The following is a 465,913-nucleotide window of genomic DNA, read 5'->3' on the forward strand; positions in this document are numbered from 1 at the left end:
TTCTGGCCAGGGCAATCAGGCAAGAGAAAGAAATAAAGGGTATTCAATTAGGAAAAGAGGAAGTCAACTTGTCTCTGTTTGCAGGTGACATGATTGTATATTTAGAAAACCCCATTGTATCAGCCCCAAATCTCCTTAAGCTGATAAGCAACTTAAGCAAAGTCTCAGGATAAAAAATCAAGGTGCAAAAATCACAAGCATTCTTATACACCAATAACAGACAGAGAGCCAAATCATGAGTGAACTCCCATTCACAATTGCTACAAAGAGAATAAAATGCCTAGGAATCCAACTGATCCAACTAACAAGGGATGTGAAGGACCTCTTCAAGGAGAACTACAAACCAGTGCTCAAGGAAATAAAAGAGATCACAAACAAATGGAATAACATTCCATGCTCATGGATAGGAAGAATCAATATCGTGAAAATGGCCATACTGTCCAAGGTAATTTATGGACTCAATGCTATCCCTATCAAGCTACCACTGACTTTCTTCACAAAATTGGAAAAAACTACTTTAAAGTTCATGTGGAACCAAAAAAGAGCCCACATAGCCAAGACAATCCTAAGCAAAAAGAACAAAGCTGGAGGCATCAGGCTACCTGATCACAGTCCAATTCTTTAGAAAGAATTCTCCTGGCACTCTTACTTGTCTGTTTTTTCACATAAACTTCCAAAAATTTTCTCTGGGTATTTTAATGAGATCACATTAAATGTATAGTTGAATTTAAGGAGAATTGACAATGTCACAATAATAAACTTACACGCACAGCATTTCATAAATGCAGGTGATGGGTAGAAAAATGCACAGAGCGCTATTGCTGGGTCAGAAGGTAAATACATTTATAGATTGGGTAAATATTGCCAAACTACCCTCCAGAGGGGTTATACCACTTTTTATTCCTACTGACCATCTGTGAGAATTCCTAGTTCACTGTAGCTTGCCGTCACAACAACGATGTTCTCCAACTTTTGGATTTTTGACAATCTGATAGGTGGAAAAAGGAATCTCAGTGTAATCTGAATTTGCGCTTCCCTTATTATGAGTTAAATCAAGCATCTTTTCATGCTTAAGGGCCATATTTCTTATTCTATGAACTGCCTATTCATCTCTTTTGCCCTTTTTTTTTCTTACTATAGTACTGGTTTGGGGTTTTTTTCCCTTTAAAAAATGTATATACCTTAATTTAAAACTACTTTATTGCTAAAAAATGCTAACAAACATCTGAGCCTTCAGCGAGCCATAGTCTTTTTGCTAGTGGAGGATCTTGCCTCGACGTTAATGGCTGCTGCTTGGGATACTGCAGCAATTTCTTAGAATAAGACAATAATGAAGTTTGCCGCATTGATTGACTCTTTTTTTAACAAATGATTTCTCTGAAACAGACTTTTTTTTCTAAGAGACAAGCTCTCGCTCTGTCACCCAGGCTGGAGGGCAGCAGCATGATCATAGCTTACTGCAGCCTCAAACTCTTAGGCCTCAGCCTCCCATGCAGCTGGAACTACAGGCATGCACCACCACACCAAGCTCATTATTTTTTCATTTCTTTTTTGAGAGACAGGATCTCCCTATGTTGCCTGGGCTGGTCTTGAACTCCTGGCCTCAAGCAGTCCTCCTGCCTCAGCCTCCTGAGTAGCTAAGCATAAGCCACAGTGTCTAGTAGTAGAGCTTCTTTCAAAATTGGAGTCAATCTTCTCAAACCCTATGGCTGCTTTATCAACTAAGTTTATGGAACATTCTAAATCCTTTGTTGTTGTTTCAACAATGTTCACAGCATCTTCACCAGGAATAGTTTCCATCTTAAGAAACTAATTTCTTTGCTCATCTATAAGAGCAACTCTTTGTCCATTCAAGTTTTATCATGACATTGCAGCAATTCAGTCACATCTTCAGGCTTCACTTCTACTTCTACTTCTGTTGCCATTTCCACCATGTCTGCAATTACTTCGTCCACTGAAGTCCTAGGCCCCTGAAAGTCATCCATGAGGTTTAGAATGAATTCCTTCCAAACTCCTGGTAATGCTGATATTTTTACCTCTGCCCATGAATCATGAATATTCTTAATGGCTGTATTAATCTGTTCCCACACTGCTATAAAGAAATGCCTAAGACTGGGTAATTTATGAAAAGAAATTGAATTGATTCCACAGTTCTACAGGCTGTACATGAAGCATGGCTGGGAGGCCTCAGGAAACTTACAATCATGGCAGAAGGCAAAGGAGAAGCAAGTACATCTTACCATGGTGGAGCAGGAGGAAGAGAGAGTGACGGGAGAGGTGCTACACACTTGCAAACAACCAGATCTTGTGAGAACTCTATTATGAGACAACACTAGGGGATGATACTAAACCATTAGAAACCACCCCAGTGATCCAGTTACTTCACACCACTCAGCACTCAGAATCATAATTCAACATGAGATTTGGGTGGGAACACAAAGCCAAACCATATCAATGGCATCTAAAATGGTGAATCTTTTCCAGAATGTTTTCTATTTACTTTGCCCAGATCCATCAAAAGAATCACTATCTATGGCAGCTATGCCCTTATAAAGTACATTTTTTAATAAGACTTAAAGGTTGAAATTACTCCTTGATCTATGGAGTGCAGAATATATGTTGTGTTAGCAGGCATGAAAACAACATTCAGCTCCTCCTAAATCTCCATCAGAGCTCTTAAGTGATGAGGTGTATTGTCAATGTACAGTAATATTTTGAAAAGGATTTTTTTTCTGAGCAGGTCTCAAAAGTGGGCTTAAAATAACAGCAAACCATGCTATAAACAGATGTGCTATCATCCATTGTTGTACCATTTATAGAATGCAGGCAGAGTAGATTTAGCATGATTTTTAAGGGCCCTAGGATCCAGGGAATGGTAAATGAGCACTGGCTTCAGCTTAACATCACCAGCTGCATTGGCCCCTAAAGAGTCAGCCTGTTCTTTGAAGCTTTAGCCAGGCATTGATGTATCCTCTCTAGCTATAAATTGCATCTTCTAATAGAAGGCTGTTTGTTTACACTAAAAATCTGTGGTTTAGTGTAGCCTCCTTTATCAATTATCTTAGCTAGGTCATCTGGAGAACTAGCTGCAACTTCTGCATCAGCACTTGCTGTTTCAATTTGCACTTTTCTATTACAGAGACGGCTTCTTTCCTTAAGCCGCATGAACCAAAACTGCTCACTTACTTTTCTTCTGCAGCTTCCTCACCTCTCAGCCTTCATGGAATTGAAAATTAGGATCTTGCTCTGGATTGGGCTTTGACTTAAGGGAATGTTGTGGCTGGTTTGATCTTCTAACCAGACTACTCAAACTTTCTCTATATCAGCAATACGGCTATTTCACTGTCTTAATCATTCATGTGTTCAATGGAGTAGCACTTTTAATTTTCTTCAAGAAAGAAAATTAAAATTTACATTTATTCTCAATTTGGCTGTTTGGCACCAGTAGCCTAGCTTTCAGCCTGCCTTGGCTTTTGACCTGCCTTACTCACTAAGCTGAATCACTTTGAACTTTTCATTTAAAATAAGAGATGTGTGAGTCTCTTCCTTTCATTTGAACACTCAGAGGCCATTGCAGGGTTATTAATTGGCCTAATTTCAATATTGTTTTGTCTCAGGGAATAGAAAGGATCAGAGAGAGAGAGAGAAAGAGAGAGAGAGATGAGGGAACAGCCAGTCGGTGGAGCAGTCAGAACTCACATATTTATCAATTAAGCCCACTGTCTTAAATGGGCATGGTTCATAGCACCTTAATTATGACAGTAACATTGAAGATCACTGATCACAGATCACCATAAGATACATAATAATGAAAACTTAAAATATTGCAAGGATTACCAAAATGTGACAAACAGATAAAGAGTGAGCACATGCTATTGGAAAAATGGTGCTGATACACTGACTCAATGCAGGGTTGCCACAAACTTATGATTTGTTTAAAAAAATTTTTTTTTAATTGTTTGCAAAGTACAATAAAACAAGGTGTGTCAGCATGTACAAAGGAGATTAGATCTTTGTTGTATGAACTGTAAATGTTTTCCCGTTTGTCATTTAAATTGTCTTGGTGGTGATTTTCCCTCCCTCCCTCCCTCCCTCCCGTCTTCCCTTCCTCCCTTCCTCCCTCCCTTCCTTCCTTTCCTCCCTCCCTCCCGTCTTCCCTTCCTCCCTTCCTCCCTCCCTCCCTTCCTTCCTTCCTTTCCTCCTTCCCTCCTTCAGGCTCTCTGCAGCCTTGTGCTCCTGTGCTCAAACAATTCTCTCACCTCAGTCTCCCAAATAGCTGAGACCAGAGACGTGTGCCACCACATCCAGCTAATTTTTTGTTTGGTTTTTTAAAAAATAAAAATGGGGTTTTGCCATGTTGTCCATGCTGGTCTCAAACTCCTGTGCTCAAGCAATCCACCCACCTTGGCCTCCCAAAGTGCTGGAATTACAGGCATGAGCCACTGTGCCTGGCCTGCCTTCCATGTAGTTTTTGATTTTTAGGAAATCAAAAATAATCATCTTTTCTCCTATGGCTTCTGGATTTTGGGTGATAGAAAGGCCTCACACTTCAAGATCATTATGGCAGACATGGAACTGCACCACTTAGATCCCCTTTCAAGAAAATACTCAGTTCCAAGCTGTGAAAATGTGGGTTGCTGACAGCCTTCCAACTCTTAATCTCCTTCAGGTTTTGCCTCAGCTTTCCAGCCAAGCCAAGCTCTTCTCCAGAAGACACTTAGCCAATAATTGAGTAAGGAAGGTGGTGGCACAGGGCCCAGGCACTTCTGTCTCACAAAGGGCTCTTTGCAGGAACTCTTTGCCTCAGAGTTCCACATGATACTGGCAAAGATTTGGTCAGGTCTGCAGTGCAATCTGATGACACCCCTTGCCCAATCCTGCCTTCTACCTGTTCCATTCAATAAACCTGTTGCATCCCTAACTCCATCTCAGCATCTGCTTCCCAGAGAATCTAGAAGGTGCAGGTATGATGAAATCCCTCCATGCTTCTTTCTCATATGTTTATGATTTTATTTTTAAGTTTAAATGTTTCATTTTGAGAGTTACCTGATACATGAGGTATAGAAAAAGCCTTATATTTTCCTAGATGGCTCCCCAACTGTCTTCACACCATTTGTTAGAAAAAAATGCTATCTTTACCCAGCAAATTAAGACCTACCTTTAACATATACTAAATTTCCAAATGATTTGTTTCCATATCTGAACTTGCTGTTTTGTCTGTCTATTCATGCCACAGTATTATACTGTTTCAGCTATTCAGGATATGTAGTCTAATCTGTGTAAAGAATAGAAGAATAGTGCTCCCTCACTACTCTCAAGTTTTACTAACAATCCTTCCTTTTTTGCATGATGTTTACAATCAGCTTATCTAGTTCCACAAAAATTTGTCTCCCAATAAACTCACAGAGAGCTGGGAAGAAGGTCACTAAGTAAATAAATATAGCAAATGTTTTTTGTGGATTTTTATTTTTTTAATTCTTTTATTAATAAATTTTCAGATCCAGACCTACAGAAAATATAGCAAATGTTAAAGCTCACAGGTGGATTTCTCTTAAAGTGTTACTAATAAATAATCCAGGGCTTATATTTAAAGCCAGTGGCCTATTTTCAATAACAGAACAGAGCTCTTTGAAACATATCATCTTCTATGTGAAAAGTATAACCAACTGATTCTCAACTTGCCTCTGCATTAAAATTGCCTATGAGGCCTCTCAAAAAAACAAAAATCCAATATCATGTGTACACATACAGTTTTTAAGATTCCCCTGGTTATTCTGATGAGCATCAACGGTGGTGAAAAGAATATTATCACTATTTTAAAGTTTTCAAAGGAAGATTAGTTCATTTTATTTAAAAAAGCTTATTAATGGCAATTACTTGGCTTTAAAAAAAAAAATGCAACCAGAAGGGCATAAGTACAAAAAGAAAAATGACACCAACTGAAATGGCAGTTTGAAAACAGAAAACTGAAAGGCAAATATTAGAAGAGATCGATAAACTGCTTCTTTCTAGAAAAAATTATTGTCTTTTTTATTTATCTCAAAGAAAGTGACAGACAGTAAATGGGAGGCAAGTTCACAATAGGAAAGAGGAAAGAGAAAGGTAGTACTCTGAATTTTTGCATTAAGTTTTATAATTAGCTTTTCTACTAAGCAAGTAGCACCACAAGCATTGCTTTAATAGATGCCTAAATAAACATGGTGCAAATAAACCAGAGACCCCTTCGATCTTTCCTATATTTAGGAAAAATCATGTACTATGAAGGAAATTCAGTCTATGGTTTGCATTTCTTACTGCCCAAAAGACCAACTGTAAATTCAGTTCTCAACTAACACCACTGTCAATTATTAGCTTAAAAAGAGAGAACATTGTTAAATAAATTTAATAATAAATCTAAACACACATGTACACATAATTCAGGGGGACAGAAATGTTTATTTTTCATTAATCTTTTGAATACAATCATCATAATTTTACAGGTTTAGTTTAGTTGCGAACTTCACTAATAACATTTCCAAGAGTTCACAATTTCAAGGCTAAGCTTCTGATTAAAGTATCATGGTTACAAATGTAATATAAATGGAGTTTTTAAAAAAGGCTAAAAGCACTCTAGCCTCTTAAAAAATATATATAAATGGAAAATGGCCAGGCATTAAACTTAGTAACATTAAGTACACTTTAGTACTACAGCAGTCAAAGAGATCTCCACTAGAGATCAGAAAGAAGCACCACTATTTTCTTCTATGACGTGTATGTGTTGGTCATGAGCATGCTAGTATGAATAAGGCAATGTGTTAAGCACTGGCATACAAATGCAGCTAAAGGTGCTGAAGGAAGGCAGTGGGGTGGTGCAGGCACACAGCAGGGAGCTCTTCCCCGTGACACGTTAGTCATCTTCTCCACAGAGCAGCAGAAGAGCTTTCTTATAGTCCCCAGATGTATCTCCCTGAAACCAAATGTATTCCATTAACCTCCATGACTCACAGAAGCCATAGAAAATTTTAAAACTAAATAACTGGCAACAAATTTTATTCATAAGACTCTTCTCCCAAGTGGGTAATCTCTGTGACTTTCACATCAGGAATGTTATGCAGGGAGTTTCCTACCAATGTAACCTCAGACACTCAGTATTCCCTCTGGTAACACAAAGAATCAGGCAACTTTAACAACTATAGTCAAATCAAGCCTTCTAGACAGAATAGTTTCTATCACTTGGTATATATCAGCTAACACGGGCAGTGCTGGGGCTGCAGGGCTGTCATGGCTCTCCCTCCGAGACAGAAGGGCAGAACATGCTTTGCATCTGCTTGTCTCACATGCAGACATGCATGATAAATTAATGTTTCAAGCTAAAAGTGCATGGGTAAACTCTCTAGTGTCCTTTGGGCCAGCCAAACCACAAACATGCTAAACTAAAAGCTTCTGCTCAATTGAAATCTTGCTTTGCACATGGTCCACATTAACCTTTACTGGAAAAAAAAAAAAAAAGTCAAAAGACTTTAAGCTAAATGTAATTATAGGCCACAGAGCACCTTGTTTTAAAAAGAACAAAAATGATACTAATACCTAGGGGCTCTTTACTCCCAATATGACCTGGTTGGCTCTTTCCTGAATTAGAAACCAGCATCAGAGATAAGGTGATAACAGACGATAAAGAAAGGAAAAGCTGATATGAAATAAAAGAAGGACTAATAAAGACAGCTGGAATTGATAAAAGACAGAAAGAACACATTATTATCATAGGCAAGGGGTTTGGTTTGTTGAGTCATCTGTTACCACTACTAAATAATGCTTCTGAGTTCACCAAGAGCCTCAGCCACATCAATACCCATGCTTTCACTTGGGAGCCATCATCTCTACTTCAGGAAACATTATGCTAAGCTTTTTAACTCATTGCTCTAATCGTGTCACTAAAATTTTAAACTTAACACAAGAATCAGGTTCTCTTATCCTTGTCTTTCATGCAACATACCAGTCTGCTTTGGATTCCCAAACGTAATTTAAAGAAAGGTTCTACTACCTTAATCATGGAATAAAGAGAGGTGGCAAAATTCTTCCTAAACTCCTTCCTGATGTTAAACAGATCAATCTCACTCCTGGAAACCATGACTCTGATGAGGGTATGATCATCTGTCCCAGCTCCCTTTAAAAAAAAAAAAAAAGAGAGAAGCAAAATGCTTAAAAACTTCAAACATAGGATCAAATGCTCCCGGGTGCGGGTGAATCAATAAGGTATAACAATTTAGTAGAACTGGGTTGAATGTTATAAGGGAAAAATTCCCAAGGTCTATCATCTAAAACATAAACAAAAGTGAAGAATAATAATTAGAAAGAGAAATGTATTAGATAGAAGGTTCATGGTCTCCACTTACCTTCATAGCATAATAGAGGGTCTCTGCAAGGTAGGCAGGTATACTTCGAATAGATTTCACTAAGAAAATAAACAATACAATGGTCAAATGCTATTTTGATATGTAAAGGATTAAGTAATTAAAAATCAAGTGCTGCTTCCTGCTTATAGCTCTACTTCTATAAAAACACAAAAGTACCAGAGGCTAAAGAGCTGTAAGCTAATCTGATTTCCTCACTCACCAAGTATTTTCTTAGACACTGGCTTAGGTTTTCCTTGGAGTTCTGAGGTCTGCATAGAAAGGCATGGAGAATAAGGGCACAGGTTTTTCTATGCGCCTTGGTTCTGTGAAGACTTTTTGGATACTGCAGTTTGGGCAGCCTGGATTGTTATCATAATACCACAACATTCTTCATCACCAATAAATTACACAAATCCCTTGGAAGTTTTCATTCCAAGACATTAAAGCAAATAATACAAGATTACTACCTAATTTTTTTAAACTCTTGGGTGATCTTCCTATACTCTCTACATATTCTTTAATATCAATGATTCACACAGAGCAGCATGAGATTTATCCATTTCAGTACAAAAACAGATAAATCAATATCAGAAAGGATCTCTTCTCTGAACATGTACATGTTGAATGTAGGTTGGGGCTGCTCAGACCTCAGTCTGCTTAGCTTCAGAAAATCTATCATGAAAATTCCTTAATATACAAAAATAATCCTTGCATGTGGAGATTTCTTAATTCTCCCTTTTCTAAGTCTTAAGAAAAACAGCCACCAGTAACTGAAAATGTCTTAATTTGTATGCGTATTCTAATTATGAAGGACCTGTCTAAAAGTTTTCTGGTAAAAGTACATTAACTGTGTACTCAAGTGAAAGGCTACTTTTAGAGTTGGTTCATGCAGATCTTTAGCTTAGTCTCCTGAAGACAGAGAGCACAAAAGTGTGAGCTCAAGGCCAAATACTTGGAACAAACAGCAGACAGAGGCTCACTGCAGACCCATATGAACAAAAGGACCACAGGAGACTCACAAACTAGATTCTCCCTAGCTTTGGAGTACATAATACTGCAATCAACTGCACAGATTCAGTTCTCCAATTTTTCCAGATTATTCTGAATATTTAATTAAAATAAAACTAAATTATTTAATTTGAAAACAACCATCATCACATCTTCTATTACATCAAAGATATTCTTCTTTTCTAAACCAGATGACAATTTCTTAGTCTGCCTCAAAGCTGAGAGAACAGTATTCAAAAAAATTCTAAAATTCCACAGGTATCAGAAATAATGTTTACAAGCCTCTGAGATAATGTCCACGACATTTCAGGTTTATCAATAAATAATATTTTTAATGCAGCTTCAAAATGATTTTTAAACAATTATCTTAGTATTTCCATAGGATTTAGATGAACTAACCAGACAATCCTGTATTTCCAACATCAAAATAAATTTCTGAATTGGAAATTTGGGAGTTTGCTTCCCCTAAATATCATATCAAGCTCTTCCTTCACACCTAGGTGGTTATTTTCAGATGCAGCCTCAATTGAATAAAATGCTTTAGCTCTTACCACCAAAAATATCAATACATTGTAAATCACCTACCAACAGCAAGGAGTAGTTGCTCTAAATTGCCAGAAGTCTCGCGGTCAATGGTTTCCTCAATTTGAAATCCTGATATAGTCATGTACTTGTCAAACACTAGAAAAAATAAAAATGATTCCCTAATCATGTAGGGATCACTCTTTCCAGAAAGATGGTATTTACTTTGATTAGGTAGTGTCTTACTGAACACAAATCTCCCCTTCTTCCTTGCTGACAGAACCTTGTGCTCAAAGCCTCAATGTGCCAAGCCCTAAGCAATGGATTGTAAATATACTTTGTTCACTGATTGCCAGCCCCCTTACGAGTTATAGCCAATGAGACCTAAAGGTAAATCTACTGGAGGGGATGCTGAGAAATCTCCTCACTTACAAAAAGTGATACACAGATAGGACTAGTTTACCCTTTTCTTTCCTTCCTGCTGTGAAATGGTTAAGTTTGGAGCTAGAGCAGACATCTTATGATAATGAAGAAAGAAAACCAAAACACTAGGGATAATGGAGCAAAAAGAAAAACCAGAAAGATCTCAGGTCCTGCCAAATCAACCATGGAATCCCACCTCTGGAAAAAAAGCCCAATTTTTAAAGCCACTATTAGGGTTCTCTGTCACTTGCACTAAATTCATTCCCAACTGATACCACAAGTGCTGATGACTATCCAGAGATAAGGTCCTGGGTACCAACCTCTAGGAGGAAATACGTGTAGTGAGCCACTATTCAGTGATGTGTGACTATGAGAGGAACAATCTAGAGAACTGACCTCCCTTGCCATCCTCCAATAGTGAAGGGTGGACTCAGGATCTCTAGTTTGTAAAAGCTACAACAGCAGCAAAAACAATGTTGAGATTTCTCCAGGTCACCAAAAGGAAGAAATACAAAAACTGATTCATTCTCTAAGTCCCTGCTATGTAGCAGGTATTCTGTCACACTGGCTCATGCACTTTCCAAATTTACCAATGTATCTGCCCCATACAGATTTTTTTCACTCACCCTTTCTCAAATGAGACACACTTCGTGTTCCAAAGATGGTGATAAACTTTTCTTCATCTGTCCCCCATTTAAGTTCTCCAGCCTGAAATAAAGCCTGCAAAAATTTCAAACTCAATTAATAAATTGTTCCTCCATCTCATTTCCAGGTTCTTAAACACACTTGTTTTTTACTCCCTGAATTTTAACTCACTTGATTCATCATCTTGTATTAATAGTTTTCATTTCTAATGTGTCCTACTCTGAAACTCAGCTCACTGAGTTTGGAGCACCTTTGGAGCTTGCCACTGAACTGTGCCACAGAAGATTCATGGGTCCAAGCAACAAAGCACGGCAATGGTGCAAGGTTACATGTTCCCAAAATGTCTGCCATAACCTCCAATCTTTCAGAAGCAACAGTATGGGTCAGGAGAAAGTTATGACTACCTCACTGTTGATACATCCATGTATAGACTGGGAAAGGATTTAACTGGAAGCTAAGTTGTCTGCCTTTTCTGTTTTGCTTGTTCTATAGCTGTTCAATAGCACATGAGTAAAAGTACACTTCATATTTTCTCTTTACAACTGAGATTTAACCAAGGCTAGCTATAAAATGTTTTCATATTTCCAAAGATCACAATAAATTTTTAAAAGATTGTGGGTATAGCACAGTGCCTGGCATATAGAAGCACTCAATAAGTAGTGGTTGAATAGTTTGAGTGCCCATACTTCCTTTTTGACATGGGGAAAAAATATGCTTTCTTGTGCACGTATAGCTGCCTAAAAAAATAAGCTTATATACAAACATCAACGTTAACTCTGAATCCACTTATTGACGTGAGAATAATTTATTAAAACCCAAAGAATCAACCTTTACAATGACTGTACTATCCTTTTATTCATTTCAAACTAAGTCTACATATTAAAGCAAGATGAATGCAATTTGCTGAGGCTGCTACTTGCAGTTGGCCTTATACCCACAAGCAGCAATCCAAATAAAGACAGGAAGTGATAATAACAGGCTTGAATATAGAAGTTTTGATCACAGTATATTTAAAAATGTAGATTATGGTGGTAAAGATCTATTTTTTATTATATTTCTGGAGAATAAGAAAAAAATGAGACTCATGTATCTTTATGCTCAATTTTAAAATTAATTATTTTAAAGATAAAAATGAATAATATCAATTCTGGCCATGTGAACATGCTCTTAAAACCTGAAAAGACAGTAACTCTGAAAGTCATGCATGCATCTAAACTTTAGAACTATATCATGATGACACAGACCTTTCTTAAAATAACTTTTAAAATTTAATTACAAAAACAACGCAAGTTCATTGAGAAATTTTATAAAACTAAGAAAGAACAAAAATAAGAAAATAGAAGTTGCAGGCTAGGCATAGTGGCTCATGCCTGTAATCCCAGCATTTTGGGACGCTGAGGCAGGTGGATCGCTTGAGCCCAGGAGTTCAAGACCAGCCTGGGCAACCTGTCAAAACCTGTCTCTACTAAAAATACAAAACTTATCCAGGCACGGTGGCAGATGCCTGTAATCCCAGCTACCCGGGAGGCTGTGGCAAGAGAATTGTTTGAACCCAGGAGGCAGAGGTTGCAGTGAGCCTAGATCATGGCACTGCACTCCAGCCTGGGCACGAAGGAAAGGAAAGGGGAAGAGGGAGGGGAGGGGAGGGGAGGGAGAGGGGCGGAAAGGAGAAGGGAGGGGAGGGAGAGGGGAGGGGAGGGAGAGGGGATAGGAAGGAGAAGGGAGGGGAAGGAAAGGGGAGGGTAAGGAAATGGGAGGGGAAGGAAAGGTGAAGGAAAGAAAAGGAAAAAGGAGAAAGGGGAAAGAGAAAGGAAAGAAAAGAAAAGTTGCTATTTAATATCAATTTCCTGAGGGTGCTAGTTACTACTTCTGGTATGTTTCTACATGTAGATAAAATATACAAATACATTAACACCTAAATGGGTAAAGGACTCATCTTGTACAATATCACAGACATTGATGCACACACTTCTTATCAACTGTTTTAAATGTCTAGAAATGTTCTCTAGTAGGTACAGGAGTTAAGCCTGTTATATGGGAATAATTGGTGAGATGTCAGTTATTTTTACCACAATGTTTTAATTTTCTTGGGAGAATTATGTTTGGGATCAATATCTACTGTAAAACTATTATTAAGTAATCATATGCAATAATAATGATGGCTTCTTCATGTAAAACAATGATATTTAACAGTTTTGTTTTAATCTAAGTATCCTTTCTCCTAAATGAGGATGCCCAATATTCATGGATCCATCTGGATGAGGGACCCTTACACCCCTTCCCTAAGCTTTACGGTTCAGCCTGAGTACAGTTTCATAAGCCCTGGTTCAGTGCAAAGGATGAGTCTTTGGAGTCAAAACAGATGTGGTCTATCTGCAAGATCTCAGATGAACTACTTAATCTCCTCTTCAGCCTCAGTGTATATAGTCATTAACGGAGATTATATAACTAAGATAATGCACTGAACAGTGTCAGGTAATCAGTAGCAAATGCCCAGTAAAAGTAAAAAGTGCCTGATTACTTCTCCTTCTCCCTCTTTCCTCTAAGAGTTCAACTCTCCCTCCAGAGAAAGAATAAAACAAGGATTTACTGGGGAAGAAGGTAAATCTGTTTTAATGCATTAAAAGTATTAAATCAATTTAACACATTAAAAATGTTAAAAAGTGGATTATCTACAAAACGTTCAGTTCCCAAGTGAATGACTCACTATGGCTTATCAAACCTCTCAAATAATAGAAATCTTCTTAGTGCCAGGTATCAGTAGAGACAAAAATGCAAAAGCTTATAAAAGAGCCCTTTAGCTGTCTCAGCTTACTCTCAATTAAGAAATCTCAAATTCTCACTAGTGATAACAGTCCAGCTGCCCTTGCTACGAGGTACAAGTTGGTGTGTTCCTTTTTATAATGCCAAAAGATTATTTGTTTTCAACAGGTTTATTAATTAATAATAATACATTTGAAAGAATCAAAAATAATAGCCAGTGTAACATGTTCTGTATTGCTCCTAGTCACTGGAAGGCTAAGAAAAGCTTGGATTCCATTCAAGGGATACTTTAAAGTAACTCCATAAAGCAGTTTTCACATGTACAGTCTCACATGTACTCTCAGGGTTCTGAATGGTTATATCCACTGCATGACACGTAAGTGTCACCTATACAGCCTCAGTAATCAAAGGACCAAGAATGCAGGCATTACCTGAGAGCATGTTCAAAATCCAGACTCCCAGCCCCTGCCCAGACCCATAGAATCAGAATCTGCAATTAAAGGTCCCAGGTGCGCCACATGCCCATGAAAGTTTGAGCAGCAGTGCTATCCAGTAAGTGCTCCAAGGACAGAAATCAATGAAAACAAGGTTAAAATGTACTGTTTTCCCCTCAGGAGCCTCGTGCTGCAGCAATGCTCTCATTACATCACCAACTATGCTGGGAAATCTGCCCTCTGCCTGTGAATGCAGGCCTCACTGCAGACATCTGAGAGGACTAGAGTTGGTTTCTTACACTGTGACCCTGAAAAGCTCCCAGAACTCCTATCCTACTCTTGACAGTAGGAATGAGAGAATCAGCACTATCTCCTAGCAAAGCCACAACCAATGCTTGGAAAGCAGTAAGATCACCTCAGTACTGAACAAAGCCCCTAACAGGAGTACAACTCTGTAGGGTTGCTCTAGCCCTCTTCCCGAAAGAAGGTGGAATTAAGCTAGATCTATGCTTGAGTTGATATTTAATAAGCCCTTTAATGATAGAGAAAATCAGGGAAGGCACTAATACTCAAGAACACTGAATATCTTACAGTGAAATATTCTTATAGTGAAATATTAATATTCAATAACACTGACTATCTTCTAGTGAAAGAGAAAGAGCTTTGGAGTCAGACAGGCCTCGTTAGGAATTCCAACTCCACTGCTATTCAGTGGAAGCCATGGGTTTGTTTCTTTATCCATAAAAGGGAAATTGCCCCTTTCTGGTAGAGTTATGTGCTCATTCATTCATCAGTTATTTACTGAGCACCTACTCTATGCCAGAAGCTGAGGATACAATTGAACTGACAGCTCAGGGGGCCCAGGAAGGCAGTGAAGTAAATAGATGGCTTCCAGAGAACGTGGCAAGAACTGTGACAGGAAGCCTGGGGGCGGGGGGGGGTATGGTTTTCCCTGTGAGGGGCACCTAACTCTAAAGTATCTAAGCTGAAGACTGACTCTTGAAGAGGACTCAGGTGAAGCGGGGTGGGAGGGGCAAGAGGGCAGAGAGAGCATGTGAGAGAGGCTGGAGGCATAAGTAAACAACACACAGATAACAAAGGGGCTTGTAACCCATTCAGGAACCCGGACTTTATCCTGAGGGCAATGGAACCACCAGAGTCTGAAGGGGCTGGACACAATTGGCTTGCATTTTCTAAGACAGAGTGAAGCAAGAGTCAAATACTGCACAGAGAGCCCTCGGTAAACATTCAGTTCTTTTTTTCTCTCCAGCTAGACAGAGATGACAGCATTCTGAAACCATTATAAAATCAACCTACCCAAAAGAATAACCGCTCTCCTCTTTCCTGTTAGCAAAGTGAGATCGCATATCCATGGGTTGTTCCACTGGAGGAATGAATATGGCTCTTCCTTTTTCAATGATACATGACAAACAACCAAGAATTGTATATTCTCTTAATTGAAACATGTGACCAGAAAGAGGTCTATGATTGGTGGTTCTAGGAACCCAAGTAATTCCTTTATTACCAATTTCCAGTTTTCAGCTCTCATGTTTCAAATTTCCTTTCCTATATTTTAATAACTGTTTTATTAACCAGACTGAGACTTTATAGGGGTTTATAAGTCACTTAAGAGGAAATTTTCATTTGGAGTCACTAAAAAGCTGCTGACAGAAGACCAATCCTACTTAAAATTCTGTCGAAGGAAATGCAGAGAAATTTCCTAATACCAAAATAACTTGTCATCTCTTATGTAATTAAACACCACTTACTGTTAAATACTTTATTCTTTCTTCTTTATCTTCTCCTGCTAAGAGACCCACTGCATAATTGGCAGTGGAAGTAATAACACTGTTTTTTGGTAAAATTCTCTATTTTGTGAATGTTCAATAATCACAAAAAAAAACATGTCTAGTTGGAACTCACTATATAATTTATTTTATTTCGTTTCAGCTTTAAGGTAAAATATTTTGCTGACCAGGTCAGAATAAGAAAAAGCTACTTATGTAGGTCTTATGCTATGTAAATAACCCATTAACAAGATTATCACTAGAAGCTATTACAACATACATTGTGATTTTTCATTACCATGAATTATTTCTTCATTTCTACAGCATAATAAAGTCATCATATCCTGGTGTCACTCACCTGAGCATCTTGTTCAACTTGAGCTTCATCAATTCCAGCATCAGGGTCTCTGTTAGCCTATGAGAGGTAATATGTCACATTACTGAACTATAGAGCATTCTCATTCAAAAGGAAAAATGGTTCCACCTGATGGTTATTCAATAACACTCTTTCTCTAGGAATAATATGCTTTTATTAAGATCAATCCTGCACTATTTCACGTTATCATCACCCAGCACTGTCCAAAACCAATAATGACCCTACTGATTTTAAATTCTATGAAAGAACAAGATACCGCTATCATTCTATGAAAGGAACAAGATACTACTATCTAAAACATGTATGAGTTAGCTGTTAAGAATTTAGACCAGATATTCTGAAACACAAACAAGCACAGGCAACATACAGTCAGAATCATCGCAGTAAGAATCAGCAAGTACCACAAATTATTAAAAGAATTTTAAGTGACCTTACTTAACTAGATTCAGCCCAGTCCAACTTCAGGCTTTTTAATCAAACTGTAATTAATCTCCACGCAATACCTGAAGGAGAACCACCAACATCCGCTGGTAGTACCCTGAAGTGTCCCCCACCACGTCATCTTCCAGGCTTGAGCCATATTCTGCAACAAAATAATTTCATACTTATTTACATCTTCTTTCAACTAGAAAAGTAATCTTGCCCCATTAATCAAATGAAAGCGATGTAAAAGAAGAAATAATTATATTTGGTTAACATAAATTCCCTCTATTCCATCTCTGAATGCTCTAAGCAAATGCTTTCAGTGAGTGGTTGGACAAAAATGAATTAAAGTCTCCCAAAGGCACTCAATTCAAACTTAAATCAAGACTCAGCCATTTAGAAATTCTCTCGACCAATGTAGTCATTAATCTATAGATACATGATGGTACTGGAAAGTCTCCAAAACACAATCAATCATAAGCTTAAACTCTGTTTTGCTTTCTTTCAAATCTTTTATATGGTTAGCTTCCAAATGTCTTCTATCTCTAATATTCTGAGATTTATTTCTTTGGGCATGGCCATCACTCCTAATAAGGTATTTTTCCTCTGCAGAAATAAAGTTAACTCTTGAGAGACAGCAATGATATTTTAAAGTAGGCCCCCCTCCCACCTCTATTTCCAGCTGCTCAATGTAAGCCCATATAAAAGGGGAGAACTGGGATCTACAAGAGTCTACAAGTCTTTCTCACTACTCTCAAACAGATGCTATTAAAGGAAAGGAGGCCTTACTCTAAGGTATTTAAATATTTAATTATTATGCAAAAGCAAACGAACTTTAAAAGCCTGAAACTTCTATTTTAAAAGGCCCAGAAGAGTTACATGTTTATTTCAACAAGTTACCCAAATACAAAACCTTGTAGGAATCTTTAATTCTTTCTTCTACACCAACACCTGTAAATATTAACCATTAAATCCTATCACGTTTCTCCTGTCCCTGATTTATCCTCCTCACACCTCTCACTCACCTAGGTTGGGCCACAATTCCTAAATACCTAGCTTACCTCCCACACACATAACTATCCAATTAGCCTCTCAATTCAAATCTCCTTCCTCCCTCAATTGTTCCTTCAGCACTCCACTGCTCATTCAGGAATTTACAGTGCCTGTGAATTAAGTCCAAATTCCTAATCCAGTCATGCAAAACCATCTATATCTGAGCCTAACCTCGCTTGTTCCATTTACCTCCCACAATGGACATGCACACATCCTCCACAGCAGCCAGGCCCTCTCCGTCCCTCAATACACTCTCCACAGTCCAGTCTCCATGCCATTAAAGACAGGCAGTACCTCACCCAAAAATATCTTTTCTACCTACTCAAAATGCACCTAGTCTTTTTTTCCCAGCTTTATTGAGTTATGATGGACAAATAAAAATTGTATATATTTAAGGTATACACCATGATGTTTTCATATATGTGTACGTTGTGAAATGATTACCACAATCAAGTTAATCAGCATATCCATCACTTCATATAGTCTATATTTTTGTGTGTGGTGAGGACATTTAAAATATACTGTATTCACAAATTTCAAGCATATAATAGTTATACTTTCACTATAGTCACCACGCTGTTCATGAGATCCCCAGAACTTATTCATCCTGCCTAACTAAAATCGTGTATGCTTTGACCAATATTTCACCAGTCCCTTCTCCCATTCACCCCACCCCTACACCCTAGCAAACACTGTTTTACTATCTGTTTCTATGAGTTCAATTTTTTTAGATTCAACATAAGAAGTGAGATCATGCATAGCTTATGCCTTGTGCCTAGCTTATTTCACTTTGCATTATGTCCTCCACGTTTATCCATGATGTTGAAATGACAGGATTTCCCCTCTTTAAGACTGAACAGTACTCCTGTGTGTGTGTGTCTGTGTTTGTGTGTGTGTGTGTACGTATTCTTTATCTATTCATCTGTCAATGGACACTTTGTAAACCCACCTAGTCTTGAAACTCTGCTGCATGTGTGATTTGTACCATGAAGCCTCCCTAACATCCAAAGCTATGATGACCTCTCTCTTCTGAATGCATTATTGCATTTAACATCATTGGTATTTTACTTTAGTTTGAATTTCATTATCCTTTAAATATTGCAGTCATTCTGTCATGTCACCCACTGAGGAGACTGCACACAAACTGCTTGAGGACAGGAGCTGTGTTATGCACACCTTTTGTCACTCATGACAGCCTGTTAACACACTGCCAGACACATAGCCAGTGCTCAATTACACGGCTGAGTAGGACAGACCACACAGTTATTACCCCCTTTGAGCACACCATTTGTAATCCAGTAGCACAAAGGCTCTCATCAACGTCAACATCCCCAGAAAGAGATCTTTGAATAGTACATCAAATAAAGTTCAAAGTTGAGATACATGTATCACTTCTGCCTTAGCGGTTGGGAACTTACTGCCTATAAAAAGAGAAGCAGGAAAGAGAGATTCAGCCCTTTAGAAAGGTAATTATACAGTTGCTCTAAACAATTTTTTGCTGTTTTGACTTGCTGGGTTAACAAAGCCATTTCTAAGATTAACAAACTAATGGCAAGATACAGCCCCTAGCAAAAGACACTAGGCTTGGAGTCTGTTGACTGAGCTGAGAAACTGGATAGTCTGACCCTCCTCAGTCAGGCAGGAGAAAGAGTTGGCTACAAGAAATCTGGTAAGAAAAGGACTCTCTACCTCTACTTTTTACTTCATTTTCTTGATTCTATTCATGAGACATATTTTAGGCCGAAATGCAGATTTCTGTTCATATAAAAGACACACTAAAAAGAAAAATCAAAATGCAGAATATTTTATTCAAGCACTGCCATTAGCTAAGACAACATACATTTACTCAAATGTACTTTATCAACTCTGATGTGGGAAAGGGTTTAGGTTTCTCTTCCAAAGTTCCAAAAGTACTTTTTATATAACTCCTAAATTTTGCTAGCATAAAGCTAAATATTTTTAAAGGAGGAAAAACCATTTTTACCTTAATGTTAACATAAAGACAACCTGTATATCCCTACACTAATTGCAAATCCTATGCAAAAGTAAACTCCATCTTCAGCAGTAGCTTCTTATAAAATATGAAAATAGTAGAGGATAACAAGGCAGTCTTTTCCTTACTGAAGGAGAAAAATAGCTTGAATTGCAGGTCATTCATTCATTCATTCATTCATCCATCATTTACTGCGTGCCTCCCATACCTACAAAGGACTGCATTCAAATCACAGAAATGAAGGAAGTGATAGTGGAGGTGAAGTCAAAATATAACTCACAAACATTTACCTTCTTCATAAACTTGTTTGATGGCTCTCAGTTCTTCAGGTGTCCTTGAAGCAATAATTTCTGTCAGTACTTTTTCATTTGTTCCAGCTCCCTGTTTGGAGATTTTAATAGAGAAAACATGTCAATAAGATTAAAAAGAAAGTTATTAAAAGAAAGTTATAGATGTTACCCAAATTGCATAGTTATATAAATATTATCCAGTATAACATGGATTTCTTTGTATATGAGTTCTATTAGTTATAGAAATAACAAGTTTTAAATGATTTTCTCTCCAAAGACCATTTTATTCTTTTTGCCTAATGGAAAACAATGTTTATCATGTGTATGTGTGTATATATGTGTACGTATACATAACCAGTTACATAAATTTGTAACTTTTAATTTGATCAGTTAATTCTAGCTTAAAAGTAAAACATTTTCATGAAACATGAAGTAATTTTTTAAAAACCGAAAGAGTAAAAATGAAAACTTCACGTAAATGTACATGGAAGAGCACTGATACTTAATAAGCACCTCAAAAGATAAACCCCTGACCCCCAAGTTAAGTGCTGTGCAGTCACAGGAAAATTCTACATCAAAGGTAACAATAAATATAGCAATACTTAATTATTAGGAATTAGAACAGTATAAAGGAATTGGGACTTGCTTTCTGGATTTTTGAAAAATCATTTTAGTTGGCTTTCCTTTTTCTGCTTTTAAAAATCACATCTATATGATTAAACTAAGAGATGCAACGATATAGCTGGACTTAATTTTTTTTAAAAGATAGTATATTGAAGCCTTATTTTCTTTATATTTCTATTTTTTGCCAAAAATCAAGCACTGAAAAACCTAGAGTTCATTCTCTGGCAGAATTTCAACTACTGCTGACATTTCAGAAGTACTTAGCAAAAAAAGTGCTTTTCTCAATAACCTCAGATTTTTGTTTATTCCAAAAGAATCACCATAGGAAAATGAAGAGACTGAGCACAAACCAGCTCCTATCAGGATGACCCTTCTCCTCTCTCCACTCCATCAGTAAGAATCCCTGAGAAACATTATTTCCTTGTTAAATCTCAATGTGCCCATTCAAAATCTAACAGCTAACAACTGAACTACTTCCTGTCCCATGAGCCTAAACAAATGTGTCAATGCCTTCATATTTATACAACATTCCAAACACCAGTCAAGGGAATACATATTTAATTTTTGCTGCAACTGAAATTATAGCAAGTTTACCAGCTACTTCATTTTAGTGTTTAGAGGGGCAGGAAAGAAGGAAAGAGTATGAGAAAATATTTATCTTGAAAATTCTCTCTGAAGCTTTACCTTTTAACCTAAAATGATGAGCAATATTATGGTTCCCTAATCAGGCAATTTTCTACTGAAAAAGATAAAATAGCTCATCTGTAATATTTTTTAAACATCCTCAAAATCAGAAGACAGGCATGAAAATAAAATACAAAAAGCTATAAAAATATGAAAATTTTAAACAGCCCAGTATTATTGAGTTTAAATCTACAAAAAGATGAAATGACACACGTGTAATTTTCTCCCTCCTTTACTGCTTATTGCCTCCCAGTTTTGTCTGCCAAGCAACTCTCACTGAAATAATCAGATAAAATTTTTTAAATATAACAAATAAGAGGAAGTAATTACCAAAACAAAATAATACTATCTATGCAAGAATGTTCCTTTCACTCATCCTTTTTACCTTCAAGGCATGTTTCAGTTCATAAGCATCATAAAGCCGAGAGGGTTTCATCAGAGCCACAATTAATTTTTCAAATTTTCCAGTTAGTTCTGATTTCAGGTCATCCAGAAGATCCTAACCCACAGAAAATACAAATTTGTTAACCAGCAGAAATTGTAATAAGATTCTTCTTAAATATGAATGACAGTCCTTTGCTCTAATGAATTCTTTATGTTGCTGTCTCCAAGTAGAAGGCCCATGAGCTAAACAAAACCCTATAACCTTGAATAACATACTTTTAACCTGTGACCAAAATCTTAAACTAAAGCAAACCCACTTATACGTCAAGATATTTGTTTCTAAAAGATGTTTTTCTTAACTTGAAAAAAAAGAATACCTTTAAAAGTAGTCTAAAACTATTTTATAAAAATACTATTCTGAGAAACATATCTTCTTTGTAATTTCAAAAAATAATCATATAATGAAATTTACAAAGGACAACATTTAGTCTCTCATACCCAAACGTAATAATTTTTTCTTTTCTCTCAATATGTAATAACATTCAAACACATAATAGATTATAGTCATTGTTATGACTCCTGACCACTGGGAGATATCTGTTCCTATGGGGAAATTGTGTATGTAATTATGAAAAAATTATGTAATTGTGAAAAAAAAAACACAGTATTTCCTACCTATAAGTTTCAGCATACCACACAACTAAAAATGGTGTTTAGAATACTTTCTTTTTTGCTTTGCACTTGTTTCCTTAGTTAAGTGACATACGTTTTCAGAATAACAAGACTACATTTAAGTTTTCCATGCATGCACTAATTCATTTAAATTTAAATAATTCAAATAATTCATTTAAATAATTCAAATAAATTTTTTTGAATTATTAATCAAATAAAAGCATTTAAATCAACTAATTAAAAACCCATTAGTTAAAATCATGACAAAAGGAACCAAGACTGTGACTGTGTTAAAACAAAACATATTTTAATACAGGCTTACACCTAGAAAATGGATAGTAAGACATCCATGTGAATGCTGAGTGGGAAACACAGAGGAAAAGAAGAGAGACAGTTCTCACTACAGGATCTTTTGGCACCTCTACAGCATTAGGCAAGGAAAAACAATTATGTGAGGATAAGCTGGGTGAGCACTGTATCCTAAGAGCTGATAATTTAGAGGAGAGTGGAAAAGAAACAGAAGTAGGGAAGTCGGAATCACAAAATAAATGATGCTTACAAAAGAATATCAGTATATTCCAAACTAGTCTTATAACTGATAGCTGTTCTCCCATTCTCTCTTGGGATGAAGTGTGGTCTTACCCTGCCAAACAGAGTCTTAAAAGCTGCAGAGATTTCCTGGCGCTGAGCATTACTTCGGGATGTCAACAGAGTCAGGATGCTCTCCTCATCTGTGCCTGCAATTTATGGTTAACAATTACATTTTGGCTCCTACATGCATACTCTCCCAACGATCTTGGCAACTCGCTTCCCAGTCACCTTATTTCCTTGCCTCTCCCTATGCGAATATAAAATATATTTTATGGCCGGCGCAGTGGCTCACATCTGTAATCCTAGCTCTTTGGGAGGCCAAGATGGGAGGATTGCTTGAGGCCAGGAGTTCAAGACCTGCCTGGTCAACATAGTGAGACCCCCATCTCTTAGAAAAAAAAAAAATATGTATATATATATATATATACACACACACATATATATATACACACACACACACACAGACGCAAATACACACATATATATAAATGTTTTATTAAACAGTTTATTAAAAATTTACAATATATAAAATGTTACGTTTCCAATATATTCTACCCCCCATTCCCAACCTATTGTGAAGTAGATGGAAAAATACTTCTGCCTTTTAAAAAACTTAGGGCACCTAGTTTTTTAAAAACACACAAATAAGTATGAGCTAAGGCAAAATGTGACAAGTGCCTCAGGAGAGATCTAGGTGTTAAATGGGGCTCAAAGAAGGGTCTCCTAGCTGATAGGAGGTGGAAGGGAATCTTGGAGAATGATTCATGGAGAAGGTGACACCCACAAGTATTGAAGGATGGAAGGATTGTGAAAGGCAGTGACGAAAGGAAGGACAGCGTTTAGAATGAGAGAAAAGCTCAGCAGTGGGGAAATACAGGGCTTTCATAAACAGCAGATAAGCCAGGATGGTTGGGTCTGAGAACACATTAAACAGTAATGGGAGATGAGTCTGAAAAGGTGGGCTGGATACAATGGAAGGACTTACAGGGCCAGAAAGCACATGAACAGTAGTACAAAAGGAGCCTGAGCACAGGAGATCAGTGACACATGGAAATCCTTGAGATGAGAGGTTTTTAAATGACTAGAAAAGAGGCTGGGGAAAGAGAAGAGTCTAGCAGAATGAGAATGGGATATCTGATTGGGAACAGAGCTGCACAGCTGCCCACCTGCAGGGATGGCTGCCTTATCGACTCGGGCCTCTACCACACAGGTGAGGGTGACAAGCTCAAAAGCACAGAGGCTGAATTTAACTGCCTGTTCAGTTCTAGAGACTGAATATTAGGGATGGTTTATAGCAAGCTTGTCCAACCCATGGCCTGCAAGCCACATGTGGCCCAGGACAGCTCTGAATGCAGCCTAACACAAACTCATAAACTTTCTGAAAACATTATGAAATTTTTTTGCTTTTTTTTTTTTTTTAGCTCATCAGCTATCATTATTGTTAGTGTATTTTATGTGTGGCCCAAGATAATTCTTCCAATGTGGCCCAGAGAAGCCAAAAGACTGGACACTCTGGTTTATAGTATTATTTTGTTATCTTAACATATCTCTTCTCCTACAGATTTCAGATCAAAATATTCTAAAATTATTCTTACTGTAATTAATGACTTGTTTGGAAAAACAAATATCACATTTGCTTTAGAAAGAGGAAGCTAAATTTACCCAAGCCTTTCATAGCCTTCCGAAGAGTTTCTGCATCAGCCCGCTCATCAAATCCAGGGAAGTCAGTCACAGTGCCTCTGAGAACCTAATTCACGAAACACAGTGGTATTATTCATATCATGACTAATATGACAAAGTAAATAACACAAACAGGAAGCCGCTTGCTATATATCATATTCAGTCATTAAATAAATTTACCATTTGATAAGATTTGTGACCCCTTTTGAACTGGGAAGGGAACCATTTACAATGGGAATTGGCATGGCCGATTCAGCACAGAAGCTATCCTGATCACCTGTAATACCATCAGTGGGAAGGCTGGCTCCCTCTTCTCTGTGACGAAACCCCACCAACACCTCCTGGTTCACAGAGGGCACATCTTTGCAGGTTCCCTTCCCATTAAGTCTCACACCATTTTGATCTACAAGCATACTGAGCCCGCACTAAATCTTAATACCCTATCCTGAGTACTCAATTTTAAGCAGTGCTCTTGTTACGTGCCTTTTGATCTAAGTCCTGTTTCTGTATACATACTTAGGGACTTTACGATAACCCAGCAAAGCCTGAAATGATCGTTCACGTGCCAGAGGAATACAAATCTTTGAATTTAGAACTTTATAAAGGTGTATTGGAAGACATTCTTCATAAAGCTTCCTGTTACACATTACTTTATCATATATATACACTGCTTTTAATAACCAAAATATCTTCGTATTTCAAAAAAAATTAGTGATATCGGCTGGGCGCAGTGGCTCACGCCTGTAATCCCAACACTTTGGGAGGCTGAGGCAGGCGGATCACAAGGTCAGGAGATCCGAGACCATCCTGGCTAACACGTTGAAACCCCATCTCTACTAAAAAAATTAACCGGGTGTGGTGGCAGGCGCCTGTAGTCCCAGCTGCTTGGGAGGCTGAGGCAGGAGAATGGTGTGAACCTGGGAGGCGGAGCTTGCAGTGAGCCAAGATCGCGCCACTGCACTCCAGCCAAGGTGACAGAGCGAGACTCTGTCTCACAAAAAAAAAAAAAAAAAAGTTAGTGATATCATTAGATCCTGAGAGTCATAAGGCTTTATTAATACTGAGCCATAAATGTTTATCTTACGCTAAATGGAGGCTCCCAGAATTTACTTTACCAATAAATGTTTTTACATTCCCTCAAAACTCCTGCTTAGGTACCATCTAAACTGAGAAACAAACAGCTAAAAGGACTGTAAAGCTAGCCTCGTTTACAATCTTACATGTCTTATTATAAATGCACAAAAGCACAGTCACCAAAAAGGAGGAAAGTTTCTTTTCCATCTTAGCCTCCAATTGTTGCTATGCCAACAATAACATAATACTAATCAAATTTTAAAAGATGACAACAGAGAGAGATAGCCATGGTGAAGAACTTCCCCAGGGCATAGTGTCAAAGGTCAGTTCAGTGGCCTTCTCTCTTTAGTGGCACTAAATTAGGCTTCCTGAAAAAGTGGCACTCATGGATCCAGGAGATAGTGACAAAGACTCTCCCTTTGACCACACTTTGAAGAGGCTCCCCTGAGCCCTCTTCTCAACTAGTCCTTGTCATTGGGCCTCCTTTGCCTGCCTAGCAAGAAGCTTGCTAAGTCAGTTTAAGGAGGATACCCCTACTTTTGGTATCTGATCACCCTCTGTTATGAACCGAATATCTGTGTCCCCTCAAAATTCATATGTTGAAACCCTACCCCACCACATGACGGTAAATAGGAGGTAGAGCCTTTGCGAGATAATTAGAATTAGATGAAGTCATGAAAGCAGGGCCCCCAAAATGAGATCAGCATCCTTGTAAGAATCCAGAGACAGCTTGCCTCTCTCTGCTCTGTCACGTTAGGCTACAATAATGTCTAGAAGAGAGCCCTCACCACACCCAACCATGCTGGCACCCTGAGACTTCCAGTCACCAAAACTTTGAGAAATGAATTTCCTTCTTTATAAGCCACCCAGTCTATAGTATTCTGTTACAGCAGCCCAATGAACTAAGGCACCCTCTATATCTGATCAATTTCCTCATCCCCTCCCCCAACATCTGATCATCCTGGCCTGCCTTCAGCAAGAATCCTATTAAGTCAGTTTAGCACGAGTCCCCCTAACTTGATGTTTCCTGTTAGTAACTTTCCATGCACTGACCTCACTCTGCTTGTTAGCTATAAATCCCCAATTGTCTTCACTGTATTCAGAGTTGAACCTAATCTCTCTCCCCTGTGATAACAGTCATGACTTACATTGTAGTATTCTTGACTGAGGTCTTCCTTACCACCAGAATAACTTTTTCTTCAACTGTAGTCCTTACCCTTGTTCAAGAAGAGAAGACACACTGTTCTTTCCTCGGAACAGGGTCAGCTATGAGAGAACTTATCAGAAAACCTGACCTCATGAAGCCCCACACGACCTTAACTCCTAAGTCAAGTGGTATGATCATGAGGCCAAAAGAATATAATTCAAGAGAAAAAGAGGTGTTTCCAGGTTGATGTCCCAGCCCCAGGTTGTTGAAAGCACCACTGGCAGCAGCTTTCACTCCCTCTGTGCCTCAGCTAAACAAGGGACTGTGGCCAACTAGGAAAAGGGGAAGGGGAGCCTCTCTCCCACTTGTCTCGTGGAGAGGTTATGAAACTAAGCCAGAGCTGTTCATTCCACCAAGAGGGAAATCCACCCACAGCCAGGCTAGTCTCCATTTCCACCCCATCTAAGGAGCACAGATACATAAAGACCAATAGATTCCCTGCCATTCATTCGATACCTTAATCCATATGAAACTGAATGGTTGAATACTGACAACTTCATAAAAGGAGTTATAGTTTAGAAGAGAAATTGATAAGATTTGAGAAGATGATGCTCAAAATTAGCCTGTGTTAGGAAAGTTCTTTCTCTCAGATCAAGTTACAGCTTCTCTTTAATGAGACCACTTCAAATTGATCAGTATCATTGTAAAAATGAATAAACTCTACAAGTTTTCTTAATGTGAGAACTTAGGACTGAATGCCCCTTGCAGTCCATCTGTCTTTTTACTCATTGACTCACCATCTTTTGAATGTCTCCCCCGTCCAAAGTATTATACTAACTACTAGTTAAAAGTCAGGATCCCTCAAGTTAAGTGTGAAATGACAGGCATATAACTAATCAAGTGCAGTAGAATATGTACACACAGAGGCTGGATTAGGGCAATGTGAGCACATTTGAGAGGACTATATTGGGAAGTGTGAAAAGAGAAAAAATTCGGAAAAAAATTCCAAACAGTCTTGAAAGTTGCCTGTGAATTTGCCAGGCCAATCTTGGTACTTTGGCTAAAGAGTTAAGTATTTCAGCAGACTGGAACAAGCAGTAAGGTTGAAACAAAAACAAGGGAAAGGTCACAGTGAAGGGAGGGGAAGGGCACAAAAGCCATGCTAAAATGTGCAGACCTCATCCTGTAGGCAACAGGAAGCCACTGGAGGACACTCAGGCAGGGAAGAACAATGTCAACTCTGCACAGCAAGATGGAACCGACTGTGCAAGAGTGACAAGAAGACTGCTTAGAAACTAACAACACAAAGAAGGAAAGGAAGACCTAAACAAAGGCAGGGACAGAAACAGGCCCCAGGTAGACAGGAACTACTTAGGGTGATTCTGTTTTTTGGATGAGAAAGAGGATGGCTGACTTTGCATTTCTCCATAGTAGGCTTGGTGAGTTGTCAGCATACGCCGGTAGTAGCTGGAGGGGGCCACCACGCAAGACAATATTAATGGGGTGGAAAGAGCCAGAGGAGAAGGAAAGGGAAGGTGACCTACAATCAGAGTGGCAGCTAGTATCTGCTGAGTGCAGCAATGCACCAGGCACCGTGCACAGAGCTTCACATAGATCATCTCAGGGAAATCCCATCTTACAGACAAAGAAACATACTGGCTCAGAAAGGTTTTAGCAAGTGAGTCACCCAAATGACCATCAAACAAGCAAGTAGCAGAGATGGGACTTGAAGCCACAGGACCTTGGCTCCTGGGCTCTTACCCATGAAGCTACACTGTACTCCTAAAGGCAAGAAGAAAATCCAAGGAGGGTGATGGCATGGAAGCTGAAGGAGGCAAATGTTCCAAGAGGAAAGAAAGAGGAGGCAGTGTCCAATACCACAGGAAGTCAAGGAAGAGCTAAGAGTGAAAGGGTCCACTGGATTTGGTAACTAGGAGATCTTTGGTGGTGTTTAACAGTCTGGCTATAGGACACTCAGGAATGAATTGAGGGAAAGACGGTCTCAATGAAACAACAGTTTGCAAAGCAGGCTTTTAAAAACACAGTTAAGAGAAAAAAAAAGGCTTGATAAGGTTTGTAGGCTATGAAGAAACTTCTGGAGAGACAGAGAGGTGAAAAACAGGGAGAGGTTAGAAACAGAAGAGACATGAGGGATTTGCCTAAAGAAAAAAGATATCTGACACCAGAGACTGAAGGAAATTAGGTGAAAGATGAATGGAAGAAAAGCATCTTAAAAATCTCACCTACTAAGCATGAAGAAACAACTGCTAGTCCTCTTTTTGAGAGCTTTCTAGAAATTGTGAAACACTTTTGCTACATTCCATACAGTCAGAGTCATCCACTAAGGATAGCAAAGCCACGTAGCGGTATTAAGAGACCAGATGTGAATCAGAGAAATGAGTAAGAAGGGCAGAACCCTTGTTTGGACATCCTGTGCAAACCCCATCACTGCCCACCCAAAACTGTCTGCAAATGTGACTTTAAATGACTCATTCAAGAGGGCTTCCCCTGTTTCCTGGAGTCCCCACACTTTACCCAGATTAATGCCAACTCTTAAGTAGGTACTGTTCCCTCACCCATTCACCCATCCTCAGTTCATCCTCAATTCCCTTTATCTGCTACCACCAATGCCTTACGAAGATAATTATAATATATTCTTAGATAATACTTGGCCAAAATATACAATTCACTCTTTTAATTCTCACCTTCAAAAATATCCATTCTTTAGGTCTATAATTTTGTTGGCTTTTTTTTTCTCTAAATGAAAAAGTTCTTTACCCGCAAGGACTAGGTATGCCAAAAAAAAAATGAATAAGACCAACCAAACAACAAGGGAAGGGTAGCTTTTCTAGACACAGAACTTAGACATAAATAACAATTTCAAGTTTAAAGATGAGAAAGTATTCACCTGTCTGGAACATTTTAAATAAAGCCTTCCTGAAGACACAGAAAAGGACTAAACTCTCTTTGTTCTCCAGTTCCATATAATCAATATTTACTCAAATACCGCACCCTCCCCCCACCTCCAGCATTCCACGTAATATTAACTAGGAGCTGGAAATCATGAAGCAAACCACAAGCTGAGCAACTGCTAAGCCGCTATGCAGTGATTTTTAAGGGTGGTTCTTCTGAGGCAGGTTTCCAAAGACCTTGGAGCCACTCCAAAAAACAGTAAGCTGGGAAGACAATTGCCTCCCCACTCCATGTACATACACTAGGGCCCTACCTTATGTACGTATTAGAGGCCCGTTAATATTTCCTGCAATAATGGTTCCCGCTAATGAGAAAATAAATTATTTATCACTGTACTAAGAAAAAAATAAGAAGGGCATAAAAGAGGGAAATGTCAGTGTGACCTGATTATGCTTTGAGCTGTAAAGCAAAATAATTATCAGGGAAAAAATTAGGACCTCCAAGAAGACTGAGGAGTACAAACACATCAGAGGTCAGAGACATGCTCTCAACCCCCAATCCTAACCCTTGCTCTAATCCCAACTCAGAAAAAGTGAATGATATAGTTCAAAGCGTTAAACTCGAACTGGCCTATTGCTTACTTTTGTGTAATTTCCTTTCCTTTTCATGCTCCATCTTACTTGTTTTTGCTTCTTTCCATTTGTCTATCCATCCTACCACCTTTGACCTGTTTCTTAAAATCAAATGCAAGGGAAAAAAAACATCACTGGAGAACAGACTAAGTTGTTTGCATCGTGGTAGAAAAGAAGGTTTTGATAACAAAGTGAAGATTTGTAAAATGATTTAAATTTTTGTTGTGTATTTCTTTAATGCTCTGTGTTTAATGTTGTGTCTCTTTACCAGTGTAAGAATGACTTCCCTTGACAAACACCAATAAAATGGAAAGTTAAATTGTGTGCTCAAGTTGCCCAAGAATAACTCCAGTGATGTCTTGAGTGAGTTAAAGTGAGCAGGTGGCATTGGCCTCCCATGAGTTCACATTGAAGGTCAGAGGAGAGTATGCTCTTTTACCAAATTGTTCCATTGGGCATTCCATGAATAACACTTGAAAAGTTCTATCCCTTCCAAGACAAGGCTTGATTTCCCCACCTCACTGCAGTTTCACTCCATCATGCCAAACTCTTTTACACCCCTAAGTATTTATTTGCTGTTGTTACCTCTCTGTATGATGGCTTCCCTCCTTTGTCCCATACAAAGAATGCCAGCTAAGTAACCTCAATTTCCCCTTCTGTGAAACAAAAATAGTAATACCTATTTCCAAAACTGTGTTATGAGGACTAAATAATGCACACAAAAGACTTGGCAATGCATCTATTATATCAATAAATCTTAGATCCATTTCCCATTGCGCTCATGTTTAACAATACTTGGCACATAGTGAAAATGCAAAAGCCTCATGCATTCATGAATGCATGCATGGATGAAAAAGAGAACAGTTAAGAACTAGTGTCCCACCAGGCGCAGTGGCTCATGCCTGTAATCCCAGCACTTTGGGAGGCCGAGGCACACGGATCACTTGAGGTTAGGAGTTCGAGACTAGCCTGGCCAACATGGCGAAACTCCGTCTCTACTAAAAATACAAAAATTAGCCAGGCGTGGTGGCACATGCCTCTAATCCCAGCTACTCCGGAGGCTGAGGGAAGAGAATCAGTTGAACCCAGGAAGCAGAGGTTGCAGTGAGCTGAGATCACGCCACGGCACTCCAGCCTGGACAACAAAGCGAGACTCCATCTCGGGGGAGAAAAAAAAAAACCCAAAAAACTAGTGTCCAAAGAAATGAAGCCAGGAGTATAATTCCTTGCAATTAATCAATTGATGATATGTTTACATATTATGTAAACTAACTAAACTGAAAGACTGCGTCTAAGAAGCACTTAAAGCAAAGGTCTTAGGAGCCCTAATTTTTAAAAAACAGATGCATTTGTGAAATTTTAGAATAGTATGAAGGTTATATGAATAAAATGTATTTCAGGAATGAATCTATGCTGTAAAAGCACTGTTATATTTTTACCATTTTGAACTTCTAAGTCATTAAAAGAAGAAAGCCGGACTGCCTGCCTGTAACTAGCCTGATCACCTATGTAGGCCTTCCAAGGAGAACTGGATATTAGATAAGGAAATCAGGGTTTGCTGAATGCCAATGAATTGCTCAGTGGCTTGCAAAGCAGCCAAGTAGTTTTTGATCTAGTTCTTTCTCAGCAGCCAAAATGAACTTAAGAGTTAAACAGATAAGGAACCAAGAGAAATCACCAGGAGCAGCACAGGCCACGGGTAAACAGGTAACCCTGATCTAAGATCCCAAAAGTGAACATTAGCTCCAGAGAGACTTGACTTTAAAAAATGAATGGCATGAAAAGATGCAATCAATATCCAGTCAGCTCCTCTGGAAGGAGTTTCATCTCAAATTTATTTATTTACATTTATCCTGCTTGCTCGGCACAGGGCTTTTTTAAATTATTATAATAATTTTAAACCAACCGAAAATATTTCTGATCAAACCTTGTAACTTAAACATATACCATAGAGATAATTCTGATGTTCATGAGAACACTTGGACACAGAAAGGGGAACATCACACACCCACACCGGGGCCTATTGTGGGCGGGGGGGAGGGGGGAGGGATAGCATTAGGAGATACAGCTAATGTAAATATTGAGTTAATGGGTGCAGCACACCAACATGGCACCATGTATACATATGTAACAAACCTGCATGTTGTGCACACATACCCTAGAACTTAAAGTATAATAAAAATATATATATAATAAAAAATAAATAAAAAATAAACAAAAAAATTCTGATGTTCATGAAGCTTCTAATGAACAATTACGTAGCCTAGTTTTGCCTTCATGACATTCTTACTGCTCAGACGCCGCACCCAACTTTAATACTAAACTTTTTTTTTGAGACGTAGTCTCACTGTTGCCCAGGCTGGAGTGCAGCAGCGCGATCTCAGCTCACTGCAACCTCCGCCTCCCGGGTTCAAGTGATTCTCCTGCCTCAGCCTCCCGAGTAGCTGGGATTACAGTTGTGCACCACCATGCCCAGCTAATTTTTGTATTTTTAGAAGAGACGAGGTCTCACCATGTTGGTTAGGCTGGTCTCGAACTCCTGACCTCGTGATCCACGTGCCTCAGCCTCCCAAAGTGCTAGGATTACAGGCATGAGCCACCATGCCTGGCCAATACTAAATATTTTAACAAAATGTTTTACTTTCATGATTTCCAAAAATAGTAACAAAACTAGAACAAAATTTAACACTCTGTATCTTTTTTAAAACATTACTTGTAACTTTTATGATTAGTAAAAACTGTAGTTTTGATAGAAAACAGTCTTGGTGTTATATTGTCATAGGGCTCAGGTACATAATTTTATATGCAAACCACCATTCTCCTAGGTTTTCTATACACATGGCCTTTATGATACTAATCATTCTTTGAAATTATTAAAATTAATGTCCACAACTGGAAAATATGTTCGCTTATACTATTTGGGTAAACAGTCTACATAATGAAAAGGAATTGATGGACCCTCAGACATCACTGGGGAACTTACAAGAGATTCAAGAAACTGCTAAATGAGCAAAGATAGAGGGAATTATTATTCGATGCTTGTTAAATCTTCATGTACATCACCACACCAGCATATCAAGATAGGAAAAATATTACTCAGGAAAGTTAATTCCACATAAAAGTATCCTTTCTATGGAGAAGAACTTAAACCAAACTTTCCACTTGAAGTAATATGAGAATTGGTTTACTGTAACATTTAAGTGCAAAAGAGGAGGTAAGAATGGGATCACTGTGTAAGTTTCATAAAGTAATCAACTAATCTTAATCCTCCCATTTTCACTTGGAAAGGACCAAGAAACCTTTTTCAATTTTGATAAGTCAATCTGATAAAAAGTGAACTATAAATAAGAGACAGCATTGTTTTAGCAGTTAAAACACTTGTTTAAAAAAAACTATCTGGACTCTGACAAGCCGGTTAGATTGACAAGATCTGTGAAATCAGTTTTAGAGTTTTTAAGCCCTGGTATCTTATTCACAAAAGACTGTATAACATGGTCAATATTTAAAGACCTTAAACTATCTTCTCTTTCCTACATTTTTGATAAACATTAATAACAGTAAAGAAACCAGGCGCAGTGGGATTACAGTCCTGAGGCCGAGGCGGGAGGATCACTTGAGGCAAGGAGTTTGAGACCAGCCTGGCCAACATGGTGAAACCCCGCCTCTACTAAAAATACAAAATTAGCTGGGCATGGTGGGGCGCCTGTAATCCCAGCTACTTGGAAAGCTGAGACACGAGAATTGCTTGAACCCGGGAGGCAGAGGTTGTAGTGAGCGAGATCACTACGTCACTGGACTCCAGCCTGGGCGACAGAGTGAGACTCCGTCTCAAAAAAAAAGGAAAAAAAAAAAACAGTAAAGAAAGCCTGTAGTAGATTATCAATTTCTGAAACAGTCCCAAGGCAAATTCAATTGAGAACTCGTTCCACGAGTTCATTGCTTAAGAAAAACAGCGCTTGTGTTTAATCTTTTGGATTAAAAAAAAAATCAGAGCCTACGTCCTACAGTTTTAGTAAAACTGGGCTGAGCAACTGGAAAAAGCCAATGCTCAATCACAGTATTAAAATACAGAAAACTTTGCGGAAAAAAAATAAAGGAAGTCGGGGGGCGGGGTGGGGGGGGAATGCGTTCGCCTCACATGACCACGATGAGCTGTTCTTGCTCCGGTTCTAATTTGAGCTACTCTCTGGATTTTGGGGAAGGCCCACTTTTACACATTCACTCATGAAAAGGGAGCGCACACAAATCCGGCCACGTCACCAGCTGTTGCGCGCGAAGGCAGCTTGGCGGCGTCGGTGCTGGTTCCGGAGGGCGCTCAGCGGGAAGAACCGGGACACAGAAACGGGGGCAGGGAAGCAAAGGGGGAACAAGAAAAGTGGAAGCGATGTCCCCAAAGCAGGTTCCCTTTCCTCCTAAACTTTTTGGCTCTCAGACAAATCCTAAAAGTCCCTCGTCGCAGCATACAAAGTTGTGGGTAAATCCAGCGCAGTGGGGGGCGCACGGCCTTACCTGTGCCATGGCGACTACTCAGGTCAGGGGAAGGTGAAGCAGGACTGCAAAAGAGAAGAAACCTCGGGCTTAGCGCGCCATTTGCAACTCGTGCCCTCCCCAAGCGCAGGTCCGCGGGGACCCGGCGGCGCTCAGACAGCCCGGAGGGCCCCGCCACGGGGCCGACCCGCCCTCTCGCAGCTACCGGGACAGCTCTCGGCCGAGCGTCCGCGCGAATCCAGTGCCCCGCGACCACGCTCTCCTCTCCAGAAGGAGCCCCCTCCCCGGGCTGCGACCACTCACCCAGACTGTGGGACCCAAGTGCCCCGAAACCCCGGGAGAGCGGCGGAGAGCCGGGCGACGGTACGCGGGGCGACGCCGAGATGCAGACGCTGAAGGATCCGGCAGCTGCACCTAGACTGATCCAAGCAACGGAAACGCCAGCGGCCCCACCCCGGCCCTGCCCGGCTTGGCCCGTCCCACCCCCGCCAGGGCCCCAACCGCAGGCCGGCCGCGCCAGCCGGGCCCGCCCCTGCCCCGGCCTCAGCGCGCCTGCGTGGGTCGCGGCTCGTCCCAGTTGGTCTCCCGCGGCGCGGACTGTCCCGCTGGTCTCGCGGGCCTGGGTGGGGAGCGGCCGCAGAGCTGCTGGAACCAGGAGGAGGCGCCGCTCCCCCGAGGGCCCCGGAGACCTCTTGTCCTCGCGCCGCGGGAAGGGCCTGGGGAGCTGTCCAGGGCTCGGGGTTTTGGAGGTGCTTGAGCCTCCCTGCCCTCTGTGACCGCAGGAACCGTAGCCTCACTTGGGTGCTCAACATAGTGCGTGGGCGTCTTTTTGGAGGCGAGACAAAATCATCGCAGCTAAGGACAGCGCGCCTTTGTCGATGGGATAGAAAAAACGTGAAAGGAGGGCCGTTTCCCAAGTTGTTTTTGTTTCTGTTTTGTTTTGTTGTTTTGTTGTTGTTTTAATGCCTATTATTGCTTCCTAGATGGCCCTCTCTTAAATGTACAGCCTTCTAGTAGCGTATGTGGGCTATTTGAAAACCTCTGCTTCCAATCAGTTTCTGTTTTCAAAACTAGCCTAGAACTTTAATATGACTTAAATTTGAGCAATGCCTCATATTGGTTCAACATAAAATATATGAGTATATGAGAGAGAGGGGGAGGGAGGGAGAATCTACAGCGTATTGTACTAGCATGGTGCTGTGTTCTGTGAAAGGGCTTTATATGCAAAGCAGCCCCCAAACGCGAAGGAGTCAAGAAACCAAAGAACGAGACAGACAAATCCAGTCTGTAGGTAATAGGGGTGCTATTGGAGGATGTGGTAGACAGAAGCGTGGCCTTGGGCGGCGGCAAGCAGATAAATTTCTGCACTGTTACTCCCCAGACCCTGGCCTTATATACCGTAAGGAAAGAGTATACTGCTCTGTGCAAGACAATTAAAGGCAGCCCTCCGGAACAGGTGAGAATGCCGTATGCTTCATAGCCTACAATGTGGGCAATAGCATCAAGGTTGACATGTTCTTATGCTAAGGACAGTTTAAAAAAAAAATCCTAGGAATCAGGAGGTATTCATGGGACTGGGGTTATTAAAGGTCAACATGGCGGATTAGCATCCGGGATATAATCACTTTTGTCTCCATATGCTGGAAAAGGAAAAGTAGAAGACACAGGGACCTTCTCAGACTTACTGGTGTGGGGAGGGAAGGTGCCAGGGCAGAGGGGGCAAGAGGACAAGTTTGCGACACTAGATGCAGTGTTCTAGACATATGCTAGAATGGGAAGGGCAAAGTGCTTCTCAACGTGGAGGTTAAGGGTAAGAGATGAGGATCTAGTCTTCTTTGAGAATGAGGAAGAATAAATTAAATGGACAGCAAATGTGGTTCTTTGTATAGAACTTCTCATTCGCTTTCACGTGTGAACCACATGCCTATTCCAGCCCTGACAAAGTCACAACAGAGTGGTTGTTCTCTGGGAAAGGAGGCAAAATTGCAAAATTTGTGGAGCTTGCCAACCCCATCACCCCCACCCCACTGGCGGGTTGCCTTTCCTCTGGGAGCCTCCTCTCCACCAGCCCAGCTGTCTACTCAGCCTCAGGCTCTCCCCAAGTCAGCACCTCCCCCGGGTTTTCTTTACAGGTATTAATATATCTGAAGGCAGCCCTTTTCTGAGCATCTGTCTCCGTTGCTCCAGCTTTTCTACTTTCTCTCTGCCCTGCACCAAAAGCAGGACCTGTAGTCTTGCCTAGAGCATTCTTTTTTCTCACCCATATCCACTTGAACTCAGTTTGCTTCTCTCACTTTCTACTCTCACATTAATGGAGTTAAACAGGACCTCAGAGATCCTGTATTTAACAATCATTGATTTTACAGGGACATGAGACTCATCATGGGTTAGTGACTTGCTCTATGTCCTGCAGCTAAATACTGACAAAATCGATGAGTTATTGGACTCAGAGTCTTGAAATACTCCAGGTAGCATTTCTTTCACTTCCAGTAATATCAGTTTATTCAACTCCTACTCTGGACCAGGCACAGATCTAGGTGCTGGGGTAAACACGGCAAGTGAAACAAAGGCCTTGCCCTCATAGGTCATACATTCTGGTGGAGGAAACAAACAATAAACAAGTATCTAATATGTCCTGTGTGATGCGTGGTATAAAGAAAATAAAGGCTAGGGAATGGAAATGAAGGGAACACTTATTTTGCAAAGGTGATATGAAGCCATTTCTGAGAAGCCTTGAACAGAAACCTAAATTGATACAATTTAATTGTATTTGACAACTATACACTGAGCACCTGTGGAAAGGCCATACCTAAGAGTTTGCACCTTAATATTATAGATAAAGCATGTATATGAACACTACAATGAGAGACTATAAATCAGGAAAGAAATGCCTAGAATGCAATCAAAATGCAATTAGTTTCAGAGGAAGGAGCTAATATTTTGTCAGATGGTTGACATAGCATTTGGATTAGGCTTTTGAGAGAGGATATTTTATCAAACTATGAAGGGGAGAAAGGGTGGTCTGGTTAAGTGAACTGCAAAACCAAGAGAAGGAAAGTATCTCTTTGTGTCTGTGTGATTTGAACTGTCTAAAATGGCTGGAGTGGAAGGTACAATATTAGAGTTGAGAGATGTAGAAACTAAAACACAAAGAAGCTCAGCGACTTATTTAGAATAAAGAGAGATTGCCACATAAAGATTCTGCTTTGAATTGTGTATTTAATTGATGGATTTTGAACAACTGATGTTCTTAACTACTGAGTGATATAAATGATAGGCACTCAGGAAATCTCTTTCACTACCTCTTGTCAGCCTAATAACAAACAGAGAGGGAGACTTTCTAAAAGAAAATGATGTTTATTTGGGAATGGGCATTGCAATGGGAATATGTGTGCCATATTAAACTATTTTGCGTATTCAGGGAGGTAAAGGAAGGCAAAGGTTTTTCAAGGAAGAAGGAAGATTACATCATTGTTTTTGAGATAATTATCCTTGGCTACAGTAATCAATAACTAGAGTGGCACCAGTCTAATGTTGTACAGGCAGTTGCTGGGCAGATGTCTCCGCAGAAGTTCTCATTTTCTCTCTCTCTCTCTCTCTCTCTCTCTCTCTCTCTGTGTGTGTGTGTGTGTGTGTGTGTGTGTGTGTGTGTGGTTGCAATGGCCTTTGTCCAAAGTTGTGGTTTTTGCAGTATTTTTCAATAGTTCTTGTTATCAGGCATTTATGTATTAGAACCCTCCCTTCATGGCCTTCCCCAGCCATTTGTCAGGGATTTGTCTCGTTTTTTAACACAATTGACTCCATTTTGATAAGGACAGCTTTCACACTCTTAAAAACAAGTGTCTGTCATTCATCCCCCAATGGCCTTTATCAGTGTCCAAATGTCATCTTTAGAATCTCTGCCGGATTCGCCAGTTAAGTCTTTCATCTTTCTAATTAAATTTTCTCTTCTTACACATTTAAAAATTAAAGTCCTTCTTTCTCAGTGTATTGTCTTTGTGTTGTGTTCATTATAAGTACTACATAATAATTGTGGGGAGTTTTTTATACTATTCTTAGATATAAATAATGAGTTTCAGCTGTTTTCTATGAGACACTCAGGTCACATCAATTTTCTTTTTATTAGAGAAATATACCAAATGCCAGAGAACTAATTTACAAACACACTTTTGAAACTGTATTTATTTGTTAACTCAGGATTTTCCCTATTTCTCTCAATTATTTGGATCATTCAGGAACTAGCCAATTTATTCTAAATAAGTCGCTGAGCTTCTTTGTGTTTCAGTTTCTACATCTCTCAACTCTAATATTTTGATCATATATTCATGGCCCTACTGTTTCCCTTGATTATAATGACACATAAAGAAAAGAAAATGAGTTACAGGCTTTTTATAAATAAGTACAAAACAACTCTTCTTTAGTTTTAGAGGAATTGGAATCTTGTTTTTTAGAAAATTATAACATTTTCAACCAGTCTACTTTAAAAATTGATTTTGTTTAATAAATATATCTATTGCAAATTATGGCAAGTTAAAGAAGAAGAAAAGATGGCAGGAGAATGAATTGCATGAAGCAGAAGAAACGAGAGAGTGGCTGAGGAGTAAAGTAGGGGCTAGATACAAAGGGAAAGGAGGAACATCATGTCTTCCAGGCAAGATCTGGAAAAAGCACACTCTCTGAAGACAGAGACAGTTGAGTTCAAATCCCTACTCTGCCTGCATACCAGGGATGTGACTTGGACAAATTATGTGATTTCTCTGATCCTTGGCTTCCTTATCTAGAGTGGAGGCTAGTTTCAAATAAGTTAATTTGTGAAACTGCCTAACAAATTGTGAAAAAGGGTTGATTCCATTCCCCCATGGCTCTTTTTTCTTTCAGAAACACTAACCATCATTCTCAGTTCCTGTTCTGATGATTAAGGACCCACCTTCATATTAAAAGCAAAAATAACCTCCTCTGGACCCACTGCTCCACTGCAGCAGGACCTATTGCCAGCCAGTCTCTCAGAGACGGCAGGTCCAACTCTTGGGGGCCAACCTGATGCTTCCTGGTGCCATTCCCCCTTCTTCCCGCCTATTCTGCCTCATCCAGAGTCTACCATCGATGGCCCCTATCAACATACAACTAGCCTAGACCCCCACCCTCTACCCTTCTCTCCACACGTGGGCCCTCTGATCCCCATCTGCTGGTGCCAACAACTGTAAAACCGTCACCTGGAATTTAATTCAAGTCACCTATCTGCCCTCAACTCATTCATGTCTTAAAGTCCCAGGGTGAGATTAGAGGTGGGGCTGCCTTCCTCAGTGGGCTCTGTCAAGTCTTTTTCCACCATCATCTCTACATCCCAGCAGTGATACTGGAATGTAGCTTTATTCTAGTGGCTCCCCATTCTTGCTCTTTAGGTTTAAAGTGGTTGTAGTGTCTCTGGAGAAAATAGGTCTCTCAGTGTGTTCAGGCTGCCATAACAAAATTGCATGAAGTGAGTAGCTTATAAACAACAGAAATGTGTTTATCACAGTCTGAAGCCTGGAAAGTGCAAGAACAAGGTTCCACAGATTTGGGGTCAGGTGAGGGCTTGCTTCCTCATAGACAGCCATCTTTACTGTAACCTCACATGGCAGAAGAGACTAGCTAGCTCTCTGGGGTCTCTTTTTTAAAGGCACTCTTAGTCCCTTTTCTGTTGCAATAAAAATACCACACACTGGGTAATTTATAAAGAACAGAAGTTTATTTGGCTCACAGTTCTGGAGACTGGGAAGTCCAAGAGCATGGCACCAGCGTCTGGTGAGGGCCTTCATGCTATATCATCCTGCGGAGGAAGGCAGAAGGTAGAAGGGAAACCAAGCACTTGAGACCAAGAGAAAGGTGACCAAATTCATCCTTTTTATCAGGAACTGACTCCCGAGATAACTAACTCACTCCCGTTCATGACCTACTCACCTCTTAAAGGCCCACCTCTCAACACTGTTGCATTGAGGATTAAGTTTCTAACACATGGACTTTGGAGGGCATGTTCAAACCATAGCAGGCACTAATCTTAATCATGAAGTGGAGTTCCCATGACCTAATCATCTCCCAAAGGCCCTACCCCTAATGCCATCACCTTAGAGGTGAAGATTTCAACATATCCATTTGAGAGGGACACATTCAGACATAGCAACAGGTCCAGGTATCTTTCAGAAACTCATCCTGAGCTAACAGTGCTAACTATCCCCTTATTGAGATCCATGTGCTCACCAAGAAATTAAAAGCAGAGACTCCTCAGGAGATTTTCAGTTTTAGATGTCTTTCCATTATTTTTATGCAAAACATTTGTATTTATCCAGTAAAATGTAAATCAACTTTCCTAGTAGGACACTGGAATGTAGATCTTGGGTAAATAATTAGAATATCTCATAGGAATCTTTCATGCAGAATTTTTAGGTGTGATTGAGATTCTCAACACTATTAGTAAAAGAAGCAGTAAAGGCTGGGCACGGTGGCTCACATCTGTAATCCCAGCACTTTAGGAGGCCGAGGCAGGTGGATCACTTGAGCCCAGCAATTCGAGACCATCCTGGGCAACATGGCAAAACCCCATCCCTACAAAAAAATACAAAAATGAGGGGGGTGTAGTGGCACACACCTGAAGTCCCAGCTAGCTACTTGGGAGGCTGAGGTAGGAGGATCATTTGAACCCAGGAGGTCAAGGCTACAGTGAGCTGAGTTCACGCCACTGCATTCAAGCATGGGAGATAGAGTGAGACCCTGTCTCAAAAAAAAAAAAATAAAAGAGAAAGAGAGAAGCAGCAGCAATAAAAATACTAAGCATGCATATAAAAGGACAAGCATCCTGCATCTCTTGTTTATTGCTGAATCCCCAACACCTAGCACAGTGCACATATTAATACATTAACTCATCCATTCAAAACATTTCATGAGCACCAGGCCGGGCAGGGTGGCTCACACCTGTAATCCCAGCACTTTGGGAGGCTGAGGCAGGCAGATCATCTGAGGTCAGGAGTTCGAGACCAGCCTGGCCAACATGATAAAACCCCGTCTCTACTAAAAATACAAAGATTAGCCAGGTGTGGTGGTGCACGCCTGTAATCCCAGCTACTCGGGGGCTGAGGCAGGAGAATCACTTGAATCTAGGAGGCGGAGGTTGTAGTGAGCCGAGATTGTGCCACCACTGCACTCCAGCCTGGGAGATAGAGCAAGACTCCATCTCAAAAACAAAACAAAACAAGACAAAAAAACTCATGAGCACTAAGTAACTGCTCATGAAATGTTTTGAATGGATGAGTGAATGTATGTATGAATGCATTGAATGCATTATAGTATAGGGGTATTGGTTTTCTTAAACAAAGGTTGCTATTAACTGCAAACTACTTATATTAAGAAGGCTATGAAATGAGATATGAAAAAGAGTTAAAAGGCAATTTTATAAGGGAGAACTTTGCCAGGGGAATAAATGTATTCTAGACAGCATTCTGAATTCCAAAAAGAACTCATCCATGGTTAGGTTAAGTTTTATTTTATGATTTTAACTAGTGTATGACCTTGGACAATGATTTGATTTTTCCTTATTTGGAATGTTGGTAAAGATTAAATGTGTTGACTTGTTTAATGCGTAAAAATAACAAGAAGATGAGTTTAAATTTCTCACCCCTTTTTTTTCTTCCAGAAGCTCTCACCACTGAATCCCACCTTCATTTTCCATGCTGATGATTCAGTCCCCATCCATCCCACTCAAAATCTAAAATTAGCCAGGATCAGTGGCTTGTGCCTGTAATCCCAGAAACTCGGGAGGCTGAGGCTAGGAGGGTCACTTGAGCCCAAGAAGTCGAGGCCAGCCTGGGCAACATAGGGAGACCCTGTTCATAAAAAATAAAATAAAAATTTTAAAAATCAGGCAGGCGTGGTGGTAGATGCCTGTAGCCCTAGCTATCTCGGAGGCTGAGGCAGGAAGATCTCCTGAGCCCAAGCGTTCAAGGCTGCAGTGAGCTGTGATTGCCACTGCACTTCAGCCTAGGTGACAGAGCAAGATCCCACCTCAAAAAAAAAAAAAAAAAAAAAAAACTATGGGCTGGGCGCAGTGGCTCATGCCCACCCTCAGCACTCCTGTTTCTCAGGCCTTCAGACTTGAACAGGAATCCACACATCATCAGCTCTCAGGCTCTCAGGGCTCAGGACTCAGAATTTTACCATCAGCTCCCTGGGTCTTCAGCTCACAGATGGTAGATAGTGGGAATTCTTAGTCTCTATAATCATGAGAGCAATTCCTTATAATATACCTAATTATGTATGTATCTCCATATCCTATTGCTTCTGTTATTCTGGAGAACCCCGACTTTAGTATTCTAGAGAAAAACTTTTTTCTACTCATGCAACACTTATGACACCAAATGTATGGAGTTTATCCTCACATTTAGCAATTCTCCAACTCTCCAGACACAAACTGGATGACCTACAAGTAAACTATGACACTAACTATCCGGAGTTAATGCATACCCCACAAGACTGCTGCCCCACCTTCAGATGCCTGTCAAAAGTACCAAGTTGTCACCTGTAGTATAAATTGGGACTTCCCACAAGCTACTCTTCAGGTTTGATAATTCGCTATAATGGCTCACAAGACTCTGGAAAACATTTACTTACTTTTACTGGTTTATTATAAAGGATGTTGCCAATGATGCAGATGAAAATGTACATAGGGCAAGGCATGGGGGTGTGGCACAGGGCTTCCAGGCCCTCTCCAGGCATGGCATCCTTGCAGCAACTCCATTTGTTCAGCAACCCAGGAGCTCTTCACAGCCTGTTGTTTATGATTGTTATGGAGGCTTCATTATATAGGCATGATTGATTGAATCATGGGCAATTGGTTATTGAACTCAATCTCTAGCCCCTCTCTCCTCCTCATAGGAGGAGTGAGGGGCTCAAAGTTCCAAACCTTTAATCACATAGTTGGTTCCTATGGCAACCATCCCCCATCCTCTAAGAGCTACCGCCTTAGCATAAACTCAGGTATGGTTGGAAGGGGCTTATGAATAACAAAAGATGCTCCTCTCACCCCTACCTACCACCCAGAAAATCCCAAAGGTTTTAGGAGGTCTGTGCCAGGAGCCAGGAACAAAAACCAAATATACATTTCTTATTCTATCACAATATCACAAATATGCTGATGTATATATTAGAAGCCACAAACACAAGTATAAAAGAAAGGCCTGAACAGATGGGTACGTATGTGTGGGGTTGTGTGAGTGTCCATCCTAGAAGTCGGCCTCACAGGCATCAACGCATGTGATGGGAAGAACTTAGCCTTGAGAGTCAGGAAGTCTGCATTCTAGTCTCGGAACTGCCAAGAATTTGCACCGTGAGCTTGGATACAACACACTAACCTCTCCTGACCTGTTTTCATATTCGTAGCTGAACAGGTTCAACTATGACCCCAAGATTTTTTCAATTCTAAAGTGTCAGAGATTCTGGGATAGCCTAGCATCACCATTCATATATATATATATATTTTTTTTTTTTTTTTTTTTTTTTTTTTTTGAGACAGAGTCTCACTCTGTCACCCAGGCTGGAATGCAGTGGTGCTATCTCAGCTCACGGCAACCTCTGCCTCCTGGGTTCATGCCATCCTTGTGCCTCAGCCTCCCAAGTAGCTGGAACTACAGGCACCCGCCACCACGCCTGGCTAATTTTTTTGTATTTTTAGTAGAGACGGGGTTTCACCATGTTAGCCAGGATGGTCTTGATCTCCTGACCTCGTGACCTGCCCACCTCGGCCTCCCAAAGTGCTGGGATTGCAGGCGTGAGCCACCGCGCCCAGCCACCATTCATATATATTTTCTCTGCATTAACATTAACCACAGTGCAAGTTTTTCCCCTTCATGCAAACTTATTTGAGTGAGGTGAAATGCGGGCTCAGGGAAGAGGGAAACAGAGAGAAGGCATCTTGTCTGAGAAAGGAGATGAAGACTCCGCTTCTAAAGGATGGTGAAGGGAATTGGGTAATAGTCACTCTCTCGCACCCTGGACACTGCCATTCCCACTTTGATTCCTCCTGTCCTCCATGTTTTCTCACTATCCAACCACATCAGCAATAATTACTCCTTGACGTCATCCAAACCAGCAGCCCCTCTTTTTCCACCCAGCCTACCACTCTTTCTCCTGCTTTCAGTTTCTTCTCTATCCAACGTATGGCTTCAACACTGAATGCTTTAATTTACCATCTTGTCATTGTCCTCACCCTCCTCACTCCAGTCAGCTCTCTTCACACCCCTGCTGACTCATACCCCACCATCACCCACCCATAAGTGCCGGCTACTGAGTGCAACCACATCATACCACAGACTGGCTTTATGACAGATTTGAGGTCATGATCAAGAAAACCAGAGCCAGGCAGAAGTTAAAGTGATGAAAACAAATTTTATTCAGGACTGTTGCAATAGGGAAAGCGGGACCTCAGTGTAGAACTGGGCTCCATTCTGAATGCATCAGTGATAAGTGCGGATGTATAGTCAGGGAGCAGGGCATTGGTGGATAGAAAATTGCTATGAGGAGACATCAAGGCTGGGGGAATTCTGGCTGAACCAATCTAACAGGATTCCTGCTGAAGGCAGGCCGAGGTGATTAGAGACCAACAATGGTGAGGGAAGAGTTTTGATTAGATATCAAGGATGATTAAGTATTGAGGGTGGGGGATTCTTACTAAACTGCTTTGGCAGTGTTACTTACTAAAACTGGACTTTACAAAGAAGTGCACACGTGGGCCTAGGAGAACGTTCGAAAGCCTAACTAAAGTTTGGCCAAGCAAAGAATCTTTGTCAGTCATCAGCATTTCTTATCCAGTCTTGATTCAATATGTCCCTGCTCAGCTCTTTCCCCATGCCTCATGACATTAGTTTTAACCTTTCACTGTTATCCTTCAGATCCCAGCCCTCACCTTTTCCCCCAGCAGGTGGCCTTAACTCTGACTCAACATACTTGCCCTGGTTTTTCATCTTACACCTACAAACTCATCTTTGCCCACACTCATTCTTACCTCCTTCTTTCTTGCTCAAAGGGTGAGAGGCCCCTCTTCCTGCCTAAGGTTTAAGGTTTATCCTCCAAGGTTATGATTTTTGTTTTTCTTTTGAGACAGGCTGGAGTGCAGTGGCACCATTTTGGCTCACTGCAACCTCTACCTCCCAGGTTCAAGTGGGCCTCCCTTCTCAGTCTCCCGAGTAGCTGAGACTACAAGCGTGTACCACTACACCTGGCTGATTTTTTTGTATTTTTTGTAGAAACAGAGTTTTGCCACATTGCCCAGCCTGGTCTTGAGCTCCTGAACTAAAGCAATCCACCCACCTCGGCCTCCCAAAGTGCTCAGATTACAGGTGTGAGCCACCATGCCTAGCCCAGGATTATGATCTTGATCTCACACGTATTTAAAACTTTTCTGTCCACTAGCTTCTTCCTTTCCGCCCAAATTAGCAAACCTGTTTAAGCCAGGACCCTTTTAGCCACAAGTGAAAGAAACCCAAATCAAGCTAGCTTGGGTAAAAAGTGTGTCTAGCAAGATCCTTAACGATAAGCAGCAGAACCCATTCTAACTATTTCAGCAAAAAAATTATTAAAGGACTATAGGTAGCTCATACAATTTCTGAAAGGATCAGAAAATCTGGCTTGGTGGCCATGTAGGCTGGACAATGCCCAAATCACACTGCCAACCTCTCCAGTGAAGAGGCCACCATGACTGGCACCACTGATGGGGCATCCCCACATTAAGTTCACAGAAATTTTGAAAACCAACAACAGAAATAAAGAAAAATTGTGAAGGGAATTGTGATGACCTGCTCAGAGCTCTCTGTCTCATGTTCCTTTCTCATAGGCCAGTGACCAGCTTTCTGCTTGTGGCAAGAATACAGCCATAGTTAGCTCAGTCTTTCATTCCACTAGCTCCACAAAAGCCACCTTTCCAAAGCTCAACTTCAAAAAATCAGATTGAAGCAGCAAGGTCACAGACCCCAGTGGCAGCCCCCACCCACATGATCTAGTGGAACATCTCCTGGAAAAATTTTTCATCAGCAATCTGGATCTGCTAAAAATCTGTTAACTTGAAGTATGAAGTAAAATGAAGCATTTCCTGCCTCTGTAAATCAGGGTTTCTCAACCATGGCACTATTGACATATTGACCTGGATAATTCTTTGTTGGGGAATGGGGGTAGGGTAAGGGTAGCTTTCCTGTCCATTGCAGGATGTTTAGCAGCATCTTCAGCCTCTACTCACTATTCACCATTAGTACCCTCCCTCTCCAGTTGTGACAAACAACAGTGTCTCCCAACATTGCCCAATGTACTCTGCTAAGCAAAATCACCTGCATCTGAGAACCATGTCACCCAGCCTGCAGTGGCCTGACCATAACAAACCACACTTCCAAACCCGCATCTCCAGCTCAGACCTCTCTCCTGAGCTCTAGGCTGATATATCTACCTGCTTGCTACTCATGTCTCAACCAAGATATCCCATAGCTAACTCAAACATGCCCAAATCTAACTCATCATTTTTCCTCCAAGACTAGCTTTTTCCCCGCAGTTCCTGTCCTGGTTAAAGATATCACTGTTGATCAGTCATCCGTACCAGAATCTTGGCAGTATTCTGGATCCTTCATCTTTCTTCACCTCTCCCTCTCCCATCACCACATCTAAAGAAGTAGATTCTAACAACACCTTTCTTAGCTTGTATTAGCCTCCTCCTACCCAATTGTAAGTTTCCTGCAAGTTTTCTGCTGGGCTCTTAATTTCTCCTCTCTCTCTAATTTACTTTCCAAATTGCTTTAAGATTTACTTTTTTCTAAATGCAAATATGAACATGTCATTCCATACTTCAAATTAACAGATTTTTAGCAGATCCAGATTGCTTGTGAAAAATAGTCGAGACTCTTTAGCAAGGTATACAATGACCTTCCTGAACTTTTCCATGTCCCTCTCTCCAAACTTACTTTACCTCTGCTTTCTTGCTGAGAAACTACATAAAAATCCCTGGTTTTGGCCGGTCACAGTGGCTCATGCCTGTAATCCCAGCACTTTGGGAGGCTGAGGTGAGTGGATTACGAGGTCAGGAGTTCGAGACCAGCCTGGCCAACATGGTGAAACCCCATCTCTATTAAAGATACAAAAAATTAGCTGGCCGTGGGGGCGCGTGCCTATAATCCCACCTACTTGACAGACTGGGTCAGGAGAATCACTTGAACCCAGGAGGCAGAGGTTGCAGTGAGCCGAGATCACGCCATTACACTCCAGCCTGGGCAACAGGGCAAGACTCTGTCTTAAAAAAAAAAAAAAATTCCTGGTGTTGCATTTGCTATCTCCCCTGCCTGCTCCAACACCCTCTCCCCAACTCCTACATTCTCTTAGTTCACCTGGTGAACTCCTACTCCTGCTTCAAAACCTACTGCAACCATCTTCTCTTAATTTTTTTCTTTCTCATAAGGCTCCTCCTTGACCAAGTGTCCCAATATCTTAACGGCAAGCTGAAAAACCAGGACCACAGCCACCTGCTAGTTTGCTCTTGAATTCCTGTCCTACAGAAATTGTGAGATTAAAAAAAAAAAAAAAAAAGTTTACTGTTTTAAACCACCAAATTTGAGATGATTTGTTACAGAACAATAGATGACTAATCCAAAGTTTGCTTACAGGGGTCAACATGACTGATATTCTAGACCCAAGTTTCAAGTTTAGGGTGCTCAGTGTTCCTAACTCAAGCTTCACTTGGGTTTTGAATAAAACCCATGACCTATTTTTATTTCTGTTTCATTTTGAAACACAGTAAAAATAATTACAGTAAGGAATGTTTTGAGTGAATTATCTAATCAATATTCGCAAAGTAATATGCAAAGGAAGAGTTCTGAAGAAAATATTTTTACTTATTATTTAAAGTCTCAGGATAGGGATTGAAAGAGCATTAAAACATAGTCTCCTTTGACCTTCAGATTTTTATCTTGAGTCTATAGGATGTAAACAGAGAATCTAACTCCAATTTTTTAGATAATCTGCTAGGAATGTATTTTTGATTTCAGGAAGAAAACTCTCCACTATGTAAAAATCTTCTAAACTTTTCTATACAGTTTACTCATTTTAAAAATTTGTTTGTAGAAACAACTGAAACGTTCATCGAAGAAGAATAAATACATTGTGGTTTATTTATATAATGGAATGATGTCCAGCAGCAAAAAAAGAACACAACAGCATGGAATAATCTCAAAAACGTGTTCAGCAAAAGAAGCAGGACAGAAGAAAAACCATTCTGTCTGATTCCATCTACACGAATTTCAAGAACAGGAAAACTAAGCTATGATAATAGAAATCAGAATTAGCTGTTTTGGGGGGATGGAAGGCTTTGGGGAGTTTTGAGGGTGAGGTTGACTAAAAGGGGGAGCAACAAAACTTCCTGAGATAATGGAAAGGTTCTATATCTTGATATGGATGATGGTTACATGAGTGTATGTATTTGTCAAATTTCATCAATTACAGTTTGTTATAATTTATGTTTATTAATTAAATTAAACATTAATTCATGCTTATTAATTAAATTAAACTTATTGATTAAATTATGTTTATTATTTATTGTTTATAAACAATAAATTTATGTACGTATAATATAAATAAATTTATGTATGTATAATATAAATAAATTTATGTATGTATAATATAAATAAATTTATGTATGTATAAGTAAAATATATTATTTCAATAAATATTTATTATAAATACTTATGTTTATTTTACCTCATGGAAATTTTACCTTAATCTAAAAAAGACAACATGAAAAAATAGTATGTAATACTAAAATCAAATCATGTTTCCCTATTGAAAGGCAAACACTCTTTGAGAAGACATAAACAGGGCATTCAGAACATCAAATAGAAAGAGCTTCCACCATCACACAAGTGAAACAAAATCAGTATTTCCAAATATTTTTCAGAAACTACCTTTGGGAAGAGTAAACCTCAGCTATTGGAGCCATGATAAATACCCACTGATTCTGAGCACAAGCCCTGTCCTCTCTCCAGCTGGATTTGGTAGGAAAATCACGATCCAGCTTGCCTCACTCCTGAGCCTTTGCTCTGAACGGAGCGCACTCACAGTGCGGGGTCTGGGCCTCCCGGCTGCGAGGCGGCCGGCAAGGCAGAGCCCAGGAGATGAGTAAGCGGCAGTGGGCGGGAGTCACAGCGGTCCGCGGGTGACTCAGCGTCCAGGAATCCCAGGGGGCCAGAAAGAAGATTTTGGCAAAGAAAGGAGGCCAGAGGAAAAAAAACCACATTGACAAGGCCTCACAGCTGCCGGAGGGACAGATGTAAGCTGCTGCTGGGACAGAAGGGGAGCGACTGGCAGCCTTAGACAAGACTGGGGAAGGCCAGGGGCCTCTGCATGACAATACAGGGCAGCAACTGGGAACGAAGGAATCGCTATCTGGCCCGATGTGGGGAGAACAGAAAAAGTGAAAACGGTGGGGCCACTGAGGCAGAAGGCATCATGTGGGGAGGAAATCATTTTGTAAAGAATTTGAGCATCTACCAATGAAATACAGACACCAGATTCCTCACCTGGTCTCTAGGATCGCTCTTGCCCTGCAGCTGAACAATCTTTATGATTCACCTTCTTCTCAGGATGAAGTCCATCATCAGGATCATGGTTTATGACTCCTTTATCATTTCTCCTACATCACAGAGAGAGTCCCTTCAGAGATACTGAGTTTGTTTGGAAATGTGCAGGGGATTTGCAAATCTGGGATATGCGAGCTGTGGGGCCCAAAAGTACATCCAAAGACAATGAGGGAAAGCTTATAAAACCAAAAGAGAAAAGTAGACGTAATTTGTTTTGAGGCAAAGAGAACACTGCTTACAGGGGCTTATGGCAGGAGTTGATTCCAGTTCATTAGTGGAGACAGTGTCCAGCAAGTGTTCTTGTGCATCTGGCTAGCTAGTTTGAGAAGTCCTTGGAAAATAAAACAGAATGAGATCATGTCCTTTTCAGGAACACGGATGGAAATGGAGGCCATTATCCTTAGCAAACTAATGCAGGAACAGAAAACCAAATACTGCATGTTCTCGCTTATAAGTTTGGGAGCTAAATGATGAGAACTCAGACACAAAGAAGGGAACAGACACTGGAGCCTACTTGAGGATAAAGGACGGGAAGAGGAAGAGGATCAGAAAAAATAACTATTGGGTATTAGGCTTACTACCTGGGTGACGAGATAATCTGTATAACAAACCGCCATGAATGAGTTTACCTATATAACAGATCTTCACATGCACTCCTGAACTTAAAAAAAAAAGTTAAAAAAAAGTCCTTTTTATAGGAATACGTGCATAAGACCCCCTTCAGAAAGTCTTTGTAATCGTTCTTATCATAAGCATGTGTGCCTGAGAACCTTCCCTTCTCAGCCTCTTGGCCATATTTGTTAGAGTTTGGCACAAGTGACTCCATTTTGATTCTGACGACTTTAACACATCAATTCCCCTTACCTTCTTAGAGAATTTCATCTCCACCACATCCTGGCCCACCCCCAGTCCCAGTATGTTTCTCTCAGGTTGTAGCTTATAGGTCTTTGCCTTGTTCAGAAGCCTTTCCTTACCAGCCCCCCTAATTTGGATTAGGTACTTTTCTATGGATTATCTAGCACCACATACCTTCTATGGTACCTTCCTCTAAGCTTTGCCATAGGATATTATGGTTGCCTATTAATTTTTTAACTATGAAATATTTAAAACTATAGAAATGTAAAGGTATTTTGCTACCAATTAAACCTTGTTACAATTAAATACCTTGTTAATGAAACCAATTTTAAAAATAGAGGAATAAAATATTAAAGACACAGAATGTTAGCATTGGTATTCCTGTACATATATTTGTTACTTATATATCTAATCATATACAAATATAGTATTGCTTGATTTCAAATTTAATACAATTAGACATGGCATGCACTATACATGCTCTTTAGCTATTTTTGTCACTCTACATTGTGTTTTGACACATTAATGAAGAAATTTAGACTACAAGAACAAATTGTAAAAGTAAAAGAAAAACTAATAAATTTGACTACACTAAAATGTAAAACTCTGAACATCAATATGTTACATAAATGAAGTTAAGAGTTGCAGAATGTAATTACTTCTTTTTAAAATATATTACTCTATTAAAGATATTCATTTCATAATTTTAAAAGTCAAAATTTTTTTTACCATGTTAGCAATAAAAAAAAAAGTCTCTTGTCTTACCCCCACTAACTTCCATTCTCCAGAAGCAAAAATTTTTTAATTCTTTTAACCATTTTTTCTGGACTTGACCTCTATATTTTTAAATAACATGATTATGTTGACTTTTTTAGAATATTATCTATCGACTCCATACCATTAAAGATAATGATTTAGCTTTCCTCTGTCTGTCTCTTTCTCTCTCTCCATCATTTCAATAGTTATAGTTTCTGGTTGGAGCAATATTCAGTGCTTACATCACCATGATTACATAAATATAATTCACAGAAGATCCATGTTAATGTCCTCTGATTTCACTCTCTTTCATCTATAACTTTTTTCCTTATTTCCACTACTCTCATTGGTTTCATGTGCTGGAGACCTACAACTTACTTACCTCTAAATACAACCTTAAAAGAAGAATTTCTTTAATGCCTTCAAATTCAACAGGCAATACACACACATACGTGCGCACACACATATGTGTGTATGCATTTTCCTCTAGAGACATCCCTTCTAAAGCATTCTCTGGCCTGGTGCAGTGTCTCACACCTGTTATCCCAGCACTTTGGGAAGCAGAGTGGGGAGAATTGCTTGAGCCCAGGAGTTTAAGACCAGCCTTGGCAACATAGCAAGACCCCGTCTCTACAAAAAAAATTAAAAAATGATCTGGGTGTGGTGGCATGCACTGACAGTCCCAGCTACTCAAGAGGCTGATGTGGGAAGATCACTTGAGCCTGGTAGGTTGAGGTTTCAGTGAGCCGTGATCATGGCACTTCTGCCTGGGCAACAAAACAAGACCCTATCTAAAGAAAAATAAAAAATAAAAAATAAATTTAAAAAAAGCACTCTCTTAACCTCTCTGGTCGAGTTGTTCTATTATCGGCCACCAGCTTTCCAGTTGGGACTTCCCATCATTGTTATTGTGGACATAGGATGACAAAGCTATTCCCATTTGCCAGGAACTGTGCCAATTTCATAACCCAGATCTGGCAGTCCCTAAGGTTAAGGCAAACTGCAACAATCGGTCAATGTATCTGGACAGTTCCCTGTTTCCTAGATCCTATGTTGTATTCTTCCTGGTTTATTGCCTCAGTTTGTGGAATCCATGCTCTAATATTTTCCTGAAAAATAATAAAAAGGACATAATTTTTTTAAAAAACATGCATGTCAGAAATATTTTTAATATGCCTTCATATGTGTTAGAAAATTTGGCAAGGAATAGGAATCAAGATTTGAAGTCATTTTCCATCTGAATTTCAAAGATATGGCTGCACTGGCTTCTAGCTTTCCCGTGTGGCAGGTGAGAAGTCTGGTATCTTTCCACTTCTGGGTCTTTTGAATATCTGGGTACTTGTAGGCTCTTTTCTTTATCTCCAAGGTTCTGAAATTTCTCATGGCATGCCTTTGTGTGTTTTTGTTTTTTATGCATTATGCAGGGCACAAAGTGAGCTCTCTCCATCTATAAACTCATGACTTCTGTTCAGGAAAAATGTTTTTGCTTATTTCTGTGAAAATATCCTACCCTATCTTTTTATAATCTCTCTTTCTGGAACTCCTGCTTATTTAGGTGTTGAGCTTCTTGAACTCTACTATTTTCCTTTTCTCTTCTATTTTTCATTTCTCTATTTTTGATTGACTTTCTGGATTTTTCCCAATTTCCCTTCCAGACTTTCTTCTGAAATTTTGGTTCATTTGTTCATTTGTTTGTTTTTATGTTTTCTTCTGGTCCACACGTAGCTGCTATTTTCTTGAAGATTCAGTTCTGTTATGACATAGGCCTTCCTTAATTGTCTGGTGATCCTTGGCTGTCTGCTTATATTTAAAACAAGGCAATAAAAAAGTGACAGGAACAGACTGACACTTATTCTTGTAAGGTGATTTGGCAAGGTTGTTTTATTGTTTGTTGTTTGTTTATTTGTTTTAGTTTTTGTTTTCAGCTAGCTTCCCACAGAGAACTCAACTACGACTCCCACCTGAGAAGTAAGTTTGGCTGCCAATTCATTTCTTTTACTGACTTGCAACTAATCTTCCCATTTTCAGGACTACCTGTACCCCTTATGTTAATATTTCTAAGTAGTTCTGAGATTCCATAGTTCAAAGCAGCCTTCACCTCAGCTTTCTCTGGTGTGTTGAGTCAGTTTTACCACTACTCCATTTGCTTTCTAGTTTCCAAAATTCTACTGCTTCTATCTTGTCTACATAGAGGTATTTTGTGTAAGTATTTCAGTTTTGTCTTTATAGCTTTGTGTACTTCATTGTTCCTTTTCTGTAATTCTGGGAAGGAGGGTCAGTGGACATATGTTCACTCAGCCATGTTTAGCCAGAAGTCGTGAAATCACCTCTTTTTTTGTCAGTATGTATTTCTTGTTAGATTTGAAGCTAACTGAGGTGAGGTGAAGACCATAACTAGATCATTATTGCAGTCTAGCATCCAGCATAATGCCTGGCATATGTTAGGACCTCAATAAGTAAGGTTTTATTGAATGAATACACATATAGCACAATGATATTTTTTTAATATTAACCAGTGTCTGGCTTTGTTTTTCTCTCCAGCATTTTATTTTCCCCTTTTCAGCTAATCTATTATCGTTGTTTCAGAGAACACATAGAACAATAAAAAGCAAATTATTCTTCTATCCTGAGTTTCAAAAGCTTAAGTCTTTAGGAAAATTGAAAGGATTCATGGCATAGAGGAAATACTGAGGCAAAGCATTATGATAACATTGTGAAGCATACCTGTACCATGCCCCTAGAACTAGAAGACTGACCTGAAATAGAATCAGAGCTTAGCACCAGGGGAGCAGCAAAGTCCTGCTGAAAAAATGGTTAGTGTGCCTAGGCGATTGAGACCAGTTTCTCCCTCTAGAATGGCACAGGTGCAGCAGAAAGTTTCCTTCGAATTTAAGAATAAAAACAAGGTAAACAGAGAATTCCAGAGGATCTAAAGGAGCCTCCTAGATAGGAATTAATGTCAAGAAATGCCCGAATGGACTGCTCAGTGAGGAAACATTGCATTGCCCATGTCAATGGATGCAACACTATCCTAGTCCATTTAGTGCTACTTCAACAGGATACCTGAGACTGGGTAATTCATGAACAGAAACTTATTTATTGGCTCACAACTGAAGGCTGGGAAGTCCAAGATTAAGGAGCCACATCTGGTGAGAGCCTTCTTGCTGCAGAAGACATCATGGTGGTGAGAGAGAGATCAAGAGAAGGCCAAGCTCACTTTTACAACTAACCCACTACTGCAATAATGACACTAATCCACACATGAGGGCAGAGCCCTCATGACCTACTCACTTTTTAATGGTTCCGCCTCTCATCACTGTTGCATTGGGGATTACATTTCCAGCATATAAACTTTGGGGGACACATTCAAATTATAGCAAACATGACAGGTGACACTGAGCATAAGATCCTTCCCCAGTCTGATGCCTTGGCACTATGTAAGCCCCTTGGTTCTTAAATGAAATCCTTGGGAAATCCCAAAATTGACTGAGATTTATTTTCCGTCACCCAAGTAAAATGAAAGCTCAATATTGAAACAAAATATAGTTATTAAAATATTAATATAAAATTATATTTCCCCAACATTTCTATTGGTTAGTTGAAATTTGTATACACTATACAATATGGTAATTCTGACTCCCAGAGACTTATTTTAAAATTCATTTAAAAAAACTTATACAACAAGTATTTACACAACAAATGACCAAATATTTTTTATATAGGAACATGCCATATTAAAGTAGAGATTTATACTTGTGAATGACATACCAAAAAACACCAAAGACATGGTTAGTAGAACAAGTAGATTTGGGGGATTTTTAAAATAATATTTGTAATCTTAACAAAGTAATAAGGAAATACAGAAACATCTGTCAGGAATGTATATTGGGACCTCCCCTTTCAGCTGAGATGAAGGTCATTGCTCTCACTGAGACAACTAGAAAAGCTGGATAATATACACAAAATAGCATCTATTTGAAGTCATTGAAGAAGCGATGAGGAAACTCAGACTTGGGCAACAAGTCCTGGAGAATGAGAAAACTTAGAGAGGAATGTCGACATTTTATAACTGATTTTTCCTTTGGGGCATTTGCTAGTTCAGAGTACTTGGCAAGAGGGAAAGAATCCAGGCAACAGACTTGGGCAGAAGGCCTCTAAGAGGCAGTAAAGACAGCCGAATTTTTGGTTCCAGTTTTGGGGACTGGAAAAATCCAAATCTCATGAGGCTGGAAACCCAATGAGAAAGGTTAATGGACACTTGACACTGTTTTCCTATCAAAATATTTGCCAAATTCTGAGGCTGCATGGAGCAGGACATTAAGCAACTAAGCAAAAAGTGTCTGAATACAGCAGAGGTTTTGCAATCTTAAAAGGCTCGCCAAGAGGAAAGGGCCTCAGTGAACACCCCAGGTTCTCAGGGGGAACTCTAGGAGAGCTACTCTCTAGGAACAGGGATGAATCTGAGATGGAAAAGAGACTCTCAAAAACAGTAATGTACAGTATGACATTCTGGAAAAGGCAAAACTATGGAGACAGTAAATAGATCAGTAGCTGCCAGGGGCTTGAGGTAGGGAGGGATGAGTAGGAGGAGCACAGAAAATTTTTAGGGCAGTGAAAATACTCTTTATGATACTATGATGGTGGACACATATCTCTTTTCATTTGTCAAAACCCATAAAATGCACAGTACCAAGAGTGAACCCTACTGTAAACTATGAACTTTGGATGATAATGGTGTGTTGATGTAGATTGATCAATTGTAAAAAATACACTTCCCTGGGGTGGGATATTGATAGTAAGGGAGGTTGCGGGGGGTTGACAGGGAATATATGGGAACTCTATAAGTTCTACCCAATTTTGCTGTGAACCTAAAACTGCTCTAAAAAAAAAAGTCTAGTTTTAAAAAATCTATATCACAGTCTGGAATTGGTTCTGTCTCACTGGGTTCAGGTGATCAGCTCCCTAGCAGAGGATGAGGTAGGGCATCTCTGGAGGAATCTATTACCCCAAAGCTTTTATAATTTAAATAATACAATGTCTGGCATTGAATCAAAATTAGCAGGCATTCCAGGAGTTAGAAACAATTTCTAAAAACCAAGAGGAAATATCTAAAAACCAAGGGGATGATCTGATTCAGATATTTCAGTTATCAAAAAAACTTTAAGTATGATTAATATATTCAGAAAAAAATAGATAAAATGAGTGTCTATCATTACTTAAAACTAAATATAGGCATGAATTGTGGAGCATAACATATATCAAAAAGGTAATAATAACAATATTTCACATTTGTTGAAGGCTCATTTTATGCCAGACATTGCTCTAAGTGACTCTGATTTCCCACAACAGTCCTGTAAAATAAACACTATTGTGGTGCCCACTTTACAAATGAGGAAACCGAGGTACAAGATGGTTAAATAAATGCTTATAGTTAAATGACTAATAGATGGTAGAGCTAGAATTTGAACTCGGACAGTCCAATCCCAGAGTTCTCACTGTTAATCATGATATTATATGGTGCATGTATCTTACACAACTACAAGAGCCATAGGTCGATAATGTTTTGATTAAAGAGATGTAAAAAGTTTGACAATTAAAATTGTTATTATTATTATTTTTGAGACAGGATTTCACTCTGCCACCCAGGCTGGAGTGCAATGGCATGATCACGGCTCACAGCAGCCTCAACCTCCCCGGCTCAAGCAATCCTCCCGCCTGAGACCTCCCAAGTAGCTGGGAATACAGGTACACACCACCATGCCTGGCTCATTTTTCTATTTTTTTGTAGAGACAGGATCTCACTATATTGCCTCAGCTAGTAGAACTCCTAGGCTCAAGCGATCCTCCCACCTTGGCCTCCAAAATGCGGGATTATAGGCATGAACTGTGCCCAGCCTTAAAATTATTTTGGTCACTAAATTTTGTTCTGTTTTTCTCATGGCCCCAAACTATGTGAATGTGAAATAGTTCCAATTTAGCCTAAATTGTGTAGAAATATATTTTTATGTAATTTAGGCTATTAATTGCCCAATAATGTTTGCTTGTACATATGAAAGATTGAGAAGAAATGTATCTAATTTTAAGTAGACTAAAAATAGAAAATAAAAACATGCTTGTAAAATTTGACCAAAAACAGTGTTCAATATTAACCACCACCTAAGCGGCTTTTATAAACTTCTGCCTGGACAGTCTCTAATTATTATAATTGCCACCTGTGGATTTTTAGCTGCAGACCTACACAGTTAATTCATTTATCTAACCTGTGGGTAGGGAACTTTGACAGAGAATTCCACCCCACTGTAGATCTCTACTCTTCTCAGCAGGACTCCCTGAATAAAGAAAGTCTTCCTTCTCTGACACACATGGTTCTTGTTGACAGACACACATACCTGGTTCACCACTTTACCAGATAAACATTTAAGGAATGTATTTGAAATGACAGTGGACTCAAAGGCAGGAATCGCCTTCCTGCCCCAACTCCCTTCCCCAACATCTTTTTGCTGCCAGAAAAATCTACCATTAAATTTGATTTCCCCAAGTCTCTTCTATACAGATAAATCAAGCATTTGTCATCATACTTGCCTTAGTATGAATCAATGAATTGACTCAATCTCATAGGCAACTAGCTGTGGTCAGGGACATGATGAAGTTTGAGTTTGGGATGCAGTAAGCACAGCCATGAGTTTTTGAACATAAACTACTTAGTTGCGATGTTATGAAGATAAGAATGTAACCTCCCTCTTAGGATTGCTGTGAGGATTGCATGAGAATAATGAGCATAAAAATGCTTAAGATAGTTTTAGACACCCAGTAGGTGCTCAATAAAGTATAACTTTTTTTTGAGATAGGGTTTGTCTCTGTCATCCAGACTGGAGTACAGTGGCGCAATCATGGCTCACTGCAGCCTCGACCTCCTGGGCTCAAGCAATCCTCCCATCTCAACCTCTCAAGTGGCTGGGACTGCAGGTGCACTTCACCACACCCAGCTAGTTTTTGTATGTTTTAGTAGAGATGGGGTTTTGCCACATTTTTCAGGCTGGTCTCAAACTCCTGGCCACAAGTGATCCACCCATCTTGGCCTCCCAAAGTGCTGGGATTACAGGGGTGAGCCACCTCGCCTGGCCAATGATAACTTTCATAATTAATTATAATGACTTTGAAAATGATTTAAAAAATTTTAAGGAACCAAATATACTTTAAAAGAACTGGCAAGGTGATTGTGGTAGTAGTTCTGAATAAAATGTAATGAAAGAAAAAATTAGTCCAACTCACAGAGTTAGTTTTTGTTTTCGAACATCACTTTTTGCTGCTTTGAATGATGTGCAAAAGACTTAGAAACATCTTGTGATCAAATTGTTTAGCACACATATCTTGTGGAATCAGAATATCAGGTTTATAGTTAAGATTGTCTCTCTCTCCATTTATTAAATGATTTGTAATCTCTTCATATCTCTGTTTATTAAATAATCTTATTGCTATGGTTTGAATGTTTGTGTTCACTCTAGAATTCATGTTGAAATTTAATCCTCAATGCAACAGTATTAAGAGGTGGGGCCTTTAGGAAGTGATTAAATCATGAGGGCAGACCCTCATAAATGGGATTAGCAACCTTATAAAAGGGCTGTAGGGAGACAGCAAGGCCTTTTTTGCTCTTCTACCATGCGAGGACACAGCATTTGTCCCCTCTGGAAGACAGAGCAATGAGGCCCCATCTTGGAAGCAGAGAGAAGGCCTCTACTAGACACTGAACCTGCCAGCACCCTGATCTTGGTCTTTTCAGCCTCCAGAACTGTGAGAAATAAATGTCTGTTGTCTATAAATTATCCAGTCTAAGGTATTTTGTTAGAGCAGCAGGAATTATCACCTAACATAATGCCCACTCACACAGGGTTAGGTACACTATTGCTTTTCTGATATGAAAATTATCTTGTTGACTCAGTATCAGCAGGATGTGTCCATTGAGCTATTTTCCCAATAACAACGTGGAGTGTACATATAACTAGCATTTTCTCACTGAGTTCCCTTTGTGACCAGGAGTAAACCTTTGCCAGCTTGTTAAAAAGTTTTATAGCTGCAGTTTGGCTACCAATAAAAAATAAGCTAATTGTCTCATGGGATGCAAGAACTTGGGAGTTTGCCTCATTAGCACTGTGTTTCAGCCAACCTAGCTTCTCAAAATGATTCCCCTGGGCTAGTTTTCCAGTTAGCCTTGTGTATGATATCAACTTTTACTGTTACCTGAGAAGTATGTTATCTATGGATTAGTGTGCTTGGAGAGAGAACTGAAAAGGCAGAAGCCTATTTGAACCAGGATGCCACGTGGGGTGGAGGACTGGCTAGAGTCGTCCATGAGCTTCTGATTGCTGGTTAGTGGCCCTGTCACTTACCAGCTGTGTAACCTTGAGCAAGTCATTCACTAGCATCTCAGCTTTTCTCACAGGATAAACAATATTGTTAAAGTGAGGGGTCTTTAAATTCCCCTTCTCACCCTAATACTGTTTTACTCTTACCTCTGAAAGATGAAAATGAATTTGAAGATCTTTTGTTTGTTATTAAGAGGCACCATTTTCAAAGGCTAAGATGATAACTACATATTTAGAGGAAAAAATTTTAATAAATTTAGATTACACAGACTAGTGGAAACAAAATTAAAATCAACTAATTTCTCAAGAGTCACACTGAAGTGTACCTTTAAGCTGAAATGAACAGGCCGGGCGTGGTGCCTCATGCCTGTAATCACAGCACTTTGGGAGGCTGAGGTGGGTGGATTACTTGAGGTCAGAAGTTCAAGACCAGCCTGGCCAACATGGTGAAACCCTGTCTCTACTAAAAATACAAAAATTAGCCGAGTGTGGTGGCACACACCTGTAATCCCAGCTACTCGGGAGGCTGAGGCAGGAGAATCACTTGAACCCAGCAGTCAGCCAAGATCACGCCATTGCGCTCCAGCCTGGGTACAGAGCGAGACTCTGTCTCAAAAAAAACAAAACAAAACAAAACAAAAAGAAGTGAAATGGAATGACCCTACAAATAAATATAGCCAACTGATTTTTGACAAAAGCAAAAGTACAAGAGCAATTCAATGGAGAAAGGATATTCTTTTCAACAAATAGTGCTACAATGATTGTAATGTGCAGAAAGAAATGAAACTAGACATAAACTGTATTCATTTCACAAAAATTAATTGAAAATTGATCATAGGAAGTGAAACAGAACTTGCCACTCCTTAAGTGTGGGCTACACATAGTGACACATAGTACAGTATGGAAAGGCAGGAAAAATTGGTCACCTCATGGTAGAAAAACCTGACAAGTACTACCTCAGCCAGGTAATCAAGATCATCACAACAGTGATGTTGTGTTGATATGATACACACCTGATACAATTTGATGCAGATTGTGCTTTACCTCTGTGGTCTTCCTCTATAGAACCCCAGAATCCAGTCTAATCAGGAGAAAAAAAAATCAAACCAGTCACAACTGAGACATTCTACAAAATACCTGACCAATGTTTCTCAAAATTTTCAAGGTTATCAAAAACAAAGGAAGTCTAAGAAACTGTCGTAGCCAAAAGGAACCTAAGGAAACACAATGACAACATAAAATGTTACATCCTGAATAAAGTCCTGGAAAGAAAAAGGACATTTGATAAAAACTAAGGAAATGTGAACAAAAAAGGACTTTGGTTAATAGTGTGTCAATATTAGTTCATTAATTGTGTCATATATACCATAATAATGTAAAATGTTAAGGATGGGGGAACTGGGTGTGAGGTACACAGAACTCTCTGTACTATCACTGCAATGTTTCTGTAAAGCTGAAATTCTTCTAAAAATAAAGTTTATTTTTTAAATATCAGAATTTTTATGTATGTCCAGGTAAAATGTTCACACCAATACCTTTGTTTTGAATTTTTTTCTTTCCTTTTTCATAGTTAATGATATAGCTGTTGCTAGGTGATATAATCCCACCCTTTATTTGGTTCTCCAAGGATCCTTTGATTTTGAAAATAAGTCACCTCCATAAAATTACATATTTAAAGGTAAAATACCACCAACCGACACTAACGAATAAAGCAGCTCACTTTTTGTGTGCGAGCATTTCATCCAAAAAAACAGTAAAAGGCCATGCGCGGTGGCTCACGCCTGTAATCTCAACACTTTGGGAGGCCGAGGCGGGCAGATCACTTGAGGTCAGGAGTTTGAGACCAGCCTGGCCAACATGGTGAAACCCTGTCTCTACTGAAAATACAAAAAAATTAGCCAGGTGTAGTGGCAGACACCTGTAATCCCAGCTACTGTGGAGGCTGAGGCAGGAGAATCGCTTGAACCCGGGAGGTAGAGGTTGCAGTGAGCTGAGATTGTGCCACTGCACTCCAGTCTGGGTGACAGAGTGAGACTCCATCTCAAAAAACAAAAACAAACAAACAAACGGAAACAACAACAAAAAAAACCCCAACAAACCACCGTCTTAATAATAAGAAACAGACACACTTAGAAGCCTCCCTGGTTTGGAGATTATCTTACTCTATAAAATTAAATTATATACAGTGTGTTGAAATAGACAAAAGGCCCTAGCAGGCTGGAGCCTTTATTGAATTGTTCGTTTCTGCTAGGTTACACCTGAACTTACCGCCTATTGAAATTCTCTCCGGGAATGTGACCTGGTACATATTCTGCTACATGTGGTGTTTAGAAACTTGCATTCTGGTCCTAATTGACCCACCAACAAATATCAACAAATATGTAACAATGAGTCTCCACTTTTTTTGTGAACAAATATGGAATTGGATTGAGCTGACTTCTAAGGCTTCTTCCTGTTTTGTGATTGCAGACATGAGGGTAACATTACCACCAGCTGATATAATATGAATTTGTTTTTCAGATTAGCTGGTCTCACCTGGCACAAAGTAGAGTCCTGAGGTGAGAGGGTGTAGGATGGGTAGGAAGAGAAGGGCTGAAGTTTAATCAAGGAAAGAGAAGTCTTAGAAGAGGCCTGACTCCAAGTATTTGGAGGATGGTCATATGGGAAGAGTTAACAGACATGTTCTGGGACATTCCAGAGAACAAGCTTAGGGCCAACCCATAGGTAGGAATGACCCACATATGAACCAGCATAACTCATCTTTCAGGGACAGGGACATAACTCAGTCAAAGACACCCTACAGGAGAGTGGTTCACTGGATTGTGGTGACTTTTCATAGCAGGGGAAGCAGACTCCCACTCACCTGTTTTTTCTGTTTTTAAAATGCGTAAGTTCTTCCTTCTTTCATCTCTTTCCTTCAGCTCTTCCCTTCTTCCAGTAACCCCCATTCACTCCGAGTTTCTGATACCCAGCCCTGCAGGTGTTTTTAGTACAAATATTTTGTCTCTCAGGTGTTTGGGGCAGAGGAAAAAAGATAAGAAGCACTAATCTAGTTCACTTAAAAGCCCTGTGCAATGCTAAGAGTGACTACAACAGAAAGCGTCAGCTCTGTGTAACCCCATCCTTCACAGTCCTCATGTCCCCTGACAGCCTCTCTCTTTGCGGTCTCATCTTCATATCCCTGTGTAATATCTCCTTTCAGAGCACAAGCTATGGAGCTGGGTGTGGTGGATCATGCCTGTAATCCCAGCTACTCAGGAAGCTTATGCAGGAGGATTGCTTGGGCCCAGGAGTTTGAGGTGGGTCTGGGCAACATAGCAAGACCACATCTCAAAAACAACAACAACAGCAACAGCAAAAACCAACAAAACATTGCTTCATAACAAAGGTAGTTTCACCAGGCTTGGAATAAGCCCTTCTTGGTTTCTGGGACAACTCTTTTAAATGCTTAAGACTCTTCCTACACATTTTAACCCAGGTACATAGGAGATCTATGTAAGAAGTCTCCCTTAAATCTACAACATTTTTCGGTGGGGGAAGGCATGCTTTGCCACAGTGCAATATTGGAATCTAGAGGAGCTCATTTCTTCCTTCAGTGGGAAAGCCACAGGCACTAAGCAGATACACCAATGTTCCATCCCTTAAGTGATGTCTTCGTTGAAACCCACAATGCATTACTGACAGACATTCCTGGAACAATGGCTTTTTCTCTGAGACCATAGTTCTCTTCCAGATCATCAGAGGAAATGAAAAGAGCATAGACACATGCCTGGTGAGCAGGCTGCCTGAGAAGCCCTGCCATTTCCCATTTTTCCTAATAACTCAGAAAATAAGCAGTCAGCCAGGCCCGGTGGCTCACACCTGTAATCCTAGCACTTTTGGAAGCCGAGGCGGGAGGATCACTTGAAGTCCAGAGTTTGTGACCAGCCTGGCCAACATGGTGAAACCCCTTCTCTACTAAAAATACAGAAAAATTAGCTGAGCATAGTGGTGGCACCTATAATCCCAGCTACTCTGGAGGCTGAGGCAGGAGAATCGCTTGAACCCAGGAGGGAGAGGTTGCAATGAGCCGAGATCACGCCACTGCACTCCAGCCTGGGCAACAGAATGAGACTCCATCTCATAAAAAAAAAAAAAAAAAAAAAAAGCAGTCAACATAGAAAGTGGCTTCAAGAAGGAAGGACATATCTAAAACTTTTTTTTTCTTACTTCCCCCTGCTCAGAACAAACTTTGAGATCACCATCTCGCAATCTAACACTGACGAAAACACAGTCTTGTAGAACGTGAACGTCAAAACCACAGCACTTTTTTGTTTTTATAGGACAAGTTGAGTATCTGTTTCGTAGTTTATCAGTTTTATTGATCATGAGAACACATATAGCAACTGCCTGGCTTCTAAGTCACATAGTATTTTATTATCTTTCTTTTCTCAGACAAAGAAGATAACTCAAGTAGTAAAATATTGGGCTGAATGACTACCTAAATGATCTCTAAGTAGGTTTCACACTAGACTGATCAGCAGTTACCTGCATCTGACCAGCCACAGCAGCTGCTGGGTACTCATTTCTGTAGCAGGGCCATTTACCTGTTCACTGTTTAGTTCATTCAAGGGGCCCCTTTATCTGTCAGGAGGAAATTAGCCATAGAATCAAGTCCTGCCACATTAGTGCTTCCACTGTACCTAATACTGACCTCTGCTGTTGTTTTAACCACATTACATGGAAGCCATTTATTTACCTATCTGTCTTGACTACTAAGTTGTGAACTCTCTGAGAATTGAAAGTGTGTCTTATTCATCCACTCGGTTTCAATGATTGGTATAAATAACTGCTCAATATGCATTTACTGGATGAATGAACAAACCAACACGCAGCCATCAGACAGTGAGGCCTAGTGGTTAAGAAGATGTGCTCTGGTGGCAAACATCTGTTTTAAAATCCTGGTTCCCCAGTTTCCAACTGTGTGAGTGACACTGAACAATTTCTTAATCCATTTGCACCTCAGCCTGTTAAGGGGGGTTAATATTAGAACTTTTTTCACAGTACTGTTGAGTTAGTATATACGAAGCATGTAGAAAAATGCAAGCACACTAATGTTTAGTATATGTTCACTGTGGTTGCTATTGTTATGAATATGATCATTATTACTAGGCAAAAATAATACCCCTATTAAGAACACTAGAAGAATTTAATACGTGAGTTCACGGCTCTTTGCACCAGAGCCTCTGATAGTGAAAAGGCAAGCCAGATACTACCACACAGTGGAGAAAGATGTTTAAAATGTGCTTTGTCCTGGCTATGTAGTGGCTTATGCCCGTAATCCTAACACTTTGGGAGGCTGAGGCAGGCGGATCACTTGAGGCCGGGCATTCAAGACCAGCCTGGCCAACATGGCGAAACCCCATCTCTACTAAAAATACAAAAAGGTAGCCGGGTGTGGTCGTGGGCGCTTGTAATCCCAGCTACTCTGGAGGCTGAACCACAAGAATCACTTGAACCAACTGAGATCGCACCACTGCACTCCAGCATGGGCGACAAAGTGAGACTCTGTCTCAAAAAGACAAACAAACAAACGAAAGTGCTTTGTCCTCCATGAATAAAATTCAGCTAATACTGGGCAAGTATTCACTATGGGCCCCACGTCTGTTAGATCTTTTATTCATATGACCTTATTTCCGTTTCAAAGCAAGTATGGGAGAAAGAACTTTTGTTATTTTTCCCTTTTTGAGTTTTACTCTGCTGCCCAGGCTAGAGTACAATGGTGCGATCTTGGCTCACTGAAGCCTCTACCCACCGGGTACAAGTGATTCTCCTGCTTCAGCCTCCTGAGTAGCTGGAACTACAAGTGTGGGAATGTCCCAGCTAATTTTTGTATTTTTAGTAGAGAAGGGGTTTCGCCATGTTGGCCAGGCTGGTCTTGAACTCCTGACCTCAGATGATTCAACTGCCTCTGCCTCCCAAAGTGCTGAGATTACAGGCATGAGCCACCGCGCCTGACCATTTTTCTCATTTTTTAAAAGATGAGGAAAATGAGGCTCAGAAATGTTAAACAATTTCCTGAACATGATACACAGGTAGGTGAATCATCTGGCCCCAGAGCCCATCATCTTTCTGTTCCAAGTTGCCTCCAATGCAACAAACAGAGAGCAGAAGCATCACGGGAATGTTGTTAAATGTTCCCTGTGGCATTGCCCAATGAATGAGGATGAAGCCAGGCGTCCTCAGCCTTTGGTCCCAAGTACAGTAATCCCCAAAGAATGCTGGTTCTGAGGTCTCCCTCCAGCCCTGAATAAAGTCCCCTGGATGCATTTCTGGGAATTGAAGGATATAATTTCTTTAAAAAATATTTTAAGGCAAGTAGTTATTAAATATTATAGTCATAATTAAATAATTCATAATACCTCAAATTTCCCCTCGGGAGACCTCTGTCAAAACCATGCTATGCCCAGCTACAAAATTCTAATGATAAATTTCATATATTCTAACCCAGCTCATTTCCCAAAGAGGCACTAATATCTCTGGGGGGTTTTAAATCATGGCACTGCTGTCAAGTTGTAAGTATTATCATCTTCATTTTGTGGGTGAGGAAACTGAATTTTTAAGGATTTAAAAGACTTGGCTAAGGTCATACAGCTAATGAGGAGCAGAGAAGGGTTGGAATCCAGATTTTCAGCTTCTACACTGCCACTCTGGCAGTCAAACCCTGAGCCATTTACTGTGGAAAAGCTTTGTGACAAGCACTGCACTAAGGGCCAGAAATGGAAAAGTGAGTAAGACATAGTTCCCAATCTTGTGGGGAGATACACTCATAACTAACACAATAAAATGTAAACATGGTGATAGACCATATCTATAAAATGCCACTGGGGCACATGAAATTCTTTAAAAAGCATGTAACAATTGAACTGGGTGTTGGAGAGTGAGTAAGAGTTTGCCCAGGAGGGGAAGTGCAGTCTAAGCAGAAGGCGATTCTTGTGCATGGAGTATGCAGGAAACATGCGGGAGTGGCCCCTTGATTCTTGCTGCATTTTGAAAGGCGAGACCTTTTAAATAGTCTGATTTATGATACAACAGTAATAAACCAGACAAGAGTACCTTTTTTTTTTTTTAAACTTTGAGTTCCAGGATACATGTACAGAACGTACAGGTTTGTTACATAGGTATACATGTGCTGTGGTGGTTACTTGTACCTATCAACTCATCATCTAGGTTTTAAGTCACACATGCATTAGGCATTTGCCCTAATGCTCTCCCTCCCCTTGGCCCCCACTCCCTGACAGGCCCTGGCATGGGTTGTTCCTCTCCCTATGTCCATGTATTCTCTTTTTTTTTTTTTTTTTTTTTTGAGACAGAGTCTCGCTCTGTCGCCCAGGCTGGAGTGCAGTGGTGCGATCTCGGCTCACTGCAAGCTCCACCTCCCGGATTCACACCATTCTCCTGCTTCAGCCTCCCGAGTAGCTGGAACTACAGGTGCCCACCACCACACCCGGCTAATTTTTTGCATTTTTTTTTTTTTTTATTTTTAGTAGAGACAGGGTTTCGCTCTGTTAGCCAGGATGGTCTCGATCTGACCTTGTGATCTGCCCGACTTGGCCTCCCAAAGTGCTGAGATTACAGGTGTGAGCCACCACGCCCAACCTGTGTCCATGTATTCTCATTGTTCAGCTCCCACTTACCAGTGAGAACATGCAGTGTTTGGTTTTCAGTTCCTGTGTTAGTTTGCTGAGGATGATGGCTTCCAGCTCCATCCATGTTCCTGCAAAGGACATGATCTCATTCCTTTTTAATGGCTGCATAGTATTCCATGGTGCATATGTGCCACATTTTCATTATCCAGTCTATCATTGATGGGCATTTGGGTTGGTTCCATGTCTTTGCTATTGTAAATAGTGCTGCAATAAACATACATGTGCATGTATCTTTATAGTAGAATGATTTATATTCCTTTGGGTATATACCGAGTAATGGGATTGCTGAGTCAAATGGTATTTCTGGTTCTAGATCCTTGAGGAATCACCACACTGTCTTCCACAATGGTTGAACTAATTTACATTCCCACCAACAGTGTAAAAATGTTCCTATTTCTCCACAGCCTCACCAGCATCTATTGTTTCTTGACTTTTTAATAATCCCCATTTTGACTGGCATGAGATGGTATCTTAGTGTGGTTTTGATTTGCATTTCTCTAATTATCAGTAATGTAGACCTTTTTTTCATATGTTTGTTGGCCGCATAAATGTCTTCTTTTGAGAAGTGTCTGTTCATATACTTTGCCCACTTTTTGATGGGTTTGTTTGTTTTTTTCTTGTGAATTTGTTTAAGTTCCTTGCAGATTCTGGATATTAGACCTTTGTCAGACAGGTAGATTGCAAAAATTTTCTCCCATTCTGTAGGTTGCCTGTTCACTCTGATAATGGTTTCTTTTGCAGTGCAGAAGCTCTTTAGTTTAATTATACCCCATTTGTCAATTTTAGCTTTTGTTGCAATTGCTTTTGGTGTTTTTGTCATGAAGTTGTTGCCCATGCCTATGTCCTGAATGATATTGCCTAGGTTTTCTTCTAGGGTTTTTATCGTTTTGGGTTTTACACATAAATCTTTAATTCATCTTGAGTTAATTTTTTTATAAGGTGTAAGGAAGGGGTCCAGTTCCAGTTTTCTGCATATGGCTAGCCAGTTTTCTCAGAACCATTTATTAGATAGGGAATCCTTTCCCCATTCCTTGTTTTTGTCAGGTTTGTTGAAGATCAGATGGTTGTAGATGTGTGGTGTTATTTCTGAGGTCTCTGTTCTGTTCCATTGGTCTATATGGCAAGAGGACCCTTTAAACTTTATAAGTTTACATATACAATGTGTGTGTATGTCAACATACATTTGCATGAAGTGTGTAGGAAACATGGGGGGAGTGGCCCCTTTATTCTTGTTATATGTGGATATATGTATACCCACAGTATATATCTGTATATATTAGTATATACACAGTATATATATATGAATATATGTATATATACACACGTAGTATATATATGGCATTTCATTGAGATGTCTTAAGACTGACAAATTTTAGGACTATTATCTTGGCTTTTCTCTTTAATCTATCTCAGTGTTTCTTGATTAGGGCCAATTTTTAAATGTCTCTGAACATTTTTGGTTGTCACAACTGGGGACGGGATGGGGAAAGGTGTTACCGGCATCCTACAATGCACAGGACAGCTCCGGCAAGAAAAAAATTATCCAGTCCAAATAGTCAATTATGCTGAGGCTGAGAAACCCTGCTTATCTGCTTAGGAAGCCAGGCTCCTCCATCAAACTATCACCAAAGCCCAGAGAAAGGGTGCCGGAACCAAACCAAAGGCACAGGCATTTCAATTTCAGAGGAATTAGCACTGAGGCTGACGACCTTGTTCTTGCTTCACAACCTGACAGAAGCCTGCTCTGTGTTATCTAGGTAAAGAGACACCACAGAGATTACATAAAAAGCAGGCGGCTCAGGGGCCTAAGAACGGATGGTATCCATTAAAAATCAATTCACTAATAGTTTACCTAATAAACAGAACCACCAGGCTAAGTTTTAAAGGCCCTTCCTGCTTCTGCAGAGTGAAACAAGGGCAAACAGTTAATATATTTTTCTGTGTGCTTCTGTCTTTATTCTGTTTACTTAATAGCAATAACAACAACCATTGCCATTGCTGAGCACTCACTAGATATCAAGCACCATGCTAACTGCTTTCCGTGAATTATATCATGGAACCTTCCCCATTATGATATTATTTCCAGGGCGTATATTTTCCCCTGCTGGAGACTCATCCTTATTATGAGAGAAAACACTGAAGCGGTTCCACAAAAGAAGCAGTTACACCACTTACGAAACAACGCATGGTTATCAAAACCAGAGAAAATGTAGCCATCAAACAAGCAGATTTCACTAAGCACTAAGGTCCTCCATCTGTCAGGTTTGGTGCTATTTTCTAAGAAGGTCTTACCCTCAAGAAGGATAATAATAATATTATTTTGTAATAAAAAATAAAAAATAAAACTTAGCTTCTATTTTTTACTAACATAGATACCCATATATGGATAGCTTTAGATCCCCTGTCTCCCTTACTGATTGTATATTATATTCCAGACAAGAAAAGTATTATCCTTTAAACAAAGCTACTATGTTTCAGAACTTGGCTTAACCTGGTCTCAGTGCCAGGGTTCAGGCCAATTAACTAGAGGGCCAGGTGGGAGTCTACTTGTGGGAGCTGCCTTGTTTAAGAACTTAGATTTGGATGGAAAGAGACCAGAGTGGGAAGAACTACTGAGGACTGCATGATGCCTGTTCTCAAGCTCCGCTTTGCAAGTGATTTTCCAGTGCTTTTGTCCTTGACTCCAATAAGACTTGTTTTTCTTGCCCCCAGGAAAAGTTTCACAAAACACTATTTACACTTTCTCTGTGTGACCCACTCGTATTTTCTGTTCTGATTCTATTTTATTCCATTAAATTTTCTCTAATGCTAGTGTTGAATTAGTGGGTGACCGTATGTGCTGGTTTGCCCAGCACAGTCCTAGTTGATGCTGTTATCCCCTACAATTATTAATGACTCTCCCTTTCAGCTGTTAAATTGATTTCATAATGCATTGCTCAGGTTTGGAAAAATCCTGCTGTGGAAAAAGAAGCTTCAAGCAGCAGGTGAAAAAACTGTTTTCACAAGGAGGGAAGAGGCCCAGGACCCTGTAGAGCTGCCTCAGGGCCAAAGAAACAGCGCTGTGAGGGATTCACATTTTCTGAATCACAGTCTGTGCCTTTGTCAGGGTACTCAGGCAGCTGTGAGATGTCACCCCCAAGTGGTTTCTCAGGGGGTCATGGAGCAGGGTCCCTTTTCTCCCATAGACCACAGACGTGAAAGAGAAGGATCTATGTTTCAATCCATTGACTCACCGAGACGCGTGGAGCTTGCTAAGGAATTTGGGATTCCTATACTGCAGTATGCAGGTTACAGCAGTAACCTAGGAACATCGAATTATTTCTGACAATGTTTAAACTCACGGTTTAAAGAAATTAATTACAATTAATTTTCATAAATATCTGTGTGACCAGGCCAGCCGAGATAGCTCACACCTGTAATCCCAGCACTTTGGTGAGCTGAAGTGGGCTGATCACTTGTGGTCACAAGTTCAAGACCAGCCTGGCCAAAATGGTGAAACTCCGTCTCTACTAAAAATACAAAAATTAGCCAGGCATGGTGGCACATGCCTATGTTTGCAGCTACTCAAGAGGCTGAGGCAGGAGGATCACTTGAACCCGGGAGCTGGAGGTTGCAGTGAGCCAAGATTGTGCCGCTGCACTCCAGTCTGGGCCACACAGCGAGACTCTGTCTCAAGAAAATAAAATAAATCTGTGTAACCAAAATATGCTAGAAATAAATGATAGTTACTTAACAATGTTGCTTATTCATAGTGAGATTTTCAAAAGTAAAAAAACAAAAATTTTTGTTTTCTTTAAAAAGAAATTTGCTCAGAGGTACAAAATTTTTAGTAGCTTTTCCGTGAATAACATTTAAATTTGAAATGAACAGATTAAACATTTTAAAAACATTTTTCTTATAGAAAAGGAAAATTTTAATTACTTTAAACTGCTTTGGATATTCATTTACTTAAATCCTTTTCCATATTTCTCCGATCTTAAAATATGTTTGAGATGAGCAAAATCACATAGAATTTGTTAAAGATACTGCAATTCAGGAGGAAGTATTTGAAAAGAGGACTGACCCATATTCTCTTCAAATATTTTATTCTTACTTTTTTTTAAAACCAAGAAGGGTAGTTTTTTGCTACATTTTAAAAAAATGATTGCTATGATTTGAGTGTCCCCTCCAAAACTCATGTTGAAACTTAATCCCCAAAGTGGCAGTATTGAAAGTTGGGGCCATTAAGAGGTGATTGAATCATAAGGGCTCTGCCCTCATGAATGAATTATTAATCCATTGATAGGTTAATGGATTATCAGGGATGGGGAACTAGTGGCTTTATAAGAAGAGGAAAGACCTGAGTTAGCATGTTAGCATGCTCAGCCCCCTCACCATGTGATGCCCCGTGCTGCCTCAAGACTCTGCAGAGAGTCCCCACCAGCAAGAAGGCCCTCACCAGATGCAGCCCCTCAACCTTGGACTTCTCAGCCTCCAGAACTTCAAGAAATAAATTTCCTTCTTTATAAATTACCCAACTTCAAGAAATAAATTTCCTTCTTTATAAATTACCCAGCTTCAAGTATTCTAAGCAACAGGAAACAGACTAGTGCAATGATTTTCACATTTCTACTTGAAGTGACTAATAGCAACATATTTCAATGTTTTTGTCTTTCAAAAATAATTATGTTTTATAATTCCTAGTGACACTTCCCTCTCTTCAAGTCTCATTTAAGAAAACTGAAAAGTATTCAGGTTCTCAAAGTCAATTGGTAATAAATGGAATTTGCAGGGTTTTTTTCTTTGCTGCTGCCTCTGAGCATGGCTTCAGCAGTGCCACATCATGAATCCAGCAATGTATAGCAATGTATATTCACACATTCTTCTCATGTACTGTGCTAGGCTGTGGAGCTTAAGGCAACAGACAGCTTCTCGCTTTTTTTAGCTTTCCAGGCAAGAGCCCAAAACAACTTGTTAAAATAGGTGTTTTAAGAAAGTTAGAAATGAAAGAACTATAACCATGATAGAATGCTTTGAAATGTATTCTATCCCAGTAGTCCCTCCTCTAGAATACCAGACTGTCCTTGCAAATGATAAGCTGGAACTTTATTGTCCAAATTCAGGGGGCTGCAAGGGTGAGTGTTCTCTAATACTCCACTGGCATCAGCTTAAATGTTGATGAATGTGGATCTGATTCAAACAGCCCAGGGAAGCAACTCTTGTAAAAATTTCTAAGACCTTATGCCGGGCTACCTCATTCCTTCTGTGTCTCTTCTTTAAGCACTTCTTTCACTTGGCTTCCAGGATAGCTCTCTGGCCTGCTTTATTCCCACCTCTCTGACCTCCTGCCTCACCTCTTTTGCTGGGTCCTCTCCATTTGCTCACACTCTGAACGTTGCAGTGCATTAGGGTTAGTCCTTGGCATCTTTTTTCCCCTTCCCATACTCACTTTTTAGGTTATCTCATTTATTCTCACCACCCTCACTTGCTAAGCAGTCTCATTCATTCTCATGGCTTCAAATGCCATCTATATGTTAATGACTCCCAAATGTAGAATTCTGAACTCAAGCTTAATGCTTCCACAACTGAGTTTCTATTATTGCTTCCACCCCCAGTCTGCTCCTTTTATTGTCTTCTCCATCTCAATTGATGGCAACCTCAACTTCCCAGTGGCTCAGGCCAGAAACCTTGGAGTCATCTTTGACACCTCTCTTCCTTTCACATTCTGCATCAGCAAATGTGATTGTCTCTGCCTCAAAATGTAGCTGAGGGTAGGGTATGGTGGCTCACGCCTGTAATCCCAGCACTTTGGGAGGCCGAGGCGGGCAGATCACTTGAGGTTAGGAGTTTGAGACAAGCCTGGCCAACATGGTGAAACTCTATCTCTACTACAAATACAAAAATTAGCCGGGCATGGAGGTGGGCACTTGTGGTTTCAGCTACTTGCAAGGCTGAGGCAGGAGAGTCACTTGAACCCAGAAGGCAGAGGTTGTAGTCAGCTGAGATCATGCACTGCACTCCAGCCTGGGTAACAGAGCAAGACTCCATATTAAAAGAAAAAAAATCTAACCAGAATTTGACTTACCCAGTACTGCCACATTATACAATTCCAAGAGGCCCCTCTGACATTAAACATATAGTAAGTGATACCTCTGGAAGCTCTGGATTTGTGAGTCTCACCACCTCCACTATCACCATCTTAGTTCAACCATCATCATCTCTTGCCTCATTGTGCAACAGCCTCACAACTTGTATATTAACTTCCTCCTTCCCTATTCAGTGTATCCTCAACATAATGCCATCAAGATTCTGTTAAAGCACAAGTCCTATCATATCACTTCTCTCCTCAAAACTTCCCAATGGATTCTCAATTCAGAGTAAAAGCAAACATTTTACAGTGACCTCTAAGACCCTACTTGATATGGTTGTCTGTCACCAACCTGATCTCATCTTCTACGAGTACTCTGCCCTTCCCTCACTCCATCCTTGGCGTACTGAACACTTCGCTATTCATCAAACATGCCAGGAACCGCAGGGTCTTTGCAGTTTCTGTTCACGTTGCCTGGAATGATCTTACCCCAGATTTCTCTCTCTTTGTTAGGTCTTTATTCTAATGTCACCTTCTGAATGAGGCCAGCCCTGGCCACCCTATCTAAAATTTTAGTCATTCTCCCCTGTACTTCCTATGCTCTTCCCTGCTTTATATGTTCTCATTAGCACATTTCACTACCTAAAGCAGTGGGAAGATACAGCATCATCCTCCAGAATGCAGTAAACACTCTCCACCTAATGAATTTGATATGGTGCTGTGTCCCCAGTAGGCAGAATACACAGGTCCTGGAATCAAGGGGTGGAAGGAGAAATGACCCTGTTTATGCTCATTCCCAGTGATCCACTTGCAGAATTTGTGGATATGCCCATGATACTGTGATGTCATTAAATAGCTAAGACGTGCTTTTACAAAAGAAGTTTAGATTTGATTTTGCGAAGCATTTTCACCCGTTAAAATCACAAGTGACCTGTATGGAGGTGGATTTGTTCATAATCACATTGGATATTGTCTCTGGACAGTTCTTTCCAATCCCAATACTCCCACCTGGTGGCCATAAAAGCTTAGATGCTGAATAAAGAGTTCAGATCAGGCTGATAGTGTGTTCCCCAAATTCAGGCTGCAGAGTCCTCTGGTCACAAGCCCTTAACCTTGGATTCAAGGGCCCAAGGCTGGGGGCTAATAGGCAACACCATGGGCTGTGGGTGCAAAGTGTGAAAAGAAAGGGAGTTGTAGGGAAAATGATGCCGGCATAATAGCACCTTCCTCAGAGCTGTGGTCAGGCTTCAGTGAGCTAAATTCACATCAACATAGGGCCTGCCATGTGGTAGACATCTAATATAATTACACACTTTTATTATCATTAATCCAAGATGAATGGGCGTGCCAGTGGACACAATCAAAAGACTACCCAAGAACCTGTTTTTAAGGAGAATTGTGATGTTTGAGCACAGATCTGAGAGGTGAGATGAATATCCAAAGGCAGATTCCCTCTTCTAGTACAGATGTTTCACGTAAGAAAATAAACAGGCTGGGTGTGGTGGTGCACGCCTATAATCCCAGCACTTTGGGAGGCTGAGGCAGGTGGATCATGAGGTCAGGAGATCAAGACCATGCTGGCTTACATGGTGAAACCCCATCTCTACTAAAAATACAAAAAATTAGCTAGATGTGGTGGCACACATCTGTAGTAGTCCCAGCTACTTGGGAGGCTGAGGCAGGAGAATCGCTTGAACCCGGGAGGTGGAGGCTGCAGTGAGCCGAGATCGCGCCACTGCACTCCAACCTGGGCAACAGAGCGAGACTCGTCTCAAAAAAAAAAAAAAAAAAAAGGAAAAAAAAAATCAGTGAGGCTATGAAGTTAATGCAATTTAACAAATATGGAGAGCAGCTCAGATCTTGTTATACGTCATAAAATTCCTACAAGAGAAAGAATCCAGTTTGGATTATAGCTTTGAAAAAAATGTATCATAATTCAGAGACTCTCTACACAGAAGAAAACGTGTAAGTATAATGAATGTGAAAAACATTTCAATTCCGTCTCACCCTTTACTGTCCATCACAGAACACACGCTGGAGAAGGCAGATGTGCGGTGACCCCAGAAACATCCTCGCCAGGGCTCTGCTTTGCCTCATGTCAGCAGCCTTGCTGGGCAGAAACCTCACACACATAATGAATGTGGAACCCTCCAGGCCCCATGAACATCAGAGGGCTCGCGCTGGAAATATTTAGATCCTGGCATTGCTTCTCTCTCCTCTCAACTACTCAGATGCTCGTTATCTCTGTGTTCATAGATTTTTGGCTCTTGATTATGTTTTAGTTAGGTCAAAAAGTCTGCTGACATTGATCAAATCCTACTACTACTACTAACTTTTAATGGTTCATCTGAGCCTACTGAATATAGTCAGAACTCTCCAAAATGTCTCTGTGTGCATTCTGAAATTCTGAGCAGGAGGCTGAAGGACCTCAGGGCATGGGGTGTGTTTTCATCTTTCATTCCAAGAGAAGTCTGTGACTTTGCAAGATTAAAGAGGATGTGAGAAGTAACCAGCCGGCTTTCTTTATGGATAGGGGTGAATTTGGATTTCTGGAACAGTGGACTCTTGTGGAGGCTGGACTATTTTTGCATAAGCTGGAAAGAATACATTCGGCAGAAAAGTGCCAACCTGACATTTGCAGGGAAGGAAAAAATGCCCAGATACAACTGTACACATATGAAGAATACCAGGAATCACATGGGAAGAACAATAGCATAGGAGCAGACTAATAAGTCTTGGCAGAAACAAGGAAGTGGATTAGGAACAATACCATGACTTCAGATATCTATATAGATTATCAAAGTAAAGGTTAATTCATAATACATCTAATGAATTTAAAATTTTAGCAAAAGGAGAGGAATACTGTGTCAAACAAAAGAAGATATTGTGAAATGGGACAAAAAAGTAAGAATGCAGTGATGAAGACTACTTTACCTAGCAGAAACACTAGGTAACATGATCAGTAACTATACATCACATATGGTCACATATGTTCAAGGTGTTTCTCAAGTATTATTATCTGCCTTTTCAGATGGGGAAACTGAGGCACAGAGAGGCAGTCACGTGATCAATCTAGGATTTAAATGCAACAGCCTGGCTCCAGTATCTAAGCACTGCCTCTCTAATAGAGTAGAGCTAGCCAACAGAGAGTGAGAGAAATTCATATACTAGAGAATGGAATCAATCATTGTGAGATCATTTCAGTTGCAAATAAAATGAGAGAAAAAAAGTGAAATTCATGTAAGACAGGCATCCTGGGCAGGCATTAGATAAAATAATGCAGTTTAATTCAGAGAAATAGCTGGCACAGAGACAAAATGTAGTACTGATTGATTATTTCAGCTGTTAGAAAATCTGTTGTCCAAATGTCCTCCCTTCCTCTGTGTGGGTTCTGAGAAGCCACAGCTGGTGAAGGCAGTTTTGCGTCAAAGCTGCAAGGAATGTGGAGGAATCATGGAGAACAGGGTGAGAACCACAAGTTTAGGGGCTGGCTGGCAAATGGTCCTCTTTTCAAAAAGCAGACAGAGTGGGCTGGGGTGAGGAGAGGAGTCTGGAAATTATGAAAGAACAAGTTTAATGTCAATCCATATCAAAATTCTATGTTTAAAAATAGAGTCTGTGAGCATTTAGAAGTGCAGCCATCTGAAAACCACTAAGTCGTACTTTGTATTTTGTAGGAGTGGAGATCAAATTCCAAATGTAGGCCAATCATTTCCAGTTTCTTCACAGTAGATAAGACTGGCTAAAATCTACTGTGCCCACCAGGTTAGAAAGTACACCAGCTATCTCAGCATGGCTGTTTGTGTTGGCAATAAGGAATCTGGAATCAGTGACTTGCTGTCACTGACCAGACACCCAGTGAGCCCAGAGTAAAATTCTGATTTACAGCCTATTTCTATTCATCACCATGTTGGCCTAGACCGTATGACAAGGCTTCTAACTCACTTTTTTTGCCTAGCTCTCTAATTCCAGTTTGTCCTAGAGGCTTATCCTTTGCTCTAGTCCACTAGGTTCAGCTTCCTTTAGTCCTGGCCTCTGACCCAATGTAAATGGACTGATTATCCAGATGTACAATGCTACCCACTGCCTGGATACCTACTCTCAGGCTTCACCACATAAGTCTGCCTAAAATGTACACTAATTCAACACCTGTCTTTGAACACTGCATATGGTGGAGGCAGTCCGACTCAGACTTCCAGGGCCCCATCTTCATAAGGGTTCACAGCTTTCTCTGTCTCCCTGCAAGGCATCATCCATTGCCTTCCTGCAATATAAACTGATTCTCTTGGGCCGTAATAAGAAATGCCATAAGCATAGTAAAAAGTAGTTTTCCCCTGGTATCTGACAAAACTTCGTGATTTTCTATTGACAAGATGGGGAGATGTGGTGTGGATGATAGAACAGTTAGGTGGATTGATATCTAGCTGAAAACTAAACTCGAAGTGTCTTGAGAAATGAATCCACGTCAAACAGCCTAGAAGGAAGTATGGGCATGTTCTAAGCCTATATCTGACCCAAACTTAAACAATGATTTTGCCAGAAACCAGATAAAGACATAAAAGGCAAAAAAGTTAGCCAAGTTTCCTACGACAACAGCCTAAGAGAGTTAATATGTGGGATAACTGTATGAAGAAATTTTTATCATTTCCTTATTTGTCAACTATATGTCAATAAAGCAAAAAAATAATAAGTAAGGTTAGAAATCTAAGATTTTAACATCTCTTTACAAGTTGGAAAGTTGAGGTTTAATTAAAATCAACCAACCAACAACAAAAATAAAAACACCCTGACTATAAAAAAAAAAAAAAAGAAAAGAAAAAAGGAAAATACAAGCTGGGCCCAGAGCATCTTGTAAGAAAGTAAAGAGTGCTCACAAAAAGAAAGGGTGGAATACATAAAAGAAATGCAGGAGCCAACCCCAAAGAGCTCACCGCCCGCATACAAACAACCATCATCTTTCCCCTGGATTGTGGCTGGGGCCTCCAAACAACCATCATCTTTCTCCTGGATTGTGGGTGGGGCCTCCTAAACCGGTTTCCCTGGCTCTATTCTTGCCCTTTCAAGTCACTTCTCAACATAGCAGAGTGACCTAACCCATTATTCCTTCACTTGAAAGCACTAACCCATCATTCCTCCTCTTGAAACTGTCCAATGGCTCCCCATCACACTCAGAATAAAGCCCAACGTTTGTACCATGGTCCACAAGGCCCTCCACTTGCTGCTGCTTTCTCCCTCAGCACCCCTTCAGGCGCCAGCCCCTGCTGGCTCCCTCCACAGTGGCCGGCCTGCTGCACCTCCATTATGTCAGGCAAGCTCCTGCCTTAGAGCCTTCGCATTCCCTATTCCCTCTGCCTAGAAGGGCTTCCCCCAGATGCCCACAGTGCCGGCTCCTGTGCCTCCTTCAATCCCTCACTCAACTCTCATCTCACGGCGGCCTACCCTGACCACCTATTTGACTACAGCTTTTCAAGGGCCCCTTACGCTGCTCGACTTTCTCCTTTTTCATAGCAGTGTCTCCTTCTAATGGCACAAGATAATTTGCTAATTATGTTTTATGTTTCTTTTCTGTCTCCCTGCTCTAGACTGTAAGTTCCTAAAGGCAGGAATCATCTATTTTTTTCAGCCATGTACCCGATAACCCAGAACAGTACCTGACACTTTGTAGGTACTCAATGTACCTACAATATTTGCTGAATAAATTAATGGTTTAGCTGTTAATTAATTAGTCATTAATTAGCTAAAGAGACGTCCCTTTAGGTTGCTTCTATTCCTTTGCTTTTAACATCGATATCCTTATACATGTCTCTAGTGTGTATGTATGTTTCTCTATAAAGATAGGAAAAGGTGGAATTACTGATTACGTGCAGTTTAAATGTCAATAGATACTGCCAAATTGCCCTTCAATGTATCCATTCAGATTCACATTCCTACCATAGTGTGTGAGGACTTGTTTACCCGAGCCAACAGCATCACTTTTTAAGTGGAATATAATCTAACTGGAGGGCTGCCAGAGGGAGCAAACAGAACGGTAGAGTCTGGCACTCTCTAAAAGAAACTTCGTCTGTTTAACCTAGAGAAGAGAAAATTCTGAAGAGCTCTCGTGAAAGAAGAATTCTAATTATTCTTTGACATCCTAGTGCTGTAAAATCCTGCCTTCCCAGACCTACCCACAGGGCAACTTGACTCGTACTTGTTTCTGAATTCCATGACCTTCCCTGTTCCTAACGATGCTAATGAATTCAATTATTTGTGTATTGACCAAGGGGCAAAATACCAGATAAATTCTCTGTCTTTTTTGATATCATGTTTGCTAAGGAGCTGACTTCATATCATAAAGTAGTTGTTGTAACAATGTAACAATTTCGTCTCACTTTTTGTTGTTTGAATCCCAATATTAAGATGACATATACTAGATAAAAATGTTCTAATTGCCAATTAGCTTGTTCAATCTCATCAATAACTTTAAACTACAAGAATAAAATTTTTTAATCTATCAGATTGGAAAATATAAAAAAGGTCATGTACTGTTACGTAGAGTATAAATGATTACAACTCTGGAAATCAATCTAACAATGACAGAAATATAAAATGTGCACATGCTTTAAGTCAAAAATTCTATTTTTAGGAGTTATCCTAAGGAAAGAATTATGGACGTGGACAAGGACTTAGCTAATAAGGGCTTCCAAATTCATTCATTTATACTAATGAAAAAATTTAAATAAAATATCCATCTATACAAGGTTTGTTATGCAAATTATGTTACTAAGTTTAATGGAATACATGCAGCCATTAAAATTTTGAAGTAGGTCTGTGTGCTGGGTATTTCCCCACTGACCCTCCAGATCTATCTTTCACCCTTTTCCACCCTACCTTGTGTCCTAGGAGGGGTATCAATGGGCTCCCTCATCCTCTGGTTTTGTCTGGGTTTGACCACTGGGAAGCAATGGTAGAAAATGAATCGTTGGAAGGAATGAGGGGTCTGAGTATTCCTTCCCTTTCTTCCCTCCCTGTTGAGTCACCAAGCGCTGGCTGTGTTTTCCAAAGACCCTGGTTCCTGTCAAGCGGATATTTCCCACCACTACTCTCCTGGGTCCTGGCAACTGCCCCTCCTTTCACCTCTCTAGACCCAGGGCTGGTAATAGCTCCAGCTCCCCACTGTGGCTGTCCCTGAGGTGCTTGCCCAGTCTCTGCTGGTTCCCTAAACCCTGTCCACAGTCCTATAATGCAGCTTTAATTTCTGCCATCCAGTATTGAAAGTTCAACAAATGGAGAGGAGAAACATACCACATTTTTGGTTCTGCATTTTCATCCTATTTTGATGTACAAAATTGTACATCAAAACATAGATTGTGTAAGGGACACAAAAAAATTAGTTATACACAACATTTAAAATGCACAGAAAGTTGAAGTTTTCTGTATTAGCTATTGTATCTTGCTTTGAGAATGTTATTTAAAAAGAAAGCAGATCAAGCTAAGAAGCAAAGAATAAAGAGTAATCCATTACAAAACACTATTATAACCAAATAGGAAAGTGTCCTGAAGTGTTAGAGTGATAGTAAAGACCCACAGACAACCATGGACTTAAATTAAGCAGTAAAAATCCCATTGAGAGAAGAAATACCAGCTACCTAATCAATCACATGATTACTTTCTCTAATAGACTTAAAAAATAAAATATATATGGTAATCAGCCCTAATTTTAAAACTTCAGGAAGACTTTTAAATAATAAGAATAGCACTTTTTTCAATATTAACACATTTATTATACATTATGTTTCAATACAAATTTTCTAAATATGATAATGTATCATATTATCAAGGTTAACTTTTAAACATTAATTATTTAGATTATAGATGGGATAAGAACAATCTGCAAGCAGCATTGGGATTTATTTTCACAGGTAATAGGAGTTTCCTCCAGCTACAAGGCAGAAGTTATCTTCCAAATCTGTTTTATAAAATGCAGATCAAAGCCAATGAGTGGGTCCTGAAATCAATTTAGTGGATAGAGTGAGAGGGGGCAAGTAGTATTTTTTAATGACATAAAATGACTAGAATAGAATTAGAATAAAACAGAAAGTATCAGAGTGCCTTTCACTTAAGTGTACCGTATAATGAAACTTGTATTTCATTTATTTTCATGTGCACTGGGTCACAAGGCAAAATGCATTTCTTACTGGGTCTTGGTCAAAACCTTTTGAAAGCCTCTGTTCTAGTCTGTGCTAACCTCTAACAATTTCACTGCTTTCAGCCAAGGTTACAGTACAACTAATAAAAGCAGCAGACAGAAGTAAAGGTGAAGATCAAAACAGAACAAATTTATAGCAAATGTGTTAGGGTAGAGAACATTTTAATGTTATTATCCTAAAAGGAATCTTTAGACTGATAAAAGCTATGGTATTTAACTGTCATGGCTATAATGGCCTTAGCTATAACTTCTGAATCTCAGTGGGAATGGTAGGGGAATAACTGTATTGCACAACTGGTAACTTACCTTTTCTGATATTTCTCCAAGAGAGGCTGTTCATTAAATTACTTTAAATAAATATCTGGTGTGATTGCAGACAACATGATTCAAATTAAAAAGTAAGGCAGATAAAAACTGTCACACATTATTGAGAAAAGCAATTACAAAAAACAGCACTAGAATAGGTTCCAAATTATGACTCGAAAAATAATAAAAATATGTTATATATATGAAAAAGATAGGAAAATCAATTAAGGGCATAGGATTATGGAATATCTTTAATAAGTGTCTGAATACTTATACTGAGTACACATTACTTTTATATTCAGAAAAAGAAATAAGGATATATTTGCAATATTCTTCAAAAAAGAAAGCAAAAAGTCACGTGGAAAGCTCTCCATCTCAAGAATTCTTGGGACCCAGGTTTTCCAGAGTCAAGCAAATCCTGCCTTTGAGCATTACAACTGGACCAGGGTGGTGAGGCCTCTTCCCCTGAAGGCATGTCAGATATCCAAATATTAGGTTCAAAAACAATTTCACAGGCCAGGCCCTGTGGCTCATGCCTGTAATTCCAGCGCTTTGCAGGGCCAAGGCGGGAGGATCACTTGAGGTCAGGAGTTTGAGACCAGCCTGGCCAACATGGTGAAACCCTGTCTCTACAAAAAATACAGAAATTAGCCGGGTGTGGTGGCACGCGCATGTAGTCCCAGCTTCTTGGGAGGCTGAGGCAGGAGAATCGCTGGAACCCAGGAGGTGGAGGTTGCAGTGAGCCGAGATCCCACCGCTGCACTCCGGCCTGGGTGACAGAGTGAGACTCTGGCATTAAAAAAAAAAAGAAAAAAAATTCACAAGTGGTTTTCCTAAATTTTATTTTATTTATTTATTTTTTTAAATGTCCCACAAATATTTTATTATCATTATCATTATTATTATTATTATACTTTAAGTTCTAGGGTACATGTGCACAACGTGCAGATTTGTTACATAGGTATACATGTACTATGTTGGTTTGCTGCACCCATCAACTCGTCATTTACATTAGGTATTTTTCCTAATGCTATCCTTCCCCAAGGCCCCAGTGTGTGATGTTCCCCACCCTGTGTCCATGTGTTCTCATTGTTCAACTCCCACTTATGAGTGAGAACATGTGATGTTTGGTTTTCTGTCCTTGTGATAGTTTGCTGAAAATGATGGTTTCCAGCTTCATCCGTGTCCCTGCAAAGGACATGTACTCATCCTTTTTTATGGCTGCATAGTATTCAATGGTATATATGTGCCACATTTTCTTTTTTTTTTTTAATTATACTTTAAGTTCTAGGATACATGTGCACAACGTGCAGATTTGTTACATATGTATACATGTGCCATGTTGGTGTGCTGCACCCAGTAACTCATCATTTACATTGGGTATATCTCCTAATGCTTTCCCTCCCCCCTTCCCCTGACCCACAACAGGCCCGAGTGTGTGATGTTCCCCTTCCTGTGTTCAAGTGTTCTCATTGTTCAATTCTCACCTGTGAGTGAGAACATGCAGTGTTTGGTTTTTCGTTCTTGGAATAGTTTGCTGAGAATGATGGTTTCCAGCTTCATCCATGTCCCACAAAGGACATGAACTCATCCTTTTTTATGGCTGCATAGTATTCCATGGTATATATGTGCCACATTTTCTTAATCCAGTCTATCATTGATGGACATTTGGGTTGGTTCCAAGTCTTTGCTATTGTAAATAGTGCCGCAATAAACATACGTGTGCATGTGCCTTTATAGCAGCATGATTTATAATCCTTTGGGTATATACCCAGTAATGGGATGGCTGGGTCAAATGGTATTTCTAGTTCTAGATCCTTAAGGAATCACCACACTGTCTTCCACAATGGTTGAACTAGTTTACCAGCAGTGTAAAAGTGTTCCTATTTCTCCACATTCTCTCCAGCACCTGTTGTTTCCTGACTTTTTAATGATCGCCATTCTCACTGGTGTGAGATTAATTCAAGATGGATTAAAGATTTAAATGTTAGACCTAAAACCATAAAAACCCTAGAAGAAAACCTAGGCAATACCATTCAGGACATAGGCATGGGCAAGGACTTCATGTCTAAAACACCAAAAGCAATGGCAACAAAAGCCAAAATTGACAAATGGGATCTAATTAAACTAAAGAGCTTCTGTACAGCAAAAGAAACTACCATCAGAGTGAACAGGCAATCTACAGAATGGGAGAAAATTTTTGCAATCTACCCATCTGACAAAGGGCTAATATCCAGAATCTACAAAGAACTCAAACAAATTTACAAGAAAAAAACAAACAACCCCATCAAAAAGTGGGCAAAGGATATGAGCAGACACTTCTCAAAAGAAGACATCTATGCAGCCAACAGACACATGAAAAAATGCTCATCATCACTGGCCATCAGAGAAATGCAAATCAAAACCACAATGAGATACCTAAATTTTAATAAATTTACTTTTCCATTATCAAAGCAGTAAAGCAACATTTTAAAAGTCTGGAAAATAGATGCAGGAATTCCAAATCCCACTATTTAACACAAGTATTGTCATTTTATATATTCCCTTACAGCATTTTTGTATGTGTATTTTGCATGGTTACCACCATGGTAAATATAAAATTTTATGATCAGGCTTTTTTTTTTTACATAATATTACTACATTGTTCTTTTTGCTACATAGACTTCATATATTTTATTTTTAAATGGCTGTATATTATTGCATTAAGTAAATATCCTGATTTAGTTCATCATTCCTCAGTTACTGGAATGAATTTCTTAAATATTTATTGACTATTTCTACAAGGCCTACAACCTATAGATTATATCTCTATCTACACTTACATAGATAAGTACAGAGAGTACACAAAGACTTTATAATGACCATCTCCTTTAATTTTTTTAAATGCAAGTGTCTTTAAAACATATTTCCAGCACTGGACTAGATATTTTCGCATATTTTCTTTCATCTTATCCTTAAACTAACCCTGCAGCATCAGGCTAACAATCTCTATTATGAGAATAAAATAAAATACAGTAAGGAAGGCAAAGGAAGTATATAGGCAATATTTAAGTAGTTAAATATCAACCCAAATCTGACATCAAAATCTTAGGACGAGCTGTCTTTCTAAAATGTACTTTTCAAATCACTTTTTATTAGAAATAAAGGATAATGTAACCCTGTAGTACTGAGACATTTTAGAATCTAAGCATAAAGACTTTGATGTTCTGTTTGGCCAGTATGGTATTTTATAAATTTGTGAACAAGAGCATCTAACAGTAAAGCACATACCATGCAGCTTGCCACAGTCCTTACCCCTCACCTCATGCACATGTGTGCATGTACACATGCACACACATATGAACACACACAAATACACAGAAACACAACCACACAACACACACACAAGCACACATGCACATCATACAAACACACACTTATAGACACTCAACCACATACGCACACAGACACAAACATACACACAAATACACACAGTGTTATAGTACCTTTAGGCTATCTACCTGGCCTTTGAAGGCATCTGAGTTTGCGTCCCCTTTGTTAGCATTTTAACCAAAGAGAGGGGACACCTGTTAGGACACTGGGAAGCAGCTGAAGTAAATCTATAATCTGCACAAAATTAATAAATTTGGGAGATAATGCTGTTCGTAGCAGTAGATAGGTGATTACTGGGAGTATTAAATTAACCAAATATATTTACAATGAGATATGCAAAATTTATATTTGTATTTGTTCTGCTTTGAAGATTATGCCTGTTATGATATTGCCCCAGACAAAAAACTGGCAGGATAACAACATGGTCATGAAATCAATAATTCATATTTGTGAAGACAATTCTAACCTTTTAAGTACTTTTACATCTGTAGTACAAGACTCAGGAACAAAAATAAGAGCAATTAAAATGATCTATAAGAACAACCAAAACTGAAATGGCCACATAACCAAACCGTATAGTTTTTAAGAGCTCATACTGAAACATCAAAGGAAAAACATTTTTAAAAGAAGATTTCATTATATTGCATTCGCAGAAACCTCTTCCAGTTATTGTCTAATCCTAAATAATTTCACTCATTGTTTAATTCTTTGTTTACCTAGATGATGTCAAAAGGGTTTCCTCCCTTGAGGGACTGATACATTTCCCAAACACTTAGGGACGTGGAGACCCCCACAAGTTGCCTCATGTTCTAATTAAGTTTACCTTGCAATATTTGGAACACAGTAAATATTCTAAGAAAACCATTTTAGGATATTATAATCTGATTTTAGACAATTCTCATCCATTTTTATGGCTTTTGTAATTATTACAGATAATTATGAGTGAACCATTTTTTAAAACCTTATATTTCCTTTATGCCCTATGTAAAAACTAGCACTGTGATCATTTAATATTAGCACAGATTCATATCTAATTGGCATCCATGTTGATTGGATTATAAATTCATCTTTTTCAAATCTTGAATTAAAGCACTCAGAAACATCAATTCATAATAGCATGCAGGAGAAATAACTACATTGAGTAATTTGGGCATTTGTCATCTGAGAAATTAGAAGTGAACAAACTGCATCCACATTAAATGATACATACAAAGGTGGACATGAGAAGTACTCGTCTTATATTAATCTTATATGTGCTCTGTATGCACATGCCTTCAGATGCTGGATAACAGAAATCCTGCTTTCTGACTATTCTAAAGCAATCTTCTGCATGCCAGAATAGCTAACCAAATTGAGTCTAGGAAGTGATTGGATTCTGTATGAGTTTGTTTGGGCTGACATAACAAAGTACTAAAGACTGGGTGGCTTAAAGAACAGAAATTTATTTCCTCACAGTTCTGGAAGCCAGAAGTCTGAGATCAAAGTGTCAGCAGGGTTAATTTCTTCTGAGGTCTCTCTCCTTGGCTTGCAGATGGCCATTGTGATGGTTATTACTGTGTGTCAACTTGACTGGGTCACAGGATGCCCAGATAATCGTTATTTCTGGGTGTGCCTGAGAGTGCTTTCAGAAAAGATTAGCAGTTGAATTGGTGGACTGAGCGATGCAGATGGCCCTCCTGATGAGGGTGGGTCCTGTCTCGTTCACTGAGGGCCTGAATAGAACAAAAGGTAGAGGAGGGAGGAATTCGACCCATTTGTTTCTGAACTGGGATATTTTATCTCATCTCCTGCTCTCAGACTAGGATTTGTACCATCTGTGCCCTGGTTTTCAAGCCTTGGGGCTTGAACTAAATTATACCCCTGGCTTCCATGTGTCTCCAGCTTGTAGACAGCAGATCATGGGACTCAGCCTCCATAATCATGTAAATCAATTCCTCATAATAAACCTCCTTCATATATATTTATATATATAAAAAGGATATGTGGATGTGTGAATATATGTTATGTATTGTAATGCACATATGTATATATTTATATGTATATATACATACACATATACAGTACACACATACATCTATATATATTTATATATACACATGCATAGTTTTCTTTGGAGAATGCTAAAACAGCCATCATCTTCCTCTATCTTTACACGGCATGTCTGTGTTTTAATCGCCTCTTTTTTTGGATAAAAGTCATATTGAATTAGGATCCAGCCTAATGACTTCATTTAACCTTAGTTACCTCTTTAAAGGACCTATCTCCAAATACATTTTGAGATACTGGAAGTTAGGACTTCAGGACTTCAGGCTGGGCACAATGGTTCACACCTGTAAACCCAGCAATTTGCGAGGCTGAGGCAGGAGGATCACTTGAGCTCAGGAGTTCGAGACCAGCCTGGGCAAATAAGGACCTTATCTGTCTTGTTTTCACTGCCGTCTCAGCATCTAAAACTGTCTGGAGCAAAGTATATGCTTAATAAATATGATTAAATGTTAAATATCTGAAACTCCACCTCTACAAAAAATACAAAAATTAGCGAGGCATGGTGGAACATGCCTGTAGTCCCAGCTACTCGGGAGGCTGAGGTGGGAGGGTGGCTTGAGCCTGGGAGGCAGAGCTTGCTGGGAGCGGAGATAACGCCACTGCACTCCAGCCTGGGCAATAGAGCCAGACCTTGTCTCAAACGATGAGAAAAAGAATAAGTTAGGACTTCAACATATGAATTTTGGAGAAATACAGTTTAGCCCATATGATATTCTTATTTCTATATTTCATAACAGCGAAGCAAGTAACTATTACCTTTGCAGAGTTGGGTTGCCTCATTTAAAAAAAGAACAAAAAAGAAAAATGAAATTAGAAGACATCTAGCTTTTTAAACCATATTCTCCACCAACTCAGCCAGACAAAGGCAGTTTGGTCCATAAAAAGATGCTTTCCATCCTAAGCAGCAGTGAAAGGGCCCCTTTGCCAGCAAGTCTGGTACCCTCTTGCAAAGCTGTATGCACCTCCCGGTGCATAATAAGAACAAAGAAAAACAGAAACAAAAGCAGGGTGACTGAATGACTCTCCTCTTCCATTCATGATCATGTCTGTTGTCACCACTAATCCTCAAAAGCCAAAATTAGACATTAGGATGGTGGTCTTCAAACAACTAGGACAAGTTCACATCAAACTATCTAGGAAGCATTTTTTATGTTTTCAGCCTCAAACATATCAGAATATGTGAATGAAGAAGTGAAGCAGGTAGGATTAAATTCAACTGTATACAACATACAAGTGAAAATAAGGGGGACTTTACACAGAAGAAGTTCGGAGAAAAGTAGTCTAGAGTAGGTATGGTTGCTCCATGGTCATCAGAGATCCTGCTCTTTCCTTCTCTCTGGCTGCCTTTCTCAGCACAAGCTTCCGTCGTCACTATGGACTAATGTCCAAGGGGGCTTCTGGAGCTGGGGCCATTGAGACCATGCAGGCAGCAGGAAAGAGGAAGGCAGAAATGGCAATAGGGGATGCTCTAGCACATCTGCCTCTTCAGGAGTCTTCTTGGAGATCCTGTCTGGTAGCTTCAGCTTTTAATTCATCAGCAAGGGAGTCTAGGAAAAGTAATGTCTCAGACACACTATTCTGAATAAAATTAGTTTGGTTCCATAAAGACCTAGGGAATATGTGTGTTGTAAGAGCTTACTGAGGGATCCTAATATTAATACTTCCTAACCCCTTGAGAACCACTGCAAAAGAAACAGTTTCCTGGAGAATTTTCTTGAGTAGGCCATCCCAAAGAAATTAACTGAAGGACATATTTGTCTTTTCTCCCGGCATCCATTCTGCCTGTTCTCAACAACATCCCAGATTTTGATGTGAGCATCGAGCCCTGCCCTACTCTCAGTCTATATGGTCCAGGTGCAGGCCCATCTTTAACCCTAGGGATAAGTCAAATGATCCCAGCCTAAACCTCATTAGCATGTATCCTGTTGGCCAAGTAATTAGTTCAAGGGTAAGCATATGACCTAAGCCTATTCAATCAGAATGCGTCTCAAGACTTTTACTGGAATGTAAACTCAACAAAAATAAGGACCTTACCTTTCTCATTTCCACTGCTTCCTCACATCTAAAACTGTCTGGAATAAAGTACATGCTTAATAAATATGATTGGATGTTAAATATCTGAAAATGGAGCTAGAGATTAGAGAAAAACTAGATTTTGATAACATTGTTTGAATTTCTGTCTCTATGTACCTCAATTAAGTCTACCCTTGGTTCTTTCAGTTACTAAGTCCATAAATTTTCTTTATTTGCTTACAGCATCTTGAGTTTGAATTTCCCTTACCTGCACCCAAAAGGTAATAGGGAAGTAGGCAGGACCAGTAGACTAAGCCAGTAAAGGCTTAACATTTTATTAGGCTCAGAATATTAAATATTCAGAATATTAAATTTTTTGCTCAATAGAAATATTAATCATTTCTATTGAGCAAAAGAACTCACAACATACAGGATGATTTAATAAGTAGGATTTTGAAATGTGAAGAGATGAGGAGTCCCCTCTGATGACACATCTTATTTTGTATCTAACAATCAATGAGTCACCCCACAGAAATACAAACTACCATCAGAGAATACTATAAACACCTCTACACAAATAAACTAAAAAATCTAGAAGAAATGGATAAATTCCTGGACACATATACCCTCCCAAGACTAAACCAGGAAGAAGTCGAATCCCTGAATACACCAATAACAAGTTCTGAAATTGAGGCAGTAATTAATAGCCTACCGACCTAGAAGATCTCAGGACCAGATGGATTCACAGCCGAATTCTACCAGAGGTATAAACAGGAGATGATACAATTCCTTCTGAAACTATTCCAACCAATTGAAAAGGAGGGACTCCTCCTTAATTCATTTTATGAGGCAGCATCATTCTGATACCAAAACCTGGCAGAGGCACAGCAAAAAAAGAAAACTTCAGGCCAATATCCCTGATGAACATTGATGCGAAAATCCTCAATAAAATGCTGGCAGACCAAATCCAGCAGCACATCAAACAGCTTATCCACCATGATGAAGGCAGCTTCATCCCTGGGATGCAAGGCTGGTTCCACATATGCAAATCAATAAACACAATCCATTACATAAGCAGAACCAATGACAAAAACCACATGATTATCTCAATAGATTTAGAAAAGGCCTTTGATAAAATTCAATATCACTTCACATTTAAAAACTCTCAATAAACTAGGTATTGATGGAACATATCTCAAAATAATAAAAGCTATTTATGACAAACCCACAGCCAATATCATACTGAATGGGCAAAAGCTGGAAGCATTCCCTTTGAAAACCAGCACAAGGCAAGGATACCCTCTCTCACCACTCCTATTCAACATAGTATTGGAAGTTCTGGCCAGGTCAATCAGGCAAGAGAAAGAAACAAAGCGTATTCAAATAGGAAGAATGGAAGTCAAATTGTCTCTGTTTGCAGACAACATGATGCTATATTTAGAAAACCCCACTGTCTCAGCCCAAAAGCTCCTTAAGCTGGTAATCAAGTCCAGCAAAGTCTCAGGATACAAAATCCATGTGCAAAAATCACAAGCATTCTATACACAAACAGTAGACAAGCAGAGAACCAAATCATGAATGAACTCCCATTCACAATTGCTACAAAGATAATAAAATACCTAGAAATACAGCTAACAAGGGATGTGAAGGACCTCTTCAAGGAGAACTACAAATTACTGCTCAAGGAATAAGAGAGGGCACAAACAAATGGAAAAACAGTCCATCCTCTTGGATAGGAAGAATCAATATTGTGAAAATGGCCATACTGCTCAAAGTAATTTATAGATTCAATACTATTCCCATTAAACTACCATTGACATTCTTCACAGAATTAGAAAAAACTACTTTAAGTTTCATATGGAACCGAAAAAGAGCCCACATAGCCAAGACCATCCTAAGCAAAAGAACAAAACTGGAGGCATCACGCTACCTGACTTCAAACTATACTACAAGGCTACGTGACCAAAACAGCATGGTACTAGTACCAAAACAGATGTATAGACCAATGGAAGGGAACAGGCCTCAGAAATAATACCACACATCTACAACCATCTGATCTTTAACAAACCTGACAAAAACAAGCCATGGGGAAAGGATTCCCTATCTAATAAATGGTGCTGGGAAAACTAGCTAGCCATATGCAGAAAACTGAAACTGAACCCCTTCCTTACACCTTATACAAAAATTAACTCAAGATGATTAAAGACTTAAGTGTAAAACCCAAAACCACAAAAACCCTAGAAGAAAACCTAGGCAATACCATTCAGGACATAGGCATGGGCAAAGACTTCATGACAAACACACCGAAGACAATTGCAACAAAAAACAAAATTGACAACTGGGATCTAATTAAACTAAAGGGCTTCTGCACAGCAAAAGAAACTAACATCAGAGTGAACATGCAACCTACAGAATAGGAGAAAATTTTTGCAATCTACCCATCTGACAAAGGTCTAATATCCAGGATCTGCAAGGAACTTAAACAAATTCACTAGAAAAAAACAAACAACTCCATCAAAAAGTGGGCAAAGGATATGAACAGACACTTCTCAAAAGAAGACATTTATGTGGCCAATAAACATATGAAAAAAAGCTCAACATCACTGATCATTAGAGAAATGCAAATCAAAACCACAATGATGTACCATCTGACACCAATCAGAATGGCAATTATTAAAAAGTCAAGAAACAATTGATCCTGGTGAGGCTGTGAACAAATAGGAGCGTTTTTACACTGTCAGTGGGAACATAAATTAGTTCAACCATTGTGGAACACAGTGTGGCAATTCCTCAAGGATCTAGAACAAGAAGTACCATTTGACCCGGTAACCCCATTACTGGGTATATACACAAACGAACATAAATCATTCTACTGTAAAGACACATACATACATATGTTTATTGCAGCACTATATACAATAGCAAAGACATGGAACCAACCCAAATGCCCATCAGTGATAGACTGGATAAACAAAATATGGTACATATACACCATGGAATACCATGCAGCCATAAAAAGGAATGAGATCATGTCCTTTGCAGGAATATGGATGAAGCTGGAAGCCATCATCCTCAGCAAACTAACACAGCAACAAAAAACCAAACATCACATGTTCTCACTCATAAGTGGGAGTTGAACAATGAGAACACATGGACACAGGGAGGGGAACAACACACACTGGGTCCAGTTGGAGGTGGGGGATGAGGGGAGGGAGAGCATAAGAACAAATAGCTAATGCATGGGGGGCTTCAAACCTAGGTGATGGGTTGATAGGTGCAGCAAACCACCATAGCACATGTATACCTATGTAACATGTGCTTTTGGGCTGAGACAATGGGTTTTTCTAAATATAGAAATCTACATGTTCTGAACTTGTATCCCAGAACTTAAAGTAAAATTTTAAAAAAGAAAAAAAAAATCAGTGAGTCTTTTCAACAAATGGTACTGGAACAACTGCACATCTACATGCAAAAATACACAAAAATTAATTTAAAATGGGCCACAGCAATGCAAATGTACAATGCAAAACTATACAGTTATACAACCCCTGGAAGATAACTTAGGGAAAAAATCTAGGTGACCTTGGGTTTGGTGATGTTTTTAGATACAACATCAAAATCATGATTCATGAGAGAATAAATTGTTAAGTTGAACTTCCTTAAAATTAAAAACTTTTTCTCTGCAAAAGCCCCTGTTAAGAGAATAAAAAGACAAATCACAGACAGAGATAATATTTGCAAAATACCTATCTCATAAAGAACTGATATCCAATGTATACAAAGAACTCTTAAAACTCACGATAAGAAAAAAACAACAACCCAACTATACAATGGGCAAAAGGTCTAAAGAGACATCTCAACAAAAAAGATATACAGATGACAAATAAGTATATGAAAAGATGTTCAACATCATACATCATTAGAGAAATGCAAATTAAAACAACAAGAAACCACTAGACACTTATTAGAATGACTAAAATCCAAAACACTGATAACATCAGATGCTGATGAGGATGTAGAGCAACCAGAGCTCATTCATTGCTAGTGGAAATGCAAAATGGTAAGCCACTTTAGAAGACAGTTTGGCAGTTTCTTACAAACTAAGCATAGTCTTACCATACAATCCAGCAATCATATTCCTTGGTATTTACTCAAATGAGTTGAAAACTTAACATCCGCACAAAAAACTGCATGAGAGAGTTTATAGCAACTTTATTTGTAATTGCCAAAACTTGAAAGCAACCAAGATATCCTTTAATAGATGAATGGATAAACAAATTTTGGTACATCTGTACAACGGACTATTACTTAGAGATAAAAAGAAATGAGCTATCAAGCCACAAAAACACATGGAGGAAACTTAAATGCATATTGCTAATTGAGAGAAGCCAATCTGAATGGCTGCCTTACTGTATGATTCCAATTATATGACATTCTGAAAATGGCAAAACTGTGGACACAGTAAAAAAAAATCAGTGGTTGCCTGGAGTTTGGAGGCAGGGAGAGACAAATAGGTGGAGTACAGGTGATTTTTAGGGCAGTGAAATGATTTTGTGTGATACAGCAATGGCGGCGGCATGTCATGGTACGTTTGCTAAAACCCATAGAACATACATCAAGAGTGAATGTTAATGTAAACTGTAAACTTTACAGTTACAGAGTAAACTCTGTAAACTTTAGTTAATAATGTATTAATATTGGTAATCGATTGTAACAAATGTAACATGCTAATAAAAGATTTTAATAAGAATAGAAATGGAGTGTGGGGTTGGGGAGTGTGGGGTTGGTATGTGAGAACTCTCTACTTTAAACTCAATTATTCTATAACCTGAAAACTGCCCCTCAGTTATGAAATCTATTAAAGAACAAATCAATAAAATAAAAATTTAAAATAATCAATGAGAATAAATTTTGAAGCAATATTCCCTCTATTTCTATATATGTTTCAAGTTTCTATAACAAATTTTTACAAAATGTACATACCTAGATAGTCCACAGCTAGGAGTTTATCCTATAGCTGTATGCATATATTGATCAAAGATTTACATCAAAGGATTATGTACTATTGTCAGTAATAGCAAAAGCCAGGAAACAACTAAATATCCATTAACAAATAATTGGTTAAATAAATTATGCTTTTTTTACACATGAAATACTACAGAGCAGTTAAAAAGGGACAACTGGCTGGGCGCAGTGGCTCATGCCTGTAATCCCAGAACTTTGGGAGGCCAAGGTGGGCAGATCACCTGAGGTTGGGAGTTCAAGACCAGCCTGACCAACATGGTGAAACCCCATCTCTACTAAAAACACAAAATTAGCTGGGAGTGGTGGCACATGCATGTAATCCCAGCTACTCAGGAGGCTGAGGCAGGAGAATCACTTGAACTCAGGAGGCGGAGGTTGTGGTGAGCCGAGAGCGTACCGTTGCGCTCCAGCCTGGGCAACAAGAGCGAAACTCCATCTCAAAAACAAAACAAAAAAAAAACGGGACAACTATATGTGTAGAATGTAAGTAAGCTCCATGATAGGGAAGGTATCTTTGCTTTATTATTGTTCACTAATACAGCCTAAATAACCAGAATTGTGTCTGGCACCTGCTAGATCCTCAATAAGTATCTGTTGAATAAATGAATAGAGAATAATGGTTAAATTTCTTAAAGGAAAGTAAAAACAATGTGCATATGGTTTGCTTATCATGAAACATGAGGGCATTCCTCTTGACCAAGAGCTACCCCAGATGTAGACTCTGATTTTCCATGGAGCTGGGAGCAGGAATAAAGGAAGCATGGTGTTGGGTGGGGTTTTTTTAAATGAATCTGAACCATTTTCAACAAAATTACTCAAGCCTCTTAGTGTGTAGACTCAGAGTGGGCGATTATAAAAGTTCAAATGCATAATATTTTATGGTGAATACCAAGACTTACAATAAAACTTACAGTAATCAAGACACTGTGGGAATGACATAAGGATGGCCCTATGGAACAGAACAGAGAAACCAGAAAGACATCCACACTTACATGGTTATTTGATTTTTGACAAAGATGCCAAAGTAATCCAATGGGTAAAGTCTCTTCAACAAATAAAAAAACAAAAACAGAAACATTGTTTATATATAGGAGGAAAAAGAACCTCAATCTTCACCTCATACCATACACAAAAATTATTATTATTTTTTTTGAGATGGAGTCTCACTTTGTTGCCCAGACTGAAGTGCAGTGGCATGATCTTGGCTCACTGTAGCCTCAACTTCTTGGGTTCAAGTGATTCTCGCACCTCAGCCTCCCAAGTAGCTGGGATTACAGGCACCCACCACCATACCTGGCTAATTTTTGTCTTTTTAGTAGAGACAGGGTTTCACCATGTTGGCCAGGCTGGTCTTGAACTCCTGACCTCAGGTGATCCACCCGCTTCAGCCTCCCAAAATGCTGGGATTACAGGCGTGAGCCACAGTGCCTGGCCAAAAATTAATTTAGTATGGAAAATAGACCTAGTAAAAGTTAAAACTATAAAGTTTCTAGCTTAGAAGAAAACACAGGAGAATATTTTTGGTGACAGGGTATAGGCAAAAGTCTCTTAGGACAGAGAAAGCAATCAACATAAAAGAAAAACTAGATAAATTAAACTTTAAAATTTAAAATACATCTTTTGAAGACACTGTTAAGAAAATGAATAGGCTAGCCACAAAGTGGGAGAACATATTTGCAAAGCATATATATTTGATAAAGGACTAGTGTCCAGAAGATATCAAGAATTCCTATAACTCAATAACAAAAGACAAACAACCCAAAACAGGGCACTTGTAGAGAAATAAGGTCCAAGTGATGCTTAGTGTGATGAAACAACCAGATACATGAGAAAAGAATTAATCCAGTAATACTATACAACCCTCATACTTTATCCAAACTCTGAATATAATGGAAGAATCATTTAATATTTCAAGAAGATAACATTAATTGGCATATAAATTTGCCCATTAAAAAGTAAATTTAACATAAAACTAAATATTTCTATCTATGAATCTCATTCTAAATGACCGTTAACAAAGTTTGGTAATAATAACTCACCAATAAAAAGCCACATTAAAAACTGTGTTACGTATAGTTTATTTTTATTTCATAGCCTTTTAAAAAATATAAGCCACCTAATATTTTGAAAAACATACACAGAATAATCATTTAGCTGCCACAATATTACAAAAATAAAATGACACAGAATAAATTGCACAAGAGAACAAAATAATCTCTGCTGAGTCACTCTGACTAGGAACACATAATAGTCACTAGGAAGGTGAAGTGGAGCAGTACTGCCATTTCTTCATGATCAATTATCACTAAAATCAGTCACAGGAACTATTCCCAGGAGGTCATCCATTCACTATACAGGAATATGTGCAATATATAGATGTCAAGTTAACATCTTGAATTTAATTCCAAATACCATTCTTTCTTTTCCTCTGGGAGACAAATTCAATGGCAAGCTAGAATAGTGAAGACCAGGGGATACCAAGCCCATGACTGACCCACACCTCTCCCAGCTGGTTCTACAACACAAGAAAGAGAATAAAGTATACCGTGCTATCTAACACAATAGCTAGTAGCCCCATTTGGCTATCTGAATTTAAATTAATTACAATTAAACAAAATTTAAATTTTCCTTCCTCAGTCACACTAGCCACATTTCAAGTGTTCACTAGCCACATGTGCCTATATGGTTACCATATTGGACACTGCAGATATAGAACATTTCTGTCATCACAGAAAGTTCTTTTAGACAGCCCTAGATGTGGGAAGTGTTTCTTCTTTGCTTAGCTAGGATGTAGGCTGCTTATAGAAGCAGCTTTGAGAGGCAATTCTTCTCCCAGGATATTCCTAGACTGGTGGTGGAGTCACAGAAAGGAGTAAGGTAGCCTTTCTTTGCGTAGATTCCCCTCCTCCATGCATGAAAGCGATGGTCTTTCTATAGGAATCAAATACACAAACCCAGACTCCACCAAAATATAACTGACAGGAAAATTAGAGAGGAGAGAAATGATACAGATGAGGGAGCAGCGTAATAGAACATTCTTTATCCTACACCAACCCTCCACAAAGAGGTTACGGCCACCAAGGAAGTGCACAGGTACCCAGGGCCCTCTAGAAAATCCTGATGTGGGACAAGGATATTGACTGAGAGAGGTCAGCCCTGTCAAGAGTTTTGTGAGAACACCTGACATGCCTTCACTCTGCTCACTCTGTCAGAGGGGAGCAGTGCTGCTTGGAGCTTTGACAGTTGTGAAGGAACTAGAGTTTTGATCTTTTTGAACTTTATGCTCCTCTGCAACTGTATTCTGTAGCCAGGGCATAAAATGTTAGTTGTCCTCCCAAGATCCACCATCATCTTCTTCTTCATCAAGAGAAACTGGATTTTTGTCAAAGGCAGTTATATATCCAGCTACAAAAACTACATTTCTCAGACAATCTTGCAGATAGCAGTAGCCAATGACACAGTTCTGGCCAATGAGATGAAGGCAAAAGTTATTGGGCTGCTGAGGAAGCTCTTTAAAAGGAAGTGGATTTGAACTGGCATGCCCCGTTTTCTCTGTGGGCTTCCTCCTTCTTCTTGTGGGGTGCTGCGGGGACCATCTTGGAACCTGGAGGAAAAAGCCAAGGGAACCTCAGCAGCCACCTTAATTAAGCCTGACACCCGTGAGCTGCTGAACCAGCACCAGCAGCTGCCTGCCTCTAACCTCCTTGTTCTGTGAGAAAAGAACAAACCCTCTAATTTATTTAAGCCGCTCTTCAGTCCAGAACTTCCTATTCCATTACCAAGATAAAAATTCATCTTGATTCCCAATAGGAAAGTGTGATTTTTCATCTGAAAGGAAAAGACATCTTGCTTGAAGAATCTGTACCTATTCAATAAATTCAAGTAACTTCAGAGTCATACTAATAAAACAAAAGTCGCAGATAATGGTTTTAGCTCAAACCCACCCATGTCCTTCAGGATCTGTCTATACAGACCAAGAATGGCAGAAATGTTTGGGCTTATTATATAAAAAGCTACTATTAAGGAAAAAAACAAGGTTTTTTTAACCTTAATCCATCAGAAAGCTTTTTCTGCATGCTTATTAAGTTCTGATTACTGGGTCTGAACGCCCTTCTGATAATCCACCTTCCGGTATGGGAAGATGCTCATGACTCAGATACTTAATCAGATCATTATTAACCCATAACATTATTTATTTTGTGTAGACAAAATAAAAAGTGGAGGACTGAGAAATTTATTTCACTGATTCAAACAAAAAAAAAAAACTACATCAAAGATTTACAACTCAATTCTTAACCTTCTCTTGTATGTGACACAGACATCTGACAGTGACATTCTAATGATCCTAGAGTTTTAATTGTGGATTTAGCTTAAATATGCACGAATATCTCAGAGTAGCTGTAAAAATTAAAAACAAAGTACAGCACTGTGTAGATACCTTATGCATTACATTAGTATCTTTAGTGTTCTAACAGTCTCTAGATTAGTAAGTGTGACTTAGAAAACAACAAACATTTCCCACTATTCTAAATGGTTTAACCATTTACAAACTTTAAAATTTTGGTCATTTAAAATTTAACTCTATTGCACTGATTTTGAAACTATAGACAAAATTGGAAATATAGAATGTCAAACTAAAAATAGAGTATTTCATATTTTTTACTCACCTAGTTCCAAGTTTCCACCCCTGCAAGCGAACCAAAAACAAATCCTGGCACCTTGCCATTCCCAGAAAAGCCAGTGCATGGCACACTCTGGGTAAATTTTCTCTCTTATTCTGTAGAATCGCACCAGATGGCATCAGTTCTGCATCTACAGCTGTGCCCTAAAATTGAAGTTCAGACATAGGAATCTACTTTATTAGACATTTTAGATTTTGCAGGTGTGAGTGTGATGTCATTCTCATTCAACTTAAAATGGTTATCTTGCCAAGTAGAACTGCAGATCCATTGCACTTACAAGTTTGGAAATTAGTGCAACAGCCAAGATTGTCCTGATAAGATCTGAAGCCATTTTGAACACCTGAAATTTAGAAACAATGATGAAATAATAACATTTGAAATAAAATACAAATATTACATAATAGAATTATGGCTCATTTCCTTATAATGTAAGAAATTCAAGTCACCTTCTAACATTGCTGAAGAATCACTAAAAACCTTTTTATTGAAAATAAAACACAGGAATCTTCTATAATCAAGTTACATTTATATAATAAGCAGTTATGTTAAATGTTCTTGACTTTTCAAGTGCTTTAATGTCTAGCTCATATATATACAGTCTTTAAAAATAGATTTGGCACATAGTGATTGTCAGAACAGGGGATCGTCAGGGGATGGAGTAGCCAACATGTAGAAGCCTGCAACCTAGACCATTGTGGGTGTCAGAGTATTTGATCTAAGCCAAAAATGCATAAAGGTGGCCAAAATTGTGAGTTTGAAAGTAGTTCTAATTTGAGAGATCAGTCTATGTCAGGTCTTGGAAAAATGATGATTGAATAAATAAATAAACAGCAAAAGACAGCTCATCTACAGCTGTCAAAGTTTCAAAAGCAGAGTCTCTAACAAAGCAAGTGCAGGGCAGGAGATCAACAGCAGCAAGATCTAAGAGCAAATGTGAGTTACCTTAATTCCCAGAGCTTAGAGTCAAGTTCCAAGCAGAGGTTGAGTAATAGGAATAAATATTCATTGTGGCCTGGATAAATGGGAACTTGGTCATTAATGAATTTGATTACAAGGAGTTAATAAAATGGCCCTGGATACAAGATAGAAAGGCACCCCTGCTTTCTTAGGAACCTGAGTCAGTAGAACCAGCTGAGAGATTGGATTAATACTGAGATGGTAATAAACTACTCACCCTGACTTTTCAATAGTCTCTTGTTTAGGAAGAATGATGGGCAGGTTAAATTCATGGATACCAGTGGTGCTGCTAGGAAGATTAAAGGATTGTAAACTCAAGAAGGCAAGCATGTGGTTAAAATAATTTCCATTCTGGTTATTCTAAAGTGTGAAATGATTGTTTTCAATCCTTACAAACAACTATAATTGCTAATTAATTACTCCCACACTCATCTTCAATGTCCATATTAACCATACAACCTTTTAACTAAATGCCACTGCAGAGATATCAACCAATTAGAGAACTATTGTTCAAAGCACAATACAGAATCACTGCAGTTGATTCAGGGAGTTCAAACTGGGAATTCAAATCAAGTCTTACCATAACTCTGATAAAGAGGTGAGGATTTGCTCATACCATAATAATTAAAGTAAACCTCTTACTTCATTAAGAACAGGCCTATTTGGGGAGAGTGAAATAGAAAGTGGGAAATTATCTAATGTCTTGGGCCAAAATTATTCACCTGAGACTATTTTTCCTTTGAAGCATTAAAATAATTGTCTTACACTTCACTTTTATATTATCAACTTAGGCAAACTTTAGTATTTCATTGTTTTTAGCCTCTCTATATGGTCTTTGTGTCTAAAATTAGTATTTTCAATACTATAGTTATGACTTAGCTTATCCCACACTGACATGACTAAACCCAAATCTTCCCTTACTGAAGATTGAGTATATCTGCATCACATATTTCACCCCATGAACCCCCGCACTGTTTTTCAAAAGGGCCGAATGATTATTAAAAGTGCAAACACTCCTGACATCTCATTCAAATTTCCACAATCCTCTACTAAGACACTGATTCTTGCAATGAGTTAGGAGTCAGTTTGGCTTTGTGGATCTGGTAGAAGCTCACCAGATTTGAGTGGGAGAGTGCCCTTTCCTTCCTTGTACCCATTTCCCCCATCCTGAACCAACATGTTTTTAGGCCCTGGATCTTTAGAAGTTTAGTCATAACTAAGGCCAACGTGAAACCATGCGTCATCCCAACTTACCATTTGCAGAAAGCTTCCATCTCCCGTTGTTCCAGCCTTCTTTTTGCAGGCCCAAACTGTCATTGCAGCTGTGGTCCCCTGAGCACCAGTCAAGGGCAGCAGCTCGGCTCTAGAAAGAGAGATGACATAAATCTAGGGAAAAGCTACTGAAGGATGAAGATATTTCCCAAACTAACATTAGCGAGAGGGTACTTAGGGCATACTGGTACTCGAGTTTGCTCCTGCCCGCCCATCTTCTGCAAAAGCTCTAGTAATTTAACCTGAAACCACAGACCCGCCTCTCCGTCCTTTTTCCTGTTTCCCTACACTATGCAAACAGTACCTCTTTTAGCTGGCCCTCCATGCCATCACCCAAAAGGTCACGTACCGGCCAACCCTAAGGCATCTTCCAAATGACTCTCACTGTAACGTTCACCATCCGCTGTCCCAGATTCGAAACCTACCCTGCACGGCAATCCGCAAGCACTAACCGTGGTTGGTGGCTAGAATATGAGTAAGGATCACCGGGAGGAAGGGATTCCTCCCTCCAAATGGACGACTGAATCTTCTCTCCCCCACGCCCCACCCCAGCACCACCAGACGAACCCCATTTACCATCTCTCAAAGCGCAAAAATATTTAAAGCAATATTTAAAATACTTTAAGTGCGCCCCGTTTCCTCCTGCCACCCGTCCCAAAGCCCACACAGTCTTTCTCAAAAATGTGGATATTCAGGTTAACCTGCGATTTTGTTCGAAAGTGGCTAAACTGCATTATCCGAATAATTTACTTTTCCACTCCTTGGGTATAACTAAAATGCAGTTGGACAGAAAAGAGCTTGCAGTTGTCCAAAGTCATTCCGGCTCCAAAGGGCGAATTCTCTTTTCGCCATCTCTCCCAGCCCTGGAACAGCTTAGGGTCCCTCTCGAAGAGCACAGCGCCAGCCCAGACCCCATACACCCACCGTCCCTGGCACCCGAACGCGCTGCGAGCCCCGGGCCTCCCACAGGAGCGGAGACGCGGGTCCCTGCGCCTCACGCCGGAACGGACCCGTCAGAGCCGCCGAGCCCCGCACCTGGAAGCTGGGAGGCCGCGAGGACGGAGAATCGAGGCGGAGACCCAGCCCAGCGCCCGCGCAGCTCGGTGCCCTCCCGCCAGTGCCCGCACTCGGGTCACACCGCTTGCTCTCGGGAGAAGCCCCAAGGCTCGCGGTGCACCGAGAGGCGCCCGGGCTGGAGCGCCCCGGCCGTGTTGGCCACGGAGTTCTTCAGCTGCTTGATGACCACGAAGAGCAGGAGGAAAAGTAAGAAGAGCAGGAAGAAGAAGAGCGCCAGGTAGAGCAGCAAGTTGAGTTCCCACTCCATGCTGGAGGCGCCGGCGCTCGCTGGCCCTGCGCGCTCGGCGCGGGCTGCAGCTGGAGGGCGAGCGCGCCGCCCGCACACCCACCTCCCGCACTCCCGCCCCTCGCGAGGGCGTCCCGCTATGGGCGCCGACTCCGGGGTCCGTGCTTTGCCTCCCCCGGCTCCGAGGAAACGCGCCAAGGAGCTGAGGAAATCCGGCGCAGACTCTCCCAGCTGGCACCAAAGCCTTCCGCTTCGCCGAGATCCTCTCAGGTGCTCTTGAGGACGCGAGCGACTTCCCTAGGAGCGAACTTCCGCGGGCACGGACGCCAGAAGAGGTAACAGCTCAGTCTTCCAGGGGAGGTCGGGACTGGTGTTTTGTAAATGATTTAAAAGTTCCACCCCCAACATCCAGTAGGGTCCCTAGCTCCGCTGCGTTCCCAATTAATTTATTTCGTTATATCCCTCCGTTCCTGCTTTCCGAAAGGACAGGGGATGTCATGGCCCAGAGACCCAAAAGAATGAAAGGTGGCAGTGAAGATGGGGTCTGAAAGGCTATGAGATGATTTCGTGCTATGAGGTGTCTGAGTGAATTCCAGTTCGAGCTGTCTTGCTCTTCAGAGTAGCAGATACATTCAGTGTTGAGTGTACTTTTCTATGGACAACAGGTCACTTGGAAACGCATTAAGAATACAATGTATTTCAGAAGTTATATAGCACAAAGATTTCAAATATTGGCCTCAAATTCAGTTTATTTGGTGAAAAGAGGAAAACAAGTTTACTCAAAGTGTTTCTTGAGTCCCTAAAGCCTTTCTGTATCTGGTTGACGTGACCCAAAGCCCATATCGCGCAGCTTTAAAAGCTGTTCAGTGTATCTATTACTGCAGAACAAATTACCCCCAAATTTAGTGGCTTCAAACAGCATAAACATTGATCATCTCTCACAGTTTCTGTGGGTCCGAAATGTGGGAGCACTGGCTGGGTGATTCTGGTGTCGGGTTACTCATGAGGCTCCGTTCAGATGTCAGCCAGGTCTGCCTTCAGCTGAATGCTTGTGTAGAGGTGGAGGATCCACTTCCAGGGTGGCTCACTCACTGCTTGCCAGGTAGGGCTGGTTGTTGGTGGGAGGCCTCAGTTCCCTTCCATGGGTGCTTCCAATACAGCTGCGGGATTCCCCCAGAACAAGTGATGAAAGAAAACAAAGCAGAGGCTGCAGTGCTCTTTACCGCCAGCTTCAGAAGTCACGTGCCATCAGATCTGTAATATCCTACTGGTCACACAGGTCAGCCCTATTCAGGGTAGGAGTCCAAGGACACGAACGCCAAGGAGTAAGGATCACTGGGGCTCATCTTAGAGTCGGCTATGACAGCTGTTAATACAGCCAGCTATCATTGCCCATTTGTAGGCCTAACTTTATTTTATTCTTTATTTGTGAAGATGCAGAATTGCCTCCTGGACTGAATTCTGGGGATGAGGGCTGACAACATCCCAGATTGTAATAAGTGGCTGCTCCAGGGATGACAGGGGTTCAAAGAGACAGGGTGGTATGAAAACAGTCTGTGAACTGCAAGTCTCATGGACCCGATTCTAGTGTCAGCTCTGTCAGTGGTCACTTTTGCTCAGTGACTCTCAGTCCCCTCATCTGTAACATGCCTTGCTTATCTTTCCCTTGGATTTGTTGTGAGGCTCAAAAATGAGAAAATGTTAAATAAAAATGTGTTTTGCTATATAAATGTCAGATACTGTTATTATTCTATTACGAAGGGCCCCCAATGCTACAAGCTATTGTACAAAATTTCCAGGCCCTAGGCCTCTCCATCAAGCATCTTAGTGCATAAGTGAGAAGAATCTTTCTTTCATTTTCTCTTTGTCTCTCTCTCAATAACATTATATTGATCCACTTCATAGGCAGTGGTATGCTGGAGCTGGCTCGTAATGACTCACAGGAGCTGATTGTTAAATTTTGTAAACCAATTTTTAAATTCCAGCTATTATTAAAAGTTAAATTATATAAACCTACAATTATGTTAACAACAAAGGTAATTAATACTCCAAACTCATCACTTTCTAATTATTTTATTAGGTTGGTAAAAAGGCAATCACGGTTTTTGTCATTAAAAGCAAAAACCGTGATTGCTTTTGCACCAACCTCAGTACTACATTTCACTGCTGTCTATGCACTTGAGGTTATTTACATCTGTTGTAGCTGTGTGGTGAAGATGCTGCATAGTGGTATGTTACTGCGCATCTCTTCCCAGCTGTGTTCAGTGCTGTCATGTTGGTAGCTTGAAATTAGCCATGATGAGTGGGTTTGCCTTGAGAAAATGGACAAATGCTACAAATCAGGACCAGGGAGGCAGTTGTTAAATTAACCAGCACAACACTGCTCGTGGGACTATTGAGAGAAATTTGAAGTCTTATACAAGTTTAGCAAAGATTTGTGATTTTTTTTTTTTGACTGCCCAGAATCCACACACCTCCACTCTAAGCACCACATGTTCCTACGGGTGGAATTCTCCATTTTATGTAATCTTGGCAAGAAGACAGATCCCAGTGCCTACTTTCCCTTGCCACCTCCTGTTATGGAAACCAAGGGGATCAGATATATCTTTTACCCACTCCTGATACAGTGTGGGGAGGAGGGCAGGAAGAGCTATGCCAGAAATTTAGCTAAATATCCTTGTCTCCAGTACTCTGAATCTTGGGAGTTGACAGAACAGGAGGAATGTTCGGAAGTCAGATGCATCCCCGTTGCACAGGCAATCTGAGTGCCAGAACAGTCCCAAGAGTGACCTAGCCATGGCTACTGCTACCTGCTTCGACAGCATCCTCAACTCCTGGCCCAGACTGGGCCCTCCTGCTTTCTTTCCATTCCGTAACCTTCCACTGGCTTTCCAGGAAATCTTGCTGCGAGGCAGAGTGGTTAGCGCCAGTTTTCAAAGGAGAATGCTAACCAATTAAGAAAGCATTGCTTAAGTACTTTGCACATGTTAAGCACTCTTAATTAACGAGGTGTTTGGTCGGAAAGGCATGTGATTTGGCACATTGCCATCCAGATATCCAAGGTATCTAAGGATGAAAACTGAAGCATGGAGAGGTTAAGTGACTTGCTGAAGACCACACCGCTGGCAAGTGGCAGGAGAGGGATGTGAACCCAGGAAGTCTGGCTCCAGAGCCTGCACTCCCAACCCTCATGATTGTACTGCCTCTCAGGGAAAAGTATACTTTTGTGTGCATGACCATCAAATTAATCACCATATTTTTTTCTTTTGAGCGTCAGACTAAAAAGAAACACATTTCAAGAGACATATGCCTTCTGCATCTCAGCTCCTACTTTTGAAATCTTGAAGGTCAGAACTTCAAATGAGCCAGTGTTTGCCTGCAGAATGCTGTGGGAAAAGGCCAACGGATGAAGGTTTTATGTTGCCAAGCTCAACCCATGTCAGCCTTTCTAACCATAACTATTTAGATTATCCATTTATCTGAGCAGCTTAAATGGATTTATAGGTTATAGGTGTTAACTAATAAATTCTTATATTCACTCTCCGTAGAATTTGTATTTAAAATAATATTGCTGCCACGAAAAATAACATATTACATTTAGTGGATGCTCCCAATGTTTTTCAGCCTCTGGTCATATTTATGTATCTCATAAAAGGCTCTGAACTTCAGTTTATATTGTATAAATGACTCCATATGAATAAAGCAGAATCTTTCTCTTCCTAAAGATGCTCATTAATGGAAATTCATAGAAAGAAAACCCAAGCATTTTAAAAAGCAGAAAGGATACTCACTATAGATAAGAGCATTGCTGCTTCCAGCAACTAAAAGATGCACAAATGGGTAGGTGGAGGGAGCTGTGTCACTACAATCTCATCCGGCTGCCCACAGTGTGGACCACACATACACTCCCACTAACAGCGTGCCTCGTCCCCCACTCAGAGTTAGACTTCATGCATCTTTCATCTTCTCAGTCTCCTCCCTGTGGGTCTCAAAACAACTAGATATTGCCCCGGAGCTGCCCAAGGTCTTAGCCTATGGACCTCTGTGGCATGGGCAAGATGAGGGTTCCCCTTCCCTTTCCCACCTTATTCCTCCCCACTCTCACCTCTTATAGGAAGCAGGTATTTGATCATAACAAGCATCATAGATATTTATGAGAAATGATTAATGCCAGGAACAGAAAGGTTTATGTGTCTTGTAAATGTGCTTCTATAAAGTGTCTAAACACCTAAGAAGACACCTAGAAAGGGCTGTAAAAATCTACTGTCACAATCCTACCTGGACTTACCTGTTGTGGGAAACTGGAGGATGGAAGCAGCTTCCCCAGGAGAAGGGCAGGATAAGATTGGGAGACAAGAGAAAAAGAGATTTCCGGGCACCTGTCTGAGGCTGACTCAACTTGGCCTGACATGAACCCCTCCAAAAAACAAATGTTTTGCAACATGCTCTGGACTTGAGATGTGTTGTTAACCTGGCTGGTAAGACAGGTTCTTAAGTAACAGCACACCTTCCCAGGTACTGCAGGCCATAAGAACTGCTTAGATGGGATCACCTTAAAGCACCCATGCATGTGCTGGAGATGAGGTCCATACCCCTTGGAAGCTTCCAGGCCCTAGGACACTGTCCTCGCTAGTTAGGACCTGAATCAGCCCCAATGATCTTGGTGACTCCAATGGCCCAGAAATATCCCAGCCATACTATTCACGCCTCTGTGGCACCTCATCTCCCTTGCTTCTGCCCCGTACACAAAAACACCACCATGTTCATTTCTGTGGAGGAGATACAAACTGGACCTCTTTGAAATTGCTCCTTGTTTATACTCTTTATCACCCCTACAACCCTCTAGATCAGAATTAGAAAGGCTAAGAGAATGTTTGCTGCTATAGGAGAACAGAAAAGTGAATTGTTCTGCCTGAGGGAGTTGTATAAAGTTCATCAGCTGTTACTGTAACACCCCATGACAGGATTTGCTCTTTACACCTTCACCTCTTCCCAGATCCCATCCTCAAATGAATGACTTCAGCAGTTATACAGGGCATATAAAATGAGACGCTCTTCAGGAAATAAGTAAAATTTATGTGATAAGCTATTTAAATTTCATGTAACCATTTAGGAATTCCAGTGAGAAGGAAGTAAGGACGGGTGGGAGGAAGGGAGAGAGGGAGAAAGGGAGAAAGGGAGGGAGGGAAGACAAAGAAAAGAAATCTAATAAAGAAATTTACTGGAGGGGTATGTGGGAGATAGTCCTATGTGGGTAGCCCTTGAAATCCGGAATTCACCACTAAGAATAGTTTTGTGAAAAATACTCTGGATTCTGTCCTTGATTTAGAATGTCTTTAAACACAGCAGAAGATACACTAAGTCTGTTCAATATTGGAAAAGAAAAATATTAAGTGACAGATTGTAATTGCAGCCAAATGCTATATCTTCAGTTTGGATTCTGCAGTAAATTAACAGGAACATTGAAAAAAGTCAGTGTGACTGTGGCCAACCCTGGACTTGATCAATACTATGTCATGTAGCAAAATAAAGAATCTGAGCATTATCGAGCAATGTATCTTTTGTTCAGCATAACTTTAATGGCAGTGGAGAAACTGTTGCTGCTGATGACAGGTCTGCAAGCTCCTGCACGAGTTGACGATGAAGAGCGTTGAGCTTGCACACACACACAAGACAAAAATTGGGCAGTCCAGAGGGGGGAAAGGAATAATAAAAGTAGATTTTGTCTGTAACTCCTACATCCTTACTGAAACACCAGCTTGTGAGATCTAACCACCTCAACATCTAGGGCTTGCACTCCCAGACCTCATGACCCAATCTGCCTTCCAGACATGTGCAGGTAGACACTGTGGCACAGACTGGCAGCAAACACACTTGGGTTCCAGTCCCAGCCCTAGATACTCGGCCTTTTACTACACCATATACTGTAGTGCTGCAAGTGGCAACAAGACTTTATTTCGATATCTACCTCTTCTCCATGCATCCCATGTGACTTAGAGGAAACCGTTCCAGGGAAGTGGGTCCAGAATGGTCTAAAATGCATTCAGGGAATATGAAGTTTTGTTGTTTTTTTTTTGGTCCAGGAGGGCACATCTGATGTAAATTGATCTAATCTAACTGAAGTCTTACAGTGTCTAAAAAAGAAAATAAAACCACTATAAGTATCTAAAGTAGGGGAATTTAATACTGTTTAAGCTAGTAAAATTAGTTACAAGGCTGTTGAATGGTAGAAGGAGTAAAAAGGAGACAGTAAGTTTACCACAAGATTGTAGCTCTCCTGGACTAGAGAAGCAAAGGGGAAAATGGGATTACACAGAGCCCATGATCACTGTGTCAGGAAAGCCCCCACAGTGTCTATGGCTGCTGCTGCCAGTGGAGAAGTCTAATCTCCCAACTGGATCCGAGGACTGGGCTCACCAGCCACCTCCCAAGACACCACCAGAAGCCAGAAAACAAAGAAGTCTTCTCCCTTTCGCTCATCTTCCAACATCCTGGCAGTGCCTCCCATTATGACATTACCTGATGGGAAGCTGGGTGGCGGGGGAGTCTAGGCTCTCAGCAAGATGGTCGAGAGGAGAGAAGGGCAGGAATGAAGCTGAAATACAACAGGCATTACCCAGCACAGGAAGTACACATGATCCACGCACTGGGGAGAAGGTTCTCTCCCATGCATGTCAAATATAAGTAAATAAGAATGGCAGCCCAGTTTCTGGTGGCAGCCACCTTATGTCCATGGGGAGAACCAGCCACAGCTGAATTGATAAATGGCACATCAGAGAGAACCTGATTCCCTGATGGCACTATTGGGCCAGTAAATCCATCAATCTTGAAGGCTTGCCTACTGCTGGGCATTCTATTTTGTACAAAAATGCATTTCATTATTGTTTAAGCTGGTTTGAGTTTGATTATTTTGAACTGCTGGAGGCACCCTAAGATATATTCAAAAGCCTCAGTTTTCTTATCTGTCAAATGGGGTAATAGCATGTTAATGACATCTACTTGAATAAGGCTGTTGTAACTGTTAAATGGAATAATACGTGTAAAGCACCTGGCATTTAGTAAGCACCTAACAAATGACAGTTTGTGTTATTATTATTACTATCATTTTTAATGGAGGTAACAATATTTCTAACTGTTTTGCCATGCAAATATTGTTTAATAATAAATGTGGTCAGCCACTCCAGGCCAGCCCTCCATCCCTGCCATATACAGCTTTCCATGCTGAGGGCTTCATACCACCATCCACCACACAGTTTCCACCTCCCTTTTTTCCTCCTCGTAAGAACACTGGAGCCACCACCAGGACCTGGAGACTGGATCAATCTGGAGCTCTTCATCTCCCACGGGTCTACTTTCCATACCTCACTATGGAAGCAGTAGGATGATGTGGAGAGGAACCATGCTGAGAAACTGGTAAAAGAGCAGAACCAATAAGGTGACCTAATCCTCAGATCATCAGGAAACCAGACCATGAAACTAGGAGTGTAAGCCCAGTACAAAGGAGTACGTTTACATTTTTTAAAGTATTGTGTCTTTACTGAAATTATCTAAATAGCCCACTGAAATTACCCAAATTATGAAACAACCCTGGGTTGTGTGACTTTCTTGAGACTCATTATGTGAATGAGCAGGTGTAAGCAGCTTGCATGAAGTGGCCATAGAATCTGGCATGTGGAGCATCTCTTTGACAAGCCTAGGCTTGAGGCTGGGAACTCATGGCCGTGGGGTTGACTTTCCATGGTCACCAATATACTACACACATCTTTGGATTATCTTCACTCTTCCCATAGACCGTACCAATCTATCTACCTGTTTTTCCCTTCAATATTTGTATCATTCATTTCAATGAAGTAAGTTGCTACTGGAAAAAAAAAGGAAGGAATGAAACCCTAGCCCCAGACTCCTTGAGGGGATGGATTTGAGGTTTCCTCCTGTCTCTCCTCCTTGGACCAGGCCAATGATTAAACCTCTTTCAACCAAGAGTGTTAGCTCATGCCTGTAATCCCAGCATGTTGGGAGGCTGAGGCAGGTGGATCACTTGAGGTCAGGAGTTTGAGCCCAGCCTGGCCAACATGGTGAAACTCCATCTCTATTAAAAATACAAAACAGTAACCGGGCGTGGTGGCGTGTGCCTGTAATCCCAGCTACTCAGGAGGCTGAGGCACGAGAATCGCTTGAGCCTGGGAGGCAGAGGCTGCAGTGAGCTGAAATCCCGCCACTGCAGTCCAGCTTGGGTGACAGAGTGAGGCTCTGTGTTAAAAAAAAAAAAAAAAAAAAACCACGAAGGAAGGAAGGTAGTTAGTTCCCAAATGACTCTGATGATTAACTAGATGTGGGAATCACTATTCTAGTTCAACTTCTTTATACTGCAGATAAAGACCTTGAAACCTAATGAGAATAAGTGACTTACCCAAAGTCAGACACAGAGGAAGTACAAAAGTGAAAACTGCAATTCAGGTTGAGTGTCTGGTAGTTATGTCCTTTCCACCAATTGAGAATTCCTTTCTTTTCTTTTTAAACTATGTAGCCATTTTCCTATAGTTAGAATTGTTTTCAAAATGGTAATTTTGCCTCTGAATTAGAATTAATTAAAACGCACATTGAACTTTTAAAAAATTATTAATTCACAATATAATAGACTGCAGTGTTTTATCTAAGAGAACTCAAAGAAATGAATTCTTCAAAAAATAAGACAATTATAATTTTTCAATCAAAAATAATATTAATAATTTTTTAAAGTTTAATGAAAATAATGTTTCTTAATTACCACAGTACCTGGAAGTTCTGCAAGTGAATCACTCACTTGAAAGATTTTGAATAAAGCTAACCTTCTCCTGTCTGTGTTAGATCTTCTCCATATGCCTTTCAGGTCTACCCTCCACCCTGCTGTGTGTCCCATTAGCTCACATTGATTAGCCACCTCTTGCCCTACACTTTCTGCTAGGCTTTTTCCAAGGGAGGCACCACTGAAGGATGGAAGCAGAGAGGGGTTGTGGTATTTATTCCCTGGCCCCTCCCTGCTAGGCTGGAAGTTAATCATAGCCAACTCCCTCCTCTAGAGTCCTCAGTGTCTAGTAGCTGCTGATCTCATCAGGTTCCAGTACCCACCTTCTCCCTTTGCCTCTTTGAGATTATGGATGGTAACAGTTTCCCGCTGTTGCTGTCACCCCTTCATTACCATCTGCTATGAACTAATTGTTTGCTATAGTCTGAATATGCCCCCCCTCAAAAATTCAGGTGTTGTCAATGTGAGAGTAATAAGAGGTGAGGGTTTAAGAAGTTATTAGGTCATGAGGGCTCCTCCCCCATGAGTGGAATTAAAACTCTTACAAAAGAGGCTTCTTGCAGCATTCATTTGGCAAGCTTGCCCTTCCACCTTCTGCCTTGCTGGGGCACAGCATTCCTCCTCTCAGGAGGATGCAGCCCTCACCAGACAACCAAACTGCAGCAACTTGATCTTGGACTTTTCAGCCTCCAGAATGGTGAGAAATACATTTATCTTCTTTATAAATTACCCAGTCTCAGATATGCTGTTCCAGCAGCACAAAACAAACTAAGATAATATTTGTGTCCCCCTGCCCCAATTCATATGTTAAATCCTAATCCTGGAAGCTTAGGAGGTGGACCTTAGATAGACTATTAGGTCATGAGGGCAGCACTCTCACGAATGGGATGAGTGCCCTTAAAAGAGACCACAGAGCGCTCCCTCACCCCTTCTAATATGTGAGGACACAGTGAGATGACAGCCATCTATGAACCAGGAAGTGGGCCCTCACCAGACACATAATCTGAGGGCACCTTGACCTTGTACTTCCCAGCCTCCAAGACTGTGAGAAGTAAGTTGTTTAAGCCACCTAGTCTATGGTATTGTTGGTACAGCAACCCAAACAGAGTAAGACACCAACTCTTTGATCACCCCTTTAGAGGATGCCTGGCTCTTGGCAGGCCCCTGAGTGATACTCCACTCAGGCATTTCTCTTCTGCCTCTGCATCGCTTCGGGGATGGCATTCTAGATGGCTCCACTGTGAATTAGCTGTGTGTCTTCAGGAAAATTGTTTAACCTTTCTGACACTAAAGTTCATCAACAGTAAAAATAAAACATTGCAGGATTGTTTTAAGAATCAAATGACATATTTATGTTAAAGCATTTTATAATGATAATCTACTACATTAGAGGTAAAACCAATGATCGATGTTTGTTTTCAATTTTATTAATTTTTATATATAGAAATACATTGTTGAAACTTTGTCTATTTCAAAAAAATTCAGTATATTAGGGGACTGAAAGAGAAGCTATTTTATGTACAAATGATGATATGCCTATGCGGTAAACTGAGGAACTAATATTGACTCAATCCCTACTGTCTGGTAAAACAATTTCACAGCTTTTTCTGTGGAAATTATGAATCTGCTTGTGTGATGACCTTGATAGAGGGGGTGTTTACATCATCCAGGTGGTCTCCTAAAATACTTGGAAACATTATAATCCATTTGATTTGCATCTAGGTAAATGTTTCTTATAGACAGCATTTTTTCTTTTCTTTTTCTTTCTGAACATGGTAAAATACACTTAACATAAAATTTACCATCCTACTTACTTTTAAGTGTATAGTCCAGTGATATTACATATACTCCCTTTCTCGTGCAACATTACCACCATCCATGTCCAGAATTTTTCCATCTTGCAAAACTGAAACTCTATGCCCATTAAACAACTGCCCATTTCCTCCTTCCTCCAGCCCGTGGCAACAGCCATTCTAATTTCTGTCTTTATGAATTTTACTACTCTAGGTACCTCATATAAGTGGATTCAGTAACTTTCTTTTCTGTGACTGGCTTATTTCACTTAGCATAATGTCCTCAAGTTTCATTCATGTTGTAGCATATGTCTGAATCTCCTTCCTTTTTAAGGCTGAATAATATTCTGTGATGGTTAATTTTATGTGTCAGTTGGACTGGGCCCTGGGGTGCCCAGACATTTAGTCAAACATTATTCCAGGTGTGCCTGTGAGGGTGTTTCTGGAGGACATTAACATTCTCCTCGTGGTTCTGTTTCTCTGGAGAACCCTGACTAATACATATTCCATTATTTGCATATGCCACTCCTGTAGATATATTTTATTTTGATTAAAACTACGGTTTCACCATATGATCTGAAACATTAAAGTAATCTATTTTAGTCGTAAGTTCTAGGAAAGCATACACATATCCCTCCTGGACTATTTCCTTAGAGTTTAAGTATGTTAACATAGAAAGCCACAATGCTGTTTTGCAGTTATGAATAATATTTCTACTTAGTTTTCTATATTTGGAGAGGCCAGTTCCACAGTCGCTAAGGTATAGGCTTGGTATGATTGCCTCCGTAATACGTCATATTAGAAGGCCCATTGTCATGAATACCAATTGTGGTTTACAACAGAAACCCTTGGTGAGAGATTCTAAGGCCTCTAGTTGGAAATATATCTGGAAATTAATTTTGCTATCCCCTTCATAAACCAGCTATCAAATGACTGCCTACCCAAGCCTCCCTCTGGCTTTCGTATCAGCCATCTGGAAGCCACTGTGAATCTATCCAAGGAATCTTCTAACTCTCCCCTCTGAAATCATTATTCCCGATTAGAAGCTGCTGGCTTGGAGAGAGAAGCAAGGACTCTTTTTATCACTTTATACTTAAGTGCTTTGTTGTAGCTTAGTGGCTCTGAACACCTAAACACCAAGATGATCAGCATTATAGAGATGGCCAACCTGAAAGCATTTTTTTCAAGAATTCAAAAGCTATGGTTATAAATTCACCAACAGGAAATTGTCTTACAGTTGTTGTTGTTTTTTTTTTTAATAACCTGTGAATCATTGTAAAAAGAAAATGTTCTGGGTGTTTGCGAAACTTGTGTTATTTGAACACTAATACCGTCTTGAGGTTTTCTTTTGCTCCATCACAGATACTGTTGGTTGAACTAAGTGATGCTATTATAGTCATTACTCAATAATGAAAAAGAGGACTTGTGACATCTGAAGAAAATGCGTATTCCTTGTCACTTGTACACATCTGGCTCTTGTGTGTGGCCCCTCATAATCATGGCCTCTTCAAATGCTGTATGGCTGAGCTGGGGGGCTATGATTTTCACTATGCATCACCAAGAATTATGTTTCTCCACCCACCCCAGCTGTGGTTGAACCGTTTCTCACCTTTAAGAAGAAATGAACACACAACTCATTATATAAAGCTCAGCACCTGCTACTTACATATTTTTCACATTTAATGTTTTCATCTATCCTGTGTATCTTGTCAGATGAAAAAGTATTTTGCAAGAGGAAAACAGCTATATATCAGTTTCATCGTTTTGCTGATGCCTTGGTTATATTTACCTGTAAGACTTTTCCTCCTTCTCCAAATTTCTTCAGATTTTCTGGTGTTGTGGAAAGAGTATTGGTTGAAAACTTCAGAACCTGGATTCTCACCATCCCCTGCCAGCATAAGCCATACAACATCGCACATGTCTTAAACTTCATTGTGGTTCTGTTCCTCAAACTGGGGGATTAAGCATAATTATCTCCAAATCCCTTCTAGTTCCAAAATTCAAATAGCTTATCATTTTTTACTGCCAAAACAAGGGATGGTGGAAGAGAGAGATTATCAGAATGAGTTGCTGCCAGCTGCCAGGATGACAGAGTAGGTGGGGAACCCAGACTGCTTTCTTTCAGGGGAGTCATTGGCTCCTGGAAGGGCCTCTGACACATTTGCTGAAGAGGTTCCTTCACGGCTCACTGCTCATTCCAGCCACGACTTTATTCCTTTTATTAATACATTAAGTAAGTGGGGTTATTCATGTGTCACCTACATATCAGCCACATTTTCACTGTGTGCAAACCACAAACAGGACTCAGCACAACATGTTGTTTCCCTCATGGAGAAAAATCACTCCACAAAGCACGACTGAACAATGTAGACAGCACGTGGAGTTGTCTCCTTTTTATAACCTTTCTTCCCCAGCAAAGTTGTCACTTCTCCCTCCTTTCCTTTCTTTGTTATGCAGGAAACCTAGGTGCCAACCTGAGCTAATTTCTACCTGTAGGTTTATCAAATTGCCTTTTAAATAAAATTGCCTCTGCCCCCAAGGAATTCTCCTACTAGCTGAGAAGAAGATATTTTTCCCGAGTATTACACATACCTCTTCAACTTCTCTGATCCAGCCCAAACCATTTCCAAGTAGAAAAGGATGTGAAAGAAAGAAAGCTATGTTGATAAGACCTCCCACCTATGCTTCTGAGGACAGGGCTTCATGCACTGTGTGATGGCATGCAGTTTTTAGTCTCTTTCAGGTTATTTATTCAAATAAATAAAAATTCATTTGTACAGGCTTAAGAATGAAACTTTCCCCATCTCTACCTCCCTGAGAAAAAGGCTTCTCTTCATCTTTAATTTTGAACAAAAAGTGGTCTTATCTTACAAATTCCTTTTTAAATACTAAAGAGCATTAATAGAGCATTTTTTGTTATCAAGCATCTGACAATCCATTATTTTATATCTTCTTTAACATCACAATAATTATTTCACAACAGTCTTATAAAGCTATTACATTTGGTATGCTATTTGGTATTTACGCATTTCTAATGAGATTTACAGATTTAGTCTGCCAAAGAAATAATGTGATATTTGCTCCCAGCTTCAACACAAGCAGAATACTAATGTGAAGAATGACTATTTTGTCTACCATCCTGTGATAAACTATTGATAATCATAATTGTAAAATAATTGATACATAATGGCAATGTGTTTCTACTCTATGAGCTGTATTTTTTTAATACTATGAAATTAAATTATGAAATAAGCCTTGTAGAGATGTCAAAATTATACTATCCTAGTGAAATATATAAGGGATAAAATAGTACTATGTCCTTTCGCTGAACTGTTAAATAAAGACAGTCTTTTTCTAAAGGAAATATACAAATTGTTTAAACTTATCACTGCAGATTCAACTTTGTCAAAATTTAACAGTTATTAATCTGGTATGTCTAGTATTTTTTAAAGGCATATTGTGGAAAACATTGTTTCATCGTAAAGTGTGGTGACTTAGTCCCTGAGGTCTGGAGCCAGCTGCCTAAATTAATAAATCTTGGCTTTACTCCTAACTACCATGTAACTTCAACTCCTGGTGAGTCAGTTGCCTCATCTATAAAATGGAGGTAATAATATTACTCTCATCATTGGGTTGTTGTGAAGATTAAGTGGTTTAATACATGTAAAATGCTTAGAACATTGTCAAGAACATAATAAGCGCTCAATAATGGTTAACTATCATTCTTATTGTTAACATGTCACAAGTCAGGGTATTAACATACCGATGTCAGCGCCAATCTGTAAGCACTCTTGTGATGACAGAAACCAGCTGTATGCTTCATTGCTCACCACACTAATCACACGTACCATTCTCCAGCTATTGTTTCTGCTGGTATTCGGTATGTTTATGGGTTTTTTTTAACTTTTTTTTTTTTTTGAGACGAAGTTTCACTCTTGTCGCCCAGGCTGGAGTGCAATGGCATGATCTTGGCTTACTGCAACCTCTGCCTCCTGGGTTAAGGCGATTCACCTGCCTCAACCTCCCGAGTAGCTGGTGCCTGCCACCACGCCTGGCTAATTTTTATATTTTTAGTAGAGGCTAGTCTCAAACTCTTGACCTCAGATGATCTGCCCACCTTGGCCTCCCAAAGTGCTAAGATTATAGGCATGAGCCACCACGCCCAGCCTAAACTTTTATATATACATCTATATATAGGGAAATACGGACATATATTTTTAGAGACAGGGTCTCTTTACATTGCCCAGGCTGGCCTCTAACTCCTGAGTTCAAGCGATTTTCCTGTCTTGGCCTCCTGAATAGCCAGGACTATAGGCATGCACCAGGGTCCCTGGTTGTTTTTTATGTTTACATTTTTGATACATCCAGAATTTAATTTTTGATATGGCGTAGAGATCCGTCCTTTTTTTTCCATTTGACTACCCAGTTCTCCAAGAATCATTCATTCAGTGAATAATCCATCTTTTCTATTACATTTTCCTTGTTCATTCACTCTCCACAACCTTCGACCAAAAGTCTTCAAACTAGGTTTCAGATACACCTAAGGGTATATGAAGACTTTCTAAAGGGCACATGAAGGTCAGACACAATGGCTCATGCCTGTAATCCCAGCACTTTGGGAGGCTGAGGTGGGAGGACCTCTTGAGCCCAGGAATTCAAGAGCAGAGCAGCCTGAGCAAAACAGTGAGACCCCCTTCTCTACAAACAAATAAAAATAAATGAATAAATAAAGGCAGATGAACATGGTTAATTTTATGACTATGTCCAAATACTCAACATCTACATACTTTTTCCTAAAATTGTTTGTCTAAGAAGATGTCTGTCATCAAGGGTACCCTTGCCTCTCTTTTTTCCTCACTCTCACCTTTATTTCTTAGAGCAGTTTTAGGTTCACAACAAAACTGAGCAGAAAGTACAGAGTTTTCTCATATACGTCCCCTTCTCTGCACACACAGCCATCCTATCAACAGATCACTGTCACTGTCCCCCACCAGAGCTGTACATTTGTCACCATCAATGAACCTGCATGGGTATGTCATTACCCAGAGTTCATAGTTCACATCAGGGTTCTCTCTTGGTGTTATATGCTCTATGGGTTTGGACAAGTGTGTAATAACAGGTATCCACCATTACAGGATCACACAGAATAGTTTCACTGCTCTAAAAATCCTCTGTGTTCCACCTATTCATTCCTGCCTCTCTCCTAACATCTGACAACCAGTGATCTTTTCACTGTTTCAATAGTTTTGGCTTTTCCAGGGTGTCATATAATTGGAATCATACAGTATGCAGTCTTTTTAGATTGGTTTCTTTCACTTAGCAATAGGTCAAGGGTCTGTTTTCTTTCTTTCCTTTTTTTTTTTTTTTTTGAGACTCACTCTGTCACCAGGCTGGGGTGCAGTGGCGTGATCTCGGCTCATTGCAACCTTCGTCTCCCCGGTTCAAGCGATTCTCCTGCCTCAGCCTCCCAAGTAGCTGGGACTACAGGTGTGTGCCACCACACCCAGTTAATTTTTGTATTTTTAGTAGAGATGGGGTTTCACCATGTTGACCAGGATGGTCTCGATATCTTGACCTCATGATCAGTCCGCCTCGGCCTCCCAAACTGCTAGGATTAAAGGCATGAGCCACCGTGCCCGACTGGGTCTATTTTCATAGTCTGCTTTCCAGATTTTTTTCCCCACCTTAACAATATCTTACTGACTCCTAACTTATCCTAACTCCTATCACACATTGCCAAATCAAGAAGAAATCCAGCAATCCTTTGATCAAGGCACCATAATACATCCTCTCCTATCCCCTCATTAAGAGATAGGTTTCCAATAAATTGTACTTCTTAGGTGACAAGAAACAAGCTTTTTCCTGCTGCACAGCTTCAGTGGCTCTCTCCCTACTCCACCAGCTTCTAGCCAATGACAGCCTCACTGAGCTCCAAATATTTCCTTTTTCTAAGACGGTCATCCCACCTCTAGGAAGCCCCACTGTCACATAGTCAAATAAGTGCTCCCTGTCTCCTCTTAGTGCCCCAGGTTTCCACAAGTAAGGTCCTGAACCTACACACCCCTCTCTGCGGGATGATGATTTGAGAGATTCTGTGTGCTTTGCTGGTGTCTCTTTGATATAAGACTTCCAATAAACCTTCTTACTGCCCCTCTGTGTATCATCCATGGGGATTGTGCCAACTAATAGTCATATAAGAATGGTTTATCAAAATTTATAATGTATGCTGTTTTAATCAAATGTATATCACCAGTATTTAGAATAACAAGTAAATCCAAAAGAAATTGTTTTATACATGGGGTCAAAGGACATATATTTTATATGAAGAATGACTACCAATTGAATTACCAATTGAAGACATTCAATATAAATATATTACATTAGGATAAACATCTATTGGAGACGTAGAATAGAAATGGAAGTTGAAAGAGAAAAAGGATGATGTGAAATTTCTAACTATTGGAGAGGAGCTTGTTTATTAATGTTTTAAATGGACGCTGGTGATGGATTCCAAATTACTGTGGTATCTGTATTTCCACTGGAGAGTGATAGAAAAGCTTCACTTTAAAATATAAATATTTACAATGTGCCATAAACAATATCCTTTGCTGCTGTTTAAATTTATGATGAAATATTTAAGATGTCAATTTTAAAATATTTGAGAGGGTACATCACTTTTCAGGAAGCTTTTAGAGGGACTGATTTTTAAATAATCCTAAAATATATCCTAGGCTGCATTATTTCTTATATTCCCAGCTAATGCCTGTAATCCCAGCACTTTGGGAGGCCAAGGGAAGAGGATTGCTTGAGGTCAGGAGTTAGAGACCAACCTAGGCAACATAATGAGATCTCATGTCTACTGAGAAAAAAAAAAAAAAAAAAAAAAACTTAGCCAAGTGTGTAGAGTGCCTATTGTCTCAGCTACTCAGGAGGCTAAAGTGAGAGGATCACTTAAGCCCAGGGGTTTGAGGCTGCATTGAGCTATGCTCACACCACTGCACTCCAAGCTGGGCAACAAAATGCGATCCTGTTTCTAAAAATAAATAAATAATAATGATAACATATATTTGTAGACCAATTAACAGGGCACTTTTACATACATTATCTAATTTGATCCCAACTGCAATCTTCAATTAAGAATGAAGTGCTTTCTGCAAAGTGCACAAATTCAATTCCAACTATGTGAAGAGACATGGGTAGAATTTCCTAAATTGTTCCCAAAGATGAGCATAGTCTAAACCTAAAGAGTTATTTGGCATTATTTTCCAATTTAATAATGTCAGTATTCTTCATTCAAATATATTTTGTTCTTATGTTACAGAAAGTTTTTTAAAATATAAGAGTGATGGGGGGGTTGGTTTTATTGTTATATCATTAAAAATTTAGATCTGGAAAGCATGTTAATAAAACTATGTCAAGAAAAATCAAATCACTTGTCAAAGGTAGTGGCAGAACACAAGTTGGAAACTGGAAACTCTGATTCTCTGCTCAAAAATCAATCATTTAAGAAAGATTTTATCTTAGCTCGGACACATGGATGGACACTTTCTCTTTTTAAAAACATGTTTATTGAAATATAATTTACATACACTCCTTTAATTACATAATTATATATCATTATATATTAATATATAATTTAAGTACACTACTTTACAGTATACAGTTCAGTGGTTTTTGATATATTACAGACTTGTGAAACCATAATCATAACCCAATTTTAGAACATTACATCATCCCCCAAAGAAACCTTGGACCCACTGTCAGTCACTCTCCATTCCCCTTTCTCCTTACCACCTCCTTCCTTCCTCACTCCCACAATACCAGTAATCTACTTTCTGTCTCTAAATTCTTCTTTTTTCGAATATTTTATATCAATGAGAACATACACTATGTGGTCTTTCTTGACTGGCTTCTTTCACTTAGCATAATGTTTCTGAGGTTCATCCCTATTGTGGCATGTAACATGTATCAATAAAAAATTCCTCTTTATTGCTAAATAACATTCCATTTAACTAATGGCTATAGTACATTTTGTCTATTTATTCTCTAACTGATGGACATTTACATCATTTCTACTTTTTGGCTATTGTGAATAATGTTTCTTTGAACATTTGTGTACAAGTGTTTATGTGAGCATGTTTTCATTTCTCTTGGGTGGATATGTAGGAGTGGAGTTGCTGGGTCATATATTTAACTCTGTTAACTTATGTAACTCTATGTTTAACATTATGAGGAACTGCCAAACTGTTTTCCAAAGTGGTTGTACAATTTTACCTTCCCACCAGCAATATGCAGGGGTCCCAATTTCTCCACATCCTCACCAACACTTGTTATGTCTGTCTTTTATATTATAGCCAACCTAGTGGGTGTGAAGAGTAGATTGACTTAATCAAGATTCACCAAATAGTTGTGGAACTCCCCACTTCATTTCACCAAATAGATTCAAAATCAAAAACACAAACTTTATCATGAACATACAGAGTTATCTAACAAATCGACAAAAGGTTTCTAATGTCTGATTGCAACTGTACTGTGTTAGGTACTAAAGAAATAAAAAAACCCACTTAACATTAACTGTATTTTCCACAGTTCACCCTTTATGCATTAGATAGAATACTAATTAATGAAATATGAATCCTGTTATAAACTGAATATATGTTCCCCCAAAACTCGTATGTTAAAACCCTAAACTCTAATGTGATGGTATTTGCAGGTGGGACCTTTGGGAAAGTAATTAGGTTTAGATAAGGTCATGAGGGTGGGGCCCCCATCATGAGATTAGTGTCCTTATAAGAAGAGGAAGAGTACAGAGCTCTTTCCCTCTCTGCCATGTGAGGACACATTGAGAAGGCAGCCATCTGCAAGCCAGGAGGCAAGTCCTCACCAGAACTCAACCATGCTGGCACCCTGATCTCAGACTCCCAGCCTCCAGAACTGTGAGAAATAAACATCTGTCATTGAAGCCACCCAGTCTATGGTATTTTATTATTGCCGCCCCAGCTAACTAATGCATAATGCACATCCTCATCTTTAAGGAATCCTCAAGGAATTTTTATTTTCTTATTAGGAGGAGATTAAATTTAATAAAACAGATAACAATTACAGAACAGAATATGGAAAAGAGCTACAGAATTTGATATCATATGTATCAAAGTGATACAAATAAGCAGAAGGAGGTGGGATTCATAGGAAGGACTGAGATTAACATTTATTGGGTATTTTTCTAGCTAGGAAACTGTTTTTTGGGGGGCCCATTGCTTCTTTTTAGGCTGCTAGAAAAGGACAATGGGTGGGTGGATGGGTAGAACAAAAAGGCAAAAGGAACAAACAATGCCCACATATATGGAGGCAATAGACTAAATATTAATATTTTCTGTCTCCAGGAGGTCACTCATTCATATTTAGATTCTTATTTTCATGGGATCATGTCTGGTAAATTGGACTATTCATCTGCTTTGGCAAGCCTGGTGCATTCCTGGGATGCCACAAACATGCCTTCCTGATATTCATGGAGCCGTTTTCTGGTCCAGACGTCACAGGAGAGCCTTGTGGTTCTAGCAAGTTATTTCCTTGTTCTAAGACTGTGCTGTTGCAGAGATGCTAGCAGCCCTACATCCCTCTCTGACCCTTTGTGGAATCAGAGCAGGCCCACAAAGCCCATCTTGGTGTTTTAAGAACTGTGTCTCATACACAGCTCCTCAAGCAAGCTGTCAACTTACCTTATCTCTAGGTAGCTCACTGAATACAGATGGTGTCACCCCAGAACAGCCACTGACATGTCACATATCTGAAGGCATCTTCTTTGTTGCTTATTTCTCGCCCCTCCTTGGAAATGGGCTTGCGTTGTTCCCTTTGCCTTTTTGTTCTACCACCCACCCACAAGCATTCTCTCTTGGCAGCTTGAAAAGCCCTGGCACTCTGAATGTAACTACCAATGGGTGCTCTTCGCCAAGTGGGTTCTGACATCATGTTCTGTTGCCAACAGCCCTGCCTCACTCCAGCTGTTCTGCCTACTTCTTTCCGAGCAGTGTGACACCCACAGAGAAGGGTGGGGTAGAGCTCAGCCTGACAGAGCATCTCTATTTCTGCCCCTGGGCTCTGCTGGAGGCTCTTCAATATTGGACATGCACAACAAAATATGTACACATGACTGTGCACTGAGCACAGGGCTTTTGCAGAGTGTGGGCTAATCAAATGATCAGTTTGCTTTGTGGCTTGGGACAGAATGAAATCTTGTTAACTGGTGTCACAACAAGACAAAATAGACATCAAAGCCTGAGGGGTATGGCCACAGGGTGAAGCTACCTACTCCAGTCCACAGGGTTGCTTTTGCAGAGTTCACCTGGACATGAGCCAGATGCTTGAGCCTCCCCCCTTGTACATGGTGCTAGGCAAACCTTGTATTTCTTCCCAACTTTTAGCTATGAAACATAAAGCATCTCCATAAAATTAAGGGAGAAAAGTCCTACCACTCTAATATCTTCACTGGTTTAAATTTCATGTAATTACTTTGAGTTCTAACTGCTATGAATTTATTTTTACACAATGTTAATCAACCAGCATGTATTTCCTTCAGGGTAAAGCTCAAAGTGTTGCCATCTAAAGCCACTCCATCAACAAATATGCACTGATCACCTTCTCTATGAAAAGCAGAGTTTTAAATTGGCTTCCCAAAGCCTGATTACCAAAACATTGACTAATCTCCTAAAGAAAAATTGAGTGCACTGAGAAGCTTGTGAAATATATTTTGGATGGCTAGATATGTTGTGAGGTTTTTTTGGATTCTGTAAAATTTTCCAATTCTGAACAAATGTCTTTATGCATCTTAAATCACTAGCCTGGCTCAATCGTAGTTGGTTCTTTGCCTCACCTCAGCTGACTTTGGTGTCCTTCACATTATTGCAGATGACTGAAACACCATCTATCCTTCTCGAGGCTTTGAAACTATTTTAAAGAAAAGAAGGTAGTTTCATTGAAATGTTCCACATTTCATTTATATAATGTCAACTAAAGGTTCTGTAGAGTAATTAATCCTGTTTAACAGTTTTCTCTAGCCAGGTGCCATGGCTCACACCTGAGTAATCCCAGCACTTTGGGAGGCCCAGGCAGGAAGATTGCTTGAGCTCAGGAGACCAGCCTGGACAACATAGGAACACCTTGTCTGTACAGAAAATTTTAAAAATTAGTGGGGCATGGTGGTGCACCCCTGTAGTCCAAGCTACTCAAGAGGCTGAAGTGGGAGGATCGCTGGAGCCCAGGAGGTCAAGGCTGCATGCAGTGAGTCGTGATTGCACCACTGCACTCCAGCCTGGGTAGAGTGAGACCCTATCTGGAAAAAAAAAAATTGAAAACAATTTTCCCATAACAAAGATGTATATTTATTTTAAATACAATATTTTCTAATTTAATGATTTAATGTATTTATTTGTTAGTTTCAGAGAACCTGAAGGCTTACACTGGAAGTCTGTTATAATCACGTTGGTCTTACCTATATGCGACATATGACTAGTAGTCTATCTTGTTAGATGTCCTAAACATGCATAGCTTCCCCACTAAAGAAGAGAAAGCATCAAACTAATAAATGCCTGACTTTGGCAAGTTACCTTATTTATCTAAGCATCAGAATCCTCATCTAGTTCTGGTTGTTGGGAAAATTAAATGTATGGGAGTTGCTTTGAACAGTGCCTGGAACATGGAAAGAATGCAAAGGTGGCTATGAAGATTACTCTTGCTAGGCAGTACCATTTAGGCTTGTGGCTCCAGGTAAACATGTTTCCATCTTCATCCTTTTCCCACTCTTCTCTCATTCATTCATTCATTCATTCACTCATTCAATATTTACTAAGCTCCTTCCATATTTGAGGCCCAGGCAGTGTGGATTAAAAAGTGACTACAACAGAACTTAATGGGAGACACAGCCAGGCAAACAGACCACTTTAATCCATGCCATAAATGCAAAGATGGAGGAAGTATCAAATCTTCAGGAGCACAGAGCGGGGGTTTAACCGGGTCTGTGGTTTCAGGAAAGGCTTTTTGCTTTCTCTGAGATGCAACCTGAAGAATGCTTAGGAGTTTGCCAGCATAAAATGTCAGGGAAAGTCTTTCAGGCAGGTAACCCCAACGCAAATGGCTGAAGTTAAGAGAGAACTTGGTACTTCTGAGTAATTTAAAATAATTCAGTAAAGTTTAAGATTAGATGAACAGGAAAGTTTTTAAAGATGGGTCTGAGGAAACAGACAGGAACTAGATGAGAAAAGGCATTGTAAACCATGGCACAGGGTTTGGAATGTATCTTAAAAGCAATGGGAAGCCATGGGAGGGCTATATGTAAAGCAGCATTGTTAGATTTGTGTTTTGTTTTCTTTTTGGGGTATGAAGTCTCACTCTGTTGCCGAGGCTGGAGTGCAGTGGTGCAATCACAGCTCACTGCAGCCTCAGACTCCAGGCTCAAGTGATTCTCCCACCTGTCTCCCCAGTGGATGGGACTGCAGACACAAGCTACCATACCTTGTGTTTTAGAAGCATCATACAAGATGTGGAAAATGAACTGTTCGAGGGCAACACTGGAGGCTAGGCAGTTAAGTCGGAGGCTGATACAATAATTTAGGAAAAAGATGATAGTGACCTGAGTTATGGTAGTGACAATGAAATTGGATAAAACATATGGGTTAAGTGTTTAGTAGGTGGACTCAGCTGGACTTGGTGATTTATGAGAAGGAGTGGGTGTGGTGACGGAGGAATCAAGAATGATACTCTGGTTTACTGGCTACTGGGGTATTGCCATTCACTCAAGGGAACACAAGGAAGAACAAGTTTAGAAGAAAGATAGAGTTCGGCTGTGGACACAGTGAATTTGAAATGTCCCTGGAACATCTGGAGACACTGAGAGCCCAGAGAAGAGGTCTGGGCTGGTACAATAGATTTAGATGTCATCAGCATATTGCTGGTAATTGAAACCATGGAAGTGGAAAACTAAAGAGAGTGTATAAAAGGAGACATTTTCTAGGACAGAATCCCATGAAACACTGGCACTTAAGAGATGAACTGAAAAAGAGGAATCCCCAAAAGGAACTGAAAAGGAATATCCAAAGAGGTAGAAAAAACAGAAGTATAACAAGTCACTGAAGTCAAGAGGAAAAGGTACTTTGAGAAGAACACTAAAGTCAAGAAAAAACAGTATTTCAAGAAGACAGATGATATTAAATGATACAGAAAATTAAGAGACTCAATATTTATTAGTTTTAACAAGGAGATGTAGGTCTATCTAGATTCCACAAACACACACAGAGACACTTACACATACATACACATACTCACACACTTTAAACCCTCAGATAAGAGGCTAATGTTCCCCTAAGAGACAACAAGGTCTGGTCTCGCTTGTTTTTTTCTCCTACCACCTCCATCTTTTGCAGTTTCTTTGTGACTCATCTGTAGCCCTCAGCATACCAAAAGCAAAAAGAGAAAAGAAACAAGGGGTAGGGTACAACTCGAAAGTTCTGTGACCAAAACTGAATCCATCTCAGTAGTACCCTGATTCTAGCTGGGGCTTTTTGTTTTGGGTTTGGGGGGGGGGGGTTGTTTGTTTGTTTGTTTGTTTTGGTTTTTCTTATTATTGTTGTTGGTTTTGATGCAATCATGGCTTCCTGCAGCCTCAAACTCCTGGGCTCAAGGGATCCCCCCCACCTCAGCCTCCAAAATAGGTAGGACCACAGGTGCATGCCACCACACCAGGCCTGTCTTCCTTCCTTCTTTTCTTCCTTCCTTCCTTCCTTCCTTCCCTCCTTTCAGTTTTTTTTTGGTAAAGACAAGGTCTTGCTATGTTGTCCAGGGTGGTCTCCAATTCCTGGGCTCAGGCCATCCTCCCCCGTCAGCCTCCCACAGTGCTGAGATTACATGTGTGAGCCACTGCATCTGGCAAATTCTAGCTGTTGAACTGAAACTTCCCAATAGAAGCAAGTTATCATTATTTTAAAAGTAAACTGCAGAGATAAAATGCTAACTTGACCACTGAAGTCATGAAGTTTAATTCTCATCTCCTAAGAATTCAATTGACTCCTAGAAATTTTAAGAAGGGAGATCATGGACTATACATTTCAACATTTCAGAACTTTTACTACCAACTTTTGACTCAGGCAATACCATCTAGATAAAACAATAACAACAACAAAAGTACACATAGCTCAATTTCTTTGCTATGTTTAAATGATCACAAATTATTTATTAAAGAAAAAATGCAGTAGGAAAAGCTTGCCACAAAGAAAATGACTGACTTATTCTCAAAGTCCAAGTATAACTCTGAGAAATTCAAATGTATGAAAGACATAATTTCAAGGGGTTAGATATATGAACATTTTTACATTTTCATTTTTTAAACTCCTTTAAAACATATGGTTTAGTTAAATAGGATTTATTTGCAGGGCAGAAGAATGTCACATTATATGACTCACATCCTACCTAAATTTTCCTGTTGGAGCTTTTCCTCTGACAGATGAGTAATCTCATTTTATGTTGGATCAGACCCACAATTTGATACGGAGTTATGGCCTGAAATAGGAGCCAGTTGCTAGCTGTAGAATTCAAATGCTCTCCAAGTACAATATAGTTATCTCATTGCTTTAATAAAAAATTAACATTATGTGGGAAATTTCTGATGGTCTTCATCACTAACGAAGTATACCCAATTTTGATCCTGAAGAGAACCAGAAGTTCCCCTAAATTCCAAAAAATGCAAAGAAGGCAAATACTGTACACTAAATAGAATGAAGAGAGATCCTGCATTCAGCAAAACAGCTGATGCCAATCAGATTAAAGACCTGCACAGAGTAACAGAATCAACATGAGACTAAGCTTCTTCATCTCCCTGCCCCATGTCTCCACCATGAACTCTTCAACCAATCAATGATCTCTTCACTTCCGCCCACTCTCAAACCTTTAAAAACCCAAGCCCAAACTCACTAAGGGGATGGATGTGAGGTTTCCTCCTATCTCCTAGTTGGGCCAGCCCAATGATTAAACCTCTTTCTTTGCAAACAAAAACAAAAAATAGTCAAGTGAGGCTGTTAAAGAAAGAAAGAAAGACAGAAAGAAAAAGAATGAAGAGCTTTATACTGATTGCAGACAAAATTCTAAAACAGGTGATCAGATAGTCTGTAATCATTTAGAAATGTAAGAGGTGACGATTAGGCATCAGCATGGGCTCAGCACAATCGAATTTTACTAGAGAATATAATGGTCCTATCAAAATAGGGTTATTTTTGGAAAATAGATTTGCCAAGCTGCTATCATACACACCAGAGAGCCTAAAAAGATGAAAACTTGAGTTATTTAGCCATAACAGAGTATACAAATATTCTATTGGCTATGTTATAATTTACTATGACTTTGCAAAGTCACTCATTCAACATATATTTATTGAGGGCTTGCCTCATGTCTCACACTGTGCTGAGTGCTTATCTATGAGGTAGAAATTGTTATCATCAAGAGGCAGCAGCATGTGACTTAAGCACACAGACTTGGAACCAGATAGCCTGCATTCAGATCCTGACCTTGTCACTTAAATGGCCATGTGACCTTGAGAAAGTAATTTAATCTCTGCCTCATTTTGCTCATCTGTAAAGTGGAGTGTAAGGGAATTGTGAAGATTAAATTAATAAATGCAAACATCTTAGTACAGTGTCTGGCATGTAATAATTGTTCTATGAGCATCAGCTGTAACAATTCCATTTTCAGGAGGTGCTATTGACAATGTTTGTGTTTCTCTCAAAATAATCCCCTAATAATCCCAATGTTTGTGTTTCTCTCAAAATAATCCCCTAATAATCCCCAATATGATGGTATTTGGAGGTGGTGCATTTAGGAAGTAATTAGGTCTTAGGGGTACCCTTCTAAAAAGAGACACAAGAGCGAGGCTGTCTCTTCACCGTCTGAGAATATAGCAAGAAAGTTGCCCTCCGCAAACCAGTGCCTTGATCTTGGACTTTCCAGCTACCACAACTATGAGAAATAAATTTTTGTTGCATAAGCCACCCACTTTGTGGTATTTTATTATATAGCAGCACGAGCTGCTTAAGACAAGAGGTAAGTAAGATCATGTGTCGAAGACATCACAGTTTCCCCAGCAAAGATCTAAGCCCAAGGCTGTCTGATGCCAAAGCCCATGCCCTGAACCACATCAGAAATGGCATTTAAAAAGTGTGACATTTTTGGCTTTCAAAAAAACATTTGACATCCACTTCTTTCTACTTTTACTTTAATAATGTATCCAGATATGCAAAAGACCTAATGTGTCTGGGAAGCTATTTCTGGGTCTATATGCCGAAACTTTCCTAGAGGCCAGGAAAGTTACTTAGAACATTGGGCTTGCAACTTTGAAGGCTATACCTCTCCTATTTTAAAAGGTACATCATGGCCAGGTGCAGTGGCTCTCACCTGTAATCCCAGCACTTTGGGAGGCCAAGGCAGGCAGATCACCTGAGGTCGGGAGTTAGAGACCAGCCTGACCAATATGGAGAAACCCCATCTCTAGTAAAAATACAAAATTAGCTGGGCATGGTGGTGCATGCCTGTAATCCCAGCTATTCGGGAGGCTGAGCAGGAGAATAGCTTGAACCTCCCAGAGTTCTGTAATTATAGGCATGAGCCACTGTGCCCGGGCCATTTACTTAATTATTGACTCCTCACATTTTCAGGTTTCCTCAAATGCCCCCTCATCAAAGAGGCCTCTCTCCTGATTACATTACTTCACAGTAACTTCTTGGCCACTCTCTCTCACCGGGCTTTACTTTTCTTTGTATCACCTCTCATTACCAGGCACTACTGATAGTTTGTTTATTACTTTTTTGTCTACCTGTCTCTATAATATAGGCTCCAAGTGACCTGTTCTATTTTGTTTACATTATCCCAGTGCTTAAAATAGAGCCTGGCACATAGTAGGTTCGCAAAGAATACTTATATAAATGACTGAATTCTTATAAATTTTTACTTCTTACAAACCTAATTTTTATTAGTAATACTAGAAACAAAAATTAAGGGAAACTCCCATTATCAAACTTTTTTTTTTTTGAGAAAGGGTCTCACTCCGTCACCCAGGCTGGAATGCAGCGGCATGGTCACGGCTCACTGCAGCTTCAACCTCCCAGGCTCAGGTGATCCTCCCACCTCAATCTCCCAAGTAACTGGGACTATAGGTGTGTGCCACCACACCCGGCCAATTTTTGTATTTTTTGTGGGGACAGGGTTTTGCCATGTTGCCCAAGCTGGTCTTGAACTCCTGGGCTCAAGCAATCCTCTTGCCTCAGCCTCATGAGTAGCTGGGATTATAAGTGCACACCACCATACTTGGTGTTAGCAACATCTTGATAACCTCAAATGTTGAAAAAAAAAAAAGGCAAATGGGGATTTTATTTATACTATCATCAAGGTGAGAGTAGTCTAGTGAATTACGAGATTCATAAGTAATGCTCACCTGAGAAGAGTTTGTGCTCAAAGTTGCATTAGTCATCTTTTGCTTCTTAGCAGCCTAAAGCAGCATACACTTATTATCTCATGGTTTCTGTGAGTCAGGAACCCAGGCATACATTAACAGGGTTTGCTTAAGGGTCCCTCTTAAAGCTACAATCAAGATGTCAGCGAGGGCTAAAGTCTCATCTAAAAGCTCAGCATAGGAAGCTCAACAAGCTCACTTCTGTGACTGTTGTCAGGCTTCAATTCCCTTTGAGATATAGATTTAGGTCCCAAATATTTACCTGGCAACTGGCTGCAGAACACCCTCAGTTCCTTGTCATGTGGGCCCCCTGACATGGAAACTTGCTTTATCAAATCCAGCAAGAGAGGGAGTCCGCTAGCATGATCGAAGTTATATTTTCTTATAATCCAATAACAGAAGTGTCATCCCCTTAATGTTGAGGTATTCTGTTGATTACAAGTAAGTCATTCAAGGGGAGGGGATCACATAAGGCCCTAAATATCAGGAGGTATGAATCACTGGGGGCCATCTTAGGGGCCTGTTACCACTGAAATACTATCTCAAAATAATATTATATTGCTTGCTAGAGAAATGTACGCTTCAGCCAGGCACAGTAGCTCACACCTGTAATCCCAGTAACTCAGGAGGCCGAGCTGAGATGATCACTTGAGGCCAGGAGTTAAACTAACCTGGGCAACATAGTGAGACCCATGTCTAAAAAAAAAAAGATAAAGAAAAGAAACGTGCCTACATGATACCACAGTCCAGCCTAGGCTGTCCATGGTCACCTCATGGGAGAGTCAGCATCGTCTGGTGTTCTCCCATTTCTGCTGAAGCTGCTGCCTCTGAAACAGCCTAAGCCTTCCTTGTTAGACAACTTTAGGAAGAAGCAAGCAGGGTAAGAGCGAAGAGATACAAAATAGAAACTTTTCCTCTTAAGTCATTTATTTGAATAAGGAGTTGATCAATGGTATGGGTACAGCATCCCTGGGAGTTGGGCTAATGGAGAGCGGCCAACATAGTACAAATAACGTATTCTGTAAGAGCCTATCCATCAAGAACCAGGGCCACTTTTGCATGTAGAACTCCTCCTATTGCTTGTGATAAAAGCTCAATATCAACCTCACTCTTGCCTGTATGCTAGCTTTGGAATTGTAGTCAGACTTCATATGTCTCTTTGCATTAATGAGCCCTACTTCATCATTATACTTCTAATTGTGTGTCAAGTTAAAGCATGAGAAATTGAGTTTGGATAATCTAATAATAGCAGCTTTATTCTCTATATGGATATCAGATGGCAAAGTAATTAAATGAGGAAAGTTAAGATCCTCACAGAGAGAAAGGCAATAACCTGGTTTGGTGTTAAGAGTGAAGAGAATACACTTGCCATAGAAATGAATTCCCATTTACAAGAAGCAGCACAGAGTACAGTCTCTGGAGTCAGGCTGTCTGGGTATGAATCCTAGTTCTGTGGCTTACTAGCTGTGCAAACTTGGACAGATTACTCAATCTGTCTGTACCTTGTAACATAGGCATCTGTAAAAGACAGATAACGAATACTGGTTCACTGTAACAGATGGACCACACTGATGAGGGCTGTTGATGGGTGGACGAGGTTGTGTATGTGGGGGAAAAGTGTATGGAGACTTCGTGTACTTTCCGCTCAATTTTTCTCTTAACCTGAAATTGTTCTTAAAATTGTCTATGAGTTTATAAAATCATGATGTTAAAATATGCCTCAAGATTAGATTGTCACTGAAAGCACTCCTTCCACAAAGTGAGTGAACAGCAAGTTAGCAAACATTGTAGGGAAGTACCTCCTATTGAACTTTGCTGGCACCAATCACACTGCCTAGCACATAGCAGGAATTCCACCTAACTCTGGAAATCTGTAAGCAGGCAGTTAGCACTGCCTTATGGGAACAGGGGAGTGGAGGACACCTCCCCTCACATTTTGCACAAAACAGACAGGGAATCCTAGAGCTAGATAAGATTGGATATATATCTCTCTCCTAGAAATTTAGATCAGGGCTTCTCCAACTTTAACGTTTATAAGAATCACCTGGAGGGGGCTGGGCACAGTGGCTCATGCCTGTAATCCCAACACTTTGGGAGGCCGAGGTGGGCGGATCATTTGAAGTCAGAAGTTGGAGACCAGCCTGGCCAACATGGCAAAACCCCATCTCTACCAAAAATACAATAAATTAGCTGGGCTTGGTGACACATGCCTGTAGTCCCAGCTACCTGGGAGGCTGAGGCAGGAGAATTGCTTGAGCCAGGAGGTGGAGGTTGCAGTGAGCCGAGATCACACCACTGCACTCCAGCCTGGGTGACAGAGTGAGACTCCCATCTTAAAACAAAAAACAAAAAACAAAAAACAAAACATTACTATTTGAGACTGTCACTACAACAGTTACTACTGTTACTACTTGAGACTGTCATTACAAGACTTACTACTGTCACTACTTGAGACTGTCATTACGAGACTGAACGAAAACGGACGCATGCAGAAATGAAAACTTAAAACAAAAGAAACTGTTTTAAAGGAAGGGACCAGGGGAAAAAGAAGAGGGCTCCTTGCTTCTAGTGAGCAAAGGCAGCAGCCCCTGAGCTTCTGCAGCCCTTCGTATTTATCGGGTAGAAAGAGCAGGGAGAAGGAGGTAACAATTGGTCAGCTGCTTGATTGATCACAGGTTCACGTTATTGCTAACAGGCTTCACATGTGCCTAACCACAAGAAACACCTGTGCCTGGGTTGTGACTCCCCTCAGCATTCCTTCTGGGCGGCAGATGCAGTTTGTCAGTTTGCCAACATCCTGCTTTCATGAGAAACAGTTTGCTGTTTACTCATATAGCCTTCAGTTGTATGCTGAGTTGATCATGACCCTCATTCTTTTGGCCTTCAACATATGCCCTGCCAAAAGGATTCAAATATTGTTAAAACTCTTTGAGAGAAAAACAAAACACAGCTTGCTAGCCTGTTTAGTTCCTCTCTCATAACCTCTATCACCCTCAATCCATCCAAATAAACTCTCATTCTAAGTAAACGCAGTGTGATTACCAAGCAAATGCAGCCTTCTGAGTTCTTCAGTCCCTTTCGGCCAGATTACTGATCCTAAACTCTTCCTATTTATAAATTCCAAAAGGTCTACTGAACAGAAATCATCTTTATCCAAACTCTTGCCACTTTTAAATGTGATCCACTGCCCAGCAGCATCAGCATCACCAGAGAGCCAGTTAAAAATGCAAATTTCCAGGTCTCTCTCTCCTGCCTCCTTCTTGGGCTCACCCAGCTAATCCAGGATAACCTCCCCATTTGAAAACCCATAACTTAATCACTGCTGCAAAATAACTTTTGCCATATAAGGCAACATATTCACAGTTTCCAGAGATTGGAATGTGGAAATCTTTAAAAGAGGCCATTGTTTTGCTTACTATACAACACTATAAGTTATTTACATGACAATTAGTTTAATTCACAATAGCAAATTCCACTTATTTTATTTGTAGAAAACTAAGTGACAACTTTTCTAGATCATATTTATTGCTTAGACATTAAACAATATAATTTCCTACAGATTTCTATCGATGAGCATGAATCTTCTTTTAATAGATGAGAACAAATCCAAGGGCATCAGTGATGTGTCCAAGATAGAGCCATATGCATAATCTAAGTGAAATGAAAATGTCCCTTCCCTGAATTATCTTCTAATTTGTTGTATTTTTGATAAGCTGAAAATGGATAATTTTTTATTCCTCTAAATACATTGTAAAGCCTTAATAATAATAATATAGCTTCCTGGACATAACAAATGATATAATCAGAGTCAAAGGAAAAGCTCTTTTCAATATCCAAGGAAGCTAGAGATGGACTGGATAATCTAATGGACTTAAAAATCTATAATTCCCATAAAACATATGCGAGGGAAATTTGCACTACATTTTTTTTTTTTGAGACGAAGTCTCACTCTGTAGCCGAGGCTGGAGTGCAGTGGCGCGATCTCGGCTCACTGCAAGCTCCGCCTCCCGGGTTCACGCCATTCTCCTGCCTCAGCATCCTGAGTAGCTGGGACTACAGGCACCTGCCACTACGCCCGGCTAATTTTTTTCGTATTTTTAGTAGAGATGGGATTTCACCATGTTAGCCAGGATGGTCTCAATCTCCTGACCTTGTGATCCACTCGCCTCAGCCTCCCAAAGTGCTAGGATTACAGGCGTGAGCCACCGCGCCAGGCCTGCACTATATTTGACATATTCAGTTGTCAATACATAAAATCTTTTCAACATATTAACTGATAAGTGGTTTCCCGTTTGAATCTTGAAAAAAAACAAAACAAATGTCTTTGTTAAAATGTAGTTGAAAGTCAAAATTCCCTTAAATAAAAAAATTAGCTAAGTATGGCCAAACAATAAAAAGAAAACATAACACCTTTTTACTTTTTACTTTTTCTGATAATAAAAGCTATTCACATGCCTTACAGAAGATTTGGAAAGTTCATAAAGAAAAAATAGCAAAATGAAATAAAAACCTTTTCCCAAAATCCTATCACTCAGAGATAACCATTTTTAATATTTCATATTATACCCTTCCAGGATAACTTTTGGTACACCAAATTCTATACAGACAAATTGTACAGCAGATATATGGTAAATAAAATGGTAAGCTTTCATTTGTTCACTCATCCACCCATTTTTTTCTTTTTTTTGAGATGGAGTCTCACTCTGTCATCCAGGCTGGAGTGCAGTGGCACAATCTCAGCTCACTGCAACCTCTGCCTCCCAGGTTCAAGTGATTCTCCAGCCTCAGCCTCCCGAGTAGCTGGGATTACAGGTGTGGGCCACCATGCCTGGCTAATTTTTGTATTTTTAGTAGAGACAGGGTTTCACCATGTTGGTCAGGCTGGTCTCGAACTCCTGAACTCAAGTGATCTGCCCACCTTGACCTCCCAAAGTACTGAGATTACAGGCATGAGCCACTGTGCCCAGCCTTTTTTTATTTTTGAGATGGATTCTTGCTCTATTGTTCAGGCTGGAGTGCAGTGGTACAATCTCAGTTCACTGCAACCTCCATCTTTTGGGTTCAAGCGATTCTCCAGCCTCAGCCTCCTGAGTAGCTGCGATTACAGGTGTGTGCCACCATGCCCAGCTAATTTTTGTATTTTTAGTGGAGACGGGGGTTTCACCATGTTGGCCAGGCTGGTCTCAAACTCCTGACCTCAAGTGATCTGGCTGCTTTGGCCTCCTAAAGTGCTGGGATTACAGGCGTGAGCCACCGCACCTGGCCTCCACCCATTAATTCTTTCACCAGATGTGCTAAGTAGGCCATTCATCCTTTGATTCACAAGGTACACTACCAGTCTCAGTGGGTGCTACAAAGGTGAAGAAGACATAGACTTTATACTCTAGTAGAAATGTACTAGAATTCCTTCGGACACACTTTTACAAAGACCAACTCAAATGTATTGGCTCACTAGAATCGCATGGGGTCAGGAAAGGGCATTTCTCCAAGAAATAGAAGGCTGCTGGTCAGACAAAGCAACTGATGTTCAATAAAGAGAATGCACACTCAAATAGTTTGTTGAGAACTAGGTTATTTTTAGACAGATCATCCAGATTAATATGCTGATTCCAACTGATTCTTCTTTTAAGAACAGAAGGTGAGGCCAGGTGCGGTGGCTCACTCCTGTAATCCCAGCACTTTGGGAGGCCAAGGTGGGCGAATCACCTGAAATCAGGAGTTTGAAACCAGCCGGACCAACATGGTGAAACCCCATCTCTACTAAAAATACAAAAATTAGCCAGGCGTTGTGGTGCATGCCTGTAGTCCCAGCTACTTGGGAGGCTGAGGCAGGAGAATTACTTTAACCTGGGAGGTGGAGGTTGCAGTGAGCCAAGATCATGCCACTGCACTCCAGCCTGGGTGACAGAGTGAGACTCTCTCAAAAAAGAAAAAAAAAATAATAGAATGTATCACATTACCTGACACATTATCTGAACCTCTTCTTAACCTTCCAAACTTATTTTTCCCTGAAATCATGAAACAAATTTTCCTTTGGCATTCAAAAATTTCTTATAAACACAAGGTTGTAAAGTACATATATTTTAGGATGGTATGTAGATGTAAGTGGAGATGGGTCATACACCTTTGGATTAACTCGAAAATAAAAAGACAAAAGCAAGAGTGTTTAAATTAGAATATAAAAGTGAAAGTAGAAAAGAACAGTGGAAATTCAACAAAAGTGGAAGGAAAGCAAAGTAATCAAGCAGCAGTTTCAGAAAAGCAATCTGTCATGCTGAGTTTGGGCAGTTTCATGGGAAGCCTTTGCCAACCCAACAAGAAAGGAGGAAACTAACATTTGAATAGCTATCATGTCCAAAATGTTTCATCAGATGCTTTCATTCAGACCACTTAACACAGAATAATTGTTATTTCCAATCTGAAGATACAGAACCCCCAAATCAGAAAGAATATTTAGCTCACTCCAAGTTCATTTGAGCTGAACTTTATCTGAAGCCAAAGTCCATTCTCTTTCCATTACCAAGCTGCCTTGCAGTAAATAACAGGCTATTTCAACAAAGGTCTATTTCATCGCTGAAGGGAAAAATTACCAAATGGCCACTGAAAGAACTCAAGGATTTAAATGAAGAACTTATCAACCAGGAGTTCTGGTATGAAACTGTACTATAAAAATGAATTCATGTTGCTAAAGAACTTAAGTGGTTAGTACCCTGTAATCCCCTTGCCGATTTTGAAAATTAATCATTTCTGTCCACTTTCCTCCTTCTTCACAATTTCTCTCTCCAGACCATGTGGAGCTCATCTCATCTCAGTTTTTGCATATGTTACTCTTTCTGCTTGAAACACTTTTCCTCTCCAGATGGCATCAAGGGTGCTCCTGCTCAACACCAAAGATTTACTTTACTTTAATGTCACCGCTACAAAGTCACCTGTTCCTGCAACTACCCCTATTAAGATAGCATTCCTATTCTCAGAGAGCACTTAACACTGTATGAAATTGTTCTATTTGTTTAGGGTTTTTTGCCTTTTCCAAAAAGAATATAAATTCCTTGAAAGGATCTTGTCTACCCTGTTTCTCCAGCACTTAAATTATTCTTGGACAGAGTAGGCCCTCTTCAAGTATTTATTGAGTACATGGATTGCAAGTGGTACAAAGTGAGACTAAAATGTATCACTGGTAGAAAAAACTTGTGAGAAGCTACCAAAGAAGCCAGAGAAAGACTGCGTAGGAGTTACAGTGCCTACCACCTCTAAAGCAAAAGGAAACAAAATAATAATATGCAAACACTTAAATAGTGCTTATTCCATGCCAGGCACTGTTCTAAACATTTTATGTATATATTAACTCATTTTTATTCCTCAGAATAAATAGGTTTCTCACTTCCCCTGCTTTGTTTTTGTTTTTGTTTTTTTTTTGCCGGTGAGTAATGTGAAGCACACAGGTTAACTTGCCCAGGGTTATAGTAGTTAATGATAGCCTTAAAATTTGAACCCTGGCAGTGAACACTTTTTAAAACTACTATTTGATACTGCCTCTCCAAAAAAGCTGAGTGGTTGGCAGCATGGCCCCGCTAAGGCTTCTCTGTGACCGTAAAAAAAAGTCTATCGACTTAAAATAACTGGAGAGGGGATAAGAAATAAACGGTGCATTTACTTTCAGTCCACAGTAGTAGTAACATCGTTAGTTACTACGTGCGAACATTCTCCATTCTCATCAACTTCTCAGATCCCACAAGATTTCACCTTTGGCCACAAAAACATCCCATTTCACCAATTTATCTTTCTCCCCCAACCCTTATGCCGCCTCATTCCAGTGTTTGTTCATTTAATCTGCTCCAAATCCTGCATCTGCGGCTTTCCAGGGACCAATGTCAACTCATCTGTGAAATTGCAGAAGTACATGTCTAGTCTCCACCCCGTGAGAGGACTGAGCAAAGGGTGAAGTGTGCGAGCGGTCTACTGATAATAATTTCTATCACTCTCATGGTTATTTTAAGTATCCTTTTCTCCTCTGCACTTTATGAGAAAAGAAACGGAACTTCACGTTCAGAAACGGCCTCCCAAAGCCGCAATGGCTTCTCGCAGCTCGCTGGCCTTCCCCAATCACGCTTTGAGTCTGCGCAGTAGCTGCAGCCCAAGCCATTTCCCATTTTTCCGCCGCCGCGCCTTGATGACGTAATTTTCCTGCGCCTCGGGGCGAGCAGCGGCGCGCAAGGAAAGATCGGGTTCCGTTTTTCCCGCGGATTCTGGTGCCTGTGGGGCCGGTGACCCAACACCATGAAGGAAACGCCACTCTCAAACTGCGAACGCCGCTTCCTACTCCGTGCCATCGAAGAGAAGAAGGTATGGTTTGGTGCCCGCAGAATTGCGCGCTGCGTGGGCGCTCGGGTCTCAAGGTGTGGACTGATACCTGGCCCGCCTGGGCCCGGGGAGCTACTAGGGGAACGACCGGCACGTTCACCCCATCCCTCAGGCTTTATTTATTTTTTTTCGACAGGTTCTTTTCAAGGCTCCAGTCACCGCAGCAGTTGTCCATGCTGTAGTTTCCACTTTCCTGTATGGGCGGGCTGGTTAGGATTCCACTTTCCCCCAAGTGCTTAGCCCAGGGCCAGACAAAAAGTAGTTGCTTAAGAAATACTTGTTGAAGGAATAAATTAATGAATGAATTTGTGCTTACAGCGGCTGGATGGCAGACAAACCTATGATTATAGGAACATCAGGATCTCATTTGGAACAGATTACGGATGCTGCATTGTGGAACTTGGAAAAACAAGGTAACAGGATTTAAATGAGATACACATTCGGAAGGGAGAAGTTTGAAAAAAGACCTTATTGACTTGGTTGTTTATAAAGCAGCTAAGAAGTCTGGACAGTATTCTTTGTTTAGCTGACAAAAATAAGTATTTTTTTATGCGAGATTTTTTGCTTTTGTGGTCACACTTGAACTTTTTAATCATAAACGTATTTTCTGTCACGTATCACATAGTTCTTTTCTGACTTCTATAAATCGTATAGACAACTAGTAGTGATCATATGGAATTTGTTTCTCACACTAATATAGAGATCTTGAGCATCTTGTCATTAAGTGTACATCCTGCTTTCTTTTTCCTGAGTGACATGAAAATTAGGTTTTCAGATATTCATTTGAAAGTTGTGAGGCTATTTGGTCACATAATGGTGGTGAACTATGCCATGTGAAAACCTTTAAGAAATCTCAGGTTTTCATGCCATCTTGTATCAATAAATACTTGCTTTAGAGGTAAAGGTCACTGATTTTTAAAACAATCTGTGGAATAGTAAACATTGTAATAAGAAGAGAGGTGTTTTTTCTGTCGTGTTTTTAGTTGTACCAATTTATGTTTTATTTCTGTGTATATTATACTTTACATATAATTTTTATCTCCTATGATTTATTTGGCTGAGTATGATATTACTCACATTAAGATTGAAACTTGTTATCTGTTTCAGTTTTTTGTTTTGGAAGGAGAGTCTATTTGGTTAATACTTTGTAACTTTATCTTTGCAGAGTTCTTGGACAGGTTTCCTGTGAACTTGTGTCTCCAAAACTCAATCGGGCAACAGAAGGTATTCTTTTTTTTAACCTTGAACTCTCTCAGATGGCCGCTCCAGCTTTCGAACCTGGCAGGTATTTAAATCTTTTTCTTAAGTTGCTTTAGTCATAGGAGAACCTAACAGCAGTGAGCTTTTGTTTTAATACCTGGTGTTATATTTCATGACATTAGCCCATTCCTATTTTCTCCTTATAGGCAGTCAGATCTCTTGGTGAAGTTGAATCGACTCATGGAAAGATGTCTAAGAAATTCGAAGTGTATAGACACTGAGTCTCTCTGTGTTGTTGCTGGTGAAAAGGTGGGGAATATGCCCATAATTCTTAATCTTAGGATGAATACTGTTGATCATGGATCCCGGTATCTATCCTTTTATTCTCAGAACTTTAGTTAACTCAGTATTGTACTGGTTTGCTTCACTTCAGATGTTCTTGAGTGATACCCTTAGAACTTTGTGCTACCTCTCTCTCTCTGAAGGGACAAAAAGGGTGTCCCTTCAGAGGACACCCTTTTTCTTAAAGGTTTCTAAAAGGTTTTCACCCTTTATCTTAAAAGGGTGAAAATAGCAACTTAGATTTTTGTGTAAAAATATTTTATTCAAAGAACTTGTGGCTTTTTCATATAATCTCTCATTTTCTACATGAGTTCATAGAAGCAGGTAGTTTTCCTTTTTCATGCAGAACTCAAGAACAGATGAAATCCTTCATTTGGATAGGTTTATCGATTTACACAGGGCCACACCATGTCAGTGGCAGGGATAACTTTGAAAATCTTAGTCCCAATAAATTGTGCTGCATTAGGATATTAGAATTTTATTTTATTTTATTTTGTTTTATTTTTTTGAGATAGAGTCTCACTCTGTTGCCCAGGCTGGAGTGCAGTGGTGCAATCTCAGCTCACTGCAACCTCTGCCTCCCCTGTTCAAGCGATTCTCCCACTCAGCTTTCCGAGCAGCTGGAACTACCGGCGCCTGCCACCACGCCCGGCTAATTTTTGTATTTTTAGTAGAGATGGGGTTTCACCAGCAGGCTAGTCTTGAACTCCAGACCTCAAGTGATTCACCTGCCTTGGCCTCCCAAAGTGCTGGGATTACAGGCGTGAGCTACTGTGCCTGGCCAGAATTTGATTCTTGATTAGGGTATTTTGACAAGCATTTTCATCCCAGAGAAGTCATTTAGCTTCCCATATTCCATACCTAAGCATAATACTTCCTATTTGCATTACTTGTAAGGTTATTAAAAATATCACAAAACCTAAAAGTTTAATTTTTTTTAATTTTTGAAAACTTTCATTATTTTCTCTGAGGGACAGGGTGACACTCTCGTCCAGGCCGGAGTACAGTGGTGTCATTATAGCTCACTGTAATCTTAAACTCCTGGGCTCAAGAGATCCTCTCTCCTTAGCCTCCCGAATAGCTAGGACTATAGGCGCGTGCCACTCCACCCAGCTAACTAAAAAACTTTTTTTTTTTTTTTTTTGTAGAGATAGGGTCTTGCTGTGTTGCTCAGGCTGGTCTCGAACTCCTAGGCTAAAGCAGTTCTGCCACCTTGACCTCCCAAAGTGCTGGGATTACAGGTGTAAGCCACTGTGCCTGGCCTAGAGTTTGTGGTTTTTAACAGACATGATAAAAATGTAATTAGATTTGAGGTTAGGAAAATCGTAGTATTAAATGTTAGAGTGGTTCTGTTTATTTAAAGTATGTGTTCTGTTGTTAAACGACCCACATAGTATTTCAGATGTTTGGCTTAAATTTTCTAAAATATATTTTTTGTTGACAAAGTACAAGGAGTAACTGCGTGTTTTAACAGCAAGAAAAAATAATTTGTACACAATGTTACTTTTCCTGATAAATAGCCACTGGTTGTAATCAGTTAGGATTTATTTTTATTTTAAATTCACTATCAGGTTTGGCAAATACGTGTAGACCTACATTTATTAAATCATGATGGAAATATTATTGATGCTGCCAGCATTGCTGCAATCGTGGCCTTATGTCATTTCCGAAGACCTGATGTCTCTGTCCAAGGAGATGAAGTAACACTGGTAAGCTCCTATGTGAACCAGGATCCTTGATATGAATGAATGAGGAGGGTCTTAAATGTGCAGGCAACTTGTTTTTAGTGAAGTTATGTTGTAGATGGCAATTGGGTCGTTTCTAAAAATTTGTTTGTAAGACTGAAACTGCATATGGTCAAAATTGCCCTGGAAATCTCTTAACCGTTCCTCTGTTGAAACATTTGTCAGTAAGAACATACCCTAGCCTGGTTTTCCAGAATAGAATTAGATGACTATTTTGGATTGAACATTAGATGAAGTGGTTGACTTATGTTTAGGGGCCATATGTGTGAAAAATACATGAATCTCAGCACAGTGAGATGCTTACCCTGCAAGAGGCATGCAATAGCTGAAAAGCACTGAGGAATCAGCAGGTTCATATTTGTCTCCAGGACTTTTGTTCATTAGGCAAAGAGATGACGAAAGTCCATCAGAAATACCTGGAGGGCTTGTTAAAACGTATAGCCAGACTACTCCCAAAGTAAAACAGGGCTAGGACTTAAGATTTTGTACTTCTAACTTTGAGTTCTTAGGTAATACTGATGTTGCTGGTCCAGGGAGCACATTTTGAAAACCATTGACCTACGTTGTCTTTATCTTTTGTTCTGAGTATGTCAGTTTTGATTTATATAAATTACATGCTAGAATAGTGAAAGTGCACTGTAGTTGTAGTTTGAATCCTGAAGTTGCAAAAGGACACATCAGATGCCCAGATTTTCTAAGCAATGATTCATAATTTTGATTTTGGGCAGTAGACTGAAGCAGAACCATTAAAAAGTGAGAAATAGGGACAAAGGTTTATTAACAGTAGAGGTAATATTCTTTTAGAGGAGGGAGTTTATATAAGGAAGTGAAAAAAAGTAGAAAGCGATTACTACACTTGAAAAATCAATTAAAGAATACTGTGGTGTTATTGCTAGTGGGAATGTAAAATGGTACAGCCATGTTGGAAAAGTTTGGTAGCTTAAGTTTTAAGTGTAGACAGCATTCTATATTCAGAAAAATAACAGTAGAAGAAAATATTCTTTTTTTTTTTTCTTTTTTTTTTTTTTGAGACAGGATCTCACTCCGTTGTCCAGGCTGGGGTGCAGTGGCGTGATCTCGGCTCACTGTAACCTCTGCCTCCTGGACTTAAGCAATCCTCCCACCTCAGTCTCCTGAGTAGTGGGGACTACAGGTATGTGCCACCCACTTGACTAATTTTTGTATTTTTTGTAGAGATATGGTTTCACCAAATTGCCCAGGCTGGTCTCGAACTCCTGGGCTCAAGTGATCCTCCCACCTTGGCCTCCCAAACTGTTGGGATTACAGGCATGAGCCACCATGCCCAGCTGAAAACACTCTCTTATATGTACATCTTTCAGCAGGTTTGACCTTGTAATTTTTTTTTTTTCTTTTGAGACAAAGTTTCACTGTTGTTGCCTAGGCTAGAGTACAATGGCGTGATCTCGGCTCACTGCAGCCTCCGCCTCCCGGATTCAAGCGATTCTCCTGCCTCAGCCTCCCAAGTAGCTGGGATTGCAGGCATGTGCAACCACGCCTGGCTAATTTTGTATTTTTAGTAGAGACAGGGTTTCTCCATGTTGGTCAGGCTGGTCTTGAACTCCCAACCTCGTCCACATCGGCCTTCCAAAGTGCTGGGATTACAGACGTGAGCCACTGCCCCCAGCCGACCTTATAATGTTAAAACAAACTGCAATGGCTTAAAATTAGAAAAAAAAAAAAAAATTCTAGCAATTCCATGCCTAAGAATCTACGGGAGGAATAAGAGCTTACTACGTTCAGAGACTTCAATGCAAGTGTTCATAGCATCATTTGTTAGCCAGAAACTGGAAACAATCCAAATGTCCAGCTGGTGAATAGATAAAATGTCATATATACAAATAATGGAATGCTGTTCAGTAATGAAAAGAACTGAACTACTGATAAATGCTGCAAGGTGCATGAAACATGCTAAGTTGAAAGAAGCCAGGCACAAAACATTACAACTTTTTTTTTTTCCATTTATATAGAATGCTCAGAAAGTCAGATTTATAGAGACAGAAATAAGATAGATCAGTGATTCCTTGGGGCTAGGGTGGGAGTACACCAGACTCCTACGGACTACAGACAGATTCAAAGGAATTTTGGGGAGTAATGGAAATGTTAAAAAACTAGATTGTGGTGATGGGTCCGTAAATGTATCCATAACTATACATTTACTAAAAATTGAATCATATACTTAAAATGAGTGGATTTTGGCTGGGCGTGGTGGCTCACACCTGTAATTCCAGCACTTTGGGAGGCCAAGGCAGGTGGATCACCTCAGGTTGGGAGTTCGAGACCAGCCTGACCAACATGGAGAAACCCCGTCTACTAAAAATACAAAATTAGCCGGGCGTGGTGGCACATGCCTGTAATCCCACCTACTTGGGAGGCTGACATAGGAGAATCGCATGAGCCCAGGAGGCGGAGGTTGCCGGGAGCTGACATCTTGCCATTGCACTCCAGCCTGGGCAACAAGAGTGAAACTTCATCTCCAAAAAAAAAAGTGGATTTTATGGGATGTAAATTATGTGTCAGTAAATTTTTGAAAAAGCTTTTTGAAAAAGTTGTACAGTTTGAGGAACGTGAGTGGCAAAATCAAACTGGTAATTAATTAAAAGAAGTTATTTAGGTACTCAAAAGAATAAAGGAACTTCATTTTTTAGTATTTGATGTGCAAGATGATTTTTTTGGATGTTCATAACTTAGTGACTATAATTATTAAACATTTTCTTTTGAAACAGTATACACCTGAAGAGCGTGATCCTGTACCATTAAGTATCCACCACATGCCCATTTGTGTCAGTTTTGCCTTTTTCCAGCAAGGGTAAGCCTCGCCTTATTATGGGCCAAAATTACAAATGCAGCTAGGAATTTTATTGCTCTACTCAAGTATGTCATGTTAATATTAAACAAACACTTCCCTTAATAGTAAAGCACCTTGTATTTCCTTTCTTTCTTTGTAAGGGCATTAGTTGGCAAAGAACTTTCTCAGTAGAAGTAACAAAACTCTTATACTTTGATGAAGATACTTCCCAACATTTTTCTTTTCATGGGATACTTATAAACTTAGGAATTTACTATGGCATGGTAGTGTTTTATGTTTCCTAAGGCTGTACAGTGGTTAAGAGAATTATATGCTAGGCTCTAATTTGGGACAGTGGGGTGAGAATTACTGTGGGTTATTGGAAGATAGGGGACTTTGGAACATATTAGATGGAGTAGTTCTAGGAGTCGGTTACAAGGGGGGATGGTTCACAGACTGGAGGAAAAAAATCTAATGTTCTTAAGTTTTCCAGCGTTTTCATTACTTAACTGCTAAATCCTCCTGTGGCAGAAAACTTGGAGTTTTTCAGGTCCATTTAATGGTGCTTTCAAATGAAAACTTGAGCCTTAAATTCCTTTAGAAACAAGGGAAGATAAAAATATTTCACACAGTGTTGTGCACAAGGACTAGAGAAACACTTACAAGTTTTAGTGATTGTAAGTGTAGAGTTTTATCAGAGGAAAATGGGCCAGCATTGTCCAGTAGAAATAAAATGTGAACCATATATATAATTTTCTTATTTTCTTCTTTTTTTTGAGATGAGGTCTGGCTTTGTTGCCCAATTTGGATTTCAGCAGCGTGATTTTTGCTCATTACAACCTCTGCTTTCTGGGCTCAATGAATTCTTCAGCCTCAGCCTTCCGAGTAGTTGAGACTACAGGCATGCACCACCATGCCTAGCTAATTTTTGTATTTTTTTTGTAAAAAAGAGGTTTTGCCATATTGCCCAGGCTGGTCTGGAACTCCTGAGTTCAAAAGTGATCTAGCTACCTCAGCCTCCCAAAATGCTGGATTACGGGGATGAGCCACCATGCCTGGCTGTTTCTTTTTCTTTTCTTTTCTTTTTTTTTTTTAAGACAAGGTCTCCCTCTGTCACCCAGGCTTGAGTGCAGTGGCGTGATCATGTTTTATTGCAGCCTCAACCTCTCAGGCTCAAGTGATTCTCCTGCCTCAGCCTCCTGAGTAGCTGGGACCACAGGTGCACACCATGCCCAGCTAATTTCTTTATTTTTTGTAGAGATGGGATTTCACTACGTTGCCCAGGATGGTCTGAAGCTCCTGGGCTCAAGTGATCCGCCTATCTCCACCTCCCAAAGTGCTAGGATTATAGGCTTGAGCCACCATGCGCAGCATTTGTTACTTTTTAAATTTTTTTTTTATTTTTTTGTGACAGGGTCTCACTCTCACCCAGGCTGGAGTGCAGTGGTGTGATCATAGCTCACTGCAGCCTACTTCTGAGCTCAAGTGATCCTCCCACCTCAGCCTTCCAAGTAGCTGGGACTATAGGTGTGTGGCATACCCAGCTAATTTAAAAAAATTTTTTTTGTAGAGACAGGGTCTCACTTTGTTGCCCAGGCTGGTCCCAAACTCATGAGCTCAAGTGATCTTGCAGTCCTGACCTCCCAAAGTGCTGGGATTACAAGCATGAGCCACCATGCCTGGCCTCATATGTGTAATTTAATATTTTCCAGTAGTCACATTAAAAAGGTAAAATTAATTTTTATATATTTTTAATTAATATATTTTCACGTTAATGAAATAAAATGATTAATGAAATAATCAGTATTTTAATAATTACTCATGAGATAGTCTACATTCTTTTGTTTCCACTAAGTCTCTGAAATCCAATATTTTACATACTCTGATTACATTTCAAGGGCTCAGTAACCACAGGTGACTATTGGCAAATGTACCGGACAGTGCAGAAATAGACAGTATTTTTTTCATGAGCCATTAGCAGAACGCAGTAGAACTTTGGAGTACAGGACATTAGGGCAACTTTAGGGTTAACCAATTTAACATTATCTAAGTTTTTATTAATGAGCCAGAAGTCATTTAATCAAAGAGATAGCATTAGGTTTAGATTATATATCATTTAAGTAAATCCAATCTGAACTTAATGTGATTTCATTGTAATAACTAGAGATACCCACTTAGCATTCATTTGTGTTCATAAACACAATAATTTTCTTGTCTCTTTCCCCATTTCAGTGACCCAAATCCGTAGGCTCAGACCTTTATTCTCTGTTGACTTTATTGATGCCATCTTTTAAAAATTCATTACCCAAGAAATGGTAAGCATTCGGTCTCAGATTTGTTCAGGTCCATTTAACATTCATTTCAGAACATATTTATTGGTGGATCCCAATGAACGAGAAGAACGTGTGATGGATGGCTTGCTGGTGATTGCCATGAACAAACATCGAGAGATTTGTACTATCCAGTCCAGTGGTGGGATAATGCTACTAAAAGATCAAGTTAGTGCTTTGATTAATGTCCCATTAATAATAGGTTGCTTCTCTTTAGATGCTTTTTCTTGTCTTTTAACAAAAATCCAATGGGGATACTTCCAGTGATTTATTCTAGGATGTGTTAGAATCTGGTTTCAGTACTGTCACTATTAAATACATTCTGTTGACTGGTGGCTATGAGGTATCCTCCTCCTTCCTACCTTGGTGCTCCCGTGTCTGGCCTGCTGGAGTCTGACCCTTCCACCTAGAAGCAGGGTCTAGTGAAGAAAAAGATTTATATCCCTATTAAAAAAAAAAAAAAAGTGGCCGGGCATGTTGGCTTACGCCTGTAATCCCAGCACTTTGGGAGGCCGTGGCTGGTGGATCACTTGAGGTCAGGAGTTCAAGACCAGCCTGGCCAACATGGTGAAACCCATCTCTACTAAAAATACAAAATTAGCTGGGTGTGGTGGCTGGCGCACGCCTGTAATCCCAGCTACTTGGGAGGCTGAGGCAGGAGAATTGCTTGAATCCGGGAGGCAGAGGTTGCAGTGAGCTGAGATCGTGCCATTGTTCTCCAGTCTGGGCAACAACAGCAAAATTCCATCTGAAAAAATAAAAAATAAAATAAATAAATAAATATTAGCCGAGCTTGGTGGTGCATGCGTGTGGTCCTGGCCACTTGGGAGGCTGAGGTGGGAGGATTGCTTGAGCCTAGGAGGTGGAGGTTGAGTGAGCTGAGATCGTGTCACTGCATTCCAGCCTGGGCTACGGAATGAGACCCTGTCTCAAAAGCAAATAAAAATTTTTAAACATCCAATAGTAGACATTATGTAAAAAGATAGTTTTACTTGCACTTTTAGAACTACAATTGGCAGTAGTTCTGAAACCCAGCTATATATCATATTCACATGGGAGCTTTTAGAAAATAGATCTCCATATAGCATACAGTGTAGATGATTAAAAGCTTCTTTAGTTTGAATTCTAGTTCTGCCCCCATACTAGCTGATCTTGGGCAAATGATTTTATATCTTTGGGTCTCACTTTCTTTATCTGTAAAATAGGGAATGATGTTATTGCCAACACCTTGTTGTTATAAGGATATAAATATATTGCACAGTGTCTAGCACACATTTATTAAGTGTGCAATAAATGTTAGTTTCTGGTATCATCATCATCATCTTTACCAGCATCACAAGTACTACCCAGATTACCCACAGAAAAAGGAAGTTAGTGCATCCTGGAGCATATATGTGTCTGTGGCCTCTTCTGTGGTATCTTTTATACTGTTGTATAAGAAAGTTTTTATGTCTGTTCCCTTGATGTGACAGTCCTTCACATATCTTAAAACAACTTTCACATCTTGCCTTAATCTGTGTTTACATTGTATTCATGTTTGGAAAAGTCAGGCTTAAATTATAAAGGTAGAAAAATTTCATGGTTTTAGTTTCATTAGAGAAAACTATTTGGTTTATTGTCTTTAAACAACAGAATTCACTTTTATAAATAGGTTCTGAGATGCAGTAAAATCGCTGGTGTGAAAGTAGCAGAAATTACAGAGCTAATATTGAAAGCTTTGGAGAATGACCAAAAAGTAAGGTAAGTAACTTTTCCAGAACTAAGTGGTCTTTTATTTTCATTTTTTAAATTTTTATTATTTTTTTTAGTATAAGCAAGCTTTATTATGCATGAACTTGATTTCACATACAAAGTTAGAATGGCAATTTCAATTAAAATTGACTCATTAAAAAGTGTAAATACCATGGTATAGTTATGTTACCCAAAACTCCGAAAGGTAGTGAAACTGGTAACAGATATTGCTACTCATCTTTGGACGGATACAATAAAAGTATTAATGAAACTGGTTCCCAGACAAGTATGTGTCACTTGCTCCTGTGCCTTAGGGAGGAGAGGATGTTATAACACAAGCATTATTGATGCAGTGACTTGTGGATAGTTGCTCCTTATTAACACTGCTAAAATTAGGTTCACGTTTTTTACTTTGTGTGGGAGCTGGTGATTCTTGTCCTTTTGTTTTATGAGGGATATCTTTCAAAGTGCTGGCATCAAACCCACTTATTGCAAAATGCATCACAGATGGGAATTTAAGTCTGGGTCAAGTCCAGAATTCTAAAACAATAAAGAGGAAAGACCCTCCTAAGAGCAAGAGGTCTTCATTAATCCAGACTCCAAGATACAACACAGGGAACAGGAAATGGCCCTAAATGGTCTTTTAATATATTTTTTTTCTTAAGGATCTTCCTTGAACGAGGGCAACCATATAAATTTCACACTTGATCTTTCCTTATTTGTTAATCTGAATTGAGTATACTATTTAATGTGTTTTTAGAAAATTGGACTTGTTATATTTTCTGCAATTTAAATGTAACCTATATTGAAAAATCATATAAGATTTTTGTTTGTTTTTTGAGATGAAGTCTCACTTCTCACTCTGTCACCTAGGCTATAGTGCATTTGTGCAATCTCAGCTCACTGCAGCCTCCGCCTCATGGCTTCAAGTGATTCTCCTGCCTCAGCCTCCCAAATAGCTGAGATTACAGATGCATACCACCATGCCCGGCTAATTTTTATATTTTTAGTAGGGATGGGGTTTCGCCGTTTTGGCCAGGCCGGTCTCAAACTCCTGACCTCAGGTGATCCACCCGCCTGGGCCTCCCAAAATATTAGGATTACAGGTGTGAGCCACCGTGCCTGGAGACATAAGATTTTTCTTTAGCAGTTAACATTTTCTTAGGATAAAAATAATCTAGTAACTCAAATTAATGGAAGGAAACAGGTTGATTTCCATCTCTACCTCTTACTGTGCTATCTTAAGCAAGATACATAACCCAGCATTTCAGTGTCCTCTTCTATAATATGGGATATTAACACTACCTGGTAGGGCTGATTTGAGGGTTAGAGAATAGTATATTTTAAGCACCTAGCACATGGTCTGGCACGTGGTTTAATAAATGATTATGCTAACTATTTACTCTTGTTAGGCATAATAAATTGGTGAGGTTAAGTTAGATAAACTAACTCTCTTCCAATATTTTTCATCCACCAAAGGATAAAATAATAGTTTTTTTCCCTTCCTGTCTTCTATCCAATCTGTTACCTTCCTCCCCCTTCCTTCCCACCAAAAAAACCCCCACATACAGGAAAGAAGGTGGAAAGTTTGGTTTTGCAGAGTCTATAGCAAATCAAAGGATCACAGCATTTAAAATGGAAAAGGCCCCTATTGATACCTCGGATGTAGAAGAAAAAGCAGAAGAAATCATTGCTGAAGCAGAACCTCCTTCAGAAGTGTATCTTTATTTGGTGGTTTTTGCAGTAACAAGATTCATAACACTTGGCATTATAATATTAGGCTATATGAAGGATGTGTATACTGAAATTAGTTTTTGTAAACACTGTACTTTGTTAGAGAAAACACTTAAAATACAAGATAGAGATGTGAGTCATATTCTGTTGATGGTATAACATTCAGCTTCTATTCAGTTATCCTGGAAAAAACAGATTTTAAGGACCAATTTAATTTAGTACTATAACTAAAATGTTGAGAGAATCTGTCTCTTCACATTTCTTATTAATTGCATCCATAAAATCTTGCCTGAGTTTTTTTTCTTCTTCATTGTTCAGCCATCCATAGTGTAGCTATATTAAGTTTTTTTTCCCCTAGGAACTTGGGGCACACTTGAATCAATCTTACAAGAAGAAAACTTTCATTCTCATCTTCAACAGTTCATCAAATAGCAATATTTTTGTTACTCAGTTTTCTTAACTTGTTAAGTGTTTCTACACCTGTGCTATGGACTCCTGGAACTGCCCAAATTGGAGAGGGAGTAGAAAACTCCTGGGGTGATCTTGAAGACTCTGAGAAGGAAGATGATGAAGGCGGTGGTGATCAAGCTATCATTCTTGATGGTATAAAAATGGACACTGGAGTAGAAGTCTCTGATATTGGAAGCCAAGGTAGGTGACACTTTATGGCACACTTACTATATATTACATACATATAGTATTACCGTATAGTTATATATATAATGCATAAAATGTGTGTATATTTATATTATCACTGTATATAGTAATATATAGCATATTAGCTATATAGAGATGTATAGTGGATAAATAACATACAGGATACTATATAGAGAGAATATAGATATGTAGTTATATATAGGGATGTAAGTATTGCATTTTTAGAGGGGCTAAATATTGTGATTTAAATTTCAACTAAATTATTGTGGCTAGCTGCAATACTAATGCTACTTTCTAAAAGAATATGCATATCTTTGTAGAGTAGTGGAACACTGGCATAAATGATAGTGATATTTTTAATTAAAAAAATTTTGTGTGTGTGTATGTATGTGGGTGGGTTTTAAGGGAATGAGTTTCTTGAAGATCTTATTCCTCCCTGCTGTCTTTTTTTTTGTAGTTTCTAGACTGAAACAAAAAGCCCATCCCATATCATAACATATAATACTGCCTAAATAAAACTTTCTATGATGATAGAAACATTAAGTATCTACACTGGTATAGCAGCCACTAGCCCCACATGGCTAGTGAACACTTGAAATGTGGCTTGTGTTACTGAGAACTGAATTTTAAATTTTACTTAATACAAAATTAAGCAGCCACATGTGGCTAGTGGCTACCATGCTAGACATCGCAGTATTAGAACATAAAAAAATTCTATAAGTAACTAGAATACTGGTAGTCCTAGACGTTTCTTGCATTCTGAAAGCCATAGAACTGAAGTTGTTATGTATGGTTATTTCTACTTTTTAAAAAAAGCAAATTCTTGCTGGTCTATATAATAGAATGACTTATTTTCTTACGTGGTAAGAACAGAAATCCTACAAGGAACTGGGAGCTAGGCTGGCAGGGAAAATTGAAGGTGATGTGTTTAATAGGAATGTAATGCAAATACTTCTGTTTTCAAAGAGAGAAATTATTGCTTATGAACATTACTGGAGCCTGGGCTTTTTGTTTTTTTACTTAAGTAAATAGGTAAGGAAAAAATTTCCCATTGATTGGGACCCTTACTCAAATTTCCCAGTGGTTACTTCTATTTGGTATTATTCTTCCAGAACTTGTTCCAGGTATTTATTTACTCTCTGTGCAGTGATGTAAGCTAATGCTGCATATACTTGTATAGCATTGAATATAACTAGTTGGTTTAACAATTCTCTTATTGTTGAAGATGTAAGTTGTTTCCATTTTCTCACTGTTAATATCCTTGCACTTGCATATACCTCTTATATGTTTGTTTAGTGTATTCTTCTAACAGTGAATAATATTTTCAACTGAATATAATGAAGGTGGACCTAAGCATTGGAAAAATGGAGCAGGTACAGCCTTCCTAAAGCATGTGAACAAAGGGAGAAACTAATTGAAAACTAAAAATACAAATAATTGATATGGGTTAATTCACATTTTATGTATATCATTAACTAATAAGCAGGAGAAAAATGGGCAAAATACATGGAGCAGTTCTCAAAGTATACAATGGCCAGTAATATTTTTCATGGTCAGCCCTGACAGTAATACAAATAAAATCCAAAGAAAAATGACATGGCATTTTTTGTTACTGTATTTTGGGCAGTATTAAAAACACCAGCAATGCCAAAGGTATATGGGAAATGGGTTCTTTTATTTCTTGGAATGTAAACTGGAACTATTTCTGGAGGAATAGAGTAGCACAAACAATTCAGTTGTCTCTACAAAAGATGCTATATACATTTCCCCCTAGCTTTTCTATTATGACATGTACCAAATTGTCACACCATTCAAGCACCTGTAGGAAATAAGAGTTTAAAGAAACAAATGTTACAGATGAGTTCTAGAGTGCTCTAAGAAGCTGATTTAAAGAAAAGATTAAGCCTCCACCTAGAGTTTTATTTTTATTTTTTGGGATGGAGTCTTGCTCTGTCACCCAGACTGGAGTGCAGTGGCACTGCAACCTCCACCTCCATGGGTTCAAGCGATTCTCATGCCTCAGCCTCGAGTAGCTGGGCCTACAAGCACATGCCACCACGCCTGGCTAATTTTTCTATTATTTTTAATAGAGCTGGGGTTTCACCATGTTGGCCAGACTGGACTCGAGTTCCTGACCTCAGGTAATCCACCTGCCTCAGCCTACCAAAATGTGGGTATTAAAAGTGTGAGCCACCACGCCCAGCCCCAGAAATAAGAGTTTAGAACGTCTGATAGAAATAAATTCATGTAGAAATAAATTTTGCAAGAGATTGCTTAACTTTTTTTTTTTTTTTTAAATTAATAAAAAAACAAAGATGCTCCCATAATACTCTCAGATAGTGAAGAAGAAGAAATGATCATTTTGGAACCAGACAAGAATCCAAAGAAAATAAGGTAACAAATTTCTGGTTTATTTCAAATGTATACATATACTCAACACTTATAGAGGTTTGCTCTCTGGTTTTACTCTCATCTTGCCACATGACTATAAACAAAAAGACATCCCTTTTTCATTAGAGATCCATCTGTTCTGTGATTTTTTTACCTTGTGATTTATAAAAATTAGGACCTAAATCTATAATATAAACTTCTTGGATGCCAGTCTTACTCATAGCTGACACATTTTAGATCCTACTGGAAAACTAAGAAATGCCTCTTATTTCAATAATCCAAAACTTAACATACTCTTAGTAAATTCTTACTTTGCTTTATTCACAGAACACAGACCACCAGTGCAAAACAAGAAAAAGCACCAAGTAAAAAGCCAGTGAAAAGAAGAAAAAAGAAGAGAGCTGCCAATTAAAGCTAACAGTTGTATATCTGTATATATAACTATTAAAAGGGATATTTATTCCATTCTGAGAACCCTGGGTATTTTTTATTCACAAATCCATTATAAAATCTAGCAGGATTTTAAAAATAGTTTTTTGTTTTTAATGTGCTTTAAAATAATAAACCTTCTGGAGCATTTCTCGTCTGTTAATTTGCATATAAGCTTCCCACCCTCTTCCACTCCCAACCTCTGTTGAGTTTACCTCGCAAAACCTAAACAAACAGGTTTTACAAAGAGCGAAAAAGTCTGGGGAATCTCTACTGTATCTATCTCTGAATACTGTATTCAGATATGCTTAGATTAGATTATGCCCAAGTCAGCAAATTGATCCAGTTGCTTAGGAAAATGAATGTCAGAATTTGAGGGTCTGTTTTCCTAAACCTACTTTAATTTTAGAGGAAGGCTTTTCACTTCCCATTATATAGTAAACCAAGTAAACTTCTTTACTAAGCAAAATCCTGAAGAAGTTAAATTTGACTTGCAAAGTTTTCCAAATCAATTTATTATCCTGACAGCTGGCATCATTAATACTTTAACAAAACCACTTAAAATTAGCCAAATATCTAAGACAGATACATATACAAAAGATATACAAATTAAAACCATTTAAAAAGTAATAGATACCATAATTTGTACTTGGCCACAACTTCTGTATTCAGAAATGATTGTAAAATTAAAACCTAAGTTAAAAACTGTACACCATATACTTTGAGTGATTTACATCTTAGAAAACAAAGGCAGTCTTTCATTGTTACAGATTTAGTGTCTCTGGTGGGTTGAGGAGAGAAACACCATGATACCTGTAAGTAGGGAAAAAAAAAGCATTTTTAGTAAACACTCACTGGGTAAAGGAGATCATGGAATAATGTTTGTACTCATGTATTGGGAACTAAAAAATGCTATTTCTGTCTGACCGACTTGATGGTTTTAGAAACACTGTCTGGTCCCTGAAACACACATGCATGCCCCCTTCCTTCTCTCTTCTCCCCCAGACCCAGGGCAGAAAGCATGAACTACAACCTTCTTCAAACACATAACCAATTTAGAGAACAGCTTCTCAAGGAGGCTATGGCAGATTCATGAATAAGGTTAAAATGTCAAAGATCTCTGAACCATAATCTAGAAAAGTAAGCTTCAATATCCAAGTTAATTCTTACTTTGAATTTTTGTACTTTTCTCTTATTGACTGTTGTGCATGCTGTGGTGCTTTGAGGTAGGTCTGGTGAAGGTCCATGAGACAAGGCTTAAGACTTTCCAGGGTATATCCAGTCTTTCGTATTAATGATTCAGGCTACAGAGAAGGGAATAGAGAACCCCTGAGTTTTGCTTTTAGTAACACACCAAACACAGTAAATAGTTGGCATTAAGCTTATGTTAAATTCCAGTACTAATCTTTAACTTTTCCAACTACTAGTTTTCTCAGGCCATTATTCCATCCCTCGATCCATTTTCTACTACTTTCCCTGCCAGCAACAGGTCAGATGCTTTTAAAAAAGCTCACCTTTCAATCCAAGTTACAACTAAGCTTACTACCTAACAAACACTGTTCAACAGGTAACATGCCTTAAACAGTATATAATCATCCCTCAGTGTACATGAGGGATTGGTTCCAGGACCCTTCCCAAATATACCCAAATCTGTACATATTCAAGTCCTGCAGTCACCCTTCCATATATATGGGTTGTGAATCCCCTGAATACTGTAGTTTCAGTCCACATTTGATTGGAAAAAAATCCATGTGTAAGTGGACTCACACAGTTCAAACCTGTGTTTTTCAAAGGTCAACTATATATATTTGAAGTTTTTCCAAGTAAGAACATCTAGGCAACCCTCAGTTTTGTAGGACAATTATTATTTAATCTGGCACAGGCATTTCAGTCACAAGATAGGTGTGTGAAGACCGTAATACATACCCAGCTTTGTCCCGTGACTGTGTAGAGTGCTAAATGAAAGGCAGCTCCAGCAATAACTGATGGCAAATACTTGAGGTATGGGTCAGCATCTATCAAACTTAATTCTCCCAAAAACTGGAATAAAAAATACTTTATGATCACAAGAGCGTTTAGAATTCAAATGTCAAACCTCTGCCTTCTAACCTAATTTTTTCCTGCCTTTGATAACGGCTCTGTAGCAACTCTAGAAAAAATATCTCACAGCCTCATCTTTAAACATATCAATCATTTTAGTGTTTTGTTCCATCCTCATCCTGTATTTTCCCTCCTTTATTAACTTTTAAAAAACAACTCTTCTGACTACCCATCCCCAAGATGTCATCCTTAGACCTCTGCTTCTAGTGCTTTCCTGATATAGATTATCTTTTGCCAGCAGTAGGCTTTCTTCCATACTGCAGCATTAATCTCCCTCTGAATACTAAATCTCTTCACCACTGCTGTACAAAGGAACTAGGTTCCTTTACAAAGGAATTAGGGCTTACCCCTAATTATTACCAAAGAATCACCATTCAACAAAATGAAAGTTAACTCACCATTGCTAAACTTTCAACTTTGCAGTTTGCAGGCTGCTGATGCAGAAAGTATTGGGTAAGAAACTGATTTACTGTTGGAGCAGCTAAGTCAAAAGTAAGGACTTTCAAAACTAGATGCTCCATTCTCAGAACTTGTTTCTTGGTGTAGGTATCATCTGTAATGTACACAAACTCTGCTACTTCTGGGGGGTATATTTCTTCAAACTTTCTACAATGAAAAAAGTTTTAAGTAATCAGTCCTAAAAGAGAAGCAAGCTTCCTTATCCCAGTTCTGAAATCCCATTAGCAGAATATGGAATGAATCCAAAATCCACACCAACTGCATTTCCAGACACTTGATCATCATTTCTAGTAGAGACTGGATAGCTAATTGCTAATTAAAAGGCCCAAATCAATAAAGGACTTTTGAGATATTTTCCCCAGTTCAGTCAAAGGAAGTAAATGAAAGGCATGAGACTTCTCGAGATGGGAACAATGCCAGAGTTCACCAAGTAGCTGAAAATTTAGGAAATACAAGTCTTAGGAAAACATGTTTCATGTTTTCATTTTTAAATTTAGTTTTTCTTTCTTTTTTTTTTTTTTTTTTGAGACAAGAGTCTTGCTCTGTCGCCCAGGCCAGAGTGCAGTGGTGCAATCTTAGCTCGCTGCAACTTCCACCTCCTGGGTTCAAGCGATTCTCTTGCCTCAGCCTCCCTAGTAGCTGAGATTACAGGCATGCATCACCATGCCCAGCTAATTTTTGTATTTTTAGTAGAGACAGGGTTTCGCCATGATGGCCAGGCTGGTCTCAAACTCCTGACCTCAAGTGATCCGCCCACCTCGGCCTCCCAAAGTGCTGGGATTACAGGCGCGAGCCACCGCACCCAGCCTTTACTTCTTAATAAAAGAGACACTGCTTATATGCCAGAAAGTAATATTGGAAGGAAAATGTTTTAAAATTTGTAACCTAGTGTACTATATCATGTTCAAGGAATCCAGTTGGGGGAAAATTAGTGTTCTAGATTAGAACAGTTTCATCCTCCTCCACTGCCCTAAGCCCCAGCACATTGCCATCCCTAAAGTAGTCACTGACTCTGCCTGGTGTATGTTAAAAGGTCACCATTAAAAAAATCAATTTCTTCCCTAGACAAAAGGTCGTGATCACTTTTAAACAAACCAAGGTAGACTTACGAGGCTAACAGCATAGCAGCAGTGCCCACAAGCTGAAGTTTTCCTCTCAGCACTGACATGGAAGACAGGAACCTATCAATGTAGTTCACAGCCAAATGCAGGGTCTCATTCTGTAGTTTATATTCTTCTCCTACTTCAACTAACCAGTCCACGAGGATAGCTCTCATACTGTTAGTGATGTCTGGCTGTTTCTTCATGTAACCCACTTTAGGTTTACATTTAACCTATTGAGAAAATTATTTATAGTGTTAAAATTATTCTAGTGTAAAAACTGCAATTAGATTATTTTACCATTAATTACGAGAGGCTACATGCTATAAACTTAACTGTAGCATTAGAATAATTCATTAGTTTAAAAATTTAAACATTATCCTCTCAATTTCATTTAGCCACATTTAACAAATACATTATACAAACTGGATTCAGAGAACCTTTACCTCCATTTCCCTAAGGTATGTGTGAATATCCTCATGGTAGTCTGGTACTTCATTAACACTCACTGGCTTTTCATCTTCTAATATAATTGACATGTCCATAGTATGTGGTGACTCTGGGACAATTCAAAAGATATGATTAAATTAATTGTTTGCCTATTTAGTTTAATAGCTAAAAATGACTGCCATGGAAGGAATCTCATATTAACAAAGCACTTATTTCTTCAAACTAAAAAGAGCTTCTCATGACAAAATATGTAGAATATTTTACCCTAGTCTCAGTATCTCTGTACATAGAACTTTGGAATGATTTTAGTTAATGAGGGAAAAAAAAAAAAACATATTGGTAGGCCCCTAACAGGAAAATGAGAATCAGGTATTATCTTAAAGTATCCATCTTCCACAACAGAAAGGAGCAAATGGCATGGTGGTTCTGTTAGGACAGAACACTTTTAAAATCCAAGTTTTGAGATAATATCTAAGATTTGTCCCAAGAGAAACTGCAGATCCCAGAGTCTGACATATATAAAGCACAAGTAGGCAATAGCTAGCATCAGTTAAATGGCCTCTATTAACAAGTGTTATTAAGAAATTAGGTTTGTTATGGGCAAATGGATTAACACTATAAATAATTTATTTTTTGTAGTATAAATTATTTTGAAGCAAAGAGTATCATCCATTATTCCTTTCACTTCAAAGATCACCTTGAGATTAAACATTTTCTGCAAAATTTTGATAAAAACACACAAATTATTATTTCCAAAGGACTTTTCCTGCTCACCCCTCCTTCCTCACAATCAATACAACTAAAACTAAAATGAGATTGGATTTAGTGAGCTGTCCAGTGACTCAATATCCCTAGGGCAAAGAAATAGTACAAACTGCAAAGAGCTGTTTACAGAAGCTACTTTAATACATGGGTAAGAGTAAACAGCCATGGTACAACTATTTACTTGTAGGAGGAAAAGTGTCACTTTCTGGTATCAGATGCTAATCCAGACTGGTTTTATAGAAACAAAATTATAAAACTGGAAGAGACGTTATGTAATCACAATATTTAAGACTGCATCTTCAAATAGCACTAAGTGATATATAAGTGAGTTAAATAAAACTGAAATCTATTCTCCCAACCAAGAACACATTTATGGGATCAGATTAAAATAAGCATTTAAGATCTAATTATAATTAGATTGATGTGACTGGCAGTGAACCTGAAAGAGCACTGGATAAGGATCTTTTTGTATGTCACCAAGTCAAGTGTTAGCTGTGAGATCTGAGATAAGTCACATCCTTTCTAAGCCTTGTTACATTAAACCTAACTCACTATAGTCAAAATGACTACATAAGACATCTTAAAATGCAAATCATTAATATCATCTAATAATTATAATTACCGTAATTCCACACAGATTTTCCTTAAAACTTACCAAAACTACCATCCATTGGATAATCAAGAGGGACCAATGGTTTTCTGGGTCCAGGTAAACTAATGGCTGAATTAAAAGCCAGGGCATCTTCACGCTCTATTTTTTGAGATTCAGCTGGCTTCTTCTGAGCTTCTTTTTCTGCTTCATCCACATGAATGGTGAACGCAGGCTGTTTACTGTTTGCTTTCCAAGGAGGAACGGTGACATGCTCATCATTTACAGGAAGATCCTTAAGGGGTGCAACCTAAAAAAAAATTAATAACTGGCTTTGAGCCTACTAGTCTTGCATTCTTTCTCTTATGGGTGTTGGCCTTTGCTTTTTCTCCCAAATACTCTATCAGGAATTAAACTTTCTGGGACAAAGAAGAGTTTCAGTATTCAAAAGAGAAGGGATGTTCCCATTTGTCACAGGCATTCCCACAAAGGCTATCAATAGATAACACTAGGTGGAATTATGCAAAACTTATCAGGGCCACAAGAAGGGTCGGGTGACAGGCCAATACGTGACAAGTTTAGGAAAGACAGCAAAAAAATTGTTGGTTCACCACTGTCGCCCGAGGGTGGAGCAACAGAGCAAATCCGGCTAAAATGGCGGAATTTGCCAAAAGCAAAGTATTTTGTACACGCTTTTCTAAAGTAGAGGTCATCTCTTAAGCGTGAGGAGGATAGGGGTCAGAGTCCTACAGCAGTGCCTGGGGTTTAAAAGTGGAGAGAAAGGCGCGGAGCTGAGCGAAGACTACACGTTTTAGAGCTTGGTTTGACCCCATTATGTACAGGCAGATGCCCCCTATAGAGAGCAGACCGGCAGCATACACACAGTGTTGGCGGGGTCCTGATGCTAATATGGGAGAACTCCTACTGTGGCAAACCACACACCAGCACCAACTGCACTCCAGACCCTGGCCCCCTTCCAAAAGCCCAGGACATGCCTTCTCGCCACTCTTCTCTGCCTGCTAAGCCAATGCCAAACCCTGCTCGACCCACCCTCCTGCAGATATCCCGCATCCCTTTACCCGTCTCGTCTTCGGCCTCTGCTGCTGCGCTAGACCCCGCGGGTTCCCGGACTTCAGTACCGCCAGCGCGGCCCGGGTCCGCGGTTGTTGGACGGGCGCTGCCTTTTCCGGGTTGATATTCTCCTGGTCCTCTTGGAGCGCCGTCTGCTGCAATGCTAGCAGCGCCGAGCCCGCCTCGCGGGTCGCAGGCCCCGGCGCAGAGTTGCCCAACATCACTGCTCCCGGGAGTGGACGGCGGGATCAGCCTGCGGCGCCAAGCAGCGTGCACTCTGCCCAGCCGACCACTCGCACCGACCCGGCCAAAGAATAGTCGTAGCCGCCGGTCGCAGCCCAGGCCAGCCTACCAGCCCGCCCGCTCGCTCACCCAGCTCGAGACCACGCAGGGCCGAGGAGGTTGCGAAAGGCGCAGGCAGGCACTGCCCAGCGTGGCGAGCCAAAGACGCCCAGAGATGCAGCGAGCAGCCCGCCGGAGCGGCGGCTGTTCTTGCAGTTCAAGTATCCCGCGACTATTGAAATGGACCAATGAAAGCGCTCGCGGCCTTGACGTCATTCAAGGCGACAGGGTCGCAGGCGAGTGAAGGGTAAACCAAAGGAAACTGAGCAGGGGCGGGGCAGGAGGGAGAAACAAACTGGCTGGGGCGGGAGAAAACGCCTGCGCGGGGCGGGGAGAGGTAGGATTTAGGGCCCGACGCTTCCGATTATTTTAAGCTGAGCCACCTAGTGAGCGAGGCTGTCCGAAGGCTGACTCTAAGCCTTTTAGGGAATTAAACGGAATTAAACTTTGGCGACTATCATTTGGGTTGCCCAGCCTTTAGCTCTGGGACGTCTAGTTAGCTTAAGTGACTTTTTCCAAAGGTCTAAAATCTGGGGCACGTTTTTCAGTATCTCCGATTCTCCGTTTTCTTATGTGTTAATAGGGACTAATAACTACAGTCATATGGTTGTTAGGATTAAATAATGTGCATAAATTATTTAACACGGAGCTCACATAGTAATACAGTACTCAAGTGTCAAGACTGTAATGTCATCTTAACATTTAGGCGTTTATTCATAGTAACCAGAAATTGTGTTTTATGCTTTTTATTTTTCCTAATGAAGATGCAATTAATTTAAGATGGCACCTTGAACTACTGTTGATATATATAATAAATAGCAGTGCATTACAAAATATTCAAATACAGTCATTAATTTTTTTCTATTTTTCCCCAAGCTGTGGCAACCAACAAAAAACACAATGACGTTCTAGTGACCTAGATATAATTATGTTCCTTTCAGAAGTAAAGTTTTTTAAACATAGTAAAAACAATATGACCTTATTAAAATAAAACTCTCTTAACTATACGTGCCTTTAACAAATTTTTATATTTATATATAAATATAAGAATATACAAAGCTTGCACATAACTAATAAGTATAATAGCATATCATTAAGAAGCACTGTTTTCTAAAAAATTCGTGAGTCTGCCCTTCTTGAAACATAAAGCTTATTTTCCATTATCTGTATGCCATTTTAAAACCTTTCAATATTCCCTTGAAATTAATAAATATGAATTAAGATTAATGCACAAAACTTCTGTAGCCTTAATGTCATATATGATAAAAAGAGATCTAGAAGATACTAGTGTAGGAAAATCTAAGATGGCATCACTATTTCTGCACTCTTCACTTGAAGCACGCTGAATAGCTCCACTGGTTACAGCATGTCTAATTAAGATCCCCCGACTCTGTGTAAGCTCTTCTTATTTCCTGGCTACAATTTATAGCACTGAGCCAAGTCCAGCATTTCCACAAACTGCAGCAGAGTCATAAAACACTACCAAGCAAAAGGAATATCAGTTGCAAATCAATCCTATCTCCTAGAAAAAACAATTGGTAGGTTATTTCCACTAGCTGGCAACATACATAGTAACCAGGACACAAAGCAAGTACCAGTACTTGGGTTCTGGTCCCAGCTTTACAAAATATTAGCATGTCCTCTTAATCACAAAATTTCACTGAGAATCAGTTTTCTTATATGATTTGACAAATTTTACAACAGTTGTGAAGATCAAATAAGGTAATATATAAAAATACATTTTGAAGCCTATAAAGCGGTCTACATGTTTATGTGTTTATGTACCTTGTAATACATTTGAATATATTTTAATTTTCCACATATTACTTCTCAATTTAAAAATTAAAACAGCCACTTGCCAAAAATTCATTAAAATCCTATTTAAATCATTCTACTTGTGTTTTAAAAATAAAAAGACTCTTTTAGTTTTAGAAAGTTCAATTTGTCAAAAGAAATAGAAGCATTACTTTAAAAAGCCATTATATCTCAAATATTTTTAGATATAAAAAAGCATTTGAAATTAAAGTACATACACAGTTAACTTCTAATTCTCTTTTAACATTTTTCATTTAAACAGACCACTTCTTTGGGACTTTACCTTATTTGTATGTCATGCTGCATCGAAGAATGAAATCAATGCATTTTGGTCATAACTGTCCAGAATTTCCAATAGAAGGGGTACTTTAGTTTTTACATTGGTGCCTTTAAACTTAAATTTATCTATGAAAAGATCAGTGATCATGCCTTTAAAGAAAAAACATAAATTTCCTGTCAGTGATTAGTTATATTTAATGACACAGTATTTCACTAAAGTAATTGCTTGATAATCTATTTTTAAGCACCTGTAATTCCATGATTTAACATACACAAACCTAAAAGCCATGTTTTTAAAAATAGTCATTTTGGGGGGATTTTAAAACAAGTTTCAAGATATAAATCATCTGCCTAATAACCCTCTTAACAATTGATTACAAGCTATTAATTCAGACAATCAACTACTGGCCATTTTTGAACTGCTATCAGTATATATAACATCACAACAAGTGGTATATTTTTTCCACCAAGCTGACCATTTTGACATAGTCTAGGCAGATTCTATTTTTAACAGCTTATCTGAATTAAAATATTCCACCTATATGTTGACCATTCTTGGGATTTGACTTGAAGGCAAATAGTCCTAGGTTCAAAGATCTGGGCAAATCATTTCACCTTGAGTTTTCTCATATGTAAAACAGGAATAATTCAAGCTGTCAATCCTTTATCCAAAAAGCTTGATGCAAGATGTATTTCAGAATTTTTCCTATTTTAGGAAGATAATGAAAGGAATATACTATGGTATTAACCCCAAGGGGACTGAGTAGCAGCATCCAATAGCAAAACATAGTACTATTTCTGGCACAAAATATACGGATGAATATTTGCACTAAGTGGAATAAAAAAGATATAACCTTGGGCTGGGCACGGTGGCTCATGCCTGTAATCCCAGCACTTTGGGAGGCTGAGGTGGGCAGATCACGAAGTCAGGGGTTGGAGACCAGCCTGGCCAATATGGTGAAACCCTGTCTCTACTAAAAGTACAAAAAAATTAGCTGGGCATGGTGGCGCACACCTGTAATCGCAGCTACTCAGGAGGCTGAGGCAGGAGAATTGCTTGAACCCAGGGGGCAGAGGCTGCAGTAAGCCGAGATCGCGCCACTGACTCCAGCCTGGGAGACCAAGCGAGACTCTGTCTCAAAAAACAAACAAACAAACAAACAAAAAATATATATAAAACCTCATGTCAGTTTAAGTCAGATTTTGTTATTAAATTAATTCAGATTAAGTCAAGATTTTGCTGTCAAATTATTTATGAAAAAAACTTTGGTTTACAAAGCTGTCTGGATTTTGCAATCAGTGATATTATGTACAGCCAATCTCATAAGTTATTATAAGGATAAAAGAGATCATGTGCTTGTCATGTAATAAAGGTTAAGACATTAAATATAGCTACAGTTTGTGAGAAAGTCTCTGGATATGTAATAAAAAATTCAGTAGGCAGGCTTAAGGATCCATGTGTACTAGTGATACCAATTGGCTCTACAGTGACTATGGAAGGCTTGGCATAGTGTAAAAGGCATGCATTTTGGGGTGAGAAGATTCTAATGCAGGCATGATCACTAACTTGCTAGGTGACAACAAATTCCTTAGACTCAGATTTCAGTTAAAGCATATGAAAAATGAAGATAATACCACCTACCTTGCAGAGCTATTGTAAGGATTAAATATCTCACCTGATTATGAAGACAGTGTAAATAGTGTGCTATATACAACAGGTCTTATGTAAAGATTGCTAACAAAATTGTTTTTCTTAAGCTGTTTCTTCCTTCCTCACTCCTTCTTTCCCTCTCCTCACCTCCCTTACTCTGTTTCAATACAATTTGTGAAACATTCAGCTTCTCACCACCAAAGTTTTGAACTATAAATTGACACAACACAAATACTGTATATCCTTTATTAAATTTTGCCTTAAAAATTTTAAATGCTGCATTTTTATAATTCACAATAGCAACAAAACATGACAATTATTTGTGTGAAATACAGTCTAAGCTCTAAAGGTTCATAGATTACATTCATTTTATACCAGGTTTGTTCATATATATAGATTAATTCATCACAGTATACTTATTTCTTAATATACTTGCATTTTATCAAGTAAAAGAATTAAATATTAAAAGTAGCTTGACAAAATACAGAAATATTCTGTGCAATAAATTTGTTGTCAACTGATTCATGACTGGTTCATGAATCATGACTGATGTAATCTTTTTATCTTTCTGCCCAGCTTCTCTTACATGATCCTTGGGAAATAGCCAGTTGAAAAGAAATATGGCAAGGTATTCTAGAATGGTCCACTAACCATAGAGTCTTTCAAGATGTGCAGGTTGCTTTTTGTATTCTTCCTGTAGGTGATCTGCCTCTTCTAGAATACAGTGATATTCTGGTATCAGAAAGTTCGTATTTCCCTCATGAATCTGTAATTCCTATTTAAAATGAAAAACAGAAGCACCTTAATATTCAAAATTCAATCCAATGTAATGTTAAAGTATTGATAATTTTAGAAATCCTATGACTTCAAATAATAATCACCAGTCCACGACGACACATGTACTTACTTTTAAAGCATCAATTAACTGCACTTTCTTAGCCAAAAGCAACTGGTACTCCAGCTTTGGGTGGATTAGCTTTAAAGTGTGTTTGACTGATACTTCATTTATCTCTAGAAGGAGTTGACCAGATGCAGTTAGATAAATCACTTTGATCAGAAACATTAATAATGTAACAACAACACAAAATAAACATCAGAAAGAATTATTAATTTTGTTTGTTTACCGTATGATATGTTGAGGTTAATTTTCCTTTTTGTAGCTTCTTTAGAAAGCACATCTTTTAGGATGGAGATAGTAGAAATGTTGTCAGATTTAAAAACTCCCTCTCCTTTTCTATAAAATTAATATATTTTTTAAAAGAATAGCTGTAGAAGGAAATTGTCCAGTACATATATATTTTATGATTAGTACTTAGAGTATAGATTTCATTTGACTGTAGATTTCTTCTGTATACATATATCATTAATATAAAGCAAATTTAAACATGTAATCCTTTACTGTTATATTAATTCAGCTTCTGAATATACTCGTAAAACTAAACAAGATATATGCCTCCTAAAGATGTGACAATTTATATAAAAACTTCATTTAAACAACTTTTATCTTCATTTTTCACTAATATTTCCAACAGCTAGTCTCATATATAGACATATATAAAATGCACTTAGAATTGCTTACTTACATAAGTATGTTTTTCTTTCATGTAATCACACAAATTACAGTGTGACTATATGCTTTATCCTTAAAAGAAATCTGATATCAAATATGAAAGAGTGACATCTGCTGTTTTTCATGCTCAGCATCCAATGCCACTGCTTATGGTCAGAGGACCATTATTTTTCTTTTTTTTTTTTTTTTGAGACGGAGTCTCATTCTGTTGCCAGGCTGGAGTGCAGTGGCGTGATCTCCACTCACTACAACCTCCACTTTCTGGGTTCAAGCGATTCTCCTGCCTCAGCCTCCCAAGTAGCTGGGATTACAGGCACATGCCACTACACCCAGCTAATGTTTTCGTATTTTGAGTAGAGATGGGGGTCTCACCATGTTGGCCAGGATGGTCTCGATCTCCTGACCTTGTGATCCGCCCACCTTGGCCTCCCAAAGTGCTGGGATTACAGGCATGAGCTACTGAGATTACAGGCGTGAGCCACCACGCCCGGCCAGGATCGTTATTTTTCTTTAGGGTACCACTCCTCTTTCTCTTGCCCTCTTCAGTTTCAGTGGCAATGGTCTCAGTCTATTTCTGGGACTTCAGGAGGAAGCATTGAGCAGTACATTCCATACCCCTGACCACAGTGGTTCATGGCTTAACAATGATACTCAATCCTGGGACTTTTATTGGAGCCAGTGGGCAAGAGAAGCTCTATAGCAGCTGAAAATATGTAAGACTGGATTCTAGGAACTGCTGGTGGCCATAACACTGCATGGTAAAGCCAAGAAAAGATAAAAGCAGAACTGAACAAGGGATAAAATCTTGATGACATCAATTAAGCCACTGATCCAGTTGTGCGTGAGGCAGATTACTGCTAGACTTTTAAGTTATGTGAGCCGATAAATTTATTTTATTTGGTTAAGCTGCTTGCATTTGGTTCCTTTTTACGATGACCAAGTTTCCTAATTAATATATATCATCTTTCATATAGTTAATGTTACCTTTTCATTTGGTTTTCACACACACACAAATGATGTATACCAACTAGCTATATGCAAATGATAATTGCTTTGGTCCGTTGTGGTGGCTCACGCCTGTAATCCCAGCACTTTGGGAGGCCAAGGCGGGCAGATCACTTGAGGTCAGGAGTTCGAGACTAACCTGGCCAACATGGTGAGACCCGTCTCTACTGAAAATACAAAAATTAGCCAGGCGTGGTAGCACACTCCTAAAATTCCAGCTACTCAGGAGGCTAAGGCATTAGAATCACTTGGGCCTGGGAGGAGGAGGTTGCAGTGAGCTGAGATTGAGACACTGCACTCCAGCCTGGGCTGATGAGTGAGACCCTGTCTCAAAACAAATAAAAAAAAAGATAATTTTTTTTTCTAGAAAGATAAATAATACACCCTTACTACTTTGATCTCAATTATGTTTTAGAAATCATGACATTTCTATTAGTCTTTAATCTTAACAGATGATATTTAGTAAACACATAGTGCCAGGTACTATAGAATGACTCAAATGGTTATCTTCTTTTAATCATCATAACAATTCAATAAAGTAAGTGCTATTATTTTCATTCCTCAGAAAAGAAAACTGAAGTTCAGAGAGTTAAGCAACCAGCTAGGGTCACACAGCTGGTAAGTCACAGAGCCAGGATTGAAACATTAGTACATCTGCCTCCAAAGCACATACTTCTACACTACCTCCATACACATATATTTTATTCAGGCATCCGAAAAACATCTGTTGAGTACCTATTATGTGCAAAACTATGTTTTAGGTCCTTGCAGGCTACATACAAAGATATTTAAAATTAGACTGTCCATGAAAATAAAGTTTAACTTAGAGAAATAAGTTTGTATAAAAATTATTAGAGGCCGGGCTTGGTGGCTCATGCCTGTAATACCAGTACTTTGGGAGGCTGAGGCAGGCAGATCACGAGGTCAAGAGATCAAGACCATCCTGGCCAACACGGTGAAACTAGTCTCTACTAAAAATACAAAAATTAGCTGGGCGTGGTGGCACATGCCTGTAGTCCCAACTACTCGGGAGGTTGAGGCAGGAGAATCACTTGAACCCAGGAGGTGGCGGTTGCAGTGAGCCAAGATCGTGCCACTGCACTCCAGAATGGCAACAAAGCAAGACTCTGTCTCAAAAAAAGAATAAAATAAAAAATAAAAAATTATTATATACTTTAAGCAGATAACAATAAATATCACAGACAAGTAAGAAAAAATGCTATGGAAACAGAGAAGAGAATCAAGGGAGAATCAAAGAAGGCTTCAAAAATGTAGCTACTGCAGGATGCAGTAGCTTGCACCTATAATCCCAGCTACTGGGGAGGCTGAGGCAGGAGGATTGCTTGAAGCCAGGAGTTTGAGACCAGCTTGGGCAACACAGTGAGACTCTCTTAAAAAAAAAAAAGTAGCTATTAAGTTGGACCTTAAAGGATAAACAGTTTTGAATCTTAAGAAAAAATACTCAAAGACACAGAATGATAAAAGAGCAAAGGTCTGCTATTATAAAAGTATATAATATGCTAGGGGCATGTTGAATTGTCTGCTATGATTAATGTGTGAGGTTCATTGTGGTACTTCAAAATGGGAGTAATTATTACAGGTTTAGACACAGATAAGCTTCCTTGGACGGTACAGTGAAAAACCTCCACAGAATGGATGTTAAAAACCAATTAGATTTCTGAAGAGTTCTTGGTTCTAAAAGGCTGAATTCTGAGGTAAAATTATGTTTTTAGAATAATACTGTTATTATCCTAAAATAACAAGAGAAGCAAGAGGTATTCTACTTCTTGCTCTCTAGTTGAGACTTTACCATGCTAAGTTTTTAGAACTTAGGAGAAAACCACAATAATCTGCTTAGGGAAAGAACCTTAAGAGGCAGAGGCAGAGAAAGAATAATGAGCTCTCTCCCAGACAAATAACACAAAGCAAAAAAAACAAAAACACACACACACACACACACACACACACACACACAAAACAAACAACCTACAGGCCAGGTGTGGTGGCTCACGCCTATAATCCCAGCACTTTAGGAGGCCAACGCAGGAGGATTGCTTGAGCTCAGGAGTTTGAGACCAGCTTGACCAACATGGTGAAACCCTGTCTACAGAAAATAAAAAAATTAGCTGGGCATGGTGGTGCATGCCTGTGGTCCCAGCTACTCAGGAGGCTGAGGTGGGAGGTCAAGGCTGCAGTAAGCCGAGATCATGCCACTGCACTCTAACCTGGGTGACAGAGTGAGATCCTGTCTCAAAACAAACAAACAAAACAAACAGCAACAACAACAAAAAAACAAAAACAAAAAACAACCTACAGATGTGAGAATGAGAATGCAAAGACTTTGAAGAAGCAGGAGGATCCAAGCTTAATGGGTAGAGGTAGAGATATTGGCCTTGCCCAAGAAGTAGGCCATTTCACATTCAGAGACAGGTTAAAAAAAGGAAGGAAAAGTTTAGTTTCTACTATATTGAGAAGTTGAGAGGAATTATTGGAGCTTATAGAAGATGAGTTAGAAGTGATGGTGGAGGAGCGAGGGGTGCAACTAGAAGCTTGAGAAGCGTATAGAACAATATAATGACCTCCGCACCATATCAGGATAGCTACAAAAAGCCTGCATTTTCTAAGCCCTGAAGTTCTAAGCCATGTTATATTTGTGCATAAAGAAATTCAACTGGAGTTTTTATTGGAATTAGGATAAATATTCAAATCAATTTGGGTAGGACTGTCATCTTTTACAATGTCTTCATATTGATGACTATAGAATATATTACTCCATTTAATCAAGTCGTTTATGTCAATAAAATCTTACAGTTTTCTTCATGTAACTTCTACATATTTCTAATTAAGAATATTCCTACAGATTTTATCTGGCTATTTTGTTATTGTTATTGCTACTCTGAAGGGCTCTTTTTAAATAATTTATTTTCTCACTAGTTATTGTTATTGTTATTGTTGGGAACTTAGGAAATATATTGATCTTTGCATATACATCTTTACTCAATCACTTTTCTAAACTTACTAATTTGATTTTTCAATAGATTATCTTGAACAGTATAGATTTTCAATCAGATTACTCACAAATAACTCCTAACTTAAAGGAAAACTTAGAAGCTACATTTATATAAAACAACACTTGTGAACCAGTAATAAGTTAGATTTACCTGTAGGTACTTTCAAGTTGTGTATCTAGAAAGGTGTTCTGAAAGTAAAATGTCACACATTCTCCTGCTGGAGGTTTTTCTGGAACTTCAGGCAGACAAAAAACCACCCAGGAGTGAACTTCAGCAAAACTGAACTGGCCTGTTAGGGTCAGTGTATTCATGGGTCTGTAATATAATAGTAGAGGCGCACATTTATGTGTGGGAATACATGAAAGTATTATATGTACACGTTAATAAGCAGAATTTTGTAATAGTTGTTAAATATAAATGAAAACATTCAATTTTCTCAGATTAATCTTATACGTCAAATAAATGAACATTTCAATTTCATGAAAAAAAATCGAACACTTACCTATACCTGCACCTGTGCTAAGTATCAGTTAAGTGATATATGTAAACAGGTTTTATTCATTATAACATGCTTTTCAAATAAAATTTCATTTATTTGGGTATATTTCATTTTTAAAAAGTTTATTTTTTTATTTTTTTATTTTTATAGAGACAAGGTCTTACTATGTTGCCCAGGCTGGTCTCAAACTCCAGGGCTCAAGCAATTTTTCTTTCAGCTTCCCAAAGTGCTGGGATTACAGGTGTGAGCCACCACGTCCAGCCCTCATTTTAAAAAAGCTTATCTAGTATTTCTACTACATAAACTACAAAACATACTTATACAAGGATCTCATTAGGGAAATAATCAGTATAGTGTGAAGGCAAAGAATTGGGCTTTTGAGTAAGACAGGCATGGGTTGTTCCATTATTTACTAGCTCTGTGCCATTGGACAACTTATAGAATAATACCTTCTATCTTCCTGAAATATGGGATCATACTTTCTATCTTGCAAAAGCACACCCTAAAGTAACATTAAAAAAACTGTAAAATAAATCTAATTTAAAATAAATCAGATGGATAATTATAAAGAGTTAAGAAAATGCAGTTTATGAAATGAAAAGTTCGGACCAATCCTGTCATTTGCAGATGAAAAAACTAAAACCTAGAGGCTAAATTAAATTATCCCCCCAAAGTCAGACAGGAACAGATTGTAATCCAAGTCTCTTGATTCCCAATTTGCTGTTCTTTCTAGCATACCATGCTGCCTCCATTAGTACAACCTTGACTTTTAAGCAAGACAGAAAGAGTCTGTTCTCTTAAATGTTTCCAAAAAATCTTCTTTAGGAATAGTCTGTCTTACATCTTATTGAAATTATATATTTTAAATTATAGGCAGCAATATAAAGAATATGGGTTTTGGCTTCAATTCATAGCTTTAGTCCTTTTATCAGCAAGTTACTTAACTTTTCTAAGCCTCCATTTCTCATTTGTAAAATGGAGACATTATTACCTGTCTTGCTGTAAGAATTAAATACTACATAAGCTCCTAGCATAATACATGGCACAAAGAAAGTAATCAGTAATTGTTCATCTCTTTCCCTTCTCTTTAAGCTCATGTTCTGAAAAACTACAAAGAAGTGGATGCCTAAGTTGGCATGGAAATAAAAGGCACTATCACAACCAATTGCTTTATCTGATTTTTCTTTATCCTGAGAAGAAATATAAAGGAAATATAATATTTGAGGCTGATACAATGAGGTCCTATTCACAGAGAACTATTATACTATCTAAAGGTTAAACAGTATTTGCTCTCACATTAAGTATCTGAGAAAGAGAACTGCTATTCTAATAATCCCAGAATAGTAATATATGAGAAAGATGGGAAAGTCCAACTCAAACCAGCCTCTAAAATAAGACAAAGAATCTTATATTTATTGGAAATATTAAATCTATAATATTTAAACTGTTTATTTAATTTTTAAAAGTAGAAATTGCTAACAGAATTTACACTATAAAAATAAAAAACAGGTCTATTTGAATTGTGTAATATCCTAAAAAGAATTTGCTCTTTCCTTTGTCCTACCTGTCATGATCAATAAAGTGAGTTCTTTGATGGAGTGAAAGAGGTTTGATGTGGTACTGGCGGACCTGACAGGTTTTGGGTTGAATTCTTGGAGTCACATATGCTTGTAGTGTGCCATACTGGCCTTCAATTGAGCGAATCTGATTCAACACAAAAGAGGAAATAAAATAAGAATATTTAGCAACAAAACATATCTTTAGAATGTTCAACATAAGTTATCAAGTACTTAAAATTCACTAATATGTGAAGACCTAATTTAAGAGGAGTTGGAAAGCTGTCCAGCTTCTTTCTCCTGTCCCACTCTGTTCCAATTCATGGGACAGACTGTAGTACATCTTGTACTACACAAAGGTAACTTCTCTAATCTAATTAATACTTTAACTCATACTTTTCATGGCATGAGGGGGAAAATATCAACATTTGACCTAAGTGGGAAATATTTTAAAAGTTTAAGCAAGATTTTTTGCAAATGTTGCACTGTGAATATTGCTGACAAGGAAGAGGATAAGAAAAGATAATAAGTACAGAAAGAAAACAAAAAATAGATCTGATAAACTTATATTTTGGTGTTGATTTTTAAACAGTAATAAGCTCATATTGGCAGAGATTTTTTTCCATAAGAAAAAAAGCTTTAATATAGGACATAACAATTTTATATGAAAAATTATTTTGTAATAATCAGTATAACAATTAATATTCCTTATTCACAAATTCAAACAATAAAGAAAAATCTGGAGAAACATGTAAGTCACCTGCAATCCTCCCACCCCAGATGATCACTATTACTACTTTGGTAGTTATGCTTCCATACGTCTCTCTACGTACATGTACAAAAAAAGAGAGTATTTAGCATATAGCTGTTATTATAAAAATCTATTGACAGAAAAATTGTTTCAAATAACTTAATTGTTGACATTCTGTGAAAATAGAGATGCATACCTATAATCTATGGCATATTTGGACTGGAAATTCTTTTGGGCTATTTTGAATATGACTGGCCGGATATCCTGAGAATTCAACATACTTAACAGGAAATAGTAATTCACTAAGCTAGGAAGATCTAATTTAAGAGAAGGACCTAGTTTAATATATCATTTCACATGACTAAGTTCTACTGGATATCAGACATCTTTGCTTTCATTTCCAATATTCACATTTTCCCCCTTATCTCTGCCTCTCCTATTACCATCACCTCCCTGCTCCTCCCATCCCACTTATGCCTCCTCATATTGTATAACTGGCTATATCAGACAGGTGTGTTTCTTTTCATACATTTCTTCATATTTATATCATTATAGATAAAAATATATTCAAATTATACATAGAGGTTTTATCAGCATTTTGTGTGTTTTATGGAATTCCCTCCATGTTAACATGTATAAATCAACTCATTCTTTATAGTAGCTGTATAATATTCCAAGATATGGATAAATAGCTATTTATTCAACCCTTCAATCATTAATGAGTATTCACCTTAGTTCTACTTTTCTGCTTCTACAAGCAATGCTGCAATTAATTATATTCATGTCTGTTATGTATATTACTGCTATTTTATTGCCATTAATAGATTCCCCCAAAGGAGCTAATATCTATTTTCCTAAGTGGCTGTAACAACTTATATTTCCACCAGCTATGACTGACAGTGTCATTTTCTTCATCCTTGCCCCCTAGTGATGTTGTTCTTTAACATTTTTTGCCAATCTGTTGGATAAGAAGAAACTGCTTTTTGTTATTTGAATTTGAATTTCTCTGGCTAAAGATGAGGTAGAACTTTTTTGTTTGTTAGCTATTTTGATTCCCTCTTCTGTGTTTTGGGTTTTTTTTGTTTTTTTTTGAGATAGAGTCTCACTCCATTGCCCAAGCTGAAGTACAGTGGCACAATCTCAGCTCACTGCAACCTCCGTCTCCTGGGTTCAAGCGATTATCATGCCTCGGCCTCCCAAGTAGCTGGGATTACAGATGTGTGCCACCCTGCCCAGCTAATTTTTTTTATTGTTTCTTTTAGTAGAGATAGGGTTTCACCATGTTGGCCAGGCTGTTCTTGAACTCCTGACCTCAAGTGATCCGCCTGCCTTGGCCTCCCAAAGTGCTAAGATTGCAGGCGTGAGCCACTGTGCCCAATCTTCTCTTCTGTGACTTGCCTATCCATATCCTTTGCCTATTTTCCTTACTCGGTGGTTTTTATTGTAACAGTAGGCTGTTTATATGTTATTGACAATTACCTATTATCGGTTAGACAATGAAGTCTTCTTTCTTTAAATAAGTAGGTACTTAATTCATCTGAATTTATTTTTTATATATGGCTTAAGATAATAATTCATTTAATTTTCTTCTAGATGGATGCCAGTTGTGCCAACAGCAATTTTTAAATAGAAATAGTGATTTAATAGAAGTGTTCTCTTCTATTAAAATAGAAATGTCATGCACTAAATTCCCATAAATGTGAAATATATTCTGGGTTCTATTTCCAGATTATTCTGTTGCATGGCCTATTTATTTAGGCTTGGAAATATCCTCCATTATTTTTATTATGGTAGTTTTATGGTATGTTTTATCATATGGCAAAGCAAGTTCCACCTTACTTTTCTTCTTTTTCATAATTTTCTTGGCTCTTTTCAGGCATTTTGTCTTTCTTCTATACATTAAAATTAGTATATCCAATTAAAAAAAGAGGAAGACGGTTGGGCGTGGTGGCTCACACCTATAATCCCAGCACTTTGGGAGGCCAAGGCAGGTGGATCAACTGAGGTCAGGAGTTCGAGACCAACCTGTCCAACATGGTGAAACCCTGTCTCTACTAAAATACAAAAATTAGCCAGGCATGGTGGTACATGCCTGTAATCCCAGCTACTAGGGAGGCTGAGGCACGAAAATCACTTGTACCAGGGAGGTGGAGGTTGCAGTGAGTCAAGATTGTGCCACTGCATTCCAGTCTGGGCGACAGAGCAAGACTCCATCTAAAAAAAAAAAAAGAGAAACATTGCTTTTAATCAATTTTTACTTGACTTTTGAATTTATTAGCAGAAACTTGCTCAATGTAAAATGTTTAAATGTGTTTTTTCTTTTAGAAATAAATTTATCCTAGTTTTCCATTTTTCTTTCAAAGTACATAAAAGGGAATGTATGCAGACCAAAATGAATTGTTTAGGGGAAAAATCATATTTAACTGGAACTTCCTTAACCAGATGTGAAACAAATATTGTGTAACAGCATCTCTCTTGAAAAAAAAAAAAAAAACCTTTGAGTTTCAAAACATCAGCAACACCAGGAAAAAAGTTATAGTGCTTAATTTTTAGATAATAGGTCTATCAAAACTAATCCCACTATAAATAACTAAAACAGATTTGTGTGCTATGGTAAGTATTTAATTATGAAAATGACTATGTCATTAAATTGCTAGAGAAAACTTTAAAAGGTTTTCTCTAGAATGTATGGTAATAAATGATATCACTGGAATGCAATCAGCAAAATTCAGATGGTAGGAAAATATATGGTGAATGCCCAGATACTTTAATAACTAAGTTAATTTAGAAGATGACTGTCAGGACCAGCCTGGCCAACGTGGCAAAACCCCGTCCCTAAAAAAAAAAAAAGTACAAAAATTAGCCAGGTGTGGTGGTGGGCACCTGTAATCCCAGCTACTCAGGAGGCTGAGGCAGGAGAATCACTTGAACCTGGGAAGTGGAGGATGCGGTGAACCCAGATCATGCCACTGCACTCCAGCCTGGGTGACAAGAGCACAAGAGCGAGACTCCATCTCAAAAAAAAAAAAAAAGATGACTGGATTAAACAAGCTGTAAAACAAAAATCAGTAAAATCTGAACATTAAATATTTTATAATATTAAAAAATTATTGTTGATTTTTCTTAGGTGTGATAATAGTGTTGTAGTTATGTTTTAAAAAAAGAGAGTACCTATCTTAGACACATTAAATGAAATTATGAATATCTTGTATTTGCTTCAAAATATTTTAGGGTAGTAAATGAATAGCATAAATAAAGTGGCCATGAGTTGATCATTGCTGAAGCTGTGTGATTAATACATGGGGATTAATTACTTTTATAAATGTTTGAAACTTTCTATAATAGAAAATTTGAAAAAAATTTTTCAGTTAGAGGAAACTTTAAGACCAATAATTTTAGGCCGGGCATGGTGGCTCACCCCTGTAATCCCAGCACTTTGGGAGGCTGAGGCATGTGGATTGCTTCAGCTCAGGAGTTTGAGACCAACCTGGGCAACATGGCAAAATCCAGTTTCTATTTAAAAAATAAAATCAATAATTTTAGAGAAGGTGATTAAGAAGTAATAGCAGAGATTGTGGTGTGGGCTAAATTACATCCTAACTGGTCATTCAAAATTCATTACTCCAAACAATTCATTTCAGGGAGAAATTAAATGCAAACAAATAATATCATATGTTGTAAGACATACCAGCAGGAAAAAGGAAATTCAAACATTCAAGTAAAGGTAATTTCTAATATTTTTACCTTGAGTTCCAGCCTTGTAGTATCTGCCTGGCACCGATAAGTGGCAAGAAGGAAGTTGTCGTTTGACTGGGAAGAATACAAAGTGGAGGAAAAGAATGAATCCATGTTTTTAGCAACAAAAAAAAGACATCAATAATAATAATGGTTACCATTTGCTTAAGCACCTGTCATTGGTGCTCAGCGCTTTTCAAACATGTTCTAACTTACACTTACAAAAACTCTATGCACTAAGTTTTACTAATTAAATTTTAACAGATGAAGAAACTGAGGTTATGAGGAGTTAAATAAAAGCCATTAAGTGATGAAACTGGAATTCAAATTCCTATCGAAAGCTCATGCTCTTTCCATCTTGAGTTTTTACAATAACATTTTTAAACATTAAGAATTCTTCTAAAAATCTGACAATGCAAACACCAAATGTGATATGGTTTGGCTCTGTCCCCATTCAAATCTCATCTTGAATTGTACTGCCATAATTCCCATGTGTTGTGGGAGGGACTCAGTGGGAGATAATTGAATCATGGGGCCATTTTCTCCCATACTGCTCTCATGGTAGTGAATAAGATCTGATGGTTTTATAAGGGGAAACCCCTTTCTCTTGGCTCTCATTTTCTCTTGTCTGCCGCCATGTGAGATGTGCCTTTCACCTTCCGCCATGATTGTGAGGCCTCCCCAGCCAGGTGGAACTGTGAGTCCAATAAACCTCTTTCTTTTGTAAATTGTCCCATCTTGGATATGTCTTTATCAGCAGTGTGAAAATGGACTAATACAAAATGTTTATACTGTAAAGGCACATACACCAGAGTTTAATATTGAATCTCTTAGATTTTTCACAAATACTTATACAGGAAAGAGAAATATCTCTTCTCTGTATTCCCAGCAAATGGCACAGTGCCTGGCATACTGTAAGTGCTTAATACATGTTTGTTGAACTAACCTAGAGGAGTTTTTTCAAATATTATAACTTCTTGAAATTGAATATTAAACTACTAGAAATAGAGAAATGTAGCTAGGTTCATGGATTACAAAAAGAGACACAGCAACATAAGATAATTTATATGTAATTTTTGAGACTGCTATTTCTCTATTTTTATTAAATAATCAAAGAAATAAAAAGGATGGTAATATAAAATATAAAACTCAAACATTTCAATTTCAAATCATTTAAACTCAACAGAGAGGACTGATCAATTTAAAAGTAAATATATTCTTTTTTTTTTTTTTTGAGACAGAGTCTTGCTGTGTTGCCCAGGCTAGAGTGCAGTGGTGTGATCTCAGCTCAATGTAACCTCTGCCTCCTGGGCTCAACTGACTCTCATACCTCAGCCTCCCAAATAGCTGGGACTACAGGTGCATGCCACCACACCCAGCTACTTGTTATGTATTTTTAGTAAAGAGGGTGTTTTACCATGTTGGCCAGGCTGGTCTTGAATTCCTGGCCTCAAGTGATCCACCTGCCTTGGGCTCCCAAAGTGCTGGGATTACACGTATGAGCCACGGTGCCAAGCCGTAAATGTGTTCTTGTATGATTAAAAGCAAACGTTATATACTACAGTGTTTATCAATAAATGATACAGATAACATGTTTGGGATGAGGTTTGGGAGTGGGAAGGAGAGGGTGAAGAGCATGAAAAAATGACTGGGCTGGGCATGGTGGCTCACACCTGTAATCCCAGCACTTTGGGAGGCTGGAAGGTGGAAGGACAGCTTGAAGCTAGGAGTTCAAGACCAGCCTGGGCAACAAAGTGAGGCCCCATTTCTACAAAAAATAAAAAATAAAAAAAATTAGCTGGGCATCATGGCATATGCCTATGGTCCTACGTACTCAGGAGACTGAGACAAGAAGATAAGCTTAAGCCCAGAAGTTTCAGGCTGCAATAAGCTATGATCACGCCACTGCACTCCAGCCTGGGTGACACAGTAAGACCCCCATCTTTTAAAAAAAAAAAAGACTAACCATATGTTGAAAATTAGTGATGGGTACATGCAAGTTATTATACTAGTCTTTCTACTTTTGTGTATACTTGAAACCTCCATACGTTTTTTTAAAGCCATTGTCCTAGAAAATATATTTTAAATTAGTATCAAATAGTCATTTCAAAGAATCCTTCAGTGATGTAATTAAAACAGATTAATCTTTCATAGTAACTTAAGAATCAAAGATTTTAAGTTTGTTTTAAGTTTACTGATTTTCTAAATAATCATAAAAATGTAGGCCATATCTTTTGTGTTTTGTTCTCAAACAGGAACGACAAACCACATATTGATAATATAATACAACTGTTATAAAATCGCTTATTAAAAATAAAATTTTTACTATGAAGTTATATTGAAAAACAGGCTGGGCACAGTGGCTCACACCTGTAATCCCAGCACTTTGGGAGGCCAAGGCCAGTGGATCACCTGAGGTCAGGAGTTCAAGACTAGCCTGACCAACATGGCAAAAACCCATCTCTACTAAAAATACAAAAATTAGCCGGGTGTGGTGGCGTGTGCGTGTAGTCCCAGCTACTTGGGAGTCTTGAGACAGGAGAATTGCTTGAACCTGGGAGGCGGAGGTTGCAGTGAGCTGAGATTGTGCCACTGCACTCCAGCCTGGGTGAGGAGTGAGACTCCATCTCAAAAAAAAAAAAAAAAAAAGAAAAAGAAAATTATTCTTTTATCTATCAATATTTTACTTTATCTACTCTTTTATTCCTCCTTTTTAAAAATATATATATAAGGCCAGACGTGGTGGCTCATGCTTATAATCCCAGCACTTTGGGAGGCTGAGGTGGGAGGATCACTTAGGCCCAGGAGTTTGAGACCAGCCTGGGCAACATAGGAAGACCCTGTCTCTACAAAAAATTTAAAAATCAGCCAGGCATGGTGGCTTGTGCCTGTAGTCCCAGCTACTTGGAAGGCTGAGGTGGGAGGATCTGCTTGAGCCAAGGAGGTCGAGGCTGCAGCGAGCCATGATCACGCCACTGCACTCCAGCCTGGGCAACAGAGCGAGACCATGTCTTAAAAAAGTAAATAAATAACAAAAACCAAATAAATAAAATATATTCTGCAACAGTGCCAATGCATATAAATAAAATAAAATATATATTAATATAACTAACCACCAACTCCAGTTACCATCTCCTCCTGCTCTGGCTTGCCTTCTACAATGCAATTAATCCAAACCTTATCTATACCTTGACTTCTCTTCAGGAGTCACACCTAGCTCTGAGACTGCTTATCGGCTAGTACTAAGCAGAAAGAAGTGATACAGTAAGCATGTCCAAAAGCACTGACGTGATCATCTCAGGTACTGTGCACGTTAAGTGCTCAATAAAAGTCTGTTGAATGAAGTTTAGTATGCATTCAACAAGCCTAGAAAAAGTGGGGCAGGGCAGGAAGAGCGGGGGAAGCAACAGATCATGTTCCAATGCAGGGATGTGTGAAACTATATAGCATTTTCAGGAATTTTAAGAACTTCAGTTTGGCAGAAATAATGTGCATGGGAGGGGTGGTAGCAGCCGGTGAGAGAGAAGTTAGAGATGTAATCAAGAGCTGAATCATGGAAAGTTTTCTATGCCACAATAAGGAATCTATATTTATATCTAGCAGGAAATCAGGAATATTGAAAAGGTTTTGAGAAAAGAAAGATACAGTGATGTTCGTGTTTTAGGAAGGAAGACGTCTCTGGTGGTAGTGTACATACAGCATATCCTAGAAGTCAGAGGCAAGACTAGAGGCAGAGAAACTTATAAAGTAGTTCAAGCAAGACATGATAAGGGCCTGGACTAAGTTAACAGGGGTAGGAATGAAGCCAAGTGGAAGTATGAAAGCCATGGAGGTAGAACTGACAGAAACTAGTGACTAATTGGATATATAGGCTGAACATTCCCAAACTGAGTATCTAAAATGTTCCAAAACTCTAAACTTTTTGAGTGCCAAGATAATACTTTAAGGAAACGCTCATTGGAGCATTTCAGATTTCAGATTTTCAAATTTGGGGTGCTGAACCAGTAAATACAAAACAAATATTCCAAAACCTGAAAAAAATCCAAAATCCAAAATACTTCTTGGTCCCAAGCATTTCACATAAGGGATATCAACCTGTAACAGATCACAGAAAAGAAGGAATCTAGGACATCAGGTTTCTCGACTGAGGACAGGGAAAGAGAACCGACACAGATTTTGAAGGAAAGGTTACATAAGAAATAATTGAAAAAGAAACATCAAAACCTAGCAGCATCTATAGACTTTAATCAAAATGGCATAATAGAAATGAAAGCATGTGAAGAATTCTTTTATATTTTTACTCACCTCAGAATCACAGCTGCTAAAGCTAACAACAGCAGAATTTTTATCCACATCAAGTAAATCTATTGGAACATCACTCTATAGTCAATATTAAAAAAAAAGAAGGTTGAGATGGAAAACCTAAAAATGTTCATAAATTATGTTTTCTCTAAGAGTTCTCCTTAGTTCTAGTTTATATTCATCTTTAAATTTGAGAGTATGAATTCTCTTAACTTATACTTGATAGTATATACTTCCAGAAAATAAATATAATAAAGAATAAATGTTATTTTACAATCACCTGCTTTTTTCTAACTTGGATTATAAAAATCACAGAATAACATCTCTCACCACCCCCTTAAAAGTCCAATCATCCCACTTATTTTTATAAAGTGCTAAAAATGTTACCATGAGCTATAAATAATCACATGGCCATTCTGATTGTATCAGTTCATTTTTATCAGTTTTAATTTTACCTGTAACACAGAAAGAAGATAATTTTTGGTCTCCTCTGGAGAGGCAGTTTGTAGGACAAAGCTGTTGCACTGTCCTATGTGAATGGCATTCCTAGAGTTGTTCAATGCAACAGCCCGTGAGCTAGCATTACTTAAGAGAGTTTTCTGCCTTTAGGTTTTTTTTTTAATAATCTGATCTCTCCATTACATCTTTTTAAACCTTTTCTTCCTCCAATTTGTTATGTTCTCATTTTGTGATTGGTTTACTACCTTTTGTTTGTTTTCTATTCATCCTATTATTCTTTTCTACTTCCTGAATACCTTCTAATTTAAATAAGTCAGTAAATATATACATTGATGAATGGAGTCATATATTATTATCCCTAAATTTCACCCTTTAGTATTCTCTACTTTGCCTGTTGACCTACCAGAAACTGTTGGGTTAATGAGCAAGCTGTACTTTAATGTTTGGGGCTTTAAAAAAAAATGTTCTAGCAAGGGCATTAAATATGGTAGTTTTCTAAGTCACATCTCTGTTAAGATTCTCCCAGAGGGTAGCCAAAGAAGAAAAACCTTACTGTCTTTTCTAACTCTTCTTAAAACTGAAGCCCATCTTTTGTTTGTTAAGTACATAAATAAAAAGTAAAAATATAATTCAAATAATCTGTGAGCAAACCAATTATCTAAAGGAAGAATAAAAGGCCATAAACATTTAAAATTACTGTCTATGACTGGGTGGGGTGGTTCACGCTTGCAATCCCAGCACTTTGTGAGGCCGAGGCGGGTGGATCACCAGAGGTCAGGAGTTCAAGACCAGCCTGGCCAACATGGTGAAACCCCGTCTCTACTAAAAATACAAAATTAGCCAGGTGTGGTGGCACATACCTGTAGTCCCAGCTACTCGGGAGGCTGAGGCAGGAGAATCACTTGAACCTGGGAGTCGGAGGTTACAGTGAGCTGAGATCGCACCACTGCACTCCAGTCTAGGTGACAGAGTAAAACTCTGTCTCAAAAAAATAAAAATAAAAATAAAAATAAAATAAAATTACTGTCTAAAACTAAAAATGTTCAATAATAATTAGTACATATGACTGGTTTGCAAAATAGATCCAGTCATAAAACTAAGAAATTAGACATTTTGCTTACCTGTATTAAGACATTATCTATTGCAGTCTGTACCTCTAAGATAAGGCTGTAACTGGCATCATCTTTATTTAGTGTAAATTTATCATTTATACCAAAGGAAGGTACTGCTGATTTTGCTTTGCTTGATTGAGAAGACTGTTGATAATTCTCTCTTTCCTGCAATACCTTATACTGCAAATGTTCCAACTCATTCCTGGAGAAAAACACATACAAATTTGTCAAATATAAGTATAAACATTTGAGGTCGTTAGGATGTTTACAAAAATTTGAGACATTTGCTTTTACAAAATGGGTTTTTATTGGTTGAGTTAATAAAATAAAAACAAAGGGAGCAAAATTTTTGCTTCTATGACTGACTAAATGATTCCACATTATTTATCCTTAACCCCAAAATTAAAATATCTACTCATTCCCATACTAGCAATATTAATAGAGAGTTTTAAATATCATGGTAGGCTACAAAATAATCTTAACACAGGAATCTTGTTACAGTTACATAAAGTACTAATCAGAAGAGAAACTTCTTATACTAATGAGAAGAGAAACTAATATTGCAGAACATATTAGTCTTAATGAAAAGAGACAAAATGTGTGAAGCCAGTAAACACGTAACTTTCAGTAAGACATTAGGGGAGACATAAAAAATAAAAAGGAAGCTGCAGAGCATTAGCATTTTGGGGACCACAAGGATGATCATGAGCCAGTGGTATGGCTTAACTACCAAGAGTTAGAGAGGATTCTGCTGAGACTGAACTACAGCATTGCTTAGAGCTCCAGTTAAGGGGAAGGGCCACATGCAAATGGAGTAAACAGTCATTGGGATAGAACAACATGAGGCTTAACTAGCCACAGTTTAGGAGGAAAAGTCTAGGGAGGAGCTTAGAAGGGATCTGTGTAATGAACAAAGGAAAAGATTCATTCATCAAAGAAATATTTACTGCTAAATATTACATATTTACTCCTATGTACCTAGCAGTGTTTGGGTATCAAATGAACAAATCAGATATAAGTTTCTCATAAAGCTTACATTCCAGTGGAATCAAGAAATGGTAGACTTGGTTATAAAAAAAAGGTAATGTATTGAGGATGTGAGAGAGTAGTCATTAACTATACTTGTATCCTTGTTGCATGAAGTAGGATATCCTGAATGAATCTGGTATACTTGTTTGCATGAACATTACAGTTTGCTCTCTGGTGGCTTTGGTGAAACGGCTTGTGCTACTAGTACTTGTGGCATTTGCTGCCTTAAAAGTTTCTGTAGCCTTCAACTACCACCAGAAAAAAATCATCCTTCACTCCACAAAAGGTCAGCATGGGTTGAAATGGGGAGAGCAGTCATTAAAAGTTTCAGCAACTCCCACGTCTTCGTTGTATGAAGCACCTTTATTGGAGTTTGAGGTCCCCCTTTTCACAGCACACGTCAAATTGAGCAGACCATAAAAGCAATTCCTGTGTCTAGGGGAGTCAAAATTACTCAGTTCCGGTTAAGAAAATTTACAAGCCAACATTACAGATTCAGAAGGGTCCACAGGAACAGCAAACGTTAGAGTTAATGAGAAATAATACAGCCATCTGTGTTGATTTCTAATGTCTGTGAAAAATAAAAAATAAAACACAAGTGTCTATGACACACACACACAAAAAAGAAAAACACAACCCTTGACCTAAGAAAATGTCAATATAGAATAAGGCACACAAAAAAGTATATTTCTATCTCCAAAATATTAATCAGCACTTACGCTAATTTTCTCGAAACTGTAAACTTCCATTTTAAAAGGTGATAAACTAATTAATTACATAATTCCTTCCAATAAAATATACTGCATCTATAAGTAATAAAAAGCAACAACCACACACTTCATGAGATTTTTAAAAAAGCAAATAAAAAACTCAAAGTTACCGTAAGGAAGAAATTTTATTCTGCATCTCCTGATTAATTTTTAGTTCTTCTCCTGGTCCACTTTCCTTATGAATGGGCTCTGTTGTCAGACCTGTAACCCAGCCTGTAGAGATGAATTACAATCACGCACCACTTAGTACTGCTAGTGTTAAAAAGATAAATTATGCATTGTATAGCAGAAACTCCAATGTACATGCCCCTTTGTCCACCAATATCAGCCTAACTTAACCCTAGGACTTCATTCAAAAACAAAACATAAAATCAAGCTGGAAAATATTCAGACTACAGAGAAATTACTTAAGCATTTCACGATATCATTTTTTTTTTGCCTGAAATACTGTAATACTATAATGAAGGGAATCTTTTACTTAACAGATTTAAAGTATGGAATAAGTCAACATAGTCTAGCAATTTCAAAAATAGCTGAAAAATAAGAATTGCCTTTTAAAAATTACTTTCATGGAAATTTAAACTCTCACATGACTACTATGAGAATGCAAAAATTACCAACTCAAAAGCAAGTTTTGGCAAGTTTTTGAGACCCTGTCTCAAAAAAAAAGTTTTTATAAGACATGTACATAGTCCAAAACATAAAATAAATCTCAATAAGTACTTCTCTTTAAATCAAAGAATATAATTTAATACTTAAAGGTAAGAGTGACATGCTAAACACTCTTAAAAAGTATTATTCAAATATCAACTATTTTATAAATCAAGAAGCCTACATTTTCTCCTTATTTTTTAACCATAAAGTTTTTAATGCTGTAAGTAAGAGTGATTGACTAATACAGCAGCCTCCCCTTATCCACGATTCCACTTTCTACATTTTAGTAACCCATAGTCAATGGTAGGCTGAACATATTAAATGGAAAATTCCAGAAATAAGTCCTAAGTTTTAAATTGTACAACATTCTGAATAGGGTGATAAAATCTCATGCCATCCTGCTCCATTCTGCCCATGATGTGAATCATCCCTTTGTCCAACATATCACCTGCTGTATATGATACCTGCTACCAGCCTATCTACTGTTCACTTAGAAGCCAAATCAGTTATCAGATCAACTGTTGTAGTATCACAGTGCTTATGTTCAAGTAACCTCACTTTATTTAATAAGGACCCGAAAGCACAAGAGTAGTGATGTAAGCATATTGTTATAATTGCTCTATTTTATTATTCGTTATTGTTAATCTTTTACTATGCCTAATTTATAAGTTAAATTTTATCATAGGCATGTAGGTATAGGAAAAAATATAATATATATAGAGTTCAGCACTATTTGAGGTTTGAGGCTTCCACTGGGGGTCTTGGAATGGATTCCCCATGAATAAGGGGGGACTACTATAACTGTTTTTTAAAAAGAGTCATCAAAAGCAGTTTATTAAATTTAATTTTTTTTGTTGTTGACTCTTTCTTCAATTACCTATTATCATTTACTTTACCTGAATATGTGGACACCACGATTTCATCATAGCTGTCTTTTCCTACACAACCACCCTGGATAGATGTGACGCTTTCAGACAACATCTAAAAAAGTTTAAGACCAAGCACTTCATTAGTAACTAAAAAATCCACAGATATATTAAAATAAGCCACACAACGTTTTCCCTGGCTCCAGACATTCAACATATATTTACTGAATGTTTATGTGCAGACACTCAGATTAGAAAGACAAAATATCTTGAACAAATGGCAGGAAACTTCAGTGTTTTTAAATTTGGGAAAGAAGATTCAAAACGACCCTAGTATATTTGTGGGTACCACTCAGCTAACGATATACTCACCTAATGAGCAAAAATAGTTTATTTATTTATTTAGAGACAAAGTCTCCCTCCGTCACCCAGGCTGGAGAGCAGTGGTGCAATCACAGCTCACTGCAGCCTTGACCTCCTGGGCTCAAACGATCCTCCCTCCTTAGGCCCCAGAGTAGCTGGGACCAGAGGTGCGCGCCACAACGCTGGGCTAATTTTTGTATTTTTTTGTAGACATGGGGTGTTGCCATGTTTTCCAGGCTGGTCTTCAAATCGTGGGCTCAAGCAATCTGCCACCTTGGCCTCCCAAACTGCTAGGATTATAGGCGTGAACCACAGCGCCCCGCCAGTTTATTTTTATAAAGAAAGGTTTTTTAAAAACTTACATAAGCAAGGCTGGGCGCGGTGGCTCACACCTGTAATCCCAGCACTTTGGGAAGCCGAGGTGGGCGGATCACGAGGTGAAGAGATTGAGACCGTCCTGTCCAACATGGTGAAACCCCATCTCTACTAAAAATACAAAAAAAATTAGCCGGGCGTGGTGGCGCGTGCCTGTACTCCCAGCTACTCGGGAGACTGAGGCAAGAGAATCACTTCGACCCGGAAGGCGGAGGTTGCAGTGAGCTGAGATCGTCCCACTGTACTCCAGTCTGGCGACAGAGCGAGACTGTCTAAAAAATAAAAATAAAAAAAAATTACATAAAGCAAAAAGCAAAATACCCCGTTAAGTTTAGTCTATTATCTGAATTCCATACACCATCTCTTATGTGTATTCTCAAAATAGTTTTTTAGATAAAGAAAGAATATGGTAACCTATATGGAATCTTTAGGAAATCTGCTATTGTGGAGAGAAACCAAGTTTTTTCAGATGACTCAGGGTTTATAATAACCATCTTTTAAGCAGTACTTTCCAAACTTGTCTGACAACCACTTAGGTAACTCAACTAGGAATCTGTATTTTTTTTTATTTATTTATTTCTTTTAAAATAATTGTAGGGAGCTGGTTTTTTGTTTTTGTTTGGTTTTTTTTTTAGACAGGACATTGATCTGTTGCCCAGGCTGGAATGCAGTGCATGATCATGGCTCACTGCAGCCTGGACCTCACAGGTTCAAGTGACCCTCCCACCTTGGCCTTCCAAGTAGCTGGGACTACAGGTGTACACCACCATGCCTAGCTAATTTTTTAAATTTTTTGCAGAGATGGGGTCTCCCTCTGTTGCCCAGGCTGGTGTTGAACTCCTGGGCTCAAGCAAACCTCCTGCCTTGGCCTCCCAAAGTGCTGGGATTACAGGTGTGAGCCACTGTGCCAGGCCAGAAACTGTGTTTTTAACTAACACTCTAGGTAAGCGGCTTTCAAGCTATTTGGAAAGCAAGCAATATAAATTTTATATTACAATCTGGTATACATTCACACATAAACATATACAGCAATGTATCTAACTTAAAAGATTTGTGTCATACTCTGATATGTTCTAATCTATTCTATTTTGTTTTTTAAAAACGGCACTGGCAACACACTAATTGGTTTTGACTAGCAGTTTGAAAAACTCTGGTAGGTAGTTCTTAGCAGGCAAGGCTGAGAACTTTTGTTTTAAAGGAGGGAGTGGAAGGAAGGGACACTAGCATTAAACCGGACAATCAACAAAATTCTAGTACTCTTCACCTACCCTATGGGGGCAAACCTCTGAGCTATCCTGCAAATTAGGCTATGATAGTTGTTCCTGAGGCTAATTACCTGAAAATTCAAGTAACAAAGGTTTGATTATAATAAATCACATAAAGTTAGATTTACAGGTGGGGTCAAATATCCGCATTTTTAACAAGTGTCCAGTTGTTGTGTATAATAAAGTCTTCAAAAAATTGTTTATTATTGATCTGAGAGATTGATTAGATCTTCCTTTAATTTACTGAACACAAAACACTGGAAATCACCTGACTTGCAGAAGAATGTTTTACTTATCCAATAGAAACACGCACATTCTCACTTTCTGAGTGGTTTATCAGGGAACTATTAATTACAACTTTAAAGAGTATATTTAATGCAATATACTTGGAAAACATTACAAAAATTTTTTACAAACTGTTCATTTCCTAACTGTTCATTTCTATACCCTTTTTTGCTAATAGAACATTTTAATGAAATTCATTTATCTTATGTACTTATATAAAAAAATCGGGGCTACTCTGCACACTGCCTATGGGGTAGCCCTGTTCTGCAAGGAGCAGGAAAAAAAAAAAAAAGAAAGGAAAAAAGGAAGGAAGGAGGGAAGGAGGGAAGGAGGGAAGGGAGGGAGGGAGGGGAAAAGAAAGGGAAGAAAGGGAGAAAGGAAGAAAGAAAGAAAGAAATGATCCTATAACCATGAAATTAGAGATCCTGGGCAATATAGTATGGATAAGTTTTATGTAAGAAAACATGGAACTAAACTTACAAAAAAAAGAACTTGGTCCTTCCTCAAAATATTGGCAAATGAATATACAAGTTTAAGTTAAAATGCAATGTTTAAAGTATACATATTTTCTCTTTTTATGATTCACCCCTTAACTACCTTTTTTGATTAATCAACCATCTACCAGTCCAGACTGTGTCAGACAGTACGTCTTCTCCTGATTAGAAAAGCAACATAGAAAGTGACGATGTGAATCCAAGATGAGGCAGAGTATTCCCAACCTAAGCATAACCTGAAAGCAGGACCTCTGTCATTAGACAGAAGAAATAGGAAGAGGATAGGATTTCTTAGTGCCAGACCTGGCAGAACAGGTAAATGCTATGACATTTCTGGGGTTTGGAATAAAAGTCAAAGAGGAGACTTGGGGTCTGAATAGGAAAGTTTCTCAAAGGGCTGATGAGAAAAAGCAGGAGATCATCAACAATGGATTATTATTTCTAAGCCTAAACTATTACCTGCATCATTAGCAGGATGACTTTTTACACCAAAACAAGATGAACAAATTTGAAACCAATCTATAAAATAAACTCAACTGTGTAACATTTTTATCCCTATATTTTCTAAATGATATACTTTACCTGTGCTTCAAACCACTTGTATTTTCTGAACTGCAGTTAAAGTTAGGATTGAGAGGTACCACTAGTAGATAAATTAGACCAAAAATTAGACTCAGTTGACACTGAGTTGTGAACTCTTTTTTTTCTTTAAGTTTAATAGCCTCAGTGTGTCCTATATTAGGCAGGATAGGGAAGCCCTGGATTGGTGAACACTAGTTCATGAAAATTAAAGATTCAATTTATGCCAGAATGCTTCTCTATGTAACTTTATAGCTTGGCATAAATGAGTTTAATTACATTTAAAATTTGTGAATTAAAATTACTTTTATCTAGTATTTCTTCTAATACAGGCAGCCCTTGAGTGGGTAGGAGTGAAACTGCTACTTTTTTCATTTTGCTTAAGGTTATTTCTGATACTGTCCTAACAATATGAAGTTTATTCCTAAAATCTTATTATTTTAAAACAACAGACTTACTTATATTAACCAAACATATAAATATTACTCCCATAAAGTGTCATTATATGTTATAAACTAAGGCAAAATATTTAATACTTTAGAGACTTATAATAATATTTTAAAGTATAATGAAAAAGTAATTTGTTATCCTGCTTAAAGGCAAGAGTCTATTATTCAAACACAAGAGAAGTCTAGAGAAGATTCTGATAACATCAAAATAGCAATATTTTAAACCAAACACAAGATTTTAATATATTTTCACTTAATAAAATTCAAACCATCTGTCATCTCTATAATAATTTGACAAATAATAAGCATATAGTCTTTTTTAATGAACTTACCTGATCAAATCGTAGAACAGGTTCATTTGCATTATCAAAACTATACACTTCCACCATTCCGTCATCTCTCCCAACAAGTAAATCTTTAACCCCATCACCCACAATGTCAAAGCTGTCAATACACAAAATACCTTTAAAAAGAGATATGTGATAAGTTATTAAGAAGACTAATAGTTATGGTCAAGTATATGCCAAGTAAGAATGAAAAAAACACACATACCGACTCAGAATGGTGAGCAAAAAAACTTTGACCAAAATCAAGTGCTCTTCTCTTGTCCATCCACATTCATCTATTTCCAGGTCTTTAAATATAATCTGTGTGAGAACGGCCCCTACATTTATATCTCCCTCCAGCTCTGGCCAAAGCTCCAGACTTATATATTCAATTTGGTATCTTCTCACAGACATCTGCATCTAAAACTTTCCATACCCCAAACAAAACTCTTTATTCCCCTCTTTACCATACCCCCTCAATACTGCTCCTCCCTCTGTCTTCCCCCATCTCCATAAATTATTCTACCTAGCTGCTCAGACAAAAATTCTGGGCCACATCTGATTTCTTTCTTTTTCTCACCACCCCTCATATCAAAACTGCTAGCAAATTCCATCTTCTCTACCTCCACAATATATACTGAAATTGTCTATGTTTCCAGCTACTGATAGCCTAGACTAAGCTAGCCTAGACTAGAATAAATTATAATAACTCTTCTAACTGGTCTCCATGCTTCCAGTTTTGACCTGTTGCCCCCCGCCCCCTCCAATCCATTCTCCAGTGTCCTTTGTTTTGTTTAGGCTTAGTAAATTAAGTGTCACACTCCCACTGACAATTTTCTAATGACTTCCTACAGCACCTAGATTAAAATTCAAACTGTTTTCCAAGGCTTACACAATTTGGCTCTACTCTACCTCTCTGACTCCATCTCCTGCCATGTTAACGCATTTAGCCAAACTGACTGACCTTCCTACTGTTCCTCAAATGAATCAAATCTACCTCCACCTCAAATCTTTCACACTTACTTTTTCCTCTTCCTGAAACATTTTTTTCCCCAAATCTTCATATTGCTAACTCTTTTTCTTATCAATCAGATCTCAGTTCAAATTTCACCTCTTCTAAGAGGCTATCTTTGACTACGTGGTCTAAAAGTGACCCTCCTCCTTCTACCATCACTCTCTAATACACAGCCCTGTTTTATTTTCTTCAGGTGACTAGGTAAAGCTGTCTTATGTATTTATTTGTTTTTACTCTGTCTCTCCTAATAAGTATTTGTTGAAGGAATAAATGAATATATGAACATCCTGAACATATACATAGGCATCTCACTATCTACCTAATCAGTTATAAATTCTCCTTAGAAAGGTATAAATTCCTTAGAAAACAGGAATATTCTCTGACCCACTGCACTTCTTCTTTGCCTCATAACAAAGACTCCCAGATTCCAATTAATTCTGTACCTCAAACAACTAAATTACCTCAGACAATTAAAATCCAATTAAAATTGGATTTTAGCATAAAATGATATTAGCCTATAAAAACGTATCAATACCAAATTACTATCAGCATTTCTTACTTTTAAAAAATTATGCCAATAGTATAATAGACCTGACAAATAAACAAATAGTAGATAAATCAAGGTGTGAATTGCTAAGTCTGCTATGTAGTATAAATAGATAAAATAGAATAAATTATATAATTTAAGATACTTAATAATCATTGACACCTCAGAATCTGAACTACATGAAAAGCATACCTCCTCTCTTTTTCTCATTTTGAATTTCCCACTTGCGTACTGGTTTGGATGTAGTAATCTGTATAAGCGCAAGTTTTCCGTCTGATGTCCCAAACAAAAGGTCTTCTCCAGAGTCACCTACTTATAATTAAAGTCAACATATTATATTTATCCTACAATTAGTAATCTCTTTAAAATTAAAATGTTGTTATGTAAAAATATCATTTTAAAAAGTACTATAAAAAGATATAAAACTTAATTGTTGAGAATGGTTATATATTCACACAATTTTATAGCTATAAGAGATAAGACATTTCCCCATTATATAATTTTAAGATGAAGAAACTAGGTTGGGTGCCGTGGCTCATGCCTGTAATCCCAGCACTTTGGGAGACTGAGGTGAGAGGATCCCTTGAGCCCAGGAGTTCCAGACTAACCTGGGCAACATGGCGAAACCCTGTCTCTATAAAAAATACCAAAAACCTAGCCGGGCATGGTGGTGTGCGCCTGTAGTACTAGGGAGGCTGAGGTGGGAGGATCCCTTGAGCCTGGGAGGTCGAGGCCGTGGTGAGCTGAGATTGTACCACTGCACGCCAGCCTGGGAGACAGAGTGAGACCCTGCCCCCCAGCCCCCCAAAAAAGAAAAAAACGGAGAATTAAAAGTTCAATAACTCGTGCTGTTAGTTACTGGCAAGTTACCAGAAAGACAACTGTCTCAATTCTAGTTTATGTCCTTTCTACAATTTCCCATTTTCACTTACTATTAAAACACATAGTTGATTTGTGAAAAATAAAATCCTGATTACCGCCATTTCCATTGTGTAGTGCTAAGACAGTAGGGGGTCCAGGAACTTCAACTGCATACATCACATCAGATCCCTGAAGGAGAAGTATTTAAAAACTGAAACAGAATACAAACTGAAAATAATAGAGGCATTCATGAATAACATCAATATTCAAATACAGTACTCTTAGTAACACCTAGAATAAAATTGCTTTAAAAATTAGGTTACGAATACAACTTGCATTTGTTAGCAATTTTGCATATATCAACTGATTTGAAAACAACATATATACACATATATACGTATAAATGTATACATATATACGTATATATACAGATATGTACACACATGTATACATATATACACATATGTATACATATATGCACATGTATGTGTATATATGTATATGTACATATATGTACATACATGTATGTGTATATATGTATATATGTGTACATGTACATGTGTATATGTATATGTACATATATATGTGTGTATATATATATATATAAAATGTAAAGACCAAGAAGAAAACATTTAAAATATTCTCTACCTTTAATACATTTTAAATACATTGTTTGCCTGAAAACTTGACACTGGCAGATTTTCCTATCAAGTCTCTAGGAACAAATTATTCCCTCTGCCCTCTCTAGGTTAACTGGAAGTCTTTAACTTGGAATACATCCAAATATTTTAACAGACACAAAGTTACTTCCTAAGGAAAATTTTGGCCTTGCCTTTGGGTATTCCCAAAATCTGCTCCAGTCAGAGGCTGAATGACCTGCTACTTAGATAAAAAAACAAGTTAGGTCCTTATATATTTATCAGTTTTTCAATTTTGCTACTTGTAATGCTTGTCATTTTGGGCACAGTATTTGTGATGCTGTTAAAGAATGAGTTAGAAGTACTTATACTCACATGGAAAAAATATCCATGATCTATAATTCAATGAATACAAAATTTGCAAAATGGGGTGTGGTGGCTTATGCCTGTAATCCCAGCACTTCCGGAGGCCAAGACGGGTGGATCATCAGGTCAGGAGTTCAAGACCAGCCTGACCAACATGGTGAAACCGTCTCTACTAAAAATACAAAATTAGCCAGGTGTGGTGGTGCATGCCTGTAATCCCAGCTACTCAGGAGGCTAAAGGAGGAGAATTGCTTGAACCCGGGAAGCAGAGGTCGCAGTGAGCCAAGATTGCACCACTACTCCAGCCTGGGCGACAGAGCAAGACTCCATCTCAAAAAAAAAAGAAAACACAATTTGCAAAATTATAGTTAATATGGTATGACATTTTTGTTTTAATGTTTTTTTTTTTTTGAGATGGAATCTTGCTTTGTTGCCCAGGCTGAAATGCAATGCTGTGACCTCAGCTCGCTGCAACCTCCACCTTCCGGGTTTAAGTGATTCTCCTGTCTCAGCTGCCCGAGTAGCTGGATTACAGGTGCAGGCCACCATGCCTGGCTAAGTTTTGTATTTTTAGTAGAGACAAAGTTTCACCATGTTGGCCAGACTGGTCTTGAACTCCTGACCTCAGGTGATCCATCTGCCTCAGCCTCCCACAGTGCTGGGATTACAGGCGTGAGCCACCACATCAGGACTAAAAAAAGTTTAATGTTTATTTAGAAAACGTAAGAAAGCCATATGCTTTATCTTTTTTTTTTTTTTTGAGCCAGGATCTGACTCTGTCATCCAGGCTGGAGTGCAGTGCAGTGGTGTGATCATAGCTTACCGCAGCCTCGACCTTCTGGGCTCAAATGATGTTCCCACCTCAGCTTCCTGAGTAGCTGGGACTACTGGCATGCACCACCATGCCCAGCTAAATTTTTTTTAAGAGATGGGGGTCTCGCTATGTTGCCCAGGCTGGTCTTGAATTCCTGGAGTCAAGTGATCCTCCAACCTCGGCCTCCCAAAGTGCTGGGGTAATAGGCCTGAGCCGCTGTGCCCAGCCTGTTTTATCTTTTATTTAAAATATCATATTAAAATTTACAGATATCTACACGTAACTATATAAACACAAAAGAATATACACAAAACTGTTAAAAAGAGGCAACCTCTGGAGTAATGGATTATTCACAGAGATAGACGGGGAGTGAGAAAAAAGCATGCGGTGCAGAGGGAAAGACTTCAACTTTATTTTCTACAGATCTTTAGTAATTATTTTAAAAATAATAAGCATATGGATCTCTTGTCAAAGCAGAATCCTAGAATTCAGTCAATTTCTAATTGAATGCTAAACAGCTCCTGTTAAAAGCCTTGTTCAAAACAATTCATATTTAAAAGCATAGGCTATGGGGGAAATTAATCATTCATAACTCTAAAATGAACCTTTTTTCTTTTCTTTTTTTTTTTTTTTTGAGATGGAGTCTCCCTCTGTTGCCCAGGCTGGAGTGCAGTGATGCAATTTCAGCTCACCGCAACCTCCGCCTCCTGGGTTCGAGTGATTCTTGTGCTTCAGCCTCCTGAGTAACTGGGATTACAGGTGTGTGCTACTGCACCCAGCTAATTTTGTATTTTTAGTAGAGACAGGGTTTCACCATGTTGGCCAGGCTGGTCTCAAACTCCTGGCCTCAAATGATCTTCCCGTCTCAGCCTCCAAAAGTGCTGGAATTACAGGTGTGAGCCACCATGCCTGGCCTAAAATGAACCTTTAACATTACTTTGTCCCTGGGGGGTAAAAACCTCATAGACTCACTGGATTTTTCCTTTTACAAAAGGGCTGATGCCAAGAAATGGCCATCTGACTATGGAATTCCAAAGAGTGAGATAGCCTGTGGTGGCATGGACTTCACAGCTCAACTTTTTCATCAACTGCACCAACTATATCAGCCTGTTTCTGATACAGTTCATCTAACTGTTACATGCTATTTACCTTTAAACATTATTTTAAGCATCCTATAGAGTGTGTGTGTGTGTGTGTGTGCATATATTTTATTGAAAGTCACTCTCAAGAAGATATAGTGGTAACTATTATTACTCATAACAATGACCTGAAGCAGTTGTTTTAGCCAATCGTGGTTTTTACCAGAAATATAAGGACATCAAAATGAATTTTCCCTCTATCACTCATTTACTTATCCAACATATATTTACTGAGTGCTTATTCCATATACTTCCATAAACACTGGATAAACTCAAGTTATATAACATCCTCCCTCCAACCCAATTTCTTCCTTTAATTTGATTTTTGGGGAAGATAAAGGTGATGGAAGAAGAAAACAAAACAAAAAGGCAGGTAAAGGTTCTCTGTAGTCAAAGTACTCCATTCTGATAATAGCTCAGAAATTGTGTATGGTGAGGCAAAAAAAATCCTTTTTCTTCCAAATATGCTTCTCTTAAAAACTTACAAAACAACACATTTGACTCAAGTTAAAAAAATTAATATGTCAAATTATTTAAAAATTGTTTCCACATGTTTATAAAAGCCCTTAAAACAGTAACCACTAATTTATCTCAAGTACATAATGTTCATTGATATTCTTTCACATAATATAAAAAATTAGAAAAATACAAATAACAGCAACCTGTAAAACTCTGAGCACTCTGTCCTGGCAGGCCAATACAGGTGTGATACGAGATAATCTTTCCACTGGAAGGCAGATCACATCATTGATTTTATCCCCAGAAAGGTAATAATGTTGGTCTTTGCAGTCACAATAATGGTTATAGATGTAACTTGCACTGAGAAAGAGGTCTGAGCCAGATATGTGCCTGAGAACATTAAAATAGTAATTTTTAAAAATAAGCACAGGTACTGAATTTTTTTCAGAGATAAAAACAGAAAAATGTATACAGTTTACTAACATTTTATTATAGACTTAGAGAACACAGTTTTTAAAACTTTCTCCTAGTTAATTCCTAGTATTTTTGGTATAACACTGTTTTTGATTTTGAAAGCTGAAAATGAGGATGTTAAGGCCTCGGGCTTCTCAATAAAAACTGAGCTCAGAAAAATGGAAAACAAAGACAAGATAATGATAATTTAACTGTCTATATCCAAAGACAATTAATACATCAAAAAATGACTTCTTTGTGTACTATGTGCCAAGCACTATCTTAAGTGATTTTTATGTATTAGATCAATTAATCATCATAACTCTATAAAATAAGGACCATTATTATTCCTTTTACAGGTGAATAATAAAATGTAAAATAACTTGCCTAATGGCACCTAAGTATTAAGTAGTAGATTAGACTGCAACTCAGTTTTTTGCTCGAGTTAGCTTTCTTACTACCACACTAAATTGCCTGAAAAAGTCTATTTTAAGTGATTCTACCTCAAACTAAATGATAAACAGCAGAAAAAAAAAGATTTCATTAGAACTTTATCTTGAAAAAAGAAATGAAAACAAGTTTATTTCATATTACATTTAACAAAATTTAGTCAATAGTCATAACTATATTCTAATTCTTAGACTGAACTGAGTTTTCACTTGGGTGAGCTAAAATGTCTTGACAAAAATTATATTTAAGTGTGATATATTTTTCACTTCTAGGTTGTTATTACCATATTTATCATAAAGAGGGTAATTTTATTTGAATGTTTCATGTATTCCTCTACCTCCAAGTTCTATTAAAAAATTTTATATTAAAATTATTCTCTGAAGAGCTTATCCTATAATAATCCTCCCTGATTTTCTATTCTTCAGTTATTAAGTGGCCTCACTTTGTGGCTCTGCATATGATTGAATAGTCCTCTTACTATTTTTATCAATTTCATGAAATTCTCTATGTTTTTCAAAATTTTAAATTCCATTTTGAAACCAATCTGTATTATATTTGCATTATATTGGCCAAAGTACTATTTAGCAATCTCTATTGTTGACATGAGTGGGGATACATGGCAACATTAAGCAGGAAAGGATATGTGGTGACTAATGTTAAGTGGTCAGTTTCCTTACTGAATATCTTCAAGTTATAACTTTTGTTTTCCTATAAAACCTTACAAATGTGGGGATTCAGACAATCAATTTTCAAAAATTGAGTAAAGAACTTTTCTATCCCATCTTTGCCACTCTAGTAAAAACATTTAAGAAACCACTTGAAGAGACTGTTACTGAGAAACTCTCTATCTTTCTCACACTACTATCCATATAACTGTCCGAATGTAGAGTTATGCTATTAACACATTACTTTCAGTATTCCATAATTATCATTGGCCATGTCTATATACAAGTGTATTTCAAAAGTGTTACTATTCTTGTTAAACCATTTGAAATTACATATTTCCACTTATCATGGTTTAATTTTAATCTAATTTCACCAAGCCAATGTTTTACATCCCAAACATCAGGAGATGTGCTGTGCATTATACAAAACTTTGGGCTGAATCAGTTGTTTCTAGCCTAAGAGTCTGGCTGATTATATAACTTGGCTGCACTAGATTCAAAGGAAGAACTTAAAAAATAAAAATAAAACCTACTCCTGGTTATTTTGATTCGGCAGGTATGAGGTAGGACAAGGAATTGTTTAAGTGGCCCAAGGGATTCTTCTAAGTAGCAAATATAAGAAATAATGAATTAGATGAATTTTAAAGCCCTTTTCAGCTCCCTGTGATTCAAAAACTCAAATCTGAATTGCAAAATCTCACATATCAGGCAGCCATTTAGGGAGCTATATTTCACTTAGAGTCTTACCTGATATACCTGAAATTATACCCTATTGGTAATCACTAACTTTGACAGCCAGCCTTTTAACATAATGATGCTACCTGAAAACCAGAACTATCAAAAATAGCCAAGGAACATAAAGCTAAATATCTAGATTTATTTTCAATTTTTTTGATACCTTGATCATGAATCAAACTGAACCAAGTTGTCAAAAATGATTGTATAAATACTATAAAGTTCTTTAAAAAAATTTCAACAACCAATTTAATATTGATTGTAGGTCAAATTTAGTTTCTGACTAATAAAATACCTTTAGTTAATTTTATTTTCCAGAAAGCCTATTAAGATATGATACTTAGTTGCCTCACATCTATCCAAAATATTATAAATAAGTATGTAAAAATACAAAAGAGAACAAAAGACATACATAGCTTTAATGCTTTCAGTGAGGTTTGTTTCAAAGGAGAGGAACTGTTTTCCTCTTTTTGTGAAGCCTCTAATCTCAGATGCTGCAGCAATAAAAATTTTCTCCTGAGGTGTGTTGATAACCCCTCCCAGTTCCAGCCTTGCAATCTTCGGCCCGGGTAAAGTCTTGAACACTGCCTGAAAAAAATCATTCAGGAAAAAAGTACACAAATTACTTTATTGTGAGCATTTTTTCCTTTACAATAGAAAATGTTATGATGTTAAATTTGCAAAATATTATAGTTCCACTATATAGAAATAATTTTAGATAATAATCTATATACTTCAGCAGGTCTTCAGGTTTTTTGCTATACTTAACTTTTAAATATATATTCCCACACATATTTGAATGATGTCATTGAAATCTAAATCCTTGTAATTCAAAGTACAGTTCACTAAGCAGCAATGTTAGCATCACTAAATTTATTTAAAATGCAGCAGATCAACTGAATGAGAATCTGTATTTTAACAAGATTCCCCAGCTGGTTCCTATGCCTACTGAAGTTTTAGAGGCATTGGATTAACAATACTCCTACGAACAGGGAAGTCCATTTGGCAAATTCTTTAATGAGGTCCAATGAACATGTTTTTACACTTCAATCATCTTTTAAAACTAATCTTTCCTGGCTTCTTTACAATTTTTATAAATTTTAATAGTTAAAGGACTATAGAATTTACTGAAAATGTGAATGTATGACTTAATACCTATAATCATATATCTATTTAACTGAAAACAATATTCATTTCATTAATTTTTTTGTGGTTATTTTCCATTTTATTATTTGCACCAGCTTCTTCTCCTCCACTTCCTCCCCATGACTTTATATACAGAGAATAAGATATCTGGGAGAATATGAATAATGGAAACACTGAGTTTCTGGTAGTTTTTATTCTCTTCATCTTTCTGGAAATTCCATATAATATATAATGAATACTAGAATTCACATCTCAGACTCATCATTCTAAGTTTCTAATTATGATCTGTAAATATGATAATGTAATAGTAATAACTTCCTTGATTAGGTTAAATTAAGTGGAAAAGGTTGTGGGTTAGTTGCTTCCATGATTACATTATGCTACATAAGATTCTTTCTTAGCAGACTACAGAAATTTCCTGCTGGCTTTGATGAATTAGATTACCATGTTGTGAGAAGGACTGTAAGAGAACCACAGAGCAAGAAATTGCAGAGACCTCAAGGAATTGAGAGCAGCCCCTGGTTTACAGATGTTAATAAAGTGGGGACCTCAGTCCTATAATAGCAAGGAACTGAATTCTGCAAACAACCACATGAGCTTGGAATAAGACCCCACACTCTAGAAAGGAACACAGCTCAGCTGACATCTAAATTGCAGCTGTGTGAAACCTTGAGCACAAACTCCTGTGCTACAGAAACTGTTAGATAATAAATGTGTGTTGTGTTAAGGCCCTAAATTTGGGGTAATATATTACACAGCATAGAAAAGTAACCCACGACCACAGGATGCCAAAGGTGCCTTACAACTAGCTAGCAAATTACTTTTGTGCTACCCGCAGACTCATATCTCACATAACTACTTACCTCAGAACCCATTTTCCATTACCTGTATTTTAGGAAATTTTTAACCTAGTATTATTCAATAAATAGTGCATTCTCTTTTAGAAAACCATTTTTCCCCTTCACAAAGCTATACTTACTGCTGCTTCTCCTTTCTTCATGCCAAAGCACATAACTACCCCATCATGATCTCCAATAACCACCTGTAATAGATGGAAGATAATCTAAAATTACTATTATTAATATTATGACCTAATAATTATATACAGGGAAAGCAAGATTCTTAATTTATAAATACTGACTTAATAGAGATCAGAAAATCTAGGAAAGACACCCCCACAAAAAATAATCCTCAAAAGAACAAGAGCCAAAAGAGAAGGATATGGAGAGTCATTAGAAAAGTAATTGGCCATAGATTTTGTTCCTATAATGTTAATAGGACAACACAATATATTTTGTTTTGCTTTTTTTCAACTTTTATTGTAGGTTCTGGGAGTCCACATGCAGGTTGTTACGAAGGTATACTGCCAGACAACAGTTATGGACAGAAATGCCTACAAAGTAATTTTTTTTTCATAACTGGAGCATAAGAACATTTTAAGATTAACTTTTAAAACAGATTATCAAATAAAGTTGTGACTGACATATTTAATAATTTTAAACACCTTTTTTAAAAGAAAAATTTTAATGTATGAAAATGTACACAAAATATTATAATGAATTATCATGTGCCTATCACCTAGTTTCAACAATTACCAACATGTAGACAATGAATTGTTTTGAAATAAATATAGAGGGACATTTTAACACTTCTTCCTCAAAAGTAGATATCAAACAACCTTAGACCAGTTCCAGTACGTGGCCTGCTGGGTACCAGGCCACACAGCAGGAGGTGAGCAGCGGGAAAGTGATCATTTACAGACTGAGCTCCGCCTCCCGTCAGATCAGCAGCGTCATTAGATTCTCATAGAAGCACAAACCCTATTGTGAACTGCGCATGGTTGTATGCTCCTTATGAGAATCTAACTAATGCCTGATGATCTGAGGTAGAACACAGTTTCATCCCAAAACAATCCCAGCCCCATTGGTGGAAAAACTGTCTTCCACGAAACTGGTTCCTGGTGCTAAAAAACTCTGGGAGCTCTGATTTAAGAAACTACTACTTATCAAGTTTAGGCATAGTATCAAACAGAGAGTCACAATCATCTGAAAAAGCTATTTAAATACCCCTCCTTATTTCCAGCTATGTATCTGTGTAAGCTGGATTTTCTTCAAATATTTCAGCCAAAACAACATAGCACAGCAGATTGAATGCAGTAAACAAATATGAAAATCTATGTGTGTATGCTTATGCCAGGACATTAAACAAGTTGCAAAAAGTATAACATAATGACACTATACTCACTAAATTCTTTGTTTTGAAAAATAGTTATTTTTCATAAAGACATGTTATGTAAACATGTAATAATTTTTTTAAAATAAAATAGTTTAAGCATTTCTTAGTTTTCATTTTAATATAGTAAGTATTGATACATACAACTTACATAAACAAATGTTCTTTGGGATCCTCAATCATTTAATTGTGTAAAGGGGTGCTGAGACCAAAAATTTTGAGAAGTGCTAATCTAGTAGACTTAATACAGTAAATGACAATCAGAAATCTGTTGGTTTATCTTTTTTATTTTATTCATTTATTTTTTAATTGACAACAATTGTACATATTCGTGGGGTACATAGCAATGTTTCAATACATATAACATATACTGATCACACTGGGATAATTAGCATATCCATCATCTAAAATACTGATCATTTCTCTGGGTTAGGATCAGTCAATACCTTCTTTTTAGCTATTTGAAACTATATATTGTTAACTATAGTCATCCTATAGTGGTATAGACTACTTGAGTTTTTTCTTCCTATCTAGCTATAATTTTATATCCTTTAATAAATATCTCCCTATCCCTCCCTTCCCTCTACCCTTTGCAGCCTCTAGTATTCTCTGTCCTACTTTTTACTTTAACGTGACCAACTTTTTTTAGCTTCCACATATTAATGAGAACATGTGGTGTTCAACTTTCTGTTCCTGGCTTATTTCACTAAACATAATGTCCTCCAGTTCCATCCATGTTACTGCAAATGATAGGATTTCATTCTTCTCTCTCTTTTTTTTTTTTTTGAGACAGAGTTTTGCCCTTGTCGGCCAGGCTGGAGTGCAAAGGTGCCATCTCAGCTCACTGCAACCTCTGCCTCCTGGGTTCAAGCGATTCTCCCATGTCAGCCCCCCAAGTAGCTGGAATTACAGATGCCTGCCATCGTGCCTGGCTAATTTTTGTATTTTTAGTACAGATGGGGTTTCACCATGTTGGCCAGGCTGGTCTCCAACTGCTGACCTCAGGTGATCCGCCCGCCTCAGCCTCCCAAAGTGCTGGGATTACAGGCGTGAGTCACCATGCCTGGCCAGGATTTCATTATTTTTTATTGCTGAATAGTATTCCATTGTGTATATATACCACTTTTTTTTATACATTCATCTGTTGTTAAACACCCAGGCTGATTCCATATCTTGGCTATTGTGAACAGTGCTGCAATAAAACATGAGGCTGCAGTTGTCTCTTTGATATGATGATTTCCTTTCCTTTGGGTAAATTCCCAGCAGTGGGGTTGCTAAATCATATGGTCGCCCTATTTGTAGTTTTTGAAAAATCCTACATACTGTTCACTATAGTGGATGTACTATCCCACCAATGGCACAGAAGAGTTTCCTTTCTCCACATTCTTGCCAGTATTTGTTGTTTTTTGGTTTTTTGTTTTCTTGTCTTTTTGATAACAGCCATTCTAACTGGGGTAAGATGATACTTCATTGTGGTTTGATTTGCCATTTTCCTGATGATTAATGATGTTAAGTATTTTTTCATGTTTTTTTGGTCATTTGTATGTATTCTTCTGAGAAATGTTTAGATCATTTGCCCACTTTTTAATCAGATTGCTTGTTTGTTTGCTATTGGTATGTTTGAGTTCCTTGTATATTCTGGATATTAATTCCTTGTTGGATGAGTAGTTTGCAAATATTTTAAATCCCATTCTATAGATTGTCTTTTCACTCTTGTTGATTGTTTCCTTTCCTGTGTAGAAGCTTTTTGGTTTGATATGATCCCACTTGTTTATTTTTGCTTTTGTTGTTTGTGTTTTTGAGGTCTTATTCATTAACTATTTTCCCAGACCAATGTCCTAAAGCATTAACATTTAGGTCTTTTTTTGTTTTTTGTTTTGTTTTGTTTTGTTTTTTTGAGATGGAGTCTTCCTCTCCTGAGTAGCTGGGATTACAGGTGCCTGCCACAATGACAAGCTAATTTTTTTGTATTTCTAGTAGAGATAGGGTTTCACCATGTTGGCCAGGCTGGTCTTGAACTCCTGACCTCAAGTGATCCACTCGCCTTGGCCTCCCAAACTGCAGGGATTACAAGTGTGAGCCACCACACCTGGCCACATTTAGGTCTCTGATCCATTTTGTGTTCATTTTTATATGGGGTGAGAGGTGGGGGTCTTGGTTTCATCCTTCTGCATATGAATATTCAGTTTTCCCAGCACCATTTATTGAAGAGGCTGTCCTTTCCCCAGGGGCTGTTCTTGGCTCTTTTGTCAAAAATCAGTTGGTTGTAGATATGTGGATTAATTTCTGAGTTCTCTATTCCATTTTATGTTCTCTGTGTCTCTGTGTTTTTATGCCAGTATTATGCTGTTTTGGTTACTACAGCTTTGTAGTATATTTTGAGATCTGGTAGTGTAATGCCCCAGCTTTGTTCCTTTTACTCAGGATTGTTTTGGCTATTTGGGGTCTTTGTGGTTCCATACAAATTTTAAGATTTTTTTTCTCTTCCTGTGAAAAATGACATTGGTATTTCGATAGAGATTGCATTGAATCTGTAGATTGCTTTGGGTTGTATTGTTATTTTAACAAAATTAATTCTTCCAATCCATGAACATGGGATGTTTTTCCATTTGTTGGTATCCTCTTTAATTTCTTTCATCAGTGTTTTATAGTTTTTTTTATAGAGGTCTTTCATTTCCTTGGTTAATTTATTCCTAAGTATTTTATCTTTTATCTATTATAATTGGGATTGTGTTCTTGATTTCTTTTTCAGCTAGTTTGTTGTGTATAGAAACACTACTAATTTCAGTATATTAATTTTGTATCCTGCAACTTTACTGAATTCATTTGTCAGTTCTAAGAGTTTTTTGGTAGAGTCTTTAGGTTTTTCTATATATAGGATCATGTCATCGGCAAACAGAGATAATTTGACTCTCCTTTCCAATCTGGATGCACTTTATTTCTTTTTCTTGTATAATTGCTCTGGCTAGGACTTCTAGTACTATGTGTAATTGTTGATTCATCTTGCTAAAATGTTTATATATCAGGATAAAGTATTTTTTTGCAGCTATTAAAATATTTGGCTAGTCTACTAAGAAACTATAATTGTTTTGTGGAAATCATAGGATCAACATTTCTTTAAACATAATCAATATTGTTAGTTAAGTACAGTTTAACATCAAAATATTTAATGACTTTAAAATATGAGAAAGTTTAAAGAGAACATTTTCTTGATACCTTATTCTGCTTTATATTTCTTTTTTCATATACACATCTGACACACAGAAAAAATGGAGTATGGTTTTTAAGTTTGCCTACACTGTTTACTAATGGTATATAATAATTTTAATGTCCAAGAAAATTATTGTCTATAAATGTCCCTTGGTATTCCAGTTTCTGTTCAAATTAAAAAATTCATTTCCATTTTAACATTAGCATTTTTAAGAGAATAACTTAATAATAAAGAAGGAAATAGGAGCCTCTCCTCTGTCACTGCTAGGGAATAGTGGAGAAATCAGAATCTATACAGTACCTTTTGTGTAGCTCTGTGTCTTGAGGCAGGAATTAGCTTCATAGTCTTCTGAGATGTTACTCCCACCTAAAGAAAAACACCAGATGCCTAGTGAATTTAATTTGAAGTTATTACAGAGATTAAAATAAGTTATAGTGAACCTTTTTGTTAAACTGAAATTAGTGATATAACTATTATCAGTAATTAATTTATTTTCTAATGAGATATGTCATATTAGTCAGAATACATATAGGAAACAACCAAAATAGTAAAATTTATCCTATAAAGTTGTCAAGCCAAAAATAGTTGTGTAAGATGACTGGCAAGATGCTTTACTAAAAAATATCTCTAGAAGCCTTCTTTTCCAACTGCATACAGTTGTTCAGCAAAGTGATTCAAGAACTTTGAAAATAGATTATAGTTATTAAAAATGCAACGGAAGACCACATGCAGTGGCTCATGCCTGTAATCTCAGCACTTTGGGAGGCTGAAGTGGGAGGATCACTTGAGCCCAGGTGTTCAACACCATCTAGGCAACACAGGGAGACTCTGTCTCTACAAAAAATAAAAAATTAGCTAGGCATGGTGGTGCATGCCTGCAGGCCCAACTACTTGGAAGGCTGAGGCAGGAGGATAACTTGAGTCCAGGAATTTGAGGCTGTGGTGAGTCATGATCATGCCACTGTACTCCAGACTGGCTGCGTGACAGAACAAGACCCTGTTTCAAAAAAAAAAAAAAAAAAAAAAAAAAAAAAAAGAAGATTTATGCTAAAATACCAAATATGATAATGGCCATAACATCCAATCTAACAGGTGAAGATTATTTTACAAAAAAATACAGAGGATGAAAGCAGCAGGGAACTGTCACTGCTGGTGTATAGTTAGGAGAAGAGGATGGGACCAATGGGAGAGGAATTGGTGAAAACAACACATCATGATAAAACGTTCATATAGTATAAATGACTTTATTCTGCATTCCAGAAAATTGTATTAAAGTCATCTGCTTAGATTTGTATTTCTGAAACATCAATCTAGCAAGTGATGTGAAGGATGGCTTGGAGGGAGATGAAGCTGGAGTTCAGGAGCCCAATTTGGAGGTTATTTCAATTATTCAAGCAAGAGAAGATGAGAACCCAAATGAGGGTAATAGAGATGGAAGATATGGGACAGATTCAAGAGATATTTGGGAGTTAAAAGCAGTAAGATGTGGTGACCAGTTGGATATGGAAGTACATAGCATAAACCCCTAGAAAATTGACTGGGCAAACATTTGTACCATTAACTAAAATGAGGTGGCCTAAAAATATGATGAGGAATTGGGGTAGAGAGAATTTTAGGTCTGAAAGAAATTCTGAAAGGCAGTGTAGTGTAACAAAAATACACCAGTTCTGGAGTCCGAGACTTTGATTCAAATAGCCACTCCCTAATTTTTAGCTATTAAGCAAATTACTTGCCTTCTCTAACCCCTTAGATCCTCATTTATAATATTGTCTACTTTGCAAATTCTTATGAGGATTAAATATGTTGGTAGGTATGCTAAATTCTTAGAATAAGCTAGATGCACATTAAACTGTTGTCATTGCTTTTTTTCCCCCTTTCGAGACAGTCTCGCTCTGTCGCCCCAGCTGGAGTGCAGTGGCATGATGTCAGCTCACTGCAGCCTCCGCCTCCCGAGTTCAAGCGATTCTCCTGCCTTAACCTCCCGAGTACCTGGGATTACAGGCGCCCGCCACCACACCGGGCTAATTTTTGTACTTTTTGTAGAGAAGAGGTTTAACCATGTAGGCTAGGCTGGTCTCGAACTGCTGACCTTAGGTGATCCGCCCGCCTCGGCCTCCCAAAGTGCTGGGATAACAGGCGTGAGCCACTGCCCCCGGCCCGGTTTTCATTGCTTTTACCATGATCTGCCTGGTGCGGTACAGCTCACAGTAAGAAACAAGTGCCTGGTGCTCCGCAAAAGGGTCCGGGTAGAGATGGAGATTGAGGATTAGAGGCCCTCAGGCAGCCACGGCTAGGGAGGAGGAGAAGGGCCCTGGGGGGAATCCGGGATGAGACAGTGTCACATTTTCAGAGCATCCTCAGGACCCGGCAGAAGCCAGTACCGTGGGGGCTTGTGCCGCTTTTCCCCGGTCCCCTCGGACCGTCACAGACGAAAGGGAGCTGCCCAAAGGCGGGGTGCTGAGAGGTCGGCACCCAGCCCGGCTCCTTCGCCTCCGCACCAGCTCCTGGCGACCGAGACTTTCGTCAGTGGAAGGAAGGAATCCTCTCCGGGTGCTGGGCTTGCCCAGCGCGGCGCCCGCCCTATCCCTTGGGTTTACCTGCAGATAATCCATTCGGTTTAAAATCAGATCCATGATGACTACGCGGAGGGGCTAAGCAGCGCCGGACAAGAACAGGAGGGACAGAGGCTTCGGGCCCGCAGGCCTCCGACCCAGTCAGAAGGCTGCCCGCGCCCCTCAAAAGCCAGCCCCAGCTACCGCGCCTAGGTCCTGGGCTGCACAGGCGGGGCGACAGGGCAGTGGCGTCCTGCGTGACGTCAGTACGCTGCTGCGAGGGGCTCCTGGAAGAAGATGAAGGCCCGCCCCTTTCCCGAAGCACCGCCCACTGACAGCGTGTTCCAATCAGAGGCGGAGAGGAACAAAAGAGGCGAGGTCCGGGAGACCCATACAGGGCGGTTTCCACAGAGACCCCAGACGCAGTCTTGGCTCCACCCTCACCGCGGCCCAGGGCTAATACTGGACTTCTTTCCTTATCGCTGTAGAAAAAACTAGATAAGCCTGCTAGATTCTGACCGATTTCACTCTGACATTGGAAAGGGTCCTACAAAGAATTAGGTTCCACCGTTATAGGTGCTAGCTTACAGCAGCGGTTCTTAGACTTTTGGCCTTAGGACTTATTTACAAGACTCTTAAAAACCGTTGAGGAGCACAAAGACCATTTGCTTTTTGTGGGTTTTCTCTCATTTTTAATGTTTTTTTTATTTCAATAGTTTTGGGTGTACAGGCGGGTTTTGGTTACATGGATGAGCTCTTGAGTGGCGAATTCCGAGATTTTAGTGTACCCGTCACCCACCAGTGTACACTGTACCCAATATGTAGTATTTTATCCCTCACCCCGCTCCCAATCTCCTCCCTACCTGGAGTTCCCAGAATCCATTATATCGCTCTGTATGTCTTTGCATCCTCATAACTGAACATGCAGTATTTGGTTTTCTATTCCTAAGTTACTTCACTTAGAATAATGGCCTCCAGTTCCATCCAAGTTGCTGCCAAAAGATATTATTTCGTTCCTTTTTATGGCTGAGTAGTATTCAATGGTGTATATATACTACATTTTCTTTATCCACTCGTTAGTCAATGGGCACTTAGGTTGGCCCCATATCTTTGCAATTGCGACTTATGCTGCTATAAACATGCGTGTATATGTGTCTTTTTCCTTTGGGTAGATACCCAGTAGTGGGATTGCTGGATTGAATGGTAGCTCCACCTTTATTTATTTATTTAAGGAAACTTTATACTGTTTTCCATAGTGGTGGTATTAATTTACATCCCCCAAGCAGTGCAAAAGTGTTCCCTTTTCACCATATCGACACCAACGTATATTTTCTAAATTTTATTTTTTATGTTTATTTTTTTTTTTTTGAGACAGAGTCTTGCTCTTGTCCCCCAGTCTGGAGTGCAATGGCACTATCTCGGCTCACTGCAACCTCCGGCTCCCGGGTTCAAGTGATTCTCCTGCCTCAGCCTCCCGAGTAGCTGGGATTACAGGTGCCCGCCACCACGCCTGGCTGATTTTTGTATTTTTAGTAGAAACAGGGTTTTGCCATGTTGGCCAGGCTGGTCTCGAACTCCTGACCTCGTGATCCGCCTGCCTCATGGCCATTATTGCAGGAGTAAGGTGGTATCTCACTGTGGTTTTAATTTGCATTTCCCTGGTGATTTAGTGATGTTGAGCATCTTTTCATGTTTGTTGGCTATTTGTATATCTTCTTTTGAAAAATGTCCTTTGCCCACTTTTTGATGGGATTGTTTTTTTCTAGCTGATTTGTTTGAGTTCCTTGTAGATTCTAGGTACAAGTCCTTTATCAGATGCACAGTTTGAAAATATTTTCTTTTACTCTATGGGCTGTTTACTGATTATTTCTTTTGCTGTGCAGAAGCTTTTTAGTTTATTTAGGTCCCATTTATTTATTTTTGTTTTTGTTGCATTTGGCTAATGTCCAAAAGAGTTTTTCCAATGTTATCTTCTAAAATTTTTGTGGTTTCAGGTCTTAGATTTAAGTCTTTGATTCATCTTGAGTTGATTTTTGTATAAGGTGAGAGATGGGAATCCAGTTTCATTCTTCTACCTGTGGCTAAACTAGTTTTCCCAGCACCATTTATTGAATAGGGCGCCCTTTTCCCAATTTATGTTTTTGTATGCTTTGTTGAAGATCAGTTGACTGTAAGTACTTGGCTTTATTTCTGGGTTCTCTATTCTGTTCCATTGGTCTATGTGTCTTTATTTATTTATTTATTTATTTTACCTGTACCATGCTGTTTTGGTAACTTGCCTTGCAGTATAATTTGAAGTGTGGTAACGTGATGCCTCCAGATTTGTTCTTTTTGCTTATTATTGCTTTGGCTATTCAGGCTGTCTTTTGGTTCCATATGAATTTTAGAATTTTTTTTTTAGTTCTGTGAAAAGTAGTAATGATATTTTGATGGGAATTGCACTGAATCTGTAGATTGCTTTGGAAAGTATAAAGACCATTTGTTTATATGAGTTACCTATTGATTTTTACCATATTAGACATTAGAACTGAAAACAATTAGTGTTTTTTAAAAACCTATGACAAATATCTTAATGAAAAAAATATTTTCCAAAATAAAAAAATAAAATAACTGGTACTGTGCGCAAATCTATTTTCTGTCCATTTTAATAGTAGACAGGAGGAGCTTCAAATCTGCTACTGCATTCAATCTATTGTTATATGTTGTTTTTGTTCATGTATATGAAGAAAATTTGGTCCAAACTCAACAAGTAGTAGTTTTTTGAAAGGTTAGTTGCAATGTGAAATGTGACTTTGTTACACAACATCAAAAAATTCCATCTGTTAGTATCACCATGGATCTCATCAGTAAAGTCCCGAGTATGGGAGATCTGTCAAACTTAGATGGTGAATACATATTTTCCAAAATTCAAATTTGTGCTTGAAAGTTTGAAATTTACACATTGGCAAGAAATGTCGATTGTTTTCCTTGAACTGATAGGTTCCCTTCTTGAATTCACAAGAAAGTAAATGCCAGATATCTAAGTCTGAATAATCATAATTTGTGAGTAATTCCTTCAAATAAAAAGTGTCCCATGAAAAAAGCAGGAAGTTCAGCTAGCAGCTCAATCCCACAAGTGCTTTTCCTTGAGACAACTAATGTATTTCAGTATTCAGTAGAAGGATTTTATACATACTTCTTATGTCCTCACATAGAACATTTAAAAAGACATATTCAAGAGTTAAGATGTAATAAATGAGGGCTGAATCAGAAGAAAGAAAAAAGAAAAAAAGATAATATTAACAATGTTGCTGCTTCGTTAAGAACATTTTTATATGAAATGGTTTTTGTTTCCTATCAGTGCATGTTATATAGAATATGGTGTCTACTAGTACAGTTTGGAGCCACTATTTTGATTTATGCTTAAGCACTAGCAGTATTAACCACCATTGTTTCGGTACCATCAGTGCAAATGTCAGCAGAGTGAAATGGCAAATCACAACTTAGTGTTATGAAAATAGTTTCAAAATTGCAGACAGCTGTGAAAAGGCCTCAGGAACCACCCCTGCCCCTCGGGGCCCCACAGACTACTACTGACCCATAGTGACCCAGGATTTAAGAGCTGACATTCTTTGACTCACTTTCATCGGTCCTTCCTTAATGTGCATAGAGCTCTGCCTGGGGAAATACAGATAAGTTCAGATACAGCTACTTTCCTGATTCTTGTGGTTTTTCTTTTTCTTTCTTTCTTTTTTTTTTTTTTTGTAGAGATGGAGTTTTGCCATGTTGCCCAGGCTGGTATTGAACTCCTGGGCTCGAGTGGTCCGCCCACCTCAGCCTCCCAAAGTTCTGGGATTACAGACATGAGCCACTGTGGTTTTCCAGGAAAGAGTTCACAAATAATTGTGAAACAAAAAGAATTAAATCCCTGAGAAGAGGTGCTTCTTAAGAAGAGAAGTTATTTACTGCAGCAATATCTGAAAAAGTTTTCCCTGTGTTCCAGACAATTATATCTCTGAGGCTAAAATAATCCCACATTAAAATAGACAATACATGTAGATGGGTTAGCTGTTCAGCAATTTGGGGGAAATATATATCAATTTAGATTCAAGAAAAAAATACAAATAAATTTTAGAAGTCAACTGAAAAATAAAGCCATAGAAAAGACAGAAGAAAATAGAATTGTATAGCATTTTACAGAATTTTGGAGGTTGGAGGATATAGTATTAGTTTGCTAGGGCTGCCATAGCAAAGTAGTACACACTGGGAGGCTTTTCAACAACAGAAATTTATTTTCTCACAGTCTTGGAGTCTAGAAGTCATAGATCAAGGTGTCAGCAGGGAATAAAACCGATCTTCAGAGGCCTCTCTTCTTGGCTTATAGATCGTCATCTTCTCCGTGTCTTCACGTGGTCCTCCCTCTATGTCTGTCTGTGTCTCATCTTGTCTTTTTATAAGCACACCAGTCATATTATCTCATTTTAAATTAATTACCTCTTTAAAGACCCTATCTCCAACTATAGTTATAGTCTGAGATACTGAAGGCGAGGACTTTAACATGAGTTTTGAGGGGACACAATTCAGCCCATAACAGAAGGAAACTGATCTCAAAAGGAATAGAAGAAACCACAAAGGAAAAAAGCAGATATGGTGTTACATGCCTGTAGTCTCAGCTATTTGAAGGCTGAGGCTCAAGATTGCTTGAGCCCAACAATCCAGCCTGGGCAAAATAGCAAGGCCCCATCTCTAAAAAACAAACAAAAAACTAACTTAAAAAAAATGAAAAGTAAAGATAAACATTTCAATATGTCACAACAATGTTTAAATGAAAACAAAAATATAGGAGAAAAGAGTTAATATCTTAAAAAATAGTTCATACAAATTAATAATGAAGAAATACTATGGTTCTAATAAATAGGTAAAAAAAAAAACACCAAAGACAGACAATGCTGGCAGTGCTTACTTTCCATTTAGCAAGTGATGTCCACTGTTCAATTAATTGTGTAGAAGGAAAGTAAAAGTTTATTTTGAAGCTCAAATTTATTTTAAAACAGTGAAATGAGGCTATGATATAGCATCAAAACAATACAAAAAGTTTGCATAATATGATATTTGGAATTCTTTGATTTTGCATCTAAAAATGCAATTTATTATTTTTAAAGTACATACTATGTTTTGTTTCTAAATGATTAGTAAAGATTTCAACCTACTAATTTTAAGTATTCCTCAAATAATTAATTAGCAGGGTAAGGAATTTTTATTCACAATAAAGAAAATGTCAAGTTAAATTACCACTGTGTGTCCTCTTTTTAAAGATGTTTTAGGGTATCAGAGACATCTTGGTGGTCTTTATAAAACTCAACAGAAGATGGCTGCCTCTCAGATGTGACAAAGACCACTTTAGAGACAAATTTGCAGAATTACCATGCACCTCAGTAATTTATAACCTTATGTTATGGTGCTAAAGCAACCATTATGAGTATAAGTTAAACAACTTATGGCTAAAAATAAAAGCAATTTAAACTGCATTAAAGTTAAAACCATCAACACGCTAGTGGTGGTCAGCTGAGTGACTGAGTCATGAGTAAAAACATTAGTTTCCCCTAACACATGGTATAAATTTAGAAATTCTCAAACTCTTTTTTAAACTGAACAAAGTTATAAATACCCATTTTAGATTTTTTTTTTTTTTTTTTTTTTTTTTTGTGGGGGGTGGTTCACTTTGTCACCCAGGCTGGAGTGCAGTGGCGTGAACCAGCTCACTGCAGCCTCAACTTCCTGGGCTCAAGTTATCCTCTCACCCCAGCCTCCTGAGTAACTGGAACCACAGACACATGCCACCATGCCCGGCTAATTTTTTTTGTATTTTTTGTAGAGACAGTTTCACCATGTTGCCCTGCTGGTCTCGAACTCCTGAACTGAAGCCATCGACCTGCTTCAACGTCCCAAAGTGCTGCGATTACAGGTGTGCACCACTGTGCCCAGCCTGATTTTGGGAGGCTGAGGCAGGAGGATCGCTTGAGGCCAAAAGTTAAAGACTAGCCTGGACAACATAGTGAGACCCGCCTCTAAAAATGTATTTTAAAAACTTTATTTAAAAAATTTAAAAAGACATGGAAAGAAAGATTACCACCTTGGATGATGACATTAACCTCCTAAAACACCTCTATGAGCTCCAGGGACTAGGAACCCCTGATGTAGCATAACCCTGTTTGCCTGAACCATTTATGAAGACCAGAGAAGTTAAATGGTTTGTCCCATACCACAGTCATTAGTGTGGCTTCAGTTCTCTTTAGACATTGTCCATCAGACAATTTATCTTCCCATTTACAAAAGCTGCTTTCACTTGGCTTGCACATTTGAAATATAAATATATTGACATATTGGGTAAGATAGTTATCCTAAATTGTACCAAATTTGCTTTTAATAATCACAACATATCATTTTTGTTTTTATTGTGCATAAACTCTGTAAAGATACTCTGTACCATTTTTCAAAGTTTTCTCATTATTTCAAGTCTAAGAACCCAAACTTTTCAACAGATTGTGACTTCCATAAAGTCATGGGTGCTCTGTAAATTCAATACAGCAGGCACTTACAAAGTACCCAACTTTTCGAACAATAAGTCTAAGAAGCACTTTGAGTGTTGCTTTCTTTTCTTTATCTGTAAATGAGAAAAAAATAAGAATAGCAAAGAGGTAAAAAATGAGAGATGTCCTAAGGAAAAAAGAGTCCTGGGGCTTTGACAATCCTTTAATTAATGTTTTTTTCTATAAAGTTGTTTTTGGTCCTGTTTAAATGCTCCCTTCTCTGAGTTGCCCCAACAACTTCTTTGAGGTTTGTTTTCCCAAAGGTACCTGTTAAAAGTGACTAGGGAAAAGACTTGCTGACCCAGAGCTATCTTTATCCTCAAGTGAAGGACTAATTCTGACAGCAATCCCCTCGACTAATCCTCATCTCAACCGTATGCTACCACATTAATACCTTATGGCTTAGTGTGAGTTCCCTAAAAGCAAAACCTAATAAGATTTGGATGTGGTGACTCATTAAGGGGATGCTCTCTGGAGAAAGGGAAGGAAGGAAACTGGAAAAGGCAGAGGAAGAATCTAAACCAGGATTTCATCTCAGCTTGAGTCTGGCATCACCCTAATCCTTTCAGGAGCTCTGGAGCATGAACTGCACTGAATAGTTGGCCCCATCTTGAGACAAGGGGCCAGCCCTTTGTGCCCCCACCCATCAGTCACTGGCCATGGGGAGGCGGAGGCATCACATCCCGAGCAAGGCTTCTTCTTTTTAGCTGAGGGCAATTCTCCAGGGGAAGTGATTGGCTAGGAACTGCACAGGAGAATCTGGGAGACAGGTGCACTGGTCCAGTAGAGGGCATCTGGGCAGGGCATCAAAAACATCAACCACACTCACTACACCTTGTCATCACACCTTCTTCTGAAACAACACCTTGAAATGATGAATAAGGAAAAAGATGAAATATTAAAACTATACCAGTTTGTACATAGTAAATAAAGAAAAAATGCCTGTTAAGAGCTCTACAGTTGTGAGGGGCATGGACAAAAAAAAAAAAAAAAAAAAGTCAGCTTTTTATCCACATGGTGTGGATACCATGAGGCTTATCTTCATACTTCTCTGATCTTCAGATTCCAAGAATCTTAGGCTGAATGTCCCCAGCTGAATCTGCCACTTTTTCATTCAACATTTTTTCCAACCGCAAAGAAGAAAATTACAAAATATTCAGTTCCATAGCTATAAGCAAAAACTTTTCACACTTGGAATCCTGGACCATACTATAAAACTATCAGAAACATCTATTATAGAAACTTTGTATCTTTACTATCTTAACATATGGTAACATATAACAATGGAAAAATTCAATATTTTATTCAGTTCTGAGACACAACATAAAGTACATAAAGTTTGAAAAATGTTTAAGACGAATACTCTTAGCATGGCACAAAAGTTAATGAAGTGTTCTACAATGGTAGCAAAACATTTATAAAGTTCCTTTCTTAATTTAACTCCCAAAAAGTAGAAATTAAGAAATAATCTTTAAAGAGCTTTATGTAGTTCCATTTAACACTTATTTCTGTCTTCATGTCTAAAGAGCTTTTCTGCATGATAGCAATGATTTTAAAGTAGCATGTATTTAGTTGGTTTTAAGGACCTCTGAAAATCTTTGATCTATGATCACAATTCGTATTCCTATACGACTTGACAGCAACTGACTGCAGACTCAGGATGTTAAACATAACTCTATGAGAGATTTAAACCTAGCTGGTTAAAAAATGCTTTGAGTGTTTTATAGTCTCTGAAGTGACTGGGGAACTTACTGGTCTGCATGCCTTTTCCCATTAAAGTCAAGAGGCATTGCGGATATTACCAGCATTCAGCACAATTATGTAATAAGGCATATGTAGATATATCACAATATATTTTATATAGAAAGTGGAACTGGAATCCTTTGATAAGAAACAAAGATGTCAATCATTGTAAGCAACGATGGCAATAAATGCCCCAAAAGGAACTGAAACACACCTGGGGATGCTTGGCCATGTCTTTCCAAGTACGCCCATAGTCACTGCTCTTTCCTATTTCTTCCCATGAGCAGACCCTCCAAAACTCAGCAGGGAGCTCACAGGTGAGATATGAAGTCAGCTGTTGATATCTCATTTAGCATTAAAGCAGCAGAGGCAGAAATTAGATGGTTATAACAAAATGACAACCCTGCATAACCCCCAACTTAAAAGAAAATCACATTACTGAAAAACAACAAACGTAAGTCTAAGACAGAAAGCAAGCAGTCTATATTTTAGAAAAATCTTTAATGTGTTGTTTTAAATAATTCTATGAAACTTAAATATACAATGTAATTATATTTTTCATTAACCCATTTTGTTGTTAAATTCTTCACTTGGGGCTCAGTGGTTCTAGGATTATCAGTGACACCTAAAATTCTAAGAATGTCTTACCAAGTCATAGCTGGTTGTAAAATGTCTTCAGTTTCTATTAAAAAAAAAAAAAAAAAACCTCTTCAGAACTTGGACAAGGGAAGGTATGCTACATAGTGAAGACTTTTTATTTTTATTTTGTTGGCAGTTCAGTTGGTTTCAACATTTATTGAGCACCTACTATATACCAGGCACTGTACTAGATGCTGGAGACACAAAGATGAATAAGACATGGTCCCTGTCCCCAAGGAACTGATAGTCTCTTGGAGGCAAACAGGTAGTGCAAAGATGTGGAGTTTACTCTAAAATGAATAAAAGTTTCAATAATATAGTAATATTGGGCTTTTCAACACAATGGTATGCCACTGTAATGTCAAAGCAGACAAATAAAATGCATTTTCATGTGATAAAACAATAAAACCATTAAGAGCTAACTTTTAAAGGTTCACATGATAAAGGTAGTTAATACTAAAAATTTACATCATAGTTTTTCAAGTATTTCATACTTAGAAATATTATTGCCCACATTTGTGCTATAGTCAAAGCCAAATCCAGGTTGCTGCATCATTCACATCTCAGCATGCTGGGATTCAGTTTCTCACTAAGTTTATGAATTAGAATGGCTAATTCCTCAGTTGCTTGGCTCTTGTCTTCCAAAAGTTCATAACGAAGGCTGGAGATATCTTGCTTGATTTCTTTTAATTCACCTATAGTATTGATATTAAAAAATTATTGGTAAGTTGCTCTTTGGATTTAGAAATGAACAAAGAGTGAAATTCTTACAATATCAATGTATTTGCTTCATAAGGTCTCCAAGGTAGCTACTTCAAAGTTTTTTCTTTAAAATATTTAAGAAACATCTGTCTTTAAAGGTACACTGACCTTTGAAAAAAGCTATAAAAATAGTCCAGCTATATTTTTTAAAGTAACACTCAGCTTAAAGTATTGTCCTTTTGTTGACCTACATTTTAACATAAGGTGATTCTCTGTTAACTGATCTATAGCCAAGATATCTCCTTTCTGACTACAAGGGAGTCCCTTTGTTTCTTTCAAGTGTAAAGGTTGACACCTGCATCAAATATCTCCCATTGCTAGGATCAAAGGGAATCCTAGAAAAACTAAATTTTACTAAAAATGAATCAATCTATCTGACAGGCAAATAATTTCAAGGCAAATATGAAGTAAGGGAAAGAAAGAAAAAAGAGTAAGGAGTGTTTATTAGGGAAGGCAATGGCAATGGACATGAAGACATTAGTTTGTCCAGCACAAAGGACTAATGCGTAAGGAAGTAACAAGCAACAGTGCAATTGAGGAGTTTAGATATGATACCACTGACAATATATTCCTGAAGAGAATAGGAGAGTTTGGGCTATAAAAATAAATTGCTCCCATAATTCAGTTTGGCAGTATTTTGAGCATACGTATATTGCAATTAAAAACTGGATTCTCTTCAAGGAGAGGCAGTATTTGGTTAAAAAAGAAAAGAAAAGAAACACTGGATTCTCTTGCAAGTGACCGTAATGTAGATAAACCACTGACCTTCAAAAGTGAATGTTGGAGCAAGAATTTACCTTGAATCTAAGAAATGATTCTTCAAACCATTGACTTAGGTTTTTATAATAAAATGGCATTTAAAACACACCTTTGATGATATTTCCTGGTATCTTTAATATGCTTTAAAGTATAATTTCAATATTCTTCTATTATATAAAAGTCAGAGCATTTTTATTTGAAAAGAATTCTAACTCAGGAATACACACAAAACATTTGAGGAGCCCTTTTGTGGCAAAAAAAAAAAAAAGTGCTTCCTTTGGCATATGGCAATATAAAAGGAATAAACTGATCTTATTTGAAATCATGAGGCAGACTTCAGTGGAAGGAGTGGATTCTCACACCATTCAGTACCGCAGGAGACCCCCTGCCCTACTTCACCTTCTACTATCCTTTCTTCCTTGTCCCCGACTCATGGGGAGACTACAACCTATGTGTTGTATTAAATATTTAATCTGCCAATTCAGGAAACACAAGTTACTCAAACTCTTCAGATTTTAGTTTCCTCATTAATTAAATGAGGAGATTATATGACACATTTTCTTAGTAAGAACTTTGTTCAAAACTCCAAATTCTCATTGATTTTCCCCTTTTGTGCAAGGGCTTGGGAAATGCTTCTTGTTTTTTATGCCGTTTTAGCCATACAGTTCTTCCCACTTTGTTCCTCCCTCTCCACCCCCCATGGAGATTACGGTACAACTCATCAGACTTCTGCTTTCTAAACTACAACCTCATTCCAATCCTTTCTCCTGAGACAGATTGATTAGGTCACCATGATTAGATTTTTGCTAGTTATCGATTATAAATTCACAGGTTTCTCTTCTACATACATACACTATTGGATTGATTTACATTTAAAATGCATTCCTTGTATTAATCAAGTAATGGCTTCAAAGCCTATGAACAATTTTATTAAGTTTAGTCCTTTCCTCTTTTATCAGTGTAGATAGATTTAGTGGCATCTCATTGGTGTTGGAAGGTACAGTTTCCATTTTTAGGGCAACTTATTTCTCCCTGGTTGATTTCTTTCCAACTCTGGGCCTGTGTTTAGCTCTACATCCTAGACTTTGGTAAAAAATTTTTATAGTCCAGAGAGATGCCCTGCCTCAAATATGCCTTAAAAAAATAAGCTTGCTTAAAGTAAGGAGGCAGGGGGGAAAGTGAAATTCAAAAGAGACGCACCAGACAAGAAAAACAGGTTAAAAATGTGTTTCTGAACAATAAAACAGAGGTTTTCCTGAAGACATGAATTCTGTTTGAGTCACTGTTCTTTTATCTGCTTAACTGGAAAAATGTTAACACTAATGTGAACTCATTGAAAATGTAACCAATACTTACTGACTACCTTATGTCAGAAGGATTAAAAAACTCCTAGAAAGATGTCAGTCTTTACATTCTAAGAATCAGTTAGGGCACTATGAGTAGAGATAAATTGCCTCTGATCAATATTGTAAATAACTGTTTATTTTAAAAGATGAAGTTTTAGAAACGTAACATAAGATCCTCCTCCCATCTTAGAGGCATCCAAACTATAACCTGGGATTGGATTTTTAAAATATGCCTCAACATTAAGTTTTCCAGGTTCATTAAGTTAGCTATAAAAGGATATTTTTTAAGTTGGAGATGCTTACCTTCATTAACTTCATCATTTTCTTTGTCTACTTGTGCTTTCAAAACATACCGCTTTATAAGTCTTTTCATTATCTGCTGTTGGGCAAAAGTAAATGATTAGATCTCCAATGATATACATAAGTGCCCCAATCCTATTTTCCAAAGAGGCTTACATACCTGTAAAGCAAACAACTCAGGGGAGAAAAAAATTTTATAACTATGTATAGAAAAATTACGCAGGTTTCAGAACTTAACTCTCTTAATGCCTTCTACTGAGACTTACTGCATAATCCACCAATACTTTTTTTTTGCCTCAGAAACGGAAGAAGCTTTTAAAAAGAAGTTAAGCTTGAAGATTTGAATTCATGGCTCCTCTTTCAACTAATAGTTTCTTTTTAAATTACATTGACACCACATTATCACCCATAGACACTACCTTATTTCCCAGTATTTAGAAAAATACATCAATGTATACTCTATATAGAGAATTTGGAAAATATACAGAAGAACAAAATAAACAAATGAAATCATTGGCAACCTCACCAGCCAAAGATAATCACTGTTTTCATTTTGGTGTATGCCCTTCCAATATCTTTTCTTTAAAATTTGTATATATACTAATTACTGTAAGTATTATATTTTATGTTTTCTAAATGCCATATATTTTGTTATATTGCATACGTTTCTCTAATAGCAATATATGTGACTATTTTCAGTCTAAATAAATGCTCTTCTAGGATAACTGTTTACCCATATGGAAAAAATTAAATTGGAGCCCTATTTCATACCATGAACACAAAAATTAATTCCATTTGCATCTTAAATGTGAAAGACAAAGCTTCTGAACCCTTAAAAGAACGTATTATATAAGAGAGTATATTTATAAATTTGGGGTAGACCTGTATTTTTAAAAAAACAAGATTAAAACTTCTGATTACAATAGAAAAGACTGATAAATTCAACTTCATTACAATTTAAAATTTCTGTTTAAAGAGATACTATAAAGAAAGTGAAAAGGCAAGCCATAAACTGGGAGAAAATATTGGTAATGCTTGTAATTAAAAATAATTTATATCCAAATATATAAAGAACTTTAATTCAATAAGAAAAACTCAAATAACCCGATTTTAAAATGGGCAAAAGACAAACAAATGTTTCACAGAAATGGAAACGTGAAGGGTCAACAAGCTTAAGAAACAATTTCAAACTCTGTTGCAGGGAAATACAAATTATGACTAAAAGGAGACACAATTTTACATCTAATAAAGAGAACGATTAATAAATCTGGTTATGCCAAGTGTTAGAAAGGATATGGATCAATGGGGACTTTTATATTTTACTGGCAAGACTGCAGACAACTTTGAAGACAATTTAGTACTATCTTTTTAGTTTTTAAATTGATTTCTATTAACAAAATTTTAGAGGTGGAGTCTCACTATATTGCACAGGCTTGCCTCAAACTCCTGGGCTCAACGCTGTCCTCCTGCCTCAGCCTCTCAAGCAGCTGGAGCTATAGACATGACCCACTGCATCCAGGTGGTATTATCTTTTAAAGTTGAACATTTACATACCCTTTCAGCTAGAAGTCCACTTCTCAGTAAAAGGCCTAGAGAAACTTTGTAGGTATGAACCAAGAGACATACAACAATGTTTGTAGCAACCCTGTCTGAAATTGCAAAACACTGGAAACAATCTAAACAAATATTAACAAGAATAGACAAATTGCAGTATTTTCAATGTAATGTTATTGTGTTCATTAATGAAATTAATGCACCATAGCCACACACAACAGTGTGGATGAATCTTAGAAGCATAATGTTGAATGAAAAATTCCAGTTGCAGAAGACCACAGAGTATGAAGCTATTCTTATGAAGCTCAATAACAAGTAAATCTGTAGAATATATTTTTAGGAATACTGACACATATAAGAAATTATATTTGAAAAGAAAATCAAAGCAAGAAGAGGAGAAACCCAACTTCAAGATAGGGATTAACTCTTAGGTGGAGGCAGAGGAGTAGGTAGCAAGGTGCATATAAGTAGAGGCAATGGACGGATAATGTTATCATTGTCAGGTCGGTGGTGGTTTCATAGGTGTGAATGTAATTATGCTTCATAATTTATTTTGCATTACACATATTCTTAAGCATGTAACAAATGTTGTATATAAAAGATAACAAAGGAAAGGGAAAAAGACCTGAACTAAAATGCAGACATAGCGAGAGTAGAAAATATATACTTCAATTTTAAGAAAGTAGAAATTATGCCAAGGTCAAGTAAAAGAGAAGAATCCAGGAAGATTCAAAATGTTATGCAGAGAATAACAACAGACTGAGAGGGCCCACGCTACTGAAAAGGAAAAGCTCATTTTTCCAGTCACTGTAAGACATAAAACCTGTTGAATTTTGTAGAATCTAGATCCCAGGACAGACTCACAGCTGGATGGATCTTAAACTGGACTGATTCATTCATTCAGCAAATATTTATTGAGAGCCAATTCTGTGGCAGGTACTGTACCAGGTGCTAGGAATACAACAGTGAACACAGTCCCCAGTCCAGTGAAACTTCATATTGATATGGAACCATTCACAATAATGGGTGAACATATCAGGGATCTGGTTAAATTTAGGGGACAGTGAAGACAGATTCCTATAAAATGAAAATACAAAATTATGTGTATCAGTTGAAAGCAGCTTGAAAGGCAGTAATACAAATTGGTGGAAAAGAAATGACTATTTAAAAAGTAGTGCTGAGACAAGTTGAGCCTCTGCACAAGGCAAGAAGGTACCTGAGATTAGACAGAAATCAGTTTCGCCACACATGACACTACCTGGTAATAGTCCATCCCTTTGTTCATGTTGGAAAGATAGTTCATGAGAATTCTAAAATGATCTGCAGCTCAGAGAAGGAGACAAAGATTGGCCATCCCCATTCTATTAGGAAGCTTGTCTAGTAAACCCAAGACAGTATTGTGTAATAGGCAACAAAGACTCTTGAGGTCTCTCTCCCCCTATCGCAATAGTTCCTGAATAAAATCTGTTTTTACCACTTTAGCTGCTGTCTGGCTCTGGTTTTCTTTAACACAGTTGAGACTGTGAGTTGCAAGAACAAATCATGTAGTTTTGAGTTGTGACTCCATCATTCACAAGCTCTGGAACCTTGGTATCTTAATCTGTGTAATGGAAATGCTAGACAGTGTCTTGTAAAAGAGACAATACATGTAAATTACATAGTAGGTGCTCAAATAATATAACTATTATTCTTTCATTATTATCTATGCTTCTGTAAAGCAAATCTTGATAAATCCATCTTAATGATGGTACCACAAGCAAGGACCATGAAACTCATATGTAACAAGTAAAAGTACCATTTTAAATACTACCTTTAACTAAATTTCCAACTGATTCTTTAATTAAAGCTAGTACAAAAAATTAAACTGACCAATAACAGATTCATCTTTTTTCCCTCTTGCTCAAATTGCTAACTAACTAACACAAAAGAAGTCTATAGATTAACTTCCACATTCCACAAACCTCCAGAAATTATATAGCTTTCTTGGTACAAGCCTGTGAGTCACTCTTTAAGGAAGACATTCTAACTCTATAAAGACTATTGATTTTCTCTGTCCAGGGTATGGAAATCCTAGAGAGAGGTTCCAAAACTGAAATTGAGTGGTAACCAGGTAAAGATTCCAGGCGGTACTTACTTCAAACAGTCCTTCCTGCAAACAAACCCAAGTTCATTTTTCAACCCTCCGTTAAGACTGGGAGAAGAAATAAGATGTGGGTGGTTGGGTAGCTGCGGGGTGGTTAGATATCTTCCTTCCTGAAAGGAGTGAAAGTTTTTCTTCTCACTTGGTATTTTTACTGATTCAAATTCAACTAATAATTGTTAAGCACTCTATCAGGTACTTTTACATTCATTCTCTCACTTAATTCTACAGAGAAGCCAAATTTGACTCTTATTAGTAGATTTTGTACTATGAATTTTAACAATCTAAAAAGTGTGAATGAAGGGTAATAAGACTGATGTAGACAAATAGAAAAAAAACTCAGAAGTACAGAGTAAAATTTTAGAAAGGAAAAGGACCTTGGGAATCATTGTTTTTCATGTTTTTATACCACTCACGAAACTTTGTGAAAGATTACCATTACACAGCTTCTGTATAAACTTCTGTGATTGAGGGCCTGCTATTTTTCCAGACAGCTGGTTTAATCTATTTTTGGACAACTATAGCTGTTAGAAAACAACTCCTTTGTTTTGAAGCCAAAATAACTATCGGTCCAAATTCTGTTCTTTGGGGTAACAGAGAATAAATTTGTTTTTTATTCTACTTGATTGACTTTTACCTGTTACTTTTTTCTGCATTTTTTTGTTTTTTGTTTTTTTTGAAGAGGGACCTGCAAACCTATTGATTGACTTTAAAATATCTTCTCTTGTAGGTTTCCCAGTTCTGTTGACCTAAAGAAAAAATCTGAGGCAAACTAAATATATAAGTAGAGAGTTTATCTGGGCCAAGTTTAAGGACTGCAACCTGGGGAGCACAGATTCAAGTTGCCCTGAATATGTGCTCCAATTCGCAGCAATTACTAGTGGGTTTTTAAAGGAAAAGAAGAGGCAGTTCCTAAGTTGTTTATCAAGGACTTACATTGAAATAACATAAGCTTTTGACTGGTTATACATTGTTCTTTGTATCACAAATTCTAGGTACATGAAGATAACAGGTGAGGCTGCAAGTCAGGAACAAATGAATTTAAACAACTGCCCTCAGGCGTGGGTAGAGGTAGGGGACTGTGACTGAAAGTCCCATACTCATGTTCTCTGGGCCTGCATACCTCACATAGTTCAGACTGCTCTGAGCTATTTTTGTTTTCTCTATTCCCAAACCATTTTATTTATATTTCATTGCATTTATATTTATTTCTATTTCATATATAGGCATAACTATACTACATAGCATGTAGCGTTATGTGAATATTTGTCTACTTATACTTTCCTTTCCTTCCTCCTAACCTCAACACTGCCATTCTACTTCAATGGAGAGATTCTTGAAGGCATGACTTATATCTTTGTATCTGTATAACCTAACATCATGTATATAACAGGGGTTGTCCCTGAATGTGCCTGAAGCTCACTGTGAGTGGAGTTCAGGAACATCTCATTTTGCCCCATTTAGAGAAAAACTCTCATGTGCTTCCAGTAAAACCAAGCCATCAATGATATCCTTCATGGATTGGACCAGAGTCCACCACCTGGGCCAAAGACTGTCCAATACTGTATTTGTTTGGACCAAGGGTGTTACCAAAGCGAAGTCATCTGTGAAAGCAGATCTGCCAGCAAGAGACAACAGAGAGAATAAAACTCAAGAACTCATAGTCCAGCTTCAGTGGAGTCTCACAATAAATTCCTATTTCTTAACATATCATAGCATATCTGCGTGCTTTTAACTTGAAATAACCAAACACAAATATCGTTATAATAAATAATAAATAAAATATTGTTAAAATTAGCAGAATTTAATCATGGCCATCCTCCTGAGTATGTTCTTGAGAAAAAAATCACGCCCAGTTAAAAAAAATTCTTTACACACATAAAAGAATTACTTCAACATGCTATTAATAATTAATTTTAATATAAATACCACTATTGATCAAAACATTTTTGGTATTTTTTTTTTTGAGAGAAAGCGTCTTGCTGTGTCACCAGGGCTGGAGTTCAGTGACATGATCATAGCTCATTGCAGCCTCAAACTCCTGGACTCAAACTGCCCTCCCACATCAGCCTCCCAAAGCACTGGAATTGTAGAAGTGAGCCACCATGTCTGGCCCTGATCAAAACATTTTTGAAACTCTTCCGCTGTGGCCCCTTGGGGCATATTTGAATCTCTGTCTTTGAAGAAATTGTTTTGGAGAAAAAAACCCTCATTTGGATATAAAACACATAAGGTGATGACCCTATTGGTGATGGCTACATGTTTGTTGAAGTTGGATGTGATCATTTTTTAAAAAAATGCAAAGTCATGGCACTAAGTCTTATTAATAGGAATAATTAGCTAAGTTCAGTAACTAGAAAAAAATGAAACATTTTTTGAGTCTTATGGACTAATTATAAAAGTAATTCTTTAAAGATGTTCTAAAAATATTCTGAGTTGTGATAGCCTCATTAGAATTAGTATATTCTAAGAGTTATCACTTTGAAAGAAAAATCCCTATTTAGCAGACCAAGTTCTGTTTTTTTTTTTTTTAGTAGAGACAGGGTTTCACCATGTTAACCAGGCTGGTCTCAAACTCTTGACCTCAGGTGATCCACCCACCTTGGCCTCCCAAAGTGCTGGGATTACAGGCGTGAGCCACCACGCCCACCTCCAAGTTCTGTAATAGTTTTAAAGGTAAGTCTTACCTATTATAATCAGGCTGCATGAAAAAAAATCTCTAACAACTAAACAATTGTTATTATTACTCATTGTTATGAACTGAATGTTTTGTCCACCCCAGGCTCATGTGTTCAAATCCTACCCCTCCAATGTGATAGTATTAGGAGGTGATTAGGTTCCACCCTTACAAATGGGATTAGTGCTCTTATAAAAGAGACCCCACAGAACTTCCTTGTCCCTTTTCTGCCATATGAGACAGAGTGAGAAGACAGTTGTCTATGAACCAGGAAGCACTTACAGCTACCTGATTTTCAACAAATGCACCAAGAACATACATTGGGGAAAGGACAGTCTCTTCAATGAATGGTGCTGGGAAAACTGGACATCCACATGCAGAAGGATAAAACTAGACCTCTACCTCTCACCATATACAAAAATCATTTCAAAATAAAGTCTCAGGTGTAAGACTCAAAATGATAAAACTACTAGAAGAAAACAGGGGAAATACTTCAGGACACTGGTCTGGGCAAGGAGTTTTTGGATAAGACCTCAAAAACACAGGCAACAAAAGCAAAAATAGGCAAATGGGATTACATCAAGCATATTTTCAAACTACACATCTGACAAGGGGTTAATATCCAGAATATATAAGAAACTTAAACAACTCAACAGCAAAAAACAAGTAATCCAATTTAAAAATGGGCAAAAGACCTGAAGAGACATTTGTCAAAAGAAGACATACAAATGGACAACAGGCATATGAAAAAATGTTCAACATCACTAATCAACAGAGAAATGCAAATCAAAACCACAATAAGATTTCACCTCACCCTAGTTAGGATGGCTATTATCAAACAGACAAAAAATAACAAATGCTGGTATGGATGTGGAGAAAGAGAACTCATATACTATTGATAGGAATGTAAAATTAGTACAGCCATTACAGAAAACAGTATGGAAGTTCCTTAAAAAATTAAAAATAGAACCACCATATGATTCAAAAATCCTACTACTGGGTATATATCCAAAGGAAATGAAATCAGTATATTGAATAGATACTTAAAAAATTAAAAATAGAACTACCATATGATCCAGCAATCCCACTACTGGTATATACCCAAAGGAAATGAAATCAGTATGTTGAAGAGACATCTGTACTCCCATGTTTACTGCAGCACTATTCACAACAGCCAAAATATGGAATCAACCTAACTGTCCATCAGCAGATGAACAGATAAAGAAAGTATGGTTGTATATATACACACAGTGGAATTCTATTCAGCCACAATGACTTTTTGTCTTTGTGGCAACTCAGATGGACCTGGAGGACATAATGTTAAATGAAATAAGCCAGGTACAGAAAGGCAAATATCATATGATCTCACTCATATGTGACATCTTAAAAAGTTTATCTCATAGAAGTAGAGAGTAGAATAGTGGCTACCAGAAGTTGGAGAGGGCAGGGGGAATGGGAAGTAGGGAGAAGTTGGTCACCAGGTACAAAGTTATAGTTAGATAGAAGAAGTAATTTAAGGTGTTACAGGGCACAGTAGGGGGACTATAGTTAACAACATTGTATTGTATGTTTTAAAATAGCTAGAAGAGAGGATTTTGAATGGTCTTACAACAAAGAAATGATAAATGAACAAGGTGATGAACATGCCAAATACACTGCTTTGATCCTTACACAACGTATACATGTATTGAAATATCACACTGTATGCCATAAGTATGCATAATTATAATGTGTCAATTAAAAATAAAATTAAAAAATAAAGTTTGAGGAAAAAGGAGCCAAAAATAGAAATGGATGAAAAATTCAAAATGAATAGGGAAAAAATGGTAGATATGGAAGACAGTCAAGAAGAATTCAGCAGGCTTTAAATTGGTGTCTTTGAAGAAGAAATTCAAAATAATGGAGCAGAAAAATGTCTTGAGATATTTCAATAAAATTATTCAAAAATTAAAAGAAGACTAAACGTACATATTGAAAGGCCATAGTGTGGCCAGGTGCAGTGGCTCATGCCTGTAATGCCAGCACTTTGGGAGGCCGAGATGGGTGGATCATGAGGTCAGGAGATCGAGACTATCCTGGCTAACACAATGAAACCCCATCTCTACTAAAAAAATACAAAAATTGACCAGGTGTGGTGGCGGCACCTGTAGTCCCAGCTACTTGGGAGGCTGAGGCAGGACAATCACTTGAACCTGGGAGGTGGAGATTGCAGTGAGCCGAGATCACGCCACTGCACTCCAGCCTGGGTGACACAGCAAGACTCCATCTTAAAAAACAAAAAAATAGAAAGGCCATAGTGTATGCCAGGAAAAATTGATACAGATCCATCTATAGAACAATCAATACCAAGTTGTAGGATTTAAAAGATAAAGATATTTGGGGCATTCAAACTAAAACCTCCGGTCAACTATATGAGGAAAACAATCAGGCTGGCCTCAAACTCTTCCACATCAACATTCCATTTCAGGAGGCTCTGGAGCAACATCTACACATACATTAAAAATAAATTATAACCTAAGTATATTACAGGTAGTCAATATAAATATATAGAAATAGAAACTAATTTAGAACATAAAATAACTCAGAGAACATAGTTCTCATAAACTCTTCTTGAAGGAACTACCAAAAGACAAAGTTAAGCTAAGAAAGAGATAAACAGAAAATTATGGCAAAAAAGACTGGTGGTGAATACTGACTATGTTTAACTGTGGGACTAAAACTAAACCAAATGTAGGCTATAGTCCTGACAAGGTAGTGAAGTGGATCAGAATATGTCACCCCAAAATATGCCATTTTGGCATAAGGATTATTTTGAGCTAAAGGCAATTAAAAAGTAGCAAACACAGAAAGAGTTCTCTGCCCTAACCCATCTGCCTAAAAACAGGACATACATTTCCCTTTGTGAAGATCTTCTTCCTCTCCCCCTCCCAGATTAGCAGGAGGAAAAACAATCATTACCACTGGGGACAGAAAGTCAGCACCAAGGTGGTTCTGCACAAGCAAACCTTACTAAAATAACCTGTATCTTCTATCAGTTTCTCCCACATATTTACCTTCCAACAATTTACTACCTTTAGCAACCCAAACACTTTTTCCTTTGTCATATCCCTTCTCCACAAACTTCTTGTCCCTTGTTAAGTTGGTATATAAGCCCCAAATGCCAACTACTCCTTTGAGCCACTCATCACTGAGTTTTTCTACAGGTATGTGCACTGCATGCATAAATAATCCTTTTTTCCCCTCCTGTTTATCAGTCAGTTGTCAGTTTAATTCATAGCCCCCAGGTACTGAACCTAAAGGGATTAAGAAAATTATTCTTCTTCCCCCAACAAACACAGTTCTAATAATTTAACAAGCAGGAGCTGGGAGAGGAAGGGGGAAAATGGTGTAAATAAAACACGGATATTGATTTTCTTCATAGTTTAGAGCTGAAGGATCAAAAGATAAAACTTGAAACATATCAATCAATTAACAGAGATCTAAGTATGTTTAAAAATATTAAGATAAACACCAAGACATATAGTATAATCCACTTCAGCAGACACTGCCACTTCTCTTCCACAGCTTTTTAGTTTGGCACATGGCCACTTGAAATTAGGACTTTATTTTCCAGGCTCCATTGCAGATAGGTGGTTTGTGCAACTTTACAGAAATTTCTTATAGGAAGGAACTTTCTTCTCTATCACTTTCTAACTGTATTTTGGAATGTAGAAATAATAGGCAGAGCTCCAGGAGCTTTCTTGGAACATGAGATAATGTTAGACTGAAAGCCATTCATGATGCAGTAATACGATGGAAAAAGCCTGGGTCCCTGACATTGTTAGGTACCACATTAGGAACATGAGAGAGAAATAAATTTCTATTTTCTTTTAGCCATTTAAAGGTTTGTATGTGGTGGTTTTGTGAGAACTGCACCAAATTAATCATAATTAATATAAATAATAAGGGGACTACTTTAAAATGTCACTGAATACACAAAAGACCTAATAAATCGAAAAGTATATCCTTAGAAAAGAAAACACAACATTATAAAGCATCAATTTGCCTTAACGTGATCAAAATAAAGATACCAGCAGACAAGCCCACCTTAAAATTCAAATAGAGAAATAAGGAAGAGGTTGGGTGCTGGTGGCTCATACCTTTAATCCCAGCATTTTGGGAGGCTGAGGCAAGTGGATCACTTGAGGTCAGGAGTTCAAGACCAGCCTGGTCAACATGGTAAAACCCAATCTCTACTAAAAATACAAAAGTTAGCTGGGTGTGGTGGCAGGCACCAGTAGTCCCAGCTACTCGGGAGGCTGAGGCAGGAGAATTGCTTGAATCCAGGAGGTGGAGGTTGCAGTGAGCCGAGATTGCACCACTGCACTCCAGCCTGGGCAAGAGAGGCAGACTCTGTCACAAAAAAAAAAAAAAAAAGAATGAAAGGAAAAATAATAGGAAATTCTGTAAAATAAAAACCCTGAAGTAAGGATGTGTATGTGTGTGTGCGTGTGTGCGTGTGTATGTACACACGTGCAAGAATGCACATGTATGTGTGTTTTGTTTGTTTGATTTTTGTCTTAAACTATAATAATTATGATAATGTGGTTCTACAGCATGAATAGATCAGTGGAACAGAATGAAAAGCCTAGAAATAAATTTATACAGGAATTTAGTAAATTATTAAAGTGGTATTTCAAATCAATAGAAAAGATAGATTATTCAACACACCCAACTGTATAATAATCTGGAAAGACAACATATTTGGATTCCCATCCTACAGGTTAAATGAAAATATATTCTATATGAATCAAATATTTTCAGAGTCCAAAGAAGTGAAAGAACTAAAGAAATATGAGTTAAAAATATTAAATAATCTCCTATGGGGGAAAAATCTTTCCAAGTAGGACACAAAACCTGACGCCATAAACAATTTGTAACGTTGACTATACAAAAATAAAAAAAGTTGTGAATGGGAAAAAATACTTTAAATATTAAAAAGACACACAATAACCTGGTAAAAAACATTCTTAAGTCATAACACAAAGGCTAATATTGTTAAAATATGAAGAATTCCTCTTCATTGATAACAAAAAGCCCTTCAAGTAAAGCAAATATATATGGAGACATAAGGATATATAACATTAAACATAAAAAGGAAGGTAAAACTCATTCATGATAAAGAAATGCAAAGCAGCACATTTTAACCTATCTGGTGAAGATAAAAACCTTTGGTAACACACTGTTTGTAAATTAGGGAGGAAATAGGTGCTCTCATATATTTATTGTAAGAATGTAAGTTAGTACAAGCTCCATCAGTTTGATAATAGCTAAAAAATTAAAATTCAAATATACTTTAACCAGACAATTCCATGTATTTGTTCATGATTGAGATGTTATATATACAAAATGACTTACTACAGTGTTGCTTATAATAGCTAAATATTAGCAATATCCTCTATTTTCATCAATAAAAGAATGATTAAATAAGTATAACCATATGATGGAATACAATGTAACTACCAAAAGTAAAACTTTAACTTTAAAAAGAGACAAAGAAAGGCATTATATAATAATAAGGGGATCAGCTCAGCAAGAGAATATACCAGTTATAAATATACATGCACCCAATACTAGAGCACTCAGATATATAAAGCAAATATTATTAAGTCTAAAGGGAGAAATATATCCTAATATAATAATAGTTGGGAACTTCAACCTCACTCTCAGCATTAGACAGATCATTCAGACAGAAAATCAACAAAAAACCATCAGATTTAAACTACACCAAGACCAATGGACCAAAAATATATTTACAGAACATTTTACCCAACAGCTGGAAAGTACACATTCTGTTTTTTTTTTTTTTTTTTTTTTTTTTGAGACAGTGTCTCACTCTGTACCCTAGGCTGGAGTGCAGTTGTACAATCATGGCTCACTGCAGTCTCAACTTCTTGGGCTCAGGTGATCCTCCTACCCCATCTTCCCAAGTATGTAGGATTACAGGCATGTGCCACTATGCCTGGCTAATTTTTTTCACTTTTGCAGAGACAAGGTCTCACCATGTTGCCCAGGCTGGTCTCAAACTCCTGAGCTTAAGCAATCCTTCTGCCTTGGCCTTCCAAGGCAGGTGTGAGCTACCAGACCCAACCCCAAAACATATATTCTTTTAATCAGCACGTGGTACATTCTCTATGATTGACCATATGTTAGGACATAAAACAAGTCTCAGGAACTTAATAAAATCAAAATTATATCAAGTATTTTATCTGACCACAATGGAATAAAATTAGACATCATAACAAAAGGCACATTTGAAACTATGCAAATACATGAAAATTAAACAACATATTCCTGAATGACCAATGAGTCAAGGAAAAAATTAAGAATGAAATTTTAATATTCCTTGAAATGAGTGAAAATAGAAATACAACATACCAACACCCATGCAACACAGCAAAAGCAGGATTAAGGGGCAAGTTTATAGCAATAAATGCCTACATCCATCAAAAAACTAGAAAGATTTCAAACAATCTAATGATGCACATAAAGGGAAAAAAGCATAAAAAATGCTTGAAAAAAGCATGCAAGAAAAGCATGAACAAATCAAACCCCAAATTGGTAGAAGAAATAATAAAGATTAGAGCAGAAATAAACAAAATTGAGACTAAAATAAATACAAAAAATCAACAAAACAAAGTTTTTTTTAAAAAGATAAACAAAATTGACAAATCATTAGCTAGAGTAACTTAAAAACAGAGAGATATGACTCAAATAAATAAAATCAGAAAATGAAAAAGGAGACATCACAATGGATAATAGAGAAATATGAAAGATCACTAGAGACTACTATGAATAACCATATGCCAATAAATTAGAAAACCTGGGAAAATAGATAAAATCACAGACACATTCAATCTACCAAGATTGAACCAAGAAGAAATAGAAAATCTAAACAGACCAAAAACAGGTAACAAGATTAAATGAGTGCATAAAACATCTCCCAAAAAAATAAAATAAAGTCCAGGACCAAATGGTTTCACTGCTGAATTCTACTGAACCTTTAAAGAAGAATTAATACTAATTATTCTCAAACTAATCGAAAAAATTAAAGCAGAAGGAATTCTTCTTAACTCACTTTATGAGACCAGTATAACCCCAATACCAAAATAAGGACACAATAAAACTACAGGCCAATATCCCTGATGAACATAGATGTAAAAATCCTCAATAAAATATTAATAAACCAAATCCAAAATCACATCAAAATCCCACTTGATAGTGGGACTTATCCCAGGAATGCAAGGATGTTTCAACATACAAAAATCAATAAACATCATACATCACATCAACAGAATGAAGGATAAAAACTGTATGATTATCTCAACAGATGATAAAAGCTTTTCATAAAATTCAATATTCCTTTATGATAAAAAATCTTAATAAATTAGGTATAGAAAGAAAGAATCTCAATGTAATAAAGGCATACAACAAACCCACAGCTAACATCTTACTGAACTGGGAAAAGCTGAAAGGTTTTTTAGAAGTGTAACAAGACAAGGATGCTCACTATCACCACTCTTATTCAACATAGTATTGGATGCTCTGGCCAGAACAATTAGGCAAGAGAAAGAAAGAAGGGTATCCAAATTGGAAAGGAGGAAGTCAAATTGTCCCTGTTTGCAGACAACATGATCGTATACATTGAAAAACCTACAGACTCTACCAAAAAACTTTTAGAACTGATAAACAAATTCAGTAAAGTAGCAGAATACAAAATTAACATACAAAAATCAGTTGCATTTCTATACACGAACAACAAACTACTTGAAAAAGAAAATAAAAAAGGCAATGCCATTTACAATACTCAGGTATAAATTAACCAAGGAGATGAAAGACCTCTTCAAGGAAAACTACAAAACACTGATGAAAGAAACTGAAGAGGATACAAACAAAGGGAAATGTACCACATGCTCATGGATCAGAAGAATTACTACTGTTAAAATGACAACGGTACTCAAAGCAATCTACAGATTCAATGCAACTCCTATCAAAATACCAATGACATTATTCACAGAAATAGAAATAATATCCTAAAATTTGTAGGGAATCATAAAAGACCCCAAATAGCCAAAGCAATCCTGAGCAAAAAGAACAAATCTGGAAGTATCACACAATCGGACCTTAAAATATATTACCAGGCTGTAGAAACCAAAACTACACGGTACTGGCATAAAAAGACACATAAACCTATGGAACAGAATTAAGAACTCAGAAATTAATCCATGTGTCTATAACCAACTGAGTTTTTACAAAGATGCCAAAAACACTCATTGGGAAAAGGACAGTCTCTTCAATAACTGGTGCTGGGAAAACTGGATATCCATATGCAGAAGAATAAGACTAGACTCCCACTTCTCACCTTGTATAAAAATCAGGGCAAAATGGACCAAAGACCTAAATGTAAGACCTGAAATGATAAAACTAGTAGAAAAAAACATAGGAGAAATGCTTCAGGACACTGGTCTGGGAAAATATTTTATGAACAAGACCTCAAAAGCAGAAGTAACAAAAGCAAAAATAAACATATGGGATCATACCAAACCAAAGGCTTCTTGGTTTGGTTCATACCAACAAAGGAAAAAACAACAGTGAAAAGACAGCCTACAAAATTGGAGAAAATATTTGCAAATTGCTCATCCAATAGGGGATTAATATCCAGAATATACAGGGAACTCAATCATCTCAACAGCAAAAAAAAAAAAAAAAAAAAAAAAAAAAAAAAAAAAAAATTCCAATTAAAAATGGGCAAATAATCTGAACAGACATTTCTCAAAAGAATACATACAAATGGTCAATGATATATGAAAAAATGCTCGACATCACTAACCAAACCACAATGAGGTTATCATCTCACTCCAGTTAGAATGTCTACTATCAAAAAGACAAAAAAAAAATGCTGGTAAGAATGCAGAGAAAGGGAACTCTAATATGTTGTTGATGGGAATGTAAACTAGTACAACCATTATGTAGAACAGTATGGAGGATTTTCCAAGAACTACAAATAGAGCTACCATATGATCCAGCAACCCCACTACGGGAATTTATCTAAAGGAAAAGAAATCATTATATCAAAGAGACAACTGCACCCACATGTTTTATTGCAGCACTATTCACAATATTCAAAATATGAAATCAACCTAGGTGTCTAACAGCAGATGAATGTATAAAAAATGTAGTATATATACACAACGGAATGCAATTCAGCTATAAAAAAGATTGAAATCCCATCATTTGCAGCAACATGGATGGAACTGGAGGACATTATGTCAAGTGAAATAAGCCAGGAACATAAAGTTAAGCACCGCATGTTCTAACTCATAAACTCATATGTGGAAGCTAAAAAAAGTTGATCTCACAGAGGTAAAATGTAGGACGAAGGATACTAGAGACTGGGAAGGGTAAGGGGTAGGGAGGGATATGGAGAGATTTGTTAAAGGATACAAAATTACCGCTAGATAGGAGGAATAACTTCTAGTGTTCTACACCAGGAGTCCCCAACCCGCAGATGAAGGACTGGCATCTGTCCGTGGCCTGTCAGGAACCAGGCTGCACAGCAGGAAGTGACAGGCTGGCAAGCGAGCATTACCGCTTGAGCTCCACCTCCTGTCAGATTAGCAGCGGCATTAGATTCTCCTATTATTGTGAACCCTATTGTGAACTGCACATGTGACAGATCTAGGGTGTGCACTCCTTATGAGAATCTAATGCCTGAAGAGCCTGAAGATCTGAGGTGGAACACTTTCACCCTGAAACCATCATTCCACCCCATCTGTGAAAAAATTGTCTTCCACAAAACCGGTCCCTGGTGCCAAAAAGGTTGGGGACCACTGTTCTATACCACTATAGCATGACCATAGTTAACAATGATATATTAATATTATATAGTTTCATATAGCTAGAAGGAGGATACTGAATGTTACCAACACAAAGAAATGATAGATGTCTGAGATGATGGATATGCTAATTACCCTGATCTGATTCCTACATATGTATCAAAACATCACTATGTAGACAATGAGTAAGTATAATTATTTATCAATTAAAAATAAAGTTAGACAAAACCAATAAAACAAAAATAAACAAATATGTAAAATTTACAAAAATTTTCTTAAAAAAAAGACTTTGACAATCAGTGGGCTGAGCCATTTTGTGGTTTCCTGCTTCTAAAAAAATTGGATAAAAAATAGAACAATACGCAGTAACGGACATCACCAATATATTATAAATTCCTTGATCGTCACTTTTGTGAACTTATACACATTAGAAAGTCAAAGACTTGATGATCGAAATGATCAACGAGATGAAAAACAAAGGGCTATAACTTCCCCTGAGTTGGAGAATAGTGTTCAAATGTCACATCCAGTATCAAAATGCAAAAGATATTTTAAAGTAGCACTCATGAAACAGTATAGCCAAACAATCCATTTAAAAAATGGATCACCTGAAAGAAAAACCTAGAGAAAAAACAAGTTTTCCTGCCATGGGAGCATTATTCATTCTAACATACTCTGTCTTCTACTGCTTTCTCCAGTTTAAGTTATACATTATTTGGCAATTGTAGCAACACTTTGCTTTCAATATTGTGAGAGGAACTCTTAGTTAAAAAAATGAAGGACTTGGACTCTGATTTCTAAAGTCTCCTCCAACTAACATACTATTTTCTTTTATTTTTAATTTTTTTTTAAAAAATTTCACAGGTGTTGAATCATTTTCTTTGTTCTGAACTATCCTCATGGTATAATGGTATATCTCAAGAATATAACTCAACTCATGACACACACACAAACACACACGCAGACATATATGGAATCACATAGAGATCAAGAGATACGTCTAATGAATGCTTACCTGATAACGTGTTGGCTGATTGAGAATGCTGTTAAAACTGTGTGATTCAAAAACTCTTGAGTTAGACTGAGTGAAGAGGTTTAACTAGGAAAAAATACAATTAACCTAGTAAATTAGAATACATTCATTTGGAATAAAAAATATAATCCATTTATTCTCCTTGATAACATTTCTGGAGTCAACATTCCCAAGAAACATTTTGTGGAAGTTGAGCTTTGTAAGTGATGTAATATATTCCCAAAGGTTAAAATTACTGTGAGCAATATGCTCACATTTATCAAAATGTTGGCAGGATGTACTACTGTAATAGAACTATTTAATGGAAAATATATGTTAAAAATTGGCTCATAATAAACATAATTTTCCCTGGGGACCTTGTATACTTTATCAAAATGTACTCAAGGCATCTAGAAGGCCAAATTCCATAGAAGTTTGATCTGTTCCTGAGCCTAAGTTCCTCTTCTAGATTTGAATAGAAACATATTGCAGGTTCAGATGGCACCATTTGGTATTTTGCAGCCCTAAAATATTAGCCAAAATAACACATCTTCCAAAGCATCTTGGCCTTATGCTAAGCCAGGTTCACAATTTTGGAGAGAATTGGGCTAAAGAATTTTGGTTTCCTTTTCTTTTCTCTCTTTTTCTTTTTAAGGTTTAGCTTTTGAGTGGGTAGGAACAGGAAGCAAGAGGAACACACAGGTAATACCTAGTCTTCATGTATACGAGCAGGGCCTCTTATCTGTGGCCAAGCTCTGCCACTGTAAGGTGTGATTCAAACACATGGCCCTCTAGCCAAAGAGATGATTTACCTCACCACCTAACTTCCCACCATTATAACTCAGGAAGGTGTGGGATGCTAAGAGATAAGGAAGTGCCACTGATAGGCAAGGACCTTCATTTGTTCTCTTACAATTGTGCCTGGAGAAAACCTTAGCTAACAAAGTTAATTCTCCAATCGGCCACTGGAGGCCAGTATCTGATTGCTGACTGAGGTTAGCTGTCTAGGTTAGCTGGAAAGATTTCTTGAGGTTCCTTCCTCTCTTCTAAAAAAGAGAAATAGAAAAGTATAATTTCTCCAAATTTCTGCTGCATTCAATACATGAAGAGTATCTATGAATATGAGTAATATTAAAGAGATGTAAACAGCTATATGCAAAATTTTTAAAAATGAAATCAAAATTTTATTATTTATTGTGGCAGTTTTTAACCAGATATGGGAAGAGTGGGAAGTCGAGGAACAAGCCTCCTGAGAGATCAGTGTCCAACTTTCTATTTCCAGCATCTTCTCTGAGAAAAGCTATTCTTTCCTGTCAATGGTACGATACAGGCAGGAGAGGACAGCCTAAATGTAATGCTTCCTTCTTGTTCCTGTGAACAGGCTGTATTTTCTTTACAGTGGTCTAGGTAGCCACAAGCCTACTGCGTGTGCTCTTCTCAACCTGACGTTTAGTATTTTCCCTTCTACATTATGATAATATCAGGAATGAAGTCAGTGAGACCTGTTGCCTACAGAAAGAAAACTCAAGGTGTGTTCTGTGAAGTGCAAGAGTTGTGAGCTCCCACACTTGAGAGACTTTCTTTTTTGCAATAAAGCTTCAGTTAATAAATCCCCAGAAAAACAAAAGTCCCTCAAAGCAAAGTCAATTTCAGTAGCAGCAGGAGCTGCCCAGGATGACAACTAGAGCCTGGCTCCTTTAAGAGACCAGCTACCGCACAGCTGAAGGTACACCTCGCTGAGAGGAAGTGGGCCAGTAACCAAGGGTGGACTCAGGTGCTGAACATGAGGCATCCAGGTGCCGCAGAGAGAGCTAGGCATCTGATGCTAAAATACTTGAATTCTGCACCTACCCCACACTGGTCAGTTAATGTGACCTTGCATAAGCAAATTATCTGAATAGCTTCAATTGTCTTATCTATAAAATGGGAATAATGATAATACCTACCTCACAGCGTTGCATGAGGTTCAAATGTACAGGAAAGCACTTTGTAAACTGTGAATGAGGAAGGGCACTGATATTTGTTGAGGCTGGAATTTTGTAGATCTCATGTAATCCTCACAACAACTCTACAAAGTTAGACAATTGTCTACAATTCGTGGACAATTAAGGCTCAGAGTAGTGAAGTGATTTATCCATGTTCCTTGTTAATAAGCCCTAAGTGCCACAATTCAAATCCAGGTCTAATGTCGAAGCTCTCTTCTTTGTCTTATACTGCTTCTCACTACATACATGAGGTATTATTTTAAATCATGGGCTGTCACAACCAATCGCTGACTTGTAATTCAATAGCCTTAAGAGCCCATATCCAGGTCAAACAAAAAAAGATTTAAAAGGTCACTTTCTTAAAGAATACAATTCTTGAAGATTCACAACAATTTTAAAAAGCAATAAATTAAATTGCACTAATCTTAACTTTTTCGCCTAGTTTCAACGAGAAAAAATATCTACCTTCACTCAGGAAGGCCTATGCTTTATGGGGATAACATTGATATCTCGTGGGCTTTTAGGATGTTATAGCTACAGACCATTTTCATAATTTTAGAAAAAGTTATATTTTAACTCTACACATTTGTTCCTGTCTGCCTCATTCCCTATTATTTAGGTTCACTCACATCCTTCTATCTATACCATTCTATCTCTGAAAGTTAGTTCATGATAACAAAGTATGATCATGAAAATTATCTTCTTTGTTAAACTATGACTCAACTGAGATAACTCAAGGGTTTCTTGCTTATTTATAAAATGAGTATTTATGGTTATTTGAGGATGCTCTTGGGCCTGTATCTATTTTATGACACTAATGGAAAAAAGATTATTTAGTCAAATAAAAAGTTTCTACAAAAAAGGAGAATATGGTGGTGGTGAACTATACATAAACCAAGAAGGCTAGAAGTTTAAACTATTTAACTTCAGAATAACAGTTGAGAAGCATGGAACATACAAAAACAAAGTGTTTTCTAACAGTGACTTTTCTGGTTACTTTTAACAAGTTAAAGGCTTTTTTGTTTGTTTTTAATCTGGCAGTTTATATGATGTTCTGATCAAAAGCAGGGCCTCGACTCAGTGACTTCTTGAAACATCATGAAAATATTTAGTATTAGTCTGTGAAAGACTGTGGACTAGACAGTTACTTTTAACATCTTCTAAGTTCACACATAAAAATTATTGAACAAACATCAGAAGACAAGAAAAAAAAGACAGAACATTTATTTTAAGGTCTTGGTAAGTTTTCGATACCTACCCTGGACTTTGAGTTACCCATTCCCATTTCTATATCCTTCTGAAGCCTTCTCCTTCTGCATTTGGGAAAGTTAACAATTCGCATGATGAAATAAACAAATGATTTTGGACTAGGAACTAGACTGAAAGGTGGAGGTAATGTTTTTCCATCATCAAAATAGGATAACCAAAGTTTTGAACGAGCAAACTTCCATTCTACATCACTGTCATCCTGTGTCACAAAAATAGAAAAAAAAACTAATTTTAAATGCTAAATATTCTAGTGACTGTTGCTAATAGGTTTTTTACAATGAATCTAAGTTACGTTTTTGAAATAGGTAACTTATACACATTTATCTACATATATTCTATAGACCTACACAATATTCTCATTTTTCAAATATAAGATACTCATTCTTTTTCATATGCCTCTACCTGTACCCACTGAAATTTAACCAGAACTTCCTGTCTAACATCCAAAAACAAGGCAAAAAAGACAAGAAAAATAGAGTGCCAAGGAAGGATAAAATGATTAATTCCTCCCTCTGTCCCCCACCCAGTCAATTCTGCATGTTTGACAATAGTTGCCTATTTCCCATCCTCCTTCCTCACCTATACCTATCCAAGCCAGGCTGTAGACACAGCATATTATATTTCAAGGGCAAGGGGAAAAATGATTCTCAGATGAATTGCTTTTCGGCATTTCTGTGTTTACCATATGTCCCCAAATGTCACATAAGCCCCTGAGTGCCTGAACTTGTTTTACATCTCCTTCCATTCTCTGTGCTGCCCACGGTGATGGAGATAACCACCCTAACTGATAGGAGAAATGAAGGGAAGGGGTCCTTATGAGGAGGAAGCTGGCTCTCTCAGTTCACACAGCCTAGAAGGCCATTAGGACCAAAACTTCTACTTTGAGAACACTATATTATGAGTTTCTAAAACATACATAGAGATTTGGTGGAGTTAACAAACTGCAAAGCACTAAAAAGATACTGAAAACTGAACTGAAGGACATAAGAAAACATATATACAACAGTGAAGAGAGGTACCAAACCCAGCCCAATCCAAAACCAAGAATCAAGTGATTTCTAGAATACTCAAAATTTTGACTGGATAAAGAATACCATTAGTGTTTGCCAAACATCTGGTCATTCTACCAGGTAGAATTGTGGGCTGGCTAATTGAAGAGAGAGTAATTTCCTTAGGGCCAATACTTCTTCTAGCCACTAATTTCAAAACTTCTGAAATATACCCTGAGAGAAGGCGGAGCAGCAGTAAATTCATGGGGACCCCTGCTGTGCACCTAGAAGACAGCAGAATGTGTAGAGCTATCTATCCAGGTAGAAAACACAGGGAAAGGCTCAGGCTCTGTGTGGATATAAGCCTCTTTGTTACATGAGCTGGAGCTCAGCCACAGGGTACAGAAGCAGATGTGTACTATCAGAATAGGATGACAAGGATAGATACTATGGATAGAAAACCGATTTACCTCAATTTCTTGATATGAGCTATTAATCATAGCAATTAGCATGTTGAGTAAAACGACCACCATAGTTACATTGTATATTCCATAAAGAACGTATCCAATATTTTCTATGAATTTGTGATCATATTTGAGCACAACGGAAGTCACTTCAGACAACCCAAATATTGACCAAAATAAAGTCTTGAAACTTTCTTCTACACTGTTGAAAAAATAAGATACAAAGTAAGTAAGTTAACAGTTTTCAATATCTAAGAGTGAAAAGTAAAAAACAAGTTAGGGTTTAACTACTGTACAGATGTAAAATGCCACCATAATATACTCCAAGAGCAGGATTACTTTGTTATGACATTTCATAGAAAAATTATTCTTTCAGGTTTTCAGGAACTGATGATTAAATGGTGCCAATGCCTAGCTTTTCTGAAGTTATCATCAAGTGAAAATTCTCTGAACTCCACAGGAGAAAGCTGAAGTCAAGTCACAATAACCATTCCTTTCTCCTACAAAAATGGGAATTTGCTGTTTGATTTTGTATGTGATTTAGAAATTTAAATCAGGTTTTCTGTAGTAGAACAGGGTTGGGATTAAAATTATATACCCAATTTTTAAGAAGTATGTAAAAACATATTCCTTGCAGCATCATTTGCAGTAGGGAAGAATGAAAGTAATCTAAATATCCATCAGTAGGGGACAGGCTAAATAATTCTGGTATATCCAGATGATGGAATGCTATGCAGTCACTGTAGGAAAATGAGACAGATCGAGCTTTGTGTGTTTATATAAAATTATATCAAAGATACAGTAAATGAAAAAATAAGATATAGCAAGTGTGAAATATTCTATCATTTAAATAAAAAAGAAGGGCATACAAATACTTATATTCTTTTTTATATAAAAAAATCTCTGAAAATATCCAAAAGACACCATTGTCTCTGGGAACTAAGGATAAGTAAGAGACTGGGCCAAGGGTAGGGAGAAGGACAGGCATTTCCCTGTAGACGCCTCTCTATTTAAATTTTTTATCATAGGAACACATTACCTACCTAGAAATACTTAACTGGAAATGAAGAGGAGGCAGCAGAATGAAAGATTCCTGTTCTTTTCCCTTAATTTATATAATGTACTTCCCGATTCTTCCACCACAACAATTAGCACTTAGGTCCTCACCAGACTAATTACCTAAGTTCGTCCCTTAAATCATCTTTGGGTGGTTTTGTCACAGAACCAAATTGTAATCACTAGTGAACTAAATTAGTAATCATTAAATTAAAGATTTACACACATAAAATTCCATTACACCTTCAAAAGTAAGTCTTTTCTTTTCTCAGAGAAAGATTTGTGAAAAAGTACGTTTTAAGTTTCTTATAACACATCCTAAATAACAATGAATTTTATAGATTTGTAGGTTTTAGGACTAGTTTATTCATTCACTCATAAAACAAATATTGACAGAGCACCTATTATGTTCCAGAAATTTTGCTACACCCTGAGGATGGAGGGTTGAATAGAACTCTATTCCTATAGAGTTACTCTCTATTACAAAACATTTGGCTGTGTGATATCATGGCGTAGATGCTGACAGAAGAGTAAGAAAAACTATAATCTTTTTGTTCCTACCATTTATTTAACCGTATCACAAAATTCTCCCGCTCCTTCCTCTTGCTCCTTTGCAAACCTTGCTGCCCCTAGCTTCTCCTCGAATCTATATGGAGTGCATGTGTGGGAAGAGGGGGATAGTAAAAAAGGAAAGGACACTGGCAGTTCTGAGCTCCTACTGTGGGCAAGAGGCTTTATATAACTCACCTTACATAATTGTCACAACGACCTTATTTAAACTTTATTGTGCTTATTTTAAAAATAAGGAAACTGACACTGAGAAATGTTCAGGAACTTAACCAAAAGCCACAGCTAGAAACAGCAGAGATTGCATTCAAATCCACGTCTGCATGATTTTCAGCCTATGTCCTTTCTACTACATTGAATGGTCACATCCCTAGACAAAACAGTGAAGAAAATAGAATGTATAAAATGAGTTACCATAGAGTTAAAAGGAAAATGGGGGCAGGGATCACATTGTGTACAAGATCTCTTTGTAATTTCCCTGCTGGGTTCAAACAGGTTTTTTTCTTCATTACAATAAAGCAAGTTTCAAGTCTCTTTCACCTCTAAGACCTGTTCTATATTAACTATTAAAAAATTCATTTTAGAACAATTGAGATGTCTACAAGGGCTTGATATGCTACTTTAGTCTATAGAGTACTTACTGAGTGTATAGTTTGTTTCCAGCAGTGGCATTATTGGGAACAAAGGGAGAGCAGGGAGGGTTTATGACCTTCCCACCTGGAAGAACTGCAGTAGAAGGGGGGCCCTATATTCATGACAACCAAACACCACTGGGTGAGAACAGATCTCACAATCTGGGTGTCTCCATGCTGCAGGAACTTGAAGGGAAAATGACTAAGGAAACTTGATCAAGGAAGACTTCATGGAAGAGGTGAGTCTCCAGTGTAGAAACCAGTATGGCCAAAGGAAGAAACTGGTATTACCATGATAGTGGGCTATAAAATGTTTAGCTATAACTTCCTCTTACTCGACTTCCTGTACCGATCAATGAATATATTAAAATAAAAGCTGATGCTTCCTTTTTGAAAGAAGAGTACTGGCTACAAAATGATGAAACTAATTTTAATGTTATACATAATGTAAGAGACATCCAGTATTAGAAATCTGTTATCCTGTTTTCTTAAAATAGCCAGTTTTGTCTAGGGTTTTTCCAAATTCTGACCCATTCTGTGGTCAAACTCTCACTAAGCTCAGAGATGAGCCTTCAGAGCAATATAATCAACACAAGCACTAACTGTTTTTGATGGATTATTTTCTGTGCTTAAAAACATCTTTATTACAATCAGAGAAATTTTTCCTTTGCTTCCTCTAGATTGGTTAGAATTTCTCTTTATCATACCTGTATAATAAGATATTTTACTTACGTGGTAAAAGCAGCATTAACTTTAGCCCCAAGGTAGTAAGAATAAAGTATGAACATGCCAATCATAAAGGCAAAAAACACCATAATAAAGAGGACCATGAACTTGAATATGTCCTTTACAGTCCTTCCAAGAGAGATCTGCAGGGGGCCAAAGCTCTCATTTGCAGGGAGGATGTACGCAATCCGAGAGAAGCTGAGCACAACAGCTATGGCATAAAGGCCTTCAGATATAATCTGAGGGTCAGAAGGGAGCCATTTATCTCTAGCTAGAAAAAAGAGAGAAAGAGATTAAAAATGGAGCTTTCTATTCATTGCCAACTACGCAAAGCAAATACCTTAAATAGGATCTATCTTGTAGGTAGGTGGTTACCATCTCAGTTGAAACTAATCTAGATTTAATTAACTGTCCAGGGACTATTTTCATCTTAAACCAGAAACGTAAATTCTATATTACTTTAGATGGAGGGTACACTATTATAAAGATACTAAGCTGACTCCACATTCAGCAGAAACAGAATAAAATACAAAACATGGAGAGGTTAAAACACTTCGTTAGACACAGACTGTATCCAGGATGACAAAACAACTGACTTGACTGATTTGTCCCTTCAGTCATTAGATTTACTGACCAGTTATTTTGTCATCCTATAGGCACAGCCGGAGTGTAACTTCTTTTCCATATCTTGTGGGAAAATTAGTTCATCCAACAATTCATGCAAATAAAATATTTCGAGGAGTGAGAATGTCACTGAATCACAATGGTGCTGACGATGTGTTATCTCAGCAATATAACTTGTCCCCGAAAAATGTAAAATGCCACTGAAGTAAAAGAATTTTGGATATAGATTCAGAATGAGGACCCCTAACAACCCTTTCAAGGTCACTTATTAAGTCTGCAGCAGACCTGTCAGGTCAATGAAATATTATGTGGTTAATTGTGCAAACTTGCAGACATCTGCAATAACAACAAAACTTAACATTTGTTGATCAGTTCAGCCACTGTGGAAAGCACTTTGAAGATTTCTCAAAGAACTTAAAACAGAACTACCATTCAACCCAGCAATTCCATTAGTGGGTATATATCCAAATGAAAACATATTGTTTTACCAAAAGACACATGCACTTGCATCTTCATTGCAGCACTATTCACAATAGCTAAGATACGGAATCAACCTAGGTGCTCATCAACAGTGGACTGGATACAGAAAATGTGGTACATATACTCCATGGAATACTATGCAGCCACAAAAAAGAACAAAAATCATGTCCTTTGCAGCAACATGAATGCAGCTGGAGGCCATTATCCTAAGTGAATTAATGCAGGAATAGAAAACCAAATACAGCAGGTTTTCACTTATAAGTGGAAGCTAAATAGTGGGTATTCATGGACATAAACATAGCAACAATGAAACTGGAAAACTACTAGAGGGAGGAGGAAAGGGTTGAAAAACATCTATTGGGTATATGCTCAGTACCCAGGTAATGAGGTCATTCCTAGCCCTAAACCTCAGAATCATGCAATATGCTCAGGTAACAAACCTGCACATGTGCCCTCTGAATCTAAAAAAAAGTTTAAAAAATTAACATTTCTTGACTATTTAATATGTGTCAGACACTGCTTTCAATGATCCTATGGATTTGATATTATTATCCTCTCTTTAGAGATGCAGAAACCAGACTTAGAAAGATTAAAAATTGATCAAAACAATACATATAGGAGATAGGGAAGCCTGAATCCATCCCTTCCAGACAACAGTCATCAAATATACATAAATAAATTTCAATAAATAGGTTATGAAATGGTCAAGATACCTAAAATACAATCTAAAATTAATTCTTTAATTACAAATGGTGATCATTTGCTCATTTGAACAAGTCTCCTTGGTATATAAAAGTCTTTGCTTGCTGAGAATAACAGAGGTGCTTAATTACATCTTATATTTTGGAGCGGAAGTCCAGCCTTCAATAACATTAACATGCTCCTTGTACTCATCACAATGTGCCCTAATTACACCTATAAAAAAGTATTCTTCACAACCAGATCACAGTTAAACTCTGTGCCTGAGTTCCCTTACCTGTAAGATGAAGATTAGACAACACTTTCTAAAGTATTTTCCAGATTTCAGATTTTACAACTATATCCAAATTTGCTAACTGTGGCTCCTCAATTTGGCCTCAAGGGAAGGGAGGCTAACATTACTTACCATTGGTTTGTACGGGGCAAGGAAGGCATCAATGTTCTTTCACACCGGATGTCAGCTGAGGTCTCACTGCTCTTCATAATATAGAGATATTTGACATGAACCCCATTCCATGCCATGTGAACAGGACAACATCCTCCCAAAATATTTCTGCTGGTTCTCCAGAGCTTACATTCTCACGGTCACTTTAGAACCTACTTCCTGCCTCTGTTGAATTACCGTTCACTTTGCCTGCAGAGCAGTTTGGCAACTTTTATTATCTTATCTCCTTGAACCCATGCTCTCAGGGACTTACCTTCCACATCAAGCAGTTTATCAAACTATTTTTTCCCTAATTAAGACAGTCTCCCAATAGTAATTATCTTATAGGCTTAAAGGTAATTTTCTTCCACCTTGCAATATTGTCTTTTTATAGCTATGAAAACTGAGGCACAGTGAAGCAAATTGACTTGAACAAGTTTACACAGCAAAGGGGGTCAGAGCCTTGAAATGAATCCAGTTTTGTAGGTTCCAAAGTTCATGCTTTCTCCACTGTCCATAAATATTCAATACACCTCTCATACTAAACATACTCCAATTGGCATTTCCTTCCAAAATGTGGTTCCAATACCTTTCCCAAAACACAAGGGGACCCTGAAGCTAACAACTTACCATAAGTGAAATACTGTATCTCTGGTGGGAGTGTCACTTCACTGAGGTCACTCTCTTGGACGTAACTGTCCACATACTGTTGTGCCTTCGTTGCCTGAAGGAAAGCTAGGAATCTGGCTGTGAAAGCAGCAATGAAGATGGACAGCATCCCAAAGTCAAGCACATTCCACAACTGCAAAATGTATTCCCTAGGTCCTTCCAGCCAGAGCTCTTTACATTCAGACCACATCATTCCTGTCACAACAAATACAGAGGGTGCAGGTCAGATTTTACAGGCCAGACTGAGAAGCCATTATTGTGTCCACCATCAGGTCACATCTCTACCCTACACGTCAAGCACAGTACTAGGCATCACAAAGCATTGACTGACTGACTGTATGGTCACTGAGGCCCTGTGCAGAGTTAAATGGAAGAAGCTCCTGCTAAGAAAATAATTCACCCCACCACACTAGAATTTGGAGAAGCGGTCCACATGTGGCACCAGAGATGTCTCTATTCATGAGAGGAGGTGGTGGAGGGGGGTGAGGAGAAGAAAGAAGGAAAGGAAATAAGGAGAGAAGGCTCTTCAAGTTATCCCATAAGACTTTTGGAGAAGAAAATATGTTCTATACAATCACAATGGTTAGTTATCAAACCATAGTGATTATTGGAGAAATAAGTCCACAAGATTTTTAACAAGAAGAACAGTTTCCCAATGATACTCATATCACACTCTTATCCTCTCTTCTCATTTCCATGTCATGCTAAAAAGTGAGCAATATCGTTTGAAAAAGATGAAACCCTTAAGTGAGAGGTCCTAGGACATTCTGAAGAAACTGAAAGCAGAAAATGCCATTCTGGGACAAGAGGACAAAATAGTACAACTTAACAACTTAACAAATTGTCCAACTTAACAAATTGTCCTGACTACATAAAGGGAAAATACTGTAGAATTTTTAAAAAATGTAATGGCTTAAAAGAAAATGTATAAAATAATTACTTGACCTAGGCTGAGGCCACAGGAGTGAATGGGAGGAAGAACTAACCTACTAACTCCGAAAATGAGAAGACACCAAGACTCACATTGGATAAAACAAATACAAAAATGACTTCGGATTAATCAGAAATAAACAACCTGGTTCCAATCTCCATTTCTTAGCAGAGAACACAATAAATTCTTTTCCTCACATTACTTCAAATTCTTATTTTAACACAGCTATTCAAAATGGGTTATTGTAAGACGAAATAGGTTGGTGCAAAAGTAATTGCAGTTTTTGCCATTTTAAAAATAGTAAAAACCACAGTTATTTTTGTACCCAACCTAATAACAAACATTCTGAAAATGAAAACTCTCCTAAAATCTCTGGAACTAAAACAACAAAGAAAGTATTTGTCATCAGTTGATAGCCATTGGGTTATTTCATAAGTATTTCAATTAAATAATCACAGTGAGTTACATTTTAAAACTTACATCTTGTTCAATAATTGAAGTTAGATTTCTGAAACATAGTATATTTGTAATTAGGGTCACGTTACTCATAAAAAATTTTATGTAGTGTTAAGGGACACCTTTTGGCATTATCTAGCTAGAAAATTATTTGGTTATTTTGCTATTTAGCTTATCTTGCAACAGTGATGTTGTCACCATATAAGATATAATAACATTTTTTTTCAATAGAAAATGACAATTATTTCTATAATTACCTTTTGGTAGAAATTAGGATATTTAAAATAAAAGACTTACCAAGAACCCAGACCATAATTAGCATTTCAGTCCATGTAAACTGGGTGGTTTTCACCCTGAAGATCTGTTTGGGATAGTCAGTAACTGTGATATTGGGCAGCGTGGTGATGCCTTCGAACCTGTCTGAGGCATTGAACACAAGCAGACCCAGGAAGATGATGAAAGAAGCTGCATGTGCTACAAACTTCATAAAAGGGCTTCGCAGAATTTTCCCCAGCTGTAACAAACCAAAGAGGAAAAGTTTGCTTCAGAAAATCTGGCTTTCACTTGTGGAGATTACAACATAGGATTAAAAAAAATAGATGAAAGGAGAACACTCAAAATTCTGCTTCTGTTTCCAAAAAGCTTTATATTATGAAAAATATTCTTTTTTAGGGGAATGCTTCCTCCAAAAATAATTTAATAAGTATTCAAAATTCATTGTTTCTAAATGTCCAATTTGTCTTAGGGTAGACTGCATTCACAGATGCACTTCTGGAAATCACAGGGCCTATACTGGTTCTTGCTCTTATTTTTACACAAAAGAATATGCAAAGTCTGGATTTTAGGGTCTGGAAAAAGAAATTTCAACTTTGTATTGTGTAATTCTTCATTGCTTTGTAATTGTAATTGAGATGTTATGAGGATCTTATAGACTCATATAAGACCTTAAAAACCCTTTGAAGATTAAAAAAATTACTACTACAGAAGTAAATTTTAGTTCTCATTTCTAAATATTCCAAAATCAAGTTATACCTGGTATGCTATAAAAAAGGCAGAAAATATTAGAACCAAGATGAATATTGTATCTGTTACTGCCCCTAATAAGGAGATACACAATAATTAAAACCTCTAAGTAGGTTAACTTATTTGAAAGTGATCTCCCAGTTGGATAATCATGTAAATGGTACAAAGGGACTTCCAAAGTTCAGTATATAATTATTTTAAGGTGACTCCTTTAAAATCCCCTATGATATAATGTCCTTAAAAGTCCCACGTTCCCGTGAAAATGAAAAACCATTCCTCCTGTCCCAAGGGCCCCCACAGTCCAAGAATTAGGTACATTTGGTAGATTTATCAAGTATGTTCTCTTTTCTACACTCTCAGACCCTGCTTTTTAACTCTGTCTGTGACCTTATAAAGTACTGAGGTTCACATTTAAGGGACTGTTAACTCCAAACAAATGTTTTTGTAGGTCTAGAACCTTAATGGGATGTCAATAAATGATGAAAGAGATGTCAGGGATTTTTGGGATTGAACATGAATGCACACAGACGAATGTCACATTTTCCATGTTAGACACAGAAGAATAAACAACACATTTACACATCACCTTGTTGTTACACAGCTGCAAAAAGGGCACGTTTGGGGGTAGCTTATCCGTAGCACATAGAAATTTCTTGGGAATTACCAAGTCTGTTTCTCCTAAAGGTCAATCTTTTAAAACTTTAAATAACATGAAAAGAAAGCAGAATGCCAATCTCAAAAATGGGACATACATGGAAAATTCTTGCTATGTTGCCTTTTTCCATAAGATAGGTGGTATACGGCAGCTCTAAACATGGGCTCTGGGAATGGCTCAACTTCCATGTTTCCCTTCTCTGCAGAGCATGCCACACTGTTAGTTGTACTTGTAAAAGTGCAGGGAAAAAAGAAGTGGACTCCAAGATGGCTACTTCAAACCTGATGGAATGTTTTAACTGATTAAGTTCCCCTAAGAGACAAACATTTCTAAACCTGAACTTTCCAACTCATTTCCTTCAGAAAAGAAAATTATTTGGGTAGGATATGATTTTTTTTATTGCATGCTCTCTCATATTATTTATAGTTTTTCATCTTTAGTGTTTACGTATTTGAAGAATCTTAAAGTAATTTTCCATGATACATAACAAAAGAACTTGGCTGAGTCATCAAACATGATCAAAATGACAAACTTTCTGCCTTAATTTGCATGGGCAACTCAATGATGAAATGAGATGGATGAATATTCTCACACATATATGGTGTTTGCAGAGCAGAACTCTGCCGGTGGAGACTGCTGAGCCAGAGAGATGATAGATTTCCAGGATCACTTGTAAGTGCCCTTGACTCATTTTGCCTTGAAACTACCTCTGACTTAAACAAAACCAAATTTCAGAATATAAAAACAGGATTAAAGGATCTCAGCACAGCTCCTTCTCTCTGGCAGTGCCTGTAATAACTGGCATGAATAGTATTCCTTTCCACATCTTGCTAGGGGATCTCTTGGGCACAACTAAATTGATTTTACATTGGAAAGTTGAGAGGAGAATAAAGGTACTAACCAAAATGATCCAAGCAAAACCAAATAAACAATCTAAAAAAATCTAAAACCCCTGAACCTAAATCCTACATTTTTAAGAACTGTCTGAATTAACAAAGGGCTAGGGGAACCTGACATGCATTTTCTTGAAGACTTTGGATACCACTGCTGTTCTCAACTGTGCTTCGCACACTTAACCTTGGATTTCTTCTGACAGGTCCAAATGGGTTGCCCTTCTAGTTCCCAGCGTAACTGTTTCTTGGTACTACTGCAGCAGTGCTCTCCATTCCCCGGTCTGTTCACAGGCCAGCCCAGTCGACACTCTACTTATTAAGCCGTCAATAAAATCAGTACAAGGGCTACTTCACTCAAGCAGCTTTTCCTTCTCTGTCTACCATGAGGATTTTATCTTAAAAGCCTAAGTACTTTATGCCTGCAAATGTGGTATATCCCACTGGTACCAAATCCTTTTTCATCCCTTATTTGAATTGATCCAGTAATTAAAAAGGAGAATCTGTGTTCTTGAATCAATTAACATTCAGGGTAAAACTGATAAGATTCTTAAGCATGAAGCTTTTTATTTTTTTATCCCAAAGAGACACAGTACACCACCACAGAGGAAATAGATGTAGAAAGCAAGTACCCTGCTGCAAGGTGCGATCCAGTAGCCAATGGCCAGGAATGGAAGGCCCAGGGCCACGACCAGCACAACGAGACACTTGATAGCTATGGTCTGCTCCCTTAGGCCTGAGAGGTTCTCATACCAGATCGTCAAGAGCTGCTGCTGGCAGTTGGGATGAGCCACAAACTATTGGGAGAGAGAGAGTTTGAGAAGGGGAGAGAAAGGTAAGTTACCATACCATTGTCAATAGCTCAACTATTAAATACACATGCATCCTAAAGATATTAAAGCATATTTTTTCTAGCATATTGGTACTGGAAGGTTCTGGTAATATTCTTCTTAGCTTTCCCTCCATTTTTCAAAATTGTTTCAGAACTAATAGAAGAATTAGAATGGAAATGAGAAGGTAAAATTGGTGGTGTCCTTAATCACAGTTCTTTTTGATAGAAACCCTCCATGATTCACAGATTTCTCTGTGGAATCTGGGTGACATCTGGCTTCTTTTGTAAAAATGTGTCCCATCTTGCTGTTGGCCAGCTTACTTGCATTCAGTTCAAAATGGAAAAGAAGAAAAGTTACTTGGTTTATTGTAGGCTATAGCTAAAAGAGAAATGTGTGAAGTTTCGCGAGCAACCCCTAAAATGCTACATACAAAAAAATGCATAATGCACCCTTTGTGTAATTATGTACTATTACTGCAAATCTGTAAAAGGCCTGAAAAATAATCAATTGAACTTGCAAGTATTATGCTGGGTCTACACATGCACTTCTTCCAGGAACTGGCACCAAATGCCACTTCCCTCCCGTCCTCTTTTTTATTGCTTCCTGTATCAAAAGGTCAAAAGAACATGACTATTTATCTTCAGCAGTTCTTTAATAAATACAATTCTAATCAGGAAAAATGAGCAAATTATACTTATTTCAGCCCAGCCATTTGATTTTTTTTTTCCCGTTTGATTTTGTTAAGTTATCTGCCTGCATCATTTAGAAGGACTGGGATTTCTTTAAAGCCCTGTTCTTATTCAAGAAGCAGAATGCATTTGTACTCAGGCCCTTGTAAAGGTCCCTATGCCAAAATCTGCCCATTTGTAGCTAGACACACCTTTTTTTGAATGGTCATATGCTCTTTGTCCAAGCTCAGGAATTCAAAAATCAACTATGAGTGACAACATATTTTTTAAAGGAGTTCTTAGCAACACAAAAATCAAGGTGTCACTGTCTTCTAAAAAACAGAATAAGCAATAACAATGAACCTGTTAAGAAACACCCATGAAATGTTTTTGGGAACTGAGAAACAGAGTAGCTGCAGTTCCTACTTGTCAAAAGGTTCCTCTTTGATCAAGTTCTAGTTAATAATCCTGATGATTCTTAGTAACTCCAGGCAATTCCTAGAGTTATTAATATTTGGCTCTTTATCAAAGCCCACCTACAAGGAAATGCACAGGTTTCCACTGACTGGTGCATAGTTTCCCATCAACAATTTTAATTAAAAAAGAAAGTCTCATCTCCCAGGACAGGCGATGTAGGTTCAATTTCCCCCAAATCCCTGCCTTTGCCCCCAGAGTGCACCCAGTGTAAAGTCCACTGATGGCTGCACTGGCAGCTGCCTCCGCATCACCATACATGCGTACTTAACGACCCACAGACAGAGGTGGTGAGAATAAATTTATGAATATTAGATTTGAAATAATTAACTGAGTTATTATGTTGAGATTCTAAGCCTCAATGTGATGGGTATTAGAAAGCTAGGCTTTTGGGAGGTAATTAGATCATGAGGGAGGAGCCTTCATGAATGAGACTGGAGCCCTGATAGGAAGAGGCAGGAGAGCTCGCTCTTTCCACCATGTGAGGATACAATGAGAAGTCAGCAGTCTGCAACCCAGAGGAGAGCCCTCATCAGATCTTCACTATGCTGGCATCCTCATTTTGGATTTCCAGCCTCCAGAACTGTAAGAAATAATTTTTTTTTTTTGAGATGGAGTTTCTCTTTTGTTGCCCAGGCTGGAGTGCAATGGCACAATCTCGTCTCACCACAACCTCCACCTCCCGGGTTCAAGTGATTCTCCTACCTCAGCCTCCCAAGTAGCTAAGATTACAGGCATGTGCCACCATGCCTGGCTAATTTTTTGTATTTTTAGTAGAGACGGGGTTTCTCCATGGCGGTCAGGCTGGTCTCAAACTCTCAACCTCAGGTGATCCGCCCGCCTCAGCCTCTGAAAGTGCTGGGATTACAGGCATGAGCCACCACGCCTGGCCGAGAAATAAATTTCTGTTGTTTATAAACCACCCAGCCTATGGTACTTAGTTACAGCAGCCTGAACTAAGAAGCATATTTTATCATGCGAGTTCCTTTCCATTCAGTTTTCAAAATCCCAGGTCCTGATTTTCAGTAGCTGCTAGTTGCTAAGGATGTATTAGATCTTCTCTCCAAACCCAGGATTTTGTCACTTTTCCAAGGTTCTAAGTTTTGAAAACAGCATTTCATAGACCAATGCAATCATTATTTGAACTCACGAATATCAAAGTTGAAGGCTTCCTGGGTATATGTGACAACTTTCTAGGATTCTTGTTGAGAACTTCTCCAAACTTCCACTTCTGCTCCTGTACTATATTTAGATCATTTCCTTCCTGCTTCACCTCTCCCTCTATGGTCCCTAAATGTCCTTCATTCATTCATTCATTTATTCACTCATCAAAATGTCTTAAGCCCCTCCTATGATCCAGGCAGTATATTGGGCAAGTGTATTGGTACAAGAAGATAAAAATGGAAGCATCAGAGTTGAATTAAGTGATAAGAGGTCATTGTTCTAGGGTACACAGTAAGCTTTGAATAGACACAAAATAAGCTATTATAACTGAGACTTCAACTCATAGGCTTGTCAAGATGCCTAATCAGAATTTAAAAGAGTCTTAATTTGAATGTTGGTACAAGTATCTTGATATTTGGAGGATCTGCATTTGTGGGAAGTTAGACAGATATAAATAAAAGGCATCCCTGGTGGCTGCAGCCAGGCTAAGCTTAGGACAGATAATGGTGCATTCAGGGTAAACTACAGGTGGAGCATATAATGTCATTAAATCAGATTACCACTTAGGAAATCAACAATGTAGTTTTTAGACCAACAGTTTCTGTAGGAAACAAAATTCCCATGAAGTTAAGAGACAGGTGGGCATGTGTCTATATGGAATTGATGGACAAATTTCCCTTTTGTGAGTGTCTGGTAGCTATCGTTTGAATGTGTCTCCTCCAACATTCAGGTGCTGTCAATGTGGTAGAGTTAACAGGTGGGGCCTTCAAGAGGTGATTAGGCCATGAGGGCTGCTCCCTTGTTAATGGTATTAAGACGCCTATAAAAAAGACTTCATGCAGCATTCAGCTAGCTTGCTCTTCTACTCTTCTGCCATGTGAGGACGTAGTGTTCCTCCCCTCTAGAGGATGCAGCCCTCACCAGACTACCAAACCTGCTGGTGCCTTGATCTTGGACTTCCCAGCCTCCAGAACTATGAGACAAGAAAGTTTTGTTCTTATAAGTCTCTCCATCTCAGGCATTCTATTGTAACAACACAAACGGACTAAGGCACTAGTCGTTCTTAGGTTTTAAACTCTTGAGGACAGAAATATTAATGTTATAGCATATCTCCCTTTCCTACTCCTCCTCCTTGGACTAATTTTTAAATTTGAAGATGTGCTTTATGTCATTAATTACATATTTATAAAGATTGCACAGCTTCAAAGACTTGATGGACTCAATCCTTCCCATATGGCATATATGTGATGGTCAATCTTTGACTTGATGTAACCTGTACTACAGTGCAAACACTTACTCTACATTAAGTAGTAACCAAAATTGTGGGTGTTTGCATTTTGCCTGTTACACTTTAAAATTCAGCTTAACAGGTCTATTTCCTATGCTTCTAATTCTACTCTTTTTTTTGAGATAATTATACACGACTTCATGGATTCTGTCGATTCCATTTAATCCACACAAACAGATTTTCCTCCAATGATGTAAAATCCTAATGCAAGTACACAAGGAGCATTTCAAAAAAGAAAGTAAAGCCAGTACAATAATAGCAAGTGAAGGCAAAAAAGCTAATCCCTTTAGGAGATGAGTTTTGGTCTTTTCAATGACTTCGAAATAGGGCAGTGACCTTTATACCTGAAAAGTGTTTTACCTCCTGAAAAATCTCCTTATGTCACTACACCAGTTATGCCCAACTGGATAACATTTGTATGCTGTTTCCTAACTTCAGTGGACCAGCAAATTGAAGTCATAACAAAAATAATACCCTTATTTTGAGTTTTCTGATTCAAAGAGAGAATGCTTGACACAAGAAAATCTCAATCTTTCAATTGGACAATCAGCATTGAGAACAACTGAAATGTTTTTTCTTGCCAAATAACTAATAGATTATAAACTGAACCACTGATCAGGGCAGGCTAGGGAAAACAATCAAATTTTAAACTTAAAAATTAATTCATGTTACACTGTTTTTCATCAAATCAGCCTTCACAAGAACTGTCTTCATGGGAATACTGTTGTGTAAAATCATGGTAGGAACTCTGGATTTGTTTTTAATGATACTGTTAGAGCCACAATTCATACAATTTAAAGGAACATATTCTTGTAAATAAAAACTAGGCAATTCAACTTCTTTTAAAAACTCAATGACTTGTGAAATATAAACCTAAAACTTATATTGCACAGGTTTTCTGGATTTTCAAACTTGCTGAGTGCAAAATGCTCTGTTATCTCTTGGTGCCTGGGGAAGACCAGGACAAGAGGCCACACAGTGCAGGACACAGGACTGTGCCGGCCAGCACACCCGTTCCAACGTCTCAGTGGTGTATTTACCACTCTCTCATTGCATTTCTTTAATTCTGGGCTTCCCCTGCACACTTTTTGCACAGAAAGTGGATACACAATGGATGCTTTTATCCTGTTTATACTGCTGCATGTTTCTTTTTAGGATGGCTTTTCTACATTTAAATCTAATCCTACTATGGAGGAAATATTAATAGGAGAGCAGAAACGAAGAACTCAGGAAATGTTCTCCTTCTCTTTCTGAGAGCCCAGTTTTCCAGATTCAGTGGTCTACCAAGCTCTAGTATCTTTTGTCAAAAACTTTCTCAAAATAGACATAGCTCACGGTGAAGTAGGTAGAACTTTGGTTATTTCTATGGTGGGGAGTGGATTAATGTTCAGCTGCACATCACAGAGCAGGATAGAGGTAGAGTCAGAATTAGAACTCAAGACTTTTGGTGGGGGGCAAATAGTCCATTATTCTAATTAAACAAAATTAGTGTTTTTGCCTAAAATTTAATTTTCTTGTACCCATTTTCAGAAAATCAAATTTCATCTTCCAGTGTATTCCATTCTCTTTTCAAAGAATAATATAGGTATTTCTATAAATAGTAATAGTGTTCACTATCCTTCCAGTTTTAAAATTTACCTTACAGACCCCTTAAAAATGATTTTAGGCTGGACGCAGTGGCTCACACCTATAATCCTAGCACTCTGAGAGGCTGAGGTGGGCGGATCACTTGAGGTCAGGAGTTCAAGACCAGCCTGGCCAACATGGTAAAACCCCGTCTCTACTAAAAAAACAAAAAATTAGCCAGGCATGGATGATGGGTGCCTGTAATCCCAGCTACTCGGGAGGCTGAGGCAGGAAAATTGCTTGAACCTGGGAGGTGGAGGTTGCAGTGAGCCAAGATCTCGCCACTGCACTCAAGCCTGGGAGACAGAGTGAGACTCCATTTCAAAAAAAAGAAAAAAAAACAGATTTTAGGATGAATAATCTTCAAAATCCATTCCCTGTTAGTAAAGATGCAGGCAGATGGTTGCTCTTTTACTATCAGCATTGAGAATTGTAAATTTTTATTCTTTGTTAGTTTAAGAGAAGGAAAATGGTATTTGTACATTAGTATACGTTTATCACTAAAAGGTCTGAAAATTTTAAATATGCATGTTAGCCATTTGAATTTTCTCTTCTGTGACATGCCTATTCAAATCTTTTGCTGATTTTTCTACAGGGCCCTGGATGTTTTCCTTACAAATTTGTTTGAGTTCTTGGGATATTAAGAAGATCAATCTTTTGTGAGATACAATCGAAAAAACATTTTTCCTAGTATGCCCTTCACTTTTTTGTTTATAATCTTTCTGATGTCATACAGAGGTTTTAAATTATATGTGGCCAGATTATTTGCATTTTTGCTTGGAGATTTCTTCGCTTTTATATGAGAAAGTCCTTTCCAACATAAACATTAAATTCACGGTCATGTATCTCCTATTCTGGTGTTTTATATATTCATTTTCTGGATTAACTGTCCTTGAGTTCTGTAAGGCCTGTGTTGAACTCATGCCTTGATTTCTAGGAAAGACCAGATCTCTGGGAATCCTGAGCCCAGTTAGAAGACAATAGACTCAGAACCAGAGCTGGGAGTAGGTCTTGGGCAGAGGGTAGAAAAAAGACTTCCTGGCCGGGCGCGGTGGCTCACGCCTGTAATCCCAGCACTTTGGGAGGCCGAGGCGGGCGGATCACGAGGTCAGGAGATCGAGACCATCCCGGCTAAAACGGTGAAACCCCGTCTCTACTAAAAATACAAAAAATTAGCCGGGCGTAGTGGCGGGCGCCTGTAGTCCCAGCTACTTGGGAGGCTGAGGCAGGAGAATGGCGTGAACCCGGGAGGCGGAGCTTGCAGTGAGCCGAGATCGCGCCACTGCACTCCAGCCTGGGCGACAGAGCGAGACTCCGTCTCAAAAAAAAAAAAAAAAAAAAAAAGACTTCCTGAGTCTCATATGCGGCCAATATTGGCTTACAATTAGATAAGAATGGTTTCCTTGGTGGAATTATGGGTTGATTTGAATAAATATGAGTTTATTATGTTATCAGGGGGTGGGGGAGTCCATAACATATAAAGTTACTTTGAAATCCCAATGGCTTGCATATGGCTGTGGACTACCTCTGTGCCAGAGTGGGCAGGGTTTGTGCATCATTATAACCCAAGACGTGGTTTTGCTTGGAGACTAGAAATGAGATGGTGGGAAAAGGAAGCAGCAGGAGTGGGTGGGGTGATATTTTTCCTCCTGTGAGAATGAAGATGGGTGAGTGTTGACTGAAAACGAAGGAAGCCTTTGTTTTTTGGGTTTTTTTTTGTTTTTTTTTTTTTTTTCGAGTCGGAGTCTCGCTCTGTCGCCCAGGCTGCAGTGCAGTGGCGTGATCTTGGCTCACTACAAGCTCCGCCTTCCGGGTTCATGACATTCTCCTGCCTCAGCCTCCCTAGTAGCTGCAACTACAGGTGCCTGCCACCACGCCCGTCTAATTTTTTTGTATGTTTTTTAGTAGAGACAGGGTTTCACCATGTTAGCCAGGATGGTCTCGATCTCCTGACCTCGTGATCCACCTGCCTCGGCCCCCCAAAGTGCTGGGATTACAGGTGTGAGCCACCGTGCCCGGCCATGAAGGAAGCCTTTGAAAGGAAGAAAGAAAGGAGAAATTGGGGCTTTGCAAGTATTCTAGAATAGAATTCTTACACACATTTATTATTCTAGAACAGAATTCTTACATACATTTATTATTCTAGAATAGAATTCTTACATACAGTTATTGAGTGAAGATTCCAAATCAAAGACTCTAATTAATACTCCTTTTATAGCATAAAACAAACAAAACCAGAAGTTTGCAAAAGTCCTAAATCTCCTTACAGTTCTAACTTTTTTGTTGTTGCCTGATGGTTGACTGATACCAATTTATTACTAACGACACCTCATACTTTGTAACCTACATGCCAATTTATTTAAAATTGACATGCAGGAAGACATAAACTCTGCAAGGCAGTTTAGTTGACTGAAGCACAAGTGTAGATGAGGTGTCTCTGCTCATATAACACTTCCAAAGCAATGATAAAAAACCAGTGACAATTGAAATCAATTCTCTCAGGTGCCAAAGAAAAGAGATACATATTGCAGGATGTGTGAATATATGTCTAGACAATTTTCTAAAAAACAGTTTACTATCAATCTTGCTCAAAACTATCCTTTTCCCTCAATATATTAATAACAAAACCTCAACTAGCAAGAATGCTCTGAGAGGGCAATCTAGCCAATTTAATTATCTTGTAACATACTTTCCTTGAAAAGTTGTTTTATTTCAATCTTTACTGAGAATCTTCACATTTGACTATCTTATGAAGTAGAGAAGAGATCTGCCATTAATGGTTGACCAAAATCTTGCAAATACTATGTGTAGAAGTTTTCTACATTGTGGTAGTAGAATTATGTGTGTCAGAAGAGAGAGAGACAGAGAGGAGGGGAGAGAGAAAGAGGAGAAAGAGACACAGAGAGAGAGAGAGAGATTTCCCCATCCTCACTTGCTGCTAGGGTGCAAACATTGGCTTAGGTTCCACTGATCAGTGGAAGGGGCCATATGAAAACAGGCAGGATGCAGAGCATCCTTTCTATGCTGATATGGGAGCAGCAGAGGCAGAATTGTTCTGTTTGGGCCACAGAAACTCCCTTAACAGGTCAGCACTGTGCCTGGTTCTGGGTGAGGTTTTTGGAAGCACAGCTTAGATAAGCTTGTTCCTCTACCTCCTCTTAGGATTCTGTGAGCTTCCTCAATATCACTTACTAAATTCCTTCCTGCCTAAATCAACTCCTCTTACTAAGGACTTGATTCAGTACAAGGGGCATGAAATCTGTCTTTGACGAGTGAGGATTAACTAGCTTAAGAGTCATCACTCTGGGTATGAATTTTCATAATGTAGAAATGTTATTATTAATAGCTAATACTTATTGAGAAATACTTATTGAGAAATCACCATGTACTACTGTGTGCTAATCACATGCATTATCTCATGCAATCCTTAAACAAATGAATAAGTAGGTACAACTATTGTCTTCACTTTACTAGTGAGCAGATGGAGGCTTGGATGGTTAGGTGACTTGCTCATGGTCACACAGGAGCACATGGTGATGTCAGGACATGAATCCTTACAGGTTGGCTCTAGTGCCTGTCCTCTTAAGCACCATGTCACACTGCAGAAAAGACAGAACACTTGGCTCTTTGTAAATTGACCAACTTCATAAAACCAGAGCTGATAACAGTTTATTTCTTTGTGATTTATCAGTTTCTCTTAAAGTACAAGAAAGTCTGTTATATAACATGTATAAAGTATTGGATTCTGGATAACTGAGATATTTATTATTGTGAAACATAACTACAATTTTTGTGAATTATTTAAAAGCCCCATACAAGTTAGCAAATAGATACACATAACAGTTTTTCTGCAATAATCAGAGTAAAAAAATCATAATTTTTATTTCTGGCACCTGCATGACCAACTCCTTAGTTATGTGACCTTAGACATGTCATTGAAGCTTGGCAATCCTCAGTTTCCTTGTAGAATAGAAACCCCATCATCTATCTGATGTATTTTATAGATAAAATGAATAATAACATAGACTTGCTGCAAGGATTCACATAACAATGTAAAAATGCCTTACAAAAATGTATACAAGTAACAGCATTATTAATTGTATTGTAATTAACAGTTTACAGAGTGCTTTTGCATATCTTAACTCATTTAAATTCCACCAAAACCCTGAGATAGATAAGAGATATTATCCTCCTTGTACATGAGGGAACTGAAATTTAAAAATTTATGACTTATTCAAGGTCCCACCATGGGTAAAAAGTAGAAAGGATCAGAAGCTACACATTTAACTTGCAACTTTACCCCCCACAAAAAACTCTTTTATCAATAGCATCTATTTTTTTATTTTATTTTTTGAGACAAGGTCTTGCTTGCTCTGTTGCCCAGGCTGGAATGCAGTGGTGCTATCATTGCTCACTGCAGCTTCAAATCTCCTGGGCTCAAGTGATCTTCCTGCCTCAGCCTCCTGAGTAGCTGGAACTACAGGCACGTGCCACCATGCCTGGCTAATTTTTAAATTTTTAGTAGAGACAGGGTCTCGCTATGTTGCCCAGCTGGTCTTGAACGCCTGGCCTCAAGTGATCCTCCTGCTTCAGCCTCCCAAAGCGCTGGGATTACAGGCCCCAAAGTGCTGGGATTACAGGCACATGCCATCATGCCCAGCTAATTTTGTTTCTTTTTTGTACAGACACAGTCTCATTATGTTGCCCAGCCTACTAGCGTCTAGTCTTATTATTTTAATAATTTTCCTAGGATTATGGCATAGTTTGTATCACATGTTTATTCTAATATGGCACTAGATGAAAGTAGGCCCACTCACCTTTTTGACTTCATACTTAATGGCAAGTTTGACACGACTTAATGAAGCTTTGTGCCTGTGTACCTCCAGAGGCTCTGCTGATTCCAGATCTCCATTCAGAATGGCTTCTACCTCTTCTGAGTCTCGGCAGAGATCCAGCACACCCACTACAAAGTCTTTGCATTGCATGGAGAGCTTCCGATAGTCATTCTAAGAACAAGAGGTTTAGTGTTTTAACACAAATAATTTGCTTTTATTCAGTGGAAAGTATTTGGGTGAATTAGAAAAAGGTATCCCTTCTTTTGGGGGTAGAAAGCTGCAGCCCACCTGGATGCAAGGCTTGTTGAGCTGAATACAGGCTGGATTTGCACCCACCCAACCCTTTAGCCAGGTTTCCTTCTGCTGCAACCAGCCCAACCATCCGAGATATTTCTGAAAATGGCATGATTATAATCTCACTTATATGTGGAATCTAAAAAAGTCATACTCAGAGAATAGAAAAGTGGCTACCAGAGGCAGGGGGCGGGAGTAGGAGGTAGGGTGAAGTAGAGATGGAATGAGGAGATATTGGTCAAAGTGAACAAAGTTTCATTTAGACAGAAGAAATAAGTTTTTGAGATCTATCTGCACGGCACAGTGACTATAGCTTTAATACTGTACTATATACTTCAAAATTGATGAGTAAATTTCAAATGTCTCACTACCACAAAAAGTAACGTGAGGTGACAGATATGTTAATTAGCTTGATTTAATCATTTCACATTGTATACATACATCGAAGCATCCCATGGTACCCATGGTACCCCATAAATATATACAATAATTATTTGTCAATTAAAAACTTTAAAAAGCATTTACTCAAAAAAGTATATGCCAAAAGACCAAAGGATCAAAGAGTTTTCTCTCTTTTGTACAAACAATAGTTCTTGTAAAGCCAAAACAAGACCATTTCTACATTGGAAATTTTTCTATAATGGCAATTTTTCTAAAATGGCAATTTGATGTAGAAGATCAACTATATGTGATATGAAAGTTGTCAAAACTAAGTCAACTGTGTTAAAAACACCACAAAACAAAAAAACCCTGACTAATAGAGTCAGAGAAGGCCACGAAGGGAGGGTTCTCACACATAAAACTATCACAAAAGACTGCAAAAACCATAACCTTGCATAAAGGCCATGGCAACCTTACACAAAAAATACCTCCGTGAGGACATCTGCCCAGCAACTGCCTGTACAACTTTGGACTGGCTCCGCCTTTGTTATTGTTCCGGGAGTGTAACCCTCCTCACTTTTCCTTTAAAAACCTTGTCTTTCTTTACCTCCCTGAATACACACATAGTTTACCATGTCACTTGTATTTCCACTGCAATGTTATATTCCCAAATAAATATGATTTTCTATTTTTTTGTTTTCTTTTTTTTTTTTTTAGATGGAGTCTTGCTCTGTCATCCAGGCTGGAGTACAGTGGCACGATCTTGGCTCACTGCAACCTCCGCCTCCTGGGTTCAAGCAATTCTCCTACCTCAGCCTCCCGAGTAGCTGGGATTATAGGCATGTGCCACCACACCCGGCTATCTTTTGTATTTTCAGTAGAGATGGGGTTTCACCATATTGGCCAGACTGGTCTTGAACTCCTGACCTCAAATGATCCACCCACCTGGGCCTCCCAAAGTGCTGGGATTACAGGCATGAGTCACCGCACCCGGCCTCATTTTCTTTTAGAGAACCTCTCTCTCTGTTATTTAGGTTGACAGTGAAAAATAACTTGTCCAGTTCATTATCCCTTGCCTTACTGGAGACATTGCTTCTCAAAGTGTAGTCCTCAGACCAGCAGCATCAGCAGCACCTGGGCATGTGTTAGAAATGCAAATTCTCAGACCCCAGCCCACATGTCCTGATTTAGAAACTGAGGAAGGGCCCAGCAATCTCTGTGTGTTTTCACACACCCTTCAGATGATTCTGATACATGTTAAGTTTGAGAATAACTGGTTTATAGCGAATGTAGAGAGGTAGATGGATACCCACCTGTATACAGAGGGTTTTTTGTTTGTTTGTTTGTCTGAAGGGCATATTACTGTGCCCTGCAGAACTAGAAGAAGAGAAATATATCACTGTATGTAACTGAATTCTCAAGGGTTACAGAATTCAGTACCTGAGAGAAAAATTTCCAGGCCACTGGAACTAACACATTGCTAAAAATAATCCGTGAATCTTTAATTTCATTTGCATATTTATACACTGCCATGGACTGCCATAAGGAAGTCAGCTGGTAGCATTCCTTGTTGCCTTCTGAATGGAGCTTTATTTCTAGTCCATTTGTTCTAATGAAGGTGTCAATGACCATCTCCTGAGAAAGTATCTCATTTTTGGAGACTCCAGTTCTACTTTTATGACTTTCACTAAAATTCTAGCCTATTAGGAAAGGTAACCAGATAATAATCTAATGTGAAATGCTTGAGGAAAACAGAATTTCCCATTGTAACATGTCCTGAGACATTGTATGTGTCCATATTACTAAGTAATATTTGGCTCAGCAGAATTACTGGGCTTCCAAAAATCATACTTTAAAAAAGACATGTGAAAAATTTCAATTTTTTTCCTTTAAATAATTAACGTGATTTGATGAGCAAAACCACGTCATCAGCTAAAATAAACAAGAAGAAGAGAGACTGTTTAAAGGCTACACAGATTAGAATAGTTTCCATTTCAGATATGAGAAATTCAGATAAAGAACAGTTACAGTTAATCCTTTTCCCTTCGTAAGGGAACAGATAAAATGAATAAAACTTCAATCTTTAGTTTCCATTCAAGTTGGTACCATGCAACTGATAAAATTAATAAAATGTTCAGTCTCTGGTTTCTGTGCAGAGTGTCAGTTAAATATCCATCTGCTTTCCATTCCTGAAAGACTAATGAAACATTTTATTATAGCATCCAGAAGAAGTATTAAATCCATGCCTGTTTCCATATAAAGCTTCCCTTTTAATATAATTTTTTTAGATGAAATTTCCTCATGTTATTCTTCAGTTCAGACTGTTCTGTAAGATTTGGTACAACATAGGGTGGTTATTTCTCCACTGATCAGAAATAAAAAGAGGCTACCTTCCGTGCTTTGAAGAACACTTAGTACCCACATCTGTAGTAATACCTAAATAATGACTCATTACCTATAAAATTATAGTCTATAAACTGTTTAGTTTTAAGGAAAGCTTTTTTCACATCCACTGAAAGATCAATAAAGATAAAAAAACTGATAATCAAACATGTTGCAAGGACAGCACTACTTGTTTTTATAACAATTTAAACATTTCCCACTTGAAGAAGTCTGTTGCCAGAGTGCAGAAAATAATCAGAGCTGGAGATAATGGTGATTTCTTTTGTTATAGTCATTGGATACCATTTTTTAAACCTATGCAGAGTTCCGTGGGAAAGATGGAGAACTCCAGCTAAGAACAGCCTCTCTTCAGCTGCAAAAGCAACCATCTATGTAAAGTTCACATTGACTGTTAGTTCCACCTTGAGGCCGCATTGACTGTTAATTCCACCACGTTACTTCACAGATCAGACCATTTGTCTGGTCTACATTTTCTAATAAGTTTATCTTAAGTTAGTTTTGCATAATGGTCTTTAATATACTGCTCATCTATTACCACAGCCCTCCACAGTTAGCTGGTGGACCTACTGCACACCTTATAGAGCAGAACTTAAAACCCTAAGGATCTGCTCAAGCCAGAGGAAGAACAATGAAGTTCAGTCTTCATCACAATCTATCTACAGGTTCTGCACACTCCTTTTAATGTATATGTTTAATTACCATTCTAATCCTTTTTTATCCTGAAGTGGAAAACTGAAATTCAACTCTTAACAGGCTTGGTTCTGTCAGGCTCTTTCCCTAATAACAAAAGAGGCAAGTTATCATACTGATTAAAAGCATAGAGTCTGAAGCCAGACTTCCTGGGTTCAAATACTGCTTTACCACCTACTAGCTGTGTGATATTGTGGAATTCACTTTACCTCTCTGACATGAATAATCCTACCCAATATTGGTACTATGAGGATTAAATGCTTAGAATGTGTTTGGTACAAATTAGGTGCTAAGAAGTGCTTCAATATTACCAGGTACATTATATTAGATATAATACCTACGACTGGGACTCAAGACACTCAAATCTAGGCTTAACATATGAAATGTTGCCTACAGCCTTTGTTTTCTCTTTTACAAAGTGAAAGATGATTCCTAGAGTATTTTCCTGCTATAAAATGTCACCTTGCTTTTGGATTATATTCATTTTTTTTCTTCCTTACAGCTGTAGTGTGATATAAGGTGAAATTGTTTTTTTACTTTAAGGAGAGGAAAACTGAGGCACAGGGAAGCAAACGCCTCTCCCTACTTCTTTATTTTTACAAAAAAGGTGCGTCATTGACTCAGTCAGAACTAGAAAATTTCAGTTTGCGTCCTCACAGCTTAATAAATGACTGGCTTCCTTGCCACTGACATTTTGGAGGATTAGACCAAGAGTCTATCTTTCCAATATTCTGTTTCTCAGAATAGCTTCAAACAGCATTTGCACATCCAAAATATTTCTTTAATAACCTGTCACCGAGCTATCCTCCATTAATTTATCTAAATCTGTATCCTAGAATATTTGACCTCTTAGGGTATTGACCTTCACATGTTTTAAACACCATACCTACTGTATTCCTCAAAGAAATGTGAAAACTGCAGAGTGGCTGAGAATCTTCTCTGAAGCATCTAAATAATGGCAATTTCGGGGGTGAGATACTAGATATTATAGGCCATTGATAAGATAAAATAAATATAGGTGTCTTAAAAGGAAAAAAAATCACCTCTTTTTCACTAGGAAAAAATTTTTTTTTTTAATTTCAAGGCTAATACTTTGAGCTCAAAGTCCCCATGGGAAGAATATAGCGAACACCATGGAATAGGGCAAATTAGGTTACCTGCTTGTCTCAGAAATGAGCTTCACTTTTGCTGCCCTTTCAGAGCTCAGAGTCTCAGGGTCAGTGCTATGAAAGCACTATTTTCTCTGTCTGTCTAAAGCCCTGACAGACGGACATGAACATGGGATAAGAGGGGAGAAAGGTGAAAGAAAGGCAGATAAGAAAGGAATAACAAGGACAGGTAAAAATGAGAAAGAAAAGGCACATTGAGTTAGGGGAGAGAGACATGAAGTCCTTGGAGACTATAATTTCTAAAGAACTGTCCTAATTTTGGCTCAGAGAGGGCTATCTTGCTACACAAGCACTTTCCATATAATCTAGAAAAAAGAACTGGGAGATTTAGATGATTTTTGCTTAACCTTATAGATATTTGGCAGCTTTATGGATGTTCTCTAGAATTCAACTGTGTTTTCTCTCTTTTTGCCTCTTTATTTGTGATATTTCCCCACCCCTGAAAGGTTATCAGAGGTGACCCTTTAAGTCAGAATAAGGGAGATTCTAAGCATTACCAATATGGACTTAGTCAGCTTCAGGGTAAAACTATGAATAACAAATTCTCTTACCATGGTTGCACTGAGCTGACGACTCTGGGTGGAATTGCAAACATCACCATCTTTAGTAAATTATTAAAACACGACCTTAGAAAATATTCCCTTTTATAGAATCTCTTGCAGACTTTCAGTATATATCAAGAAAAATGTGTAAAAACAAGATTTGTGTGGCATTTGAAATAGTGGCAAATAAATATGTTTAGAATTATGTTTTAATTACTGTTTCAAAACAACAAAGTGATATTTACAAGTGCTTTACCTAAATGCTTTTCTACTGTCTCTAAACGGAATTTGGAGTTTTCAACTTGCTCTGAGATCTAAAAAAAAAAAAAAAAAAAAAAACATTTTGGGTCCAAGTAAATAAATCTTTTCAAATACCACATAATGAATCTCTTCAAAGGGGTTAGATATAAGGTAAGACTTACTTTCTTCTTTGTATTTTCCCTTTTTTGGAAAATGCTTACAATAAATGTGTGTAGCTTTTACATCAGAAAAATATTTTAATGGGTTAACAAAATTACAGTAAGTCCAGATCTCCACTGGGACAAAATGAGCATTGATGGATATCCAGGGAATTTTGTGTGTATGGAAAAGGGATGGGACCACTTTCCCACCATTTTCTTGCAACACCGGGGCAAAGTATATTTTCTGTATCCTGAATTATATTGCTAGTTGCATTTGTGTAAATCTCACTAACTATAAAAACCATATTCAGATGTGAAAGAATAATCACTTTTTCTGTGATCTGACACCATAACACTAAACTAAAAAGATTAACTTAGCATCTAGAAAATAATTCAAGGAATTGATGTCTACAATCGTCTTTTTAGATGGGAAATGGGAGACAAGAAGCTGCCAAAAACAGTCTAAATAATATTGATCGGAACTATGAAATACCCAGATTTAGTAGCTAGAACCAATCAAAACGCATAGGAGGAGGTAGCAACTGATTAAAAAATAAAATGATCTGTCATTAATATATAATTTTTATACAAATAAATAATACTGCTTGATTGAAAATAATATCCAGAAAAAAAGTTCACTTATTAAAAAAAATCTCTTAAAGCAAATCACTTTGCTGTCCTCATATTTCTAGATTGAACTGACATCTACGGCTCACCACTCTGAATATACATTTGTGGAATTCAGGGAGAGGCATTTTGTCATATCAGTGAAGTGACTTTAATAGTATTTTTTATTGGTCTTTTGACTTTTGATTCTAAAGGGATACACAAATGCTTGGGCCAATGAACAGTGCATCCAAAACTAACACTATCGTGGAGATGGAATAGGAGCTTGCTCTGTCCAGTCCACCACACACCTAGTATTGCAGGACATCCAGACACGGTATACTCCCTCAGGGGAAATAAAGCAAACATATTACTTATGTGCTACCATGCAACTAACTACAAAACAGGAGGAAGGATTTGGAAGACAAAAAGTCACACCCAAACCCTCCTTTTAGCAAAAAGGGGAGAAATCTTGAGTTTTATTTAATGCTTACCCAACACAGAGCGGCACCATAATTATAGCTCTCTGATCCAGAATACTGGATCCCCAAAGCGAATTTGTCACAGCACCATCATTGAGAGGGAGAAAGAAAACATTAGATGAGGTCTGAATGACGTTCTCAGTCCCTCGTGATTTCACATTCACTGGGCAAAACCGAATGTGGAGCGAACGGTGGCAGAGCAGGCCAGGCAGCAGCGGGGAAGTTGGGTGAGCACACAGAGCAGCCGGGGTAGAGCGCAAAGCTTACCTTGAACTCCTTCTCTATGTTGGCCAGCTTGGCCAGCTCGTTGCTGAGCTCTAGGGCCGTAAGCACCGGGTCCTCGCTGGACAATGAGAGGTAAGCCGGGCTGGCCAGCCCCTTGTAGGCATTGATCCTCGAGCGTGAGTGGCTGAAGGAGTCGTGCCTCTGCTTCTCCATGCAGTCCCCGCACTTGCAGAAATAGTCGTGCGGCCGCTCGATCCTGGCACCCTTCATCAGCAGCATGTGCACCACTTCGTATTTCTGGCAGTGCGCCGCCAGGATGATGGGGGTGATGTCCGGCGAGAAGCGCGTGCCGTCCTCGTCGTAAGCGTAGAAGTCGTCGTCCTGCAGCTCCTGCTCACAGGGGCTCAGAGTGAGACGCTTGCTGGCCGCGAAGCCAGGGTGGTTGAGGATGGCCTCTACGATGCGCACGTAGCCCTTGCTGATGGCGAGCAGCAGGGCGTCGCCAATGCGCGCCAGGTTCTCCTTCTTGAGCAGCAGCTCGGTCACCTCCAGGTGCTCGTTGCCCACAGCCAGCTGCAGCGCGTTCTGGCCCATGTAGTCCACGCAGTTGACGTTCAGCGTCTTGGACTCCTCCAGCATCTTGCGCACCACTGGGATGTTGCCGTACTCGGCGGCGTCGAGGAAGCGCTCCTCCTCGGCGGTGAGGCTGGTGCCGCGGTCATTGAACATGAAGGCCGGGCCCCTGACAGCCTGGCGCCGGCCCTTCTCCCGCATCACTGTCATGCGTCTCAGGGATGGGCTTCCCTCCATGGACCTAATCAGTAGCAACGATAAAACAACTGTAGAATATTAGGGCACATTCCTTCCTTTCACATGTCAGGGCCCTTTCTGGAATACACACTACCCACTGCAAACCTCTGGCTGCAGGGGTCGGCTCAGTTGCTAGCGATACCGTTGCTAACTACTCGCCTGAAAGTGACACCTGTGATCTAACCCTGGCTGCTAGATCCCAGAAGGAAGCCGGCAGCCCTTCAGAACAAAAGCTCCTATTCTCTAGAAAATGATATTCAGATGGAATAATAATAAAAATTTCCATATACCCATGCCTTCCTTGTGACCCTAGTAAAGATGGAACTCATCGTACCTTCCGCTCTTAAAAGTCTTGGACATTGAGGCTTGCAGGTACTTGACATTCAAGTACTAGGCTTGAAGACTAAGAGAAGTTAATTTTTTAAAGAATGAGGCCAAAACACTCCTGCCAAGTCATTGCATCCTTTTAACTAAATAAAATCATTGACCCTCAGCCCCCTACAAAAGCACAGGATTTAGGCCAAGTATCATGTTGCAGGATCTTAGTTTCATCTTTTTCTCTTTATTTTAAAATTTTTGTTTATTTAAATACTTTTTTAGAGACAGGGTCTCTGTGGCCCAAGCTAGAGTGCAGTGGCAAGATCACAGGTGCAGCCCTGAACCCTTAGGCTCAAGCAATCCTCCACCTCAGCCTCCCAAGTAGCTAGGACTACAGGCACATGCCACTTGCCCCCACACCCTCCACCTTATGCGTTTCTCTTAAGGGGATTCACCCATCCCCAAGTTATAGGATTTATCTTTTCAAAGATGCAGACAAGATTTAGCAATTATAAAATTTGAGCATCAACCTAGATTGATTTTATTGAAAACAACCGTGCCTTTGTAATAAGAATTATTTAATTACTAGTATTATATATTTGCCTCTTGGAACTGAAACGACAAGGTTTGATTATGGTTTAAAAATCACTAGAATTACTTTGTGAGTAAAGCAACTGGGCACTAATTGTACATCCAGATCAATGCGCACTGAAATCCTAACACAACCACATTAGTTGAGATTTATTTAGCTGCATTATCAAAGTTATGTCAATTGATGTGTACAGTGATTTGAGTTCACATCTTAATTTCTGTGATGTTAGGTAAATAATTTCATTTCCTTGTGCATCCTTACGCCAGGTAGAAAATCGAATTTTATGAAGTTCTCAGATTTTCCTCATGAATAAAAAGCTTTTTCGGAAATTCAGAGTCTCTGAAAAACAATGCTAAATAAACACTTTTAACATCGTGACTATCTATAATCTTTCAATAATCTGTACAATATTTTGGTGGCTATTAAAATGTTGCACAAATATTGTATAAATCTGTATCTTACCTTACCCACTTCCAATGTTCAAGATAACTTCCTTTTAAAAATCTGTGATTTTTGGTGGGATGAATTGTACCAAAAAGTACCAGATAAAGCTTCCACATTACTGACTTTTGAAGCAAATAAGTCAAAGTTAAAAGTGAACGGCTAGAAAAGAAAATGCTTTATTTCTAGAATATATATTCCAGAAATACCTCCTACCATTGAAAAAACTGTATTCGTGGAGTCAGGAGTTGAAAATTAACTAGAGAGGACACTGGCCTCCCTGGGTGCCTGGGGTGGATGACTAAATTGGGAAGCTTCCCTGGCAAGAGGAATCAGAGGCACCTACCAGTGTCCATTCTGTTTTCAGCTCTGAGGGCCCCAAACAGAGAGAGGAGCACAGAAGCCACTGGCTTCTCCCAGATAGGGACTAAGGCAAATGTGGCCGGGCAAGCCTGACTCTATAGAGGTATGGCAACTAAAGGGGTCCCCAGAGAGGCTTGTTGACTTATGCAAGGACACAGTGCTGTGACTGGCACCCAATTCTAATGGCTCAACTAGTGTCAAGTGATCAACTTTTAAAAATTAAATAAACATATTTGTTTTATATACACATATGTGTTTGTAGCAATTTCTAGAAATCAACACATGAAGATTTTGAAGTTATATCTGGACTGGGACTAAGAAGTCATACAGGAAGGGGGACTTTCACTTTTTACTTTTCACTTATACCCTTTTGCATATTTTGAATAGTTTTAACCACAGTGTGAATCTCTTTATTGAACATAAAATTAATGTTTTAAATTTTTATTTATTAAAAATTTTATTTTTAATTCCTTGGTTGACAAAAATGTTAAAATGTATTTATTAGAAACCATTACATTATAATCTTTCTGAAGTGAAATAAATGTGCTGTGTTTGGCTGTTATGAGTAGGGTATGATGTGTAGGGGAGAGTGTGGAGTAGAGTGTATGTGTGGTATGTGTGGGAGACAAGGGAAGGGTGCAAGTCTGAGTTGGGGGACATGTGTGGGGTGTGTGTGTGTGTGTGTGTGTGTGTGTGTTGGTATAATAATGACTTTTAGGTGGACAAGAACTGCATAGAAGAGAACTTTGTTTCAAGACCAAACTCTATGACAAGGATTTTAAACAAATCTTGTAAATATTATAGTAATAAGTATGTTTTATGACTATTAGTGGTACTGACTTCATTGGGTTAATATTTTTATTATTAATCTATGAACTGATATTCTTCAAATGGCTAGAAATTCCATGTTGTATAAAATATTATATATTGATGAGAGGAAATATATGTGGAGTATATATGTCAGAATTTCAATACTCAGAGGGGTTACCTTTGGGAAAATAAACTCTTATTAAAGTGTCACATCTTGGTGGAAAGGCTTTTAATTTAATGATTGCTATCTACAGGGAAAAATCACTTATAAAAATCTTACTATTTCTCCCAAAAGACACCAGGTTGAGAACATTAGGACATCATTCTTTCATCAATATTTCCTTTGTATTTCTTAGTATTTTACGGTTTTCCTTAATACTTCTTATTCCTTCAAAAGCTATACCTCCATACTATATATTTGAACTGAAATGTCTGATTTTAGAACAAGTCACATGTCATTTTTATTTTGTCTTTAAAAACTTCTGACACTGAGAAGTGAGATATCTCAATTAGAACAAATTATACTGTTGTTTCAAAATAAAAGAGCTGACTTAATATCACTCATCTTATGATAAATTCACAAATGGAAGTGTCTTTTTGTTAACTTTCCTTATAGTACTAAGATAAATTTCATTAATCTGAACTGATGGAACGAGTCAATATTCACATCATCCACAATGCATAAACATAATCTCAGCTGGCCTTGACAATGTATCTCTTCTAGCATGAAAAATAAGGAAGGAATGTGGGTGAATGGGGGAGAATGTTTAGCTCTAGTAATGTTAACACTAAAATTATTTTGCCAGGAATTTCCTACCCTCAGATCTTCATCCAATGGGTCATTCAACACCGCGAGAGTGCATTCTGCAGGGACTTCTTTCTGGTAAAAGCATTGGAGTACCACTGACCCGCAGATCTATGAGGGCCATGTTTAAGCTCCTCATGACTAATACAGATAGCTGGTAATATCCAACTGCTATGGACCAAATTGTGTCCCCACAAAATTCATATGTTGAAGCCCTAACCCTTAATGTGATAGTATTTGGAGACAGAGCCTTTGGGAGATTATTTTGAAATCATAGGATCATAAAGATGGGGCTCTGATGATGGGATTAGTGCCTTTATAGGACAAGAGGGCTTGCTCCCCTCACCCTGCTACCTCCTATGTAAGGAAACATTGAGAAGGTGGCCACCTACAAGGTACCTCTCCAGAAACCGAACATGCTGGCACCGATTTCAGACTTCCAGTCTCCAGAACTGGAAGAAAATAAATTTCTGTGTGTGTCTTTTTTTTAAGCCACCCATTCTATGATATTTTGTCATGGCAGCCTGAATGAAGACACTGACAATACATTTTAAGGCAAAACATTTTTTTCATGCTTTGTGGGACCCTAGAATTTGTCCAAACACTTAAGCAGATGAAAGGCTCTTCTGAGAAATATTGTGGTGGAGCCATAGGGAACCCTCTGCTCTGCTCTATTCAGAAGCTAAAATACAAGTAACACTCCTCACTTTTCCTAACTTTGCTATCAACTCATCTGACCTCCAACAGGGTTTCTCTAAGTGTGACCTGAGTACCACCTGCCTCAAGGTCACTTGGACTGCTTGTTGAAATCAGATTTCTGGGCCCCATTCAGATGAACTAAATCAGAATCTCTCACGGTTGGACCCTGAAATATGCCCTTTAAATGAAAGTTCTTTACAATTACTGGGAACCTCCAATATAAAAATAATGGAGCATCCTGGATCAAGGACCCCTGGCTATGAGGCCTTCAAGCAGTTGTCACTCTGGTCCTGCCAAAAATGAAGTTGAAATAATATGTTTGAGCAGCACAGGCTAAGGGACAAGTAGCCTCACATTCATTTAGTTTCTCTAAACTTTATTAACTATTTAAAATTTGGTCTCCAGGAAGCTATTTACCTAAACCACAGCACAGCAAGTAGGCAGCCTACAGAAATGCCTTCAGCAGTGACTGTTTAATGTCAAGACCTTGCTTTTATGAAGGAGTGATATTTTTAAAAGGTTATTGTATCTTTTCAAAAACAATTAAAGAGTTAAAGAGATTGTTCACCATAGTATTCTTTGTACCTTTTATGAGGATTAAAGTGCCAAAGTCAACCTAGAATTGCAAATCAAGAAGCCTCTCTCTTCAGATAAGTTTTTGTCCTTTAATCTAAAAATAAAAACTGTATAACCCTCACTCCCCTGCCCCTCTCTTAGGGGGACTGCTCAATTGTTATTACTATCTTATTTCACATTTCTGGCACAGTCTTTCTCCTTTTTTAAATTATTTCTCACACAGATTTAAAACCAAATATCCTATATTCCATGTGTTTTAAACCTGTTTTAAGTTATTTGAGACAGAGTCTTACTCTGTCACCCAGGCTGGAGTGTAGTGGGAGGATCTCGGCTCGCTGCAACTTCTGCCTCCCGGGCTCAAGTGTCTGAATTTATTTAAAAAAAAAAAAACAACCCAGAGTATTAAGAAATACCCTCTCATATATGCCTCTACTGTACACGTTCATAGATAGTACAGTCATGTTTTATTTATCATTATCCACAGAGTTCTACCCAGTGCCCCATAGAAAATAAATATCAATAAATATCTGTTTAGTTGAGTTTCTAAATCTCTTCCTAGATCCCATCCTCTCACCTGACCTCAGGTCCCACATATACTGTGGTCTATCACCTGGTTACTCTAAAATGCCCCAACTCACCTTCTTCCTTAAAGCAGCTCCCACTCCTAACATTTGTATCTCAGGCTGATTATTCAGGTTTAGAAATTTCAAGGTCATCTATGACTCACTGTTTTGATCATGTCAGTCACAAAGTTCTAAAGCTTCTGCTTTGGAATGTTTCTTGTACTGAATGCTTCCTTCCAATTCTCATTGCCAGCACCAGCCTCCAGATCTTTATCAAGTCATAGCTGGGTTGTTGTAACAGCTTCCCAGCAGAGATGGCATGAAGGAAGGCAACTAAACTTTTCTGAGCACCTCATATGTATGTAATGTTTTCAATGCACTATCATATTTAACTCTCATAACAATACCACGAAGCAGGTATAATTTTCTCTGTTTCATAGATAACAAAACTGAGCTCAAATGAAATTGCCAAAGATAACACAAATGGTAAAATAACGAAGAACTGGGATTCAACCTGGAATCTGTCTGACTCTTATTTTCCATTGCCTCAGGCTGTACCTGATTCTCCTCTTTACACATGACAACTATGCCCAGCATCTTGCTGTTCATAAACTCTGTTTTCACCATATCACACTTCTCTTTAAAAAAAAAAACCAAAACAGGAAACCATCAGTAACACCCCTACTGCTCTTTTCATCAGTCGAGACTCGTCTGTATGACTTTCAGGGATGGTGACAGCCCACCCCACCCTGCCTAGCCAACCTTCCTTCCCTTGTTCCCCAGATTCATTCTTCACTATCCTGTAAACATATTATTCTGCCATTTCTGTACTGTCAAGGGGTACTCCCGTACTATTAAGGACATTTGTTGAAAATATATTAAGGTGCTCTTCTTTTTTGCCTTTTCAAATACAGGATCTTTGCCCTGGTTGACTCAGGACATCTCTGCCTGGAGGGTGGGTGGTGCAGTATAGAGTTGGGTGGGTGTGTTCAAGGGGAGTTCGAGAAGATACATTTTACAGGAGTGAAAAGAAAAGGATCATGGAGAAGTTCAGATTCTTACAAGCAAAAAATTATGGGATTTTTGTATTTTTATGAATGATTTTGAGGATTTTGCAAGCAGAATTTGAGAAAAGGGAAACTGTCTAATGAAAAGATTTTCTCAATTCCTTTATTCCTCTAATTCATCCTGAAGGACCCTGATCATAAAGTGCTCTCATTATGCAGACAAGATAGCTCTCCCACTTCTGACAGCAAAGCCGTGATGCTTACTGTCCTGGGAGGACAAATAAATAACAGAAGGGAAGTAAAAGTCAAGATGTGGATTCAATAAGGTGAGGAAGTACCTTAAGTACTGGTTAAGTAATGGAATGATATGGGAAAAGCAAAGAGCTTTCTCAAGCCACCCTCAGCTCCTCTGTGGTGTGGACACTGCTATGAGAGCCAGGTAGCCTGCACTAAGGCTTGGGACAGATTGCTGGTGCTGTAAGCTGGATGGAAGATGTTGCAGGTGCTGGGATTTGTAGCAGTGGGAGCTGAGCTGAAACCAAGTACTTGAGGGAGCATATCTGGGTTTCTAACAAAAGAAAGTCAGCCAAGATCCAGTTACTTCTGCTGACAAGCAGCACTCAAGTAGACATAGAACAGTGCCCAGAGACCAGAAGAGTTAGAGGACACTAACTCTTTCCCCCTCCAGGGACACATAAGCTCCCCTCCCCCAAGGGCCAGATGTGACAGAGAAGAGCAGGGGAAAGGGTAGTTCCCGAGAGCCTGAGCAAGTTTATCCAAATAAACATTTACTTTATAGTATCGAACTAAGATAAAAGAGGTCAGCCTCCCGGCCTCTTTCTGCAGTGTGCTGAATGCTGGTAGACAGACAGGCCACTGAGACTCTGAGCCCTTTAGAAGATTGGGGGACAAGAATCAGAAAGCAAAAGCCCCTTCCACACCGGCTCAAGACGTGGGGAGACACTGTCCTAACTGACCAAATCCCTGCCAAATGTAGAGCAAGCCTTCCCTCCTTGTCAATTCACGTAACTGCTTAATTGCTTAATTGACTTAATTGCCTAATTTATTGATTGCACTATTCACTTGTTGAGTGTCTGTGTAGTAAGCAAAAACAAAACAAAATTTAAAACACTAATGTGAACCACAGATTGGGCATTTAATGTTTTCTCTCCTACTCAGTAAGTGGGAGGCTCAGGAGACAGACTTTTGTTGCAGGCAGATTACAGGAGCTACACGTTGCTGCCCATCCAAGTTGTGAGTGATTTCTTGACCCTTTTACACCTACCTCCAGGATGTTCCTCTTATGTTTCCCTCTCTGAACACACTGTTATTTCTGCTCTTTGCCAATTCAAATCCTTCTTACCATCAGTGGTCCAGTTTACATTACACTTCTGTATACAGAGGGTCACGTTTCACAGGGCAATGCCGATATGACCCACAAGATTCTGTTCAGTATGAAATGTTGGGTCTTTTGATCCTTTCTGAAGCCATTCCTGACCACTTCAGCCCAAGCTTTTGTAATATAGGTAGTCTACTCATAAATATAGACACTTAATTTTACCTCATCTCCTTGATTTTTGTCTCCTTGATTATTGTCTCCTGTGACAATCATGTCCTCAGTTCAATTGAGGATAAATGTTTTATGTGCCTTATCTTATGTTTTATTCTTGACATATTATCTCTACTGTACCTAATACAATGTAGTATATGTTCAAAAATACTTGGCAATTGATACTAATTCTGCAGATTTAAAGACTTCATCAGAATGCTACCTCCCTTACGGTCACTGAGGAGTACAGAACTAGAAGATTAGAGCTCAGAGGTCTTCCTGGCTACTTTATCATGATGCTGCTAGGGAATAAGAAAATGAACAATGGGTTATAAATCCAAGTATCACTATTAAAATGCATGCTGAGCTTATGTGTCAGAACATTTTGGTTCTACAAAGAACAGCTTCTAACATGGGTGTTTGGGTTGAATCACAAGCTCCTTAGCACACTGCAATACATGAGCATTATTACGGAAGTCACCTCAAATCCTTTATTGAATGAGGTAAAGATTAACCAACTATTCAACCCATGTAGCAAGCAAGCAAAGTAAGAACACCATCAATGTGAGTTGAGTTAATGAGAATGACATCCAAAATGTTTGGATGGAGCAGTTCACCACATTGAAGAAAGTGACTGTGCTAACCAGCCAGGATCCTGTGCGTCAGTTTTGAAGGGCAAGAAGGGCAGATGGAGCCACAGAAGATAAGTAGTGAGAAAAGCACAGAAGTGGGGGAAAGTGTTAGACAACAGCCACCATGTTAGTTACACTATGGAGATGGTGATAATTGGAAATGGTAATGAGGGTGGGAAGCAGCAGGTACTGACAAAAGACAAGAAAGTCAGAGAAGAAAAGACAAGAAAGTCAGAGAAGAAAAGTCAAAAAATAGAAAAATCCCATAATCTCCCTGGCAAGCAGGCACCTGTCAGTCAATGTGGCTACCTCTGGAGACATCTGACATTTACACAATAGGCTTATGTGTATGTGGTTGGAAGGAGGAGACAGAATCTGACAGTCTTAATAATATCATCAAAAACACACATTTTGAACATCTCTTAATATATATTTTTTGGAGGGGAAGAAGTGGAGTGGGGACACTCTGAACCCCAGTAGCCATTAAGTACACCAGCATGCAAGGCTAGGGAAAGCTAGCCCATCACTTCAACTGTCTAGTTAGAGAGTACATGGCCACAGGTAGTCCACAAGTATCTCATACCTACTTCTCAGCCTGCATCTACCTACACATCATAGAGCTCAATAATACATTGTCACAGTAACAACCAAACCAGCAAGATAAGGTGCTTCACTGAAGAAAGAGGAAAGCGCAGATTTCATTTCTAAAGATTCTCATCATTCCCACCGCCGCCCTGACACACACACATAAAAATTTAAAATATAAGCATTCCAGCACTTATAAGCCCAGAGAGATATTTAGGTCTCCACAGTAATGAATTCCCTGATAGTTTCTGTTGGTCTGCATTATATTCAGAATTCTTCATGCATAATTTTAATAAAGCTTGGCCAGGCATGGTGGCTCATGCCTATAATCCCAGTACTTTGGGAGGCAGAGGCAGATGACTCACTTGAAGCCAGAAGTTCTAGACCAACTGGGGCAACAAAGTGAAACCCCATCTCTACTAAAAATACAAAAATTAGCTGGGCATGGTGGTGCATGCCTATAATCCCAGCTACTCGGGAGGCTGAGGCACAAGAATCAAGAATGGCTTGAATCTGGGAGTTGGAAGTTGCAGTGAGCCAAGATTGCGCTGCTGCACTCCAGCCTGGGTGACAGAACGAGACCCTGTCTCAAAAAACAAACAAACAAACAAAAAACTTAAAAACAATCTATTAGATATATGCTAATTTTGGCATTTGCCCTAATGACTGTCAGAAGCAAGAAGCTGTTGTGTATTTAAGGAGAGGAACCCTGGTCTATCTCCACTGCTTTATCTCTCATTCTTTTCATAAAAGCATGAGTAGCTCTTTGCCAGATTCCTCAGCAGCTAAAACCAGAAAAGCAAACAGCTACCTAACAGTGCATTGTTCCCTCTAAAAGTACACTGGAGCAGAAGTGAGGACCCTTAGCCATTGCCTGCATGACTTCTTGGTAATACTTCTTAAACGAACGTATGTGCCCAAGAAAGTATTCAAGCAAATGCCTTCTAGAACTTAGATGTTTATGCTTCTAGGAACTGTGTTCTGTGTATAACTCCATTAAACCAACTACTGTATTGCTTTGCAATTGTCTGTCTTCATGCCTATCTCCCCAATGATATTAAAATGTCCTTAAAGGCAAAGGCTGCCTCTTTTCATCTCCATATGCTTGGCTTTTAGTATATGGTGATGAATATCTATTGGAGGGATGGGTGCCCAGATGCACGCATAGTTAAACCACATCACTGAAGACCTAAGGAACAGATAATTTTCCCCCCCTAGATTACAGAATACCCCTAGTCACATATGGTTATGTGTGGAAGAAGCAGTGGTGGAGGGGAATTGAAGTGATTCGTCTATAAAAAAGAATGTCACATATAATATAAATTAATAAAAAGAAATAAAAGTAATGTCAACAATCATTCTTTCAAAGCAAATTTCTGCTTAATAACATTTAATTCTTAGTTACACCACAAAAGTATTTGGTGCATTCTCTATCTCTTGATTTTGATTTTACATAGTTATATTTTATCAGGATAATCTAGAGGCAAACAGGAGATAAATCTTAAAATTAATAACCTTTAATAATTAATTAGTAATTAAACAAATCTCAAACTCATCTTCACAATGCTTTTTAAAACTAATTTTTATTATTTCAGGAAGACTAGTGACAATGAAATTAAAAGTTATATAAATTCAGTCTATACTTGAACAAGAATTCAGACAAAATGACCATAGATAATAAAATTAAGGAACTTCTACTGACCCAAGAGAAGTTCATATTTAAATACATTAGTCACTATCAATTATATATATATAGTTATTAGAATAAAGGAATCTGGTTTTCTATCATTATCATCCATATCTAAAGTCAAAACAAGTCACACATTTTCCTTAACAAGTCACACATTTGTGGACATTTAAGTCTCATTTTTTAAAAAGACCTAGGACCAAATCCACATTATCACCTATTATTTGAACAGTGCAAAGAAAATAGTATTTTTAATAGGTTTTTTTTTAACTAGATAATTGAAGACAAATATACCTGACCTAAATGCTAAATTAAACACAAAATGCTATTAACAATCCTAATTATTCTCATAAAGTCACTGCTGAGCCCCTCGTGCATAAGCGTGAAGTCAGCCATCCCACAGTCTACATCTGCAGACCCTCTGTATGGGGCCAGACTCCTATGTGTTCACCCAGCACAGCCCACTAACACAGCGCCCCTTCTGGACGGATGTTATGCAACACTGAGGGCAGTAGAGGGGAGAGGGTTGAGAAGCAAGACTTCTGGACAAGCAAAGAGCCTCCCCTCCTTAGAAGAATGCCCAGCAGCCATTCATCATTCCTTAGCATCCTCCCTGAAACAGGAAATCTCAATCCTGAGCTAGGAAATTTAAAGGATTCCTTCCTACCAAGGGCACAGCAACTCCGTAAAGTTTTCTTCCTCCCATTACATTTCCCATGGCGTTTGACTGCCTATTATAAACTGGGGGGTGGGGGGAGGGTGGGGGAGTAAAGGTTTATGGGATATTGTAGGCAGAGGAAAAGCTCAATGTTTAATAACAACTTTAAGAGAAAGAGAGAGGGACAGAAAAGCACAGACACATTTTCTATCCCAGCACAATAATGAAAAATCCTTAAAATTCTAACTCAGTCCTCAGAAGATGGTCTAGTGCTGGACTGGGATCCTCTCACCTCTTTAATATTAATAAAAGGGATAATCATAAATAATATTTGGCAGGGGGTCAACTGTGCTTTGCGATAACCTTTTTTCCTCTTTCCCCTTACTCTTAGACCTCCTATTTAGCTTACCAACTTTCTCAAGTTGATTTGCCATCAGCAGCCAAATTTAAATGAATTAATTGGATTTCATAAATAAATTAATACTAATTAATAGTTTCCTGTATTGCTCCTCCCAAGAGTAAATGCATTTTAAAATTTCTTTGAGGAAGAGAGAAATGCTTAACCACAGGAGGCCACAGTGCGAACAGCACAGTCCCAGAAAGCTGGGGATTTCAGATGGCCTGGGGCTGCTGTGAATTAGATGTCAATCTGCAGCTTCAGTTTCTTAATTTGTAAAATAAGAGACTGGACTAGATGAAATCCTTTCAAATTCAAACATTCTATTATTCTTCAAAATATTCTATATTGTTAAATTTCAGAAGTGTGGTACTAAGATGATTTTAGGTGGGGAATTCAGATGACCTTCTTATCACACAGTGTAAGTTACTATCTACTCCATGTGCTTAATAAGATCAGTTACGAGTAAGAATGTTCTTCCTTCTGCCATTCTTGGTTACGTTAAATAATATTGCCAATGTTAGGGCTTAAATAAACACAACACACAATCATAGGAGTGTATCATAGGGATGTTCAGTCTCAAGATGGTGGAATAAAGGCCTTTCTCATCCCTTCTCCTTTTCAAAATTACCTCCCTAAACAAGGAGAACAAGGAATTGCAACACAAATTTCATCTTCCATGAAACCAAGAGACATTTGTAACTCCAAGCTACAATATATAACGGTGGAAAGGAGATGAGTTGTTAAAATAGTAAATCATTTAGTGGAGAGAAAGAAGTTCCAACTACAGTGGCTGTTACAGAAAACAAGCTGATCCACCCAGCTCAATGCTAGAGAACGCCCAGAAATTGAAAGCAAAAAAAATTCCAGAAAGTAGAGATAAGGCTGGAACCTAAAATGAGGGAATTGGCTATATAAAAAGTGCATAGAAACCCTCCCCCTACATCCCCACCTGCTAATTGATATGGTTAAGTGACAACCCTCCTGCACCCCTATGGGAGATAGGATATGGAATCTCTGGAGATACAGAAACAGAAATGCTCTAGACGTGGGGATACCAGGGGGGCAGGAACTAGGAACAGGGGGACTCTTGCCCAGTTCGTCAATACTAACAGCCAGGTTTATTATTTCCTAATCTCTTCTCCCCTGAGAAATATTAGGAAAAAAACCCCTGGATCTCTGAAATAAAGAATGCTATAAAAAAGAATACTCATAAGACAAGAAAGAGCTCTTAGAAATTAAAAATATAATCACTAAAATGGAAATAAATTCAGTGAAAGAGTTGGGAGATAGAGACAAGGAAATAGAAAAAACACAAAAAGCAAGCACTGGAAAACAGAAGAGAAGAGATATAAAAACTAGGGGATCAGTCAGGAGGTCCAACATCCAGACCATAGAAATTCCAGAAAAAGCAAAGAATAAAAATAGTGGTTAGGAAAACTTCCCAGAACTAAAGGACATAATGTCCAGATGGAAAGTGTTACCCAAGTGTCCAGCTCAGGTGATGATGAAAGCATCCATACCAAGGCACATCTTCAGAAGAGAGCTAATGAACAGACAATTCTAAGAGCTTCCTGAAGCGGGGGGAAAAAAAGACCTCATACAAAGAAAGTTAGAGGGCTCTAGAAAGGATAACTTCAGGAAAACACACACAGTTAGACACCGTAGAAGATTTAGCTAAGAAACAAGGACACGATGTGACAAATATTTACTCCAAGAAAAACAATCAATTATCAAAGAAAATAAATGTAGTCATACTATACTACTTGACTTAGCGGTGAACAATGATTACATGGTCATATTAATGAAGAACTTAAATAAGATATTAACCAGAAATTGTGATAAACCATCTTGTGGAAGATAGGGGGAGAATAATAGATACATGTGAACATAAATTCTCACCTGAGACTACTGATAACATCTAAAATATGAATAAAAAGATAGCAGTATATGAAAGAGTTGAAAGTGGAGTAGACAGAAAAGGAGAAGGGACCAGGGAATTGCTGGGGGCTTGCTGTTGTTCGTAGACGTCTTTTAGCACTATCTAACTTTTAAAACTATTTGATATTACATAAAAATAACTTAAACCAACAAAAATGATGACTCATTGTACACAGTGAAATTGCTATATACAACTGATAATATAAAGAAAAGTTTCAGAGTATTAAAGGCCTCAAGGCTGGGTGGTGCAGTGGTTCATGCCTATAATCACAGCAACTTGGGAGGTAGAGGTAGGAGGATTGCTTGAGCTCAGGAGTTAGAGACCAGCCTGGGCAACATAGTGAGACCTCATCGATACAAAAAATTTTACAAGTAGTCAGTTATGGTAGTGTGTGCCTGTAGTCCCAGTTACTTGGGAGGCTAAGATTTGAGGATCACTTGAGCCTAGGAGTTTGAGTCTGCAATGAGCTATGATTGCACCAACTGCACTCCAGCCTAGGTGATAGAGTGAGACTCTGTCTCAAAAAAAAAAAAAAAAAAAGAATTAAAAAAATAAAGTCCTTAAGTCTAATGCCATGCTGTGCTGTTCTTAAAAATTAAACTATAACTGTAAAGAAAGCCGCCTCTTTCTTAATAACACTAGTCAGTCTGGACTCAAAGTCCAGACTCATGTCCCTAAGATTCAACAATCACTTGGAGAATCTGATTCCCTCCAGGGTTGGGAGGGAGGGAAGTCCTGCTTCCAGTCTAATGCCTGAGCCAACACACACGCTAAGCCAAGACTGGAACATTTATACAAGACCAGTGCCACAGAAACTAACATACAAAGTGTTTTAGGTAATCTGAGTTACAAGGCATTGTGGACTCATTTTTGGTTCCTTGATCATATAAAGGTGAGTATCAGAAGATCTATTATTGATTTGCCAGGGAAGCGTTAGAACATTACTTTACATCTCTGTGTACTAATTTCCTCATTTGGTAAGTGATGACAATGATTTAAAAAACTGCTTTAAAGAGGAGCGATTTAAGTGAATGAGTATAAACGACAGCATGAAGTAGTATATAAACACAAATTAACTACTTTTATTAAGACAATTTTTTGGCAGCACTTCCTCTAAAGAAAAACTAAACAGGATTTTTTTTCTAGAAATCTTTCTCTGTTAAAGATAACATTGCTGAAAAATCTAATGATTTTGTGCATGTATGCTAATACGTGCAAGGACTGATTCTTCTAACAGTAGAGTCATAAGTTTTTCTCTTGATCTTTCAGTTTTTGAAGAGTGTGCATCGATGTTATTTCTTGCTGCTTTTTCTCCCTGCCCTCTAAACAAAAGCTTTTTCCCTCAAAATCTAGCTTGGACTCCCTTTGTTTCTCTCTTCACACTCCTTTGAGTAATCTCATGTAGTCACACAACTGTGTAACAATTCCCATCAGACAGCTTTAAACTTGTATTTCCTTTTCCCTGCTTAACATCTCTATCAGAAATATTTGATCATTCACTATTCCTTTAAAAAGAAAAAAAAAAAAAACAAAAAGAGAACTATCTGAAAAATCAGATCCTCACCTTTGCTTTTTTCTTGTCAACAATGGCATCAACCATGTTGGTTATCTGGGTCAAAAATCACTAAATTGTCTCTGATCCTGCTTTCTCTTTAAAGCCATCATGGATAGTGAGTTGCAAAATTCCATAGATTCTAGCTGGTTTTTTTTTTTTTCCCTCAATTTCTCCCCTTTCCATTCCACCAACACTACACTATTACAGAGTCTAATCTCAGCCTGGACAGTTACAGTCATCTCCTAATTTGTCTCTTCACTTTCTATTAATTGCCACTTCAATCCAGAGTGGGTTTGCTCAAATTACTGCTACTTTAAAATAATCAGTGGCTCCCTAGTGCCTCATCCTGGCATATAGGATCCTCCGCACTAATGCCTCAAACCAACATGTCCAGCTAAATCTCACTGCTCCCCTATACATATCTATGTTCCAACCAAACTCAACTAATATTCCTTAAACATGCCTGGCATTTTGGGGAAAGAGAGGGCTTGAATTAAGTATTTACCTTGTCTCTGCTTCTTGTCCTATCTATCCTTCAAGGCCCATAAAGGTTTCCTTGATTTCCCCACAACTTAATGTTGTCCTTCTCTTCTTCGCACTTGACCCTTTATAACTCTTTGCGGTTTTTTTTTTGTTTTTTTGTTTTTGTTGTTGTTGTTTTTTTTTAAAACGGAACTGATTTTACTCTAATTTACAGCATAACTGCTCATGCCCAGTCTCATTCCCACCTCTCCCTCATGAGATTGTAAACTTCTTGAGTACAGGAAAGTTGTCATGCTTATCTTTGTGGCTTGCAGTACCTAGCCTACACTTTGCAAATATGCACGCTTGAGAAACGCTTGAATTGAGACTCATGAAAACTGCCTTCCAATATCTTTTTTGGAATTCATCACATATACTGAATAACTGAAACATTTTTAAAAAATGAGGCCGTCACTACAATGACATATTACTTGGTCCTAGGTTTGCAACCAATTGGGATGAAGGAAGTCTTGGTTTGAATCAGTGGTTCAATCAAGAGTTCTATCAACAGGTAAAAATAATCTTGTTAGTGATACAGCAGGTGACACTTTTCCTCCCAAGTCAGTCTATTTAAAATTTCCACATGGAATAGGGCAGCATGGAGCAGTGAAACCAGCAACAGAAGTACCCCGAGGAATTATCCTGGTAAAGGTGGGATTGTACCCTCAGCATCCTGCTCAATTTTAAATTCAGCTATGCTGTTCCGTCTCCTGAAATGACCCTGGGTATCCTTCTCGGAGTCCATCCTAGGGCTGTCGTGTTCACTTTTAAACAACAATAAATAAACACTGTTTATGAAACAGTGGCCGGATTCTCCTCAAAGGTGGAATAAACAGCTAATCTCTGTTACAGAGATCAAGCTAGTCTCCGATGTTACCAAGTGACAGGCCTGAAATAAACATGAAGAGCTTGCTGCCCTGCCTCTAGAAGAAACGTTTTTAATGTATATCTCCTTAAAAATGACTGGGTCTTCTTCTCGACCTCTACAAAATAAGTATACCACAACATTTACTTGCTGAATTACGTAAAGTTAGCAAACATATACAAAAGATGTTCTATTAGCAGTGAGACAGCAAGCCTACAATAGAATTTGCCCTAGGGTTTTGTGTAATTGACCTCAAATTTCGGAAGGCAAAGTGAATAATCTCTGCTCCGCCCTACTTTCTCAGATAAGAGTTCCGGTGTTTCATGTAGTCAGGATTTAAGGTTTTTAAAAAAGAAGAATTTTAAAAGGAATAAAAAAACAGCTACGTTATAAAAACCAATTTGGCAAAAGGAAAAATGGACAATGTTTTAAAACCTTAGGGAGACGGGGAAGTGAGCTGGTGGCGCTTTCATCCCAAAGGATATACCTTCCCTCCATTTCCTGGGCCGTTTCCATTCCACGCTTATCTTCAGCAATAACTGAACCACATCGGGATGCGTCGCTCATTTAAAATCAGAACTCTTCCCTATGGGATCTACTCCCAGCCACTGATTGTGTTCCTGTGTTCTACCGGCAGGTCCAGCCTGACCAGGCGCAGACTCTGCGCGCGCGGAGCAGCGCGCGATCCTGGGGATGCAGGGGTCATCCCGGAGGTCTCGGCCTCGGGCGGTGGGCCTCTCGCCGGCAGCAGGGGGCGCTGCAGAACCTCGGTCCCCATCCTGGAGAACCACCTCCCCGGCTCAGCCGGTCTGCGCCGCCCGCCACCATCCGACCCCAAGTTCTCTACCTAGTTCTGAGCGTTCTTCCTAAAAAAGACAGTAAACCCTGCGGCACTCCCAGTGTTACGTGACAGAAAAAATACAGAGCATCTCACCCTGTGAAACCGATCACCCTCTTTTTATCTTCTCTGCGTCTCGCACTGATTAAAAGCTGTCTCCAAGATTGGAAATTAAGAAAAGTTGCTCTTTCTCATGCATTAGCGCGCCGACCGCTCCTTCGTTTAGAAAGAGAGAGAGGGAAAGAAAGAAAGAGAAAAAGAGAGCCCGCGCGCCGGGGCGCGAGCCGCTGACCCTGCACCGCCTGGGAACCGCAGTCAAAGTTATCACTAAAGCGGTTCCCCGGCTGCCCGATGCCCACTCTCTCCCTCAGGGGACCCTATAGGGCTTCGGTTCCAGTTTTACCCCAAATGTGACTGAACCACAGAGAGACGAGGCGCCTGGGCAAACCTTCAACCCACACCCTGTATCGCACTGTCCCCTCCCTACTCCCCACTTCTCTGCCCCCGCCCCCGACGTCCCAGAGCGTCGGAGGGGACCCAAGTCCACGCTGGGACGCCCGGGAGGAGTTCAGGGTTCAAGTGCGCGCCTGGGTCTGTGCACATCTTCCCCTTCCTCGGCCTCCCTGGGTAAGCTCGGGACCCCGGGGTCCGTCTTCCAAGGGGTGCCCAGCCCTGGCAGCAGTCGTGCGAGCTCCTCGGCTCTAATACAGGGAGTGGCTGCTCGCCAGGATGCTTGTCTGAAGTCAGTGTGCCCGCCTGCGGGCTGTTCCGTGTGCTTGAGCCTGGACAGAGCCCCTGCCACGCACTCGGCAGCCCCTGTGTCCCTCCACCGCGCGGGACCGAGGGGGCGAGCCTCCGGCCGAGGTCTGTCCCCTCCAAATCACTCCAAATCGAACTGCCTGGCCGTACCATGTGGGTCTCGGAGGTCCCGGGCTCGACGTGGAGCCGCCCGGCGCGCGCCTTCCCGCCCCCCGCCCGGCACCGCCCTCCGAGGCGCGGGCCGCGGCCGGGCCCGGTACTCACAGGTCCGGCCCGTGGGAGAAGGGCGGCGGGCAGTAGCCGTGCGGCTCCCGCTGCGAGGGCGCCGAGCGCGGCTCCAGCCCCCCGTTGACGCCCCTCCAGCCCCGGCGGCGGCGCTGCGGCTCCGCGCCCTCGTCCTCGCCCTCGTCTTCCTCCTCCTCCGGCGCCGGGAAGGTCACCCTTGCTTGTTCTTTGCACTTCCTGACCTTGGTGGACATCGCGCCGGCTGCGGTCCGAGTGTGGGGGTGCCGGCTGCCGGCCTCCTCCGCCTTCGCGGCAGTGCAGTCTTCCCGCGGCGCCCCTTCACCACCTCCCGCGGCTTCCGGGGCCCCGGGCGGCCCAGGGCGGGAAGGCAGGAGCGGAGAGCGTCGCGGCCCGCGATCCAGCAGTTAGAGGCTAGCGCCGAAGCCGAGCTGCCGCCGCCCACCATCAAACCGTGGGAGCAGCTGCCGCGGCCGTGGCTGCGACGAGGAAGCCCGGGGCCGAGCGGGGCTCTGGTGCTGGGAGAGGCTCTCCAGCCCCGCGGCGGCGGCGATGCCTCCTCGGCGCCCGTCTCCTGTCTCCGACAGCATCACTTGCTAGGACAGCATCGTTACTCAGGGAGAAGGAGAGGGAGGGCGGGAGGGGGAAGAGGAGGGGGAGAATCAATTCCTTATCAGACAGAGCTGGAGAGGAAATCAGACAGACCGCAGGTGGGGAGTAAAGAAAGAGAAACTTCCCCTCCCCACTCTCTTTCTCTTCCAGAGGATCTAGGGCCCTTTTTGCATCTACAGAAACAAGTTTCCTAAGGAAGGGAAAAGGAAATCCACTGGCTTGTTAATTTTCCTGCAGCCAACTCTCCAAATTTGTCTCAAAAAGCATCACTTGTTCGTTGGGTTACTCCCGGTAAGACTTGGTTGAACCTACGGAGGTTTAAGTACCTTCCCCTGAGTGCCTTCGTACTCCATCCAGCCTGGTAATGTTTTAAACGTGCATGATGCTTCAGTTCTTTTAATGACTCTCAAAGGCGTCTAATAAGATTTATATACTTTCCAAGGAAGATTTTTCAGCGAAATGCAGTCTTCTTTTTAAAACACACTCACAAAAATTGCATTTTAGAATTCAAGACCAGTCATTCTTTTGGGAGGAAAGAGGTACAGAATCTTAGCAGGAATCTTAGGGATCAAGGAGTCTCTTGGTCCTTTTAAATAAGAAACCCTTGGCCTAGAGAGACTGAAAAAGGTACTCATGATAGGTGGGTAGTGAGAAAACTTAGATTAGATCCAGAAGAGTGTGTTCTTCCAGACTTTCCCTTGCTTCAAATAGACGGCTTTCTAGCAAGTCCAACTAGGAAAAATCACAAAAATACTGGACACGCTCTGATGAGATAAAATTTATTTAACTGTATCCAATTATACTGTACTTTTTAGAGGAACAATTCTTCCCAAATTTAAGCAAAACACAAGAAAATGTAGCTCCTTTGAATTTAATTCTTAAAAAGTAAATAAAATATTGTGTATTAAATTGGCAAGTCTATATGTTGAAAGAAGCAATAGCATTTATACATCTAATATAGGAAAAACAAAAACAAGTAAATATTGTATAGTGCTTTATGTTTGGAAGTGCTTTTCAGTTGTTAGTACATATGCAAGTGTTAACGGTTTCACAATGTAGGTTAGCAGACCTATTCAGTTTCACCTCTGGAATATCTCTAAAGCAGGACTGCCCTTCTCCACCCGGTACCACCGCCTCAATTCAGGCTCCCCTGCTTCTCCCTGCTATCCAGCCTTTCTGCAGCCCACCTCTCCCCATACTGTTTCATTCTTTGTACTACTGGAAAGACCATGCTTAAAGCAAAGTCTGATCACGACTTTTCTCTATAAAAATCTCTGGTGGCTTCCCACTACTTTCAGGTTAAAATCCAAGTTTTCAATCTCTCCTCCCATCCTTTTTCATACACATTCTAACTGCAGTTACCCTGAACGCTCAGTCATCAACTGACATGCTAGATACTTTCCCATTTCTCTGCCTTTGTCTATGGCATTCCTGTCACTGAAATGTCTCTCTTCATTCATCTGCTACACTGACTTTTCCTTAAAGAACTAGGTTAGCTGTGGCCTCCAGTCTGACAGCCCTCTTGGGTCCCAGTGGATTTTCCACAGGCTCTGGTCCTTACCCACACTGTGTATACCACAGTCTTACCAGTGATCACATCATACTGAAATTCACTCTGTATGTGCCTGTTTCCTCTAAACTATGAATCCCTTGAGGGTGATGTGGGATCTTATTTATTTTGAGCTATTAGGGGCTCATCTTTTTGTCCTTGCTATTTAGATCAGTACCTGATGTGCAGGACAAGCTAAATAAATGTTTGTTGGATGAATTTATGAAGTTTATAGTTTCTTTATAATTACTTTAGTATGTTTATAAACTGCCCTTATAGGACCATGGATAGAAGCTCTATAGCAATGCTGGAGTCACCAGGATTTACTCTTACACAATGTCTTAGTCTCCTGAGGCTGCCACAACAAAGTACCAAAGACTGGGTGGCTTGGGTGGCTTAAACAACAGATACTTAATTGCTCACAATTCTGGAGACTAGAAGTCTGAGTTCAAAGTGTTCACAGGGTTGGTTTCTTTTGAGGCCTCTCTTTGTGGTTTATAGATGGCTATCTTCTCCCTGTCTTCACATGGTCTTCCTTCTGTGCCTGTGTCTTGATCTCCTCTTCTTATAAGGACACCACTCATATAGAATTAGGGCCCACCCTGATCACCTCATTTTACTTAATTACCTCTTTAAAGACTCCATCTCCAAATACTGGCACATTCTGAGGTACTGGGGGTTAGGACTTCAACATGTGAATTCTGGCAGTACACAATTCAGCCCATAACAGAGGAGAAGTTTCTGATCTCAAAAGGAATAGAAGAAACCACAAAGAAAAAAATAGACATGAAAAGCAAAGATTAAACACTTCAATGTATCACAAAAATTTTAAAATATAAATAAGGTTATCTGTAAGAATTACTGCTCAACAGTGTCTTCTTATTAGACACAGCATAGAAGTTAGACTTAGCAATTTTCTGAAGGTAGCAAGAGCACAGAAACAGGTAAAGTGTTCCTAACAGTGTACATTTCTTTCCCCTCCTTAAGAGCAGAAGTTCTTGGCCGGGCGCAGTGGCTCACACCAGTAGTCCCAGCACTTTGGGAGGCCAAGGTGGGCAGATCACGTGAGGTCAGGAGTTCGAAACCAGCCTGGCCAACATGGCGAGACTCTGTCTCTACTAAAAAAACAGTACAAAAATTAGCTGGGCGTGGTGGCAGGCGCCTGTAATCCCAGTGTAGAGGCTGAGGCAGGAGAATTGCTTGAACCCGGGAGGCGGAGGTTGCGATGAGCCAAGATCACGCCACTGCACTCCAGCTTGGGCGACAAGAGCGCAAGAGCGAGACTCTGTCTCAAAAAGAAAATAAAAAAGAGTAGAAGTTCTCCTATAAATGCATTTGCTTGCTTTTTAAAGTAAACTTAACTGATTGATTTTGTTACCAGTATAAATTAAGAAGATAAAAGCTGCATATCAGAACAATCAACCCCCCCAAATTAGGATTCCCAAACTTATGATGTGGTCATTAACATTCTAGTGCCTTTTACACAGAACTTATAATGTCCCATAAACTGTCTTTCACTAATGCTTGCTGTTCTCTTACAGTCCAAGGAGTTCCCAGGCAGTTTCCTCACTCAATGTGTTTTGAAAATTTCCTCTAGTCAGAAGTTTGGAACTTGTATTGGTCTGTTCTCATGCTGCAAATAAAGACATACCCAAGACTGGGTGATTTATACAGGAAAGAGGTTTCATGGACTCACAGTTCCCTATGGCTAGGGAGGCCTCACAATCAAGGCAGAAGGCAAAGTAGAAGCAAAGGCACGGCTTACATGGCAGCAGGCAAGAGAGCTTGTGCAGTTCCATTTATAAATGGAACTTCCATTTATAAAACCATCAGATCTCATGAGACTTATTCACCACCATGAGAACAGTATGGGGGATCTGCCCTCATGATTCAATTATCTCCACCTGGCCCCATCCTTGACACCTGGGGATCATTACAATTCAAGGTGAGATTTGGTTGGGGACACAGCCAAACCATATCAGGACTCAAAACTTACTTTAACATAGAAATAAGTTATAAATTATGGTTATATTTCCTGGAAAGTTAGCTTGAACTTGTTTCAATAACAGTGTAGGGAGGTATTTAAGAACATAAGGCCAGAGGCCTGGAATCAAATCCCACCTCTGCTGCTCACAGGTTGTGTGACTTTGAGAAAGCTACTTAACCTCTCCGAGCCTCAGTTTTTCCCTCAGTAAAATGAAGATATAGTCGTTGTACCTACTTCATAGGGGTGTTATAAGGATTCTGTGTTAATGGCACTTAAAACTGTACCTGGCATATAGTAGGCACTAGTAAGTATTAGCTACTATTAGTTCAGTATGTGAATTATAGAACTAACAATAGAAATCAGAAGTCTGTTTCCTAAAGCAAGGATCTACCCTATCTGATTTAGATGCCATTCTATAATAGTATTTGCTAAGTTGTAACACTGGGCTGTCAGTTCTTCTAGGGGCAGGGACAGAGTCTTATTTGACATTGTCACACCAGTGTAATCATAAAGCTGGCAACATAGTGAGTGTTCAATAAATGGTAAGTAGTAATAACAGTAGTGGCAATTGAAACAGCCGTGGTAGTTGGAACAGCAGCCATTCAATAACTATTTGTGAAATGAAGAGATCCCATAGTGAGGAGGGGGAGGGAGCGACTTTTCTTCTTCTGCTTTGGGTACAGTGCCAACCTCAAGTAAAATTTGAGAATGGGCAAAACCTTTCTTTGGCATCTCTCTACTCTTTCTCTACATCTTTGTCTACCTTATAATGCCTTGTTTCCTAGCACCTATGAGCTCAGTGACATCGTATTGTTTTCATCCTTCCAGGATCTTATCTCTGGCCTGCCATTACCCCAAAAGGGCTCCATGCTTCTCAATGACCTTTCTATTCCCTGCCAGTCAAAAACTGCTATTCCTTCAGGGCAGTCAGTCTCAGTTAGCTGTTAAAGGGAAAGTATTTTATACAAGTTTGTACTAATGTGTGTGAGCCCCTAAAAGTCCTTAATGCTCCAAGGGATTTACATTTTTCAAAAACAACAGTAACTGTCCATTTAATGGAACTACCAGCTGTGTATTAAAGTCAAGTGAAAGGAAGATGCTTTTAGGGGAAGGGAAGATACTAGGAGCTGCCTACAACTCCCCTGTAGGGTTTCTGACTTTTTTCTTTTATTCTTTTTTTTGAGATGGAGTCTCGCTCTGTCACCCAGGCTGGACTGCAGTGGCGCAATCTCGGCTCACTGCAACCTCCGCCTCCTGGGTTCAAGCAATTCTCCCGCCTTAGCTTCCCCAGTAGCTGGGACTACAGGCGCCCGCCACCACACCCAGCTAATTTTTTGTATTTTTAGTAGAGATGGGGTTTCACCATGTTAGCCAGGATGGTCTCAATCTCCTCACCTCATGATCCACTCGGCCTCCCAAAGTGCTGGAATTACAGGCATGAGCCACCGCAGCCAGCCAACTTTCATCCTACCCATTACTAAAAGTTATAATTTTCTACCATTTTGAATTTGCCCCACCCCCCACCCCATTAACATCTACCAATAGCATTGTCAAGATGGGCTCCCAATTTGAGGAGGGAGTGGAAAATGGGTTAAGGGGCAAAGCTAGGGGATTTATGTATAGCTTCAATATTGAGCAAATAGAGACAGAAATTTATTATTTTGGGGAGACAATTCTCCATGAGTGCCTCATGTTTCTGTACACCTTGAAAGCAGAGGCAATGGTTACCTTTGTTCTGGAATATCTTTTCAAGGATGTTTATATGGCAAACAGCAAAGAACTAGTATGTGTACTGTTCTGTGTAATAAAGATAACTCTCTCCTTGGGGCAAAGGTCAGGCATGCCTACTGACTGTTATAAAAGATTCAGGTTACCTAAGCTCCAGGTTCTTCTCTTGTAATGCAACCTGCTGCATGTGCAGGTGTCATCTGCCCCTCTCCATGTCACTCTGTGGGAACTGAGACTCAGGGAACTGGCACAAATACTGGCACTCTGGATACCGCTATTGCTATGAGTAATAAACCGTCCTTTGCGTCTGGCAGGGGAGTTTTGTGCCTTCTGCCAGCATTCATGAAACTGTGGCTAACTACCTTGTTAGCTTGCCAGTAGGGTAAAATTTCAGATCCTTCATAGTTCTTAACAATTATTACATTTTATAGGCCAGGCACAGTGGCTCACGTCTGTAATCCCAGACATGGGATTACACCCACTTTGGGAGGCCAAGGTGGGTGGATCTCTTACGTTCAAGAGTTCAAGACCAGACTGAGCAACATAGTGAGACCCTGTCTCTACAAAAAATTAAAAAAAAAAAATAGCCAGGCACAGTGATATGGCATGGCTCGTGCCTGTAATCTCAGCCCCTCAGGAAGCTGAGGTGGGAGGATCACCTGAGCCTGGGCTGTCAAGGCTTTGGTGAGCCGAGATTGTGCCATTGCACTCCTGCCTGGGTAACAGAGTCAGACCCTGTCTCAAAAAAAAAAAAAAAAAAAAAAAAGATTAGGTTTTATAGATGGAAAATTCACAGCTCTCTCCAGATCAGAAATCTCCAAGAGTAAATTAGTGTCTTAAAGGGGTTGTAATAACTTTCCTATGTGACTAAGTGCATTATTAATCAATTTTTCTATGATCAAGTACTCCTTTACATACCTGCTAATACAATTTTTGATATGAAATCAGTCCTAGAGGGAATCAATGTAAGATACAGACTTGATGAGTGCTTGCAGTTTTTTATTGACAATCTGAAGAATGACTTGACTCTAAATTGCAGCTCAAGGCTTAGAATGCTATTGTGTTTGGAGATTTGAGGAAAGTGGGCGTGAAGACTTAGTGTTCATTTCCTCAACCTCTCTCTGTGTGAACATACAGGAATCAAATCTGTCTAGCCTCTCTTTTTGGCAAGGTTAAGAACAATTCCACTTCATCCTAATCCCAATGATTCCTGCCGACCCTCTTCCAAAAACTATTTAAAGACATGTTCTTCAAAGTTATATTTGTCTTTCCTTCAGGGAGAAAAAGAATACCAATCACTTATAATATGGAAACTAGCAGAAATGGGTCACATAAGTCATCTGTCAGAAATTGGGAAAATAGAGTAGGTCAGTCTTTCCAGTCATGGTACTTTTACCTTCAATCAAATGAGATACGATAATTTCTTATTTATATTAATTCTACCCAGGCTGAATTCTTAAGACATATTTAAAATGTTAATTAAAAATGTAAATGCAATTCTCTTTACTTTCCCTTTTCTTTTATGTCAAATTTATTCTGTGCTACATGCACACCTCTTACAGGTTCCAAATGCAACCCCATGCTAAGTTCTGAATTACTAATAATGGACTTAGGATAAGGTTGTTAGTCTCCATATTACCAGGTTAGTGGTTAACCACTTTAACGTTGTTTTGTTTAAAAGCAGAAATATCTACCACCACCATTGATTGGAGAAAGACCTGACTTACTGATGTCTGACCAGATATGAATTTCGAGAAGTGAGGGTGAAACTCACTTAAACACTCTGTATATATAAAGGACACTGTTTCCCCATTGACATAAACTATGCCCTTCCTACCTCCCATTAGCCAGCTCTAATCTTCAAATGTAACTCTTTTATCCTATAACTCTTAACTTTAGGCAAAAGTGTTAAGATAAAGCAAAAGGAAAGAGAAATAGAAAAGACAAAAAAATTAAAATGTTATCTTTTCTCCCAATATTCACCTGGAGCGTCGCTGATGTACTGGTATCATGCAAGATTCCCCTATATTCACCTGGAGTAAATTATCTTGAAAATGTATGAAATACCCATACAAGATGCTCAATGGCCTCATTTTAATGCAAATTTTGGTTAAATAATTAAAATTACAAGATATTCACATGGCAACATAGAAATATGTAATTCAACTGTTAATCCTTTTGATATGACATTATGATTATTATAATGTCTTTAAGGATTTTAGGGATAAAGGAAAGGGAGGAGATTGTACTGTCCAGGTAATCATGAACTATGTGGGGTTGAAACATTTTAAAGGACATCTAGTCTGATCAACTTATAATGTTTGAATCCCTTTGCACAATCCTGACTAAATGTTCATAATATACATTAATATTTTCATCACTAAACAGTTTTTAAGAACATGATTCATTTACCTCTATAGATTATTTTTTAATGTAATAAATTCTTTTTTTTTGTTTTTATTTACTTTTTTTTCTTTTCTGTAAGTAAATTCTTAAAAGAGATTTGGATGCCAGGAAAAAAATTTCATAGTGTGGCTTACATCTTAATCAATGAGTCAAGTCTGTGAGTAAATGCCCTTAGAAAGAAGATTGTTGTATATCTTAGTGATGAGATAAGCACTCAGAGGGGGACTTTAAGTGATGTCTTTGAGGGTTCCTAGAAGGCATTGATGTCCAACACCATGTATATCTGCGAGAAGTGGAAAAGTCCAACTGGACATGTGTATTAGGCTATTCTTGCATTGTTATAAAGAAATACCTGAGACTAGGTAGTGTATATATAAAAAAAGAGAGGTTTAATTGGCTCACAGTTCTGCAGGTTTTACAGGAAGCATGGTGCTGGTTTCTGCTCAACTTTTAGGGAGGCCTCAGGAAGCTCACAATCATGGTGGAAAGTGAAGGGGGAACTGGCAAGTCACACGGCGAAAGCAGGAGCAACAAAGAGGGAGAGAAGGTGAAGGGAAGGTTGGTGGGAGGTGCCACACACCTTTAAACAGCCAGATCTTGTGTGAACTCAGAGCAGGAGCTCACTTAACACCAAGAGGATGGTCCAAGCCATTCATGAGGGACCCATGATCCAAACACCTCCCACTGGGCCTACTTCTGAGATTGGATTACATTTCAACATGAGATTAGAGCAGGGACATGCATTCAAACTATCTCAATGTGTAAAATATAAAAATTCAGTAAACAATAGAGTTCCTATTGAAAATGTGTGCCTTTTAAGTTCAAGTCTTGGATATAACCAGTCAGAACCTCTGTTATAATTATGAGTTGGGGATGGGGATAGAAGGCATAATAAAGATCTATATTGTTGTGAGCCAAGAAGGAGACAGGTTATACCTCTTTGCGTTCAATAGATTTAGGCTTGACTACCAAACAGGAGAATGCTCTAAAATACAATGGAAAGTGAAAGCTTTGAATCTTGGCTTAAAGGTGATTTATTCTGCAAAAGGAGCTCTGCCCAATGGACTTTTCTGGCACCCTCTGAAGGCTGACACTTTCTGTAGAGCCCAGGAAAAATAATAAAAGACTTAGTATCTACATCAAACAATTCCTGCACACTAAAGTATTTCTTCTAAAAATTATACATTAATCTTGGCTACTGAACAACAAAAAGAAGTCATTGCTTTAGGATGTTTTGTTTGCTTTATGAGGACTTTCCTCTCACTCAGCTGTTTACCTAGCAGCTTAAAATTCTGAAATCCCAAAGGAAAGAGAGGCTTCTCACACATCAGAAAGAAGATGGCAGGCTACCAAACCGTAAATGGCTCCAATTTTCATGTAAAGTCAGCTGAGTGAATCACAGGTGGATTTTTACCAAAAATGCACTGAAGGGCCTCTGCCACCAATAATACCTTATTTAAAAATGATCAGCTCATCCTTGGCTAGAAATATTATGCATACTGTAGCCAAATATATTAAAATATAAATAAAACAAGGACACCTCTGGAGATAGTTCAGCAAAAACCCAATATCCAGAAATAAATTGATTTAGGAGGAATAGTAAAAGCTCATAACAGGCAGCAAGGGTGCAGTAAGGATTTATGGGTTGGAACTGTTATGGGGGAAAAATAGAATTGCTTAGCTAGAATGACTTTTTGGGAACACATATAAGAAGATTTTATTCATGACTTTAGATCTTTCAGAATATACTTTTATATAAATGCAAAATATACAATTCAGTCAAAAGCAGGAAAAGAATTACCGGTACCTAAGGATATAAAAAAATCTCAAGATAGGGCTGGGCATGGTGGCTCACACCTGTAATCTCAGCACTCTGGGAGGCAGAAGAGAGGATTGCTTGAGGCCAGGAGTTCGAGACCAGCCTGGGCAACAGAGCAAAACCTTTTCTCAAAAAAAAAAAAAAAAAAAAAAACCTCAAGATAGTAATGTGGCCAAGAATGAAATGATCTTAAATACAGAAAATGTAAGATAGTAGATGATTTGCGACAGTCACAATTACAGTCCACATACTTTATCTCCCAGAATCTCAAATCATCATCATCTTCATTAGCAGCAGCAGTGGTTATTCTCTTCTACTATCCCTTACCACTTAATGTGCAGTAAGCATCTGTAAGATAATGCCCTGGAAACCTAAAATAAACCCAAATATATATGATCTTTTGATGTCTCCTCATTGCTTCCAGATAATGTCCTTTACTTAACACATAAGGCTTTTGGTGATCTGGCCCTTGCCTATCTCTCCAGCTTTGACTCCTGCTACCTTTCCTTTGAGACTTTGTATATGTGTTCCTTCTGTCTAGAATCCATTCATTCAAAAAACTTGTTGTATACCACCTGTAAGTCGGGCGCCATGGCTCAAGCCTGTAATCCCAGCACTTTGGGAGGCTGAGACCAGTAGATCACCTTAGGTCGGGAGTTCAAGACCAGCCTGGCCAACATGGTGAAACCCCGCATCTACTGAAAATACAAAAATTAGCTGGGTGTGGTGGCACACACCTGTAGTCCCAGCTTCTGGGGAGGCTGAGGCAGGAGAATCTCTTGAACCTGGAATCAGAGGTTGTAGTCAGCCAAGATCGTACCACTGCACTCCAGCCTGGGCAACAGAGCAAGACTCTGTCAAAATAATAATAATAATAATAACAACAACAACAATAAAGAACACCAACCATGTGCCCTTCCATGAATGTCTACCTGGAAAACTCTTCATCCTTCAAGACTCAAAATCTCCTCCTTGAAGTTTCCTTCCTCAAGGAAAGTTGATCCCTACCCTTTTTACTTTTTAAATAATGCCGCCATTGTGCCTTGAACACAAACCTGGTACAGACTGGAACCACAGTGAATGTTTTTTTAAGGGAGTAAAACCAAAACTATACAAGTGAATATATTCTAATTATCAAAAGTTTAAACGAGCATGAAGTAGTGAAAGTAAAAACTAACAATATTCTTTACCTTTTACCTCCTTCAGTCCTACTCCCCCCTCAGAAATAATTGTAGTTAAGAGTTTGGGGCATATTTTTTTCAGGCTTTTTTCAATACTTGTCTATAATAGCCAGTTTTACATGTTTAAAAGCAGAGCTCCTGGAGCCAGGCTGCCTAGAACAGAATTTGAGTCTGCCTTTTTAATATTTTTGGGGTTTGAGGTGAATTATTTATCCTTGCTGGGTCTGTTTCCTTATCTATACAACGGCAATAATAATAGTACCTAGCTGATTAAGTGAATTAATACATAAAGCAAGTACAGTGCCTAACATGTAGTATGTTTTTAAGAAGTGTTTGTTAGATATGCTATGCAAGTATAGGATTTTATGTTGCTTTTAAAAATACATAAGTGAAATTATACTGTACTTACTGTTCTGCAACTTGTTTTTATTTTCGCTTAACAATATATCTACCTCATTTTATAATATGGATATACTATGCTGTATTTAACCATTCATTATTTAATTTGTTTGTAAATTGATTGCCACGAGAATATTTTCCAGAAAATCCCTAAAATTTTTGAGTCATAGTATATACACACTTTGTTTATTTGTGCACTAACAAATTGCTGTATGAGGAGGATGTTTTTAAATTCCCATCAACAGCCCTAACCAGCAGGAATCAAGAGTGAATCAAGTACACACTGGGCAAGACACATCTCCCTGGTCACATAACCTCATGAACAAGTGTCAAGAAACCTTGGAGGTCCAGGCTCGGTGGCTCATGCCTGTAATCCTGGCACTTTGGGAGGCCGAGGCAGTGGATTGCCTGTGCTCAGGAGTTAGAGATCAGCCTGGGCAACACGATGAAACCTCGTCTCTACTAAAAATACAACAAATTAGCCAGGCATGGCAGTGTGCGCCTGTAATCCCAGCTACTCGGGAGGCTGAGGCAGGAGAATTGCTAGAACCTGAGAGGCGGAGGTTGTAGTGAGCTGAGATCGCGCCACTGCACTCCAGCCTGGGTGACACAGTGAGACTCCATCTCTTAAAAAAAAAAAAGGCAACCTTGCAGTTACCTTTTCTCACAGCCTCCTTCTTGTTTCTAGCTGCCGGGGTCATGAAGGAACATGAATATCCTTAATATCTCCTTTCCCTACACTCAGCAGTTCCAGCCTTCCCATGACCCCATTGTCTGCCTTGAGTCTACCAGGACTGTCTTTGTTAGGCCCTGTATTGGTTCATTTTCACACTGCTGATAAAGACATACCCAAGACTGGGCAATTTATAAAGAAAAAGAGGCTTAATGGACTCACAGTTCCACGTGGCTGGGGAGGCCTCACAATCATGGAAGAAGGCAAAAGGCACATCTTACATGGTGGCAGACGAGAGAGAATGAGAGCCAAGTGAAAGGGGTTTCCCCTTATAAAGCCATCAGATCTCATGAGACTTATTCACTACCATGAGAACAGTATGGGGGAAACTACCCTCATGATTCAATTATCTCCCACCTGCTCCTTCACACAACACGTGGGAATTATGGGAGCTACAATTCAAGATGAGATTGTGTGGGGGCACAGCCAAACCATATGAGGCCCTTTACCTACATGTTTATAAGACTCACCGTAAAATCTCCAGACTCCAAGCCACCTCTCCTCTCCCATCATATCTGCCCATTTCTACTTCTAGCTCCATCTCCCACATATTCTTTTTTTTTTTTTTTTTTTTAGATGGAGTCTCACTTTGTCAACAAGGCTGGAGTGCAGTGTCGCAATCTTGGCTCAATGCAACCTCCGCCTCCCGGGTTCAAGGGATTCTTCTGCCTCAGCCTCCTGAGTAGCTGGGACTACAGGTGCATGCCACCATGCCTGGCTAATTTTTGTATTTTTGGTAGAGATGGGGTTTCACCATATTGGCCAGGCTGGTCTCAAATTCCTGACCTCATGATCTGCCCGCCTCGGCCTCCCAAAGTGCTTGGATTACAGGTATGAGCCACCACACCTGGCCCACATATTCTTTACCAAACTCTTGAACCCCTTTCCTTTGTTTCTTCCGGAACTCAAGATCCTTCCTCAGCAAAATCTGCTACATATTCATCCCCTTTTGTGAAGGAGTTTCCTTTACCTTCTTGCTCTGCAGAAAACCTGGTTGTCTGAGGATGCTTCTTCCCTTACAGTCTTCTCAAGTCAGGGCTGATTTTTCTACTACATCCTTCTATATTTATGGGCCTGGAATGACTTTAGGTCTCTTTGATCTTTTTTCTTTTTTTCTGCTTCAGACCATTCTCCCTCCTTTCTCCCCAGCTTTGAATGTAATGTCATCAAATGATATTACCAGCTAATCTTGTTGTTGCAATTTCTCTCTGTCCCTGAGCCCCTCCCAATTTCTCTATGACTTTAGCTCCTGACTCATTATCACTCTCTTCCACACATTTTCTGTATTAATTTTTGAAAAGTCAGCATATACGTAGATGATCTTTCTAACACCCTGGCCTCTCAGTTTCTTGAATTCCTTTCTATCTTGTCCTACACCCTACCCCAGCCATTATGCATGATCACACTCTAGAAGTTATTGCAACAACTAACTAAAACCCTTCCATAATCTTAATTTCATGCACCTTACTCTCTGACCTTACCACCTCCTGTAGTTGCAGGTCACTCCCTGTATTAGCACAACTCTAGCAATCCTTCAATCTTTTCAGAACCTCTAATCCATTGATCTACCCTTTTTTGTTTATTCCAGTGGCCCCTTACCCAGCTTGAAACCCACAACCATCATCATAACGATTCCCTGCATAATGTGCTCAACCCCCTTGCTCCCTCTCCCTTCTTTATATTCACTTGGCAAAACCAACTGTACTCAGCCATGCTTCTACTTGTGCAGCTGGATGAGCCTGGAGGAAAACACACAGTGGCACTGTCTTGCCCCACATTAAATCAGGACCAAGAATGTCAAGTGGGTTCTTACACTGCCTGGCCATCATAACACAGAAGGCAGTAGGGGATGGGGGTGAGTAGAAATATGTGAAGAGTTATACCTTGTTTCAAGAAAGGATAACAATATGGATTAACTCTATGAGGTGACAGAAAAATATACACTGAAATATATGTTATTTATCAACAACTACTATTGTTTTTATAAATTATTTTCCCTTCAGGATGTTACTCTTGGGGATAGGGACTACCACTCAATAGATTCTTAGAGAATTTAATTTTGACTAGAATTTTTTTGTTATAGGTAATGATGTAAACTGATAAAGATGGTAGTAGGGGTGGGAGTGATGCTGATGGCATGGACCTAGGTATTTCCTAAATGTATTTTATCTATATGCCATTCTCCTTAACCTTGATAGTCTTTATGTTCTTGGTAAGCAATAACTGAATGTGCTTACAGGGCTAGACTGAAGTTTTTAGATCCGAGAACATTATGGCTTCTTCAGAGCAGAAGTCATATATTCTTTGTGAATCTCCATCCCATGGCCCAAATCCATTTTGTTTCTTTTCCCATTGCTATTTTTTTTATTACTGATATTTTTGGCCCATATTTAAGGTATAAACCTACTTTGGGAGCAAGGGATTAAATTGGATAAGAGGTAGATAATCTTAGTAATAATCCTTTCCTTAAAACCTTTTTTAAATGAATAATCTGGCCTGTAATCCTAGTACTTTGGGAGGCCGAGGGGGGCAGATCATGTGAGGTCAGGAGTTTGAGACCAGCCTGGTCAACATGGTGAAGCCCCGTCTCTACTAAAAATATGAAAAAAAATTAGTTGGGTGTGGTGGTGGGTGCCTGTAATCCCAGCTACTCAGGAGGCTGAGACAAGAGAATCACTTGAACCCAGGTGGTGGAGGTTGCAGTGAGCCAAGATGGTGCCATTGCACTCCAGCCTGGGTGATGAGAGTGAAACTCTGTCTCAAAAAAAAAAAATTAATAATCTGATGTATTACCTCCTATAAAAGTTTTGGATTTAAAAAAAAGGTTACTAGGATGCCTAACCAATGAAAAAGAGTGCAAATAAGTAGTCCATGAACTGATTCCTTTAAATGGCATATTCTGAGATTTTTGTTTTTAGTTTTTGTCATAATTTGTCTTGGTAATAGAATTATTAAAAAAAATGATTCGGGTAAGGGACAGATTTTGGCAGCCTCATGTTTTATAATTAAGTAAATACGTTATTATAATGTAGAATTTTAGAGCTTTTTAAAAAGCCACATAGGTTTTTGCATGTGACACAAGTCAAGATTGAGACTGATTGATGATAATTATCAGTGTATTAAGCATGTATTTATGTCATTTATCTAGCATGTACTGCCTTCAAACTTTCCTGAATTAGCAAAAATTCTTCCCTATATTTCTTTTTAGTAACTCACTGATATATGATAAATGATGAAGAAAATAAATGTTAAGCCTTTCATTTTTGCCATTGTTAAATGGTTTAAGGCTTTGATTTTCTATAACTATTTTATACTCTAAGAAAAAAGACAAGAATTTTTTCCTATAAAATCTCAGTATCTTATTTCTTAGTCACACTTTAAAACTGAAGAGATTAGTAATTTTTTCTATGTCAATATGTGAAATATGCAATACAAAATTGTACAAACCCATTTAATTCCATTCTCTGTCTTTTGTCAATCAAACATCCTCCCTGATAAGAGCTCAATTATTTGATTAATTATAAATCGCTATTTTTTGATATGATATTCACAGTAGAATAATTTATAATAGACAAAATTACAAACAATAAGATCTTGGTGTTCAGTGGGATTTATGGTGTTTTCATGCAATGGAATACCGAACTGACACAAAAGTCATGTTAGAGAAGAATATTTATAGATGTGGGGAAAAGTTCATGATATCCATTACACAAAAATTGTGAGCTATGGAAGTTTTATGTATAGCTGCACGCTGTATTTTTTCATCAAACCAACATAGCAAAAATGCTACAAAAACTTACACTTATTCCTGGGGGCAGGAAGCGGGAGAAGGCATTGAGGATGTTTTATGATTCTTAAATTTTTCTTTAGTTTTTTCTATGTTTTTCAAAGTTTCTGCACTGACCATCTGTTAGCTCAGTAAGTAGAAAAAAACCTTTTTAACCTAATTGCTCAAATTTAAATGGTTTTATTTAATTTCATTATCCAAATCAGCCAATATTTATTGAATGCCAGCCTAGTGTAAGACACTGTAGGAAGACATTTTTAAAACAATTTTCCCTGCATTCAAAGAGCTTCCAGATTCCAGTTTTAGAAGAATTAGGTGTAAAAATTATAAAATGTTAAAAAAATCAATAAAGTTTAAAGAAGTAAATCCAGGCATGGAAAGGTGATAAGTGACATATGATTGATTATAGGGGCACTTATTGCTAGAGGATCACTTACTCTCTGTTTAACATTCTTGTGTTAAATCTGATAAAATACGAATCTAAACAATCCATGCTTTTTTCTTTCCTATTTGTGCAAAAACCTGGTTGTATTTCACTGGTGACCTCATCATTAGTGAATAATCCTTTTCTTGAGTTTAATTTCAGTGGCATTTAGTAAAGGAAGCACAGGTTTGGAACCTCCTAGTTCCTTGAGTGCAGGAGTATACACTTATCATTTCAGACAAATCCTTTGTCTGAGATTTTTATTTAGATACAGGCTATAAAGTTTTCTTCCTTCCCTAATTCCTGATGTGGATTGAAAGATAGAGGAGGGGAAAAAGACACATCTTTTTGCTGTGGAGCTCTTAATATCTTTTCTAAGTGATAGAAGGGAGAGTATAGTAAGCTAATCAGTCATTTAGTCAATGGCTATTTTTTGAGAGATACATAGAAATATACTAGCACCAAAGCACAGTGCTGCATGCCAGTCAGTGAAGTGGCAAAATAAAGAGGATGGAACTGAAGGTATTTAAATAATTTCAAATAAGGATCCTAACTTTATTTTTCACCCTCAGTATTTAACCATCTTTGTTCATTCCTCCCATGGGAAACACTGGGAATGAATTATTGTCATTCAATGAGGCTAATTCTACTGTAAAGCAATATGCTACTTAGCACCATTAAGAAAAATAGTATTTTTTAAACCTATAATAACAGAAACTGATGGTTTAAGTTTCCCTGAATGTTATCTATGGGTAGGTAACACAAATAATTGTTGAATCATATTCTTCTGTCACACCATATAGATTTTCCCAGATCTCCTTCCAGAGTAATTTTCAAAACCATGTGTGAGAATATGTATTTTCCCCCAGAGGGGACGTAAGCACAGGATAAATTTTAAAAGTGGTACAATAAAAGTGATAACAGGGTCTTAATGACATTTCTTCATGCCTGATAAGTGAGAATGATGCAGGGATAATTATTTCTCCATAGCACTTGTGAATTATATTTATCTAATGAAAATTTTTTTTTCTCCCTATTATTGATCCTTCCCTCCTTTCCTCTCTCTCTTCCTTCCCTCCTTCCTTTTCTTCCACTGTAAAAAATTGTCTTTTTTCTCTCCCCTATCTTTTTCCCTCCCTCTTTCCCTCCCTCCTTCTTTCCCTCCCTCCCTCCCTCCCTCCCTTCCTTTAATAATTTGCATAGATATGTTTGAAATTAGATTTCTACAGCTACTGCTGGAGAGTGAGGGGGGTCTTTTCTTATCAATTTAACAAATAAAAAGGTTTATAAGCTGTGTTCTCTGGGACAAAACAAATATGGTTGCTCGAAAAAAACAACAGTAGCCTCCTTATTGAAACAGACCTCTTCAACAGCTCCTTTAAAAACTAAAAAATAATTTATTTAAAATAAAATAAGTATATTCTAACAAATGAATACTTTATTCAAGTAATACATTTGGTGTAAAAAATTTACATCACTATTTTTCCATAATATTAGAAAATTATTTCTCTGAAATAAAAACCTTCATTAAAGGATAACTTCTTGGCGGGGCGCAGTGGCTCATGTAATCCCAGCACTTTGGGAGGCTGAGGTGGGTGGATCACAAGGTCAGGAGTTCAAGACCAGCCTGACCAACATAGTGAAACCCCATCCCTCTAAAAATACAAAAATTAGCTGGGCATGGTGGCACGTGCCTGTAAGCCCAGCTACTCAGGAGGCTGAGGCAGGAGAATCGCTTGAACCCGGGAGGTGGAGGTTGCAGTGAGCTGAGATAGCGCCATTGCACTCCAGCCTGGGTGACAGAGCTAGACTCAAAAACAAAACAAAACAAAACAAAACAGATAAGTTCATAACATCATACTCACTTTTACATAGTTATAAGCCTGTTAAAACATACAAATTTCTCATTTAAGTGAATTTACCATTTACATTAAATAATATTTATCGAGCACCTGTACCTTTCTCTACCTGAAGCTAGAAATTCTGCTAATCAAATTACTGACAGAATAGGTAATACCCCCGACCTTTCCAGGAGTCACTGGTCACTGTTTATATTATTAATTAGTCAGTAAATTCTGAAGTAAATTTAGGATTTTTTAAAAAAGATATGGCAATTGTTTTTTTCTTTACTACATTTGGCCAACTGAATATTCTCTTTTTTTCTTTTTTTTTTCACATGCCCATTGTGTCAAATGAATATTCTTGATGTTATATTTTTACCTGAAAATTTAAAAATTCTGAATAATTTCTCACACTCTAAATTCCCAGAGGATAACAAGAAGAGATAAAGGAAACTTTATGATCTTTCCAATGCTCCTCCCTTCCTCCTAGTGATATGAGGAATAAACATAATAGCGTTTATTGAATGGCTTGGGGGGAAAAGCATTCTGCTGTCTAGAGTCAGAATATTAGAGTTGGAATCCTAAGAGAATACCTTGCCCAACACCCTCATATTACATGTGAGAAGAATAATGAGCCATGAAGAAGCTAACTGACTTCCCCCATGTCACATGGTTGGCTAATTCCCTCACAAATCTGCCCATCTCTCTGCTTCAGTATTCTCCCAGTTGCTGAATGAGAAACTGCTCCCTTCCTCTTCAATCTCTCCCCAGCTCCCATCAGTTGCACCTCTGAACCACCTCTTCTTTGTATTCCCACTGCCTCCTTCCCAGTTCAGATACTCATGATCCCCAGCCCATGTTCTTGCAGCAGTTTGCCACTGTTCTCCTGATGTCCAGTGTCCAGGTTTCTTCTTCTCCCCAGCTTTCACTTCATTGCATTTTCTGCTACTAGAGTCATCTTTTACATCCAGACCAGATGCTGTCCTTCTTCTATAATCCCTGAATGACTTCCTGACCCCTGAATATAAAAAAGTTATTTTTCTTTTCTCTTTTATTTTTAACATTTCAATTCAAAGAAGGATGTGATTCAGTATGTATCATAGATACATAATAATATAAACAGTCTCTTTTCTCAAGAGCTTAGAGCTTTATTAGGAAAAAATCCATATATTAAAAAAGAATAATAATCTTTATGATACTTGAAATGATTTCACGTGTATCATCTAACGAGCTTTATATATGATTCTGTATATCCAATATTTGCAAAATTTAAGGGACTTTTTTCTTTTATGTAATATTTGACATAAAAAGTAGATATATATATAATGCATATGTAAATTATGGAGCATCAAAGAAAAATAAACCCTTATGTACCCACTTGTATTAGGGTTCTCCAGAGAAACAGAACCAGTAAAAGATACATGACTTCATAACATTATACTCACTCTTACCTAATTATAAGCCTGTTTAAACATACAAATTTATCCTTTAAGTGAATTTACTGTTTACATTAAATAATATTTATTGAGTGCCCACACCTTTCTCTACCTAAGCGAGAAATTCTTCTTTATGTAAATATATATACACATACACACACACACACACATGTGCATGCATACACGCACACACACACACATATATACCCACATGTATAAAGGAGATCTATTACGAAGAGATAGATTTATTTATTTATTTTTGAGATAGAGTCTTGTTCTGTCACCCAGGCTGCAGTGCAGTAGCACAATCTCAGCTCACTGCAACCTCTGTCTCCCAGGTTCAAGCAATTCTCCTGCCTCAGCCTCCTGAGTAGCTGGGATTACAGGCACCTGCCGCCATGCCCGGCTAATTTTTTTGTATATTTAATAGACACAGGGTTTTACCATATTGGCCAGGCTGGTCTTGAACTCCTGACCTCAGATGATCCACCTGCCTTGGCCTTGCCAAGTGCTGGGATTACAGGCATGAGCCACAGTGCCCAGCCATGAAGAGATTTATTATGAGAAATTGGCTAATATGATTACGGGGGCTGAGAATCCCACTATTTGCTTTTTACAAACTGGAGACCTGGAAAACCCAGTGATGTAATTCAATCTGGCCTTTAATCAAGACAGGGTAAATCATCAGTGGGCTTCATGTCTTTTCCCATCTTATACTATTTCTTGTAAGATCAAAGCATTTGGCCCAATTTGAATGTCCTAAACTCATCAAAGTAAGGTGACAGGGAATGAAGACAAGTTCCTTTTAATAACCCTGGCTTCTTTGTTCTCTGACAATCTTCAAAGAGTACTTTGCTCCTGAGGACAATCTTGTGAGAGCAAAGCAAGTAAATATCCTTATTTTTGTGTCTTCATGTCTTTCATCAGTGATGCAAAATTATTAGCCATTTCTCTTGGAGAAGATTCTGTCCATTCTTTCATTTCTCTTTATCTGGAATTTCAATTAGGTGTTTGTTTAACTTTCTCATTTTATTCTCTGTGCCCCTTAATACCTCCTTAATATTTTTCTTCTCCTAATACTTCCTTGCTACATTCTGGACAGTTCCATTCATTTATTCAGCAAATATTTATTTAGCAGTTACTAGTGGTAAACACTATTTTGGGCAGTTGAGTACCTCAGGGAACAAAATAAATGCATCCCTACCCAGGAGGCGCTTACATTTGAAGAGATGAAATTAAGAAACAGACAATAAATGATAAATATAGTAAGCAAATTATGTAGAATGTAGAAGGTGATAAATGCCACGAAAAAAGGCAAGTAAATGCCATGAAAAAGGAGAACAAGATAATTCCCTCTCTGTTTTTATTGGTCATTTAACATTCAATTAAGTTTTTATTTTAAACAATTATTTTTTTATTTCTAAATGTTCTACTTGATTATTTTTCAAACCTGTCTGGTCACTTTTGAAAGTCTATGGTTTCTGCTCATTTAAAAAGTTTCACATTTTACTGCTAAGATTATCCAAGGAATAGTAATTTTATATAATTACTAATTACAATAATAAAAGTTTTGAAGATCTCTGTATTTATTGCTTATTTCTATTTACTCACAAAGGTAGATTTTCCTTTGTGTGTTTGATAGTTTATTTTAAAATTATTTTTATTATGAGTTTGTTTCAGATTGAATGTAGTCTGTGAAAATTCTAAGGGCCTAAAGTGAAATTACTTCAGAGAAGATTTGGATTTTCTTTTGCTGGGAGCCAGGAGGCTGTGCTGATCTGGAATGACATTAGCCCTTCTGAGAATCCAGTTGTAAATGTTGAAATCTCAGGTTAAATTCTTACCTAGGGATTGGGATTGGCGTGAGATTTAGGTGTAGTATTCTGGTCCCAGTGCTGGTACAGGTGTTGCTCCTCAGATTAGTGAAGGCTTCTTACCATTTCCATTTCAACTCAATGTTTTTGTTTTGGTTTGGAGGCAAGAGCTAGCCCTAAGCTATTTCTCTTCTTTTTGAGCTCAGCAATTCTTTAAAAAGCATCATTTTAAAAATAGTTATTAACGAATTGGGGGTATTATAGTGGAGAACCATTCAGGGTATCTAGTCTGCCATGCTGCTAGAACTGAACTCAACACTAAGTTACCTTTCCTATTCCTATCCTGCAGCTTCTCACTAATTCAGCATCCTTTCCTCACTGCACTCCCAGTTCAATCTGGTACCTCATATTACCACACCTAGTATTTACATGCCTTTGTTTGTGCAATAGCCTTCATATCTATCTTCCCCTACTCCCAATAAATGAACTTCCACACTTTTCTTTGCTGCCCAGAGAAATTCTATCTGCCTTTTAAGCCTACTAGAAGGTCAGCTGTTCTGAAAACTTCCCCTAACCACCATGCCTCACCTCTCCAAGGCAGAATTACTTCCTCCTTTATAAACTAATATCATTACCCTTGATACTAGGGTAGAGAATTGAGATTACTTGGGTAGAGATCAGCCTGCCAATTTGGTATTAAAGAACCATATCTTAGTCATCTGTGTTTCCCTAATGCATAATGTGGCCATTCAATAAATCTGACAATTTAACCTAATTGTGGGATTCGCGATTGCAGTTTTGGTTGCACAACTCCCAGTTTACTCCCCTTAGGCATTCACTGCTCTTGGACGTTGCTATTATTACTCAGGAAGATTTTCTTGGCTTCAGATGTGGGAGTTTTGTGTATATCATTTGTCCTTCACACTCCGAGAATATTCTGATAGGTTTTTTTTAATCATACTCCCTTCTGTCAACAGAGTTTAAATTCTTTCTTAAAAATAGGATTGCCAGCATAAAACATTATTATTACTGCTAAAAATGGTGGTAAAACATATAGCTATGTTTACTTAATTACAATATTTCATTAGATACGGTCATTATTGGCCTGCACAAATTTTCAGAATGATTTACTTCTTAAGAATTTTGAAAGCTGGGAAAGTGGTATTCTTTACTTTTAAAAATTATATTTATAGTATATGAAGACATTTTAATTGTTAAAAAATTATTCTAATAATATCAAAGTATTTTGATTAAAAGTGTAAGTCCCTTTTCCCACAGTACCACTTCTACCTCATGGGTACTACTACTAACAATTTAGTGTATATCTTTCAAACATTGATATAGATATTGATATAGAATATAGCCATTAAGTTACAGTGCTATTTCCTTTACTAGAGAGCAAAAGGTCAAATTACATTGATTTTTCTGTCATTGAGTATTCATTTGATGTCAGCAATAGAAAAATAAACAAATATATATCAAGCTCAATACCAATCACATTGGATGCTAGGACACTAGCAATGACATTTTTATCTTGCATTGGACAGCTTATGATGGAATGAGTTTGTGAGGTTCATAAGAATCAGGAAAAAAAGGGGTAATTAAAAGCAACTCTAATGACAAAATCACAATACATCATGCTTAAGTAGTTATATAAAGCCATTATTCTGTCCAGTGGGGGTAATTTTTTTCCATTTTTTCCCAACTTATGGAAATTAGTTATATATTGCTTTTTAGCATATAGAGACCTGGCTTTAAAAAGCTTCTAGATCCCTAATTACTCTTAAAGTAACATTTTGTTTCCTGTATAATTTAGAAAAAAGCCTCTGAAAGCCTATGATCCTTTTATTTATAAAAAATAAAAAAGGGGAACATAATTTATGACCAAGAATTTTCAAATGAAGTGTGTTAAGAACACACTTATTTAATCTCTGGATGAAGGGTTTGCATCCCAATTCCAAGCATAGAATCTTGGAAGGAACTGAAAAGACCTTGTAAGTAACCAAGGGCAAATTCTTTTCTTTGCCGAAAAACGAGGGAATTTTGATCCTCCCCAGAATACTGCAGGAAGAGCACCAGGATCCCAGAAGTCCTGGGTTTGGATCTCAGCTCTGTCATTCTAAGCCTGAGTTCTCTTCTTAAACTGTGGTGAGAATAGCTATGGCATGGGGATGTAGTCAATGAGATTAGTAAATTACATGAAGTAGATGTGCCTGCCCTGTCCTTATACCAAATTAGAGAAAAGAGTCCACAGTGTTTTTTCCCTTCCCCATTCCACCTTGTCTAAGGGTACAGATCTAAGTTGTAGGAAAAGGGGGGCAAGAGTCTAAATCATCTGACTTACAGGCCAGTTAGCTTCCCATGAATTTCTTTTAACCAAGCCCTGATGCCTTTCACCCTCTTCATGGAGATTATTTCCGGTCCTTAGACACACAGATGCCCCTTCACTATGAATGCCAACTGTGTTCTTGGCTGATGATGGATCATGGCAGTCCCCTTCTTCCCCTTCTATGACTTTCCTTTGCCTTCAGGATAAAGTCCACCTCCTTAACATAACCTAAAAGGCCCCTGTTGACCTCTCTACCCTCTGTGTTTCCTCTTCTCCTTAGACACTCAGACCCAGCCACACTGAACTATTCTCAAGTACTCTGTTACCTCCATGCATTTGCACAATCCCCTCACTCCTCACTAAGCAAATTCATACCGACACATTTTGTTTGTTCCAACTTAACATGTGATCCTTTCTGGGAAGTCTTACTCGACCTTGGATCTCATGCTCCTCATCATAGAACATATCCTAACACTGTGTAGTAATGGATGATTGACTTATGTGACTGCTCTGCTCAGCTACAACATCCTTGAATCTTGAAGAGACTGTGTGTTATTAATCTTAATATCTGTCACAGCTTGCACAATACTTTGCACTATAATTCTATTATTTATTTTTAGCTTTTTAGTTGAAGTAGACCATACATTCCAAAAGTTCATAAATCATGTATGTACAGCTTAATGAATTTTAACAAATAAAACTTCTGCCATAACTAGCATCAATCAAGGAACAGAACATTAGTCCAGAATCCCTCTCCATGCCCTTTTTCAGTCATTACTCCTCTTATTTCTAATACAATACAGTGTTTTTGAACTTTATATAAATGAAATCATACAGTACATATCTTCTTTTGTGTCTGCCTTCTTTTGCTCAATATTATGACTGTAGGATTCTAAAAGCTTTTTAAAAAAATGGGTAATATTGCTGTATCTAAGATTTTAATCAATGTATATGAGAGGTTTTCTATATCACCACTTCAGAAAGAAGGCAGCTATTTTGAGGCACAGATGAAATCCCTCTCTAGTGGTTGTGGTGATAGCCTGCTCAGCATTCTTTTTTGTGATTTCTATCAACCCAATTTTGTTCAGGTGTACACCCCTCTATGGAAAGCCCAAGTGACTCCCAGTGGACGGGTCTGGTTGGTAAGCTTTCTCCCCCTTGTCAGGGATTGGCTCAGGAATGGGAGTCTCCATTTCAGCCACTGAGGAAATGTTGCTGGGGTTCGAGGTATCTTTTTGCCTCCTACTCCAGGAATGCATGCAGAAGCAACCCTGTCACTCTTCTCCTGGATGTGTCATGTGTGGGCAGTAGGTTCAGACACTAAGGCTACTCTGGTCGCCTTTGTCCTTGAGGATGAAGTTGATACAAAGAGGAAGACAGAGCCAAGAATCACAAAGAAATAGGGCTTGCTACTGCATTAAGCCATCCTCGAGCCTGTGCTACCTCTAAGTTTCTAGTTACATCATGTCATCCAGCAAATTTCATTATTGCTTAATGTAGTTTGAGTTTTTTTTTTAAATACAACTAAAGGCACTTTAACTGGTATGTGTCCCAAGGACTCAGATGATTACTTGGAAGGCACATTTAATGGAATTGATGGTGATGTGAAGCTTTGATCTTGGGAAGGGGATGCGAGTCAGACAGTGAGGGATGGAGTGACATGGCATGGAGGGCTCCACCTACAACACAGGCTGAGAAGAAATCCCTCAGGAGTGAGCTATTTGCACACTGCTCACAATGCCTTGGGTTGTCAAGGCTCCATGGGTATGCTACAGACTTGAGGAACCTTTTAAGTGAAGAACGGCAACATTGTGAGTGGTGGGGATGAGGGCAGCTGCCTGTGCCAGCAGGTAGAGAAGCTTCTCCTTTCCCCCTCCCATGGAGGAAAGGACGGCCAGTGCAACAGCAGTGGTAACCCTACATGGCCCAAGGGTGTTTCTTCAGAGCACAAGGAGTGCCCTGGATGGCAAGTTGCCAGATTTTGGTAGTAGACGTGCAGGAAGACAAGGTTCTCAAGTGCTGGACACGAGGCGAAGCACAGGCATGTCAGATCCCCAGTGTTTTCCCAACACTATAGTGTGAAAATGAGAGTGATAAAAGTGGTAGGAAAGGGCCCCTCGGTGGATGGAGCTAGCTTCTCTCTCTCTCTCTCCTTCTCTCTCTCTCTCCCTCTCTCAATCTCTCTCTCTCTCTCTCTCTCTCTCCTCCTGGAGATAAGAGTAATTATATTGTCCACTAGGACTGAGAAAGCATGCCTGAGGGCGCTGGAGTTACCATGGAGAGAGGACTCTCCAGTGAGAAGGCCGTTCTGCATTTATGTGATGTAGAGCTCAGAGTGATTCAAGCTGAATTTACAGAGAAAATAGTTCTTTCTGCCACCCAAGCTGGGGAAGTGGGATAGACCAGTTCTGTTGGCACACAGGATATGAGAGAGACTGTGGATGAAGGTGGCATCTGATTTGAATTGTGAGAGAAAGATAGAATTTATACTTGCAGTGGGGAGGATGTTTTCATTAAAGGGAACTGAAAGTGCAAAGGCAGAGGGGCAGGAAGTGCAGAGTGGCTATTCAGGGTATGTGAGAATGAGAGGGGTGAGGACATTTGGAAAGAGACATGTCTAGGTGGAAAAGAGTTGTGAATGCCTCTGAAGAGGTTCGAATCTTACACTATAGGTAAAGGTGAACAATTAAAGGATTTTACCATGTCAATGATATGATTTAAATTGGCCTCAAGATGATTAAAATCAGGATGGACTAGAATAGAGAAAGATAGCGAGTGGGGAGACCAAGTTAGAGCCCACAGCAATAGAACACAGGAAAGGAAGTGGGGGCCTGAATTAGGGTTGTGGTGATAGACTATAGAGAATTTCTGGAGGTGAACTTGACAAGAGTTGATAACTGATCGGATGTGAATATGGCATGATTAACAGAAACTGCATCATTGTCACAAAATCTAGTCCCAGAGGTTGATAATTTTTTCACATCATGTTACATTTTCCACTTAACCATCTTTCTGGTGAAATGATTCCCAACTTGCAGACTATTTTGGGAGTACATTGTAGCAAAATGAAACACACACACAAAAAAGTGATAAGTGTTACATGTAAAAAGAATTTGCCTGGAACAGACTCCTTTCTCTCATGGGGTTAACAGTAGTACTGCTTTTGATGAAGTGCATTGTGCATCCCAGTGATGGTAATAGAAAGAGAAGAATTTTGGGGGCCCCTTGCACCTTCATGGCCCTCTCAACTCACTATCAGAACCTACCAGAAGTGAGTCAGAGCCAAGAACTGAAGAAATATTTTTTACAGTTTTTCAGAATTTGTTTTTTTGACTGGAGTGCATTCATTTTCTAAGCAAGAAAACTGTGCCTGGAACTTGACTCCAAAACATAATTCCCTTTATTAGTAAAGAGATGGAATTGTGAATGTGTTCCTTAAGGAATGGATGCCAAAAGCTTTCTTGATGATAAAAAGGTAACAATACCCCTTAAAGTAGTGTTTTTAAATGAATAACTTCATTATCTTCTCTTCCAGAGGGAAGACCGTAGAAGCTTTATCATAGGGCCTAGTGTCATGATCATATATTTACTCCATAAATACCTGTGAGGTAAGTATCAGGAACAGATTCTAAGTAAAAGACCTTAGATGGGAAAACTCCCAAGCAGTGATATAATATTAAAGCTGTTGTTGTAGGAGAACTGTCTTATTCTTGGTTAGTTGGAAAATAAACAGATCTTCAGAGAAAAAAGTAGAGGGAAGGGTGTCTACTCCTGAGGGCTGTTTGGTTCACTCATTTAATATTTGACTCAAGAGTTGGGCATAAAATTAGAGGGAAATCTCAGTTCCAGAGATTCTAAGCAGATTTTAAATTACTCATCCCCTTCCATGTTGTTGGCTTTGAGAATATCACTGACGACTATGGAGGGATCCTCAAGGTCCACAACTTCTTTCTCAGGGAAAGGCTAGCAATGACTTCTTAATTTTGACCTTGGCTGTTTAACAGATCTTTTGTTGTTGTTTGTTTGTTTGAGACAGGGTTTCTCTCTGTCACCCAGGCTGGAGTGCAGTGGTGCAATCTCAGTTCACTGTAACCCCCACCTCCCAGGTTCAAGCAATTCTCCCACCTCAGTCTCCTGAGTAGCTGGGACTACAGGCAGGTGCCACCATGCTTGGCTATTTTTTTGTACTTTTGGTGGAAACAGGGTTTTGCCATGTTGCTCAGGCTGGTCTCAAACTCCTGGGCTCAAGCAATCCTCCCATCCCATCCTCCCAAAGTGCTGGGATCACAGACGTGAACCACAGTGATCATTTATTTTCCCAGATTTACATTGCTTTGTGTAATCCAACCTAGAGGTCCAGTTTTTGTGGCACATAGTAATTAGAATGACTAGTTAATCCTCGAAGGATAATCTGGAATATTTGCATTATATTTTACTGCATAGCAAATCCTGCACAGCCCCACTAAAGGAAAGGGGGCATTTAATACAGAGCAAGTAGTAATATATAATAAAAATGAAAAGCATTTAGTAGCAATGAGATATTGTGCCCCCAAATCATCCTTCCAATACCATGATTTGATAGTACAGGGAATGCTGGAAATTTTCCAAAAGAAAATGGAAATACAAGGATTCTATTTTTATTGCATAACAAGGAAAGGAAATGCTCAACTACCGCAAGAATATGTTGGAAGCATATGGATTTTGAACCAAAAGATGAAAGTGATATTATGCCTCTGGAAATTCAGTGTCTTCATTGTGATTTAAAGTGTCATAGCCCACAGTAAGCATCTTGGCAAAAGCAAAAGAAAAGAATGAATAAGAAGCCTAAGTAATTATGAATCTACATTTCAAGATACGAGTAAGGAAAAAAGGCATAAACTAGCTAAAATTCTTATTCAGGCCAATTGTCTTTAAAATACATCAAGGCATTCTTAAAACTAACTTAATTGCCAGAAAAACAGCAAAGTATCACTATCCTAAGTATGACCTAAAAATTAATAATAAAAGCTCTTATCTATATAGAATAATCATTTCATTACTTGCTTCCTTTTGTTACCATTCAGAAATTTAATAGTGAATTGGAAGTAACCTGAACCAGGAATTATTATTTCTCAATCCAAGAAAATTGACGGAAGATATTCATGGACTTGCTGCCTGTATCAATGAACTATTGTTGCATAACAAACAACCTCAAAACTTGATGGTTTAAAACAACGATTTATTTAGCTCATGATATTGCAAGTCAGATTGGCAATTTAGGCTGGGCTAAGCTGTGCTCATGTGTCTGCGTGCAGCTATGTGATGTCTAGTTCACTGTGATTCCAGAGCTCATCTGGTTGTCAGCTGGGACCCGTTGGCTCTCCTCCATGTGATTTCTCATCCTTCAGCAGCTAGCCAGAGCTGGTGCTTATGGTGGAACAGGGGTCCAAGAGAGAAAGTGGAAGCATGCAAGAGTTCTTGAGGCCCAGGCTTATAACTGGCACAAGTACACTTCTGCTGCATTCTATTAGCCAAAGCACCTAACAAGGCCAGCTCAGATTCAAGACATGGGAAATAGACTCTATATCTTGATGGGAGGAGTTGCATGGTCACATTTTAAAATCATGGATACAGGGAGGTTGTTAATTGGAACGATCAAATGATCAATCTACTATACTAAAAACTCTTCTAACATTTTAAAACATTTATTAAAGAAGTATTTTTTTTCACTTGATTTTTTAAGTTGTTGTTGCTGTTTGTTTTTTTGAGACAGGATCATACTGTCACCCAGGCTGGAGTGCAGTGACATGAGCATTGCTCACTGCAGCCTCAAACTTCTGGGCTCTAGGGATCTTCCTGCCTTAGCCTTCAAAGAAGCTAGGATGCTTACCTAGGTGTCATACCCATTTCTTATTCCATATAATAAATCTGAAATTAGCCAGGTGAGATGACTCACGGCTGTTATCTCAGCACTTTGGGAGGCCAAGGTGGGAAGATTGCTTAAGCTCAGAAGTTAGATACCAGCCTGGGCAACACAGGGAGATCCCGTCTCTACAAATAATGAAATAAAATTAGCTGAGTATAGTGGTGGGCACCTGTAGTCCCAGCTACTTGGGAGGCTGAGGTGGGAGGATCGCTTGAGCCTGGGAGGTCAAGACTGCAGTGAGCGGTGATCACAGTGCACTCCAGCCTGTGCACTCCAGTGCACTCCAGGTGACAGAGCATCACCCTATCTCAAGATAAATAAATAAATCTGAAATTATTTGAAGACAGTTGTTTATCCTCAATGTTCTACTCTTGTTTTCAGTGTAATGAAACCATGAATACTGTGAGAAAAGGAACCAGTCCTATGTATTTTGAATCTCCTGTGCTTATGACAGTCTGGCATAAAGGAGATGTTCAGTAAATGTTAATGAAATAACATTTAGTTACCAATGTTAAATATCCCCAGTTCTTCCAAAAATACCTGACGTAGCATGCTTTTGTGCCCTTCATCATCATTCTTGTCCCGTTTGGGGACAACGTTTGGTCTAAGTAGCACAAAGAAATGTGGTAGTATTATGTAGAATGATTAATGAGCCCAAGATTGAAATTACTGTTCATTCATCTTGTCAAAGAAAACCTTTCTTGTTTTCTTCTATGAGCTGTACTAAGTTCTGTCACTCCTATATCACATTTACTCTGTTTAATTTCAGCTTGTTTCATTTATTCCACTACACCAAGAAGTTGAAGCCTTCTTGGGTACTGACTTTGTCACCTAAAGTAGACTCCCTTGTTCAAAACTGCACATGATCTACAGATTTGATAGGCTTATTTTCATAATTTTATCTACACCGAGAATAACAGTGTTCAGATATGGCCAAGATGAATCCATTTTTCTGGTTGATATCTATTTATATATTAATATTCTTTAAGTGTTTCTCTTGTGCAGACTATGGCAATGGCCCTTACGTTGTCTCTATCATTTCCTCCCTTAAATTCCTCCTTTACAAAATAGCCATAGTGACTTTTGTAAAACTTAAATCAGATTATGTCTTGCTCAAAACTTTTAATGGCTTTGGCTTTATTAGAATGCAAATTTCTTGCCATGGTCTATAGGCCCCCACACCATCAGACCTCTGCACACCTCTCAGCACACTGAAGACAGTCATTTCACTGATGGCTGTGAAGTCGGCTAACGGGTTACTGTTCTTTCAAAGGCAATCTGTCTTTTCTTCTTGGGAAGCTTTCTAAGATTTCTCTTTGTTTTTGGTTTTCTGATGTTTCACTCTGATTTGTCTAAGGGTAGATCTCTTGGTAGAGAAGTCCCCTGTATGGATAGTGGATAGTACAGAACCCTATATATACTATGGTTTTTCCTATACTTACATACATACCTACAATAAACTTTAATTTATAAATGAGGCGCATTAAAAGATTAACAACAATAACTGAGCTGATCTTAGTAACTTCAGCATGTGATTTATTTTCTTTCCTTATTAAGTAGAGAATGTTTATCTTTTCACTTAAAGGAAGCACTTTATGGTTTCTCTTTGGCAAATACAAATCACCAGCATCACCATTCTTGCACTTTGGGGCCATTATTAAGTAAAACTAGTGTTACTTGAACACAAGCACTGCAATACCATGACAGTCTATTTGATAACTGAGACAGCTGCTAAGTGACTAACAGGTGGGTAGTATATAGTATGGATACACAGATGAAGGGATAATTCACGTCCCAGGTGGGTGAGATGGAATGGAAATGACATAAGATTTCATTACACTACTCAGAATAGCATGCGATTTAAAACTTTTGAATTGCTTATTTCTGAAATTTTCCATTAATATTTTTGGACCGCAGTTGACTGTGGTTAATTGAAACCATGCAAAGTGAAACTGTGGATAAGTGGGGAGTTCTGTATTAATATTGCTTGAGATTCACTGGGTTTCCTGACTCTATAGGTTGGGGTCTCTCATTAGTTCTAGAAAATTCTTAGCCTTTATGTCTTCAAATATTGCCTCTGTGCCTCCTTTTAGAATAGCAGTTAAACCAGGGGTGTCCAATCTTTTGGCTTCCCTGGGCCACATTGGAAGAAGAAGAATGGTCTTGGGACACACAAAAAATACTAACACTAACAACAGTTGATGAACTAAAAAAAAAAAAAATCACAAAAAAATCTCATAATGTTTTAAGAAAGTTTACAAATTTGTGTTGGGCTGCATTCAAAGCCATCCTGGGCTGCATGTGGCCCGGGGCCACACATTGGACAAGCTTAAGTTAAATTTATGTTAGCCTAGACCTTTTCCTAATATCCTCTAATTCTCTTTCATTTTCCTCTGTATTTTCCAGCCCTATGTCTCCCCATACAGTTCTCTGGATAATTTTCCCAACCTGTATTCCAGAACATTAATTCTCTCTTCAGCTTTTTAGGTTAATCTGGCATCAAACTCATTCATTGACATTTTTACAGTTTTAGTTATCATATATTGTATTTCTAGAAGATCAGTTTTTTAAAAATTCCACTTTGCAACATTTTATAGTTTTCTGTTTCTTACAGATGTCTTCAAGCTTATCTTCATTTACATTACATGGTAAGCATAGTTCTTTTACTGTTTGCCTTTGAAGTCTTTATTGGGGTTGGGGGTCTGTGTTTTTATTGTTTTTGCTGATTCTTACTCAAGTCTAGTTTCTTTATGTTGCGGTTTCCTTTGTGTGTAGGACATTGTATTTGAAAAATTATTTGTGTAAACAATTTGAGTCCCACAGGTGAAGGCCCACTAATCTCCAGAAAGAATTTTTGTTTGCTTCTTCTAGGCTTCTCAGGGGGCACTTTCACCTTAAACTAAGTTGAAGTCTTGAGCTAGCAATTGAATCAGGGGTTTAAATTTTCTTCCTGGGCTGGCTCACTTCTGGTTCATGCCTGTCTTGAGTGTGCAGCTCTGTGGAGGGGAGCTTCCAGTTTATTTAGGAGACGATCTTCTACGAATTCTCCACATTGTGCCATCTCCCTTGCCCAGCAAGCCCTTCAAAACAAAGCTTCTAATTTATCCAGATTGACAAATGACTTCAGGGCAAAAGCAGTTTCTGTACCCATTTCTCTTCAACCCATTTACCTTCCAGAGTTCTCATTTTCCCTTGACCTTAGGCCTTTTAAAGAACTATCTTGTTATCTCTTTGATAATTTTAAAATGTTTCTTTTAAGTATTTCAGTTGTTTTCATCAAGATGATTGATTCAATACACAGGAAACAACTTCACTTCAAATTCTCACTCTGTTATTTTGTAGCTGCATGGCTTTGGACAAGTTATTTAACCTCCATGTAACTCAGTTTTTTCATGCGTAAAATGGGGCTAATACTACTACCTACATTACAAGATTACATGTAAAGAATAGTGCCAGGGTATAAAAAGTATTTGATAAATGTTAACTATTATTACTATTGTCATACCACCTTATTTATTTCCTTTAGGCCACTTACCACTTTCAAAAATTGTCATATTATTTTTATTGTTGTTGTTTTCTCTTCTAGTAGAATATAAGCTTCATATTTTCATATTTACCACTATAAAATTGAATACTATTATTTTAAATGAATTAATAAGCATATTCAAGTTTTCACTATAAAAACATCGGCTTTGGGCCAGGCACGGTGGCTTATGCCTGTAATTCCAACACTTTGGGAGGCCGAGGCGGGCAGATCACAAGGTCAGGAGTTTGAAACCAGCCTGGCCAATATGGTGAAACCCTGTCTCTACTAAAAATACAAAAATTAGTCAGGCGTGATGGCATGTAGTACCAGCTACTCGGGAGGCTGAGGCAGGAGAATCGCTTGAACCCAGGAGGCGGAGCTTGCAGTGAGCGGAGATCGTGCCACTGCACTCCAGCCTGGGTGACAAAGCAAGACTCTGTCTCAAAAAAAAAAATAAAAATAAAAATAAAAAATAAAAAAAAATTAAATAAATAAATAAATAAATCAGCTTTGGCTCAATCCCAATAGCACAAATTGAAAATAGGCCAGTTTATGTGAAAAAGCAAACAATCTAAAGTCTATTCTATAGCATGTTCTTTTTTAAAAGAGTGAACTAAAAACCCACCTTAATCCAAGAAAAGTGAAATAATAATTAGACCATATTTTACAATTTAATTTCCAAAATCACTTGGATATACGGCACATTATTTCTGTGTTCGAACAAATATGCCCCTTTTCAAATTTTAAATAACAAGATACCTTAGTTCAAGTATTTTTAAAATTTGCATATGCACTCCTTTGCCAAATATCTCAATCTTTCATCATTTATCATAATTCTAGAGACTCTTTCTTCCATGGAGTCATTCCTCCATTTACAGGGGTTCAGGGATGTTCTGCACGTAATTTCTCACATTATGACCTTTTGATGAAACTGCTGCATTATGCATTCTATTCAGTGCCAGTGAAAGGAATGAACTGTAAACATGTTGATTGTTAATGCCTCATCGTGGATAGAGATACCATTTGGTTTATCATTTGGTAGCTAAAACTTCCCTATTACCTCTGTCTTCTCCCAACTCAGAATCTCAGAAGATTATAGATCATATTAGACAGGCTGTTGAGTTCGTCTTAAGAAATGCTCTCGGCCGGGCGCAGTGGCTCACGTCTGTAATCCCAGCACTCTGGGAGGCCGAGGCGGGCAGATCATGAGGTCAGGAGATCGAGACCATCCTGGCTAACACGGTGAAACCCTGTCTCTACTAAACATACAAAAAATTAGCCAGGCGTGGTGGCAGGCGCCTGTAGTCCCAGCTACTCGGGAGGCTGAGGCAGGAGAATGGCATGAACCCGGGAGACAGAGCTTACAGTGAGCAGAGATCGTGCCACTGCGCCACTGCACTCCAGCCTGGGCGACAGAGTAAGACTCCGTCTCAAAAAAAACAAAAGAAATGCTCTCACTCGCTGACTCAGACTTGACATCTCTCTTTGGTTCTGCATAAGGAGATTAGTGATTTCCTCTGCAAGGAGAGCCCAGGAAACTCCTTCTCCAGTTAGGTTACCTGAAGCTCTCTTCAGGTGCTTTCACTTTATTGCCTTCAAAGGTTTTTTCAGGTAGTATAGTGAGTCAATCTTAGTACAATTTTTATATTCTTTCTGGTCACAGAACATATAAGCCTTTGCAAAGATAAATCTAAATATTAATACATATTTGATAGTATGTCCAGCTTTATGTGATATATTTCACCCCAAAAGTTTTACGGCTATTAGATCTTTATAAATTAAATTCTAATCAAGTATACTAAGGGGTCTTTGTATTTAAAAATAAGCCTGAGATTAATTATTTTTAGAAATCAGAGTGAAGAGGAGGAGCAGGAGGAGATAAAGTTCCACAGGTAGAGAGGGCCAAATTGTGAAGATAGTTGTATGAAATAATAAGTTACATACTGACTATTGTCTGGCCAGCACTGTTTTAATGCAGGGTCCTGCTGGGGGTACTTTGTGAGTTATCTTTTCATCCCTCATGCCATCAATGTATGATAATGTATGCATTCGTCCATAAAAAGTAAATGAAATTGTAACATTGAGAAATGAAACACAAATCTCAATTTCTTTTAGGGCAATGTAGTCTTGAAGTCTTGAGTGAAAGAATGGAACTAGAAAAAAATATTCTCTAAGACTAGCTGTGTCTAAGTAAGAAGGTTATGAAGAAGATATGGCGCCAGGCATGGTGGTTCACACCAGTAATCCCAGCAGTTTGGGAGGCCAATGAGGGAGGATTGCTTGAGGCCAGGAGTTTGAGACCAGCCTGGGCAACATAGCAAGATGCCTTATCTCTACATATAAAATATATATATATATTTATATAACATTTATATATATATATATATTATACATTGCCGGGCATAGTGGCACACACCTTTAGTCCTAGCTACTTGAGAGGCTAAGGTGTGAGGATTGCTTGAGTCCAAGAGTTTGAGCATGCAGTGAGGTATGATTGCACCACTTCACTCAACCTCTAGACAACAGAGTGAGACTCTGTCTCAAATAAAAAAGCGTTAAAAAAAGAAGATAAAGGAGAGCAAAGTACGGATAATGCTGGACTTTCCTATTGTCATGGTTTAAATGTCCACTCCAAAACTCATGTTGAAACTTAATCCCCAGTGTGGCAGTATTGAGAGGTGGGGCCTTGAAGAGGTGATTGGATCATGGGAGTCTGCCCTCATGAATGGTTGAATGGATTAATGGGTTATCATAAGAGGGGAGCTGGTAGTTTCATAAAAGGAAAAAAGAAAGACCCAAGCTAGCACATGACCATGCTTGGTCTCCTCATAATGTGATGCCCTGTGTCACCTGGGGACTCTTTTTTAGCAAGAAGTCCCTCACCAGATGTGGCTCCTTGACCTTGGGGCCAAACTGTAACAAATAAATTCCTTTTCTTTATAAGTTACTCAGTTTCAGGCATTCATTATAAGCAACAGAATATGAACTAAGAGACATATTAAAGCATGTTTTTCTCATTGGTTATAGAGTGTCATCAACTGGCTTGCAGTAAAGGAGTAATGTGATAAGATTTTGTTTTATTACAATAACTCCAAGAGCCACTTGGGGGGTAAATTAGAAAGAAAAGTGACTAGAGACACAAAATCTCATGATGGAGTCATTGCAGTAGTTAAGGCAAGGAAAACAACAAGAGCCTAATATATTGGAGAAGATGCAGAGTTATTTGGGAGGTTGAGTTGGCAGGACTTGCATTTTAGTGGCACTCACAGGTTTCTGAATTGCACTCTTGAGGGACTGTTATGCAAGTTACTAAAATAGGGAATGTAGGATGAAGGGTAATTTGGTGGCAGATGAAGAGGAATGGATTTAACGAGTAAGATACTGAGTTCATCTAGAGAATCTTGGAGGAGGAATCTGTGAGTATCCATGTGGAGTTGTTCAGTGTACATATTGGATACACAGGTCTGGGACTCAGAAGAAAGAACAGGACAGAATTAAAGGTCTGACCTACACCTACATTGGGCATGTAGGTATAGGTCAAAGACATGGATGAGATGGCTGAAATGACTTGGGAAGATCAGTGAAGTGAAAAGAGAAGAAGAGTAAATGTAGAACCAGGAGAGCCTGAAAAGGAAGGAAAGGTTGGAGGGAAGGAAAGATAAGCAGGAGAAAGTGTGTTTTTAGAGGCATAAGGAGGAAAAATGCCAAAGGAGAAGAGTACTTCAGGAAAGAGAAAAGCCAATAAGATCAGAGAGTCCAGGGAAGTCTAGCATAATTGGTTTCTGAAAGGTTTTCACAGGATTGGACAAATACAAGATCATTGTTGATTCTGCAAGAGTACTAGAGAAGTGAATTGAAAGTGGGATTCAAATTTTCTCCCCCTTGCCAGCCCTTATCCTCACCTGCCTGGGCCTCCAGACACTCTCTGACTCACCCCACCCTGCCTTTTGTGTTGTCTGGGGTGGGTTCCTTAGCACTAAAGTTCAGGGCAGAATTTCCTCCTCAAAGTAGAAAAAGAGCTGTGTGTGTAGGAAAGAGAGAAGGGAATCAGATTATAGTCACTTAAGTAAAGCAAGATTTCAAGCCCTGGGGAAGTCAAGTCTCAAGGGGTCTAAGGTGGAGCTGCAGATTAAGGGTACCAGGTGGGAACAGAGGGTTTCAAGGAAAGCAAGTTACAACACAGGAAGAGAAGTTGGGGAATTTCAGAGAGCTCCACTGGGGTTTTCCCAATTTGCCTTCAAGGTCTGATAGGTGAGTCTGGCTGTCCAGAAGCAGGGCAGTAAAGTGAAGAAGAGGTGACTGTAAATGTAAAACAACTTTTGAGAAGTTTATCTGTGAAAGAAAGGAAAAAGTGAGGGTTTTTATACATTGGACTTTTGTAAAATAAGGCATGTACAACGATAATTTGCTTCCTAAATTTAGGGCTCATTACACATTTGAAATGCTGGAATCTGGGATAGTGGTGATATTAAGATAATGGATATAATTTAGAAATATATTTATTCTTCAACAAGTATCTGTAGTTAATGGGGCTGATTGTCAGAAAATAGACTTTAGTCTAAATGATGATTAGCAACAATAATTTTTTGTCTGTCTTATTTTCATTTTTATTTCTACAGGGAAGAAAGCTAATGGAACTTGAGAGCAGGTGAAATGGAAGGCTATGTGCAAGTTCTAAGGGAATAAAGTTTGTTTTCTAATGTTGCCTCTTTATGTAGATTGTTTTTTCATAACTTGATTAAAAGTCTCCGTCCTTTTCACCTTCTCCCCTGCCTGAAGTCATTTCTGCCATGTATATGAGCTAACGATTTTTGGTGTAGTCACCTTTTCAATTGATCTGTGTTGTTTACCAAGTCTCACATCAATTTCAACTGTGCTGCCTCCCGGAGTTCTGCTAACTTGTGAGGACAAACAATCCTCTCCGCCTGGCAGGCAGCGGATGACCAGACCGCGCTCAGTTCTGATTGGTTGAATCCCCTGGGTCTGATTAGTCCAGATGAGTCAGAAGGCACGTTCCCAAGCGTGAGCTATGTTTATTGTTCGTTATTGTTCTAAGTCTTAAACAACTGGAAAGATAACAAATAAAGTTTCCTTGAAAACACATCTTTTTCTAAAAAGTGGCTGAAAATACTTGCACAGGTATGTTGTCTAGTGGTGGCAACGACATGTATCAGTAAGAGCTCTTTAAATTAAAAGTGACCTGATTAAATAGATTTAAATAAAAAAGGGAATTAGTTGGTTCTCATAACTGAAAGTCTGGGTGAGAGTTCAGGCTCACGTGAACTTGAGTGCTCAAATGCTGTCATTACAAATCTGTCTCTCCACTGGGGACTACTAGATAGGGGAGCGAAGAAGCAGGGGCAAGAGTTGAAAAACTATCTATTGAGTACTCTGCTCACTACCTGGGTGACAGAATCATTTGTATGCCAAACCTCAGCATCATAAAATATACTCATGTAACAAACCTACACATGTACCCCCTGAATCTAAAACAAAAGCTGATTTTTTTTTTTAATCTTTCTCTCTCCGCCTCTCAGCTCTGCTGTCTTCTGTGCTGCCTTCATTCTTAGGCTCTAACCAAGTCATGAGAAAAGTGTCAGCCAGCAGCTCCAGGCTTATAGCCTATCAGTTTTTGAACTCCAGAATATAGGGAGCACCTCTTTACCAGTGGTTCTGGAAGATATATCGGAGCTAAATTTCACCTACGAGATGGTTGAGGAGGGTGTCCACGCCTCAGATAACCACTAAGTCCAAGGACTGGACTGGACTGATAGACCAGGCTTATCTTGCATACCCACTTCTGGAATTGGGGGTGACTCTGGGGTCAACCACGGAAACAGCAACGAGAAGTGTGCTGCATTCCTGTAGTAGGTCAGAGGATTTCATTAGGGTTCAGCTCAAGTTCCATGTTCTCACCAGGCCTTTCACATTCAGGGAAGGTAGGTCCCGTTTTACCTAACAGTAGAATCTATTCTTAAAAAGAGGAGAGAGGCTATAACTGATGTGAGGAAAGCAGCCCTCTAACAGAAAAACTGAAGAGAGTAGAAAAAAAAAAAGCCAAAGAATACCATGAGAAGGGAAACAAAGAGTTAAAAAGAGGCACAGAGAGAAAGACAAAAAGATTAAAAATAAACAGAAACTGTAAGCAAACATAAGGATCATTAAACAGCTATAAAGCTAATCACAGCATTTGCCTAGACCAATTCCAAGAGAAAGCAATTTTCTTTGATGTAAGCACCCTGGGAAGGAAATATTGGCCTGTTCTGGCTCATCCCCAAGGTGTGTGTCTCTCTTGTCTTTTCCTGCTCTCTGTCTTCCATCCCTTCTGTTCTCTTTTTAACTGCTCACATCTGTACTGACTGCTTTTTCTTCACATAAGTAGCTACTACCTTCCACCTTCTCTTGGCTTCTTTTGCTTGACTTCTGCACAGCAAAATTTTACTTCCCAATTCTCCAAGGTAAGATGGAAATGAAAAAGATGAAGATGACACTCTACCAAGCTCCTGGCATAGTTATTTGATGTGCCAGAACTAAGACAGACCACATAATTTTTAGGGCCTGTTATTCAAAACTTATTAAGAATACTATGATAGGCCGGGTGCAGTGGCTCACACCTGTAATCCCAGCACCTTGGGAGGCTGAGGTGGGCAGATCACTTGAACTCAGGAGTTGGAGACCAGCCTGGCCAACGTGGTGAAACCCCATCTCTACTAAAAATGCAAAAAATTAGCCAGGTGTGGTGGTGCATGCCTGTAGTCCCAGCTACTCGGGAGCCTGAGATAGGAGAATCGCTTGAACCTGAGAGGTGGAGGCTGCAATGAGCTGAGATTGTGCCCCCTCACTCCAGCCTGGGTGACACAGCGAGACTCCATATCAAAAAAAAAAAAAGAAAGAAAAAAGAATATCATGATATCAGAGCATTAAACTAAGAACAGGGATTTTCTGGGACTGGGGTCTGTGCAACTGCACAAGATGCACACCCATGAAGCTGATCCTGGACAGAGTTCTTGGTTACCTTCCCACCTGCTCTCCTTAGATATTCCCTCTCCTCCATATGGCCTCTTTTTAGAGGAGGCTGGTCCCATCCCTAGTGCCAATAATATGTTCCCATTCCCTTTGTCTGCAACTGGCTTATTCATGAACACATGATACAGCTCTGGTCAATGGGACTTCATTTCTTCTTTGATGAAAACAGACACATGGGAAGAAGCAGTTCTTTTTTCCCTAGACATTGTGCAATAATGCCTAGCACTGCTTCAGGCATCTTGCTAAATAAGAAACACTTTCCCAAAGACAGCAAAGTAGAAAGAGAAGACATCCATCAATTAGTTGTTGAATTAACTAGCCATGAAGTCCTTCCCACTTAGATGTCTTGGTATGTGAAATAGATTTTTTCTTATTGCTTAAGTCAATGGAGTTGGGGTTTTCTGCTTATAGCCAAGGGCAGTTTAATTAACGTATCTTAGTAATCAAAGAAATTATTACATAAAAGTAAATTCTTACATAAAAACAGGAACAGGAAGGAGAAGGGCAGTAATGTAAACTGTGGTGCAATACAGGAGGACCAGGCTTAGTGAAAGTATTTTTTCCTACTGAAGAGGTTCATCTCAAACAGTCCACCTTCCTTCTCCCTCTTGTGAGATGTTAAAGCAGATGCATGGAAAGTTTAGAAAAAGAATACAAAGTAACAAAACATAAAATGAAATGCAAACCCAGATTTCAGAAACACTTCTGTTAATAGAAACTTTGGCTTACAAATAAGATTTCTTGACGGTAATGTGTGAGTAAGCGTTACCAACCCAGAAGTAGAAACAACTAGCCCTTGAATGTGCTTTTTTGGGTCATCTTTGAAATTTCTGTAGTAAGTGACTTATACCTACTTTCAAGAACTTAGCAAAATAGAGATAAACTAAAGGGAAATCTTTCTTGACGTACTGCCAAACAAATATATTCTAAAGCTATTTGTTATGGTGAGAATGCTGTCTATTGTAAGTAATAGGAAAACTAACTGAAACTGACGTAAGCTTACATAATCAGGGACTCCAAGGTAGACTGGATTCTGGGCCAGCTGGATCCAGGCTCAAAGTAATTAAGGTTCTTTCTTTTTCTCATCTCTTGACTCTGCCCATCCTTGAGAGATACAATACACTGATCCAATACTCCTCACATGCCCTGTCCTGGCATCAGGAGGAGGGGCTCACCTACCCTAGCCACCTAGACTAAGATGGAAGAGAATGTGAGTTTTGTCTCAAGAAGGGGAAAAGGATCCTGGGCAGGTACAATCAACAATAATTGTACATTACCTTACGAAAAAGGTACATTATCTTACAATTATTGCACAACGAACTAGTGTTGAAATTGTAGCTTATTAATGGCAAATGTTTCAGGGAAAGGCTAATGCTAGTCAAAAGTCAAAGAATACTAAATCCAACATGAATTTATTTCAAATTCACACATGTCTAAACCTCAAATGTAAATTGAAAAGGGAATGAAATTGAAGCTAGAGACATCATGTATATTACCAAATCAAAGTGACAGATTAGAGATAACAAAGCAAGATCTCTGAGTGAAACTATCTATTACACTCCATCAAAGTGGCAATTAAAAAGCCCAGATGTAAAGTCACATAACTTTGATTGGGTTCATACCAACATGTCTGACTGCTCTTCGGAAAAGAAAATTTAATTAGGGAGTTGACGTCATATATTAGAAAGCAACAGCAATGTTTCATTCTTTCTCTTAAACAGTTTGTATTAAAATCTTCTAGTCACCAGATACTGAACATTCTAAGTTACTGGCAAAATTCCAAAAAGGAGTTGTGGTGAAATGGAAGGCATGCTTCCAATTTCTAACTGCACCTTTTTTTTTTGAGATGGAGTCTCGCTTTGTCGCCCAGGCTGGAGTGCAGTGGTGCAATCTCGGCTCACTTTAACCTCCGCCTCCTGGGTTCAAGCGATTCTCCTGCTTCAGCCTCCTGAGTAGCTGTGATTACAGGCACACGCAGCCAGGCCCAGCTAATTTTTTAATGTATTTTTAGTAGAGATGGAGTTTCACCATGTTGGCCAGGCTGGTCTCGAACTCCTGACTTCAGGTGATCCACCCACCTCGGCCTCCTAAAATGTTGAGATTACAGGTGTGAGCCACCGCACCTGGCCTGCTTTTTATTTAATATAGTTTTAGGGAGTCACCTTTTTAAGAACCAGCTCTTCAATCTGCCTGAATTTGAGATTGCCTCATTTTCATTGGCACGAGGACAAAGACATTTGTTTCTTTTCCCAAAATAACAAGACATCCTTTATTTCAAATAGAGGTAACTAGAAAACATTGCAGTAATTTATAGATACCATGTAATTGTAAGACAACATGTTATACCAAAGGCTGAAGAAAAATTAGCTATTTAAGAAGTAGTTTATCTGAATCAAAATTATGGCATTGCTTTGCAAGGAGTTTTCTTGCATCTTATACAAACCAAACTCCTTTTTAAGTTATCACCTGATGAATTGTGTGCTGTTAGTCAGTGCTGATGGGAAGCCATGGGATGGGAGTGAAGGTCTTGACCAAATGAAGAGATATCTAAAAAAAAAAAAAAAAGAAAAAAACCCCAGCTCACTCAATATCATCTTTTTATATCTTATTAAGCAAGCAGCACCCATCATCACAATATACAATAATAATATGTTACTAAGAGAAAAAAGGTATCTGAAACTAAAATTGACTGTGGACAGTTTTTCCTTAGAAGGAAGAGGTGTCATAATTCTTTTCAGTGGGGAAATAAATCTTTATACTGCTCCTTTCTTCTCACAGAGACTATAAAGGAGAGGAGAGAGGAGTGAGACCTGGAGCAGGGGCCTGTCATTCACAGTCTTCCATCATTCAAGAGGCAGCTTGATACTTAGTTGGGAGATAGAAGTTAGAGCGGCAGTGTTCTCTCCAACCCCGTCAACAGTAGGAAGAATCGTAGTTATTGTTGTTTTAGATGTTGTGGCAATAAAGGAGGCAGGCAAAGCAAGAGCTAAGCAACTTGGTGGGAAGTGACAGCTGGTGAAATAGCCAAGGGACTCCAGAAGAAGAAAGTTAAGCATTGTATTTCAAGTTGTCTGCCCTAGAAGTCTGTGATGCAACCTTTTTGCCATTCCTCTGAATTATTAGTAAAAATTTGCTATACATTGTAATGCATTGTGTAATTTTTTTTGAGGGGCAGGGTATGGTTGAAATTCAAGGCAAGCAGCTTGAGTTCCACATAGAAGGTAGTATTAATCAGAGAAATGGAGATAAGACATTGGTGAGCAAGAGTTCTGTAGAGCAGGAATACAGTCACAAACATAGCCAAAGTCGACACAGAAATTCTGGGAAGGAAATAGGATGGGGACTTCAGTTGATATCTGGATTACTCATATATATTGAAAGGTCTACTGTGTACTAGGCTCTGGACTAGGTATTTACATGTACTCTCTTGTTCATTCCTCTCAACAATTCCATGTGGTTTTGTTACTTTTCCCCCTTGACATAAAGAAATTGAGGCATAGAGACATTAAGTAACTTGCCAAAGGTCATAAATGCTGGTGCTATTATAAATGGAGCACAGAGATCTGCATGACACAAAAGCCCACGTCTGTGTTAGTTTATACATACTCCCTGTCCAGGACCCTCATGGACTTTGCAGTACTGGTTGACATTCTTTGATCCACACTCTTTTCCCTTGGTATAAATAATTAAGTGCTGACTTTAAATGCTGCCCCAAATTTCCAGTTATGTTCAGTTTTAAAAGAAATCTGTACTATTAATAATAGTTATTGATTATCTAGTTAGTATGTATGAAAGAAAAAAGAGGCATAATACCCAATTCCTAACCTTTTGAGATGTATAATTAAGTTGGGCAGATATGGTAAGTATTAACATAGAAATAAAAAGCCTTGTAGACATTCCAAGCCAAAAACCAAAGGCTCAGCTAATGTGGGGTAATGTAAAGTATGGAGTGAGAAATATACTATGGGATTCCTAGGTCAATTTCTCAGAAGCTGTGTGGGTTTGAGCAAGTGACTTGACCTCTCAGTCATAGCTGCCTCACTGGCAATATGAGATGGGGAGATCCCCTGCCTTACCCATCATAGCATTGCTGTGAGTCTTAAGCGAGGTGACAAATGGAAAAATTGCTTTGTAAACTGTAAAGACTTATATGAACTTCAGTTATTTATTCTAGAATTCTCCTGTAAACATGACTGTCTTCCAGATATTTGTTAATGGCCCATCCTACCTCAATGGGAAAATACCATAAGGTAAGACTATAATGAGTATGTCTGAACAAAGCATCTGTTGTACCGAAGCACTACTTTCACCTATTGCTTATCTGCTCATGTTAAGAGAATGATTAGCAGGAGAGCAGGCAACAATTGCAGTGAGGAGTATTGGTGCTGACAAGGCAAAAAAGAACAACCATAGTCAACCAAAATCCTATCCTCTCCCATGCACTATCCCCTCCTCTGTTGGTTATGGAAACAGTCAGTTTTATACCCTGGCTTTTTCTCAAGTACACCTTTTTCTTCTCTGTATCAGCACTGCCTGACTTCAGGTCCTGGTTTCCTCTTGACTGGGCGTTGCAACAGCCTATCAATCCATTTCCCATGCCACCACCAAGGGTTTCTTTCTAAAATGCAAATGTAATCACATTGCTCTCCAAATTAAAAATCCTCAGACTATCTTTCCAATGCCTGAATAAAGTTTAAACTCACCAAAACCTTTCATAATCACTTTAGATAGGTAAAACTTGATTGTGAAAGGTTTTGGTGAGTTTGAATAAGGTATGATCAACTACACTGCCACAATTTTGGACTTGCCCTTCCCTGCCTTGTTCTACTGATGATTTGTCTTCCATCCTTCAAGACTCAGTCCTGGATCAACCTCCTCTTCACAGCCTTCTTCCCCATCTGCTCCCATCCCACACCTAGAAGTAGAGTTAGGGGTTCTCTTTGATCCATTAACACATAAGGAATGCTCCTCTTACAGTATCTTCCACAGTTGGTATCATTACTTATTTTTCTGTCCACTAGACTATAAAGTCTTGAGGATGGTGACTTACTCGAATTTGAATCTCTGGCACCTAGTATATAATAGCTCCTTAATAAATGTTGAAAGAATAGATGTATTAACACTGACTTAAAACTTCCCCATACTAGTTTTTAAAATGACTACATTAGCAATGTATTATAGTAGCACAGCTTGCTTGTAATTTTCTGTCTTATGTACTCAGCATGGAAATTTTTTCAATCAGAATAACTGAAGTTGTAATCATTTAAAAGAGGTATCACTAGCTAAATGGATTCTCGTGCTTAGAAAAATGTAAGAGTGCAGTGAAGAACAGAAAAATTCCATGAAGATATTTCTTTATCCTCATTTTCAGGTCAAATTCCCTTCTCTTGGAACTGGCAGTCAAGTTGTGACTTTATTAATTATGGCATTACTGGCTGTGGCTATCAGCATATTGACACTGTCAAAAATATATAACTGTGAAAACCAGTAGGAATAAATGGAGCATGAAAAATGGAATGTTTCAGTATGAGAAACTCTCTAAAGGAAGAATTCCAGCGCCCAGAGACCACTATCTGGTCAAAATAGTTCCCTGACTGTGGGTATAAGTAAAAAACATTTCATTTATAGTGGGCAGTGTAGAGACGTCAGTGTGGGACATAGCTATTTTAGCTGCTTTTTTTCTGTGTAATGGCAAATATCACCATGTTCTATAGAAAAAGTAATTGAAGTGCATTAATCAGAGACTCACTCTCTGGGAAACCACAATTTACACTAGACTAAGTGATAACATGGAGGGGCCATTACATCAAAATTAGTCTGACTTTCTGTATCAGTGGGACTTTTTAAAAAAGGAAATTGGTAACCTTTCCCTTTTTCTCCTATTTTTTTTTTAGAGGCTTCCTTAAGTAGCATATCTCCTTAAAATCCAAGAGTAAAATTTTGCTTTCTTGTAAAGGCTGGGATTATTGCTCTTTCTAAAGGACAGAGGAGACCTGCAGATGAAAGGTCAGGGCAGCATGATATCTTTTCCTTTTCATTGACTCTTTGAGTTCCCTAGCTTGTGCCCTCACCATCCTATGACTGGATCGTTGCAACTGCCTCAGGCACCTCCCATCAGCTCAGCCTGCTGCTCCAGTCTTTGCTGGGTCACCCAGCTCTGCACAGGTTAACCTTGCAGCACCTGGCACATGGTGCTCCAACTGTGAGCCTCGCACTTACAGCCTCAGAGTGTGTATGCAAGGGGGCGGGGTAAAAAAATGCTCCCCTTTTCCATCCCAGAGGTGGATCTGAGGCTCTTTCTACATGACCTGCAGATGGTGCCATTGGCATGAAGCCCCAGTTACCAACTGGATAGCACACCATTGTATTTTCTGTCCTCCCCTCTTGTTTCACGCTCTACCAAGTTCTCCAGTCTTGTTCATTGAGACCACTTCTCCAAATGAACCACCTGTATGCAAACCTTGTCCCAGACCTCTGCCTTTGGGGACACCAAAGCTAAGCTAGCCTTCAAGCTGGTCTGTAACAGACACACATTCTTCATTACTAAATGCAATGGGTAGAAGTATTTTTTTTATTTGTAATAATAAAGCTCAAATTTTCACTCCTATTTTGTAATGCGGGGTGGAAGGAAGTAATTATTTAGTTCATTCAAGTGACTCAGATTCTTTTGGTTAAAGGAGTCTCTTTAGATTATGATAGTGTCCATTCCTTCAGCATTTAAGCTTCACTATTCTGGATTCTCTCTCTCCCCTTCTCCTACACTTCTCTCTAGAGACCATGTAAATTCTCAGATACTTAATATCATTCTGGCATCTTTCTCTCCCTTCAGTGTTATTTGCTTTCTTGTTCACTAGGGCAATAATCCAGACTCTCTTTGTCTACTAATAATAAGAGGTTGTAGGGAAAAAATTACACAAAAAGACAAATATGGCTAAAAATAATACAAAGATATTATTATTATTCCTCTTCAAGTCTCTCCCCTTTTCCCAATCAGTCTTCTACTATTATTGACTAGTGCCAGCGTTACCATGTCAGTTATCTACTAAGGAACCGACAATGGCTTCTAATAACCTATGATAGCTAGCCTGCACAGAACTTCTCTGCTTCCAGTTGTACTTAAAGGCAGTGTCAATATCCTTTGAAGCGAAGGAGGTACATGGGGTACGAAAATTACAGTAATGTTAGGAGGGAAAAATGGGAACAGGGGAGGTGACCAGCAATTGCCATTAAAGTTTGCCTCTTCTTACTGTCCCTCATATGACCCCCTGCAACAAAAACAATGCTTGGTTCAGCAAGTAAGTTTGCTGTCAGGCACACAGATAAAATATATTTCTCAGGTTCCTTGCCGTTAGGTTGGGGCTGGCTGACTGCATTCTGGACAGTGGACAGCAGAAGCAATTTACACCATTGTTGGGGCTGGCCCATAAGAACCTCCCATTCACAATTCTCCGTTCAGTCATTTTCTTCTGTGGTAAACTTGGAAGCCATATGCAGAAGATGACCATGTCAAAACATGAAATGAGCCTAGGGCCCTGAATAACTGGGTAGAGCTGGGTGGAGATGAACCCCTTATTTTCTCCTGATGCTCACCCCTACCATATCGAATTGGGATGTGAATAGCTCTATTAATTATGACATTATTGTCTGTTGCTATTAGTGTATCTACAATGTCAAAAGTGTGTAACTGTGAAAACCAGCAGGAGTAAAAAGAGCATGGGAAATGGAATATTTCAGTATGTGAAACTCTCTAAAGAAAGAATTCCAGTGCCTTTAAATTATTAGTTAAAGTTTTAAAGATTTATTGTGTTAAGCTATTGAGATTTGGAGATTGTTTCAGCAGCTAGTTTTATTTACCCTAATATACCTCTCAGTATTGTGCATGGAAATCCTCTTGCCCCAAATGGATATTCTCGTCCCTTATTTTTTTTCTAATCAAAATCGCACCAACTTTCAAAGGCCCAGCTAAAGTCATATCTGACCCACAAACTTTTCAATGATCTCTACAGCTCATGGTGACCCCTCTCTTTTCCCAACTCTTATAGTACTTGCTGTATGTCCTAATCAGACCTTAAATGTGTGCGGCTTTGGTTTGCTACTTCACATTTTAAAATGTGTATGTGTTTACTTGTCCACTAGATTATAAATTCCCAACTGGAAAAGACTATTACTAATATTATTATTAAACTCCCAAAGCAATTATCACCCATCTGTGTAGATGGCACACCAGGAATGAAAAGTTAGAAGTCACAGAAGGCCTCTAAATGTCCTATAAATATCATAGCATGATTTTAGCATCAGCTAAATATAAGAATTCAAACCCAGTAATGCTGGCTCACAGGTACAACAGTAAATTCTCTGAGGATAAAATTAATGCCTATATATAAATGAGCAGTTCAGAAACACATTCAGTTTGCTTTTTTCCTCAAGGGCTAATTAATGTTAGCATTTACTCTTCCTCTCTTCTAAATGAATATTAAACAATATCCCAAATTGTGAAAGGCAGGCTTAGAATGTGAGATCTTTTTGAAACTCCCCATACCACTGATTTTCTCTCACCTGTATTTAACTCCTCATTTGGAATGAAAGTCAGCAGGTTTAGCACAATCTTTGCTGGACTTTATGAGTCTACTTTTTTGATAATAATAACAATTAAAATAATAATAATAAATAATTCTTTACATTCCTGAATCTCCTCTTTCTGACCCTAAGTGTTACAAACTAATATCCACCTATTTATTTTCTTTCTCTAACTGTGACGAAAGAACAAGTTGCCAATGTTTATATTTAGAGAATCTCTAGGTAACTATGATTTATTTGGCAATTAAGCAAAAGGGAATGGGAAGAACTGTTTTAAATTAAAGATGAAAAAAGGTCTTGAAAAAAGTTCATATTCTAATATTTTTATATAAGTTGCTGTTTGAAGATGCTGGAAATCACTTTAAACTGAAAAAAAAATTTGACTGTAACTTTTGTTGCAGTTGCTGTGTGCTAGCTTGAATAGTGCAGATACCGTTGAACTCTTCTATTCATTCAGGAAGGCTTAGTGCTAGCAATTTGCTTTTCTGTCCAGTCAATGCACTTTCGTTTTAAGCTGGAGAAAATACCTCTGTAATTGTAGAGCTCATGCCCTCTAGTCTTTAGTTTCAACTCCGTTGAAGCTACTTGTATAGAGATCAGTCTCTGCTGGTTTTAACAGTGGTTCTAACAATCATAGAGCATTCAGTCTCATCCTTTACAAGTTCCAAGAACAACATATTGACGATAAAGAGTAAATTTTCTAGTCTTTCAGGACTAACTTGAAATGATAAAGCAACATGGGACAAATATCTGAAAAGCAAAGAAACATTTTATGGACAGTCTATTATTCTTGCATTTTTATTTTTTCACAGCCATAATTTAACCTCTGGTTGACAGCAAGGAAGACCAAGAACTACGATTTAAATACACTGGTTCATATATTTTCCCCTACAAACTCTAATGTGAGAATTGCCTTTCAATATGTGCTTGAAGTTTATAAAAAATAGTCACCATTAAGGACTTTCAGCTGAGGTTTTCAAACTGTGTTTCTCAAAGTCTGAGGTTCTGTGTGGTGGGACCTCAGGGCTGCCAAAAGTAGGCTGAGTGTGGGGTCTTTTCTCCCCTTCCAACCCAGCGTTTTGCTTTTTATCTGTTTACATTTGGATTTCTATATAAAATTTACAATTACAAAATGGATTCTGTTAAAAAAATAAAAAATCCCTGCATGATGTAATCCATCTATGGAGATGTTTATCTTCCTCCAATTGGTGCAACTCATTTTTCTGTATTAAAATAACAAAAATGTCATGTTGTGGGAACTGTACAGAGGACATTTGCTGTTTTGTTGGCTGCCTGGGGTCTATACCCTTTCCTAGCAGCACCCTAATTTCCTTTTGGGGAACTACCTCTCTCCCACTGTGTGTGATGCTGGTGGATGGTAGATCTGGGGACCTCCCTTCAAAGGAGCTGAAGTGACTTGCTCTTTCCTCTCAAAGCCCCAGGACAACAAAGGTGTGAATCACTAACCTGTGCTCCATCAGTCAGATGCCCTCTCTTGGGTCTCTGAATCTGGAGTGAGTGACACAACAAAAGGAACACCTGGATTTTCGAGATTTTATCAGTGGTACCCTGCCCTGTCAGGAGACCATGCTAAGGTTCCTCCTTTCCCATCTTCCAGAGCTGCATTGGTGCCTGCCCATTTTCAAGTCTGAATCTCAAGCCTTTCAGCAATTAAGTGAGTCGCTACTAATCCTTCCACCTGCACATGCTTTTTTGCACTGTGTGTCTTCATTTTTCTTGCCTTGCTCTTCCTTTCTCCTTCGTGGACCAGACTGTAGACTGCAGACTGCCTTATGGCAGCCTCCCACAAGAGTTTAGCTACTCACTGTCCACTGTCCCTTGGGATGCATGCTTTTCTTCTTCTAAGGGCGTTGGTGGCTCACTTACTCTCCATCCCTTTCTACTTCAGTACCTGCACTCACTTCTCCCTGTTTTGGTTCTGCTGTCCTGTGTCAGTGCTGATATCCAATGCATTCCTGCCTTCCTGCACAGTAAGTTACCCCAGCGACGGTGTGAAACATGTAGGCTTCACTTGTCTTGAGAGTCAGGAACTCCCGCCAGAAAAATGCAGGCAGAGAAGGTTAGGAACAATAAGAATATCGGGAATGTAGTAGTAGTGTGTCAAGACCCAGACTGAGAGACAAGCAAGTATTAGAGAACGGGCAGGAAGGGGCACAAAATTAGATATACAGAAATTTAGGACAGGGTGCCACTATAATGAGAAAATTATTCTGAGGTAAGCTCTGGTTTGTACAGGGGCTTCTTTCACAGCAGCAACTGCTCTGGTGAGGGTGCTGATGGCCCCCACCCCCATCCAAATAAAACAATATGGACTTTTACCCAAATTCTATTTGGTCTTCACAAGACAAGCCACTGTCTTATTAACACAACAGTGACAATAAGACCTACTTGATATATTTTTGAATAATAATAGTAGCTGTCATTTATGGAGTGCTTACTGCATGTCAGGCTCTTTGGCAAAGTGCTTTGAATATAAGGAGAACTGAGTCTGAGGGAGGTTAAACAACTCATTCAAGATCACTCACCAACTAAATGGTAAAGTTGAGATTTGAACTTAGGTCTGCCAAGTCAGAGCACAAGTTCTTAATCACTCAGCATTTTGCCCCTAAATGCCATTCAATTGGACTCTGCTCTGGAATGTACAGACACCATGTCTTCCAATCCCAACCTTCTTACCTAGTTCAATAAACTGGTGCTGAATAAACAAGTACAAAGGAGGCTGTTAACTCTCACCTGGTGTAAGAATGGGCATAGTGGTCATTGTCCACAACCGTACGGCCTTCTTTCGGGAAATGCTCCTTCCCCCGTATACCCACAAGCAAATAGAAGCTGCTGTTCATTTACAGATCCCACTCACAGGCCTGCTCTGATTGGCCCGGGTGGTGATAGTAAACCATGTCCCACTTAGAGCTGATTGGAACAGGTTCGGGCCCAGCTGGGATGAACACAAGCGAGGCCAATCAGAGGAAGCCTCCCCTCTGATGTTTAAACTGTGATCAGAGGCTAGTCTCACTCTCCCTCTGGTGGTGAAACTTGGAGGTACTTGGCATAATAGCGGCTGGTGGTCATATTTCCATGAGGAAGTGCGTCTGAAAATATACAACTGACCTAAAGACAGAAACTGAGAGGTTGAAAGATGGAAACCAGAAGGAGAGATTAGGAGAAAGTGAGAGCGACAGGTTTTGAGACCTGGTATGAATTTCTTCTCAAGTCCCAGCTCCACACTTGCCCTCGCATCACCTTAACCAATCCTAGTTGGGTTTAGTCACTTCCAACCAAAATAGTTCTGACTGAGACCATGAATTTTTAAAAACTCGCATTAACACGTTAGGTCTATGTTTACCCTGAGAGAATGGAGAAAATACTTGGTCTTCTATCCGCACACGGCATGCACTTCACCTCTAAACTTAGACTGTGCAGCCCTAGAAGGGAGGGTAGTGGTGAGAATTGACAGAGCAGGGAAACCAATTTTAAGAATAATTTCTCAATGGCAGTCCTGTTTTCTTGTCTCCTTTGCCAACTTTCAATACTTATGTTGGAGGAGTCTTCCCGGACCATTAGGTAGCAAGAAATAAATTTGTTATGGTACCACATATTCCTTCAGAATAGTTGATAATAAAGTTTTTATCCTGAAGAACTCAGGAGCACGTAGACAGAGATTCTTTGCTACCCTGGACATGAACTAAACTGAGTTTAACTTAATTCATGAAACTATTCTAGAATAATTCAATAATTACTATGATGTTAACTATTAATTTATGGGACAGATCAACTAGGAGATAATTCTTCACCTTACAGCACACCACTCCCACAAAAAAAAAAAAAAAAAAGTCATGGAATTGCTGCAAGTATTTGGTTTCAGAGTATAAGATACTGCCCTGACAATTTATAAAACCTCCCCTTATGGAGAAGCCAAAGGTCATAGTGAGTCCACATATATTTAATTAACTCACAATGTATTCAGACACATGTTATTATATGAAGCCAGGCTACTAAGGACAGGTGGGCAGTCTGCTCACTGTTCAATGATACCTTGATTGGGGCACAAGTGGGAGCTGAAATCCAGTCCTCACTTCACACCCTAAGCCACACGCCCAGGAGCCTGCCTCCACCCACACATGGACACCATCTAGGTCAGTGGTGGCCCTACCACAGGTAAAGCAGACCTGCCTGCTACCTAAAACTCTTTAGAAGGAAAAAGGCTTTCTTCTGAAACACAAAATAGAAAAACAACAGAAGTAACATTTTCCCTAGAAAAATTAAACACATAAGTGCCTAATAAGTACTTACTGAACTAAATGAATACACTGTAGAATAAGAAAGGTAATGATTTTCTTGATAATCTGCCCGAAGGAAAGTGTTAGCAAATGCTCCTATTTCCATGCATGGCTTATTTCTTTCCGATCATTGCTTTTTGTCCACTCCACCCAACAGCATTAGAATCGATGACATCTTTATTGCATCTTTTCTCTTTTTAAATAAGGACAAAAGAAGAGCAAGAAACTTCTTTTAATTTTTAAAAAGTTTCTTATTTACTACCAGTTTCCCTCCTCCATCTCGATCCTCATAGTGCCCTGAACTGCCTCATAGCACCCAAGACTGGTGGGGAAATAGCTCCAGTGAGTCAAACAGAATTACATCCCCATCACTGGGGTTTCAGTTTACCAACATTGACAATGAATTCCTTTCCATGGTTCACCATAGTTTGCTTTTTTATACCACAGAAATGTTCTGGACACGCATATGGTGCTTTCTATAAATATCAGCTACACATTCCAGCTTTCGAAGGAGCACATTCTGCTAAACATAGACTATGGAGACAAGTAATCCCTGTTTTTCTTGCTGTATATCATGGGTGCTAATTCAGGCTAAGTTTTCCTTATTCCATCTCAGTTTGGCCTTGGTTATTTTGGGCCTTTGCACAAAGGTCACTGGATTGCTTCTAGTGTCTCGTAGTTAATACCCCGACTAGCAGCATTTGCAGTCACAGGCTTCTGGAGCCACAGCTGCAATTCCCATTAACTGGAAGAACCACAGTGTTGCTAAATAGTCTCACAGAAATTCTAGTCCCCAAACCAGAGCTTTGGGAGTCTCTTGGTAATTGCAAGAGCCATAAGCCATTCGAAAGTTGAGATCTAGATATTACCGACCTACAACTTCCCCAGATGACGCAGGAAGACTGACAATTTGGCATGAATAGCTAGAGCTATGGCAAGAGCTCTGCAGAATATGTGATTAGTACAAAAACTTAAAGTGTGATTGTTCAGTCTTCCCAGGCAATGCCAACCTATGGGATAACCTGGGTATTACAGGTTCATAATACCTACGGTCCAGATGTGACTTGATCACATCTTCTCTTGCTTTCTGCTTGTTCGTTTTTGTTTTAACTTTTTTTTTTCAAACTTCAATACAAATTTGGTCTTGTATGCAATTTTAATGTCGGAGTATGCCATTCAGCACAAGAAATAGAAGTCTGTTAGAGCTACTTGTTATTGGCTCTTTCATTTTGAATAAATTATTTCTTTAAGACCTTTGTCTCTTCCTGTTTATAACCTGCCATTTAGCTCTAAAATGCCCGTCAGTCACACCAGATCTCCACTGGAGTATTTGTCATCTGTGCAGGGCTTTTCAGTTTACAAAATATAACATCACATCCCTTCCCTCATAGATTCCCAGAAAAACCTTGTGAGGTAGAACTTGTTATTTTCATTTTAGAACTGAGGAAAGTGAAACCAAACTGATTCTGTGACAGGTCCACAGAGGAGATCCAGAACTCAAATTACAGGCTAGTGTTCTTTCCATTTTAACCAGAATATCTTTTGCCTTTAGAACTGTTGTAACTAGGTGTGTGGAGGGGGCACTGGATCTGAGCTCCAAGATTTCCTGTAAGTCATTCCTTCCAACCAGGGGAAGTATCAATGGTTGCTTATTGGCTCTGAGCCTCAGTTTACTTTTCTGTAAAATAAAATCCTTTTTAGCTCTCATGCTGTATGATCCGATGATAAGCAAACAGGGCCATCAGGAATTTTTTTTCCTCCAAGTGTGATGTACACATTTAGCAGCAGAGGAAAACAGAAAAGTTGAATTTTTTTTCTTTTTTTCTCTTCTCCTTTCTCTATCTTCATTTCTTTCTTTTACCATTCCCTTAGTCTGCTACCTTTCAATACTTATTTACACCATTCAAGTCCTTATTTTTATCAGTTGCTAAATGAAGAAAATAGTGCTGTTCTCACACAATTTTATTGTGATTTACAACTTCTGTCTCCATCAAGTAAGTCTCAAAACAGCAGGTCCAGGTAGCACACCAAAATCTATGGAAAGTTAGATTGAATTGGTTTTTGGATGTGTTTTTGTTTTTAGCTTTGATTTTATGTTCTTCTTATAGCATTTTGTTGACGTCTATGTTTGTGTTGAGAATGGAGATGCCGAGATTTTTTTTTTTAATTTTTAAACCTGTAACCTTGTCATGCATGTAAAACTGGTACTTGCTGAAAACACAAATGGAGAAAAAGACTTTCCTGGGGGATTCTCACAACAGATGGGCAACAGATCTACCTAAGAAGTTAGATCAGAAGTACCCAAAATGTTTTCCCTGGAGCAATAGCATCAGCATCAACTGAAAATATGTTAGAGATGCAAATTCTCTGGCCCCTCTTAAGACCTGGTGAGTCAGAAACTCTCAAACTGGGAACCCTAAATCTGTGTTTGAACAAGCTCTCCAGATGCTTTTGCTGTGCTCTAACGTTTAATAACTACTTAGTTAGATTATTGTCTTATTATGGTATTTTTTCAGTCTTAAGCTACTCAGCATGGCTCTGGAAGGGACACCACTGAGAATATCTGTTATTGGAATGGAAGAAACTTTACATGGGGCCAGTAAGGCACAGCCGTAACTACAGAATAACAATTAGCTCTGTTGTAACACTCCATTACCTTTTCAATTTTCTTATTGCTACCTTGGACATATATTATTAATGTCCTTCATATATTTTAAAGATATATTAAACCTTAATCTATAAATTAGCATCAATACATAATATGAAATGAATAAACATAAATCACAAGATACTTGTGATAAAAAACTTTTTGTTTTTGTTTTTTGAGACAGAGTCTCGCTCTTGCTCAGGCTGGAGTGCAGTGGAATGGCATGATCTCGGCTCACTACAACCTCTGCCTTTCAGGTTCAAGCGATCCTCTCACCTCAGCCTTCCAAGTAGCTAGTATTACAGACATGTGCCACCACGCCTGGCTCATTTTTGTGTTTTTAGTAGAGACGGAGTTTCACCATGTTGGCCAGGCTGGTCTTGAATTTCTGAGCTCAAGTGATCTGCCCGCCTCGGCCTCCCTAAGTAATGGGATTACAGGTGTGAGCCACCACACTGGCCTACAGACTATGTTTGAACCCTGGTTCAGTTCCACTGGGACTCATCACTTTTCTGTAATGACCCCACTGGGCTGTTCCTACACAGTAAATTCAATTTTGTCTCTTAGTCTTTGAGTAATCCTGGCCTTACAGGGTCTATCCTGCTAAATATTTCTTTCACACTGCCAATTCCTTATTCCATAAAATTTTGTAAGAGGCTATGCTTGTTTACCCTGAGGAAACAGTACCCTCCCTGAGGCATTGGATCTTGTTTGTGAAATCAGTTAGTAGCAGTACATTTCTGGAAAAAACACTTTCTGTTTTGATTAGCACTTTAATTTTCAAGGTTAATACTCATAAGCTTCCCAAACGTAGAGGACCAGCTTTTACTCATTACAAACATATATTCATCTTTGGATGGCAAGACTTTGGGTTATGCTACCTAATAGCTGTGTGATTTTGAGCAAATTACGTAACCTCCAAGAGCCTTGGTTTCCTCATCTGCCACATAGGGGCATTGCTTCTGCCATGGACTCAGGGCCAGAATTCAGAACCTGGGGAGAAATTCCATTTGTTTTAAATGCAACTCAGTTTTTCCTTACACCTAGGTTTTTCAGCCTGTGAGAGGAGATGCAAAAGTTTTCCCCTCCCATTTGCAAGGGGAAGACAATGGCACTTTGATGTCTATATTATAGACTTTGGTGTGAATCCTAAACTTTAACATTTACTAGCCATATGACTTTGGGTAATTTACTTGGCCTCTTTAAGGTTTAGCTTTTTTATCTATGAAATGGTGTAATAATATTACCTGTGTTGTAGGGTTGAAGAGATAAATGTGCAAAATGCTTAGTCCGTCACATATAATATTATTGTAATTATTGTTACTGCCTCTCTTTCTTACCCTATCTCAAGCTTGATGCTTCTCTCACTGGACCAGAATAATCATTTATTTATTTTTTTTATCATAATGAGACAAATTATAAGTCACAATTTCCTTCACTCTTTTTTCTTTATTAAATTCAGTGCAAAGCTATATCTAGCTATTGCTTGTATTGTTTGAAGCACCCTTTTTGGCCATGAAGATAGGTCTTCTCAATTGATTATTGGTTCTGAGCTCTGAATGTGGATGTTTCATTTATGGGCAAATGGCCAAAGGCTTTTTCTTATGGCCTATAGCTTGTAGCCAAGCCTATGGAGGCAATTTGGTAACTTTTCCCAGAACAGAAATTATGGGCCATGGTCCAGCCAACCACAAAATTCTTTCACCTTACATTGCTGTACATTGAAACATAAATTCCCCTCCCCTCTATTTTTTGTGGAAATAAAAGCAAACGAGAATGGTTTCTAAACAAAGGAGTTTTAAAGAGGGGCTCTGCTGAATGTAGAAATTCTCTCTTGTTGCAGTCTGTCTCTGGAAACAGCACACACATCTTGCTTAAGGACAACAGGCAATACCTGTGATGTTTGAATCCCATCAATTACCACTAAAAGAAAAAAAACTTTACGTGTCAGTATCAGAGGGTCTTAGTTCCTTTGTAGGAGATTTTCCCGAGGGCCTCTCATTACAATTCTCACATGCTTGTTCTGAAAATAATAATGTGCATATACATATGAATGTAAAATTTAGGAAGTGCTAATTTCTCTCTTTATATAATTAAGAGTCCTCAGATAAGACAATTGAAGAGGGCTTGTGAAACGACTATTTACAAAAGCATAAGCTGGATAAAGGGGGAGGTACAGGGAATGAAGAATTACCCTGGAGCTGGCAATAGCAGGACCCATTACCACCCCTAGGACTAAGAGGCAGGAGGAGGGGGCAGTTAAAGGGCCTGGAGAGAGAGCTGGCCTTCGGTAGAAAAATGCAGCAGCTGCCTGCATAGTCAGGCTCTTTTATCCTCTCTGATCTATGGTACCTCCTACAGCTACCTCCTGGCCCACTGATTCCATCTATAAAGGTCAGTGGATTCATTTCTTAGGCTGCTGTACCACAAATTGGGTGACTCAAAACAACAATAACGTATTGTCTCACAATTCTGGAGGATGGAAGTTCAAAATCAAGGTGTCATTAAGGCCACTGTCCCTCTTAAAACTGTAGCATAATCCTTCCCTACCTCTTCCTAGATTCTAATGGTTTGCTGGAAATCTTTGGCATTCTTTGCCTTGTAGAAGTATCACTCCAATCCTTCATCTTCCCAAGCTGTTTACTCTCCCTGTCTCTGTCTTCACATGGCTGTCTTCTTATGAGGACACCAGTCATGCTGGATTCAGGGCCCACCCTACTCCAGTACAACCTCATCTTAACTAGTTACATCTGCAATGACCCTATTTCCAAATAAGGTCACATTCTGAGGTCCTGGACATTAGGGACTTGAACATATATCTCTTTTGAAGAAACACAATTGAGCCCATAACAGTCATCCTTCCAGAGCACAGGCAGATGGAGAGGGTGAAAAATAGTGAATGGAGAGGAACAAGCAGAGAATTAGTGTACTCTCCTTTCATCATGTCCTCCTTGGTTCACACTCCACAGTGTCCCAAACTTTGACCTCTCTTCTTAAGCTTTATTTCATTTTTTATTGAAGTATAAGGTATATACAGAAGTACACAAACAATAAGTGCATAGCTTGAGGAATTTCTCAAAACTCAACATACCCATGTAAACAGCATCTGGATCAAGACACAGTATTAACACTACAGAAGCCCCCTCCTACTCCCCTCCAGTTTCTATCCCTCCATCCCCAACAGACAACCATCACTGCAGCTTCTAACACCACAGATTCATGTTGCCTGCCTTTCAACTTCACATTAGAGGAATTTTACATATGCACACATTTGTGTCTGTCTCTTCCCACAACGTTATGTTTCTATGAGTCATCTATGCTATTGTGTATAGCTGTAGGACACTCATTCTCATTCCATTATGTGTGTATACCACAATTTATTTACCTTTCTACTGTTACAGGTTCTTGGATAGATTCCAGTTGGGGGATCTGATGAATTACGTTGCTGTGAACATGCTTGTACATACCGTTTGGTGAAAAGTGTTTATGACTTTTTGACAAACATTCTCTAGGAAGTTTTGCTCATTCCCTAGTCAGAATTATGTGTGTCCTACTTGTTGTTCTCAAAGTGAGCACTTACTGGAGCGTCAAGCTTGAGTTATCGACGTCTGTCTCCTCCCTACCTGCTAACACCTCTGTGAGTGTGAGCTTTCTGGGGCAAAGATTCTGCTTTATGTCTCTTCACATCCTAGCATGTGCCTGCTACATAGTAGGACCCTAATCAGTTTGTTTAGTGAATGAATGGGTGAATGAATAAATGGGTAGCATAGAGACACCATGAATCAGGATTGGAGGATGGAATAGGGTCTGATGATAGTCAGTTCACCTTCAAGAGTCTGGCACACTGGCATCATCTGATGTTGTTATCTCCTGGCTTCCACCTGCCTTCCTTCAGAGTCCTCTCATTTTAGGAATAGGTGTCTCTGCAGATCACATTTTCTTTTTAGTGCATTATCACTAACATTGATTCTCCTGACCAGGGCCTTTGTGCATATTGGGAATTCTTCCCTATTCTCTAATATTTTACATATTTTTCCCCTTATTTCTCCCTTTGATATTTAGACATGACTCAAGTTTTCTTTACTATGAAATATTGTTTTATTTTCTGAATCTATGATTTACATCTTTTGCTCCCATTCTGTCTGCTCTCCAAATCTGCAGCTCTTTCAAAATGCTCTATGAATGCCAAGGCCTCCACATTCTCCTGGGACTCTAGGCTTCCAACCTTGGAGTTCATCTTAGTTACTGCTTCTGTGACCTGTTCTTATCGTTCCTTCTTACTTAATCTGCTGCCTCACCTCATTCAGTACTTCCCCTTTAATGTTTTTCTTACTAATTCCATAGTTACTACATCAATCAATGTCCTACTCACCTCACACTTATGTTCATAACAGCCTCTTAGCTGGTCTTCCTATCTCCTCTATTTCAATTTGTCCTTCACATACAGAATAGTTTTCATCACTCGCTCACGAAATGAGAGACTTCCAATTGCCAACCAGATCCACCTCAATTCTCTCCAATCTTATTTCTCCTTACTTAGTGTCATAACTATACCTGCCTTTGTAGAACCAGCTCCCCACATTTTTCCAACTGTCATTATCGTGTCTTTGGCCATTGCACATTTAACAAGAGCTCTGAACTTCTGGTATGAAACAGAAATGAATTCTAAACTGGCTTTCCAATGACAAGGTGGAGAAAATACCAAAACACAAGGCAGAAAGGGTGTTTTGATAACATTTTCCCTTTTGAGAGCATTTGTTATTTTCATAGCACTATTAACCTTAATTTACAAAAATTCTAAAATTTGGGATTCAGATGGTCAAGCTGATATTTTGCAGCCTTAAAAAGTATGTCCTAACACTGCAGCCTCTGCTTCACACAAGCATATTCCCATAGTTAGATAACAAGCTAAGTTTTAATAACATCAATCATTTATAAATTATATGGGCTAAAGTGTGACTAATAGCTCCATTACTAAGTGAAGAAGTATAATGAAAATTAAGTCATTTAATAGTTCCCAAAGTAAGTAATCATTTGGTAGTAAACTCATGGCTAGTTTAACTGCTATGTATAATAAGACATTTATATTTTTGTAAAATGACTTCAACATTAAGAATCAAAGGTTAGAACTCAGTGGTCTTCTCTTTTGTCATGAACACATTTTAATTTTTACAGCAGAAACAAGAGACTATTTTTATTATACTATTTATGGTAGCTAATTATCTCTTTGTAAAAAGAGATTTCATATAACCTATTTTAGGGAAAAGAGTTAAGAATCTCTTTTGGTTTTCAGTGTCCAGAGATTTTGCTACTTCGTTTTATATCATAGTTATATATTATAATCAGAGTGGGGTTTTTGTGCATGGTTTGATTTGGAGGAAGTTACTGTAATTCAGAGAGGATATTAATCTCTGCCAGTCACCAATGTGAATATAGCTCACGATTGCTCAATTCTTACACTGTTTCCAGGAATAGATGAGAATAGAGCCTAGTGGGGGCAGGGCTGGCTGAGCCATCCTGGGGGGAGTAGCTTTACTTCATGAATACTAGAAGAAAAATTTGGTATATGCACATTTGCTATTACTTGGCTTTGTAGCCAAACATTACTCTCTTTTTATGGTTTCTTGTCTTGTCAATGAAGCCAAAGATGTTCCAGTGTTTATTGGTGGTGTCAGTTTGATCCCTGACTTTATCAAAATGTCATTCCAATAATCTTCATTCTGGTTTTAGTCTCAGCTAGGTAAATTCTTCCTGAATTTGCTGCTGTCTGTCTTAGGCGAGGCCACATTTGAGTTGGAGCATAGTGATGATAGAGGCATAGGTACCTGCTGAACCAGCTTTGGGGAAAGGAAACTTGGCTTTCTGAGTATTATATTTATTTTTCACGGATTTTTGACTCAACTGAAGTTTCTGCATGTGAATGTGTAATAAGTTGAAATTTTAGGTGAAGAATTGAAGTATTCTTCTATACTACTGTATAAAATTATATCTCCTTATAAAAAAATCCACTGTAGTGTAACTAGTTCATTGCTTTATTAAGAGAGATAATGGTTCACAATGTTTTTATAAGCAATATATTACCATATAAAGAATGATAATTATTATAACCCTTAACAAGTGGGAACCCTATGGCTGAAACAGTAAGATGAAAGATCTTTTTTTTTTTTTTTTTGAGACAGGGTTTCACTCTGTCACCCAGGCTGGAGTGTAGTGATGTGATCTTGGCTTACCACAGCCTTGACCTCCTGGGTTCAAGTGATTCTTCCACCTCAGCCCCCCAAGCAGCTGGGACTACTGGCATGTGCCACCATGCCTGGCTAATTTTTGTATTTTTTGTAGAGACAGGGTTTTGCCATGTTGCCCAGGCTGGTGTTGAACTCTTGAACTCAAGCAATCTGCCTACCTTGGCCTCCCAAAATGCTGGGATTACAGGTGTGAGTCGCTGCCCCTGGCCCACCAAAGTTCTTATAGGGCATCATAGGTAAGTAAGCACATGAAAGGCCCGGCAGCATACAACAATGTTCCTAGATGAAAGACACAACATAATATCTAGAAACAGAATCCTGGGCCTTTTTGGTTATTTATAAACACTGTATGGAATTCTTGTTGAAGATAGTTCTCCGCTGCTTGAGTCTAAATTCCTCAAGGGCTTGTCCCTTTATTAGTCATTGACATCATAGATGATGTGTTCTAATGTGTATTCATTCTATTGAGGGCACTATTATAGCCAAAATGTTTCAAAAATATCAATGTATATTTATATTTTATAGAAGTTATTCAGTGTAAGCATGGACATATTTACAGCCTGCAGCCATCATAGATCAATGCACCAAAGATCATTTTGTCTTTTGAAAGTTAAAATTCAATTTATTGAATTGCCAACTTACCGAAGTTTAGTGATTTAGTAAAAATGGTTTTAATATTTGAACAGGAATTTTAGTTACCGATGATAAAACATACAAAATTAATGCTGATATGCCATTTGAAGAATTTGCCAAAAAAAAAACTGAAAATGCTTCAAGTTTGAATAAATAAAAAACATCACCCAAGAAGTGGTCAAAACAATCCTAGCACATATGGAATGCTAAAGGTTTGGTTTCAAACAAGGGGCAATGGTAATGTGTAGATTTGGTGGTAATTTGTTAAAAGACTTGCTATGAAAATGTTACTAAAGCATCAGGAGAGCCAAAAGGGAACTCAGAGAAGGCTCTATAAATGGGCCATGTGATTAGTGTGAAGAGAGAAATAAATCAGCTAGAACATGATTGGAGAAACCACACCAACTCCATCATTGGCTACCAGTGGTTAAAAATGAGTTGAAGGTTGATATGCTACCTGAGAAACTGGAAACACATCTTTAAAATGCTGTATAATTGGGAAAATGTAAATAGCATTAAATGAGATTTCTAGTTACCTTATTAATTTTCCCAATTTGAAGAGTTTTGCTCTGTGTTGTAAACTATACAGTTGTTTGTGTTTTGTTTTCCTGAATATTCCTACAGTATTAGTGTAACTCAATCACAAAGACATTTCATCCTTTGGCATCTATGTTGTGAGCTGCCATACTCAGTGAATAATGGAACTGATACTTGCATTCCAGTGTGGGTACTCCTCTGCAGTGGTGGCTGTCCCACAACCTCATTGTCCAATTCTGGCTTCTTGGTGCTGTCAATAAATTACCAAAGGCCTGGATGATTTGATGATATCAGCTACCAGAATTGCCAATGCCACTTTTCTTAGTTTTTATTAGTAACATTTATTATCGTTATATAATATTGTTGGTAGAAGTTTCTCATGTGTTAGGCCGACAATGGTGGAAACTCCTTGGCAGCAATCTGGAAGCCCAATCCACTTACCCTAGAAATAGTTCAGGGCAAATTGTGCTTCCCTTAGTATGATATGATTGTCCTAGAAAGCAGTGAAAGTTGACTCTATCTAAGCAACTGGGACAAACTCCAAGACTAGAAGCGTGGATGGCAGCCTGAGGACATAGGGCTACAGACATTTTCAGATGGAGGGCAGTGAGAAGTGGTGAGTGGTTTTAAGTTTCTGTTTTCACATTGGTGTCCCAGAATCTAAGTTTCTTTGATACCCTGAATTATGACTATGGAGATATTTTCATTTTTTATACCCAGAATCTTGTAAAGAAAAATTCCTCTCTTCTGCCAGTTTGTTTGTTTCGTCAAGGATTATGACATTACAGCAATGAATGAGGTTCACTATATGCGAGATCTTTATGTTGAATTCCTTATGTGGTTGCATATTTGTCATGCCAGAAAATTTTCAGTATCAGATAGATGTGCTCCCAATGCCACATAGTGGAATGTCAAGCTATCTAGGAAAGGTTATCTAGATTCTTAATAAGTTCCATTACATTTCTTCACTTAATATGAGTAGTATGGCTTGAGTGGTTTTTGCTTACGACTGCTCTTACAACTTTGCCTTCTGGAACCACATGTGTCTGTTGATGTCAAGTGGAGTGTATCTAAACTCTCCTGTACCTCTTTTCCATCCCATACTTGTTTCTAAGGTAAAATGCTCCGTGAGCAGAAGTTGATGTAGACAAATTCCAGTGACATTACAATTACAATATCACCAGCAGCCCAGTAACTATCACATCATTTCAGGATTTACCTGAGAATCAAAGTAGGATGGTCAAATTTTGAGTCAGGTAAAAGCTGAAGACTTGTGTGTTTCCCCTTACCTTCACACCCTCCAGTGTTTTCATTACATGTTCTGGGTGGTCAGTATGGTCAGAGCCTCTTTGGGGAATAGAAAGATAAGATCAAAGTGCCAGCATGATTATACACACCACATGAATGTGGAATTACATAGAACATTATGATTTGGTTAATGCATTCTGGAATTCAGTCACATCTATGCAAATATCTCACCAGAAGAAAAGGGGAGTAAAGGCAATCAACTTGCTTTTCCATTTTGCTTGTCAAATGCTTTCAAAATCCTCACTTTGAAAAGAAAAGGCTTTGCAGAGGTGACTTCTTTCTCACTGTTTCAATGACAGGTAAGGAAAATGTGCCCCTCCAACCACCTCACCTGGTGTGGCCCCCAGGTGCTTCAGCAGCCTGTAGGCCACCTATCACTTTCTGACCCAGCCTTTGTGAAGCAGCGAACAGCTCACTTCAGGCTTTCCTAATATTATATTTCTATACTGGTATCCTGACTCTTCATAAATCACAATCCTTAGCACTGTCAGGAACCATGTCAAATGGATTGCCAAAAATTTTTTAAAACAATAGCATCTTATATGAAAATTATTACGTTACACTGATAATTTCTCTTTTGAAAATTTTTAAATGTTTTTAGGATTCTTATTACAATATCCCAGGTAGTATTAGTTAATATTTAAAGAGTAACCCAAATTGAACATCAATAATTGCCAAAATTAACCATTTCTCTAAAGGTGCTAAGGCTATTAAAACCATAACTGTAAAATTGTCCTGTTTCTGAATGTGTCAGTATTCTTATTTTTTGTATGCACAGATGACAAAACATGTAGAATTAAGGTTGATACTTAGTGCAGGGTCTGGCATATAGTAGGGCATCCAGTGAACATTTATTGAAATAAATGTTGCTTGAATGCTGTTGATGGGTCGGGCTTATTTCACAAATCTTTCTCTCTCACTGGGAGTTTTCTCTCAGGAGCCCTCATCATTCTCAGAGCTATTATTTTGGTTTCCCTTGCCTTTCATCTGTCATATAAGTCTGAACGCAAACCATAGAGAGCATTTGGTGTTTTTTTCCTGTTCAGTGTTTTTTCTTCAGTCCCTGTGTGAATCAATGGTTCAAAAAGATGGATGTTGCCTGCTTCTTCTGTGTCAGCCAAAGCAAGAAAACTTGCTGCAGATGGACCAGTTGGGTGGTGACAACATTCAGTTACTATTAATAATAACTGATAAGGCACGTTTAAGGCCTGCTAAGGATTTGATTCATGAAGAGTCAGGAGACCAGCAAAGAAACATGATCCTAGTAAAGTCTGATGTGAGCTATTGGCTGTCTTCACAAAGGCTGGGACAGAAAATGATGCATGGCTTACAGGCCGGTGAAGCACCCCAGGGACCACTTAGGCAAGGTGATTGGAGGGGCACATTTTCCTTATCTGTCACTAACACAATGAGAAAGAATTCACTTCTGCAAAGCCTTTTCTTTTCAAAGTGAGGATTTTGAAACCACTTGAAAAGGGAAAAATGAGTTTATTGCCTTTACTTCCTCCCCTAGGATTTAGAGTTTATTAAAATCCACTGGAAAGAAGCAGAGAGCAGGAGATTGTACTTGATAGAATGTCTTCAGAGTTCTGAAAGTGGCCCAAATGGTCTGAATGTTGGGAATTCTGGCAAGATAGAGGAAGGAAGTTGAAGCTGTTTCACTTACTAATGTAGCATAAACCAAAGTAAATAGTTATATCACAAAGCAGAAAGCACCCTCTACTCCCTACCTCCTCCAATATGGTTAATGGAAATGAAAGCCCATGAATAATTTTCTTTAAAAAAACCGCTGGATACAAGATATGATCATGATCTATTCTCTATTTTTATTTTGCTAGCATAAATGAGATAAAAAAACTTTCTTTAAATTTAAAAATGGACAAACTGATTGAACACTAGAATGGTTTACTGAAGAAAGAAGCCAAACAGGAGAAAAATTCACTTATGTTTGGTCTCCTAAAGGAATCCTAAGACACAACAGCCTCTCTGCAGATATATTCCAGATCTGTGAGAATCTCTGTCCTTGCATAAAAATTGTAAGGAGTATACTGATCAAGGTCTGCAAATACAAGATTTGCAGAGCATCAGTCTCTCCAATGAGCTTTGCTGTCCAATTAGAGGAATGAGAAAGTGATGACATAAAAAGGCCAGGACTCTGGAGAAACTTGTACAGGATAGTTATTGATAGCATCAGGCTCCATTCCACTCTGATAGACCTTGTAGTCCCTGCTATATGGAACCTTTGCTGATCGAGAAGTTCATGCCTCCCTCCTTTCTCAAGTAACTAAATAGCATCAAGCTCGGCCTCCAAAGGGGACCTACTGGGTGATGGGGAGTGTGCAGAGATAGTGCAACTGAGAAATACACTGAGCAGGTGGCTTGTGTCATAGAGCTTGGCATTGCCAGGGTATGCATAAGACCAGAGAGACTATCATTTACCAGGATGTATCTTTCTAGGCTGCAAGTACTTCATATTTTGATGTTTATGAAATTACCTCACAGGGAGAGGGAAAGCAATTATCTATCAAAGTAATTTCAAAAAACAGCATTTTAAAATTCAGGATAACAAAAACACAGGGGTAAAGTGGATTCCATTAAAGAATCACTATGGCAAGAAGAGAAATCAACACTCTCTTTTAAAGTGCTTAGAAAGTATTTATGAAATACCTACTATATGCCCAACACTTTGGAAACTGAGAAAATCACATAAAACCTGGTTCCATTGCTAATGGAGATTATAGGATTTATACTTAAGACTTATCTATAAAAGCATTTTAAGTATACATAATAGCTGTTTATGAATGAGTACGTTTATATGCAGCGGTGTGCTGGTACATCAGCTCTCCTACAAAAACAAAAAAACCAACCTTGATTTGTAGTGTTTGCCAATTTCTGCAGTGTAAATACTTTCACCATGATTGAATGCAGAGTTGAGAAAAGATGTGCAGGGTTGATGTCACAAGCCAGTACAAGGCAGCTTCAGCTCAGAGGTTATAGCTGTCCTAGACGTCTGGGGAAGGGAGGCCAGCCAGTCAGACTACTATTAGGAAGGCTTAAATGAGGGAAGGCAGGATTTAAGAAGGGGAAGATCATTGTGTGGTGAACTCTGAAAAAATAAGGCTGCTTGCTTTGTTCTCCACTCCCACCCCTCTACATCCCAATACAGTCTGTGAATACAGTAGATACTCAGTAAAGAAGTTTGTTGGAAACTAGGCATTGAAGAAACATACCTCAAAATAATAAGAGCCATATATGACAAACCCACAGCCAATATCATACTGAATGGGGAAACATTGAAAGCATTTTCCCTAAGAACTGGAACAAGACAAGGATATCTACTCTCACCACTCCTATTCAACATGCTACTGGAAGTACTAGCCAGAGCAATTGGGCAAGAGAAAGAAATAAATGATATCCAAATTGGAAAAGAGGAAGTCATATTATCTCTGTATGCTGATGACATGATTGTTTACCTAGAAAACCCTAAAGACTCCTCCAGAAGACTACTAGACTTGACAGGTGACTTCAGTAAAATTTCAGGATACAAAATCAATGTACAAAAATCAGTAGCATTTGTATATACCAATAACATTCAAGCTAAGAACAAAATCAAGAACTCCATTTCGTTTACAATTGCCACAAAAAATAAAATACCTAGGAATATATTTAATCAAGGAGGTAAAAGATCTCTACAAAGAGAACTACAAAACGTGGCTGAAAGAAACTGTAGACAATACAAACAAATGGAAAAACATCCCATACTCATGGATTGGAAGAATCAATGTCATTAAAATGACCATACTGCCCAAAACAATCTACAGATTCAATGCAATTTCTAATTCCTAATTCAAATTATTAGTGTCATTCTTCATAGAATTAGAAAAAACATTCCAAAAGCTCATATGGAACCAAAAAATGGACTGAATATCCAAAACACTCCTAAGTAAGAGCAAATACTGAGGTGTCACAGTCACACTGTCTGACTTGAAATTATACTACAACACTATAGTAACTAAAACAACATAGTACTAATACATAAATATACACATAGACCAATGGAACAGAATAAAGAATCAAGAAATAAAGCCACATACCTAAAACCAACTGATTTTTTTATAAGGTCAACAGAAATAAACAATGAGGAAAGGACACTCTGTTCAATAAATGATGCTGGGAAAACTGGCTAGACACATACAACAGAATAAAACTAGAACCTATCTCTCACTATATACAAAAATTAATTCAAGATATAAGACCTGAAACTATAAAAATCCTAGAAGAAAACCTAGGAAAACCTCTTCTGGACATCAGTCTATGCAAAGAGTTTATAATAAAGACCCCAAAAGCAATTGCAACAAAAACAAAAATAGAAAAATGAACCTTAATTAAGCTAAAAAGCTTCCATACAGCCAAATAAATAATTAACAGAATAAACAACCTATAGAATGGGATAAAATATTTGTAAATTATGCCTCTGACAAAGGACTAATATCCAGAATCTATAAGAAATTCAAATAACTCAATAAGAAAAAAACAAACAACCTTATTAAAAACTGGGCAACGGATACGAACAGAAATTTCACAAAAGAAGATATACAAGTGGCTAAAAAACACATGAAAAAAATCCTCAACACCACTAATCATTACAGAAATGCAAATTAAAACGACACTGATATATCATTTTACACCAGCCAGAATGGCTATTACTAAAAAATCAAAAAACAACAGATGTCGGCATGCATGTGGAGAAAAGGAAATGCTTGTAAATTGTTGATAGGAGTGTAAATTAGTTCAACCTCCATGGAAAACAGTATGGAGATATATCAAACAACTAAAAATAGAAATATCATTCAGTTCAGCAATCCCACTCCTGGGTATTTACCTAAAGGGAAAGAAATCATTGCATAAAAAAGATACCGGCACTCGGGGGCCCGGCGTGGTGGCTCACGCCTGTAATCCCAGCACTTTGGGAGGCCAAGGGGGGCGGATCACAAGGTCAGGAGATTGAGACTCATCCTGGCTAACATGGTGAAACCCCATCTCTACTAAAAATGCAAAAAAATTAGCTGGGCGTGGTGGAGGGCACCTGTAGTCCCAGCCACTCGGGAGGCTGAGGCAGGAGAATGGCATGAACCCGGGAGGCGGAGCTTGCAGTGAGCCAAGATCGCACCACTGCACTCCAGCCTGGGGGACAGAGCGAGACTCCGTCTCAAAAAACAAACAAACAAACAAACAACAAAAAAAAGAAGATATCAGCACTCATGTTTATCGCAGCACTATTCACAATAGCAAAGTAATGGAACCAACCTAAGTGTCCACCAATGATTGATTGGATAAAGAAAATGTCATATATATACACCATAAAATATTACGCAGCCATAAAAAAGAATGAAATCATGTCCTTTGCACAACATCGTTGGAGCTTGAGGCCATTATCCTGAATGAATTAATTTAGAAGCAGAAAATCAAATATTTCATGTTCTTCTTATAAGTGGGAGCTAAACAATGGGTACACATTCCATAAAAATGGAAACAAAAGACACTAGGGACTCTAAAAGGGGGAAGGATGAAAGGAAGGTGAGGGTTGAAAAATTACCTATTGGGTACAGTGTTCAACATTTGGGTGATGGGTACCCTAGAAGTCCAATCCCCACCATTATGCAATATACCCAGGTAACAAACAAGCACATGCATCATCTGAATCTAAAAATTTTTAAAAAGCCAACCAAACAAAAATATTCAAAAATCCAGCTTATAAAAAGAGATAAATCAAAGCATAGTTGTGACCACTGTGTCTGTTAAAAGAAACAGCTGACCAGAACATTAGGATGAATTCAATTAACAAGTTCTCCTCATGCTTTTTATATCACTTGACTTATTAAAAGTGGATCTATTCACACACGCAGAAGAAATTTTTTTTTGAGTTACAAAAATAATGGTTAGGCTGAAAGGAATGGGAAGGTTTTTCTCAGCAACACTTTTTTCTTTGAGTTAAGTACCTTCTGTGCCTAGTTTGGTGAGTGTTTTTTTTTTTTTTTTTTATCATAAAGGGATGCTAGATTTTATAGAAGGCTTTTTCTGCATCTATGGAAATGATCATATGGTTTTTGTTTTTAATTCTGTTTATGTGATATATCACATTTATTGACTTGCGTATGTTAAATCATCCCTGCATTTTTTGGATAAAACTTCAAAATAGGCTGGGTACGGTCGCTCACGCCTGTAATCCCAGCAGTTCCGGAGGCCGAGGCGGGCGGATCACAAGGTCAGGAGATGGAGACCATCCTGGCTAACACGGTGAAACCCCGTCTCTACTAAAAATACAAAAAAATTAGCCAGGCGTGGTGGTGGGCGCCTGTAGTCCCAGCTATTCTGGAGGCTGAGGCAGGAGAATGGCATGACTCGGGAGGCGGAGCTTGCAGTGAGACGAGATCGCGTCACTGCACTCCAGCCTGGGCGACAGAGCGAGACTCTCTCTCAAAAAACAAACAACAACAACAACAAAACAACTTCAAAATAATAAAAGGCATACATGACAAACCCAGTCAACATCATACTGAATGGGGAAACGTTGAAAGCATTTCCCCTGAAAACTGGAACAAGACAAGGATGTAAACTTTCACCACTTCTACTTAACATAGTACTGGAAGTCCTAACCAGAGCAGTCAGGCAAGAGAAAGAAATAAAGGGCATCCAAATTGGAAAAAAAGAAGTTAAACTATCGCTGTTCACTGATGATATGATTGTATACCTAGAAAACCCTAAAGCCTCCTGCAGAAGACTCCTAGATTTGATAAGCAAATTCAGTAAAATCTCAGGTTACAAAATCAATGTACACAAATCAGTAGCACTGCTATACACCAACACGAACCAAGCTGAGAATCAAATTAAAAAGTCAATCCCTTTCACAACAGCTACAAAAATAATAAAAAACTTAGGAATATACTTAACCAATGAGGTGAAAGATCTCTACAAAGAGAACTACAAAACACTGCTGAAAGAAATCATAGATGACACAAACATATGGAAACACATCCCATGCTCATGGATTGAAAGAATCAATATCATGAAAACGACCATATTGCCTGAAGCAATCTACAGATTCAATGCAATTTCTATCAAAATACCAGCATAATTTTTCACAGAATTAGAAAAATAAATCCTAAAATTAATTTGGAACTAAAAATGTGCCCGAATAGCCAAAGCAATCCTAAACAAAAAGAAGAAATCTGGAGGCATTCCTTTACCAGACTTCAAATTATACCACAAGGCTATAGTTACTAAAACAGCACGGTACTGGTGTAAAAGTAGATACATAGGCCAATGGAACAGAATAGAGCACCCAGAAATAAAGCCAAATACAACAAACTGATCTTTCACAAAGCATACTAAAACATAAATTGGGAAAAGGACATCCTAGTTAATAAATGGTGCTGGGAAAACTGGCTAGCCACATGTAGAAAAATGAAACTAGATCCCTATCTCTCACCTTATACAAAAGTCCACTTGAGATACATCAAAGACTTAAATCTAAGACCTGAAACCATAAAGATTCTAGGAAAACCTAGAATTAGATAGAATTTCCTAGATTAGATAATCTAGGAAAAACTTTTCTAGACATTGGTCTAGGCAAAGAATTTATGACTAACACCCCAAAAGCAAATGCAACTAAAACATAGATAAATGGGACTTAATTAAACTAAAAGGCTTCTGCATAACAAAAGAAATAATCAAAGTAAAAGGCAACCCCCAGAGTACAAGAAAATATTTGTAAACTATGCATCCAACAAAGGATTTATGTCCAGCATCTACAAGGAACTCAAACAAATCAGCGAGAAAAGAACAAATAATCCCATCAAAAAATAGGCAAAAGACATGAATAGATATTTCTCAAAAGAAGATAGATTTAGGCCAGGTGCAGTAGCTCACACCTATAACCACAGCATTTTGGGAGGCTGAGGTGGGTGGATCGCTTGAGCCCAGGAGTTTGAGGCTAGCCTGAGCAACATGGCAAAACCCCGTTTCTACAAAAACTGCAAAAATTAGTCAGGTGTGGTGGTGCGCACCAGTAGTCCCAGGCACTCAGGAGGCTGAGGTGGGAGGATTGCTTGAGTGCGGGAGATGGAGGTTGCAGTAAGCCATGATGGTGCCACTGCACTCCAGCCTGGGTGACAGAGTGAGACCCTCTCTCAAAAAATAAATAAATAAACAAATAAATAATATGCGTACATACAAATAATCCCATCAAAAATGGGCAAACAACATGAACAAACATTTCTCAAAAGAAGATCGATGCATACATATGGTTATGTAATTTTCTACTTTCTTCTGTACATTGGAAATATATAATAATAAAAATTATTTAAATTTTTTAAAAGCTGTGAGGAAAAGGGAATTATGCAAACAAAGGTGTAGAAGTAGAAATAAATGCAATCGGATGGCTTTGATCTGACTTGATCTCATCAAACTGAGTGTGTCAGGGAACAGCAAATGGCCAAGAAACATATGAAAAAATGTGCATCACTAATCATCAGGGAAATGCAAATTGAAACCATAATTAGATGCCACCTTAGTACTGCAAGAATGGTCATAATTAAAAAGTCAGAGAACAATAGATGTTGGCATGGATGTGGTGAAAACAGAACGCTTATACATTACTGGAAGGAATGTAAATTAGCACAACCTCTATGAAAACAGTATGGAGATTCCTTAAAAAACTAAAAGCAGATCTACAATTCAACCCAGCAATCTTACTACTGGGTATCTACCCAAAGGAAAAGAAGTCATTATTGTAGCAAAATTCACAATTGCAAAGATATGGAACCAACCTAAATGCCCATTGATCAATTAGTGAGTAAAGAAAATGTGATATATACACATGATGGAAAACTACTTAGCCATAAAAAAGAAAGAAATAATGTCTTTTGCAGCAACTTGGATGGAGCTGGAGGTCATTATTATAAGTGAAGTAATTCAGGAATGGAAAACCAAATATTGCATGTTCTCACTTATAAGTGGGAGTTCAGCTATGGGAATGCAAATGCAGAGTGATATAATAGACTATGGAGACTCAGAAGGGGGAGGTTAGGCAGGGAGGTGAGGGTTAAAAAACTACATGTTGTGTACAATGTACACTACTTGGGTGACGGGTGCACTAAAATCTCAGACTTCACCACTATGCAAATCATCCATGTAACCAGAAGCTATTGAAATAAAAAATATATGTTTTAAGAAAAAATATGCAAAATAAATATGATTCTTATAAAAAAGAAATTAATATTCTTCTGTTAAAAAAACAACAAAACTTTAAAAAAAAAAAAACAAAAACAGGCCAGGCTCAGTGGGTCACGCCTATAATCCCAGCACTTTGGGAGGCCAAGGCAGGTGGATCACCTAAGGTCAGGAGTTTGAGACCAGCCTGGTAAACATGGCAAAACCCTGTCTCTACTAAAAGTACAAAAAATTAGCTGGGCATGGTGGCTCATGCCTGTAGTTCCAGCTACTTGGGAGGCTGAGACACAAGAATTTCTTGAACCTGGGAAGTGGAGGTTGCAGTGAGCTGACATTGTACCATTGCACTCCAGCCTGGGTGACAGAGTGAGACTCAGTCTCAGAAAAAAACCAAAAACCAAAAACCGAAACAAAAACAAAGGTGGAGAGATCAAAGTATAGTCATTGGTCACTTAACAGGGACACGTTCTGATAAATACATTGTTAGGCAATTGCATCATTGTGCAAACGTCTTAGAGTGGACTAATACAAACCTAGATGATACAGCCTACTACACACCCAGGCTATATGGGATAGCCTATTGCTCCTAGGGTACAAACCTATACAGCATCTGCAAGGAATTGCCTACTAAATACTGTAAGCAATTATAACACAATGGTGTGTGTGTATCTAAACATAGAAAAGGTGACAGGAAAGATATATGATGTTATAGTCTTACCGGACCACCATCATATATGTGGTCTGTCATTGACCAAATTTTCATTATGTGACACATGACTGTGTGACCAAATGTTAAAGTCTATTAAAGTTGGTGATAGATGCATACATACAGTTATTATGTATTTTATTTTCTGCTTTCTTCTGTACATTGGAAATATGTCATAATAAAAATTATTTAAGTTTTTTAAGAACTGAGAGGAAAAGGGAATTATGCAAACAAAGATGCAGAAGTAGAAATGAATGCAATCTGGTAGCTTTGATCTGATTTGATCTCACCAAAGGGAGTGTGACAGTGAACAGCAAAAAATGAGGTTGGGTGCAAGGATGTAGATTTTTTTTTTTTTTGAGACGGAGTCTTGCTCTGTCGCCCAGGCTGGAGTGCAGTGGCGTGATCTCGGCTCACTGCAAGCTTTGCCTCCCGGTTTCATGCCATTCTCCTGCCTCAGCCTCCCAAGTAGCTGGGACTACAGGACCCCGCCACCACGCCCAGCTAATATTTTTGTATTTTTAGTAGAGACAGGGTTTCACCATGTTAGCCAGGATGGTCTCGATCTCCTGACCTCGTGATCTGCCCACCTCGGCCTCCCAAAGTGCTGGGATTACAGGAGTGAGCCACCGCGCCCAGCCTAGTGCAAGGATGTGGATGAATGGGAATCACATGTCAGTTAACTGCTGCCTTTCAAACTTCTTAAGTGGTGCCAAAGAACTTATTCTATTCTTCCTCCTTAGAATTTTGAATTTCTGTATTTGTGGAGAAAAATTGTTCACATCCATTAAGTTAGAATTAGGTGGGGGAGAGAAACATTTAATCTTATTTCATAGGGAAATGGACAGCCTAAATAAAAACATTTGCTATTGTGAAAAAAATCAATGGTATTAAGAAGTGTTTATTAATGTAGCTGCCTCTATATTCAATACACTCCAGTTATCCAGCCCCCATTCCCTCCCCTAAAGTTATACATATTGTGAAGCAGCCTAAAATAGCGTCCAGTTGGACAAGTGTATGGAATGGCAGAGGGTCCCTTGGATTTTATAGTTGTGTTCCATTCATTGAATTAAACAAAGAATAAATGAAATGTAAATTTACACAGTGTTGAAAGTCTATTGTTGATAAAAGGAAACAGGACAAAATGTTATAATCACAGCAAGCCGGCATTCAAGGCACTGGAAAGAATATAGAGAAAGGCACTCTCCACTCTGCTTTGTACATTTCTCATTACTGTATTAGCATCTTATAATCATAAATAACACCTTAGAAAATAACCCAGAGCACAAAAGCTCTCAAAAACATTCACTGTATCATCAATGCACTCTACGTAATGCATTCAGCACCCCACAGGCATGCCATTAAATCACAGTAATAGGAAAACAACAACAAATGCTTGCCTGAAACACAAGATTTTTGCAACTGAGGATGGGGATTACTTTATTCTTTCAAGCCTTTATTGTATAAAGCTTGGATAGATTAGCTGTATTAGAACCTATGTTAAAATAGAAGCTACAGTGATGGCTGTCTATTGAGCAAATGGGGTCACAAACCTATCCTCAAAAAGTTTTCAAAAGGGGGGATTTATTTAAAAAGTGTACCCAATGTCACACAATTGGTATGCATCTGGTACACATTTTACTGTGTTAATAGTGATTTGGGAAACACTGTACCATTCCCCTGAATTTTCCTCATAGACACCTAAGTCAGAGCTGAACCTCGTAAACACTCTCTCTCACCGTATCTTCATATACAGTCATTTCCCCAACCATTAGGCTTTCTGAGTTTACCTTTATGAAGTTTTTAGAATATCTCAAGGAATAAAACTTCCGCCAGTTATCACGGAATTTCTCCATTCAGATAATCTTCCTCCTATCCAAAATTAAATAATCAAAATTTTAAAAGGAGAATCTTTTCTTATTCTATTCTACTTTGCTTACCAAGTTCTGATGTTTTCCAGGCACCATTTATTTTCCTTCTTCCTTGTATTTATAACCTTCAGAGTGACATGTGAATAGTCCCTAATAAGTTTCTCCTAGCTAATGTGTTTAGTTCCTTTCCTTTCATTATACTATTTAAACCTGACATTCATTAAACTATTCCTGTGTTTTTTGCTAAACTTTTCCCTTTCTCTTCAACTTTCTGGCACTTGTTTTTAGTACTATGATAGAAAAATAATAGAACATGTTTTTAGCAACAACTTTGGACTACATGTTTAAATGTAGCTTTCAGATATATAGATTTAGATGCAGTATTCCAGATGTAGTCTACTAGGTCATATTACATTACATGAGTGTTTTCCTGATTGCTAAAATGGATGTTGTCCACTCAGGGGAGCAGGTTACCCAGATTTTCCTTATTATCTCTCCTTCAATCTCAGGCTCTCTTCAATCCGTTCTATGACTGTGTATCCTTATTTTAAATAAGTCTTTGAACATATAATCTACATATTCAATGTTTGGCTTTTGCTTATGCTTTTTTAGTATTTATGCCTATTTTCTTAATATTTATTTATTAGGTTTCTAAACCCTCCCCCAACCTTTGCTTTTCTTTTTTTTCATGAATTTTTTTTATTATACTTTAAGTTCTGGGATACATGTGCAAAACACGCAGGTTTGTTACATAGGTATAAAAGAGCCATGGTGGTTTGCTGCACCCATTAACCTGTCATCTACATTAGGCATTTCTTCTAATGCTATCCCTCCCCTAGCCCCCGACCCCTGACAGGCCCTGGTGTGTGATGTTCCCCTCCCTGTATCCATGTGTTCTCATTGTTCAATTTCCACCTATGAGTGAGAACATGCGGTGTTTGGTTTTCTGTTCCTTTGCTGAGAATGATGGTTTCCAGCTTCATCCATGTCCCTGCAAAGGACATGAACTAATCCTTCTTTATGGTTGCAGAGTATTCCATGGTGTAGATGCGCCACATTTTCTTTATCCAGTCTATCATTGACAGGCATTTGGGTTGGTTCCAAGTCTTTGCTATTGTGAATAGTGCCGCAATAAACATACATGTGCATGTGTCTTTATAGTAGAATGATTTACAATCCTTTGGGTATATACCCAGTAATGGGATTGCTGGGTCAAATGGTATTTCTAGTTGTAGATCCTTGAGGAATTGCCACACTGTCTTCCACAATGGTTGAACTAATTTATACTCCCATCAACAGTGTAAAAGCATTCCTATTTCTCCACGTTCTCTCTAGCATTTGATGTTTCCTGACTTTTTAACGATCACCATTCTAACTGGCATGAGATGGTATCTCATTGTGGATTTGATTTGCTTTACTCTAATGACCAGTGATGATGAGCTTTTTTTTCATATATTTGTTGGCTGCATAAATGTCTTCTTTTGAGAAGTGTCTGTTCATATACTTTGCCCACTTTTTGATGGGGTTGTTTTATTCTTGTAAATTTGTTTAAATTCTTATAGATTCTGGATATTAGTCCTTTGTCAGATGGATAGATTGCAAAAATTTTCTCCCATTCTGTAGGTTGCCTGTTCACTTTGAGGATAGTTTCTTTTGCTGTACAGAAGCTCTTTAGTTTAATTAGATCCTGTTTGTCAATTTTGGCGTTTGTTGCCATTGTTTTCGGTGTTTTAGTCATGAAATCTTTGCCCATGCCTATGTCCTGAATGGTATTGCCTAGGTTTTCTTCTAGGATTTTTATGGTTTTAGGTCTTACATTTAAGTCTTTAATCCGTCTCGAGTTAATTTTTGTATAAGGTCTAAGGAAAAGGTCCAGTTTCAGTTTTCTGCATATGGCTAGCCAATTTTCCCAACACCATTTATTAAATAGGGAATCCTTTCCCCATTGCTTGTTTTTGTCAGGTTTGTCAAAGATCAGATGGTTGTAGATGTGTGGTGTTATTTCTGAGTCATCTGTTCTGTTCCATTGGTCTGTATATCTGTTTTGGTACCAGTACCATACTGTTTTGGTTACTGCAGCCTTGTAGTATACTTTGAAATCAGGTAGCGTGATGCCTCCAGTTTCATTCTTTTTGCTTAGGATTGTCTTGGCTATGCAGGCTCTTTTTTGATTCCATATGAAATTTAAAGTAGTTTTTTCTAATTCTGTGAAGAAGGTCAATGGTAGCTTGATCAGGATAGCACTGAATCTGTAAATTACTTTGGGCAGTATGGCCATTTTCATTATATTAATTCTTCCTATCCATGAGGATGGAACGTTTTTCCATTTGTTTCTGTCCTCTCTTATTTCCTTGAGAAGTGGTTTGTAGTTCTCCTTGAAGAGGTCCTTCACATTCCTTTTAAGTTGTATTCCTAGGTATTTTATTCTCTTGGTAGCATTGTGAATGGGAGTTCACTCCTGATTTGGCTCTCTATTTGTCTATTATTGGTGTAAAGGAATGCTTGTGATTTTTGCAGATGGATTTTGTATCCTGAGACTTTGCTGAAGTTGCTTATCAGCTTAAGGAGATTTTGGGCTGAGACGATGGGGTTTTCTAAATACACAATCATGTCATCTGCAAACAGAGATAATTTGACTTCCTCTCTTCCTATTTGAATACCCTTTATTTCTTTCTCTTGCCTGATTGCCTTGGCCAAAATTTCCAATACTATGTTGAATAGGAGTGGTGAGAGAGGGCATCTTTGTCTTGTGCTGGTTTTCAAAGGGAATGCTTCCAGATTTTGCCCATTCAGTATGATATTGGCTGTGGGTTTGTCATAAGTAGCTCTTATTATTTTGAGATACATTCCATCAATACTTAGCATGAAGGGCTGTTGAATTTTATCTAAGGCCTTTTCTTCATCTATTGAGATAATCGTGGTTTTTGTCATTGGTTCTATTTATGTGATGGATTACATTTATTGATTTGTGTATGTTGAACCAGCCTTGCATTCCAGGAATGAAGCCAACTTGATCATGGTGGATAAGCTTTTTGATGTGTTGCTGGATTCAGTTTGCCCATATTTTACTTAGAGTTTTTGCATTGGTGTTCATCAGGGATATTGGCCTGAAATTTTCTTTTTTTGTTGTGTCTCTGCCAGGTTTTGGTAACAGGATGATGCTGGCCTCATAAAATGAGTTAGGGAGGAGTCCCTCTTTTTCTATTGATTGGAATATTTTCAGAAGGAATGGTACCAGCTCCTTTTCGTACCTCTGGTAGAATTCAGCTGTGAATCCGTCTGGTCTTGGGTTTTGTTTTTGTTTGTTTGTTTGTTTTTTGGTTGGTAGGCTATTAATTACTGCCTCAATTTCAGAACTTGTTATTGGTCTATTCAGGGATTTGACTTCTTCCTGGTTTAGTCTTGGGAGGGTGTACGTGTCCAGGAACTTATCCATTTCTTCTAGATTTTCTAGTTTATTTGCATAGAGGTGTTTATAGTATTCTCTCATGGTAGTTTGTATTTCTGTGGAATTGGCGATGATCTCCCCTTTATCATTTTTTACCGTGTTTATTTGATTCTTCTCTTTTTTCTTTTTTATTAGCCCGGTTAACAGTCTACCTATTTGGTTAATCTTTTCAAAAAACCAGCTCTTGGATTCATTGATTTTTTAAAGAGTGTTTTGTGTCTCTATCTCCTTCAGTTCTGCTCTCATCTTAGTTATTTCTTGTCTTCTGCTAGCTTTTGAATTTGTTTGCTCTTGCTTCTCTAATTCTTTTAATTGTGATGTTAGGGTGTCAATTTTAGATCTTTCCAGTTTTCTCCTGTGGGGATTTAGTGCTATAAATTTACCTCTAAACACTGCTTCAGCTGTGTCCCAGAGATTCTGATATGTTGTGTCTTTGTTCTCATTGGTTTCAAAGAACTTATTTATTTCTGACTTCATTTCATTATTTACCCAGTAGTTCTTCAGGAGCAGGTTGTTCAGTTTCCATGTAGTTGTGCAGTTTTGAGTGAGTTTCTTAATCCTGAGTTCTAATTTGTTTGCACTATGCTCTGAGAGACTGTTTGTTATGATTTCCATTCTTTTCCATTGTTAAGGAGTGTTTACTTCCAATTATGTGGTTGATTTTAGAATAAGTATGATGTGGTGCTGAGAAGAATGTATATTCTGTTGATTTGGGGTGGAGAGTTCCATAGATGTCTATTAGGTCCGCTTGGTCCAGAGCTGAGTTCAAGTCCTGAATATCCTTATTGATTTTCTGTCTCATTAATCTGTCTAATATTGACAGTGGGGTGTTAAAATCTCCCACTATTATTGCGTGGGAGTCTAAGTCTCTTTGTAGGTCTCTAAGAACTTGCTTTATGAATCTGGGTACTCCTGTATTGGGTGCACATATATTTAGGATAGTCAGCTTTTCTTGTTGCGTTGATTCCTTTACCATTATTTAATGCCCTTCTTTGTCTTTTTTGATCTTTGTTAGTTTAAAGTCTGTTTTATCACAGAGTAGGATTGCAACCCCTGCTTCTTTTTTGCTTTCCATTTGCTTAGTAAGTTTTCATCCATCCCTTTATTCTAAGCCTATGTGTGTCTTTGCACATGAGATGGGTCTCCTGAGTACAGCACAGTGATGGGTCTTGATTCTATATCCAATTTTCCAGTCTGTGTCCTTTAATTGGGGCATTTATCTCATTTACATTTAAGGTTAATATTGTTATGTGTGGCTTTGATCCTGTCATTATGGTGCTATTGCCTGTTAGTTGATGCAGTTTCTTCATAGTGTCATTGGTCTTTATATTTTGGTGTGTTTTTCCAGTGGCTGATTCCAGTTTTTCCTTTCCATATTTAGTGCTTCTTTCAGGAGCTCTTGTAAGGCAGGCCTAGTGCTGACAAAATCTCTCAGCATTTGCTTGTCTGTAAAGGATTTTATTTCTCCTTCACTTATGAAGCTTAGTTTGGCTGGATGTGAAATTCTGGGTTGAAAATTCTTTTCTTTAAGAATGTTGAATATTGGTCCCCACTCTCTTCTGGCTTGTAGGGTTTCTGCAGAGAGATCCACTGTTAGTCTGATGGGCTTCCCTTTGTGGGTAACTCGACCTTTCTCTCTGACTGCCCTTAACATTTTTTCCTTCATTTCAGCCTTGGTGAATCTGATGATTATGTGTCTTGGGGTTGCTCTTCTTGAGGAGTATCTTTGTGGTGTTCTCTGTATTTCCTGAATTTGAATGTTGGCCTGTCTTGCTAGGTTGGGGAAGTTCTCCTGGATAACATCTTGAAGAGTGTTTTCCAAGTTGGTTCCATTCTCCCCATCACTTTCAGGTACACCAATCAAACGTAGGTTTGGTCTTCTCACACAGTCCCATATTTCTTGGAGGCTTTGTTCATTCCTTTTCATTCTTTTCCTCTAGTCTTGTCTTCACGCTTTATTTCATTAGGTTGATCTTCAATCTCTGATATCCTTTCTTCTGCTTGATCGATTTGACTATTGATACTTGCGTATGCTTCATGAAGTTCTTGTGCTGTGTTTTTCAGCTCTGTCAGGTCATTTATGTTCTTCTCTAAACTGGTTATTCTAGTTAGCAATTTGTCTAACCTTTTTTCAAGTTCTTAGCTTCCTTGCATTTGGTTAGAACATGCTCCTTTAGCGCAGAGGAGTTTGTTATTACCCACCATCTGAAGCTTACTTCTGTCAGTTCATGAAACTCATTCTCTGTCCAGTTTTTTTCCCTTGCTGGCGAGGAGTTGTGATCCTTTGGAGGAGAAGAGGCATTCTGGTTTCGGAATTTTCAGCCATTTTGTGCTGGCTTTTCCTCATCTTCCTGGATTTATTAACCTTTGGTCTTTGATGCTGGTGACCTTCAGATGGAGCTTTTCTGTGGACGTCCTTTTTGTTGATGTTGATGCTATTCATTTCTGTTTGTTAGTTTTCCTTCTAACAGCTCCAACCTTTTCTTTACAGATCTATAGTTGTTAAGATTTAGTCAGATGTTTAACTAATCTTGACATTGCTAAGATCCAGATTTTGGTGCATTCTCTGAGATTTGGATAGGAGACAATCTAGAAATTACATGCATTTAAGTGAAAATAGCATACCTAAATTAAGATGTAGATGTTGGGATTTCATCCTAGGACAATGTTTTCCATGTCTTTGTGTCTTTGTTTCTTGATATATACATCTTTCAAACAAGGGTGTGCTACCTGAGTTTTGAGATATCTAGATGCTTTCAATTTCAGGCTCCTTAGACATCTGACATGTTTAACACTCAGTTTTTAAAGATATGTTTTCTCTAAATGGTGCTGACATAAATATATTTTTACATAAGGTAGGTGGTAATCATTCATTAATCCATCTAATTATTGAATTAATGTGCCACATTGGAAATTCTAGAAGAAGTTTGAGATGGTACATTTTTGGAATCAAAAATCATTTTAGGATATTAAGGAATCAAAAGTAAGTTTAAAATTGCCATATAAACTGTATTTTAATGATAAAATTTGATTTTTGTTCTTATATTAAAGTAGTATGACATACATTATGAAAATTACAGAGAAAAATCACTTGGAAAAGCCAATTAAGAAAATTCCATTACAGTTAGTGCCATTACAAGAATCTTATCCAGATCCATGTTCTTAATAACCTTCATAAGTATTTGCCTGTGTTCCCTGATGTGTATTTCTAACCCAGAACTGTTCTTTAGGCCCCAGGCTATATGTATATTTGACAGCATCATTTACATGTCTCAAAGAAGCCTCACATTCTACACATTCAAAGCTGATCTCAAGGGAATCCTCCCAGAACTGGTCCTCCTCCAGTGTTCTCCATCTTAGTGGACAGCACCACCATATACTCAGTTGTGCAGGCCAGAGTCAGGAGTTGTTCCTGGCATCGTCTCACTTCTCCCCATAGCTATGTCACACATTACTCAATTCTGTTGATTTGTATTTCCTAAATAACTTCTGAATCTGTCCACTTCTTTCCATCTCACTGTCATCCACTAAGGCCAAAACCACCATTATGTCTTCTCATTCATAGGGTGACTAAATCTCCAGGTTTCCCCACAACTACAGGATTCCCAGAACGTGGGACTTTTCAGTTTTAAACTGGGACAGTCCCTGCCAAACCAAGATGAGTTAGTCGCCTTAAGTTTTGATCCCCCTGCTTCCACTTTTGCGTCCCTCCAATTCTTTTCCACACTGAAGCCAAAGTGATTTATTCAAAATGAAAATCTGAAACATGAGATATCACTTCAAACCTGTTAGAATGCCTAAAATTAAAAAGACTGGCCAGACCAAGACTGAGTGAGGATTGGAGGAACTGGGACTGTCACACACTGATTATGGAAACATAGAATGCACTTTGGAATAAAAAAACCACTTTGGAGACCTGTTTGGCAGTTTCTTTCAAAGTTAAACGTACACTTACCATTCAATTTATGTTTATGAAAGAAAACATATATCCATAAAAACAAATGTTCATAGTAGGTTTATTCAAACATAAAGCTTTATTCATGATACCCAAAAAGTGGAAACAATACCAATGTCCATCAATAGGTTATTGGATAAGTAAATTGAGATATATCAAAAAAAATGGGATACTACCCAGCAAAATAAGCATGACTGATGCATGCAACAACATGTATGAATCTTGAATACATGCTGAATGAAAGGAGCCAAATATAAGAGTACATACTGCAATACTCCATTTACATGAAATTGTAGAATAAAGAAAAATAATATATGCAATGAGAGGAAGCAGCTCAGTGGCTTCGTGAGGCTGGGGAGGTTTCACTGGGACTGGAAAAAGGCATGAGAACACTTTCTGGGATAATAGAGATATTTATATCTTGATTTTCATGGTGGTTATGAGCACAAATTTCATTAAACTATATACTTAAATACATTTTATTGTATGTAAATATTTTTAGGGTTTTAAAATGTAAAATAAATAATATTTTAAAATCCAAAGAACAAAAACCCACAAATTTGACCATATCACTCACCTGTTTAAAATACTTAAAAGGCTTCCTAATACTTTTAGAATAAACTCATGTTTATTCCATGTTAACATCTGGCCCTGCCTCTTTCTCTGAACCTATTTCATGCCACTTTCCCCACACTTTCTGTGATCCAAATCCAAACCCACACATTTTTTTTTTTTTTCTCCTTCATGGCCTCTCCTGCCTTAGGGCCTATACACTCTTCTCCTTCTGCCTAGAATGTTCCTCTCACCTGGTTCTTCAGAGTAAGTTAATACCTCCTGATCCTTCAGATAGAATCAAAACTGCCACTTCCTCAGGAAAGCTTTCACTGATCTTCCCGTTAGCATCGGGTCTGCCTATGACATCTCCTATGCAGTAGAAGTGCCTTTATACCACTTTACGCAATTTCTAATTATATATATTTGTGGGATATTTTGACTCTCTACCTTCCCATTAGATGTTAAGCACCATGAGGTTAAAACTATGTCTGTTTTACTCACTGTTGTGACCTCAGCACTTTACACAATGCTGGGCTTAGGATAAGACTCAAATATTTGCCACTTGAATGAATGCTCAGTAATAAGTAATAACCTTGCTCCTACATTACTATAGTATGGTATCCCAATCAATATATCTGTATCATTTTCTTACTTGAATTCAAATTGATTAGTGAGGAATTTCAGTTTTCAAACACCTTACACCTATGCAAATCTCTCATTAACATTTTTTTTCCACCAAAACCAAGCAAGTCATTTAGCTATACAATTTTTCTATAGGTCTCAAGAACATTAAAAATTTATAAAAATCAGCTATAGAATTCATAAAATCGCATTATTGTTATATTATTAATCATTTATAGAACTTGATTTGTTAAATAAAACATCTATTTCTACTATAATACAGTGAGGTTTGTCTTTGCCAATATAATCTCATATGGGGCTTATTTGATAAAAATTGAAATATGTTCTTAAAAATACATAGCACACTCTTTTAGTAAAAAGAAATATCAGAGATGTTATATGACTACCCCGATAGAATCATTATGCCCTGTTAGGAAATCATCTGATAAAATATTTTAATAACACCAAAACTAGGTAACCTTTTGAATGCATTACAATTAATAGTTTTAAAACATTTCCTAGTGGTTTTCTTTATGTTTTATGGTTAGCTATTCTCAGAAAAGTGAAACACTTTTCTTTAAAGATTTTTAAACTACCAGAATAATGAAAAGTAAGATATTGTGAACTAATAATAAAAAGATGTCATTTCAAATCTTTAGGATCTGTAAATGACCTAGCTACTTAGTCTATAAAACAGAATAAAAATCACTACCTCTATTATGTATAATGATGGCTGACCATAATATCTTGCCGAAATGCTTGATATTGCACAAACAAATTCATCTTATGTTGGTGAAGGTGAAACCAGTCTTTGTTGAATTAATGTTGGCCATTAGGTTACTGATGATTAGGTGCATTTCCTTTCAGGAAAAATGTTGCTACTGCAGATGAACAAAAGTGTCTCATTTTTCTCAGGAAAAGCAACAACAGTAAAAATAACAAGAAATAACCTGTTTTCATTTTTCATCTTAGCTGCCAGAAAACTGGAGCAAAATTCAAGTCCCCAGTTTTCAGCTCTTTTCAGGTACCAAGGTGCATTTGTTCTTATGGGTCACTTTTATTTTCTTATACCCAATGTTAAAAATCTATTTTCAATTCTTAGAGACAATGAATTTCTGTAAAAGATTTAATTCTCTATTGACTTAGCAAAAAAAATAATAAACAGCAAAGTTAGTATACTTTTGAATATTTGCAAGTCATCAGTGAACTGATCTCTTAAGATCATCTGGAGGGTGGGACTGCCTTCCTTGCTCTTACATTTGTACACACAGGGTCAACCAAATACATTCCTTGACTTCTGGAGGGGTTCAATCATTATTGACCAAAATGAGTGAACTTACACAAAGAAATTGTGAGGTGATTTTATAATCTCTCTCTCTTCCAGTTGGAGCCAAAAATAAGCCACCATCTGTACTATATTCATGCTTTCTGATTTAGCTAGCAGGTTCAGGTGGGAGACAAATTTTAAAAATGAGAAGGAAAATGACTTCAACAGGAGAAAAACAAAAATAATTTTTAGAACTTCAAATTGAATTTAAGATTAGCCACTATAACATAATTGAGTTTGAAATCAGGGCCCTAAAAAGACCTGTTGTAGTGAATGGAAATACGTTATGCCTTTTGAAACCTAGACTACATTATCCCTTACTTGCTGAACTTCAAAATCAAGCAGCCACATTACAGCGACAGTATTTCTCTGATTTTTATTCAGTGAACTATTTGAAGTGCTTTTAATAAAAATTGTAGAAATCACACAAGTATCAGAATACAGCATGTTCATATGCTTGATCTTGAAATTTGGCAACTTAGGCCCATATTAATGTAGATTCTATCTCCACTGGTAGGACTTACAACTGTTTTTCCTTGCAATTGTCAATAATTTCCTACTTTTACTAATTTCTTGTCTTATAATTAATTGCTTAGTTTTAGTGTGACTTTAAGGAATCATTGAAAAATATTCTTAACTCATCAACTAGCCATAGATTCCCACTAACTCCCAACCCCATTTTTCATTCTGACCTGAGAACCAAGCCTTTTGTCCAAATATACACAAAGTATAAAATCATTTCCATCAGATCTGGAAAATCTTTTAACCTCGATACTTACAATTCACTCCTAGGAATTAGCCGTCACAGTCAGGCATGAGTTAACAGAGAGCGAGAACCTGTTCTCCTATTTTTCAAACATTTCTGGGGAGAGATGAATTTTCATATTCCAAATTTATATGACAGTGAATCAGGATGATCTCTCTCTCTCTCCCACCCCACCTTTCTCTGGGTGTTAATCACTCATTGAAAAGCTTTTTAAAGACACAGTTCAATATTTTTTTACTGACTCACTGTTAATAAAATTGCAGGTAGTAATTGCAGTCCTTGATTCCTTATGTTAGCACTACTGTATTTCTAAATCATTTAAAAGTGATATAAACAATTTTCTGAAAGTGTGAAAATGCACTATTCCTTGTACATTAAGGTACTGTCACTGCCAACCATCAATAGGACTTGCTTAGTCATTAGTCCTGTACTCCTGCCGAATTAATGTTGAGCCATCTACTTTCTCACCTCAACATCTGCCTAAGTTTAAGCAGGGGTAGTACACAGAATTATAAAGAAAGCAGGAATATTTGGCCCAGAATCCAAAGCTAAAATGTGTCCTTTACTGTCCTGGCTTTCCCACGTGTTGAATTGTACATCTGAGAGAAACTGTGTAGAAACAGCCAAGTTTGATAACAGGGGAGTCCTCACATATAGCAAGTCTAAAATTTCATTAAGTGTTGTTTGGGATGCTATTAATGTTATTACTGTAATACAAACATCAAAGGAAATCAGATCACACACTCAGGGAAATCATTCCCTGCTGGAAATCCTGTTAGCTGACTTCAATTATGCTGTGCTTTTCCTCATTCAGAAGGCTGTGTCAGCCTCATTATCTGATCTCTAAATCACCTGCTTAATGAAAGCGCACACATTTGAAACTCATCAAATTAAATAAAACAAAATTTGAATCTTGTGCTTGTTTGGGTTCAGATCACAGCAATATCAAAATTATTCTGATTGCTATAAGGGTGTCTATGGACAGTAGTTAAGGACATAAGTAGGATTGAATCAAAATTAGAAAGAGAGCCTTTCAGAAGGGAAGGAAGGCTTATAGGAAACCAAAGTAGATGTTTCTTTCAAGATTAGCATCAATTTTGTAAAGTATAATTCAAGATCTGTTAACTTCCCTCTATTATATTCCCCGAAAGGAAAACACAAGCATACAATATATGTATCCTTCTTTTGTTTTCACTTTTATTATGAAAAATGTTAAACATATAGAAAAGAAGAGGGACTAGCATAATAAATACATACATATCACCTTTAAAAAATAATTGTTGGTCAAGTGTAGTGACTCATACCTATAATCCCAGCACTTTGGGAGGCCAAGGTGGGAGGATTGCTTGAGCCCAGGAATTTAAGACCAACCTGAGCACCATGGCAAGACTGTGTCTCTACGAAAAATTTAAAAATTATCCAGGTGTGGTGGCACATACCTGAGCTACTTGTGAGGCTGAAGTGGGAGGATCACTTGAGCCTGGGAGGTTGAGGCTGCAGCGAACCATGTTTGCCCCACTGTACTGCAATCTGGGCAACAGAGTGAGACCCTGTCTCATAAAAAATTATTATTGTGGCATATTTGTTTCATAAATCTAAAGTATTTTAAAACATTATGGAAACCATGATATTTCACCCCCAAATATTTCAAAATGCATCCCTGAAAAACCAGGGTATTTTACTATAACCCACAATTTTATTATCATACCTTATGAAAGTAACAATTATTCCTTATTAGCATTTAATTTTTAGATAATATTTAACGTTCCTCTACTGTCCTAAAGAAGCCCTTTAGAGTTGGTTTATTTGAACCAGGAAATGCACTTACTCTTAAATATCACAAGTCTGACTTTAAGTTAAATGTATTCATGGGTGTATTAATCCGTTTTCACACTGCTATAAAGAGCTACCTAAGACTGGGTAATTTACAAAGAAAAGAGGTTTAATTGACTTACAGTTCTGCAGGCTGTACAGGAAGCATGGCTGGGAGGCCTCAGGAAACTTACAATCATGACAGAAGGTGAAGGGGAAGCAAGCATGTCTTACCATGGCAGAGCAGGAGAGAAGGAGAGAGCGAAGGGGGAAGTGTCACACACTTTTAAACCATCAGATCTGATGAGAACTCACTCACTATCACGAGTATTGCAAGGGGAAAATCTGCCCCCATGATCCAATCACCTCCCACCAGGTCCCTCCCCTAACATTAGGGATTACAATTCAACATGAGATTTAGGTGGAGACACAGAGCCAAACCATATCGATGGATATCTTTATAAATTTTAACAATGCATATACGACTTTCAATTGTACATAAAATGTGGCCAAAGAAATAAATTCACCTCCTTATTTTTCAGGCATTGAGTTGCCTGTATCCAACATTTCCTAGCATTTAATTCAAAATGTTTTTGCTCTCTTTGTTTTAATTTCCACAAAACTATTGTAAGAAGCCAAAGAGGGGTGGAAATGTTTTCCACTGCTAAACAAGTAGAAAAGCCTTCTCACTATCTCAAAAGTTATGACACATGTGTAGAAACAAATGTCAAGGGTAAAATGCCTTGAATATTCCGTATCACTCTGATACATTTTAGTCCAAAACATTGATTATGAAAATAACTTGATTCACTCAATATGTCTTGTGTAGATCCTAGTAATTTCATTGGCAGCTATAGAAAGGAGCTATTGAGAACATTCAGACAGCCTCTCTGAGAACTTGTCGAAGACGCCCAGTTGCTAGCTGGTGCCTCGGATCTGTGGGACACACTGTGTCTGCACCTTGCCAGCCAGGATTGGTCGGGGAGAAACTGAATGTGTCACCCAACAGGCTCTTCTTAGTGGCCTCACAACATGAGAATGTGGATAGCTTATTTTGGAGAGGAATCCAGAACACATTTTGCTCTCCACTTCACTGCAGCATGCCAGTCACTGGTATGTAACACTGGATCAAGGCAAGCCTGGGAACACGCTATGCAAGGAAAGTTTTTCAACCCCAGTAACTAATTCTTCATCACTGACCCACCAATTGTGTCAATAGTTTTGGATCCTCCAACGACGTATGTAACCAAAGTTTGCAAATCACACTAACATGACTATCCAAATTGTGGATTTAGCTAGTGAGATCTGTTATCTACTTATGATAATGTACTAACAGTACTGGTTATAATTCAGAAAATGAAGAATTTCCTGTTAATTTGTGCAAAATAAGTATTTCCTCAAGAAAACTCATTTAAGTTTTAAAGTGCTCTTAAATAAGGAAAGCTTGCTGTGTTATTGTCCTGTGAGATGGCAGAGCAATCATTTCCAAGCATGAGTTCCTGATATCTTCTTAAGTTCCCCCACTCCACCTCCACCAAAATGAGAAAAATAAGAGCAATATTGTGAGTTGTTTTTCTGTGTTGTTTTGTTTTGTTTTGTTTTGTTTTGAGACAGCTCACTCTGTCGCCCAGGCTGGAGTGCAGTGGTGCGATCCTGGCTCACTACAACCTCTATCTCCAGGGTTTAAGCAATTCTCATGCCTCAGCCTCTCTAGTAGCTGGGACTATAGGTGCATGCCACTTTGCCCAGCTTTTGTATTTTAATAGAGATGAGGTTTCATCATGTTGCCCAGGCTGGTCTTGAACTCCTGAGCTCAGGTAATCTGCCCACCTCGGCCTCCCAAAGTGCTAGGATTACAGGCACGAGCTACCGTGCCCAGCTTATGAGTTTAAGTTAAATTTATTAAATTTAAATAACTAATCTCTGGTCTGAGACTATCTTTTTATTTTTTTGTGTGTCTTTTTTAATGTTAACATTTTTCTTCTTTTATGAGATGATGATGCTAGTTGCTAATAGCATGTTAGTGGTCTTGATGAAATTTAAAGTTCATAACCCTATATAATTTTCATATTTAAAAAGTATATGTTTGTGTTTTGGTTATTTATTGCTATATGACAAACAACCCCAGATAGTAGAGTCCTTGAACAATAATCATTTATTTGTTCATGATTTTGCAATTTGGGATAGGACCTGATGGTGTCTCTGCTCCATATGGCAGCCGAGTGGCTCACCTGGGGCTGAAACACCCACTCCTAAGACTCCAATGATTAGTGCTGGCTGTCAACTGGGATCACAGTGGGCTGTGAGACTGCCACTCTTACAGACAGATTGGTTAATGTGAACGTGTGATAGATTTCAAGCCAAGGAGATATAAGGGAAAACAGTGAAGTGAGGAAAAATCTTTTAGGAAGTGTACTCACTCTAAAAGTGATACACAGGAAAATCATCTTTTTGTTGATATTATTCTGCTGGATGTTGCCACATCTGCAGAGGATGCCTGCAACTAGGACAGCCATCATAAAACCATGATGGAAATAGACCAAAACTAAAGCTGAGGTTGGCAGCACGTAAAGACAGAAGGAACCTGAGTCTCTTACGTTATGAGCTGCTTGAATTAACCGTGCTTGAAGCCACCCTACTTATGAAACAACTATGTGAAATAAATGTTCTTCACTCTTTCAATCTGAAGAGTCGTGGTTATGTTTTCTTTCCTTTGTTATGTTTTCTTTCCTTTTACTTACAGCCAAAAACATCACCTTAACTAATTCATGTGTTGTTGCTTAACTAAACATTTGCATAAAGAACAATTAAGAAACTAAAAGAAACAAACAAGTGTCTAGAATGAGGATAACTTTACAATACTGAGTAACAGGAGCAAACTAACGCATGAGAGATTCATTCCAAAGAAGGTATTATTTTTTTGAAAAAGATAGTCCCTGTCAACCACACCAAATAGTGTTGGATCATACTCCTTTTCAATTTCTTTCAATCTTTCTGTATGGTCTAGAAAAAATTCTCGGTCTAATGCTAGATTGTCTTTAACCTCTAATATTTTCTAGCCTAAATTTTTAGCAAAAAGAGAACAGGCCTCAAGCTCAAATCTCCAGGTAGAAATGGTATTTAGCTAGAAATTAGTAATATCATTTTGCTTTAGTTGAACTTACTTACTTTTATGGTTAATCTATTAATGGCAAATTATATTGTTTTTCTGTTTATCGTAATAATATAAAGCATCTATCTTTAAAGTAAGAAGTATTTAATTTAAAGATAAGTGTTGGCTGGGTGCATTGGCTCATACCTATAATCCCAGAACTTTGGGAGGCTGAGGTGGGTATATCACCTGAGGTCAGGAGTTCAAGAACACCCTGACTAGGAGAGTGAAACCCCGTCTCTACTGAAAATACAAAATTAATTAGCCAGGCATGGTGGTCCATACCTGTAATCCCAGCTACTTGGGAAGCTGAGGCAGGAGAATCGCTTGAACCCAGGAGTTGGAGGTTGCATTGAGCCAAGATCGTGCTATTGCACTCCAACCTGGGCAAAAAGAGTGAAACACCATCTCAAAAAACTAAAAATAAAAAAAATGTTAAGTAAATATTAGTGTAGCTGGGGCAAAGATATGACAAAAATTATGAAGTGGCCCAGGGATGCCTGAAGTTTGGAGACTACTAGCCTAGGGTATTTGATAAACTACTGGAGTAGAGAGGGTGCAAAAGTACTACATACAGCATGGCCATCTGGCTGGAACATTACTTTATAATGAGACTATTTATGAGGATCTCTTTTATATTTCATCTCAGATGGATTTTCCCAGATGAATTAGCTCTGAATATGGCACTCCCATCATGTACACTGCACTTTCATTGCTGCATCCTTATCTTGGCCTTAATGGATCAATATCTCTGGTTTTGATGCCTCCATGAAAGAATTAAGGTGTCTTGTTCTTACTTGAATCTTCTTTTTGTTATTATTGCCACCTTCCCTTGCCTGTACTTCCATTCTCCACTCAGTTCAAGTGTTTATTAATTTCAGATCTTTATTAATTCCAATTCCTTTGAAGGAAATGTGTCTCTCTACTCCAACTCTGCTCATCAAAATCCTGTCCATCTTTCAAGGACCAGCTCAAAAGCCACTCTTTGTGTGGAGCCTTCTCAGATCTCACTGCAGTAGGAATGAGTCTCTTCTCCTATAGCTCCCTTTCAAAGCTCTGATGAAAACATATTTCACAACCTGCCTGTGAATTGAGGAGATAAGGAGCTCCTGGAGAATGAGGAATTTATTTCAATTATCTTTATCTTATTACCAGAAGCCTAAAAGTTGTTAAATTGCATTGATCTAGAATTAAATCACAGTTTTAAGTTAGTTCGGAATGATTTGGTGATGATTTTTATTTTAAAATGCCCTTCTGTCATCTTTGCAATAGTTTATATCCATTTTTCTTTATGCTTTGTTTTCTCAAAAAAATGACTCTCCAGCAATGAAAGGGATTTTGAGCCAGTATATCACAATAAAAGGATATTATTTTAACTATCCAAGAGCAATTTTATTTCATTTTGGAAGACATTAGAAAATGCTGAGTTATCTTCTTTAGACACCCATTTCAAATTTTTACATCTTGTATTTATAGGAAGTTTTTCCTCATATTGAAACTAGACCTTTCAAAGCTTCAGTTTAACTTGTTTCTTATTATTCTAGTCTCATAGTCACCATAAGAAACAGCTGGTCACCATCCACTTAATCTGTTCCCATCACAATAAAAAGCCAGCATATCTAAATGTCCTATGAAAAGCACACAAAATTTTACTTTTTAGCTAAGAGTCAGTAGATATTTTGTATTAACAGGGTAAGTTATTGATTACATTTTTGTTTTTAGTATGAGCATGTATCTCTTCTTCAAACAGAGAGATCCTAAGATTATCACTGAGAAGGCAGTTTTTATCAGAGAAGTTCAGAGAGACAATCTAGTATAATGCATTTGAGGATGGAAATGGATTAAAGTTAGTTTGTAAAAAAGAATGTCAAATTAATGAATTCAAAAGAATGTTCACAGGTCACCAATATGATGTGAAAAAACAGATGATTATAGAGAAACTGCACAAAGTTTACACAAAGTTTACATTCTTGCAATTCTTGAAGTACCCAAGTGCCCATCTGGAATTTGGCCAAAAGAGAAGAGGTTTCCACTAAAGCTTAACAGGGCATGCATCATTTCTGGGCACCCTGCCAGTAGGACTGACTCCCCACAGTGATGACATTATAATGAGAAAAAGTGCATGCAAATAAAGTAAATACTATTTAGAGGTGGAGCCATACATAATCTGCTTTGGAGAAAGATTTGGGAAGATTGGGAAGGAGATGAGACAGTTAAATTATGGATGCACTCTCCAGAGAACTTGGGGAAAGTGTTTATCTGTTATTGCTCCCAATAACTGGTTGAAACCAGTGTGGATAGATAATAAAGGATACAATTGCCTATTTGTATTCTCCTTTGTAGCCATTGACATGGCTGAGTAGAATAAACTTCTAACAGAAAAGTGGGGAAGCTCAGCCTCCTGGTGACCACTGTAATTTTATTTGGGTTTAATGCAATTGAAACAGCTTAAAGCTTAGATGACTTTACCTGTCCAAGAAAGTTGTAGCCTTCCAGAGAAAGGGCAGAAGGAGTAGAAATGAGAATCAAAATATATCAGAAATTTAAAAGTGTACTGATAAAAAGAAATAAGAAAGTGATGTATCATTTATTGCTTATTAAAGTCATAGAGTTGAACAGCCTTCGAAAAATCCAGTGAATTGATTTGTCTAACTTGCTTCAGATTTACCTAAACATTTTAGGTAACAATTATGTGCTTAGATTTGATATCCTAAAATATTTATTAAGAGACTCTTATTAAAACAGTTACCAGATATAAAGCTCTTAGAACAATGTCTGGCACATAAAAGGACCCAGATAAGATTAGACATTAGTCTTACTAGCTCTCACTAAATGTAAAGTGTTGGGCTAAATACTGTGGGATATAGACAGAGGACAAAGACATAGGCCTAAGCTCTCAGAGATTTAAATCTAAGGGCTCTACGGAAGGCAATTCTGTAACTTTTCTGATCATACAGTCTACTATAGGAGTCCCCAAAGCATTGAGCTTGACATCTATCCATTTTCTCCCTGTCATCCCCCACTCTGAAAGTTCAGAGTCTTCCCCAAGAGAGAGGAGATCATGGGGTGCACAACTATTCCCATCCTCCTCTTCAACAACGTGTTCAACCCATCTTTCTTGCAACACACACACACACACACACACACACACACACACACTCCTCCACAAAATTGTTAATCATGAGACTTTGGAAAGATAAAAATATTTTTGTCTTGTATAGTGTTTAGTTTTTTGTACAATATTGAATGATGTAAATATAACTGTTAGGGAGGAATATTTAAATTTGTTAGGCAGCACCTCAAAGACAGCCTGATTTTCACATATACTTTTAATTCTCAACGGATAGCATGGAATCACATTCCTCATTAGATCATAGTTTTTCCAGAATGACTGAGTTAATAATCTGAGAAGCAATTTCCAGTCACCTGTCTTGATATAAAATGTTAAAAATCTTAAGTTCTCTTGGCTAAAGGATTTAGGAATACAGTTAGTTTATGGTTTGGAAGCCTATTTAATACAAATACATCTATTTTAATGTATAGCACACCCAGACAGAAATACATTTTGTTAGCCACAATCTTGACTAATACAGGAGGCAGCCATCCAGAGGCTATGTCACTGATTCATGACAATATCAGAAGGGGTTCTTTAACTCAGACCAATGTCTGATAACAAAATGGCCAATGAGAATGAATGAGTTCAGACTCTGGGATGTGAACCAGATGCATTTTACCATATAGTTAATTTGGATTCAAATGTTTACGACTATGAATGCCATACACTGGGGTTCTATAGGTTGGGTTCCTCTGAAAGCAGAGCCTGAGACAAGAACTCAGGTCAGATTGTTTATTTAGGAGATGATCAAGAGTAAGGAGCAAGAGAATGAGACAGGAAAAGGAAAAAAGCCCTATCTATGGCATGTTATAGGGATCACTGCTATGAGCAGTAAGATACTTGATTCCACTGGGAAATCTGCATAATGTCTTCCAGAACTGTCCACTTGAAAACAGGGGACTGGATCATTTATTCATGAGCTGTGTCATCTATTGTTTCAGAGTTAACTCAAGGTCATAATGCCCCCACTCTCTGGGGCTTATGCTTGCATGAGGATAAAGGAAGCCACCTCCTACAGACAAGATCCTGTGTAAAGATCTTGTCTTTACAAGATCTGCCCACTTGAGAGTGATCTGTCCACTGCTGCAGCTCAACATCAGAGGCAGGCCGAGGGCACCAAGAAGGTCGGCTGCAGGGGTCCTGCCAGCCATTGGTGCACCTCCTTACTAAGCAATGCGTGATGGAGGGTGGAGCCTAGCTCTGCCGCATCTGGTGTGTGCTCCTTTTTTTTTGGACAGCCCACAGTACTTCAGGCCTCTGATCTCAACCTCTGCTTGTGCCCTTGCACAAAATGAAGGCTTTGGGCCTCTTCTGACTTCCTGTTAACTGATGTCCACAGAAGTCTTTAGCTTCTTTCAAAATGCTCTGTGAAATGGTAATTTTGTACATCAGTAATGGCTAAATAATGCACAGGACTCCATATCTATCTCTCTCATCTGAGAACATCCTTTGACAGTGTGTCAGCTGCATTTCTTTTAATGCTGCAACCAGCACAGTCCATGCCCTGGACTATGCAGGTGTATAGGGATGTGCAGGTGTATAGGGGTAGGGTTTTTAATCCCTTCTGGCTAGAAAGTTCGCTTTCTCATGGGATCCAAGAAGAGATGGCTTTTCCTTTCTTGAAAGCACCAGAACAATGGTTATGTCTTAATAAGTTGCAGTACAAGGGTGTTACTATTTAACTATTTCATGCCTATCATGGTGTGGGCTACAGTTGCATAAAAGCTAATGTGAACAATTTCCAGTAGCAAAGACTTCTGTGAATCTCATATGATTGATATTAATACCATCCTTAGCCTCTTAAGTTATCTTGGAATAAGGCCCAGAGCTTTGCTTTTTAGATAATGTCAAGTCCAGTGGCTGTCAGCAGATGGCAATTTTGCTCCCCTCTCTGAGGGGCATTTGACAACGTCTGGAGACATTTTTGATTGTGGTGACTTTGCTGGGAGGCTACAGGCATCTAGTGAACAGAGGCCAGAGATGCTGCTAAACATTCTACCATGCACAGGACCAGCTCTCTCACCCCTCAAAAAAGAACTGCCAGGTTTAAAATATCAGTATTGCCCATGTTGAGAAACTCTGGTCTAGAAGCATTGACATTTTACTTCTATTGACTTTTTTGGAAGATTAACACAGACGTTCTTTGTGACTTTTTGCAAATCATTGCACCTTTCCTGGCTTTTTTGTTTGTTTGTTTTTTCATTTTTTGGTGTGTGTTTGTTTTGTTTTGAGACAGGGCCTTGTCCTGTCATCCAGTCTGGAGTGCAGTGGTGCAATCACAGCTCACTGCAGCCTCAACTTCCTGAGATTAAGCAGTCCTCCCACCTCAGCCTCCCAAGTAACTAGGACCACAGGTGTGTGCCACCATGCTTGGCTACTTTTTTCTATTTTTTGTAGAGATGGGGTCTCACTATGTTGCCCAGGCTGGTCTCAAACTCCTGGGCTCAAACAATCCTTTCGCCTCAGCCTCCCAAAGTGTTGGGATTATAGACATAAGCCACCACACCTGGCCTGTTTTTTAATTTGATGGTGAGAATATTGTCCCAGAAAATCTCTAAGGTCTCTTCCAACTCCGATATTTTGTGATTCTATGAATCTGCTCCTTCCATTACTATATTATTCCCATAAAGTTTTTGACATCATAAGGCTAGTCTGCTATTGGAAAAGTTAAATGTAAATAAGAATTGATTCTTAAACATGTACCCTCAGAAGTAGAAAATTAATTATTGAGTTGCTGTTGAGAGAGCAGGATTACTGATTTAACTCTGCTGCATGATGAATTTTAATATATGTAAAAGATTAAAGTCACGGCACATTTAAGACGAGTAAGAGACAATTTTTTTCTTTCCTGAACCTCATTACCCTTTGGCTATGAGTGTCAGTGAACTCTGTGGGTAGTCCCAAGACTGATTCAGAAGGTGCCAGCAAGGAGAAGAAACAGGTTTGGGAGAGCATTGCTTTTGGAGTCTTGGGACCAGTGTTCTGATTGTCTGTGTGCATGTATAGTGGTATAATTAGTGAGGGATCCTGGAAACATTGAACAGATCCTTTTCCTTCTACTTCAAGAAATCCATGTTTCTCAAAAAGAAAAAGAAACCTGTCTCAGGAAGTGCCATTACATTATTGTAACTATCTAGCAATATAAATACAGAGATTATTTCCTTCTGTTAGGCAACCCTGAAGATGAAAAGATTACCTAGGAGGGCGTCCTTGTAGTTCTTATTGCTAAGATCTAGAATATAGAAGACATAGAAACAAGCATCTCTAAGATTGTGAGTCCAAAATCAGGAGGAATTAAGAAATACGGTAAATTGCAAGTTGCAATTGTGTATTCTGGGATAGCTTCTTTTAACAGCCAAATGCTTCCTCATCGCACTTACCAGGATGTTTGGAAAAAAAAAAAAAAACACTAGCCTCTGAAGTGCCTTTCCATTCTCCAAGTCACCATTTTGCCAGCTCCAATTAGGGCTTTTGGAAATAATGAATGCTCTCACGTTATTCCTGGTTTCAATTTTGACTCTTCCCAAGAGTCCTAGCAATGCACCAGTATGTAAGAAAATACCCCTCTGGGATTGACTCAGTCTCTGGAGGCGCTTCTTCACCTGTGCTGCACCCCTCCCCAATTCATTTCTGTTTCAAAAGGCCATGGATAAATGTTAAATGCCCAATGCTGCAGTGTCATGAAATTCTAAGATTCAAAAAACTTCCGACAGAGCCTAATGCCAGCCAAAACTATGAAAATAGACTTTAACAAGGATAAAGGTAACATCCTGCATTTGGTGCTAAAATGAAAAACCTGACTACACACAGAATAGAGATCAATTTTCATCATGATTCACATGAGAAAGCCCTGAAGATATTAGTGGACTTAAATCCCAGTGTGACCAAGAAATATAATATTGATTAAAATCTATACATTAGGCTGCATAAATAGAAAAACAGCACCCAGCTAAACAGAGATCATCGTCCTCCTGGCCAAATTCACATCCTGTTCAAGAATTCTCATTTTAAGAGGGAGACTGAACAATGGCAAAAGGTCTTAATATAATGTAAAAAGAACTATCAAGAAACTGAGGATGTTTATCCTATAAAGTAGGTGACCACAGAGAGATGTGACAACTAACCCCAATAGTAGGCCCTTCCAGGTTGACTTGTGGGAAGGGAGGAATCAATCCAGTTTTGCTTTGGGAGCAGAACAATGGTCACTTGAGGCTATATGGAGGTAGAAGACTTTTGTCTTAAATGAAGTAGTTTCTAACAATTACAAATTTCCGGGTATATAATTAACTACTTCCTGTAGTGGAAATTCCCTGTCACTATAACAGAATAAGCAGGGAATGTTTAACCACAAGTTAGGATAATAAACACAGGGCATCTAGGGACTAGATACTTCTAAAGTCCATTCTAACCCTAAGAAATACAATTATTATTAATGCTTATTTGTATTTATGACTGCCCGACTTAGCTAGTAAGCGTAGAGGTTAGCACAGACTCTGGAGACAGACTATGTAGGCTCAACTTCCACAAGCCTTCTGCCATCTTAATAATTGGGTGACCTTGAGCAAAGTTACTTTACCTCTCTGTGCTTCACTTGAGGAAACTGAAGTACAGAGAGGTAAGGTAACTTTGCTCAAGGTGGATACTGAATGTACGCATCTCAGGTGGTCTGAAGATTGATTTAGTTAATCAATATGAAGCCAAAGAGCAATGCTGGGTACATAGTAATGCTACATAAGACTAATTATCAGAATGTATGACTATAGTCTCAAAGACAAGGAAGTAATTTGTTCAACCACTTTTTTTTTCTTTTTTTGTGGAGACAGAGTCTCACTCTGTCCCCCAGGCTGGACTGCAATGGTGTGATCTCGGCTCACTGCAACCTCTGCCTCCCAGGTTCAAGCAATTCTCTTGCCTCAGCCTCCAGAGTAGCTGGGATTATGGCCGCCCACCACCACACCCGGGTAATTTTTGTACTTTTAGTAGAGACAGAGTTTCGCCATGTTGGCCAGGCTGGTCTTGAACTCCTGACCTCAGATGATCCGCCCCCATTGGCCTCTCAAAGTGTTGGGATTACAGGCGTGAGCTACTGTGCTTGGCTTGTTCAACCACTTCTATGTGGAGTACCCATTTTCAGACTGACTTTAGAACCTCAACCTGTATCATCATCTGTTTTTCAGGGGATGACAGACGGCATTCAGATGAAATTCAATTTTCTCTGAGCCAAATTATGAAAAGTGCAGCAAACGTTTTCTTGTCCAACTAAGTTAAACACAAATTTACTGCCTTCTTGACAGTGAAATTCTTGAGGGATAAGAGAGCTACTTGAAGTCATGTTGCTTTTCTTTTTTAAAATTTTAATTTAAAATTTTTTTAGAGATGGCGGTCTCACTGTGTTGCCCAGGCTGGAGTGCAGTGGCTATTCACAGCTGTGATAATAACTCACTACAGCCACAAACTCCTGGCTTCAAGAGATCTTCCTGCCTCAGCCTCCCAAGTAGCTGAGATTACAGGCCTGTACCACAACACCTGGCTCATGCATTGAGACCTGGTCCTGATGACCAGGTCTCGGGACCACTGAGCAGTGGCCACCAGTTCTGTCTGTTGTGAAGGCTAGCCCTGTTTAGAATACATGATCCTCAAATTTGTGTATCTAGATGTTCTTTCAAAAATGGCTAAAATTTATAAAACCTCACAGGCTAAGGATAAAGCCCTCATTTTGCTGTTAGTTGATTAAAAGTGATTGGGATTATAAAATAGTAATGGACTTAAAATGGCTAATGATATCTTATCTGTTCAGCAAACTGTGAACCAATTCTTGTAAGAGCCAATTAAGGCATATGTTAACTTTTAGGGACCCTACCAACATTTCCTATTCACTTAGGTCTTCTTTCTATTCCTTGGGTCAGCTGTTCTCCTGGTACAGATTTTCTTATGAATAATTCTACTCCATTATTTAAACTAAATCAGTAATATTTAAAAGCTGTGTATGTCCCACAATATCAACTTCCTCTATCCTGAGATATCAAAGCATAGAAACTCTCAGGCAACTCTTCTATCATCTCGCCAAATGAAGTGGCATTACTGACACTTCCTTTGGACCTTGTTAGGAAATGCCCCCGTGTACATGATGAATGAATAGGAGACGCTGAATCAAGAGGCTGCTAAAGACAAAGCTGCCAGAAGTGTCAGCACTTGCCAGCAGCTAGCACTAAATATAGTAAGGGTGGAGGAGGTGAAGGTGAATGGGATCCTGCAGAAGTTTTCTAAGTTATTTGTGAACAAACTAGTCAGTGTTATCTCCTTAATTTATTTAAAATCTTTGTAAGTTAAAAGTATTCCTGAAGCAAAAACAAGCAAACAAAAAAAGCCGGTATCTATAATCTGGCACCAATATTTTGTCACTGTTCATCACTTGTAATTTCAGGATAATTTTGATAAAAGAAGAATACATATTAAATCGGGACAAAAGTAAATATAGGTCTGGTGGTATGCTGGTAAATGTTTAACAACCAGCTCTCTGAAAAAAATGTTTCTTGAGAAGCCCCAATTTTTAGCACTTGCTGATTTTTCTGTGATAAGTACTCCCAGCACGGCTGACTGCAGGCCACCGCTATGACCTTACTGAACATGCCTTTGGAAAGAGAGATTCACAGTCTGCTCTGGTGAGCAAGTCAGTCACTCATCCTCTCATTGACGCTAATAACAGTACTTACTCTAATGACCATAACAGGCTTAGCACAATACACAAGGAAGTGATTGGTAGTTGTAGGAGAACCAATATGTGACTATATCATCTTATATTGAGAATCATTCTCAATGTGAGATTAGTTTACAAAATTCATCTTGAAAACGTTGACAGCTCTAGGCTCTGCTGTCCCCACATTCTTTTCTTTCTCTGTTCTAGAGTCCTTTCTTGGAAATATTCCCCCAAAAAATCTACCCTACTCTAACTCTGAGGCTTTCCCCAACATAATCAAGTCAAAAACATTCCAAAGTATAAATTTTAAAACTCCAAAAATGCATGTATTAGAAGTTTTTGTGCTACTTCTATTGTTGTAATGTTATATTTACATTGTAGTCATAATAGCAATAATGTATCTTTGTGACTGTTTTTCATGTATCTTCTCCCAGTTTGTGGTATTGCTGTAAATTACTCATTGGTATATTTAAAAATGAAGCACTTTTATTTAGGCATGCACCTCTTCAAGAAAACCCAATGCAGAAAATCAAAATCAAACAAATTTGGCAGTGATTATTTTCTTCACAAAATGTATTCAACAAATAAAACTGATTCTTAAATATCTAGCTTATTCATTAATTTAAAACTATTGAGCACTGTTATGTGTCAGACACTATTCTTATGCTAGAAAAAGTGTAGAATGAGAATAAAAGTTTCTTGCCTTTTTTGTGTATGGAACAAACTGTCTAACCTTTATGTATATTTAAAATAGAGCTCATTTAAAGGGAAATTATTTCAAGAATATATTTATTGGAAAAAAATCAAGGCATAAACAGTGGGTATAAACCACAGGCCACAAATTCAACTGTGTGAGAATTTATATTTTGCTTTGATTATTCAGCTTTACCTCTAATTCCACTTGGATAGCAGCACCTTACCCTTGTCAATTCTTTGCTCCCCATCCCTCCCTAAACATCTCAGCATTGTGCCTCAGAGTGGGAGTCTTCAGAATGCCCGGGCATGGGAGAAAGTACAATCTAGTCCATGCAGTCACTACTGAGATGCTTTCTTTGTATCTGAATGGCCCTTTCGGAACCACCAGAAGCCAGATCATGATAGATCAGGTTGAGGATGCAGAAATATTTCTACCGCTGTCTTGCCACATGAGGCACAGATATTTCTGTAAAGCTGTCTATGGCCCTTCTACCTAAAAGCCCATGCACTCTTTTCCTATCTTGGCCTTTCTACTTCCACCCTGGGACTCTGCCCAGAAGGAGAAAGAAAGATATATTATGTATATTTTTTCTTTTTGGCCAGGTTTCTATTCTGTGGTACTTCTCTTCCTCCTCTTCATCTCCCAAACACGCACACATTTACACACTTGGCAATGAAAATAGGATCTACCTGAAATGAAGAGAATATCTTGAAGGGAAATATTCAACTAATATTACAAAACTGTCTCATATATATTGTCTATATACATATAAGTCCTATGATCAAATTTTTGTGAAGCAAAATGTTTCTATGACCTCAAAAAGTGAGTTGTATAACCTGAAACATAAAAAGAAATGTGTAATAAATAAACATCTCTGTAACTCTTCTTCACTTCTCCTTTACTTTAAAATAATATTCAGAAAACTTTATCATGAAGAACTACAAACATTCCTGAAGAACTAGGATAAAGTACATCTCAAAAAAAGCAAGAGATCAGAATGAAAAATACCTTCTTCCCAAATATGAATCTTAAACAAAAATCAGAAAGCAAAGTTAAAAAATGTAAATAGCAAAAACAAAAGACAAAAACAAAACAAACCAAAACAACAAGCCAGAAGACAAAACTCTTTCAAAATGCCCTTCTTTGTGAGTGGGAGTTATCAGTGCCACCTCTTCCCATGGGCTGCCACCAGGGATTTTTTTTCATGCAACTGCAGGGTCTATCTAAGGCCTTTATGTGATTCTAAATATATTCAAAACCCAGAAGCAAAACCTTTCTAAAAATGGTTTCAATCCCAGAAAAAAAAAGGTACAGCAGATTCTTTTTAAGCTCTCCAGCCGTATTGCTATAATAGACTGTGATCCTGGCCAATGCTGGGCTGAGGACCGCAAGACTAGACTCCCGGGTCACTGGTAGCTCTCAGAGGCCTCTCGAATACTGTGTGTAAAATCAGAATCTGATCTACTTTATCTTGGACTCCGAGGTCTCAGTCACTGCCTTTTATATTCCTCCGAGTTCACCCTGTCAGCATCAATCCACTCCAATCCAGCAAAATGCAAGTAACTGCACATTCTGTACAGAGCCACATTTAATAAGCAGAGAATGAACAAAGCAGTATTACTATAGCTGCACTAGGAGAACGTTATGAAGCAGGAGGGCCAAAGGGGGAACAGTGCCCCCATGAAATGGTAAGTGTGGTGGTGCACAGACCCAGGGGTTTCCTGAGACTAAGTGAACCCTGACCACCACAGATGCCAGGCTTCCGACTGGACATTTTAGCTTTTTGTTCAGTGAAATGAAAAATTCGGGATGAGAGATAAGTATACATTTGTAATCACTAAGAAATTCCTAATGATTTTAAAGTTCTGCTCCTTGCAATTCTGACCTCTTGGTAAATGGAAGCTAGGACAAAATGGCTCTTTTAAAATGGACTGAAGCTTTCTCCTCCAGTTCTCCAGGGTTAGAGCAGAATCTGTGTCTAATGTGTCTCCGGGACAGACCCCTTGGTTTTAGGAGGTAGCCCGTGGGTCTGGGATCGATCCTGCTGATGTGAGTCCAGTGATCCTCCAGCTTGACCTGGGGTCATCCTGACAGGACACTCCATGCACAATACCTCACAGCAGGCTCCAGGTATCTGTTTAATCACATGAAACGCTGTGGAGGGGAGGTGGGGCATGTGTCCACAGAAAGGTTTTCAGTTGCTTTCCCTCCATTAGCACCTATGTGACTAATCCCCTCACTGGTAGGTAAGTACTTCTGAAGGGACTTTGGCATCTCTAACCAAAACCTGAGGCACACACAGAATTAACATCAACATTTATATCATGTCTCATTAAAAATAATTTAACATACTTTTACTTCATTTTGTTCCCTCTCCCTTCCATCCATTATATTGATCTCATCTGAAGAGTTTGCCCTCTGTATCTGCAGGTTCCACACCCAAAGATTCAATCAATCATTGATCTAAAATATTTGAGAAAAATAAAAATAAAATAACACAACAATAAAAAAATACAAATAAAAATATAGTATAACAATGATTTACATACCATTTACAGTGTATTAGGTATTATGAGTAAAATAGAGATGATTTAAAGTATACAGGAGGATGGTGTAGGTTATATGCTAATACAGTACTACACCATTTTATATCAGAATTTGAGCATCTGTGGATTTTGGTATTTGTGGGAGTTCCTGGAACCAGTCCCACTGGGGGCACTGAGGGATGACTACATGTCATTCCAGGTAATTAATTTTCCAAATATCTGCTTATTTGCACTTCATAATAGCCGTCTACTAATGCGTTTGCTCACATTGCTTCTTAAATTTCAACATTCTTCCTTCTCTTCTTGTTTTTCTTCTTCCTGGAGAACATATCCCAGTAATTCTCTCAGAAAGGTTCTGTGGATGATACATTTTCTGAGTCATTACATGTCGGAAAATATCACTATTCCCACTTTGTTTGGGTATGGCATTCTGTGGTCAATGTCATTTTCCTTCAGAACCACTTAAAAATATTTTTATTTATGTGCTACTTCGTATATATTTTTCTTTTGTACATATATGTGTGTATATGTACATACAAAGGCAGTATGTGTGATATTGAATTTGGAGTAAAATGTAAAATAATGAAATCCATAAATAATAAATACTAAATTATTAATAAAGCAATATTCGTAAAGCAAGATCCAACTTAAAAAATGGAAATATAACCAATAATACTGAAACGGTTCATGTGTTCCTGCCCAGGCCTCACCCCTGATCTGTTTCTCCTCCCACTGTCACTACTCCCAAAAATAGTCTGGGAATTTGCGTTTACTGTTCCCTTGCATTTTCCCCACAGTTTTACCATAGATGTATACATCTCTAAACATCATATGTAATTTTATTTGTTTCTGGACTTTATAAAAATGGGGCCATGCCATAAATAGTTTTCTGTAGTTACTGTTTTATTTTACCTTATGACAATTTAAAATCCTACAGCAATGTACAAAATTTCCACAATGCCACATTTCCTCCAACCTTGGTATTATCAGACTACTTAATTTCTCTCGGTCTGTGAGATATAAAATACATCTCTTATGGTATAAATTCTCATTTTGGTTTGATGGCATTTGCTTACTGTTTTTTTTTTTTTTTTTGCATCTGTGTTAATTAATGTAACTGGCCTATATTTTTTCCTTTTTCATGCTGTCCTTGTCTGGTTTTTGTATAAAGATTATAGTAGTTTTATAAAATGTTTCCTTGTCATCTTCCATCTAATGTTGCTGATGAGAAATCTATCGGTCTTCTAGTCTGTCTTTAAAATTTCCTTCCTGAAGGTTGTTCGGATTTTCTCTTTTTTTTTTTTTTTTTTTTGAGACGGAGACTCGCTCTGTTGCCCAGGCTGGAGTGCAGTGGCACAATCTCGGCTCACTGCAAGCTCCGCCTCCCAGGTTCACGCTATTCTCCTGCCTCAGCCTCCTGAGTAGCTGGGACTACAGGTGCCCGCCACCACACCCAGCTAATTTTTTGTGTTTTTAGTAGAGACGGGGTTTCATCATGTTAGCCAGGATGATCCCGATCTCCTGACCTCGTGATCCAACCGCCTTGGCCTCCCAAAGTGCTGGGATTACAGGCGTGAGCCACCGCGCCCGGCCGGGATTTTCTCTTATTTCTTGTTGCTCTAAAATTTTGTTATAGTGTATCTAGATATAAAGATTTTGTTCTTGGTTGTGGTATTTTGTGTCATTTTTGGCACTCAGTAGGTTCCTTTAGCCAGGGAAAAAAAGTCTTCTTTCATTCTAGAATTTTTCTTCTACTGTTTCTGTGACTATTGCCTCCCTTCTTCTGGAATTCCAACTAGACCAAAGTTGGGATGTTTGGAGCTTGACCAGAATACAGGAGGCACCCTTTCCCTGTACAAAAAATGATATTAGAAACGGTTCTTAACTTTTTTCTTTTTCTTCAGATTTAACATCTTTTTATCCCTTTGCTGCACTCTGGGATATTTTTTGGTCTTGATCTTAAGCTCATTCATTTGTCCTCCAGCTTTGTCTATTCTGCTATTCAAGCCACCTATTGTTATTTTGTATTTGTATTTTAATAATCATGCTTTTAAAAATATGTGATGTCTAATTAATTATTTTTATAAATGTGATGTAATCTCAGTTCTTTCTGGCAATTTCAAACTCATGGAACAAAAAGTTGGATTAAAGAAAACTAAAATAATGCAATAAGATGCAAGAAATTGAATGGAAGAGAAGGAGTAAAAGAACCAGCTAGAAACTGCGATAAGTAGAAAGCAAACAGGATAAAATTGGAGGAAGGATCCTCAATGTAATCAGTAAATGTACAATATAAATGTAACCAGCTCATGAAAAGAAAGAGACTCTAAGGCTGTATAAAATAAATCCAGCCACAAGCTATTTACAGGGGATATATTTGTTAAAAATAGCTCAGAAAGTTTTAAAATCAAAGTATAAAACACATATCACAAGCTGTGGAAACAGAAAATCATAATTACCATTTATTGCTATTTTATCCTTGATGAATAAGCTGACACCAGAGGCCACAAGTCTCAAATGGCAATTTAGTGAAGAACCTTGAAAATAAGGGAGACTATTAATATAGATGCTATGAAAATGAATGCAAAGTGATGAACTAGCCATTACCTCCTATAATATGAATAAATGCAAAAACCGAAAATATTTACAAAACGTCTAACTTAAGGACGCTAAGAAAATAAACATTAGTCAAGGTAAGTTGAAGCTTCTTTCTTGTCAGGTTTATGCTTAATTATATATATTGCCAACATAAAATTGAGTTTCTGAGTCTATTTACAACAAAGGGAAATGAGCTTTCTGACAATGTTGAACAGTTTAATTATCCCAAAGATGGTTGACCTGTGACCTTGACCTTGAGACCATGAGACCTAATGTAGTTTGCTATAGGAACAGATTTTTTAGAATGTTTGCCATAGAAAACCATGCTTGCTCATCATGATACTCTAAATTTTGGTGTAGAAATAAATTTTATTCACCAATCCTGTGATAAATAATCTACTAGTATCTCATTATTAGGACTAACACAACCATTATGCCCATTATGATAAAGATTGTACTGATTTTCTTAGGACTGAGGATATAGATTAAGGCGGTCCTTTTTTTCTTACAAGTAAATAACTAACTGTGCTTTAAACAAGTAAAAGCATATTTTTATAAGTAAATAAGTGAAGCAAGTTAACTTTAAAAATATTTTAGTATTTTAAAAATTATTAATAAATAATACATACAGAAGGTTCCACTTTTATTAGTTTTATATAATGATGCACCAAGGTTTGTCTTGGGCCTCAGAATTTAGCTAACATATGTGTTTTAGTTTTCACATGGCCTTCAGTATTGTGGAGGCTGAGAAACCAAATACCTACTTCAATGTCATTTATTATTTTCCCCTAGAAAAGTTTCTGAAATTGTGCATAAAGCAAAAGCTGAAATAAAATGGAAATTCACAGGCAATTTATTGTCTTAAAAGCCAATTTTGTTGTTCTAATGCTACGTTTTAAGTCCAATGTTTAACAACAAATATTTCTCAAGTGAATGTTTTAAGAATACAAAATACAACTGAAGATAATAACCTGAAGTCTGCATATACATTCCGTGGGATCACGTCATTTAAAGTGCACCAAATCTTCAAATCCAGGAGTTAAGTCTCTTTTTTTTTTTTTCTCTTAGAGAAGACAACAAAATTAATAGTACACTGGCAATAGCACTAACAGCAGGAGCTTACACTGCCAGACCTGGTTTAAAAAGCCTCTTGTTCCTATATTAACTTTGGTTGGAAGAATAAAACTATTTGTTATTTAACATGTCCAGTATATGTTCCCATAACAGCTGACAGTGTTAAAAAAAAAAAAAGAATTATTGTCTCTGGACTATAGTGTCATACTTTTAAAATGTGACTAATAAATTTTAATAATAAAATTGTAATTATAACTAAACATTGTTATGTATGTTTATATATATTTTCTTGAATCCCAGAGGATTGCTTTATGATGTTGATTTTTTGCTTCAGACTTGAGCTTAGCTATTTATTAATTTTTAACATTCAACCATCAGCATTGGGCTAAAATATGTAGTTAAGTACAAAATTAGTTTTTTGTGTACCTTCTAGTATTTTTTAATGCAAATACAAGCAAATTCTAGTATATATTCTTATTTTTTCTCTTTCTAACATAAAACGTAACATACACACTCTTCTGTACTTTAATATGCCAAGTTTAAAATACAATCCAGAATCTCAATTTTCCATGACAAACACAAATACTGACTGAAGCAGCTGCAGAATATTCCTATCAGATATAGTAGAATTCAATGTAAAAAAGCCTTAGAAGGCACAAAAATTTTCATACTGGTAAAATAAATAATTAACCAAAAAAACGAAATGGCCACAAACTTTTATGCCTCTCTAACAACATGGCTTTAAAATATGTTAAGTAAAAATTGACAACGCTACAAGGAATAATAGATGAATCCGCAGTTCTACTATGAGGCTTTAACATAAGTCTCTCAGAAAAGAACATATGATGGAAACAAAATATAAATAAGAATACAGAGAATTTGGATGACCTGGTTTCAAGCATGCTCTAGTAGGTAAGTATGGAGAAAACATTGTACCCAACAGAGGATACACATTCTTTCCAAACATACTTGAAGGATTTTTCAAAATTGCCCATGTATTAACAAAGGAAATCTCAGGAAATCCCAAAGATTTATACTATATAGGCCACATTTACTGAGCACAATGTGATACAATTAGAAATTGGTGACAAAATTAATCCAGAAAGTTAGAAAATCTACATCTGTAAATTCAAAAAATAAAAACACTTCTAAACAAGTATTAGCTGAAAAAAGTAATCTAAATAAAAAGTTCGAATGATTCAGGACAGAAGTAACTCCAAAGTTCTAAATACCAAAAGAAAAATTTAAAATAAATGAAGTAGGTGCAGCAAACCACCATGGCACACATATAGCTATATAACAAACTTACACGCTATGGACTTGTATCCTGGAACTTAAAGTAAAATAAAAAATAAAAATAAAATAAAATAAATGAACTAACCTTTTGATTCCAGAAGATAATACAGTTGACCCTTGGACAACACAAATGTGAAATGCATGAGTCCACTTACATAGATTTTTTTCTGCCTCTGCCAGTCCTGAGACAAGACCAACCCCTCTTCTTTCTCCTTCTCAGCCTAATCAATGTGAAGATGATGAGGATGAAGACCTTTATGATGATCCACTTCCACTTAATGAATAGTAAATATATTTTATCTTCCTTATGATTTTTTTTTTGGGGGGGGGGCGGGGGACAGAGTCTCGTCCTGTAGCCCAGGCTGGAGTGCAGTGGCACAATCTCGGCTCACTACAAGCTCTGCTTCCCGGGTTCACGCCATTCTCCTGTCAGCCTCCCAAGTAGCTGGGACTACAGGCGCCCGCCACCGTGCCCGGCTAATTTTTTGTATTTTTAGTAGAGCTGGGGTTTCACCGTGTTAGCCAGGATGGTCTCGATCTCCTGACCTCTTGATCCGCCCACCTTGGCCTCCCAATGTGCTGGGATTACAGACCGTGAGCCACCGCGCCCGGCCTATGATTTTCTTAATAACATTTTATTTTCTCTATTTCTTTAAGAATAGAGTATATAATACATATAGCATATAAAATATGTGTTATTCAACTATTTATATTATAAATAAGGCTTCCTGTCAACAGTAGGCCATTAGTAACTCAGTTTTGGGGAAGTCAAAAGTTACACAAAGATTTCCGACTGAACAGGGGATCGGTGCCCCTAACCCTCCCATTGTTCAGGAGTCAACTGTAAATGCCAAAAATAGGAAGGAATTAATGAAAGAAAACTAAAAGTTAATCAATAAACTAAAAGGGAAAAGTAACACCCAGAATAAAAAATGCTAAGTGACTAGAGAGACAGGGAAAATTTACATTGTAAGAGAAAAATAGATTCACCTTTATACCAATACATTTGAAAGCCTAAATAGAAAATGACAATTTTGTAGGAAAATTCAAATTTTTAAAATTAGCTCGAGAAGATATGGATAACCTGAGTAATAGAATTGAAATTATAGCCTCCCTCCCCACCACCCTCCCAATGGCACCGTGCCCAGGCAATTTTATAGGTCATTTCTACCAAACCTTTAAGGAACAGATAGTTATTTCTTTTACAACTGTTTTAGAGCATAGATATATTTGGGAAGCCATATAACTCATTTTATGGGATATAATCCTGATAAAAACAATTCTCAAAGAAATAATAAGCAATATCATATATGGGTATACATGTAAAAATATTAATTGAATTCTGTAAAGTATTAAAAATGGGATTAGTGCCTCTTAAAATAGGGCAAGTAGTGTTTGTCCCAAGAATGCAAATCAGGTTCAGTGGTTGAGAAGATATGAACCAATGGGACCCTGTCAGAAAAGATTAAAGGAGAATCATGTAAACTTCTCAAGACAAGCCCAAAAAAGTTTTTATTAAATTTGACACCCATTTATGAAATAAACTCATATAAAACTAGGAAACACCTTTAACTTGATAAAGGCTAGCTGCCAAAACCCAAGAGTAAACACCATATTTAATTCTGAAACTAGGCTAAGATTAGAGTCAAGCAAGTAAGGCACTCGCCTCAGGTGCAGAATTTAAGGGGGAGCACCACAAACCTAGGTAATCAGATAAATAATATTTTAATGCAGTATTTTTTTAAAATTAGTGTTAATACACAAGATGAAGACTTTAAAGTACCAAAATTTTGAATGAAAACCCATGCCATGCGGAGCCCTATGGGAGCCATATACATAGTCTTGAGTGGTTTTATTTTTAATGGTTACTTTTTTCCAGAACATTAAAGTAGCTGAAAAAATATTGAAAATGAAACATAGGTATATTAAAAACCACATTATTTTAAGTTTAAACTTTTATTTATATCCCAATCAGAATTTATTACATTTTTACTTTCCTGGCTTTAAATGAACTCCAACTCATCAGTAATATTTTCAAACTCTTTCTTGGCTTCTCAGTTGAGAACATAGCCATGTTTCACAATTTCTCCTGACCGAGTGACTGTATTAAATAACCACTAATAGGGCAAAAAAATAGGATACAGAATTTCTAAATTAATAGAAGAAAAAAATGTCCAAGGAAAAATAAAAATCATTATAATAAAGTCAGAAAAGGTAGAAAAAAGGAAAATACCAAAAAAAAAACCATCAAATAAGATAACAAGAATCAGATCAAACATATTGATTACATAGTAAATGTAAAATGATAGATTTCTCAATTAACAAAGATTATCAGATAGAGTGAAAAAGACATTCTGTACGTACTGTTTGCAAGAGATACGCTTATAACTAAAAGACCCTGAAACCTTGTCAATTAAATAACAAGGAATATTAGATAAACGAATACAAAAAAGGGAGCAGGATGGCAATATTAATATAAAAAAAGTAGAATTCAAAGAAAAACACATTAAATGGGACAAAAGTATAAAGTCTAAATGGAAACTATAGTAGCAGCGAAACAAAGTAATAACAGTGAAACATAAGCAAAAACATTTTCAAAAGGACAAAATAAAATTTTACATAAATCATAATTAAAGTGGGAGACTTTCACACATTTTTTCCACAGTTTGATCAAGTAAACCAAAAAATTGTTAAATGTATAATTATCAAATAATACCATTAAGACACTTGATTTGATTAATATATTTAAACTCTACAGAGAATATTCTACTCAAATGTCCATAAGACACGTACAATAAACAGCCCCAAAGAAAAGTTAAATAAATTCTCAGACCAACAGGCCACATTCTCTTATAAAGATATAATAAAATGAGAAATTTACAATAAAAAATGCACACAGGACTGGAAATTTACCAATATTGTACTCTCCTAAATGACTCCTGGATTAGAGAAAAGAAATCAAAATTAAAATCATAAACTATTACCCATACATGTGCGTACTATGTGCCAAGCACTCTTCTGCCTGCTAGAAATACAATAGTGAAGAAATTGAGTTGCTGGGTTGGGGGCGGGGTTCATATACTCACAAACAATAAGCAAATAAACCAATAAGTGTTTGTGTGTGAAATCTCACAACAATCTTATGAGGTATTTTATTAGCTCAATACGACAGATAAGGAAATGGAAACAGGAAGAGGTTAAGTAATTAGCCCAAGATCACCTATCTAGTAAGTGAGAAGGCTGGGATTCAAATCTAGCAGCCTGGCTTCAGAGTCCACACTACAGTGTACAGCCTCTTGTATGTGAGAAAGAAGCCTATGCTAACAAATATAAAAATGTAGATTTTTTTCAGAAAACACAACTACTGAAATCAGTTAAAGAAAAGGTAGAAAATCCAAACAGACCAATAGACATGGAAGAAATTGGAAAGTTAATCAAATACATAATGTCTGTTAAAGCTCCAGGGTTAAATGGCTAATTAGTAATTAGCTAGGTAATTCTTACGTTATTTTAAATATTTCCGAGCCTCGATATTAATAGCTTCATATTAAAGCTCTTATTTTATGAAGCTAGCATGACCTTAACACCAAACTTGACAGAGGTAACACACACATACACACACACACACACACACACACACACAAACACAATTTTGGCTCATTCTCATCTAAAAATAGAAATAACAGCTAAGCCGTACATAGTGCTTACTAAGTGCCAGGCTATTCTTACATAGTGCCAGGATATTCTAACCAGCTTAATGTATTAACTCATTTATTCTTCAAAACAATGCTGTTTTCATCTTATAAAAGAGAAACACACAGAAGGTTATGGGACTTGCCCAAAATTACACTGCAAGTTAGTGGCAGGTAGTTAATGGCAAAGCTGGAATATCAACCCAGGCATAGAGACTTGGTTCAGAATTAGGAAATGTGCTAATTCTACTCATTACATAAACAAAATAAAGTAGAATAACTGTATTATCATATCTATAAAGGCTGAAAAGGCACTTGATAAAATTCAGTTTCTAATTAACAAACAAAGAAACTCATGGTGAATTAGAAATTTTCTTAATATATTAGGGCAGTGGTCCCCAACCTTTTTGGCACCAGGAGCCCATTTTGTGGAAGACAATTTTTCCACGGACGAGTGGGGTGGTTTCAGAATGATTGAAACCCATTACATTTATTGTGCACTTTATTTCTATTATTATTACATTGTAATACATAATGAAATAATTATACAACTCACCATAATGTAGAATTAGTGGGAGCCCTGAGCTTGTTTTCCTGCAACTAGACGGTCCTATCTGGGGGTGACGGGGAACAGTGTCAGATCATCAGGCATTAGATTCTCAGGAGCACACAACTTAGGTTTCGAATTTGCAGTTCATCATGGGGTTTGTTATGAGAATCTAATCCTCCCACTGACCTGACAGAAGGCAGAGAGCAGGCGGTAATGTGAGTGATGGGGAGCAGCTGTAAACACAGATGAAGCTTCGCTTGCTTGCCTCCTGCTGTGTGGCCTGGTTCCTAACAGGCCACAGACGGTTGGGGACCCCTGTGCTAGAGAATACAACATAAAACAAAGTAACAAGTAAAACACCAGATGCTTTTTCACTAAAATAGGTACATAAATAATCAATTTTTAAAAATATATAAAATGGCAAGCTATACATTTGTTGAGGGATAAAAAGGACTTTACACATTTATAGACAAAGGTATACCTATATTTGTAATCAATTCACACATAGTCCCAATCTATGTTTTAAAAATAAACAGAATCCTGAGTTATTAATCTCTTTATTTTGTGGGACTATAGTTTGGATGATAATATATATAACTCCTACTTCTTTTTGGATGTTTCTGATATTTCTGAGGACTTTTGTCTATTCAGGTAAAGGAAGCAGCAATAGAAAGGCAATCTTCCAAATTAATATTTTTAGGGATTTTGTGTTTCATTCCTCATACTAATAAACCCACAACTTCCCCTACCCTCTCCCTACATCCCAGCTCCTAATTCAGTCATCAGTGGTTGATGAGCTGATTAGGGTTTCCAGACTTAACAAGTAAAAATATAGAATGAATACTCAATTTAAAAATTTAAAACAATAATAGCTTTTATTAAGCATTTATTAAGACTTTATAATAACCAGGTACTTTGCTGAGTACTCTGCAGACATTATTTCACATTGAATTCTAGCAACACCTATGAGGTAGATATTATTGTGAGTATCTCCATTTTACACAGGAAAAAAAATGGAATCTCAGAGGTTGAATCATTTGCCAAAGACCACAGCTAATAATGGTGGGGCCAAACTTCAATCCCACAATCTTAAGTCTTAACTCTTCTGCTCCGGAGCCTACCAGCTGTGCAGATTCCGAGTGATGGGAAAGGTGAAGCGGCACCTGACACATTGCAGGTGCTCAGTGGTGGGATGTGCTCTTCTGTTGTGCAATCCAAAGGTGTGATCGGCTGCACCTGCCACCTTCACTGTCTCTCGATGAGCAGCACACCTGCCCTCAGGCACACTGCTCACCCCATCCCCACTTCAAACCCCATGAACATCGCGTCTGCTAAAGAGGCTGTTCCCTTAGAGCAGAAAGGCAGTATGGTAGAGGGTGGGCTGCCAAGCTGGGTCCCTGCCACACTGCCACGCTGGCTTTTACTTTTTTTTTTTTTTTTTTTTTTTGCAACAGAGTCTCACTCTGTTGCCCAGGCTGGAGTGCAGCGGCGCAATCTCGGTTCCCAGGCTCCCAGGTTCAAGCTATTCCTGCAATATCCGCCTCCCAAGCTCCCAGGCTCAAGTGATTCTTGTGCCTCAGTTTCCCGAGTAGCTGGGATTACAAGCGCTCGCCACCATGCCCGGCTAATTTACTTTTATATTTAAAAAATTAAAATTGAAATTGTATATATTTAAGACGTATCGTGTGGTGTTTTGATACACATATACATAGCGAACTGCTCAGTGCAGTTAAACTAATACACTCAACTTTTTACATAGTTACCTTGTTTTATGTTTGGTAAGAACACTTAAGATCTACGTGTTAGCAAATTTTAAGTATACATGCAGTATTATTAACTAGAGTCCTTATGCTGTACATTAGATCTCCGGTACTAATCCATCCTGCATAACTGAAACTTTGTTCCCTGTGACCAACACCTCTCTGTTTCCCTAAATTTGTATTTCAGATACGCAGTGAGTAATTTTTTTAGGACATGGAATATTTAGGACATACTTATACTAAAAAAGTATTAATTAACAGGAATTCCAATTAAACTGGGCAAACTGAATTATTTTACCTGGTAGCCCTAAGGCTGATCCTAGGTTTTAAATTTTGCACTGTGTTTCTCTGAAGGCGTGGCTAGCCACTAGACTGAAGATTTTTCAGCACAAAGTTTTCCTGCCTTGTGTCAGCTGTAAGTTCCATTTACACAGTGAATCTGAGATATCTGCTTTTTAGCAGTCTTATATATGGATATAAGTTCTTACATATGAATATTGTATAATTAAACTTTATTTGATTCCTATCTACCAGCCAAAAAAATACAAATCTGTAAATGTTTAGCTAGAACAAGTAGACAAATGGGTGTTTTCTAGAGGCATTCCTTACTAAAAAGAATTGCAGCGGAAGCATTTATGTACACCAAAAACAGGGTCCCAAAGAGCAAGACATACTACTTTTCATGATACCCATTGAATATAAAATTAGAAAATGTGCACTTGGGTAGTACAAAATGTTTATGTCCTAATCATCAGATTTTAAAGGCTTCAGTTTCCTGGGGCTCATATTTAGACATTTTAATAACACTGATTTGAAAATAAGTGTTTTTACGGTATATGAACTAGTTCTGCAAATATATACTGTGAGATTTGAGTGAAACTGTTTTCACTACATTAAAAATTAAATTACAATATTTACTAGCAGTATGATTTTTAAATATGTATCATACACATTTTTTATTTTGAAATGTTTTAAATTCATAGAAAAGTTGAAAGAAAAAGCTCATATACTCGTCCTCCAGATTCACAAAGTATCATCATCTTGACACATGCACACATACATACACACACTGCCCTTTTGCCAAATCACTTTCTTGTAGACCACAGATATAGTGATATTTCATCTCTAGGTACCACGGTATGCATCTCCCGAGAACGAGAACATTCTTATAACCAATCACAATAATATTATTGCACCTAAGAAAATTAACATGAATTCAATGATGTCATTCAACGTATGAATCATACTTGAATTTCTCTAATTATCTAAAAAAATGTCCATTACAGCTCCCTATCCCAGCCCCATCCAATATCAACCAAGAATCATGCATTACATTTGGCCCTTTTTTGGGGGGTGTCTCATTATGCTCCCTCTATCCAGAACCGTTCTCCACCTTCCTTTTTTTTCGCAACACTGAGTTCATTGAAGAGTCTAGGCCAATTGTCTTGGGAGATGGTACCACATTCTGGATTCTTCTGATTCTTTCTTTATGAAAATTTTCTAGCATGAGCAGCACCATGGCAATGTCTTACATCTCCCACGACATCACATCAGGAGGCATAGAATGCTATGATGTCACGCTGTTCCACTACTGGCACTTCTCATTATAGAGACATACTTTCCCTTTGGTAATTACTGAGTAATTTGTGGAGTGATCATTTGAGGTCATGTAAACATTCTGTGCCTCAATACATCCTCACCTCATGGCTTAACCACTCATTAATAATTTATGCCTGTGTCAGTTATTATATTGCATGTTACAAAATGAGGATTTTCTAATCTTATCATTTCTTTGTACATTTATTAGCTGTCATTATACTATAAAGAAGAGCCTTCTTTCTCTCTCCTCCCTCTCTCTTCTGATATCACATAAGTTTGTGATTCATTTTTAAAAATTCAATGTGTTATAATTCATTACCATCATTTTTCTTTTTGATGCTGAAATTGTCCCAAATTTGGTCAGCGGGTAGCACTTCATGCTGGCTCCTGGGACCTTTTGACACGCCTCATTAATCTTTCAGTACATTGTTGCTTATGGCACAAGATGTTCCAAGCTCACTTTGTACTTGTACTTTCCTGGCCTCAGACCTAGAATCCTCCATTTCTCCAAGAATTCCTGGTTCCTTTTAATGGGAAATAATTTTTGGATATTAAGATCTGGATTCCAAATACAATTACTACAGGATGTAATATCTTCTCTCTCTCTCTCTCTCTCTCATATATATATGTATCTTAAAATCATGAGTTAATATGAATAGGCACAATTGGAATCCAACACTACAGGATTCTTTCTCATCATCTCTTCAGTGAAGTGAAATCAACTGAGATTTCCAACAACATTAAAATATTTACTCACTAATTTTATCCTAATAAACAAAAAATAGTCCCAGAATTACAACAGTAATACTACCACCAATGGCAAATCTAGTAAGTAAAACTGTAAAATTACCTGAAACATCCTTATATTTCGTACCAAAGTATACAGTCTACAGAGCATGCTTAAAAGCCACTTGAATTAATTATTTTCTGTGTGGATAGGTTATTAATTTCACATACTGTGAAAATCATTTATTTGTGTTTAAATTCCATTTTAGTGCTTGATTTGTCATACTTTTTATTTACTTTTATTTTTTCTATATATATATAAAACATTGATATATTTCACAAGTCGAAACTATATAAAAAGGTATACTCAGTGAAGTCTTATTCAAACCCCTCTACTTTGTTCCCACCATAGATAAGATTATGTGTCTATCTGTTGATATACATCCTTATCTATTTATGACTATCTATTGATATATATCCTAGTTTACCTTCTTTCTTGCACAAAAGGTAGCATACTATATATATATTCTTTTGTTTTGTTTTTTTACTTAACAATATAGTCTAGATATGACACCATATCAATTCACAGGAAGCTGTAGATCCGTTGTTTATTCAACCAGTCAATCCTTTAGGTAAGGGCATTTAGGTTGTTACAATATTTTGCCATTACACATAGTGCCATAATAAATAAACTTGTGCATATATTGTTTTGAATTTGTGGAGCTGTATATTAAGGGTAAATTCTTAGGGTTGGAATGTCTGAATAATAAAGCAAATACCTATACAGTTTTGTTAGATATTGACAAATTCTCCTTCACAGGGGTTATAACATTTTGCATTCCCACCAGCAGTGGATGGAAATTTCTTTCTCCCTAGCACCTGGCCATTGGAGCACGTGGTCAAGTTGCCAAGCTTATAGATAAGAAATGATAAATTTAAAACTATTTTAAATTTACAAGAGTAATCACAGGCAAGTTACTGAGTCTGTCTGAGCCTTAGCTTTCCAGTTAAGATAAAAATGCCCATCTTAATTGTTCAGATGACCAAATCTGAAACATATAGATTTGTGGATATATAAAAATCTATGACTTGGCACATAATAAATATTCAATATGTGGTATTTTAGAATTAATATTATTATGTATTTAGTAGGTAATAAATTTCTATTGTATTTTAATAAATAAGCCTTGCTAACATGGAAAACTATCATACCTATAATTATAGAGAATAAGCACCAGAGACCTTAAAGATCATTAAAGGCAAAATGTTTTTATCTCATATTCCATTTTTAATTACTTGGTAGTAACTTCCAGGGTGCTATGTTAATAATGATTCAAATGACAAATTTTTGTTTAGCAGTAAGAGATTGACAAGTTATATCTACTACAGACATGAATATGAATTTTACATACATATTTCCTATCAGTGATTTGGTTGAATCCATTGTTTTTGTAGTTAAGGAAATGAGGGCAAATAGATTGTAATATTCTATAGATGATACAGCAAATTAATATCAAAGTCAAGGTTATAAATTAGAATTTCTAACAGTGTCATGCTTTTTCTATTATGCCACAGCATACACACTCTCTCTTTAACACACTCTCTCATAGCACACTTTCTAACTTGGTCACTCGTTCACTTGCTCACACATACACACACACACACACACACACACAGAGATGTACTCTCGTTTTTTCTCTTAGTTAATTGTAACACAATTTAGCCCTCTCTTTCTGGAGGAAAACTCTACCCTCATAATGCATATGGATTTTACATCTGTAAAATTTATCCACAATATGAATTAAGGTAGGGATTTATTTATGGTATTTAAGTTGCAAAAAATGGCATTTGCACAGGGGAGATTCTTTTATGCAGAGCATGATCACTTGACAATTAAGTTTCTTTTCATGGAAGAATGGTAAGCATCAAAGAAATGGAAAGGTTCCTCAAATTTAGGCCTAGCTGATTTAATGTGAATTAAAAACTGAAGGGTAAACAGCTTTTCAAGTGGATAAAAAAAATTGATCATTACAGGCATCATATCATTGATTCTGTTGTTCATTTTTACTTTTCCAAAGTGTGAGATAAGCAGAAGCAATAAGCCATCACTGATGGTGTGAGAGCCATATGGTGGGGAGGTAAAGGGTTACTTGAAGAACAGTCTGGTTGCAGAGGCAGAAAGTGAAAAACAAAATGACAAGCATTCCTACAAAGCAATATATCAAGTGCAAATTAATACACGGTTACACCTTATCAAGCCACCACTTATCTAACCATCTCAACTCTGGAACACAGCCTTAAATCCTGAATATGCAAAACAGCTCCTGAACAATAAAAATACAAGTTAGAAAATGTATGCAATTTACCAGAAACATGTAATTTAATACCAATATTGAATATTCTAAGGACTCTGGCTTCTATTCTTGAGAAAGGAAAGAAGGCATTGCAGGGTTTTGAGCAGAGGAGTAGCATGAACTAACTCCTTTTGGCCGGGATCATTTTCTCTACCATGTTGTGAACAGACTGGTCAGGGAGGTCGGGGGCAATGGTAGAAGCAGGGAGACCAGTTGGGAGGTTATTGCAACAATCCAGGCAGGAGATGACAGAGGACTCCCCTGAATGCAAAGAGTGTAGTCTGTAAAAACTGGTCAGATTCTGGGTATATGATAGAGGTAGATCCAACAGGATTTACTCTTGGAATAGATTTGGGGATTGAGAGATACGGAGGAGAGAAGGATGACTCCAAATTTTTTGCTGGGCAATGATAAGTATGGTATTGCTGATAAATGAAATGGGAAAGACTATAGGAGGAGCAGTTTGGACAGTTTGAGCATCAAGAAAAAAATATATTCAATAGACTTGGTTATAAAACGTAGAACAAATAGGTGACATATCATTACAGAAAATTTACCTTTAAAAATAGGTGACTAACGATTAACAATTAAGAAATAAACTTAAGCCTTTAAAATTTTCCTTTCTGTAGAATAGATTATTCCTTCAAAAAAACCTGAAAAATGAAGCATTACACTTTCATTATTAAGAACTGAGGGGACACAAAGTGCAGGAAAAATGAGATTTAACTGGGCTAATTTGGAGAAAGTCTTCAGAAATAGTTAAGGTTTAATCCACAAGAAAGATTTCCCAGAAGACAGACAGAAAGGGCAGGCACCTGTAGGATCTTGTCAGGAATCTTAGAGATCGTGTGGCTCTCCTACTTGGAGAATTCAAGAAGCCTCCAGCTAGAATCCAAGTCTATTGATTTACAGACATAGGGGAGAAAATTGATCTGTGAAAGGCTCTGAGAGAAAGAGGAGGTTGAGCCAAGGAGTCACAAAACAAGAAAAAGAATAAATGGTTAGGCATTGGAAGATCTGAGGCCCTACTAACTTAATGGGCAAGTATTCATTTCATCTCCAGAGGAGTTGGCCAAATTGTGCCAAAGGCAGCTTTACACCCCAATTAAAATTCTCTGATTTTAAATGAGACTTCCTCTTTAAGCCTGGGAAGGGGTTATTATTCAGAAGGTATTAAGCAACTGTTCATCACCTCCAATAAGTACCGGATGTGAGGAAAAAGATAGGTTAATTCTAACAGAATTTATTGCTTGTTATTAAATCCCAGAATGAGGTCCTGAGAACAATCTGCCACCAAATTAATCTTAAGTACCACTTTGATTGTGTCATTGGCCTTTGCCAAACCCCCATGGCTTTTTGTTGCTACCAACTCAAGTCTCACTTGCTCAGATTTCTGTGGTCTGGCCCCACTGTGTCTGGGCAGACTCATCGCCCACCCTCCCTGTCCCCATGCCTAAAGTCACGTGATAACCCATAAATCCATTAACCCCTTAATCCATGAATGGATTAACCCATTTATGCATGTAGAGCCCTCATGAACTAATAATCTCTTAAAGGTCCCACCTTTCAATACTGCTGCATTGGGTGTTAAGTTTCAATATGAGTTTCAGAGGAGACAAACATTTAAACCATAGCACCTAGTAATGCCTAGATAACTCCAGGCAAAGTGGGGCCAGACCACAGAAATCTGAGCAAGTGAGACTTGAGTTCGTAGCAACAAAAAGCCATGGGGGTTTGGCAAAGGCCAATGACACAATCAAAGTGGTACTTAAGATTAATCTGGTGGCAGATTGCCAAAGTGTCAATTTATTTTATTATTTATCTAGCACTTATATCCTGCCTTGTGGCTTCATTATGTGTACACATTCATTGATCATCTCTGGTATCCTTAACATATCCCTCACAGTATCTTAGTACAGCTTAGCGAGCTATAAACAAGGGAGTGGTTATTCCATTGATCCTTTTAGAAAATAAGACAGAATGGTTTCCTATCAGTCTTGGATAACATAAAGTTCTGATTAAGAAGCAGGGAAAAGATTAAGAATACGCCTAATTAATGTTCACAAGTTTCCAGTTTGACATGCATATTCACTCTTCTTGTTGGGTATCCAACAAGACCAGTGTTATGCTGTCATGTGTGCTGGTTAATTCCAGATACTGACTTTGATGAAGTGTGTTTTTGTTTATAGTACAGAAAATCAGCAACAATTTAAGAAAACCAAAAGCACAAAACATGTTATTTTAGGCTATACATTTTTAATATATCCAACAAGTGAGAATCATATGTATTTGTAAATTAGTTAAAATTAGGAATTGAGAGTGAGGAGGACAAAAGGAGACAGTTGGGAAGGGATGAAGAGAGGCAAAACAATATGAGGCTTCCTGATAGAGAGAAGAATAAATGATTTAGTGCCAATGATGAACTGAATTGGAAATTTACCCCTTTAAAAACCATGATTAAAAGTATGAATATATTCCTCAAACTTTGAGAAACATTCGATTAAAATTAGAGAAAGTACTCTTATTTCACTCTAGGAAGTAAAAACAAACAAACAAAAACAAAAACAAACAAACAAACAAGAAAGAAAGATGGAGACCTTTGTAGTGAGGGCAAGGAAGCCATATTTCATTAGTAAATAGTGGCAAAACTGGAGATAGAATTTCAAATCTGTCCTGTAGGCAAAGTGATTGGATTTATTGATTGTACTAATATATGCCTAATTCTGCATGGCAGTACATATATTAAATTCCATTGGCCTGCAGCTGAGGATCCCTACACCAAAACACATACAATCCCTGGAACATTTTGCATTTCCCCAGCGTTGGAAGTTTTATAGATCTCTGTGTTACTGTGGTCATTTATGTTTATGTTTCATTTACGATAACTCCCTCAGGATGGATGGTCACTTGGTAAAATCATCACATTGGAAAAAACACTGATATTAATAACCTGATTTGATGTAGGGGAAAATAATGCCATCATAAGATAAATCAGCATTCCTTTCATCTCAAGTTTGGAATTCCTAACTCTATGTATGGCTCAGACCTTAGATTTTAAAAGGTCTTTTTTTTTTTAATGTAAAACCATTTGTTTAATTCTAAATCAAATCACTTTCACAACAGTGAAAATTAGTGACTGGTTAAGGTGTGCCACTGTACATATCATCATTTTCTGACTGGGGTCAGGACCTGGTCTTAGTCCACAAGGGTGGCAGGAGGAGGGTGGAGGCTAAGAACACAGAAAACACACAAAAGAAAGGAAAGCTGCCTTGGCAGAAGGATGAGGTGGTGAGCTTGCCGAGGGATGGTGGGAAGGGGGCTCCCTGTTGGGGCCAAGCCAGGAGTCCCAAGTCAGCTCTCCTGACTTACTTAGCTCCTGGCAGAGGGTGAGTGGGGACCTACAAGGTTCAAAATCAAATGGCATTTGGCCTGGCTTTACTAACAGGTTCCCAGAGTGCCTCTGTTGGTTGAGCTCTCCTGGGTTCACTCCATTTCATTGAAGAGTCCAAATGATTCATTTTCCTACCCACAACTTTTCATTATTCTTCTGGAAACCCATTTCTGTTGAGTCCATCTGACTTAAGTCCTCTCTCCCTCCACTAGTTGGGGCCACTGCACTGAGGGGGGTCCCACCAATTCTCTCTAGAGCAGAGACACTCCAGAGGCCCCTGCAACTTTGGGGATTTCCAGAAGGTGATAAAAAGAACACTCTTGAGTGGGTGCCCAGGAATGTTTAAAATCTATCAGGCACACTATAAAGCTGGTGGTTTCTTCCTACCAAGTGGATTCGGCATATGAACCACCTACTCAATACTTTATATTCTGTCTGTTTAAACACTGAACTCTGGTGTTGACAGGTACAAAGGAGAAGAGATGGGGACTATGAAGAGGGGAGGGCTTCCCTCATCTTCCTCAAGATCTTTGTTTCCACAAACTATGCAGTCATAATTGAGAAAAAGCAATAGGTGGGGCTTCCTACCATTTGTTGGTTATTGCTGGGGTTAGCCAGGAGCAGTGTGGATGGCAAAGTAAGAAAGAGGCCCAGAGGAAGCCCATCTCCCCCCAGCTTTGCGGTCTCCAGAAAGAGGCTGGATTTGTGGGATGAAGCCTAGAAGGCAGAGCAAGAACTGTTCCACCAGGTGAACAGTCCTACCTGCTTGGTACCATACTCCCTCAATAAGATTCAGAGGAAGAAGCTTGTGAAACTGAAAATCAAATCAAGGTATTGGGAAGAATAATTTCCCCTCGATTCCACAGGAGGGAAGACCACACAATATCATTGTGCTGGGGCTCCCCAGGCCCTGCCACCTGGCTTTACAAATCATCAGGGGTTGCCTGCTTGGCAGTCACATGCTTCCCTGGTTTTAGCACACATAAAAGGAGTTTTCAGGGAACTCTATCAAGCCATACCAAAATCAGGGTCACATGTGGGTTTCCCCTTTCCTTGCCTCTTCATAAAAGACAACTTGGCTTCTGAGGATGGTGGTCTTCTGCATGCAGTTGGGCTGACCTGACAAAGCCCCCAGTTTCCTGTGGCAGGTTCTGGGAGAGGATGCATTCAAGCTTCTGCAGCCTAGGGGACAGGGCTGCTTGTTCAGTTATTACTGCCTCGGAGCTCCAAATCCCACCAAAGTCCTGACTCCAGGTCTTTCCTAATGCACAGTAGTCAGTCTCAGCTTCAGCAGTATTCTCGGCTGTATGTTCTCAGGCAGAGAGAGGCAGATGCACATAGTTTTAGGGAGAAAGCTGATGGGAAATCTGTGAGTTAAGCCACATGTCTCACCAGGAATAATTTATGCCAGGAAACCAGGAAGTCATTCAAGTTGTTCTCTGAGGCCAAAGACACTGAGCACAGCCCAGAGCCAATAAAAGATCTTTGAGTCTCTGATGAATTTACGAAGTGACCCCAGCTTTAGCTACTGCAATTATGATTTTTATGGGACAGCAATTTCTTGCATCTCTACAGAGGAAGAAGAGGGGGAGTGGGAGGGGAAGGAAAGAGAACAGAGCGGCACTGGGATTTGAAAGGGGAACATCTCTATCTGAGGAGCCCCCACTGGCTTCAGAGGCAACTTACCAAGGGGTATTTAAAGACATGAAAATTTCCAGAAATACCATTTGGTGCATCCCTTTGTTTCTGTAATATTAAACTCAGGTGAAATTATACTCTGACAGTTTCTCTCTTTCTGCCTCTTCCCTCTGCAGAGTCAGGACCTGCAGAACTGGCTGAAACAAGATTTCATGGTGTCACCCATAAGAGAGGACTCAATGCCAAGGCCTGAGGTTATAGGGTGTTTACAGCAGTGGCGATACTCAGGGGTCATCGCCAACTGGTCTCGAGTTCCAAAGCTCTGATGAAGAAACAAGACTCCTTGATGTGTTACTGATCCCACTGATTCCAGGAGTCAAGATTAGCCAGGAAGCCAAACACCAGGAGTTGGGGTGGCATGTCACCAGTCCAGAGCCCTGCCACGGATGTAGGCAGGAGCCCAGCATTAGGCAATCAGGAGCCAGAACATGATCACCAGGGCCACAAATAGGAAGAGGCGTGACAGGAACTGCTCGTCCACATACTGGGGTGTCCCAGGGACAGCTGGAGGAGGCCGCCCATCATTTATATTAAATGCTGTGGCAAATATCCCAAAGGGAAATGCCCCAATTCCAAAAGACATCTGGAAGCCACCATCTCCAAATCCAAATCCTTGAAATCCCTCTGGATTGGTGTGGTTATAAGTGACTTTTTTCCCCCTCTTTTCCTTTCTGTATTTTACAAGTTTTCCTTTACTTTTATAATCAAGGAGAAAAATTGTAAGGCTAAGAAGGAAACGTCTAAAGCCATCAGCTCATTTGTAGAAGCTTCTCCTAGAATGTTCCTCACCCCTCTATTCTCCGGCTCTGGCCTCTGTCCTTGAGGACGAGGAGGGGTCTTCTCCCTGGGGTCCTGTTGCCCAGTGCTGCTCCTTCCATAGAGGGGGATGATAAAAGGTATTTAAAAAAAAAAAAAAAAAAAAAAGAGGAGAAAGCGCTCACATATGACAGTTGTTCTAAAAACTGTGAATTTCAAGCATTTCTCTCTTAAAACTAGTCCAAAATATTCTCATCACTTTTAGGAAGCTCTACATCCCTAATTAAGTAAAAAGTTCCTTTCTTTACCTTCTTCTTTTTCTTTCCAGGAAGAAAAGTCTCACTTGCTCAGACTTCTGTGGTCTGGCCCCACTGTGTCTGGGCAGACTCATCGCCCATCCTTCCTGTCCCCATCCCTAAAGGTCCAGTCAATCTGGCTGCCACCAGTCTTCAGATATTTCTTCCAGAAAAAGAAGAAGGCAAAGAAATTTTTAAATTTAATAAACTTTATTCTTGTTGGTGGAAGAGGGAGGGGAAATAAAAGCCACCTACTCCACTCCTCTCAATAAATTAAATAACACATAGCCAATTCCCAGACCCTAAGCAAACCTTGGGCACTTGAGCCAGTCCCACTGTTTCTTTATGGCCCAGTCTGCTTCTTCTTCACAGAAGAGAGTTTTTCCTACTGCTGCCAGGTTATGTCATGACCACGGGCCACATCCCCTCTATGGAGAGGGTCCCAGGCCCAGAGAGGATGTTAGGGGTGGCCAGGGAAAGGAAGAAGGGGATGCTCTTCCTCAAAGATTGGGGCAGAGAGGACAGGTCCTGGAGTAGAGCTGTGGCTGACTGTTCCTCCCTCCTCAGCTTCCCCCAGATGTGGGTACAGGAAGAGCAGGAGAGTAATGGATCCTTTCTTCAGGGAGTATCAAGAGCCCAAAGGGACCCCTAGAGCTAATGAGGCCACCGAGAAAAAGTTAATTTAAGGAATTTCAATTCCTTAAATTAACTAATTGACAAAATGCCATGTTTTGTGGAAAAACAATGATAACATCAGTTATGGAATAAGGAAAGAACCTAAAATATTCCATTGCAAATAACAAAATCTACCTTCTTTAGGTTGTTTTCTGTTTTGTTTTGTTTTGCTTTTGTAGAGATGGGGTTTTGCCATGTTGCCCAGGCTGGTCTAGATCTCCTGACTCAAGTTATCCACTCCACCTGCCTCAGCCTCCCAAAGTGCTGGGATTTCTGGTGTGAGCCACCACACCCAGCCTAGGTTGTTATTCTTATAAGGATTTTTTTTTTGTCCTTGTGAGGTATCATGTGAGTGTATGTGTGTGTGTTTAAATTGATTTTTTGAGTTTTTGGTGGTGGTGGTGGTGGTGTTTAATCGGCAGCCTAGATGCTTTTCCTTGTTATCTGATGTGATAATGATAGAAATGTTAGATGACTATGATAGAGATACTGGACCATAAATGTTATGCTAATCTCATAAGAGTAGTTACATGTAAATAACATGCACAACTAAGTACACATGGTGCTTGTATTGGATTTTACATGAATTAAAATGTCTTAGTGTCAGATATCCCCATCAGAATTAACTTTCCCCTTAAGTAAATTCCTGTGACACTTGAGTGTCTGTTATGGTTTGGCTCTATGTCCCCACCCAAATCTCATGTGTAAGTGTAATCCCCACGTGGTGAAGGTGGGGCTTGGTGGGAAGGGACTGGATCATGGGGGTGGTTTCTAATGGTTTGGCGCCATTCCCCTAGTGCTGTCTTGTGACAGAGTTCTCACGAGATCTGGTTGTTTAAAAGTGTGTGGCACTTCCTCCTTCACTCTCTCTTTCTCCTGCTCCACCATTGTGAAGAGATGTGCATGCTTTCCCTTAACCTTCTGCCATGATTGTAACTTCCCTGAGGCCTCCCAGTCATGCTTCCTGTTAAGCCTGAGAAAATGTGAGTCAATTAAACCTCTTTTCTTTATAAGTTACCCAGTCTCAGGTAGTTCTTTATAGCAGTGTGAGAATGGACTAATACAGTGCCCATCCAGTTTATATTACAGACTGCCTCATTTTCCAGTAATTTGTAAAGGCAAAGGAAATGTGGGAAGCCCCACTCAACAGCTACTCAACCCAGAGACGCTAAGCTGGGTTGGGAGTTTGATGCAACCTAGGTTAATGTTTCCTAATGAAAAAAAAGAAGAAATTGTAAATAGAAATTTTCGCTCAGCCATAGCAGCTGACAGGGGTCACACCAACTAAGAGAGGCCAGTAAAATTGCCTTTGTAAAGGGGAAAGAAGAAAGAGGAGGGAGGGCAATGCTTAGAGGAAAGTTCAGCAAAGATTTTAAGAGAAAAGGGATGGGGGTCAATGAGAAGAGGACCAAGAGAAAGGCGTTATTTTCATGCATGTTTAAGGGGCATGCATTAACTGAGCCAATGCAAGTCAAATTAGATATGTATTGATTAATGTTAATTCTATAAATAAGATAAAAGTGATCAAAGAATGAAAGAAAAATTCTGGCCAGTGATGACTACTTTGTAATTTAGATAATTTTACTTTTATATGATTCAAGACTATCCCTTAGACAAATAGTTATAGTTTCAGAAGAACCAAATTGGAATGCTCCGTGTTTCACCCATTTAAAAGCCTGATATTTATGGTGCTGGCTCAGCTCAGCCCTTAATTAGTAAGCTTGAATATTTGGTTCCCTCAGTGGAGTGTGTCACTTTTACCTATTGATCCTGGCTTTGAAGCTAGACTACCAGAGCCTGGGATGGATCTGCCTTTAAGTATTAGGGCTTTCAATCTTCTAAATTATTATGACTGGGCTCTATTGACTTAGTCTATTGGGGGAGATTCCTATAGGTGCCTTGTTACTGATTTTTGCTCTCTCCACCTACACTTTAATTAATAGAGTGAACACCTTCTGCTTAGTAAGAACAGTCCTTCTCACAGTAAAATCTAATTCTACTCTTAATGAAAGTTTAATGTATATTCTGTTACATCCTGTGACCTAGCAAGGACAGAAAAATTAAAAGTAGCAGGATGAGATAGAATGTGAAATACTGCAAGATGGAAATCAAGGAGTCAAGCTGCAACTAGGGACTCAGATCCAACTCCAAATGGCAGGAAATTCAGCCAAGTGATGGTGCACTGTATCCAGAGAGAATAGTTCTAGAAGGCTCTGGTTATCATCAGAAAAAAAGAAGAAATAGGAAAAGGAGAGTAGGGCAATCATTTGTGTCATATCATTTCATTTCTTGCAAAAGCAAAAAGATCTAGTGCAAATACAGCAAAATATGAAGATTTATTAAATCTGGGTAGTGGGTGCATATATATATGTAATAAACTGGTGGTCCTCAAGATGTGGTCCCCAGATCAGCAGCATCAGCATCACCTGGAAACTTGTTAGAAACGCAAATCTCAGGCCTCACTCTAGACCTACTGAATCAGAAGTTCTGGGGATAAAACCCAACAACTTGTGTTTTAACAAGCCTTCCAGGTGATTATGGTACACACTAAAGTTCAAGAACCAATGTAATAGAGTATTCATTCTCTCTACTTTTCTATATGTTTCTTAAAAAAAACAATCACAGTAGTAATGTGAGAGTCCTGACAAGGGGAGTCGGTGGAGGGCAGCTATGGAGAGGGGTTCAATTGGCCTGGCCATCAGCAGAGTTTCAGAAATAGGTCCTTGGTGCCCTGCAGAGTGAGAGATGGGGTGGGCAAGGGCTGGGTTAGAACAAATCAGTGAAAGCCATGACTGTTGTCTAAAAGGAATGGTGCTGGGCAGGATAACTGCGACAAAGTCTCGAGTACAGGATATTAAGGCAAGGACCTTGTTAGCAAAGGACATGCTGGTGTTACCAAGCAGGGTCTCATTTCAGCACTGGACTAACAGCATAGCAAGGCTGACTTGGCGCTAAAATGCTTGGGCCACAGAACTCCCTTTCCTTTCTCCCTCTTTCACTTCCTACTCATGGGACTCCCTTCATTCTCTTTCTCCCTCCTTCCCTTCCCACCCAGGGTAAACCAAAGGCAAAACTGCAGGGGAGGGTAAAGGGGCTTCGCAGCAATTGGAGGGTCAGACCAGCCAAGAGTAAGGCAAACTGATGCCTTTAGACAACACTTCTTCCTGTTACCAAGGTGCCCCTTTACTTGTCTATTTCAGACTTAAGCAACGAGAAGACAGCTAATATTTAACATAATTTCAACTGTATAAAACATAGTATATAGTTTTAAATGCACAGAATAAGTTTTCCAACAATCATAACCATGAATTATATTTCACAAAACCTCCAAGTCTTCAGATTTGGCCTGAATTAACCCAGATGTTTTTCTCATATTTTGAGTTTCTCTTATGTTGTTATTCTCTTATGTACACCTTCTTTCATCCCTGAAAGTTCTTAAAGCTCCTGGAGGTTTAATGTGCTGACCTAGAGCTCCCTGCCAAGACATTAGTACTAATGGCCCAGTCTGAAGAGGTTGCTGTATTAAGACATCAGTGCCTGATGCTTGAGTCACATTTACCTTGCTCAAGGATCCCTTATTATTTTGCCTCAACAGTGGATGCTGAGAAGGAAAAAAAACATGCAGAAATGCAGAGAGCCAGAACTCTAACTTTTTAACATTGCTTTTGAATTTAGTACAAATGGCACATCATAAACAACAGTATTTCAACACACTGAAGTTTATAGAAACTAGTTGAATTAAGTGTTTTATGTCCTCAAAGAGCTAGCACACCCTGGAAATGTTTACATTGCAATTCTGTCATTTACAAAAATGTAGGAAAAACACCAAATCGCCTCACAGGGATGTCTAAAATCTCTAAGTTCTACTAAAAGGCAAAGTATATCATTATACTAAAGTTCTACTAAAAGGCACAGTATATCATTATACTGTGCTTAAATGATAATCAAGGTACTCATTTCAGTTTCTTTCCTCCAATACAGCAGTAAAATTTCCCAGGAAGCATGCCATGTGGAATTAGAAGATCTAGGGAAAGTAAACACGTTCCAAAATGAAAATTCCAATTTTGTATTAATAAAAATTATTCTGAACACAAACATGATGATAGTAGGTGTGGTAAGCAGAATTAATGCTCCTGGGAAGATGGCCACATCCAGATACTCAGAACCTATGAATATGTTAGGTCACCCAAAGAGAGGTATGATGGTTGTTAATATGGAGACTTTAAAATGGGGAGAGTATCATAGATTATCCAGGTAGCCCCAATGTAATCACAAGGGTTCTTAAAGGGGAAGTTGTGGGAGGGCAGAAGAGTGACAGCCAGTGAGATGGCAGCAGGAAAACTCAGCCTGAGGCTGCTGGCTTTGAAGGTGGGAAAGGGCCATGAGCCAAGGACAGTGGGTAGCCTCTAAAAGCTGGAAAAGGTTAGGAAATGGATTTACCCCTAAAACCTGCAGAAGGAATGCAGTCTTGCCAACACCTTGGTTTTCAACCAAATGAGACCCATTTCAGAATTCCGACCTTCAGAACTGTAAGATAATAAATTTGTGTTGTCTTAAGTCACTAAGTTTGTGGTAATTCATTATAGGCAATAGGAAACTAATAGAGTTGGTTTCTGTGAGACAGAGTAGAAAAGCCAGAATCTCTGCTTTCTAAGACCTACTTTAGAAACTCATCTATTTTGAACACTGCTAAGAGGGAGGGGGCGCAGGCAGGTTTCCTGTAGTCATACAGGGCAGGTTCTTCTCTCAATCTCTCTGGTCGTGAATCTTCCCCTACAAGAGAGAATTCTGGAGGAAAGTAGAGCTGGGTTATGGAGGTGAAGTCTGAGCACTGACTTCTTAATTTATAAATAAGACATTTAGGTCACATCATTTCAAGAGAAAAACCAGTTCTCTCTCTGAAGTGCCAGGTGGTATAATAAGAACTATATTTGGTCTTTGTCCCTGGTTCCTAGCACAAAGCCCCTAAAGCCTTTAGAAGCTCCTGAGTGATAGGAGGGTCTTTTGTTATTCATAATAAGTTCCTTTGGATCACATGTGAATTTATGCTAATGAGATGACTCAGGGTGAGGCCTCTAGTTAGCCTCAACATGGAAATGGTCACCAGAAAGACCAAATGATCAGAGGGCTGGAATTTTCAGCCCTATCCACCAACCTCCAGGAAAAGCACTGGAGATCAAGCTGTATAAAAACTCTTCAACAAGAGGATTTGATCAGTTTCCACGTTGGTGAACACATCAAGGTGCTGGGAGGATGGCATGCCTGGAGAGGGAACAGAAGCTTCATGTCCCTTCCCCATACCTTATACCATGTACCTATTCATCTGGCTGTGTTCATTTGTATCAATTATAATATCGTTTATGACTGGTAAATGTAAAGAAAGTGTCTCCCTGAGTTCTGTGAGCTGTTATATCAAGTTATTGAACATGTGGGGTTGTGGGAACCCAAAATTCATAGCCAAGTCAGTCAGGAGTGTAGGTAACCTAGGAGTGCACTACTTGTAATTGGCATCTGAAATGGGAAGGAGTCTGTGGGAGGGAGCCCCGAATAACCTGTGGGGTCTGCACAAACTTGGGGTAGTCAGTATCCAAATTAAGTTAAATTCTAGGACAGCCAGTTGGTGTCCAAAGAGAAATGGAGAATTCTTCACTGTGGAAAACCTACACATTTGGTGGGTGTCAGAAGTGTAAGTAGAAAGAGTTTTCCTTTTATACCTTAATTCTATCAATGAGATAAGGTTATCTAAAACATGTGTAGACTCAATTATATTCATCACTTCAGGTTTTAAAAAGCCTCAAAAATGTAAATCTGTATGTTGGTTAAAGAGTGAGGATTTTGGATATTCTACACCATTTCATTGTTTGAAAGGCCTATATTTTCCATATGAGAAAACACCTGAACTTGATTCATAATTCCTCAAACATGGGGCTAAATTACAACCAAGAAGAATTTAGGTGGTCAGTATATGGGTGTTTACTATAAAATTAGGAAATTTGTATAATAAAACATTGAAAAAAGTATAACCAAGGAAGTTACTATAGTCTGCCTGGTTTTCTGAATATGAAATGACTGGAAGAACAATAACTGCTAAGGGAGAAACTAAGGTTGTGTGTCAAGGTGAAGCTCAACAGGATGGGATAGTGTGATGTGTGCAAGGGTGAGATATCTTCCTACGGTAGAGCACTAGTCTCTAGCTGCCCCTCATGTGATTCTGCTTCTGAAGAATCCACAATGTTTCAGCTACTATACTTATTGAAGAATGAATGAATAAATGAGTGAGTGGATTTATATGCCAGCTTTTGACTGCTTGTATTTATTTATTCTACTCTCTATACAGCCGGGAAGTGGGAAAATACAGTGGCTGCTGATGCCCAATACATACCTGATTTGCATTACTCCATCCATGTTTGTACTATCATATAGAGAAGATAAAGCTGTCTTTTTGGAAAAACTGAAAATGTCGCTCTGACAAAAATTCTCACACTAATGAGATGAAGTAGAAAGAATTCCTTCAGCATCTAACAACTAAAATCCATTAACATTCCTAAGGAATAATAAAGATTTTAAAATGTCAACCTGATAAAAGTGAGTTTCTGACTTAGACTGAGTTGTAAAAACATGAAAAACTGACTGAAATGATCTGCACGTGTCATCCTTGCATTTTTCTCTCTTTACTCTTCAACTCATCTTCCACTTAATTTTCTATTTGTACAATTACCCAAGTTCTGATATCAACTCATGTGTCATGAGTTTCTCCCAGTGGTCTTATGTTTGAATGAATTGGGATTGGCTATCTAAAATAGATTGACCAATTTTCTGAAGCAAGAATGAGTTAATCTTTCAATGTATATTCCCCCACCATCTAAAACTAATATTACAGCAGAGATTCACCTGAGGGAGTATCAGAAATAACAATAAGAGAAGAATACAGAGAACTGGTTTCCAGATAATAACTACTAGCGTATTTTTTCCCAAAGTACTAAGAAATTTTAAATAATTAGGTGAAATAGTTCTTAAATAGAATAAGTTATTCATGGAATGTGCCTAACAACATATAGTATTTGAAAGTACCTATTAGATTAGTGTAAGATCACTTAATTGTCTTGCCAAAATAAAAGTCTTGGGAAGAATTTATCCTTTCTTTTTTTTTTCCTGTCCTGAAAGTTTTGGCCAAGTTGAGTGAAATAATACATTTCCTACTTTCCATTTCCCATGATGCTGGAATATTACCCAGGAAATAAACATGATTGAGTCTGTTTGTTTCCTAAAGCCATGAGAAAAATGTGGACCACTTGGAAAGTTTCACCCAAGGGAAAAGGCTCATGCTGAGATCATTGATGTTGCAAACGTGTTTGGTTACTTTTCTCAAGAGTCCACTTCTGATCGCTGGATTAGGAAGCTTGCAGCCCATAAGAAACAGCCTCTCGTCCAAGGTCAACAGAGTTGGGAAAAAGGACTAAGCTTAATAGATTTTCTCAATGTCCAAGGATGTTGACAGTAGCAGAAATATTGCACCCAGCCTTCTACCTATGTCAGCTCCTTTGCAAGGCATGAATTTGATATTTGAAGTATAATTTACTTGATGCCTTCAACCTAATAAAAAATTCACATTAATATCTTTCTCCTACTCCCCCAGCTGCCTTTGTTTACAGTTGTGGCCTCAGCTCTCATAGAGTTAATTCTTTGTTTAGCTTGCTTGCAGTCAGTCAAATTTATAAATAAAGTGGCAGACCATAAAGGATTTTTTTGGACAACTGCCATCATGAGAATAGGGAGTAGTAGGCAGAGCCAGAAAATAATGGTGGAGAGAAACAGGAGGAGGAGAAAGGAAAGGGAAGACTCAGGGACAAAGGTGTCATGAGGAGCACGAACACATGAAAAACCCAAGATGGGTTAGGGGAATCAACAAGCAAAACAGTCAGGATATGGATCTTTTGCAAGGTGCAGCAGAAGAGACAGGGTATTGAGTTTGATTACTTTCTAAAAATAGCTCCCATGGCCAAAAGATCAGGAAACTGGCTGAGAAGTTAACTGGCTGAGAAGGCAGAATCTATAGAGGATAGTGAAAAATTCAGATGAGTTGTTTGCATTATATCTTAGTATAGATGCTATAAACTTTGAATTAAAAAACTAGTGATTATAGAGTTAAAATGAATACTTACAATGCTTTCTTGAAAAAGAAAGCTCTAGAATCTTCTTCCTTCTTTTGAGAAAGCTGTGCTAGCTCCTTTATTAGTTTCCTTGTTCCTCATGACACTGCTTTCTGAGTTTGGCTTATTTGGAGCTTTTCACCTAGCTAGGATTGCATTTGCTTTCTGGGGTCTAGGATCTTTCTTTTCTTTTAAATTTTTTGGGAGCATGGGATCTTGCTATGTTGCCCAGGCCAAAGTGCAGTGGCTATTCACTAACTAGATCCCACTGCTGATCAGCATGGGAGTTTTGACTCACTATTTCTGACCTGGGCCAGTCTGACCTGGGCCAGTTCACTCCTCCTTAGGCAAACTGGCAGTCCCGGGAGGTCACCATATTGATGCTGAACTTAGTGCAGACATCCCATCGGCATAGTGTACTACAGCCCGGAATGCCTGGGTTCAGATGGTCCTCTCTCTCAGCCTCCAGAATGGCTGGAACTACAGGTGTGTGCCACCTTACCCAGCAAGGCTCTTTCTATTGGACATTTCACACTTCATCTCATATCTCCCTGTCTTCTTGATCAGGTACTCTCTGCCTGCTACTGGCTTTTTCACCATAAAAAATTTCAAAGAACAAAGGCAAAATCATGGCAAGTCTTGTTCTCTTAGCAGCTCATAACATTGCAATAGCCCTAGAACTCAATTTAAAGGTCATTACTATTCCTAAGAGCCATTTGTTTCCCCATAGGTATCCTTTCTGCCCCTCCCCTTCAGCTATTAAAAAGCCTTTAAGTCTATAGGCCTCCTTGAGTTACACTTTTCTGTGAATTCCTGTATGTATTGAAATCAAATTTTGTCTCTTCTCTTGCTAACCTGTCAGTTTAACTCACACGCCCGCAGACACAAAACCCACGAGGGTAAAGTTTCTCCTCTCTAACACAAGGCATTCAGTATGAGCTTTTTGGATGTCCTACCACCACGCAGACTCAAGATAGCAGTGTGTCTGCTCATCCACTGCTCCATCCTACACTGGTCCTGGCCCTCGTCCTTACCACTTCTCATGGGCCTCCCTGTCTGCTTGTCAACCTCTTTTTAGGAAATATTTAAGATTTAGTCCTGGATTCTCTTTGTTTTTCCTTCATGGATTAGCAAATTCTAACAGTGGCAATAGTTAACATCTCACTGAACACTTAAACTTAACCATGCCAGGCAGTGTTCCTAGTACCTTCCATAGAGCTTAAATAACTTGCCAGAGTACGAAACCTCCAGAGGGTGAAGGGCAAGTTTTCCCTTTGCCCTACAGTAGAAATTAATAAAGTCTGAACATAAATGTGTGCAAAAGAATCCAGAAAATACTTCACAAGCAAAGCCTATTAGAAACCGAGGTCAAAGCGGCTGTGAGACCCAGCTGGTCTCTTCCATGCTTCTTTCTCCCTGGCTTCTCTGCTTCTCTCCATGCATCAGCCGCCTCATCCCCCTGCCCTCCAAAAACTGGTTCTCTTTGCTTATTCATAATTTGAGCCTATGTAATGCCAGGACCACCTCTACATGACCTCCCAGGTTCAGGGGTCACCACCACCTGGAACAGTGTTTCAGTCCCACAATTTGAAAGTCCCTGAAAAGCAAGCTGACTCACCTGTTCATCATTTCTCACCCAGCTTTTAGGAGAAAACCTGTATTTTTTCTTATGTTGCTTTAGAATAGTTTGCTGTGTGTCGCTCTGAGGTGGAAGAGTACAGGAGTGAATATTTCCAGCTTTTTACTATCCTTTAAATGTCCCTTGTCATGGGAGGTCCAATGTCTTATCTCATTGGTGAGATTATAAAGGACCTGGCTTCCTTGGGCTATCTGATTAATAAGAGGGTGCTGTGTCCCCCAAACCACCAGCACTCTGATTCTTTCATTCCCTTTCCTTCTCCTTCCCCCTCATACAACTGCCTTTTCTTCTCTTTTCTCTTCCCTCCCCCTTCATTCTCTTCTTCCCTCCCCCTTTTCCTCTCACTCTCTCCCCTCTTTCTTTCTCCCTCTCTTCTCCTTCTTCCCCTCAGGAGCACTTCGGGAGGTAGACTCACCTTGTATATCCACTCTCCATGAAGCAGGTACACCAACCCACCTAGCTAGAGCTCCACTTTTTGGTTCCACTTTTCTGCCTACACCTGAGTCTATTAGGTCTCCCCTTTCTTAGGAGCTGATATTCTGGAAGGCTTCATTTTGGTTTCAGACCCAAGTTCCCTAATCCAGCTTTACCAGGAAGCCTGTACTTTGAGAATGACTGAACCTATGCAATAAAACTTGATCTCCATTATATCTATTCTTAATTTGTTAGAATACAGAGCAAAGAAAGAGTATGATATTTCTCCCTTTGGAATCCAACACAGACCACAGACCAGCTTATAGTTGGGATGGCCAGGAGTCAGGTGTAGCCAGGAGTCTGGGTCATGTTGTCTTATTGCTGGGGTAACTCCACCTCCTGATTTGCCAGGGACAACCCCAGTTTACAACTCATGACCCTACATACTTATTATTATAGCCTTCTTTCTCTCAAAATAGTGTGCTAGTAAGGTCAATAAGTCATGTAGTCACCCTATCTTTTGCTCCCCTAACAAGAGCTGTTCATCAGTCAAGTTCCTTCAGAAGGGAGCATATGTGCAGCTATCACTGTAAAATATGTCATGTACAAGCTGTAGATTTCTCAATTTGGCATTTAAGATCCTTCACAATCCTTTTCCTGATTACAGGTTTCCATGCTTCTTACCCTTCAGCTAGACTAATGTGCCTGGTATTTTTTTATAATTACAAAATATGCAAATTGTGGCATAGTCATACAATAGTATATTATTCAGCAATATAAAAAACTACTAGTACATACAACATCATAGATTTATTTATATATTTAGATTCCACTTATATGAAGTTTCCAAACTGGTAAGTCTATTCTATGATGATCAAAATCAGAACAGCATTTGCCTATGGGGGATATAGATTGACTGTATGGGGGAACAATAACACTTTTGGGGAAGAGGGGAATAATTAATATCCCGATTTGGTTGATTTTATTTGGGTATATATATTTCTCTACATTCATTGAATTGCACATTCAAGATATGTGCATTTCACTCTATGTAAATTTTATCTCAATTTTTAAATAGGGGAAAAGTTGGGCACTTTTTTATTTTTATTTTTTTGAGACGGAATCTCGCTCTGTCCCCCAGGCTGGAGTGCAGTGGCGCGATCTCGGGTCACTGCAAGCTCCGCCTCCCGGGTTCAGGCCATTCTCCTGCCTCAGCCTCTCGAGTAGCTAGGACTACAGGCGCCTGCAACCACGCCCGGCTAATTTTTTCTATTTTTAGTAGAGACGGGGTTTCACTGTGTTAGCCAGGACGGTCTCGATCTCCTGACCTCGTGATCCGCCCGCCTCGGCCTCCCAAAGTGCTGGGATTACAGGCGTGAGCCACCGCGCCCGGCCGGGCACTTTTAAAAGATAAAATATTTTCTTTTAAAACTTAAATCACGTTATTACTTTCAGTCAAAAATACGTCAAGCCTTAAATGAACGTTTTCTCTTTCTGCCACACTGTCAAACTGAGAAAGTATGTTTTAAAAAAAAAAAAAAAAAATTGTGTATTTCCATAGGTTATTGGAGAATAGGTGGTGTCTGGTTACAGGAGTAAGTTCTTTAGTGATGACTTGTGAGATTTTGGTGCACCCATCACCTGAGCAGTGTATACTGCACCCAATTTGTAGTCTTTTATCCCTCACCCCCTTCCTACCCTTCCACCCTGAGTTCCCAAAGTCCATTGTGTCATTCTTATGCTTTGCATTCTCATAACTTAGCTCCCACTTATGAGTGAGAACATACAATGTTTGTTTTACCATTCCTGGTTTACTTGCTGCTTTCACACTATACCAGCATAGTTGAGTAGTTGCAACAGAGACTCTATGTCCTATAAAGCTGAAAGTGTTTATCAACTGGCCCTTTACAGAAAAAGTTTACTGACCTCTGCTCTAAGAGACTAAATGACTTTTCCAAAATTATACAGCTTGTAGGACAAAGTTCTGCAACTTGAATCCAGATCCGTTGATTATCTCAATGAACAGGCTTACTAATTAGAAGTCTCTTTGCTTTTTATATACATATATATATGTATATGCAATGTTTTTATGCTTTTGAATCATTTTGGGGACAGCCAAGATTCTTAACTTCAACTTCAATTGTAAAAAGCTTTAATTATGGAGGCATGGTAAATGCAAAACCCACAGATGCAGCCTCTTGAGTGCAGCTGACGTGAGCACCTCCTTCTCACAACTAATCAAACAGCTCCACTCTTCTGTCCCAAGCTACACTCAAGCTGAAGTGTGTCACCTGCAGGATACTTATCTCTCCCAACAGTGCCATGATGGGATGTATTCTCAGCCTGACCCCAGCCAAAATACTTGTCAAGAGTATTATACCCCTTGGTGCTCTTATGACTAAGGAAAATCAATATAATATATGATCTGATGAAGAAAAGAAGTATCACCCTCACATTATACCTTATTAGTGGCTTCTCAAAAAATTTTTTTAACATTTACTGACAATATCTGCTCTGCATACTGTGTATACAAGGAATGCATTTGAAGCTCAAATATTTACCTCTTTTACTTCAAAACAGCTTTGTCAGATGGCAAGCTTACAATAACTTGGTAGATAGTCATCTGTTCTCAATAGGAAGTAAGTTGCTCAAAGGATTTGAATAGGAGCAAGATGGCCAATTTGGGCAGTTTCCCAATTATTACTGTGTTGGTTCATGGTATCTATTATTTTCTTTTTCTATATAAATTCCCAGAAAATTAATCACATCCATTTCTAAAATTAAATACACACACATATTTCAAAACCCAGCTAATTTTTGAAACACTCTAAGTTTTGGAATAAGGCCCATTCTCCCTTTCCTGGTTGAGGGCTCATAGCCCAGAACTGAACAAATGGTTTCTTAAATGTCAGAAAATATATGCATTTCACTCTATGTAATTTCTTTCCCAAATATTACATGGAATTCTAAGACAAATGATCCATTAGGCCTTCGTGTGCTATTAGCTCATGTTGATTACAGTTATTAATGAACTTGTCAAGAAAGAAGGCAAAACACATATATACTACAATAAGAAAATCTCTATGAGATACAGTTGTAAGGCAGTTTACTTCATCATCATCATCATTGTTGCTAATAAAAGCCTATTGGTCTTCCACTGGTTGAGGATTGAAAAATAAAAAATAAAAGCCAATAGGAATTATACTGGGCTTGACTTTCTACTGAGCTGTCAGGGAAACCTCTAGCAATGTGGTAATCTAGAGTAGAGAGAATGGGTACGGCATAAAGTGCTTTACCTGCCTTAGTTAAAATGTGCATCAGGTCATGGAGCCCTCCTAATGCTATACAAAACAGTTTGCAATGTATCCTTCCACTGCAGGTTTTGTTTCTTAAGTTTTTATTTTGAAATACAGGAAAGTTCCAAAAATTTTCATATACCCTTCACCCAGATTCCCCCAAAGTTAATATTTTACATTTGATTTATCATTGTTGTATAGTATAGAGATAGACAGATGGATAGACACAATGATGATTTTGCATCACTTGAGAGTAAGTTAGACACACAATGCTCCTTTCCCACTAAATACTTCAGTGTGCATTTCCTGAAACCAAGAACATTCTCTTATGTAATCACAATACAGTTATCAAAATCAGGAAATTAAATTTAATACAATTAAATCAGAAGACTAACTTTCATCTACAGATCTCTTTCAAATTTTGCTAATTGTCTCACAAATATCCTTTATAGAAAAAGAAAAATATTCTGTTCCAGGAGTTCATCTAGGAGAACAAATTGCATTTAGTTTTCTTCTTTCTTTAGTCTCCTTTAATCTAGAATCTCCAGTTTGATGACCTTGATGCTTTTGAAGAATCCAGACCATTTATTTTAAAAAATATCTCTCAACTTGTAGATTCTGATATTTCCTCATGGTTAGACTCACAATATATGTTTTGAGCAGGAATACAGAGAGATGTTTGGCTCTTTCTCGGCACATCATATCCAAGGTACATGATATCCAGCTGTCCAGTTACAGGTGATATTAACCTTGTACCTTGGTTAAGGTAGTATCTGCTGGGTTTCTTCATTGTAAGTTATTATATTTCTCCTTTGTCATTAATAAATATCTTGTGTGAGGTTACATTGAGACTACATAATATCCTCTTTCTCACCAAACTTTCAGCCAGTAATTGTATCATACACTGGTGGTTCTTGCATGAAATAATTATTACTATGAATTATTACTATGGAGGTTACCAAAAGTGATTTTTAAAATTTAAACATTTTTTCTACACTGATTACTATATGGATGGGCTTTTTCCTTCTTGCCTATTTATTTATGTGCTCATTTATGTCAGAATAGATTCATTAATTCTTATTTGATTCAATAAATTTTAAACTAGTACTATCCTTGTTTATTTTGATGCACAAATGGTTCCAGTTTTGACTAGTGGAAGCCCTGCTGCAAATCTCTGAGGTGGGCAGTAAGGTAATCTGAACTATGTCTTATGGTGTTACTGCTGGCAGCACTGTAAAGGGTGCTTTAGAAACACAAGAGATAAGAGGTGGAGAAAACCATTAGCAATGAGGAGAGCACTAGGTACAGAAAGGACAAAATGGATTTTAGTGATCTGGGGAAGCAGAATCAATAAGATTTGGAATCTACATGTAGACGTAAAGGAGAAAGGGTTTTTGGCCTGAGTACCTGGGAGTTAGTAATGCCACAGGTAGAAGCAGAGGATAAAGAAGCAGAGGCAAGGGTGCAAATGAAGACAAGGAGTTTTGTTTTAGGCTTGTGAGTTAAAGCCTCCAAGTATACATCCATGTGGAAATGCCCAGCACAAGTAGAGGCCTGGAGCTCAGAAAAGAAATACAGTAGTTCCCCCTTTATCCACAGGGGAGATGTTCAAAGATCCCCTAGTGGATGCCTGAAATTCTATATACACTATGATTTTTTTTATCTGATTACCAAGCTGACTATGAAGTGACTAGCAGGTAGGTAGTGTACTGAGTGTAGATATGTTGGAAGGGATGATTCACGTCTGGAAAAGAATGGAGCTAGATGGCATGAGGTTTCTTCATGCTACTCAAAAGAGTGTGCAATTTAAAACCTATGAATTGTTTATTTCTGGAATTTTTCATTCGACATTTTTGGACCATGGTTGACCATGGATGACTGAAACTGCACAAAGTGAAACCCCAGATAAGGAGAGACTACTTTAATGGTAAAGAAGTAGGTTGATTTAGGAATTGTCAAAAACTGAGGCTTTGGAAGAGGCTCACTTAGCAGGAGTGTGAGGCCAAAATAGAAGAAAAGAGGACCTTTGTTCTATTCAAATTTGACTCCAGTTACTACTCCTTCCCTTTTGAAATTGTCTTTTATCTAGATTTTGATAATATATCAAAAAGATTTTTTGATATTCTTACTTTCTATAGCGTCTTTCCCTTACTCCACCACTGGCATTTTAATTGTAGGCATTCCCTAAGACTAACCCTCTTTTCTTGTATTTTTCCTTTACGATCCTGATAAAGGAGCTCATTTACTTCCAAAACCTTAGTGTTGGGCAATTCCCAAATTCACTTCTTCTTTTTCTTTTTTTTTGAGACGGAGTCTCGCTCTATCACCCAGGCTGGAATGCAGTGGTGCGATCTCGGCTCACTGCAAACTCTGCCTCCCAGGTTCATGCCATTCTCCTCCCGCAGCCTCCCGAGTAACTGGGACTACAGGCACCCGCCACCGCACATGGCTACTTTTTTGTATTTTTAGTAGAGACGGGGTTTCACCTTTTTAGCCAGGATGGTCTCGATCTCCTGACCTTGTGATCCACCTGCCTCGGCTTCCCAAAGTGCTGGGATTACAGGCGTGAGCCACCGTGCCCAGGCCCAAATTCACTTGTTTACTATTACAGTAGTCCCACCTTATTTGTGGTTTCATTTTGCACAGTTTCAGTCACCCATGGTCAACCACAGCCCAAAAATATTAAATAGAAAATTCCAGAAATGAAGGATCAGATGAGGCCATGAACTTGACAATTAGGAAGCCAGTGTTATCTTTGAGAGAACTATCTTCATAGAACAGTGTGAACAGAAACCAATATATAGGTTAGTATGGTGAGGCGAGGAAGTGATAATAGTGAATATGATCCACACTTTGGGAAAGTTTGGCAGTGTGAGGAAGATAGAGAGTGCCTTTGGATGAGGCAGGAACAAGAGGATCTTTCTTTGATTGGCGGGCCTACCATTGTTTTATGCTAAGGGATGTAACAAGTGACAACATCAAGAATGCAAGGGTTACTATTGCAAAGCAAAAAGTCTTACCTTACCTGGACTGTAGAGAGAAGAATTAGTGAAAGCATAGAGGAGTCTTGAAGTGAAGGGAAAAGCTTTTGAGGGAAGATGATGTTCAGGCTAAGTAACCCTGATTTTCTCAGTGTAGTCAGAGCAAAAGGAAAATAATAAGTTCAGAGATTTTTGAAGAGTGAAAATGATTTTGGAGCAGCCATGAGGAGGGAAATATACCTAAGAATAATATGGCAGCATTCTCCTTTTTTATAAAGACCCAATCATATATAACACCATGTCAGTGATGGCTGTACACATGAACACCTCAAATCCTCTACAGATTAGAGAATATGAATATCATGAATGTGTTAGGCTACTTCAGAAGCTGATGTCAATTCAGGATTAAAGTTACAAGAGATTTATCGTGGTGGAGGCATTGGGGGTAATGCCTGCGTATTAGTCCATTTTCACACTGCTGATAAAAACATACCCGAGTGTGAGTAATTTATTTAAAAAAAAAAAAGAAAAAAGAGGTTTAATGGACTCACAGTTACATGTGGCTGGAGAGGCCTCACAATCATGGCAGAAGGCGAAAGGCACGCCTTACATGGCAGCAGGCAAGAGAGAGAATGGGAACCAAGCAAAAGGGGTTTCCCCTTATAAAACCATCAGTTCTCATGAGACTTATTTACTATCACAAGAACAGTATGGGGGAAATGGCCCACATGATTCAATTATCTCCCATCAGGTCCCTTCCTCAACATGTGGGAATTATGGGATCTACAATTCAAGATGAGATTTGGGTGGGGACACAGCCAAACTATATCAGCCTGTGAAAGATAAAAGGGTGGGAGTCACAGGCAGGATGGTGATGTGGATCTGACCCCTGTGAAGGAGAAGGTGAATTCTGGAAGCAGGATTAGGTAGGAAGAGCCTCAGTCTACAGTGTCACTCTAGAAAGTTTGACCAAGCCATAGGGGAATCTTTGAGCCAAAGTCATCTGTTAATGGAGGCTTCTGTCTTGCAAGAAAGGACCAGCTTTACTATTTCTGCCATGGATAGTCACTGGCTGGAAGCAGCCTGTGGGAAGCATGGAGTGAGCCTAGGGCTTGATCCAAGGGGAAGCAGCACAATTTTGCTCTGCAGCAGAGGATTTGAGTGCCACATTTCCATGGCTGTACAGTGGGCATGTAATAAATATATATTTTGCAAGAAATAGATATGTCTTTCTGGAAGAAAGAAAATTACCTGATAGAGTGTCCAATGGAAGCTCCAAAGATGGGCCAAGCTGAAAACCTTAGCCTGGGAGGACGTGTTAATGTCTAGTCAGTTGTGACATAGGGCTAAAAATTCGACCATCCAAGTGCATAGATGAACTCAGGGGGTTGTGGAAGGTTTGAAACGCTGGATCAAAGTGGAGAAGTGTAACCTAGACAACATCTGGTACATTGACTTACAGAGGCTCTGAGGACCTTATTTAGCCAAACTTGAATAGGCAGGCAGGGTGTCGGGAAGAAAGTAAGCAAAGGTGCCTGAACATTGTACTCATTAAACAGGAATAAGAGTGCTGTTACACTGCGATGAATAAATTGGGTTTCAGTAAAGGTCTTTGCTGCTTCCCTGGAAAGTTTAACATTAAAAAAATCTGTCATTTGTAAAGGCATTTCTAGCATTTCCAACTGCTGAAATTAGGGTTCAGTGAGTAAGGCAGAGTTGTCAGAATGAAGGGCTGGATCCTGTCTTTAAGATTTTAATACTTTGTGCATCACAGATTTTGCAACTTTTTTTTTTTAGTATTGCATAAAAATGTTTATCTAGATTACTGAGGTTTTGGTGCCCCCTTATATATTACGCCTAAGGTGAGTGCCTCACCCTTGTGCCAACCCTGTTTCAATTTTGTAAACATTTTTTTCTGTTTTTGATGCTGGACCATCTATCTCATGTGGTGGCAAAAGGCATTAAAAAGAGATAACACCACTGGGGGTGCAAGCATTTGGGGGAAGAAACAAGGATCTCTCTCTCTCTCTCTCTCTCAATAGACTTTGTTTTTTAGAGCAGTTTTAGGTTCACAGCAAAATTGAGAGGAAGGTACAGAGATTTCCCATATACCCACTGCTCTTATACATGCATGGACTACCCCATTATCAACATCCTCCACCAGAGTGGTACCTTTGTTGTTGATGAACCTATTGACAAAACATTATCACCCAAAGACCACAGTTTACATTAGGGTTTACTCTTGGTGTTGTACATTCTATGGGTTTGAAAAAATGTATAATGACATGTATCTGCCATTATGGCTTCATGCAGAGTAGTTTCACTGCCCTAAAAATCCTCTGTGCTGTACATCATTTTAAAAATTCTTCCTCATTTTTTAATTTTTCTTGATCAAATATTGGATCATTTTGTGCTCTACATTAATAAGAGAAGCCATTTCCTGATAGGTGAATAAAAAGATTGACTAGAACATTCAGGGCCTAGATAGGGTTGGATAAATTGTATTTTTAATAGTACCAGATAACATAAATATAGGAACATTGTCAGAAAGCTAAGGATTAGCAGAGGCTATGTAGAAGAAGCAGGGAGGAGGTAACCTAGGATGTTGGTCATAGCCTCCATCCATCACTCCTCCTTTCATTCTTCCAGAAAGCCCTTGCTAATCCTTAACTTAGGGTTAACCTAAACAAAATTATTTTATTATTTACATGCTCCTGAACAATTATGGCCAAGATGCATACTACTGTGTAGAACATTGCCTGGAACATACTAGGCACTCCATAAGTATTTGTTGCATAAATGAAAATATGTCCACTGAGATTTCATGAGATATCAAAGGTCATTTTGGAGGACAAACAAGAAAACGAAGAAATGAAAATCTTTTTATTTTTTTTCCTGAATATTCCAACTAAAGAAAGCATCAGGTCGTTTTCATTAATGTATCACCTCTATTACATATCTTTGTTACCTCCACATGTCCTGTTGCTGTTATTACCTATTACAGATAACAGATGTCTCTACTTTGAAAGTTGCTAATTGCAAATATAAGAAAATTAAGTTCTGTGAATAAAATAATTAAATAAGTGACACTTCCTTAAACTATTCCTATGAAGATAACTTCCTCCTGGGTGGCTTCAATGTAGACAGAAATAAAAATCAGACTTCGTTAATTTCCACGTTTTCAGAATTACGAGGTTGCCTAAATAAGAACATTAATAAAGGCAAGACTGTTAAAAAGAGACTACTCCCATTTTAATACAAAGTGTCCATAATGCATCTAAAAGATGCAAAGAGTTCAGTGGCAGACTGCAGCCTCCTAGGTCAGAACAATCTCAGCTCTGGTGATGTATCGTCATCTTCCAAGATATGAGCAAGGAGGCAGAGCCAGAAGACTTCCAATTTTAACTAATGGGTTATGTCATTTTAGAATAAAGTCAGTTGTTTTTCTAACTCAGTGTTGGACTTTACAAAGCATTGCTCTGAACTCAGTTGTTCTGTTGTGCAATTTGTATGTGCCCAACTTTTGAGCAGCAAACAAGCAGAACCCATAAAATTGCTACCAGCCTTGACCACACTCTGTACAGGGTCATGTTCAAAGAAATGCTCCCCTATCAGTGCCTCCTCTGATCACTCCCCAGATATTAAATTTTTATTTTCAACAAGTGGGTACAAAACTCATTCAAAACTCATTTGTCAGCTTGAGTAAATATGATTAAAAAGAAAAAAACAGAAACTCTTCATTTGGAAAATATCTAATCTTCATTTAGAAAATTCTGTTTCCAAGTTTTTTAAGTAGACAGTTACAATATTTTTTAATGGGGGTAACAGTTACATCATTTTTGGTTGTAAAAATAATATAACAATGGCAGCATCTCTTTATATCTGTTATCAAAATCCTTTCTCTTTCAAAAAGGAGATTTTTTTCTCATTCATTTTTTCAAACATCATCCTTGCTTTAATGGCATAAATGAACTTTTTAAAAGATTTTGAAAAATAAATGCTTGTCAGGTATGATTAGACATAATAGCTTTAACCTCTTCAAGTGACCCAAAAGCCTTGTAGTTCAAGTAAAAGATTTGTCTCTGCCATATCCTTTCGTTAACCTGTGCTTGTTATATGATTTCTATCTTTGATCTGAGATATCTTTGCAGGAATACTTTTGAGGTCACTTGTTTATTTTCTGAAAACCAGTTTTGTTAAAGCTAGATGATACAATCTATAAAGACGTTCATTGGGACACATGTAAACTGAACTTTGCATGTGCTAAAGCAAGCAAGTATGTGAGACTGTCATGTTAACCACTCCCAATGAATCCTACCCTCTCCTCAGGGTATATCCTGTATCAGAACTCATGTGACCATCTGACAGGCAGATGACATTAGAGTACCAGAGTCAATTTTCCTATTAAATAGTAGTATATCTTATTTTTTTCACCCTCCCACTGGGGATCTAATTTCATCTTGGAGTCATTTGTGGGTCCATTCCCTGTGAAGCCAAGGAAATTCCAAATATGAGTCGCTGCAGAAACATTTAGGTCCTTCTAATTCTTCTGCATGAAGCATTATCAAGACAAATAAGCCTTCCTCTTCCTAATACCAATACGCTCTCATAACATAACTTTGTTGTATTACTTTGCTAATGGAACTTCTACATCTTCATTCTGACTTGCTCTAAATACTCTGCCTATGTAGGAATGGGTGGTAGGAAAAAATAAGGACTCATTTTTTTCTGTGATTCCATTGGATGTTAGGTCCCACTTAGTCTGTGGCAGGCATGGAACCAAACTCAGCCTGGAAGGCCCCCTCTAACACTGACATTCCATGAATCTTGGTGAAAGCCACCTATATTGGCTGGCAGTGCCATTCCTGGGTGATGTACACATTTTCCAAGTCCTCACTTGCCCCCATGTGAACATGTCCCACTCTATCTTTGGTGAAACACAACGATAGCTTCAAAAGATGCGACTGAAAAAGGATATTCATGAGAATTAGAAACAAATCACTGCAGGGAGCTAACAACATAGAAATGCTTCAAACTGTGAGGAATTGCAGCAACAGTTCCTGTTGTGAGGTACACAATGGACACAGCATGTGGGAAGCTATAAAAAAACACTGGAAGAAAAAGTGTGTCTATGAAAAACAACTTAAAAAAAAAAACCTACAGAGAGCTCAAATTCCTCATGTGCAGAGTTTAACTACCACAGAAAAGTCTCTGGGGCCAAGAGGGTAAATCTCTAGGCTAAGTTTAGAGTTTGAATCCCAAAGTCTTTACCAGGTCTCATCTATTTCATGGTGCCTACAAATATCCTCTCAGTGCAACCAAAGGTCCTCCTGCTTCTATCAGCCCCCAGGAGCTACGTTTACAAGCAAGATGAACAAGGTTACCATGTCCATTCCAAAAATCACTTAATTATATAAAACTATATGAGGAAGAAGATTGATCCAGATTCAGTCCTCAATCTACAAGGTGTTTATTTCTAAACGAGTGTTTTAACACAGCTCAAAGTGGCTTATGACTTGTTATGCATATATGTGATTACTAAATCAAATTAAATCATCACCATATTATTTTTAAATATCAACCTACCCTAGCATCTCAAGGCAAAATTACTCTGAATTGAACAAAGAGTAAAATTAAAAGTATAAGCCCCTAAAATCATCATGTAATATTATGTATGACCAAAGAAATTATTTTAACATAAGGATGGTATTCCTCTGGAAAAATAAAAAGAAAAGAATTTTTAGAAAATCATACTTAACAGATAGAGAGATATATCTGATGGTGACCCAGAAATCCTCTTCAATATTGAAAGAATAGCTTTTCCTTATTGGGTAACTAATGGGAACTTTATTACACTCAATCTCTTTTTATAATCATTATCTCTAGATTGTAAAGTCCAAAAGGCAATGACTGCACATTTTGTTCAGTGATTTAAAGACCTTTCTCAGCTGGTATAGTATTAAATAAGCAAGAAAATTTTGTATCACTTAGGATAGTTTCAGCTGGAATTAACAGAAATACACGTCTCAAGCATTTGAGATATATATTATTTTACATAACAAGTAGTCTTGAGTTAGGGGAAGTTATCAAGAGGCTCAGTCACATTGTCAAAGACCCAAGTTCTTTACATCTTTCCATTATCCTACCTGAGAATGTCAACTTTCGCTTAGAGGCCAGCTCCCCTCATGATTGTGACATGGCCTTCAGTTCCTGGCATTACAGGCAGAAATGTCAAAGCTTGATGGATAAAGTGGCCATCTCTTCCCATGTATCTCTTTCAAAAAAAAAGAAACATTTTCCAGAGCCCCCTACATTCCTTTCTTTAGGAACTGGGTCACATGACTACTATTAAACCATCACTGGTAAGACAAATAAAACCAAATGATTAACATAGAATAATAAAAATTTAATTCTGAGGTTCATGAGGGAAAGATGGACAATGATATCAGGTAAGAATAAGTTTGGTTGTATGTAACAGAGATCCAAAATAATTCAGGCTTAAATAAGAAAGAATATTACCTATATGGAAATATAAGTTATAGGCTGGGCATGGTGGCTCACACCTGTAATTCAACAAGGCAGGTGGATCACTTGAGGTCAGGAGTTCAAGACCAGCCTGGCCAACATGGTGAAACCCTGTCTCTACTAAAAATACAAAAATTAGCTGGGTGTGGTGGCACATGCCTCTAATCCCAGTTACTCAGGAGGCTGAGGCAGAAGAATCCCTTAAACCCGGGAGGCGGAGATTGCAGTGAGCTGAGATCACGCCACTGCCCTCCAGCCTGGGTGACAGAACAAGACTCTGTCTCAAAAAAAAGAAAAAAAGAAAAGAAAGGAAGAAAATGTAAGTTATCTATCACCACCCAATGTCTTAACATAATAAACCTAAATTTAGCTTATGAAGCTGAGGGTCGACCAAGTGGTTCTTCTGATCTTGGCTGGATTTCCTCTGTGTATCGCAATCAGTGGCTGAGACAGCCACAGGTTAAACCTATTTTTGGTGGATGGTTTTCCTCATATGTCAGCTGAGAGAAGTAGGCTGACTCCACTATATTCCACTTTGTCTCTAAACCTGAAGTAGATTAGTTCAGGCTTATTCCTATGGCAGAGGCAAGTGTCCAGGAGAACAACCAGAAATATGCAAAGCTTTCTGTTATGACATAACAAATCTCCCCAAAACGTATGGTCTAAAACGACAACCATTTACTTAGCATGTAAGTTTGCAAGTTGATAACTTATGTTGGTCTCTTCTGGGCTCCTCTACCTGTTTATGTGCAGCTATGTTATGACAAGGTAGTTGTGCAGTCAGGCCCGGCTGGCTGTCAGCTGGGACTCCTCAGCTCTCATTCACATGGTCTCTCGTTCACCTGCAAGCTAGCCAAAGCTTGTGCTAATGGTGGGAGTAGGGGTCCAAGAGAGAAAGTGGAAGCACGCAGGGGTGCTTGAGATCAAGGCATGAAACTGGCACATGGCCGCTTCTGCTGCATTCTCTTGGCCAGATGCAAGGTGTGAGGAAATAGACTTCACATCTTGATGAGCATAGCAGCAAAGTCAAGTTGCAGGGATCATGGATTCGGGGAGGGAAATAACTGGGGTCATTTTTGCAAACCCATCTACCACAGCAGCAGCTCTGCTCCTCTCAGCTCACCACCCTGCTATGTCGAGGTCCAACATATCTTGGACCTTTTGGTCCAAGATAGCAGCCATTGCATCCACAATCCAGGCTGCAGATTGAGAAAACGAATAAAGAAAAGGAGTGAATGGCATACCGGCTGCGTTTTAAACAACATTCTTAGAGGCTACAAAGTCACTCTTTAGTTTACATCCCATTGGCCAGAACTTAGTCACATGGCCACATATGGGAGTGTGGGAAAAGCAGTCTTCATTCTGAGTGTCCAAGGGTGTTGAAAAGAAAATCCTATTGATACAAAGGAAGAGGATAAGCATTATTGCAGGAAATCTATCAATCTGCCACAACACCCAAAGTATGTCAAGCAAGGAAGGGGAAGGGGGTTAGATATAGGTAGCCCAACCAGCAGTCTCTGATACACTTTCCCATAAATGTTTTCAATTTATAAAAACAAAACCCCTTGAATAAAATGTTTTTCTTTTTAACAAACTACCACCATGATTAGAAAAGAAAATCCACATTAATTTTATGACTGCCATTTTTCTTTCTCTATAGAGGTGAAAACTGCTCTGAGCTAAACTAGGAAGGATAAAGAATCCCTTTCCACTCTGCTCCCAGCTCAGCTTGCACCTGGATGAATTGATGAATCTCCCAAACACCACTTGTAGCCACCCTGGAGAAGAGTGTTGTTACATTACTTCTAAGCCAGGATGATACAATTTCTCAAGAATCACACTGAGAATTTGTTCCTGCACTCTCTCATTCATCTAGATTATTGATCCACATATATCTTTGTGGGATAGAGAGAAGCTCTGAAATTAGAGGATGTACTTGTCACAATTTTCCATTGCATCAGAAATCAAGTTCGGTTACACAGTAAAGGAATTTCTTGAAAGGGATAAGACATGTTCAGAGAATTGGTGAGAAGGCTGGAGAACAAGGACTGGGCAGGACTCAAAGGTGATAAGGCAAAGCTGAGATCAGCTTCAGTTATGTCTGCTTAGGAGTTGGCCTCTGGGCTAGTGCCTCTGGACACTCTCCACCACAGCACTGGCTTCTAGACTTCACAGCAGCCACCTGAAAACCCTGTGACTCAGCCTGCTCCTCCAACTCAGTTGTTTAAGATCCAGAGTTCCAGGCAGAAGCACCTGATTGGCCACTTTTAGGTCAGATGCCATGCTCTGGTTGCCAGGGCAATGAAGAGAGAAATATCTCTCTCTCCTTCAGTTTTTATAAAAAGAATTTAAGCTGGTTCTTCCCACCTGACTTTAGATTTTCCACAAATAAGAATAATGTTTGGAAGCCAGTCAGCCCAAACAATACCCACTACAGAGGCCACGGGTGGGTGCTAGAGAGGGCAGGATAGCTTCACTCAGCTGTGCAGGACATTGGGATGATGGAGTGGAGACACAGTGAGCTAACATGGGGAAAATGAAATTAATTTTATGTGTATTCGAATATATGCTGATTATCAGAATTCCATGGGGGGGGATGTGAATCAGCTCAAATGATTTAAATATTTTATCTTTCAATATTGGAAACAAACATTCAGTTAAATGAATAGTGCAAACATAATAACATTCTCATGGAATCTTTACATCTTTACATTTGGACATCACAGGAATGTTAAAGTGGGGTGGGAAAGAATTGAAATTGAGGGCCACTCACCAATAGAAAAGGTTAAGTAGTAGATTAAAATGAAAATTTTCAGACATGCAAGATCTCAAAATATGTTCATTTTTATATCCTTTATAGGGAACTGCTAGGGCATGTATGACACTCAAACAAGGAAATAAACCAAGAAAGAGAAAGGCATGAGAATCAAGAATTAAGGTGCCCAGTGTAGGAGAGCACTGTGAAGAACTCTTAGGATGAGGGAAAGAAGACCCCAGGTCACAGCTCTGCAACAGGCCTAGCCAGCTACCAACTCCTAGTGAGGAGAAGGATGGAGGACTGCAGGACTGAGGGCTCCAAAGAGTGGGGGAAATAGATACATATGGATAAATGTATGCAGATATTTGAGGGATAGACTGGTGATAGATACATAAAATACAAAGCAAGTAGAAAATGAGTTAATTATTAACTCCAGGGGAGATATAAAATTATAAAAGAAAGAAAATATAATCATAATCTACTAGATAGCTCAGCTGTAAACAATACACAGGGATAATAATACCAACATTGAATATTAATCTAATAAGAAAATATGATAAAAACCAGATGTCTTGGATTTGCTTTGAATTGGCATGAGATGGTGTGGAAAGTGGGTGGGGTGTGGATGGGGCAGGATTATCCACAGGTTAATGGCTATTGGGGCTGTGTGATAAGTACATGAGGGTTCATTATATAATATCCTTCTACGAGTATGCTCAAAATTCCTCATAATAAAATGGGGAATTTTAAAATTTTCAGTTTTGTTTTACTCGATTTCTGCATCATGGCTGGGGTCTCTGCATTTTAAAATTTAAGTTTTTAAATTTTAAAATGACAATATAACCATATTGGAAGACATGGGAAGAAAAGGAGCAGGGGTATGAGTGTGATAGAGTTAATCTTCATTTTCCACAGTAGGAAATCCACAGATAGTGTCTGAAACTAAAAATTCAGGTAGTAGCTCAGTACACATGTGAGTTAGAAATATGGATATAAAAACCAGATGGTTTTTATAAAATAAAACCAGAGAGATAAAAGAGATAAAATCAGGCACTCTGGGGAGAAGGAACCAAAAATGAGGAGAGTGAGCCTGCTGTTTTCCATTGTCGACCCCATAGAACAACTTGGCTTTTAAAGCTATGTGTCTGCACGTCTTTCAAAATAAAAATTAAGTCATTAACATTCAAATAAAATAACTTCTTAAATGAAAGAAAGAGAAATGTGTAGTGGCTGGGAGCAATGATTCATGCTTGTAACCCCAGCACTTTGGGAAGCCGAGGCAGGTGGATCACTCGAGCCCAGGAGTTAAAGCCAGCTCAGGCAACATGGCAAAACCCATATTTTTTCTATAAAAACTACAAAAATTAGTAGGGCATGGTGGCGCATACCTGTAGTCCCAGATACTCAGGAGGCTGAGGTGGGAGGCTCACTTGAGCCTGCGAGGGCGAGGCTGCAGTGAGCCATACTCACGCCATTGCACTCAGACCTGGGAAAGAGAGTGAGACCGTGTCTCAGGAAAAAAAAAAAAAAAAAAGAAGAAGAAGAAGAAATAAATAAAGCAAAGAAACTAGTCTGAAAAAGATACACCTTGCTGTGTACCACCTCTCTAGGCTGAATAGCCAGAGCACCTGGAGGGAGCAGGGGGCAAGATTGAAATCAGACATGAGCTAGACTCAGCCCACAAGCAGTTTCCCAACTGCTACCTAAAGCGTACATTAAAGTTAACAACAAGATGATTAGGTAATCACAAATATGCTTCTGGAATGCCAATTACACAAAATCACAAACTGTCTAGCTACTCATAAGCTGAATTTCTAGCTTTGAGATGAGCACTGCTAAATACTCCTGAGGGCCCTCTCAATGATTTTCTGCTGCCTAGAAGAAGGAAGCTGACACTGAAGCTGCCATTCTTGCAACACATCTTTGGGCTCTAGTCTGTCCTTTTCCTTGTGGCCTCTGCAGATATTTTAGCTTGAGGTGTTATCAAATATGTTTAATAGTTGATACAGCATATGCCTTGATCAATTAGAAGGGACCCCAGTCTGATGCAGAAATAGAGTCTCTAGGCTACCTGCCAGACCAGGCATTAATCCTTTAGTTGCCAGACTGTAGGGAGATCCTGAGGGTCCCATGGGCTATGGCAGTGTTAGGGGGCATTCATGAGGCTTGGGACATTAGCTCCTTACCAACTCTTACCAACATATTTCAATATTTTTAGCAAACCTTATCTATAGTAGTACAAATCAGCTGAATACTAGTCCTATTTCAGGATTTCCATCATTTAGCAGCTGGGCTGAGATGGGAATGATTATATTTTGCGCAGGTCTGAAGTTTGGATCTGCTTAAGGGCACCATCAAGGATTTTAGCACTGTTACTAGGACGTAGCCTTGGGAGAAAGGGATAATGAACTCTGTTTATCAACCTATCATTGATGTTTATTAGGTAGCTGAGTGGCACAATATCTTTTTAGTTTTTACTAGTTTGACATTTTCCTCCATCCTGCTATCTCCTTAATGCTTACTTTTCATCTAATGTCCATTATCCAGCTGTCTTAGTTTGTTCACTGCTGTATCCCCATTGCTTAGAATGGTGCCAGGCACATAGAGGCACTCAATAGTGCCAGGCATGTAGACGCCATCAATAAATGAATTGATGGCTTCTAGAAAAGAGGAAAGGCACCATGCACAGAGAAAAGATATGAAAGAAGATCTGAAAGAGATCACTGGAACTCTGATTATATTCTGAGAGAGGGTAATTCATGTATGGAAACGGTGCTAGAGGACAGCACCAAAGGGTCCCATTCATTTCTCAAATGGCAAGACTGTGCAAGTCAAAGAGAATCTTAGACAGCCAAGTATGTTAAGAAAAGGGCAGTGGGTGTTTAATGCTTTTACATTCTTCTCAGTTCTATCTGCCAACAGGCCAGTTCACTTTAACAGGAAAAGGAAATTGCTTTGCTCTTAGGTAAGCATGACCGCCTTATCCTTACCCCTAACTGCTTCCTCAAAACCTGTCCAATTTGAATGAGAACCCTCCCTTACAACCTAACCATGCATTTCTCTTACTCTGCCCTCTTCAAATGCACCTGTCCTTGGATTTAAAACTTGTTGAGTCATGTATTGGTTTAATGCTTTTATTCTGCTCTATGTCCACATCCAAATATCTTGGATTCTAAATTCCAGGAAAAGCAGGGATGTAACTGTCACATTAAATACACATGCAGTGAGACCAGTCCTTTGGTTTGCATGGGAGCTGGGTGGGCCCTGTGACTGCCGGCTTTCCCCCACTTCCCTGACAACCTGCCTGACTCCACAGAGGCATTCATAATCCTCCTAGGTACACAACTCCAGTGAACTGGGAATCTCACCCCCCTCCCCAACAGCAGCCACATAAAGACCCACCCAAGGAGAGTCTGAGCTCAGACACACCTAGTCCCACCCCCTCCTGATGGTCCTCCCCTATCCACCCTGGTAGCAGAAGACAAAGGGCATTTAATCTTGGGAGTTCTAGGGCCCAGCCCACCGCTGGTCCCTCTCCATGCTATTACAGCTGATGCTTTCTGGAAAGCATAATAATAGACCATTACAAAAGCTAACAACCCTCATGGAGTCCATTGCCTTCTCCGCCACCTCCAATGGAACAGGCACTGGGATCCAGCTGAGAGACCCATAGACAGTTCATATCACAGGACTCTGCAGACAACCCCCTGTACCAGCCTGGAGCCAGGTAGACTCACTGGGTGGCTAGATCCAGAAGAGAGACAACAATCACTGAAGCTCAGCTCACAGGAAGCCACATCCACAGGAAAAGGGGGAGAGTACTACATCAAGGGAACACCCTGTGGGACAAAAAAAAAAAATCTGAACAACAGCCTTCAGCCCTAGACTTCCCTCTGACAGAGGCTACCCAAATGAGAAGGAACCAGAAAACCAACCCTGGCAATATGACAAAACAGGGCTCTTCGACACCCCCCAAAAATCACACTAGTTTACCAGCAGTGGATCCAAACCCAGAGTGTGGGTCCCTGATTTACCTGAAAAAGAATTCAGGAGGTTAGTTATTAAGCTAATTAGGTAGGGACCAGAGAAAGGTGAAGCCCAATGCAAGGAAACCCAAAAAAATGATACAAGAAGTGAATGGAGAAATATTCAAGGAAATAGATAGCTTAAGGAAAAAACACTTAAAAATTCAAGAAACTTTGGACACACTTTTAGAAATGTGAAATGCTCTGGAAAGTCTCAGCAATAGAACTGAACAAGTAGGAGAAAGAAATTCAGAGCTCAAAGACAAGGTCTTCAAATTAACCCAATCCAACAAAGACAAAGAAAGAAGAATAAGAAAATATGAAAAATCCTCCAAGAAGTCTGGGATTATGTTAAATGACCAAACCTAAAAATAATTGCTGTTCCTGAGGAAGACAATTCTAAAAGCTTGGAAAACATATTTGGGGGAAAAATCAAAGAAAACTTTCCTGGCCTTGCTAGAGACCTAGACATGCAAACAGAAGAAGCACAAAGAATACCTGGGAAATTCATTGCAAAAAGATCTTCACCTGGGCACATTGTCATCAGGTTATCCAAAGTTAATACAAGGGAAAGAATCTTAAGAGCAGTGAGACAGAAGCACCAGGTAACCTATAAAGGAAAACCTATCAGATTAACAGCAGATTTCTGAGCAGAAACCCTATAAGCTAGAAGGGATTAGGGCCCTATCTTCAGCCTCCTCAAACAAAACAATTATCAGTCACCATAGGACCTCTGCAGAGGCTAGAACTGGCACACGATTTTTGCCATTTTCCAGGGCACAAAAAATGCCCAAGTAGGAGATTCACTGCTTCATTATTTGACCAATATTTTTAAAATATAGACCCGAATGATAAGAAGCCATTTATTCCAGGATTGGAGAGCAGAGGTTTTAGGCTGAAAAAACAGGAACAAATTTGGAGGGTGTGATGGTCAGTTTGACATGTCAGCTTGGCTAGACTGTATTACTCAGTTATTTAATCAAACAGATAAATCAAAAATTTAATATAGGTGTTGCTGTATTTTGATTTTTTTAAACAGATGTATGTGATTAACATCTACAATCAGTTGACTTTCATTAAAGAGATTACTTTCTATAATGTGAGTGAGCCTCATTCAGTCAGTTTAAAGTCCTTAAGAGCAAAAACGGGCGGAGGAGGAGCCAAGATGGCCGAATAGGAACAGCTCGGGTCTACAGCTCCCAGCGTGAGCGACGCAGAAGACGGGTGATTTCTGCATTTCCATCTGAGGTACCAGGTTCATCTCACTAGGGAGTGCCAGACAGTGGGCGCAGGTCAGTGGGTGCACGCACCGTGCGCAAGTGGAAGCAGGGTGAGGCATTGCCTCACTCCGGAAGCACAAGGGATCAGGGAGTTCCCTTTCCTAGTCAAAGAAAGGGGTGACGAACGGCACCTGGAAAATCGGGTCACTCCCACCCGAATACTGCGCTGTTCCGACCAACTTAAAAAACGGCGCACCATGAGATTATATCCCACACCTGGCTCAGAGGGTCCTAACGCCCACGGAGTCTCGCTGATTGCTAGCACAGCAGTCTGAGATCAAACTGCAAGGTGGCAGCGAGGCTGGGGGAGGGGCGCCCGCCATTGCCCAGGCTTGCTTAGGTAAACAAAGCAGTCTGGAAGCTGGAACTGGGTGGAGCCCACCACAGCTCAAGGAGGCCTGCCTGCCTCTGCAGGCTCCACCTCTGGGGGCAGGGCACAGACAAAAAGACAGCAGTAACCTCTGCAGACTTAAATGTCCCTGTCTGACAGCTTTGAAGAGAGCACTGGTTCTCCCAGTACGCAGCTGGAGATCTGAGAACGGGCAGACTGCCTCCTCAAGTGGGTCCCTGACCCCTGACCCCCAAGCAGCCTAACTGGGAGGCACCCCCCAGCAGGGGCACACTGACACCTCACACGGCAGGGTACTCCAACAGACCTGCAGCTGAGGGTCCTGTCCGTTAGAAGGAAAACTAACAAACAGAAAGGACATCCACACCAAAAACCCATCTGTACATCACCATCATCAAAGACCAAAAGTAGATAAAACCACAAAGATGGGGAAAAAACAGAACAGAAAAACTGGAAACTCTAAAAAGCAGAGCACCTCTCCTCCTCCAAAGGAACGCAGTTCCTCACCAGCAACGGAACAAAGCTGGACGGAGAACGACTTTGACGAGCTGAGAGAAGAAGGCTTCAGACGATCAAATTACTCTGAGCTACGGGAGGACATTCATACCAAAGGCAAAGAAGTTGAAAACTTTGAAAAAAATTTAGACAAATGTATAACTAGAATAACCAATACAGAGAAGTGCTTAAAGGAGCTGATGGAGCTGAAAACCAAGGCTTGAGAACTACGTGAAGAATGCAGAAGCCTCAGGAGCCGATGCGATCAACTGGAAGAAAGGGTATCAGCAATGGAAGATGAAATGAATGAAATGAAGCCAGAAGGGAAGTTTAGAGAAAAAAGAATAAAAAGAAATGAGCAAAGCCTCCAAGAAATATGGGACTATGTGAAAAGACCAAATCTACGTCTGATTGGTGTACCTGAAAGTGACGGGGAGAATGGAACCAAGTTGGAAAACACTCTGCAGGATATTATCCAAGAGAACTTCCCCAATCTAGCAAGGCAGGCCAACATTCAGATTCAGGAAATACAGAGAACGCCACAAAGATACTCCTCGAGAAGAGCAACTCCAAGACACATAATAGTCAGATTCACCAAAGTTGAAATGAAGGAAAAAATGTTAAGGGCAGCCAGAGAGAAAGGTCGGGTTACCCTCAAAGGGAAGCCCATCAGACTAACAGCGGATCTCTCGGCAGAAACCCTACAAGCCAGAAGAGAGTGGGGGCCAATATTCAACATTCTTAAAGAAAAGAATTTTCAACCCAGAATTTCATATCCAGCCAAACTAAGCTTCATAAGTGAAGGAGAAATAAAATACTTTACAGACAAGCAAATGCTAAGAGATTTTGTCACCACCAGGCCTGCCCCACAAGAGCTCCTGAAGGAAGCGCTAAACATGGAAAGGAACAACCGGTACTAGCCGCTGCAAAATCATGCCAAAATGTAAAGACCATCGAGACTAGGAAGAAACTGCATCAACTAACGAGCAAAATAACCAGCTAACATCATAATGACAGGATCAAATTCACACAAACAATATTAACTTTAAATGTAAATGGACTAAATGCTCCAATTAAAAGACACAGACTGGCAAGTTGGATAAAGAGTCAAGACCCATCAGTGTGCTGTATTCAGGAAACCCATCTCACGTGCAGAGACACACATAGGTTCAAAATAAAAGGATGGAGGAAGGTCTACCAAGCAAATGGAAAACAAAAAAAGGCAGGGGTTGGAATCCTAGTCTCTGATAAAACAGACTTTAAACCAACAAAGATCAAAAGAGACAAAGAAGGCCATTACATAATGGTAAAGGGATCAATTCAACAAGAAGAGCTAACTATCCTAAATACATATGCACCCAGTACAGGAACACCCAGATTCATAAAGCAAGTCCTAAGTGACTTACAAAGAGACTTAGACTCCCACACATTAATAATGGGAGACTTTAACACCCCACTGTCAACATTAGACAGATCAACGAGACAGAAAGTCAAGAAGGATACCCAGGAATTGAACTCAGCTCTGCACCAAGTGGACCTAATAGACATCTACAGAACTCTCCACCCCAAATCAACAGAATATACATTTTTTTCAGCACCACACCACACCTATTCCAAAATTGACCACATAGTTGGAAGTAAAGCACTCCTCAGCAAATGTAAAAGAAGAGAAATTGTAACAAACTATCTCTCAGACCACAGTGCAATCAAACTAGAACTCAGGATTAAGAATCTCACTCAAAACCACTCAATTACATGGAAACTGAACAACCTGCTCCTGAATGACTACTGGGTACATAACGAAATGAAGGCAGAAATAAAGATGTTCTTTGAAACCAACGAGAACAAAGACACAACATACCAGAATCTCTGGGACACATTCAAAGCAGTGTGTAGAGGGAAATTTATGGCACTAAATGCCCACAAGAGAAAGCAGGAAAGATCCAAAATTGACACCCTAACATCACAATTAAAAGAACTAGAAAAGCAAGAGCAAACACATTCAAAAGCTAGCAGAAGGCAAGAAATAACTAAAATCAGAGCAGAACTGAAGGAAATAGAGACACAAAAAACCCTTCAAAAAATTAATGAATCCAGGAGCTGGTTTTTTGAAAGGATCAACAAAATTGATAGACCACTAGCAAGACTAATAAAGAAAAAAAGAGAGAAGAATCAAATAGATGCAATAAAAAATGATAAAGGGGATATCACCACCGATCCCACAGAAATACAAACTACCATCAGAGAATACTACAAACACCTCTACGCAAATAAACTAGAAAATCTAGAAGAAATGGATAAATTTCTCGACACATACACTCTCCCAAGACTAAACCAGGAAGAAGTTGAATCTCTGAATAGACCAATAACAGGATCTGAAATTGTGGCAATAATCAGTAGCTTACCAACCAAAAAGAGTCCAGGACCAGATGGATTCACAGCCGAATTCTACCAGAGGTACAAGGAGGAACTGGTACCATTCCTTCTGAAACTATTCCAATCAATAGAAAAAGAGGGAATCCTCCCTAACTCATTTTATGAGGCCAGCATCATTCTGATACCAAAGCCTGGCAGAGACACAACCAAAAAAGAGAATTTTAGACCAATATCCTTGATGAATATTGATGCAAAAATCCTCAATAAAATACTGGCAAAACGAATCCAGCAACACATCGAAAAGCTTATCCACCATGATCAAGTGGGCTTCATCCCTGGGATGCAAGGCTGGTTCAATATACACAAATCAATAAATGTAATCCAGCATATAAACAGAGCCAAAGACAAAAACCACGTGATTATCTCAATAGATGCAGAAAAGGCCGTTGACAAAATTCAACAACCCTTCATGCTAAAAACTCTCAATAAATTAGGTATTGATGGGACATATCTCAAAATAATAAGAGCTATCTATGACAAACCCACAGCCAATATCATACTGAATGGGCAAAAACTGGAAGCATTCCCTTTGAAAACTGGCACAAGACAGGGATGCCCTCTCTCACCACTCCTATTCAACATAGTGTTGGAAGTTCTGGCCAGGGCAATTAGGCAGGAGAAGGAAATAAAGGGTATTCAATTAGGAAAAGAGGAAGTCAAATTGTCCCTGTTTGCAGACGACATGATTGTGTATCTAGAAAACCCCATTGACTCAGCCCAAAATCTCCTTAAGCTGATAAGCAACTTCAGCAAAGTCTCAGGATACAAAATCAATGTACAAAAATCACAAGCATTCTTATACACCAACAACAGACAAAGAGAGCCAAATCATGAGTGAACTCCCATTCACAATTGCTTCAAAGAGAATAAAATACTTAGGAATCCAACTTACAAGGGATGTGAAGGACCTCTTCAAGGAGAACTACAAACCGCTGCTCAAGGAAATAAAAGAGGATACAAACAAATGGAAGAACATTCCATGCTCATGGGTAGGAAGAATCAATATCGTAAAAATGGCCATACTGCCCAAGGTAATTTATAGATTCAATGCCATCCCCATCAAGCTACCAATGCCTTTCTTCACAGAATTGGAAAAAACTACTTTAAAGTTCCTATGGAAGCAAAAAAGAGCCCGCATCGCCAAGTCAATCCTAAGCCAAAAGAACAAAGCTGGAGGTATCACCCTACCTGACTTCAAACTATACTACAAGGCTACAGTAACCAAAACAGCATGGTACTGGTACCAAAACAGAGAGATAGATCAATGGAACAGAACAGAGCCCTCAGAAATAATGCCGCATATCTACAACTATCTGATCTTTGACAAACCTGAGAAAAACAAGCAATGGGGAAAGGATTCCCTATTTAATAAATGGTGCTGGGAAAACTGGCTAGCCATATGTAGAAAGCTGAAACTGGATCCCTTCCTTACATCTTATACAAAAATCAATTCAAGATGGATTAAAGACTTAAACGTTAGACCTAAAACCATAAAAACTCTAGAAGAAAACCTAGGCAATACCATTCAGGACATAGGCATGGGCAAGGACTTCACATCTAAAACACCAAAAGCAATGGCAACAAAAGCCAAAATTGACAAATGGGATCTAATTAAACTAAAGAGCTTCTGTACAGCAAAAGAAACTACCATCAGAGTGAATAGGCAACCTACAAAATGGGAGAAAATTTTTAAACCTACTCATCTGACAAAGGGCTAATATCCAGAATCTACAATGAACTCAAACAAATTTACAAGAAAAACACAAACAACCCCATCAAAAAGTGGGCAAAGGACATGAACAGACACTTCTCAAAAGAAGACATTTATGCAGCCAAAAAACACATGAAAAAATGCTCACCATCACTGGCCATCAGAGAAATGCAAATCAAAACCACAATGAGATACCATCTCACACCAGTTAGAATGGCAATCATTAAAAAGTCAGGAAACAACAGGTGCTGGAGAGGATGTGGAGAAATAGGAACACTTTGACACTGTTGGTGGGACTGTAAACTAGTTCAACCATTGTGGAAGTCAGTGTGGCGATTCCTCAGGGATCTAGAACTAGAAATACCATTTGACCTAGCCATCCCATTACTGGCTATATACCCAAAGGACTATAAATCATGCTGCTATAAAGACACATGCACACGTATGTTTATTGCATCACTATTCACAATAGCAAAGACTTGGAACCAACCCAAATGTCCAACAATGATAGACTGGATTAAGAAAATGTGGCACATATACACCATGGAATAATATGCAGCCATAAAAAATGATGAGTTCATGTGCTTTGTAGGGACATGGATGAAATTGGAAATCATCATTCTCAGTAAACTATCGCAAGAACAAAAAACCAAACACCGCATATTCTCACTCATAGGTGGGAATTAAACAATGAGATCACATGGACACAGGAAGGGGAATATCACACTCTGGGGACTGTTGTGGGGTGGGGAGAGGGGGGAGGGATAGCATTGGGAGATATACCTAATGCTAGATGACGAGTTGGTGGGTGCAGCGCACCAGCATGGCACATGTATACATATGTAACTAACCTGCACAATGTGCACATGTACCCTAAAACTTGAAGTATAATAATAAAAGAAAAAAAAAAGAGCAAAAACGGGTTTCCCAGAGAAGATATGCTGCCTCATGACCGCAGCATTAACAACTATTGCTTGTTTCCACCTTGCCAGTCTGCCCTACGGCTTTTGAACTTGTCAGCTCCACAATTGCATAAACTAATTCCTTAAAATAAATCTCTCTCTCTCCCCTCTTTCTCTCTTTCTGTTGATCAATCAACAGAGAGAGATATACAGAAAGATATCTATATAGAAAAATACCTGGATATCTAGATATATATCTAGAAATAGATATACAGAAATATAAAGATTCTTATATTTATTTATTACGATTTGCTAATATAAATACATAAATTTTATATTCATTTAAATATAAAGGACTTTATATAAATTTAAAATGTATACAAATTTATATTTATATAGAGATCTGTCTAGACAAAGAGAGAGTGAGAAAGATCTCTTTCAGCACTATTTTGATATCTCATTTCCTTTTTTCTCTCTGTTTTTTTTTAAGACAGGGTCTTGCTCTATCACCCAGGCTGGGGTGTAGTGGTACATTCATAGCCCACTATAACCTCAAACTGCTGGGCTCAAGCGATCTTCCACCTTAGCCCCTCTAATAGCTGAAACTACAGGCATGAACCACTGCACCCAGCTCAGCATCTCATTTCAAGTCTCATTGCAGCATTTGCTTCTGAAGTTCCAGCCTGCAATAGTTGCTACAAAATATATACCATATGAATTCTGTTTCTCTGGGGAACCGTAACTGATGTGGAGTGCTTGAGGAACAGAAAGAAGGCCAGAATTACTGGAGAACAATGGAAGCAGAGTGAGGAAGGATAGACTGGTGGGAGGGTGATGTGCAATGAGGGCAAAGAGGTAGGGAATGGCCAGGCTATCTTAGGCCTTGTAATTCCACAAAACAAGAATCCACAGATCAGATAACAAGTAACAGGTTAAATGAAGAAAAATATCAAACTTTTACAGATCTGAAAATTGGATTAGGTTTCTTACCTATCAGATTAACAAATATTCCAAAGATTGACAACCCACTTTGTTGGTGAGGCTATATGAAAACAAGCACTCTCAAAAATCTCTGGTGGGAGGATAAAAACGCATAATCCTTATGGAGGGGAATTTGGCAATATCTAACAAAACCCCACATGCATTTATCAGTTGACCAAGCATTCCCAATTCAAGGAATTTACGTTGAAGATGTGGAAGTAGGAAAACCACAAAAGGTTATTCTTTGCAGCATTGTTTGTACTAGCACAATATTGGAAATGACCTAAATGTCCATCCATAGGCAATTGGTTAGTGAAATGTAGTATATGCATACTGTAGAGTTCCATGCAGCTGTTGAAAAAAAAAAAAATTCTTATGTACTAATATGGAGTGCCGCCTAGGATATTTGTTAAGTAAAAAGCAAGGGGCAAATGAATATAAAGAGAATGCTAACTTCAACATAAGAAGGAAAGAGAAATGAGAGAGAGAGAGAGAGAGGAGAGAGAGAGAGTGTGTGTGTTTATTTTTGCAAAAACAAAAATTCAGACCAAAAAAAAAAAAAAAAAGCAGGAACTAAGAAAATGGTTTCCTACGGAGTGGAAGGGAAGGGGATAGAAATGAGACTTCCTTGAGGATAACTTTTTACATGATTTTGACTTTAGACTACATAAATATTTCAAGTAATCTAAAAAAAAAACAATGTGGTAGATACAGAAATGTACTCCTGGATTCTCTTCAAGGAAGCACCAGCTGCCCAGATGTGGGGAGTGCAGACAGCAGACAATCTCCAGCTGTCAGTAATTTCAGGGTGCCCTGGGCTGCAGAACTGTCTCATGAAAAGTCACACCCTTCCTGGAGACAACCACATCCTATGACTAAGAGAAGCAGAGGCATAAGGCCCAATGCAGGACAACTCTGTTGGACAGTATTCCAGAGCTCTCCACCAGGTTGGCCAAGGCTTTGTATTGCCTGCATCGCAGTTGTCATCTCTCTTTTCCTAAATCCTATATCCTCTGTCTTCTTTTCACAAGTGTTGATCTTTAATCTTGCACCCCAAGCTCTGTTGCAGCATCTGCTTCTGAATAATCTAGTCTGCAACATTTGCAGCCAAGAACAGGATTTCCAATCACTGGCTAGCAATAAGGACCTCTTCACTGATGGTTAGGGAGAAGATACACAGCCCTTGACACAGATGGTGGTCCAATTGTTCAATGGTTATGATTTGTTGGAAAGGTTCACCAGCAAAAGGAAATGCACTAGAGAGTGCTTTGTATCGCCTGTCTGAGAAGTATGGAGGAAGTAGTAGCTCTAAGGATAACAATATTGGGTAGCTATCTCCAAGTGCCATTGATGTCTTAAAGAAAGATAGTGAATAGCTGAGGGCCCCTAACAGACAATTTAAAAGGTCTCTGATAGCCAGAAGTGCTCTTTGTTTACATACAAATTAGCTTATCTCCTATAGCCAGGAGGGCAGAGAAAGTTGAGGATAAAGTTAAAGACTTAATAGTCTAAGCAGTGAATTTTAAAGAAAGTTAATGTTCAATAATGACAGGCCTGTTATACCAAGGTTAGAGTGCTGATGGGGAAAATCCAGGCAACTGACTCTGGGATGGAAACATCTGTACCTATATATTAAGAGTGTAAAAGTAATTGTGGTTTACTTTTGCATCAACCTAATATATATATAGAGAGATAGATACATAGAGAGGAAGGTCTCTGCAACACCATGGCAAGTAAACATGGTGATTTCTCCAGTCTTTCCCTAAAGAGACATATGGTCATGTATTTGGGTAACTATACACTAGGGAAAGGAAATATCCAGACATTTAAAGGACTAGTGAACCCGGTGTCTAGGCTGACATTGATATCTAGAGCGCTGAAGTATCATTATTGTTCCCTGTTAGAGTGGAAATATGTTAAGGCCAAGTAATAGAGTCCTGGTGAACATCATGCTTACACTGCGATCTTTGAGTCTGTATTCACACCCATTTGCCATTTCTGCAGTCTTAGAATTAGAATTGATATATTTGGTAATTAGCATAACCCTCACATTGGCTTCTTAGCCTGTGGAGTAAGAGTGGAGAAGGCCAAAGGGAAGCCTCGACAACTACCACCCCTTGCCAAGATAATAGATACAAAACACAGTATTGTTTCCCAAGAGCAGCAGAAATTAGTGTTGCCCTTAAGAATCTGAAGGATACAGCAGTGGTGGTTCCATCTATTTAATTCACTAGTCTGACCCCTGCAGAAACTGGATAAATCCTGGAGAACAACTAAACTACCATAAGCTTAACCAGCTAGTACCCCTGCTCACAGCCACCATGCCAGACACAGTATCTTTCCTAGAGAAGATTAATATGATGTCATATTGTATGGTATGTAACCACTGATTTAGCGGATATATATATTTTTTTCTTGAGTCTCAATCAGGATTACCTGGAACAGTTTTGCCCCAATATCTCTGTTGGCTTTCCCATTCTCTGTCATTAAATACTGCCAAAGAGATCTAGACCATCTGGACATTCTATAGAACATCACTTAATCCACTATATTAATAGCATTATGTTGACACGCTACGTAAGCAAGAATTGGCCAGCATGCTGGAGGTGTTAGTAAAACACGTGTGTTTGGAAGGGTGGAAGATAAACCCTACAGAGTTTCAGGGGCCTACCACATCTATAAAACATTTAAAGTTTCAGTGATCAGAGCTGTGTTGGGACATTTCCTTAAAAGATAAGTTATTGAATCTGGTACCTTCTTCCACAAAACAGGAAGTATATGATCTAGTAGGCTTTGGGTCCTAGAGGCAACACATTCCATATCTAGTGGTGTTTCTCTGACTCATATACTGAGTGATGAATGGTTGCCAGCTTTGAATACACCCCAGAGTAAGAAAGGGCTCTGCAACAGGTCCAAGTTGCTAGGTAAGCAGCTCTGCCACTGGGGTCACATGAACCGCAGACCCAGTGGGGTGGGGTTATTAGTGGTGAGAAAGGATGCTGTGTGGAGTTTGTAGAAACCTTATGGAAGAAAATCACAAAGCATGACCCCCGAGGTTCCAGAGCAAGGCCATGCCATCTGCAGCAGAAAATTATGTACCTGGCGTGTCACTTGGGCCCTATAAAGATGGAAAGCTTGACCATGGGAAACCAAGTGATCACACATCTGGAATTGCCTCTCATGAGCAGTGAACAGGCAAATGCACAAATTCATAAGATGGGGCATGCCAGCAGCAATCCCTCACAAGATGGAAATGGAACCTCAGGATTGGGCATGATCAGAACCAGAGCTGCATGCTAACCCAGACTCCCATGGCACCCACCATGGTTGCACCAGTGCCCCTCTCTCAGATGAAGGAGGTAGAAAAAGGCTGATCTTGGTTTCTGGATGGGTCAGTTCCATGTGTGGAAGCTGAGATAAAGGGCAGCTGACTATAGTATCATTTAGAGGTGGCTTCAGCAGGGAGGAAGGAAAATTAGCTTAATGGGCAGAGGCCTCAGTGACAAGGAGGTCTGGGATAGAGGCATGTGGATGGACATATGGAAGTACACAAAATGTGTGAAGATTTTTGTATCACAACTTCGTGTCCACCAGAGAGCATCCGCTATGGAAGATAACCAAGTAGACAAAATTACTTGGCCAGTAGATGTCCGCCAGCCTTTTTCATTGTCTACTTAAGTACTGGTACAATAGGCACAAGTATCAGTATGAAGTCATGATACGAAAATATGCTTATTTCCTATCTCTAGTTCCTGAAGTGACCTAAAAGCAATTATACTCTAGTAGCAAAGAGCACATCTAGTTACCAAATCTTGATTTTTAAAATACTAATCTCCATAAAAGGAAGAAGGCTCTTTGGACAAATGGTTGATTCTAGGTCTGGAACAGAGAAAGTACAAGGTGCAGCTGGAACATATTTTTATACCAAAGAAACAAGAAAGTGCTCAAAAGGTCACAAGAGCCAGCTTGAAGGAGTTCCCACCAACCAAACTTGGGACTATTTAAGCAACAAAATAAGTAATGTTAATAAATCATATCACATTCATTAAAAAGATAAGTATAAGTCCATAGCGTTCTTTTGTTAAAAATAGGGGTGAGGGGAGAAAGGGAAAATGTTTATCTACAAAAGAATCCAGCTAATGGATGCAGTAGACATGATATACAGGAACATTACCATTTTGTAACCACCAGTTGATATAGGTAAGAATCATTAATAGATGCTAAAACCAATGAGTAAAAAGTTATTGGGGAGGCCGGGCGCGGTGGCTCACGCCTGTAATCCCAGCACTTTGGGAGGCGGAGACGGGCGGATCACGAGGTCAGGAGATCGAGACCATCCTGGCTAACACCGTTACACCCCGTCTCTACTAAAAATACAAAAAATTAGCCGGGCATGGTGGCGGGCGCCTGTAGTCCCAGCTACTCGGGAGGCTGAGGCAGGAGAATGGCGTGAACCCGGGAGGCGGAGCTTGCCGTGAGCCGAGACCGCGCCACTGCACTCCAGCCTGGGGGACAGAGCGAGACTCCTTGTCAAAAAAAAAAAAAAAGTTATTGGGGAACATGCAACAGGATATTTGCACAGTTTCTAAATGTCATTCCACAAATTAATTATACATTACAAAGCAGAAAAAAGATGTGCTTTTACAATGGAGAGATCTGGTGGACAACATCATAGCTATGTGATCAAATTTTGCCTCATCAGCAATGGAGTAGACGATATTAGTTGTCTTTCATTGTGATGCACTGAGAAGGAGACAACCTTGCCTGGCCTACCCTCTTGCCAGAATGTTTAATTTGAATCTACCAGGAGAAAACAATAAGATAAATCCAGATTATGGGACAGCTTACAATAAAATAAGCTTTCCAAAATTTCAAATGAAGGCAAAATAAAAAGTAAGGGAATTATAGATTAAAGAAGACTAAAGAGTTATGATAGCCAAATGTAATACATGATCTTTGATTGCATACTGGGTCAAAAACAAAAGCAAAAACAAAGCAAAATAAATTCTAGAAAGTACATTCGTGGACAATTGAAGAAAATTGAGTATTGGATAGTGTATTTGATAAAACTATTGTTAGCATTAAATTTGGGGGGTATAATAATGATATTGTGGTCATGGAGCAGAATTTACTTATCTTTAGGAGATCCTGAAGTATGAAGGAGATACTTACTGAAGCGATGAAGTGTCCTGAGAGATAAAGGGAATGTGGCAAAATGATAACAATGGGTAAATGACACTGAAGGAGAAATGAGTATTCAATGTTTACTATTTGTTCAGTTTTTCTGTGAGCTTTATTTGAAGTTTTTCAGAATGAAGTGTTGAGGGCACATGGATTTTCAAAATAATGTGCTGTATTCAGACTCATTGCAATATTAGGTTGGTACAAAAGTAATTGCAGTTTTTGCCACATTACTTCTAATGGCAAGAACTGCAATTACTTTTATACTGACCTAATATGATTTTGGGCTCTTAATACACAAAATAAAGCATTTTAAATGGGGAACAGCAGAACACAGTATAGACAAGGCTGGAAAAAAAATGACATGGAGGAAAAGCTTACAACAATCCCAGTAAATGCAGGGGAGAAAAACAAAGAAATAGCAAGAAACTGCATTTGTGGTTCCGTATTTCCGCAGCTGGAAGGAAAGTGGTGTGCAGAAAGTTTTATTTTATTTTATTTTATTTTACTTATTTTTTGAGACAGGGTCTTGCTCTTTTACCCAGGCTGGAGTGCAGTGGTGCAATCACAACTAACTGTAGCCTTGACCTCCCAGGCTCAAGCAATCCTGCCACTTCGGCCTCTCCTGTAGCTGGGACTACAGGTTTGCACCACCACACTGGCTAAATTTTTGTATTTTTTATGGAGACGGGGTTTTGCCATGTTGCCAAGACTGGTCTTGAATTCCTGGGCTCAAGCCATCCTCTAACCTCAGACTCCCAAGTAGGTGGGACCACAGGCATGCACCATGGTGCCGGCAATTTTTTAAAATTTTTCGTAGATATGAGTTCTCACTATGTTTCTCAGACTTGTCTCAAACTCTTGAGCTCAAGCAATCCTCCCACCTGGGCCTTTCGAAGTGTTGGAATTACAGGCGTGAGCCACCGCACCTGGTCTGGAAATGATTTTAATAGGACTCCTCCTAAAACTGAAACCATTTTCCCAGGTACAGTGGGAAGTTTATGGCAAGAGAGTGAGGTTAATGGAAGGTAAAGGAGAGAAAAGGGCAGAATAAGGAGGTTTTAGGTCATTATCTGTGAACATTTTCTGTTCTTCCTACTAGTTTGTGTGACTTCAGGATACACACACTCAAACACATAAACCCTTTGTACATGCCTCAAAAAAGGGGCAGATTCTGAGGTCACCTTGGGACCTCAGTTTGTCTGTTGGCTTTTCTTTCTTTCTTTCTTTCTTTCTTTTCTTTTCTTTTCTTTTTTTTTTTTTTTTTTGTACGTAACTCATAGTTCCAACTGTGTAGCCACCAGAAGATCTCAGATCAACTTTTCTTAAAGTTGTGTAGCAAGGTCCTTCTTTTATGAGCCCTGAAAAGAAACTGAAATATGACATGATTTTGATGTTAGAAATAAATTATTGAAAACCCAGCATTTCCTAACCAGTTATAACTATGAGATTAAGTGCTGAAAACACCTAGAGCTTTCTCCAGACAAGAAAGACAATATGATACATTCACCATCCAATTCACTTTCCCCCTGTTTCTACATTTGTTCATCATCAATATTTCTCTCTCAACAAGTCAAGGTGGCATCAACAACACAAATGTCTGTCTTTGGCTGCTTTGGGAACCGTCATGTACATCACTACTGGCATTCCATCTGAGGAGATTGACTCTTTTTTAGGAAAATGAAAAACTCTTTACAGTCCAGCAACTGTCTCATTAGTTTTCTATGCTTTTTCTTGGGTGAAATATTGTTACATATTTTCACATTGACTCTGGTAATTCCAATTGTATTCCTTTAATGTTGTGCATAATAGTTTTCTCCACCACTGCAGAGAAAAAGAGATTTATTGTCAAGTCTTCAAGATACACGAGGCAAATACCAATAGCTCAGTGTTCCTTGTCCTTGATGAGTTTCATCCCAAGTTTTAGCTGGGCCTTGAGATGGTTTCCCTAACATTTCCATTAGTACATGGGATGACAACTGATTCTGTACTTCCCTTCACTGAAATGAGAGAATAGATTGACAGGTCGTTTATATTTTCATAATTACTTTATTATTTTCATTTTTATTTTTAATTGATACATAATAATTTTACATATATATGGGGTACATGTGACATTTTGAAACATAGATATAATATGTAAAGATCAGCTAAGGGTATTTAGGATATCCATCACCTCAGACATTAATCATTTATTTGTGTTGGGAACATTTCAAATATTTTCTTCTAGTTATTTTGAAATATACAATAAACTATTGTTAACCACAGTTACCCTACTGTGTGTATGTTTGTACTGATTAATCAACTTCTCTTCCTCCCCAACCCCCTCCACCCTCCATACCTCCCTCCACCCTCCCCAGTTTCTAGTAATCATCATTTGACTCTCTACCTCCATGAGATCAATTTTTTCAAGACGGGTTTTTTATGTGCTGTTTGCAGGTTTGTAACATCACATCCTCTTCCTTTTTTTCTCTTTCCATTTTAACATTCTTTGCACTTCCTCACCTTTAACTTCTCCATCACTTCGCTTTCAATGAGAGACAAGAGAGCTTTGTGAGGCACGTTTTTCCAAACCGTTTACTATGATAGGCTTTGCAATCATTCTAGATGCTTGAAATGCTAGTGAAGGTATCAATATAAGACTAATGAAACCCTATGTTGTCTTCAAGGATAAGCCACAATTGGACAGGAATAGATTTTGAAAATAAGGTTTCCCCCAGTTGTTCTCAGGATCCAAAAAAAAAAAAAAAAATCATGATTGTTGTCTCACATTTATGTATATTAATTAATGTTTTAGCAAAACACTTTGTTGCTGTCTAGAGAATGTCTGACTTTTTTAAAATGTATTTTTATTCCATTCAGAAAAAGACATACAGTTTTTTAAAATGTATTATTTTTCTCATTGGAACATAGAGCAAGTCTGTGCCAGCTAAAACTCAGAAGAGAAAGGTTGTAGGATGTTAGAGTTACAAGGAGCCTCAGAGATCATTCAGGGCTCTCCTTATCTGGTTTATGAAACCCATATGCGATATCTCCAACTAGATAAAGAATTGAATTTAAAATTCATCCAACAAAAGCAATACTAGAACGACTTGCTTTTCAGAGGTCTTGAGGAAGATACTTGAAATTCTTTTTGGAAAACTCTAAAACTGAGTCTTTGAAGAATCACCTATAGATAATATTTACAAACACAGTTCTAGGAAGCCAAATTCCTTTTTCAAACAAAATAATTTTCTTGCTTGATTAGTGCAATAGGCCTGCTAGGCCTCATAGAACAACCTTAAAGTGTTTTTATTAGATGAGCAACGCAACTGTTATGCATAAGAATGAAATATTCCTATGTCCATTTGTATATTTGTAGTATTTATTTTCACTCTATTTTTAAGGTGCCTAAGAGGCAGAGTTGGGCTAACCTTACTCCTCAGTTCTTAGCATATTATCAGTATCTGTCCACATCCTTATTTGCATTCTTCTCTGACCTTAGGTCACCATTATAATTAAAAACAATTATAAGGATAAATGTCATTAACTGTATATTTATCCTTGTAAACTATGTAGTACTAGATATAGTGCTGTTTTAGTATGTATAGTATTGTGCTGTAAATCTCATTCTTAGCTCTTTTTATAACTTTTAACACCTATCCATACTGTCCATAAGTATAACATATATATAACTATATACAAATAAATATCTATATCTATGTGTGTGTATATACATGTATATGCCACTTCTGTTATGTGTATATGATATGTATTAGTCCATGGTATGCATCTATCATATTTTATACATCCATTCGTCTAGCCTCCGGCTCTCCAAGATCAGTAACAATGCCACTGGGAATATCTCCAAAAATTGCCCATCAGGGACCTCTTAAAGCATTTCTTTGGGAGACACCCAGGATGGGATCACTGGGTCTGGGGCAAACACACACCTAAATTACTGTGAGCACAGTGAGTTTCCAGAATGAAACTCCCACCAGCAGTGCACTACTTACCAAAACTTGGTATCATTCATCTTTATAATTTTTGCCACTTGACAGCTTCTTATGGTATCTCATTAAAAATGTCAATTTCTCTGGTTATTAATTTGATAATTTTTTAGTGTGTATACTGGACACTGGGCTTCCTTGCCTATGAGTGCTTCTTTACATCATATGCCCATTTTAAAATTATATCCTCACTTCAATTACATCTCCACTTCATTTTAAATTTGTTTAGTTTTGATATTGATTTTGTTGGTTTCAAATCTTGCAAATAATTTTCTTAGTCAGTTACCTGTTTATTAGTGTTAACTATGGTGTCTCATCCTGAACAGAAGTTGTTAATTTTTGTCTTAATTTTGATGTAGCCAATATCCATTTTTCATCTTATTGTTTGCCTTTAGAGTCTTGTTTAGGAAGATTTTCTCCAGTTATATATCACGAATGAATTCTCCTGTATTTTCTTCCATTATCTCTATTGTTTACCTATTTTCTGTCTACTTATTTGGATGGCATAAGGTAGGGACCAAATTATATATTTCTAATGAAGTAGTTATTTCACTATCAAAAACAGGCACTTTCATTTCTCCATTGTTTTAGGGTGTAAATTTTGAATATCAATTTTTAATACACACATACATACAAATGTTCTGTGTTCTGTTTCACTGGCCTACTTATTCATTCCTGTTCCAGTATCATATTGTCTTTTACTAGTAAAGCTTTGATTCTGTCTTAATAACTGGTAAGATATGCCTCTTCTCTTTCCTCTTATTTATTAAAATTGACAGTATAAATCTCTATTCATCAGTATAAAATTTATATGAGTTTGTTGGGTTTCTCGAAATGTCAGCTGAATTTACTGGGGAAATTGTCTTTAATTTATATGTTAAATACGATTTATACTATTTTAAACTGAACCATCAGGAGCATAGTTCTCTCTCCACTTACTCACATCTTCTATATTCTTTAAAGTTTTGCCCATGAAGGTTTACATGTTTTGGTTAATGACTAGTTCTTGTTGGTTTTGATAATGATATCCTATTTTCTATTATATTTAAAGCTGGAAGTGGTTAATGAAAGTATATTATAGTATATAGTGTTATAGTGATTAAAACAAATATCACTGCTTTTGAAAGGAAATTCATTTTGTAGTAAGTTCATGTTTGTAAAATGAAGACTTTTTTGAATTATTATTATACTTTAAGTTCTGGGGTACATGAGCACAACGTGCAGGTTT

General features: G+C 38.5%; 6 protein-coding genes, 4 long non-coding RNA genes and 1 pseudogene across 34 annotated transcripts, besides 24 other annotated features; 4 read left to right on the forward strand and 7 right to left on the reverse strand.

Moving 5' to 3' along the window:
• On the reverse strand, nucleotides 6,365-35,399 carry ANXA5 (annexin A5). Of its 2 annotated transcripts, NM_001154.4 has the most exons (13): nucleotides 35,282-35,399; nucleotides 35,000-35,043; nucleotides 24,707-24,791; nucleotides 23,096-23,190; nucleotides 21,783-21,896; nucleotides 20,090-20,180; nucleotides 16,834-16,913; nucleotides 16,313-16,369; nucleotides 10,952-11,045; nucleotides 9,966-10,061; nucleotides 8,373-8,431; nucleotides 8,021-8,143; nucleotides 6,365-6,946 (listed from the first exon to the last, which is right to left on the reverse strand). In NM_001154.4, the coding sequence occupies exons 2-13, from the start codon at nucleotides 35,006-35,008 to the stop codon at nucleotides 6,887-6,889; spliced, it is 963 nt and encodes a 320-aa protein (NP_001145.1). In that variant the 5' UTR covers nucleotides 35,009-35,043; nucleotides 35,282-35,399; the 3' UTR covers nucleotides 6,365-6,886. The 2 variants fall into 2 exon arrangements, with proteins under 2 accessions (NP_001145.1, XP_016863630.1); XM_017008141.3 differs by lacking the exons at nucleotides 6,365-6,946; nucleotides 8,021-8,143; nucleotides 8,373-8,431; ... (1 more) ...; nucleotides 10,952-11,045; nucleotides 16,313-16,369 and having other exon boundaries at nucleotides 16,834-19,227.
• Nucleotides 28,809-30,008: an enhancer, noted in NCBI's record as "P300/CBP strongly-dependent group 1 enhancer chr4:122611545-122612744 (GRCh37/hg19 assembly coordinates)". NCBI's record gives its function as "activates an origin of replication core promoter dependent on BRD2, BRD4, P300/CBP, MED14 and CDK7 cofactors, with strong dependence on P300/CBP, by STARR-seq in HCT116 cells {active_cell/tissue: HCT116}" and the evidence as "EXISTENCE:reporter gene assay evidence [ECO:0000049][PMID:35650434]".
• Nucleotides 29,213-29,282: an enhancer, noted in NCBI's record as "active region_21866". NCBI's record gives its function as "activates an Ori minimal core promoter by ATAC-STARR-seq in GM12878 lymphoblastoid cells {active_cell/tissue: GM12878}" and the evidence as "EXISTENCE:reporter gene assay evidence [ECO:0000049][PMID:35858748]".
• Nucleotides 35,348-35,767: a silencer, noted in NCBI's record as "silent region_15659". NCBI's record gives its function as "represses an Ori minimal core promoter by ATAC-STARR-seq in GM12878 lymphoblastoid cells {active_cell/tissue: GM12878}" and the evidence as "EXISTENCE:reporter gene assay evidence [ECO:0000049][PMID:35858748]".
• Nucleotides 49,969-50,472: an enhancer, noted in NCBI's record as "OCT4-H3K27ac-H3K4me1 hESC enhancer chr4:122632705-122633208 (GRCh37/hg19 assembly coordinates)". NCBI's record gives its function as "activates a minimal SCP1, AML or CMV promoter by ChIP-STARR-seq in naive and primed H9 embryonic stem cells {active_cell/tissue: H9 hESC(naive and primed)}" and the evidence as "EXISTENCE:reporter gene assay evidence [ECO:0000049][PMID:30033119]".
• Nucleotides 49,969-51,615: a biological region, named in NCBI's record as "MED14-independent group 3 enhancer GRCh37_chr4:122633152-122634351".
• Nucleotides 50,136-50,415: an enhancer, noted in NCBI's record as "active region_21867". NCBI's record gives its function as "activates an Ori minimal core promoter by ATAC-STARR-seq in GM12878 lymphoblastoid cells {active_cell/tissue: GM12878}" and the evidence as "EXISTENCE:reporter gene assay evidence [ECO:0000049][PMID:35858748]".
• Nucleotides 50,416-51,615: an enhancer, noted in NCBI's record as "MED14-independent group 3 enhancer chr4:122633152-122634351 (GRCh37/hg19 assembly coordinates)". NCBI's record gives its function as "activates an origin of replication core promoter dependent on BRD2, BRD4, P300/CBP and CDK7 cofactors, and independent of MED14, by STARR-seq in HCT116 cells {active_cell/tissue: HCT116}" and the evidence as "EXISTENCE:reporter gene assay evidence [ECO:0000049][PMID:35650434]".
• Nucleotides 65,305-65,484: a silencer, noted in NCBI's record as "silent region_15660". NCBI's record gives its function as "represses an Ori minimal core promoter by ATAC-STARR-seq in GM12878 lymphoblastoid cells {active_cell/tissue: GM12878}" and the evidence as "EXISTENCE:reporter gene assay evidence [ECO:0000049][PMID:35858748]".
• Nucleotides 86,961-87,564: an enhancer, noted in NCBI's record as "OCT4-NANOG-H3K27ac hESC enhancer chr4:122669697-122670300 (GRCh37/hg19 assembly coordinates)". NCBI's record gives its function as "activates a minimal SCP1, AML or CMV promoter by ChIP-STARR-seq in primed H9 embryonic stem cells {active_cell/tissue: H9 hESC(primed)}" and the evidence as "EXISTENCE:reporter gene assay evidence [ECO:0000049][PMID:30033119]".
• Nucleotides 87,565-88,168: an enhancer, noted in NCBI's record as "OCT4-NANOG hESC enhancer chr4:122670301-122670904 (GRCh37/hg19 assembly coordinates)". NCBI's record gives its function as "activates a minimal SCP1, AML or CMV promoter by ChIP-STARR-seq in naive and primed H9 embryonic stem cells {active_cell/tissue: H9 hESC(naive and primed)}" and the evidence as "EXISTENCE:reporter gene assay evidence [ECO:0000049][PMID:30033119]".
• Nucleotides 97,349-103,852, reverse strand: SMIM43 (small integral membrane protein 43). 6 transcript variants are annotated; one of them, NR_169195.2, is made up of 6 exons: nucleotides 103,607-103,852; nucleotides 102,183-102,291; nucleotides 101,146-101,214; nucleotides 100,249-100,311; nucleotides 99,957-100,114; nucleotides 97,349-98,893 (listed from the first exon to the last, which is right to left on the reverse strand). NR_169195.2 is itself a non-coding variant. In NM_001384333.1 (6 exons), exon 1 carries the CDS (start codon nucleotides 103,522-103,524, stop codon nucleotides 103,333-103,335), a length of 192 nt encoding a protein of 63 aa, NP_001371262.1. In that variant the 5' UTR covers nucleotides 103,525-103,583; the 3' UTR covers nucleotides 97,349-98,893; nucleotides 99,957-100,114; nucleotides 100,249-100,311; nucleotides 101,146-101,214; nucleotides 102,183-102,291; nucleotides 103,236-103,332. The 6 variants fall into 6 exon arrangements, 3 of the variants coding, with proteins under 3 accessions (NP_001371262.1, NP_001371261.1, NP_001371263.1); NR_169194.3 differs by having other exon boundaries at nucleotides 101,146-101,217; NM_001384333.1 differs by lacking the exon at nucleotides 103,607-103,852 and adding an exon at nucleotides 103,236-103,583.
• Nucleotides 99,428-99,597: an enhancer, noted in NCBI's record as "experimental_72694 CRE fragment used in MPRA reporter constructs". NCBI's record gives its function as "activates a minimal promoter by MPRAs in K562 erythroleukemia cells, with activity observed for both the introgressed and non-introgressed 4:122682249 variant alleles {active_cell/tissue: K562}" and the evidence as "EXISTENCE:reporter gene assay evidence [ECO:0000049][PMID:34662402]".
• Nucleotides 103,004-105,227, forward strand: PP12613 (uncharacterized LOC100192379). The gene has a single exon (NR_024365.1). It is a non-coding gene; the product is annotated as an uncharacterized LOC100192379 (long non-coding RNA).
• Nucleotides 127,332-127,381: an enhancer, noted in NCBI's record as "active region_21868". NCBI's record gives its function as "activates an Ori minimal core promoter by ATAC-STARR-seq in GM12878 lymphoblastoid cells {active_cell/tissue: GM12878}" and the evidence as "EXISTENCE:reporter gene assay evidence [ECO:0000049][PMID:35858748]".
• Nucleotides 132,913-133,207: a silencer, noted in NCBI's record as "tiled region #4891; HepG2 Repressive non-DNase unmatched - State 1:Tss". NCBI's record gives its function as "represses a minimal TATA promoter and a strong SV40 promoter by Sharpr-MPRA in HepG2 cells {active_cell/tissue: HepG2}" and the evidence as "EXISTENCE:reporter gene assay evidence [ECO:0000049][PMID:27701403]".
• Nucleotides 132,913-133,207: an enhancer, noted in NCBI's record as "tiled region #4891; K562 Activating DNase matched - State 8:EnhW". NCBI's record gives its function as "activates a minimal TATA promoter and a strong SV40 promoter by Sharpr-MPRA in K562 cells {active_cell/tissue: K562}" and the evidence as "EXISTENCE:reporter gene assay evidence [ECO:0000049][PMID:27701403]".
• Nucleotides 138,931-139,734: an enhancer, noted in NCBI's record as "NANOG-H3K27ac-H3K4me1 hESC enhancer chr4:122721667-122722470 (GRCh37/hg19 assembly coordinates)". NCBI's record gives its function as "activates a minimal SCP1, AML or CMV promoter by ChIP-STARR-seq in naive H9 embryonic stem cells {active_cell/tissue: H9 hESC(naive)}" and the evidence as "EXISTENCE:reporter gene assay evidence [ECO:0000049][PMID:30033119]".
• Nucleotides 138,931-139,812: a biological region, named in NCBI's record as "NANOG-H3K27ac-H3K4me1 hESC enhancer GRCh37_chr4:122721667-122722470".
• Nucleotides 139,543-139,812: an enhancer, noted in NCBI's record as "active region_21869". NCBI's record gives its function as "activates an Ori minimal core promoter by ATAC-STARR-seq in GM12878 lymphoblastoid cells {active_cell/tissue: GM12878}" and the evidence as "EXISTENCE:reporter gene assay evidence [ECO:0000049][PMID:35858748]".
• On the forward strand, nucleotides 139,742-155,440 carry EXOSC9 (exosome component 9). Of its 4 annotated transcripts, NM_001034194.2 has the most exons (13): nucleotides 139,742-139,909; nucleotides 140,246-140,340; nucleotides 141,093-141,212; nucleotides 141,334-141,436; nucleotides 143,041-143,178; nucleotides 145,959-146,041; nucleotides 148,386-148,518; nucleotides 150,002-150,090; nucleotides 151,653-151,799; nucleotides 152,285-152,466; nucleotides 154,563-154,613; nucleotides 154,788-154,866; nucleotides 155,191-155,440. In NM_001034194.2, exons 1-13 carry the CDS (start codon nucleotides 139,844-139,846, stop codon nucleotides 155,273-155,275), a joined length of 1,371 nt encoding a protein of 456 aa, NP_001029366.1. In that variant the 5' UTR covers nucleotides 139,742-139,843; the 3' UTR covers nucleotides 155,276-155,440. The 4 variants fall into 4 exon arrangements, 3 of the variants coding, with proteins under 3 accessions (NP_001029366.1, NP_005024.2, XP_011530337.1); XR_007057929.1 differs by lacking the exons at nucleotides 154,563-154,613; nucleotides 155,191-155,440 and adding an exon at nucleotides 153,769-153,845 and having other exon boundaries at nucleotides 154,788-154,862; NM_005033.3 differs by lacking the exon at nucleotides 154,563-154,613.
• Nucleotides 154,863-162,302, reverse strand: CCNA2 (cyclin A2). Its single transcript, NM_001237.5, has 8 exons — nucleotides 161,835-162,302; nucleotides 160,822-161,065; nucleotides 159,398-159,510; nucleotides 158,961-159,184; nucleotides 157,791-157,998; nucleotides 157,219-157,332; nucleotides 156,463-156,596; nucleotides 154,863-156,105 (listed from the first exon to the last, which is right to left on the reverse strand). The coding sequence occupies exons 1-8, from the start codon at nucleotides 162,045-162,047 to the stop codon at nucleotides 156,057-156,059; spliced, it is 1,299 nt and encodes a 432-aa protein (NP_001228.2). The 5' UTR covers nucleotides 162,048-162,302; the 3' UTR covers nucleotides 154,863-156,056.
• Nucleotides 161,841-161,890: an enhancer, noted in NCBI's record as "active region_21870". NCBI's record gives its function as "activates an Ori minimal core promoter by ATAC-STARR-seq in GM12878 lymphoblastoid cells {active_cell/tissue: GM12878}" and the evidence as "EXISTENCE:reporter gene assay evidence [ECO:0000049][PMID:35858748]".
• Nucleotides 162,081-162,150: an enhancer, noted in NCBI's record as "active region_21871". NCBI's record gives its function as "activates an Ori minimal core promoter by ATAC-STARR-seq in GM12878 lymphoblastoid cells {active_cell/tissue: GM12878}" and the evidence as "EXISTENCE:reporter gene assay evidence [ECO:0000049][PMID:35858748]".
• Nucleotides 162,748-208,893, reverse strand: BBS7 (Bardet-Biedl syndrome 7). Of its 9 annotated transcripts, none has more exons than NM_176824.3 (19): nucleotides 208,697-208,893; nucleotides 206,400-206,465; nucleotides 201,636-201,698; nucleotides 199,923-200,098; nucleotides 197,411-197,597; nucleotides 193,908-193,980; nucleotides 193,123-193,239; nucleotides 191,375-191,505; nucleotides 187,263-187,347; nucleotides 185,823-185,925; nucleotides 183,923-184,115; nucleotides 182,346-182,420; nucleotides 178,050-178,115; nucleotides 173,563-173,702; nucleotides 171,650-171,814; nucleotides 167,038-167,147; nucleotides 166,821-166,924; nucleotides 166,565-166,688; nucleotides 162,748-164,412 (listed from the first exon to the last, which is right to left on the reverse strand). In NM_176824.3, the coding sequence occupies exons 1-19, from the start codon at nucleotides 208,730-208,732 to the stop codon at nucleotides 164,279-164,281; spliced, it is 2,148 nt and encodes a 715-aa protein (NP_789794.1). In that variant the 5' UTR covers nucleotides 208,733-208,893; the 3' UTR covers nucleotides 162,748-164,278. The 9 variants fall into 9 exon arrangements, with proteins under 9 accessions (NP_789794.1, XP_005263163.1, XP_011530382.1 ...); XM_005263106.5 differs by having other exon boundaries at nucleotides 193,123-193,242; XM_011532080.4 differs by having other exon boundaries at nucleotides 193,863-193,980.
• Nucleotides 208,594-208,823: an enhancer, noted in NCBI's record as "active region_21872". NCBI's record gives its function as "activates an Ori minimal core promoter by ATAC-STARR-seq in GM12878 lymphoblastoid cells {active_cell/tissue: GM12878}" and the evidence as "EXISTENCE:reporter gene assay evidence [ECO:0000049][PMID:35858748]".
• On the forward strand, nucleotides 209,070-211,265 carry BBS7-DT (BBS7 divergent transcript). The gene has a single exon (NR_186650.1). It is a non-coding gene; the product is annotated as a BBS7 divergent transcript (long non-coding RNA).
• Nucleotides 212,900-290,479, reverse strand: TRPC3 (transient receptor potential cation channel subfamily C member 3). 8 transcript variants are annotated; one of them, XM_017008578.3, is made up of 13 exons: nucleotides 289,885-290,479; nucleotides 270,690-271,461; nucleotides 263,437-263,625; nucleotides 253,199-253,363; nucleotides 250,296-250,512; nucleotides 248,573-248,806; nucleotides 245,722-245,986; nucleotides 242,741-242,936; nucleotides 241,271-241,480; nucleotides 239,974-240,021; nucleotides 238,031-238,114; nucleotides 220,773-220,845; nucleotides 212,900-218,297 (listed from the first exon to the last, which is right to left on the reverse strand). In XM_017008578.3, exons 1-13 carry the CDS (start codon nucleotides 290,097-290,099, stop codon nucleotides 218,155-218,157), a joined length of 2,811 nt encoding a protein of 936 aa, XP_016864067.1. In that variant the 5' UTR covers nucleotides 290,100-290,479; the 3' UTR covers nucleotides 212,900-218,154. The 8 variants fall into 8 exon arrangements, with proteins under 8 accessions (XP_016864067.1, XP_011530519.1, XP_011530520.1 ...); XM_011532217.4 differs by having other exon boundaries at nucleotides 220,773-220,848; XM_011532218.4 differs by lacking the exon at nucleotides 239,974-240,021.
• Nucleotides 288,690-288,799: a silencer, noted in NCBI's record as "silent region_15661". NCBI's record gives its function as "represses an Ori minimal core promoter by ATAC-STARR-seq in GM12878 lymphoblastoid cells {active_cell/tissue: GM12878}" and the evidence as "EXISTENCE:reporter gene assay evidence [ECO:0000049][PMID:35858748]".
• LOC102724158 (uncharacterized) lies at nucleotides 289,401-328,099 on the forward strand. The gene is made up of 3 exons (XR_427598.4): nucleotides 289,401-289,488; nucleotides 317,444-317,516; nucleotides 327,959-328,099. It is a non-coding gene; the product is annotated as an uncharacterized LOC102724158 (long non-coding RNA).
• Nucleotides 290,070-290,339: a silencer, noted in NCBI's record as "silent region_15662". NCBI's record gives its function as "represses an Ori minimal core promoter by ATAC-STARR-seq in GM12878 lymphoblastoid cells {active_cell/tissue: GM12878}" and the evidence as "EXISTENCE:reporter gene assay evidence [ECO:0000049][PMID:35858748]".
• Nucleotides 316,581-316,630: an enhancer, noted in NCBI's record as "active region_21873". NCBI's record gives its function as "activates an Ori minimal core promoter by ATAC-STARR-seq in GM12878 lymphoblastoid cells {active_cell/tissue: GM12878}" and the evidence as "EXISTENCE:reporter gene assay evidence [ECO:0000049][PMID:35858748]".
• Nucleotides 341,773-342,067: an enhancer, noted in NCBI's record as "tiled region #11420; K562 Activating DNase unmatched - State 12:CtcfO, and HepG2 Activating DNase matched - State 12:CtcfO". NCBI's record gives its function as "activates a minimal TATA promoter and a strong SV40 promoter by Sharpr-MPRA in K562 cells, with weaker activation in HepG2 cells {active_cell/tissue: HepG2 | K562}" and the evidence as "EXISTENCE:reporter gene assay evidence [ECO:0000049][PMID:27701403]".
• On the reverse strand, nucleotides 413,822-416,736 carry LOC112268469 (uncharacterized). The gene is made up of 2 exons (XR_002959800.2): nucleotides 416,636-416,736; nucleotides 413,822-416,468 (listed from the first exon to the last, which is right to left on the reverse strand). It is a non-coding gene; the product is annotated as an uncharacterized LOC112268469 (long non-coding RNA).
• Nucleotides 425,927-426,230, reverse strand: RN7SL335P (RNA, 7SL, cytoplasmic 335, pseudogene; annotated as a pseudogene).

The sequence above is a fragment of the Homo sapiens genome, chromosome 4 (assembly GCF_000001405.40).
Source record: "Homo sapiens chromosome 4, GRCh38.p14 Primary Assembly".
NCBI classification, from domain to species: domain Eukaryota; kingdom Metazoa; phylum Chordata; class Mammalia; order Primates; family Hominidae; genus Homo; species Homo sapiens.

Excerpts from the sequence above, each read along its gene's own strand:
- ANXA5 (NM_001154.4), bottom strand. Across the intron at positions 20,181-21,782 it reads AACTGAAACATGCCTTGAAG|GGAGCTGGAACAAATGAAAA; the intron begins GTAAAAAGGATG and ends ATCTCCAAACAG. Across the intron at positions 16,914-20,089 it reads CAAACAAGTTTATGAAGAAG|AATATGGCTCAAGCCTGGAA; the intron begins GTAAATGTTTGT and ends ATTTTGTTGCAG.
- SMIM43 (NM_001384333.1), bottom strand. The coding sequence starts at position 103,524 with ATGGAGTGGGAACTCAACTTGCTGCTCTACCTGGCGCTCTTCTTCTTC.
- EXOSC9 (NM_001034194.2), top strand. The coding sequence starts at position 139,844 with ATGAAGGAAACGCCACTCTCAAACTGCGAACGCCGCTTCCTACTCCGT. Across the intron at positions 141,437-143,040 it reads GTGTTGTTGCTGGTGAAAAG|GTTTGGCAAATACGTGTAGA; the intron begins GTGGGGAATATG and ends ATTCACTATCAG. Across the intron at positions 143,179-145,958 it reads AAGGAGATGAAGTAACACTG|TATACACCTGAAGAGCGTGA; the intron begins GTAAGCTCCTAT and ends CTTTTGAAACAG.
- CCNA2 (NM_001237.5), bottom strand. The coding sequence starts at position 162,047 with ATGTTGGGCAACTCTGCGCCGGGGCCTGCGACCCGCGAGGCGGGCTCG. Across the intron at positions 161,066-161,834 it reads AGAGGCCGAAGACGAGACGG|GTTGCACCCCTTAAGGATCT; the intron begins GTAAAGGGATGC and ends ATTTTTTTTTAG. Across the intron at positions 157,333-157,790 it reads AAGTTGAAAGTTTAGCAATG|TTTTTGGGAGAATTAAGTTT; the intron begins GTGAGTTAACTT and ends TTTTTATTCCAG.
- BBS7 (XM_011532079.4), bottom strand. The coding sequence starts at position 208,732 with ATGGATCTGATTTTAAACCGAATGGATTATCTGCAG. Across the intron at positions 193,243-193,862 it reads ATCAACTATGTGTTTTAATA|TAGGTGACTCTGGAGAAGAC; the intron begins GTAAGTGAAAAT and ends TTTAATTATAAG. Across the intron at positions 166,689-166,820 it reads AGTTAATTGATGCTTTAAAA|GAATTACAGATTCATGAGGG; the intron begins GTAAGTACATGT and ends CATTTTAAATAG.
- TRPC3 (XM_011532217.4), bottom strand. The coding sequence starts at position 290,099 with ATGTCCACCAAGGTCAGGAAGTGCAAAGAACAAGCAAGGGTGACCTTC. Across the intron at positions 245,987-248,572 it reads GATACAGTATTTCACTTATG|CTAGAGATAAATGGCTCCCT; the intron begins GTAAGTTGTTAG and ends TCTTTTTTCTAG. Across the intron at positions 241,481-242,740 it reads GCTCATATCAAGAAATTGAG|GATGACAGTGATGTAGAATG; the intron begins GTAAATCGGTTT and ends TTTGTGACACAG.